The sequence below is a fragment of the Neofelis nebulosa genome, chromosome 7, assembly GCF_028018385.1.
Source record: "Neofelis nebulosa isolate mNeoNeb1 chromosome 7, mNeoNeb1.pri, whole genome shotgun sequence".
Taxonomy (NCBI): domain Eukaryota; kingdom Metazoa; phylum Chordata; class Mammalia; order Carnivora; family Felidae; genus Neofelis; species Neofelis nebulosa.
Genome location: NC_080788.1, coordinates 13,205,629 through 13,782,344, shown reverse-complemented (window position 1 = coordinate 13,782,344; position 576,716 = coordinate 13,205,629). Strand labels below are relative to the sequence as shown.

Here is a 576,716-nt window from a genome sequence, read left to right as displayed (position 1 = left end):
CTCTTGAGCTGAAAGAGAAAGGGGACCAGGGGCTCTCAGAAGACGGAAGGGCTGGGAAGCTGATGGCTGACAGTGAAATGGAACCCGGTGATCGCCAGAGGGCTCGGGGCCACACCGCAGGAACCACCTGGTCTGCCCACCGGCCCCACTGCTGCAACCTATCTGGCCACCAAGCGACCCCCCCCCCCCCCCCGCCACAGTCAGAGCACGCAGACCGCGCATGTACTGGGGGAGACTTAAGTCATGTGCTGGCCCTCTGGCTGCACCCAGTCTGGGTGAGGTGGGACAAAATCCTTTGAATCCAGTAGGAGGCAACAAAGAGAAGAGAGATCTGGACTTTGCTTTCCAACAGAAGACAACGCCCAGGAAGGCAATATCAGAGCATTAATGAGAAAAGGGACTGGGGGCACCTGGGTGGCTCAGTCGGTTGAGCGTCCGACTTTGGCTCAGGTTATGATCTCGCTGTTCACGCGTTCGAGCCCTGCGTTGGGCTCTGTGCTGACAGCTGGGAACCTGGAGCTTTCTTTGGATTCTGTGTCTCCTCTCTTTCTGCCCCTCCCCTGCTTGCACTCTGTCTCTGTGTGTGTGTGTGTGTCTCTCTCTCTCAAAAAATAACATTTTTTAAATGTTTTATTTACTTTTGACAGAAAGAGACAGAGTATAAGCGGGGAAGGGGCAGAGAGAGAGAGGGAGACACAGAATCCGAAGCAGGCTCCAGGCTCTGAGCCGTCAGCCCAGAGCCCGACGCGGGGCTCGAACTCACGACTATGAGATCATGACCTGAGCCCAAGTCCGACGCTCAACCGACTGAGCCACCTCGGCACGCCCCCAAAAACATCGTTTTGAAAAAGAAAAAAGGATTGGATGTCAAAGGGCCCCCAAACTACCAGTGTTCCCCCCCCACCCCGAGTCCATTCCCCAGAACTTTTATCAAAGCCTCTCTCCCAAGCTAGGACTCCCCTAACTGGGTTTCTTTGGCCTGGTCTTCACTTCTCTGAGCTCCCTCCACTATCGTCCCTGCCATACATTTTAAGAAAAGCAGCACCTTACCCTGAACACACTGTGTGAGTCGCGGGTGTCTTCTCAAATAGCTTCTCCCTGTGTTGTTTAACTCTGCCCGTGGCTCCTCCTTGCACAAAAACACCAGTTCCCTCAGGAGGCTCTTGTCGCATAGGGAAAGAGTAGCTTCACGGCAAAATCTGAAGTAGCAAAGGAAACCAGTGAAGTTCAGAGTCTGACCCTGTGGTCAAGGAGCACGGGCTGTGGTGGGACATGACAGGAGCCCTTGGGAGCCAGGTGCTGCCGCGAGGCTGGAAACTCCGGGAATAAATAAATGATGCATGTGTTTTCCTCTCAGTGAGTCTATACTGCGCTTTGACAGAAGGGCCTGACTTGACTGGTAGCTCTGGGAGAATTCCAGAAAGTACAGCCAAATGAACTCCAAACAGAACTAAGCAGAAGCTATGCAACTATTTCTTAAGAACCCCATAATCTGAGTCGCTCCTGGGTGGCTCAGTCAGTTAAGCGTTTGGTTCTTGATTTTGACTCAGGTCATGATCTCACAGTTCGTGAGATCGAGCTCCACGCTGGGCTCTGTGCTGAGAGCACAAAGCCTGCTTGGGATCCTCTCTCTCTCTCTCTCTCTCTCTCTCTCTCTCTCCCTCCCTCTCTCTCAAAAATAAAGACACAAATATTTTTAAAAAGAAGTCCATAATCTGAAAAAATACAATTCTCTTGATTAATAGAATTCCTTAGTGTAATTCACAGAAAGGGAATTCTCTGACAAAATGAAGATTTGTTTCAAGCCAAAAGCCAACATCTTCATAAAAGTTTAAATCCAACCAAGGATGATTGCTGACTGCAGTATTACTCAGCATTAACTTCTTAGCATTAAGCAGTGCTATAAGAAAATATTTTAAGCTATTTTTAGATGATACGATTGGGCACTCACAAAGCTGAAAGGATGGTTAGATCAAAAGAATCATAATTATCTCTCTCCTAGTTTCTTTTATAATTAAGTTCCTAAAAACATGTCTGTATGAAAGTTATTTGGTTGGTTTACGTGTTCTAAAGGTTGTTCAACTCCAAGACAGCTTATAATTTTAAAAAATTAATTTAAGAGCACCTGGGTGGCTCAGTCGGTTAAGCACCTGACTCTTAACTTTGGCTCAGGTCATGATATCACGGTTTGTGAGTTCAAGCCCCGTATCCGGCTCCACACTGACACTGCGAAGCCTGCTTCAGATTTTCTCTCTCTCTCTATGCCTCCCTTTCTGCCCCTTCCCCACTGCACATGCACTGATCTCTCGCTCTCTCTCTCTCTCTCTCTCTCTCTCTCTTAAAAATAAGTAAACATGAGGGGTGCCTGGGTGGCTCAGTTGGTTAAGTGTCTGACTTCAGCTCCGGTCATGATCTCATGGTTTGTGAGTTTGAGCCCCACATCGGGCTCAGTGTTGGCAGCTCAGAGCTTGGAGCCTGCTTTGAATCCTGTGTCTCCCTCTCTCTCTCTGCCCCTCCCCTGCTCACACTCTGTCTATCTCTTTCTCTCAAAAAAAAAAAAAAAAAACATTAAAAAGATTTAAAAAAGTAAGTAAACATTAACAAAATTAAAAATTTTTAATTTAAATTACACTAATTTAAATTATTTAAAGTAGTATATAGCCGTGCATGCTCTAGAATGTATCCCCTATTGCTTTAAATTCTACAACCGTCTGACATTTATCCAGGTAGTAAAAAAATCATTTTCAAAAGTAACTTTTACCCAAAATTATGTTTGTTCATTTATTTGAAATAATATTTAGAATTCCAAGGGACTGATTTTATGGTTAAAGAAGAAGCCTGATCTCTTAATATATATCCCCCATTATTCTAATTGATCGTTACTGGAATTCCGACATTCTTCACAATTTGTGCATACATCTTTCTAAAATGGTTTTTTAAGTTTATGTATTTTTGAGAGAGAGACAGACAGAGCACGAGCAGGGGAGGGGCAGAGAGAGAGAGAGGGAGACACAGAATGGGAAGCAGGCTCCAGGCTCTGAGCTGTCAGCACAGAGCCTGACGCGGGGCTTAAGCTCACAAACTGCGAGATCACGACCTGAGCCAAAGTCGGATGCTTAACTGACTGAGCTGCCCAGGCACCTCTGTGCATGGATCTTTCTAAAACCATGCACTGCCATGCATAAATCTGGAGCACTCTCAGCCACATTTGCTGTGTTTAGTTAGGCTGGGATAAAACCTCATTAGCATACAGGTCTACCTGCCTGCCGAACAACTCCATCTGAACAATATGGCCATCAGTATAGGCAAAGTGGTGTTTGTGCAATTAATTGAATACATTACTGCATTTTTTTTTTTTTTGCACGTTGTCTGTAAAGGAAAGCAGAATGCACAATGAGAGCCAACAACACGGTGGAAATACGAATGAGTTAACCATCAAAATCAGGAAGAGTAAAAGACTTTCTGGTCAATCCATACAGTGGAATACTATGCGGGCATGAAAACCGCCATGTCTAAGAATAGCTCCCGGCATTTGGAAATCATCAGGACGCGCATTTCAGAGAAAAAGCCGGAACACGAGTGTACATATATATAACCTTCATTTCGTACACCAGCCTTCTTCATCTCGTCTTAAGGGTATGTTTGCCGCCAACCTTTCACCAGCTGGACAGGCATGCGAACGTTCCCGCCTATGGTGTCTCAGCAGCACACAGGGTTACAAATGAAAAACGTCAGAAAGGAACCCAGGCAAAGGCACGTTTTAGTCGATTTTGCCTGCAGTTGGCCCTCTAAATAATACCATATTACTGGTGGCAGTGGCAGTAGTCACAGTAGAAAAAATAGCGTACCTAAAAGAATAAAGTTACAGTGGGCTACTTTCCATTTATAGGTGCCCTAGAAAAAAAAAAAAAAAAAAAGGAAGCAAACAAAATCCTCGAGAAGACATAGGAAGATTAATAAGCTGTTAACTACAGAGCTACAAAGGTCATTTTGAGAACCAAGGACCCATAAAATTGGAATCAGAGGCATTCCTTGACCTTGAAATCAGGTCAGAAGAAGGCTGGCTTTGGGGACACTAGCCCAAAAACATGGCGGTGGGTCCCAGGAGTGGGGGCCACATCAGGTAAGCAAGCTGTGCAGAGCGGGAAGGAGAAACAGGGCGGGAAGCCTGGTCAGGTCACTCACGGTGGATCCCCGAGGAGCTGAACGTTTTCTCTCAAAAATGTTGTATCTCAGAGTGGCATATATTTTTACTGGCAAACTAGAAACTTGTTTCGCAGTATCTCTTCAGTACTGGCCAACTCTGTACAGTTGCCGTGTTGACAACAGCACATTTCTCAGCGCGCGTGCTCAGTGGAATCTTTGCTTGTAACTTTCTAGCCGTTCTTAGCTTCTGTGTATATCATTTTAAATTTCCTTAGAAGCGCAAGGTTATTAATAAGAGCTAACATTTATTAAGCATGCTGCGGTTCTTTGCTCGCATGGCTCTGGCTAATCCTAGTGTTCGTATTATTGTCTTGCCTGGTTATTTATTATCTCCGATGTCAGCTGTTTTTGTAGGGTCTTGGAGCCCCCAAAGGGGTGCCTCACACAAGTCCACACATGCTTTTCAGCTTCACTCACAGGGCCCACGCTGTTATTTCTTTTCTTTTCTTTTTTCCTGCATGGACACTCATGTATCACCATCCATTACCCAAGTAGCCTCTTGAAAGAGGATCACCCCGGCTTCTGCTAATGGTACCTCCAAGGGGAGCTGAGTCTTGGTGCTGAGAGCGGAGCGCTTACAAAGGGAGAGTCCTCGAGGTGGCGAATCCAAATCAGGCGTGGGGCCAGGCAGGGTGACTGGCCCTCTCACCAACCCTCCACCATATTTTGTCACGGGACCGGAAGTGGTACCTCCACACCACCGTGTCAGGGCGTCAGTCGGGCAAACCGCTGCCAGCTCTCTCCAAGGGGCTCCGGGCACAGCGGATGAGTGAGTGGAACACGATGCCTGCCCCCCGCCCCTCCGCGTCCTCCCCACTGTTTTCCAGAAGCAGCTGCTTGGCCTCCGGGTGACCCTGGCCCTTTTCCATTCTGAAGTTTTGTTTTGTCTTGGGGTTTTTTTTCTTTTTTCTTTTTTTCTTTTTCCCCTTTGAGCCATGTCTTCATCTCGGGAAGGGAGTTTGGGTTTATGTCTGTACAACTAAATAGCTCGCTGGGGTGGGGGGGGGGGGCGGTTAAAGGAGAGGCGTCTCCCCAGTGGTAAACTCAAGTATTCCCACGTAAAGAAACAGAAATTGCTCACTGCTCTGGAGTGACGGTGAGGCACGTGTGGTGGGCTGTGACATTTACTGCTGGGCTTTTCTTTTCTTCGTCGTTTCCCCACCGGGTCTTTGAAACCCATAGGGCTGAGATTCGGCATCGGCCGTCATCTCTCCGGGTGACCTGACCCTCTCATCCGGGCATTTCTGGAGCCGAGTTCTCAGTGGGTCTCCTCACTTCTGGGATTGTCTCCCACTTGGCCTCTGGAACAACTTGTTCCCACCTTCCTGGTCCCCCGATATTTCTTCTTCCCTCTTTCTGGGCTCCCTGGAGCTGCTGCTTGGGATCACCTCAGCTCTTTGAATCCACCTTTGTGAAGATGGCCATCAGCTTCCAGGCATGCCTGCCCAGCAGATGCCCAGCTACACTCTTGGCTTGTGACAAGCCACGTGTCACCTTCCAAGGACCCCCCCACCCCCTCCAGTCCAGGTCAGAGTTGTGAGGCTTCAATTATCCAGGAGGAGAGGCTTGGTTTCAGGAAATACGGGCGTCTGCAACCACCTCCCTCTACATGTGAGACAGATGGTGTCCATCTAACTGGTGGCGAGATGAACCAGAATCTGGGCCTGCCGATCAAATACCACGGAAGCAAGTCTCCATTGCAGGAAATGTACCTGCCTTGTGGACGGTTTGCCAAGAATGTTATTCTCAGGGCGCCTGGGTGGCTCAGTCGGTTAAGCTTCTGACTCTTGATTTTGGCTCAGGTCATGATCTCATGGTTCATGAGTTCGAGCCCCGCATCGGGCTCTGCGCTAATGCCACGGGGCCCGCTTAGGATTCTGTTTCTCTCCCTCTCTCTCTGCCCTTCCCCCGCTTGCTCTCTCTCTTTAAAAAAATTTTTTTTTTAATTTAAAAAAGAATGTTATTATCATTTATGGAAGGGAGCCTACATCCACTCACTCAGCCCATGAGCATCTCTGCTCTAACATATACTAGGCATTGGGCTAAATGCAATAGAAATGAATATGCATCAGGTTTGGCTCCTGTCCTCAAGGAACCGAGCATTTAGACAGGAGGTACCACGTCTCGCCTGAGACCTTCAGCACTTGCATAGAATAGCAACTGTGTGATCTGTGTAACTACTAAAGCTTTTGATTAACATTTTATATCCCCAAGTATGTGACACGCAGCCCCCAAATAAATACAAGGCTGCGTCCCTCAAGTGAAGCTACTATCAACTGATGCCCAATTGGACTATTTAAAACAGGCTTCAGCCACTGCTTTGTGGCCAAATTTCCAAACTTGGAAATATGCACTGGGAATTCCGAAGATACCCAACCAATAGCGTGTCGGGTATTGCTTACCTTATCAAAGTGAAATTTGCTTTCATTAAGAATAATTCCCATTTAAATGGATGACCCAGACAAACCAGTTTAAGCTGCTACAAATGAAAATGCAAATAAAACATCTGCTTCTAACTGATTTCCACTCATTATTTTAACTTCAGAGGAAGAGAGGTTAGGAAGTTTCTAGAATCATTTGAATGCCAATTGCTTTGATCAGACATGCCGCTCGGATCCCACGAGCCGATGGACTGAGCTTTTAAGAGGTAAAATCCCTCCGAGCTTTAAGACACGTAGAATACAAACAAGATGACAAGCTTAAGAGACTGGACACTCCAGGTAGAGATGTCTAAAAACAAATGAGAATTTGGGAGACATAATATACTGCAGCAGAGGGAGAAATGAATGTGAGACATAACTCAATGTGGGAGAGAGACCCGAGGAGGAAGAACATCTCATTCGTGTCGAATATATCTTCTTTAGAGACGCAGCAGTCATGCTGAAATAAGCGAGTCAATGCAAGAAAGCCCCTTTGATTTGGAGGATACCTGACAGGTGCAAGGAGTCAAGGAAATATAGGGGGCAGAGCAACGTAATGATAAGTACGCAGAAAAAGCACAACTCTGCTCAGACAAGGTGGGTCACAGGGGACGCTCACTATGACTTCTTGGTCCTTTTGGTCCGGGCTTCCAAGTTTTTCAAGAGCCACTTGAAAGGTTGGAACAGTATTCATGGCAGTCATCTCTGGAGCCAGTAATTGTCGTGTCCAGCGGTCATCCTACCAAAATAAGATGGGATGGAACCGAGGGCCACGCATATGTGGGCTCTAAGCTCACGTGCGCCACCTGCTGGCTGTGTGACTTTGGGCAACTCGCTCCAAGTCTCTGAACCATATTTGTCCCATTCCTTAAAACGCAGCAGCTGTCGGGGAGGGGAGTTTTTGTCTGTTTGCGAAGTGGATGAGACATCGTAGTTGATCCTTAAACATAGCTGTTGGCATTATCATTAATTCTTCTACAAGGAGATTTTTTTTTTTCAAAGAAGAAGGCAGGATATTGGCTTGAAGAACGATACTTAAATATCGTAGGTAAACATGCATCCTCTAAGGCCTGTTTCTACTTGAAATTCCGCATGTGAAACCTAGCATCTCCTTCCTTTGGTAAAGACTTTCAGAGTTAGACTCTAAGATGTCACTTTACTTGGTGAATATTTTGTTTCCCCTAACTCGTCACACATGTACTTTTAAAATACTGATGTACTGATTCACTCTTTTTTTTTATTTTACTTAAAAAAAATTTTTTTTTTTTTGTAATCCAGTTTTAGCGATTGCGTAGGAATCAAGGAAGAGAACTCTAATGCAGTGATTTTTTTTTTAATTTAGTTTTAACATTTATTTATTTTTGAGAGACAGAGACAGCACGAGTGGGGGTGGGGCAGAGAGAGAGGGAGACACAGAATCCTAAACAGGCTCCAGTCTCTGAGGCAGGCTCCAGGCCATCAGCACAGAGCCCGACGCGGGGCTCGACGAGACTCACGAACCGTGAGATCATGACCTGAGCCGAAGTCGGACGCTCAACCGACTGAGCCACCCAGGCGCCCCTCTAATGCAGTGATTCTTAAACTTTCCTGGGGTCACACATTACTTTGGAATCTGATAAAAGCTGTGACCTCATACCCCACAAAAAAGATACACACACACATACAAACGTGGTTATAGGTGTTCAGAGATCTTCTTGGAGCTCCAGGGAGATATGTCAAGTTATGGACTAGAGCACAACTAGAAATTTTTAGAATTGTCCGGCACTCCCTAAAATAGTAAAGGAGGAATTATTCAACACCAATTCTTTATCACCAAGAAGAATCATTTGTCTTAAAGTTTGGTTTGAATCACTTTCCCTGGTTACTCGTGGAAAAGAAAGGATTTACAGCAAGTATATGACTATAAGTCGATTTAAGGAAATCAATTTTGAATTAATCGCCTTCCATGTAGCCTCTTTAGAAAAAATAATTTGTTCAAGAACTGTCTTGAATGTTTGTTCTTCTACTTTATAAAGAAAAGGCATCCACTTCAACCATCCCTGGAGTTAGTGTGGCTCAATGTCCCATGGAATGAAAATCTTTATGTTTCCAGCAAAGGGAAACCTTCTCCAGTGATTATAATCAAGCTACCATAACTCATTAGCCTACTGGAAGGATTTAGATTCTTCCACTACTTGGCATGTGTCAAAGCAGCGCAAGAAAGTAAATTCATGGGACGCCTGGGTGGCCCAGTCAGTTAAGTGTCCGACTGGGCTCAGGTCATGGTCTCATGGTTCACGAGTTCAAGCCCCCACCTTGGGCTCTGTGCTGACAACTTGGAGCCTGGAACCTGGTTCAGATTCTGGGTCTCCCTCTCTCTCTGCCCCTCGCCACTCATACGCTGTCTCTCTCTCTCAGAAACAAGTAAACATTTTTTTAAAGTAAATTAAAGAAAGCATCAGCAAGAAAAATGAAATGTTCAGATTTGCTTTTTACTTTTCATATATCTAAATGTAAGCAGTCCTCCCCACCCCGTCCAATTCTTAAGGCAAGTCAACAGCTAAAAAGCAAAGCTCCTTCAAAACAGCATAAGCAGAGTAGGGAATGATTGAAACTTTTAACAGTAACCCCAGTGTTTTATGGGACTACCAAATTTTCCAAAGACACTGGTAAAATCTCAGATAAAAATTTTATGTGATACATTTCATATTCTTTGTGTTATTCAAGGAGTTATTAAAAGCTAATTTTTAACTATTATCATTAAATATTTATATGAATTACAGTCAATTGTCACTTTATTTCATCCTATAAAAGCTTTAATAATTTCTACTTCATATTAAAAAAAAATAATGCTAGCTCTAGATAGACTAGTTCTTGCCAGTACATGCCCTCTCTTTCCTTAAAGCCTACAAAGAATCTGGGCATGATTTGCCTAACTACGAAGTCCAATTCCAATAAAATTTCACTTGTATTTAACCACTGTCAGAATTTATCATCTGCGGGGCGCCTGGGTGGCGCGGTCGGTTAAGCATCTGACTTCAGCCAGGTCACGATCTCGCGGTCCGTGAGTTCGAGCCCCGCGTCAGGCTCTGGGCCGATGGCTCGGAGCCTGGAGCCTGTTTCCGATTCTGTGTCTCCCTCTCTCTCTGCCCCTCCCCCGTTCATGCTCTGTCTCTCTCTGTCCCAAAAATAAATTAAAAAAAAAAAAAAAAAAAAAAGAATTTATCATCTGCTATGCTGTTTATAAATTGAATACTAACCATAATGTAATATCCCAATCCAGAAAAAAAAGTGTGTAATCATTACATTCACAGGAAACAAAACATATTAAAATGGTTTTATATATGCATACCTACCACGTATGCATATTTTGTTGTAGATATGTGTAATAGAGTGACTAATAAGGAATTTTCAAATAGATAATTATAATACATTAGGATGACACTGTGGGGCAAGAATAAAAACAGGAGTTTAGAAGGAAAGAGAATCACATACAAATCATTAAATGTTTTTTTTAAAGTATGTTTGTGTATTTCTTTTTTAGTGAGTTTCACCGATGCCATTTGATGTATTTAAAAGTGTGACATAACCATATCATTTATAAAAATCTGCAGAATTCCATCCCTTGAAACCATTTACACATACGATGAAAGGTTCTAGATGCCAGTATTTGTACTGAGTGAAAAAGCACGTTGTTTTATCAAATTACTTCAGGGGCTATGAAAGCAAAGATTTCTAAAGATCAGTGCTCTCAATTATAATTCAATATGTCACAAACATAATGCTAATAATAGGGGGAGTAACTCATGATATATATTACATTATATGTTGCATATTATATGTATATGAATATCTATTATATTACACAATTGTTTATAATTACACATATATATATATATTTATATGTATCTCAGCTATCTTGATTTTATTGTCATGTCTCCCTTTTCTGTTTTGTTTTTCTTCTCCCTTTGAGCAGGACTTATTACATGAAGAAAGAATTTAACAGCCATGTCTGGAGGGATCTTTCTAATTGGTCTTGGGATTGTGCCGATAACAGCAGTAGACCTGTACTGAGTCTGCTCATACTTAGTATCACGTGTGACCACAATTTGGAAAGTTACTGCTCGAAGAGTTAAGAGTTTGTGATCAAACACGTTCGAAAGAGTCAAATGGCCTTATCTTGCCCCATTGGGAGCGGGTATGATTAGTTTGCCAACCCTATTAATAACTTCCTTTCAAGTGTCTTTCTTAAGCACTGAGTCTCATAAAAGATCTGACCAGAAGCTATCAAGGACACACAGAGGAACTCGCCATGGCTTTCTGTCCATGGATCTTTCAGGCTGTGGAAAGTGCTCTGTGGATAGAGAGGTGGGGTAACGTCATACGGATTTCCCATGAGGATACAATCTCTTCCCCATCATTTCCAGTTCAATAAACGATTAGAGTCTTGTGGAAGAGATAGCATGCGTGTCTGGAAATATGTGTAGGGTGTAAACATTCAGAAATGGAGGGAGGCCAGTCAAGGAGATGCATTAACAAAGTAAATAAAATCGAGGGGTAAAAAATGTCATTGAAAGTTCAACTAACAACAGTCTAGGATCTACCAGGTATTACATATTTTAGCAAATGTTATACATTTATTTCCTTATAAAGCCCATGTTCTGTGGTTTCATTTGGCTTTGTTTTTCAAACTGCAGGTCGCAATGCATTAATGCCTTGTAAAATCAATTTAGTGGAGCACGACCAGCATTTGAAAAAGAAGTGAAATCGAATACAGCAAGATAGAATGGTAAATTATTAACGCATCCTACACAAAGTGGGGGCTGTTATTATTTTGCGAAACTTTTACTTCAGATATGTATCTGGACGTGACATGATGCGAAATGTAATTCTTACTGTACTCCGCTGAGCAAAAAGCTTCCCCAAAACTGTAAGATAAACCCAGCGCTAATAAAAAGGAGTAGAGAAAAAAAAAAAAATGAGTTCGGAGTGGAAGTCTGCAGTCTATTTTCTACTTCGAGTGATCAGGTGGATGGCGCTCTATTTAACCAAACTGAAATAAACAAGAGAAGCAAGACATGTGGGGAGAAATCAGTTCATGAAGGAAGTTTGTAATATCATGCACTGAGACACCTTATTGACTCGAGATGGGTATTTCAGGCAAACTGCTGAGCCTCAAGAAAGAGGTTTTACCTGGAGATACACATTTGGAAGATAAAGAGAAAAAAAAAATAGTTAAGGCTAAATCTTTGATTGAAGCTACCCATTCCCCCACCCCCGGAAGTTAAAGAGAGGTGAAGAAAATGAAGCTAGTTTCCCAGACTAGCTAAGATATTAGCTAATGAAACATGTCACCTTTGGTCGGTTCCTTTGAGTGACCACCCTCAAAGACCCATAAATGAAACCGATACGGTGCCGCTCCAGATTTTTACCGCATGATATTCAGGTGCGTTTTGCATGGCACGGGCGGCTCACCCAGAGAAGGGGACTATTCTCTTTGTATTTCTGCGGCACCATGATGTCTCCGAGGTTTTTGTCATTGATTATGTCACTGAATGGGTGAAGGTGGAGTGAAGCTGTCATGTTCTGCTAAGCACAGAGCTTTAGAAATGTCATTGTCACGGAGCCTCCTTTCCCCTTGGGAGCCCAATGAACCCAGCAACTTTACCTAAGGAAATCTCTCTCCAGATCCGTGGCAGACAAGCTACATTGAGATCCCCTGGCATTCACGAACGTCCTCTTAATAGGGGACGAGCAGTGCCATACAGATGCATTTCCCTTGCCTTTCTGCTCACACGCAGGCCCACTGTGCTCCTTCAGAGGAACCGGTGCACGCGTGAATGTGTCTGACGGTGGAGACCCAGCCGGCCGGGAAGTTGCAAATAAGAACTTGGATCTCTATTTCAAGGTCACAGTGCTAATAGCAAATTTCTAATTTTTTAAATATGTCTTTATTTTAAATATGTCTTTATTTTGAGAGAGGGAGAATGCAAGCAGGGGAGAGGCAGAGAGAGAGAGAGAGAGAATGCAAGCAGGGGAGAGGCAGAGAGAGAGGGAGAATGCAAGCAGGGGAGAGGCAGAGAGAGAGGGAGATACAAAATCCAAAGTAGAATACAGGCTCCCAGCTGTCCGCACAGAGCCCGACTCGGAGCTGGAACTCACGAACCATGAGAGCATGACCTGAGCAGAAGTCCCAGGCTTCACCGACTGAGCCACCCAGGCGCCCCGCAAATTAAGCTTTTTGAAGATCTTCACTTCCCTCCTCCCCCCTGACTTTGAATGCCCACCGCAAGGTAATAGCAAAAATCAGTTTGAGGTTGACGTCCGTAGAGACACTTTGTCCAGGATGTTTAGCGAATGCTTTTTTCTCCCCGCATTTTCTCTCTTGCTCAGTTCACTCAAGCAGGACCCAGCCTCTAGGTTTCCTGGTCTCTGCTGAAATGTGAGATGGGGCAGAAAACATTCCTTCATTTCCTTTCCAAAAAATTTAAGCTACAGAACGTATTATATTAAGTATCTGAGAAAGAGAAGCATGGGGGATTTTGCCCCAGGGAAAGATTTTAATTACTGAAAGGAGTCTCCCAAAGACCGGGGGAATAAAAAAGGCCTGTGGGTTCTGGAGAATGGAAGTCTGTGCCCTGCTCCTGGGCACACCTCAGGGAGAATGGTGACACGTTTCTTACCCTGGTGCCCTGGACAACACAAGAAAGCATCAGGGAGCCAACAAACCTAAAGATATCCTTCAGGCTGGAGCAAGGAGGTTCTCGGCAACAGCAGAGTGGCTGGGCCCATGGCTGATAAAAGAGCGTCCCTGGTCTGTGACATTACAGAAGATTCTGGAAGCTTGTCCTTATTTCAGCACTGTAGATGAGAGGGAGGAGAGAAAGACCTCTAAGAATGACTGACATTAGCTATCCCAGTCTAGGGGAAAGGGAGCTTACGTTTGAAATAAAGTTGATTCATGCAAAAAATTAGATTTCCTCTATTTGGCAAATTTTGATTTGTGGACTGAGATTGGTATTCATTGCATTAATTTGTGGTGGAACGTTCCTTGACTCTAAAGACCACACTCTTCACATGTGTCTACACACACACACACACACACACACACATACACACACGCACGCACACACACTCAGAATCAAGGACAAAACTTTCCTCGGAACAGCCTAATGACCACTCTGGTCACAATGTATAAGAACGAATATGCGAAAAGGGAGGAAAAAAGTAAACAAAAATTCTATGCCTTTCAAATCACAGGGATATGAGAACCACCACCTTTCCCGATTCTTTAAGGTCTGTCAACAACCATTTTCCTATGGAGTATTTATTTCCTTCTAGAAACTTCTGTGTGCACACATAGGTCTTGTCCAGTGGGAGCATTCAAGCATTCTCAGTTTGGCTGAGGGGGCTGCTTCCTCCCATCTTTGTCTTGAAGCGGCTGTCTTGTCTCTTGATGGGTTTATTTCAGCCAATTGTTCTGGGCATTCCCATTCGGGTTTATTTCTTCCCAAAGAGTCAATGCTAGCGTGCCAAAGACCTATGCAACTCCCCCTATGACTTAACTTCCACCCTTTAGAACTCACACACCACTCCCAAAGTGCATATTCAGGACTGCGTTTCTGCCTGTTGGGCAACATATTAGTTCCTGTGGCTAATGAATGTATGAATTATCACAAACTAGGTGGCTTGTAACAACAGACACTGCTTTCACACTTCCGGAGGACGTAAGTCTGTAACCAGGGCGTCTGCAGGGCCATGCATCGCCCAAAGACTCTAGAGTAAATTCTGTGCATGCACACACACAAAGAGAACAAGATTTAATTAATCAATTAATACATTGTACATCAATTACAATCAATTGTACATCATTACAGTTAAAACTTTAGAGCCATCAATTAATACATTGTACATTATACATCAATTACAATCAATTGTACATCATTACAGTTAAAATTTTAGAGCCATCTGTATTTTATTCATCTGTTAGTGTCATCAAATAGGTTTCAAAATAAGAAATCATTAAATCCCTTAAACGTGTGAAATATTCCATCTTATAAATGAATCGTGACTCGTAGTTTATTCCTTTTGTTATTAATGGGCAGGTAAGTAGCTGTTGGAAATCATGCTTTTTAACAAATATCTCAGTGCATGTTTCTGATCACGTATAGGAGAGTTTTTCTGTGACCCATAGTTCACAGACTGCACATCTTTTTTTTTTTTTTTTTTTTTTTTTTAAGGAAGAGAGAGCATGCACATGAAAGCTGGGGAGGGACAGAGAGAGAGGAGAGAGAATCCCAAGTAGGCTCCACCTCGGTAGTGCAGAGCCTGACACAGGGCTCGATCCTGTGAAGCGTGAGAACATGACCTGAGCCAAAATCAAGAGTTTGGAGATGTTTCGCCGACTGAGCCACCCAAGCGCCCCTAGATTGTGTCCATCTTTTTTTTTTTAATGTTTATTTATTTTTGAGAGACAGAGTGTGAGCGAGAGAAGGGCAGCGGGAGGGGGTACAGAAGATCTGAAGTGGGCTCTGTGCTGACAGCAGAGAGCTCCATGCGGGGCTTGAACTCACCAACCGTGAGATCGTGGACCTGAGCCGAAGTCAGCCACTTAACTGACTGAGCCCCCATAGATTGTTTACATCTTAAACTACACTTGACTTTGCTGATTTGCTCTCCACAGAGTTATTATGCACATTCATATTTCCATGTGCATGCCTGGAAGGGCCCATTCTTTCTTTGCCAATTTATCCCATCATTGTCATGCACCAAGTTCTAATATTTGTGAAATACATTGTCGGTATACAAACGTATGTTGGTTCTATGTTCCCTATTCTATTCTACTAATATAATGGCCTGACTTGTAAAAAATACACCAATAGCATTATAAAGAGTCTTCCTATTTGATTATGGGAGTCTCTTTACATTATTCTTCTTCAAAATTTTCATAACGTTCCTGTTGTATTTCCTTTTGTAATTTTTCCATATACATTTTAGAATCAGTTTGTCTGATGTTATACAATTCTGCTGGCGTATTGAAAGGAATCACCTTGTATTAATTTGTGGAGAGTTGCCCCACTGTTACCATAGGTAATATCCCCACCCATAGCTATGGTATCTTTATTTATTTAGGTATTCTGTTCACTTTCAAAATAATTGCATAAGTTCCTCATAAAGGTCTTAAGGATACATTTTGTTAGTTTTCCATATTGGTATTTGTGACTTTTAAAGCTGTCACAGATGTTACTTTTTAAACAACTTTATTTTTGAATAGTTGCTCATGCAAAATTCACACTCTTGATTTTCATATGTTGACAGCATATTCAGTATACTTGCTGAATTCTCTTTGAGTTATAATATATAATATATTATATTATATAATATGTAATATATATAATATTGAGTTACAATATATAATATTATATATATATATATATATATTCTCTTAGCTCTTCTAAGTTGACAGTCATCATATGTGACATCTTTCTTGCTAAGCCCTCTAATTTCTATTTCCTTTTCTAATTTTATTACAGTGTCTGAAACACCCAGTATAATATGCAAACAAAACAAACGAACAAAAAAAAACCCAGTAAAAACAACTATCTTTGACTTGTTTTTAACTAAAGCACATGCTTCTAATGTTTCATCAGTTGTGAAAACTGCTGTAGATTTTTGAGAGATATCTTTTATGAGGCAAAGGAAGATATCTTCTATTCCCATCTACTGAAGGCTTTATTTCCAATAAATCATGAATAGGTGTTGAACTTTATCAAATGCTGTGTATACATCTATTGGAATGATAATAAGCATTTTTACCTTTATCGATTAACAAGACAAATTCCACCGATGGGTTCTTTAACCTTGTTGTATATTCACACTCCTGGATAACACTTTATTACGATGCAGTTTTAAACACGATGTTAAAAATGAGATGCTAATACAGATGTGAAATTAACCTATCAATTCTCTGTCCTGTATACTCCCTCGATACCAATTTGGTATCAAAACTATACCTGCTTCATAAACTGACTTGGGATCTCTCTCTTTTCTACTCTAAACAATTCGCGTAGATGAGGATCGGTTTAGTAGAACTTACCCTTGAAATATTTGGCTTTTAGTATTTCTTAGGGAGATCACTTAAAAACGGTTGAATTTCAGGGCACCTGGGTGGTTCATTCAGTTAAGTGTCCGGATCCTGATTTTGGCTCAGCGTCCTGATCTCACATGTTGTGATCTCACAGCTTGTGATCTCATGGTTTGTGAGTTTGAGCACTGCCTGAGGATTCTCTCTCCCTCTCTCTGCTCTTCACCTGAACCCTGCGTTGACAGCATATTCCACACTGTCAGCGTGGAGCCTGCTTGAGATTCTCTCTCTCCTTCTCTCTGCCCCTCCCCTGCCTACTCTCTCTCCCTCTCTTTCTCTATGAAAATAAATAAATGAACTTTCGAAAAAAATATGGAGAATGACCAGGGTGGTCCATTTTGTGTTTTGAAATAATCGCTTTGATTTCAGTGTAAATATTTGAGTCAAGGGAAGGGACGAGAAGCATAAGTGAAGGAGCTGGGGCAGTGACCAGCCGGAAGACTATGCTAGTATATTAGGTAGGAGATGAATGAAACCTGGACTGGGGTGGTGGGGCGAAAGGGAAAAGCTCGTTTTTGTGAGAGATTTCAGGGGAACCATAGGCAAGTCTTCGCTTATACACAGAGGTGAGAACAGGAAGAGTTCATGATGACCTCCACATTTCCAGCTTGAACAAAGATTTACAGGCAGTGAGTCACCTCCCAAGACACAGGACAGTGGCGCAAATTGGATGCGACAGATGACAAATTCATTTCTGTGCATAAAGAATTTGAGGTGCAACTGAGATTGCCGAGCGGTTAACTCTAGTAGGAGTTTAACGGTCCTTTACTATTTGGCATTTGATTTCAGCTTTTCACTATTATCAACAATGATGCAATGGACATTTTTATAGACTAAATCAATGAGCATGTAGTAATATTACCTTTAGGGGATAAATTTTGTTGAGAATGGCCAGATCTGTAAATACAGACATTTTAAAGTTTTCATGACATATTACCAAATTAATTTGCAGAAAGCTTAAAACAGTTCATCATTCATCCCATGGATACATTAAAATTTATGCAAAGGTATTTCAATAATTTACCATTTTGGACAGTACTTTATCTTTGAATAGATTCTTTTAATTTTTTTTTAATGTTTGTATTTATTTGGACACAGAGAGAGACAGAGCATGAGCAGGGGAGGGGCAGAGAGAGAGGGAGACACAGAATCTGAGGCAGGCTCCAAGCTCTGAGCTGTCAGCACAGAGCCCGGTGCGGGGCTCAAACTCACGGACTGTGAGATCATGACCTGAGCCGAAGTCGGACGCTCAACCGACTGAGCCACCCAGGCGTCCCTGAATAGATTCTTGATTACATTTGTTGAAAATAGTCTAGGAAGTAAAATTCTTAATTCAAAAGGTATGGATTTTAAAAAATAACATTATAACAACAGCCATGGTGTTGATCTCTTACTATGGATTTTGCAAGGTGCTTTTTTACTTACATGACTTTGAGCCTCACAACAATCCCAAAGAAAGGATATTCAAATTTTGCTATTAAGAAAGAGAAGACCAGACTGGCTCGGCAGATTACCAAAGTAATCCATACAGCGAATGCAGAAGTATGATGCAGTGCCACATCTCTGTGATCCCTGGTTTTATTCTGTCTTACGCAATACCTCAGTCCTAAAGAACCTTCCAGAAAGGTACATGAAAGGGCATAATTCATTGCATACACTACTATTGAATGAAACTTTGTCTTGTCATACTGTCCAAGTACAGTAATGATAACTCCATGCTGTTCATACAAATTGTAAATATTTTCATGGATTACCATTTGCCTTTTACCTTGTTTATTGAGGGTATTTCTTTCAATCTAGTCCTTGTCAGTTCTTGCATATCTGAATCTATGAATAGATTTTTTTTTTCCTTACTGATTTTGGCTTTGCTGTCATGCTTGGAAGCTTCTTCTCTACCCCAAGGCAGTTATTTTGTCTTTTAAATTTAATTTTTTAAAAAAGTATTTTATCTTATAAAAGCTTTATTGACCTGTTATGTGCATCCACGTAGGGAGCGCCTGGGTGGCTCCGTTGGTTAAGCATCTGACTCTTGGTTTCCGCTCAGGTCATGATCTCACTGCTTGTGAGTTCGAGACCTGCATCAGTTCTGTGTTGACAATGCAGAGCCTGCTTGGGATTCTCTCTCTCTCTCTCTCTCTCTCTCTCTCTCTCTCTTTATCTCTGCCTCTTCCTTCCACTCATGCATGCACTCTCTCTCTCTCTCAAACTAAATAAAAACATTTAAAAATATAAAAAATTATGAATCCATGTATAATTTATTTGGGAAGCCTAATATGAAGCAATCTCTAAAATAATTGACTATATATAAATCAAGTAACTCCTAAAGTCATTTCCACACAGTTTATGTGTTTATTCCTTGCTTTGTAAAATATTTATCTTTATGTTTTTTTTTTTTTAATTTTGTATGCTTTCTCTAGATGCTACAAGGTAAAATGTGTCCCCCTAACTTTAATGGAAATATATCCAAGGTTTCTTCAACAATGGGAATATTCATGGTTGGTCCAAGATCTTTTTTTATCATATTTACAAATGACTTCTCTAGAATCAGTTTGAGCATTTTTTATAGGAATAGATGTCGGAATTCAAATGGATTATAGAATATACTGTGATCATCATGTTTTTCCCCTTTGATCCATTCATGCAATAAGTTGTTTTAATAGCTTTCTCGACGCCGAGACATCTTTGTTTCAACTTAATCTTTTTAAAATTTAATTTAGAACACTTGCAACTATATCGATGGTGAAGTAGGAAATGGTGCAATGTCGTGGTTGTTAGCTGCAAAGTTACACTAATATAACAAAATGAATTTCAGGACATATCTTCCATTTTTCTCACCCAAATATTTTTTTATTTTTATTATTTTTTAACGTTTATTTATCTTTGAGAAAGAGAGAGAGAGAGAGCAAGGGAGGGGCAGAAAAAGAGGAAGACACAGAATCCAAAGCAGGCTCCAGGCTCTGAGCCATCAGCACAGAGCCCAACGCAGGGCTCAAACTCATGAAAAGTGAGATCATGACCTGAGCCGAAATCGGACGCTTAATCGGCTGAGCCACCCACATACTCCCCCGAATATTTTTTGAAATAGAACAGGAATTCTTTGTTCTTTGAAGATTTTCTATAATTCACTTAATAAACTTCACTGCCTTATTCTTTGATGGTGAACAAATATTGCCTGGTGACATTTATACATTTTTTTTTTCTAGAATCAGTTTTGGCCATTTTTAGTTTCCCTAATATTTTCCCATTTTATGAGACTGTATGTGGGATTCTTCTTAATTTTCTTAACCTCCTGTATAGTTACAATTGCACTCCCTTTCTTACTTCTAATATTATACCTTACGGCTTTTACCCTAGATTATACTGGGCAGGGGCGCCTGGGTGGCTCAGTCAGTTAAGCATCCCACTCTTGATTTCTGCTCAGGTCACGATCTCGGGGTTGGTGAGTTCAAACTGCATCAGGCTCCGCACTGACGATGTGGAACGTGCTTTAGATTCCCTCTCTCTGCCTCTCCCCCACTCGTGTTCTCTGTCTCTCCAAATTAAGGAATAAACTTGAAAAAAAATAATTTTAAACTGGGCAGAAGGGTGTCTCTTATTGTGTGTGCATCACCAGCTTAGAAATATGTCCAGAATCATCTCTGGAATTTATTACATATGCCATGACATTTTTTTTCTCTCTTTTTTTTTCTTTTGTAATTCTCACTGCTTTTAGCTTAGTCTTCAATTCTTTTGATAACTTTTCTTTTTAACTTTCAAAAATTTTATAAAACCCAGTTAATTGCAGTGGCGCTTTCGATGTCTGCTGAAACAGTAAATAATGATCAACATTTTTTGTTTACCTTCCTACCCACCAGCGATTGTTCTAAATACGTCACATGCATTATCTTGTTTAATCCTCACGGTTATCATGAGGTAAGAACTGTTATTTTCTTTTTTCCATTTTATACATGAGAAAACTGAGGCTCAGAAAAGTCAACCTGCTTCCAGTTACGTAAGTAACATGCGGCTTAACTGGATTTCCAGTCATCTGGTTCAAGAGCTCACAATTTTAACCAGCCTGTTACGGATTCAATCATATCTGAGTGTCTATCATTGCCTCTCCTTTCCTCTTGCGTGGTGTAGATTTTTTCCAACACAGAAATGCACTGAGATCTCTTGAAATATTGAATCACTCTTGTACCTTTATTTGACTTCACGATTCATGAACGTGACAACCGCTATGTTGAGATTTCATCTTACCAGTGAAGAATGCCAAAAAGGAAAAGTCTACTTCACATGTGGTGTTGCAAGAGACAGAGTGGGCTTTGCACAGGCTCTGAGACCCCCTTAGAGTTTGCATCTTGTGGTTAACCTCAAAGATAAACATCATGTTCACAAAATGCCAAGTGCTCTTGGATTGTGGAATATACGTGATAGAGAGTAAGGTTCACATTATTAGATAACAGGGAAGTCGTTTAATGAATTACAGCTATAATATATGTCCCATTGCTATGAAAAATGTTCATTTGTATGCGGTAATATTTCTCTACCAGTGTAAGTAGAGGCCTAATAGAGCTAATGGTTTGGATTTAAATTAATGAAGCATACATGATGTGACTAAGATTTTATACACTTAGTTCTTGAAATATTTGTCAATATTTGCTTGGAGTTTCTGCAGATAATGCATCAGACTTTGTGCCAGTGCTGGGTGCCCAGACACATTTAGCAGAGGGATAATGAAGAAAGAGGGGTTTAATTTATTTGGGATTTTTAACAAATAAATAGCATCCCAATTTGTTGTTGCTGGCTTTAAAATAGTAACAGTTTTAGCGATGGCTGAAATGTCTCTATTCACCTGGCACATGCTGAATAGAGGCAATGGAACATCTGATATTTATGAAATGCTGGTTTCCAGTACATATTAAGATTTGTTGATTAACAGTAGGGATAATTATGAACATTAATGGGGTGTCGTTCTTCTGTTAGCATCTTGTTCAATGGCGGAATGAGCTCCTACAGAAAGGATGGGGATTGGGACTGAAGGGGGAGTCAGAGACAAAGCCCCTTGTGGTGCAGAAAGGTACCATATTTAGGTGATTTGGGAATTCTCAGGAGTTCACAACCCATCCCCCTCCACACACACACACCCCAGGAACGTGTGCATTTTCTACTTTTAATGGCAGTCTCAGCCTCATAGCTCAGTCCTGTTTGCTATTATCTTTCGAGGAAACTGTAAAATTACAGATTATAGAGAAAGTTGAAGCTGTCTAAAGCCTTTTCCCCCTTTCAAATAAAGATGCCGAAGCTCAGAAAGAGAAAGCAGCTTGTCCAAGGTCACACAGCCAACTGGTAACAGTTCTAGAACTGGCACCCAACTTTTTTTGTTTGTTGGTTTTTGTTGTTTTTTTTTTTTTTTTTGCACCTCTTACACTACTCTCCTGCATAACCAGGGTTCACATTCTGCTTATACAACGTATACAGTCATTCTGACCTGCGTCTATGATGATTGGAGTGTTCAGCCATGCCTACTGTTCAGTGTTTTAAGTATCACGGTGATGTCACTGTGAAAAGTGTCCAGTGTGACTTTGGAATTAAAAATAAATCAATTCGCGGGGGCACTTGGGTGGCTCAATTGGTTAAAGGCCCCACTCTTTGTTTTGGCTCAGGTCATGACCTTGCAGTTTGTGAGTTCAAGCCCCGTGTCAGGCGGATGCGCAGAGTCTGCTTGGGAGTCTCTCTCTGCCCCTCCCCTGCTCTCTTTCTCTTTCCCTCCCAAAATAAATAAATACGATTCGAAGATACATAAATAAAATAAATACAGACTTTCAGCCAGCACTCGAAGCTTCTCAAAGCCCTGCCCATGGCACTTTCAGGAACCTGTCAGATGTGCTTTAAACTGCCACAGGTGCACTCCCCAAATCAAAACTTCCAGCACTTTCAGGGCAACACCAGATCTGTTCTTGTGGGCGAGGCGATGAGGCTCCACCTTCATGACGTACCTCTGTCTCTCAAATGGAAGGTAACATTTTAGGCTTCTCCACCATTTAGATATTCCATCCGTTCCCTGTCGTCCTCAGCCCCCCGTAATTGTTGTTAAGTCTCCTTATCACCAACATGCACTGCGGCTGACAGAGCACAAGGACAATGCTACTACCATGACAGGCCATCAGGGTAGAGCACCGCACGGACACCTATGTGGGTAGCAGGAAACAGTGGTCAGAGGAGGGGGGCACAGTGACAGCTCTTGCCTTCCCTCCAAATTGAGGGCAAGTAAATTCAATCAATGGCTCCCAAATGTTGGAATGAAGCATAATACAAATCAGAATGATTCTCGTCGGAAGTGGAACGGATACACCAGGCCCCCTGCCCATCTGGTCTCCTGTCCAACCTTCAACATGGGGTGCCCCCCACGATTCCACACCCTGGGGACCCCTGGGCTGGGCTGCTTTACCCTTCCTGTCACTAACAATTTCTGATGCTGACACAAGCCATTGCCATGCACAGTGGCTGAGAAAAGGAAGAGAATAATTAATCTAAGCCAGTAGTTCCTAAACTGTGGTTTCGGGCTCAGGGGCATTAGTATCATCTGGGAACTTGTTGGAAATGCATATTCATGGCCCCACCCGGACCTGCTGAATCAGAAACTCTGAACCCAGAGTTCTCTGTTTTTTCCCAGCTCTCCCAATGATTCGGATGCATGGTAAAGCTTGAAAACCACTGGGTTAAATAAGAGTGAGAAGATTTACTAAAAACGGGAGGAAAACTGAAAGGCGGCGCTGTATTTACCTCACACCCAAGAAGGCTGAGCAAGAGCCTAATGTGGTAACTCAGCAATAGCACGAGACCCACAGATACTTCCTATCACTCTGCTCCACTCCTTGGAAAGTAGTACTTTGTTACCACACCTGACACTCCAGATTGCAAGATGGCGGCTCCATTCCTAGGTGTATCTAAAGAGACATTGCCTTTAGGGGCGCCTGGGTGGCTCAGTCCGTTAGGCGACCGACTTCGGCCTAGGTCATGATCTCGAGGTTCGTGGGTTCGAACCCCCATTGGGCTCTGTGCTGACCACTCAGGGCCTGGAGCCTGCCTCGGATTCTGTGTCTCCCTCTCTCTCTCTCTCTCTCTCTCTCTGCCCCTTCCCTGCTCCTGCTCTGTCTCTCTCTGCCTCTCAGAAATAAATAAATGTTAAAAAAAAAAAATTAAGAGACATTGCCTTTAATATTTGGGAGGAGACACAGTCCTCTGGGACTTCCTCCTACATCTCATTGGCTGTAACTGTGCCACGTGGTCATCCTGGGGAAACCAAGGCAGGGGTGAGAAGGACATTGGGAGGTGGGTGTGGAGCCAGCCATAGGGCTTAGGCTATTTTGGTGGGGGTAGACAAAGGCAGGGGCACAGGCTCTCCAAAACGTCTTAAAGCATTTTCTTCCTATGTCTATGAAAAGAGCTCCTTCTATTCAAAGAATCAAGTAATAATAATAATAATAATAGGGAACACGGGAAATATATAGGAATTCAAAAAGAACCACCTGATACTATGGTGCTTAGTGCTGGCAAAAGACAAGCAGAAGGTTCTCTGGAAGAGAAGCCATCAAAGTCACTCTCTGTGGGCTCTAAGGTGAAAATTATCCAGGGGCGACTCCCCTGAGTGGGGCCTTCCTGAGGTTGCATATATCCACTCTATTGGGAATAGCTATGAAGTGGGACATGAATAAATAATTTTTTTTAATTAATATCTATTTATTTTTGAAAGAGAGACAGAGCAAGAGCAGGGGAGGGGCAGAGAGAGAGGGAGACACAGAATCTGAAGCAGGCTCCGGGCTCCGAGCTGTCAGCACAGAGCCCGACGCGGGGCTCGAACTCAGGCACCACGAGATCGTGCCCTGAGCTGAAGTTGGACGCTTAACTGACTGAGCCCTCCCTGTAGGCTCATCTCTCTCACATTCTCTGTACCCTGAGAAATGCATTTCCACTTAGCACGTGAAAATTTCATCTGCACTTTATCTTGGCCCTTCCCGCAATTTATGCTTCAGCCAGGATAGATTTGCTAATACTCCCTGCCCTCCTTAAGTGGTTTAAAGAGGTGAATTTACATACTGGTTAGTTGAGCAAAAAATAATGTCCTGCTTTGATAACTTCGCATGGAATAATTCCTGGTCACAAACAGTGTTTACACAGGACCTCTGAACCCGGTGAAATCATTAGAAATGTAGGTGAAGGCAGCTGGCCTCCCACAATGCCTCACACTGGTGAACTGTTGCTCACAACAAGCAATAGCTCATAGCCAAGAATTCTGGTGACTCTGCAATTAACTCATTTCACTCTTCAGATCTTGGGAGTTGGAGTCAAGGCAATTAATCTCAATAATCTTATCCATCCACACCTAATGAGATTAATGACTGAGCTGTTCCAGGAGTATATTTTGGTTTCCTTTCATATCATACAAGGTAAGCACCAAACCAGCCCATTATTCTTAGGCCAGATAGGAGATGGAAAATAACATCATATGAAACATCCTGCTACTAAGAACCACTTACATACCAAATCTTCAGCCCTGGTCAGAAGATGGGCTCTTAGTACAAACTCATCAGAAGAAATCTTTTCAGAGTCTTGGCAGGGTTAAAAATAAGGACAAGCCCCCATTCTCCCTTTTGCTCCCTCAGGACACCCCTGAAAACAACAGAGGGTAGTGGGTCCTCCTTTGTGCACACACACCTTGGTACAACCCCAGAGCCGCTCCAGAAGTTTCCGGAGGTCATGGGTGGTTTGTTTGTTTCTCTTCTGTGAAGTCTCCACTTTCCGAGGATAATGTAGTCGTCGGATGAGGGTGCCGCCAAGCTTTCCCATTTCTACAGGTGTTTCTGACACTTCTCTATTTTCTGCCAGCTGCAAATCCCCAAGAAAATAACGCTGGTTGATATTCGCAGCAAAATACCAAGGGTTGAGTTATCAGGAGTAGGCTACTTTTTTTAATTCTGTGCGGTCACTGCACGGTCCGGCCACAACTGTTCCTGGGGATTGGCCCGGGACATTTTTCTCTCTCCTGCACACAGATAGGTGAGATTCTGGAACACATCAAGGGCTAATTATATAATGGAACCTAGTCTCCAAACCCTCCCATTAGATCCCTGATGCTTAGCAGAAAAAGCATTACTTAGCAACAGTCACCAACAAGCTGCAGGAAAAATAATAGAGACAGCGTGCCGCATCTATCCACTGAGTCAAAAGTGACAGCACATTGTATTTGCCCTTTCTTTCCATGTGGAAAATCTATTGTTTACAGGCAAAAGGTATAAAAACTGCACATCTCAGTGAATGGACACCTTGACCCTTGGTGAAAAATAATCTTGGAGAGAATGAGCTAAAAGTTAAGGACACTAATACCTGCTACCCAAATGCTACAAGCCAAAGGTACTTGCGCATTCAAGTGGGATTATGGATCCTGAGAAATGCCACCTTCAGACGTCACGTAACTGCCCTCTGGGTGGTTGAGGTCCAGATGCTCAGTTTCCCTGCAGAATAAATCTTGCAAATACACTGTCCCCACAGACCCGAGGCCCCCGAACCCTTTGTGCATTATGCACAGCCGCAAACGTGTCAATTCCCTGCTGATGAACACCACCCCTATTACTGGCCACCAATAGGGAAAAAACCCAGCTCAATCATAACTAGATTTTTCCAGCACTGGGCTGAGGGGAGGGGTCCCTTGTAGTACAGGCAGTTAATACAGTAATTTGCCATGTGTCCACTAAACAGCAGATGTATAGAAACCTAAAGGGGGACTTTGTAAGTCATACAGAGAAAGACAGATACCATATGTTTTCACTCTTATGTGGATCCTGAGAAACTTAACAGAAGTCCGTGGGGGAGGGGAAGGGAAAAAAAAAAAGGTTAGAGAGGGAGGGAGCCAAAACATAAGAGACTCTTAAAAATACACTGAGGGTTGATGGGGGGTGGAAGGGAGGGGAGGGTGGGTGATGGGTATTGAGGAGGGCATCTTTTGGGATGAACACTGGGTGTTGTATGGAAACCAATTTGACAATAAATTTCATACTAAAAATAAATAAATAAAATAAAGGGGGAATTTAAAGGTGCTCCTTTTGATGATAGACTTACTAAAGGCAACTTTCTTCCACTTGGGAAGAAAAATGCCCCAAACGGATATCACAACACCGATATAATTTTTCTAATGGGTGTAGTGTATTTATTGAGAAAAACTGTGGCTGTCCTTCTGAGTAAAGTTAATGTAACAAATGAATATTATACATCCACTGTACCTCTTTGGCCAAAAAGGGGAACAAAGGCCTAAAGCTTTCATGAAAGAACAAAGTAATCATACCAGCAAAGGGAATGTTTTTACATTTTGAAGATATTCCATAAATATATGTTGGGATGGTTATCCAAGAGGCTTACTCCATGAAATGGAGCGACTTCATTTCTAAGAAAATATAATTGTTCCCTTTCTTGTTAGAAATAAAACAGACTTTCAGATAAAGGATAAAATGTTTCTTCCCTTTGTAGCAAAGGACGACAAATATACAGTGTTTTTAAGACTGCTAGGTATTCAAAATATCATTAATTTCTTCACAAAATAGTTCAAAATAGTTGTCTATATATTTTGGCGTGCAAACATTTCTTTTTTTGTGTTCGAGTATGATTAGTGCATGCATGTAGGTATAGATACACATAGGCACACATTTGGTCTTCCTATCCCTTCGGAGAGTTGTTTTTTTTTTTTTTTTAATTTTTAAATAAAAAGGTTAATCTGATGTTCTTAAACCGATGGCATTCTAACCTTCAAAAGCATGTGTTTATCATGAGTTTCCACCACCCCAAATAGTTTTGACCTAAGGTTACAATGCAGGCTCAGACTATTTCAAAAGGGGGGGGGGGGAATGGATGATAAGCGAACACTTCATTCTGGAGTCTCAGTATATGTAAGACTTCAAATCCCCGGGAAGATTTTTCAGCATATCCAGAGAGCGGTGGAGGCATTCAAACCCAGAGGGTACAGTCAATCAGAGTCCTGCTGTCACATAACAAAGAGCTGAGCCCCTGGACTCTTGCATCATCAGTTTGCAGCCACATTGGCTGGCCGGGGTCGTTAGAATACTCGGGATTTCACTCAAGGTGATGCATCATCAAAGGTAAGATTTTAAGTCCTAATTGAAAACGCTCACCGTTCACAAAGACCATACCCTTTCCATCCTGGGGGTCGCAGACGAGAGAGGGAGAAAAGGGTGAAGGGAAAGATACTTCTTAAAACCACATTCTCGGAACATTAAAGAAACCAATGTACCTCCAGCTCTGAGCAAAGAAAGTTTAATTTTTTTTTTTTTCTTATATGCGTGGAACCTGCGGTTCCAGGGAGAGCAGGAAAACTAATCAAGACTTGCAGGGACTTTGTATCATCACTGCAGCTTACACACAGGTAAACTGAGGAAAACACTGAGGAGCAAAGAGGCTCCCAGTCGACTAGAGATTCTCTATTTCACTTGGACAAATTACTCAGCACCACGGTGCTTTTCCAACACCACTGTGACCCGTCTTCGCTGGGACAGGCCACTAGCATGTAAGGATTACGTTGAAAGGAGAATTCAGCCACTGTCAGTACTGACTAAATTAGGGTAATTTATCATACACACCCATCTGCACCACAAACTCCAACTGTTTTTGCTGCCCTTCAACTCTTCCTTCTCTTGAAGGCCAGCTTCCTGCCCCATTAAATTTTTAACCTTTGGATCCCTGGCATTTTCTGGACTGACAATCGCATGAACGCACGCAGTGTCTACCCCGTGGCTCCCCCCCCCACCCACTCGCCCACCCCACCCCAACCTCCAGGAGATCCACAGAGAAAACTAATTATGTTTTTCCAAAGTAGGCGGGGTACTTCTATGGAGCAGAAGCTGGGACCCTATGTTGACCTAACAATGAGCGTTTCAAGTCAACTGCCAGGAGCCCCATCAAATCGCGGGGAGTAATTTAGAGTATGAAATGTGTTAAATTATTCAAAGGGCTGAATAAGCATAAACAGGCGGTACCACAGGAGAGAGACACATACCCGGCGATGCAGGTCTGACATTTAATACATCATATTAGCACTCCTGTTAGTGCAAATCGCCCACCTCACAGCACACTGCCCCGCGCGCTCCCTAACGGATGCAGAGGCAGCGTCGTTCTCCATCAAGGTTTCTGCTAACTATTTCCATTTTCAGTGATTTGTCCCAGCCTCCACAGCTGCCTTCTCTTCTCCACATGCTATGTTTATAACTCCCTCCCAAATAAGTTAAAAAAAAATGCTAATGGCCAACTCGGAACGGATTGGATTTTTTTCTCTCCTTTCAATACCAGTACATAGTCTAGCACTGTCTAATACTGAAAGGGACTTGTTCAAAGAAAAAAAAAAAAAAAAAAACACCTTTTTTTTTTTTTTTTTTTTTTTTGGAACCTTGAGGAAGTACAGATTACCAGTGTCCTGAATTTAACATTTTCCAAACTGGAAAAAGTCTCAAACAAAATGAAGTCTGAAGGGGTTCCCGCAGAAAAGAAATCGGTGACTCGGGTCAAAAAATGCAGATCAGTGGCACCTGGGTGGCTCAGTCAGTTAAGGGTCTAACATAGGCTCCGGTCATGATCTCGTGGTTCGTGAGTTCAAGCCCAGCATCAGGCTCTCTGCTGTCAGCACAGATCCTGCTTTGGATCCTCTGTTCCCACCACCACCACCACCCTGCCCCTCCGCTGCTCTCTCTCTCTCTCTCTCTCTCTCTCTCAAAAATAAAAACCTTTCAAAATACAGATTATTTATTGCTGTTTATTCAAAATTGATGTGAATAATTCACTCATCCATTCATCCACTCAACAGATTTTTATTTAAGATCCATTAACATGCCAATCCCTAGGTTTGGGATAGAGGGTAGAGTAAAGGGTGGTGTAGAGAAAAGTGAGTCTCAGAGATGAAATTACATCGTCCTCGTCATTGAAAAATGAGCAGTCTAGGGGTGAGGGGTAATTCCAAGGCAATGTGATAATCCCATAATGGGGGTGTGTGGAAAGTAATAACCGGGCTCAGAGAAAACAGCAATCGATTCTATGGGGAAATGGAACATGCTTCGCTAAAGCCTGTAGACTGAGGTATTGGGCCCTTCCCCATGATTCTTACCTCCACAACTTTTGGGCCCCCCTCCATCCTATAGTTCACACCTGGCCACAATTCAGAAGGCCAGGTAGAACTTGTGCAAGGTGGCGGCCCTCTAATCAGCCCTCCCTTCACCTACTGAGGTAGGCCTTGCTCAGGCAGTAAGTAGTTCTCCCTCTCTTCTTACCACTCCCCCACCTCTTTTCAGGTCTTGTCATTCCTCCTTCACAGGCCTGCTGAAATAGCCATGTAACCAGACCTCAAGACTCTAAACAGCCTGTTAGAAGACCGTTGCACCAAGCAAGCAGCAGGGCAAGACTCCCACAATGCTCTCCTCTGCTGAACTACAGTAGAAGTCTCCAGTGCAATACCATCAAGTCAAAGTGTGTGAGCCATGACCAGAGAATATAAGAATCAATACTAATCATGCCAAAGTGGCTGGATGGGTAAAAAATAAGACCCCAGTCTCTGTTGCCCGTAAAAGACTCATGTCAGCTTTAAAGAAACACAGAGGTTCAAAGCGAAGGAATAGAAAAAGATATGCCATCCAGGTGAAAACCAAGACAAAGCACTAATAGCTATATTTATATCAGACAAGACAGATTTTAAGACAAACAGCAACAACAACAACAACAACAGACAGTAACAAGATAAAGAAGGTCATTGTGTAATGATAAAGCGATCAATTCATCAACGAGATGCAGCAATTATAAATATACATGCATATAACACCAGAACACCTAAACATATTAAGCAAATACTAACATCTGAAGGTAGAAATAGACAACAATACAGTGATAATAGAGAACATCAATACCCCGCTTTCAACAATAGATAGATCATCCAGACAGAAAATCAATACGGGAAATGGACTTGAACTGTACTTTAGACCAAATGGACCTCAAAGACATATACAGAACACTCTGTTCTGTATAGAAAACACATCTTTCTCAACCACACATGGACCGTACTCCAGGGTAGATCATGTGAAGGGTCAAAAAACAAGTCTTAGAATAATTAAAAAAAACCTGAAATCATACCAAGGATCTTTTCTGACAACAATGGTATGAAACCAGAAATCAGTAACAGAAGGAAATCTGGAAAATCACAAACATCTGGAAATGAAACAACACAGCCTCGAACAACCAATGGATAGATCAAAACAGAAATAAAAAAAAATCAAAAATACCTTGATGCAAAGGAAAATGCAAACACAACCTAGTGACATCTATGGGATGTAACAAACGCAGTGCTAAGAGGGTGTTCACAGCAATACATGCTTATATTAAGGAAACATAAACAAAAATATCTCAAATAAACAGCCTAAACTAATCTAAGCCTAACACCCTAGGGTATTAGAAAAGAAAAATGGGGGCAACTGGGTGGTTCAGTGGGTTAAGTGTCTGATTCTTCATTTCAGCTCAGGTCATGATCTCACAGTCTGTGGGACCTACCCCCATGTTAAGCTCCACACTATTAGTGCATAGGATTCTCTCTCTCCCTCTCTCTCTGTCCCTCCCCCACTTTCTGTCTCTCCTAAAATGAATTGAAAAAAAAAAACTTTAAAAAAAGAAAAGAAAAATAAACTAAACACAAAGTTAGAAGAAGGGAGGAAATAATGTAGATCAGAGAGGAAATAAATGACATAGAGACAGACAAGAAAGAAAGATGGCAAGAAAAAAATAAAAGAAGGAAAGGAGGAAGGGAAGGAAGGGAGAAAGGAAGATGACAATATTACAGCTGATACAACAAAAATACAAAGGATCATAAGAGTCTATTTGAACAAAGTATATGCAAACAAATTAGATAATCTAGAAGAAAGGGATAAATTCTTAGAAACATGTAACGTATCAAGACTGAATCATGGAGAAATAAAATATCTGATAGACCAATAATGAGTAGTAAGATTGAATCAGTAAACAAAAACCTCCCAGCAAAGGAAGTCCTAGGACCAGATGGCTTCACTGGTGAATTATACCAAGCAATTAAAGAAGATTTAACACCAATCTTCTCAACTCTTTCAAAAAAATTGAAGAAGAGGGAATAATCTCAAACTGTTCTATAAGTCCAGCATGACCCAATAATTTGCTGATAATTCCAAAACCAGATAAGGACACTACAAGGAAAGAAACCTACAGGCCAATATCCTTGATGAATATAGACGGAAAAACTTCTAAACATGTTAGGAAACTGAATTCAACAGCACATTAAAAAGGATCATACACAGGGCGCCTGGGTGGCTCAGTCAGTTGAGCATCCAACTTCTGCTCAGGTCTTGATCTCACTGTTCATGGGTTCAAGCCCCACGCCGGGCTCTGTGCTGACAGCTCGGAGCCTGGAGTCTGCTTCAAATTCTGTGTCTCCCTCTCTCTCTGCCCTCCCCCACTCATACTCTGTCTCTCTCCTTCTCTCTCTCAGAAATAAATAAATATTAAAAACAAACAAACAAACCAAAGGATCGCACCGTGTTTTATCCCTGGAATGCAAGAATGGTTCAACAAACACATATCAATAAATGTGATACACCATATTAGTAGAATAAAAGATAAAAGTCATTTGTATCAACCAATCATTGTATCAATGAATGCAGATAAAATATCGGACAAACTGTAACATCTTTCCATGACAAAAATTCTCAACAGATTGGGCATATAAGGAACACACCTCAGTACACTAAAACCTATTTAAAAGAAGCCTGAGGCTAACATTGTACTTAATAGCGAAAGGAGGACAGCTTTCCCTCTAAGATCACGAAGAAGACATGGGTGCCTATCGGCACCACTCTGTTCACTATAGTACTGGAAGTCCTAGCCAAAGCCATCAGGAAAGAAAAAGAAGTAAAAGGCCTCCAAATCAAAAAGGAAGAAGTAAAATTGCTTTTTTCACAGATGTTATGAATACATATATTCCTAAAGACTTCACCAAAATGCTATTAGAACTAATTAATAAATTCAGTAATAAATAAATAAAGTTGCAGATGCGAAATCAATACACAGAATCAGCTGCATGTCTATACACAAAAAATTAAATATCTGAAATAAAAAGTATCCCATTCACAATGGTGTCAAAAACAATAAAATCCTTAGGAATTATTTTCAGCAAAGAAATGAAAACTCGGTACATTGAAAATATGTGACTTTGAAGATACAAATTATTTTTTTTATTTTTTTTTAATTTTTTTTTTAACGTTTATTTATTTTTGAGACAGAGCGAGACAGAGCATGAACAGGGGAGGGGCAGAGAGAGAGGGAGACACAGAATCTGAAACAGGCTCCGGGCTCTGAGCTGTCAGCACAGAGCCCGACGCGGGGCTCGAACTCACGGACCGAGAGATCACGACCTGAGCCGAAGTCGGACGCTTAACCGACTGAGCCGCCCAGGCGCCCCTGAAGATACAAATTAAAGAAGACACAAATAAATGAAATAAATAAATCTCATGTGCATGGATCACAAGAATTAATATTGTTAAAATATCCGTATTACCAAAAGCCATCTATAGATTGAGTATAATCCCTGTGGAAATTCTGGTGGCATTTTTTCCCCACAGAAATAGAGAAAAGCAGGGGAACCTGGGTGGCTCAGTTGGTTGAGCATCTGACTTCGGCTCAGGTCATGATCTCATGGTCTGTGACTTTGAGCCCCGTGTCGGGCTCTGTGCTGACAGCTCAGAGCCTGGAGCCTGCTTCGAAATTCTATGTTTCCCTCTCTCTGTCCCTCCCTTGCTCACGCTCTGTCTCTCCCAGTCTCTCAAACATAAATAAAATGTTAAAAAAAAAGTTTAAAAAGAAATAGAGAAAAGCAATTTTAAAATTTTCATGAAATCCCAGAACACCTGAAGGAGCCAAACAAAGCATTTGTGAGAAAAAACATAAGAGGATTTTACTTTCTGATTTCAAATTATACTACTAAGCTCGAGTCATCAAAACAATATAGTACTGGCATAAAAATAGACACAGAAAGTTATAGAATAGAATCAAGAGCTTAGAAATACACCCTTGCATATATGGTCAACTAATATTTTATAAGGTAACCAAGAATACTTAATGGAGAAAGAATTGGCTTTTCAACAAATAGTGTTGGGAAAATTGGATAATCACATGTGGATCCCCTATCTTACACCACTTACAAAAATTAACCCAAAATGAATTACAGACTTAAATATAAGGATTAAAACCATAAATCTTCTAGAAGAAAACATAGGGGAAAGTTCCTTGACATTGATTTTTGACAATGATTTTGTAGATGTTGCACCAAAAGCATAAGCAAAAAAAGCAAAAATCCATAAGTGGAACAACACTAAAAAGCTAAAGTCTTCTGGAAAGTTAAAGAAAAAAAAATGAAGAGGCAACCTATGAAATGGGGAACTCTATCCACAAAGTATAGAGCTGATGAGATGTTAATATCCAAAACATATAAAAACTCATGTTGAAAAAAATCCTATTAAAAAAAATGGGCAGAGGAACTAAATGCACATTTTCCCAAAGACATCCAGATGGCCAACAGGTACATGAAAGGATGTTCAACACCACTAATCATCAGGGAAATGCAAATCCAAATCACAATAAGATATCACTTCACACCTGTTAGAATGGCTATCACCAAGAAGACAAGATGTAACAAATGTTGGGGAGGATGTGAAGAAAAGGAAACAGTTGTTCACTGTTGGCAGGAATGTAAATTGATTCATCTACTATGGATAACAGAATGGAAGTTTCTCCAAAATTTAAAATTAACTGCCATATGATCCAGCAATTCCACTTCTGGACACCTATTCAAAGGAAATGAAGATAGGATGTTGTAAAGATATCTGCATTCCCACATTTATTGATGCATTATTCACAATACCCAAGGTATAGAAAAAACTTAAGGATCTATTGATGGATAAATGGATAAAGAAGATATCATATGTATGTACAACGAAATAGTATTTGGCCATGAGAAAGAAGAAAATCCTACTATTTTCAATAGATAGAACTTGTGAATTTAGTGAGATAAGACAGCAAGAGAAAGACAAATATTGTATTATATCACTAATAATGTGGAATCTAAAAAAGCCAAGGGGCAACTGTGTAGCTCACTCTGTTAAGCGTCTGACTCTTGATTTCAGCTCAGGTCATGATCCTAGGGTCATGGGATCAAGCCTTGCACCAGGGTCCACACTGAACATGGAACCTGACTGAGATTCTCTCCCTCGTTCTATCTCTCTCTCCCACTCTCACTCTCTAAAATATAAATAAATAAATAAATAAATAAATAAATAAATAAATAAATAAGAATAGAGAAATAAATAAGCCAAAATCTTAGAAACAGAGAGTAGAATTGTGGTTACCTGGGCCTGAGGGACAGGGGAAATGGGGAGATATTGGTCAGAGAGTATCAACTTCCAGTTATAAGATGAATAAATTGGAGGGATCTAATGTAGAGCCTGGTGATTGTAGTCAACAATTCTGTATCATACACTTGAAAGTTGCCAAGACAATAGATCTTAAACATTCTCACCTCAAAACAGGATTACAAATTATGTGAGGCAATAGAGGTGTTAGCAAAAGCTACAATGCTAATCATCTTGTGATATATAAGTGCATAATTCAACACATGGTATACCTTAAGCTTCCATAAGGTTGTAAGTCAGTTATGTCTCAGTAAAAGTGTAAAAAATAAAAGAAGATAATAAAATAAAATGAACATTAAGAGGGGATTCAACATTAACAGTGGAATCATGATGCCTAAGTGGGGGTGAGATGGTAGGATGACAACACCACCTATCCTTGTCTTCACAATGATGGGGAGGGATGGAAAAATGGGTTAACACTGTGTATAACTTGATCTACCTTTCATAACATGCTGCTGTTGCTGGTAGATGGCAGCCCAAGCCAGGGCTACATTTCTGAGGTCCCCTTGCATACAGATGTGGCCATGTGACTATATCTAACCGAAGAAATGAGACCGGAAGAGAAATTTCCTTTCACAGTATGGACTTTCAATAAGTGGGTGGGCGTCAGGACCTCCTGATGCTTTATTTCCTCTGTTGCCGGCAGGAAGCATGGGACTCGATGGCCTGAGGGCATAATAGAGTCATGTGACTGGAGCCCGGTTTCATAAACCAACTGGACAAAAGCAGTTTCTTAACTGAAAATGCAGGAATAAGAAACTGTATTTTGTTAAGCCACTGAAATTTAAGGTTTCTTTTTAAAGCTGTCAAAGTTACCTTAAAGAAAAATGAACTTTAGGGTTTTTGGGTTTTATTTGTTGTTGTTTTCTTTTTTGTTGTTGTTTGTTTTATGTTTTTTGTTTGTTTGCTTCCTTGTTTTACCACCTGATTCAGGCTTCTTGTTTCTCCCAATCTTCTCAGAATACTTCCATATTCTCCCCAGTGACCTACTCCCAAGAGCAACACTGGTCCAAGTGATATCCACAAGTAAGCTAAGTAAATATCATTTTAATAATGGTAAGTCCTCTCTAAAGGGCAATATCTTGTGTGACGTATAATATTATTCTCCTTTAACTGATGAAGAAAAATCCAGGAAGTAAAGCAACTCACTCAAATTCTCACAGCTAGTAAAAAGACATGCTGGACTGGGGCACCTGCGTGGCTCAGTTGGTTAAGTGTCCAACTTCGGCTTGGGTCATGACCTCATGGTTTGTGAGTGTGAGCCCTGCATTGGGCTCTGTGCTGACAGCTCAGAGCCTGGAGCCTGCTTTTCATTCTGTGTCTCCCTCTCTCTCTGTTGCTCCTCAACTCGTTCTCTCTCTCTCTCTCTCTCTCTCTCTCCCTCTCTCAAAAACAAATAAACGTTAATTTTTTTAAATAAAATAAAAAAAAGAAAGACATGCTGGACTGGCTGGTCAATAAACAAATGAAAACCTCACTGGCAATAGGGAAATGAAAACTAAAAGCCCAAGAAAGACTTTCAACCCAACAAAATAACAAAACTTAGCAATCAGACACTCCAAGTGTTAGTAAGGATGGGGAATGGCCGAGTGTAAAGTGGACCAACCACTTTTGACAGCAATCTGGCATCGAATTAAAAAGTTGGACATGGGGGTACCTGGGTGGCTCAGTCCGTTAAGCATCCAACTTCATCTCAGGTCATAGTCTCACGGTTCTTGGGTTTGAGCCCCACGTCGGCCTCTGTGCTGACATCTAAGAGCCTGGAGTCTGCTTCGGGTTCTGTGTCTCCCTCTCTCTCTGGCCCTCCCCTGCTCATGCTCTGTCTCTTTCTGTCTCAAAAATAAATAAAAAGCATTAAAAAAAAAGTTGGACATGTATATACACTATGATCCAGCTGTTCTATTAGGCATAAAATCTAGAAAGATTTCTTCATATTTGCATTATGAAACGTGTAGCAAGTGCTTATAGCAGCATTGTTTCTTACAGCCAAAAAAAAAAAAAAAGTGAAAGCAACACAAATGTCCATCAACAGTAGAAATGGATGAATAAAAGAGGGCACATCCAAACTAAACAGCAATAAAAAATCAATAAACTACAGGTCTACGCATGAACAAGAACATGTCTCTAAAACATAAAGTTGAGAGAAAGGAGACACAACAGCAGAATACACACAGTATTATTCCATTTGTATAAAACTTAAAATCAGGCAAAAGGAAACAATTAGATTTAGAAACTCATTAACAGGTGGTAAGCTATTTAAAATAAAGCAAGCAGAAATAAATAAGTAACGACCATGCCTCACACTGTAGGCTAGTGATTGCCAGAACACCAACCCTTGATGCATCAGCCTCGTGTGCTTTGTTCAACAACTCCTTCCCAAAGCCCTCCTCTCCCCGCTCTGCAGCAACCTCCTCTGGGAAGAGGAACTTCTCCATTGTCTCCTTGAACTATTCCTTCAAAGGAACCTGGGATCTCTGAGCTTCTTGAACCCCACTGCCATGGTCACACCATTACACCTCTAAAACCCAGCTTGTAATAACCTACTCTTAGATCGGCAGCATCTGGCTTACCATTCCTGAATTTTCTTTGTTGCTACCATCTACCAGCCTCCCAGCGACTCCCCAGTTTACTGAATGTGTTAGCTCCTGGTTCATATTTCTCTATGTTGACTCTGATATCATTTCTGACGCCTTTAATATGCACATAGATAAGTCAGACAACATAAAGACCTCCCAGTTCCTGGACCTCCTGCTCCCTAAAGACAATCCCCTCTCATTCCAATTTAATTTGCCACTCCCATGTCATACCTTGACTTCACTGGAAACGGCCCCACCTCAGAAACAAAGAATTTATGCACATAACTCTCCAAATATAACTTCTATGCTTAGCGTTCAGTTGCTCAAATACTCTCATGAAGTCAATTTTTAAGCCACGATGAGATGTCTAAATACTGATCCCATCCCTTTCTCACTATTGTATTAGCACCCTCCTTTTTTTTCCTCACCATGGGAATTTTTAATGTGGTATAATTGACATAAATACAAAGTATACAACTTGATAAATTGCAAATAAAGCTGCAGTGAATATTCATGTTCAAGTCCTAGAAGAGAAATGGCTGGACCTTACAGTTGAAGTGGGTTTAACTTTTTCCAATGTAGCTGTACCATTTTTTTACCCATTCTGTTAGATAAGTAGAATCCCTTTCTTCACTTATCTTCATAACCAGGAAGAACCCATGGCTCATTCTTGCAATCACTCCCTTTCAATGATGCTCAAATCCTTTGCTCTCCTTTCCCATCACTGCACTCACCCAGAAAGAGCTACATATCCATTCACTTTTTGTGCCTGTACCACTGCAGCCAAGGGATTTTGCAGAACATCACTCTGTAGGAAGATTGTTGTCATTCTAAATTAATAAACCCTGACTTTAAAATGAGGCGATCCACGGAGACCAGGACCTCTTTCGTGTTTCTCTGTTGTTGTCACAATTATATCACACCTCCACCTTGCTGCCAGCCCCCCTGCTTTGCCATTTCTCTCTACCTTACCATCATCTGATGATCATGTCTCTTAGGTGATCAAGTAAATGAAAGTCATCACCAGATGTTCTTGTGTCTCTCCATCACAAATCCACTTGGGTCCATATGTACCTTCCCTGTGTCCCCCCACCCCCCGCCCCGTTCCCCCAGGCTCTAGACTCTCCAGAACAGGCTTTCATCAAGAACATTATTTCTCCAGTTATGCTCTCGCTCTTTCTCACATCCCAATTTTCCCCTCTTTATTGCAACATTCCCACCAGCTCATCAACATATTGTAACATCTCCCATTCATTAAAAATCATGCTCCTCGGACCCCAGCGACTCTTTCAGGCGCTATCTCATTTCTCTTCTCTCTGTTACGAGACACGTCTCACCGTTGTCCACAGAAGCTGTTCCCCATTTAACTTTCATTTCATCCAGGCTTCAGCCCATTGCTATCCCACTCAACAATCCACTGAATTTTCTCTTATTGGCATCACTAATGATCCCCCACGCCGTCCAAACCAACGGACCCTTTTCTATCCTCTTCTCACTGAAGCTCAGCCACACTTAAAGTGCTGATTTCTCCACCCTTCTCCAAACACTGTCTTCTTTTGACCTGTGCCAATATAACCCTGATTTTCCCCCCACTTCTCCAATTGCTCCTTCTTGGTTTCTTTCATGGGCGTCTCCTCCTGTGATTCCTCAGGACATTTGAGTAGACTTTCTTCAATCACTTATCTATACTGTGGTCTTAGAAGATCTCATCCATTGCCAAGGGCTTAGGGCCATGTGCATGTTGGTAACACCCACAGTTACTCATCTGATTCAGCTGACTCTGTCTCCTTCACCAGCTTTGCCTCTGGTCTCATAGCATCCACAACACCACATATAATAACATGGTTCCTCATGTCCCCTCCATAACCCATCCCTATCTCTATCCCAAGCTTCTCCATCTCAGATGGTTCCACCATCTCTTCAGAGGAGCAAGGCAAGCACAGCACCTGGGAGCTATTCTAGATGATGCCCTCTTCCAAATTAATGCTTCCCTCCACTGCTACCGAATATATTACAACATTGTACCAGTTCTGCTCCAAACTATATCTGTAGTCTAGCCATTTCTGCTTCCTTCCTTCCTCGTAAGACCAACCCTCATCATTCCTTGACTGGACTACAACAGTAGCCTCCTAACTGATTGCTTATGTCTCTTTATTGTGTTCTTCCATAGCCGCCAGAGTGATCTTTTACAAATACAAAGCAGATCATGCCCCCAGCGTGATTAAGTCCGTGCTTCCCACTGCACTCAAAATCAAACTCAAACTTCTTACATCAGCATGTGTACCAGCATCTGGCCCCATCTACTTCTCCGACCACATTTTTGTGCTATCCTGCACACCTCTCTGCTCCAGGCCTTCTTCTAGTCCCTCATGTAGGCCAAGTTTGGTTTTTTTTTTTTCCAATTTAGAAAAACAGAGCAGGGGTTCTTGTCACATGAGCTAGACATGTGGTTTTGTGCTTTTTGTTCATAAGCAATTACATCAATTATTTTTTCCATTTGCCCGTTTGGTTACTGACTTTTACATGTTGTAAGATGGGCTCTTGGTCCTTTAAAAAACTCTGACCAACAAACAATTCATCCCAAGTGCAATGTGTCATCATGGTTTTCATCATATTCGATTTCTTTAATCGTCTCTACTAACTATGATTATATCTTTTTTTTTTTGCATTCATTCTGAGCAGATTTGATAGAGTTAGTATGTTTTTAAAACATCTCAAGTTTGTGCCAGGTGTAATGAATACATCGTTAATGGCCTAGACTTAAATGACCTTGAATTATTATTATTCGAATCATCTTCAGTTGCGGTCAGAGTTGATTTATTTTTGCCCTGGAATATACCCTTGCTTGTGTCTATGCAGCTTTGTACGGTGAAAGCAGGTAAGTAGATTCTGAATTTAAGTTTGCACCATTGACTAGAAAGGAATTATTTTCCTGGTCAACTATATATTACTAGAGAGGTCCAAACGGTTCAACGAATATCCACAAAGGTTCAACTTGGACTCCATGAGAAGCGGATCCTTATACAAGTTAAAATTGGGGATTCTCTTTCTTATTTCCCTTCTCTCTCTCTTATAGTTGCAGTCTCTTTTCTTCTATCCCAATTCCCTCTCCTTTCCATTCTTCAACTGCTACATAGACAAGCTCGTCTCCACTCCTCTCTCTGTTCCTCCTCCTTCTGCCTTGTCCCCCTCTGCCTGATCTCCATATCGTCACTGTGCCCCCTGCATTCCAATAATGTCCCAGCTTATCCTTGATGTTAGCTCATTATTACAATGCTTGGTTGCTCAAAAATTTCATTATCAAGCTTCTTTGTTGAAATAATATCCCATGACTTAGAATATATTTCTCCACAAAATTCACTCTTTTAATAGTTTGCAAAATAGTTTATAATATGTTTCCACATTAGCTAGCTATTTGGCATGTAAAGACCATAGAACTTCAATGCATCAACCCCATCCACTATAGTTATTTTTTGCACTAGAATTAATTATAAATAATTATATAGTAGTATGTGGAGCAAATAATAATGCACTACAATTATAATTTATTATAGCATAATTATGCAATTTATTGAAATTCTGTGAAACCATAACCTCAGAGAACGAAGTATTTTTGCTTTGTTTATCCCTTTGGGTTTATCCCTTCCTTGTTCGCATGCTACAGGCTGGACACTGTGTCGTTGCTGATTTTCCTCAAGTCAACATCATAAGAACGATACAGTATTTATGAAAATACTTGTTTATTCCCTGTTCTCTTTTGCAATGCAAGCCTTTGAAGACAGGACGTTCTTTCACTAACCATTAAATATGGCGATATTGTCTTTAAAAAGAAAGCGTATACCAACTGTTAGGTAGAGAGGTAGGACCAGTTCACTCTTGAAGGTTTCTACGTGGTTAACCTGCTTAACGGTGGAAGGATGGTTTGCGGGGGAAGGGGAAGGCAGCCAGATTCTGGAGGGCAACAGTTGGCCATGGTGGCATTTCCAGCGAGGAAGTGGCATGATATGAAGAAAAATAGCTTTGGCAGCGGTGTGGGGATGGGAACCTGGAGAAGACCACGAGAATTTTGCCTGAGGCAGAGGCCAAGGGAATAGAGGCAGGGGCCAGAGTTGAGTCACGTTGGCCGAGTTCGTTTTGATACCCTGCAATCCCAGCCTTTCGGTAAGAAAACATACTTGATCCCTGGGAAGAAACGATGCTGAGGTTAGGTGGCATTTTTGAAATCTAGTGGGGGTGAGTTTCAAGGATTAATGAGCTTGGATGGGATAAGGATAAAACGAGATTGAGGTGGAGATTTGGGGCCCTCCCACCCTCACCCCACCTTCCCCCATCAACTCCTTCGCTTGGAGATTTTTCTCATTTCGGAACAATCTGATTCTACCGAGTCCGGGCTGGCAGACAATTCTCTGTTGCTTGGCTGCTCAATTAAAATAACAACTTCCAAAATCCATACAGTGAGTTCATAACACAGAAATAGAAAGCAAAAAAAAATCCCAGGAGGATGGGTAGAAGCTCTTATTACTGGACTTATTACAAAGAGGACCAAACAAATCCGGTGCAGTGTCCCGCAGGGACACGGCCAGCGTCGAAGGAGGAGCGCACGAGGGGCTTTTTGATGTGGAGTGAGAGCTGCCAGAGAGGCATGGAGACATTTCCTTTCTGAGGAAAGCTGATTATTACCATTCTGGTATCCACTTGAACACTGCTGCGTCTCTAAAACGCATGCACACGTGATCCGAGGGTCAGAATCCTGACTAGCTCATGGCCTTGCAAATGCAGGGCTGCCCCCACCCCCGCCCCCCGAGGCTCTTTCACAGACATACCAACATAGATAGTGCACTTGAGGGGTGAGCCCCTTCTGGAATTGGGGGCGGGGGCGGGACGGATATGCGGCTCACATCTTTCTGTGTGGGTCCACACTGCCGTGTGCTTAGCTGCTGTAGCCTAGTTAATAACCAGCATCCTACTTCCTGTGCTTGGCTGTCCTTAGGGACTCCCTCTCCATAGCCCCTAGCACAGAAAGACCCCTTTTCCCCACTCTCCCCCAACAGCACCATTACTGGGGTTTTCTGCGTGAGCCAGTGAGGGCAATGGCATGAAGCAGGGGTGGGGGGGGGTGGATATCAGCACATATCAGAATAGGAGTCAATGTAAGCTTCAATATTAGATCTCCCGAAGCTGCCTGCCTCCAGAAGCTTCTCTAGCTTTGCTACCTTTTGAAGTCCTACTTGCTGCTTTGTTGGCGAGGCTTACTCTCCTACCAAGAGTCACTTTCCCTTTGTCACTCTCTCTCTTGTCTCTCTAGTCATTCTGAAACCCAAACCGCGTTGCCAAGGGACAGATTTCACATTGGTGCAACTGTATTAAACAGACATATTCAGTTGCCTTCGTGAGAATCCTCTCCTTCGACTCCCAAGCTGGAGAGAGAGGGCAAGTTGGAACCGGCCAAAAATCCATCAGGTGGTTTTCTTAAATATAAAAAAAGCCAACCTCCCAGACACCTGGAAGGAATCCTCTCCTCTCCTAGAATGCCATAGTTATTTCTTCCTTTAAAAAGTTTAATTCTTGACTTTAATTCTTCATTATCGATTCTCCCCACCCAGTCCTATTGGTCAATAGAAGACAAGGAAATCATCCCTAACCACCCGAGCTGAAAAGGGTAGTATTTTCTCTGGACCATGACCTTTCGCTGATACTTTTGTCCCTAGGACCCAGGACTTCTCTACCATTAGTTTGGGCTGTTCTTGAGAAGTTAAAGTATTACTGACTCAAGTGTTTAATCGCCCATCAGATTCTTTTTTTTTTTTTATGCTTATTTTCGAGAGACAGTTTGAGCAGAGGAGAGGCCGAGAGGGAGACACCAAAGTTGGACACTCAACCGACTGAGCCACCCCGGTGCCCCGACCACCCATCAGATTCGTAATGGGACAAGTTGTGATCACTCCTTCATTTACCAGGTACTCGTCTCACTTCTTCTTGGCAGGCTGTGTTCGCACCCTTGAGGGTAAAGTACATGCCCTTTTTGTCTTGTGTGTTTCCACAAGCACCTGCCAGGACCCACAGTAAATGCTAATTCACTAGGGCGCTGAACCTTCTCATACCCCCCTCTAAAATGTATTAAAATAGTGGAAAGGGGCTTCAGATCTTCAAAAATTGAATGCACAAATGATTAAAGTAACATCATCGTTTGAGAAGGCTGCATCTCAACACAAAACTCAGCCTGTTTTGAGCAGATAAACTGACAGCTTCACTCTTCCAGTATTGTAAGTCTGACTTTTGTGACCACTCTACATGATATTTTTCTGACTTGAAAAAAACTAACAGGAAAACCCAAGTTGAAGCTTAGTGACTGGGAGAATCAGGCTCATTTGGAATCAGAGAGAGAATGCGTGCATTGATGGTTATAACCCTCCCAGGTTGTAACAATTTGTCTGTTGGTTAAATGTGGTGTCAAACTTATACAGCAGTTTCTTTTTAAGTTTCTCTTTAATTTTAACAATAAAAGAAATTGGAGTTTTGATCCCATATTTCCAGATATAAAAGTGCAATGTTTTCAGAAGTCATTTGATCATTTATTTTGTAGTGCATTTTTTGGATTCTCTTTGATGTCTCAGGTTGATTCTTCAAACAGAAATTCAAATTAAATTTAAATGAGACAATCTGATTTTCCAGACCTGAGAGAGTATTCACAAATATGAAAGAGACAGGGAAGCAGCAGCCCAGTTGTTCAGCTGGAAGGAGGTGGGGGAAGGGGCTTGAGGGAGGAGATAAAAAAAAATTATAGCTGCTACACTTAGCAGAAGACTTAGCTTGAGGAGCTGAGTGTAAACCCTCAGGGCACACTCCACTGAGGGCTGGAGTCTGTGCACCCAACAAAGACATTATTGCCACAGATTTTTACTACCTACTGCTATCCTATAGCCAACAATAACTTTTCACGCTTCAAAAAAAAAAAAAATTCAACTTGTTTAGTTGGCTCTTTAAAAGTACCAAGACAAGCTGCTTGGACCCACACGGTGTAGGGGAAAGTCTGTGTTCCAGGCGTGACCAACTGGCTCTCTAGCTGGTATCTTGAGCAGTCACTGGCGATAGGGTAAAGATGGCTATAGACGTTTTGCTACCCCTCGCAAAGAGGTGTGGAGTTCAGTCACCTATCCCTTCAATCTAGATTGGCCTCAGTGCGGTGTGGCACGAGGGTGACTTCCAAGGCTAATTGCGTGAAGCTTTTCGCCTTTGTCTCTTAGAACATCCTTTCTGGAAGAAGCCAGTCACCATTGGAAGCAATCCAACTCTCAGAGACCACCATGCTGTAAGGAAGCCCAAGCTAGTAGCCATGTGGAAAAACACTAGGGAGAAAGACCGATGCCCGGCCAGCCCCAGCTTCTCCAGCCACCCCAGCCAGGCAAGAGAGTGAATAAGTGGTGAATAAGTGAATATTGGTCACAAGATAGAAAAGACTGAGGAACCCAACTGATACCAGAAGTGAGGCCTCAGACATTTGATCCCAGTCAGTTGATCCCAGCCACACTCCCTCTTTAAGCCACTCTAGATGAAGCCATAGTCATCGTGGTACAGAGAGGAGCCATCTCCAAAGAATCCCGCCCAAATTCCTGACCCATAAAATATTGATCATAAGAAAATGTTTGTAGTTTTAAGTCACTAAGTAATAGAGAGATAAGCAGGGTAGACTGACCATAGATAACCAATAGATAACCAGAATACACAAATTCACGCATGGGCCCTCAGTTCGCTCTCCTCTGAAAAGTGAGGGACCTACTGCAGCAGGCACTTATAGCTGCCCATGATGTCCTTTTTTCCCAACTGTTTGAGCACATGCTGCCCAGCCCAAAACCATATTTTGTCAGACTGTCTAATAGCTAGTAGAGACTGTGAGACTAAGTTCTGGCAAAAGGGATAGAAGTGAAAGCCAAAGATCACACAGCTGGACAATTCTCTAAAAAAAGAGAGAGGATACAGCCCTTGTTTTTTTCCCCATTCTTCTTGCTTAGAATGTAGACTTGATAGCTGGAGCTCAAGCAGCTATTTTGAACCATGAGGAGATACGCTAAGGATGACAGAACATCAAGATAGAAGGACATGTATGGAGCCCTTTTACGTATTGGCCTTCTGCATTCTTTTACGTGAAGGAGAAATCAGCTTTTATCTTGCTTCAGCCATTGATATTTGGGGGAGGAGGAGTCTAATATGTGTAGGGACACCTAATACTAATGGCTGCACCTACCTTAAAGAGTTGTTGAGGTCTATGGAACACTCCATATTCAACAAATGCCATTTTCTTTCCTTGTCATCATCCCACATGCCTAACTATGCCATTACAACAATGGATTCCAAATTTCTCAAACTATCTGAACTTCAGAAAACTTCTTGGTATACATTTTGAAAGGCAAATGGAGCATGGTTTCATATTTAAGATGGATGACGACTTAGATTAGAACCACTTTTGTGTGGATTAGGACCACTTCAAGCACAAGAGAAGGAGATACATCTTTGCATAGCCTATCTTCAAAATGTCAGTAATCCAAGAAAGGTATATGCCTGTGGAAAATTTAGGCAAGATATAGGAAAAAGTTGGGTTGTATTCAAATCCACGGAGCAGGAGCTCCCGGGTGGCTCAGTACGTTGAGTGTCTGACTTGGGCTCAAGTCGTGATGTCACAGTTTGTGAGTTTGAGCCCCACATCAGGCCGGCTGAGGTCAGCCTGTCAGCGAGGACCCCACTTTGGATTTTCTGTCCCCTTCGCTCTGCCCCTGCCCCACTTGCACTCCCCTAAAAATAAATAAATAAATAAATAAATAAATAAATAAATAAATAAATGTTTTTTAAAAAAACAATCCATGAGACACCTATTGGCTCGTCCAGTTGGATAGTCCAGTTGGGAGTTTCCTTCCCCCGTGGAAGGTAAGACAAAAAGGATATTACAGTATATCAGGACTCGGTGTTTTCTATGACATTCAACACCCACAGCAACAAAGCAAATTAGGTTTTGATCCCCACTTCCTGATAAGGAAATAGGGCTCATACAAGTCAAGTAAGTTGCCTGAAACAACAGAGCTGCCATCTATAATTTTGCAAACCAGAGCCGTAGGATTCCTAAACTGGTGTTATTTCCTGCATGGCCTGTTTTTAACAATGCCTCTGTAAGAGCAAGGCCAGAGCACCCAAAACTGTGGCATCATTACGACCCCACCCAAGAGCCTCCAGTCGAACCTTCAGGTACCTAAAAGGTACTCACCACAACTCAGAAACCTCAGAGCCTCTTCATCATCTTTCTTTTCCGTGACTGGAGGTGTAGCTGACATAGTGACTTTTCTGGGATGGACTCGACTCTATTGGCACTTTGACTCTGCCCGACTGAGAAAGAAGGTCAGGTTCAAGACTCTACCATCAGGGCAGCAACTAGGAAGGCAGAAGGAAGAAAGAGGAGGATAGTCTATCATTTCAGAGAAATAGTCAGGCAGGAGGGGGTGCTTTATCCATTCTGAACAGAAGAAGACAATGTCCCGCACCCTTGGCCCCTTGAATTGTGGTGGGAACAGAGCATGTGGCATGTGTCAATCAACCCAAAGGGAACAAGGGTTTCCCCATCTCTCCTTCAGTTCCAGCTGCTCTCAGACCATGATGGAAATTCATGGGGGAGAAAGGATCTCAGCAGTTAACTGAACCTTTGAAATATTTCTCCATCCCATCCCCTCTTTGCCATTCTCTATCTCTGCCTTAGAGCAGATTCGCCTTTCTTTTCTGGAATCTCACACATACTGGGGGCTAATTTGCCCCTCCTTCGGCCTCACACTCCAACCTTCTAGTTCTTTTTTGCACAACTGCTTTCACTGCTATCTTCCTAAAACACAAATCCAGCTGGGGCTCCCTTCCCAGCAATCAGGCTCCAAAGGAAGGTCAGCATGGCCTTCATGACTGTCTCTGTTTCTCACTGCTGGCTCTTCTCCTTCAATGGCACTCTGTTCCCATAGCTCGGGACTGCCCCACTTTCCCCAAGAATGGATGGGTTTTGCAATATCCCATCTCTTTACAAGGTTCTTCCCTCGCCCTCCGGCACATTCCCACTCATCTCTTGTCCTTCTGACAATGCCATCTTTCTGTGGAATGCCTCCCTGACTTGTCCTAGGAGAGTTTCTGCCCTCTTTTCTCCTCTAGCCCGCCTGTGGGTCCTTCAGGACAGCATGTGTCCCTTCGTGGGGGTCATACAGATTTTGGGGGGCCTTCACTCCTTCTGCAGGCTTACAGGTCTTTAAGACCTCAGTGTTTAGCACAATGCCACCGCGATAAAATAGGTGCTTGGTAAATTTTTGTTAATAAGTAAGTGAATTCGAAAGCATTTGGGCTGCTAGATAAAAGATAAAAGAGATACATCACTTACTTGTGGGATTTCGTGCCCGTCTGCACACTTGTAGTAATTGCTATATATTTACTATCTAATAGTTGGGAATAAATACACATTATATCATTTCTCTAAACAACACAGCTAAATCAGGTCAGTTTAGTGCAATCTATAAATGACAAATTTGCAAAATGCCTCTCTCTATAAACCTAATTTGAGACAACCACTGTCATAAACTTAATGAAGGTTGAAAATAAAAGGAACTTCAAAGTGGCCTGGTTTTCCCCATAGGGGAAGTTATGGAATTGCACGCAGTAAGCTCTATATTCTTCTAAGTGATGAAGTCGGGCATCTTGAGAATTGTAGGATAAAAAATTGAGGAAGGCAGCACCGGAGTGAGGAAGAACGGGTAATACTGAGTTACCATGTTTACGCCAGTCGTGCACGGCCGGCCCACTGCTGGCTCCAGAAGAAATGTTATCTTAATGAGACCTTAAATCAAATCCTTAATGACACCTAAATCACATGGTGGCAACCATAAGGAAAAATATGCAAGAAGAAACGCGAGTATTTCCCTTCACTTATAATTGCACTCGCATTAAAATGTATACCCCCTTTCTATCACCGCCAGTATGACACAATAAAATGCTACCTATTTTTATTAAAAAAATCTATACTATGTCAATCTGGGTTTTTTGTGTCGTGTATTGTATAGACTATTAAAAATTCCAGGGGAAACTTCTAGACATAGCATGAGTTTATCACTGCTAACTTAACTCTCTAGGTGAGGTATATATGTTCTATCACTGTAGAACTGTTGGGAAAAAAAAACTCACTTCGCCAAAAAAAAAAAAAAATCCTATGACTCTGGCAGAATCTCTGCTGAGTTGCTCTAACTACGGGTCTGTAGTTTAATTCTATCGGTCTCTTCCACATTGAATTACAAGTGTCGGGCTATTGTCACCAACTGCCGTTGCATGGTTTGCGTTGAAGCCTGCCTATCCCAGCACCCCTCTCCTCCAGCAGTACCTGTGAAGTCCCCATTGTCATTGCACAGACAAAGAAATGGCAGCGATGAACAAGTGCCCTTTGCAAGTTGCACGGCCAGGCAAGGGAGAAGCCCGGACTCAAACTTAACTTTAAATCAAGCTCCACCTGTGACTCCAGATGCGGCACACGCATGACACATGGGTCACAGGCCACCGGACATTCAGCAAACTCTGTAGAGGTTTTCTGCTATGGGCAGGGCCTCAAGGGACACAGCTCTGAGCACACTAGGGTCCTGTCCTTCTTGGAGACTTTCCTCGGCAGGCACACAGCGTAAGTTACTAGGAAGCCTTTTCTCCTCAGTGCCAGGATACAGCCTCATCATTGTCTGTCCAACAACACTCCCAACCAGCCAGGGAGGGCACTAGGTGCCATACTCAGGCTACCCCTGTGCTGTCACCTGAGATAGGATGCTCAGAAAGACTGGAGAACAGGGTCGTGAGGGAAGCATCCTTTGCCCAAGATTATTCTAGAAAACGTTGCACATCAATTCTACTTGTATCAATGCTTCCAACATTTTCCAAGTTCCTTCAAGGCCCTCCCAGCTCAGTGTCGCCACTTCTTGGAAACCTTCTTAGATTCTCCAGCCTGGCAATCATTTATCTTCTGTGATCCTGAAAGACTTTGTCCCACTCAGTGTTTCTTTTAATCGCCCACGGTCAAGTTAGCTGGATATATAGCACCCGTGTGGTTCTTGGATACACTCATATCCTCATGTCCTAGAACATGACTGGCTGTTGCCGTGGCTCTTACTGCCATGCTACCCCCTCCCAGAGCCCTAGGCTGGCTCAGGTATGGACAGGAGTGCAAGGCTCTTAGCAGCAACTCTGTCCAATTCTCACCAGTTCAGGGGGTGGTGAGGGAAGCTGGAGAGCCTTCTTTCTCCACTGTTGTCTTATTCTCTGGCTTGGGCATGTCTGTCACCCCACCCGCCAGGGCTCAGCTGGTGGGAAATGGCCACCTTCCTACATTCAGTGGTCACCGGGTACTGCTAGCCTGGTTGGACACACTGAAACCCTCACACCCCACGTTCAACTCTCAGAGTCTTCGTGAAGGGAAAGAAGGACCAACTCACTTATTCTCTGAGTCCCCATTTTCTTATTTTTGCCACTGACCGTTTCCTCTCTTCCTTTTTCAGGATTCCAGCAGATAATCTTTCCCAGTGAGTCCGATGCATCCTAGGCGCTTTCTTACGACATCAGCCCTTCTCTGGGAGGGACAACTGGTTGGCTCACTACACTGTGTTCATTAGATCTCTTCGAATAAAGGCAAAACTCCCCTAGCGGTCGTCAAGGCTCCACGAGATCTGGGCATCTCTTATCCTGTAACGTTCCCTCCTGCTACTCACCCTGGATCACTCCACTCTGGCAGAACCAGGCTTCGCGCTGAACTTGAGCACACCAGACACACCTTCACGTCTGGTAATTGCACTCGTTCACTTTTGGTGGAAAGCTCTTCCTCCAGGGTCTTTTCCCAAATGTGCTCTCAAGGAGACCTTCCCTGACCGCCTGGTTGAAAATGGAGCCCCTCCCGCTGAGGCTCCACTGGTCTCCTTTTCTTGCTTTAGTGTTCTCCATTAAAAAATATCACCTTTAAACTTTTCACTTTTTTTTTTTTTTAATCTGTGTCCCAGACTAGAAGGAAAGCTTCATGAGAGCAGACATTTTTCTGTTTGTCCACTGCTATACTACTGTCTGGTACATAATAGATGCTCAATATCTGCCTGTTGAGTGGATGGATGGGTGGACGGATGGATACAACTGTCTATTCCTACCCTCAACTAAGATAGGCAGCAGTAGTACAGAACATCTGAAATCAGTTCATAATTGATCGCCACGGTCATATCCTCGGATGTCTACGGGCCCCTCCGTTTCATTTCTGCTCCAGAATTCCAGCCCACCTATGCACCTGTTCCTCTAATTCCCTGCCCACCCCCTTGTCCGTGACATCCAGAGCTGCTCTAGCAGCAGATGATCTTGAAACAGGAAGATCCCAGCATCTGCATTTTAGTTAAACACACCCTCCCTATGAAACCCCTCGAAGGACGAAACTAATTATTGCCAACACACCCCTAAGAGTGTGGTCTTCTTCACATGAGTTTTATAATCAGTGGCAGCCATCTGGGGGGGGGGGGGTAAATGATGGACGGAGCGGGGGGTCCAATTCAAGTAACTGAAACTAAAGTTGCTTTCCAAGGGTTAAATTAATTAAATCAACAGATAATAGGAAGTGCCAGACATGACTTTGAAGTTCAGCGGAAGTCACGTCACCACAGCCTGGTTAGTAGTATGAACACGTCTAAAAGGAAGAATGTGTCAACAGATGGGAGTACAAATAGAAAACGGAGTAGAAGGGGGGAAATGGGTACATGCTCCTCCACCAGCATCCAGCAGGGTCCATGGTATGTCCAGTGTCCGTAATTACCACGTTTAATGCTTGATTTATGCCAGTTCTGGTATCTACATTGATTTATCTATATCGATTTAACTGTCCTCCCACTGGGCAGGGCTCAGAATCCCTGGGAGAGCTTGGTAGGGCCTAGATTGCTGGACCCACACCAAAGTTTCCCATGCAGCAGGTTGGGGGTGCCCAAGAATCTTGCATTCCTAATAAGCTCCCAGCTACTGCTGCTGCTGCTGGTCAACAGGGGCACTTTGAGAACCACTGGCTTAGGTGGGTGTTTCACCGATGTTTCAGCAAACGATCTGCCCGCTACATTTGTTTTCAGAGAGTTTAAATGAAATTCTCTTCCCAAGCACAGTGGACACCATAAGCATGAGGACTGAAATAAATCAAACACAAAAGCAATGGCAGGTCCTATAAAACGTGAAGTACTCGCAGACTTATCATGTCAATTTCAACCTCTATAAGGCTGATTGTTTCACCCCAAGCGAGGAGCCTATCTCTGCGATTGCTGCTACCTGGTACGTTGTGAGATCTAGATATCGAACGCATTTAAAGCATCCCCCACACTAAAAGTGGTGGAAAGAATAGTCCAAAAATTCATAAGGTAGTTATGCTCTTATCACACAAAACCTCTACCTGTGATATTTGTATTAGGTGCGATATATTTGTGATCATTTTTATTATGTAGCTTTTATCATTTTCATTTTATATTGCATTGGTGTATTATTTTTTATTGCCCGCTATTGTGTTATTATTTATATAATAAAAGGATTGGTGGTAATACTGTCTGCCAGCCATGTTTCAGTCATTGTTCAAAGACAGTTGTAGATATTAATTTATTCCGTCCTCTCCACAACCCCCTCTCTGTTTTGCAAATAAGGAACCTGAGTCTTAGAGAGGTTAAGTGATTTGTCTTAAGGACTCATACCTCCATGTGATAGATGTGGGTTCTAATGCCAGGCAGTCTGGCTCGACTGTCCATCTCTTGAAGACCATACTCTGTGTTCCTATAATTCAATAAACTGCAGTAAATGCGTGTAAGCATCAATTATTCAGTAGGTATTAATTTTTGCTTAAGAATTGTTAAGACAATTCACACGTGGAGAGACCATTTTATAAAATGAAACAATCTCCAAGCAGTTTTCCTGTTCCTATTAAATATTACCCGTAATCAATTGCTCTTTAATATTGCTTTGGTGGCTTTATCTGCCTAGCTTAATTTCATTGCACTTTTTCAGAGAACATATTGACTCTAGTTAAGTCAGTCTCCTACCAACTTCCTTAGTCCCTCATGATAATGATCCGTGTTATTATTATAAGAAAGAAAACATTTATTGCATTGCACAGCTATTCGGGGACGTCTTTGATCAAACCTCACCTTAGCCCAAGGAGGAAGATCCAGTTTATTTCCAGCTTACGGATGGGAATCTGAGGCTTTCAGAGTGTAGAACAACTTGCCTGAGATCACATGGCTAATAAGTCGCAGGGCTGAGATCTGAACCCATTCTCTCTCCTGACTTGGAGACGCCAGCCTGAGAATCATGAGAATCACCACACAGAGAATGACCCGCACAGACTTCCGAGAAGCAAATGTCGGAGTGGGGCTGTGCGGGGGAGAGAGAGCAGGGGTGCTTCCTGCACCCCTTTGACTCCTGGGCATTCTGCGACTTGACGTGAGACTCATCCTTCACTGGAATTCACTGTGTGCTGTGGTTAATGAGGAAACAGCCCATGTGGCTTAAGGTCTATCCCAAGCCAACGCTTGCGCCTTCCCCTCTGGGCTTTTATTGGTGTCGGCTCCCATTGTCTTGACCTGCTCTTCCCAAATCACTCAGACAGAACGCCTTCATCCATGGGCTGCCCTTGACTCAAACTTCCCACCTTCCTTCCCCAACACGCCGGCACTACAGACACGTCCTTATCCTGCGTACAAAGTGTAGGAGAAGCGTTCCATCATTTTGCAGTAGTTCAAATAGGGCTTCGCATTTTTTTTCTATTTCTCTTTCTCTATATGTTTTTTCTTCCAAACTTATTCATAAATTCTTCCGTAAGTGAGACCTAGCCTCTTTCTTCTTCTTATACCCTAGAAGTCTCAATGAAGGTATCAATCAATAAAATTGCAAATTTATGAATGAGGAACAACTGGCCCCTATTCATTTCTTCTACATTGAACAGAGCTATAGCCCAGTTTCCACCAAAGAGCAGGCAACACACTAATGTTTGTTAAAATGTACCGATTTCTAGGCCCACCTGGGAGGCTCAGTCCCTTAAGCCGCTGACTCTTGATTTCAGGTCAGGTCATGATCTCACGGCTGGTGAGTCCGAGCCCCACATCGGGCTCTGCGCTGCCAGTGGGGAGGGAGGCGGCTTGGGATTCTCTCCCTCCCTCTCAAAATAAATAAACAAATAAACTTTAAAAAACGTACTGATGTCCTGATTTCTAAAAGGAAGCTGGGAAAATGATGGCAACTCTCCGATTTCTGTCTTACAAAGGTTTCTGGACATGTTTCCAAACTTGACATCTGAGATTCTGAATATTCCCTAGGATTTGCTTTGCCATTTGAGAGGTCTGAATTTGAAAGGCTTCTGTCACTTGTTTTCTAACTGCTCCCTCTGTGAAGGTCAAAGTGAATACAGGGCTGGGAGGGGAGGAGCGGGTGGGGGAGGAGGATGGGTAAAAGAAGGACACGGCATATCAACATTCAGATTTGATGTACATTATGTGCAGCAGGATCCGGGAGGTAGAGACTCCCCGCCAGCTGGGATTTGGGATTCCAGAGGAAACAGCTGGTTTGAGATTATAGGAACAAAGGAAGTCTGAGTCCGGAAGGAGGGCAGGAAGTCTCTTTAGTTCCTACGAGTGTCTGTTGTAACAACTCTTCATACCAGGCCTGTGAGGCCTTCACTCGATGTTCCCTGAGACAAATTAATGTGAAGACAATAAATAAATAAATAAATAAATAAATAAATAAATAAATAAAGTTTTTATTGGGTTGGTCCTTTGGCTCGCTTTAAACTAGCAGTCGCCGGTTTTGTGCGAGCTCAACTCACAACCCTTCTGACTCATGGAATTCTTATTCCCCCTCTGCCCTGGTAACAGGCCGTGAAACATTTTCAAAGGAGCTCCCTACTGTGGGGATGAATTTTTGTTCCTGGAAGACACTGTGTTTTAAACTCTCTGCCTCTCACATACAGCTTGAGATGTCTCCTACCCAAATGTCTCTCCCTTGCTTCTTGCCTGTGTCTCTTCTCTCTCTTAATATAATAAGGAATTCTTTTAAAGCATCAAGTAATTGAAGCTCTTCATGGGTGATCTCACCCATTAAGAGGAACCCTCTAGGTGGGAAAAGGTGTCTCCGTCAAATTCTAAATGTTAAACACACACGCCCGCGCATTTCTGATTTTTGCCAGTAAGAGAACTAATTTTGTCCCAACGTGATATGAATGCATTTGTTTTTCCTCAGTGGCTTTATCTATCCAAGCTACATTTGGGGGGAAATTTCCCATTGACCAGAACAAGGCAGAGTGAGATTAAATGGCCACTACATGGAAATTTATTTCTTGTATTCAGTTGTAACTTGGGTTCCCAGAGGAATAGAAGTGAGAAACCAGGACGAGGGAGAGTGAGAAATAAAGACAATAGAAAACAAATGGAGTTACCTTTCTTTTTTCTTCCTCTTTTGTTTCTTTCTCCTTCTTCTTTTTTTTTTAATTGCCTCCCTGTTACTTAAAGGGGAAAAAAAAATGCTAGACAACACACTCAAGTCCACATCTGCTAATCGGGCTATGATATGTTTGGCTCTAATCTGTGCAACCAGCCCCCCGTCTCAGGACTTGTGCAGATGCCATATCCTTTTAACATCAGCAGTCACTGGCCTCATTCTCATCCTCGGAAACACGCTCCCTGGAACAATCTCGTAACCAGCCAGGACGGGGAAGCAGCCCCACATTCCGGCAAAAACAAATTGTGCTTGTGTCGGAATATTTGGGCAATTCTACTTTCGGTGACTAGCTTTCGCCTTCCTGGGTATGGGTGTACATGGAAACGCAGATTATGTTGCAGAAATGACCTCAGAGAAAAAGAACAAAGAGAGCCAGAGGTTCCCAATTCGGGAGTGGAGGGAATGCCCGGCTCCTGCTGGTGAGGAAGCACCATGGGTAACTTCCTTTCCCTGCGAGAGAAAATGGTGAAAAGACCCATCGTGTCACCGCCCTTGCTGCAGAGAAATATGGGCAGGTATTCACGTTAGCTTCTCAAATACCGTCTTAACAATGATTAATGTAGGCGGGCTTGGTTTGGAGCTGTCCATGAAAGAGCCCCAGGACAGAAGTTGTTATTAGCTTCTAGGCAATGATCAGAAGTCCAGAATACGCACATTCCAAAAGCCTTCTCATTTCTCACAGGTGGAGTTGACCACGCCCTCCCCCATAAAGTGTCATTTCTTTCAAAGGCAACGCTGACCGTACTTAGCCAATTGTTGAGAACTCTGATGTTGCCTCACGGTCAACAGGCAGATTCCTCTGCTTTGCTTCCTGTAGGAAATGGGGAATGAAGACCAATAATGATGATGATGATGATGATGATGATGATAAATCATCATCATAATAAATGTAGAACTCCAGATGCCATGTGGTCCAACAGAGGCATCTCACAGAGATAGAAATGGAGCCAGGGAACATTGAGTACCTGGTCAAGTTCCCAGCCCTGGGTGGCAGAGCCACACCGGACCCATATGACCCATGAGCCTTTGCTACAGCACAGGTGGCCTTTCTCAATTGGTTTTATCCATGTAGGTTCTCTTTAATGAGACCAGAAGCTCAAATTGTGGGCCACGGAGACAGATGAAGGTAGGCAGGAGAGCGGAAGGGAAAAGGGAAGAGAGCCAAAAGGGCTGCAGGGAAACCGATATAGGACAGCCAGGGTGGAAAGATGACAGAGAGAAATATTTGCATTTATGCTATCCACTCTCTTTTTCCTACAAAACTACATTTTGAGGTTTTCTTTTTTTCCCCTTTTTTCTTGGATAGCAATAATTAGTTGTGTCAAGATGACTACTCAAGGAACAATCTGATTGCAATAAGCAAAAGTTGAAGAATAAACTATTTGGGCACTCATTTGATGAGGTTTCTTGTCCTTGACACATGTTGAATGATTTATGAAGTTGTATGTGGGCATGGGCCAAAGAGGTTACTTAACATATTTTAAAGCCCTTTCTTTCTTATTCCTTTCCATCTCCAGTAAATAACAGCTTATGAGATTGGGTTTTTTGTTAGTTTGTTGCTGTTGTTTTGTTTTTGTTTGTGTTTTTTCCACTTTCAGTTTTGGCTTAGATAGAATCATTGGCCAGTTAAGCTAATTCAAGATCCAATATTACTTGCTGTGGATATTAGCTGTCTTAAAGAGTTGCTCTTTTCATTTCTTCTTTCTTTTCTTTTCTTTTCTTTTCTTTTCTTTTCTTTTCTTTTCTTTTCTTTTTTCTTTTCCTTTCCTTTCCTTTCCTTTCCTTTCCTTTCCTTTCCTTTCCTTCCCTTTCCCTTTCCCTTCCCTTCCCTTCCCTTCCCTTCCCTTCCCTTCCCTTCTCTTCTCTTCTTTTCCCTTCTTTTCTTTCCCTTTTTATGTTTTGGTCAAGTAGCCTAAGATATGTGCCATTGCACCTAGTTCTGCCCCGCCTAAAATAAGATTCTTGGAGCGTTAGTCACTAAAGATGGTTTCTGAAAAAAGAAATACATGGTTAAAAAAACGGAGAAACAGAATAAGTGCATCTCCCACTGAGAAATCTCATGCTACTTTGCATGTTAAAGGTTCTGGGAAGTCCTACATTTAGTACAACTCTTTGACTACACTTAATTCAGTGTGGATCAAACTTATTTTAGCCAGGACTTCCTTTTTCCCCTAAAATGTGCTAACATTTGGGGGGGATCTGTGAACCACAGGAAACACTTTGGGAAATCTTAGCTCATCTGTACACAACTTCAATCGTAGAACTATGATCTACTGTCTTCCTCCAAACAAGACGAAATAACTCGAACGCTAAACACACTAAGGGTGAGTGCTCTGAACATTGAAATGCCTTTTTTTTTTTGACCATATGAAAAAAATTACAGCCTGAAAGCAGGGCTCTCAGAAAACTTTCCCTTAAAAATAATCTAGAGAGGAGTGAATCTGACATAATTTGGTGACAATTCTCAGCACCTGTCACATGTACCTCTGCAAAGCCTAAGTCTCATTTGGTCAGCAGAATCGTAGAGCCCTCTGGATTCAAACAATTTCTGCTACACAGATTTCAAGTGGCAGCTGGAAGGGTCATTTAGAATCACTGTACCTGGAGTTCAGTATCTGGATTTCTTGTACTGATTAGAAAGGTCAAGTAACAAGGTTGTGACTATGAGCTAGGCACAGCAAGGTCTTTGAACGGCAAGGGAATTGTTTCCCTTTTATCTTTTATTAAAGGGGATCAGGTGTTTGCCCATACGAATTACACTCCAAGCAACACGCAGCTCTATTCTGGAATATGCCCATAAACTAGAAATATGTCTGTTTAAATAAACATAAAATCATAAATATCCTACAGCCAAATAAGACAGTGGCATTTAGGAGTCGAGGCGGACAAAATCCATTTACTTTTTCCCCTTCCTGAATGAATGAACTCAACTTTGACAATATCCAGATTTTCCAAGAACAAAGAACAAATATTCTCAAGATCTCGGATGTTTGTGACTTGGTACAGTTTCTAATTTGCATCCTGCAAGAAAGCACGCGAAGGAGGGGCTCTATTTGCTTTTGCAAAGCACTCTAAATATTGTCCCTGAAGCGACACAAATTTGTTAAAGCACTCAGGCCAGAATCTTTGCTTAGAATAATGTGTATTCTGTTCTTCTGAGTCCTGAGCTGGACTCCATATCCTTCCAGGAGGACTGCAAAGGAATTATTAGCTGCACCAGCCTCCGTGTTCTTGTATCTACTTATTTTGAAACCTTTCATTTGTAGCGACAGCTGCAAGGTGTCCCTTCAAGGATTTTGCTTTTTTGATTTATACTTTTATACACTCAAATCTCAATTGAGATATCCGAGCTTCATTCCATTTTCTGACCTTACACTATCAAGCCGGAGTGACCCCCAGTCTCTTAGGACTGGGCTACATTCCAAACCAGGTTATAGAAGGACAAGGGCAGAGAATCAAAGCCACACATCACCCCAGCCCCAAGGAGACACTTCATGTAAAGCCGAGTGAAGGCCAGCCAATCCGCAGACCTCATTTATTTGCCCACGTGAGAATTCTCGACTCTCCACCCTTTGAACTTTTGACATTATTTTTGAGTGTGTGCGAGCCCTGTTTATACCAAACACAAAAGCCAGACAGATGCTCTGTTTGGCATGGAAATTGGCTTCATGGAAATAAATGTTCTTCTTTTCCTATGTTTTTTTTTTTTCTGGTGAGGACGCATACTGCTGACATGCACTGTAGTTGCTGACATATTAGTGAATATTCCATGCATCTGTTTCTGGTTATTGTTCTCCTCATGACATACCTGTCATCGTGCCCACGCAGCGAGGCGTTTCAGATAATAAAAACCCCTCCGAGCTTGGTCAAACGGACATGGTAGTCAATAAGGCTGTGTGCTAATGTATCTGGGAATCAACTGAGCGTGATTGCCTGAGCACTGGGCGCACTCCCCAGCCCCCATTTTGGGAGGATTGTTTTCACTTAGAAAGCTGCTGTCTTGGGACAGAGAGGAAAATAGACTGGACCCGCCTTCCAGCAGAAATCTTTTCCAAGTGCTCTTTCCCTCCGTGTGCCCGGTCTGATTTGCAAGGGGAAAAATACTAACCAAGTTAAACGCAGACTTTTAAATACACTCCCCGTTGGTATGAGAATGTAACTTCTGACAATGTATAATATATCTTTGTTTGTCACCGAGAGCGAAAAATGGATGTTTAGCACTGAGAACCAGGCCTGGCTATGGTGAGCATTCAATACACTCAATGGTTCTTTTTGTTGTTATCGCAGTGGGTCTAACAAGACCCCCGTGAAATAAACATATTTGTATGTCCTTGGTTCACGCCGGCTCATGGGGACCAAGTGGCTTGCCTCACCCACATCGCACATCCAATGAATGAAAAAGCTTGCCACCTTCCCATACTAATGAGAAGTGGCAATGGCGTCTTCGCCACCAATGGGCCAGGGGCGAGCACAAATCTTTGCAGTGTAAACCAGATTCACGGTAGGTTTATGGCGGGCTAATAAACCACTAAATGACCCCTACTGGTTGTTTAAATCACAACTTAAGTTTTGGTACAGGCTATTTCTAAACCCCAATTTATGTCCTACTGAAGAACTACCCTCCTCAGTGAATGAGACTGAGATTGGGAACAAAGGAAAAGAGCATCCTCTCTCTCTTTTCAATAGTGCCTTGTAAATGTTGTAAGTGTCAGATGAATCGTTCTATTTATAAGGCCTTTGTTTTTCCTTACTGTAAACTCTTAAGGACACTCCACTGCCCGGCACAATTCAATATGACTGGAGCCCACAGGGGTCTTGATCTCTGCACACGGTGCACCACAGGAGTGATTTATAAACCACAATCCCAGAGCATCCCAGGACCGGGAGTGAATTGAGGCTTCTGAGTGAACACAAGTGCTATGAATTCCAATGTTAGATCAGCACAAGAAATGTCCCTAAACTCATTTCCTGTAAGTGAGAACGGGGATGTGGTTGGAGGGAATCCGGGGGAATGGAAAACCCCATAAGGAATGAGGTTGGTACCCAATTAGCTTCTTTTCATATTATGGGTTTAGGGAGGCCAAGTAATCCCAAGATGGCTCCAGTCATTTTCACATTGGCAAAGAGGAACGATATCTCTTTTTAATAGTGTGAGGTCGGAGGGAAAAAGGGCAGAGGGAGGAAAAGGGGAGAGTAAACCTGAGGAGGATTGTGAAGGCACATAGCAATTCCCTGGGCATGAACATTTTTGCAACAGAAAAAAAAAAAAGGAGATTAAAAAATTAATAACTCGAATGTGTGATCAATAAAAACAATTATCATCGTGCAGCCGTTTTTCATAAAGCACTCCACGGCCTGAAAGTAATTTCTGACATGGATATAGGAGTAAAGCACTTGCAGCACACAATTGCCAAAAAATGCCCTCTTTAAAAAAAAAAAAGTCTTTCCTGTTCAAATCTCAGTGTGTTTTTTTCTTCTTTCTTCCTGTCTTCTATGCTCAACCGTTTGGTCTAAAGACAGTCAGGGAGCTAAATATATATTAATTAGAACTCTTGGGGCTGGCGTCAGTGAGATACAATTATACCGAACGGATGCCATTCCGGGCTCTGATAGCTTCATTTAAATTCCTGAATAAAACATGAAATATCTTTAATGAGAAATGAATATAGTCGTCAGGAGGGAGTAGTTCTGATACCGTTACTAGTTGAGATCCAGACGATGAAGATATAATGTGAATACCTTCCATTTCATATAAAAATGATGGTGGTTAGAGAAGACACATCCCTCTTCCGAGACATCACGTGTGCAACAAAAATCGAAACATGGCAGAGCCCAACAGCATCGTCTCCTCCCCAGGAAGCGAGGCATGGGCGCTTCTGTGGATTTGCACACACGCGCGCACACACACACACACACTCCGTCTGCTACCAGGGAAAAGGACCGCCTCCAACAGCATCGGCGACAGTGAGCACGTGCCGCTCCGTGAAGCAAATCACTGCTTCCTTCTAAGAACTCGTTGAGTATGGTTTCAGAGCCACAAACAGACTTCGCTGAGCGCGAGAGAGATGTAGACGTGGGCACTTATCTGCAATCTCCGTCCCCTTCAGGACAGCGCTGCTCGGCGCAAGGGGAAACAGGTTCATAAAATCACTAAAGTCACACTGTCAAGGAGATGAGATCCGCATGGCTTTCTGGCTCTGCCAGGCTTCCTCTTGGATCACGGGCCCTGGGAAGTCTGAGCCCGAGCCCCAGGCTCCAGAGAAAACCTATTCACCTGCTGGACTGTGGCTGGAATCTTCTTCTCTTCTTTCCGGGGGCTCCCTTTTATTCATTGTGTCTTTCATAATTAAACTAACAGCAACCATGTTCAGGCTGCGCCCGTCTTAATCTCAGGTGAGATTCAAGCACTTTGGAAATGACACCAGCAATAACCAGGGCTTGCGATGTCTGCCGTTGAAACAGTGGGGCCAGGTCCTCAGCCTGGGAGACTGGGACTCAGAGGGAAGCAGAACTTGTGGGCATGAAGATCTATCACAGGGGGGAGCTATTTTAAAATATAGACAAAAGACCACTCAGTTGCCTTTGTTCGAAGAGACAAGCTAGGACTCCAACTTTGTAAAGTAGACGGAGAGGTCAGGTGACCAACTGGGGTTGGTCAGTTAATAAACATCTTGTCTTCACGCTACTTAGCACGGGGTTCATTGGGCAAACAAATGGGTGCCTGTGTGCACCGTGCTGTGGGGAGGCACTGAGCTCCTGGGAGAAACTTCCGAACGATGTGGTCTCGAGTGATGGCTCCCCAAGAGCTGTCTGCTCCCAGCCCTGAAGTCCCGTCTCGCCCGATGGGAGTGGAGTGTGAGATGCTGCGTTTCCAGCCAGGTTCCCAGGTAATGTTGGTGTTGCCAGTCCAAACCAGACTTTGAAAGCAAGGAGCCAGCCAACTGAGTTCTCCAGACCCTTCCAGGCCTCCATATCTTCCTTTGCACTGCTCTCTCTGCCAAGCCTGAGCCTGCCCGCTGTCTGTTGGGACGTTGCTACGTTCTGTGCAGTCTTTTCTGATCACTTCTCTCTTGGGCCCCCAGATGACCTAAGGGCATCTTTCCTGCCAAGCACAGGCAACCTTTTTGTTGTTGTTGTTATTTCTTATCGTCCATTGCTGCTCTAATTTTGTTTTCTTTCCCTTCCGGGAGACCCAATCACAATTTGGTTAATACGCTTCTACTCTTCACAAGTGACTTTTATTTTCCAAAATTGACGGAATCAACCATTTCTTTCGATCTCGTCTTTTTCTTTTTCAGATGACAATGGCCTACTCCTTATCTCTACAATGATCAAAACAAGATTACGAATGATGAAATGGCATAAGGAAGCATTGGTTCTGCACGGAGAAAATTCCCCTGTCCTGACCTTTTGAAGCCAGATGCCCAAACAGAAGAACCTCTGCTGGAAATAGTTTAACATGAAATAAAGCTGGGTTGGCCCAGGGGAAAGTGCCCTTGTTTCACCACCAGTTGGCTTTGGCCTTGATGTCCGAGATGCACCCTGCTCCAGCCCCCCCAGGGCCTTCCCCTCTCATGGCTGTCTCCCACACAGCTGACCTTTGTCAGGTGGATGCAGCTGAGGATCAGTTTGTGGGCTCAGACCAAGGGGTCCCTGCGTACTTGGGGACACCCATGGTCACAGCCTCCCCTACTGATAGTCTTGTTTTAATCCAACATGGTTGCAAGACCTCCACCCATCTCCTTGTTACCAATTTATCCACTGGGGCTGGAGCTCTGCGATTTGTCTTGGTATATTCAGGCCTTCCTAACTCTATTCCTTTAAGTGGGAGACAGGATGGGCACAGAGGGAGGCACCGTTTCTGCTTCTAATTCTTCTGCCACAAATCTGGGTGACCCCTTCTCCGGGGAAGTTGGACACCTCTATGTTTGTTCCCAGTCACGGCCTGTGGCCTGCTAAGAATAGTCTGAAATGTTACATCAGAACAACCTCAACTCAGTCATGGCCTGGCATCGCTAATTAATCAGGGCACTGTGCCCAATGAGCTGGACCCAGCCTCAGGGCCCTCCTCCAAATACTGTGCCTGGCAACTTCTCCAGGTGGGTTGGAGTTGATACATCTCTGCCAAGCCCAGCCTTCACCTCTGGCCCCCAGCCCTGCTCTCATGGCCTGCCCACCTGACCTGGAGAACCCTTTACTGTGGGGACACTTGTGATTGTATCTGAGTTTAGCTCCCGTGCCTACCCAAACCAAGGTTGCTTTCCTCCATCCTGTAAAACTCCGTGGTCTTCTCAGGCCAGGTTGGGGACATTTCACACACCCAAGCCTGAGGTCCTCCTTTCTACCCCTCCTCCACCCTGCTGAGGACCCAACATAACTTTCAGGCCGATCTGCCCGATTTAGGCCAAGTGGCTAAAACATTGAAATAAAGAGGGACACATCCAAAGGATGTGCCTTGAATACTGCCTTGAATACTCTCACCCAGATTCAGCACGAGCAAAACTGTTGACCATGTAAAAGTCCAACAATGACAGTAGGTCTTGTTTAGTGCGTGTACCCTCTGTGCACAGCTGAGTGTCGTTCAGGGATTATCCCACTGGGCACTGAAACTAAAGGCACCTTAACATATGACCCCACTTACCTCTGTGGCTTCAGCTCTCACTTGATCCCCCTTCGAATTAGGTTTTCCAGGTCTGCTTCGCTGAAGAGACTCTTGCATGCTTACGTGTGTCCTATGAGGTGCCATTTTACAGACAGGTAAACTGAGGTTTGGAATGGGAAGCAAGACTGACCAACGGGAATGGGGCAGAACCGAAGGTCCAAGCCTAACGTGTACCTCAACCACTGCTATCAGCTACAAAATTATACTAGGGAAAAAAAAAAATCTTTCTATGTTTCTCTGTTTCACAAGTGCCGGGAGAGAACATCTTCAAAGAAGAAAGACTTTGAAGGCTTGTGTTTGTATAGAATGGCTGTCTATGAATACTTCCACTAGACAAACGCACTGAGGCCCTCCCTGCAGATAGTTCCAGTTGTCTATAAACAGTGTTCTAGAGGGAAAATGTGAATGACCTATGTTCCCCAGTAGCAAACGCATAATCTCAACGTTTTAGCAGTTTGGTCTGGGACAATGAGTACAGACGTTGCCTATTTGGGGTGTGAGACCACCAGGGCACAGGGTTTTCGCAGAAAACTGTCGTTCATCCTGAGGGTTTTTCTGATTTCTTCCTCCCCTACAGCACTGAAACGGGTAGTGAGGGTGTTGGATTGGGGGTGGAGACGGGGCCGGGACTTCGTGTTGGTAAGTGAGGCACCTGCCTTGGGCACCCCATGTGAGAGGTGCCAAAACAGAACAAAACAAAGCAAAACTTCAAGACTCAAGGTAAGTAATACTTCAGTGCAATATTCAAAAGATCGAAATTCATGCAAAAACCCACGATGGCCCAAATTTCAAAATTTTAAATAAGCACAGTGTCAGCGTTACCGAGTTTTCCTCTTGCTTTAGGCTTCAGAACGGCTCAGCGCGGCAGCGGCTGGAGCTGGAATTAAGGAAGGAGATTTGAATTGGAGGGCTTAGAAAATCTTTGCCAATCAGTCTTTTTCCGATTCAGGCCGAGCCAGAAACAGTGTTTAAATTATACTAGCAGAAGGCGGAAAATTAAGTTATTCAGGTGTGTGTATGTGTGTGTATGTGTGTTGGCTGGCTGTTTTTCACGTTTTGGGGTTTTTTTGTTTATCTGTGTTTTTTGTTTTTGTTTTTGTTTTTGCAGGACAAGACTCAGTGGTTGTAAACAGGAAGCAATTGGTCCTTCCCCCCACCAACCTTGGTGCAGCCGCTCTGGGCCCCAAACCTCCCCCACCTGCTTCGAGTCTTGAGCAGAATCGAAAGTTTTTCCAGTTACCACTCCTCAGCGAGTAAAATCGTCTGGTCACTTTTGAGTGATAAAATATCTAGCCCAGGGCCACAGCAAACTTCCAAGCTCTTAGCCAGTTGAAAACCTTTCTCCTCTCTGGCTCAGGATTCAATCCATGGGCCAGGAAACTTGCCAGAAAAGGAAGCCAGAGGACCTCCTGGGTGGCTCAGTCGGTTAAGCATCTGACGCTTGATAATGGATGGCTGAGGTCTTGATCTCATGGTTCGTGAGATCAAGCCCCACGTCGGGCTTGAATGCAGAGCCTGCTTGGGATTCTTTCTTTCCCTCTCTCTCTCAGTCCCTCCCCGACTCACACACGACTCTCTGCCTCTCAAAGTAACTATTTAAAAATAAAAGAAAGACAGAAAAGGAAACCAGAGACAGATTCTCCTCTTCCTTCAGCCACTCTTTCCACCACTTACCCTTTGCTGCTTAAGACCCACTAAAGCTAGAGCACGATGGGCAGAAAAGCTGAGGCCCTGGAAAAGCCTTCCACGGTGGATACTGTTAAATCCAACATGGATGGCGTCTAGATGGGGCATAATCCAGATGCTGAAGCTCTTCGTCATGGAAAAGTACCACTTGGGGTGAGAGGTTTTAGAAACCTCTTATTGTTCAATGTCATTATCCTACTGTCACCTCGATGTGAACAAAGCCTCCTTCAAATGGCCATGTTAAGACACCCACAATGCTGTTTCCAATGGCTCCACAGCTAAGGCCCTTCCTGTGGTCCTCCTGGATGGATTTCTTTCAAAAGGACACAGTCCTGTTTTCTTGCAAGACTCCATTGCCAACCCCTGAAGAACTCAAGGTCATGGGTCCAGCCAAGCTCAGAATGCAGCCCTGTCTCTTAGCCTCAATGTTCCCCAAGGGCAGCACCACCTCTTACATTCATTTGCGAGTCTGACATCTGTCCCCACCCCAACACCCACTTCTGACACCCACAATTGGCACAGGTCAAACTTTCTAAGCGGTTCTACTGAAGTACCTACCACTTAACAAAAAAGAAAATGAAGGGCCCTCACTCCTCTATAGGAGTCACAGAAGGCTCTCTGTCCTTCAACTTCTCAATTAACTCTTAGCCTTTTCTGACATAGTCTCGAATTATTCCCTTAATAACACACCAAAGAGTCATATATATAAAGGATGCATTTTTTAATTCTCCCTAAGCACTACAATAAAATTCATACATGGTTGGATTTTTTTGTCTTATTTTTTTAATTTTTTATTTACTTTTTATTTTTATTTTTTAAAATTTTTTATGGTTTTTTTGTTTTGAGAGAGAGACAGAGAGCAAGTGGTGGAGGGGCAGAGAGAGAGAGGGAGACACAGAATCTGAAACAGGCTCCAGGCTCCGAGCTGTCAGCACAAAGCCCAACGTGGGGCTCGAACTCACGGACCGTGAGATCATGACCCGAGCCGAAGTCGGCCGCTTAACCGACTGAGCCACCCAGGCGCCCCAGGATTTTTTGTTTTAAACACAAAATATAATATAGAAACAAGCACGATTCACTATAGCATTATAGAAATAGTACCTTTTCCAGATATCGTATGATATCTTATTTAGTGAAAGTGACTGACACACGCACACACACACACACACACACACACACACACACACAGAACTAAATTCAGATGGAAGAAATAAAAGGTGAAACAGCAAGAAATGATCTTGGATCATGGGAAGGTAATTTCTCTCAGTCAGATTTATAGGTTTTTCTCTCAAAGCTAACTCCCATTAGTTAATTTGCTTTCCTATTGCCCTCAAGCAGGACTCTGTTGATTCAAGTCTGCTCTGCTACATAGTGAGCCTCCCACCTAGTCTTCCGATATGCATGTTTTCTTCCCTCTTCTAGGCCACGCTGCATACCTTTGCTACATAAATCTTCCTAAAGTAAAAGTGGCTCTTGTATCTTCCCTCTACAACCATCAATGGCTCCCTAGCACCTAGCGAATAAAGCACAAATATCTAGGGATGTTTTCCTTCTGTCACTTCATTTCTGGTCCCCTACATACGTAATATCTCCACTTGAACCAAATTCACTGTAATACCAAACAGCCATACCTTTCTACCTCCTCAATATTTAAGAAACAGGAAGAAGGTGTAAGTGTTCGTGCAGGTAAAGATCAGTGTACGGGGTAGTGCTTTAGGTATAAAGGGAATTTCAACAAGGTCCATAAATATATCCCTATTATATTCCAATTAAATTGCCCCTTTGGGTGTCTATTTTCCAAATTCATTGAGAATTTGTTAAGAGGACAATCTGTGCCCTTTTATGAATAGAAGCCTAGCACCTGGCAACCAATAAATATTTGCAAAGCAAATGAATAAATGTTACATAAAGTATTAAGCGAGATCAGTTGCATTGAAAGGACCAAAACATAGTAACTGATCTAAAAAGTACAGAGCAAATTAAGTAGACAAAACATAGAAGGTATAGGTAACTTGGTCAGGACAAGCTATGTTACTGCGTAACAAACAGCCCGAGCATCTCAAGGGCTTAATGCAACCAAGCTTGATTCTTGTCCCAACACGATTCACCGTGAATACTCCGGTTGGCAGTTTCCAAGGCGACTCTCTTCCTAGGCAACTCTTCCATCAGCTCGCTAACCTTTAAATCTTCCTGACAGCCCTCTCCTGGGTCCTCTGCCTCCATCCCACAGACAAGCAAAGCAGGACGTGAAGGGATCTCCTAAAAGGGGGGTGGGACTTGGACGGGGAAAGTTTTGGAACTGGGCAGGGTGCATCTGACCCGTGTGCATCGCTCCCAAACACATTGTATCACGTTCAGCTTCCATCTGGATTCAAAGTAGACTGGGAAGGGGTGCCTGGGTGGCTCAGTCAGCTGAGCGTCCAACTTCGGGTCAGGTCATGATCTCACAGTTCATGAGTTCGAGCCCCGCACTGGGGTCTCTGATGTCAGTGCAGAGCCCGCTTCGGATCCTCTGTCTCCCTCTCGCTCTGTAACCACCTCCCCCCATCTCTCTCTCAAAAATGCATAAATATTTTTTAAAAAGTAGCCTGAGAAATGCGTTTACATTGCAAAGGGGAGGAAACCCAGATCTGGTGAATACTGACAGTCTCTCCTGTACTAGATTTTTCCAGGTACTTTTAGAGCCAGCAAAGTGCCCCTCCATCAATTTGACAAGCTAGCCTTAGACAATCTCAACTGCAGCGAGATTGTATTAGTTATCAATCGCTGCATATCGAATTACCCCCACACAGGGTGTCTTTATACGACAACATTCATTACTCCACAGTGTCTGTCAGTCAGGCATGTAGGTGTGGTATGACCTCACTGGGGCCACTGGCTGTAGGTGTCTCCCAGGCTACAAGGGATGTGTCAACGAAGGCTGAAGCCACCTCTCACTCAACAGGGGGGGCCGATCTGCTTCCAAGATCTACTCAATGGTTGTCGGTAGGATTCAGTTCCTTGAGTTCTTACACGGAGGCCTCCGTTCCCCACTAGCTATTGGCTGGAGGCCGTCCTCAGTCCCTTCAGGTGTGAGCCTCTCCACAGGGTGGCTCCCGACAGGGCTTAGCTCATCAGAGTGAGCCCCCCAAGATAAGCCTGGGGGAGAGGACAAAACACAAGTCACAGTCATTTATAACCTAATCTCACAAGGACACGTTACTGCTTTAGCATCATCTGTTCATGGAGGTCGAGCCAAACTCAAGGGGAGGGGATTATACAACCATGCCTATCTGTAACTGGGGACCACCGAGAGCTATATTAGAGGCCGCCTACCACAGAGATCAGGGGAAAAGACAACTCTAACTGCCCGGATCCCAAGCGTTGACTAATTAAACAGGACACCCAATGAATGGCGTGGTCAAGGAAATCTGGAAGGGAGAATGACAGAGGAGATGGAGGGGGAAAAGACAAGTGCAGTCAATAAACCTCTGTTTCAGCAAGTGACGTGCCTGGGGCTAAGTAGAAGCTTTACTACAAACAGGGAAAATTCTTCTGAGGTACTGGAAATGGCCAAGCGGAAGAAGAAAGCGCAATGGAAAGAAAAAGAGCGATTTCAGGGGGGGGGGGAAATGTTAAGAAGTTTTCCATCGTGACGATCCAATCTCTCCCACGGGTTAGCCCCAGGAGCTCAGCGGGGTGAAGCGAACGACCGGGTTCCACATGCGTCATAAGTGACCTCCGTGCTTCCGGTCTGAGGACCACACTTTGAGTAGCAAGGCCCCAGCAGAGCGCCTGGCGTGTGGAGACCCCATGAAAACCGTGCCCTTAGCTCAGCGGCCCTCACACTTGAGTGGGCATCACGGTGACCTGTGGGCTGGGTCACAGCACAGCTTGCTGGTCCCCTCGAAATTACACTTTATAACCTGCAAAGGAAGCTTCCCCTTCTCCCTCCTCCCCCCCCCCCCCCCGAGGATAAGCTGTTTATAAACCCAGTCAAGGCCAGCACAATGCACCTCGGAGCTATTGAAACACAGCAAAAATGCCTTAATTAGGGCAGGAGCGGGGAGGGGTGTAAATCTCTCAGGGTCCCTCTGAAATAGCTTCCCTCGCTGATGCGACTAGGGGTTCCCTTTCACTTTAGAAACGTTCCTGGAACAACAAAATTAAAGTCCTCCCCCCAAAAAACGAGATTATGAACATGAAATGTGCTATTTATGACTCTCATGATAGAAGCTGCAGGAAACATTCATTTTAATCGTGTCACTTCATAAATACGCCGCAGGGTTTGGTTGTTTTCCCCCCTCTAAATTATCTCAAAGAACCTTCCAGGTGTTGAGGGGGATGGTGAGGGGCCCAAGGCAGAGAGAAAGGCCCAGGTGAGGGCGCTGGAGGTGCTCAGGGGACACTCCAGCCTGTGTGCTTGCGGGACTTGGTGACACATCATGCGGCTTTGGGGCTGGCAAGGGGCAGACCGTGGGCGTCTTGTGTGTTGACCTAAGGGACCGGGGCTTCATGTCGAAATCTAAAGGACACTACTGAGCGTGAGGGAGGGAAGAAGCAGACATCATCAGTGCATTTTGGGAAGGCGACAGTCAAACAGTCAGACAAAGGAATCCTGCAGCCCTGGAGCGAGGGAAGCCTCCCCGGCCAGAGACTGAGCAGGCGCACGGGCAGGGGATGGGGCAGGACCTCGCGGAGACTCAGGCCGGCTATTTTGATCCCAGGTGTGGAACCTAATCCATAAACCACATCCTCCCCTTGTCTCCGGTGCCCTGAAGTCTTCAGATGCTTTCAAGTGCATGATCCATCATTTGCCTGCTGTCCCTTCTCTAAGCGTATTGACTTGTCTCTGTTTCTCCAAAAAGCTCCCCTCCAAATCTGTGTTTTTACAATCGGCTGTTCCCTCTGCCTGGAACACTGTTCCCTGTGATTCTAGCACGTCCGTGGCTCTTTCTCATGCTTCCCGCTCCCAGGGCACCACATCACCAGTTTTTCTCTTCCCCGAACCATCATCATCTGAAATGACCCAGAATTCTTCTCTGTGAACGTGTTGATTCTCCTCCTAACCCCTCAGTAAAACGTCTGGGTCATGAGAGCAGGGTTTTTTTCTCTGATGTCTTCATCACTTCCACCTCCGTACCTCCCACAATGTCGGGCACATAGTAGTTGTTCGATAAATTCGGATCGAATGAGTGGCCCGAGGACCTGGGAAAGTGGAGACGATGGAGTTGAAAGAGGCTCTTTGCGAAGGAGTCACCATTTAGGTCTCTTCCCCTGAGGACACTGCATCGCTCTCTTTTCACACTGATTCCCTGGCAATGAGGGAACAGACTGGCATCATTACAAGAGCAAATTCCCGGGGCACAGAGGGTGGAATCAGTCCCACAGCAGGTTGGTCCCAGTGGATGCCAGTTCCGGCCAGGGGAACGCTCACTGTTCACTTTTTCTCTGGGCAACAGCCTCTGATGAGAACAGCTACCTCAGTGACCAGACAGGAGGCATTAAACATTAACCAACGGAAGAGTCCATCGGCTTCCAATCCCGGGTTTATAGACAGGAAAATGCTGAAGGACAGGTGGTCTCTGTAACAGAGGTGGCCTCGGAGAGACATTTCTCTTGCTTTTATTTTTTAATTAACTTTTATTTTCAGTATTTCATCCCTTTTTTTCTGCCCCTGCTGGCATGATAGAGAAACAGTAAAAGGCTCACCACTGTTCCCAGAGCCGCCCAAGCCACCTCACCATCCGCCTGCAAGAGGGGGGCAATCTTTCAAGACGGCTCTGTCTTGGGGTCCTAACATTGCCAAGCGGTACATTCGGATTCTCCTAATGTGGCCCCCGATCGTAGTTCTTAAAGCTGAAGAGTATACTTCCCCGTGTCGTACTGACAGTCTCCTAATTACCCATTCTGAGCCCTGTGAAATGGCATCGTGCCCACTTAGAGATCTCTACCGTTGTCTGCAAGATGCACCACTGAGTCGAGTGTAGTTTTTTTTTTTTTTTTTTTTAATGTTTTATTTATTATTGGAAGACAGAGCATGAGCATGGGAAGGACAGAGAGAGAGGAGGAGACACAGAATCCGAAGCAGGCTCCAGGCTCTGAGCTGCCAGCCCAGAGCCCGACGCGGGGCTCGAACTCACAAACCGTGAGATCATGACCTGAGCGGAAGTCTGACGCTTAACTGACTGAGCCACCCAGGTGCCCCAGTTGAGTGTAGTTTATTTAGCGTCTATCGACTGTGCCTGAAGAGGAAAACGAGCTCAGTCCACGGCTCACTCTACCATGCGGCAGTAGGATGGATACATCCTACTTCATGGGTTTGAGCCCCACATCGGGCCGCACAATGCCTGCTTGGGATTGTCCCTCTCCGCCCCCCCCCCGCCTCTGCCCCTCTTCTGTTTGCTCTCTTTCTCTCCCTCAAAGTAAATAAACTTTAAAAAAAATGCTACTTGGGGCGCCTGGGTGGCGCCGTCGGTGAAGCGTCCGACTTCAGCCAGGTCATGATCTCGCGGTCCGTGAGTTCGAGCCCCGCGTCAGGCTCTGGGCTGACGGCTCGGAGCCTGGAGCCTGTTTCCGATTCTGTGTCTCCCTCTCTCTCTGCCCCTCCCCCGTTCATGCTCTGTCTCTCTCTGTCCCAAAAATAAATAAAAAAAAAAAATGCTACAGCTCAGAGAGGTTGAGTAACTCACCTGAAGTCACACAGCTAGTGAGTGCCAGGGCCGAGGTTTGAACCCAGGCGGTCTGAACTCCAGAGCTTGAATTCTTAACCTCCTCACAAGGCCAAGACATATGGGTGTGTCCTGGGGAAGGAGGGAAGGAGAAAGAAAAGTGATTTTGGAGCTATAACAAGAACTTGGTTGTGCAAGCTCTACAATGTCACTAGAAGTCATTTGGACTTTATTCTGCAAGTCGGAAGGAGATATCAGGGTTCGAATAGGGGGTGTCTGAATAAAGGAACCGCTAGCTCTAATACTTCATTTATTACTCTAAAACGTTGTACGTATGGGCGCCTGGGTGGCTCAGTCGGTTAAGCGTCCGACTTCAGCTCAGGTCACGATCTCGCGGTCCGTGAGTTCAAGCCCCGCGTCGGGCTCTGGGCTGACGGCTCAGAGCCTGGAGCTCGCTTCCAATTCTGTGTCTCCCTCTCTCTCTGCCCCTCCCCCGTTCATGCTCTGTCTCTCTCTCTGTCTCAAAAAATAAATAAATGTTAAAAAAAAAATTTTAAAACGTTGTACGTCTATATACTTACCTGTCTGCTGTTTGCGTATCGTGTCTCTTCCTTTACTAGAATGAATGTGTCCCAAGACTAGGCCTTCGAGGACCCATCCTCAACACCTACAACGATTTCTGGCACGCGTCAGGCACACAATCTGGTAAATGAATGAACCAGGGACGCCAGGTTTAAAGTTCTAGCGCCAGGCCGCCTGGGTGGCTCAGTCTGTTAAGCGTCTGACTCTTGACTTCGGCTCAGGTCGTGATCTCACTGTTCACGGGTTCGAGCCCCGCATCAGGCTCTGTGCTGACGGCACAGAGCCTGCTTGGGATTCTCTTCTCTCTCCCTCTCTCTGTCCCTCCCCCGTTTGCTCGCTCTCTCTCTCTCATAATAAACACAAACATAAAACATTTTTAAAACATAAATAAATAAATAAAATTCCAGGGCCATCCCAAGCTTGGATCACCTGGGTTCCTTGAGCAAAACACACACCCCAGCCTCCCAACACGGCTCTACCATAGGACGTGGATCAAAATGGCCCAGAGTCCGGGTACAAATAGCTTGGCCTCGGGTTTTCTTAGTAGGCAAGATGGCCTTGTCCTGGTCTGCTGGTTGGAGCGTCCCTCTCTGGGTTGTCTGACTTGATAGGGTCTCCCCAGCAGAGGAGGTCACCCCCGCCTGTGTGCCACCCCATCTCTCATTACGATTAATTATCGTATCGCGTGGCTTCGTCTGAATGGTAGTAAAAGGGAAAAAACAAACACAAAAAAGCCAAACCGAAACCCTGCATCTGAACTCACCCCTCCCCGCTCACCCCGGCCCCTCGCTTCATTGCCTCTTCCGCGTCCTCCACATCGACTCCGGAGCACTTAACCTTCTGCGGGATATTTTTATGCTCCATTTTCTGTGCCATTATGAAGGAGAAGAAAGCAAATGGAGTTCACTTTGGACGGGCACGGCCATCACCCACTGATGTACTTCTCCACCCTCCCCTCTTCCCAAAAGGGAGACACAGATGCAAAGAGAGTGAAGGTGTTTTCAAATTACACGCCTCTCAGGAAGTCGGGTAGGCAGGAACAAATGCCTTTCGCCTGGAACGGCAAACTGGCAAAGCACCTGTAATTGACCCGTACAGACAAAAGCATTTACTTAGTAACAAACAGACCAGCACACGACCAAGGTAGCTGTCTTGTTTACACTCCCCTGGGGGCTTGGGCTTCTCCTTTACTCACATCACAAATAACTACTTGTTTAATGTCTACTTTCACCGACATCATTATGGTTACCCATCCTCATGAAACTTGTAGCTTAAAACAGAGCCAGGTTATCTATTCGGCTCACGAGTACTCAGTGTGGGCTCAAGCTCATCAGCAACAGCACCTGGCAGCTGCCTACACGGTCCCTTGTGGTAACTCCAAGGGAGGGCCTGGACCATCCCCTTCCAAGATGGCTGAGGCACAGCCATCTTGGTACGTCATGCTGGGGAGTCAAGTCAGGGCTGTTGGCGAGGGGGCTCCACTTCCTCTCCAGGTGGATAGCTCCACCAGACCATTTGGGTTTCCTCATGACAGGACAGCTGGTTTCCAAAAGCAATGTTCCAACAGACAGGAGGTAGAAGTTGTTGATCTCTTAAGACGCGGGCCCAAATACTGACTGTGTTGAATTTTATGGGTGTTCTAGATGTAGTCGTAGCCTCCAATAGCTCAGAGTAAGCTCAGAACTTATCTGGAAATAGACTGTGCAAATGTAGTCAAGTTAAGGTGAGCTCTAATCCAACATGACTGGCATCCTTATAAAAAAGGGCAGAGGTGCCTGGGTAGCTCAGTCAGTTAAGCCTCCGACTTCAGCTTAGGTCATGATCTCTTAGTCTGTAAGTTTAAGACCCACATCGGGCTCTGTGCTGACAGCTCAGAGCCTGGAGCCTGCTTCCGATTCTGTGTCTCCCTCTCTCTCTCTCTCTCTGCTCCTCCCCTGCTCACACTCTGTCTCTCTCTCAAAAATAAATAAAGATTAAAAAAATTCGTTTTAAATATTTTTAAAACGGGGTAAATTAGACACGGACACACACATGAACAAAGAGAAGACGATGTGAAGACACCCAGGGAAAATGACTTGTGAGTGTAGAGGCAGAGGGTGGGGTGCTGCATCTAGAAGCCAAAGATTGGTAGCAAACCACCAGATGCCAGGGGAGAGGCATGGAATAGATTCCCCTCTTCGAGTTCTTAGAAGGAATCAACCCAGCCAACATCTCACCTTGGACTTCTTTTCTCCAGAACTCTGACAGAATACATGTCTGCTGTTTAAGCTAGCCAGGGTGTGGCTACAGCAGCTTTCGGAAATCCATACACTGGCATGGCATCACCGTGAGCCCAAGAAGCCAGTCACGGGGGCAGCCCAGAGTCCAAAGAAATCTCAGGGCGATTGTCAAAGAATTCTTGGCCCCCGCAGATTTGGCAACCGACGCTAGGAGGCAGTCTCGTTTCCCACCGTTCTACCAGCGCCCGGTACCTAAGTGGCAGACGATAAGTCTTCTTTGAAAGAAGTAAAACAAATAAATGGTCATTGTTCTGTTTGTGACCGGGACTCACATTGATTTCAAGCTACCCTTCTTAGCGTAGCAGTCTTTTCTGAAGAAAATCCTGGCTTTTAGGAAAGACAACAAATGGCACTGTCGTCATCCGGTGCTGTGTGCTTCACTTCCGCATTCTAAGTCACAGTAACTCAACGAAATTTCCGACCTCCGTCCTCTGAGCCCTCAAATCACTGTGGGTGTCGAGGGGAGGGGACCCAGTGCTTGGTTGGAGCTCCAGGGGATAAAGATACTGCCAAAGAATCGTCCTTGCACTGTATTTCTAGCTTTCCTTTCCATCGGTGACACGCAGGAGCCCCTGCATGCCTTTGAGAAGCTCTACTTGGAAAGTCACCCCTCTATGCATATGGCAACACCGAACAAGAGTCCCTGTGGCTGAGATCCCTTTGCGCTAGGACTCAGGAACCGATCCTTATGCTCCACAGTTCCCCGGGAGGAGGTGGGGGCAGGGATGACAACTAGAAAAATCAGAGGAGGAAGAAGACGAGAACAAGAATCAGACCTTACTATCTAGCCGGTGTTTTACATATGTTTCATTATTTAATAATCGCTGCGAAGTATCTATGTCTTGGTACTATTCTCCCTGTCATACGACCGAGGAAACCGAGGTTCAGAGGAGTTACAAGCCTTGTGCCCACGAGAATGGTGAGAATGGGATTCGAGTTCAAGGGCGTGCAACTCCGAGGCTGCATTCTTTACCGCCAGGCTGAGCCCCACAAGCAAAGTGGATGGACCGAACGTACGGACACCACAGGGGGCTGTGCTCACGTGGGGTGACCTGTAGAAGGCAACAGGGAGGGAGTTATTAAGTCACCCAGCGCTGTGATGGAAAAGTGATGGGAGTCCTGGGATTCTGGAATCCCTGTTCTCTGGCGACACCCTACCTTCTCCTCCCAATTCCAAGTTTCCCCCAAAGTGCACGAAATCCCACTGTACAATTTCAGGCCAATTCACACAATCACACACACACGCACGCACACACTTCCTTCCTCTGTGTTATTCGTCTTCAATATACCATCGGCACTTTCTTAATAACTGTGGTCTCCTGGGGACATCATGTGACCCATATCAGTTTCTATTTAGGATGGACAAAGGCAGGGAGGAGAAAGATGGACCCTGACATTCCACTACCCCGCCTCCCTTTCCTGGCCGACATCTCTGTCCACAATGGTTCAGGTCCAAAAATCGTTATTCATTGTGCTCCCCTCCGCCTTCTCGGCTTGATACTGGAGGCCTCACGGTCTGGAGGAAGAAGGGAGGGGGGAGAGGGAGGGATGGGAGACAGGAGGGCATCACTGATAAGAACAAAGAGGCAGCCAAGTCCGGAAGCTCATGGAGCACACAGCCAAGAGGAGCCGAATTCCAGCAACATGAAAAGACAGTGAGGAAGAGGAGTACGGGAACTTCCTCTCCTTGTGGTGTGGTCCCGTCATAATGGTGTTGTGGTTACGCAGCAAAGGCTCATTAAAACAATAAATAAACCACAACCACTATAACTATGAGTTCTCTTTTCCAGCCTGCTTTGCTGAAAGACAAGGAGCCTGGGTCCCTGTCTCCTGCCATTTACTAGCAGTGCTCCTGGTATATGGCAAGATTAATTTAGAACAGGGAAGGACAGCAGAGATCTCTTATGCTCTATTATATTGTACAGGATAAGAGTGAAGAGAGAGGCGTAGGTATTTAAGTATGCCGTAAAAAGGACTGTAGTTGGATCTTTCTGGATAATAATGAGGTCTCGAGGCAAAGTTAAATTTCATGTTCAGAGCTCAGTTTTCTTTGGGCTCTATAGAAGTGTCTTAGCCCATGCTATCACTAGAGAATGTCTGGGTGCATTTTCCAAATGCTTCCCTGGGAGGTACATGCATTTGAATTAATGAAAGCAGCAGAAATGAAAAGCCAAAGCAGGCACTTCAATATAACCCACCGGCACTTTAAAATTCCCCACTTGTCCGGCACCTTTTTCCTTCACTCATTTAAAATTCCCAACAGCTTCTCGTAGGATAGATACAAATAACCCTGTAATTTCAACAGTACAAGATTATAGAAGGATTTAATCCTAAATTGGCTATTTCTTAAATGTAAGTCTGACCAAACTATAGGTCATTCGAGCTCCTTCTCAATTATCATATAAATGTATCTGGCAAACACACTTGTTATTCCAAATCTCCAAATCACAAGCGTTCCCCGCTCAGTGCCGCGTCATATCCAAGCGTTTTAGCCTGTCCTTGAAGACCCTTCAAGTTTAAGTTCTGGCCCCTCCTAGCTCTCAAGTCCTGTCCCACACAGGCAGGTCGTGTGAGCTAATGTGGATTTCTCTTTGTGCTCTGAATAGGCCGGGGGTGCCTGCTGGTGATGGAGCCACATACACTTCCTGCCTTGCCCGTTCCCTGATCTCTCTCCCGTGGTGCTGCCCACAGGCTAAGGGCATGAACTTGGGGCACGAGGCTGACCTGGAACTGAATCTCTAGTCTGCTACTTGCCAACGAGAGGACTTTGGACAGAAGAGCTTGGCTCAGTTCAAAATGATACTCGAGAGTATCACTGAACCCACAGAATCCTTACAAGAGTTAAATGAGCAGATATATACAAAGCACTTGGTATAAAGCAAGGACTGGATAAAGCCAGATAGTTGCCACTGTTGCTATAAACATTATTACCTGCCGTTGTCAACATCCTGCAATCCTATCAAAACTTAAATGCATCCTCCAAGATTACTCTAGTGGAAGCAATCTCTCCCCCCTCTGAAATCCTGAATCGCCATTCTCGAGGGGATTTCTCACATAGAGCCTTCTGATGTAATGATTTCAGCGCGGTAAGAAAAAGATCGAGTGCTCACGGGTGTGTTAACCACTCTTCCCCCCGCACACGTTATGTACGTATCTTACTCCCCTCAATAGCTCTGAGAGCCCTGTGCTCTTACAATTCCCGTTTCGCAGATGAGGAAACTGAGATCCAGCACAAAAAAGTCATCCATCTGATGTCGCATGGCTGTTTCAAGGTGACAGCTGCATTCAAAGCCAGCAAGGCAGGCTCTGGGGCCTCTGCTCTTAACTGATACGTTGCTTCCTCCTCTCTGCTAATCTCTTATCAGGGTGAAAAGTGAGCACACCAGGCATCTCCCTCCTCTTACGACAGCCCGGGCCCTATAACTTTATTACAAGGAGGAAAAAAAACCACAGAATTAAAATCGCAGACGTGGCCTTGAACTCCATTTTAGCCCCTTCATAGCTGTGAGACCTTGGGCAAGTAATGTAATACTTCAAAGTCTCCATTTGCACAGGGAAAGTGAAAATTCTTAAAATATTAGCAAGTATCTGCCATATGGCAGATAATCAACTAATGTATTTTATCAACACGTTTGAAAACTAGGGAGTAGAAGTTAGGTTTTATGTATTTTTATTTTTTTGGTCCCTCTTCATAGAATCTCAGAAAGAATCCTCCCCATTCCCTTGCACAGAAGAACAACTCAACATCTATCTTCTGGTCTGCATAAGTGAAAGCATGAATAAAGGCCACCTGGGTGATGTCAGCAAACAGCTCTAGAAGAACATGGAAAATGGTCCTATTAGGCTGTTTGTACCTAAAAACCTTCTTGATAAAATAGCACACATTCTTTTACGTTGCGGTAATGTTTAGAGTTTGCCGGAATATAAACTGAGGTCTCCAACTGGAGGCCACTGTGGTGTAAGATCCAGGTCTGGTCTGAGACTGACTTGAAGGCAGACAGCACCACCTACTGCACTAGGATTTTTCCACGTTCCAGAAGGAGGCCCCCAATGGGAGCCGGTTCAAGGCCACGCCGCAGCACTTAACGCCAGTGTAAACGGAGCCTAAGCGAAAGCTACGTGATTGCAAAGGAGACAATGTGTCCAGGAAGCAGAACTCATTTTGCTTACTCTCACTTCCGTTCTCCTCTCTGACTCCTGTTCGAGTGTTTCCACGGCTCCAGAGAGGGCGGTCCCCACCCCCCCCCCCCCCACCCCGAGCGCTGATCTCAGCCGTCCTTGGGGGACCACACTGGAGAACCCCCGCGGCTTGCTTTCTGCATAATTCAGCTGCACATCTCTAAGAAGTGTAACTTTTGTACCCATGCTGGTGGGTGTCACGGGGTCTTAGTTGCGTGGGCGTTGAGCCAAAACATTCAACAGCAGACTGAACTGGGATAGGAGGCCAAGGTCGTCATTGCTTGGATGCCCACCTCTCCTCAGTGAGTCCCACAGGCAAACAACGTTTGGTTTCAGACTTAGTTTATCCGCACTTCTCCTCAGCATCGGCGCATTTGGCGACACACCCTTGGTTGAGGGGAACAGGGAACGAACCTCAGATTTCAGATCCATGCGTGTTGGGGCGCCTGGGTGGCTCAGTAGGTTAAAGTGTCTGACTCTTGATTTTGGCTCAGATCGTGATCTCGTGGTTCATGGGATCGAGCCCCGCGTCGGGCTCGGCACTGAGCACGGAGCCTGCTTTGGATTCTCTCTCTGCCCCTCCCCTGCTCTCTGTCCTCTCTCTGTCTCAAAATAAATAAATAGACATTAAAAAAAAAAAAAAAAGATCCATTCGTGTTGGACCAGCTAGCTCCAAATTGCATACTAAGCCATCTGACCCGGGGCTTGGTGTTTATAGTAGGCTCTTAATAAATGCCCGCTAGGTGTACACCCGGGAAGTGGGAGATGTTTTCTCCCCCGCCTGATGCCCCGCACCGTGGGCACCGTGCAGATCCTGTCGTCACACTGCCCTGGCCTTCTTCTTCTAGTACATCAGTCCCCGGCTCTGCTCTCCTGCCCCTACGGTCTACAAAGGATCGTGGTGTCTGGCATGCATGCGGTGGGGACCCAAGGGACAAAACCCTCAATTAAGGAGAGGCCCGACTAGGGTTCACTTCACTGGTTTGTTCCCAGTGACCAGACACAGGCTTAGAACATAGCAGGTTCTCAGTAAATATTTGTAGAATGAGTGGGTGACCGAATGAAAATACTCGCAAGGAGAGCCATCGCGGAAGGAAGGACAATGAAAAGAAAAGAGTGGAGAGACGGAGGGGAGGAGGAAGGGAAAAGAAGGGGGGTGGGGGCAGGCCTCTGAGGAGGAGGGTGGAAAAAGAGCCAATGCATGTGTCTGCCTCCGTAGCTCAACCAGGAGGACCTCTTGGTTCCACGTCCTCTGTTTTCCTGGGTCTGTATGTCTGCTCTGTCTTCTGTCTGTACTGTGTCTCTTTCCGTATATCCCTCCGTCTTGCCCTTGCCTTGTCTCTCTCTGTCTCTGGGCCAGTTTCCCCGTGTCTCTGTCTGCCTGGCTCTCTCCTTGCCTCTCTGTCTCCCTCATTCCTTTCGCGTGGCTGTCTCTCTTTCTCCCCGTGTCTCCCTGTCTCTGGCCCCATTACCCTCTGCCAAATGACCTTCTCTCACTGTATCCACCTCTCCTCCTGGCATCCAGCACATTCCACAACCGTGTCCTTCCTTCCCACCCCTCCCCTCGTCCCTGACGAAGACCCCTGGTAGAGATTCTCTCTGCCACTCATTTAAATCCTGGGGCTGAAGACTTCTTCATGGCGACAGCAGGACTTTGGGGGAGCACACGTCCCCGTCTTCTTGGCCGCGGTAACCACATAAAAGCCTGAGGTACAATGTTCCGGAAGCACATTTCCTCGTTGACTTTCCCTGGGATGGTCCAGAGAAGTCATCCGTCCCTCGCTAATTTGGAAACTCCCTAAATTGTATACACCAGAGTGGCCTTGAGGCTGCAGACAGAGGGGGGCCCGAAGGAGAAAGCCATTAGGAAGATCTCGCCTTTGTGTTTTCCTGTGATGCGGTCCAGGCGTTGGCACACTGACAGCTAAATGGCAGGCCTCCCTCCCTGGAACTCGGCTTACCAGACTGAGCAGCCCAGACAGCAGTTTAACCCGAGGGTCAGAGGGCTGCGAGGCGTCTCCTACCAACTGGCTGCCTTCCCTCCGCCTCACTGAGCTCCTCCTTCCCGTATAGACCCTGACAGGAGGGGCCATGCCACGGGGCTCCCCGCTAGGATTTAGCTACAAAGAGCCATTCCAACAACCCCGCGCCCCCGCTCATTTTTAATTGAATGAAACTCAACACAGATTCTTTATTAATACCAGAGACATCCTGAGTTGCCAGAGACGGGAGTGACTGCACGTCAATTGGGAGTGTGCAAAACACACACACACGCGCACGCGCGCGCATGCACACACACCAGGGTGGGTATCTGAGTCACCGTGGGAATCTTCAGTTGATTAAAGGTGGGGATTGAAATGCATCTCAGTAAGCAGAAAAGAACTTACAATCTAACATCTCGATGGTACTAGATTGCAAAGGGCAGCAAGATGTGTTGAAATGCACATACATAATCACCAGCGGAATTAACAGATTTGCAGAAGTTATGCTTGAGAACATGATGTGTAGCTGTAACACAGCACAATCAAATTCCCGTTTAATTTCATTAGTGCGAAAATTCAGACTAGTTGCACATTGCCATTTCTTTTTGCTAATATTAATTTGGGGGGTGTTGAAAGAGCACATTTTGAAGTGTTTTCTTTTCCACGGATATTTTGAAAGCAAAATCGCATGCTTCCGTAGAGCGTTATCTATTTAAGATCGTTTCCCCTCTGTCTTTTAACCTTGATCTCACAAACCAAGTTAGATACGTGGAAACCCGACGGGGAAGCTACAAAAGCCACAGGCTTCTGGTGCAGGAACTTGTGGCATGCTTTCTTCTGGCTGTTTCCTTTCCTTTTAAGGGGGGGCGGGGGGAGGGACGGATAGACAGGGAGAGAATCCCCAGCAGGCTCCCTGCTCAGCACGGAGCCGGATGTGGGGCTCAGTCTCAGTGAGATCTCAGTGACCCTGAGATCATGACCTGAGCCCAACCCAGGCGTTGGATGCTTAACCAACTGAGCCACCCAGGCACCCCAGGGTATGAATTTTAAAACAGGGACTTGTGTGATAAAAACTACAGCAGGGCTGTATCAACAGAAGAGAAGAGAAGGGATATAAATTTGAGCAGTGACTGTTCAACAGCACGGCGTGGCTTCGTTTGATGTACCTTTGAGTCAGAAACACAGACATTACCGTATCAATGTATTTCTTGTTCCTGGGCTTAACAACTGGGTCAGTGGTTACCTAGGGTAAGTAAGGGATTTAGAGAAGAGGAGGTGGACGGTAGACGCGGATGGGGGGGTGGGGAGAAAAGTATGTTTACTTGAATTACCCAGCAGAGTTTCAAACGTGACATATAGAAGAACGGAAAATGGTCACTGCGTTAGAAATGCTGTTTTTTCCTGTTCATTGAAGAGCTATGGCTTGGAGGCAGAACATTTGGGTTCACATCTTGCTTTTTTCACTTCCTGGCGTTGAAGCAGGAGGCAAGAAATAGTACCTCTCTGAGCTTTTAAACAGCCTCTGCACGATCATGATAATTACAATGCTAGCTTCCCAAAATTACTAAAGCGACTTATTAAGAAAACAGTGTATGTCTTAGTGCTCCGTAAAATGTAAAGAGTCACACCTAATGCATATATAACTATGCTTATTCAACATAATTCTGGATACATTTACTTTTTTTTTTTTTTGTCTCTTTTAAAAAATTAGTGGCATGTCCAAACGATCTTCTGTCTGCATCATGTCTGAACGTGGCTGCCTCTTCATTGGTGCCACTGGCTGTCTGGGCCTCGGAGTCAAGGCGATGTCTTATTTATCGGAGCATCAAAAAATTCGAGGGACGCAAGGAATGAGTTTGCGCTGCAGAATCCTCCGGGCCCGAGCCCAAGTCCCAACTCAGCCACTAACACACTATGTGACCTCGGATTTTGTATTTACACTCTCAGTGTGTCTGTTAACTCAAAAAGAAGAGAAGAGAATGCCACGCACTGCTTTATTGGGGGGATTACACGGGACGCAAACAAAAACTGGGGCAGAGAGACATTTATGGATAAAGTATCAGATACCAGACTCAAGGTGGCTCAAGGGAATATGTTGCCTCAAGTAACTTGGAAGTGCAAGTTTGGACATAGCTCTATCCACAGTCTCAAGATCTATCATCAGGGCAGCTTCGACTCTCAGCTCTGCTTCTCCTTGTCCTGGGATCTTGTTCTTTCTGACTATGGTTCTGAAGATGGTTTCTGCTTCGTGGCCAGAGCCGGATTGAAAGGGAAGAGTCCTGCACGCACACTCAGTAGCACACTTATCAGAAAGTGAGCATTGTTTACATATATATAAACACATACATGCACTTTTATCTATATCCATCTCTAGATATCTATAGGTAGATGAAGAAAAGTAGAGAGGGAGGGAGGGAGGGAGGGAGGGAGATGATAAATAATGGAAGGAAGGAAGGAAGAGAGGGAGGAAGGAAGGCAGGGGGGAAGGAAGGGAGGGAGGAAGGAAAGGAGGAGGGAAGGAAGGAAGGAAGGAAAGAAGGAAAGAAGGGAGGGAGAAAGGAAGGGAGGGAGGAAGGAAAGGAGGAGGAAGGAAGGAAGGAAAGAAGGAAGGAAGGGAGGAAGGAAGGGAGGGAGGGAGGGAGAAAGGAAGAATGGAAGAAAGGAGGGAGAGAGGGAGGGAGGAAGGAAGGAAGAATGGAAGGGAGAGAGGGAGGGAGGAAGGAAGGAAGGATGGAAGGGAGGGAGGAAGGAAGTATGGAAGGGAGGGAGGGAGGAAGGAAGGGAGGGAGGAAGGAAGGAAGGAAGGAAGGAAGGAAGGAAGGGTGGAAAGAAGGGAGGGAGGGAGGAAGGAAGGATGGAAGGGAGGGAGGGAGGAAGGGAGGGAAGGAGGAAGGAAGGAAGGAAGGAAGGAAGGAAGGAAGGAAGGAAGGAAGGAAGGAAGGAAAAAAGGAAAGGAGGAAGGAAGGGAGAAAACATTACATTCCATGTCATGGCTTTGATCTGGAAGTCACCAAGGCTATGATTGAAGTTCCCATTAAATCAAAGATTGGAAGAAGAGTCCACTTTTTTAAAGAAGAAGGAATATTGAGCAGACAAGAACAGTACATACCCACTCATGTTCAATTATGGCCACTCAGCATCCATGTTCCTGCTATTTTACTTTATATTTATTGAAAATAATTTTCTTGCCTGATATAAAATACACAACTACAACCCACTCACTGCCTCTGCAAAGAAAGACCTCACAAGGGCACGTGTAGGTGTTTCATCTTGCTCAAAGTCTGGGCTCCACGGGTAACATGCATTATTCTTGGTCCAAATGGGGAGGCCTTGAGTCCAGTGACCGGGATGACTACAAAATAATATCCCAGTTTGGGGAAAAGGAGACAGTATCCCATTATTATTGGTACGTAAGACAGTACTGTTGGAGAGACTATACAAAGGCTTACTCCCAGGACCTGTGGATGATGTCCTACGTCAGGCAATCGGTTACACCTAGGTCACCAGGAGGATCCCAAGTTTCCATTTCCCTGCATTACCGTGCCTCAGAAGGGCGAGGGGGACAAGTCGGCTTCTGGGGAGGAGCCACTTTGATTTTGCTCAGTTACAAAAACTAGGAAATGGCTTTAGAAGAGGAGCAACCCCAGGTCCCTGTCTACCAGGCTTGGACTTGTTCTGCAAACAGACTGCCTTTACTACCTTTGCTTGATTCCTGGAGTCTGTTCTGATGTCTAACAGCAAAAATCTTTCTGAATCCTGTTTCTTGAATAAGGAGCCCACCTTTGCACATTTGTCTCTTAGCAACCAATTTGATGCCCTGCCTATTTTGCTATTCTTGGTCTTACTGACTTCCTTCATGGCTTGTGACTCAAAGCAGTGTAAGACATCACGTTTTGGTGGATAAAGCAGAGTTAGCCAGTCCCTGACCCTTTGTTCTTTCTCTTTCCCACTACTGTCTCCAGCGGCCAGCACTCTGTTGATGGGGGAATGCCTACCAGCAGATAAAATGTTGGAAATACTTGGAGATCAGCTCCCCGCAAATTCTTTAAGTCTTTTGTAATGGCTTCGTAATGTGTCAATTTGCCCAGGCCGCACTATATTGCCCAAAATTTCATTACTTGTGTGGTTCCTTCTTGAGTGGGCCACAGGGGAGTCTCTCGGGTAAGAGGTGGAGAGCAGAAGTGAAACAGCTGCCATTTTGTAGCCCACACATGTTGTTGCTGACTGCTGACTCTCTTTATTGAGCACAAGACAGCCCTGCACCATGGTCGCTTTTCTCCTGGAGAAAACCCTCTCGGAGGTTCTTTGACTCTGGGCCACGTGCATGTTTTGTTCCATGATGAAGACACCCACATCAACACCCACCACAAGCATAGAGGCAACGAGAACTGAATCAGACTTTAGTCCATCCTTGTGGGTTGCAGCTCATGGTTGTGGGTTTCTGCTTGTGCCCGTACCCACCTTCATACACCTATCCATCTTCTTTTCCTGCCTGCCACACGGTCTCCAAGCTCCAGCAGTGGACAGGAGGACTACAGCCCTACGGGGCATTGTAAGGTGGGATCACTATAACATATCTATGGCTATGAGTCTGTATCTATTTACCCACCAACTTGGTGGTTCTACTCCAATGATGGAACCCTGACTGATAGGCTTAACCACTCTATTTTCTAATTAATTGTCTGATCATCTCTACTTTAACTCCAGGATGTAATGCTGGCTTCTGCAATCCAAAGGTGCTTGGTTATCTGCGCCCCATTTACCTATTTGCTGTTCCCAGTGAAATGAGCCTCAGTTATAACTCTGGATCCATTTCCTCTCTGCTCCCAGAGGACTGGCAAATAGGTCTCCTCCAAGAGCCTGGAGGAGGTGGCCATTGTTAGCCACTGTTGGCCATTGTTAGCCATTGTTAGTCCTTCCAGACTACTTGCTTCTTTGAAACCCACCATTTCTAGCCATAAGGCTGTGTGTTAATACCAAGAACGATGTTTCAGTACACACGATTATTTCCAAAAAGTAGGACAATGGGAAACTCCCAGTTAACGTTTTTTTTTTTTCCAATTTCCCCTGGTGATAATAATATGGAAGTAATGAGAATCTCTAGCTATTTCATCAAATGTGTCCCTTTTCTCTCAATGTTCTCTCTCACTAAGGAGTTCTCTCAACAATAGAGAGTTCCCCATGTTCATCCCGACAGATTTCACAGCCATATTGGGTAGATTTATTACTAACCACCGAACAGACTCCTTTTGAATGAGTTGGTTTTCTCATCCCCTCTATCACCACTTTCAACATGAATGGTCTTACCAGTATGTACTCAGTTCAGTACAGTTTTAAGACAAGATGTTCAACTGGTTGTTTTGAATATTTTCCACAATACAAGTCATGCTCTAATTCCCTTCTTTTCCCACTGCTTGAAATGTATACACTTTATTGAGTTCAAATTATTACTAATGTAGTAAGCCATAGAGGGTATCTTTAGGAATCAAAGATTATATGATGTTGCCTACAAAAGGAGATTTAAGCTCACCTTTTGGCCAGTAACCAACCTCAAGACCTATAGATTCAGTGGAACCACATGAAATTACTTTTTTTATACAATCCATGAATCATATATTGGCAATCTCATTTGTTAACCTAGTAGAAAGCTCTTTAAACCAGTGTCCACAATTTGAATACTTATAAAGAAATAAATTAAGGAAGGAACCAAAAACAAACTCAACATTTCTTTTAAGTGAAAAAAAAAGTAATTATGAGGAACAAAAGCATCTCTACTACCAAATAGATGATTTAGGGAGGATAGAAATAAAAACATTAAAAAAAAAAGTGTCTTTATTCCCAGAGGTCTGGGTTAATCATGAGGAAATTAAGAAAGCATTTATTCCAAATTTTCAATCAATTAATTTAACCTCAATATTAGTCTATTTCTTGAGAAATTCACCTTCTTGACTATAAAGCATGTTCTCATCACACTTACCAACAATTTAGCTGTCATGGTGACTGAAGAGACAAGAATATTGAAAGATCTGACCACCCACACCTTTGCAGCTCAACTGGAACTCACAATAATGATGGCCCCCCCTTTTTATTATTTTAAATCCATATACTTTTAAATTGGAATTTTAAAGTATGAGCTTTGTCTTTCTCTCCCATCATAGCTTTCGATCCAACTCCACCCAGCATGTATTCTGTCAACGAAACTCTTACTTCTTCCTAGGATATTCCCTTTAAGTTGAAATGGGATGGATGGTAATGTAATAGACGGAGCTATGAAAGGGACTTCCGTCATGACACCAGAAGTACATGATGCATGTTAAAGAGTTGCTGTCTATCATCACAGGCCAGGAGTTTCAAGGGAGGGGGGAGCCAAGGCAGGGAAAAAGGGAAAGGGGAAAAAAATCCCAAACCAGAATAACCAAAAGCCATCTGTATTTTCAAGGGTCACTATGGAGAGGCTCAGACTAGGGCATGTGAAAGTCTGGCAGTAACACAGGGCTAAGAAGAAAGAGGAACGTATAGAGTAGGAGTGAGGGAATGAGGAGGACGGAAGTTTCACCTTGGCTGGACCTCAGCCAGGAGCTGGGCTATGTTGGGCATCACCTAATTTCCTAGGGAAAGGGCTACTGACTGCTAGGTGGCATCTCAGGGCCCCAGCCAAGCATGGTGGGGTTTAGGATTGTGCCCAAGGGCCAGGAGGACTATGGGAGTACAGATATATGTGGCAGGGTTAGGCAGAGGAACAAGGGAGAATGCCATTGTTATTTTGGGAAACTGGGTAAGATAGAGACAAGGAAAGTGATGCAGGGGCTGAAGCCAATGAACATAAGGGATGTGTCTGTGGGTGGCTGTGACTAACACTAAGTAAAGGACTTGTATGGTGCAATTAAAAAAAAAAATGTTATTTTCCCCACTCCACCAACCAACTGGCAGTCAAGAAGGTGGTGTGTGGTCGGCTTCTCTCTGTAACTATGCTAACTCCTCCCCTGTCTGCCTTGCTCAATAAGGTTTCTAATTTCAACAGTTGTTCTGTTGTTGTTTGAGTTTGGGGAATTTTTGTTTTGTTATTCTTCTTATTCACAGGGGGCACTGAGTGGTGAGCAACAGGGGACAAGACGCAAGGGACAAGAAAGGTTTTATGGGATCACCACCATTACAGCTTTGGTTTCTTCCTTTCATTGAGACAGTTGGTAATGACTTTTTTTCTGGAACTTTCAGACATCTCTCTCCCCAGCATTAGCTGTGGTCCCTTACCACCATTCTGTTATAGAATGCCTTCTGCCTGGACATTTGGAGGTTCACCTCCAGCCCCTTACCGATGAGATTCCCATTTGCGCACCTGCCCTCAGGTAACGTTCCCACTTTCATGGGGTCCACACTGCCTGCTGTCTGTTGGAGTGCACGCATCTCCCAAATTCTCTCCATGGCTGCCCTAGCCACTATGGCCACACTCACACCATCAGGATTTTTCTTTCACTTGAATCAGATAGCACAGGACTGCATGTCAAGTTCTCCAGAAAATCTTGACCTTTTTGCCCAGCTTGAGACTCCCAGGACAGCCAGACCAAGCTTCTGCTGTCCAGGCCTGTCCATTGTATGCTCAGTTATGGTCTCCAAGCCAATATCCACCTGCCTCCTTTAGAAATCTTACTTCAGGTATTGTAGGACCCAGCTCTGGACCAGGGAGTAACTGACACCAGGTCTTGAGACTGGGTACCATTCCATCAGCCTGAAACATGGCCTTATTTATAAATATGAAGATGGATATACTACCCAAATGTTGCCTGCCTGTGCGTAGAATGAACTTTTATGTCTCCATTTTGATATCTGAAAATATTTTTATTCCAACAGCCCCTTTTGAGTAAGCATTTGGTTCAATATAAAATTCTATCCCATTTACTTTTAATGACCTCATTATGGCATTGAAGCCCCGACAGGCCTGACTGCTAGAAATTAATATACCTCCAAGTGCCCTCCGGTTATTTCTGAGGGCTCCTTAAACTACTTTGTGTTCGACAGTCTCCATACCACACTGGGCTTGCTCTCCGCTCCTCTCCCACCTGTCCACACCTGCTGTCCACGAGGCCTCAGCCTGATTATTACCGCTCATCATGGGAACTCTATACTGGCAGCCAGATGCTCTGGAAGCTTCCAGCCTTTGGTTGCCAAACATCACGGCATTCTGAGCAGATATGGAAGAATGGCTTCTCTCCGACTGGGCACCAACTAGGATGTCTCAAGACTGGCTTGGTTTCTGCCATCAAACCCTCCCCTAAACAATTCAACCATGTTCAAGACATCACCCTTGCTTGAAATCTTTTTAAATATGTCATGAAAAACATTTTCTTCAGTTAGTTCCCCTCATTTCTTCTAACTTGGAGAGCTCAAATCCAGCTCCAGAGGCTGGACAAGTATAAATACGTCAGACTCTGGAAGTGGAAAAGTATAAATACTTCTGATGGGGTGACCTGAAATGGATGGGGGAATAAACTATAATATTGGCTTGGAGGTCAGACAATGGACTTGGACAATGAGCACCTGAGCCAAGCCATTAGTCAAGAGGTGCTTACCTTGTTAAGCAGACATGGTTACCCCAGCCCTCACCCCTGCATTTTTCTTGCGTCACCCTAGAAAGAGGAGACAATCCAAGGCTGGCATACATTAGGATATCTCACATCTAGGTGTGTGGGAGCTTGGATTATGATTGAATTTATTTTAGAAACATAAGATAAAATATCACTACCAGATCCTTTCTATGGAGGACAATGTTGAGTCAGGGAGAGCCAGTCATGCAGCCAACAGGTGGCTGGGCTGGGATTTGAACTTCTGTAGCCTTGTGCTCAACCATTATTCTTAACAATTTCCTCAGTAAAATAGTCAAGCACTGTACCATTCACCAGGGATGAAGAGATAACTAGAAAAGAAGGTTCTCATTTTTGACTTTGTCGTCTTGTACACCATATTTTTCATCTACTTGAGGATCGATCCATTACAAGCACACAGAAATCTCCTTAATGGATTAGGAACAAAAATTTGAACTTGTCCAAGCTAAGTCACATTGGGATCCTTCAGAAAAGGTGTCCCAATGACCAGAGCTGGAACGTGTTCTCTTTATTTTCTCGTCTATGAGGTTTTCTCTAAGCTAAGGATGGCCTCCACCTATCAGAAATGCTGCCCCAGGAAAATTTCAAATGGCTTCAGGCGTAAGAGTCAGTTTTGTGGGACTCAACTTGATTTCCAGTGAAAATAATTTATCTTTGGCCCTGATTCACAGACTCAGTGGCTCCCACTCGTGGACCCTTCTCTTGAACTCAGACATCCAATAAAACTGGTATTTAAAGTCATGTAATCATTTAAAGAGTTAACCTCTAATTAAGATTGCTTAATTCTGAATCCCAGTTAATGCTATTTCAAACATCTTAACTAATGTTGTCCCAACTCTAGTTACAAGAGTAAAAAAATATTCAGCTCTATTTTACATCTTACAGAAAAGAGGAGGAAGGTTTCTCGTACCATAAAAAACAAAAACAAAAACAAAAACAAAAAACAAAAAAAAACCAAAAAAGCAAAAACTTCCCCTAAACCCAAAAGAAGAAGCTTGGGGACAGAGAACTGTTTAGAACTTTCTAGCTTCAGACCACAGACTTTGTGGTAAGGATGACAGAACTCCCCAGTACCTTCTTCAAAAGAGGAATTTTTATAAGAGCTTCCATTTGCTTCCCATTCTTTACTTAACCACACAGGTTAGGGGTCTTGTACCCCTTCTGCAACCAGGAGCCCTAATGCGATCCCTTCCTGGGGACTGGGCAGAGCACTAGGGTGTCAGGCAGGAGTTCTGTGCATTTGGGACAATAGCTTGCCATACAGATCACTAGCAGCCAGTGTCCTGATTCAGGATAAATGACCAGGAAAGTCGGCATGATTGTGCTCACCTGAGGACTACACTATTCCTGTGCTCTTGAATTCTTGAAACTTTGGCCATGACATCCAACATGTCTGTGCCTTTGTTTATCTGTCTCTGCGCTCTCTCTCTCTCTCTCTCTCTCTCTCACTTACTTGGATGTTTACCCTCCATTCTAGGCTGACACAAGAACATCACCAGATATGCCATGGAGGAATGTGGCACTCTCAAGAAACAATGGTAAAATGAGCAGCTGAAATGAAGAACCATGGGATGAAGAAGTAAGGAAATGATTGGGAATGGTATGTTGGAATGGGGTTGGACACATTGGGAGACAATGAAGAACCACTGTGGATTCTGAATACCCCTAGCCTAGAAAAATGCCTAACCCTGCTATTCTCCTGTCAACACAATGTATTAAAATTATAAAAGTTTAGTTTGACTTTGTATGAGAACAACAGATCAGTTCACACCTGAGAAGCACTTACTTCTAATCCTTAAGTATGACAGATACAATTACAGAAATCACTAGATACATGGTGATGGTCCGTTTCATGGGTCAGCTTGACTAGGCTACACTCCTAGTTATTCAATCAAATGTGAAGCTAGATGTTGCTGTGAAGGTATTTTGTAGATGTGATATATATATATATATATATATATATATATATATAGATAGATAGATATAATAAAGGAGTTTATCCTGGATAATGTGGGTGGGCCTGACCCAAGGATCTGGAAGAAGAAAGTCAGACAGTGGACTATAGTCAGCCCTTGCTGGGTAGATTCCAGCCTGTCCTACCTGTCTGCCCTTTGGATGTCAGACTAGTCTAGCCAGTCCTGATGATAATATAAGCCAATTCTTTGCAATAAATATCTTTATATATGTGTACGCCACACTGGTTTTGTTTCTCTGATGTAACCCGCACTGATACAATATGCATCAAATTAAATTTATTGTATTGTTGTAGTATTGCATTTTTTATATAATTCAGCGTCCTCTTTTTCCTCCTTTCCTCCCTCCCTCCCTCCCTCCCTCCTTCCCTCCCTCCCCGTCTTCCCCTCCTCCTCTTCTTCCCTCTCCTCCCCTCCCCTTTTCCTCCCCTCCCTTCCCCCTCTTCCTTTTCCTCTTCCTTCCTCTCCTCTTCCTCCTCCTCCTCCTCCTCTTCTGTCTTCCATTTTGACTTTGTAGAAAAGTAACTCCTGAGTGGCAGGTCACCTTCTTTTCTGGTCCCAAAGGAAGCTTTTCATTAAACTACGTAGAACAATCTAGAAGGTTCATTGTACTAACCCTTTGCCAGAGGTTGTCCCCAGCTCATCGCAGGCTGAAGTCTTTCCACGGCTGCCTGCAGCTTTATGTGATCTCACAATCTAATTCACCCAGAAAGGTCAATGTCAATCCAGACCTTCCTTTGTCCAAGTTCACAAGAAAGCGGGACAGAAAGTTTCTCATCCTTCCCATGATCACCGCATCCTTAAAAGATAGGATCCGCCTCCTGAGCCTCCACCTTGACCCAAGGGTCATGCTGAATGTGGCAGCTGTCCTGGGTCACCACCATCTGAGTCACCCTTGCCGGGCCTCCCCTAATGGACCCTCTAGTGCTGTATCCGCATGACTGGGACCCCAGCAGGGTCCTGAGAGCCAGCACTTACAAATGGGCCCACCCCCTCCTGTCACCCCACCCTGGGCACAAGCCTGAGGCCACACCCTGCAGCCTTCTTACAGACAGCCTGCCTGGGTTTCAGAGCCATATTACCTCAGTCCAAAGACCGTATTTCTTTAAATCTGAGACAAACCTATTTTCATAGTTTAACGTTTCTGAAATTGGTATTTTTCTTGTAAATGAGTACATTTTACGGGTTTTGCCTCTGTGTTTGCCTTTTTCTTTAAGCCACTAGTTTCTATACATCCTCTCTTGCTCCCCGCCCAAAAAGCTGTTAACACGTTGTTTCAGTTATAGTCAAAAGTATCTTAGGATTGACACTTCCAGAAAAGATGGAAGTTCACTAAGGAGGGAGAGCTCCATCCCAAGAGTCCCAACAGCCCTGATACAAACAGCCACCGTCCCTGTGAGTCACTCCGATAAGCCCCTCCTTGGTCTAGGTCCCCTCAGGTCCTCGTTAACTCCAGGAAACTCTGACCTCAGACAGAGCCGCAGCCTTGCCATCGCCCTATCTCTCTACTTAGATTTGACACGCTTCATTCTGTCGTTGTGTGTCAAACCCAGCCACACGTGTAGTACAAGTTTCATCTCAGAAGTTCGATTTAGATATCATGGCAGAATCTCTCCTGACTGTTCTATCAAGGCACACCTCACAGAGCCTGTTTGCCCGTGGAGCCTTTGGTGGCCTTTTGGAGTCCTTGCTTGTTGACATGCCTCTGGCTTCCTCGCTTCTCCCAAGATTAACTCATTCCCGAAGCTATCTGCTTTAGACAGTCACCGTTCGGTAGGGACACCGAGACCGCACTGTTTCTTGTCTACACGGACACACTCTAAGAATAAAAAGGTAAGCTATTCATGGTCCTGAGAAGACAACGTGCATACGTCAGAACTGTCCAGGATAAACCGGGACCTATGAATTCTCCCCAAGCGTAAGCCACCATGGACAGACAAACACTTTGCTCCTGGTCACATCATGGATTCCTTGCGGCCCATAGATTGGACGTACTCGCTCTTGGATTACAGGCTTTTCTTTGATCCAAAGAGGCTGGTCAGGATGGTGTGGCCATACAGAAAATAACATGACTGTTGGGGTCTGAGGTACAAAAATAATAAATACCGTTAAATGATCATTACCACGTGCCCATGAGCCAAGTGCCATAACTTCCCGACTTTATGAAGTACACGCTTATTCCTTTCTTTTGAAAAGAGGGTATATCATTTGGGCAAGATCATTCAGATGGGGGGTGATGGAAACCGGATAACACCCACCCTCCAGAGACCAGCCTGTAAGCTCTGTACCTTTCCCTTCCCTGCCCCAAGGGATTCCTTTCTTCCTGCGGGTTATGTATCTCAGCAGAGAATGTGAAGAACCAGGCTGTAAGAGAGTCGCCCTCAGAATGGGGCTGAGGATGTGGCTGGTATTCAGAAAAATAGGTGTCTCCACCTACACTGAAGCTACACAATTATAGACTTTGATCTAGAGCAGAGGTCAAGAAACTTTATCTATAAAAGGCCAGTTAGTAAGTATTTTAAGATTGGAAAGCCATATGGCTTCTATTGCAACCACTTGGTGTGCCATTGTCGGATGAAAGCAGCCACGGACAATACATAAATGTGACCGTTTCCAAAAAAATAATAAAATAAAATAAAATAAAACAACAAAAAACTTTATTTACAGAACCTGACTAACTTGAAAGGCTAAACCATAAATTTCACAGTCCAGCAGCCAGCCTCCTCAGGTCAAGACTTCAAGGACAAAGTTGTCTCTGAAAATGCTTCTGAGAAAATGCGCTCAAGTTCTCTGAAGGTGGTAGGGACAGGGGTGCCACCCTGCTAAGGGGGCTAGCAGAGCAGAGAAGGTTCCAAGTATAGAAAGAGTCATGCCCTTGCCCCTGCCGCCCTCCAACCTGGGAGAGGAACTCACAATACCAAAATAAGTCGGCTTGTTTGTAAAAGGAGAACATCATTAATCTACAAATGACCAAGTAACAATTTACGGGGGGGGGCTTCCTAAAACTTTCCTTGTTAATTCAAAATATCCTAGCAACAACTTCCACGAATCAGGCTCCACTATCAGGAAGGCACAACAGCACTAATGAAAGGCTTAATGATTAAACTGAACTTCTACAGTCAAATGTTCTGTTTTTTGTTTTTTGGTTTTTTTCTTAATGATATAGGAAGGAGTTTTCAGAGTGTTTCAGGGGGCTAAGAAATGCACTTTGCAGGGGAAAAAAAGATAACCAAAGTTTCCTACTAACAAATGTAGAACAAACATATTTGAATGGCACATTCTTTTTTTAAGGGGTATTTATTTATTTTGAGAGAGAGAGAGAGAGAGAGAGAGAGCAGGGGGATGAGCAGAGAGAAGAGAGAGGGAATCCCAACCAGGCTCGCTCAAACCCACAAACCATGAAATCATGACCTGAGCCGAAATCAAGAGTCAGATGCTTAACCAACTGAGCCACCCAGGTGCCCCTAAATGTTACATTCTTAACTTCCCAGTCTTGAGAGTGAGAAGGCTCCAAATCAAATGGGAGAAGGGGCAGCCAAAGAAAAATTTGCTTGTCTGGGAAATTAAGGAAGCCTACAGCTCTTGTGGAGATCCAGGGAATGGAAGTCTGAACCCCACTCAAGTGCCAGAGAAGTAGTAGAATCCTAACCAAAGGTTGTAAAGCTATGTGCAAACCTCGCGAGTTTGACACCAGAGTAAGAGTTAAATGTTTTTACTTGAACTTACTAATAAAAGAGTCATGATCCAAACCATTGTTGATGAGTTCGAAAAGAATCCAAATGCACCTAGATGTGCTTCTGAATTCTTTTAGAACAAGACAGAATCAAAGATGTATAAGATGTTCTCTCACCCTTTCCTGGTTCCCTTATTCTTCTCACCAGAGGCTATTACTTGTTTCTTATGTAAATTTTGCAGGTGTCTCTGGATATACAGCCATATGTGGATGTTCCTTAAAAAGAAAAAAAAATGACAGTATGTGTTACACATTTTCTAGCTCCTCTTTTTTTTTCTCATTTAATGGTATCTCTTGAAGCTCCTTCCATCCACCACTTTATATAGAACTGCCTTTTTCTTGTCTTGTCTAGTATTCAATTGTATGAATGTGTCATAATTTATTTATGGACATTTTGGGCTTTTACAAACTTTACTACCAAACAATTGCTTCCATAAATATCTTTATACAGATATAACTTTTTGTATATTTTGTCAGTAGTATAAATTCTTAGGAGCAAAATTTCCCAGGTCAAGTGAGTATGTATACGTTTAAAATTTAACAGATTTTACTCCATTTCTCTCTTGGAGGTACCCTGATTTTTATTTCCAATAGCAGAGTATGAGAGTGCATATTTTACTTCAAAAATTTTTTGAATCTTCGACTTCTAAATTTTTATTGACAATATTATATATAATAAAAGTCTGGCTGTAGTTTTAATTTACATTTACCTTATGGTAAAAATTACTATTTGAACCACTCTTTATAGATTTAATAGCTCTGTGCATTTTACTTTCTGTTAAGGTGCCTAACGCTTGCTTTTGATTCTTAGCTCCTTAGTCTTTCACTAAGTCTTTCCTGTTGATTACCAGGAGCTCTTAACATGCTAAGGAATGTTAGCATGGGGTGCACTTGGATGGCTCAGTCGGTTAAGTGTCTGACTCTTGATATAGGCTCAGGTCATGATCTCACAGTTTATGAATTCTAGCTCCATATTGGGCTCTATGCTGACAGCATGGAGCCTGATTTGGATTCTCTCTCCCTCTGCCCCTCTTTCCCTCTCCCTCTCTCCCTCTCAAAAATAAATAAATAAACACTTTTAAAAAAAAAAAAAAAAGAAAAATTTTTGGGCCTATTATATAGTTGCAAATATTTATTTTCCAAATTGAGGTTTGTATTTTTACTTTCTGGTCTTTTATTTTTTTGTCCTGTAGCAATTTTCAACTTTTATCTATTTAAATTTATCTGTTTGCTCTGAATTTTGAGATCTTATCATTCTTAGAAAAACCTTCCCTGCTATACCATCATAAATATAAATTCTCCTATACCATTTATAGTATTTTATGGTTTTAGCATTAACTTTTAAAACTCTTATGAATCTAACATTTATTTTGGTATAAAGTGTAAGATAGAAACCCAGCTTCTTCCTTTTAATCCAGATCAGTATCTACCCATCATTCAGTAATTCAGATTTTGCTCACTGGTATATCTTTCATCATATATAAAATCCTACATGGATTTGAGCTATAGTTGGACTTTCTCTTCTGCACACTGTTCTCATTATTTTTATTCTTTGTAATAAGTGTGATGTCTAGTATAGCTAGCTCTCTTTCATTATTTTCTTGTATAATTTTTCCTGGAAATTATGTTTATTTTTATCTACATGAAACCCTAGATTTATTTTTAAAAGATGGGCTCATGTTAACTCTATTTCCTAAATTCTTGTATGTTTGAAAGTGTGTGTTATATTTATATGGTAATAGTAGTTTGGCCGGGTATAAAATTCTGAGGTCACTTTTTTTTTTTACCCTTAGGAATATTATAAACACTACTCCAATCTCTTGTACCATAAATATGTATAAATATTTAATATGTATATACACACACGTATATAATTCATGGTATAGTCTCTTATATACATGCAGGATGAGGGATGAGAGGAAAGATGGAGAGAGAAAAGAACCCTTAGGCCAGTTTTGACGTTTTGTCCTTTTTAGGGGTGGATTGGATGTTTTTACCTGGATTTCCAAAACAATATTCTTTATCTTTAAAGTTCAATAACTTTATTTGTCTAAGTCTTATTGGTGGATTGTTCTGTGTGAATTTTTTCTCCCTTTGGCACTATAGATCTACAGATTCAAGTGTTATTTTCCTTGTGAAAATTTTAAAAATTATTTATTTAGAGGCACCTGGTTGGTTCAGTCAGTAGAGCATGAAACTTTTGATCTTGGGGTTATAAGTGTGAGTCCCATATTGGATATAGAGATTACTTAAAATGAAAATCTTTAAAAAACAAATTTAAAAATATAAGTTATTGATTTAGATGATTTTATTTGTTCCTTTAATTCAGCTTTCTTTTTTGGACACACTGATAATATGTGGGCCAGATATTCTTTTATTCTTTGCTTTTTCTAGTCCTTTTAACTCTTTGTTCATTTCTTTTTTATTTTGCTTGTGTATTTTAATCTCTCCCCATCTTTCTCACTGTATTTGCAACAAGACCATTTTACTTCATGCTCTTGGAAGTGTGGCCCTTGTTTTGGTGATGATTTTATTTTTCTTTCTTCATGCCATGCCCAAGGTTTGCCAGCTCAATGTTTTTTTCTTCAATTTTCTTTTTAACGTTTATTCATTTTTGAGAGACAGAGTGTGAATGGCAGAGAGGCAGAGAGAGAGGGAGACAGATTCCGGAGCAGGCTCCAGGCTCCAAGATGTCAGCACAGAGCCACATGCAGGGCTCAAACCCATGAACCATGAGATCATGAATGAGCTGAAGTCAGACGCAGAACTGACTGAGCCACCCAGGCGTCCCTGCTTGCTCAATGTTTTATCTCTTCGGGTTGCCTTGCTCTATCTTCCCTGAATATTTATAACCTTTCTTAACGTGATTTTTTAAAAAATTATAAACCACAACTTCATTGTTACTTGTTATTAACCACAAGTTTATTATTACTACTTTTGTTCTTATTTCCATAGCAATATATTTTGTCAAAATTTTCAGCTGTTTTGTAGCAACATTCTTCTGGTGAGGGTATGACATTTAGAAAGTAAAAAAAAAAAAAAAAAAAGATTGCATCTTTACACCACCAGTTGAAAACCCTAAGTGCCATTTGTGTTTCTTTATCATATTTTTATCCTTTAATTTATTTGCAAATATTTATCGACTGTACTATGTATTACGCATCAGGCTAGGTTCTAGGGAAATAACGGCAAATAAAACAGAGAAGACCTTTGATTTATGGACCCTGTGTTCTATCTTATGTTGTTTGTCAAAAATTTACATGAAAAATAAAAGTAGTCACGTGTAAACATACAATTATATTTGAAATTTATGATAATCTTGTCCCTGTCCTCCCAATTCTCTCTGTTCTCAACAGGCAATGCACATATACCAGAAATGAGTATTAATTAATTAACATTATGAAACAATTGTACACAAGAAAATGAAAGCAACTTTATGAGCTCCGGTCTTTCAGATCAAGTAAAAAAGTAATGTCCCTGACCAAGTTTTATTTCAAGCCTAAATTAGTAGGCTTGCTTACCAACATCATGTTAAACTCAACATTAACAATCATATGTTTCATTATTAACACAAAGCAAACTATCAAGAAATATTTTTTTTTAAATCCCTACCCTTCTCTGCTTGTTGACTCTGAGTTGTGCTACAAAGGACTACCATTCTTTTGACCTTCTTCTAACAGAATCACACCGTTACTTTGAGATTTATCTCCAGATTTTTGATGACAAAGGCAGTGCCTTAGTATGTCTAACAGCACATAAACTATAGCACCATTACCACAAAGTACAGAGACAGACTTGTAGAAGAACGGACTCTCCCTGTTAAATGTATGCAATTGGCTGGACATTCCAGCAATTTATTGAAAAAATTAATAGGTCCTCTATGTGACATTAAATAGCCTTTTAACAACAGTGCACTTAGATCCCACACCATCTCACACAATATAAATAGCACTGAATTGCCTCACAATCAAATAAGGATTTGTCTTCCATTTCAATTTAAATTACTCTGAAAGATAAGCAAACCTAAAAAGCTAATGGAGAAATAAATCCCGATCTATTAGGTTTTCTTTGACATGTATGTAACCCCAGTTGTCTTTGGGAAAATCAAGTCACGTTATTTATTCGTAGTTTCCATATACCAGTCATTAAGGCATTCTTGGTAAATAGTGTTAAGTGGAATAAGATAAGGTCATAATATTGTCACAAGTGTGCACAAAGAGAGAAGAATTGGATGTTTCCAGAGTGAGAAACACCTCCTGTGCTGTGAAGAATGAAGGAGAGTATGAGGGAGAATACACCATAATATTTGGAGTTACCAAGGAAGACGACTGATGGAGCACAAATCTCATGGCTCCAAATGTGTTTGTAGAACCAAACACCTGTTTGTGCACTGCAGTGAAGACATTCACAGTGGGAGAGACCCAGAGACAGAGAAGGTGGAGGTTATTTTAATAGCCACTCCAATGTATATGCTATAAAGTCAATAATAAAGGGATGAAAACCTACAGCAATGAGGGCCCCACATTATACCCATCTCGTGGACTCAATCGACAATTTTTCTTCTCTTCCCCTTTATTCAACAATGACAGGAACAATAGGGAAGGAGAAGAAGAGGAAGAAGGAGAAGAAGAAGAAGGAGGAGGAGGAGGGGGGGAAAGGAGGAGGAGGAGGAAAGAAAGCAAAAGCAAAAGCATAAAGAGAGTGACAACACAAGATGGAAATGGCAGATAGTCAAGTGGGTGGAAATTGGCAAATTACTGTGAATGCCTTGACATGAGGTTCAAGAAGATACAGAGGTGAGTAAGACTGACACAACTGATGGAAAGAGAGAACAAGGAAGAACCAAATGGTTCAAATAATTGTGGCGGACCGTAGCAGCGTCCTCATACATTCTTGCCTGTTGCTATGCTACCTGTCCCCACCCTTGAGAGGGGTGCAGACCCACTCCCTCCATTGACGTTGGACCTGGCCACGCGTGTGACTTGATTTGGCTACTGTGAAGTAAGCAGACTTAACCTTTGCCCTATCCTGATGGATAACACAGAAGCCTTTGTTCAACTGACTCTTGCTTTTTTTTTGGTCCCTCTGTAACAAGAATGGTATGTCCCAGGGCAGAGTCTATCAGCTTGGACCCTGGAACGAGACGGGAAAACAGTCGCAGAAACCCACACCTATATAAAATGAGGACCATTCCCGTTTTCTCTGATTGGATCCAAGGACGGGAAGAGCACTAAGGGGTTTAGTGGGAACAGTTTGGGTACAAGTGGCAGGGCTGGAAGCAGACTTTAACAGAGTGCCAAGTGATCGGGAGGTGTTGATGTGAAGGGAGCGTGTCTGAAACGCTCTTGAGAAGTGTGGCTGTGAAAATGAGTAAAGTGAAATCGTAGTAGCCGCGGCGATGTAGGGTCCATGGGAGGGTTATGGCTTTCACGCCTGCTTTTGTTTTTGAAAGACTAGAGAGGCCCAAACAAGCTTATATGCTGATGGGAAGGAGGCAGAAGTGAGAAAGAGGATTAAGATATTGTGTGCAAAAGAAATAAGAAGGCAGTGCACGCTCTGGGAACCAGTCCACAGGCAGATGGATCCTCCTTTGATAGGACAGTGAGGGACAAGCTGACGAGAGAAATAGATGGTGTGCTAGGCTTTAATGAGAGCCCAGCTGAGGCAGGTGATTAAAAGATTATGAATTCATAATGATTCTAATCTGTCTAATTGTGTGATTCCTCCCCCCCCCCCCGGAGGGCTTAATTTTGGGGCTAGATATGAGCTGGAGAATGAAAGTGATTGGGTCTGCTCTGGATTGAGATTTTGTTCAGACAGAATGGACAAAGAAGCAAGGGAGGTATGCATGCTTGCAAAAGAATCCAAGCCTCAATGGAGAAGGCACTCTTAACTGGAGGTACGCAAACCGAAAGGAAGAGAGGCTAATTGATGGAGAGAATGGAGAGAGACCGAGATTGCAACTCATGCTTTGATGCCATATTGCAAGGGAGCTACTCGAGCAGAGGAGCCAGGACAGTAAAAGGGTCACCTCGGGAGAATTCGCTGCTTTGATTGGTGATTTTCGACATGGCGCCGCCTCTGCTAGGAAGCTTCAGAGCCGGAGGAGGGTAGTGGGTGACGGTGGTGGAAAGGTTGAGGTCACTGGGAAAGAGAAGCTCAGCAACGAGAGGCCAGGAGTTTGAGTTGAGACGCAGAGGGAGACTGTATACCAGTCGCCCAGGTTTTCGGGGATTAAAGGGGAGTGAAGACAATGGCAAATGGTTGACATGGGGAGGAAGAAAGGGAAGGATAGAAAAGCAGACGGAGACTCAAAGAATCAGAAGTTCGAGGGGAAAGGCAGGAGGACAATCGTGTGGAAGCGGCAATAAGTAACAGGGATGAGCCACATTCACCTCTCAGTGGGGCGTGTGGAAGAATGCCCAGGGATTGCTATAACCAGGATTTTTCTCTGCTCCAGCCCACACACCCAGGGACACGTGGGAGTCTCCAACACGCCATCCTCTACTAGGGCAAATGTGGCAGATGGCTGTGCTTCCTGTTCGCTCACGTCTGCAGAGTTCACTCCAACAGGGTCCCCGGGTCAGTGGACTATAAAACCACAAAGTGTGGAACGGTGTCTACAGGTCCCCATCTCTGCCTCCCAGACTCCTGAGTATGAGGCGGCTCGAACAGGGGGAGGTTCTCAATCTTCAGGGTGAGCAAGAATCGACTTAGTTACACTTTTGTAACTTGCCAGGGTCCTATTCCAGAGGCTGAAATTCAGAAGGGCTGAGCGCGCGCGCACACACACACACACACACACAGCTTGGCATTTTTAACCAGCACTCCCCGTGATATAAACGGGGGTACACGGACCACACTTTGATAAAGGCTGGAGTAGGGAAGGGAACAAAGACTCATTTGAGAATCTGTCAAGCATTAACGTCATATGGTCATGGGTGAACCATATCCCTTCCCTGAGTCATGCATACAACTACATACTGGTAAGGGACAGGCTTATCTTGTTAACACAGCAAAGCCCAAACAACCCTTCTTAAATTAGATAGAGCTTCATTTCTCTTTAATATCAAAGAAGAATGGAGGAGGAAAGAAAAGAAGAATGGAGGAAGGCAATGCAGAGTTGGTCCATAGCAGTGGAGAACCCAGCTCCTTCCACCTGTCTGCTTACCATTCCGGCACTAGTTTTCCAGCTCCAGCCCTCATATCTGAATTGCATTCCAAGGTTAGAAAGCAGAGTAGACTATGAAACAAGAAAAAGGAAAGAAACTGTCAATTATACCTGAGTAAAACTGATATTTGAAGAACAGAAAGAATGGACAGGATAGAAGGAAGAGTGGAATAGAAGGAGGGAGGGAAGGAGGGGAAAAGGGAGTGAGGAAGGAAGGGAGGAATGGAAGGAGGGAGGAAGGGAGGAAGGAAGGAAAGGGAGGGAGGAAGGAAGGAAAGGGAGGGAGGAAGGAAGGAAAGGGAGAGAGGAAGGAAGGAAAGGGAGAGATGAAGGAAGGAAGGGAGGAAGGAAGGAAAGGGAGGGAGGAAGGAAAGAAGGAAAGGGAGGAAGGAAGGAAGGAAGGAAGGAAGGAAGGAAGGAAGGAAGGAAGGGAGGAAAGGGAGGGAGGGGGAGAGGGAGGGAGGGAGGGAAGGGAAGGAGGAAGGAAGGAAGAGAAAAAACACTTGTTGCTCCCTTTCTTTTAAGAATCCTTGCTGGGGTACCTGGGTGGCTCAGTTGGTTGAATAGTTGACTCTTGGTTTAGGTTCAGGTCATGATCTCTTGGTTCATGGGTTTGAACCCTACATTGGGCTTTGTGCTGGCAGCACAAAGCCTGCTTGGGATTGTCTCCCTCTGTCTCTGTCCCTACCCTGTTTCTCTCTCTCTCTCTCTCTCTCTCTGTCTCTTTCTCCATCTCTCTCTCTCTCTCTCTCTCTCTCTCTCTCTTTCAAAATAAAATAAACCTTAAAACAAAACAAAAAAGCTGTGCTCAAGTCTCCCACATCTCATCACCCTACGTTTCACTTGCACAGCCAGCTGCAAAGAAGAATGGGAAATATAGGTGTTGGCAATGGAACCAGTAAGAAATCAAGATTCTTGCACTAAAAAAAGAACGGAGACTGGATATTGGGAGACTAGCCATATCTGCTTTGCGGTTGTGAAACCTACTGTACTGTCATTGGCTGTTAGCTACTGTAATTGGCTGGCTCAAACAACAGAAATTTACAGTCCCACAATTCTGAGAGCTAGAAGACCGATATCAGGGGTCCATATTGGTTCCTTCTGAGGGCTCTAAGGGAGTATCTTCATGCTTCTCTCCGAGCTTTTGATGGTTTGCTGGTAATTCTGGAAGTCCTTGGCTGACGCAGCACCCCAATCTCTGTCTCTGTCTTGATGTGGTATTTTCCCTGTGTTTGCCTCAATGTCCAAATTTCCTATTTTTATAAGGACACAGTCATATTGGATTAGGGCCCATCCTGCCGACCTCATCTTAACCTGATCATCTGCAGACTCTATTTCCAGAACAGGTACTGAGTGTTAGGAGCGACTTCACACCTTTTGCAGGGATACAGTTCAACCCATAACACCTACTCGGTAAGGTTCGCAGAGCCCTGCCACCCAGCCTCTCCAACCTATATTCTCTCATCTTTGCCCCTTAGGCTACTTCTAGTCCATGTCATCTCTGCTGGTTTATCATACCCGATCCCTGGCCCTGGAAACGAGAATCTCCGCGGCCACCTCTTCTTTTTCCTCTGTGTTCGTTTCAGGGATTCAGACCCAGATGGTCTTTATAGCTCACTCTCCACCTGTTTCTTTCTCCTTCAACACACAGCTGGGTCTGAGACCCTCACAGCCCACCTGCACTTAGTAGCCCTCGGTCTTCAACTAACCTGGCCGTGAACCCTCATGGCTCAGACCCTCAGCATCCACAGATACTTCTGGCCTGTTTGTACTGTGGTCTGTAGTACTGTCTCACAGCTGCCCTTCTCAACACCTGCTCAGTTCAGAGAAAGAGAACGCGACACCATGGTTGGTAGAAAGGATTTTTTTTCACACCTGATTAAATAGCTCCTACTTGAAATAAAAAAGTCTTTATTTTTATTCGCTTTTTAAATGTTTATTTTTGAGAGAGAGGGAGGGGGAGAGAGAGAGAGAGAGAGAGCAGGGGAGGGGCAGAGGGAGAGGCAGACAGAGAATCCAAAGCAGGTTCCACGCTCTCAGCACAGAGCCGAATGTGGGGTTGAACCCCCGAACTGTGAGATCTTGACCTGAGCCAAAGTCGGACGATTAAGCGACTGAGCCAGCCAGGCGCTGCTGAAATAAAAATGTCTTTACCCGTGGCTCCCCCAGCTGGCTGCTGGAGTGGATCATATTGTCTCAAACAACAGAAGATTTTACCAGGGAGGGATAAAGGAGTTGATACACTCCATATTTGGCTTCGATTCACACAGTTTCTGGAAATAAGGGGTTGAGAGGAAAACAGGGCAGTGCAGAGAATCTGTGAAGAAAGAATTGCCTTTAAATTAAATATTTTTCAAAGTTTTCTGGGAGGCATCAATAGCTTGTTAAATATTCAGCAGAGAAATCTCCATCGGACTGTTACCCAGCATAGCGACAAAAGGGATGGCTGGTTTTACAATCTCTGCCATGGTGGGAAGGGGATAAGGGGCCACAGAGCTGGGATCATTTATCAGAAGAAAAAAAAAACAGCGGCTTCCAGCAAAAGGTTCACAGATGCTGCCTCCTAATTAAAATTTTTTTTAATTTTCCAATACAATTTTACAGACTCTATACCTGCAAATGAATGCCTGACACCACATGGTGTCTCCCAGTGCACTGGGAAGGGAACAGCCAGGGCAGTTTTTGATGGTTTATGCCTCACTCTGTGCCCTTCATCTGCTCTGTGTTGCCAGCAGCCAGAGATGGGAAGTTAAATTAAAATAAAACACTAGATGTCCTGTACGGTTTCGAAGTTGTCTGGGCTGCAAAATGAGATTGTGTTCCTTAAAATGGCAGAAGTCGAGGTGCCTGAGTGGCTCAGTCCGGAAAGCATCTGACTCTTGATTTCAGCGCAGGTCACGATCTCAGGGTTCATGACATCGAGCCCCACGTTGGGCTCTATGCTGACAGCATAGAGCCTGTTTGGGATTCTCTCTCCCCACCCCCTCTCACGGTGCCCCTCTCCCCCCAACATGTTCTGTCTCTCTCTCGCTCTCAAAATAAATCAATAAACTTTTTTTAAAAAATGGCAGAAGTTTCGGATGCCACCTCTGTTGCCTCTAAGGATAAGGAGTCGGTAAATTTAGACAGATCCGGAGCCATGAGTCCGGGGACTGTCAAACGTGGCATTGTCAGTGCCATTCAAAGGGAAGCTGTTTGTAGAAAGAACAAGGGCAAGTGTGGGAAATTCATAGCGCCTTCCATTCTTGGCCAAAATGTACTTTTCCCCTGAGCCCAGATGTGACCTTCGTATTCTCAGAACAACACTTTGCAGCCACTGATAGCAGATCAGAACTTGCAACTTCAGTTGAATGCGTTTGTCATTCTTTGTCTACAGGGTTAGTTTCACTGAGGAAGCAAGCTGGGACCAGGATTTAAAATAGCGAAGAAGAGAATTAACTACCTTTCCTTAGGATGTAAAATAAGAACAAGGTAAATTGTTTTGAGGTGAGGGCTTCTGTTCCCTAAAATCTATTTACTTTGAGAGAGAAAGAGAGAGTACAAGCACGGAAGGGGCAGAAAGAGAGAGAGAGAGAGAGAGAGAGAGAGAGAGAGAATCTCAAGCAGCCTTCATGCAGTCAGCACAGAGCCCGACACAGGGCTCGAACTCACAAACTGTGAGATCATGACCTGAGCTGAAATGAAAAGTCAGACACTTAGCCAACTGAGCCAGCCAGACACCCTTGCATATATATATATATATATATATATACACACATATATATACACATACAATAAATAATATATACATATATACATATATACATACAATAAATAATGTATATATATGCAATAAATAATGTATATATATAGTGTGTATATACATTATATATGTATATATATTACATTACATACATTACATTACATACATTACATATACATTATATATGTATATATGTATATTATATATACATAATATATATATAATATATATATACACACATACATTGTTTATTGTTTAGAGTTTTCACTTGGTTTTCAAAGATGGCCATTCTAAAAGGGCACCTAAAGTTTTTGAGAGACAGTCGATGTACCTTATTTACATGATTCAAAACCCCAAGGGTATGAGCAGCGTGGGCCAATACTCCCATCCGGGAGGCCCAGGACAATCAGGGCATTTCAATGCAAGATGCTCTAATCGTTAAATGAAGGTGCATACTGAAGGTTCGTGAGTTCGAGACCTGCATGGGGCTCTGCGCCGACAGCAAGGAGCTTGCTTGGGATTCTCTCTCCCTCTCTCCCTCCCCCTCCCCTGCTTGCTCTCTATCACTCTCAAAATAAACAAACATAAAAACTTAAAATTTTTTTTCTGAAAATAAAACTCTGATAGACGCATCATGAACACTTTTCAAATTACAAGACAATGAGAAATAAGGAAACAAAGCTTACTATCTAGAAATCCAGAGGCAATTAATTTTAAGCATTTTTTTTGCATACATGGCTATCTATATACACATGTGATCACGCTCTGTATACGGGTTTGTGTTTTTGTACTAGAATGTTATTGCATTTGTATTAGAATATTTTGTGTATGTGTGTTAGAACACTTTCGCGTTTTTAAAAAAGTCTTCAGTTTTAACGATGCATCATTTTTCCTTATCTAAAAATGTAGCACAATTTAATCTTTCATTCTCACTAAATACGTGTCGAGTACCTACTATGTGCCAGGATGTGTGCTAGTTCCTGGGAACACAGCAATTTGCGAAGCAGCCATATTGTCTGCTGACGTCAATCTTTTCTCCCAGTTTTACAGAGCTTTCATTGACATATAACATCGTTTCAGCTTCTGATGCCCAACAAAGTGATTTGATACGTGTGCCCATGGCGCCATGATTACTACAATAAGTTTAGTTAACATCTATTTCCTCATACGGTTACAACTTTTTTCTCGTGATGACAACTTCTAAGACCTACGCTCTTCGCGACGCTCTAATACACATTTCGTGCGTAGTGTGAATGGTTATTCATTAGGGCCATCAGACTGTGCATTACATGTCCCCTCAGCAGCACATCCTGCCACTTGCAACAACATGGATAAACCTTAAGGGCATTACGTTTGGTGAAATAAGTCAGAGAAAGACAAATACCATAATGTCTCACATATATGTGGAATCTAAAGAGAAAAAAAAAGGGACCTCATAAAAATAGAGTACAGATAGGTGGCTGCCAGAGCCAGTGGGTGGGAGTGGGGGGAGAAGTGGGTGCATATATGGATCTTATACCTTAAAGATCCTCACTAAAGAGTAGTGAAGGAGGTGGACGTTAATCAATGACTCAGGGACATAAACACGCATTTATAGTTAAGAGGTATCGTTAAGAGTAAAGGCGCATTGAAATAGAAAAGTTTATGATGTAGCAATTGACCTTGCTAGGAAGGTTAGGAAATGAGAAAATCATTATTGAGCTGAGATGCGAAGGAACAGTTGAAGTGAAACAGGTTGGGAAAAAAAAAAATGGAGCAAAGTGAGAAAGACTGTTCCAGGCAGAGGGAACAGCGTATGCAAAGCCAATTGACAAGGGACAGTCTGGTATATCTGAGGAACTATAAAAACAAGGTAACTAAAACCCAAGGTCTAGAAGTAAATGATAAGGCTGGAGAGGTAGGTGGGGCTCACAGCAACTAGACCCTGAGAAGAATCTCTTTTCATTCCATGGAGTGGTTTTAAGCTGTTGAAGGCAGCCATGTGGGGAGCGGTGGAAATAAGAATTAGCACATCTGAGTTACAGAAGGATCATTTTGACTGCGCTGCCCCATAAAAGTTACGTTAATTTCGTCTTACGCTTTGTTTGGGTGTGCTTAGCTCACCAGAAGTTCACCAGCACTGAGTGTTTTCACTTTTCGCAATTTTGATGAACAAAAATGATATTTAATTGTTCTACTTTGCATTTCTTGGATTATTAATGATGTTGACACATTGATAACATTCTTAAAATATACATATGTATATTTTCTGTGTATGGTCTATGTTCCTTGTCCATAATTTTTCCCTAATATCTTAGCGTTTTCTAAGATATTTTTCACTAATTGAAAAAAATCAATTCACACATTATCGTGGGTATCAATTCTACATAATAATTTTTGCAACATATTTTTCTCTTTTATGTTTGCCTTTTGGCTTTTTATTATATTTTTTAAGGAGAACACAGAAACCTATACAATCAATGTGATACTTCTCTTATTCTTCGTTTCAGATCACCTCCATCTAAAGAGACGTATTTTTAGGGACACCTGGGTGGCTCAGTCGGCTGAGCATCTGACTTCAGGTCATGATCTCGCGATTTGTGAGTTCGAGCCCCGTGTTGGGCTCTGTGCTCACAGCTCAGCGCCTAGAGCCTGCTTCATATTCTGTGTCTCCCTCTCTCTCTGCCCCATCCCCACTCATGCTCTGTCTCTCTCTGTCTTAAAAGTAAATAAAACATTAAAAAAAAAAACTTTTTTAAGAGACTTATTTTTAAAAATCACCTTTTCTTTCTTGTTGAATTGTTAACGTATTTTCTTTTACACTTCTATTCAAGCAGGAATTATTTTGATGATGGCATGCTGTCAGGATGTGACATTTTTTCCGATCCTTTGTCTATAGTGAACATCTTCAGGGTTTTGCCCAACAAGTGTTACCCTTTCGCTAGGGACCTTCCTGCCACTGACCCTGCCCTTCGCCATCTACAATTAATCAGTCAAGAAGTGGGTCATTCAGAAGGCTTCCTTGGAACTTTTCTAACTGAAACTGAGAAACCTAATCACCCCCTATTTGTTGGTGCAAATTTTTACCATGGAGATTCTGGAGCCGTCAATGGACACGAAGAAAGAAAGCCCACAGTGAGAGAGTATAAATCTAACATGCCCGCTGACAGCAATGTGGATGGAGGAAGTTTCCTGGCACTGTCTGTGGTCTAGTTACAGGCATTCCTGAGTCAACCTGCTCCTCAAACATTCCTTGAATCCGTGGGCCAATTATGTTTGCTTTCATTTCTTTTTTTTTCTTAATTTTGCCTATTCCAGTTCAAATGTGGTTTCCATTCTCAAAAGCAGCTATCCTACATGGCGTTACTTCTAATATGTGTGTTGGCTTTATTGTTACGTTTCATACTTTGCCTGCGTTTTTCCAGTTGACTTCCATGTTTTCATTATGTGCCAGTTTTGTTTTTTTCCATTTCCTCAGATAATTCTCCTCCTGGAATGTTTAAAGCCCTTTGGTTCCTCATATGAATTTCCTTCTATTTTTATAGCACGTAGGTGGCTTGTCTATTTAGGACTCGACATTGAATGGAGACTCCTCCATCTGAGCTCTCTTAGAATAGAATGCAGAGAAGCAAGAGATAGGCTTGGGCGATCTGACAAACACTCAGATCATGTTTGGCATCTCAAAATACTGTCTTGCAGAATCACCCGGGCATCTGTCGCTGGGCTCACAGATCATTAATCTTAAGATCATTAACAACAACAGATATTCCTCATTAACAGATATCAATGGTGATTTGCTCCCATCAGTTAATAGAGTATCTGACCTAGTGGATACTCACCAGATATTTTTTGGATACATACATGGATGAGTAAATGAAATGTTGCTCATCTAGAAGAGGAGTCGGGTGTAGAAAACTTGGAATAAGGTACCTGAAGTCTTAAGTCATATTACTTGAGATCTCTAGTGCCCCTTATCTGCAAACTAAGGATAACAATGATTTCCCAAGCCAACCTATGGAATTGTTGTTGAAGATAATGACATACTTGGGTGAAAAACTTAGATACTCTGGACCCGGTGGTATAAAAGATGAGTTGTTTATAGAATATTTACTTTATGTACGCTCAATCATTGGCTCGATCATGTAGTTCATGGGCAATGCGGCCTAGGTGCAAATGGAGCAATGGTTTTCAGGGCACAGCAGCTGGAAATCTGGACTATTTAAACTCCATGAACTTGGGCATCAGAAATCACATTCTCACGGCAATCACAATCACTAAAAGTTTCTACTAACACATTAAAACCACGGGCCAGCAGAATTAGTTTGTTGGGATGGCTGAATGTTTTAGGGGAGAGGTGAACCTAATGAGACCACAGATCAAACCCAAGTAGCTTTGAAGCAGGCAATCCCAGAATTACATGGAATTTCCATAAAGACGATTCTCTTCCACAGATGTTGAAGTTTTGGTACAAGCCATTCCATGGATACTTCTCATTCATAGTCAGTTGCTTCTGGAATGATTGTGCCTTGAAAATTTATTACTGCTATTTGCTGTATTTTGCCCATAAGAACTCAAGAGTTGATCACAACAGACACACTGGGAAAATTGTATAGTAGAATATTGAAGATTTGGCAGAAGTAAGCCTGTTACCTTTAGATAGCACCGAAGTCTGGACTCCTTCTTGTCCATCTTCTGCTTGATAGAAAGGACAAATCTTATAATATTTTAGGTACCCAAAAGGAAGTGCCGGGGAAACGATGAAAAAAAATATGTGAGGTAAATTCTTTGAAGTTAGTTCTAGGAAAATCAAAGTAAGAAGGGTCCCCGCCTCCTGATTTTCAAATCACTGAAACAGCAGCACCACTGGGAATTAACTCACATGTCAGGCAAAGCTGAGTCTCAGGTGTTACTTGTACTGGCATACCAACGGAGTGGGGCCCCTCCAGGGTGCCTGTAGTGCGATTTCACGGAGGCTACCCACTGGAAGTTCTATACCCGTCTTACCTGAATCTTTCTCATACCTGATCAACCTGAACAGGACGAAAAAGATAAGAAGAGTACAGATAAATGAGACAGGGTCGACCTCCCAACCTTTTCCAAACTGGCATAAAGATGGCCATTTAAAGCACAACCAGAACATGGTGATTTCAACCACACCCCCCATAAAAAGGAAGAACAAGTCAAAACATCAACAAAATGGTTCCAACAATATGGTAATGATGTTCCCCCATTAAGCAGCTCAAACAAGGTCTTATTTGTAATGAGTCAAATTTAGGGAAGACTGAACCTTTCATTTCCTTTTTCATTCTTAATGACAGCAGTTCCTTCTTCCCGAAGGTTCTCATTTTCTTTCTGTGGTTTCTGCAGAAAGGCGCTATATATAGAAAATGGCTCATTAAAGGTAAATAGATAAATGAAGTAATATCTAAGCATGCAGCTTAATTTCCCCTCAACAGACCCTCCACATTTGGAAACTGAAGAAGAAGAAGAAGAAGAAGAAGAAGAAGAAGAAGAAGAAGAAGAAGAAGGAGAAGGAGGGGAAGGAGGGGAAGGAGGAGGGGGAGGGGGGAAGAGGAGAGGGAGGAGGAGGAAGAAGAAGGAAAAGAAAGAAAGAAGTAAAGAAAAAAGAAAAGAAACAGAAAAAAGAGAAAAATAAGAGAAAGAAAGAAAGAAAGAAAGAAAGAAAGAAAGAAAGAAAGAAAGAAGAAAGAAAGAGAAAAGCTTCCTTTTTCAAACTTCTCTGAGTATTTATACCACTTTGTTTTCATTCACACGAGGGAATAACAAGGGGTCCTCTGATGAATGTTGCAGATCGCCATGGTTACGGTTCAGAGATGCGGCAAAAAGCAATTATGGTGGAAGAGAAGAAAGAAATGCACCTCTTTGTCAGAATTTCATAACAGCTGTAATAACACTAAAGCACCCAAATGAATGTAAAATAACTGAAATATTGTGGCATGTTAAATGCCAGCACATTAAAAAATTGTATTTCAATGTCACATTATTTAAAACGACAGGAAGCATTAATTCCAGCTGCACCAAGGAGCTTGTTAAGAGATACAGGGTGGGGGATGGAATCCAGCATCCAGCCAGGGAGGGGACTTCAACAGGATGCATGGAGCACAATACTGTTTGGAGAAAAAAAGGAAAACAGCACAAGAGCAAATTTAATCTGATATTCAGAATTAGTTCCCTTATACCTTATTGAGGTTAACACCCCACCCAGGCCAAAGCTTCTACGGTATTGAGCGATTCCTCCGCAAATTCCATATGAATGGGCCATGAACTCTTTTCCTTGCCCCATGAACTCCAAATACTTTTATTAATTATAAGTTTTCTTGCTGAGGAATATTATACCCATTTTACAGTAGAATGAAAGGAGGTGATGATGCCCAGATAATTGTTAATCCTTCATCCTGCAGTCTTCTGTGGTCAAAAGAGGTCAGGGATGTCTTTAGTTTTCAGTGTGGGGGAATTCTCCCCTATAGCTTGGATACCTCATAGGTCCCAGTTTTGATTTATTTATTTTTTTAATTTTTACTGATTTTTCAGAGGTGGGGGTATGAATGGGGTAGGGGCAGAGAGAGAAGGGGACAGAGTATCTGAGGCAGGCTCTGTGCTGACAGCACAGGGCCAGACGTGGGGCTCGAACTCACGAACCGTGAGATCACGACCCGAGCCGAAGTCGGACGCATAGCTGACTAAGCCACCCGGGTGCTCCTAAGCTCCCAGTTTTTAAATGTTGGTGAGAGAAGATATAGTATCTAACAGTCATGAAAAACCAGCTCTATTCAGCCCTCTTCAAATACCATTTTCCTCTGCAGGAAAAAAATGCAGTAGGTGAGAGGTGCCTCAGCCGTGAGTGCACATTGCACTGTTCTGACCCTCAGCCTGGGCCTTGCTCTAAGTAGAACTTGTGCTCTTTCCCCAGCCCATCTCTGGTCACAGCTCAGAACTGACCATGAGTCATGCTTTACCTTTCAAAGGCCAATAAGGTGGCGCTTCTCAATGGTCCCATCGTTCTTGGATATACCTGTGGTCTGTCACAATATCACCTGGGCTAGAAGACAAAGAGACTGTCAATAGGATCAGTATGAAATCATCTTCACCAAGGAGAAGACATAACTCTTCTTTTTTTAATATACTTTATTGTCAAATTGGCTAACATGCAGTGTTTACAGTGTGCTCCTTGTTTGGGGGGTAGATTCCCATGATTCGTCGCTTGCATACAATACCCAGTGCTCATCCCAACAAGTGCCCTCCTCCATGCCCATCACCCATTTTCCCCTCTCCCCCACCCCTCCCATCAACCCTCAGTTTGTTCTCTGTATTGAAGAGTCTCTTATGGTTTGCCTCCCTCCCTCTCTGTTTATAACTATTTTTTCCCCTTCCCTTCCCCCATGGTCTTCTGTTAAGTTTCTCAAATTCCACATATGAGTGAAAACATACGATATCTGTCTTTGAGAAGACATCACTCTTAAGAACAGATACTACTGGGGCACCTGGGTGGCTCAGTCCGTCAAGCGTCAGACTTCAGCTCGGGTCATGACCTCACAGACCCTGAGTTCGAGCCCCACGTCGGGATCTCTCCTGTCAATGCAGAGCCTGCTTTGTATCCTCCAACCCCTCTCTCTCTGCCCCCCACCCAAATAAACATAAAAAAATAGCAACTACTCCTTTGATGAGTTATATAGTTCAGAAAGATATTGCTTTCATACGCATTGCTGTGTAGAGCATTCACCTCTCCCGATGAATGATACGACTGTCGCTCAGTCAATGGCCACGTGTAGCATTTGGGACCGACATCTCTCTGATATCAGCCCCACAACACCTCTCCATGTCACATCTCAAGTGGCCTCACTCATCCCTGTACATACAGAGTCCAGTCTCTCTAGCAGAATGATAGCAGTTAAACTTCACTAAACTTTGAGAATTCCTTAGGTTCCCCTTCTGTTGCAACATAACTACCCCCAACACCTACTGGCTTAAAATAACCATTTTATTATGCTCCAGGATTCTGTGACCTAGGAGTGCAGTGAGGGCACGGTGGTGAAGACTTGTCCCCCATGTCTGGGGCCTTAGCTGGGATCACTTAAAGGCTGGGGTGGAGAAGGGTGATTCATGGTTAAGGGCTGGAATCATCTGAAGGCTTCTTCACTTGCACGCCTGTCGTTTGGGCTTGAAGGACTCAAAGACTGCAACACCTCCCCGTGGCATCTCCACATGGTCCGGCTTTCTCCCAACATGGCAGTCTCAGGGTAGACCCTGTACATGGCAGCTCAAGACGTTAAGCCCAAGCATCCCAACAAAGCCATGACTACCCCTCAGAACTCCCACGCTGTGGGCCTAAGGGCCATAGCCCGTCATTCATGGTTGGCACAAGAGACATTTTCTCCATGAGAGGAAATGTCAAGGTATTTTGCAGCCGTGTTTCAAAACCACCACTGTGTCCTCACTTTTGGATATGTGGCTTTGACAAAAATGCAAAAGAGAACTCCAAACTAAAAACCTTTGAATAATTAGACCAAAGATTGGATGGTGCTTCTGACACAAGAAGAATGACTTTGGAAGGATGGATTATACAGGTGATTTATAGAACCGATGAGGCAGTGTTTCTACAGGGAGAGGGAGGGGTTCTGTTTGCTCCACACTGGACACATTTATCCCTCACGACACCATCACCCATTTTAACCGAAAGGACCTCAACAGCCCTCCCACATGGCCTGTAGTTTCCAAGACGGTAAATGTCTTATTATCTCCCTTTTACAGACAAAAACCAGCAAGTGAGCTAAGTGGCATATGATAGGATCCGGAGACGCCCTGAATTCAAGCCATTAATTGATTTTCCAAGGTTCTCGCAAGATACGACTTCCCATATCCGTACAGTGTAAAAAATACAAATTCGAACGCAGCTTCATTGCTTTTGAAACTGACGGAAGGCTCGTCTTCTACGGTCAAAATATGTGAATTTGTTTAATGTTTATTTATTTTTGAGAGACAGAGAGAGACAGAGCATGAGTGGGGTTGGAGCAGAGAGAGAGGGAGACACAGAATCGGAAGCAGGCTCCAGGCTCCGAGCTGTCAGCCCAGAGCCTGACGCGGGGCTTGAACCCACAAACCGCGAGATCATGACCCAAGCCGAAGTCAGACCCTTACCCGACTGAGCCACCTAGGTGCCCCTAAAGTTTTAATTGTGATATAGGAATGGGCCCAATTCATAAGTGAACAGTTTTCTGGTTTTTTGCAGCGTGAACATAGACATGTAACCAGAGCTCAGATCAAGAAATAGACCTTGACCAGCACCCCCGACTTCTTTCCAGTCACCCTTTCCCCAAGTGGTTACAGCATGTGCTCTTTGTGGTTTGGATTTTTAATAGACTCATATTACGCTTGAGATTCATCTTACTGATTTTTTTTTCCCCTTGTCCTTAAAATTTCTCAACCACTTTATATTTGATGTTTATTGCATTTCCTTGCTTGTCAAACCAGTGTGATTATTGAATGTGTGTCCAACATCTACTTAACAATTCAGTACTGTGTTTTTGCCCATTTTGCTCTTTAAATTCACTGCTTCCGGGGGACGCCTGGGTGGCTCAGTCGGTTAAGCGTCCGACTTCGACTCAGATCATGACCTCATGGTTTGTGAGTTCCAGCCCCGCGGTGGGTTCTGTGCTGACAGCTCAGAGCCTGGAACCTACTTCGTATTCTGGGTCTCCCCTGCTCGTGCTCTGTTTCTCTCTGTTTCCCAAAAATAAATAAAAATAAAAAAAAAAAGAAAGAAAGAAAGAAAGAAAGAAAGAAAGAAAGAAAGAAAGAAAGAAAAGTTAGGGTAGGCACATAAAATCCCCACAATTCTTTTCATCCTGAAACCCTGTGCTTTAAAAAAAAATCTTTTTATTACATTTATTTATCTTTGAGAGACAGAGAAAGACAGAGCACGAGCAGGGGAGGGGCATAGAGAGAAGGAGACACAGAATCGGAAGCAGGCTCCAGGCTCTGAGCTGTCAGCACGGAGCCCAACGTGGGGCTCGAACTCACAAACCCTGAGATCGTGACCTGAGCCGAAGTCAGACACTTAACCGACTGATCCACCCAGTCACCCCTGAAACCCTATGCTTTTAAGTCATTTACCCTAATGCCCTGTCATCACACTTTTATATAATTCTTTAAAAAGGAAATTACACACACTTCCCAAGCCCTCTCTCCTCAGAGACTGCTATTCTGGCAGGGAGAGAAAAAGGTCATGCAGTAAAGTGAGAATATTTGCAAATTGTGACTTTTCAAATGTGGTTGCTTGTCTGTTTATTGTCAAACTGAACAAGTGTCAGTCAACTGCTGGGTGACTGCAAAAAAAAACCACAAAAAACAAAAATGCAAATGCTGTTCATGGGAGTCAATGCGGTCCTGTCAATATAACGGCTGAATGGGTCCCTCCTTGGAGTGGTTTCCCTCTTGAGTTTAGCTGAATAGACTGGAAAGCAGTTGCTACCATGACATCTGCTGGAGCCACGGACACGATCGTCACTGCCTCTTTTGTGCTCAAGGCAACTGGAGTTTAAAACAGGGAGGAAGTAAAAGCCTGGATTTCAAGACAAAGCTTTCATTTCCTCCTGCTGGTGCCTCATCACTTGTTGTTTGCTGCGTGCTTCTGTCAGATAAGTGGGCTTGCAAAGCACCTTAATTAGAATTGAGGATTATCCTGGACCAGAATTCATTGGGCAGCAGGCCCTTTTGTGGCCACAGAAAGAACAACCTTGACTCATCAGAATACGAGGCCGACTTGAGGGCTTTCCTGAGAAAAGAGCTTTAAGTAGCACAAACTTCTCCTGTGTCCTCCTACTTCCAAAACGTGTTAAAAATTTCTCCCCAATTTTCTGAAGGGGAGAAACTAATAATCTTTTTCTTTTTCAAGAAAAGTCAAAGACCTTAAAAAGATGAACAACGCTAAGTCCCTTCTGATTCCAGAAGCAGTAAGTTTAAAGCCGGGAGAGGCAATATTTATGAGTTGGATGAAAAATACTGGGTTCCCAGAATCTCAGATTGTCATTTGTAATTTTCTACAAATCTCGGTGCTTTTTCCTAACAGCACTGTAATTAGTAATTAAAGAAGTTTTTCTACCATGTCTATCTTTCTCATCAAAATATAGGCTCCCTTAGAGAAGAAACAAGTCTCTCTTGTTCTCTATCATATTCCCGGTATCTTTGGTTACAAATGTTGTCTTCATTTGAAGCCACTGAACACTTGAATAACTAATGATTTATTTCTGCAGGGATGAAAGGGAATGCAATCACTTCCTGAGCAACAAGTTCGTCATATGGTTAAATGGGTAAGAGTGTTTTATAAAGACAATGTCTAAAGGATGTTCTATTGAGGGACTTCCTTGGATGAACCAAACTATGTGGGGGAGACTGCATGTTGGGACTACTCACGCAGATATCTTTGAAAAGTCACTACCAGTTTCCACTTCCATGACCAATGTACTTTGGCGGTCTCGCTTTTGGGTTGAACAACATATTGATCCGTTGTTACTTCTGGGTAATGATCATCAGTGGGGGGGGATGAGAGCTAGAAACAAGTGGTGAGGGTGAGTAGGTTTTACAACAGTAGTGATGGCTGGGGAAAACGGAAGAGAGTTGAGTTGAAACACCGTGGGCTTAGACCCAACTTCTTATTAGTTTGGGGAGGAAGGAGCTCGGATGTGGATATTCGTGTCAGCGGACTTCAGAACCCTGATCTGCCCTGGCCCATGGTAGGTAACCCTGAACAGAGGTGAAGGGATTCTTTAGAGAAATATCTGTGAGTGTTTTTTTTTTAATTTTTTTTAACATTTATTTATTTTTGAGGCAGAGAGAGAGAGAACATGAACAGGGGAGGGTCAGAGAAAGAGGGAGACACAGAATCTGAAACAGGGTCCAGGCTCTGAGCTGTCAGCACAGAGCCCGACGTGGGGCTCGAACCCACGGACCGTGAGATCATGACCTGAGCCGAAGTCGGATGCTTAACCGACTGAGCCACCCAGGCGCCCCTATCTGTGAGTGTTTTGAACCCATGGGATTGCATATCATTCCTTGATTCCTTCCACCCCCCTCCCTCTTTCTTCACACCCATATCATTCATGTTTTTACCTGTTTCTATTTAAAACTGGACATAAAGTCCATGAAGGAAGAAACCATTCTGTAGGCAACACCAGATCCTGACGTTGAAGAGAATTCAGTAATATTTGGTGGCTGGATGGATTCCACAGAAAGCAAGGTGCTGCTAAATTTGATGGAAGGAAATTAAATCTCAGGGAGCAAAGGCCACCTAATCTTATGTTTAAAGCAAAGAATCTCATTAATAATCACTACCCACCCCCGGTTATATAAACTTGCCCCAAACCTATAAAGTATTAAGAAGTTAGTCTGTTTTCTCTCGTCCTACACTAAATCATATGATTGCTCTTTAAGTTGGACAGGCATCCAACATTAGGGACAGACACTGGTCCCAGGGGCTACGGGTCACTATAGCTTCTTCCTTCCATGGAAACGTGCAAAAAAGACAGGTTATTATTCAGGCCACTACACAATTGCTAAAGGGCCATACTTTACCAGAAAGTATGCTAAATGACCATACGAGTAATTTTCCTAAAAACATGGGTAGAAAGAGGCTCTTCTTCCTCAAACTTTGTCAACTCCCTGGTCAAGAGTCAGTGTTGAAGCAAAATACTTGTTTTCCTACCGCTTGCGCTCCCCACCCCCCAAAAAAACTGAACAATTAAATAAAGCAAAACGGGATCTGCTTCCCCAAGTCTCTAATCCCTCCCTTCACCAAGAGCACACATAAGGACTAAAGAACTGTCCCTGATAACTATGCCACTTAATGGGCTTTTTGCCAAAGGGCACCGTTAATGTCAACATCGAAATCTTTTTCATATTTTCTTCTCTTTTTTTAAATTTTTTTGTAATGTTTATTCATTTGAGAGAGAGAGAGAGAGAGAGAGAGAGAGACAGAGCATGAATGGGGGAGGGGCAGAGAGAGAGGGAGACACAGAATTGGAAGCAGGCTCCAGGCTCTGAGCCATCAGCCCCGAGCCCGACGCGGGACTCGAACTCACGGACCGCAGATCGTGACCTGAGCTGAAGTCGGACACTTAACCGACTGAGCCACCCAGGCGCCCCTATTTTCTTCTAACTCTTATACTGACATCGCCTTTGTGGCTTTTGGATGCAAGAGCTAGACGAATTTAAACAGTGATAATTGGTCAATGCCGTTTGTATTTCCGGATAAAATATTGTCTCTAGAAAACATTTTCAAAGCTTATGCTAGCTAATGTTTTGCTAATGCTACAATGCTAATATTTTGAGGCTTCTAACACATCAGAGAACATCCACATCTCATCATATCTAATTGTCTCAGTTTTAAAAATAACATTCATAATTGTAATCTTCAACCGTCTTCAATTTTCACTCCTTATTGTATTTCTCACAAAGAAAATTTCAGTGCTGTGCCTGAAACCATGTGATGGAATCCATTTTCCATCTAAGCACCTGCTATTAAACAGCAATTACTTATGTTCATCCTTGCCAGTAGCCAAGGGAAAGGGGACAGAGGATGTAAGACAAAATCAAATTTATAAGAAAGGGGAGATCACCAACATGGTGACATAGGTTGTTCCTGACGTCACTCCCCCTCACAAGAACAACTACTAACTTTTCAAGAGCAAGTCTACTACCAGGAGGATCGGAAAATTGCAGGGGTGAGGCTGAACACCTCCCAGCATGATAGACACCAAAATGGGCTGCATTAGAAGGGTAAGAGGAACGGCTGCACATTGACCACATTGTCTCTCCCCAAGACGAGTGCAGCACCATGCAGAGAGATGTCCCCTGGGCCCCAGCTCCTCCAGTGGGAAAAGAGAACCCAGGGAGGACAACCAGCCACTCCAACATTGAGGGTTGCTTTGTGAGAGCCCCTACTCTGATCTCACATCACAGGGACTGCCGTGGAATCTGTGGGGCCCAACCACTGGGAATCTGACTATGACCCAGAAGGCAGGGTGGTCTTGTGGCCACCAGTACACAGATCTTGGCACAAAGTTCACACCTTTCGTGCTGAACTATTCGGCTCAGCCAGCAATTTTGCTCACTGACTGGACCAAGCAGGGGGTGCTCTCTGACTAGGGAACTCGAGGGTGTGCTGACCTGCCTAATTCAGATCCCCAAATGAGTTTTGCTGGCCCAACAGCCTAGTTTGCCCACAACCAGCCAAGGAGCTGACTTACAGCCTCACCCACTACAGGGCATGTCTTCTAGCTCCATTTGACCGGAAGGGCCAGTGAAAACTCCTGAAAGTGGTGAGATTCCATTGCACTTGAGCCAAGAGGCAGGGGGGCAGAGCCGATCGCCCCCAGAACAAGCCAGTAGCTGGCACAGAGCATTCCTGTGGTACCCACAGGCAGGGAGATTAGTTCACAGCCAAGCCTGAGGGTAGCTCCCGCCCCCTCCCAACAAGAAAGCCCACTTGGGAAATGGAGAGTAGGCTGGAGCAGCCCCTGCCTCTCCCACTCAGGAAAGGAAGCTGTTTTAGAGCCCACCTGCTGTGGAGAGTGTCTTTCAACTCCATCGGACCAGAAGCAGAGGGGCAGAGCCAATACTTTGCAGATAAAAGCCAGTGGCCCTGTTCAGCCAGAGAATTTGGGTGTGAGTTGGATTGAGTTAAAAAATAAAAGAGAGAGAGAGAGAGAGAGAGAGAGAGAGAGAGAGAGAGAGAAAGTGAGTTTACCAGGTTTAGAGCTGTTTCTGCTGTACCTGGGCAGGAAATCTAATTTATAGCTCGACCCATCACTGAATACAACCTTCACCCTGTCCATCCAGGAAACCTAACAGAGTGTAGAGCTTGTAGTTTCCCCATCCGCAGGGAAAAAACAATGGCTTCACCTGGCCAGAGAATTCAGTGCAAACTCTGGCCTGATTTGGATCCTCAAACAAGACCTGTAAAGGCCTTGGGTCCTGTGCTATTGCACTGCCAGGGCAGGGACGCTAATTCATCGCCCCTTCAAATACTGAATATAGTACGTGGTGTCAACCATCTGGTAAGCCTGGCCATGAATGCAGACAAATACAGAGCCTATCCTACAGCCTCACTTGGGTATGGAACAAAGGCAGCCAATTCTAGCCAACTGTTTTCAGCCCACGGCATGTTCCGTTCATCCCCATCCTCAGAGCGCAGTTACTTCACCCCAAAATAGACCGTAATAGCAGACCCTACCTGCCCAAAGACATTACTAGCTGACACATCCAGAAACCCAAACTGAGCTGATTGGTTAAGAACTGTCTCTGCCAAAGCAAACCTGTAAAGTTTAGAAAAAGAGCCCAGTTATCCAAATGCATTGAAAACAATGAAAAGAATCAAGAATCATAAAAACTCAGGCAAAATGACGTTACTACAAAAAACTAATAAAGCTCTGATAACCGACCCTAAATAAAATGGAGATCTATGAACCGCCAAAGAATTTAGAATAACCCGTTAAGGAAGTTTAGTAAACTCAAACAAACAAACGAAAAAACAAAAAATAGAAAGATAGGTAAAGTTAATTAGGAAAACAATGAATGAACAAAATGAGAAGTTTGACAACGAAACGGCAACCATAAAAAAAAATTCTAGAGTTGAAACATACAATAACTGAAAATTTAATTGAATTTAATTGAAAGTTTCAAGTAACCATGTAGAAGAAAGAATCAGAGACCTTGAGGATAGACCACTGTAAATTACCCAGTCAGAAGAGAAAAAAAAATAATAATAATGAAAAAGAGTGAAGAAAACGGACACAATGCAAAGAAACAATAGTCACATTTTAGGAATTCCAGAAGGAGGAAAGAAGGAAAGAAGGAAGGAAGGAAGGAAGGAAGGCAGGGAGGAAGGGAGGGAGGGAGAGAAAGTATATTTAAAGCAATAATGGCTAAAAACTTCCTAAACCTGGGAACAAAAATGGACATCCAGATCCATGAAGCCTAAAAAACACCAAATAAGTTGAACCTGAACCCGATACATCAATATATACTATAATTAAATAGGCAAAACTGAAAGACAAATAATTTTAAAAGCAGAAAGAAAAAAGAGAGAAATTATATTCAGGAAAATTTCGAGAAGTTTAATGACAGGTTTCTCAACAAAAACTTTTTAGCCCCGGAGAAAATGGAATAATATATTCAAATATTGGGGGGGGGGGGGAAACTGTCAACCAAGAATTCTATAACTGGTGAAGCTATCTTTCAGAAATAAAGGAAGGATAAAGACTTACCCAAACAAAAACTGAGGGAGTTTATTACAAGACACTAAAGGAATCTCCTTATAAGAAATGCTAAAAGGAATTAAGTGGATGTAAAAGAATGCTAATTGACATCATAAAAACATAAAAAGGTAGAATAAATTTCACTGGTAATGGTAAATATATAGTCACTGTTAGATTCTGGAATATGATAATGGTGCATAATTCGCTTACAACCCCAGTTGTTGTTTTTTTAATTTAAATAGTAAAAATAACCATAGCTACTATAATCTGCTATTTGTTACAGAATATAAAAAAACATGTAAATTATAATGGCAATAACCTAAAATGTGAGGTAAGAGGTGAAGTAAAAGCATACAGTTTACAAATTCTATTTATCAGACTAGAGTAGGGTTATAAGTTTAAGATATTTTATGTAAGTTGGGACACCTGGGTGGCTCAGTCAGTTAAGTGTCTGACCCTTGATTTCAGCTCAGGTGATGTTTTCACGGTCATGAGATCAAGCCCCACCTAGAGGTCCGTGCAGGGTGTGGAGCCTGCTTAAGATCCTTTCTCTCCCTCTCCTTCTCCCCCTACTCTCTTAAAAAAAGAAAAAAGAAAGTTTTATCAAAAAAAGAAGATATGTTATGTAAGCTTCACCATAATCACAAGGAAAAGTCCTGTAGTGACTTCACAAAAGAACGTGATAAATAATTCAAAGCATACTGATATCAAAATACATCAAAATACAAAGAAAGACAAAAGGATAAGAAACAAGGAACAATGAACCTATAAAATAATCAGAAAACAATTAATAAGATTGCGATAGTAAGTCTTTACCTATTCATAATTATTTTAAACATAATGGATTAAATTCTCCAATTAAAAGATATAGAATGGCCGAATCGTTTTTTTTTTTTAATGATCCAAAAATAAACTCCCTACAAGAGACTCACGTTAGTTTTATAGGCACACATAGACTAAGAGTGAAAACATGGGAGAAAAAAACATTTCAAGGAAATGGTAACCAAAAATATGCAGGGGTAGCTATATTTATATGAGAAAAAATAGATTTTAAACTAAAAATGATAAAAAGAGACCTAGATAATGCCTCACATTAGAGTATCCAACATACAAGGCAAAAACTAAGAGGGGCGCCTGGGTGGCTCAGTTGGTTAAGTAACCGACTTTTGATTTCAGCTCACGTCACGATCTCCCAGTTTGTGAGTTCAAGCCACATGTTGGGTTCCATGCTGGGCCTGGAGCCTACTTAAAAACAAAACAAAACAAAACAAAACCCCAATAAAATACATAGGAAAAAATTTCACTAAGGAGAGCAAAAATCTCTAACCTAAAAATTATAAGATGCTGGTGGAAGAAATCAAAGAAGACACAGACAAACGGAAAGGTATTGCATGGTCATGGATTGGAAGAATTAACATTGTTACAATGTCAATATTACCAAAAGATTCAATGCAACCTCTACCAAGATTCCAATGGCATTTTTTACAGAAGTAGAAAAAAACTTTCCTTAAAGTTACGGGAAACCACAAGGGACTCTAAATAGCCAAAGCAATCCTGAGAAAGAACGAAGCAGGAGACATCACACTTTCTGATTTTAAGCTAAGGTTATCAAAAACCACTGTGGTGGTGTAAAACAGAATTGAGATGGAACACGACGGAGAGCCCAGAAAGAAACCCAAGCATAAACAGTCAACTAGTATTTGGCAAGGGGGCCAAGAACACTTAATGGAGAAAAGAGTGTCTTTGCAATAAATGGGGCTCTGATAATTGATTATTCACATTTAAAAGAATCGAACTGGGGGTGCCGGGGTGGCTTAGTCGGCTATGCATCTGACTTCAGCTCAGGTCATGAACTCACGGCTCGTGAGTTCGAGCCCCGCGTCAGGCTCTGTGCTGACAGCTTGGAGCCTGGAGCCTGCAGCCTGCTTCCGATTCAGTATCCCTCTCTCACTCTGCCCCTCCCCTGCTCACACTCTGTCTCACTGTCTCTCTCAAGAATAAATAAAACTTAAAAAAAAAAAAATTAAAAGAGTGAAACTGGACCTACACCACTCACAAAAAATTAACTCAACATGTATGATAGATTTAAATGTAAGACCCGGAGCCAGGGAGGTCCCAGAAGTAAACACAGGAATAAAGCAACTTGATGTGGGCCTTGATGCTGGGTTTTTGGATGTGACACCTAAAGCACAAGAAACAAAATTAAAAAAAAAAAAATAAATAGACCTTTGGAACTACAACAAACTCAAACTTCTGCACAGCCAGAGAAACCACCAACAAAATGGAAAGACAGCCTATGAAATGGGAAAAGATATTTTCAAACCCTGTGTCTGATAAGAAGTTAATATTCAAAAGATATAAAGAACTCATATAAGTTAATAGCAAAATAATGATAACAACAGCAATAGCAACAACACAAACCTCCTCACCTCACTACTACTGCCCTACCCAGAGTTGTCAATGGCCTCCAAGCTGTAGAACACTCTTCCTACCTGATTTTTTTGCAGACCTCTTCATTTTTGACTACTCCTCCTTCCCACTTTAAAGAACACTTTCAACTCTTGACCTACATGGCATTTAACATTCTCACTTTTCTTACTTCTCTGCAATAACACTTCAGTTTCTCTCCAGAATTTTCTTCCTAGGTCCACCCTTGAGGATGGTATCTTCCAGGTTCCCCACCAGGAAGGCCTTCTTCTTCTCTCATTCTCTGTATTATCCGTGAGAGACCTCACCTCCATATGGACAGATCCCCTGTGTCTCCAGCCCAGACCTTTCCCTTGCCCATTAGAGAATTCTAGTTGGTTGTTGCCCTTGATATCCTTAATCAATAGATCCCAAATAAGACACATTTTCTTTTCTCATTCATCCAAGCCAAACCTAGCCTACATTTGATGTCCCCCCACCCATGCCAGTGAAGGTCATCACTAGGCACCTCTTGCACAAACCATCAGTCTGGAGCCAGCCTTGAGTATTCCCTTTCTTAGTCCCCATATCCAGTCAATCACCAAAGACTTGTGTTTCTCTTTCTTAAAAATGATTCAAATAGGGGCGCCTGGGTGGCGCAGTCGGTTAAGCGTCCGACTTCAGCCAGGTCACGATCTCGCGGTCCGTGAGTTCGAGCCCCGCGTCAGGCTCTGGGCTGATGGCTCGGAGCCTGGAGCCTGTTTCCGATTCTGTGTCTCCCTCTCTCTCTGCCCCTCCCCCGTTCATGCTCTGTCTCTCTCTGTCCCAAAAATAAATTAAAAATGTTGAAAAAAAAAAATTAAAAAAAAAAAATGATTCAAATATATCTTTGAATTATCATGCCTCAAGACACTATCATCCCTTGCCTGGTTTGCTGTAACAACCACCTTAGTGGTATCCCTGCTTTTGCTTGACCACTCCGAGTCATGGTTCCCATTAATCCCTGTCAGTCCAAAGTACTTCCAAAATAGAAATATTGGGGCACATGGGTGGCTTAGTTGGGTGAGCGTCCAACTCTTGATTCCAGCTGAAGCCATGATCCCAGGGTTGTGAGACTGAGCCCTGCATCACGCTCTGCACTGACAGCACATAGCCTGCTATCGATTCTCTCTCTCTCTCTCTGTCTCTCTCTCTCAAAATAAATAAATAAACTCAAAAAATGGAAATATCATCATTCCTTCCCGAGCTCTCTGATGTCTATAAAATAAAGTTCAAACTCCTTAATACGTTTTTCGAGATGAATTGTGACCTGGCCTTTCAAACTTCATTCTAAACCTTTCCCTGTTACAACTTGACATGTGACTTTTCTTTTCTTTCTTCCTTTCTTTTTCCCTTGTTTCTTTCTCTTTCTTCCTCATTTCTTTTTTTCTCTTCCTCTTTCTTTCCTTCCTTCCTTCCTTTCCTCCTTCCTTCCTTCCTTTCCTCCTTCCTTCCTTCCTTCCTCTCTCTCTCTGTTCATCCTCCATACTTCCCACCCATATTCATATTTTATTTCTCTCTAATATCCTTCCCCTTTTTGTTCTCAGCTAATTCCTATCTATCTATTATGCCTCAGCTTAAACTTCACTTCTCTTTGAATGCATTCCATGACCCCTTAACACTAATTTAGGAGCTTCTTTAACATTGCAGTCTCCATACTAAATGTTCATAGCCCCTCTTTTGTCATTGTGTGTCTAATTGTCTCTACGGGGGGCAAAGACTGTCCATCTTGTTCACTAATTCGTCTGATCACCAAGCACAGATCTAGCATACACTAATGACATAGTATTTCATGTCAGAGCTGACATTTGTTTTTTGCTTATTATGTGCTTGACACTGTTCTAAACATATTATATGAATTAACTTATGTAATCTTACAAAAAGGCCTTGCCATAGCTACTGGCATCATTACCATTTATGGATAGGTAAACTGAGGCACAGAGAGATTAAGTAACATGCACAGTTATGAAATCATGGAGCCAGGATTCAAATCTAGACAGAGTGGCTCTAAAGACCATGCTCCTTTTGTTGTTGTTGTTGTTGTTGTTGTTACTAAATGAAGGAGAATAAGTGAAGTGGAGTGTTGGGTAAAACCTATAGAGGTCAAATTCATTTCCCCATGCCACATAGCTGGGAGGTGCTGGAGACAGGGATCCACTCTGTGTCTTCTGACTCCAAATTCCATGAGTTAGAGACTGTTCTGCACTACCTCTTATATTTTTAACTGTTTTAAAAGCAAATGCATTTTTGCTCTCTGTGGACACAGTTTTAATAAGCCTATTTAAATATTCATAATTCAAATGCAAAATCCCCTGCTGCAGCCTTCTGTGATTCACAGACTTCAGTAAGTGGCCTCTGCTCTTTTTTTTTTTTTTTTTTTTTTTTTTTTTGCCTCTGCTCTTTGTGGTGAGGGCCTGATGAACTGACTGGCCCCACGTTTATCTCACTTCCTGTATGATCAGACTCTCAGAACAGACTGCTGAGCCAGGAGGTTAAGATAGTCTGTCATTGCTTCCAAAATATTAATTGGATGGTAATATTTTTGCTCAATAGGCAGCTGGTTCATACCCTCACTGGGAAAGTGCAAAATGGTGATAAAAAAAAAAAGTGTCTCAATTCTAGGAGAAGTGAAATGTTTCGAAATATCCCAGGAGTTAACTGAGCTGGTCATTTTTTCCCTTAATTCTCCCAAATTCATATTCACTGAGCATTGTTAAACCCTGTGATGAGATGTTTAAATCCAAATCTGAGATTTCTCAGTCTTCTCCTGGATCCCCATCGAAAAAAAATGCTGAGTCAGGTCTTATATTTCCACCAAAACGTTTCTTAATTACCTTTAGCGAGGAAGCAAATTTTATTAAATTTTGTATTCGTCATGCCTAAATTAATGTCACTTATGTATTATTTTCTGAAAAACCTCTTATTGAATGAATGAATGAATGAATGAATGAGTTATCCTAAGCCCTCATTACTCTTTCATTTCTTTGTAGCAGAGATCAATAAATCTTTGGTTTGTAGCACAAAATTTTCTACCATGATTCCCACATTTGTCTGCATGGCAGACCAGCAGAAGGCATGATTCTCTTTGTGAAACACTACAAAATTCAAAATACTTAAAGTGAGTTAGTCTTCAGAAAGATACATATTTTTAGCCCCTCAGGTCAGTGGTAACTACTTCTTAATCTTTCTGGTTGTTTCTTTTCTCTCTGTTATATATCTCCCTTCAAGGGTTGTGGGGGAGGGGGTGGGTGGAGCTCTCTATTACTTTTCTCTCTCTCTCTCTGTCATCTAGTCCCATGATTCAAACATTCTGTATATTGATTATCTGCACATCTTTTGACCTATCCGAGTAACATGCAACTCATTTGTCCAACAACTGATTGCGAAGTATTCCTCTCCGAGTCTTTGCTGTCTCAGTGAGTGACCATTGCTTGGGTCTTAATCCCAAGAGTAAGGATCCCAAGTAAAACAAAGGACAATACGTATTCTGTAAGGCCACAGATGGTAGTTTGGCAAGAGTAAGGCACACAGGAAAGACAGATCTATGTGTAGAGTTAATTATCTATTGCCAATAAGAACATAGTGCTGTTCCATCTATGATATAAGCAGTCCAGTATAATCAAGATGTCACCCAACCACTGGGCAATTCAAGGGTCTCGATCAATAGACAAATAAGGAGGCTACTGTACTGGCTGGCAGGATTGTTCCTGATTAAAAGTGTAAATGAGTTACAAAATGAATGTAAGAATATGTCTGGAATAAGGGAGATCCCTTAGGGTTATCTCTTATTACTACCACAGTCTATGATTGAAGTCAGTGGAAAACTACCACAACCCAGTGAGGTAGGATTGCAAATAGCTCAAACCCTTCAGGAATGAATGCTTGGATTTTAAGTATGGTTTAAAGAGATGTGTATGGATGCCAGGTTGATAAGGGGTGGACTGTGATGGTCTTTTTCTATGTGTCAATTTGATTAGACAATAGCTTTCATTTATTTGTTTACACTAAAATCTGTGTTGCAATGAAATTATTTTGTCAATGTCATTAAATCCCATAATCTGTTCACTTGAAGCAAAGGAGATAATCCTAGAAAATCTGTCTTCGAGCTGTAATAGATAATCTTGGTGGGCCTGATTCAATTATTTGAAAGGCCTTACCAATCCCAAGCAAGCTCTGCACTATTAGCATGGAGCCCTGGTGTGGCTGGAACCCATGAACCATGAGATCATGACATGAGCTGAAGTCACGAGTTGGACTCTTAACCAACTGAGCCACCCAGGCACCCTAAAATTGGGGGGGGGGATTCCAAAGAGCTTTTGTTTATATGGGTTATATCAATATTTGCTGTATTGGAAATTAAAATTGGGAATTTTTATGAGTAGTTATGTCTCCATCTAAAATAATAACAAATCTACTACATGTTAAAATAAATAGCATGTTTGTATTTTCAAATAATTAGTGAGGAGTGCAGCACTGTTTTACATTTTTTGCTAAACTCTTTAATGTCTGGTTTAATAGAAGACAACTGGGGCTTCCACCTCCATCTGTATTCAGCCTATTACAATATATTGTTTTGGTTCAAGAATATGATGAATGTTTGGTCTTACCATCTGTCTGGTTAGAAAAGGAAAGAGTATTGTAATAGCCTGTTTGATAATTATAGGTATTCTTTTATCATATTACACCAAAACTTGACAAGTAATAATTTTTAAAGGTGAGTTGCAATGTGGAATCTGAAATTACATGAATGAACATTAACATACATTAGTTCGTCTTTTTGTTTGAATGGATCTATTACTCACATGTGATTTTTGTAATATCCTGCCTTTGTCATTTGGAAAACAATAGTTCACTGTGTTAGGCAAACATTCTAAATCTTGATATGTTTCGTGATACAGTAATAATCATGTTCATCAACAATCAACATCACTGTGAGCCTCATAAGAGAGCTGTTAAGCTCATAATGGCAGACACAAGTTCTCTAAAATTCTAATTTTCTTTTTTTTTAATGTTTTTAAATGTTTGTTTATTTTTGAGAGAGGAAGAGGGAGACATAGTGTGAGCAGGGGAGGGGCAGAGAGAGAGGGAGACACAGAATGGGAAGCAGGCTCCAGGTTCTGAGCTGTCAGCACAGAGCCTGACGTGGGGCTCGAACTCACAGACTGAAAGATCATGGACTGAACTGAAGGCTTAACTGACTGAGCCACCCAGGCACCCCTAAAATTCTAATTTTCTTTTGAAAGTCTGTCTTTCATCATTTGTAACAAATACTCTCATTTACCTTTAAGTGACAGACTCACGTCATTCACTTCCAAGAAAATGTTTGCCAAGTGCCTAAGTCTGAGTAAGTACACTTTGTTAATTGTTCTGTCAAGTAAAAATACTGTTCCATGAAAAAAAAGTGGCTAGTTCAGCTAGCAACTCAATCACACAAGGCCTTTTCCTCCAGGTAACCATCATACCTGATAAGACACAAAACTGCTTCGGGTGAACTTCTGATTTTGCCACAACAAAAAATGTCAGAATTAACGCAATTATTAATTTTCATTGCTCTCCTAATGGCATTCTCAAATAAAACTGGCTTTTATTGCCTTGAAAGTCCACTTTAGTAAAGAAACAATGCCTGGGGGCAGAGGGGAATACATTGACTCATGCTCAGACACATTACACATCGGTTTCATCAGTTTAAAGGTCAATTCAAGGGGCACCTAGGTGGCTCAGTTGGTTAAGCGTCCAACTTCGGCTCAGGTCATGATCTTGCAGTTCGAGAGTTCAAGTCCTGCATCGGGTTCTATGCTGACACCTCAGAGCCTGGAGCTTGCTTTAGATCTGTGTCTCCCTCTCTCTGCCGCTCCCCTGCTCATGTTCTGTCTCTCTCTCTCACAAGTAAATAAATATTAAAAAAAAAAAAAATTTAAAGGTCAATTTCAATTAAAATAAGCAAAAAAAAACTATCATTATGACAATAGTTTTAATTCTGTGGATCCTCTGCAACAGTCTCAGATATCCCCAAGGACCATCCTTTGGAAATTTCTGCTATAAGCTATACCTAGTCAAGGTGCCCTCCCCTCCCTATAATTTGAATTCCACTGAAAACCCAGCCATTTGGAATTCATGACAAACAGGGAGATGTCATGCTGGTTCCATTACTCTAACCCAGAAATCTGAGTGCCTAAATTCTGTCTCTTCCTTATCGAGCATAATTAAATAATATGTGTTTTCCCACAGGACACTTTCTGTATACTTTATCTACAGGGCTGTACTGGGTTAGATAATATATTAGCCAGGGTTCTCCAGAGAAACAGAACCAGTGTGCCAGTGTGTGTGTGTGTGTGTGTGTGTGTGTGTATGTGTGTGTGTGTAAATAGGGAAAAAGATTTAAGGAGTTGGCTCATGCAGTTATGGAGGTTGTCAAGTCCCAAATCTGCAGGGTGATTTGAAGGCTGGAGACTCAGGAAGAGCTAATCGTGCAGTTTAAGTCTGAAGTCAGTCAGCTAGCAGGATTTGCTCTTGCCTGGAGGAGAGCAGGCCTTTGTTCCATTTGGGCCTTCAACTGATTGTGTGGCCTACCCACATTATGGATGGCAATCTGTTTTACTCAAAGTCCACAGATTTAACTGGTAATCTCATCAAAAACACTCTCGCAGGAACATTCAGAACACTATTTGACCAGAAAGGTGGGCACCGTGGCCCAGTCAAGTTGACGCATAAAATTAACCGTCACATATAGCATTTCCCCAAGTTCACATCCTTCCTAGGACCTCAGCCTGTGACCATGTTTTGGAAATAAGACCATCGCAGATGCAATTAGTTAAGACGGGGTCATGGTAGAATAGGCTGGCCCTTCACACAATATGAGTGGTATCCTCATAAGAAGAGAATGCATTGGGAGAACACTATATAATGAGAAAGACAGAGGTGGGAGGGAGGTGTTCACAAACCAAGGAAAGCCAAGGATTTCCCGTAACACTAGAAGTTAATTGAAAGGCTCCTGTAGAGCCTTCAGAGAGACCATGGCCCTGCCTGCTCTCGGTTTCAGACTTCCAGCCTCCACATCTGCGAGGGGACACATTTCTGTTACCTTTACGGCACCAAGTTACAACAGCCCTGGGAAAAACTAACACAGTTCCCATGGCTGACTTGTGTCAAGGTAGAAGGAAAGATCTCTTCGGAGGCAAGGATAGTCAGGATTTCTCTCATGAGGGTGGGGAAGCAAAGCGAGACCCCTGACCACGTGCTCGCTGACGTGTAAGGTGGAGAGAGAGAGAGACAAAGTTGGGGGCTGAGCAGGAAACGCCAGCAGGAGAGGGAGGGCAGTGAGTTTGGCCAGAACCAGCTGGGATCCCCCACACAATGTAGGAGGCCAACTGAGGACACGGGGAGGACGAATCAGAAAGGTCTTAGTTACCTTCTTCTTAAATACGGCTAACTATGCTGGAGTGCTTTTCAGAGAGATACCTAAGAATCTCTCTCAGGGTCTCAACTTTGCCTCCTCGCAAAATTAGGAGTACAAATGAGGATTGGAAGGAGAGCCAGAGGGGTTGAGAGGGAGAGCCAGACCCGCCGTCGCTCTGGAAGGGAAAAGAAAATGTCAGATCGCAGCTGGTAAATAAGATGTTACAGCGAAGCTTGAAAAGCCGGGTTCTTTCTCCTTTGTAAAGGCCCTACCTGCATAACATGAAGGGGCTCGGTGACAGACACATTAAAACACCATTAAACTGTGAAATAGAACACAGTGTGAAAATAGATTTAACCTTCACAAGTGTATCGATCTCCACCCAGCGCCGTGCCCAAGTTCTGGGACAACTGTTTTATAATAGGTTTTACTTATTTTCCTGTTGCTGTTCTGACTTCCTCCGAGGAGGGTGTTATTTCTAAAAAGCCCCCTGACCGTGGAAGGAAGCAGGCTTGCTTCTCAGGCAGCTCCTGGCCTCGGAAAGCTCCCGCCAGCTGCTCCGCAAACAGAAATCAGTTTGGTGGAAGTGAGGAATGAGTTTGCGGCGGCCGCTGGGATAACAGAGGCCCAGGGAGGAGGAGGAGAGCACTGCCAGTTACTTGCAGGGTTGGGAGGTGGAGATGAGGTGGGGTGGGGGGAGGAGAGAGAGATGGGCCAATGAACTGTGGGCGGTGGCAGGATGGCCTTTGTGGGATGGCTCCTATGATTTAGTTTTTGCTTCAAAATGCATCTACAGACACGCACACACTCACACACACACACACACACACACACACACACACACACTCAATACTCTTCGTAATAAGGAAGAAAAGGGAATCCATTCCCTGGGACAAAAATGCTCCAAGAGCTGTAGCTCTCGCAATAATTTTCTGTGTAATTTTTGGCCACATGAGCAGATTAACAAAGAGGAACACAAAGCTAGCAAAAAAAAAAAAAAAAATCACCTCCTTTTCATGGAAACGTTCACATTTAATTTTGTAGGAGCTTAGAAGGCCGAGCAAATTGGAAGATACATTTCTATCTCAGAGTGAAGAAGAGGCCCAAGTATCTCCGAAATGTGAGACTTAACATCACTTTTTTTTTTCCTTCAGCCACCTTATTTGCAAAACGAACATCTGAGGTGCGGCCCTTTCCTAAATCGTAGCCAAATCAGAGGAAAAACATAATGAAGAGACCAGCATGCGGCAAAGCGTCCAATGAACCAGTGAACTTGGTTTGCAGGCCAGGAAAAGTCAGTGAAGCTAATAGCCAGTGGTGTTTTGTGTGGATCCCGACATCGTCATCAGAGAAAAGATGTCCATGAGGTTGCTCAGATTGGAACGCTCAAGACTGTGGCCCCCAAATCATGTTCTTTCTAATTCTTGTATTGAGGATTCAAGCACCTTTAATAAAATTGAATACCATTTTCCATACAAAATTTCTTTGTAAAAGGGATACCAATTGCTTTTTCAATGTTTATTTATTTATTTTGAGAGAGAGAGAAGGGGGGAGGTGCAGAGGGACAGAGAGAGAGAGACACAGAGAATCCCAAGCAGGTTCCACCCGGTTGTGGGGCCTAAGCTGAAATAAAGAATCAGATGCTTAACTGACTGAGCCACCCAGGCGCCTCTCAAAATTGCTTTTTAACATGAAAATGAATCTATGCCACAGTAGTAACTGCATGATGCTTAATGGTGAACAAATAAATTCTCTTTGGGACGACAAACATAATGAAATTATCTCATTTGATTATTATTATTTAAAATTCTTCTGTAAATGATAACTGATGAGATAAAATATAAAAATGCAATAATAGTTCTAATAATGAAAGGGATAAAGAATAAGTTGCCCCGGGGGCGCCTGGGTGGCTCAGTCAGTTAGGTGTCCGACTTCCCCTCAGGTCATGGTCTCGTGGTTTGTGAGTTCGGGCCCCACGTGGGGCTCTGTGCTGACAGCTCAGGGCCTGGGGCCTGCTTCGGATTCTGTGTCTCCTTCTCTCTGCCCCTCCCCTGCTCACTCTCTGTCTCTGTCTCTCTCCCAAAAAGAAATAAATATTTAAAAAAAATTAAAAGAATAAGTTGTCCATAGATTACATGACTGCCTACCTAGAAAAGTTAGTAAGATCTATTAATTAGCGCAAACGCTTGATTTAAATACATTTTAAAAACATAGAAAATACCAGCAAGATCCTGTATTAAAAATGTATCTACTTTGAAAACAGAATAAGAAAAGGATCCCTCCTTTCCAAAAATATTGCGCCCAGTTGCAACCAAAAATATAAAATAAAGTGTAAATAATCCTCATAGGAACTGAGTAGAATTCGTATGAGGTAAAAAACAATACTATAGGGGCACCTGGGTGGCTCAATCGGTTAAGCATCCAACCTCGGCTCAGCTCATTATTTCATAGTTCATGGGTTCGAGCCCCACACTGGGCTCTGTGCTGACAGCTCAGCCTGGAGCCTGCTTCGGATTCTGTGTCTCCCTCTCTCTCTGTCCCTCCCCCACTCGTGCTCTGTCTCTCTCTGTCTCTCAAAAGTAAATAAACAGTAGAAAAAAATGTTAAAGCTGTAAAATATTATGTCATGTTCACATATTGACAGATTAGTATCACAAAGATTGTAAATCATCCACAAATAGTTTACGAATATAATGAAATCGCAGTAGGATATTTTCGAGCATGGAAAAAAAAATCTTCTGAACGTTTAGGTAGAAGAAGAAGCTGGGACAGATAGCCTGGAACTGTTTAAAATGAAGAAGGGGGGCGCCTGGGTGGCGCAATCGGTTAAGCGTCCGACTTCAGCCAGGTCACGATCTCGCGGTCCGTGAGTTCGAGCCCCGCATCGGGCTCTGGGCCGATGGCTCGGAATCTGTTTCCGATTCTGTGTCTCCCTCTCTTTGCCCCTCCCCCGTTCATGCTCTGTCTCTCTCTGTCCCAAAAATAAATAAAAAACGTTGAAAAAAAAATTTAAAAAAAAATAATAAAATAAAATAAAATGAAGAAGGATAGGGAATAACACGACCAACCAGATGTTCACCATTCATTCAGTAGATACTTGAAGACCTACTGTGTGCATTTTGCTTGTGGGAGATCGAGACAGAACAGACATGGCCCGGCCTTCAAGGAGCTTACGGCCTAAGTGAAGGAGAGAGAGAGTAAAAAGTGATGACACTGATATTGTAAATATCCAATCACAAGCAGTAACAAGTGTTTTCAAAGAAAGCTACAGGCTGTGGGGAGCAGTGTTTGGTGCTACAGTTTTTCTATCCCCAACCTGGAGGACACAGCTTACTTCAGCTGTCTGTGCAGCTCCTCCGAGGTCTTGGCAGAAAATGACATTTAACCTGACTGAAGGAAGGAAGGCGGCGCGGGGGGGTGGGGGTGAGGGGTGGTGCCTGGGTGGCTCAGTCAGTTGAGCCTCCGGCTTTTGATTTTGGCTCAGATCATGATCTCACGGTTCGTGAGATCGAGCCCCACATCGGGCTCGGCGCTGTCAGTGAGGAACCTGCTCGGAATTCTCTCTCCCTCTCTCTCTGCCCCTCTCCTGCTTGTTCTTTCTCTTTCTCTCAAAATAGATAATATATATATACATATATATATATATATATATATATGTATTTTTTTTTAAAGAAGGATGGAAAGAGAACAAGAATTCCCAGGAGAAGGAATGCGGGTTTGAAAGGGCTACAATGAAAAGATCTTGGCACAATCAAGAAACAAAAGGAGTCCAGCGTCAACAAAACGATGGAACTCCAGAGAAAGACCGTAGGGTTAAGGGGGGGAGAGAAACAACCGGGCCACATGCAGACCATGCAACACGGAATAGATTTTATCTATTGTGCAGTGCAGTGCAAGTGCAAGTCTCCCTAAGGGTCCTGAGCAGTGCAGTGAAAGTCTCCCAGATGGTAGACTGGTCAACTGACCAGAGTGGGGGCGCCGGAAATGGGAAACTGAAGGGTTTGACAGACGTGTAGAAGGTGGAATGAGTGCGAATTGGTGATTGATCGAACGGGAAGCCAGAAGACCTGTATACAGCTGATCTCTCTTAAAGTTTTTCTCCGGTGTAAGAAAAGACAGACTGATCATTACAAACAAACAAACAAAAAAGACAGAAACAGATCCATATGTATATTATTCTAAAATACACTTGGCATTTTAAAACAGTGGGGAAGAAGGAATTATTCATAAAATGTATTTCAGCAATTGGCTAAATAATTTTAGGGGGAGAGAAAACCTGACAAGGTCTGTACTTCACTCACAATTTCTGCCAAATAAAAATAAAACATTAAAAGTACTAGAAGATGATATAGGTTGATTATTTTTTTTTCATTTTGCTTTACTTCACTTTATGCTTTCCTCGCTGTTGGACATCAGGGACAAACATGATATAAAAATACTCCTTAGTTCATGACTGTCATCCATCAGTCTGTAAAAACACATTCTCCCATCTTTTTTTTTTTTTTTCTCCCTGTCCTCATTCCCATTCTACTTCTCTGGCTTCATACACTCCAACCCCACCCAGCATCCACTCTGATGTCGTTAATAGCATTCCCCCTTAGGGTTAGTGAGCATCTGAAACGCTAACACGGTGAGAAGCCCTTTCAAAAGCACTTACCACTTAGGGGCGCCTGGGTGGCTCAACTGGTTAAGCATCTGACTTCCACTCAGGTCATGATCTTGCAGTCTGTGGGTTCAAGCCCCGCATGGGGCTCTATGCCGACAGCTCAGAGCCTGGAGCCTGCTTCGGATTCTGTGTCTCCCTCTCTGTCTGCCCCCTCCCTGACTCATGCTCTGTCTCTCTGTCTCTCAAGAATTAATAAATGTTAAAAGAATAACAACAAAAACACCTACCATTTCCCTCTCTCTCTCTCTCTCTCTCAAAATAAATAAATAAACTTAAAAAAAAGAAGAAGAAGAAGAAAGGGTCAGCTGGGTGGCTCAGTTGTTTAAGCATCTGACTCAGTTTCAGTTCAGGTCATGATCTCATGATTCCTGAGACTGATCCCCGCATCAGCCTCTGTGCTGACAGCGTGGAGCCTGCTTGGGATTCTCTCTCTCCCTCTCTCTCTCTGCCTCTTCCCCCTCAAAATAAACTTAGAAACAAAAAAGAAAACACCTACCATTTATACCCCTAAAGTAGATATGAACTCATCTTAAGTTTCTTATAAAATTTTCCCATCAAAGAATACCTCTTTCTTTAATCTAACCTTTATTTTTTTGTGTGTCCTCCAATTCTGTTAGGGTTTTCTTCATACAAGCTTGCTTATTCTTTATTAGGTAAAACCCAGGCACTTTAGAGCTTTGGTTGCTATTTTAAAAGGTATCATAATTTTTATTTCCTTTTCTAAATGCTTATTCCAAGTATGGACGAATGCTATTGATTTTCAAACTTTGTTCTGCCTGCTCACTTGAAAAACAATGTTGAATTAGGAAGGACTTTTTAAAGCATAATGCCAAAGGCAGAATGCAGAAGAGAAAAAAAGAAACATTTATTCGCCAAGAAAACCTATCAAAGTCAAAAAACATGACAATTGGGGAAAAAAATATTTGCTACACATATGACAGAAAAGAGACTAATACTCTAAGTATATACAAAGCTATTACAAAACAAAAAAGAAAATTGTCAAATATGGGCGAAGACCATGAAGAAATTATTAAGGAAGAAATAGAAATATCCAGGAAGCACGAATTAAGGCTCAGTATTATATGTAATCAAAGATCTGTAAATTAGCAGGAGAAAGCACTTTTGCATTATCTGCATTAGTCAAGATTCATGTCATAGTGACAGAATCCCAACACGATGTGCATTATGCAGAGGGGGAAATGATTGAATCGGATAACGGGGATATCTGGGGATGAGCCTTGCTTTGGTCCCAGGGGAACCTAATAGCTCCCTCCCATCTCCTAGTGTCATGTCTATTGGATTTGATTCTGCAGGCTGATTTTGTCCACTTGGCAGACAAGATAGCTGCCAGGAGTCCCTTTCAGCCTGGCAAATTGAGATAAAAATCTAACAGCTCTCTTCAATGCCTATATCTGAAACCTAGGAAACTTCCAGTCCTGGTTGGGTCTCTTGCCTACGGTCAATAGAGAGTAACACTCCATAAGCAGAAGAAAGAACCAGGGAGGGTATTTTTTCGATTCATCAAATTTTAAAAGCCCCAAATCCTCATAAACAAACACCAAGAAACTGATTGCCCGTGGAGAGCATCAGATATGAAGTTGGAGGGTTGCCAAGGGTACACTCGGTCGCATAATTTTCTTCGGGGCCCTAGTGCCCGCAAGACCTCATTACACTGAAAGTCACCTCCCAAGCCACTACTGGGGACTCGTGGGCTGGCGTTTAGACATTATATCACCGTCCTTGGAGAGAAGAGCTACTTGTGGGCGGAGAAGGGACAATTCCATCTTGAGGGATGAAAGCAAGCGGGGGTAAGGTCCAAGATGGCTAGGGGCGGGGGAAAGTTGACCTAAACTCTCCGAGAATAGGTCTCTCTTAGAGAACAGTGTGGTCTGTGCTGAAGGTTAGTCACAAACACAATCTCAGGCATGTGAGAGGCACACTCGTGTTTATTTTTTTCTCCCCGCTAAATTGATAGGTTGGCAGGTTTGAGGCCCATGTCCTTTAGAAATCCCACGGCACAGCTTGGAGTTTCAATACAGCCAGGAAGGCAATAAACAGCACGAAGGTCACTCAGAGCTTCTACTGCGAAGGGAAAAGGTTTTGTTTTATGAAAAATACAAAAATATAGGGATGGTGCGACGACGGCAGGGAGCAGATAATGACATTCCTCATTCCTCTGGAACTTTTCAGAAAACCCGAATTCCCTTGGACAACACATCTGCCACCTTCTAGATTTAAATACCTTGAAATGGTAAATGGCCCTTGCAGGTCTGTGTGGAGAAATGAAGGCACTATAGCTATAGGGCTTGGGGAAGTTGAACAAGTGTGTGGTTCGATGCTTCCTTCTTTGGGCGTGGGGATATCTCAGCACCCAGCGCGAATTGAGAAGACAGTAAAAGCCTGACCGGTCATCAATGGAGGGGAGCTTAGCTTCTCTCCATTTAACTTAACATCCCTTCTATATGTCCACCTGCAAAGCCTCCGTGTTAGATGTTAGAAGACATTTATTTTTATTTTATTGTTTTTATTTTATTTTATTTTATTTTATTTTATCTTATTTTATTTTATTTTAGAGGGAGGTGCAGGGACCAAGACAGAGAGAGAGAGAGAGAGAAAGAGAGAGAGAGAGAGCCTTCAGCACACTCCATGCCCAGCATGGGACCCAATTTCACAATCCTAAGATCATGACCTGAGCCGAAATCAAGACTCGGATGCTTAACCATCTGAGCCACCCGGGTGCCCCAGACATTTGGGGATGAGGATGTCTCCATTCAAGAAGAGCTGAGCTGAGCCTATGCATCCTTCTGATACAATATGGAGTCATTGCAGAGGAACCAAGGAAGTGTAGGCGTCAAAGCAGGAAAGGTAGGGGCGCCTGGGTGGCTCAGTTGGTTAAGCATCCAACTCTTGGTTTCAGCTCAGGCCATGATCTCACGATTGATGGGTTCGAGCCCCACATCGGGCTCTGTGCTGACGGCACGGAGCCTGCTGGGGATTCTGTCTCCCTTTCTCTCTACCCCTCCCCTTCTCTCTCTCTCTCTCAAAATAAATAAACATTAAAGAAAAAGTTTTAATAAAGAAAAAAAGCAGGAAAGGTAACGCATTGTTGCGAGGCTCAAAAAATGTTCCTTAGAGAGGTGCGATGTGGGGAAAGCGCTGAAAAGGAATGGTTGTCACTGGGAGAGAGAAGGCAAGAGAGAGGAGAAAAGGTGATTTCAGATCAAAGCAGGTGTGCGTATTAAGGATTCCAGGGTAGTACATTTTGAGTGCAATCGACCGTATTTCTGGAACAGTATTATTATATACTTCTAAGAGCTAGGTTGGGGGGCGCCTGGGTGGTTCAGTCGGTTAAGCGTCCGACTTCGGCTCAGGTCGTGATCTCGCGGTTCATGAGTTCGAGCCCCGCGTCGGGCTCTGCGCTGACGGCTCAGAGCCTGGAGCCCGCTTCGGATTCTGTGTCTCCCCCTCTCTCTCTCTCTGCCCCTCCCCCGTTCATGCTCTGTCTTTCACTCTTCTAATCTTTATTTTTGAGAGAGAGAGACAGAGACAGCGTGTGAGCAGGGGAGGAGCAGAGAGGGAGACACAGAACCAGAAGCAGGCTGCAGGCTCCAGGCTCCGGGCTGTCAGCACAGAGCCTGGCGCGGGGCTCGAACCCATGAACCGGGAGATGGCGACCTGAGCCGAAGTCGGACGCTCAGCCGACCGAGCCACCCGGGCGCCCCTGGGTCTGACTATTGAATTCTGGGGTTCAGCATTCAGAAACGTGGCCTCAATTGTTCAGCAGCAGTAATACAAAAACATTTTCGCCTCTGTTTGTTTGACTCCTGCATCTCTATCCCTTGGTCTGAACTCAGATGGCAAAGGGGATGCTATAGCCCCCTTAAATGCTATCAACCCCCGCGAGCGGGCACTCGGTGTGGGTTGACTGGAAGAATGTACGCATGATTTAATTATTGAAGACCAGAGAATATAAGAAGCATCAAAGTCCCCACTCGACCCATCTATTGCTCTGTCAAGGCCCATCTGTGACCATGTCCACCTGGCAATAGAATCTTACCATCAGGGCATTGGGGGGTCACCATTAATTGATCACTTTCTCTCCCGTGTTCTGAAATATCTGATTATTTCCTTCTTTTCTCCTCTTCTGTGTAATAGATTTCTCAATTCCTGGAAATATTCCCATCACCTTTCACCCTTTGGAAACCATCGCCTCTCTTTCCCCACTAATCCTACCTCCTGCAGCTGCGGCGTTGCTGATTTTCTGGTCTCCCTTGCTGCAGCCAGGAATTTTAATAATCCTTGAAATTAGGAATACAGGAGCTCTCATTGTTACGGCATCCCCGTCCGCACTGGGACATACCTATTGCTAGAAGACGACGTTTCCCGTCTTAAAAAAAAAAAAAAAAAAAAAAAAATGAGCCTTCCAGCTCCTGGTACTTTCACATGTCACTCGACAAGGAGGTGTCCCACGCAAGCGAATGGAAGACCAGGGAGTTTTCTTTTAAAAAAAAAAAAATCACATTTGAGGGGCGCCCGGGTGGCTCATTCGGCTGAGTGTCCGACTTCGGTTCAGGTCATGATCTCGCGGTTCGTGAGTTCCAGGCCCGTGTCAGGCTCTGCGCTGACAGCCCAGGGTCTGGAGCCTGCTTTGAATTCTGTGTCTCCCCCTCTCTCTGCTCTTCCCTTGCTCACACGCTGTCTCTGTCTCAAAAATAAATAAAGATTTTTTTAAAAAAATTAAAAATAAATAAACAAATAAAATTCACATTTGATTTGAGTTGCGTCTCATTGTAGAATACACTAATACTTCTAAAAACTTGATGTCACGTTTTCTCAAGAGCATGCCAACTAAAACAAGAAATCCACCTGCAGTTCAAAGCTTGTATTTTAATGTTCAAATAGCTCTCTGAAACTGGATGGCCAACTCTCTTCCAAAGTTTCTTTCCAAATGATGAAACTCAGAGATAAGTGGGACAAAATAAGTTGCGGATATGACTCAAAAGTGAGAAAGATTAATAGCTCAGCCTTCACAGATCTCAGGACAGAAGTGTCTGAGCATCAGTGTAGAATTAAAAAAAAAAAAGAAAAGAGGGGGGCATAGTCCATTGAACATGGAAAAACAATTAAAAATATATTGAAAGTAGAAAGAAAAAGAGAAATCATTCCTAATTAATTCTGCTGCCCTGCTCAACCCCAGCCTCTTTGTAATCCTACTGGGAACATCTTTATTGATCTGGGGGTCCTGCAGCAGGCTTCTGATGCTTATCTCAGCATAAAAACAGGCTCTTGTGATGAGCAGTGATTTAATTACATGACAATCACCGTTAACAATGCATGGCGAATACCACAAAAATATGCAGAGCAAGATTGGCCCTGATAAGTGCAAAGAGGTGGCATTGACTTTCAGTAAAGTTTCTGGCTACAATTCTACTGATCCTTCCCTCTTAGGAGAAAATAATACTCGGTGACTTGAAATGTCTAAGGACTGACTTCACTGGTTCATTTTTAAGTAATAATAAGAAAGTTTAAACTTTAAAATATTAGCTTTTATTATATTTGTACAACTTCTCTCTAAAACCTAAGAAATAGACCTATCATGAAGCTTTGTGACAAAAAATTATGGGGCTTTAACAGGCAGAGAATTTCTCCTGTGTGAGATCCTAAGACTCTCACAGTGTTTAGGTCCACAGTCAGTATTCAAAAATTATGGAAGGAACGGGTCAAAATTGAATACGATTTTACAGTATGACCCTTTCCGAGTAAAACTGCAAGTGTCTTCAGACGTGTTATTATGCCTAGGCTTCTCGATGTATCAAAGCACATCTTGAAGTCTAGGTGTATCGGAAACAATAAACTACATTCCTGTCTTTATCACTAGACTAGCACGGGTTAATCAAAGCTAATTACTAGTTTAGAATAATAATGTCGTGGTGTTAATTGACACAGGTTGTTTTTCAATCATTTGAACAGATAAATACGTAAGTAAGGGCCAAACGTTGGGTTTAAGTTGGTTTCATCAAATCTGGTTAACTGAACGAGGCGGGATGGCTCGTTTTTAACGGGAAGCTAATAAAATTAGAGCATCGTGCAAGAGAGAATAAACGTGAAAGAGCTGAGAGAGTGGAGGAGTCATCACAGATGAGAGCTAGGGAACAGTGTGGGGGTGAATGGAACATGCTGAGAGCAGGGTAGATGTGATGCCCAATAGGAGATGGCACCAGTGGCATCCCCCCACAGGTGGATTGGAGAAGGGAGAGATTTCGCCCTTGGTGATACTCAGAAAGCTCAGCTTTAAGTTGGCAAGGTCTCAAAGGGGCGTGAAGGAGAAGAGGTTCTGGGAGAAGGGGGATTCGCAGCAAGCCAGCATGGTCTTGACCCATAAAACTCAAGATTTCTTCTTGTGAGAATACCAATGGATTTTTCCTAAGACAGGAGATGTAACAGTCAAGGGCACAGGCTCCAGAGCCAGCCTGGCTGGATTTAAAGCTCAGGTCTATTCCTTACGACCTTGAACGATTTCCTTAACTATCTGTGCTTCACTGTCTTCATCTGTAAGACGGGGGATAATTATAGCACTACCTCACATAGTTGTTTTGAGAATTAAATAATTATTCTGTTTGAAATACTTAGAACAGCCTAAGTGTCATCTGTTAGTAACATCAACGTTCATAGCGCGGTGACGGCAAGCTCACAACAAAGTCTTTCTTACTCCAGCGTTTGGAAGGACCCATCGGCTGGACCAGACTTGCTACCTACCCGAACGGAAGCCCGTGCTGCCGGTGGGCACAATCTTCCCAGACAGAGATCTTCTTCCGAAGGCAGACTTATCCTGAGAAGGACCTACTTGTCCTTGAGCAGAGAAAACTGCAGCTCTTGCCTAGAACGGCCAATCGAGTTCTTTGGTCCAAAATAAAACGAATCAACAATGGATCCACAGACCTGTGAGGAAAAAAGTAATGTGAAAGAAGAACCAACATGAAAGAAAAAGATGACTCAGGAAGACATATAAAAACACAAACAGAGGGGTGCCTGGGTGGCCCAGTCGGTTAAGCATCCGACTCTTGATTTCCGCTCAGGTCATGATCTCATGGTTCCTGTGATTGAGCCCTGCATCGGGCTCGGTGCTGACAGCGTGGGGCCTGCTTGGGATTCTCATTCTCTCTCAATCTCTCTCTCCCTCTCTCCCTGCCCCTCCCCCCGCTCATCTATTTTCTCTCAAAATAAGTAAAGTTAAAAAAAGCACAAACTGAAAACAGAAAACATTCTATTACCTTCAGATTTGAGAATATAGGAAGAAGAAGAACAACAACAACAACGACGACAACAGCAACAACAACAGAAATATATGTTATGGGAAAAATAACAAATTTAAACTATGATTGGTCAAATTAGACAATTAACGTTTATTTATTTTTGAGACAGAGAGAGACAGAGCATGAACGAGGGAGGGTCAGAGAGAGGGAGACACAGAATCTGAAACAGGCTCCAGGCTCTGAGCCATCAGCACAGAGCCCGACGCGGGGCTCGAACTCACGGACCGCGAGATCGTGACCTGAGCCGAAGTCGGCTGCTTAACCGACTGAGCCACCCAGGCGCCCCTCAAACTAGACAATTAATTGAAAGACTGAAACAGAAACTCAGAGAAGTTTCCCAGAGATTACAACAAGGGAGTATCGTGAAATCAACACTGAACCTTTGACCTAAGACAAGGGTGAGTACCAGATAAGTACATTTTGAGACGGTAAAAGGCTCCAATACTTAACTTTCTATATAGTCTGTCTTAGAAGTTTGTTTCTAGACATACTTCAGCATAATCAGAGAGAAAATCAAGGAAGAGAAGGGCATGTGGCCCCGGATGCTGTAGATAGGACCCAAGAGAAGAAGTAGCAGGTGGGCGGGAAATGAGGTGGGTGCCCATGGGGCACTGGCATCCTGAGCTCAAACCCGGAGGAGTTGAAACACGGACTAAAATCAACAGAACAAAAAAATAAAGGCATGTGGTCTTTAGGCTTAAAGAAAAAGAAAATTCAAATGTAACCTGGACTTACTTCACAATATAGAAATCTATACATTAAACAGTATGGATTATCCTAATCCGACACAAAAATGTCTCATTTCCAATAATGAGAGAAAATACCTCGCGCTTTTCCAAATTGCTTGAACAGCTGGTCTAGCTCTCTTCTCTTATCGCTTTCTATCTGCATGAAATTGCCAGACTTTCTCCACACAAAGCCCCCATTTGACAAATCAGAAAAGCAAGACCCAGTGGCACGAACTGACTTCAGTTCACACAGCTAGAAGTTAACTTTTCTCCTGGTCTTGGCATAAAAAAAAAAAAAAATTCTCTGCAAAATTGAGCCCGGCTAAATGTATGTCCTAAATGATAGTAGGAGGCAGGAGTAGACGCCGGCGGTGGAATTTTCATTCATCAAGCATTAAAATGCAAAACCGCTGTCCAGTGCAGGGATTCACCTTTGTGGGAAATGATGACTAACGTGATCCCTCATGTCAAGATGACAAACCTATTAAAACGTGATGAATTCCTCAGGCGAACACTTCTCATTAGCCTGTCCTGTTGTCTGTTTGCGGAAAAGCATATGTGCACTTCCAAATGCGTGCACCTGATATCTCTTTGGCGGACAGAGTTCCGTGCAGCTCACTGATTTTTAAGAGAAAAGAGATTTGGAGACAAAAGAAATGCCGCTGGTTGTTGGCTTGAGGTTTCAGCAAGGTTCAAGTCTGCCTTTGCTACTCACAGCTTAAGTGGTATTTCTATTATTGTACAATTTCTAGCTTTACGGTTTCCAGTTCCGACATAATCATTTCCTAGCGTGAATCAAAAGTAATGAAGCTGTGTGGTTCAAATTTAAGTATACTATTAAGATAATGAACGACTTCAATCCAATCTTGGGCCAAATCCAGCGAGCAAATTCCCCAAACCAATCAATTGAAAGGACTTGAATTTTTAGATTTAAGCCTCTCGTTTTGACAACGTGTTCAAAAAGAATTATGCAATTACGATTGGCAATTTGGGATTTTCTGAAATGATAGGAGACAAGCATAACATGGGTGTGTGAAATCGAAAATTGGGGAAATAGAAGCCGAAACTCTATCTAATGACGAGTTTCAACATCCGCTTTGGCTGAACATTGAGGCAGCGTTGTTGCACAACAAAATAGGCTAATCTAATGCCAGGATCTTGAAAACTGGACACGTTTCATGCACAAAGCCAGTCTGTAGGGTGCTATTCCTAAGTATCTCATCCTATTACCCTAGTGGAGAAACTTAGGTAGCACGTACTGCACCTTCCTACTCAACAGTTCAAGAGTTAGTATTAGCCATGACATCAAGAATTAGAGTTTTAGAGTTCTGGCTTTTATTTGGTTCCCATCCTGGCTTTACCATATGAAAGCATTTCCTTCTCCGTTCAATTTACAACGGGATTATCTTCCTTCAGTTCTTTACCTCGGGACCTGACCATTAGTTGGCTGGGAGCCTCCTTAATGGAGTTTTAATGATGGGGAATACCTCTAAGATAACTAAATGTCCATGACTGTCTACACACCTCTTTCAAGTGCCGCTACTACTAACGTTTTACATTAAAGTTTACAAAAGGGCAGAATCGGGTGGTGAACATCGATTTTCTGATTCTTAGTTTGATTCTCTTTATATCCTCCCACACTGCATTCGAGACTCGATTAAGACACGTTCTCATTATAAATAGGATGTGTTGGGGCGCCTGGGTGGCTCAGTCGGTTGGGCGGCCGACTTCGGCTCAGGTCACGATCTCGCGGTCCGTGAGTTCGAGCCCCGCGTCGGGCTCTGTGCTGATGGCTCAGAGCCTGGAGCCTGTTTCAGATTCTATGTCTCCCTCTCTCTGACCCTCCCTCGTTCATGCTCTGTCTCTCTCTGTCTCAAAAATAAATAAAACATTAAAAAAAATTTTTTAAATAAATAGGATGTGGGTTTTTTTCACGTACTATTGTTTTTTCAGTGATCTAAATAAAGTAGGCCTGTGTGTATGTATATATGTGTGCATGCACTTGCCCATGTGAAGGCGTGGGCTTAATCGACACGAGCATAAGAAATTCTGCTTTGGGGCACCTGGGTGGTTCAGTCAGTTGAGCGCCCAGCTTCAGCTTGGGTCATGATCTCGCGGTCCGTGAGTTCGAGCCCCGCGTCGGGCTCTGGGCTGATGGCTCAGAGCCTGGAGCCTGTTTCAGATTCTGTGTCTCCCTCTCTCTGACCCTCCCCCGTTCATGCTGTCTCTCTCTGTCTCAAAAATAAATAAAACGTTAAAAAAAATTTTTTTTTAAATAAAAGAGCCTAGAGCCTGCTTCAGATTCTGTGCCTCCCTCTGTCTCTCTGCCCCTCCCGCTCTCTCTCTCTCTCTCTCTCAAAAATAAATAAAACATTAGCAAAATTAAAAAAAGAAAAAGATATTCTGCTTTGAAAATAAATATGGATGACAGAATCCCCTCAAAAAACAATAGAGAAATGTACTTCTATCAGAATTTGTCAATTTAGGTTAGAAAAAAGAAAAAGATATTCTGCTTTGAAAATAAATATGGATGACAGAATCCCCTCAAAAAACACTAGAGAAATGTACTTCTATCAGAATTTGTCAATTTAGGTTAGAAAACCTTAGTAAGTGTGGTAGGCAGAATAATGACCCATTATGGAAGTCCACATCCTAATTCCTGGACCTGTGACTATGTTAGACTACATGGCAAAGGGGAGTCAAGGTTGCTGATCAATATATATATATATATATGTATATATACATATATATATTCATATGAATACACACACACACAGAGTGTTTTAAAGTCCTTGCACGTGGAATAGGGAATTGGAAAAGACAACCAGAAGAAGGTAGAATGAGAAGGACTCTGCACAACATTGCTGGCTTTGAAGAGAGAAGAGGGGTCAGGAGTCAGGGTGTGGGAGTGGCCTCTAGAAGCTGGGAAATGCAAGAAAACCAATTCTGCCCTAGAGCTTCTAAAAAAAATGTAGTCCTGTTGATAACTTGGTTTTAGCCAAGTGAGATCATTTGGGACTTCTGATTTCTAGAACTATAAGACAAATTTGTCCGTTTTTTTTAAAAAATATTATTATACATAGATTTTTAACGTTTATTTATTTTTGAGAGAAAGAGACAGAGCGTGAGCCAGAGAGGGCAGAGAGAGAGGGAGACACAGAATCTGAAGAAGGCTCCAGGCTCTGAGCTGTCAGCACAGAGACCAATGCGGGGCTTGAACTCATGAACTGTGAGATTGTGACCTGAGCTAAAGTCAGACGCTTAACCCACTGAGCCATCCAGGTGTCCCCAAATGTTTTATTATATTTTTTTTAATTTAAGAGAGAGAGAAAATGCAAGCGGGGAAGAGGGGCAGAGGGAGAGAGGGAGAGAACCTTAAGCAGGTTCCACACTCAGCATGGAGCCCGATGCAGGGCTCGATCCCAGGACCCTGGGATCATGACATGAGCTGAAATCAAGAGTCGGATGCTCAACCGAGTGAGCCACCCAGGTGCCCCCAAATATGTCTAAACAAGACGCTAAATTTCTGGTAATTTGTTATAACAGCCATAGCAACCAACACAAAGGAGTCTCTTTAATGCATCCTATCATTTTTGACCTAAGAAGGAAACCCTGACTCCAAAATAAACCTCACTGAATATTTCTGCTTATGATCCAACTGGTGTTGTTTAATGATTCTGGGAGACTTTATTCTTCCAGGCATTCTCACTGTACTTCTCTTTATTATACTTTTAAGCAACAGTGAAAGAAGGGAAAAAATAGCCTGGCGTGTAGTGTTGAGCCAATTTCCATCAAATGTTTATCTCTCCAAATAGATGTTGTTTTCCCAATTCAGCTAATGTGATACAAAACTTCAGTAATTTGTATTTTCGGTTGCCTACGAAATTTGGATATCTACAGCATCAGAATCCACAATATGAAAACACTTGTTTATAATTTCTCATGTATTTTCATTGTCTTTCCTCACATTATAACAACTGGCTATTATAAAGAAGATGAAAATGAATCTTTGTTGTCAGGATTCTTATTTTCTTCATGATAGCAAGTACTCAAACTTCCTATTACATAGTTTAATACACACTGATTAAGTTACTAGATCTTTACATTTAAAAAAAAAAAACAACCCTGTGAATACTCAGCAGTTAAGGTATTTTGAACAGCTTCCAATAATTTAGTTTTATTTATTTATAAATTATATGTTTATACAAGATTATTAAAATATTATATACTTTCTGAAACATGCCAGACAGGAATTTTTTTTTTTAATTAGATGAAAATAAAGAGAAATAAGAGTGCCTGCCTGGCTTAGTCAGTAGAACATGCGATTCTTGATCTCAGTCAGGGTTGTGAGTTTGAGCCCCCCATTGGGTGTAGAGATTACTTAAAAATAAAATATCGATCAATCAATCAATCAATAATAAAAATAATATAAGTAGGCCATAGAATGGAGGAAGTAAAAACGTACGTAGTACAAGGTATTAAAACCTTAGAGTTCGTAGAGATAGGCTTGATTCTTAATCCACATGTTTCCATTATTTGGCTTTGACCAAGATTCTCTAAGGGCTTGGCTCCCCCTCTGCACGATGAGGATAATAACTGTAGTGAGAGAAATTCAAGGAAGATGATGAAGACTATATATATTATACACATATATAATCTTTCCAAATCATTTCATGAAGGCAAGCATAACCAAATCCTATCTATAACATAAGTCACCCAAAGTAGGTAACATGACATCCCCATGAACTTCAAAATATAAACGGGTGAGGACAAACTTGACAGTTTCAAGACCTACATGGTATCAGCAAAGGAGGCATGGGACACCGGATGGATCTGAGATTAAAAAAAAAAAAAAAAGAACAAAAAAACCTAACAAACCAAACAACTCAACTCAGATTTCCAAAAAGTACTCAGAGGTATGGCAGTCCTTGAGACTAGCAAGGACTTTTGCACATTTCAGTTTTTAGGCGAGTGCCTGGTAAGGTCTGAGCGAGGTGGATCCATCTTGGTACTATGAACACTCAAATCTCAAAACCAATAGACCGAAGCTTCCTTTAGGACATAGTTCCCCCCAGCGCTCCCCCCCCCCCTCCCGTAAGTTAAAAACTGCTATGACTGGAAATGAAATCAAATGCAACATGGAAAAAAGGGTGAAGGAGGCAGAAGGTTTGGACACCAGGGTTAAAAAGGAGAATACAAAGCATTCAAAATGCAAAGCCGTGTTTGTTAATCACTTTGCAAGAACAATAGCTGTGAAGCTATTCTGACCCACATCTCCATCCTAAAACAAGTAGAAAAGCAATAAATTGCACTGCGTTAAAATTTAGAGTTTCTTTTCATTGAAAGACATCATTGGCAAGTCATAAGAAGTAAAAAGGCAAGTCATAACATGGGAAAGATGCTTGCCATCCATATCTCTGACAGGAGATTCATATGCAGATTATGCGTAAGGACGTTCTATAACGCAATGAAAGAAAGCCAGGGTAATTCACATAGGAAAAAAATGGCAAAAAGTTGAATAAACACTTCACAAAGGAGAATTGCAGGTGGCTCTCTTTGTCCACAGGGGAACATGCTAAGATTCCTAGTTGATGTCTCAAACCTCAGATAGCACCGAACCCTATGTATATCACGTTTTATCCCATACATACCTTGGATAATTTATAAATTAGGCCAGTAAGAGATGAACACCACCGCCTAGTAATAAAATAGAATAATTATAACAACATACTGCAATAAAAGTTATGTGAATGTGGTCTCTCTCTCTCAATATCTCATATTACGCCGTACCTCATCCTTCTCGTGATGATGTGAGATGATAAAATGAAAGGAGGTGAAAAATGCAGACGCTGTGATGTAATGTTAGGCTATTACAGACTTTCTCACCATTCACCAGAAAGAGGATCATCTGTTTCTGGACCATGATTGACCACAGGTGACTGAAACTACAGAGAGAAAACCACCAAATGTGTAAAAAGCAAAAATATATATAAAAACTAAAACTTTCCTTTTTTCTTTTTCTTTCTTTTCTTTTCTTTTCTTTTTTTCTTTTTTCTTTTTTTTTTTTTTTTTTTACAAAAGCCATCATAATTGATAAGGGAGCATGAGGCAGGCTGAGGGCAAAAATACAAGCTAGCAACCCCCCAACCCCCCAACCCCCAACCTCACCCCACCCCCACCCCCAGGGTGGGATGTGTGTGATATTCCCCAGGCACATCTGGCTGCCCTAGGACAAAGGAAAGGAGAGAAAACCAATGGTTAACTGATAGACACCACAGTCATAAAGGATGTGAGTCTCTATCAGTTTACAAATATCTTCCTAAATTACAAGAAAAAGGCATCTTATCAATAGCCTAATCTCCAGAAACCCATAGACTTGGTTTCCCGGAGCCCCAACATCACCCCTCTACAGTGATATGGGGGAAAAAGGCAAGAAAAAAAATGGCAGGTAAAATTAAATTTCCTTATCACCTGCAGCTCACCGACAAATACTTGAGGCGAATACCGAGTAGAACATTTCTCCAGGGACCCCCTTACCGTCCTAATGTGAAAGCCTTACTAGAGGGAAAACAACCTTAGCTTTGACAATAGCAAGGCTTCAAGTAGCTTAGGAGTCCTCTTTAACATAACAAAGTCCTTCTGGAGGCCTATCTTTGGACTTTACCTTTCCCACCTTCATAACTGGCCACTGGCCACAACCCCAGTGCAGCCCTTCCTGCTTTAATAAAATCACCTTTTGTTGCACCAAAGACGTCTTCAAGAATCCTTTCGTGGCCATCAGCTTCGGACCACCCCACCATCACCCCAAAACTTTATCAATAATTAGAGTTTAAAGATGACAAACTTAGGAGAATATTTGTAACTTACATCACCGGGGTGGGGTGGGGGGAGGGTAGGGGACAGTGCTGTATCCAAATAGTGAAAGAAAAGTATGAAGATGTGCCCGGCTTCTTTAGTCATCAGGGAAATGCAGATTCAAACCACGAGATACCGCTGCTGCGCAGGCATCCCCAGAGGTAGAATGGACCAGGTGGAGATATGTAGTGTGGGGAGGAGGTGGGGCCATCGGAACTCTCCTACAGCACTGGTTGAAATGCAGCTAGGTTCAAGCACTTGGGAAAACTGAGGGTATTTACTAAAGCTTGATGTGCATACCCTATGACTCCCTAAGTCTACTCCTCCTATGTACTTACTCAGCAGACCTTGAATATTGACTGAAATTCCATTTTGTTTTTTTTGTTTTTTTTTGTTGTTTTTTTTTTAATTTTTTTTTTTCAACGTTTTTTATTTATTTTTGGGACAGAGAGACAGAGCATGAACGGGGGAGGGGCAGAGAGAGAGGGAGACACAGAATCGGAAACAGGCTCCAGGCTCCGAGCCATCAGCCCAGAGCCCGACGCGGGGCTCGAACTCACGGACCGCGAGATCGTGACCTGGCTGAAGTCGGACGCTTAACCGACTGCGCCACCCAGGCGCCTGAAATTCCATTTTGAATAGGCACACCGTCTACTTGGGAAAAGTGGACAACCCTAGATAACAAAGGTCCAAACTGAGGCATTTTTCTAGTAAAACTATTGAACTTCCAAGGAAGAATAGTAAGTTGCTTTTAAGTAATAGAAAAATCAGACAGACATTAGACTTTTTGACAGCAGCCTCTATGACAGAAGAAAATCAAATGGATTTCAAGGTACAAACAGGAAAAAAAAACTCAAGTATTTAAAAATAAAACAAAACAAATAAAAAACAAGGGTGAGTTCTCCTGTCGCCTGTGAATGAGGACAAGTTCATTAATGATTAATCAGAATCCAGGAACAATAAGGAAAAATATAGATTAAGTGATTTTATAGGACAACCAAAAATATATATATACATAAACTAAAAACTTTCTTCTTTTAATTAGAGGTTTTTTTTACAGTTCAAAAAATGAGAAACTTGGAAAAAATATTTGTAACTTATATCACAGATAGCTAATATTCCTATATAATTAAGTTCTAAAGATAGAAAAAAATGCCAAAATTCCTCCACAAAAAAATGGGCTAGATAAGTAATCAGACAGCTCAAAGCAAAAGAAATGCAAAATGGATGTTCAGCATATGAAAAGCACTTCTCACAATAAGAGAAACTCCAAACGATGCTAAAATCCTATTCCTCACTTGCCAGATTGGAAAAATCCAGAAGTTTATCAACCTACGAGGTTGGCGAGGCTGGAGGAGACAGGCAATCCCAAACACCACCGGACGATACAAATTGTAAGAGCGCTGTAAAGAAGAATTTAGCAATGTTTACCACAATTACATATATGCTGACCAATAAATCCAACTTCTCAAGATCTATCCAAAGGAATCATTGGTAAAACTATAAACGCATGTACGTGCCAAATAGTTCGTGGCAGGGGCATTTGTAAAGCACTAGATGGAAAAAACCCCCAAATATCTATTGCCTGCTACATTCAAGCTGCCAAACAGAATGTGATCACCTTTTAATACTGCGGTGGGGTGCTCTCCAGACCTGGTTGTTCCATAAAAGATTAAGTTTCATGGAAATGTTTTAGTAGATTACCTATTCTCCAAGGGGGTGGGGGAGAAATATATGTGTGTCTGCACGCGTGTATGCTAGAAAACTGAAAAAACACAATGGCAGGGAAAGCCATAGAATTTGTTCTAAATGGTTACTTATGGGAGAAGGACGAGGCAGCCATAGAAATCAGACTTACTTGATTATATTTTGTGTTGTTGATGTGACTTTGGAAGGGAGTGAACTATTCACCTGTTATTTAAAAGATTAAATATTAAAAAGGCCATCCCTAAAAATGAAAATAAGTTAAAACAAATGAGCCTCCATAGGTCGGCAGTTGGTACCACAGTGCCAGAGAGAATCTATTCTAAGTAACTCAAAAACAATAAATTGAAGAACTACATAAATAAATGAACAAATTTCTGTGACGTTATGAGTGGTAGTGCTATTCTCAGGCTATCGTGACTGTGTTCTGGGATACATGACATGTTTTATTATGTAATATTCTAATTATATCATGAGGAAGGTTATTGAAAACCAGGATTCTCCATTTGGGGTAAGACACACAAATAAGATTAAAGAATTTAAGTAAAAACTCTGTAGTTTGAAGTATCAGCATGAATTTATGCTGTATATTACTTTTTTAATGTTTATTCACTTTTTGAGAGAGAGAGACAAAGTGTGAGTGGGGGAGGGGCAGAGAGAGAGGGAGACACAGAATCGCAAGCAGGCTCCAGGCCCTGGGCTGTCAGCACAGAGCCCGATGCGGGGCTCAAACTCATGAATGGTGAGATCATGACCTGAGCTGAAGTTGGATGCTTAACCGAGTCACCCAGTTGCCCCTATGATGTATATTATTTAAAAATATTTCTTGGGGGCACCTGGGTGTCTCAATTGGTTAGTGTTCAACTTCGGCTCAGGTCATGATCTCACGGTATGTGGGTTGGAGCCTCACATTGGGCTCTGCACCGACAACACCAAGCATGATTTGAATCCTCTGTCTGCCCCGTCCCCCTCTCTCTTTGCCCCTCCCCCCTCCCAAAAATAAACATTAAAAAAAAACTTCATATGGTCAGAAGCTCTATAGGACAAAACACCAGTTCCTTCAACTAATAAATTACAAGAAAAAAGAACAGAGTAGAAACAGAATAACTTAAAGAGATTTCAAAATAGGCATAGACGTATCAGAATAGTCACAATATGTAGACTTATTCAGAATTTGATTCAAATTATAAATAAGATAATTTGTTACAAAACAATTAATACTAATCCTGAGGTCCTCAATGTGCTATAGCTTATATCATGGAAATAGTGTATCTTATTTTCACCTGTGAGATTCCACTAAAATAGGAAGGAAGGCTAATGAACATATCAACATGGTGGGTTGCAAGTTATTTCAGTTCTTTCTGGGAAAGGTTAGATGTAAGTGATTGAATAGAAGTGGGAAAAGGGAATCGTCAGGGTAAGCGTATGCTTAGTTTAGTAAATGCTTAATAAATACTGCCATCAGTTTTCCAAAGAACCAACTTCCTTCTTTCTCCTTCCTTCCTTCCTTCCTTCCTTCCTTCCTTCCTTCCTTCCTTCCTCCCTTTCCTTCCTTCCTTCCTTCCTCCCTTCCTTCTGCCTTTTCCTTCCTTCCTTCCTTCCTTCCTTCCTTCCTTCCTTCCTTCCTTCCTTCCTTCCTAACTTCCTTCAAATTATTTTTAAAAATTTTTAAAGGTTTTTATTTATTTATTTTGAGAGAGAGAGAGAAAGGGAGTCAGGGAGGGGCAGAGAGAGAGGGTAAGAGAGAGAATCCCAAGCAAGCTCCTCACTGCCGGGGCAGAGCTCCACATGCGGCTCTGACGCAAGAACCACAAGAACATGACCGGAGCCGAAGTCAGACGCTTAAACAACTGAGCCACCCAGTTGCCCCAAAAGTGGTCGAGCCAATTTAAACTTCCACTGGCCAGGGGTGACAAAAGCTGTGGAGAAAGGGGAAAACATGCAAGACATTCGGGGGCCCCAGACCCAGGGACCACCTCCTTACAGAACTGGTAGGTGATGAGCCTACCTGCCAGTGACTCAGAAATTCCTCTTGGCTGCAGCTGGTAAGGTTGGGTCTCCACGGAGTGGAGAAGACTTGAGAACAGAGGACAGCTCATGTCCTGGCAGCAAAAAGAACTGTATATCCTAGTGGTTCTCAACGTAGGGAGATTCTGAATTCTCACACGCCCCTGAGCATTTGGCAATATCCGGACACATTTTGACTCTCACATCCTGTCAGACCCGGGAAGATACTACTGGCCTCTAATCGGTACAGATCAGGGATGCTGCTAACGAGCTGAGTATCCTATCACTCCACGGCAAAGAATTATCTGGCTCCAACGGTCAATAGGGCCCAGTTTGAGAAACTTTACGTGTACACTTAAGGGGTGGTAATCGAAAGGGGCACAAAAGAGGCTTCTGGGAGGCTGGCCATGTTAAGTTTCTTGATCTGAGTATCAGTTTCATGAGAACAGTCAATTTGTGAAAACTTAGGAAGCTGCATACCTATGTTTTGTGCACTTTTCTGTGTGTATATCCTAATTCAATAAAAGTGAATACTATGTGCTGAGCATTTATATTCTTATGCAAAACCCTCCTAATTTGAGTGCTATTATTTCTATTGTAATGATGAGGAAATTAAGCTCAGGGAGATAACGGGGTTGCCCAAACACAGCCAGTAAGTTGGTGCCTTAGGACCAAACCTTGGATTTGAACCCTTATCTTTCTGGCTCTAAGTCATTGACCTCATCCAACTCTAAGCTAGCAGCAATCAAATGCTAATGAAAGGCAGCTGAAAAAAACAAAAACAAACAAACAAACAAAAAACCTGGCTTTTTATTTTGGTATAGCCCAAAGTTGGGGTCAACCAGTCCTCTGAATTTTCTCCCTTTTCAAATTGTCTATTTTAGGACACGTAAAATTTTTGTTGCCTCTGAATGAGGGAATGGACAGCTATACAAAAGAGAAAGTGCGTGAAACACAGATCAAATAAGGTAGCAATTTTATAGGTTATCAAGGCATTGGGAGACAAGTTTGAAACTATTAAAGTTTAACACTAACTGGGCAGTTTTAGGACCACATGTGAATTGAATTCGTGCACACTCCCACAGCACTATGAATAATCGAAATCCAGGCTAAAAATCAAGGGTTAGGAGAAAAGGAGGCATTAATTATTAAATAGCTGTGACACTATTCATTTGGAAATCTTTCACAGGAACAGCCAATATGAATACTCAGTAGAAATGGACAGCATGAGCAAGTAACCATTTATAAGAAGCAAGGGAAAAGAATGTCAGGAAACCTCATCATTCAAAAGTCAATAGTTCTAAAATTGCTCAGATTTCAACGTATTCCCTACTCCCCAAGCCCCCACCCCCGCCCCACTGCCCCGACCGTGACTGTTTTTGAAGTGGTTCCTGTAAAATCAAGAATTGGAGCACAGATCGAAACCATAAGCCCAGACACACCATGTGAATTATGCAAACTACCTTCGTAATTGACTAAAACTACGATCTTAAAGTGCCTTGACCATAAATGACCATCAATACATGGTAGCTACTGGTATGGTTGTAACTGGGTCCAGAGTCTTATAAGCAAATACATTGCCATAAATTATGAAGGTTAAACCTGACAATAGTGAGTAGGGGGTGGTTATCTAGAAGTAATCTGTTCTCAGATCTGTTTGCTATTTAAAATAAGCAGTAGAAGATTCAGCAGGATCTCACAAGGCTCCGATTTTAAGTTGAATTTGCCGAAAAAATGCAGGCTGGTAGGTTGAAAACTACTGATATTTTTTTAAGGTGGTCATAGAGGTAAATGCTATTGGATCTGGTTAAAGAGAGGCGTCTGGTCAGTGGGTCAAAGGAATCAAGGTTATGTGCTGTTTTAGCATCTTTTTTTTAAATTTATTTTGAGAGAGAGAGAGAGAGAGAGCAAGTGGAGGAGGGGCAGAGAGAGAGAGGGAGAGACAGAATCTCAAGCAGGCTCCACACTGTCAGTGAGGATCCCGACGTGGGGCTCAAACACACAAACCTCGCGATCTTGACCTGAGCTGAAGTCGGATGCTTAACCAACTAAGCCACCCAGGTTACCCATGTTTTAGCATCTTTATTAATGATTTAGAAGAGAGAAAGAGATATAGCACAAACATTTTAGGTAAATTTAAAATAGAATATGAGATAGATAGATGATAGCTAGCTAGCTAGCTAGCTAGCTAGATAAATAACAGACAATCTGAAAAGAAGAAATGCTCTTCTTATTTGATAAGGGGCTTTGTCTCTAATCAGTCATGTGATAAGTTTCCCGGGACAAAAGTTGCTGAACCTGAGGCTGACAATAAACATAATCAAGGGTAAAACTTTCAGAGTTGGAGATAACACATGCCTGGGTCCCTCACTTTGTGAGCTCAGTTCTGCCCAGGATGATGGCTCTCTGTACAACCCAGACCTTGCTGTCTGACCCTTTCACAAAGTCAGAGACTCTGTCTCCCACTTGTTCAGATTCTCATTCAGAATCCTCAGTCTTCTACCTGGGCTCAGCCCAACGTGCGGTGAGGCGTACAGGCGATTCGTACCTCAGGGGAGGAAAATGTTTCCTTTCATTGTGCAAGGAACATTCTACTTGTCCCTGTTCGCTTTTCTCTGCTGGATAACTTCTCCAGCTTGTGCAGACCTTTTGAGATAAAAGCAAAAACAAAATCACGACATTTACCACTACGTAGATCACAACGGTTCTGGTAGATGCATACTACATCATAATGCCAGCTGTTCATTATCCAGTTAAACAAATGATTTCATGTGTTTTTGCTTTTCCAACCAGTTGCTTTGATCTAATAATGAAAATACATGGAGAAGAGAAGCTTGCATGTATTACTGTAATGAATTAAAGGAATGGAAAGCAAATTGAAATCTCAGGATTTCTCAGCTATGAAGACTCGCCTAATAAAACATTTCCCAGAAAAACAGAAGAAAAAAACAAAGCTGGATTGAATAATGAATGAATTGAATTCTGGAGAGCAGACAGCTGACACTGGGCTTCTAGAAAAACACATCCTCCCCCCTAAGGTTTCAAAGGCAGCAAGAAGCAAACTCTGAAGGTTTTACCCGAAAACACAGGTTCTCTGGTTCTTAATTGGAGTCTATGGATCAATGCTTGGAAATACGTGAAATTTCACAGAGATTTAGGAATATATGTGTACGTGTGTAGAGTTCACCCTTGAACGATGTGGGGGTTAGGAGTGCCGACCCTCTATGCAGTGGAAAAGCCAGGTATAACTTTTGACTCCTCCCAAACTTTACTACTTATGATGCCAGCCTCAATGAAAATATGTATAACCAGTAAAAAGAGAAAGCTTTCTGGAACACTTCAGATCCTGAAGTTTCATGGGCCAATTTGTGCATGTAAATCAATGTTTAATGCTTCAGTAGATGATCAGTTAGAGAAAGTCGTTTTTTGTATTCCTAATAATGAAGATCTCTAAAAAAGGATGATGGATTTGTGTTCACATGTAATTGAATATTTAAGGGTAATGAGATTATGGAGGAACTGTCTGCTTTGGGTTTGTTTAAAATGAGTCCCGACAACTTAAAATGTTTATTTGGATTGGTGCTCTTGTTTCATGTTGAAAATACTAACCATGATCAGCTTCAGATTCTTTAATGGTAAATGAGGAATAAAATTGTCATGCTTCATAATTTTTCTTTCCTCTTAGTAAACATGCAGACAATTACACAAGTCATAAGTTTACAGCTCAATGAATTTCACAAAGTTAACAGGTTCACATAACAAGAATCCAGACCAAAATGGCAGAACCCAAGAATTCCACTTATGGCTCCTTTTACCCACTACACCCCCAGCCTTCTGAGTTTTAACACCATGGATTGTATTTTCCTGTTTTTGAACTCTACACAAATGAAATCTTTCATGGCACTTATTTGCGCTGTGTCTTGTTTCTTTTGTTGAGCCTTATTTGTGAAAGGTACCTACGTTGTTGCATGCAACATTCGTTTTTCATTTCATTTCTGTATGGTATTTCATTGTAGAGTCATAAGCAATTGATTGTCCCAGATATTGATGAATATATACTGTTTCTGTTTTTGGAATTATACAAGGAGTGCTGCTATAAATAGTCTCGGGCCCATCTTTTATCCAATGCATGCACACCTCTGTTGGTTATATACTTAAGAGTGAAACTGGGGGAAGGGTCATAGGGCATGCATATGGTTAACATTAATAGATACTTCTTTTCCAAATTGCTTTTACCAATTTATGTTCTCACTCACCAGCAGTATATAGGAATTTGTTTTTCCATATCCTTAAAAACACTTGACTTTGCATGTTAGCCATTTTGGCTATGTGTAATATCATTTTCCAGAGGTTCCAATTTGCATTTGCCTGATGACTACTGATGTCGAGCACCTTTTTATATGTTTAGTGGCCATTTGGATAGGCTCTTTGGTGAAGTGACTGTTCAAGTCTTTTGCCCATTTTTGTATTGTGTTTTCAGCCTTGTCATTGTAGAAAATCTTTTTGTATTCTGGATAGAATTCTTTGCCAGATTATATACAGAGATTATGGATTGCTTTTCACTCTGTGGCTTAATCCTTTTACTCTCTTAACCATACTTCTTGAGGAAAAAGTTAATTTTAATGATCTCCAATTTATCAGTATTTTCTCATTATAATTAGCCTTTTGTTTTCCATTTAAGACATCTTTGCTTATCACATAGACTGAAGACGTTTTCATATGTCTATGTCTGAAATCTATTTTGCCTTCCGCTTTTAGGATTTGCAATTCATACAGGATTGATTTTCGTGAGAATAGAGCAGGAGTCAATATTTATTTTATCCATGTGGATACTAGAGTGACCCAGTGTCATTTCTCAAAAAGGTTTTTTCCCTACACTACAGGCTGTTCCCACACTGAAAATACGTTACCTTTGACATAACTTGGGTGAGAGGTTAACCAAATATGTGTGGGTGTCCTGATCTTTTCTACTTCTTTAATCTATTTGTCTACACTTGTCCCTATAGCACATTGTCTAGTTACAATAACTTTATAATACATTTTGTTATCTGCCAGTGTTAATCATCTGCAAGATTGCTTTGACTATTCTTGGATTGTTGCATTTCCATGTAATTATAGAATCAGCTGATTAATTTCTGCAAAAGTTATGATTTTTATTGGGCTTATATTTAATCTCTTGACATCTTAATATACTGAATCTTCTAATGCGCGAAGCCTTACATTTATTTATCTTCTTTCTCTCAATCATGTTTTCAATGTAGAAGCTTACACATCTTCCATAATTTTGTATTTATATTCATAAGGGATTTTGGTAAGTCATTTTCTATCCTTGTATCACCTTGCTGGATATTGGAGTGAGGATTATATTGGCTTCATAAAATATGTAGAAAAGTGTTATTTTTTTTTTATTTTTTATTTTTTTTACTATTTTCTGGGAGTTTGCATGAGAGTATTCTTTCCATAAGTATTTAAAGGAATTTCATAACAATGTTTTTGTTGTTAATTACATGATTATTACATCTAAAGCATATAGGAAGTACCTGGTAATTAATAAATGGTATAAAAGGCTAACTATCCATTTTCTCTGTGTAAATCACCACATTAAAATGCCAGAAGAGTAGGCTTTATACAAAGAGACCTCCATAAAGAAGCAATGTGCTTTATGCCATTCTTTAAGTGTAACCTGTCAACATTGATCCAATTATCCATTGATACTCGTAACATTTTCAGAAGATACTTTATTTTGATTTCCTAACCATTTTACTACCATAAAAGTTAGACTGATACTACACAAAAGAGAGGTGGGTTTTGACAAGAGTAGTTTTAAATGATACAGATCATTCCATCTTGTACTAATGAAGAGTTTTTTGTTGTGAATAGGTATACACTGAGTTCATGACATCTAATTTTTTTTTCCTTAATAATTCCATGCCCCTTCTTTCATTATGAGTCACTGTGCTCTCTCCCTGCTCTCCTTCTAGTGGAATTTTTCAAGGGTTACCGCCAGGCTGCCTCCATGTTCCTAGGGCTACTCATTTCTCAACCCAAATCTGGTTTCCTTTTTTTTACCATTCAACTGAAATGACTCATCACCACGGTCTCCACAAGTTGCCATGCTGTGAACTAAAGGTCATTCTTCTGTCCTCAACTGATGTGATCTCAGTGGTCGTTAGCACTATAGACCACACCTGTTTTCTTGGAATACACTCCACCAGTTGAATTCTATGACAGTGTATGCCTACTGCTTTTTCTCTTGTTTAATATTTCTATTTAGTCTAGGTGGACTCATCTTTACAGGACTTTTTGAGTATTGAGTCAATTTCTCAAAGCATGTGACTTCAATCATTTCTATGAATGTTGACCCTTAAGCACATATATTGGCATCTGTTTGAGATCCCCTTTTGAAGCCTCATCAGCTACCTCAAATTCAACATCTTCTAAAACCAGGTTCAAGCTGTTCCTTTCATGGCTGCTCCTATAATTCTCTCTTAGCACATACCATCTTCCCAGACCCGACAATGACCAGACTGAGTGCCCTCTTTGTCTCTACTCTTTCCCTCACCCCATAGTCAAGCAACTGATAAGCTCTGCTCGTTTTTTCTCCTACCCATCTCACAATTTCAGAATTTCACTTGTATTTTTTCCCATTGATACTATTTGAAGGCCCATCAATTTATCAAGACTTCACGTTGGCTCTTCCGTGGACATTCATAATTGCTAGTCTACCCACTGCAGCCAGAATATTCTTTTTCAAACTTGAATCTACAAACATCATGCCCCTTTCCGAAAGGTATCTGTTTCACGTCTTTTACCAAGGGAATGTAGTCTGTTTTGTTCAGGTAGGTCATCAGTATTCAGTATATGTTCATGAAGTGATAAATGACAAGAAGAAGAATCAGAAAGTTTTTGGGTTTTTTTGTTTTTGTTTTTGTTTTTTACCATGCACAAATATATTTTCCTGTGATATATAGGTAATAATGACTTCACCAATATAAGACATCATTTAAATGTTTATAGTGGCCATGCCAGAGCTTATAAATAATATCACACAATATAAGCTATGCACTAAATGCAAGAAATTACTTCCTCTGATCGACCATGCTAATCTACCCAGATCAGCCCTCTGTATACATGAAAAGGGCAGAGAAGAAAAGTCGACTATGACTCAATCAATTAATCTTGTATTTCCTGAGTGTCTGTTAGGTGCCAGACAGGGTGCTCCATCAGTGGAGGACAGCTGGGGTCAAAAGCCTCTGGTAACTACGAGCTATAGCAGAATAGGGCAAATGCCAGAAAGATATAGAAGATGTGAGGGAACAAGAGAGAAGGGTGGAATGTAATTCAGACAAGGATGTTAGAGAAAGTCTATTTGAGGCAGGAAACTTTAGAAACTTTTAAAGAAGGGTAGAATTCAGGCACCTGGATGTCTCAGTTGGTGACTCTTGATAACGATTCAGGTCACAATCTCACAGTTGTGACATCAGGCCTTGTGTCGGGCTCCTCACTGAGCATAGAGCCTGCTTGGGATTCTCTACCCACCCCGCACCCCCCCTTCTTCCCCGCTCATGCTCTCTCTCTTTCAAAATAAACAAGCATTTATTTATTTTTTTTATTACGTTTATTTATTTTTGAGACAGAGAGAGACAGAGCATGAATGGGGGAGGGTCAGAGAGAGGGAGACACAGAATCCGAAACAGGCTCCAGGCTCTGAGCTGTCAGCACAGAGCCCGACGCAGGGCTCGAACTCACGGACCGCGAGATCATGACCTGAGCCGAAGTCAGCCACTTAACTGACTGAGCCACCCAGGCGCCCCAACAAGCATTTAAAAAAAACCTAAAGGAAGGTAGAATTTCAGAAACCTGAAAGTATTCCCGGTGAAAAGAACAGTCGGAATGAGGTTTTAATCTGGCATAATGTAATCGCCGTGACTCGTGAGAGGTTATGGAGGCCTTGGCTTAGGGGGTGGTGATCAGAAATGGACAAGGTAACACAACAGTCAACACTGGATCTACAAATTTGTGGGTTGGGAAGTGTGGGAAATAACATAAGTAACAACAAATGGGATGCCCAGAGTCTCCCAGCCCAGAAGATGCCAGTGCCAGTAAGGGAAATAAGGAAACGAGAAGGAGACTATGACATTAGGAGTCCTGGGGGCGCCTGGGTGGCGCAGTCGGTTAAGCGTCCGACTTCAGCCAGGTCACGATCTCGCGGTCCGTGAGTTCGAGCCCCGCGTCGGGCTCTGGGCTGATGGCTCGGAGCCTGGAGCCTGTTTCCGATTCTGTGTCTCCCTCTCTCTCTGCCCCTCCCCCGTTCATGCTCTGTCTCTCTCTGTCCCAAAAATAAATAAAAAACGTTGAAAAAAAAAATTTAAAAAAAAAAGGAGTCCTGAACACATCAAGGGAGCAATAATGGAGTTTCTGACCCACCGAGGGATAGACGCCTTTAAGACATCCAGGCAGGGCTGGAAACGGGAGCGTGAGGTTTGAGAAGAGAACCAGGAGAGCTTGGCTAAACTTCAACATTCCTACTAAATTATCTTCAATGATCGTACTGTGAATCCACAATCCATAAATTTTATATAAAGCATTCTGGAATCTTTCATGCGAGTTTGATTACTCGTACAAGTCTTCACATTCCCCTTACAACTAACATTTTTAACCTTCCAAGCCTCCTTAATCAATTAACACTTGTTTTCCATTGACAGTTTATTAAAGGCTGATTCGGTCCCGAATCGCAGCTGCTGTCTGCATCCTAAACTTAACGCTCCGAATTCCTGTTGGGTTACAGAGGGAGTAAGAGTCGCTAATGATGGCTCCTTGTTGGACAAATTATTTCATTTTGAAATTGTATAGCCAAAGAACAACAATAAAGTATCAGTGCTACTTTTAAAAATAAATAAGGGGTTATTTTGCTTGCTGAAAGTTTTCGTTCGAATGACTGATCAGATCTCACATGTCTGTTTAAAAATGTCTGACTTAGGTCGTTACAAAATGACAGACTATGATAAACTACATGATAGTCGGGAGTGAGACAATGAGGCATTGTTTACACAGAAGATTGAGTAACTGGTTTCACAAAAGAGGTTCTTGGATATCTATTGTATGTACAACTAAGAGATTTACTGGAGCTTTTATAATTTCTGCAAGGCTCTTTTCCAACCAGCTTCATTAACTTGAAGCAAATCAAATCATGCAGAAATCTGGCTCAGCCAGAAAGAAACCCAGGAAGATATAATATGAAGAAAAACAGACACGGGATGATAAGGTTTAGAATCTTTGGCATTTTTCATAAACATTTTGTTTGAAGATTATTAAATTACAACCCAGAGAGGAAAAAAAAATAGCAAAACTCACTATTAAATCTGTTTTTTTTTACCTCGGCTTTGCTTTACAATACATACATATATATATATAATATATATATATATATATATATATATTATATATATATATAAAACTGCACAAAGTATGTGTCAACAAAATACGGTCGTTACAACTTAAATATCATTTGAACATAAAGTATTGGCATACATTTTATATATGCACAAAATCGGGGTTTTTACCTGGGGGGGGTACTATGAAATGGGGGCTGTAGGCATCAGATACTATTCAGGATTTGGGGATGATGCTTTTCTAGGAACGCGGTTCTGAGATATAGATGTATTACATGCAGATTATTTTGCTCAGGAACGAAAGATCATTTTGGACTGCTGCCTTATTTTTACTTTCTGCCCCCAAATGCGGGCGAATGAAGGGATTACGACAATCAGGTGAGCGGTCCACCTTCATTCGTTAGTCCCTTGCTCCCCAGCCTTCACCTTTCTTTCTAAATACTTTCAGAATTCATTCATTCATCCCCCGCGTCCTGCAGCTATAATATTGACATTTTATTTTGGAAATAAAGCGAAGTCAAGTCAGAAGAAATGGCGTTTTTAAGGCAACCAAATACTCTCACTGAAACCTTCGCTTTTTGGACGAGTGGCCCCTTTGGACTTTCTGGGGCCTTCCATTGCCAGCAATGGACGGTGAAAGAGGCTGACATCCAGCGCCGAGGTGTTGACCACAATTTTCCATACGGGTCCTCAGTAATCCCGGCTGAAAGACTCCCAAAGACTTGAGCTGATCTGGGTCATTATTTAAAAATCTATGCATGATATATACTATGTGGGGAGACGATGGCTACCAGGGATTTGCTAACTCGGAGAAACCGACTGCCTCACGTGAACAACAATCTGAAAGGAGTGTGCAGACGGGAGTGGACATGACCGGATCTTCAGGAGAATCTGGTGGAGGTACCATAACAAGTTCAAAGTCCCTCTTGAATCCAGGTGGACTCCCGGCTGTTTTCAAGGAGGCTGTTGAGACCCCTGACAGCCTTAGGTTACCTTCTACGGGAGAAGGGACATCAGTCTTTCACGGTCTCTGGCTTGTTTCCTTGCGAGGGGCCGACCTGCTACGCAACCGGCACACCCGTGTGCGTGGACGTGCGCACACGTGTGCAATCGGTGCCCGTGGAGAAGCGGGGAGAAGAGGGGGAGGGCTCCACACAGCACGTGTTTTGGAAAGACACCGTGGGGACCACCGGTGGAACAGAGACACCACGGGTCTCACCGACCCCACAGGGAATCGGGTGCCGGTGGCCAGAGTTGGCGCGTGTCCTAGACGGCACTGCGCTTCTTCCGAAGGGGGCTGTGGCTGCTGCAGGGTCTCAGTTCGGCGTACTGCACCTGTGAAAACAAACAGACGGGACGCCGGCGGTTAGGTAACCCTAGCTCGCCACAGTGCGTGTTAATGGCTCCCCGAGGACAAACCGAGGCAAAGGAAGGAAGGTTCAAAGGTAATGAATCATTTTCTAAACACAGGAACATGAAGGGATTAATTGCAGGAAGGATTTGAGAAGTCATGCATCATTTCTTGAAACCAAAATATTAAAAGCAGATTTTTCTAATGAGACGCCTGGGTTTCTACCTGCTCGCGGCGCGGCCAGATAATTCTAGGTTTGCGCGTGCCCGTTTTCAGCCACAAGTACACTTAATAACTGCCTCTTGCGAGTGCTTTCCTTAGTACACGACGCAGCGACTTACTAAGAAAGAGTCATTTCAAACTATCTACAATCTCGGAGGAAAAAAAAATGTCTCTGCAAACTATATACATTTATTTGGCCAGAGAGAAGCCCCCCACCCCCCAAAAATGTTGAAATTGATACTGGCCACAAAGTTAAATAGATTTCTCTTAAAAAGGAATTTCCTTCGCAATGTAATGGCTAAACCATCTGTGATAAACATGAGTGCTCAGGGTGTCCCCAGTGGCAAACTGTCTATTGTGTTATTAGAGAGCACTCTTGGTGACACATGGGAGGATCTCACTAGCATATTGTAGATCCTCCTCGAACGCTCTTTTGCTGTGTCCCTCTGTAATCATGTCACCTCCCAACTGGATGGCCGCTCTGAGGGGCTGCCGTGTCGACCATGTAGAGACAATCCTTGCGGTGGGGCGTGCTTGATGGAGATTTCCTTTCTTCAAGAAGGCAGGGACAACCTCATGTTGCGACCCAAGTGACTGCACATTGCGATCGCATTGCTTTGGTGTGTGGGTTTTGAATGGCTGACGGCAGAATGGCTTTATTTGAAGTATTGTATTACAGACCACATGTGCTCACTGTTTTTTAGCATTTGTGCCAAACTCCCCAAGGACATCGTGTCCCATCACATATGTTGAGCTACACTTTGCCGAGAGCAAATACATGAAAAAAGCACCCTTTCCTTAGAGTGTTTTGTGAGGGTCCCCCAGGGGAGCAGGGGTGACATACCCTCCAATCTTCAGTGCAAAACAAACAGGGCCGGGTTACTGTTTTATGATCATGTGATGCAAATGTTAACGAGTAACTTCATATTCATAGAGCGCAGTTATTAGCTAATTATATTATATAATGGAGGTGAAAGAGAAATAGCATCACGGAGTCTGTTTTAATCTCTAGAACTCAGAATGAAGGGGAAAGAAATTCTAGGGCTTTTCACCTCCAAGTCACTGTAATCCGCACAAAGCTACCTGGGAACCAGTGATGCGACCGTGGCCCAGAGACGAAAATCGATACTTGATTTGGATGCTGTCAGATAATAAAGGGCTGTGTCTTTGATCATCGCGTTGGTACGTCCTACCACGGTCTCCCCATCTACCTATTCTGTGATCTCGATGCTCCTTTAGAGAAATCATTGCCTACCCTCCTTCCTCTGGATTTATGGCAGCCTGATCTGCAGGGGCCTAGATCAGGTATTCTATGAGACTTTCTGGTATTGTTGCCTCGTTTAATCTCAGCACATCCACAGAAACCAGATGCCGCTGGACAAAGTACCTGTGAATAATACTTCCGATCGATCTCCAATTATGTCACGCTATCTCTGCCTTTATGTGTGAGAGTGAGTGGGGGCTTTGCCCTCAGCACCCCTCAGTCTTCAAAGGGGAAAAGATAGAAGGGAAGCCTAGGAGGTGATAAGGGCAAGGAAGAATTAAAACAAATAATAATAATCCACCTGTCCACTACTTCCCCTAAAATGCCTGCCACGCGGCAGAGGGGGAAAATAAGAATCCCCCCAGCTTGGGATCTCCCATTCACTGAGCTCATCTTATCCTCCTGGGGGAGGCAAGCGATCATAAAACGGAAGAACACCATCACACTATACCCACACAGTAGGGGTTCCAGATCATTCTTAAGTAGCTCTTTTTCCGGGTAATTTTCCGTAATCGTCTCAGGCTCGGGACAAAGGTTTCCTTGCCACCTCCCTGCAAGCCAGGCCGCTTTAAGGATTTTCTGATTCGTTATCTCAATTACCCCAGCACAGCCCTGTGCTCCTCTGACTCTGGGGCTGGCCAGACTTCAGGGTTGGGGTCCCTGCTGGTGGTGGCCGTTCATTACGTACCTTTTGAACATCAGACGGTACCCTGGAGAGGAAGTCTAACAGCTCATTATTGTCGATGGCATAGGGATTTCGAAGCTTCTTAGTAAATTTATTTATGCCTGAAAAATAGAAACACCAGGAGTTCTCTTTGTCTGTCTGTGTATCCATGCGTCTGTCTGTCTCTTTAAAAACTCTCCTGACTGGGGGAGAGGGGCATTCACAAGTCAAAATTAGTGTAAAACAATTACTAGACCTCATGTCACGCACACGTTGCTGTCATGTGAAATCATTCACAAATGCCTGGTCTTGAACGAAGGCAGGGTGGGGTGGGGGTGGGGGGTGGGGGTTCTGTCGGACAGGAGCTCTGCCTTCTTGGACTGTGAAAATCCCATTACAATCCCAGCAGCAGGGCGGCAGAAACACACATGAAAACAGTGTAGCTCATCGGCTTTTTTGGACTACGCTGATTAACAGCCTCCTCTGCTAAGAAAACCAATGTCCCAGATGGGAAAAGGCCTTCATTAGCCCAAACAAGTCTCTGCTTGGGGGCTCTAGACCACACGTAGCAGTGGGAGATGGAGGGGCGGGTGTTGCCTTTTTTGTTGTTAAAAAGAAACTGCAGACATCTCTCTCCCCTACCCCAACTCATTTGCACCGGTTTCTCTCCTCTCCCGGCAGAACAGAACCTGACATGTTGACTGTAACTTTGATGCTACAGGAAACCGTGAAAAGCTATCACTGGAAATTAGCCTGCTCTGGTTGCTAACTGAATTTACGGACCGCAAGGCGGTGCATGGGTTTGTCTCGTCCATGGAGTCCCTGCTAATTCAGGACGGGGACCGTAGTAATCAGAGGAGGTTCAACGTGGAAGGTGTCTTTGAAGGGTGCACCTCGGGTGCGTGGGCATGTCCGGGGGGACGTTCCGCCTGCGGTTTTCTTTCCAGAGGGGATGTACCTGTCGGCCACCTCTGTTTCCTACTCTGCTCCTCGAAGCTGCTGCTAAGAGCACATCAGCCACTGTCTTTTCACCAAAGGTCAACTCTTTTCCATGCTGAGTTTTCAAAAGCCCAGAGACCGGGTGGTGGGCTTCAGAAGCCTTGCCACGGAGTGTTTGTTTATTAGCAAAGATCAGTGCTTGTTTATTAGCAAAGAGCAGTGCTTGTTAATTACCTGGCCATCCCAATGATGCTGAAAGAATTCTCACCTTCCATGAGCCCTTTTACCCCAAAGCCGGCCCCGACACACAAAAGCTTTGATGTTTCTCTTCATTAAATAGTATTTTGCTTTCCTCTAACGACTGAGCTTCCCGAGTGACATGATAGCTGACACAATGCCAACCTCCCGTCATTTCCTTAGAGGGTCAGATTTACATCTGCTTTGCAAATGGGAGCCAGCCACTGTTCATGAGTAACTGGTGGCCTGGCCATAGGGCTGGGGAAGGCTTCTTGCAGACGACCCTTTTTCTCTCAAGTCCAAGCTGCACTAGGCCTTTCTTCCCTCTCCCCCCACGGCAAGCTTCGTGTTTCTAGCTGAAATTGCCCCGAGTTCCTTTAAACTGAAATACTCTCGCTGTGTTATTCTAAAGACACTTAATTGTAGCATGGGCTTTTTTGGCAAGAGAAAACAGACAAGGCGAAATGATGAAGGGAGACAAAGACGTATTGAGAAAAGATATATCTTCTATTGTTAATTATATATAGTGTGCGCATCTGGAGCCTTTACAATGAGCAGCAAGGCAGGGATAATATCGCAGCCGATCAAAACACTGCATTCTTAGTCACTGAGAAGATTATAAACCTGCACAGTAGCTCAAACGCACCAACAAGGGCAGAAGGAGCCCCATAATGCACTGAGACTGTCTGTTTGAACAACTTAGGATAAAAATTACAAGGCGCTCAGATGGCGTGCTGCAAAAGCACACCTTATTTTGTAAAGCCATCAAATGGCGTCATTACTTCCTGCATGAGCCCAAGTGTCAACAGGGGATCAGGTACTCCTGGGTCATCATTAAGGGACGATGAAGCGAGGAGCAAGCGTTATGGAACAGCCATATCTTGGCCCCAGCTCTGGCATCCCCGTGTGGTAGCTGCGTGGTTTCAGGCAAACCACTTAACCTTTCTGTGCCTCAGACTACTTACGTTAGAATCTGAGCAAAAAAAGATCTGCCCTATTATATATATATATATAGTGTCGTAGGTTGATGGCAGGATTACGTTGCACGACATAAGCTAGAAGATTCTGCACTCTGAAATTCTGTAACAATGAAGGGGGCTACCATCATCACTCCAGACGTCAACAAGCCCCAAACCGAAGGGCGCGGATAGGAGAAGAATCGTTACACTGTTAGGCATGTGATCGCACACGGCCAAATTTGGAAGCTGTACCTTCTTCGGTAGCATGGCAGACATGCCTTTCGATTTTTTCACCTGAGTACAGAGAGGCAAAGGGCACCTCTGCTGCGAATGTTAATTTTGTAGCACACGAAAACCGTGGGAATCCAAATACTGAGGGATAACGTTTGGCAAAGACACTATCATTTAATGGTCCCGGATCACAAACTGAATAGATCATTAGAGTGTAATGAGATCCCCAGCAAAAATAAATGAATAGATAAATTAATTAATTAATTAATTTAATTTAATTAAATAAAAAATAAATAAATAAAAAAGTCTCTTGAAGAAAGCTGGAAAAATTGGATGACTGCTTTGCACATATGGCCACAGGTGAATAAGTACCTGAAAGAGAATTATAACACTATTTTTCAGGTACTTTTATGAGTGACTTGGGATGTACCCTGACCTCGATACATCAATAGGAGTGGGTGGGATGGGGCTGAGGGTCCTTGCTTGCACATGTATCCAACGCTAAGTGCTTGCCACCAAAAAGACATTGTGGTATGACAAATGGAGGTATAATGGTGAATAAGTCATGGGTCCTTCTTTCAAGAAGCTCAAAATCTACCCTGGGGAGTTCATCTCCACCTTGGAACAACAGAAGTACCTCAGAGCAGAGCTCCAGTATCTACGATGTAAATTGAAGGGAAGGAATATGAAACACCTTTCCAAGGGGACAGAAAACCCGCTTGGGATCTCACCCTAAGAAAGGCCTTGCCTCCTAGAAATACATCAAATAAGTGATCAGACTTCAGTACATCTGGTTTCCTTAAGGCACTTTCGTCTATCCCTCTCAAACCGTTTCTCACGTAATTTTCCAAATCTACACTCCCACACGAGAGAGGTGGGTGGTGGGCTCAAAAGAAATGCCATTCATGTGGACCACAGAGATGAAACTTGCACGACTCCTCCACTCGTTAAATATCTGTCAAGTACTTGTTAAAGATCTACTACCTTTATGTAGCTCCACCAGGAACTGTAGGCTAAAGAGGAAAGAAAAGTGTCTTACCCTTCAAAACCTTACAATGGAGTTGGTGAGTCAAGGAACATTGCTTACGGCCATTACGAAACTAGGCTGCTTTCTGAGGCGTATGTTAAGTAATTCTCGTACTTCATCATTAGTTCTACAAAAACATCATTTGGTGTGTAGGATATGGAAATAGAGAACATACAGCTAAATAGCTTTGTTCCAAAGGGTTAAAAATATTGGACCAAATGGGGCGCCTGGGTGGCTCAGTCGGTTGAGCGTCCGACTTTAGTTCAGGTCACGATCTCACGGTTCGTGAGTTCGAGCCCCGAGTCGGGCTCTGGGCTGACGGCTCAGAGCCTGGAGCCTGCTTCCGATTCTGTGTCTCCCTCTCTCTCTGCCCCTCCCCCGTTCATGCTCTGTCTCTCTCTGTCTCAAAAATAAATACACATTAAAAAAAAAATTAAAAAAAATATTGGACCCCCCCAAAAAAAAACAAAAACAAAAAACAAAAACTCAGGATCTTACCACTTTTAGGACTCACTGAAAATGAATAAATAACTCAGAGTAAGCAATAATCTTCTGATCCTTAATAAAGTTGAAAGGAACACTAGAAATTTAAGACATATGAAGTGATCTTCCACATGAGAAAGTCTCTACCAAGGATACAGTCATATAGGAGATGTCTAAAGGAATGTCCTGGGTCCAGGTTACCTAATAACTAATTTGTCTTGGAAAAGAAAATAGAATTGTACCGTATATTCCATGACGGCATGGCAGATTTCATTCAATGAGCCAACAGATCGTGTGTTGACGGTCAAAGCCTTTGACTACATCGTATATGGTGAACTCATCAATAAACCATAAGCCCCCATCTAGAATGCAAAACGAAAGGACCAGACGCAAAAGACGAAGCTCACAGGGTTACTGTCAGCTCGGGAGAACATAATAAAGTCCACTCTATTCAATAATTTCATCCATAAGCTAAATTAAAACAACAGCAATATCTTATTAATTAGATGCCAAACTTTGGTGTTGGAGAGCTGCCAAGATCTTGGAGGATGAGATCAGACGTCAAAGCAATTCTGGATAAACAGAAAGAGGGACTGGAATCCAAAAACTGACGATCACAGGAGGAGATATAGCATAGTCTTCTTTGTAGGGGGAAAGATGTGGAAAAGCAAATCAAGCGTGCACTAGAATGATTAGGAAATCATGAGAAACGGGGTTTGATAAGCTGACCATGCATTCAACTCACACTAGCTTAAAAATGAACAGAATATTGGCCAAATAATCCTCGTGATTTTGAATCATGTTTTGGTTAGGGGCAGACAATAGTTTTAAGATCTGCGTTTTAAAGGCGGCCAGTTGAGTGAATTCGGAAACTCGTTCTTAATGGAAAACAATTAAGAAAGAGTGAGACTGTTCGGTCTAAATAGATAACATTTAGTACAGAAGGTATGCTGGGAAATACTTTCACAAAATGTTCCTTCTTGATCAATGGATCTGAAGAGCTCCACGCTCTCTTTCGAAGGGCCCATAGACCCATGTGCTAGCACTGTTGCAAAACACAGAAACAAATAAACAAAAACTAAGTATGCCTAGAAGACCTTCCCCAAGAGTGAAGGTCATCAAGGCTCAAAACCGACCCCTAAAGAGGGAAATGAGAATATCTTTTTCTTTTCTCAGGCTTGGCGATAAAAGAGAGATCCTTCTTCACACGGGATTTTCACTTCCTCGACGAAACAGAGAACCAGTGGATTATGCTCCCTTAAAATCATTCCACCTCTGAAGTTTTATGAGTTATTCTATTTTTTCGAAGGCTTTTCCCAGTTCAGAATGTCTACACTTGGCTTTCCTCGTCGGCAGGACTCTACTCCTGCGGGTTCTCTTTGAAAAGGTCTACATTTAATGGTTTTAGAAAGGTTGTAGCTTTTTATCTGACATTTGCAGCGTCTCGGCTTTTGCTTAAAGATGAATGCATCTCAATGCAGTCACTTGTGTTTGTAAGTTCTCGGAACATCTTAACATCTGAGGATCCCTGGAAGGGGGTGGCTGTGATTGAGAACTCAGCAGTAGTCATAGGAGCCAAGTAACAGAACACTACGACGGGCAGACTCTTACGGAAAAGGGTTGATTGCTTCTCCAACAATTAACTGACTGTAATGCACCCTCCTTCTATCAACCCAGAGCCCACCCAGCAGCAGACACAAATATTCACAAAGCTGCTTGTATATTGTCCAGCCGCTAGCTTGCGTAGTAAATCAAGTCGTGACATTTATTTCGAGTTTGTGAATTTGTTTGTGCTTTTGTAGAGCAGCTCAACTTCATACAGGCACACCGTTTACCCTGCTAAATAATAGCTTCCTCTTCCATCAGGCACTGGTTAGGGAGTAGCTACCCGCCTTCCTCTCTACTGCTTCTGGATTTAAGTATGGGGTTAAGTTATTTTTCCTCCAGGAGAGAGGAAGTGTCAGAAGCAGTCCGGCAGCGGCCAGATCTACTTTTACATAACGTAAAGGGCGAGATGCAGGTGGTTGCTCGCTGTTTGAATAACTGTTTCCTCAAAGTTAACCGGGCCACGGCAATATATTATTCAAGCGTATTTATGAGTGCGAAAGCCCAAAGGGAAATCACATGCACCATCACATTTTTATTGGATTGCGATTATGCAGGAGGCCTGCACATATCTGTGCTGACTGTTCACGCAATTGGCCTTTTCAGGGAGGTCCTGGAAGTTTTTTGTTCCCCAAACGCCTTCCTAAATCTCATGTTTAATTGCCAACAAGAGCACACTTAAAGTTTATAGTCCCACTTTACAAATGAGTAACTGATTCTTACCTGAAATCGACTGCTAGGAGAAGGACCATGCCCAACTTACCCCAGATTAAAACGATGTACCGGAGTGGAATAAAATACAAAGTGACGGTGGCCACTGCCAGGATCAGGCAGGCCAGGAAGGAAAGGAATGGGACCGTCCAGTTGAACGTGCTGTAGACAAACCGCAAAGACGTCATTTTCTCGCATGCTCTGGCACAGCTGTGCTACGTTCATCTTGCCACTGTTTATTTTTTTAAGGTTTTATTTTATTTTTTAAGACACAGAGAGGGACAGAACATGAGCGGGGGAGGGGCAGAGAGAGAGAGAGAGAGAGAGGGAGACACAGAATCCGAAGCAGGCTCCAGGCTCTGACCTGTTAGAACAGAGCCCCACGCAGGGCTCAACCCACGAACGGTAAGATCGTGACCTGAGCCGAAGTTGGATGCTTAACCAACTGAGTCACCCAGGCGCCCCTAAAAACCACAGATTTGAATCTAAATATATCAGTAACCAAATTAAATTTGAAGGGACTAAAAAAAAAAAAAAATTGAAGGGACTACAAGCTATATTGAAAAGCTAGCGATGGTCAGAAACAAGAAAGATACCTAAAATATAAACAGAAAATAATAGGAAAGGATATATTATGAAGAAACCAATAAGTGGGAGGTGGTGTGGCCATATTAATATAAGATACTAAGGCAAAATTTCATTTATTGTTTAGAGATAAATACATCACTTCCAGCTGATTAATGATCTAATTCACCAGGAAACAATAGCAATTTTAATACGTACAACCCAATTAACATAGCTTTGGAACACAGAAAGCAAAAACTGACCAAGCTACAAGGAGAAATAGACAAATCCACAGTGGAAAGTTTTGACATACATCTCTAAGTAATTGATACAAGCAGCCCAATCGAAAATGAAAATCAGAATATAAAAGATTGAAAGTGGGGCGCCTGGGTGACTCAGTCGGTGAAGCTGAAGCGTCCTGACTTCGGCTCAGGTCATGATCTCACACTGTGTGAGTTCGAGCCCCGCATCGGGCTCTGTGCTGACAGCTCAGCGCTTGGAGCTTGCTTGCTTCAGATTCTGTGTCTCCCTCTCTCTCTGCCCCTCCCCTGCTCATGCTCTGTCTCTCTCTGTCTCAAAAATAAATAAAAACATTAAAATATATATATATTGAATGCAATCAACAAATTCAATCAATGAATATATATCCAGAACAATATCCTAGATAACCTTTTCAAGCACACATCGAAAATTTACAAAAGCAGGCCATTTTCTCAATGAATATTTTCTGACCATAAAGCAATTAAGCTAGAAACCAGGAACAAAAAAAAGATAACCAGGAAATCTTCAAATACTTGGAAATTAAGCAATATGCTTCTTGGCCAAAGAAGAAATAAAAACAGGGAGAAAAAAAAAAGTTTTTATTAAATTTGAATGATAATGAAAATATCAACACCAAAATGTCTGGCCTGGAGCTAAAGTTGTGCTTATAGACAATTGTAGAACTTTAAATGCTCTTTAAATGTTAGGAAAATTAGAAAGACGGAAAAAGAGTTAGAAAAAAAATACTGAATTCATCCCAAGGAAAATAAAAGGAAGAAAGGAATAAAAATAAGGGTACTACTAATTAATGAAAAAGAAAACAGGTTAACAGGTAGGATTAACAAAGGCCAGTGATAGTTCTTTCTGAAGACTAACTTAATTGATAAATCCCCACCAAGAAAGAAGGTTAAACGCAATTAATATCAAGCATAAAAAAGTGGACAAAGCTACAGATCCTACGATATTCAAGATAGGATTTTATCCAATAAGAGGATTTTATTAACAAATTTATTCCAAAAAGTAGAAAATTTAAACAAAATGGGGAAAACCCAGAAAATGACCACTTATAAAAACAGACGTGAGAAGAAACAGAATGGCCAAACAAATTGAATATTCAGTGAAAACCTGTCCTAAAAGAAACCTCCAGGCCCAGATGCTTCCCCAGCAAATGCTAGCAAATCTTAAAGGAAGCAATGACACCAGGCTTGTGCAAACTCTTCCAGATAATGATAGAGAGAACGCTTTCACCTGTTGTAGGAGTCTAGAATAATCTTCTCTCCATAAGGAATTTTCAAGAACAGAAAATTAGAGATCAAATCTCGTTAGTGATGATAGCTACAATAATCCTATGCAAAGTAATAGTAAATAAAATAGAGCAAAATACAAAAGGAGAGATTATATAGCATGATGAAGTTGGGTTTATTCCATACAGTGGAACACTGGCTTAACATTTGAAAGTCAATCACAATAATAGACCACATTAACAAAAATAAAGGAGAAAAAAAAAAACAAACATCATCTTAGTGAATGCAGAAGAAAAGTTTGATAAAACTCAACTCACATTCACGATAAAAACTCGTAGTAAATTAAGAATAAAAGGAACTTCCCCAATTTGATACAACATCTTTACAAAACCCTATAGCAAACATCATCCTTAGAATGAAATGTTGAAAGATTTTTTTCTCTGATATCACATAGGAGAAGAGTGTTCAGCCATGCCGATTGTGTTCTACCATAAGGTAAGAAAACATAGAAAAATGTAGAAGGATTGGAAAATAAGGAATAAACAATTATTCCTAAAAAATATGTTTCTGCAATAGAAAATTAAGGATAATAATCTTCAGATAAAAATTAAGATAACTAGGTTTACCAAAACTTAGAAATACAAAGTGAGTGTGGGGAATTCATTTCACTTCTATATCCCAGGAACAAATAAGTAAAAATGCAATCTGAAACAAAAAGATACCATTTAAAATACCATGAAACAAATCAAGGACTTAGGAATATATCTCACAAAAATGCGTCACACTTCTATACATACAACTCTAAAATAACTCTGGAAGAAATTCAAGATGGCCTGAATAGACAGAAGACTACATTAGAAAACTTAAAAGTTTATCAAGATGTCAATTATTTCCCAATTAATGCAATCCTTATCAAAATCTCAATAGTTGTCTGTGTGTATACAAACGAGTCGTGTGTCACTGGGTGCTAGAAATGAAGACGTGTATCAGACACTGTCACAAACACACTGTCAGATTTGCTCTCCCAAAAGCAAAGTCAGTTAACTCTTGGGTCTTCCCCTGAGCAACTCACAATGATAGCAGAGAGCATTTTAATGTTTTCAAAAAAGAAGGGGACATTCACTGTTTACATTTTTTTTAAAATTTAAGACACAGAAAAAGAAAGTCAAGGCAGTTTTTCAAAAATAATATTCATAACAGTCCATGTTTTTAAGCTAGTAATGCATCTGTCTACTGGTCTGAGCTCTTTTCATGTACTAATTCCTTTAATTCTTACCAAAAAAATGTTATGAAGCAGGAATAATTATTACTCCCATTCTATAAATGAGGACTGAGTCATAAAAGTTAAATAATTGGCCCCAGATCACGTACCTTCCACACAAGTGGCAGAATTGGGATCTGAATTCAGAAAGTCAGCTCAAGAGCCCTCTCACTGCCCTCTACAGTAGGCACTTTAGAACACGTAAAAAGGTGTATTTTGCTCATTTAATTGATTCAATACTCCTGTTCATACTGAGGACTCAACTCAAAGACATTATACTGTAATACCTCTAACACTCAAGAACTTACTAGACCTTCCCTTTGTTATCATGGAATATCTTATGCTAGTTTCCAAGAATACCCAAGTTGGATAAACCCTGATAAATCTAAGGTTTCCATCTCAAAATCAAACACTGGGTGAAACATTTTCACAGACTTCTCTAGTTTTCCTGACTTGAGAGCTCCCTAAATTCCTAAGGAAGCAATCCCTGACTCGGGAAGTCATGAGACAAATGAGCCACACCCTTCAGTTAGTGGAAAAAAAAAATCAGTGACTCTTTGTTCATTCGATCATTCAGGCTTACTAATATGTCCTAAGAATATCATTTTCCCAGTTCCAAAGCACTAAACAAAAATGACTGACTACATCTGGTAAGGGGGGGTCCAGCCCCATCCTGTACTTCTTCCCCCAGTTGGGTGTCCCAATAGTTGACCTTTATGCCCATGGAACCATTATTTCTCTCATTTCATTCTCATTTCTCAGACAAATGAATTCTTCTGACTTTACTACGCATGGAAACAGGATCGACTGGTCATATAATTCTATAGATTACTCTTTTGTAATGTACCCCACACGATGCTTTCATTCACGAGGCATGGTTCTCATCCTCCCTTGTGAACTTTTTCCTCACACCTAGCCTCTGGCCCTCTCCTTGGTCTTTCTGACTTCATTCTTTGTTCCTTTCAGCACATCACTCTCAGAGTAAACCCCGGCTGAATCAGACTATCACTCCCCATGCCCTCACTTTGATTCAAGCTGCCCTTAACCTCCCTCCTCATCTTCACTGCTTAGTATTTCTCGACGCCATTTTCTAACAGAAGTTCTATTTCCTACGGATGTGCCTTCCAAACCTGACTCTGGACCATTTGCAGGGATGGCTTCCCTGTCCTACGTGTTTCTCATGGTCTCCTCTGTGGAGATTTCCCTGCCCGTGCAAAGATACAAGTGTTAAAGCCAACACTCCATCATGACAGGACAAATAAAATACAGCACTCTTCTGACCCATCCAGCCTGCTGTCTGAGATAATCTAGATGCTACATGTTCAGTGACTGTGTTAGCCTGTTACATGCTAACGTTTGAAACAAGTACAATATTAGGGAAGATAATTAGAGAGTGGAGAGAAGAGTTAGAAAAAGAAAATATGAATGGGGTCTTCCCACTCAGGAATGGGGAAGCCTTGCTCTAAGAGTTTTATGTGAGCTTATTTATTTACTGGTTGCCAGAAGTTGGGTAAAAGTTTTCTTGGTCCTTAAACACTGAATTACAATGGAATATTCCAGCAGAGTTACACATGCCGTCCCACTTGAATGCCCAGTAGGACCTTTAAGGTCACAGTAGTAATGAATGGCCAAAGAATTAATAGGAGTAGAGCCTCATGAGCCTTCCTTCCTGTGCTGCAGCTGGGCAGAACAGTACTCTGTTCATGGCTGAAAATACATCTCAGACATGGCCACCACAGCTGTGCTGGGCACAGCTGCCCCTCAGACGCAATGCAGAGATGGGGGCCTGTCTAAATCGCCCTGCCTTCTTCTCTCATCAGACACATTTCCTTGACCATTATCAGCTGCACAACAGCCACATTTGTCTGTTAGAGACCTTTGAGCATGGAGACAATTTTACCAAACGACACGGTCTTCCTTCCTCGGTCTTGCCCCCACTCCACATCCTCTTATCCTCCTTGCTTCCAGAATGTTCCTCACTCAATTTTTTTTTCCCACCCACTCAAGGCCCTGTACGATCTGCCTCACCTCCACGCACCGCCATCACCGTCTGCTGTCACACAGACATACTAAGCCCCCACACACTCCCTGTATCTAGTACAGTCTTGGGCTTTGAACCTTCGCACAAAGTCTCCCACTTACTGACTTCTTGATTCTTCCACTCTTTCCTCAACTATCTCTTTCCATTATCAGACATGCTGATAAGGTATTGTTTCTTCAGAACTACCCTCTGTCGGTCTTTCTCTCTCCTACATCCCTTTCTGGGCTGGTCAGATCTCTCCTAACAGCCTGCCTTACCGCAACTGAATTCTAATTGTCTTATTACTATTCTCCCTCACTGGGAAATAGCTCCTTAGAGGAAAATGACATTCTAGGGTAGTAGTGAGGCGGGCGGGTTAACATCTAAGCTTCTTCAGGGCACCTGGGTGGCTCAGTCAGTTGAGCGTCCGACTTCAGCTCGGGTCATGATCTCACGGTTCGTGAGTTCGAGCCCTCGGTCGGGCCCTGTGCTGACAGCTCAGAGCCTGGAGCCTGCTTCGGATTCTGTATCTCCCTCTCTTTCTGCCCCTGCCCTGCTCGCCGCCCACCCCCCCCCCCCACTCCCAAAGTAAATAAATATCAAAAAAAAATTTTTTTTTTTAATTTAAGCTTCTTCACTTACTAGTTCTGTGACCTTGGGCTACAGAGTTAATCACTCTCTGATTCCATTTCCTCATCTGTAAAATGGGTAGATTAACAATCCTTAATCCCTAGGCTTTCTGGAATCCTGTAATCGGATTCCTCTCAGTAACTTCTTAAATAAATTAGTACGTGTGAAGAGTTTATAACAGTGTCTGGCCAGCACATGACGTGAGCTGATGTTGCTATTATCATGGTTTTATGGAATATTTCTCATTCTTAGACCAGGTCAGTGCCTGAAACTTAGAACTGAGAGTTAATAAGTGAATGAAGGGAGAACTATTATGCCCTCCTCACCATTTGACTATTTTCTATTGTCACGTTTCTGTTAAACAACTTTGAGGGTAATTTAAGAAACCTTTTGTCAATTTATATAAAATCAAGAGGAAAAAAGCAGGTAGGCACCGACATATATAAGCAAAAATCTTCCTGCTCTTTAATTTTTCTTCTAACACATTGATAATGGGAATAGCAACATGTAAATTCAGTAAAACTTACCAAATTTGTTTAAAGATGATTTATAACCTATTTTATAAACAACACGAACACGTCTTACTGTGCCAATAGTAAATGGCCACACAAGAGCGACTGAATTGGATAAGGAACTGAGAAAGATCAGTATCCGTAGAGAGTTCCATATTAACTATTTATATTTCCTGCTGCTAATTATAACTTACGGATTTCCTTGCATCTTGGTATATAAAACTTTCCCCTGGCTTTTAGCACTAATTTTAATCTCTTCTTTACCCATGAAATTTCTAAAGTATTATCTTCATTGCTTACAGAAGCTAGAATGGCCAACAAAATAAGAAAAAAGTATTAATCTTCAGAAAGAACAACACAGTTGACATAATTCTGGATTTAAAAGAGGAAATACGTTTACAATTTAAAAGCCAAGAAAATTAAAAATTGCTCTGTTCATTGGTCCCAAATGAAGACCAGGTTATACAGAGTTCATAATGCTCAAAACAAAACAAATAAGAATCACAGAAAGAGTCTTTCTCAACTGAGACTCTATTGGATATTTAGTCCTTGTGCCCTAAGGTAGGAAGTGACAGCTACGGGTTGGATATCAGTCAACTCTGGCCTGCCACCTGCTTTTGTAAATAAAGTTTTGTTAGAACACATTTCATACCCATTCACTTAGGTATCAATGATGCCTGATTTCATACTTAGCAGAATTGAGTAGTTACGGTCCACCAAGATGAAAATATTTACTCGTTGCCCCTTATAAAGAAAGTCTGTTAGCTATGTACAATCCTTTGATAAGTTGAGAAAAAATGACTCAAGGCATTCACTGTGGTCTATGTTTTCGTTGAAAAAGGTAACTTTAGAGCATATTTCCTTCCTTTTTAATTTCTGACTAGGATACTCTTCTTTAAAAAAAAAAATCTTTAATTTATCACCCAAACCAAGATATTTTGAGAGGGAGATAATCATGGCAGGGCAATTGGTGTGAATTGGCCATATCGTCACCCCAGTTCTGAGGCACTGCCCAGCTGTAAAGCGGACAAGCCCAAAGAACAAACCAACAAACATAAATAGGACTTGCCCCAAACACTGTTACCTTTTGGTTTTTGTTTTTTGCATTTATTGATCCCTCCCCCCCCCGCCCTTTTACCCCCACCGTCCTTATGGATGGCAGCTCCATTTCAAACACAGCACGAACGTAGAACTTACTTTTTAATTCTTTCTCCAAAAGAAGCTATTTCCTCCAAGATGTTTTGAACAGTTGAAACAATATCCTGTACCATATAGATTCTTTCAATTAACCCCTTTTTCTCGGATTCCTAGGAAACATAAAGGCAAGACTTAACTTGGTCACGTTTTCTTTTTATTGTCCCACAATAGAAGTCTCTATGCCCTGTTACAATAACAAGGTACTCATCCACAGAGTGACTCCAAGGGAGGAATCCTATCATTCACAACTTAAATATTTATTGACTCCAAGGAACTACTGCCCACTCATTCAGATACAACCCTTCACAGCGTGCCTCAGTTGCTACCTCAGTATGAGGCCATGTTGTGTGGAAACTCCACAGAACCAAGAGCTTCATTTCTCTGTGGAAGCTGCTGTTTCTGCCAGAGAACTCGCAGCTCCTTCCATTTGGCTGAGCCCGACGTCCTGTCTGGCTTCACAAGCTCACCTGCCAGCTCCCCTTCCCCATGTCCCCTCACAATCCTTCAGAAACATTTTCAGCAGGTGACAACACGGTATATGAGAACTCCAGATGATGATGCGTCTCCTACTCCTGCGGCTTCTTTGTCAAACTCTATTACATTTTTTGTTGTGTTTTAAACCCACTGTAAATCTGATGAACATTTCAGTCATCCTTTGGCAACCGCCTCAGAAACACAATAGGCCGCTGGAGGCAGACAAAGTCATTGTCAGAGACTGCATCCTACACAGGTTATCCCTGTGGAGGCTGCCCAATGATCGACTGGCTTTTCCTTTATAGAATTAGAAGCAAATACAAGTTCATCTTCCCCAGTCTCCCGTTCTTCACATGAAACAGAATTCAGCCTTCTAAGAATAGTATCCTTACTTTGCTTCTAGAAAATCTCAAGACCTGGGTGCCTCAGGTCAGACTTCAGTTAAGCGTCAGACTTGGGCTCAGGCCACGATCTCGAAGTTTGGGAGTTCGGGCCCCGCATCGGGCTTTGTGCTGACAGCTCAGAGCTTGGAGCCCATTTCAGATTCTGTGTCTCCCTCTTTCTCTGCCCCTCCCCCACTCACGCTCTCTCTTTCTCTCCATCAAAAATAAATAAACGTTAAAAAAAATTTTTTAATAAAAAAAAAAAAGAAAATCTCAAATGTGTTTTACCATGTTAGGCAGTTAATGCTTACAAAAAGAATTTGGAAATTACTCAAATGTTGGAGAAAAGACTATTCTCTAAACAGTGGTATTTTTACACAATTTCTTATTTTCTGATATTATAATCTAGCTTCCTGGGGACTCTATCGTGACTGGGATTTAGCGAGTACCCTCTTGGCTTTTGCCTATCAGGGTCACTGCAGCCAGTACATCTAACGCAAAACCTCAAATAAATCTAACAAAGCTTTTCATTTCTCTCTATCTAGAATTCTACTGGAGTTAGAATTCTGCTAAATTATGGAGCAAAACCTTCTAAATTGAAGAGACCATTTTAAGAATAACCTTCTCTGGGGGCGCCTGGGTGGCTCGGTCGGTTAAGCGTCCGACTTCGGCTCAGGTCATGATCTCACGGCCCGTGAGTTCGAGCCCCGGGTCGGGCTCTGTGCTGACCGCTCAGAGCCTGCAGCCTGTTTCAGATTCTGTGTCTCCCTCTGTCTCTGCCCCTCCCCTGTTCATGCTCTGTCTCTCTCTGTCTCAAAAATAAATAAATGTTGAAAAAAAAAAAAGAATAACCTCCTCTGAAGTGAAAGAAAATATTTCGCTCTCCTCTTGTATTCTCTTTTCCATCAAACTGGACACAATTTGGGTGGGAAGAGAGAACCCACCACCCAGTTAGAGATGGCGGGTGAAAGCACCAATATGGCAGAAATGTCAAAAAGCACTTCCCTTCTTGCACCTGTCCTGGTTTCTGAAGCCACGTGTGGCCAAAACAGACCACACGGAGGGTAGAGGTGAGAATGTACCACTGTCAGCCCCTCTATGGTAAAGGGGGTGGTGCCGGGATGGTTTGAAGAATCTCTTACCATCTGGGCTGACCTCCTTAATCCGAGAATTCTGTATAGAAGAAGAAGGTGGGCTCGTGTCCTCTCGGTACATCAAACTTGCAAGACATTTTTCCTTTTTTCATCCCCTCTTTAAATTCCTTATTTCCCTTACTCTCTAATTCTTCAAGCAGCTTGCATTAAAAATTAGATATGTTGCCAGAGCAACCTAATTTATGCGCAGCAATCCACAACATCTATTAACGGGCACAATGGTGAAAACCCATCTCTGTCTGCTACACAAGTATTCGTGTTTACAAGAAGGATTTGAAAGCACCAGGGAATCTGACCCAAAGGGCAAAAGTAGCTTCCTCTTTTCAGCAGCAGAGGCTTTGGGTCAAAACAATTTCTTGGAAAAGGATTCAAATTTCCATGCAGCTCAACTTCATAAAAGTGTCCTAAGTTCAGGTGACTGTTTTTTGTTTCTCCCCTCCCTACAAAAAACCTAAATGATGAGATTCTGGTTGTGAAGAAAGTAGTTAGTAAACCCAAATAGCAAATGATTGTCTCAACGTCCTTGTACTTTTTCACGAACTTGATGTTTTAGTTTGCCTATTTAATATTCGAAGTCAAGGTTAAAGAGTCCCACCATGTCTCAGCTAAAAGGAGAGTAATTTGTCAAGCAAATCTGTATACTTTTAAAAGTAATCAGAATTATATCATCTTTGAAATACTTATCAACTGTCGACTTGGTTTTATCATATTGATGGACCCACATAACTATTCCATTTTATTCTTATAAATACAGTCCTTCAAATATTTTAAAAAGCGAATTTTGCATATTAAAAGAAATGTATTTGTGGTATCTGAACATTTTTAAATTATACATAAAAAATGATTATTTGTGCTACACATTCATATATGTAACTGGTTTCCTGGTTATATCTATTTATAGTCCCAGGTCAGGGTACTTGTCAAAAGAATGTACTTTTTAATGCCATCTTTTTCTATATTTCGTAAAATTGTTCTTAATCATCTTCAGAGTTGCCCTTAACAGCCATTAAATTGACACCTTTAATTGACTCTACTGTGGATCATAATTTTAATTACAACAATACTCTCTCTACAGGCACTGAGGTACCTTGAAATCTCACACCAAAAAAAATGTGTTACATGGAGAAAATCATTATCAATTTTAATTTTTAAGTATTGAGATCTGCATGTATTTCAGCCCAAATATTTTATATCCGTTCGTATGAACATTCTCTGTCAAACATCTTTTCAAGATAAAACTTCAAATGAATTGTCTCCATGATTCTTCTCAACGTTTAACAAAATGCATACTGAAAAGTAAGTGGCTTCTCAATTTCCCTCCATTCTTTGGTAAGATATGTATTTATTCTATTAAACATCAAAAGATTTTTTTCCCACAAAATTGAGACATCTCAAAGGAAAACTTCAGAATTTCAACACTGAACAGCACAAAGCATTTGACCTCATCGATTACTTTGTGGCAAATATTCCTTGTCCTTGTAAAAAAAAAAATTTTTAAAAAAATGGCAGTGTCTTTTTTGCTAGCTTTTTAAAAAATCCACTTCCACTCACTAGCAGCTTTCAGAGATGAAGTGACTTGCCATTCAATCATTGAAGATTTCGATTAAAAATTGCCAACTGATCATGACCCAGATTCAACAAAAACTGTAGAGATTTCTTTTTGCACAAGAGTTCAATAGCTCTGGGAAATGTGTAGGTTGACGAAGAGCTCTTTAAAGGTTCAAGGATTCCTAAAATCAGATTGGTGATCAACAGCAAAAACAGAGTGCACATTGCCACACTGCAGTACGTTTTTCATATCTGACATATCCTTGTCATGAAAAACTCTGTTGTTGCTACTCAACACTGTATATATAAAATATTTATAGGGGCGCCTGGGTGGCTCAGTTGGTTAAGCGTCTGACTTCGGCTCAGGTCATGATCTCATGGCTTGTGAGTTCGAGCTCCGCCTGGGGATCTGTGCTGATGGCTCGGAACCTGGAGCCTGCTTCAGGTTCTATGTCTCTCTCTCTCTAGCTCTGCCCTTCCCCCGCTCATGCTCTCTCTCTCTCTCTCTCTCTCTCTCTCTCTCTCTCAAGAGTAAACATTAAAAAAAATTAATATTGATAAATGTGGACACTGCAGCTTCTAATTCAATCGATGGCACATTATCATTTGTCTGTACACAATCATGGAAAATCAGGGCACTGCGGCCGATCCCAAGTACATTTCTGTCTCATAGATTCCCTCATTTTGTAAGAATATCTTATTGGCCATGATGCTGTCCTTCATCAAAGTTTGCATTCATATTGTCGCTACCAAATTAAATAAGCCCCAATGCTCAGTGTTTCAACTAAGTTTACAATGGCGTTCCTGATGTCAGAGATTTCGTCATCGGTAAAACTAACTAGCAAAAGCTTTATTTTGGCTCCATATATTGGAGAAAAAAATGAAAACAATTTTAGAATGAACTTATTTGATATTCTGAGTCATCTGATGTCATCCAGAAAAGACCACCATTATTTGATGCTGCACAAGGTTTTTTATATGTTGGTGCTACCCGAGTCAACATATGAACAGCCAGCTTGCCATTTTTCATACGTGTTCAATGAAACCTTGGGATGGAAAATCAGTAAATGCAGAACAGTCATCTGATCTAAAAGAAAAGTCATACTCCACAGAGAGGTATATAAATACAAGTTTTCAGCTGCCTGAATAAAAGCATGTTTCCAGAAATGGTCTTCTTGAAGTAACTACTGTTGAGGCCTCTTTAGCAGATTTGTAACTTAAGTTTACCTACTTGTAAACTTAAGAGATATGGTCATGGCCCCAGAGGATAGACAAGAAATGTGAACACACATCTATTTAGTTAGCACATCAACAAGTATCTCGACAAAGCGGGGATCATTACTTGACTATTTCCTAAACGTGTACTCTGAATTTATTATTCACTCATTAAAAAGGCTTTACCCAACAGTTAAAAACAAAAGTTTTAAGTGCAGATTTACTCATTGGAATGAGCGAAACAAAACACTATGATAAATGTGTTCAGACTATTTTTTATTCTCTTATCCATAGAACTGTTTAAATTCTGCATATATTTAACATACACTCACCCCGTAATCTGTCCTCTTTCCCACTCACCACTCTGAACTGGCAGTGTGGAGGCTTTATGCACCTTAACAGATTTGGCAATCGCCATGCCGCGACAGGCTGCTATGCCAGGTGGCCGATTCGAGTAGAAGCATCAGATGCTTCTCCTCCACTGCTTGAGATAAGAAGGGACGGACCCATCTGAGAGCATCTTGTGTTTTCAGTGACCATCCAAAAGCCTTCCCTTAAAGCTAGGTGTTAGTGAGGTAGGCCCTGAAAAGCGTCAGGAAAATAGATGGGTTTATGCCTGGTTAGTTGCTGGATTTAACGCGGTGTCTGTGAGCTCTCTGGTCAACGCCTGCGCAGACAGGGGAAAACGGTAAATGGAAATTTTCTGGGCAAGGAAAGGACACGTGGCAGAGGAATGATTCCAGTCCAGAACTTCACTCCAGAGCAAGTGTGTCCCCATTACAAGAAGCCCCTTAAGTGTCTGGCAGACGTTTCGCAAGGTAGGCATTTGGCACGCATTTGTTCTCCTTGACATTTGTTTCTATGATGTCTATGGCTGCCTGTTCTCTTTCCTTACTGTAGAATATATAATTTGGAGACACCTTGTTCCGTTATGTATTTCCACCTACTCTTCCTTTCCAGCACGATTTTGCTCAATACTCACGCGAGTGTATGTTAAATAATGCCTTTTGAAAATATTTCTTTCCATTCTTGTATTTAAGAGCTCAGGGTACCCAGGGGCTGTTGGTGCCAAGCGGTAAGAAGTCGGAAGAAAAAACAAACAAACCATGAGACTTCCCAGCTCGACCCAGACCTGCACCTTATGTAAACTAATAAGCTCTGGTCAGAACGAACTGGGTTTGACTCTGTCTTGTCATCTACTCGGTTTGCCGTCACGGCGAACTCCTCACTCCTCCTGAGTCCCGACTTTGCTGTCTGGAAAAAGGGAAAGGCTCATCCTTTCCTGATTGAGTGTTTGAAGAATTAAATATCATTCACATCATAAAGTATGTAAAGCACGTGGTGCATTCCAGGTACTTCCTAAACCGAACCCCCTTCCCTTCAAGAATGCAAAGAGAGAAAAGAATGTGAAACCTCGGGTCTGGTTGACAGAAGACTAAGGTGATTTAGAGTTTCGAAAGCAGTGGTCTTCCAAGGTAAGTCTGCTCACGTTGCCCTGCGTTGTACGAAAGATCATCTGGCGGTTTTACCCGCGTCATGCTGGCTTTATTTACACGTCTCAGATTGAACCACGGAATGTGGTGACAACAGTTTAGCAAACACAACATTACAGCTGCTGCGGCTACCAAATCGCCTGGGAAGAGTAACAGAGACTCATTCAGAAAGACAGAACGGTTACCGCGTGTGCTTCTATGTTGCCCTAACATCGGAGGCTTCTGATTTATAGAGGGAAATGCGTAATAAAAATAACAGCGGCCACTAGTGTCGTTAAGCAAATGCACAAGATGACTGTGTCTCCACACGCACTTGACTCTGCCATCCCTGCATCTGAGAAAGAACGGGTTGTATTTCTTACGACAAACTTGAAAACTCAGGGAGGCGTAAGTCAACTCCTATGATTTAGGGCCTCCTTTATGACAAAGCCCGTGTCACAATACGATGGAAGAGATGAGAGCATGGAACTTTCCAGACACAGAATTCAAATTTCATAAGGTTCCTTTGTTTTCTTATGCCCTATAAAGAAAGAGTGGCGCTCATGGTAAGAAAAATGCCAAGCGTGTAACCTAAAAATGTATATTATCGTATGGAGATGAGTGTAAGATTGCCATTTTTCCACGGTGAAAAAGCAAAACCTGAGTCCTTTGGCTAAGTTCTGTCATCAGTTGAATTCAGGACAAATCATGTGCTTCCTTTCAAAGCAAAACCAAACATAAATCAGGAGGCAAATTCATCCCTCTTCAGGCCTTGTCGTCTCCCCCCACGTCTCCAATGACTATGGCCCTGTAGGTGCAATAAACTAGCTTTGAGCCTCTGGGAGAGAATTCACACCATCAAAATGAATTTGCAACTCAGAATTAATTATATAATCAGTGTGTTACGTTAAATCTCTCCCACATGTTCTGATGTTGGGAAAAAAAAAAAAATCCTCATTTCTCTATTAATTACCTAAGCCAAACCAGGGAGATAGTCCTGAAAGTTGACCATGTCAGAAAAAAAAAATCCTTCTGACATGTTTAAAACCTGAGTAGTATGTGTCACAGGATGGGAAGCATTCCCAAAAGCGATCAATGCAAAATTCCATCTCCAGATCTTTCCAATAATGGCAGCCATCTAGAGCAGAGACACAAAAATATAACTTTGGACTTTCCATGGGAGTATATTTGGTCTGTTTTATCCTATGGAATATTAAAAGCCTGTAATTTGAAAGCTTGGAGAATTATAAACACCAGAAACAGACTGAGTGGCATTGAGCATGAAAAAGAAAAAAAAAAAAAAAACCCTCAGCATCTGTCATAACAAAGGATAAGAAGCAATATTTCCGAGACAGGAGATTAAAAATTATTCTTTGGGAAGTCTGGCTTACTGCACTGGGAACTGTCTTTAGGATTTCTTCCCATGAGATGTCGAGTGCGTGTGCGTGCACGCGCACAAACGTGTGTGAACTCGCGCACGCACACAGTTAACTCCAAGGTGTGTGCTGTTTCACTGGGGAGATGTCTGTTCATTACACAAAGTGCTTCCACGCTGACTGAGATTTACCAACACGTTTCTTTGGCGTGTGAAAAGAACCTCACTGCTGGAAAAAGTAAAAGGATGAACATCATCAAGAGGAAGGTGGTGATAAGACACAAAGGAACAGTCGGCAACAGTCTAAAATGACGATTTGGAATGTGGAGCTCAGGAAGGTTTATTTCATGAAGCTTCTCCGAGCCAACTGACGGACGCTACAAATACCATCCCAAGGCAAACAGGGCTAGTGGTTTTCTAGAAGTACTGAGGCAGCCTTCTGTCACTACTGTAGGTAAACACACAACGCTTGGCAGTTGTTGATTTTGCTGTGCGGGTGCCTTCGATTTTGCGTCACTGCCCAACATAACGTGCCAGCATTAATGAAAGAAGCCATCGCACTATACTGATTATTTACTTAGAGCTCCATGTTTATAGTTTCAATCTTTGTACCGATAGGGGCTCGACATGGGGGAAAACACTCCATAAATGTAAAACAATGCAGAAAAATGAACCGATACATTAATGACAGGTTTCCTGCCTGACCGTGTGGCAGGGTCAAAAATAAACCTGATTTAGGTCAGAAGAACTGCATTTGTGTTACTACCCTATCTAATTAAAATTTCTCTTAATTTGTAGATGGGGGAATTAATACCAAATGTAATGGTCTGAGTACTGAATGGGCTCAAATATATAAACACAGTCTGCACATTGTAAACACTCTACCAATATTATCTTTTAAAGTTTACTTATTTATTCTGAGAGAGAGAGAGAGAGAGAGAGAGAGCACACGAGTATGCGCGAACAGGGGAGGGGCAGAGAGAGAGGGAGAGACAGAATCGCAAGCAGGTTCCAGGCTCCAAGCTGTCAGCACAGAGTCCAATGCAGGGCTTGAACCCATGAACCATGAGAGCATGACCTGAGCTGAAATCAAGAGTTGGACCCTTAACCTGAGCCATCCAGGTGCCCCTATTCATATTTGTATAAATATAATTATTTAACTAATACTTGAGATAATATTATTACTTTTGTGTCATTTATTACTTACTAGAAATTATTACTTTTCCCTTGAGGAAAAGAGAGATATATTCGCCTTGCTATCAATTATCTTGTAAACTCACCGGATAGTCCGGATTTAGGGCAAACCACAAAAACAGATGGGGTTTCATTAGGAAAGCCGAGGAACAGCTACTATTCTCAGAAAAACAATGACTGGTGGATGACTGAGATACAATGTCCAATGTACTCTAATTAGCATGATGTAATAATTTTAGGCAATGAGAAATTAAATATCCAGACACAGTAGTCCATAAAGACAGAGTCTCTGACTTCATTCTGTTAGAGCACGTAAGGTAATCGAAGGATAGACAATCCATCTAATTTACAGTCTATCATATTTCACAATATTGGGAATAACATACTGAGCAAGTATAATCCTTACAGTAGAAATCACATAGAAAATACATAAACACTAGGAATATTAGTGAGACTGATAGTACTGTGATGAGTAATGCTTCAAGAGGTCAGATCAGGTGGCTCAGTCGGTTAAGCTTCCGACTTCAGCTCAGGTCATGATCTCGTGGTTCGTGAGTTTGAGCCCCGCGTCGGGCTCTGTGCTGACAGCTCAGAGTGTGGAGCCTGCTTCTGATTCTGTGTCTCCCTCTCTCTCTGCCATTTGCCTGCTCACGCTCTGCCTCTGTCTCTCAAAAATAAATAAACATTAAAAAAAATTTTTAAAGGTCAGATTAGGGGCACCTGGGTGGCTCAGTTGGTTAAGTGTTCGACTTCGGCGCAGGTCACGATCTCACGATTCGTGGGTTCAAGCCCCGCGTCGGGCTCTGTGCTGACAGCTCAGAGCGTGGAGCCTGCTTCCGATTCTGTGTCTCCCTCTCTCTCTCTGCCCCTCCCCCGCTCACACTCTGTCTCTCTCTCTCTCTCCCTCTCTCAAAAATAAACATTAATTTTTTTAAGAAAAAATATCAGATTAATGACATTTCTGGATGACCTCAAAAAGTAATCAAGAATGGGGGGTTTGATTTTTAAAAGAAAAATCTGAGCGAGTCAGTGTGTCGGAGAAAAGACTGCTGGAAATAAGGAAGCCAATCCCTTCTCATTCAAAACATGCGTAAACTGATAATTAAGATTTGGCTGGAATCCATTTTAATATTAAAGTCTTGAAAGTAAGATGGTCTGGTAGAAATGGTAGCAATTAAATCACTTCATCACTAAAAATCACATTAAATCAAATTAAAAGGAGTTAAATTAGAGCAACCATTGACTTTATTTCCCTGAAAATCATCTTAAACAGGTCCTCTGCAATTTGCCCCGCGTATAAATCGCATATGCCCTGAAAGTGTGGGTATGTGTGTGTATTAAACTATTGCTAACCTTTCAAAGATACTGTCTGACTTTGGGTTTTCTTAAAAATGCCATACTTTATCATTTCAAAGTACCACTGTTCTGTCATTAGGATAAAAAAAAAATCACTAATCAAACTAATTTGCTGTGTTTGGAGCATTCATAAGAAGGCGCAAAGGAATCCCAAGCGAAACTACTCTCGCTGTGAGATTGTAAAAGAAACTTCCTCCAAGCATGACGGTCTCCCCTTTAGGAAGTACTATAGTTGGGATGAGATAGATCTTTTTTTTTTTCTGTCTAGAATAAGAAAACATAATGAATGGGGCATAGTGGGCCTAGCCCACTCATCCGAAGGACTGTGCAGGTTCAATGCCAGCAAGAACTCCTGTGAAATGTGTATGCCACATGCTTCTCTCCATAAGAAAGCTCTGCCTGGGGGCGCCTGGGGGGCTCAGTTGGTTAAGTGTCCGACTTGGGCTCAGGTCATGATCTCACAGCTTCTGAGTTCGAGCCCCGCATCGGGCTCTGTGCTGACAGCGGGGAGCCTGGAGCCTGCTTCTGATTCTGTGTCTCCTTCCCTCTCTGCCCCTCCCCTGCTCACACTCTGTCTCTCTCTCTCTCAAAAATAAATAAACATTGAAAATAATAATAATAATAAAAAGAAGGATCTGCCTGGGATGAGTGGACTAATCAGTTTGGAGAATGGAAACCATGTTAAACACCGAAACTGATGGTTTAAAATGGACTTAAATTTTAATGACGACATCTTAATCTGTGAAGAGAGGGTAGAGATATCATATTCATTTGCATCCTTACATGGTAAAATGGTCCACAACGGATCCATAAAAATGTATTAGATGTTTACTTTTTAGTTTTTTTAATTTTATTTTTATTTTAGAGAGAGAGAGAGAGAGAGCGAGCAAGGGAGAGGGGCAGAGGGAGAGAGACTCCCAAGCTGGTTCCATGGTCATGTGGAGCCCAATGTAAGGCTCAATTCCATGACCCTGGGATCATGACCTGAGCCGAAATCAAGAGTTGGACACTCAACCGACTGACCACCCAGGCACCCCTATAGTTATATTTTTTTTGAAAAAAGTTTTATAATGTTTATTTTTGAGAGAGACAGAGACAGAGTGTGAGCAGGAGGGAGAGAGGGAGACAGAATCAGAAGCAGGCTCTAGGCTCTGAGCTTGTCAGCACACAGCCCGATGTGGGGCTCGAACTCATGAGCTGTGAGATCATGACCTGAGCCGAAGTCAGACACTTAACCGACTGAGCCACCCAGGTGCCCCTAGATGTTTATTTTCTTAAAAACATCCATATCTGTTTTTCACCCGTTACTGACATGCAACAGCGACGTCTCCCCCCACCCCACCAAACACTGTAAGACAATTGTTCACCCATCGATAATTCTAGAACAAATCATTCAAGCCCTATTTCTGACAGCCGAGTTAAAAGCACACCAACTCACAGTGCAGACATCACAACACAGAATCTTTATGATAGCAACAGACAGGGTTTTGGTTGTTTTTTTTGTTTTTTGTGTTTTTGGGTTTTCTTATTGTTACATGCCCTTATGATTTCTTCTTGCTGATGTTAATAGTAACTGCTGAATATTCTATGTAAGCATTTGTTGGGCTGGAAAAAGAAAGAAACTCTAATGCAAGTATTTATACCTTCTGCAATGAAAACAAGATATTATTGCTTTGCGTGACCTTTCCTAAGTATGGGATACAGCATTTTACACAATAGTTTCTTGGTTCATGCTTCAATTACTGACCTTTACTGTGCAGAAAATTAATGCAATTTTCATTGTAATCCATCCGTACAAATAAGGTCCACATAGAAGAATTCCACATATGGAATCTAATAGAAATCGGAAATGTCAGCTGATGGCTGTTGGCTGAACTTAGCCATTCTCTGTTTGTTCAGGGGTCCCCAGCAAACTATACTTGTAACAAGCCATTTCTCGCGCGGGCCATCAGGAATAAGAGAGAAAGATTTCCTCTCTTCTTCTCAAAGTTTAGTCTGTACCTTTAGTTTCCTAAAAGCCAAAAAACTAGTCACCTGAAGGTTCTAGGTTATTTCTGAAAGCCCCCCCACTCCTCCTCCCCCACACAAAGGGAGACAAAATCGTGCAGTCTCATTTGGCTTCTAACACGGGTCACCCCCACCGACGTCTGACAACTAGAAGGAACCAGAGGCTATAGCGATGTCATTTTACAACAATCCCCCCTCCAGACAATAAACGTATGAAAGACCCCAGACCACGTCCTGGTCGGTGCATCAGAGACAGGCAGAAGACGGGAATGTGCCCATCTCCTGAGGAAACTCTGCCGAGGGGCCCTGACATGCTTCCATCTTCCACAGTCGCCTGTGATGGTATTTGGTGGGAAGGGGCGCTGGCAATTAAGGAGTGTCACTTTCAAGATGGATAGTTTGGATAGAAAGGAGTTTCCTCTGTTCTTCTGGTTTGGAAGGAAACGGCTGTGTGTTTATAATTTGTAAACAGCTCATCGCTCACTGGGTGTGTTACAGTTCCCAGAAGCCTGGTCTGTCACGTCTAACATGCAACAGAAGCCAGAAGGGCTCTGTGGACAAGCCCCTGGAAACAGCACGCTGTGGAGGGCAACAGCCCGGTGCCTGTGTGGGCAGGTCTCTGAGGAGCACATCTCAGTTGTGGAAGCTAGCTGTATGCGATGCAATGATGGACTGTAATATATGTGGATGATGCGGGCTCCAGAAGTCTTGAAGCTGAAAATCCCTCCATACTTTACAGCTCTCGTAGCAAAGTGCGAGTGGAAAGATACTGATAAGGACCGCAAAGCTCGCCAGTCTCCCTAACAGGTGAAGGGTTGTGTTAAGCAGAAGGAGGCATAGAGAGAAGTCAAAACTTCGTTTTAGATTTATTCCTCTGGATGATAGCATAGGCGTATAAAATTGAGGAAGCAAACACGCATGGCCGTGCTATGGCTCTAAAAGGTCCTGAGAAAATACGACAATCAGCATATCTCCAGAACAGACTCGCCCCGAAGGAAATGGGGAACGTCGTGATGCCAACACCCTCTGTGCGGATCGGGTTTGGCCCATCTGCCGTGTGGAGGGCCATGCCTGGGTAAACGCAAGCGCTCCAAGGCTCTTCCATGTAGATGCAATGGTTCCAACTCAGTTGTCCTTGCCCAGAAAGGCCTGAAGGACAGCCCAACTGGCTCTACCTCCAGACTCCCAGACCCCCGCAGACAATCCTTGGGGCACCTGAGTAGACGGGTGCATTGTGACAACCACTGGTCCAGACCCCACGGCCTGGATATGTTGCCTGCCAGGTTACTGAACCCCACGTTCTCATTCATTGCCTTCTTGTTGGATGCCCCCCGCAGATGGGCCACAGACACATGGTCACGATTATCTCTAAAGGGCAGATGACGCCCTCTTCTACGGAGGGCTCATTTCAACAGAGCCAAACAGAAGGACATCTTCCCCACTTCCCAGCCTTGGTAAATCAAATTTTAGAATTCTGCTTAGTAAAGGTTTAAAACAATTTCATGAGGGCTCGTGTTTATTTTGGCGAAACATCCCACCGGCACGCATGTTAGCCTGCTGCAACTGTTTCGCGCTCAAGGAGTCACATCGGTCGGAAGCGACTCACATCAATCCGTCGAGAAGAAAGTTGCGTCTGCCTGACCCTGTTCTGGAAAGAGTCACTTCCGTTTAAAACACATTCTACTGTATTTTATCATTTTGCTATTAGCGATCATTTTAGCACAACAAACAAGATTTGCTTTGTAATGCACCCAAGTTGTTTCAAATGGGCAAAACCATCTGGCTTGCCCAATTAATTTTAAGGCTGTTTGTGTCACGGAGCCAGGGTTTAATTCGCTGCTATCTTCTGGGCATTTTATACTGGATACTTAACTCTTAAGATTCCCCCGTTTGCCCCCTTCGCCCCTCCCGCAAGCCTCCCAGGCGCTCCCCTCGCAAACCCCATACACCCGCAGGTTCTAGGGGGCTGGAAGTCGATTAAGCTGGTAGCACCTCATTTGGCATTTCACTTTTTTTTTTTTTTCATTATATTCCAGAAGGTTTGTCTGAAAGCGTAATGACAACAAAAGCAGCCGATTTGAGAGATTCTCCCAGGAGAAGGAAAAGGACAGATGTACACAGACATATAGCTGAAAACACTGCCAGCAACAGCTGGGAAAGTGACAGGCTCCAAAGTGGGTGACCACCCCACGGAGCACAGACAGGAGGCTAAAGGAACAGCAGTTTCACTTGATTTACTCTGGACTTTCTAGACTACCTTTTATGTACCTTTTATACACCAGGGGAAGGCTCACCTTCACTCGCATCAAATGACAAGCCTCCTATAGGTACGCTTTGTATAATATTTCCGTTTTCCCTTATATTTTACCCCTTTTTATATCCTCCCTTAACAAGATCTTTAAAAACCGATATCCTTGGGGCGCCTGGGTGGCGCAGTCGGTTGAGCGTCCGACTTCAGCTCAGGTCACGATCTCGCGGTCCGTGAGTTCGAGCCCCGCGTCAGGCTCTGGGCTGATGGCTCGGAGCCTGGAGCCTGTTTCCGATTCTGTGTCTCCCTCTCTCTCTGCCCCTCCCCCGTTCATGCTCTGTCTCTCTCTGTCCCAAAAATAAAAAAAATAAAAAAAAACGTTGAAAAACCGATATCCTTTATAAATTACAAAAACATTCCTATCCCGGACACTCCATAATGCCAAACAAACAAACAAACAAACAAATAAATTTTTCAAACAGGGTTTCACTCGACCAGGTAAAATGCCATCTGCGGACGACACGAACGTTTCCTTTCGCGAGCTTTCCTGAGCACACGTACCTTGTCATCATCATACTCCTCTTCGTCTACGTCTGTGCTCTCCTGAAAGGAAAAAAACCACAATTTGTTAATATGACATCCGCCGAAACGATCAAATGCAAATTAAACCCGTACACACTTTGTAAGGTTTTCTACATAATTGACGCGCTAGTGGTTTTTTTTGAATACGTTATAACCTCTTGGAAAAAATAGTGCTTTGAAAGTTCAGGGACACTGTGGCAAGACTATAAAACAGGATGCATAATCTACGTAAAACTTAACTATAAATAAAGCTATTAGGCGAGTGCCTTTTGAAGGCACCCAGCTTTCAAACTGCATTGCCAAGCTGTACTTTCTGTAAACAGTTGGTTCTTATTCTGACAAATGAGCCAACTGCTACGTTAAGGCTGAGAACACCGTACTCGGTTTGTGCTAGGCTCATTGTTATAATGACTGCTCTTTTCCTTTGGGGCCATTACTGAAACATTAGACAGTAGGAAATGCATTAGTCTGAATATAATCAATCTCAAGAATAAGTTACAGGTTTCTGTGCATTATTATTGTTTTCCTTGTGATTTGGGGAGGGGGGGTGAGGGCAGGTGAGGGGAGGACACTTAGGCTCTGACTGGGACTAACAGGCACCTGGCTTTTGTTCGGGGGCCGAAGCACCAGGTGCCGGGAACAGGCTTGTTCAGATTGGTCTAGCCATCTCGGCTTGGGGCGCCTGGGTGGCTTAAGTTGGTCAAGAGTCCAACTCTTGATTTCGGCTCAGGTCATGATCTCATGGTTCTGGAATTTGAGCCTCACGTGGGCCTCTGTACTGATGGTGTGGAGCTTCCCTGGGATTCCCTCTCCTCCCTCTCTCTCGCGTGCTCGTTCTCTCTCTCTCAAAATAAATAAACTTAAAAAAAAAAATCTTGGCTATTGAGTAGATAAGTTGTAATCCCAACACTGCAATATTTAAAAGCCAACACATGTTGGTACCCAGTCCAGTGGGTTCGGCAGCTCAGACAAAACGCTGGGGAGTAGAAAACCAGGGTGGCTTTTGAGCTTGACCGCTTACCTTTCTGCTCAACCGCCTTGCAAAGGTCAGGCATGCTGTTTAGATGCCACTGTTCTGGTAGGAAACAGAATTGTCACTCTCACATTCTTAAAAAAAAAAAAAGAGTAACTCTGAAGTATCCAGAGTCCTCTGCTAGCCGCCATAAAACCGCTGAGCAGTTACCAGGCAATTTCTCCAGGACTGGTACTGTATTACCCCCAGAATTCCCCTAAGTGGCAGCTCGCAATGTGTGACAGTCCGCTGATGGCTGGAGAACTCACCTATTCACCGTCGGTGGTACACATTTTGTGAAAGCAAATGGGTAAAAACACATGCAATAAAAACACATTGTGGGAGGAAAAACATTGTGATTAAGAGTTAGAAGTCTTCAGCCTGGGACAAAGTCTTCAGCTTAAGACACTGTTCCAGCACTTTCTGCCGTGTGACCTTGAGCAAATCACTTTGCCACTCTGGGGTTTAGTTCCCTCAAGTATAAAGTAAAAATAGTAATCCTTGCCTCCTCCGTGGTTATGTTATCACGATTCAAATAGGCAACAAATTTGGAGGGCCTGGGTGGTGCGGTCGGTTAGGCGTCCAACTCTTGATTTCAGCTCAGGTTATGATCCCACGGTTCCTGAGGTCACGCCCCATGTCGGGCTCTGTGCTGACAGCACGGAATATGCTTGGGATTCTCTCTTCCCTTCTCGTGCCTTCCCCTTCCCCTTCCCCGCTCACACACACACACACACACACACACACACGTACTCTCTCTCTCTCAAAATAAACTTAAAAAAATAGGTAACAAATTTGAAAATGTTCTGTAAATTAAAAAGATCTTATATACACACACATTTATATGCACATGCACTTATGTATACTTATGTACCCATATGTGCTTGTAGAGACACCTGCCTACGAATACATACACATTTCTGCATGCGCACACACACACACACACACACACACACACACACATGCTATAAACACACATACCATAGATGTAGCTGAAAAGTAAATATGATCAGAAATTGTAAAAGTGTTATATGCTAACTAACTTGGATGTAAATTAAAAAAAAGAACACTTCTGGAAGTATAAAAATGAATAAACCTTAAAAAATTAATTATTTAATTTAATTTAATAAAAAAGAAATTGTAAAAATGTTAGTTGACAGCACTTTTTACTAAAGATGTTTCTCTGAAAATTCCCTTCATCTGCACCTCTGTGAAGCTTAGTCCTTAAGCAATCCTGTACTTTAAAGCTATTTACTTATTAGTTTTTTCTAGCATCTTTAGGCCCCTCATTATTGATATATGCCCGTGGCTGTTGCATTAAACAATCAAATATCAAACAGAATAGAATTCTGAATTTGCTTGATGTTTTTTTTTTTTTTTTTAATTTTTGGGACAGAGAGAGACAGAGCATGAACGGGGGAGGGGCAGAGAGAGAGGGAGACACAGAATCGGAAACAGGCTCCAGGCTCCGAGCCATCGGCCCAGAGCCTGACGCGGGGCTCGAACTCACGGACCGCGAGATCGTGACCTGGCTGAAGTCGGACGCTTAACCGACTGCGCCACCCAGGCGCCCCGCTTGATGTTTCTGCTCCCTGCCTAAACACTCTTTTCTCTACTTCCCTTCTATCCCAAATGACAGCAAAACATCCTTTTAATATCCATTATTTCAGACATTTAAAAAAAAATAATAGCATTGTGAGGAAAAGTGGGTGAAGTTGGTCAGCTTTTGAGTCTGGAAAAACCCAATGTGAAGATATTTTATTATCATGTCTCAGAATCTTAGATTTCTGTTTATTTTTTTAATGTTTATCTTTGAGAGAGAGAAAGAGGGAGGCAGAGTGAAAGCAGGGGATGGGGCAGAGAGAGAGGGGGACACGGAATCTGAAGCGAGGTCATGGTTCTGAGCTGTCAGCAGAGAGCCTGACGCGGGGCTCGAACTCATGGACCGTGAGATCATGGCCTGAGCCGAAGTCGGACGCTTAGCTGAATGAGCTACCAGGCGTCCCTCTTAGATTTCTGTTTTAAAAATTTGGTTCTTGAATCTGGGATGCCAAGATAATACCAGGAAGCAAGTCTATAAATACAAGTTCCTGCCAACCCAGAGCAGGAAAAGATTCTTTGGGCTGGAATACGTGGAATAAGGGAAGCCGAGTCAGAGAATAAGTATGACAAGCAAACGCTGGGGTAGGTCTTTGAGAAGAGGCCTTGCGGGTGCTTCCTTCAACACCATGGGAAGCTTGAGATTTATAAGACCTGGGCACCGCAAAATAGAGGTGCCCACGGCCACTCGCCCTCTGATTTCCCCGGCAGTTGGCAAAGCTCTGAAGGCTTCAGCCAGAGGCAAAAACTGCAAAGGGTGTTAGGGTGGAAAGGCCTGAGTTAGCCTCCCAAATGCCTTCTGTGTCTTGAAGGAGCTCAAGGAGACATCAAAGGCGTCTTTTCAGTGGATGGGAAGGTAATTCACAGTAACCTTGCAATGAACCAGATGGGCACACATTGAAATCCGCGGCCGGCATGGTAATGATGACCAAGCACCCCGGGGGCTCTCCTCCTGCTAAGAAGGTAGGTCAAGACTCAGGAACATAACCTAGAAGGAAAGCTCCAGGTTACACCCAATAAAAGTCCTCCACTAGAACATGAACGTGTGTGCCAAGTTTCTCCTCGTCTCTCAAACCAAGAGCACTTGGGCCATGATTTGGTGGTGGTGGTTTGCTGTCGTTCACATGTCTTTCCTTACACAAATGTCACAGTTACTGGAATCTCTGCTCACCTGGCTGTCCTGGATGCTGCCCGTCTTCCCTTTTGTGAGAATGATGAAATTGTAGATGAAGAGGAGTAATAAGGCCAGGGGGATCATGTACAGTTCAAAATTCCAGACGGCGACCAAAAATACCTGATTGGAGGACAAGACAAAAATCACTGCTTGAAAAATCAGGATGGGAGTCATTTTAAAGTCCTTCTCATTGACTTAAGGAAATTAAATCCAGCACACTCTGTCCATGGTAGCTTTGAAGAACAGTTACAGACAGGGACACACGCGTGTGTGCGCGCGCACACACACACACACACGCACGCAATTAACACAGTTTTAGAACCGAAAGTAAAATGAAGAAGGTATAGAGATAAGTTGGCCAGTCGCACTCCGAAACGGACAATACAGTAGCCCCATACCTGGAAATCCTGTGACCCTGTCAACCACAGTCAGTGTTTTGCTCCTAGAATTACCAGAATTACTAAGCAGTATGGAAAAACCCAAGGTCTCACAGAGTCCGGCCACAGACCAAATTTTGCCAACAGTAAGGTTTACTTGAACTATAGAGTGTGATGACTTTTGAAACTGGCTGCCAATGTTTAAAAATCCAAATATGCCAGATGAAAACTTCAGATAACCAAAGTCTCTTTAAAAATCTTGAAATTTTCTAATTTGGAGGCTGGCTGGTCACAAGGAAATGATGGGCTAGAACTGTGCTACACCTGCCCAGTTTCTATCGGCCTCTGAGTTTGTGACCATTTCATAGAAAAAGTCACTCTCATAACATATCAACTTAGAAGAGGCAAATTATTGCATCTTAAATATTAAATCTTCCACTCCCAAAGCAGTATTGTTTCACTAATTACTGAAAACATTTTCTACCATGCTAGAGTTTTATTTTTGCAGATATTATAGATTTCCTTCTTATATTTTGGTTGCTATTCTGAATTTAATCATGTATTCTATGTTTCAAGAAGATAATTATTTGCTTTAAAAGCTAATAATTTGTACGTACCAATTTTTAAATTAGTAACATGACTAAATTTTCATACTATTTCAAATAGCTTTTCATTTCATTTTTTTGGGGGGGGTGGGAGTTCTAAGAATATAGTCACACAATCTACAAATGACCTGCTTCTGTTTCCTCTTGTCTAATATCTATAACCTTCTAATATGTGTACTTACTTTTATTATTATTAACTAAACAATTTTAAATAAAACTGTTGAAAGGGACATCATGGTCTCACTCCTGAAATTAATGAAAATGCTTCTATTTTTCTATCATCAAGCATGATGCTGACCTTTAGTCTGAGCTATATAAATCATTTCACATTACGAATACACATATAATAAATCATTTTTAAACTAGAAAGTTGACATACAGGCATTCATCTTATTATTCTTAATATTTTAAAAATATTTCAGGAATCCTCTATGAAAACATTTGAAAAAGGAAAATATTTTTGCAATAAGAATACTTACATCAATTTCAATGAGGGTTTATTTCTTATTATTTTTAAAATCAGGAAAGGAGGAGGGTTTACTATCTTTTAAAACAAGGAAGGTTTTTTCCTTTTCATTTTACAACCTCAACACAGTGTATTATATTTATAATTTCCTAATATTGAAGTGAACTTGTATTTCTGGAAGAAACCTCTTTTTAACTGGACTGTAATTGTCCTTTAATGTACATTTGTATGGTATTTGCCAACACTTGAAGATGTTTTTGCATAGATACCCATGTGTTACATGTGTTATCTATTTAACCTTTTTATATTATTTTCAGGTTCTGGCAACAGGATTATTTTGATGCCATTATTTTGGTATACTCCATGCTTTATGCCTAGGATAATTTTTTCATGTCATATTACTAAATATTGTAAGAATGAAAAAAATTTACATAGAGTAATGTAACTAATCCCCATGCACCCACACCCATGAAGTCTTGTCAACGTACTGTCACTTTTCTTTCCAATTTATGTATTATTCTTCCTTTTTTTTTTAAAGTAAAACATGTCAGATAATTGTTTCCCATTGTCGATCTTCACCTGCTCCCTCAACCTATTCCTCTCATTCCCAGAAGCCAACCAAAAATGGGTGTGAATCTTTGCCTAAGGACATTGAAGGTTTATATTAGAAATAACATAAACAACATCAAAATGTTCGGATCATTCTAAAATGTTTTATTCAATAGCATGTTTCATAGATTGTTGATGGTGTAGGTATAAATCCACTATATTCATTTTAACTGACATATGGTACCCTGTTCAAATGAATGTTTTGTAATTTATCCATTATACTCTCTTATCATTGAAAATTTAAGTAGAAACAGCAGTTTTATTTTTTAATGTAGTGAAACATATTCATCTGCAATCTTAGATTTTGTACCTTTCATGTTCAATGTTCTACTTAAGGAATCATATGCTACTCTGACATGATAAAATTATCTCATCATGTTTTCTCCCAAAAGACAATTGTATGTGTGTGTTTCTTATTTTGTCTCAAGTGTCTTTTGGTTTATAATTGGAAACAAGCTTCCAGTTTGAACTTTTCCCTTATAGTCAACTTTTACAATCAGATTGTGGTACCGATCCCTATTTTTTCACTGTTTTCATTGCCATTTCTGCTCCGTACGAAGTTCCCATAGGAGAGTGTTTACTTATGTACACGATAATCCTGTCCATTGATACATATTTCTATTTTACAAGACCACATCTTTAACTGTGGTTGAGTAACCAGATGACATATGAATGAACAAGTCTCTATTACCTCATTTTCAAATTTATCTTGGGTAGTTCTTCGTACTTTACCCTTCCACATGTATTTTAGAGTCAACTTGTAACAGTCCATAAAATTCTTGGTGACAGTTTCATTGGGATAGCCTTGAATATATGTTTGTTTGGAGAGAAGTGATATCTTGATATTGGCTTTCTGAATCATAAGGATATAATCCATAATATATGGATTATATCTCCATAATATATGGATTATATCTCCATATATTCATGACTTTTATATAATATCTCAAAATATTTTATTACTTTCATCATACTGACTTTGCATATGTTTTTTTATTATTTTGCTAAGTAACTTAAGACTTTTGATACTATTATGAATGGGGGCATTTTAAATTTATATACTTTAGTTACTTTTGGGCACTGGAGTACTGATTTTTATATGTTGTTCACATTATTCCTGACCCCTCTTATTAGTTGTAGGAGATTTCTTTTCTTTTTAAAGTTTGTTTATTTATTTTGAGAGAGGTAGAGTCAGCGCAAGTGGGGGAGGGGAAGAAAGAGAGGGAAAAAGAGAATCCCAAGAAGGCTCTGTACTGCCAGCACAGAGCCAGTTACGGGGCTCGAGTCCACAAAGCCGTGAGATCATGACCTGAGCTGAAACCAAGAGTCAGAGGCTTAACTGACTGAGCCCGCCATCCAGGCATCCCAGGAGATCTCAAGTCTATCCTTATGGAGACCTGATGTGGAAAATCATATACACTGAAAATCATGGCAACTTTTTTTTTTGCCTTCCAATCTATGTGTTACTTAGATATTCTCTTAGTGCTAAATCTCTATACTTCTTAAAAACAAGTAAGTGTAGAATTTTAAAAACAATTTTTGAATCAATGTCTATTTTTATCTTGTTGATTTTCTCTAGTCTATTAATCTGGTGTGCTTTAGCAGCTTTATTTACTGTTTTATAATTTACATATTCCTATCAGTTTCTTTTTAAAGGTTTCTTTCTTTTACTTTCATGTCTTGTTTTGCTTTAATATGAACAACATAGAGAAAAGCAGAGAAAAATAGTAGAATGATTACTAGGGAAAGCCACAGATTTTCCTAATTGTTACCTATTTCCCTTTCCTTGTTCTTAAAGTTCTTTCAGGATTGGGAGTTTTAACTGTATGCTAAATGGCTACTAGTTCTTAACGTCTACTGGATAAGTGGAATTTTATTGTTTTTCTTATATTGCAAAATATAACTTCAAGTGAAAAGAGACTGATATGAAACTATTGGGAAAAATTAGGAAATAGCATATTTTTAGTTTCTTTTCTTCATCATAAAGCTATTTATAAAATGTCTTTAACAAAATTACTTGCACATCAACTACTATTAGAGGGCTGTTGTGCTAGGTAAACACCTCATTTGCTGTAAGATTTGCCTCTATCAAGTACAGTTAAGTAATACCGGAAAGTGCTTTACAACAAAAATGGAGCCACACTTAAATATTCAGAGGGCTCAAAACTCTTTCAGAGTGAGACACTAGTGCCTTTAGAAATCTTTTTAAGGGGCCCCTGGTTGCTTAGTCAGTAGGACATGCAACTCTGGATCTCAGAGTCGTGAGTTCAAGCCCCACGTTGAGTGTAGAGCTTACTTTACAAAAAGAAAAGAAACATTTTAAAAATCAATGCATATTCCTTACATCTGGGATGAAGAGTTAATTTCCTAAATACACACTTTTCAGCAAAATAATAATAATAATACCCTGAAAACAAGTTTGCAAAAAAGACCAAAGATAATTAGTAGACTCTGATAGTTGGTAGGTAGATAGGAGACTTTGCCCCAAGGTTATTTGCAGGGGAATTCAAAGCTTAGCAGAAGAAACCAGATCTGTAATGTTTCTGCACCTTTACCTCAAGAACAGCTGTGCTCGCAGTGATAATACCAGCTGATTAAAACTCAAAAGAAAAATTTGCCCTCTTTCTGAGGGGAGGAAACATGGAAAGAAGTTGGGGACAATCAGGGCCACCAGAGAGCACAGAAGTGGACTGAAGGAGAGCACAAGCAAATGAAAACCCGAAATTCTGTACGTGAACTCTACTACAGGTCTCTGCCATAGATGTGGGGCAGACTCAAAGCAGGTTTAACTGGGATCAGAGCCACCACCCACAGGAGGTGTGACAGAATTGGCAGTTAGAGCTTCAGGAAGTTAAAAGTCTTCTTAAAAAATAAAATCAACCTTATGTGGGGGCATCTGGGTGGCTCAGTCAGTTAAGCGTCTGACTCTTGATTTCGGCTCAGGTCATGGTTTCACAGTTCATGAGTTCAAGCCCCACTAATGGTACAGAGCTTGCTTGGAATTGTCTCTCTCAAAATAAATAAATAAACTCAGCAAAAAAAAAAAAAAAAAAATATCAACCTTATTTGAAAGAATTTAAGAAAATCTAAGGTCTTTACTGCATAACATTCCTAACATCTAAGATACAATTAAAAATGGCTCAACACACACAGAGTCAGGAAAATGTAAATCATTTTCAAGGAAGAGGTGATCACCAGATGCCAAGTTCAAGGGGAATTATATGTTAAAATTGTAAGACAAGAACTTTAAACCACCTATTAAAAATATGCTCAATGAGGTAAAGGAAAATAAACTCATACACTGAATGATAACTAGTAAATATGAGCAGAAAACAAAAAATAATAAAAGTGAAAACTGTCCATCTAAAAAAATACAGTATTTAAGTTTTTTTTAAATTTTTTTAATATGAAATTTATTGTCCAATTGGTTTCCATACAACACCCAGTGCTCATCCCAACAGGTGCCCTTCCTCAATGCCCATCACCCACTTTCCCCTCTCTCCCACCCCCCCATCAACCCTCAGTTTATTCTCAGTTTTTAAGAGTCTCTTATGGTTTGCCTCCCTCCCTCTCTAACTTTTTTTTCCCCCTTCCCCTCCCCCATGGTCTTCTGTTAAGTTTCTCAGGATCCACATAAGAGTGGGTTTCCTCCCTGCATTCCACAATGCGGATGCTAAGGTGACCCAGTCTTACCTTCCCCCAAAAAGCAACTCTAAGAAAGTACCTTAAACCTTTAGCTACAAACATGATTTCACTTTTTGCCCCCAAATCTGTTTGTAATAATTTTTAAAAAACAGATACAAAAATATATACGTGCCAAATCTCGGATGAGAAAAAAGTGATGCATAAATAGACTTCGTGTTGTGCTAAGAATAATGCTAAAGCTAGAAATATATGATGCCTGTGGTTCCAAGTTAGCTGTGACTGAAGAACTTCATCACCGATACTGCCATAGACACTTGAACAAATCTTCCAGGTATAATTTGATTAGGTATGACATGAGAAGGATGTTATCTCGTATCACAAAAAGTTTTACAGACCCCATTGGGCTCTGTTTTTCTCAGGTTTCATTAGGAAGTGACCTGGAAATAATTAAGCAATCAATCAATCCAATGGCCATCAAATATCTTTATCCCAAACTATGAACGTACTAGACCACTCAGTTAAAGTCATGTTGAGAAGCAATATCCCAAGATGCATGAAGGAAGGGCAAGTTGATTCCTTTTGGCTAAGGTACTACTGTTTCAAAGTTCAATAACTTTGACTGAGTACTCAAGGGAGTTGGAAGGTGTTTTATCTGCAAAATACCGAAGAGGGGATTAGCTTCCGGCGAAAACCACTGGAGTGGTCCTTGCCTTACGACCAAAAACAATTAGAAAATTTTTTTTTAAATGCACATGCATGTCTTCCCCAATATTGTGAGAATCGGTTCATAGGTTACAATACACATATCTAGACATGGAAAACCAGTGTCTCCTGAAATAATCATACAGTCTTCATGAATAACCATCCTGTAAGCACAGGGCATACTCAGGGGAAGAGATTCTCATTCACGTTACTTTAGAATAAAGGTACTGGGTAAAGATGAAACAAAGCTATGCTACTTCTCTTCCAAAGAACTCCAAGGTTAAACAAAAGGGAAATAATACAAGAATCTGTTTTTAATTTGACCAAGTATACATTCACTGCTCTAAACAAATCAGTAAGCAACTCCTTCTCGAGAAAGTGCAAATGCCTTTATTGTGGTTAAAAGAGAAAAAAAGTGTCCCACTATCATAAAGCAAAACAATAGTATACACCGACAAACACCTCCAGGTCTTCTCGTGCCCATGAACCTGATGAAAATTGGTTATAGCTTCCTGGCCTACGTGATGACACTTAGACATCGTAATTTAAGGTTTAAGAACTTCCTTTAACTGGCTCCTACTGGACTGTCAACCCTAAGCCAATATCCACCACAATTTCTAGATTCCCAATCACAGTACATTATTTGCAGACCCCAACACGTGAAATGGCGTTCGGGATTTTGCTTTTGAGAAAAAGCTCCAAAGCTCTCATTTTGAGAGCTACTCCTTGAGCATTTCCTCACCTCTGAAGTGTTTCCTCCTCAACCCATCCCAGAGCACCATATCTTAACCCCGTTTCCTGTCACTGCTTTACTTCATGTATAAACTCATTGCTCGCTGTCCCTTCATGAAACACTTGTTGAACACTTACTGCGAACTCTGTTGATTTATTTTAATTTTTTTTCAGTGTGAAAGTAGGCGTGTATTAACTGACCAGATCACCCAACTAATCGGGGGAGATACCTTGGTTCATCCTTCTTTTTTTTTTTTCAACGTTTTTTTTTTTTTTATTTATTTTTGGGACAGAGAGAGACAGAGCATGAACGGGGGAGGGGCAGAGAGAGAGGGAGACACAGAATCGGAAGCAGGCTCCAGGCTCCGAGCCATCAGCCCGGAGCCCGACGCGGGGCTCGAACTCACGGACCGCGAGATCGTGACCCGGCTGAAGTCGGACGCTTCACCGACGGCGCCACCCAGGCGCCCCTGGTTCATCCTTCTAATAAGCCTGTTGATCTCGTCTTCCCTGTTGCCACCATCTCCACCTTCGACAAAATGGGTGAGCTCTTTTTCTTCCTGCTCCCTCATGGAGAAGATAATTTCAAGGGCCATCAGAAGTTGTTTGCTCCTTGGAAACATTTCTCCAACAGTACAGAGCTTGTGAATCAGATCCTCCGTGTAGATGCTGCCATATTTACCAAGAGATCAAGCAATCAATGTGTTACCTGTCCGGGCAATTTGCTTCTTGTGGGTTTTGCCATTAACACGCTTGTAGGTCAATTCGTCCACCGACTGCAGGTTTGGGTACCCCCATGGTATACATGGTCCCACGGTCCTTGAACCTTTGGGATCACGCCATCGACACACCTCTGATCCTGATGACAAATGCCAATTTGGGTTCTACAGGTACGCGGAAGTTTCCAGGTCTTCTTGCCATACTAGCTATGCAAATCTCAGTGCTGTATCTCTGCCTATACTACTTAGGTAAGTGATGCTTAGCTTTTTCGTGAGTAAGCTTCTTCCTTCCCTTTTGAAGCACCTTTTGGGAAAACTTCTTCCCCAGATGCTTGACCTTCAACTCTGCAAAATACTTTTGCTTTTCCTTACGGGTTTCTGGCACAGCGGGAGCCTTCTTTTACTTTTCTTCCTCACCCTCTACGGTTCCAGCCGGAAAAGAGCCAAACCATGCTGACTTTGAAGCAAGAGTGAAGGACACCAGCAAACCAACCACCGCTCCTAACAATAACACCAGCAATAACAAAACAGCCTCGACAGAACTCACATTGTATTTGGGGGTGAAGGATGAGACAGATAAAATCAGCCAAGTATATATTAAATATCGATAAAAACTGCTATGTCGGGGGAAAAAAAACCACAACACAACGAACAGGAATGAAAAGACGGGAATACCAGGCAACAGGGCTGGGGGTGCAGTTATAAGTGGGGGTGGCCAGGGAAGGCCTTGCCAAGAGGGCAACATATGAGCAGAGCCCTTGGAGGAAGTATGGAAATCCGGGTGAGCAGGGTTTCTGGTCAGAAGGAAGAGTGGATCCAAAGGTCCAAAAGTGGGAGCACAACGGGTACGTGCAAGGAATAGGCAGAGCCTCTGCGGCTGAAGCAGCATGAGTAAGACCTCTAGAAAAGAAGTGAAGAACCGGGAGAGGCACGGCAGTCAGTCCTGAGGGGCTGGGACCACAGCTGTAAGGTCTCTGATGTCTATTCGAAGGGAGAAGCTGAGCCGTTGGGGGGCTGTGAGCGGAAGGGCACCTGTGCCAACCACAGTCATGATCTGAGAGAGGACGCAGAGGACGTATTAGAGCTTCAGGACGGTGCTAGCATCTAGAAGAGGGGAAAGAAGGGTGGATTACAGAAATGCAATACATGCGTCAAGAGGCCCTAAACGCGCCTCCCCATAGCCGTGCTCACCTAAAGGTGTTGCACTGAGTACAATGAAGGTAGAGAAGGAAAGGAAATTATTTCAAAGGTGGACCCTGGAGCCTGAGCTGGATGATTGGTGAGGAGCAACAGAAAGCAATAAGGATGCAACTTCAACGCGAGGGGTATAGTGATTCACAGACGAGAAGCAGCTGCAGAGAAAATCGGTGAGCAGAGAAAGGACTGCAAGGAAATTACTTCAGGATGTAGACGAGAGAGGCAAAGATACGGATATCCAAGAGAAGTGAAGACACACGGATGATAGAGATGAGAAGACGGTCAGGGTGGGGGCAGGGGATTAATGAAAGAAAGAGGAAGAGGTCATATATGAAGATAAAATGAGAGTTTTCCAAAATGGTTGAAAGACACCCATATAGGAAGTAAAAAAAAAAAAAAAAAAAAATCCTTACCAGGATAAATAAGGAATTTAGGCCTAAAAACGCCATACTAGGGGCGCCTGGGTGGCTCAGTCGGTTGAGCATCCGACTTCGGCTCAGGTCACGATCTCACTGTCTGTGGGTTCGAGCCCCACGTCGGGCTCTGCGCTGACGGCTCAGAGCCTGGAGCCTGTTTCGGATTCTGTGTCTCCCTCTCTCTCTGACCCTCCCCCGTTCATGCTCTGTCTCTCTCTGTCTCAAAAATAAATTTAAAAAACGTTAAAAAAAAAATTAAAAAAAAAAAAAAAAACGCCATACTAGAGGGTATCTGGGTGGCTCAGTTGGTTAAGCATCCGCCTCTTGATTTTGGCTCGGGTCATGATCTCACAGTCAGGAGATAGGAGCTCTGTGTTAGGCTCCAAGTCTGGCTTAAGGTTTTCTCTCTCCCTCGCTCTCTTCCTCTCTCCTGCTCACTCTTCCCCCCCACCCCTGAGTGAATAAATTTATTTACCCCCGAGTAAATAAATACATACGTACAAAATGCCATAGAACTGAAGAAGAAAAAAAAAAAAAACACCTGGGAACAAAAAAGAAACACTTAAAAGCAGCTAAAGAAAAAAGATGGCTCAGTTGTAAAGAAAAAAGCAATTTGAGTAACTTCACCTCTCAGTGCAACAAGAAAAGCAAGAAAATGGAATATATACAATCTCCACCTTTCCATTTAGAATACTGAATCTAACAAATTGCCTTAAGAGTAAAACAAAGACACTTCGGAAACACAAAAGCCATCAGTTCTTATCACCAAAAGACCTTCATGAAAGTACGCATAAGAAGATTTCAAAGAGACGGAAAATTGTCCCTGGTCTAAAGGCTGAATGCAAGCATGTATGTGCTCAGAGCAATGACAATGTGTACACGAACCTCCATAGACGTGGACTTACAAAAAAACACGCTAATTTGTGCGTAACGAGGCAATCTAGAACTAAAATAGGGGTCAGTAGAACCCGTGAATTGGGAGAGGTACGGTTTGATTCAAGGAACTCTAAGACACTCTTGTGTTAAGCCGGTGTGTGAAGTAGAAACATAAACTTGAACTTTGCGGTATGAAGCTGAAGCTTTGCACCTCAATCTTCCTACAGGAAACAAAACCCACACAAAAGCAAACAAAACGCCTGCGTGGCTCAGTCGGTGGAGCATCCGACTCTTCATTCAGGCTCAGGTGGTGATCTCACGGTTCATGGGATCGAGCCCTGTGTCGGGCTTTGTGCTGACAGCAAGGAGCCTGCTTGGAATCCTCTCACCCTCTCTTTCTGCCCTCCCCTCCCTCTCAAAATAAATTTTAAAACTTATAGAAAAAAGAATCGAAGACAGATGCAATGAGGCGAAGCTTAGGTTGCTCCCCTTTACCTCCTTCAGGGATTTTTTTTTTTGTTTTCTTTTGCCAATTCGCAATTTAGGACCAATTCACTATGTGCGACGAAATGGTGATGGGGCACAGATTAGCAGCATAGAGCTCGTTTCTAATGTAATAATCTAGGGTGCTAAAAATTGGAGTGCATAGAAACTATGACAGCTAAGACTTGAGAGACAAGAGAAAAGGGTCATGCTTTTATTAAGACACCTGAAGGGCTATGCACTAAGTACAGGGGTAAACTAGAAATAGCCAAATCCTCAAAACGTTTGAAATCCTTCCTTGGATCGTTTCAGCCTTGACTGTATCACAGGGACTTGTTCAACTCTTCCCACCTCCTCTATATCCTCTCTGCTGGAAGATAACACAGTCCATATCCCCTATGACACTCTAATAAATCTTATCCAGCATTTAATAAAAATAACTCGCCACAGTTAGGATAAAAAAGAATGACCAACAATCAAGAGAAAAAAAGACTACCAGAACAAGCAGATGATTTCGACGTTAGAGTCACCAGATATGAATTTTAAAGCAGTTATGATTTATATATATATGTATATATATACGTATATATGCTATATAAAAGCTATAAATGATACTGGATGAGAATTTCCCCCAATTTACCAAAGATGTGAAGTTACAGATTTAAAGAAACTCAAATACGATGAAAAGAAAGAAAACCACGTGCAGGCACATAACTAATGACCAAAATAAAGGTCGGAAGGCAGACACTGGGGAGAGAAAAAGGAAAAAAGAAGAAGAAAAGTATTTCCTCTCCATGAATAAAAATTAAACTGACAACTGACTTAAAAAGAAAAAAAAAGAAGAAGAAGAAGACGATAATAGCCAGAAGATAATTGGAAAGACTTTATATAAGATTTGTTTTATATGTTCCTTGAATATTTGGTAAAATTTACTTCTAACGTTATCTGGGCCTTATGTTTTATTTTCTGGACAGATACTAAGTTACCGATTCAATTATATAATGGGTTTAGGGCCATTAAATTTCCCATACTGTTTCAGTCACTTTGAGACACCTTTCTACAAGTTTTACCTATTTCATACATTTTTTAACATTTTAAGCATAAGCTTTCATAATATCCTTTTATGTTCAATCTCCGCCTTATCTGGGTAATTTCCCCTTTTAATACCTGATACGCGTGCCTTTACCCTGTCCACTGAAAACTCTCAGAAGAGAATAGTCAATCTTACTAGTTTTTCGAAGAGACCACTTTCCACTTTATTTTCCGTTCTATTTTACACACGTACACTACTGCATTGATTTTGCTCTTATTTATATTTCCAATTCATTTGGCTTCGTTTTGCTGTAATTTTTCAATGTCTCGATTTTGACAGTTCACTCACTAATTCTGAGTCTGCCTCATTTTCAATATTGGTTTTGTCTTGCCCTGGTTTTGTGGAATACAACACACCAATTCCAACTCTGACGTGGAAAAGCAAAAAGCCAAGAACAGCCAAGTCATTCCTGAAAAGGTAAAACAAATTGGAACCACGCTAAAGCCAAATATTGGTATAACATTGATAGAGGTGTAGACAAGAGACCAATGGGACAGCACAACTTGATCCGTGACCTTGTGAAAACTGCAGGCCCCTGGGAAAGAGTAGAAGATTCAAGAACTGGTACGAGACCGATTACCTGGAGAGCCAGAGCACAATGATGAAATCAAATCAAAAGGAGCTTTAAATTTTTAGTATAAAAAGCAAAGCCACAGAAAATGTAAAGGATATCTTTATGACCGTGGGCCCGGGAATGGTTCCTCAACAATGACACAAAATGCACAGACCACAGGAAAAATTATTGATACATCTGACATGAAAAGCAAGAATTTTTTTTTCAATAAAAAGGTAGGGGTTACATAAAGAAGAACAAAGAGGCACGTAAAGGCCCCCACGCATTGAATCTCATCTGTAATGAGGCAAGTGCAAATTCAAACCACTCCAAGGTACCGCTTCACATGTCAGATGGACAAAATTGAAAAAGCCAGCTAATCCCAAGAGTTTTCCAAGACACAGAGCAATGATTAACTTTCATTTGATGCCTGATGGCTCAGTCACTTGGGAAATGGTTGGCATTAACTAAAGAGAATGATCAGATAACCAAGTAACTCTAGTCCTAGGTATAAATTTGGGGGGAATGGGTTTCAAACTTTGGTGTGCATCAGAAATACCAGGGGGCTGGCTGCTTTAAACAAGATTGCTGGGTCTCATCAACTGAAGGCAATGGGTGGGGATGGGGAAATTACATTTCTACCAAGTTCCTAGGTGATGCTGACGCTGATGTCCCGGCACCACACATTAGGAGTCATGACGCTAAACTGCACGTGCCCCCCAGATGAAACACGTATCAATATTATCAAGAACACTCTTCATAACAGCCAAAAACAAAAATTAAAAAAATAAAACAAAACAACAAACGTGGAATCAATCCAATGTCTATCTAAAGTAGAATGGATAAATCAAATAATTTACTTGTAAAGTTAAATGTACAGAATGAAGATAAGCCACACGGATGAACGTCAAAAATACTATTTTGAGTGAATTTGCAACCCGCAGAGTAAGGCATTAAAGTATTGTGATTGCTTTTATCCACTCTCCAAAAAACAGACAAAATTGAATTACTCTGTTAAGAGACAGACACAAAGTTGGCGAAACTACAATGGACAGTGAGAGAATGACACAATATTCAGTGTCACCATTACTTCTGGGGAAGAGGAATGAAGAAGGATTCGATCACAAAGAGGCAAAAGGAAAAGGGCTTCGAAAATAATGGGGATTTTTAATTTTCAAGTTGGGTGATAGGCACACAAGTATTTCTTAATGGTTATTCCTTAACTTGTACACACATATGCATAGTTTTATAAACTCCCTTATATATACACTATATTTTACATTAATTTTTTTTTATGGCAGGTAACATACCACTAGACACAATGGGTATGATTTTGCACTGACTTAAGAATGCTTTCAAAGGCCATGCAATTGAGGGCTCCCAAGCAGCCATATATTGGTTTACAAATGATACGGACAAAGAACTGATCTGGAAAGTAAGGAAGTCCAGGGTGGGGAATAAAGAAGAAAAGAGGGGTGCCTGGGTGCCTCAGTTGGTTAAGCGTCCAGTTAAGGCTCACGTCATGATCTCACGGTTTGTGGTTTAAACCCCCACATCAGGCTCTCTGCTGACAGCTCAGAGCCCGCTTCAGATCTGTGTCTCCCTCTCTCTCTGCTCCTCCCCTGCTCATGCTCTGTCTCTCTCTCTCTCTCTCAAAAATAAACATTTACAAAATTTATTTAAAAATAAAGAAGAAAAGGAGAAAAGACAGAAACCAAATAACTAAAACACACACACACACACACACACACACACACACACACACACTGAACCAAATATGGCCCCTGTTGTTTGCAAGTTTACAATCTCTGGCCCAGATTACTCTAATAAACTTCAAATGCATGTATTATCATAATGCTTTTCTCTACTTCCTAACTTTTCACATCAAGGCCAAAGTAATAACCCAAAGCTTAGTTCTCATCATGGTGCACTCCTGCTCAAAGCCTTTTGTGTCTGCCTGCTCTCTAGAGACAGAGTCTACAACTATTAACATGAGATCCAAGGGGATCAAATCCAAATATGGCCCAAACGTACATCTACTGTTTTTACTGACTCTCTCCTACCATATTTTCTAAATTCTAGGCACACAAAAATTTACCTTTCTTAAAAACTGCCTATGTTTTATTTCTCAGTGCCTCTCAGTCTAAGTGCCTCTAGGAATGTTCTTTTTTTAATTTAATTTTATTTTTTTCTTTCTCATTGGTTCCCCTGACTGGGATAAGCCATTATGTTACTTGGTGTTTCATGATACCTTATAACTGGTTCAAAATACATTTGCCTGGCATCATGGTCATTTTGTTCAAGTTTTACTCTTTGAAATCCTGAAGCATATATAATTTGCATAAATTACATAAAACATAGGACAGTGTCTTGTATGTAATAGATACTCAAAGATTTATTGAACTGAAACTACAGTCAAGATGAGCATTAAAAGTCTAACTGTATCCTTTGCATTTCAACAACTTGTTACCCAACACTGCAGTTGGATGATGTCACAACACAAGGCTGCTTGTAGTGGTCTGGAGGGTAGACCAGGAAGCCCTAAATCAGAATCTAAACTATGGCTTTATACAAGTTCAAGAGAACAGAACCTGAGATACTCCAGATACATGAATTACAAATATTCCCCCGCTGCAATACCCCGCACCCCCCCAGCATGTGAACATTTGTGTGTGGCTTGAAAAGGGTGAGCAGGAGAAAGTTCTGATTAGAGGTTTATTTCCATCTACATCAATGCCCAGAAAGTCAAGGCAGTCAAATATACCATGGGTTCCAAATCAATGAAAACTGAGGAACTGATTAATCAATTCAAACATCCATTCAACGAACCTTCATGGAGTGTTTATTATGTATGTACGGGGCACTTGCTATTATTTAAAAAAAAAAGAAAAAAAGAAAACAGGAACAAAATGACAGTTTCCATCATCCAGCATCTACCAGTATAAACTATCTCTGCATGCATATACACACACACACACACACACACACACACACACACACACACACACCGAAATTAGAGTTTCTCATGGTATCTTATTCACATATGGTTGTAAATAAAAATAGCAGAGCACATCATTATATACGATTGCATAGTCATCAAAAGAACATTTTAAATGAGAAAATAAAATTATTAACAATTTGATTTGTAGTGAGTTTGACTGTGGAGCTGAGTGCCCTTAACTACTATGCTACACGCTTTCCTGTTGTGTCATCTCCAACAGTGGTGAGGCAATTACATTTTTTAACATGAAGCATGTATTTAATGGTGCTTAGGACGTATTCATTTTGATTGGCTCTAAATCGTGGTTCTATCCTCGCAGCGGATACTCGCAGCTCGTGGAAATGCTACATAGCCTTTTTTTCATCTGTAAAATGAGAACAGTAATATCTTCCCCAAGCATTGTTGGAAGGACTCAATGCAATGACAGAAGGGAGGAGGCATCATCACTGCCATGATTCTTAAAGCGGATGAATGACTGAACCCAAGTCAAGGGACAGTAATAAAAGCATGAAGAAAGCCACTTGGAAGATAGGGTTGGTTGGTCTCAATGTCACTAATTATTTCTCTAGAAAAGCACGCGGGCCATTCACTGGCTCAAAGATAAGCTATTTAGTAAGTTATTTCTTTGTGTTTGCCCAGTGCTAGAGAGTGGCAGTGCTTTGTTTCAACTAACTTTCTCTTTAGTAAGAGAAGGATAGCGTGAGCAAAAGACACAACAGAGGTAAAAATCAATCAATCAATCAATCAATCAATAAAGGCTTCACATCTTTAAAGATGGTAAGACAACTCATTGGGATGGATCATAGAGAAACGAGACTGGAGAGAAGGTTGGAGTGCTAATCGGGGGTCAGTTAGTGGAAAGACCCGCAGGTCACAGTAACAAGTTGAAGATGTGATTGTAAACGAAACACACACCAAAAAAAAAAACCAGGATCAGATATTCAACTAGATAATTTTGGCAGCAAAGCGCTCTTACTCATGGGAACGGAATAATGCAGTGAGAAACCGAAGAAAAAACTTCAGGAAGGAAATGCAATAGCCCAGAAAGAACAAGATCACCTCTGTCTGGGATGCTCAGGGGTGTTTTAAAGAGCACACAGGCTGTTTTAGGTTCTTTAAACATGGTTTGGATTTGGATGAACCGTGGGGAGTTGCGTGGGGAAACACCATACATTTGATGCCCAGTTATATACTCCTCCACTCACCAGGAATTATTTCTGAGTCCTGGACAACCCTTGGACTCACTCCTGGTCTCCTCACCCCTTTTGGTTGGCCTCTGAAACTAGCCCCACCTATTCCTCTCCTTGTTGGGGTTCTCACACCCAAGATCCGCTCTGTGAGCAGGCACACTGCTTCCTCCCAGGCATAAAGCCCTCCATATACCAGCCGCCATGAGAGAAGCCCACCGAGCTGACCAAATACCAGAAATCTTTCCACGTTGCCGATAACATGTGACTTTGGTATATTTGTAATTGCAGTTCTCCCAGCCACTCTTGACTGAAATGTCCACGGTCCGTGACCTCTTCCCTCCCCCCAAATGAAGGCCTCACTGAATTACTTCCTATGAACTTATGCAAGGGGCCAATGCGCGTTTCATAAATCTTCATTCATCAGAATGCAACATGAACGAAACGCCACAATTAGGCGATGAAGGGCCTAGCTGGGGTAGGCAGAAAAATGAATATGTTACAGTTCAAGGGGAAACTAAGGTCACAGATGGAGTTAGGGCTGCTAATCCTCTAACGTTCACTTTGGGAGTTCATCATGGATTACCTGGTGGAGTCGAATGTAATCACAAGGGTTAGTCCTTCAAGGTGGAGGGCAGAGACAGAAGAAGAAAGGAAAAGATGTGAGAGCACAGCAAGGTCAGAGTGACGCCATGTGAGGACTCAACAACGTGCCTTTGCTGGAATGCGAAGATGGAGAGGGGATCATGAGCCAGGGAACTTGGACAGCCTCTATAAGTTGGAAAAGGAAAGCAAATAGATTCTCCCTTAGAGCCACCAGAATAGAGCACAGCCCTTCTAACATCTTGATTTTAGATCCAGTGAGATCTGGGGTAGACTCCTGTCCTCCAGAACTGTAAGATAATAAATCTGTGCTGTCTAATGCCACTTCATGTATGGGAATCTGTTAGACAAGCAACAGAAAACTAGTCAAGTGGTATCATGTGAAAGGATGTCTCTAGGGAAGCTGGGAAGGGCTGTGTAGACTGGCCAGAAAGTGAATTCTACACTTTTGGCAGGAACCAGGGTCTAGAAAGGGATGTGTTCCTCCTGGTCCAGTCTCCACCTAGAAAGAGGTAAAGGGAACAGAGGCACCCATCATGGAAGAAAGGCTTTGGCAAACGTCAACTTGGCTTGGGCTCCAAACTGAAATGCCCTTCGCTGGCCCGACCCTCACTTTTCTCCCTTGTCCTCCAGTAAAAAGTTCCTACTTACCTGCACCTCTACATCATGCCATATACAGAGAGAGGAAAAGTTTACGAAATCAAGACTCATTAACCATTTGTTCTCTGGAGCATCAAAATATGCCATTTCTGGTGTTCATTTGGCATTGCCTTTGACTGTTTCTACATGACATAGTCGTCTGGTCCGTTCACTGGGGGCAAAAAGTCAAACTGGGCCTCTTGCCTTGTCCCTTAAGGACAAAACTCTGCCAGCTAGATCTGGTTTTGTGCGGGGAGTCTTCTCCCAGTACTTTTGCAGAAGGACACCTGAATTAGGTGTTTCCTACTTTTAGTATCTTCCGTGACAGCTGGAGTAAACAATTTATGTAATTTTCAAACTTCCGATTTCACAAGAACACTTTTCTGTGTGAAAGGAAAATGCGGATGTTTCTACAGATATAGCTAATTCCATTTGGATTTAAAAGAAGTCTATACATAAGTCCATATAATCTTAAAATTAACTCTAGGCTGGAGACTTTTACACCGTATTCCTCTAGACATGCAGGTTTTGTTAACTTATTTTCCCCTTCTGAGCATACCTTGCGACTTTCTAAAAACAGAAAAGAATGCTTCTAACTTGTATTTATATAAGCTCAACACTAAATGCATGATCTTTTCCCTCCTTTAAGTACAAAGCGTTTATTAAAATCCCATCACTTTCATGTTTGTATCAGGCTACTGGCCACTGTATACTTTCCATTTCTTGGTGACATTATATAAATGGGACAAAGTCCAACGATCACCCATGGCCCAATAAAAGCCCCCATCTGAGGTGCCTGGGTGGCTCAGTCGATTAAGCATCTAACTCCTGATTTCAGTTCAGGTCAGGATCTCAGGGCTCGTGAGCTCAAGCCCCTCGTCGAGTTCTGTACTGACAGCACGGAGGAGCCTGCTTGGGATTCTCTCTCTCCCTCTCTCTCTGCCCCTCCCCTGCTCATTCTCTCTCTCTCTCTCAAAAAAAATAAATAAAACAAAATAAAAGTCCCACATTACGCATAAAGGCAGAACAACTAGTTCACAAAATAGAAACGCTCGGACCTAAATGAAAGAAAGCAACTAATGGGCTCCAACTATCAGCTTTTACCTCCCGGAAGGATTATCATTTCAGGTCTACAACCAGATAATAAATGTCTCATCACGAGTTTTCGCAGAAACTGGTAATGGAGCCACAGAACGTGTGATCTCGGTAAATGTATCTTTCAAAGCCATCGGCAAATTCTCTGCTCTGATTAAAGGAAGGGAGGACAAATCCTCACACATTTACTTATTCCCCATAAACCTGGGTATCTGGAAGGGGTCAAGGAAAAATCCCATTAATACAGATAAGTATCCCACTTCTTTCAGATGTGTAACCGTTGGCACTGTGGGCACCCTCCGTGGTAGAAATCCACTGGGGCTCGAACTGTACTCCACGTGGACAAAGCATTCTCGAAAAGTGTTCTCTGACTTTGGTCACATGAACACCAGGCCACGGTGGCGACTGAAAGCTTAAACTTCACACTTGCGACTGACTCCTTCATGTTCACAGAAAGATTAGATCAGAATGAATACAGAAGAAATCGCTCTGGGTAATAAAGCAAGTGTATCTAATTAGCATTAGTGCAGTGATCAAGTAAAACAGTTCACTGTATTAAGTTACTCTGCTTGTAGCTTTATTTCTGGCACTAAAAGAAGTAGGCTTGCAACCCGTTCACATGAAGTCTGCAATAGCTCTGTACATATTCAATGTGCTTAAACCAGACTAAGGTGCTTTCCTTCAGGAACCCTCCAATAGTGATGACAGAGAGATGCTATTTACAGCAAAGAGCAATTCCTTTAGGAATCCTATCGAGCATGCCTTAGATGGTCTCCCATTACTTGGATAAACTATCTATTTGCTTCATCAAAAAGAGAACTGCTTATATGCAGGCCACACATACTTGCCTCTAAAAACAAACATGAGGCCAAGGTTTGGATCCTTAAACATGCTTTTAGGAATCCCACGTTTATTTCGATCAGGCGGAATCTGAAGAGCTTTCCTACAACACTGAGACATCACTATAAACCAGGAAGAAACCCAAGATGGGGTATTTAAGTACGTGTACACACACACACACACACACACACACACACACGCACTCATATACACTCACACACAGCTGCTCACTCAATCTTTTGCTCACCAAAAATAAAAGTTCAAATCAAAACCCAGGATTGACAAATTCAGTTTTTGGCCTCTTATGTTCAAATCACGTAAACATCACGTAAACATCAGTTTTTGGCCTCTTAATGGTCAAATCACTGTCACATCACGTAAACAAATGTGCCCACAACAATGACAACCACAAAAATTTCTAAAACAACAATGATCCTATTTAAAGATGCTGCCTGCATTGTAACGTCTTTCATTTCAAACCAAAAATAATGTCTGATGCCATCAGTAGAAAATAAAGACTTCCTCCAGCCTTTCTAGGATGTGATCCATTTAAGCACAGAATGAAAATATTTTAAAAGGCCCTTTAAAGACCAAGAGGCAGATGTTCAGGTAAAAGCAAAGCCAGGAGATTGTATATTTTAATAAAGCTATTATACGTGCAGCCTCAAATTAGGAGTGGCACTGAGGCTAGGACATGTCTAAACCATCACCACCTGTTTGCCCTGAAAAATCAATTAAAGGCACACTTTCAGAGTACTCCCCTTCGAACCAATAAAACTTAGCCAGCTTCATGGAGACACTTGAGTCCCACAGAGGGAATGTACTTGAAACCTGAATCCTGAGTCTTGTGTTCCCACCCTGTTTGCATTTATATAAACTAACCACAGTAAAACTGGCCTAATGGGAGGGAGAAAGAGACCAAAGAGAGAGGTGGGGGGGGGGGGGGAAGAGAGAAAAATCCTTATTTCCACTGGCTTCATCCTGAGAATCCTACTTCCTTTTGGTGAATTCCAGTAATTTCTTCAAAGGCTCTTTTTTTTTTTTTTTTTTTTTTTTTTTTTTTTTTTTTGCTTTTCCTTTTTCTGCTCCTTCAGAATTCTGTGCTACATTTTCTGTGCAACAGAAGAGATCCAACTTTGCAAGTTGAAAGTAAGGGCAGGAAAGCCATCCCAAGTGTTTTAGTAATTAAACGAATATTGCATAATGAACCATATGCCCAAAGGGCCTGTTCTTATGTGGGCCAGATTTTTGTTTGAATTTTTAATTTTTATATACAGATGAAACATTCGGTGTAATCTACCAACAGCGCGAGGGAACGTGCAACAAGGCAAAGTGTGAGGGACAGTCCGCGTAGGAGCGGGAACAGGAGACGCTACAGCAATTCTGCTCTGAAGATGTTGATTCAAATGTGTTTCTTCCCCTCCAGCCATTGTTCTTGTCATCTGCTCAGAGTGTTCAGGAGACACATATAACGAACACACTGACAGCTTTATACAGTATGAGTAAAATACAGTGCCGTCAGGCGAAAAGTGTGAAAATCCCACAGGACAAACAAGGATTTCTTAAAAAAAAAAAAAAATCCTACACCCATCATTCAGACTACCATCTTGAATTACAGGGAATCCTCCCAAGTCTCTTTTGGAAGCTGCATAAATATTATACTGCAGGCTCTAAGCCACATATATTAGCGATTTGAACTGATCTAAGAGGAATTCTTACCTTGCAACAATGCAACCGTGCAGAGCGGGTAGAAAATGCTCAGGGCGAAAGGCAAGCATGTCCTCCCCACTCCTGCAGCAATGCACACTATGAATTTAAGGATTCAATATTCTGGCTCAAACATACAGATCCCCAATATTTCCTAAACTCCTGTCATAGAAGAACTGGAAAACCTTCCTTGAAGCTTTGCAGCGGCATTTAGAAAATACTGAGTTATAATCCAAGCAACGTAAGAGATACAGGGTCTGATAACATTACTCTGTCAGCTCCTGGACACGCAGGATTTCAGAAGCATTCTCTAAGGCAGAAGGGAGCTTTTTAAGAACGTGTTTGCACAACATTTGAAATTTACAGTGATGGTCTGGACAAAGTTATCAGGTCCTCCGGGTGGGTCAGTCTTGTAAATGCCTAATTCAGGATAAACATTTCAGCATGGGTGTATGTGTGTGTGTGTGTGTGTGTGTGTGTGTGTGTGTTGGGGAGGGACGGCGCAGAGGAAACGCTTAAGTCCACTGTCCTCCGAGTCTTGAACCGAAATAACCCAAATCCAAGATGCCACACTGGGCCTCACGGCATGGAGAAAAGATTATGAAAACAAATCTGATCAAAAATCAAGGTGAAGCCTTAGACTCTTTTCAGCCCCACCCCCCAGGCACACGGATACGCTGTCATTTTCACAACGTAAACACCAGAAATGGAATGCAAAGCATTTAAAGAGCAAGGCATAATGGAGCTGTAAATAACCCCTCTCGTTGCTTTCCCTCTTCATTCAGAGTGTGCGCCTTTCCCGATGGCTGGGCTACTTGATCTAGTGGTCTCAGTGGAAAGACAGATAGACTTCAACTGCAGGCAGAAGACAAAAACTGACAAGGAGCGTCACCTTTCCTGACTGTCTAAATCCTTTAAGGAAGTGCCGTAGCAATTAGAGTGGGAGTGTAATCTTTGCAGAGTGCATTAACACTCTCCGACCTCCTAGACAATAGATCAGACCTCAGACACATAATGCTTCCCTAAGGCTTTTTAGCCAGCATATTTGATCTTTTAGTCACTCCGTGTGTGTTACTATAGGTATCGTCCACAGAGAAGGCATTATTCATGAGCACCACTGCCCACTAAGTCTGAGACTGGACTGCAATCAAGCAAAAGCAGGAAAATCACCTTAATCCTCTGCTCTATTTCCTGTATCTTTAAGATGGGCAGAGTGGGGGGGGGGGAGGGAGGGAGGGAGTAAGTCTAGACTTCTGGAAAAGAGTCTTTCACGATTCTCTTATTATTTTTTAAAGCTACAGAGTCTGTTCTGTAAAAGTGAATTACAATAGGCCCTTTTTACCTGCGGGGGGTGCCTCCCAAGACCCCCCCAGTGGATTGTCTGAAACCACAAATAGTACCGAGCCCTTTTATATACTGTTCTTCCTATACTACATATCTGGGATAAAACTTAATGTGTAAATTTAGGCACGGTAAGAGATTCACAACAGAGACGGATGATAACAAAACAGAACAATTACAACATCCTATAACGAAAGTTATGTGTATATGCTCTCGCTCTGTCTCTCTCCCTTAAAATATCTTACTATACATGCCCTTCTTCCTGTGATGATGTGAGAGAATAAAATGCCTATGCAGAGAGATGAAGGGCGGTGAATGACGTGGGCGCGGTGACGGAGTATTAGGCTACGGTGACCTTCTGACATAACATCAGAGAAGATCATCTGCTCCTAGACCGAGGTTCACACCCAGCCACTAAAACCATGGAAAACAAAACTGCGGATAAGGGGAGACAAGAGTGGCGTTAATATGCATAGGTCATTCGATGAGTATGGGCTGCAGGGGGGCCGGGGGGGGGGCAACCTCTAAAACATCTGATGTTTTTTTGTCAACAAGATGAACTTCATAATGGATTCATGGAGGAAAATGCCCTGTGTGATCAGCCTCGCTGGAATATGCAAAAGAAAGCAAAGAGGGGAAATCAAACAAACTCCTCGCACTGCAAGCTTTTAAATCTTCATCTGTCCTGCGGGTTACGAGACAGGGCACACTGGTCAGGCAATAACCTATTTCCTGATGAACACATCCTGTTCCAACTGCTAATCTCACAGTGGAAGCTTGGCTTTTACCATTTATTATAAACATTTTCAAGAACTGCTTACTGCGATATATTTTTTAATGGATTAGATTTTGGTCAGCTGCTAACAGAGCAGAGAACTGAATATTCTTTATAGGAAGACAGCAAAATAGGTTTTCTGAGAGTCTGACTTACTTTCCACTTTTCTCCCTCATGAGTAATTGGAATAGCAATTGAAACAGAATGTAAGAAGGCTAGAAGGTTTCTTTTCTGCTCTTTTTTTTTCTTTTCCTCCCTCTTCCATTATAGGAAATTCTGTATCCGAGCTTATGGTATACAAGACCTTATTGTTCTGAACTTTATCACAAGACCTAGTGAAATGTTCAGAAGAGAGACAAAGGCCAAAATTCACATAATTTGCTCAAGACCATCACAGCTGTCCGTTCAAGACACTCAAGATCTAAAGTCTAAAGCATTTAAACCAAAATAATTACATTTTCTCAGAATCAAGAAATGTGTACTGCAAAGGATTTTTGAATGAGACTGCAAGAAAAAAGGAGAGCTGCTTATTAGCTTTATGTTTAAGCAAATCGTTTCCGAGTTAGCATCTTCAAACCCAAATCTAAGGGAAAAAAATGGCAAATGAAAACATATACTGACAAAAAGCAATTTAAGAACTTTCAAACCTTAACAAGCAGTGAAGAAAGATCGACTGAATGCTTTCACTTTACTTTGACAATGCCTAAGGTCCAAAATGAAATCATGAAAATAAATGGAAAGAATGTTACCATATCCACTATGCCTCTTCTAATGTTTTAAAGAAAGTGCTTATGTTATGTTTTTAATCCACGGGTAAAATAGCTTTCAAGCAATTCGTGATCCTACTCAGATTAAAACTAACCATGAACAATTAGCTAAGGAAGAAAATGCCCTCCTGAAAAAACTGGATTTAATACTCTGATGTGAAGGTCTGTGTACACACACGTAAACACACCCATACGCACGCATGCACACACACACAGCAAGCAAGTACTGCACCTAAGCAACTTCGTACTCAATAGCAAAGGACTTTATAAACCTGACCAATGGCATAGGCATAAAATTTTGGTTAAGAAAACTAAAATTAAGAGTGGAAAAAATGGGCTTTAAATGGTTGTGTATGAAATCTATACCAACTTGACAATAATCCAGATCTCATCCCTTGTGCCTAAAGATGAACGCCATAGAATATCTGAGTAAGTGATTATAAACTCAGAGATTATACAACACTCCAAGTTTTTTCCTTAAACTCACATAATGATTTCTGCTTGTAGATGATTGTATTAAATTAAAAATAAATTGCTGAAATTAAAATCCCCAAGAAGCAATCCACAGAAATTTACCTTGGACTTTTATCATTTATGAGTTTCTATCGCCACCTGCAGGATTATCTTTAAGTAAACTCAAGCAATAGGCTATTTGCCATTCTTTTTTTTTTTTTTTCTTTTCCTTTCTTCTCTTCTTCTTCCTCCTCGTCCTCTCCTTTGTGTCTGTATGTGCGTATTGGGGTGGGCCAAATTTTGGGGATATCGATTATCTATCTTCTGAAAAAATACACATTACTAAATACATAAAAATCACCAATGAAATGCAAAATTAAATTTATGAAAGAGGTGTAGGTAACTGTGGCCACAGGCAGCCATTTTTTTTTTTAACAGCAAAACACACATCACATTTTCTAATTTTGCAACTTCTGATGGAAAGTTAGCCCATGGAAATTTCCTTACAAAAATTGTGAGGACTTCAATGGTTCCCAAGGAAGGCAGTTTTTGCTAGCGAATAGTTTCCAAAAAAGTTTTTAATTGCACATGCCTGACTTCTTCCAGAGGGAAAAAAATATATTAGCAAATTCATACTTAGTGTTCTGTTGCTTTTAAACAAAAGACAAAGGTGAGACTACGCATTTTACTGTAGCCCAATAAAGAACAGGTTTTAAGAGCAGAGGTCAAAACTTAAAACACACGAAAGCACAGATTATCACCACCATCACGATCATCATGTAATCTTTGTCACTGTCACCCTAAAGTCTGGATTAGAAAGCCCCATCACCTGAAAGCAACGGGGTACCCAGATGCACACAGAGTAATGATACAGATTTTTGTTCCTCCGGGGCATATTACCCTTCTGAGAAGCAGGTCTGCGGACTTATAGAATATTTCTCAAATGTAAGACATGGGGAAAAGGCTACTTTCATTTTCAATAACATAATTCTCAGCTACCGTGTAGATGTAGTTCATATTCATGAGCTAAAACCGTAACTGCAAAGTTTATGACAGCACACATCACGTATCACACAGGCGGTACAGGGGCTAAGCATCCTGTGCTCTCACAAGCCAGGAGGCCTTGGGAAAAATCCCTTTCCCGAAGGCTTCAGTTTCTTCTCATGCGGACGAATGTGTGAAAGGTCCTCTGATTTAACATTCTATAGCTCCATGCTTCTCCAGAGTTCGAACGGAAGCCACGAGGGTCTTGTTTTCAACACCAAGTGAGCTAAAGAAGTGTATTTCTTTCTTCTCCCCACTCCCTGTTTTTTTTGACAAGTTGAAGCACTTCTTTGATTTTGAATCAAGCCTCTTCAATGACTTAAAGCAAAAATTTTTAAAAGCCTGCTCAGAAATAAAAAAGTAAAGGGCCAACGAAAAAGATACGGCGTCGAACTCTAAAAAAATCCCAGTGACGTTAGAAGTCAATGAACACCGTGCAGATATATGGCTTAGATGATAAAAGATTGAACTGGATTTTAATTGTCTTCGCATCTTTTTTAGTGAACGTGAGGGCTGGAATATCGGCCGCTGAAAATCGCCAAAAAATGAGCTGTGATCTAAAAAGCCAACGACACAACACCAAGGGAGGAAAAGAGGTAGCCAAACACGCCTTCCTAAATCATAAATCAAAGGGCAAAAGTACAATATAGCAGAGTAAACCCTAACCAGACCACAAAGAAGGTTTCTCTCCATAAACATCAGATCAGGCAGCTAGAATGATTACCAGGCTCTCCTGTAACTGTCACCCGTGGTGGGTCTAATTACAGGCTACAGGCTAAGGCAGGCATGCCCGCATTGCACACGGCAATAAAAGGGCCATCGGCTTGCCAAGCCCAGCCAGACAACGGAGAACACACGCCACCTGATGGGGAGCCCCAAAGATCAGCCAGAGAGACTAATAAAAATGACAGCTTAGAAACAAACGACGAAGCTCGGACCACAAAAGAAAAAAAAAAAAAAAAAAGACTGTATCAAATTAGCCAGAAATACAAGGACTGAGCAACACTCTTCAACAGGTCCAGACCAACGCAGGGAATCACTTAGGACTGTTTTCACACACTCTGGTGCTCTTTCTTCCTCTGCTTCTATTTCTAGATATTCTTTTCCATTTTGGCGTCGTGCAAGACGCTTGCATCATCCAGGCGTCACATACAGAAACAGAGGGAGAGATGGAGAAGTACTCATCTCTATAAGAATCACAAATAAAATCCCCCGGACATTCAGGGGCTATTGACCCGGGTTAGAGACTTGTTAGTTCCTTTCATTCCCCTACCGCTGGCTGTCTTGTGGCCCTTTTGCTGTAGATTAGCACCCACTCTGGATAGGCAGCCTTGAGAAAAAGGTAGGAAAAGGCACCTTAAACGAGGTTATGATGAAGGCGGTCTATGGACTGTACCCTCTGATGGGTACATAACCTAGGCTGTTATAGTCAGAGGAGAAGTTAGAATAAAAAGAAAACATTATCGGGGCGCCTGGGTGGCTCAGTCGGTTAAGTGTCCGACGTCAGCTCAGGTCACGATCTCGCGGTCCGTGAGTTCGAGCCCCGCGTCGGGCTCTGGGCTGATGGCTCAGAGCCTGGAGCCTGCTTCTGATTCTATGTCTCCCTCTCTCTCTGCCCCTCCCCCGTTCATGCTCTGTCTCTGTCTCAAAAATAAATAAACGTTAACTAAAAATAAGTAAATAATAAAAGAAAGCATTATCTGGTAAAAGATGGCCTTCACTGATTCTAGCACCCTTCCAAGAAGCACTCATTAGAAGCCTACTGTGTACCTAACAGGTACACAGGGCCTTTTTCGTTCTGGAGCTCCCGGGGTCCTAATACGATCCTTCTATCACACAGCCACGTTACACTGAATGTGCCTTTAGTGTTTGACATTAACCTGAACTATTAGGGCATAGAAATACAATTTCTTCACCTTTGATGTGAAGAATTAATTAGGTTAGGTCAAACATGAAAAATATTCTCACAGCTCATAGCTTTTTTTTTTTTTTTTTTAGTACTCTATAGCTTTAAAGATAGAACCACATGCTTTGCATTTGGTGGTTCCAAGCACTTGAATCAGCGCTAAAAAGAGGTGACTCTTGAACGCTAATTGTATGGCATATAATACTATGATTTGCACTTCTGCCCTGTCCTGGAACAGGTCCTCCACAAGTCCTCACATAACATCCTTTGCAAGGAAGCAGCAACTATGTGCCTACGCGTGTGCGTGTGCCTGCTTTAGAGAGGCCTCTGAGTTAGAACAACACCGTGCCTACCGATCGTTATATCAGATAATAATCCCTACCCACATGTGTAGCCCATTTAATATTTTTAAATTATCCTCACGAATATTATCTAAGTTGATCTCCAAAAGACAAATTTGATTTTTCTTTTTTTTTTTTAATTTTTTTTTAACGTTTATTTATTTTTGAGACAGAGAGAGACAGAGCATGAACGGGGGAGGGTCTGAGAGAGAGGGAGACACAGAATCGGAAACAGGCTCCAGGCTCCGAGCCATCAGCCCAGAGCCTGACGCGGGGCTCGAACTCACGGACCGCGAGATCGTGACCTGGCTGAAGTCGGACGCTTAACCGACTGCGCCACCCAGGCGCCCCCAAATTTGATTTTTCTTACGGAGTGCTTTAATCATTGGGTGGCACCTCTGCGGTTTCAGATGTAAGAGGGTAGGGGAGAGAAGCAGGCGGGTGGCAAGAGAAATGGGGAGAGGTGCTGGGGAGAAGCTGGAAGGAGGGGCAGATGGATGAGAAAGAGGAAGAGAGAGGGGTGAATGGAGGCAGATGGGGAAAGAGAGGGGGGTGCTGGATAAGAGACCAGTAAGGACTTAGCATGACAGTTTCATGTTTGTATCCCAACATCTAACCGTACATGGGACGCGGGACATGCATGCAATGATTGTGGAAAGCGAGGAAGGGAATGAAAGGGGGCAAGCCTGAAGAAGGCATTGGCTGGGTCAAGGAGTGACATCGTCTCTAGAGGCTTTTCTTTCGCAAAGATTTAAGACCCTACGCTCGGGACCAAGTTTAAATGAACAGTATGGGTATCTCTGGACAGTAGAGAGACCTAGAACTAGCCTGAATTCACTGGAATCTGCCAAAGATCATGGCCCCCAGCCTGAAAAATCACAGAAGGCAGAAAACGTGTGTGTCTGAGCGCATCCCGATAGAAAGTGTAGGGGAAGCAGTAGGTAACGACAGAAGCATTCCCATACAGAGCCTGGACCTATAATACAAAAGTGAGAGTTAACCATTCACTTGCTATCGAATGGGGCCATGTGAAGACTGGCCATGTATGCTCTTCCAGGAATTAAAAAGAAGAAGAAGAAGAAGAAGAAGAAGAAGAAGAAGAAGAAGAAGAAGATGATCTGAAAAGAAAAAAAATTAGATATAACGCTTACTAGTCAAAATTGGGACGCTCCAAAATGCCACCTGATTTCAGTCCACATAGCTATGATTCTGTCTGAAAGTGCAATTCAGTTGTAGAGTTGAAAATATAAACATGAAAATACGCGAGAATAGTGAAGAGTGTCCTTTTAAATTTTCAACAGATAATCTTTTAATGCAATTACTATAATTTTATTAAATGGCATAATTAGTTAATGCCTGAGAAGTTGTCAATAGAAGGTACAATTATGTTGTAAAAATTATAATCACAATGGGCAACTGATGGATTGTTCTTATGAAAAAGTGCTGGAAAAAAAAAACCCTTAAAATATTTTTGAAGGTATACTATGTAGTCCTCTGTGAAAACGGAGATTTGGGAAATCATCTTATAAATGTTAATAAAACAATAAACTGTCAAATATCTTCAGCATTTTATACAATATATTTATGTACATCTTGAGCATATGTATGGATGTATACATTTAAAATGTCAAAAAATATCTTCTCCTCCAGACAAAATGGTTATTATAACTGGATTTTTTTCGGCTTTAGAGAAATACTGTTAACCTTGAGCTGTAAGTGCAAGAACACCTACCAAACACGCAGGAATGTCTGTTTTGCACATACAACTGACTTCTGGTGGATATGAAACCACCACCAAATGTTTGATCAAATGCAGGTGCATCTAGTTGTAAATAAACTGATGATAGAACTTAAAGAAGAAGTAAATCTTTTAGACACAGTGAACACATAAATATCAGAAGCATCAAAAAGATATGGACCAGCACTATTTTAATAGCCCTATTTGAAACAAAATTCCACATGATAGTGGTTGTGCGTAGCAAAGTAAATTCAGTCGGAACGTTCTTCAGGCCACGGAATGGATCATGGACAGAAGCAATCCTCAGGATCTCTTATGAAATGCTAGCTAAACCGTTCTCACAAAATCTTCCCTGGGGAAACTTTGTATTCCCCGAATACCTTTGCTTCTTAGTCTGTGTGTGTGTGTGTGTGTGTGTGTGCGCGTGTGTGTGTGCATATGTTTAAGCACATGTGCGCGTGTGGGTTGAAAGGGTCCATTCTGTTACTGCTGCTGTTTTTGAGTTCAATGTGAAATCATTTCATATTTCTCAACATCCCAGGATCTCTAAAAGTGAAGGATTTGTGTATGTTAAATACGGGACATCACTAAGAAAGTGGGGAATGGTATTTTTTAACCTTACAGGGAGGGGCCGGGCAGGTTGATTGATGCTTTAAATTATGTATCATTTTGCAGGCCCTGTCGACCCTGAAGAAGAAATTCTTCATTTTTCTGACACTCAAAAAATTGAGGGAAAAAGTCACAGATGTTAAAATCATAGCTTTATGAAGAGACCCATTGATATATGGTAGATTTAGATTGCTTTTTAACATCAAACGTCCAAGTAAAAATTTAATAAAATAAGGAATCCATCAATGCCCCACAGACTTGCCTCCCTTGCTTGATGCAATAGGTGTGTGCCTGAAACACTAGTGGAAAAATGAAAAAAAAAATGCAATCCTTTTTTACAGCATTAGGAGGCCTCGGTTATTTAAAATAATCTTCTGATGATGCCATCTGTCAAGTAAATGGGTTTTTTTCTTTTTTTTTTTTTTTTTTTGGTCATATGAAAATAAAATAATTCACTTAGGCCCCAATGCAACTTTAGGTCTCTTTATAGACAATATTGGGGTTTGTTACATTCAGGTTCCCAATAGAAAAACAAAACAAACAAACAAAAACCCCACACGGATGGTTGGTTTCACAATATAAACATCACAACGCAGAATTATCTTTTGAGAGCAAATTCAATTCATCGTAACTATCTTTAAATCACATATTTGTACTGAAATACAGGGATAGACAATAGAGCACCCATTCTCCACCCCCACACACTAGAAATATGGGTCTATTTCTCTGATAGCTGCTGTTTTAAGACATCTGGAAGGAATGCATTAATGTAGATACGTAGATGAATGTGCTTGGCTCTACCCATCCCTTATTTTGAACAACCTGTAATTCTCAAAAAGAATCTGGCAAAAGTGTAGATTCCATCCATGACCCTTTCGTGGAGTGGTTTTCAGCCTTCACGCTCTCTTGAAAATCCTTCTCCATCATCCAAGAGCTTCCCCTACAAAGTGGGTAAAAATAACTCAGTCTCCCACATGGGGCTCAGTCTGGAACCAGGCACTGAGATTTTCCAGACTATCAAGCTATTCCAAGGATGTCTTAACACACATGATTCCCAGGGTCTGGGCTGTTCTCCGGAGACAGCACAGACATTTGCACCTTGTGCCTCTTTAATTCTGGCTCTATCTCTTGTGAATACGATGATCATGACTGAGAATTATTCCCACTCAAATGATGAGGGTTTTCTTCCCTCCCCACACAAGGCATCTTGGAAAAGGCTTAACACCCACTCATAACATCTAAATACATATCTGAAATGACCGATATAGATGTCCCTACAGTCATTATCATCTATCTAAATACAAGGACCATAATCACTGCATCTTGAACATCAGTGAGAGGTAGTATAGCCCAATGGTTAAACACATGGACTCTATAGCCTGGTGATTTGGGTTAATATCCCAGCCCGTGCTTCTTAAAAGCCTGTGGGTTGTGATACTCTATTTTACCTCTTTGGGCTTATTTTTGTCATCCGTATAAAGAAGGTAATAACCGATATCGACATCAGCAGGTATTGGTGAGACCTCTAAGTGGTAACACTTGTAAGATGCTTCGGACTGTGCCTAACATACAGTAAGCTCTGAAACATGAGCTATTAAAGACCCCGAGAGGTCAAAGTCTATGTCTGAGAATGACCACACGCAGGTCTATGAAATACCACATGTAATTACAAATCCAGTCATAGGGAAACACACAGATGTGCTTCATCGAGGCATGATTTTTAGTTACCTTTGACCCCTGTCAATAGCTGACATCTCATATGAATTTGTTTTGCAATTGGAAAAAGCTGAGAATATGACGTTCTGAGCAGAAGAAAAGCAAATAAACGGATATTTAATTGACAACAAGTAAAGCTCAGGAAACGCAATGCAGTAACACATCTAGAAAACCTGGAAGAAAGAGAAAGACTCAAAAGACATAATGAGCAAGATTTTCCACAGTCATTCTAGCAAATAAAGAAAACTGAGCCTGCAGACGCATGGTGTGGAATGGTCTGCTCTGAAAAAACCCCAATTTAATTTCTGACGATAACAATGAATTAAACATTATATAGTCGCATTTGCTTGGCAGGTGTCAGCGAATTAAAGACAACTTTCCTCTCGGAGTATTGAGAAGACGGCCACCCATGTAAGTGGACAGGGGATTAATCCCATAGTGGAGAGGTTTACGCCTGGACAGTCTAATAAGATAAATCCTTCAATGTTTGTCCACCCACTTGTGACCAGACACCATGCGGACTTGTAGCTTGATAGGCTGCTTGTCTTTAACCCTGCTTTCAACAAGATATGATATATCCATATACACACCCATAGGAACCTTTAGAAAATGCATGCGTTGCTTTCACAAAGTCTTAAAAAATTTTTTTAATGTTCATTTTTGAGAGACAGACAGAGTGCGAGCCGGGGAGGGGCAGAGAGGGAGAGGCAGACACAGAATCTGAAGCAGGCTCCAGGCTCTGAGCTGTCAGCACAGCGCCGGATGCGGGGCTCGAACCCACAAACCCTGAGATCATGACCTGAGCTGAAGTGGGATGCTTAACCGACTGAGCCCCCCAGGTACCCCTGCTTTCACAGAGTCTTAATATTAATAGCCAGAATACACTGAACACGATCCTACAATGTCCATGCTCTGTATCATCTGAAAACAGAGACTCTGACGTGATGTCAACAGGCTATTTTACGTCATCTGACAGAACAGAAGTTAGAAAAAAAATGCCTTGAGTTCTGCCCTTAGCTTACAACGCTAGAGTCACTTCCTGGGCCTCTAGGGGAAGGAAAAGCCCCACTAGGAACTGGCTCAGCAAAAATGGTTCCTTTCACACCTGTGCAGCGAACCCTCAGGTACCACTCATCCTCGTTTCGGATACAGAAAGGCCTTCAAACGCCATCCTATTGTTTAGTAAAACCTTGGCCTGTGACCTCGGTTCAGGTCTGTCCTCCGTAGATCACAGGAGGGAAGCAATGTGCACCACCAGGGACAAGTCCGGTGCTCTCCATCTGGAGGCAGCGATGGATATAAGAGAAGAAGTGCGGCTTTGGCATTACGGGCTCCCCTTCCTCTCTCTCTGGCCCAGGTCACCTGAGGATCCAACACTTTGCAGAAAGACAACCCTTAACGCAGTCCACGGAGGCAAGGACCCAGGACCCCAGCCAAGGGTGGCCCCTAAGCTTGAAATCGCCCATCCATACTCTACAGGTGGCTAACCTAAGTAGGTAGGCAAGAGCCACAAAAAAGAAATATTTTCCCTCCAAATGAAGGCTTGGATGCCCATAATCTTAAAATATAGTAAGGGAGACTAACATACATATATATATATATATATATATATATAATTTTTTTTTTTTTAATTCTATCCTAAAAATATTGTCTTTGCACGCTCTTGCCTTAGGAGCGGAAATAGTCTTGGAATGACCATGACGGTAGGGCCGGCGGAGACATTCTCTAATAAGATTACACTTCATCGGCTTAGGGAGGGGAGATACCACCTCTCCGGATCTGTCGTATCGCTGACATCCGCCACGGCTGGCCCAAGCAAGCCTGGGATGAACATTCCAACACGGAATTTCAAATTAAAACTGAAGACTGCCTGCTTTTAAGGCAGCACCCTCCGTTCCCGGCCCTTCAGCGAAAAGGCGCATGCGCATCGTTCCTAAATGACTGCACGGTTTCGCGGATGCCCAGTGGCAAATGTCCCCTGCCACACACCGACAGTGGAGACTCCCAGCGTCTTCCAAACCCAGGTGTTCTTGCGAAGTCACATTGTGGGGAGCCAGCAAGAAGAGAGCCCCCTTTACCTTCCGTTTTGTGGGCCACGGGGCCTTGAAAGGATGATGTGGCCGCCTGCGGCTGCCAGCCTGGCCGTGTGCTCCCCGGTGCGGTGGCCGCAGGGACGACCCTCACACCGGACGGGGCACAGGGGGCCCCACTGCCAAAGCTCCCTTCCCGTTAGAAGTCCCCCCCCCCCCCCAGGCAGACAACCTATTTCTATTCATTTGTTCTAATCTTTCCTCAGATCAGGCCGGCAGCCCATTAATCATTTCTGTCACACCCCTCCATGAGCCAGTGCAATGGAGCTCTGTTTTTCTAAAAATCACACTGCCAGAAATCAAGCTCAAGAAGGAGGAAATCCTCTCCTCCTCACAGGGGCTGGCTGGGGTGCTGACTGGAAGAAGCCACCAATTGTGTTGACTTTCCTCTTTTCCCCAGAATCACAAGAGAACATTCCGTGGAAAGTTTTCGAAGAGAATTCAGGTGGGGAGTGAAGGGGGGGAGGAGGCTGAAGAGGAAGCCAACGCATGAAGCCCCCAGCCGAGGAGAACGTAAGAAAGGGAAGAAGATGAATAAATGCCAAGACAAAGACAGATACGGATTAATAACATTCTTACTCATGTTTTTACTACGGCCGATTATTTTCAGCAACTTCAGACCAAAGAAAAAGTATATTAAAGGTCAAGGTTGCAGCCATGAGAGGCCTGCTACATCTTGAAGCAATGAAAATCTAAAATTAATTAGACCTAACAGAATGTTCTCCATGGCAAAGAAAAAGCATCTTGTGGGGCTGGTACACTTGCTTATGGAATAACAGTGGGAGTGACCTTGAAGCCACAGACATCTTAGGTTTTTTTTGTTGTCGTTTTTTTTTGTTTTTGTTTTTTTTTAATGAGGATATGCCTGTGGGGTAGGAGAGACCAATGACAATTAAAACAAACAAACAAACAACAACAAAAACCAGAGACAAGATGGATCATGATTTACCAATGATCATGACTCAGAATCACTCACACATCCCTATTAGGCCCTATTGTGATGTTTGCACCTTACACAGATTAATGGCGTGATATAAAAGGCACCAGATTAGCAGTGGAGAGATTTGGTTTCTCCTCCCACGTCTGACAAGACCAATCTCATCAAGAACAAGTCCTTTTGCGAATGGCGGAGAATGTCCAGAGATGTAATGTGAGGGGCACTGCACCAACTTTCAAGGCCTCGTCAGATTCCTGGACTCTCAGTGGTTAACTTGGGTGATTTTAAGATCTCTTGCTGCTCTGCTGAGATTCTGTGATTTTATTACACCTCATAAGGACGGGCCAGCATCATCAGAGAGAAGAGTGCATCTCACACACATCAGTCGCTCTCTTTTGTGGTGCTGGGTCACCGTGTAATGGGAGGTCATCAATTATGACTCAAGTGGTTTGATATGAATAAATTTTGGGATCAAATCTGGTGAATACTTACTCAACACATAAATTAGAGCAATGTAGTCATGTGACTTTTCACCTATCCTTTTTCAAAAAAAACACTGGCATTCACTGGGACAGGGGGAGAGAAATGTATACCACGGAGGGACTGATACAGACACAGTTAATGCTAATATAATAATCACCACCATGTACAGGGACACCTTCTTAAGTGAATAAGAACCATTTAAAAATATCTAAACGTTGGATCTCTTAAATTTACCGATAGCACAGGAGTAAGATTTGGGTAATTTAAAGGATTTCCAATGGCAAATCTGATGTAAGTACAGCCTTACAAAGACATCACCAGTATAATCACCCATGCTATGGTGTATTTCGGAAAGATGAACGGATACCATTTACGGTTTCCTTACAGGTGTGAACTTCAGCTATGTTGAACGCGTGTTATTCTGCTTCATGTCCGTAAAATAAAACCCATCTGCATTTGGATTTGGGACTCAGAGGCAAATCATCTGAACATAAAAAAGGAAGCTTACCACAAACGCTACTGCACTTCTTAACGTGGATTCCCACTGGAAGCAGCTTTTAAGGAACTGTATTGTATTCCACATTGCCATGGTGATTCTTTTCACACGGTCTACATCTCTTGATAAGATCTAATAAAAAAAAAATGGAAAACGGGGAACTAGATTTAAATACTCCAAATATTCTCTTTAGATCAGGCAGCTTGGGCATTTAAATTATATTGTGTATAGCTGCCAATTAAAAAAATAATAGAAAGCAAAAGTCCTAACACCTCTTCTAAAAAACATTTTTTTTTAAACACGATCATCCAGAGGGGGAAAAAAAATACAATGCATTTTACAGCTCTTTTGATGGAGAAGAGCCTGTTTTAATAGTGTTCGGGACAAAACTTAGCTGGTAAAAGCTACAGCAGCCTGGCATTTCATGTGTGCGTGAATTTGTGTATGGTAGGGGGAGGCAGGGAGAGAGAGGGATAGGTAGAGAGAGAGCATGGGAGTGAATATCTATTTTAGTTTGGAAGGAAATGGATGGTTTTGCTTTGGAAACTAAATGTACAAGTATTCTAGCTCACATAGTCCAGGAAAAAAAAAAAAAGCCTATAGGAAAATATAATTCTGGGAGGAGAACCCAGCTCTCCTACTCCTGGCTGTGCAACCTCGGACCTGTTTCCTAACATCTCTTGTCTTCTACAATGGGGTCCATCTTGGTATTAACCTTGCAGACTGTGAAGAAAATTTAGGGGCTCTGTGGCTGTCACATGGTAAGTGATCTCAAGCACTCGGATCATAAACACAAGCTTCAGCTGTGTAAAAACATGGCGACACAGTGGCGAGAGGCACGTGGGGAGGATCCTAACACACCCCAGGATCTCAGCCCCCCAGTCCCCTGATGCTCTCAGAGCTCAAAGCCACCCCACGTGGAGGTCCTGTTTGGCAAAGGACACGTCTTTTCTCCCAGTTGTACCCAGATTCATTTCAACTTGTTTGCCAAGCAGCTACCCCACCTACCTCCACTTGGGTTTTAACTTACAAGTAAATAGGGCACAAGGCAGTGGTAGTGAAGGAGGAGGAGGAGGAGGAGAGGAAGAAGGAGAAGGAGAAGGAGAAGGAGAAGGAGAAGGAGAAGGAGAAGGAGAAGGAGAAGGAGAAATGACATTTACTCAGATTACACCCAACACATATTACACTCCATGTTATGGCAGGCCGAAAGAAAACATCGGGATGCTCCCTTCGAAAGACATTCCAGGCCCTTCCCAAGTATGCCCACAAGTTCATGGGAAACGAAAGGCTGAGGAGATGCATTTATATTTAACTGCTTTATGTAATCCACAGCTGCTCACCCCTCAGGAAATGGTGGAAGTAATAAACACTTTAAAAAAGGGACACTTTGTTCTTTGTTACACAACTGAAGAGGGACAATAGGTACCGAGTGAAATTCTGAACTGTGTCATCGGAATAAGACAGGGAGGGACTCTGAAAAGAAACATAAAGGTCACGGTAAAAAGAAAAAAAAAATTCAAAACTTTCCCTACTGGGCCATGATCTTCACTTTTTGTTAAACTGATGAGAAAGGAATTAAGGGAAACAGGAGGCGGCGGGGGGGGGGGGGGGGGCAGTTAACTCATAAGGAGGTAAAATGCCAACACATTCCAAATATTTAGACAATAAGAAAGTGGAAGGAGCAGGCCGAGGGTGACCTCCAGGCTAGACGCCCCTAAGATCCGCTGGGCTGATCCACTGAAGGACTCTCTGGGCACAGCACCTCCCGGAAGCCTTGGAAGGGCAGACAGGGAACTGGCTCTACCTGAAGGAGGCTAGGCACGTCCAGTAAATTTGGGAGAACGTCTACAGAGGCTGACACTAGGTTATAGAACGATCCAGGAGATCCGTGGGCGGCTGACTCCTTCTGCTTCATCCAACATAGGTTTCCAGTCTTTCCCTTCTTGTTGTGCTGACTTGCTTTGGGACAGATGGGAGGACAAGGAAGGAGTGGGGCTGGAGAGAGATGCTGGGGTGGAGTAAGAGAGAGAGAGAGAGAGAAGAGGGAGACATGGAGAAGGAGGAGGAGGAAGGGGAGGAAGGGGAGGAAGAGGAGGGTGGGAGGAAGGAAGGACGGAAGGGAGGGGAGGAGGGAGGTGGGGCGAGCCGCTAAGTAATGACTAATAAGCACTTCCGGTGCTAAGTGTACTCACAAGCCAGTTGACTGTACCCACCTACCTTCTTGGACAGCTTGCGGCTATCTTCAACAAAGCGCTTTTCTCTGGGAGTAAAGGTCCTAATACTCGCCTTGACCTAGAAAGACATCATTGTTGAAAAAGAGGAAAGGGCAGCATTTAAATGGACTTCATTCTCTTCTTTTTCTCGTTAATGACTGGGAAGAACGTGGAAACCAGTATCTTCTGATCCCAAGGTCCCCGGCAGGGAGCAAAGAAATGGAGACTAATCTTTGGGCTCCTCACGTGTTTCCGGGGATCTCATTTCACCAGCTAGTCACTTGGGCAGGTGAGACAGGATCCAGGAGACTCTGGAGTGAGCTGTATCCACTCTGAAAATCACCAGAGGTGTTTTAACCCCGGCCCAGAGTGGGTTCATGAAGTTCTTGGACTAGTCTCTAAAAAGCAAGACTTCCTTCTCAGGGTTTTAAAACTGTATTTTTACCAGGAATACTTGGTCTGTGAAAACCGGTCTCCAGCTTATAGAAACGTCTTTCCACCAAGAATCTCATTTCCTCCCAAGTATATGGAAAAATAAGGAGATGTATCCTCTGAGACCCATCTTATGGGGAATAAACTGAGGCTGAGAGAGGTGAAGCGGTTTGTCCCAATCACCATACCCTAGGAAAGTCTCAAGGAATAAAATTCAAGTCCTTCTTAATCAGATGGACAACTGGAAAATCATATAACTGGCATGTATTTTTCGTAAAGCTTTCCTCCCTAAAACTCAGGTTTCACCGGGGCGCCTGGGTGGCGCAGTCGGTTAAGCGTCCGACTTCAGCCAGGTCACGATCTCGCGGTCCGTGAGTTCGAGCCCCGCGTCAGGCTCTGGGCCGATGGCTCGGAGCCTGGAGCCTGTTTCCGATTCTGTGTCTCCCTCTCTCTCTGCCCCTCCCCCGTTCATGCTCTGTCTCTCTCTGTCCCAAAAGTGAATAAAAAATGTTAAAAAAAAAAAAAAAAAAAAAAAAACTCAGGTTTCACCTTTGTGCATAATCTATACATTTAAAAAAAAATTTTTTTTCATGTTTCATTTATTTTTGAGAGACAGAGAGAAACAGAGCGCAAACAGGGGAGGGGCAGAGAGAGAGGGAGACACAGAATCGGAAGCAGGCTCCAGGCTCTGAGCTGTCAGCACCGAGCCCGAAGAGGGGCTCGAACTCACAGACTGTGAGATCACGACCCTGAGCCACCGTCGGATGCTGCACTCACTGAGTCACCCAGGCGCCCCCGTGCGTAGTCTATACTCAAGTGCTTGTCAGAAGAAAACAGGAAATGAAGGGTCATCTGTGGCACAAGATGCACTTAGGATTTTCCTTGAAGGCAAATCAACGGGGGAAAAGAGGAAGTAACACCAACCACTTCCAGACTGAAGACTGTACCCAGAGTTCTAGCATTGTGGAGAATAAAAACATAAAAATGTCTCCGTCCTTGATTTTATGAATAATTTCTGAGCTACACTAAACAAGAAACAGGGCGGCAGCACGGGAATAATTGCAGAGACAGAAAGATCTGGAGCTGGATGCTGACTCACTCATTTACTAGTAAATCAGCTCTCTTATTTAATTCCATCTGCTCATCATAAAATGGCATTAATGATACCTATTTACCAGGTTTAGCGCGAGGATTAAATGAAATAATGTCAGAGCCTGGCCCCTTGTAGGTGGCCACTAAATGGCCGCCATTCTTATAATTACTGTAAAAGCTCCATTATCCTACATTCGTGTATACCACTAACTGGATTAACCTGTGCTCTCCTTTTCCCTTCTAGAACCTACTGCTGACACCATGGCATATGCATGGTCACAGCTAAGTAGGCCACTTCTCTGCATGCTTAGGAATCCGCTCACAAGCATCGAATTGTAGGTCTACGAAGAATCAACTGCGCTGACTTCCGAACTTGTTTATGCCAGTTCTGCCCATTATCATAATTCCATATTTTTAATCAATTATCATAGAAACCATTGAAATCCAAGCATGGACCCGAAGACTTGAAATGTATGTTGCTCTAGAAAGCCTTGATAACGAGGTCAGTCACTAAAAAAGATATTGTTATTGAGGTAATGATTTGATGGAAAAAAAAAAACAGTCTGGAAAATTCTATATTCAGATTGAGTATCTTTCAAGTAGATCTCCACTTTTAAAAAACCAGAAACTAGGTATTATTATAGATGTTATGAGTATATTGCTGCAAGGAATATGTTATAGAACTAAACATGATCCATGCTATAAAAAAAATAGATTTTGTGGGTGCCTGGGTGGCTCAGTTGGTGAAGCATCCAACTTCGGCTCAGGTCATGATCTCAGGGTCCGTGAGTTCGAGCCCCACATCAGACTCTGGGCTACAGCTCACAGCCTGGAGCCTGCTTCCAATTCTGTGTCTCGCCCTCTCTCTGCCCCTCCCCTAGTCACACTCTGTCTCTCTGTCTCTCAAAAAATAAGTAAACATTAAAAAAATTTTTTTAAACAGATTTTTATACCCACACCTAAAGATTGGAAAAGGAATATTTACATATTTTATATTGAACTAAAGGTTTAAGGTACACTTTAAAAATTCCTCCCTTAACTGTACTTTCCAAATGGGTAATTACTTGTCTTGATAGTGTTGGTTGGCAGGACGTCTACTTTAACAACTAAATAACATGTCAGAGGCTTGAAAATACCTCTGTCTGACCCCCAATCGTTGCCTTAGAGAACATTACAGGTGATAAAGATAAAAAACGAATTTCTCCTTCAATTTTTGCTGTTTTCTTTTTCTTTGACATTTAGATGTATTGAGAATTAAACACCATCAGTTCTCCTGGCTCAACAGGATTAATACGAGCTGAAAACCGGATTGTCCCGAACTGATTTTATAGCTGAGTTTTAAAACCCTGTTCTCTCTCTCTCTCTCTCTAGCTGCAACATTTCAGAAACATTTTACGCAGATTTGAGTCTCGCCAGGCTAGGTACAGAGAAGCTGGGATGTATGGCCCAGCTTGGCTTACCGGATTATATATGAGGTCCATCTCCAAGTAAATAGCTCCTTTAAAAGCTTGTTCTAAATCTTTATTCTTCAGTATGTAGCAATTTGGTCGTCCATCTCGAATCTGTCACAAACAATAGATAAAATACAAACTTTCTACGGGGGTTAAACTGAACTGGTAAAGTTGAGGCTGTACAAGGCACCCACACATGAAGCAAGACAGGCAACAAATCTGAAATTCATCATGCAACAACTTTAAATTCGAGAGTGCTATTATAACTGATAAGAAGATAAAGTAACAGCCACCAGGCTGAAACTGGGTTATTAGTGGAAAAATTAGCCGTACAAATTATTCATAGGTCGATGTGGGCTTTCTTTCAAAAATCCCAGCAGTTATACATTTTTATTTATTAAAAATGATAAGTATTCTACAAAATTCCTGGCCAGTACTTCTCAAGATTGCCAAGGTCATGGGAAAAAGGAAGACTCAGAAACTGTCACAAATGAGAGGACAGAAGGAGATAAGATGATTAAATGCAATGTGGTACCCTGGGTTGGATCCCAGCACAGAAAAAGGACCTTAGTGGAAACACGGGTAAAATCCAAATAAAGACCAGAGTTTAGCTAACAGTCAAACACAATGTCTGGTTTCTTTTTTTGGTTTTGACAAATGTACCATGGCAATGTGAAAAGTTTAACTTCAAGGGAAACGAGGTGAGGGGTATATAGGAACTCTGGATCATCTTTGCAACTTTTCTAGAAGTCTAAAATTCTCTCCGAACAAAGCAGTTATTAAAATATTTTTGAGAAATGAATAAAGGGACTGATTTTAATAAGATGATTGGTGTTTCACAGCCGTGAAGCAATGCAAATTAAATACGTGAGCATCACTGAAGCTGAGGTCAAAATCCACAAATATTTACAACACACAAAATGCTGAAAAGTTTTCAAAATACACAAGTTCATCTGATCTCCTCCCTCAGTCAGCAGGACACATCACCTTTATACCCTAATCTGCCATTGGACCCCGGCATGTAAGGCATCTAAGAAAAATACCTCCATTTTGGAAATGACCTCGGACCCTTCAAGACCAGATCTTTCCAGATTTGGGGCCAGCCATGCTTTTGTTATACACAGCAGTATGGGCACTGATTAAACTCTTGGCTTGTAAGAAGCATACCTGTTCACACCAAAAGGACATTAGCAAAGCTCGAACTACCCAAAAGCTCCATCTGCGATTGTAATGAGCAAAGATTCGAATTAACGTAGGGAATTTGAGGGCATGGAATTTCAGCCATATTTTAACTGACTATTGCTGTCACTATAAGCATTCAGCACAAGTGTTCTTATAAACAGTGGTGGAAATGAGATGAATAAGTCATGGGGGGAAACACAGCCATTCCACTTTACAAGGGAGAGGTCACCTTCCTTCCCAAAGTCACTCCACCTCTCGGATTGAATAGGTTTTAAACAGAAAGATGGTTTTCCTGGCCAGTGGCTAAGAGGAAGGGGGTGCCCCATAAAGACCTGATTTCCTTCCTAAACGGTGTCCAAACAGGATTCTGAGCTTCCTCTTTTATCCACAGTCTCACTTAATAAATTGTGGGTGTTAAAGTTGAAAGAAATAAATACAAAAACAGCATGACAACTTGCCAACCTGACTTCAGTCCAATTTAGCTGTCCCTCAACCCACCGTCATTGTACTGTTATCTTAAAATTTCCATGATTTCTTAAGGGTTAGGAAAGGTCAACAGAAGAACTTGAGGTATCAGTAGAAAAAAATATTTATATATATTATAGTAATTTTATTTGGTTTTGGTTTTTTGGTAAATGATCTTTTCCTCTTTTTCAATGTCCTAGTATTGTGTCAGCAAAAACACAGAATCCACCCTGGGACATTAAATCAGTTATTAAAGCTAGAGATATAATTAAAGCTATTCATGTTGGGCACTTTCACATAATATTATCTTACAATATGTCAATTGAAAGTTTATGCATTTGTAAAACGTTTGAAAAATTACAGAAAAAAACAAAAGCCCCTTTGAATTTCTACAAATACCACAATTCCTTTCCCCGGATGGAAATTAGATAGGAATTTGGCATGTAGCCTTCCTAAATTTGTATTGAGGATTTATTATTCATAAATACATCCTTTAAAAAAGTCAGTAAATTTTTTTGCCTGTGGGAAATAGCATTTTTCAACTTCACTGTGCATCTATGATATGACTTGATAATTTGTACATATACAGATCTGCCTCATTTCTTTAAACTGCTATATAATATTCAGATATGAACCTATTAATTCTCCTACTGATGAACACTTGGTTGATTCCAATTTTTCAGTCTGTCTGCTATAAGGAGTATCTTTTGGGAAGAGAGAAAGACTAAGGGAAAGAGGAAATATCCTATTTTGAATTGGGATATGTTTTAAGTTAACAGCAGGTCAATGTAGTTGAATACTTAGTATTATAATTAAACACTGAAATAGTAACCAAAGGGACTATTTTTTAAATATTTTTATTTTTCACAGTCTTAATATATAATTTAACTTCCAACACAAGAACACAGGACAAAAAGTTCTAGAACATCTCAACTTGCCAAACTGCTGTATGAAAGCATCTTTACAACAGGAAAGGGAAGCTAGCCATATTTTTCCTGTCGAGAATTATGTTTATCATTTATACTTAGAACTCAGAAAATCATTTCTGTCAGTTTATAATTCTAAAACCTTTATTAAATGGTAGAACAATTAAAACGCAGCCAAAAGTAAACTTAGAGCAGAGAATCTATATATGCTTTTGTCTCTAGGTATGAGATAGTCACTTAAATTGAGATCTAAACTTAATTTTTAGATGTCTGTCTATCAAGGCAAAAAAGGATGATACAGTTTTCGTTTTATGACAAAAGGAGGTCTCTAAGTTCATGTGGAGAGTCTTCCTGGGTTGACATCTGAGATGATTTAATGTCACTGGAAGATAAGGGTCTTTGGGTAAAATAACAGATCATGTCTTTAACCTGTTATGAGATGATTCTTCCAAATGACTTATACACATTTTTCATACTCACCTTTTCGTAGGTAAAAAGCACAGATATTAGGCAATCATTTGGGGAAGGCATCTCTACAGAACAGCAATATGGATTTAATCTTTTTTTTTTTTAATGTTTATTTACTTTTGAGAGAAAGAGAGAGAGAGAGAGGGTGGGAGCAAGGGAGGGGCAGAGAGAGAGGGAGACACAGAATCTGAAGCAGGTTCCAGGCTCCGAGCTGTCAGCACAGAGCCCAACGCGGGGCCTGAAGCTACGAACCATGAGATCATGACCTGAGCCGAAGTCGGGCGCTTAACTGACTGAGCCGCCCAGGCTTCCCAATATGAATTTAATATAATTAGAAATATGACTTCAACAATCAGGGAAATGGGCATGTTCATGTCCTTTTATTAAAAAAAAAAAAAAAAAGAAAGAAAGAAAAGAAAAAAAAAACATGATCTATCAGAAAGGTTTTATCAAGCTCATGCTGGGGCGCCTGGGTGGCTCAGTCGGTTGAGCATCCAACTTTGGCTTGGGTCCTGATCTCACGGTCGGTGGGTTCAAGCCCTGCATCGGGCTCTGTGCTGACAGCCCAGAGCCTGGAGCCTGCTTTGGATTTTGTGTCTCCCTCTCTCTCTGCACCTCCCCTGCTCATGTGCTCTCTCTCTGTCTCAAAAAGAAATAAAAAACATTAAAAAATAAATAAAAAGAAAAAAAGATCATGCTAAGAGTTAATTCCTGGTTAAATTAGCCAGTGAATATAAGAGTACGGGAAGTGTGTTTCTGAGTAATGATTCAGGATTTTGGAGCCAGAGGACAAATTACAGAGAAGATAGTCTGGTTTAGATTTTTTTTTTTTTTACATTAATTTATTTTTGAAGGACAGAGAGACAGAGTACAAGTGGGAAGGGGCAGAGAGAGAAAGAGACAGAATCCAAAGCAGGCTCCAGGCTCTGAGCTGTCAGCACAGAGGCCGACGAGGGGCTCCAGCCCACGAACCGTGAGATCACGACCTGAGCCGAAGTCGGACGCTTAACTGACTGAGCCACCCAGGAGCCCCCAGTCTGGTTTAGATTTTAATCTGACCTGAAATCATCTTTAAACTATTCAATATATATATTTTTTTATTTAAAAGAGTTAAATTAAATCTTCTTAAACAAGCATTAGCACAGTAAATACGAGTAACTCTTTAAAAGTTGGGTGACAAAACCAAATTTTTAGTCAAAAAGATACTACATTCATTTTTTAGAAAACATTTTTTTAACCAGCATATAACAGAAGTTGGTATGTGGAACAGGGACCAACATCTTTTTCTCACCTGGAACTCTCTTTAAAGAATTATGCTTTACTATAAACTTCCTTGATGTGACCAGTTACCAACGAATTCAATAGAAAAGTTAGTCGTAATCAATATGCATGAATAAAACTAACAGTTGGTTTAAGAAAAGGAACGGTACAGGAGCGCCTGGGTGGCTCAGTTGGTTGAGCGTCCGACTTCAGCTCAGGTCATGATCTCACAGTCCGTGAGTTCGAGCCCCGCGTCGGGCTCTGGGCTGACAGCTCAGAGCCTGGAGCCTGCTTCGGATTCTGTGTCTCCCTCTCTCTTCCCCTCCCCACTCATGCTCTGTCTCTGTCTCAAAAATAAATAAAAACATTAAAAAAAAAAAAAAAAAGAAAAGGAACGATACATATTTAAGATCAAACTCCAAACTAAGGCGTCATATTGATTCCCCACATTCACCCTCATGTGAAAAAATGGAAAACATTTGGCTATCAACAATCGTGCCATCATCAGACATTTCTCATTCCGCGCAAAGGGGAAAATACTTTAATGTGACAACATCACAATACAACAGTCGGTCCCAGCGGTTGCACGTACAAAATGACTCTTCAATAAAATGTAAGTGGACAAACATGTGGCTGGGCAAGAGGAAAATAAATACATTTTACTAGGTAATGATTCACATTCATATCCCCACTTGGAAGCAGGCCTGTTTCCAATGGCGTGAGTTACAAACAACACAGGAATTAAAAAGCCCACAAGCTCTGACATAGAGTCAACCACCAGCCGGGAGAGATCGCATTGAATTCATTACCCCAGACCCTCACCACTTATATCCCACCGCTCTCCCTTCCGAGGCCATCCATCATGCCCCACTACCTGATTCCAAAGCCCAGCTCTGAACTTTGGAAATGGCAGAAAACTTTGGCGTGCCCAGCATTTTTCAACTCCTCTCTAAAGTATCAGCTATCTTGGGGCACCTGGGTGGCTCGGTCGATTAAGCGTCTCACTCTGGATTTCGACTCAGGTCACGCTCTCATGGTTCGTGGAATTGAGCCCCATGTGGGGCTCTGTGCATAACAGCGTGGAGCCTGCTTGGGATTCTCTCTCTCCCTCTCCCTCTGCCCCTCCTCCTCCTCCTCCTCCTCCTCTCTCTCTCTCTCTCTCAAAATAAATAAATAAGCATTTAAAAAAATAAAATAGAAGCTATCTTATAAAAGTAACATACATTAATTATAAGAATTGTGTAAAATTTATAAAAATGGTTTAAAAGAAGAAAACATCACGTTTATATTTATTTCTTTTTTAACATCTCTAGTTTTCACTAGACAGTTGTATTTACTCATCTTATGAAAATGGGATCTTAGTGTATTGGATAAAATGTAAAACTTCAGAGGCAGATGTATGGAGATTAAATTCTGACCTTGCCTCAGATTGGCTGAATAACTTTGGACAAGTTACAAAACTCCTCTGTTTTCAAGTTTCCTAATCTGTAAAATGGGAATGCAAAATTATCCAGATCTCAGAGGTTGTTATGAAATAATGGGCAGAAGGCAATGAAAAACAAGGACAAGGACACAGAAACTGCTTATTAAAAATTTACATCTATTTTTTTTGTCTTATATTAATTTGTATATTTTTAAATCACTTGTCTCTTTTTTAAATTTTTTTTTAACGTTTATTTATTTTTGAGACAGAGAGAGACAGAGCATGAACAGGGGAGGGGCAGAGAGAGAGGGAGACACAGAATCTGAAACAGGCTCCAGGCTCTGAGCTGTCAGCACAGAGCCTGACGCGGGGCTCGAACTCACGGACCGCGAGATCATGACCTGAGCCGAAGTCGGACGCTTAACCGATCAAACCACCCAGGCGCCCCAGACCGTTTCCAATCTTTCACTGTAAACACTGTGATGATTTTACACTTGGCCACCTTTGTGCATCCATGATGCATTCCCAAAAACAAATTCCTAGAAGTGGAACCGCTGAGTCATAGCACATACCTATTTTTTGTGGTTTTGGCCAAGAATTGTCAATTAGCCCTTCTCAGATTCTGTATTAATTTACACTCCTAGCCTCAGCGAATAAGCCTATCTCTATTTCCTTGCAACTTGGCCAACTGCAGGAATTTTTATTTAATATACAGCAATTTCCGAGGAATAAAATGTCCTCAGGTTGTTTTAATATGTGGGTGTTTTTTTTCTTTTTTTTAACAACTAATGAGCCTGAACATTTTCTTTCGTATGTTTATTAACAGTGGACAGTGCTAAGGCTGTGAAGCTAGATTTAGATTCAATTCCCCTTTCCGGCATTTAGCATCTGTGTGGCCATGGGTATAAATACCTAGAATATAGATGCTCAGAGACTGTGTATATTAAATTTTAATCCATTTTGTCTAAGTGCCTTCTACCAGGCTTGTACCAAGTGATGGTTCTGTCCCACTGCGTTTGAGAGAGTCCTTTTTCTACTCTTAATAACCCCTGGAAATGAAAAATCTTTACCCTATTTGTTAATCCCACTGCTAAACTAATTTGATCATTTACATTACTGAAACAAGGGCGATGAAGAGGATAGATTATACTTGGAAGCACGTACGGTGTGCTCCTGTACTCGCTACATATTCACCAAACCGCTGAAATCCTCACCACAGACCTCCGAGGCAGGCAGAATCGCCTTCATGTCATCTCGGAGAACATGGAGACGGAGAGGTTAAGTACCTTGTCAAAGATCACACAGCCGATGAGGGGGACAAGACTGGGTGCCAACCCAGGTGGTCTGGTGCCACCATCTGTACTTTTAAGGACCACGACCATTACTGAATAAAGCACACACCTTTCTGTGCCTATGAGCTGTTTGGATTTGCACCTGTTTGAATCAACTTTTCCCCTAGACTGACTGTCCCTTCCTCATAGATGAAAAAACGATCGCGTTCTATGTTAGTGACATTATCCATCTGTTTCTATGTGGCACTATGGCAACATTTGTTTCACCATATTGACCTCTTAGGATTTGTTTTCCTTTAGCGTTCCTGGTTTTCTTACAGAAGACTTCCCCGTTTCATTAGCAGTTTTATTTACGGAGTTTATTCCAAGTATTTGACCTTTAATTCATGGTAAAATAGTTATTGTGTTCAGTGTAACACACGGATGCATTTTTCCCTGATGAGTAAGCAACTGACTTTCCCAGAATCAATTATATGGTGATCACTTCGTTTATCCCTTTCCTCAGTGACTTCATCTTTCAGGTTTTTTATATATACAGTGATCTCCAATTGTTTTGTCTTTTTTCATGCTTTTAGTACAGTTCTAGAACCTTCTCACATAGGTCTTAAGCATTATAATCGTTTTTTTTGTTTGTTTGTTTCCTGCTATTAAACCCTTTGGTGCTTTAAGTTTTTAAAATGTTTTCCTATTGGGTAAAGCTACTCTTTTTTTTTTTTTTCTTAATTTTGATCCTGGTTATACCTTTACCGACCTTTGTTTGTTCCAAAATGCTACTTACTAATTTTCTTTATACTTATTTATATATATAATGTGATATTATCAGATAGATAATATGGTTTCCTTCATTAAAATATAATTTTTCTTGTATTTTTACATTGGCTGGATCTGACATAAAAAACTTAATGTTAATTTTGTCAGTATAGAAGTTCATTAAATTCAGAATATCTCTGGTCTCTCAATAATAAGTCTGATGTTTGTGATACTTCTGATACATCAAATCAATTACTTATTCATTAAACTTTTTTTTCATAAATCAAGAACAGATGTTAAATTTTATCAAGTGTTCCTTTGGCATCTATTGAAGTTTTTTTTCTCCATTAATACATTAATAATATAAATTACACAATTATGTTTCCTAATGTGCTAAGTCTCACTGGTCTTCCATGAAAGGCGTAGGATTTCTTTTTTGCTATTGTTAACTCTGTGTTTTTTTGTTTTTTTGTTTTTTTTTTTTTCAACGTTTTTTTATTTATTTTTGGGACAGAGAGAGACAGAGCATGAACGGGGGAGGGGCAGAGAGAGGGGGAGACACAGAATCGGAAACAGGCTCCAGGCTCCGAGCCATCAGCCCAGAGCCTGACGCGGGGCTCGAACTCACGGACCGCGAGATCGTGACCTGGCTGAAGTCGGACGCTTAACCGACTGCGCCACCCAGGCGCCCCAACTCTGTGTTTTTTTAATATCAGAATTCTTCTAGTCTCAAGGAATAAATTCACAAATTTTCCATTTTCCTTTATGTCCCTAGTACATTTCAGTAATGTAAGAATGCCAGTGCCCTTACAGTTTAAAAGAAAAAAATTGCTCTTTAAACAATATGAATCTGTTATTTTCTTATTGGGAGGAGAAGACTGGAGGACACAGGGAGAAAAGAGACTTCTTTGATGATTTTTTCCCCAATATTTCCATAATTAAATTGTTTCACTGTACAATGTGTTCAATACCTGATATTCAGGTTTCTCTAATTATATTTTAAACATAATTTTTCACTCTATTTTTTTTTTGCACTTAATTTTTCCAAATGGGGAGCTGTATTATATTTATAGTAATCGGGCCGCCTGGGTGGCTCAGTCACTTGAGCATCCGACTTTGGCTCAGGCCATGATCTCGCAGTTCACGAGTTCAAGCCCCGCATCGGGCTCTGTGCTGACAGCTCGGAGCCTGGAGCCTGCTTCGGATTCTGTGTCTCCCTCTCTCTCTGCCCCTCCCCTGCTCGTGCTCTGTCCTTCTCTGTCTCTTAAAAAATAAAATAAGAAGTTAAAAAAAAAAATTTAAAAACCAGCAAAACCAACCTTTAAAAAAATACTTATAGTAATCTGGGGAGATCTCACACCTCTACAACATCCAAATTCTCTCAAGATATGTCCGTATGTATATTTATTCAAGTTTTCTTCCGTACTCTTCAGCAAAATTTAGTTATGCTCTTCATAGCAATCCTTATATCTCTCGTTTCCTTAGTCTTAGTAATATATGCTTTCCTTTTTTTCATTAGGTTCGTAAGCAGCTTCTCCATTTCATTGGATTTTGAAGAAACGAATGCTTGGATCTATCAGATATACTGTTTACATATTTTCTACATTACTGCTCTTTTTTCTAATCTTCCCAAACTCCTATTTAATTTTATTTATTTTAGTTTACCTTTTGTTATGATGCTTGATTGATTTTCAACCTTTGTTGGTGAATTATGAAAACATTTAAGGTAAGGATTTCCTCTGAGTAATACTTTTGGCCCTTATCCACAGTATGTATGTAGAGTATTTCATTGCTAATTTCTAAAGTCTGTAACCTGTACTTTTGATTATCTACCTTCGCTACTTGGGATTTTTTTTCCCACCAAATGTTTTGATGCTTGTTTCATTTTTGCTATTAATATATCTGCCCAACACTGTGACCACCATATCATTTCTTCCTTTTTTGGAATCTACCGAGGCAGTTGTGAGTCACAACATGACTAATATTTAAACAGATTAAATAGGTATTTGAGCAGAATATTTATATATTTATGTGTGTCTATGCATATATATTAGATTAAGCTTATTGCTTATTCCCTAAAATTTGAGAATCACTGTTTCAGGATGCCTAAAACTCATCTAAGAACTTGCTAAAAAAAAAAAAAATAGTTTCCAGGGTCTCAGCCCTAGAAATTTAGTAGCTTTGGGATGGTGTGCAGGAACTTTAGCTATTAGCCTTGGCTTTGTGGAACTTGGAATTTCAAACATCTGGGCCTTCAAAACACATCACATTACAGCCTTATTTATTTTTTTGTGTCTGATATTTTTAAAACTGCACAGATGATATAATCATTTTGTGTTTCTCAGTTGGTAATTTTTTTTCTTACAGTTCAAATATTTTTTAACATACATACATACTTCTGTGGGAAATTATTCACATAACGATTCATGTCTGCCTTAAGTTTATTGGTAATGAAATCGTTTGGGGACCCATAAAATAATCTCCTCTGTATGTTTCTGAGTTACCACTTATTTACATGTACGTGTTACACTTTTGCTCACCCATTTCTGTTTTACCACATGTGGCCCGTCTCAAAGACGCAGTAGCTAAACTGTATGCATCTACTCATTGTAACAGGTTTTTCTATTTAGAGAAAAGTTTAACCCATTCAGCATTTACCAACACGTGTAGTATGCTCAGATTTATACTTGCTATACTCTTGTTCCAAGACATCAGGGGAATCCCACAAAGCATTATTCTTACTCCCTTAGCTTGTCCGTCCTAATCAAATACCACCCACCTTATATACTACATAATGGTTCACGAGGATTCCAGCACATTAAAGGTATCCTTTCCTAGTTTCCAGGGGCAATAAGACAAACTTGCCTTATTTTATCTTTTGAAAAATTTATTTCAAAGGACATATCAGGGTGGAGAGTTGAGTGTTTGTGTTTCAGCCATTTTAGCCCCGCTAAAATTTTCAGGCAGCTAGACATCCATATACATTAATGTAAAGTAAAGTATAAATACTATTGGGGTGCCTGATGGCTCAGTCAGTTGAGCATCCGACTTCGGCCCAGGTCATGATCTCATGGTTCATGAGTTTGAGCCCCTACACTGACACTGCAGAGCCTGCCTGGAATTCTCTCTCTCTCTCTCTCTCTCTCTCTCTCTCTCTCTCCCTTCTCTCTCGGTCCTCCTCCACTTGCACGCACTCTCTTTCTCTCTCTCTCAAAATTAATAAATAAACTCTAAAAAATAAATATTCTTTATCTTAACGGCCAACATTTCAGCATTAACTTGAAAAAAAATATGATTGTGTAACTGTGTCCATTACAATCCACAAAACCCATCATAGGTGAAACAGGCAAATCCTTAATTGGAAATGCAAATGAAGATGTGTACGGGCATTTATTTGGTACAAGCAATTTCAGAAAATTTGTCCCATAAAACTAATTAAGTGAAGCCGTTGCTGGTACAGCTCGTTCCCGTGCACATGGATTCACAGAGACTGTCACGGGCCGCACAAAGCCTATGTTTCCTGATCATGAATTCCACTGCATCTGTTGGGATGGCTTGCCCAAGAGGTCTCAAATTTGTATCAAAACGTAGGACCCTCCTCAAATGACAGACGATCTTCTCTTAGGTATTAGGAATTAACCATAAATAGATAGATGCTTTTCCTACTTTGCAGGAAGTGGATTTTCTAAGTCTGCCTTCCCACATGGGCCCGTTCCATAATTCTGAAATGCTAACCCTAGGTCTGAAGAAAAAGAAATGCTCCTGGAGGAGAAGAACCCAGCTTGATTTTCAGGACCCAATGAGAATCACTTGATTATGGATCGAAATGTTAAATAACTCTAACTGAATCGGATAATGATGAGCAGATAGTGTCTATGCTGGAAATATTTTAAAACTCTAAAATGTGCTTTGTTTTCTAATGCATCTTTACTATGTTATTGATTAGAAGATGCTTGGAATAATGTAAAAACGGGCACAGATTAGAAGTCTTCAGATTATAATCCATGCTAATGGCAATTTTCTGTTTTTAATGAGTAAAAAGTTTTCCCTATCTATATAGCCATTCAAAAAGCAGCTATCTGATTTGAGGACCTGAACAAAAATGAAAAATATGGAAGAGTGACCCGCTGGCCTGGATTCTGTGTATCTAAACATATGTACATGATTTGCACAATTCGCCACCATTAACAGATATACTGATTTTAGAACGTGGATTTTTTTTTTTTTTAATTTTTTTTTTTTTAATGTTTTTTTAATTTATTTTTGGGACAGAGAGAGACAGAGCATGAACGGGGGAGGGGCAGAGAGAGAGGGAGACACAGAATCGGAAACAGGCTCCAGGCTCCGAGCCATCAGCCCAGAGCCTGACGCGGGGCTCGAACTCACGGACCGCGAGATCGTGACCTGGCTGAAGTCGGACGCTTAACCGACTGCGCCACCCAGGCGCCCCGAGAACGTGGATTTTTTTTAAATGAGCCCATAGTCAGTCGGCCCATTCACCCTGATTCAAAGATATAGTGACTTCAGAACAGGCTTTTTATTTAACAGGTTGAAATGCACTTAGCACATTATCAACACCAGCCTCCTTGTAAGGCCAGCTCAAACGCCCCACTTCCTAAAGTCTTCCTAAACTTAAGTCCATTCCTCCCGCTCTGCGTTTTCTTTTCCTTCTTTTCAGCACTTCGTGTTTCAGGGCTTGTGTGAGCACAGAGGTCAACCCGGTGGCTGCCAGAGGGGAGGGGCGTAGGGGATGGGCAACATGGGTAAAGGGGAGTGTGAAGTCGCGGCTTCCAGGGGTAGAACGAGGAAGTCATGGGGATGAAGGGTACGGAATACAGCCAATGCTATTGTGACAGCATTGTATGGTGACAGAGGGTGGCATCCCATACAGGCTGCTCGCATCACCACCCTGCACACTAATACAACATTCTGTGCCAAATACACCTCGATAAAGAAAAAAAGGTATTTGGGGTCTTGTGCATTCATTCCACAGGCATCAGCCAAGATGGGCCAGTCTTCAACTCTGCGTCTCACCCGTCCCACACCCTATGGCACTGAGACCAGTGGCTGCACAAAACACATCCTGGTCATTGCTTTCGGCATGATGTCTACGTAACAGGTACGCACTATGGAAGTATAACTTCCTCTCAGGACCCCAGGCTCTGACATCAGACTGCCTCAATCAAATCCAGCCCCGACTAATTACCAGCAACAGGATCCTTCCCATACCTCCGTTTCCTCATTTGTCCATAGCAGTAATAGTAATGATAACAACTAATAATAAAGCCTGCCACATGAGGTTTTCAGAGAATTAATGATTTAATGTATCATAAATGCACAGCCCAAGACGTGTTAATTAAGCATTATTCAGTAGATATTAAATAAAGGGAAAAACACAGATCTAAATAAATGTTAAAATACATTCTCTGGGGCGCCTGGGTGGCTCATTTGGTTGAGCGTCCAACTTCGGCTCAGGTCATAATCTCACGGTTCGCGGGTTCGAGCCCTGCATCGGGCTCTGCGCTGACAGCTTGGAGCCTGGAGCCTGCTTCAGATTCTGTGTGTCCCTCTGTCTCTCTCTCTGCCCCCCCCTCCCCCCGCTCAGGCTCTGTCTCTTTCTCTCTCAAAAATAAATAAACATATATATATATATATACACACACACACACACATATATATTATATAATATATAATTATATATATTTAATATTTAATATTTTATAATTTAATTATATAATTAAATATAATATTTAATATAATATAATATAATATATATTTAGAATATAAATATAATTATAATTATATAATTTAATTATATTTAATTATTATATATATAATTATATATATTATATATTATAATATATATATGTGTGTGTGTGTATATATATATATATATATATATATATATTGTCCAAAACACAAGTTAGAATTACTCAAAAACTGAATGTTTGGTGAATTAACGAACAACTTAAAATTTGCCTGTTACAGATATTGAGGGTTATGGCATTTTTTTCTATCATATCTACCTCTACAGTTTAGGTAGAGCATGAATTTGTTTGGAGAGCGCATGGAACAGGTGGGCCACCCCATATCAGGAGGAGCCAAAATAGATCCACCGTAAGATCCGATCACTTGCCCGATTTGTCAGTCAGACAATCGGAAATGAGTCTGAACTGAAACAGCCACACCGAAGGGCAGCTTCTGAAACGTATTCAACTCAACGCTTCCGGGCCCTTAAGTCCCTCATGAGGACGTGGCCCAGGCCACACTGCCTTTACACTTTACGTGGTAGAGAACTGTCAGATCTGGGCTTATTTCTCGGGGTGCCAGAGTCCTTTTATGTCAGAATTAGAGAGTGTAAACCACAGCAAGCCCCCCCCCCCCCCCCCGGCCTGAACCTTCCCTGTGGTTTCCCATCAACACTAGGAAAGAGCCAAAGCCCTTCAAACTTTTAGACTGTCAGAGTCTTACCCCTTTCCCGCGTCACTCTGCCCCTGTGTCCTGTCTTGGTCCACATTTGTGATTCTCCCCCCAGCCCACTCCACTCCATCCACGCTGTCCACCGTGATCTTTCTGGAATTGGACAATCAGGGCACTGCCGTAGAGCCTTTGGATTTGGAAGATTTCCTGCCTGGAAGAGTTCCCCCAGATATTCACACGGCTTTCTTTCTCACCTCCTTAAAGTTCTCATTCAAATGTCCCCCCTGAGACGAGGCCCTCCCTGGTCGGTCCATGGAAAACTGTGCCCCTTCCCCAAACATATCCTCGGAACGTATCCTGCTTTGCTTTCTACATGGCACCTTTTAACCACCTAACATGTTGTCTTGCCTTTTGCTCAATTTGTTTGTTCTGTTTATGGACTCCTGCAACCAAATACAAGTTCCGGGGAAGAAGATACCTTCACTGTGGTCCTTCTTAGAGCATTACCACCTAACACAATGCCTGGCACAAGTTGAACATTTGATAACTATCCCTCAAACAAACAAATGAATAGACCGTGGGCAGCTTATCGGCAACCAGAAAAAAGTAAAGAGGGTGAGGGGGCTCCTTGCATTTAAACAAAGTCTTTCATAAATCACTCTACTTTGCATCTTGAAGGACGCAGTTTGAAAACTGCATTAAGTTAGGTCAGTGGTTCTCTTTGCCCCTCTTCGGAACAGTTGGCAATGTCTGTAGACATCTTTGATTGTCACAACAGTGACGAGTGGATGGGTGCTCCTGGCATCTAGGGGGTAGAGGTCAGGGATTCTACAATGCACAGGACAGTCCCCTGCAACAGACCACGACCCATCCCAAAATGTCAATGGTACTTAAGACTGAGAAATCGTAAACCTGATTTAGGCAGAGGTAACTTCTTAGATCTAACCCAATGGCATGGAGACACTGTACATTACAAGGGAGGATGGGAGGGAAGAAAGTGGGTCAATTTGTTGATATCAGAGAAAGACCAATGACACAAAACTTTCACGTGTAAAAGAGAGGGAGGTTAAAAATGACACCATGTAGTGTTTACCCGGCAAGGAATAACACATGTTACTGTGGATTTATCTCGAAAAAGAAGAAAAGAGGGGTGCCTGGGTGGCTCACTCAGTTAAGCGTCCGGCTTCGCTCAGGTCATGATCTCGTGGTTCGTGGGTTCGCGTCGGGCTCTGTGCTGACAGCTCAGAGCTGGGAGCCTGCTTCATATTCTATGTCTCCCTCTCTCTCTGCCCCTCCCCCTGCTTGTACTCTCTCTCTCTCTCTCTCAAAAATAAATAAACATTAAAAAAATTAAAATAAATAAAAAACAAGAAAAGAAACGTCTGCCCTGCCCAAAATAATTGAGAAGAAAAGGAAACTGAATTGTAAAGAAGGGTCTCTGATTCCTGTCCCTTTACGTCCCTCTAAAATTGGGTCCCAAGCTCTCGTTACATGTATTCCTTCAGGAGTAACTGACAAAGTTGTAATAAAAAGAGAGAAAAGTCCCAAATTGCCCTCTCGTCCCTGAGAGTCAGTCTGTTCTACTACTGATGGGTCTGAGCATTTGGCAGGAGCCAAATCTACAAGAGGGCAGCGGCTTCACCCCTTTTCCTAGAGGAACACTGGGGAGAAGAGAATTTGGCGAGAAATGAACCAGGCGCTCAACACCAGGTAAATTAACCAGAAAAGATAGTGAGGGATGCAGTGTTCCTTCTCCCTGTAAGCATCATGTGAGCTAGTCTAATATCACGGTTAAAGACCTCTCCTCCTAAAAAATGCACTAACAGTTTGAAGAAATAAGTCTTCGGGAAGAAATAAATAAGGCCTTATGGACTAATATGACCATAACATCTCTATAAGAAAACATATTAATGGTTGGATGAAAAACTAAAATTCTCTCTTCTGGAAGAATACATCTGGTATAAACATTAATGTCCAATTAATAGGTGAAGTCAGATGCAGTCTTTGCACAGCTTCCCTCCTTTGTCCACGTAAAGGCATTATTGGGTGCTTCCTCCTCTGACTTTTTTAGGGTATTTTTTCATTCATCTCTTTGCTTATTCCGTTATGTTACCTTTTAACTGAAATGGCACTTTTTCCGAAAGAAGCTCTCTACTTTCTTCCATAAAGCATCTTTTGAGACTGAAAGCAAACCTAACTACTATGAAGGCAAAGAGAACTTTTGAGAAAATGGTCTTCAGTAGAGCTGAGAACCACTTTGCAGTTACCAGCAATTAATCTTTGAAGAAATGGGCAGTGAGGAGGTAATAAAGAAATATGTGTATGTTTTTCATTAACGAATGGAAAATCAGTCACGGATCTGTATTCCCGGAAACCAAACAGAAACTCCCGCCTTAGGACGGAAAGACTGAGAACAAATTGGAAGACTAGTCGAAAGGTTTTTGTCGGTCAAAGCAATATTTGACTGACACGGAGAAGATTATGTTAGTTTATATCTGAAACTACTGAAAATACTGGAAAAGGATGAGGAATAAAATAGTTGTTTCCTGCTATAGCAGGGGGGATCCCCCCCCAGATTGACAAAGATAAAACAACCCCAGACCATAGAAACCTGTCAACCGTAAAATGACTTATGAACTGTTATTAACAACGGTAACTTACGGACAGCAAGGGAATGGCAACTTTTCCAAGAAAATCAGGAGGTTTATCTCCATCTTCGTCAAACACTGTCACTTCCAAAACATCATGGATATCTTTAATAGGACTGAAACAAGAAATGTACCACCTATTATATACAAAAACACACAAGTGGAGTCTGTTCATGAAGATCTGAACACACGGTTTCACTAATTAAGCCTGTATGCCCTTAGAGTATAAAACTACCATTTAATTAAATTCCAAAAATTAAATCAAACTGAACTCTATTCCCAAACCTTCCATCATGGAAGATTCAGACATCCCTGTGAAAAAAAAAAAAAAAAAAGTCAACTTTTTTACTCTGACATTTTCCATGCATATGTGCACTCGAGGGTAGGACTATTAAAGAAACAGGAAGATAAAGAATAAGAGACAGAATGAGGAGAGTGAAAGGACAGTGATTTCAAAGTAGCTTCCAAATAGGCAATAAGACTGTCTTTAAATTAATGAAGAAAAAAGTAAATTAATGAAGAATTCCTTTAAAAAGAAAAAGGGGCGGTGAAAATCACTTTTGCTGAGATTTACAGAAAATTTCCTAGTGTTGAAACACAAAATACTAAAAATCCCATGCATATTTAGAAACATTTTTTATGTTGACCAGAAACCAGACATCACCCCCGATGAAAAATGGAGCCATGGTCATTAGCAATGTGTTGAGCAAACAAGAAAATCTTTCATATGACAATTTGCAAACTGGCTTAGGAGAGTTAATCCACTTTTCACAGATCCACGGGAACTTTCACTAATGTTTTAAAATAGTTTTCAGAGTACAGATCTTTCACCTCTTTAGTTAAGTTTATTCCTAGGTATTTTATGATTTTTGGTATAATTATAAATGGGATTGTCTTATTAATTTCTGTTTCTGCTGCTCCATTATTAGTGTATAGAAATGCAACAGATTTCTGTATATTGATTTTTATCCTACAACCTTACTGAATTCATGTATCACTTCCAGTAGTTTTTTTGGTAGAATCTTTAGGGTTTTCTATATAGAGGATCTTGTCATCTGCAAATAGTGAACGTTTTACTTCCTGCTTACTAATTTGGATGCCTTATATTTCTTTTTCTTGTCTGATTGCTGTGGCTAGGACTTCCAGGATGATGTTAAATAAAAGCGGTGAGATGGCACATCCTTGTTTTATTCTTGACCTTAGGGGAAAGCTCTCCTTTTTTCCTATTAAGTATGATGCTGTGAGTAAACCTACTTCATTGAGGATTTTTATCATGAATGGATATTGTACCTTGTCAAATGCTTTTTCTGCATCTATTGAAATACCCGTATGGTTTTTATCCTCTTATTTACGTGATATAGCATGTTAACTGATTTGTAAATATTGAGCCATCCTTGCATCCTAGGAATAAACCGCCCTTGATTGTGGTGAATGGTTTTTTTTAAATGTATTGTTGGATTCTGCCTGCTAATATATTATTGAGGATTTTTGCATCTATGTTCATCAGAGGTATTAGCTTATAGTTAGTTCTCTTTTTCTGTGGTGTCTTTATCTGGTCTTGGAATCAGGGTAATGTTGGTCTCATAGAATGAATTTAGGAGTTTTCCTTCTCTCCTGTTTTTTGCAAAAGTTTGAGAAAAATGGGTGTTAACTCTTCTTTAATTGTTTGGTAGGATTTACCTGTGCAACCACCTGGTATCGGACTTTTTTGTATGTTGGGAGTTTGTTGATTGTGAATTCAGTTTCGACCCTTGGGAACTTTCTACTTGGAGATCATCAACTCTATTCAAACTGTATTCTTTCGGTTATAAGCCCAACATTTCTTGAGCACTGTAAGGGCAGTGAACTATCATCTGACCCCAATTCAACAGGTGCTTCCCCTTGAAGCCCAGGCACCTCAGAATCTAACGCAAACCAGGAAATAAATCCATCTTTCTAAATGCCTGAATTTGAAAGAGTAGACAGGGCATCACTGTGGAGCAGGGGCCATTCAGACAAACTGGAATACAAGGAGACTTTGGGACTCTTTGAGGAATCACAGAAAACCTGTATTTTCAAAAAGACTCTGGCATAATACAAGTCTTTAGGCCTTATAATAATGCTGCCACACATAAACTTGAATTTAAGGCAGATCTACATGTGTAATTTGCTTTAACTCAGGAATGACTTTGTCTGGATATATGGAAGCTTCCACCTACTAACCGATTAATTGAGTTACTGAAAGATCTGCCTTACAAATGTCTCCTATAACACTCCCTTGCAGTTCCAAATGGCCTTATTTATTATTAACACTCTATAAAATGAAAGGATAAAAGGTGTTTAGAAGGAAAAAAATAATAAGATTCATCCTTCGCTCATAAAAATGGACAGAACGTTCCACTCAGGAGCCCCAGCCTGCCCCAAACATATCACGGCTAACTGGTCTCTAAGTTAAAACTGCTCCTTGAGGGGCGCCTGGGTGGCGCAGTCGGTTAAGCGTCCGACTTCAGCCAGGTCACGATCTCGCGGTCCGTGAGTTCGAGCCCCGCGTCGGGCTCTGGGCTGATGGCTCGGAGCCTGGAGCCTGTTTCCGATTCTGTGTCTCCCTCTCTCTCTGCCCCTCCCCCGTTCATGCTCTGTCTCTCTCTGTCCCAAAAATAAATAAAAAACGTTGAAAAAAAAAATTAAAAAAAAAAAAAACTGCTCCTTGATATTCTGGAGGCTAAAGCACTTACAATGTAAAAACTTTGTTCCACTCAGGGTTGAGGTTTTTGTAAATGGTGTGTGTCTGAAGTCGGTCATTGCCTAACTCCAACAAGCAAAAAGGATCGCTCTTCCCTGGAAAGAGAACACAAGACATTGGTCAAGGCCAAGGACTCTCCTTGGTCAGAGATAAATGAATCGCAAAAGTAACAGAGGACAAGTGAATAAAAGTCATGCACTTTACACCAGTAAGACTGTGCTCGCTGAAAGGGCAAAAGTGGGCATCTCTTTCCAGCATGTCTTGTGTAGGAATACAGGACACCGACAGAATCTACACGCGCCGGAAGAGGAGCACCTAATAGATAGGGACTATATGCAACCCAGATGCAGGACTGACAGCCAGTGACCACACAGGTCACATAGGAGCAGGTGTCAATCTGGCAGGTGAGGGAGTCCAGTTTTGTGTTTTGTTTTAAAACAGAAGCTCTTCTCGTCTCAAGGAGAACGTAGGCAGCAAACAGAGAGGAGCTTCTGTTTTACAGGTGCCTGGGTGGCTCGGTTGAGCATCCGACATCGGCTAGGGTCATGATCTCGTGGTTCATGAGTTCGAGCCCCACAGTGGGCTCACCACTGTCAGCGCAGAGCCTGCTTTGGATCCTCTGTCTCCCTCTCTCTGCCCCTCCCCCATTAGGCTCTCTCAAAAATAAATACACATTTAAAATATAGATAGATAGATAGATAGATAGATAACTACCCTGCTATAGCTGAAAGCCTAGGATAACCTATAGGCTTCTTCATGATTGTGAGAGAAGGGAGAAAAAGTATAAACAGGGCTATTTAGGAGGTAAAACTTCTCTGCAGGGAGTGGCCAAGAACACTTATGATCTTATACATTTAGTACATTATGAGAACACATATGCTGCATTTTTGCTGCTCGAAAACATGCGGAAGTAGAATTCCATAAAGCAAGTTCAAAGTTTTTATCTTAAAAGAAATGAAGCCTGACCCTTACTTCTCTCATCTCACCTCTTCTTTTTCCACCCCACCTCACATATCCTCCAAAAGACAATATAAATAAACAAATAAAAGGTTAGAAAATCCAAAATCCAAAGCTGAACCCAGAAAGCTAGTGTTGAAAGAAAGAAAGAAAGAAGAAAGAAAGAAGGAAAGAAAGAAAGTAAGAAAGAAAGAAAGAAAGAAAGAAAGAAAGAAAGAAAGAAGGAAAGAAACGCTCTCCCCTTTTGTTAGGTTTGGTAGAGGGATCTAGAATCGTAACTGTCAGGGACAGAATGGATGGCTCTATAATGTCCATACAACATGAACGCATCGCCGGCCTCTGCAGCAGTGACACTCTACAAAGCGGTGTGTCCTAAATTAATTGGGGGCATAAGAACAGATGCTCTCCAACAAATGGTCGAGGAATCCCAGGCCAGGGTCTAATGCAGAGAGTACTCAGGCCTCTTGACCTACTGGCCTACCATTTAGGTCACTGAACCTACATCTAATTAACTTAATAACCAGGAGCTCTAAGGTACTGTGCATCATGTGAAGGAGTCTGCATGAATATTATATTAAAAAAAAAGAAGAAGATGCATGCTAAAAGTCATTATTAAACAGGAGATTCCATTCAACGGACTAGTGGTCTGGACACTTGGATGCCTGGCCAAAGCTTCTAAGTCAATGCCATGATCTCAGTGGCCAGTAGACAATGGCCAAGCCGTGGAGACATAAATGGATGAGTCGGCGTTGTCAATTATAACATGGAAACGGCCCCCGTCTAAATTTAACAGAGAAGCAATTGACTAAACTAATATCAGCTCTCAGAATCACCACAAAGATGGGAAAATCGGGGCTTGAAAATCACCAGAAACCAAAGGGTGTTTCGACATACTCAGGCACAAGACCCTCAGTCAGTATCTCACCCCAGGAAAAGTCTGGTGGGGCCTCCGCTTCCCGGGAAAACTAGCCTCCCAGATGCTCCTATCACCGGCCCCTGGTGTGGCTGCCTCTAATATGAATTCTCTACTCCTGCTCCTTTGCGACACTTGACACAAGAAGTGCTTTCTGATTCGGAGGAAGCATCGGATTGCTCCCGCCTAGCCAAGTACCGGGGTCCTAAATGCCAGAGCTCAGAAAAGAGGCGATGGCTTTTCACCTCCTGTCAACGCAAGGAGGCTCTGACCTCTTCTCCCAAACGTGCCCTGGGAAACTCCCCAAATTTCCAGGGGGCGGGTTCCGAAATCAAACCAATACAAAAACCCATCTACATCTTGCAAAATAAGAATAATAGTAACAATAATAATAGTAAAGTCTTGCTTATTTCCAGGCAGTTTTACTCGGGGGAGCGTGTTTGTCAGGGCGGCGGGTAGGTTTTGGGTGGGGAGGGACTCCAGATTGCCTCTTTAACAACCATGAACTTGAAAGAGAACCCGAGCTCCCCGCTGAGCGCTCAGGTGGACGACGCTGGAGCTCTCAACCTGGGCTCAAAACAGCTACTTAACCGTTTGCCAGACTGTTAGTAGGTGTCAGGACTGCTCCTCCAGAGACACCCACATGACACTGCATCAGCAGTCCCTCCAGAGAAACCACCTGACACATTTAATGAAAGCCCTGGGGTGACTCCACAGCAGGGCAGAGACACGGCCGGTCCTGTGCAGGCACAGGTGGGCTGGAGCTGTGGCCCCCTCGCTCTTGAGCCAGCACACTCTTAGCCGTCCCAGCTAATGAGGAACAGACTTCCTTCCAGAAACTGGGAACTTCAGTTATGCGTCTCCCAGGAACATACCGCACCAACCCTCCGAAGGTAATTCCGTCAAAGCTCATTAAAACGCTGCATTTGTTAATATTACAGTATAAACAGGCAGAGAGGAGGAAGAAGAAACAAAGACATAAACACATTTATGGAGTAGTTCATCTACCCTTTCTGGGTTGCTTTCCTTCCCTAACACGGTTCCGGGTGTCTGGGGCCTTTCAATGAAATTTCCATCATGAATGTGTTTATCGGGGAGGAAAAAAGTGATCTCCCGTAATACGTGAAACGTCCAAGTGTTCTCCCAATGGCACTGGGCACACGCACCAGGCAAACTGACGTACACACACTTGCAACAGCGCTTTTTGCTTTTTGGTCCACCTGGCTGCACAGGTAAAACACCTAGATGACCTCTTCTATATCCAGACACACGTCACCTCGACACGGTCCCACCACTGGTGACTCAGTTGCATGGTACTAGGGTTTCTAGAGGAAGATCCTTCCTGAAGTTAAGGGTAAAGCATGATGGCTCAGAAGGGGAGGCCCACAGAGCCATGCCAGAGTAAATTTCCATAAACCCTCCCTTCACGCCTTGTTTCCAAACATATGCATATAAACCTTACCACTGCATACTGGTACAAAGCACTCATCTTAAAAACTTATTCTCTGACAATTTACCCCACACGATCCATCCTGATCTACCCTCTATTCCCCAACCCTATTATCGAGGTTGATGTGTCTTTCCCCCCACCCCTGACCAGCACACAGAGATGTGGGGCTGGGATACGCTTCCTATTCTGCATGTGGAATGACCTCTCCCTGCAATGCTCTCCCAGCCCTTGGTCCTAACCAAAACACGAAGGCCAACTCACCTCCAAGACCTAGTTCAAGATGCATCATCTTCATAGAACTTTCTCTGCAACCTGAGGCTCCGTGGTGCCTCCCCTTTCCCCCCAACCCCTATGATGATTAACTTGAAAATTATGATGCTTCACTGCATGGTGCACCTGCTCCTTTATCCGACAAATACTCTGTGATCCCGGCAACGTAAACAACACCGTGCTACGAGCCGAGAGGGGTTTTCAAAGAAGAAACACTGATCTCTGTTGGTGCTGGGTCTAACTTTCCAAGTACGTCCTGCCTCCGAGTGGGTTGCAAGCTTTTCGAATCCAAAGAAAGGCCTCGGTGGAGTCACACAGGTGACCACGTCCTTACGTCACTGCTGCAGACATCCAGAGCATGGCACAGACGGGTCTATATTAGGGCTGCGAGATCCACAGAGGAAGAGAAGGACTCAGTTTTGCTGAAATGTTATTTAACTAAGTTTGCACGTTTCTACCATTCCAGCACAAACACAGAAAACATATAAGAACTAGTGACGTAAGAATTTTTCCTTCTTCTGACTCCATTCCCGTCACTAGTCAAGTTCGAAAAAAAAAAAGAAACACCAGCACCGTCTACTCCATTTGCCTAACATCTCCCCCTTTCCACTGTTGCACCCTGAAAATCCTCCAGGCACGTGATTTCTTCCAGGTCTGGGGAGAACGCTGTAGGCTCTGGAACATGCTGTCCCCTGGTTTTCAAATGCTTTCCTTTTACCTCTGCCGTGCTAACTCATCTCTGACATCCTTGTTAAAACATCGCAGGAACACCAAGCAGGTGTCCTTTTAATGAACCTTGGCATCCTGTTCTTGACCTTAGGAGTACAACTGTCATTACCACTGACCCGTGAACAACACACGTTTGAATCGTGCCGGTACACTCCTAGGTGGATTTTTTTTTTAAAAAATAAATAATGCAGTATCATACCGCAAATGAATTTTCTCTTCCATGGTTTTCTTAATAACATTTTCTATTGGAAAAATACAGTATATAATACATATAACATACACGTATGTGTTACTCGGCTCTTTGTGTTATCAAAAAGGCTTCAGGTCAACAGTAGGCTATGAGTACTTAAAAGTTACATGCCGGGACCCTTGGGTGGCTCAGTCTCTTAAGCGTCCGATTTCAGCTCAGGTGGTGATCTCACGGTTTGGGAGTTCAAGCCCCCCCCCCCCCCCCGCCACCCCATCCCACATTGGGCTTTCTGCTCTCAACGCAGAGCCTGCTTCAGATCCTGTCTCCCTCTCTCTCTGACCCTCCCTGCTTCGTGTTCTCTCTCAAAAAATAAACAAGCAAACAAACATTAAAAAATTAAGAGTTAAATTCCAATTTTTGCCCATTTTGACTGTATGGACTCTCAATGCTCCTACCCCCGCCCCTTACTGTTCAAATGTCAACTGTGGATCCTGCTGGTTTAATTAGCCGCTTCATGTGGGAGCGAGGGTCAATGCCTATTCCCTGAGACATCCCCAGAGCCTACCACAGCCTCTCCCATAGAGCAGGTATGTTTGCTGAAAAAATTCATTAATTACTAAGAACCCAACTAATAAGATCCAAGTGACTCCTTTGTTAATTCGCAGGCCAAAAGCGCACTGAGTTCATTCACTCTCTAGGTCCTACTAATTTAAACACTGCTAAATATTACACATACTTCCAAACGCTGCGCCGACGAGAGTCCCATGTTCTTTGGCAGACTATTAAAGCAGATGGCGAGCCAAAGACAGATTTATATAGTTTTTGATGTGTTTTTAAAAAGTTGGTCTTGATTTGAGCCCAGCTATCCAATAGTTCTCAAGGAAATTAAAAGCATTCAATCACTATTGTTAAGGCTTTTAGAAATTGCAATTACAGTCGTCCCTTTGAAAATAGGGCATCTTTAAGAGGAGAGGTATTGCTATGGATACAACTTCAAACAGACAATGAAAACAAACCAGAAAATGGACAGGTGACTTAAAATCCCCAGTGAACAGTAACTGTAAGGCTCTTTTCCTCTGATACAAGCAGTCATGTTTTGAAGAAAACAAAAAACAATCAAAAAAATTCATGGTCAATGGAATAATTTATAGAAACTACTCAAAAGTCATGATTGCAGCATATGGCTGGAATATTTCTACTCTACAGTGTGGGATCTAAATGAAGTGTTTTGGTCAATAGTTTTTCAGAATAGCGCTCTTGTATGTAACAAAAAAACTGATGAGCCCCGCAAAAGTATTTTATATTGATAAAACTATTATTCAGATTATCAAAATGTGAAAGCAAGCACCAAAGTGGCTTAAGTATTAAACCAGTATTAAGAATTTTCCTACCAGAAAACACATTTTTTTTCTTTACTTTTATCAGGCAGCAGAAACAGAACAAAAAGAAAAAACATTTTAGACTGGTAACTAGATTTCTCAAAGTGTTCGTTGAAAAGCCAAGTGCGTGGGGCGCCTGGGTGGCGCAGTCGGTTAAGCGTCCGACTTCAGCCAGGTCACGATCTCGCGGTCCGTGAGTTCGAGCCCCGCGTCGGGCTCTGGGCTGGTGGCTCAGAGCCTGGAGCCTGTTTCCGATTCTGTGTCTCCCTCTCTCTCTGCCCCTCCCCCGTTCATGCTCTGTCTCTCTCTGTCCCAAAAATAAATTAAAAAAACGTTGAAAAAAAAAAAAAAAAAAGAAAAGCCAAGTGCGATGAGAAATCCTGGTATTTCTGATGTTATTTGATAGAAAATTATAAACAAAATATTAAGACAATAATCTTTGGAATTCTCCACATCAACCATAATCTACTCGAATAGATTTAATAAAAAATGGAAATAGTATTTATTGAACATGCAATATGTGTCAGGCATGTTCACGTAGGTTTTAATTAACCCTCAAAATATCCGCGGGCAAGGGGACCTAAGGCCAGTATGTGGTAGAACCAAGATTTAAAATAGTTCTCCATTTCTGTGTCTGTTTTACACCATAATAGATATGGATTAGAATGAAAGCAGCTACCATAAAAATAAAGAGTAAAAAAAATGGGGACTGAGTTCCATCTTTGACGAATAAGTCATTGCATTGAACACCGATTGACTTAACCCCTGAGTCAAGATCTCTGAAGGCTCATTCACTGAATGAATGGAGAACTCTACCCCAGGCAGGAGAGATGATCCCTGTGTGTGGAACAACAGACCAAGAGCTCCTCCTAATGGCACTGGGAACTGGAAATGCCACCCAGATTTTGAGCAAGGTCCTCATTCACTTCCATGATACCTGCTGCCCCCTACAGGCAACTCTGAGAAAGGCTGAGCCACCAAGTTCCCTAAGGGTGTGTCTGAGGTACAGTAGGTACTCAATGAATATTTCTTGAAAGTCGCTAGATCTGCCACCAAGCTGACTTAGTTGACACAAGTTTTAAAAGCAACTGGGAAGCTATATTGGGCTCCCTGGAAAGAAGGTGGGGATTTGGGAATTACATGTATCTTTGTTCTCCTGGATCAGGTGCTACTGGGGACCCTATCCTGCTTATTTATCAAATGAAGCTACTTAGCAATAACAAATATATATATATATATATATATATATATATATATATATATGGCAGTTGTCTTATTACCACTGGCAACAGAGAAAGGGTCCACGTGACAACCCTACTGCCAAGAAGTCACGAAGATCCAGACATATTTGAACGCTTTTTGCCTCTGATGGGTGGGTTTTGTAGGGCAAAATGTGCCAAAGAAGTTGCAAGGATGCAAGAAAAGTCCCCGGAGAACAAGTAACTCTAAGATGTGAGCAAAGGTGGTATTTCCGGTCTGTTCCTTCGTCATCTCTTGATAGATACCTCCCCAGGTTCTCATCATGGCGGACAGATTATTACCATGACAAGAACGTGAAGACTTAAGATAGGATTGTGCTACAAAGAGGAGAGATATTGAGATCTGTGTTCCATTACATTGTTACATTACTTATTGTCATTCTACAAGGAGGTGGGCTTGCCACGCTGCTCCGCATGCTCTTTTGTTGCCGTTGGCTTGGTGAGGTCAAGAAAACTCTCCTACGTTTCTACAACCCCCATTTTATGCCCAGAATTCTTAATGGGTAGGGGCACCTTGGCAGTGGTAACAGGGTAGAATAATGAAGCAGAGGGAGACCGAACAATAGCCAGTCTTACCGCTAGAAGATTCCCTAGGGGAAAGGATGTCAACATATAAGAATTATTGTAAAGAATAAAGAGGAGGCTTAATTAACAGGAAGGAAGAAGTGTGAAACCCACACCTTGATTCAGAGAATATAAAAGAAGAGTCATTGACTAGGTGTTGAATTTGGCAGGTACTTTCTTTATGTACATGGTAGTTATGATGGCTTCAATACTGAAACATGGAAGCAACCCCTTAATGTTAAAATCTAGCAGGTTTCCCACCATAGTCTATCAATTATAATAAGGCTCTCCAGAACAATCCTCCCTATGTGTGCTGAACATATAGTAAACAGTTTCCCACTTTTCACTGGTTGCTCTCTCACTAGGTAGGTTAAGCATTGTCGTTTGTACCGAAATACAAACCTGATGAGAAAAGATTCAGTTCTTTGACAATTCTTCTATTTGTCTGTCGCCTACATTATTATCCTTCATGATATAAACTCTGTTTTTTTCCCCACAGTATTAACTCATGAATCTGATGTAGCCCCGGGCAAAGTGGACGCTATGGCACCGTTCTCTCTGAGGGCTTTACCATAGAGGGAACCTGTTGCACACATCATTTTCTCAGCTCTGTCCTGAACAAAATCTTCCTCTCACTTCATTAGAATGTGGGTTACTTTCTTCTCAAAACAGCTGAGTTTTAAGACTGGCAGCAGCTGAGTGGCATATGTGGGTCTCATTAAGCATTACCGACAGCCAGCCTCACCTTGAGTCTCAAAGTACAATTTATCATCTGTTTCGTGAATCAAGGCTATGGCCTGCTTTACTACAGAAGCAATAGCATCAGAATGGACAACCTATTACTTAAAAATTTTAGGTTACGTTGGACTCAAGGGGTTTGTGAGACAAACTCTTTAATAAAAATATCTGACAGGCTCTTCTATTAGAATGACTGCTTATGGCCATCCACATCTAATATTGGCTGTAGAGAACATTAAAATGTCTTTCACCAATTTTAGACGGACCGACTGCAAGAGAAGATACATTACTTCGGATTTTTTAAGCGTCGTCTCACTTATATACAAACAAATGCCAGACATAAAAAAAAAAAAAATACCAAGCTACCTATAAATTCAAACATATGAGCATTGAATACGTTCCATCACACAACAGAATGGCATATTTATAAAAGAATGCGTGAATTCAAAACTAATAAATATCTTTTTTATACATTAGAGCACTGAAGCCTTTATCTTTTGTAAATATCTTAATACTGGTGATATACGTAAATTTACATTATTAATATCTTCTAACACATTTGGAAAGGTACACTTTTTTTCTTCATTTAAAAAGCACATTTTTACTTCTCATTTGGAAAGAAATTCAATTTAGTGATTAGGCTTGTGTGTAAATAGTATACACACATATGTATATACATATATGTATATATACAAAGTGTATATAAAGTGTATATATATTACGTATATCATATATACATCTACTATTTCAATGTTCTAAAATATTAGCAAAGTAATGGGGATTTAATGTCTCCAAAGTTTAATTTCTTCTCATGACTCTATAATTATATTAGGCTGTATTTTTTTATGATTAGATAATCATAACACCAATAACCACTAAGAGAGAGTATCCTACTTTGACCGCAGTGGCAATGCGCAGTTAATATTTTCTTTTTTTTTTTTTTTTTTTTTTTTTCAACGTTTTTTATTTATTTTTGGGACAGAGAGAGACAGAGCATGAACGGGGGAGGGGCAGAGAGAGAGGGAGACACAGAATCAGAAACAGGCTCCAGGCTCCGAGCCATCAGCCCAGAGCCTGACGCGGGGCTCGAACTCACAGACCGCGAGATCGTGACCTGGCTGAAGTCGGACCCTTAACCGACTGCGCCACCCAGGCGCCCCAATATTTTCTTTTTTGAAGTCCTCCTTGCTACGACAGAGATCACTTCAAAATGGGCAAACCGTTGACAAGAAGGCTGACCAAGTGCCTTCATTGCCCTTCTAGGACATGTACTCTGTACTCTGCGAACTCTTGACAATAACCTCCATACACAATACTACCAAGATCTCTCCCTGAACGTTAGCTTTATCAATGTTCTCCCGGAATCTTCTGTAAAACAAACTTAAAGCATCCGTTATTGTGGTTATTCAGCACTGTTTGTAAGAAAAAAAGAATGATCAAAAAGTAGGAAACTGTCTAAAATAATGACCATTCTCTGAGGACGCCCCTGGTTATTCAGAGTAAATACATTTCTTTTTTTATTTGCAGGAGTGAATGCTTTGTTTCTGGAGCCACTGCCATAGAACGCTCATTTATAAAGTACTGCAGGCTGGAAAAGGCGGGGCATGGGGTATAATTGGTTACTTATTTCTTAAATGTTTCTGGTACTGACAATCTTGGGTATACACACCTCTTCTGATTCACCAGCAGACAGCATTTTTCACCGCATAGCAATTGAATTGCTAACAATAATAACAGATAATGTGTGAGTCCCCACCATATGATACAGACGCTAACCTCTTGCAGGTCTTAATGACATCCCTATTGCTACCTCCCTGCAGTCTGAATCCATTTCTTTTCTTCATATAGAAAATTTGCTTTACAACTCTCTGCATTAGGTCCACTTTGTTGCCCTAAAGCAATATCCTGGTTGAGAATAGACCAGAGGATTCACACAGGAGCCTGCCAGCCAATAAAGAACACAGACTGTGAAATCTGGTTCTAAAAATAAAGATCAATGTGGTCTAAAGACATGTTTAGCTAATGACAAGGAACTTTGCTTCAATTCCGAGTGATAATTTTCCCATAAATAATACAGAGACAGTGAAACATCAGGGCATTTAGTCAAACCACACAGCATGACTGGATTTGTAACCACTGCTTTTTGTGACTGGAATCTTCTGGTACTTGTCTTCAGCCATTCCAAAACTATCTACGAGAATCTTGAATATAAAGAAAATGACAAAATGACAACATTTTCCCCCCAAATTATTCTTCTGAAAAGAGAGTTTTGCTTTATCTCCTGGCTTTTTTTTTTTTTTTTTTTTTTTTTTTTTTTTTTTTTTTTTTTAGGTTCCTTTCTTATTCACTTTAATAGTCAAAATACTGTTTGGAAAAGCGACATTGACTTGAAACACCTCCACAGATACTAGTTTGGGGGGATGCAGAAAGGGTACCTGTCAGGACGGGTGAAATTAAGGAGGTTTTAAAAATGTGTTTCCGGGGCGCCTGGGTGGCGCAGTCGGTTAAGCGTCCGACTTCGGCTCAGGTCATGATCTCACAGTTCATGAGTCTGAACTCTCACGTCGGGCTCTGTGCTGACGGCTCAGAGCCTGGAGCCTGCTTTGGAGTCTGTGTCTCCTCTCTCTCTGCCCCTCCCCGGCTTGTGCTCTGTCTCTGTCTCTGCCTCTCTCTTTCAAATATAAACAAACATTAAATTTAAAAAAAAAAAAAAATAGAGGTGTCTGGGTGGCTCGGTTAAGTGCAGGACTTCAGCTCAAGTCACGACCTCGTGGCTCGTGAGTTCGAGCCCCACGTCAGGCTCTGTGCTGACAGCTCAGACCCTAGAGTCTGCTTCAGATTCTGTGTCTCCCCCTCTCGCTGCCCCTCCCCCTCTCATGCTCTGTCTCTCTCTCTGTCTCTTAATAATAAGTACACATGAAATTTTTTTTAATTTTAAAAAAAGGTTTTTTATTTAAACTTTCTTAAGAAAGGAAAATTTCTAAATCAATTATGAGACTATAAACATTTGCAACTAAATTAATGAATGTTCGAAGTAGTCATTTGAATATTTCATCTTTAACCCCCCAAATTCTTTAATTCATATTGGCCAAAATACCATTTTTGGATCTTCTCACTGGGTATTTCCTTAAGATCAACATCACCTTATTTCCCGTGGCTTATACAGCAATAATTTCTATTGGTTCATTTTTTGAGGGAGGGGAAGGAGAAGTCCTTTACAAAAAAACAATTGCATTTATATTTTCCATCATTTTTGTAATATACAGTGCTTAAAGTTAAAATTATTTTTTTCTGGGGCAGCTGGCTCAGGCCATGATCTCACAGCTCGTGAGTTCGAGCCCTGCATAGGGCTCTGTGCTAACAGCTCGGAGTCTGGAGCCTGCTTTGGATTCTGTATCCCCTTCTCTCGCTGCCCCTCCCCTGCTCATGCTCTGTCTCTATCTCTCAAAAATAAATAAATGTTAAAAATAATAAAATAAAATAAAATAAAATAAAATAAAATAAAATAAAATAAAAATTCTTTTTTCCAAAGTTGGATCTTCCTCACCCTCAGTCTCAAAAGTTGAGGTGACTGTCACATAGAACTTTCTGTGTAGAAGAGAGTAGACCACATTCTAAAAATAGGAGATGAATGGGTCCTTCAATACCTTGTCCACGCAGAAAACCATGCTGTAGGGGCGCCTGGGTGGCGCAGTCGGTTAAGCGTCCGACTTCAGCCAGGTCACGATCTCGCAGTCTGTGAGTTCGAGCCCCGCGTCAGGCTCTGGGCTGATGGCTCGGAGCCTGGAGCCTGTTTCCGATTCTGTGTCTCCCTCTCTCTCTGCCCCTCCCCCGTTCATGCTCTGTCTCTCTCTGTCCCAAAAATAAATAAAAAAACGTTGAAAAAAAAAATTAAAAAAAAAAAAAAAAAAAAAAAAAAGAAAACCATGCTGTAAAATATTCTTTGTATTTATCAATTTTCTTGGTAAATAGCATTTGCCATATCGTGTCTGAACTGCTAGCACAATGGGTTAATTTGGCAATCAGAGGAGAGTCTCCCTCCGATCAGACATTGGAATGTCTGGATTACTCTCCTCATAGTCCAGCATAACTCAGCACAAAGCATGTCTGCTCTATCTCTGTCTCAAATTTCAAGTTCGTGGGGCACCTGGGTGGCTCAGTCAGTTGGGTGCCTGACTTCAGCTCAGGTCATGATCTCTCGGTCCGTGAGTTCGAGCCCTGCGTCGGGCTCTGTGCTGACAGCTCAGAGCCTGGAGCCTGTTTCAGATTCTGTGTCTCCCTCTCTCTGCCCCTCCCCCACGTGTGCTCTGTCTCCCTCTGTCTCAAAAATAAACATTAAAAAAAAATTTTTTTTAAAGAAAGAAAATTATTTGAAAAAAAACGATTTTGTGAAAAAGGTTCATTAAGTGGAAAAAAAAACCTGCTTAAATGCATCTTTTTTTTTTTTCTTCTATTACTCTATTTGGGTTTTTTGTTTGTTTGTTTTCAAATGTTTTATTTAAGTTCTAGTTAGGGACCGTAGAGTGTTACCTTGATTTCAGGAGTAGAATCCCGTGATTCATCCCTTACATACAACACCCAGTGCTCATCACAGCAAGTGCCCTCCTTAATATATGAAAGAGCATAATGGCTGTGTGTATACGCTTTCGCTCATGAAGACATTGAGTTTTATTATTTTTTTCTTTAGTTTTTAAGTTGATTTATTGATGAGAAATAGCATGAGCAGGGGAGGGGCAGAGATGGGAGACACAGAATCCGAAGCAGGCTCCGGGCTCTGAGCTCTCATCACAGAGCCCGGGCCTGAACTCCCGAGACCAGGAGATCATGACCTGAGCCGAAGTCGGACGCTTAACCAACTGAGCCACCCAGGCGCCCCATGAAGACATTTTGCTTTGTCATCGGATCACTTCAAAGCGGGAAATAAATAAAAATGAAAATGAATTAAAAATGTTTATACCTGAGAAATCCGCTGCTAAGAGATCTACTGCTTTTAAGACCTTCACTTGTAAAATGCCGACGTCCTTCATATCTTTCAGGGAATTCTGTAAGCACTAAGGGGGAGCAAAGTAGATTATGCATGAGAATGACTTTCTAGTATACTATTTAATGCCATAAAGTCCTACAGAAGTACATTCTAGATTTATCATCACCTTTCTTGTGCAAAGCTTAGAAAAGTTCCAAAGTGCATTATGTCAATGGGGCAGTTAGGCATTCATAGCAACAGATTAAAAGGGACTTCAGAATAAACCAATTACAACACACACACAATCTACTCTTAACATCGCCCCCACTGATGGCACAGATATCCCAAAATGTGGTACATCTCTCTCTTTTTTTTTTTTTCATTTTTCATTCTCTTCTTCCCCTTCTTTCTCTTGATTAAAAGTTTTAAATCACTCGAAAAGGCAACATTATTCTGACCTAGTTAGTACAAAATTTAAGGATACCAGAGGACCCAACTTGGACCCTTCACAGATACTTATTACTACTGGAAAGAGAGCTGGGATGGAAAGAGAGTGCGTTTTCTGGTTCACGTTTTAGCCACCTCATTAAATTAAACATTGAGCATGTAGTACCACCCTGTATTCACACTTATTTTATTTTTCAGTTTGCATGAGCCAATGCTTGAAAATCCTTAAGAATTATGCATATCGCAGGGGGGCCTGGGTGGCTCAGTCAGTTAAGCTTCCGACTTTGGCTCAGGACATGATCTCACGGTCCATGAGTTCGAGCCCCGTGTCGGGCTCTGCTGACAGCTCAGAACCTGGAGCCCACTTCGGATTCTGTGTCTCCCTCTCTCTCTGCCCCTCCCCTACTCATGTTCTGTCTCTCTGTCTCTCAAAAATGAATAAATGTTTTAAAAAACTAAAAAAAAAAAAAGAATTATGTATATTGCATGGATAGCAATATTTCGGTATCTCTGTACACGGCATCCTTCCGAAATGGTTCATGAAAGAGATAAGCGGATAAAGTATCTCTGCATGCCTCCAGAATACAGTTGCTGAAAAGATGCTGCTTTAAAACTTTTGGATATAATATTTCCGCTATCATTGTATCATTTGCTAAAAACCTGTGATAAGCAGGCCTTGGGGATTTATGGGAGGATAGTAAAATCCTTGTTATTTAGACATTTCAGGATAGAATAACAGTAACTTAATAATAGTTCAGGTGTGCCTAACTTACTATGCATCATTTCTACGCACTTGTGAAAGTTGTTTCTGCTGTGCATTTCCAACCTAAAGAAAAAAAAAACAACACAAAAACCCAAAAAACAAAACAAAACCTGCAGTTTTTAAGCTAGTTTAAAATATTTTAATCTAAATGAAAACATTTGAAATAAATACTTTTACTGTTTAAATGTGAAAATGCCTTCAGTATGATCTAGTCTCACAAGCTAAAATTCAAGAAGTCTGGAACTTGTGTTTTTGACATGGCCTTCTTTCCCTCTAACACACTGCCCAGCTCTTTAGCTGAAAACACAAAAAAAAATTTCTTTTTTGATGAGCCTCTTAAAACCCATTTTCCATTAGTACTCCTCAAATCCTGAGGCATTATTCAAAGCAGCCAGGATGATCTTACTTAAAATCACCTTATAAATACATGACCCTCCTTGTGAATTTGGTTAAGTTTGGTAATTTCTCCATGGGAAAGTCCAGGGGAAAGTTTTAAGTTTTATCATCAAATTTTCATACGCTTGACTGAAGTCATCAAAGAATATTAAAAGTGGATTTTGTAGAAACTCCTCTACAACAGGCCAACCTGGCACAAAGTCCGCATTGACAATAAGATGTGTGGTTGGGTTTTGCACTCCCGAAGATAAAGAATTATTCAATTAATCAATACACCTCACAGTGGAGGATTTTGGAGGCCCTACAGTTAACGCTGAGAATAATATTCCCATTAAATAGGGATTCTTCTTTGCTTCATTTTCGTGTTGTTCTTCTAAAACATGCCTTTCATGTGCGGCCATAAGACAAATGTATTGATTTACAAAGAAGACGGGATAAAAACAGAATGCAAATAAGGACACCTAGAAAGCCCGAATACAGAAAATAAATGAAGAGCAACGAAGCCATTGGATTTAAAAATGCTGAGTGGACTTGTAAGCGCATTGCAACTACTCAGGCAAAAATCACACACTGCCATTATTATCCAGGGTAGTACAGAACACCATTCTGTGCCTGTCCGGGGCTTTGCGTTGCTTTATGAGACAGAAGCACTTTCTCACTCGATTCTCAGAGGTTCTGGAAAGGTGGGTGTAACATAGCCAACCTGATGGCTGGTTGAAAAAGAAAAAAAAAAAGGCTATTTCTATGAACTTCTATTAAAATTCGTTTTTACATATGCAGGCATGCTAAACAAGTTTGCCTCCTTGTGGATTTCAACGTTCTCCGAAGAGTTTCTGAACGCTGAAAATTCAAAACACCATTTTCGGCTTTCAAAACAGCAAAGCCTAATCGACTTTCACCTTCTCGCTAATGCATTAACCTCTCGATCTGATGTCTTGTTTTATGAGACATGCCATTAAACTTTGGACAAAGATCTCTTTTCATGCATTTTTTTTTTCTTAATTCATAGACTTTGTTTCAACCCCAAAGCGGAGGTGGTGGGGAGCAGCCGGGTGGCGAGGCAAAGCACTCACATATCGCTGGGCAATCTGCTTTCTCTCGCTGGGGTCTGCTAAGGGGCACACGCACAGATCAGAGACGGAGACTCCAGCACAGGGAGTGAGCGTGATCAACAGCAGGAGGGCCCCCAGGCAGCTCTCCAGGGGCAGCTCCAAGCAGTTGGCTTGCTTCAGAGGCAGCGCTGCGATATCCACTTTACACCTGGAAACGTTGTAGGAACCAGAGAACGAAAAGGGATTACCTCCTGGCCGCTGCTGGCCTCCCAAAGCACCCGATTTTTATTTCATCATCCCCCAAACCCCACTCCCTCTCGGCATGCGTTTCTTGAGCGGTGAAGGTCACAGGGGCTCCCTGGCTCATAATTCTCACTCCCAGCCTAACACACCCTAAGGTTAAGGGGGGCGGGGAGGGGGGGAGAGACGTAATGAAACCAAAGAGAAGGCAACACAGAGGGGATGGCAGGTGAAAAAAAGAGGCAGATCTATGCCACATGAGGTCTGCCGGAAGACCATGAGCTCAAGAAGTAGGAAGAAAAAAGTTCCAAGGTCAAGCATTGCGGGGGAGGGCTCTAGACGGCTTCTCTGCGTCGCGTCTTTCGCCAGCAAAGAAAATAAATGGTCGCGGTTGAAAAAAAGGGAGAAAAGACCAAAGAAGTGAAAGTGGCAGAGGGCTCACTGGAGAAACTATTTGCTTCCCGAGAAATGCCAACTGGTGAGTTTTTATTTACAGCAACGTGTTAAGGTGTTTTCCTAATAGGCACGGTTCCACAGGGTTTCCCCAGGTGGACTGCTCTTGGACAAATGGAGCATGAAATGCTGTTGACTGATCCCATTTTGGCAACACTGCCAGGAAAAGGCTTCACCCATCTGCTATGAACTGCATGTTTTCCGTCTCTCAACAGCCAATGTTCTGGCGATGCTGGAAACCTCAAACACATTTATATACAGAAACAAACACCAAAAAGGAGGGCTGAGGTGCTAAGCCATTTATTTGCTTTAACACTGACAACTCTGGGTTTGGCTGGACCACACCTGCTTTGTTTACGCACAGGTGGATGAAAAAGGTAGGGTCGAGTCGAGGGAGGAAGGGTACGCAGTGGTAGTTCCCACTTCTAATACGTGTGTGCGCGCCCGTGTGTGTTAATTCTCATTTTCCCTCCACAGTTATTGAGTGAGATGAATATTCAAGACTGTATAAAGGAATCCCTGCCTCTCACAACGTGGCACAACGATAAATCGATGGATTCTTAGCCTAAATCTTTGCATGTTTGCAGATGGCTCGAAATAGGTAAACTTACCCAACACATAAAGCAATGACAATTTTGAGCCACATGATATATAATGAGTGCCGGTTTCATCAATTGGAAACCTTGCAATCTCTTCCCAAGTAAAGAGAAAAATATCAGTAATATTAAAATTCTATACCAGGTCTTACTACAGAATAAAATATATATGTTAATACTGATACGTACCTAAAATTAAATAGGTGTGGGTAATTTATTTCCTAATTTCCAAACACGATTCCAGTTTTGAGAAGGGATGGCAATTAGAGCTTTTGCATGTAATAAATTCAAGTATATCTACCAGAGACACATTAGAGAAAAATGTCTTTTTAAATAATCCTCTCTGCTCTGAATCAAAACTTTTTTTTGTGGCAATAAAGAACCTTTGAAAGTTTGCTACCGTGAAAATGGGGGTTACTAAATATTTTTCTTTCATAAGCAAGTATGTAAATGGAGAATTAATTTGGCTTGGAAGGAAAGAAATGTCAAGTGCTTTATAACGAAGCCTTTTCTACAAAACTACCCACAAATTTTTAACCAATGTAGTAGTTGCCCATCTGCTTAGGAGTACTTTGCAAAGCATTATTTTCCATCGTTTTTTTTTGCACTTCCATTGAATAAAGCTCTTTCTTGTGGAAAGAGAAATGACCCAAATTTGGCAGAGTTTTTTCTGGTGGTCGCTTTCATTAGTCCAAATTAGCAATAACCTATTTATGGAACATTCATCTTAATATCATTACTGATGACAATTTATTTTCATCCTTTGAATTTTACCTTCCTGTTAATAGCGGCGGCTTTGTTTTTTGAACAACCGGAAGTTACTTGGAGACGAGAGGCAAATTAGGGGCCAAAAATGGCGCATCATTAGGCAACGATAAAATTTCTCTTCGATAATTCCAAACCGAACCTTACGTTAATTCTAAAAAGTCATCTACAAAGACTGTGAACAGCGTTAGCATGTTTATAATAACTCTGCAAACTCTCACACTGCCTGTTGCAAGGCACAACTCATTGGAATAGAGCAGTTTATTAAACAAATGTCAAATCACGTACCAGACAAAGTGCAAAGTAGGCATTGGGTTTCTTCTTAGAAATTACACATCTCCACAAACTTTTTAGGCATTTCTGTCCCCCGTGAAACTTTTGCACCTACCCCATTTCAAAACATTCTTTGGATGGTGAAGAAAGAACACCTACGTGAAGACAGCCCCGCCTATTTTAGATAAAAGAGTCCTACAGTCTACATGCCCCGTTAGCTAATGAGTGGGGTTAGCCAAATACTTACTTTTATTTCCATAGTGATTTAAAAGAACAAATTAAATTGATAGATCACCATCATGTCAATCATAATTAAACACTGATCCTTCTGCACCGGGGTTATGACCCAGCCTCTTAGGGTCCCTGCCCCATTATGCAAATTGATATCTTAAGAATTAAGAATGAATTTACATCTACCCTCTCTCTAGTGTGAACAACTAGCTCCCATATAAAGATGACGTTTGGGGCCGGGGTGAGGGGGAGGGAGAGGCGTCTGGGGGGCTCAGTTGGATAGGCACCCGGCTTTAGCCCAGGTCATGATCCTGTGGTTCGTGGGTTCGAGGCCCGCGTCGGGCTCTGTGCTGACAGCTTAGAGGCTGCTTCGGATTCCGTGTCTCCCTCTTTCTCTGTCCCTCCCCTGCTCATATTCTGCCTCTCTCAAAAATAAATAAACATTTTTTAAAAATTACAAAAAAATTTTTTTAAAAACATGACTTTTTCAATTTTTTAAAGTAGGTTCCACACCCAACATAGGGCCTGAAATCAAACCCTGAGATCAAGGGTCATGTGCTCTATCCACTGAGCTAGCCAGGCACCCCGTCTAAAGAGGACTTTCTATAAACTTTCTGCAACTGAATTGCCCTCTTCCTCTCTTCTACCCACCTGGCTTTCACATTTATTTCCACATTCTGGAAGAAAGGAGGAAAGCTGGGGGTAAGAAGAAATAAATTCCATACAAGAACCTGTCCTCTGTTTTACTCTGTTCCAACCTTAGCCCACGTTGTTCCAGCTGATCCTCATGTCTGAAGGAGAATCAGAAGCTCTGGAGATTAGCCAGAGGCTGGATGAATTATTTATATTAACGCCAAGCCAGGAAGGAGTTACTGTATTATCAGCAAAAGCAGGAGAAAAAAAAAAATTACAAAGGGGACTTGTCTTATGCAAATTGGTGCAGCCACTGTGGAAAACTATGGATGTTCCTCAAAAAGTTACAAAGAGAGCTACCTTATGGTCCAGCTATGGGACTACTGTAGATTTTTCCAAAGAATACAAGAAAACTAATGCAAAGGGATACCTGCAAACCTATGTTTGTAGCAGCATTATTTATAATAAGCCAAGATATGGAAGCAACGCAAGTGTCCATCAACTGATGAATAAAGATGATGTGAAATATGTATGTTATACACACACACACACACACACACACACATATGTGTGTGTATTATGTGTTATGTATATATGTTATATATATGTAATATATGTTATATATGTGATGTGATATATGTTATGTATATGTTATATATGTGTGATATATGTTATATATGTGATATATATGTTATATATAATATATATGTGTTATATATGTGATATATATGTTATATACATATTTATGTTTATATATACACATACACATATATGTCAGCCATAAAGAGGAATGGAATCTTGCCTTTTGCAACGACATGGATGGATGTAGAGAGTATCATGCTAAGTGAAATAAGTCAAATACCATATGGTTTCACTCATATGTGGACCTTAAGAAACACAAAATAAACTAGCAAAGGAAAAGAGAGACAAATCAATATATACCCTTAATAATACAGAATAAACTGATGGTTACCAGAGGAGAGGTGGGGCGGGGGGGATCGGTGAACGAGGTGATGGGGATTAAGGAGGGATCTTATCCCGGGGAACACCGGGTGATGTACAGAAGTGCTGAATTACTGTAGTGGACATGTGAGACTGCTATAACGCTCGATGTTAACTCACTGGAATTCAAACAAAGACTTCAAAAAAAAATAAATACAAAATAAAAAGGATTTGTCTTTCCGAATTGCAGATATTATCACAATACTCTCTGAGCCTCCCGAATAAAGGGAAGTTACTGTGTGAACAAGATATCTTTTTTTTTTTCCTTAGGATTGGGTGAACAAAACACTTTTTTTTTTTTAGGTTCAAGTGAAGATAAGTACTCTGAAATCTAAAATCATTAAGACACAAAAAAATCTGAAATACTTTCATCGAAGACATTTTTAACATAAAAAAACCTTGAAAGGAGCATTTAGGTCGTGTCTTCTGTTTTCTAAAGGGTTTCCGATTTTGCCCTGAGAAAATACCATAATGTTTAGTTGGTCTCTTAATTCTCTCTTGGTGCTACTGAAGCTTTCCAGAATCTGGTGTTCTTTCCCCAGGCTTTCTTTATCTGTGTAGCTCCCTGTTACGGGCGGAGTGCACCAGGAGCCTCCAGGAATGCTAGGGAATAAATTCAGCCCAGCTTTCTGGGCAAATTAAAATACCATCCACCACTCCTCCCTTCTTTCTCATTCTTCTAAACACTGCAGACTCACTGTCTAATTCCAGAATTTTACAAGGACAGTTATGTATTGGTTTCCCTTCCATTTTGTAGCCTCTAAATTTCTTCCCCAACTACACAAATCGCAACATCTTCAGAGCATTTATGAAAGCCTAGCTTACTAGTATATATGCAAATTTTCTTTGAAAAGTAAACTCAGTTTTCAGATAGATGGTCTAAATGGCTCTCGTAGAATGAACTGGCTCAATTATCACACCAACTAATAAGTAATAAATAATAGGCACCTAAACTATTTTTTTCTATAAAGGGCCAGAAAGTAAATATTTGAAGTCTATGGGCCATGTGGTCTTTGCTGAACCTACTCAACTCCCCTTGCAGCGTGAAAGCAGTAATAGACAATGTAAACAAACAAACAAGGCTGGTAGTTGATAAAACTTTATTCGAAAACAGGTAGCCATCTGGATTTGGCCCACGGGCCCTAGTTTGCTGACCAGTGATCTACAGAAATGTTAATAATTTGGCCTATGGTGAATTACACCAATGTTAGTATTTTAAAATTTTACAAGGTTGGTTGCTGACGATCCAGACACACTGACAGGTCATCAGGGAAACTGACCTAAAAATAATTTGTAAAGCCTTGCGTTTAACTCACCATAGCCCAAGAAACTGTGGCCAAACATATCCAATGACACCCTTGTTAATAAATCGGACCCAGCAATAAAGCTTATAAAATTGCTGTCTGTTGGGAACGATGTGGAAAACACATACTCAGAGCATCTACGTGATTAATGAGCACTGGCAAATTTCTGTCCCTGTGGTGTCAAGTGTGACCTCACACACAAGAGAAGTGCCTGTGTTAGGACAGTGTTCTTCCTCCAATCTCCTGGTCAGGCCAACCCGCCATCTTTAGAGGCTGCCAGCTCAGACCTCTGTCCATCCAGGGAGCTGCTCCCTCTCTCCCCCAAGTCACTGCCTGCTCACATGCAGCCGCCCCAGAACTTTATAGGGTCTGAGGACAGCACTATATCCATCACTGTATCATCTTCCACTGAATCCTCAGCACTTTGTAGGCCATCTGGTACATGACGGGCTCTCTGTTGAATAGAGCGAACGAACAAACAAACGAAGGCCAGTGGCACAAGGAAACTCAAAGTCAAAAAATCCAAATGACAAAGGCAGTGGTTTTTTTTGTTGTTGCTGTTGTAATGAAATCCTGTGCATTGTTTAATTCCTCCTCTACATGAGAAAGGGACGGCAATAAATATATTTCCTAGGTGCTTCTCAGATTGAAAAGTCTATGTTTCTCCTCACCTGAAGAAAATGACGACTCAATTACTATTTTTTTCCCTCTGCAACAGGCATGTGTAGTAAAGCTTTCCTCTAGCCCACAGGCGTATAATGTGCTGATTTAGCACTGTTTCTGACCTCCTGTTCCTGTCTTTCTCCATTAATCCCACAGCATCTTAATGTTTTAATTCAACACATCATTTTGCCATATCAGTCAGTCGAACCTGCTCAAGTTTCAGTTGCCATGATAGCTTTTAACCTCTTATTCATTACCACAATTCCTTGTTTTATATTACAGACTGGTCAGCGTTTAACTTAAATGCAAGGGGCAGAAAAGAGTGCTGTAGTTTTAAAAGCTGTAAATCTCAGAGGCTAAGGAAGGGGGTGAACAGGAAGAAAATGGTGAATGTGTCAAGCCTGGCTGTAAAAGCAGATCAATGACATGCGGTGCAATTTGTCCGGAGAAATATTCCAGCCCCGGTTCTCTATGGCATCAGCGTCACTAATAAACCAGTACAATGTTAGCACCACTTTCCAAGGCACCATGCGGGGCCGAGGGCTGCCTCTGAGGCAGCCCAGTTGAAATGGACTCGCACATTCTCCTTCTTAACTTTTCAAAACCCAGTGAAGCCTAGAATATTCTATAATAATGAGTTAATCTCTAAAACCGCCTTGAACTGTAAAATACACTTTCAGAAAACAAAAGGATTATTTTGAAATGGCCCAGGTTTACAATGGGATAACCTATATGTATACTCTTGCCACCTTGGTTAAAAGTTGGCGCAGGTTCAACTGAGAAATAAAGTTCAACTTTATTTCTTACTCCCCTGAAAAGTTCACTGTCTCTGGACCATTGATGGCCTTTAAAATCAGAGACTGTTGTTTTGTTTTGTGTTGTGTCGTGTTGCTTTTTTGGTGTTTTTGTCTGCTTTTTTTTTTCCATTTTGTTTTGTTTTGTTTGTACTCTTGGACAAACAGTGGAGTTAGTAGCTACCATGGTCCAGAGGGCATTGGATCTGTTCAAACACCTTATCTCACCAGCCTTGAACCCCCCCCTTGGGTTAACTTGTGGCTCAGTTAGACTGAGAAGACTCTGAGAAGAGTCTCAGAAGACTGCAGAGGAAGCCTCGTACAAGAGGATTTAGGAAAGCTCCAGGTGACTTAGGAGATCTTGGCGGTGGCTGGCCATCAGGCAGGCCCGTGTCTGAACCACGATCAAGCTAGCAACCCACCAAGGCCAAGGCCAATGCCATGGCTCAATCCTTTGGTCAACAGATGTCCTTTACATCAAGTCCTTGAAGATAGCCCCTATTCCCTGCAAACTTCTACAAAAAGTTTCAAAAATTGTCTATACTGTTTTTGAGATATATATATATTCGATATATATATTCATATATACATGACTTTTACTATCCATATTTCTTTTTCTTAAATCGCATAAGTTTAGTTGCGAACGTTGCAGGGAACGTTTGAGGAAAATCTCAAAATTAATCTCAAAAAGAATTTCCGCAGAGAGGCCACGTGGGGCTTTCAAGTACTAGCATCAAGGTGTGATCCAAAAACAAAATACGCGACAGGTCTTCACAGACGTTCATGACTCATTCACACTATCAGAGAGCTGCCTCATGCAAAAAGGTATTTCCCCAGCCCTGGGAGATGAAACAACTGAGCCTTCCAAGGACGACAACAACAACAAAATGAAACGAGAAGGAAAGAAGCGTGAAATTGAAAGTAAGGAGGACCCGTATGTAACAGGTCTGGGGTGTGCCCATGCCGGCCCCACTTCCTGTTTGACTCTGAGGAACAGGAGATATTTTAGGGGAGGTCTGTCACCCCACCTGGAAGTTGGCTTCAGGGTAATGCTGCGTAGTCAGCTCCCAAGAGATACCTTTGCTACCGTTTGTACCTCAGCAGAGGGAAAAGGGAAAGGATACCAAAAGAAGCCTTTAAAAGCCATGAAGAGGAAGGACGTCATGACCCCCAGGCCAGGTACATGGCTAAGTTGCAAACAGGAAATCGCTAAAATAAATAGATACTCAAATGACAAAACATAGACTAAATTGGACATTCTACGTGGTTTTTCATGGCCACGAAGAAACTCAATACTCATTTGGCAAAGCACTTCCTGTTGTGTGAAGGAAACATGGCAGCACAGCGATGGGTGAGGCGAGAGGGCATTATTCCTGGCACCTCCTAAAATAACACGCTTGCCATTCATCACTGGAAACCCAAATTCCCACCACTCAGGTGGCGCTTTGGGACACAGGATCCTCTGTATCCGGGCACTGAGGTAACCAATCCTTGCTCCCTGGGCCAGCACGAAGTTTCTGGGGCTCCTAACCGTGAGCGTTGGGAGGGCACTGGTAATGTCACAGAGGTGACAAGTGTCAGAAGTAGTGGGGAATGTCAGAAGTGCCTCAGTTACCCTGTGTGGGTGCAGGAGGGAGAGACAAGAGCGGGCCAAAGTCATCCGACGGGTAATATCTGCAAAATGACCAGGGGGAGACCTCCTGCGGGAGCTGGAGGGTGACAGGACCTAGTCTGCTATCCGAAAGCACCAACCGAAACCACGAGGTTGGCAATAAAGCAATGGCAGCCAGCTGTGGGCTCAGCAGAGTGTTGGGGACAAGAGGACCACATGAAGCCCTGCAACCCGGGCTGTGCCCCAGGGAGGCTGGAAGAGCTGAGGTCTCAACTGGTGACATGCTGTTCCCCCGGGGGGTGTCTTCATACGTGTGATGGAATGTGGATGTGCCGTGTGTATATCTCCCACACAACCACTGGGGAGAGAGACGAGTATCCGGAATCAGGTGGGTGAGAGCCAGATTTCCTAAACCTCCTGCAACATGCCAGACAGTCCCCCGGGACACGGTACCTCCACTGAGAAAACACCAGAGGAATGTTCCGTGGGTACCAAACTCACCACCCGTCTACCTCAGGAGAGCTGCTGAGGAGGGATGGGGCGACGGCAGGAAGATCCAACGCTCTGTGTGCCAGACACTGTGCTCAGTATTTTACGCAGAAAAAGCAGTGAGAGGACTTTCCCTCAGTCTGAACCCCAATGCAGACGACAGGCAAGGGCTGAGCTGCTCTGGCTTCACGACAGAGGTTTTAGCAGACTCTCCGTTCTCCAAGGGCCGAGCCCCAGGCACCTCTCTGAACCCAAGGTTCCGGAGTCGTTGGTTTGGAAAAGATGACAACAGCTGTTGAGAGCCCTTTGCATGCTTACATTCAAGATTTAAGATCTGCGTACACATTGTACCGGGGTGAAGAATCGGGATGAAAAATTGGATACGGGATGAACGCAAGGCAGGGATTTGGTGGAAAGAAATCGGTCTTGGAAAACACAGACTCCTAGCCCTGGCACCTGCTGCTCTGAAGTCCACAACCAAGTCATTTGTAAACCTCTTGCATTCTGTCCCCTCATCTACGAAAGGAGAATAATGCTGCCAACCTGCAGGGCTCTTTGAAAGATCAGAGATGATGTATGCTTCCACCGCGCTGTCCACCGTACTTACCACGGGCCAGCCACAGTGCAGGCACAGTCTCATTTAATGGCGTTACTACAAGCCAGAAGAAAGCCGTAACAGTCATAGCATCGCTGGTTACGGGAGGGTGAGAGCCCCAATGGAGTTGGGAGGGTGCAAAGGAAAGAGACGTAGAATACAGAAAGTCGGCTCAACAGATTTCATGACGGTTTGCCACACAGCTCATGAAGGACACTGAAAGGTCTCCCATCGTTTGAGACACCGCGGCTGATATTCTTACTAAATTGTAGGGTATTTTACTAAGTATCAAAACCAAAATTAGAGGGCACGCTGGAAATTTACACAGTTGATTACTGAACAGTGCAGGGGTCACGCCCGCTGATGACCCCGCACAGTCAAAAATAGCTTTTCACTTCCCCCCAAACTCAACCACTAAATCAGCCCCCTGTTGCCCAGCAGCCTTACCGACAGTACAAACAATTAACACATAACTTTGTATATTATCGGTGTCAGACACTGTATTCCCACAATAAAGTTAGCTAGAGAAAAGGAAAACGTTCTTGTAAAAAATCCTAAGGAAGAGAAAAGACGCTTAGTGTACTGTATTTATTGGAAAAAAAAAAAGGCATGTTTAAGTGGACCCACGCAGTTCAACGCGTGGTGTTCAAGGGCCATATGCATAACCATTTCGCAGATTGTCTGAAATGGCCCGGTGTCTTTTTTTTTTTTTTTTTTTTTTTTTTAGAGAATTTCCAACACATAACGATTTTCTTCTGTTTTAATCAATATTAAATGGCATTTACCAGTTAAAACAAAAACAAAAACAAAACCTTTTCCCCAGGTTAGGGTCTAGCTGACTTATGACTCCCGGGGTGGGGATATGAGGTTTCGACTCTAAGCCCACACAGATCAAGACATTGTCTCTGAGCAGCTCCATGCAGACGCGAGCTGCCCACGCGTCTCCCACGAGTTAGAAAGCAGAGCAGACTCACGTGCCCAGACGTTCCTCGTGCTTTCTGCTGTCCTTTCCCCACACTTCAATGTCCAAAATGCCCATCCTGTCAGAGAAGTAGTGAAAGTCAAACTGTTCCCGCCACTGCGGATTTGCACTCTTACACAGTGTCTAGAAAACATGCGGTTATGATATTTACTTTCTCAAAATGCCATTCGTCGCTAAAGCAGCTACATACACATACATGTCATTGCTAAACGGCAGGAAGTCATGGCGATGGGCCTCCCCCCCTGAGAAAGCTAAACTTTCCATTTGGGAACGAAAGGGACCTTAGGGGTCCTGGAATTGGCAAAACATCGCTACCCTCTTAGCTCACCCCCCAGATCCAACAATTTCTCCAGCAAGTTAAAAAAGAGTAACCCCACAAGGAATTACCCCACCAGGAACCATAAATTATATAGGTATTATATACACGGAAAACACATCTCAGTAGACATTTACAGTTGCTCCCTCTCCCAAAAGAGACTACGGATTGGTGAACCGGATGCAAGTAACATTTTTATTAGTGCATCCACTCAGTGCTGGCCTAAGGAGTATATAAATTAGCAGTTTGTGGTGTTAATTAACATCTGTCCGATGCCTTGCGTGAGAAACCCATAACTTGCACATTTCAGTCCGAGTTTCCTGAATCCGGTCACTCGAGTGTGAAAGACTAAGAAGCCTCACGGCTGCCACACCGCGAGATGAAGCAGGGTGGTGTGAAAACTCCACAAGTGTTTCTGTGTTCTCCGATCGTGTGTGTTTGATCAGCAGCATTTTTGCTTTTGTTTCATTTACGTCGAGATTCGATTTGTGACTAAAAATCGGCAAGAATGCCGGGCACCGACTTATCAGGCTCTAGAGTCAACTATGAAATCCTAGAAATCCTAGCGCCAAACTATTACCGCCAGGGGAATCAGGGATAACTCGGATGTCGGCTGTAGCCCACATCACGTATTATCATTTCAGCTGTTTTTTACATTGAGCTTAATATATCAGCTCACAGAATTTAGAAACCACGGAAAAAAAGAAACTCAACCACACAAATTAAATGTGATATTCCTCAAGGGGGCAGGTAGCAAATGCTGGACTAATTCTGCACTTCACCTTAGCCCGGGGTGGGGGGGTGGGGGCTGAGCGTACTTAGCGATGAATAATTTTTCTTATAAATCCTTAGCCTGACCCTGGCTGGCTACAGGAACGTTCGTGGAGAGATGTGTTCACTCTGGCTACGTTCACTGTAAGGTACAGCCTGAAACTAGCTGGTTAAAATAAATGTCTGCATATTTCGGCTGTTAACCCGCCCCTGATTTTTCATATTTTTCAAAAATGATTCTCCAGTGTGAGCTTTAATTCTTTTCTCCTTGTGGTGGGGTAAATGATGTTTAATGTTTGATTTTGCACTTAAAAGTATACAGCAGAGACCAACTTCTGCTCCCTAAATCATTTTGCAATTGCACATATCTTCATCTGTTACGGACTCTACACTGGAAAGCCCGAATTGCAAATATCCTCGGGTCTATTTTCAAAATCTTCTACCAATGTTTTGTTTGGTTTGCATTTTTTTTTCCACGTAGCTTTTGGCAAGTGACTTAACTTTCAAGTACCCTCGTTCCCCCAATCCATAAAACTTAGGAAATATTCCTGTCTGACAGTTATGTAAAACGAATTAATTACCATGGTTTGGAGACTATGGTTTTTGAAATAAAAACCACGCCAAATTACTAAGATTAAAAATTAAGTGGAATTTGTTTCGGGAGAAGAAGATGATTGATTTTTAAAGGCGGCTACAAATGCCATTACTTTTGTTCAAAAAAAAAAATCACTAATACTTTAAAAACAAAATCACAAAAAAAACCCACAACAAATGTCTGTCTATTTTGGGTGTTAATACCTACAAGTAAGAGAAAGCAAAAAGTAGATGGTTTTGAGAACTTTTTACTTTTCTCAAATGTTTTCATATAAATATATTACACTATTATTTTGGTAGGATTTTGAAAATATTTGGTTACCCCTTTCCTGCAATCTATGAAACAACGGCTTGCTTATTTTCAAAACAAAAATAAATCAATGCATCCAAATCCATTATTTCATAAGCTTTCTCTAGCACCAGTTAACTACATTAAAATAAATTATGCTAAGCAACCAAATAGGTATACCAATTGGCTTCAGTTATAGATTATTTTGTGGCCTGGGATGCTCCTAACACTGTTACGAGGGCGAAAAATAAAATTCTCCTCTTCTTGTGAAATTTAGAGTGGAAAACATTTTTTTTTCAGTCCTTTTATTACAAAAGGTATGCTTCTTCTTAAGGAATTGACAGAACTTACCTTACTTTTATACCTCTGGTCTCCCAGTTTTAACTGGACAAACATTTCTGTCATGCTTCCTCCTGATACATTCTTCCCTTCCAACAAGGTTATACTTATAATCCCATTCCAGAGTTGGTTCTTTTTCAAGGACTCTGAGAGTCGCAAGTTGCGTATCAAAGAGGACTAAAGCAAAGAAAGAAGAGGACAGATCAACGTGCTGATAATTCCTGAGTGTGACTTTGGTGATCACAGAAATTCCAGCTCTCAGTATGGGGATCAGGAATAGCACTCCCTAGCTGCTGAAAGTGTTACTCGTCTTCAGGATTTGGCCCACCTGCAGGCACAGTTATGTGGTTTCCTTCTGCAGCCCTGGACTTCTAAAGTATAGTGAAGGATGATTAGGAACAACGCTTGGATTTGGCCCTGGCATATCCTCCCACCCAGATGCGCTCCGTGGTAGGAATCCTTCAGCTATTTTAATAGAAGGAAGGGAAGAAAGGCATTCTGGGAACAGAGAGACAGGAGCGAGGCATTGCTTTGCAGGGAAACAAAATACCTCTGGGCATTTAGCAATAATGGTTTTGAATTTATCCTTCACACTCAAATCTGTCCACACTTCCCTTTATTCCTTGGGCTGCTCCTAAAATGCCCAACACCACAGTGAGACGCACAACTCCAGACACAGCCTGGAAGCAGCCAGCCAGGCAAATGCGCTTTGCAGATCTGCAGGGAGGGGAAGGATGTATAACGTCCTTAGCACGGCGCCTGGGATCCAGTAGAGATTGGGTAACTCTTAACTTGTTTGTTTGTTTTTTCCTTTTCTAAATTATGCTACTCATGCACACTCACACACACCTTAAACAGAATGTAGAGGAGAGCAAACATCCCCGATTATTAAATTACAAAGAGGACACGCACACTTTAATTTCCACTATGGAAATTTCCAAACACGCACAAAGGCAGAGAGCATGGTATATAAATCTCCACGTGCGGATCCATCTGATTCCACCTTTCGCCCATGTGACTTCATCTAGCCCTTCACTCTTTTTCTCGGGCTGAAAGAGTTGAAAGCAAAACCTATATGTGTTTTTACAGAAGCACCCTGCCGTGACCACATTCAACACAGATAACCATAATTCCCTTAATATCGTTAGACACCCAGCACAGAGTCACATTTCCCTGAAGGTCTCCACCGTGTCTTTTTTTATGGTTGGTTTGTCTGCATGAGGATCCCCACCCGATCCGCACGCTGCACTGAGTTGGTGGAGTTGATCTACGTTCGCCGCTCGATACGTGAAATGGTAGGAGCAGAGGCGGGCGTATTTGAAGGAGAAATAAATGGACTGAAGAATGTAAATGGCATAAAGTACCATAGTAAAGCCATGAATTTCTAACACTATATATTCGTTCCTGTCATCTACTCAATACATCTTCGAGATCATTCAGACACCAATTCGCTCGGACACCAGTTAGTCACAATTTATCACAACAAATGGTATGTCAGAACCGTATTAATTATATACCAGCTTACCTCATCCAACACGTGTTACTCCACCAGTCTTAATAAATGGTGCGGCAACAAGCCACCAAGCATTTGATCATTTTATGACGACCTTAAGCAAAGCACATTCAAGGAAGTCCACACTCTCAAGCTTCACATCTGCGCTGCTCTTCTCTTAAAATGCGCACACACACACACACACACACACGCACGCACGCACGAGTTTTGGAGGTGCTGAGACAGAGCAGGGAGGGGGCAAGGGAAAATAATTCATTTTAAAAAGAAAAAAAAAATCCCTCTCCTCTGGAGAACATGAACGATTCTTTCGGAAGTTCTATTTCCAGTTTGGTTGTGGAGAGAATATATTCAATAAAAAAAGCCTTATGAAAGTATTAAAGTCAAGCGATTTCATGTTAATTAAACACAACACACGCCGACACAGTATATCAACAGACACATATACAAACATATATGCGTATGTGTTTATAAATTTATATTTGAGCATATAGATGTGGATACACCGAGTACATTTTATAGCTTATTAAGCACACGGGCTGAAAACTTCTATTTTTAAAAGGAAAATGAGATTTTGATTCATATATCCGGCTACAATTCCCTTTTTCTTTTCTTTTTTCTTCTTAAAGTTTGACTTGCCAACCAACAAGCTAAAGCATGACCTGTCCCATGGCCATGCTTCAAAGTTCCGACAGATATATTCCTCCCTAAACACTGCAACTATTTCAAAATCCTTTTTATAAAGAAGGGAGTAATGTCCACATGGGATCAAAGGGCATCCTCCAGTCTGGCAATTGCCTAAGAAAAATGGCAGGGCTTCCATGAAATATGCCCTAAAATAATTTTGTGGCTTGGTATGTCCTAATTTCAAATTGGATGTTTATCTTGGAAAGGCTTCTATCTAACTTGTCCATAAAACAGCCCCACTTAGCTCTATGAGCTCTGTGAAAATGGAATCCAAAGCTGGTTATTAAGAGGGCCGAGAGATAGGTTCCATATGGCGGAACAGCATGGGAGGGCAAGGCTAAGGCCTACATCAGGCGCGGCTTGGCTGGATCTCCTGATCTATCCACGACACTCGTTGCATTACAGCATAACATCTGGATTATTGCTTGTAATGTCCCTGGGAAATATCCACTTTCCATCAAAGCCTTTATCTATCTCAGTTGGACTTTGAACATTTTAGTATTTAACGCAGTCATGTTTGATGTGACGGACTTGCTCTTTGCTGTCCAAGATTTTTTTTTTTCTCCTCACTAAAGGCAGGGTAGGAGAAGTGAGCTATTTATTGTGGAGTTCACAGATAGAAAAGAACACAAGGCCTTTATTCTACGTATTTCGCCCTCAATCTTTTCTGCAAAACCTGCTTTCAGGTGATGTCCAAATAAAGTTGCACATCTACGAACAACATATTCTGGAGTGTGTGTGTGTGTGTGTGTGTGTGTGTGTACTTTAAAGAAGTCTCGTAATTACTTTAACATGTGTCTTCAGCCTTGGGGCAAGTGATGAGGCCTCAGACCAGGGCTGATGGGGGAGAGGCGGGTACTGTCCGGGCCATCCTGTGTACTCTCTGATGCAGGGCCCGGCTCCCCAAATCTGCTGTGCTCTTGGAACAATCCCTTTCTCCCCCCAGTAAATCCACTCCTCTGCACTCACCCCGTTAGCTCCATAGCTCAGGTTTTCACGTCTGTGCCTGAGCCCATAAGTGAAATTTGTCATCTTAATGCAGCCTGGAATGTGAAGGGAGACAAGGAAATGACGCATCAAAGGAGAAGCCCACCCCACCTGAGCTGAAACAAACACCAGGAGATAGAGCAAAGTTTCTGGGTCCTGACCCTAATTTCTTAGCCGACATAAAGGATAAAATATAGTACATCAGGGTTTTGCTATTTTTCTCCTTCCTCCCAAAGGGATCAGAACCTTTTACTATTTCTATGTTGTTTCATTCATAGGCTCTCTCTCTCTTCCTTGGCCCCCCACCCCACCAAATCCACACCCTTCTTCTGGACAGAAATCATAACTTCCATCTGAAGCACACACGTTCGTTATTACTGGTGAATACGAGGTATGATACTTATTTGTTTATTTATTTATGTTTTAATTTTAGAGAGAGAGTGTGTGCATGAGAGTGGGGGAGAGGGAAGGAAGGACAGAGAGAGAGAGAGAGAGAGAGAGAAAGAGAGAGAATCTCAGGCAGGCTTTACATGCTCCATGTAAAGCACGACTCAGAGCTCCATCCGACGACCTTGGGACCACGACTTGAACTGAAATCAGGAGTCGAACACTCAACCAAATGAGCCACCAAGGTGCCCCTGAGGTTCAATATTTAACTTTGAAACAGACTGACTTTCAGAAAAAATGAGAAGCTGCAGAAACAATTCACTTCCGGGTCATGACAATCCCAGGGACAAGGAAGGAAGGGGGGAAAAAAGAGAACAGGACTGAAGGTAAGAGCTGTGGACCTTCCACTCCCAACAGGCGGAGAATCTTCACAACTTTCTGATCTAGGAATAGGCTCTCAAAACAGAGAATGGATTGTCATTCCTGGGACATAGAAAATGGATTACAGCTTAGCCACATCCATTATTTAAGGATTTGGGCCAAGTGGCATGCTGGGAAGATGGAGATATGGGCTCTGGTCTCTTGGCATGGCTGCGAAAGAAAACCCAGAAATGACAGGCCTGTCAGCCAAGTGCCTCCTCTCTGTCGTGGGCCAGGAAGAATGGCAAGGAGGTTAAGCGTTAAGAAAGAGCTTGGAAGGAGTAGCATGCCATCCGGGAGCCGGGGCCACAGCCTGTAGTCATCAAAAGCAACATTACAGCTAGCTGTGCCCCTCTCCAGAACATACTATGCTGACGGATACCGCAAAGTCATTATCCGAAGTACTCCCTTGGGTATGACAAAACACCAAAAAAAAATTTTTTTTAAGAGACAGAAATGAAAAAGAAGGGCAGGGCAAAAATATTTTCTCAAGATTGTTCTAGGAAGGCATACCTAACTAGCTGCCAAATATCGTGTGGGTAACTTTTCTACCATCTCAGTTACTGGAGTCTAGAAACACGTGTTCCAACGCTGCCGATGGGTCCTATTTCGACCCTCATTAATTCGTTTCTCTAAGTCACTGTGAGAAAGGAGGTATCAGTGGAAACAAATGCACAGGGGGAAAAAAAAAGTCGCTAACTTTGTAAGCAAAATGAACAACACAACAGGATTCGACTCTGCTAGGCATTGCTTAAGAAAAGCTAAGGGAGAACATTCAGTCTATAAAAGGTTCCCCTGAAATATTCCTTCCAAGCATTTTTAACATGTAAAACAACTGTTCATTGTCAACAGCTTTTATGGCATGACATGAGAAGGTCCATACATGCATCCAGCAGGCTCCCAGAGAAGCTCCTTCTTGGCGGCTTCTTATATCATCCGAAGAGGATGCTGTGGGCATAAATTCTCCTAGAACTACACAAAAATCTTTGCCTAAGGATATAAAGAAAGCCTTTTAAATCTCCCACGTGGACATGGACCATGAGATTTATATTTGTATTGGAAAACTAGATTATAGTCCCGAGGATAATGAATAATCTGTAGGTTGTACAGACATATTAGCTGTAAAAGTTTTATAGGAGATTTAATATTTTTTTTTCATTGCAAAGTATCACTGCTCTGTTTTTGCACTTAAAAATAAGAATTAGATTAAGATGAAAAACAAAAAAAAACGATCAAGTCTATAAATACCCACTTCTTAGGGCTTAGGACCAAGAAAATGTTTCTAATGCATTTCTTCCTATCACTGAAAAAGAAAAGAAAAGGGGAGCCTGGGTGAGCAGTTGGCTGAGTGCCCGACTCTTGGTTTCAGCTCAGGTCATGATCCCAGGGTCATGGGATTGAGCCCCATGTTGGGTTCCATGCTAAACGTGGAGACTGCTTGGGATTCTCCCCCCACGCCTGCCTCTCTCTCTCTCTCTCTCTCTGTCCCCACTTTTGCCCCTCTCCCCACTCATGTGTTCTGTCTCTAAAATAAATAAAATAAAATAAAGTGATTCAACAAGATTTTCTTTTTCACCCTAACCTCTAAGAAGCTCAAAGTTAAATGTTGTGCTCATATGTAGTAACACCCATTATCTAGTATTTCTGGATTCGCATGTGTCACCCTGCTGGCCTTCCCTTTTCTGTTCCATATTTCTGTGTCTCTCCTTCACTTAAAATACTTCAAGGGCAGGGCACCTGGGTGGCTCAGTACCGAACTTTGGCTCAGGTCAGGATCTCATGGTTCATGAATTCAAGCCCTGCGTTGGGCCCTGGGCTGACAGATTGGAGCTCAGAGCCTGGAGCTTGATACGGATTCTGTCTCTCTGTCTCTCTCTCTCTCTCTCTCTCTCTCTCTCTCTCTCTCTCTGCCCCTCCCCCACTTGTGCTCCGTCTCTCTCAATAATAAACAAACATTTAAAAAATTAAAACATAAACAAATAAAGTAAATAAAACAAATAAAAAATAAAATACCTCAAGGGCACCCCTATCCAGGACTGCCGTACCTCGCGGTTCTCAATCAAACGTGCTTCAGAATCCCCTGGAAGGATTACAGAAAGATTGCGGGGGGCCCCATCCCCAGAGTTTCTGATTCAAGAGGTCTGAAATGTTGGCGGGGTAGGCGTGGGGGGCGCGGGTCACAAATTCTCATTTCTAACAATTTCCAGGTGATAGATGCTGCTCCATTTTGAAACCCCAACTGGTTGAAGCCTGATAATAAATACATCAGACCACTTGCCGTGGACCACACTATTTTATACTATCCTATCTCCATTCACTTCTTCCTCCCTCTCATTTGGTTAAGATTCCCTGCAGTCCTCCTCTGAAAGCTTGCTCTGTCTCCAGCACTCAGCCCACCTTGGAGGCTAGGAAAAGGTCTGACTGTGTCCTCTGAATACCCCTCCCTCCCTTCTCTCAAGTCTCCTGCTGACTGGGCAGTCACCACGGCTAAGTCCCGTTCATCTGTGAATCCTCAGGACGTGCTCAGTGAGAAGGTTTCGGCTGAAGTGGATTCTCACGTGAAAAGTTTAGGAAGGCAGTGGCTCTGTTTTTCTGGTCTAGAGCACACACAGGGTTTGAGAGTGCCAACAGATCCGGGGCCTTATCTGAGCACGACCGAGGCCCCCAGAAATGAGGACGATCCCTAGAGATCATTCTGCCCAGGGTAATGCTGACCCTGACTTCACAGCAAGGCAGCAGAGGCATCAGGGTTAAGATATTCAGCATTGGGCCCATGCCCAATAGATGACAGATAGATAGATAGACAGACAGACAAGCAGACAGACACAGACAGACAAGTAAATTAGGTTAAAGAGATATAGATATATTAGACAGATTCGATTAGAAAGATAGATAGGTAGAGATAGTTACCTAAATTTAGAGACTGCCTTCCAGAAGTCCTAGATGTCAGACGTAAACAGAAGGAGAGGGGCGCCTGGGCGGCTCAGTCGGTTAAGCGTCCAACTTCGGCTCACTTCATGATCTCATAGCTCATGAATTCGAGCCCCGTGTCGGGCTCTGTGCTGACAGCTCAAGGCCTGGAGCCTGTTTCGGATTCTGTGTCTCCCTCTCTGGCTCTCTGCCCCTCCCCCGCTCATGCTCTCTATCACTCAAAAATGAATAAACACTAAAAAAAAATGTTTTTAATAAAATAAACAGAGGGACAGATCGAGCAAAAAAGGAGAAAAAAAGGAAAGCAGAAAAAGGGAAAGAAGGCAGGGAGGATAAAACCTAAACTCACGCAAAACCATCATCATGTGATTCATGATATTGACAAAGTAATGACCATTCTAAAAGTACCCAAAAAAGCCAAAAGCAAAGGCTTTGCCTGATAGGCTGTATCCGAATCCACCAGAAAGAGAAAACCATTCCTGGGACTGAAGGTGGAGGGAATATCGTGCAGAGAACAGGTGCGGGACGGCCGAGAGACCAAAGAGGCAACGCTGAGAATACCTAAGGTAAGCAACAAAAAAGGACAGCCTAACCCTCCTCGGGCTGGAGTGGGAGGAAGACAAACTTTCCCTGCCAAGGTCCAGAGAGTAAGAATTTAGGCTTCAGGCCGCTAGGTCTCTGTCCCAACTACAGTACTCTGTCCCTGCCAGTTAGAGACAACGCCTACACAGGTGCACACCACTGTGTTACAGCGTGGCTTGCGGAAACAGACACAGGGCTGGCTTCCACCGTCAGGGCTGAACTTCTGCAAACCCGGGGCTGGCCAGGCAAGAAGAGTCAATTCCAGGATCAGGCTCACCCTGAAGCCACAGCAGGTCTAAGGGCAAATGAAAAACGCAGCCCGTGTCAAAGACCCCACGTGAAATAGAAGGCAAAAGGAGAGATGACCGTGGAAATTCTCCCACCCTGTAGTCTCCTACCAATTCCAGCTGGAAGCCACCTGGCAGGGGAACCTAGAAAACGTATCCTGTGGTTATCAGCCCCTGGAATAACAGACAGGAACAAAGACAGAAGGAGAGGACGCTGAACAGCCCCCAAAATGGCACCACTGGCCAACCGATTTCATGCAGAAGAAAAAAAAAGCCACACTGGCCCAGGTCGCGTCTCTTCCCTCCGATCGCGGACCCACAACTGCATGAAACAGTGGTCAAAAGAAGGGCTATGCAAAATAGTCCCCCCCCCTCTTTTTTTTTCTTCTTGTAGGAGGTGTGGGAGGGGACATAAGCAGCAGACGCTTCAGGTCGGGATGCTGACAGCCAGGGGACAGCCCGGTGACATTGGCAGGCAGTGGCCCTCTTAAAGCCCTCACCCTTCCGGGTTTTGTGTTTCGTGGAGCAGGCGGGTATGATGGCGTTGACCTGACACCACGGATGCCACTGGCCCTTCCTGTGCCTTCTTCATTCTCTAACATGCCGCCAGGTGGCTTCTCCCTACAAGTGGGCTAAGCCCTGCGCGGGGGTCCTGTGCACTGAGGATAAAATCAAACTGGCTAAAACGGACACAGAATCTGCTTATGTGAGCCTGCATATATTTTTGTGGGGAAAACATTTTCTTTTCTGTTTCTGAAAGCTGAATCGCACAAAAACCCTCCACCCCCACCCCGCAAGGTTCTCATCACAGGGGAAATGCATCTAAAGTAAAAGAAAGTGTAAATAAAGAACTGTGGTCAGCCACAGGACCTATAAAGACCCAAATGAAAGTGCAGGGGAAGCAGGTGGGTGTGGATGTACGTACACAGATTTCTGAATACAGTTAGTGATTTGCAGGGTTCCCCCCCCTCATTAACCTATCTGATATTAGAGAAGTCACTGCTGTTAATTTTCTATCTCTGTTAAGTGTTACCTGCATTAGAAAGAGAGAGGAAGGTTTGGAAATAGATCTGTTCGCAGCCAAGATTGTGTAGAATAAATGTCTAAAAAGAGCTAGTTATCTGATTCAGGCCCTATTAAATCAAATTCTCAATTCTCATGTGAAAAAGGCTCATCAGAAGGTAAACAGAGGCTTTGGGAGAAATCTGAACCTACTTTTAAAGGCGATCTCTACAAATTTACTACGTTACGGTCAAGGTCAACGTAGTAAGAAAACACTTTACAAGGCAGTCTGCCGTCCTTGGCCTCTAAGGATGGATGTAAAATTATAAACTTACGGGGCTTAAGAAGCAATCATCTAAATAAAGTTAAGCCATTAAAAGAATAAGATTGAGGTGAAAAAGTCAACAACATTTTGCAGATAATATATTACTTAGGACTGGTAACATTTTAGATACTCATAGCTAAGTAATCTTCTCTATGTCAAACTTCTGTTACCTAATTTTTAAATATGATATAGAAATCCTAAAAAAGCAGCTGACAGTTTAAAAATACCAAGATAGGTTGATCAGGGCATTTTAACTACTCTTCCAGAAGGTTAATCACAGGACCTCCAGATTTTCCACTTGACTCAATTTCATAAGCGAAATTAGGAGCTCTCTCACTTTCCTCTCCAAAACCTGCAAACTCTAAGCTGTGAAAAGTTAACCTGCCAATTGAAATTCTCCACCAAGATATAAACCGCATCTCTCATGTAAGATCATGAGTAGCGTTCAACGAGCTCTATTCATCAAAGGTTTTATTAAACACAGGCACGGAGGGTCTGGGCATTTATTAAGTCCCTGAGCCCAGCGCACTGAAGTCAAAATTCTAGAAACGACCATGATAGGGATAAAAAAAAAAAAAAAGAAAAGAAAAAAATGAATACAGCAGCTGTGGTCAGACACAACTCTGCAGTACAGATATAAATACTGCTCTCCAGGATCCACTGTTCCTTTCATATTTTTGATATCTTTATCCAGGCCGTCAACATTTTTTCTCTCCTTCCTCATTCCTTTGGCCATTCTTCCATAACCTCTCCTGTCCTCCCTAGACTCCAATATTCCCCAAGCTCACAATTTTTCTTTCTAGCCTTTATGTTCTTCCACAAACTGCCAGTTTTCTTCCACAGACCGGAGCTCCCTAACTAAAGATGGTTATTGATGTACAGTACCAGTATTTTAGTGCAGAAGCAGAATCAATAAACGAGAAAATACTGCTTTGTCAGGCTTCTCCAAAGCATGCCGGGAAACTTTACTGCTTCGGATGGTCACAGAAGCTCTTAATATGGGAGAGCAGGAGCCGGGCTCCCCTCTGTGGCAAGAAATGATCATCTTCTACCCTCTAGTGACTATAAAGGAAGAAGACAAAAGTTGGAGGATTTTCTGAGACCGTTTCACATTATTATGCATCGTCTCTTAATTTTACTTCAAAAGAAAAAAAAGACAGAGAGAGAGAGAGAGTCTTGTACACCAAGTGAACTGGTTAACGAAACTCATCGTAGTTATACTTAAAGTGTTCAAAATGCAAAGGGTCTGCGGCGCAGAAGAGGCAGGCTTTGGTTCCTTTGGGTTTTAAAAAGCAAGGTTTGGAAAGTTTGCTATTCCTCCTAAATGACCAGTGCCAGTCAGGTGACAATTCTTTCGCTCTCTCTCCCCCCCCCACACACACTCTTACCAACACTCAAAATCTCTGTTTCATTTGCCTTGTTTGACGCAGAACTGAACAACTCAGGTACGGTGAGGTAAGAAATTCGAGCTGGTACACGATTTGTGCACTTATGTGTGTGGGTAAATAAACGTACACACAGAGATGGTCGGTGTATCTGCCAAATACACACACACACACACACACACACACATCACAGCCACCTCCTTGTTGGTTATTTCTCTTTAAAAGGAGCAGAGGATGGGGCGCCTGGGTGGCGCAGTCGGTTAAGCGTCCGACTTCAGCCAGGTCACGATCTCGCGGTCCGTGAGTTCGAGCCCCGCGTCAGGCTCTGGGCTGATGGCTCGGAGCCTGGAGCCTGTTTCCCATTCTGTGTCTCCCTCTCTCTCTGCCCCTCCCCCGTTCATGCTCTGTCTCTCTCTGTCCCAAAAATAAATAAAAAACGTTGAAAAAAAATTTTAAAAAAAAAAATAAAAGGAGCAGAGGAGGGGCGTCTGGGTGTCTCAGTCCCTTAGGCATCCGACTCTTGGTTTTGTCCAAGGTCATGATCTAATGGTTCGGTGAGTTTGAGCCCTGCATCAGGCTCAATGCTGGCAGCTTGGAGTCTGTTTACGATTCCCTCTCTCTCTCTCTCTCTCTTTCTCTCTCTCTCTCTCTTCTTTCTCTCTCTGCCCCCTCTGTACTCAACGCTATCTCTGTCTCTCTCAACATACAATAAACTTTAATAAATAAATAAATAATAAATAAACTTAAAGAAAGTAGCAGAGGAGCTAAATTAAGTTACAAATACCTTTTTGGTTGTGTTTACGCTCACACCAATTTTGCCATTTAATCACTGGATTGCAATGTATTAATTTAATAACCAGATAAATGAATAATGCCTTCCTACCTTGATACACGTAGACCTTTTACAAACTGGACGGCAGTTTATAATTGCTTAAAACGATACTAACAATGTAAAAAAAAAAAAAAATCACCAGTACATCATGAAGAAATCTTTCAAGAAACTCTCAGCAGCAAAGGTAATAAACAGTAAAATAAGAGTAATATAAAAGAGATTTATAAAAGATACCACCTATCCCTCTCAATTAATCTTTTCATTGCCCCTACAACACCAAAGCTAGTTTCCATCTGATGGTATATAACTTCCTAAAGGACTAACCCTAACTGTGCCACACTCCAAATAATCCAGGCTTAATGAAGTGGAACGTTCTAACGTGGCTGGCACCTATAAAGTGTCACCACTAAAACAAGTATATAAGTTCAAACATCTGGCTATGCCCTTATTAAACGAAATGTAAAAGGGAGGTTGTTTCCTTCTTATTCATAGCCACAGTGAGAGGAAGAGAATGCTGTTATACGTAAAAGTTGGTTAATACCAATCACATATACCTCTGTGCTTTCAACAAAGATGAACGTTTTGCCAAATGACATAAAAAAGAAAACAACTATATTTACCTTGCTGGCACTCAGCCGCTTCCGGTTTGACCAACGCTGGGGATTGAGTCCATTGGATGGTGAAAAAATGGCAAAATGAAAGAGAGAAATAGAATCGTTAATGACAATTCTGTGATTAGTTAGATGGCGCGGACTATCTTCAAACAACTAACACCCACGTTCCGAGGTCACAGAGAAAACACGTTGGAGCAACAAAACAGAAACAGAAAACTCACGTTTCTGTGGTTGTGTTACAGGATTTTCCCACAGTGTTCAGTAATGAAAAGACAAGGACGTACAAATACTGCTCAATCTTTAGAAGTATCGGTTCTTAGTTATGAGAAGGATCTCCATCCTTAGAATGTTTTTAATTGCCTCAAAACTCTGTAATTTCACCTCTAAACGCAAATTGGAAAGGCAGACTTCCCCTACTGGAAATATTCTCATAGTATTACGAAAATGTTTAAGAAGTTCATGGACAGTGTTCATGCATATTTAAGTTTCCATACTTTTTGATATTAAAACCAATCATTCCATTTATCCCCCCTGATCAAGCCTCAATATTCAAAATAATAGGAAAACAAATCTAAGCCGCTGCTGCACAATTAAAAACCAAAAACAAAAACAGGCTAATACAGCACCGAGGGAGGGAAGAACAAATTTTCTGAACAGCGAGTAACATCACCACTGTTCTCTTTTGATCTCTCATTTGTCATGCTAAGGTTGCTGAATTTCATCTACAATTAAAATTCCTTCCTGGCAAAATCCTCTCATTACCCCCGTCACCGTCCAGTACGGTGAGGCTCTACTCTGGCTGGTTAACCAGCTAACTGGATGTTAAAACTTGGATAAATTTAGGAGATTACAATGCAATTATGAATCTAATCGAGCAGACCACGTTCGCTATTATGCTTAAGGAAAAAAATACCTTTAGGCGAATGACCTATCCACTTTGACAATACATCTTCCCCGTAAGTCAGAAACCAGAAAATAAATGGTTTTTGGGGGGAAATCCTCTTACATTCTGGTGACCAGCAACCAGAAACAGGGGTCCAGAAACAACTTGAAAATATTCTTTATTAAAAAAACACTTCCCCTAGTGAAACTGGGAGTTCAACAACCTCTAGCTCATGATGCAGGGTCACAGATGCTGCCATATGGGTATTAGAATCAGTTCTTTTGCTATTTTCCCAGCACTGTACTGAAAAACATGATCAGTACAAAATCAAAGCACCAAAACAAGCACCAAAATCAATTCCTGTCTTATAGGTATGCATGGCTATTTAGGACCCTCTGACCTAGAATTCATTTGATGCGTTAATGATCATAAAAGATCAACAAAAGAGATGAGGAAATTAATGGAAAGTGAATATGCCTGTCTGCTTACTACAGTCCGAAGAACTACCAAGTGTTCACAATTGACCCCATGCCAGACACTACATTTGATAATCTCCAACGTCACAGTCCTGTGAGATACTTTTTTTATCCCCATTTCACACATGAGGGAGTTGTAGCTGCGAGGTTAAGTAATTCTGCGAACGTGACCTGATCCCTTAATTTCTCGAAGCTAGAAAGGAGCGGAGCTGGGATTCAAACCCAGGCAAGTCTGCTGACTGAGCCCACAGTTCGAACTAGAATCCTAGTTCGATTCTAGGTTTGCCAAGAAAAGAAGCCAAGAAAAAGAAGCAGACAGCAGGTTCATCAGCCTTCCAACTGTACCATGCCTACATACAATCCTTAAATCTCTGGACGTGAGGGTCAGTTTGTAGTCACTTTGCTCAAGTTCAGATTGTTGTCAGCCTGGGATCCAAAGTGACAAAGACAGTCGTGATGGAAATTTACAAACAAACTGATTCCCAGTCAAATGATCTATTGTCTTTCCAGGCTTCAGTGTTAGTTATTCCCATTTAAAAACCCAATATAGGGGTGCCTGGGTGGCTCAGTCGGTCAGGCGTCCGACTTCAGCTTGGGTCACGATCTCACAGTTTGTGGGTTCGGGCCCCGCGTCAGGCTCTGTGCTGACAGCTCAGAGCCTGGAGCCTGCTTTTTGGATTCTGCGTCGCCTTCTCTCTCTGCCCCTCCCCCACTTGTGCTCTGTCTCTATCAAAAATAAATAAACGTAAAAAAATTTTTTTTAAATAATAAAAACCCAGTATAAAAATGGATTTTCACTGAATGAAAAGAACGAACGTTTTCTGATACCTATTCTATCCAAAGGGGCCCCCCGATATAAACTGCATAACCCGAGTAACCACACAGGGCCCAGGAAGGATTATTCCTTTCTTGGGTGTATTTTGATCAAGTACACAAACAGAAAAAAATGAAACTACTGATCAGAACAAATGAGAGTGGGCAGGGCTTTCCATATTATAATATCCCATAAAATATGTAGACAAGAAATATATTTTAGCCTACACCTCTGCCAGATAAGCAAAGAATAAAGAAAATGAGAAAGCACATGAGCAGGCAGGCTGGCAAACTCTTGAAGACAGGACGTGGTGGGTCTAAGGAGAGAAGGACCAAACTCAGTAAGATGACGAGTGTGGTTACATTTACGACTCTGAAAACATACCCTTTGAGAGGTTTTACAAAAGAAACTTCAGGCAGCATCGAGGATGAATAGCTCCGTCATTGGAAATTAATTTCAACTGAAACGGCACTACTTTAAAACTGCAAATCTGGGCCATATTTAAATATATTTTAAGGGCCGGTAGGACTGCTAAACATAATCCGATATACTACGGGAAAATTCACAGGAGGAATAGGGGAATCGGCAGCTATTTTCTTTTTTTTTTTTTTTTTTTTTTTTTTTTTTAATTTTTTTTTTCAACGTTTTTTATTTATTTTTGGGACAGAGAGAGACAGAGCATGAATGGGGGAGGGGCAGAGAGAGAGGGAGACACAGAATCGGAAACAGGCTCCAGGCTCTGAGCCATCAGCCCAGAGCCTGACGCGGGGCTCGAACTCACGGACCGCGAAATCGTGACCTGGCTGAAGTCGGACGCTTAACCGACTGCGCCACCCAGGCGCCCCAATCGGCAGCTATTTTCATGAGAAGTTATCCAACTTTGCAAACCCCACTTAAATATGTAAGAGAAGTTTCAGAACATAGCAGCCAGGAATAGCTCACTCCTGTGGCAGATGATGCTTATTTATATTGTATGTTCTTTTTGAGGGCATCCAGCTCAAGGAACCAGTCACCTACTAGCACATGACAATGAATCCAGCAGCAATACTGTCTAGGCTAAGAGAAGCTAGATTATGTTGAGTTGAAAAAAAAAAGCTATATTATGTTGAGTTGAAAAATTGATATTTTCAACATCAATTTAAGATCCGAGTTTTAAAAGTACCATTTCTTTTAAAAAATAATAATATATGGGAAGTTTTTTTTTTTCCCCCAGTTACTGTCGAGTAAACTCTCCTAAGAATCCAAATTAAAAACAGCAACTATTTTGTGGGCTCTCTGGCAACTGAAAAATCACTGTTCAGCTTCACTACTGCTTTGTGCTATCTTCTGTGAGTTTCCTTGTAAATCAGTTGTGATTTTCACCATGAAAATAAATTCCATCTACGAGCAAAGGTGGTGTCAAAATGAAGACATCGACCCTACTGACTCAATTCAAGAAGCACTTGTAGAAGCCTAATTTATAAACAGGCTTCAGATTTCCATATCAGATTCTAAACATGCTTCTGTTTGAACGCATTTCAGTCTTTTTCCAAGCAGGTGTTTTGGTTGGCTTTAAAAAACGCCTTTCAAATAAGTCACGATCAAAGATGCTTTTTGTTCTTCTTTTAATTCTTGGAATAATAAGGTCTGATCCCCAAATATAAAATAAGATTATGATTTGTATTCACATTATTTGCTCATAAGAACAGAGCCCCAGTCATGTCGTCGTAAAATCCAATGCTTTGTTGGTGTTAGAGAGATCTTCAATAAGCGATGCATTAACTAGAAACGTACAGAAAATAACAGATCGAAGGATATTAAAATTTATATCTTCCCGAAACTACTCCCAACAGAAAACGTGGCAGCTAAAAACAAACAAACAAACAAAAAAAGCACCAGAAGAAATTGCAATGCTGCAAATATGTACTTGATCACCCTGATAACGTACAATGTAATAATTAAATCCTGGGAACTGCTTTGCATTACCGAATAATACCTGTGTCATCCGGTACCTAAGAAAATAGTAAATGGAAACCTTACCACTTAGTAAAAATATTTTGGATGATCTGTTACAAGGGAACCATAAGCAGGATATGCATTTTAATAACAGCCACACTATCCACATCCCTAGCCAAAACAGATTATTCCTTAAAGGATTTTCTTTCCAGGGTTCCAAGGGAAAAAGGATGTGCATAACCACAAATAGGTACTTTACATCTCAATACAATGATTTGTTTCCCCCCCAAAATAATTACCCCCCCCAAAAATGCCAGCCATCTGGTAACCCAGTTATCAAAGGACAATTGCAGTGAAGAATTTTGAAATGAACAAAAGGGTTACACTCACATGTCTCTTGAAATCGCACTGTTTTACTCCTAGGTTCAAATTTAACACAATGACCCCCATGTCTTCTTCTAAACTGTTGGGGTCTTCCAATTTTAAAATATGTTCAGTCGTCCTACAAGCAAAAGGCAACAAATGACATTAGCACTTAGGGGCAGTACCAGATAGTTTCAAACTGCATCGGGAGCTTATGGCAAACATCTCCTACCTCTGCCTAAAGGTGAGACGCGAGTTTTACAAAGCACCCGATTCAGTAAAAATAACACAGCCATCTTCAGAGCAGGGGAATTGTTTGGCATTGCCTTGTTCAACAGTTGGTTAATGGCTTCTTTCCCCTTACTGCCCAAATAAAATTTAAATACTTGTTTTATTTTTAAGTTAGGCAGGTTAATGAACCTGAATGTTAACAGTTCAAACTCCAACACACATTCCAGAACACACTGTGGACGATTTAACGTCTGACTCCTAGGTTTGGGAGCTAAAAGCTAAAATAGAAAAATTCACATTTTAAAGCACCCTTTCATTTATTCAGATTTTTTTTTGTCATTTGATCTAAACAGATACCATTTAACCTTATGTTGAGCTTCCTCTACAATTCATAGTAACAATTAGAAGGTAAAAATACAATACCTGTTAAGCTCAAGATCTCTGAGAATGACAGAGGCCGAACCCATGAAATCAGATGTGGTTAAATCCCGATCATATACCTACAAAGAGGGAAGAGGCCAGTAATGCACATTAATATGGCAAACCAACTGAGTTTGCCGAATTATCAATAAATGCAACAGTCTGGGAATTTTGAATTCAATCTTCTAGATCTAAAAACTAATCTGCAGAGTACCGTTAACGAGGAATGTAGCCAAGTTGATGGAGAGATCAGAATTATTCAAACTTGACTACTTTGCCTACCACAGCCAAAACAATAGCACAAAATACTCTTAAGGCAGCACTCATATGCATTCCAATGTTATGCACAATGGACCACTCTCTGTAGTTTAAATGGTCTCTCATTAAAATTTAGTATTTTCCACGGTGAGCAGATCTGCCAATTAAATAGAAATTTGCTAAATATTCTCTAGCAACCCTATCCTGCACTCAACTCATGCAGTTGTAACCCAGATGTTAGAGCAATTGGTGCTTCCAACCGGTAGCTGAAAGCTCTATTAAGTATAAAGTTATTCCTAATGAGAACGGCTTTCCTACTTTTCGCCACTGCGCCGACAGTCATAATTCTTCCACGTGCAGTAAGCTTAAATACAATCAATGGAGATGTTATTTTCACTCTGATTTTCTGAGGTGTATACACCATTGATCCGAGAAAACAAAACACACACTTTCAACGAAGTGTGCAAACAATCCCTTGCACACGAATGTTTTTCTGCCCAGAGCCGAATAATGATAAAAGAATTTGGGGACGTGGACTTTTTAAGGGGGCAAGGATTGCTGAGACATCAGCGTTTTTAATAAAAGAGCAGACTTGAAAGCCATCTGGGATTACCTTCACATGGAGCTTTTGATCAAGGCTTTGAATGGGAAGTACAACTACCTCATCCCATACTGGATTCAAGTTCTTATATATGACTTTACTTTTGTACAGCGTCTTCCCATTCAGCTTAAATTTCACATAGGGATCGCTGGTACCTTTAAAAAGAAAGAGAGAGTGAGACAGTTTTTAAAAATGCACGTCAACGCCTAGGATCTCCCTTAAGTAAAGGTTCTTTCTACACTCCCCTGGTTGCAAGCATTTTCCTGAGCACGCCCAGAACAAATGTCTCCCTGTGCAGAGATTGAAGGCCCCAGGGGTGGAGAGGAGAGGGAAAAAAAAAAAAAAAAAAAAGAAACAATCTGGGGTAAATGACTGATTCTTCTTTGCCCTTAGTGGTGGAACACCAATGGGTTCCTCGAGCTTTTTCTGTTTCGTTTCATCCCATGTCATTGCTACGTTACCCACAAAAATGCAAGAGACAAAATCCACCTGTTCCAGCCCACGGTGTCAGGAGTCCTGGGGAGAAACCCGCCCCTCCCAAGAATGGCAGCGAGTCGGCGAAAAGGGAAAGAAACCATTTTCAAACGTCCGGCCAGATGGCTGACTCGACAGAACGCTGTACTTTAGAATATAATCATAATAAATCAATCAATCTCGGGAACCACGGGCTCAAAAGATGGGGCAACGGGAATGAAGACGGGGGGTACTGGGGGGCGTGGAGATTAAATCGACAAAGTTGCCCTTCTTTGCTGCCTCCTGCACCTGCAGTGAAGCCGGGGACATTGTCTCACCCTGGCCTTGCTGAATGCCACACCAGCCAGGCCCTCAGCTGGCCTCAGGGCAGATACCCCTGACCCGCCCGGGGGGCTTTGAAACAGACACCAAAAAGAATGAATAATGTCCCTCCAGCCACTCTACCCAAAGCAGAAGGAAGGGCTGTGACAAACCTTCCTCCACACTTTCAGAACAGTGGAGGGGAGGAAAAGAAAAAAAAAAAAAAAGAAAAGAAAATAGCCGGTCAACATAAACCATGAATTCTGTGCTGTGCATGTCTCTTGTATGCCTGCCAGTAGACGGTCATATCTGGGACACACTTGTGCATTAAGACCTCATGAATGATGAGTAAAGAAGCCATGAATGAATGCAGAAGCAGTGAGGGCATAACTGAAGGCCAGCCGATAATGCCACAAAGAAAGACAAAAAAAAAAAAAAAAATCTGATCGGAGGAGTGAGGATAGTATCATTAACTGCGAAACAGACACCCATGAGTAAGTGCGAAAGACCCACAGCCCGGTTCATCCACCGATGTGTCCCAGGTGCCGTGGACGGTGCCCAACACAGGCCCCCCCAAACATGTATCGATCACGAATTCCTGATAGACAGTCAAGCCTCAGAGTCTAAAACCATTAGGTCAAAAATTAATTCGGCTACTCTGTTGCAAACATTTACCAGGTTGTAACTACTGATCATTAAGCTTTTGTTCTCTCAAGCTCCTCTTTTGGGTTTCTATTTACCAGCAGCATTATTAGCAATGACTGAACACACGATCTTCCCCAACTTCCTTCTTTAACAGAAACAGGTGTCACTATCCAGCAAGGTCATCTACCTTGTTTAGAAGTCTCAACAGAGGAACCGAGGTAGAATGATCTGGGCGGTGGGGGAGCCTTCCAGTTTTGCAAGACTTCGAACTGGAAGACCGAGAAATGCAACCGCAAATATGCAGACGTACGCACTCGACTCTCACATTTTAAGTTTGCCGACACGGGGGCAGAAGTCCAGCGGTCTTTATTTTAATCTCGGACACACACACACACACACACACACACACACACACACGTCATGTTAGTTTGCAGCTCCAGACAGGACAGTAAAACAGGAAGGCATTCACAGCCATTTAGTGGCACAGTGACTAGTGAGCGAGCCACCTGCCCCCACTCCCTCTCACAGTACAAGGGGACACCTCCGGCAAGTCAGACTTTAACAATCATTCTGATATATATATATATATATATATATATATATATATATATATATATAAAAGTGTGTGGGGGCAAGCGGGGGGGGGGGAGGGACTCTAATAAAAAGAGGCCTTTAATTAAATGAAATTGCCACTCTGGGATCGGGCCTTCATGCCTGTCAGCGCACTCTCAAAATAAACATCTCAAAACTAGGCCTCGGCGGTGTCACTTTCTCACAGGCAAAGCATACTGGGTAATCCCCAGGCATCCTGACAGCTACATAATGTTCAAACGGTTTCACGGGTGAATGGCGTCAGTTGCGTGAAAGAAAATATTAATGTCTGGAATTAATAGAAAAAGGGACCAGGGTTTACAAAGCCAAACAAGGAAAAAAGGTGTCAAAGTTAGTGTGGCGTTAATTGTTAGGGAAAATTTGAGAAAGGGGCGGGGGGGGGCGGGGGGGGGGGCGCTGGGAGCACATGGTGATTTTCTCGCTGAGCCTAAGAGCCTCACTGTCAGGGAAGTGACATCTCAACTAGGCAAATTCTGAAAAGAGGTCTGCGGCTCAGGAATGCAACTCCCGATTAGACAAATGATGAGACAGCACCTTGAATGGGTGGACTTCAACCTTTTTTTTTTTTAACAGGGAGCTTCAGAAACAACGAGGCTCTTTGGGAGAAAGAGGTGGTGTGGTACTCCGGGAGGAGAATAAAGCTGGGGGGGGGAGCGCAGACGGGCACCTCCATCCTGGTGTGGCCACCCATTCGGCTATGTGGACCCTATGGGGTCACACGCACCCCCTCCAATTTAGAATATCCGGGTGTTAAGCATCAATGGCCTGAGTCTCCTGCCGCACCCCAGACACCCCGGGGTTCGATGCGTGCCCAGAGCAACTAACAGCCATTCATCGGTCCTGCAAAAGGGCTGCACCAAAGCACACCCCTGAGCACATGTGGGACAGTCAGTCCTTCCTCCTGCCCATACTCAAGGACATTACATCCTGTCAAGCCTCCCGTGACCCTGTATCTGTCAGGCCTGCTAACACTGTCCACGTGCTACAAACCCTCATGGCTGACTTCAGAGCCTGGGTCGGTGCTAGGCACGATGGTGGGGTGGTGGGGGGAGGCGGTCACGAAGGTAAATCAGTCCCAGATCCTGCCCCGGTCCAGGGTTGTGCACCTGGCGGGCAGCAGGCGGGCACTAACTATAACAAGAGGTTAAGTGTCAAAACAGAACTGAACTTCCCAGGTGGGAGAGATTAGCTCTAGCCCGGGTGTCAGGGGAGGCTGAAAGAAAGATACTGGTTGAAATGTGGGTGGGCGCGAACACGCGGAGAAGGACTGAAGTCATGTTAGCAGAAAGAACTGGCTTTGAAGCCGGGGAGCAGGGAGGAGACCAAGATGACAAGATCTGTGTGGTGCGCAAACCAGCATTTCCACCGATCTGGAAATTAAGTGGAAAAAAATGTAATGAGAAATAAAGCTGAACAGGCAGGTTGGAGCCAGAGGCCAAAGTGCTTGAAAATGACAAAATCCAGGGGCGCCTGGGTGGCTCAGTTGGTTAAGCGTCCGACTTCAGCCAGGTCACGATCTCGCGGTCCGTGAGTTCGAGCCCCGCGTCGGGCTCTGGGCTGATGGCTCGGAGCCTGGAGCCTGTTTCGGATTCTGTGTCTCCCTCTCTCTCTGCCCCTCCCCTGCTCCTGCTCTGTCTCTCTGTCTCAAAAATAAATTTAAAACAAAAACATTTAAAAAAAAATAAAAAAGAAAATGACAAAATCCGGAGTTTAGTCTTTGTTCGGTGACAAAGAGAGGATGGTTTGCTTTTTCCTGTTCTTTTTTTTTTTTTTAATTTTTTTAACAAGACAAGGCACAGGTCTCAGAAAGATACGAAATGAAAAAGACACGTCTGCACTCTCTCACACCTTCCTCATGCCCCTTCCTCTCACTGGCTGCTTTTGTGGATTTAGTACAGGAAAAACATACAAGAATTGATTTTAACTCGAGAGCAATCATATTACGTGCACTGGACGTCACACTTTCACAATGAAAGCACCCGCAGTTCTGTTCACACAGATTTACCAGATTTCTTTTCATCGACTGCAGAAACTTTCATTGTGTTATTGACTACTTACATAACTAGCCACCAAACAGTGGATACTTACATCATTCCATTTTTTTCTGTTTGTTTCAGTGCAAACAATACTATAATAAACATCCTTATACGACTGTCTTGGAGTGTATATTCAGAGGGAACTTCTAACATCGGGACAGCTGGTTCTGACAGATACTGTCAAATTGTTCTTCCAAAGTCTGTCAAATTTACATTCCCACCAAGACTATATGTTTTGTACATGTTTCTCTGCATGATCACCAATACTGGGTGCTCTGTGCCTTTATTTTAAAAGAACGGCAGGTGGAAAATGATACCTCTATTTTTCTCGGTGACATTTTGAACAAAGTTTAGAATCTTTCATATTTTAGTGACCTACATTGGTATTTGTCAGAGCAATTCCCATTCATTCCATTTGTCCATTTTTCTAAGGTCTCACGGTTTGTCATTTGCTTCAGGATCTCAATGAGTGTTTAATTATGGATATCAGCCATTGGCCATAAATCTTGTCATAATTTATTTATAGTCAAGCTATTTCTTGTGATAAGTTTTTTTGTTTGTTGCTTTGCTTTTATTTAGTCAAACGTACCAAAGTTTTATTTATGGCTTTGTAGTTGAACATTCTGCTTCGAAGAAAATTTTCGCACAGTAAGATTTTGTAGTTTTTTCATTCATTCCACATACATCCTTCGCCCATCTGGAATTATTTCAGTGTGAAGAGGGAAAGAAATTCAGGTTTATGTATGAACAGGAGAGTAAAACGATCAGAGCCAAGCTTTGGAAATATAAACCCGGCAGGAGCTTATAATGTAGAAGGCAGAAGACACAGTCTAAACTGGAAAACCTTGGGGCGCCTGGGTGGCGCAGTCGGTTAAGCGTCCGACTTCAGCCAGGTCACGATCTCGCGGTCTGTGAGTTCGAGCCCCGCGTCAGGCTCTGGGCTGATGGCTCGGAGCCTGGAGCCTGTTTCCGATTCTGTGTCTCCCTCTCTCTCTGCCCCTCCCCCGTTCATGCTCTGTCTCTCTCTGTCCCAAAAATAAATTTAAAATGTTGAAAAAAAAAAAAAATTAAACTGGAAAACCTGGTGGTTGAGATAATGCAGCACCAGGGAGTTGAGGGCCCAGGAGAAAGCTGTACCCGGAAGAAGTAACCCAGGGTTTCACAAACCGTGATCCACGGAACCTCACCTGCACGGAGGCTCCCTGGACTGAAAGGGTTAGGTAGTCAAAACCACTGGGAGAAGCTGTTTATCTCCTCCCTTGGAATTTCACAGTGTAGAATACAAAACTGAACTCTGCCAGGAGCTACATTAAGACAGACAACTAAACAAACAGCTCAAAACTTTTCTACTCTGTATTTCATCAAGTTGTTTAAACATAGAAAATATTTCACTAGGAGCAAACTAAAAATAATATTAAATTCCTCCAAATCAAAGCTGTAGAAGATAAGATGCATGCCAAAAATGGCCTAATGTGCACAGTCTTGGGAGAATAAATATGCGATCAGGGAATGAATCTCATTTGAAATAAGATGGTGTGTCGATGACAAGCCCGTACCTTCCTTTGCCTGACTGCCTTTTAGTAAAATCTCCCTTCCTTGGGCACTTTTACTCGGTTTCCTTGTGCCTTACTATCTTTAGCCTTTATAAAAAATATACCAACCTCTTATCTTGAGAACTGAATGAACGAATATACTTCATTAATAGCAGACTCTAGCCATTAACTGACCAGGTCCCATAGCAATTGCTACTTTGTTAGTAAGTGTTACTACTCGATTAATTTAAAAAGGGGTGTCTATAACAAATTAAATATTCACTTATTTTACCTATCCAACATAACATGTACCGTTTGTTTCTCTACTGACCCTTCTATTGCCATCTCTAAAGGTATGAAATTTGTATCGCCTTTTCTCTGCAGATGTCGAAGAGAAAATTCCTTATCTTACATACTTCTTACGAGCTCCCATGTGGTTTGGGAAAATCTCCATGAAATGATCTGAGCTATCCTGGAAAGAAAGGACTGTAGTCAAAATTAAAAAGCACTAACTATCCATGAGTATTGGCTACTGCCCTATCTCTAGTCCTAACGTTATTCACTGACGATTTTGGATCACTCTGCAAGTATATCCTGATGAAAATGACAGATAGTTTGGTGAGAAGGACACCGGATAACTCAGGTCTATCAAGGAGACAGTCATCATGAACCATATTACTTGTATCTACTATCACATTGAGAGAATTACAAGAAAAAATGGTCAGAAACAACAGAGGAAGTGATACGTGGAACAAATATTCTGTTGACTGGCTCAAGATCAAATAAAGAATCTGCAAATAAAATAAATCTGTAATGAAGCCCTAATTACAAACAACTTGTCTTTGCTTTTTGTAATAGAACTCATGGCCATGTGGGAAAAAGCAGAAAGATGCACTAAATAGAAAGAAAAGACGGGGCGCCTGGGTGGCTCAGTTGATTAAGCATCCGACTTCAGCTCAGGTCATGCTCTCATCGTTTTTGAGTTTGAGCCTCGCATAGGGTTCTCTGCTGTCAGCACAGAGCCCGCTTCAGATCCTCTGTCTCCCTCTCTCTGCCCCTCCTCTGTTCTCTCTCTCTCAAAAATAAACATTAAAAAAAAAGAAAGAAAGAAAAGAATGGAGGAGGGAGGGAGGGAGGGAGGGAGGGAGGAAGAAAGAAAGAATTACTGTCATCTAGAAAAGCTTAATATATTGATATGTACCTAGATTTTACATGCACACTCTGACTTTTCAAAAAAGAAACCAGCCTTCATATTGTATTTTTTACCTGCCTTCTTCCGCCAATAATACATCAGTCTCCTTCTGTCCCCATCAATATATTTATACAAATCGGCTTAATGGTCATTTATGTGTATATTGGGGCATACATATATATAATATAGGTTTGAAAAAACTAGCGTTCCTAATTTGAAAATAAAAATCCATGCAAAAGCAATATTTGTAGGCAAAACTTACTTATTTGCCATCAGTAAAGCTCATTTGCCATGTTAAAACACTTCAGCCATACGGTTTCTTCAAACGAAAGGTTGTCAAGCTAGAAAGCTCTCCTAATTGAATGTATTTCTCAGAGTAGCAGTTTGTGAAAGGGAATTATCTCCACGTTTTTACATGAAGTTCACACTTTGTAATATCTGATAACTTTTGTTAGGAGATCTTAGGAGTTCTGATTCAAGTCAACATTTATTTGTCAAGTCTTTAGGGAAACTCAGGTACAAAACGATGAATTCATCCTGTATGAACAGTATTTGGAAACACGGAAAAGGATCAATTTGATGTTTTTCTTATCCTCTGGCTTAAGAGTGATAAGGGGCTATTCAATCTCTTTATCAAATATGTTTAGAATCTTCTCAATAAGGGGCACCTGGGTGGCTCAGTCGGTTGAGTGTCCGACTTCAGCTCAGGTCATGATCTCACAGTCCGTGAGTTCGGGCCCCACATCGGGCTCTGTGCTGACAGCTCAGAGCCTGGAGCCTGCTTCAGATTCTGTGTCTGCCCCTCCCCTGCTCATGCTCTGTCTCTCAGTAATAAATGTGAAAAAAAATTAGAATCTTCTCAATATTATGCATATTTTGAATTTTTTCTTCTTGTCAGAAAAATAACCAAGCCTGAGCTGTTTTTATACGGGATCCATAAGTTCTGACTTTCTCTGAGGCTGGCTAAATAAGCGCCAGAAATGATTTCCAGAAAAACAGCTAGTGATGATTTTTGAGCGGCTGCTGCTGCCCCCTGGCAGTTAAGCTGAGATTTCTACATCAAGTGTCCAAGTGCCACATTCTTGACCCACCTTCAGAAACCATTATGGGCATTATGGACATTCAGAGGGTACTTTTCCTCCATCACATGGGAAAGAAGAAACAACTTTCCCCATGTAGAGCGAAATCTCTATTACTTAAGGTAGCAGTAGGTTCAGGTCCAGCTGAATTCCAGGCCAGGTTTTATCGACTACAATTGAATGAAGGAACATGCTTATTCCCAGGATCTCCCTAGCCCATCAGGCTGCAACTGGCGGCTCTATGCTTCCAGGAGCTGTTCTCCCGTTACCAACCACAAAACAATAGTTTTCCGCCCCAACCACCTTCAGGCCTTGCTGTCTGTGAACTCCTGAAGTTTTCTCCTGAATGTGACGGACTCCTTTCCTCTAAAGGAGTCTGTCGTGCGCAATGACCCCAATGGCACCTTGGTCAAGGCCTGCCCATGGGTAGACCCTGTGGGTGTAATGGTTCCGTGCAACTCACCAAAATCTAGCACGTGAAAGAATTTCCACCGACCAACTTACAGTGGGATCCGTGATCTGAAATTCCCAGTTTCGCGAAAACTTGTTTATTTTAACTCTTTATAAAATGTGACCAAAACTTGCTTATTTTGACTATTTGTAAGCTTGTATGGGGTAAGTAATGGGACATTCTCGAGCTGTCAGAAGCAAGGTCTTCCTGGGACCTTCGGATTCCTCCCCTGCACCATTGCCATCGTAAACTTCCTTCAGTCCCACCTACCCCATCCAGGTTTCCCTCCCCATCTGTCTTCCCCCTAATATCCTCTCCTTTTCTGTTCCCAGTCATCCCGTTTCTGGACTCTGAAGCCTAGGCTATAGCATGTCCAGTCACTCCTTTTTTGTTTGGCCTCAGGCAAATTAAATACTTAAAATGCTGTTTTCATTCTGTCTTCATAAACCAATTGGCTGATATGACCCAGAGACTTCCAGCTGCTTTTAAAAGTTCTCATCCAATAACTTTATACATACAGACGCATCACTATAGATTAAAGGAAAACACTGCCAATATACTGAGGAATTCAGTAAATCAGTAAATAGGCCATCTGGTGAATAGATTATTGGGCACATTGACTTTTGGTGAAGTGATCACTAAGAGAGGACTTTTGTACACCTGTTCTTGATCAGGTACAAAGATCCTGATCTTGATCCAAAGCATACAGGGGTGTGAACATCATGCATGATTGTCCCCGTAATGATCAAACAAAGAAGAGCCCAGACAAAGATAGAAAAAGGCCTAACAACACAGAAAAAAAGGAGAAGGGAGGGCAGCGGCCAGGATGCAGCCATGTAAAGAGACTAGAAAGAGGGTCAGAGAAAAAAAGGAAGAGTAAGCCACACAGCCAGAGGATGTAGCTTCCCTGAGTTTCTGCAGAGGGTACAGACTTCAAGATCTGTAGTCTGGTCAGCTCGGGGTGTTCCAGAAATCCACACTGCCAAAGCACACATAGCTATTCATACCCTAACACTGTCCCTTCTATTAATAAGAATACCAAAAGTGTCCTCAGCCCAGGCTATTATTTGAGCATAAATTTAAACCTAATGAAACAGGCAGCAACCTCCCTGGAGAAGAGACAAAGGACTGAAGCTTAGTAATGACATTAACACTGGGCATGCTCCCATTTAATCCTCCAAAGACTGTCAGGGATAGGACCATGTATACTGTCGTCTTAAGGATGGATAAAGGTAGGGGTGCCTGGGTGGTTCAGTCCGTTAAGCGTCCAACTTCACCTCAGGTCATGATTTCACAGTTCGTGAGTTTGAGCCCCACGTCGGGCTCTCTGCTGTGAGGGAGCACAGAGCCCGATTCAGATCTTCAGCGCCCCCCTCCTGCTCCTTCCCTGCACATAAGTGTTCTCTCTTGCTTTCTCTCTCTCAAAAAATAAAAATTAAAATTAAAAAAATTAATTTTTTTTTTTGTCAACATTTTTTATTTATTTTTGGGACAGAGAGAGACAGAGCAGGAACGGGGGAGGGGCAGAGAGAGAGGGAGACACAGAATCGGAAACAGGCTCCAGGCTCCGAGCCATCAGCCCAGAGCCTGACGCGGGGCTCGAACTCACGGACCGCGAGATCGTGACCTGGCTGAAGTCGGACGCTCAACCGACTGCGCCACCCAGGTGCCCCAATATTTTTTTTTTTTTTCAACGTTTTTTATTTATTTTTGGGACAGAGAGAGACAGAGCATGAACGGGGGAGGGACAGAGAGAGAGGGAGGCACAGAAGTGGAAACAGGCTCCAGGCTCCGAGCCATCAGCCCAGAGCCTGACGCGGGGCTCGAACTCACGGACCGCGAGATCGTGACCTGGCTGAAGTCGGACGCTTAACCGACTGCGCCACCCAGGCGCCCCGCCCCAATATTTTTTTTAAGAAAAGGATGAGTGAAGTTAGTGAGTTCCCAGAGCCAAGCCTCAAGCCACAGACCCGTTTCAGTGTAAAGCTTTCATAACCAGAGCAATTTTATTTATTTATTTTTTTATATGTATTTATTTTTGAGACACGAAGACAGAGCATGAGCAGGGGAGGGGCAGAGAGAGAGGGAGACACAGAATCCAAAGCAGGCTCCAGGCTCCGAGCTGTCAGCACAGAGCCCGATGTGGGGCTCGAACTCACGGACTGTGAGATCATGACCTGAGCCGAAGTCAGGCCGCTCAACCGACGGAGCCACCCAGGTGCCCCATAACTAAAGCAATTTTAAAGCATAACCCGTCCCACTCCTCTGAATCTGGGCAGCTGCTTCAACCCAGACAGAGTGGAGGAAGTCACACGGTTTTCCTTCCAAAGCCGTGCCACGCAAGCTGATACAGCTCCTGCCTGGCGTCCGGGAGCCTCAAGGCAGAAGCCCTGAGCTCCTGCGACAAGCGTGAGGCACCATGCTTCATGGGGAGGTCTCGTGTGGACCAGCCCTTGTCTCCCCGCACCCCATCCCAGGTTGCCACCGTTGGTATAAACTGGCCTGTGGGCCTCCGGGTGGCCAGTCCCCCAAATCAGGTCACACTCAACCTTCAAGTCGTTCCAGTGGAGGCTGCAGACAGCGTGTGGCAAAGGGAAGCGACGCACAGCGTGCCCTCTTGAAATCCCCCTTCCCAGCGTTCGTGAGCGTGTGGTGGGTTGGGGTTGCTACGGAGTGGGGCAACTTGTCATCACAGGGTGGTGGTCCCTTCATCACGTTGCCTGCCGTGCCCGCTGCCCCAAATTCAGCACGTTGTCAAGCTTTGGGGTTCGGATGGCAAGATGGAACTAACCACCCCATCAAGATTATGTCGCAAGGAAATCACAGGACATACAGAAACTTACCGATACGCCCTCTGTATTTTGCCCTCTGTTTACAACACCCACACCCCCCGGGGCAGAGGGCACCGTACCAACATCACAACGAAACAGGGTAAGTAAAAAGAGCCCTTTAGAGGCAGCTGGGTGGCTCGGTCCACGAAGCCTCTGACCGTTGATTTCGGCTTAGGTCATAATCTCAAGGTTCAGGCCCCCGTCAGGCTCCGTGCGGACAGGGCAGAGCCTGCTTGGGATTCTCTCTCTCTGGGAGTGCTCTCTCTCTTCCTTTCTGTCTCTCTCAATAAATAAGCTTCAAAAAATTTAAAAAAAAAGTAAATAAACACAGCATGCAGTGGGGCACGTGCTATCTTGGTACAGAAACGAACCACTGGTAAAAGCCACTGGCAATGGAGAAGCCCCATTCAACCGGATGGAAGATGTGCTACCTTAAGTTCAAGTCAACGATCTTCAGTTGGATGGAAGGCGGTTGGTTACAGGCAGCAGACGCAGAAAACAGGCCGGTTTCGCTCCGAGGCCCTTCGTACGAATTGGGACGGGATCCCACTGAAAGAAGAGCTTAACTGACTCTGTAAAACGGGACAGCCACAGGGCCTTCTAATCAACTGCTGAGGACGCACAGTTTCCCAAAACAAAATACCACAAAAATCCCCAGAGGACAGGGCTCCGTTGTGGGAACACATTAAAAGCTGTAAGGACAAACATGGCTGACCAAGGAGGACCCGCATCCAAGTGGGAAAGGAACCAACAGAAACAGGTTTCAAAAATCAGTTCCACTTACTGGCTGTGGGAGCCTGGCGGGCTATCAACGCGCAACAAGTGGAGAAAAGCCACCCGCTACCTGGGATCTGGGATGGGTGGCTGCACCGCCGAACGTCTCAAGTTTGCTCTTGAAGGACGTTCTCCCACAACGGCCAGCTGTGCTTCCGTGGCTCCCACACAACATACCAGTGATCTCATGCCATCTGGTGTTCGGAGGAGGTACTCCGATGTGAAGCAAGCCCCATTTCTTGCAAAAAAGTACTGACGGTGACCTTTGGATACAGTAAACCTGGGGTGGTGCTGGCATCCGAACAACAAAAACCACATCCGCAAGATTCAAAGGGAAATCCAAGAAGCAGCCCTGATAGGCACCGTGTCTGTTTCTAACACACGATTAGAAAGTGGCAATCAGATCAGCAGGGAAAGGGCTATTTCGTCCCAACTAATTCAATAGCCATTTGGCCAGAAGTAAATCTAAGTTCCTACTCTGAGCCAGAAATCGAAATAAACTCAAGACAGATCAAAGACATAAAGGAAAAAGGCAAAACGAAGTAGCAAAGAGAATGAATATAGGTGGATGCGTATTCCCTTTCGAGAGAGAAAGGCCTTCCTTGCTATAAAAACAAAACAAGAAATTCTCTAGAATAGGACTGTAAGACTTGAAAAGATCTCTGCCACAAAACTCTATAAACAAAACTAGAAGGCAAATAACAAATTAGAAAACTCTAGGGGCGCCTGGGTGGCTCAGTCGGTTAAGCGTCCGACTTCAGCTCGGGTCATGATCTCTTAGTCTGTGAGTTCGAGCCCCGCATCGGGCGCTGTGCTGACAGCTCAGAGCCTGGAGCCTGCTTCGGATTCTGTGTCTCCCTCTCTCTCTGCCCCTCCCCTGTTCATGCTCTGTCTCTCTCTGTCTCAAAAAAACAAAAATTAAAAAAAAAAACTGCTAAGGGGCGCCTGGGTGGCTCAGTCGGTTAAGCGTCCGACTTCAGCTCAGGCCACGATCTCACGGTCCGTGAGTTCGAGCCCCACGTCGGGCTCTGGGCCGATGGCTCAGAGCCTGGAGCCTGCTTCCGATTCTGTGTCTCCCTCTCTCTCTGCCCCTCCCCCGTTCATGCTCTGTCTCTCTCTGTCTCAAAAATAAATAAATGTTAAAAAAATTTAAAAAAAAACTGCTAAAATAATAATAATAATAAAAACTCTATGTGAACGTATCTAGGGAGCAGAAGAAAGAGCAGTGATAATATACAGAACAGGCTTTGCACAAAAGAGAAGTAAATAGCTCATAGCCAAACACACCTAAGGAATCAAATTTATTAATACAAATTGAAACAAATATAACACTTCTTCTCCATCAAACTGACAAAGATAAGGTGCACACCATGCGGGGAAGAAAAGGAAAGCAGACCCCAGCGATGTTATTGCTGGGTCCGCAGTAGAGGGAGATAGTTCCCAAGGGTAAGCTGGCAATTCTAGAAAGAGAACCTCGACCTGCTCAGATCAGGAAACACAAAGCATCCGCAAAGACGTCAAGAAGAAAGTTGTACGTCCGGATTCAGGCACAAGAATGTTTGCTGCAGGATTAGTGCTGGGAATAAGAATTCTGAGAGACCCGGAACCAGAACACTGAGTAAACAAACAACGATGCGGTAGATTCATTTTTTCTTCTCAAAATAGAATTTTTGTAATACGGGAAGCACATGTGTGGTGAACAAAAGCAGTGATCAAGCCGTTTAAAGTCAGATCCGGCTGTAGTTTGAAAAGTCAGATCGATTCTGGGGCGCCTGGGTGGCTCAGTCAGTTAAGCGTCCGACTCTTGGTTTTGGCTCAGGTCAGGACCTCACAGTTGGTGAGTTCGAGCCCCACACCGGACTCTGTGCTGACAGTGCGAAGCCTGCTTGGGATTCTCTCTCTCCCTCTCTCTCTCTCTCTCTCTCTCTGCCCCTCCCCTGCTCGTGTTCTCTCTCTCTCTCTCAGAATAAATAAATAAACATGAACAAAAAATTTAAAAAGGAAACAAAGAAAATTGATTCTTTACATATCACATCAGTATGGCACGTTCAGTAAAAGTGACAGAGTGACTGAGGATGTTGCTTGTCCACACTGCCGTGTCTTCCCAGGGTGGCCACTATGAGCGTTGAGGCACATTTTTCTGAGTCAAATATAAGATGGGGAAAATTAAACCATCAACCCGTAACAGAGTCCTTATTCCCATCACTAAAAACTAGCCTCTCCTTCATTTTTGCTGACGCGCAAACACGAGGTAGGAACCAGGCTCAGAAAACACCCTTCACCAGGGCGCCTGGGTGGCTCAGTCGGTTAAGCAGCCGACTTCGGCTCAGGTCATGATCTCATGGTCCGTGAGTTCGAGCCCCGCGTCGGGCTCTGTGCTGACCGCTCAGAGCCTGGAGCCTGTTTCAGATTCTGTGTCTCCCTCTCTCTGACCCTCCCCCGTTCATGCTCTGTCTCTCTCTGTCTCAAAAATAAATAAACGTTAAAAAAAATAATAATAATAAAATAAAATAAAAAGGATTTCATTAAAAAAAGAAAACACCCTTCACCACCACAAACCACCCTCTGCCCCCCACCCTCCCCCCGGGGGCAGGGAACCTAGGGGGAGGAGTCTAGGGCAAAAAGAGAGAAGAGCGAGAGATATGCAAAGAGTCAAACAAATTGCCAAGAAACTGGGAAGAAAAGCCATCGTAAGACGGGTAGAAATGCCACGAGCCCTTCCCTTTCCAGAGGGAAACTGCAAACATCCAACCCGACCAAAAAAGACAACAAACACAGTAATAATCGTTAACTACTGTTTCCTCCAACCCCACCCATACCACCACACGTCCCCTCGAGCATTGCACACCAGGTGAATCCTCACAACTGCTGCTAGACAGTATCCGACTTCACGTTCAAGCTCGCGTGGTCTGCACCCAGGGTCCAGGGTTCACACGCAGCGGTGCTCCCCAAAACTTTGCATCGTGGCACAAACGAAAACCATGGCTGTTGTTGGAATGGCAGCGTAAATGGGGGAGACTGCTGAGGGGCTGGCCCGGGCTCCACAGAGCTGTCGGGAAGGCTGAAGGGATGGATACCCTAGAACACCGCTCAGAATGCACCTGTCCGGAAGCCGCGTGGCTGTTCCTCAGTGCACAACGCTGAGAACAGCGTTCTCAGCGTTGTGCACTGAGGAACAGAGTTCTGGAAACTCCCTATCTGTCCCGCAATTACAGATGTAATGAGAACAGCGGGTTTCTCTCTAGCTCTGATACAAGGGTACCTTTTCTTTTTGTTCTTTTTATTTATTTATTTTGAGGAGGGGCGGGGGGGGGGGGTGCCTGAGTGGGGGAGGGGCAGAGAGAGGGGGAAAGAATCCCAAGCAGGCTCCACGCTGTCAGCACAGAGCCTGACGTGGGGTTCGATCTCACCAACTGTGAGATCATGACCTGAGCCCAAATCAAGGGTCGGATGCTTCCCCGACTGAGCCACCCAGGTGCCCCATATACATTTCTTCTTTAAAAAGAAAGGATTCAAGGGTCACTGGGTGGCTCAGTCGGCTACGCATCCAACTCCTGGTTTTGGCTCACGTCATGATCTTGCAGCTTCATGGGTTCGAGCCCCATGTTGGGCTCTTCGATGACAGCACACAGACTGCTTGGGATCCTCTCTCTCCCTCTCTTTCTCTGCCCCTCCTCCACTTGTAATGTCTCTGTCTTTCTCAAAATGAATAAACTTAGAAAGAAAGAAGGAAAGAAGAAGAAGGAAGGAAGGAAGGAAGGAAGGAAGGAAGGAAGGAAGGAAGGAAGGAAGGAAGGAAGAAAGAAAGAAAGAAAGAAAGAAAGAAAGAAAGAAAGAAAGAAAGAAAGAAAGAAAGAGATTACAATCATTAAAAAATTTACGGTTATAGGGGCACCCGGGTGGCTTAGTTGGTTAGGTGTCAGACTTCAGCTCAGGTCAGGTTCTCATGGTTTGTGAGTTCAAGCCCCATGTTGCGGTCTCTGCCATCAGCACAGAGCCCGGCTTCTGATCCCCTATCCCTCCCCTGCTCTCTCTCTGTCTCTCAATCGCAAATAAATAAACACTAAAAAAAAAAAATCTAAAAGAACAGGTATGAAAATTAGCCTATTAAATGGCAAAAGGAAAAGAGGTCTGAAATCAGAGATACTGGACATTTGAACGTTTTGGTGGCAGAACAGGAATTTGCTAAACACCTATTACCTGGCAAACTTTTCACACTAGGGCGGGGGTCTTTAAGCCATTCTTTCCAAACTGGAAAATGACTTATCCAGCATGTTCTTCCCAGGGTGTGCAACTGAAGCTGTCGCTGCTCTGAAAACAAAGGTCAGCCATCTACCTGTGCTGGAAAAGGAGAGCGGTCTGCTAGAGAAATGGGTCATGAATCTTCGTTACATAAAACGCACATGAGAAGAACCATGAGGCACCCGGGGGTGGGGGGTGGGGGTCAGTCCATTAAAGTCCAACTTGATTTCAGCTCAGGTCATGATTTCAGCTCCAGAGTTTGAGGCCGCGTCAGGCTCTATGCTGGCAGCATGGAGCCTGCCTGGGATTCTCTTTCTCTTTTTCTTTCTTTCTTTCTTTCTTTCTTTCTTTCTTTCTTTCTTTCCTTTCTTTTTCTCCCTCTCTCTCTCTCTTTCTTCCTTCCTTCCTTTCTCTCTCTCTGTCTCTCATAATAAACAAATAAACATTAAAAAAATAGGAAGAAAAACCATCAATCCTCAACCCTCCCGCCTCCAGCCCAAATAATTTTTTTTGGCCCTGATAATGTCGCACAAAGTCCCTCAAAGGCTTTTCTTTCCTTTTTGCAACACTGAAAAGTGGCCACCAGAGGGCAGCAGCAACACAGTATTCTTCCAGGGCACAGCAGGACAGTCCCATAGCCACCTTCACACCAAGGGCAAACAGGGCTTCAAGGCAAGGGCTCCTGTTTTCCAGGAATTAATGCTCTAGGGGCTTTTTGTTTGTTTGTTTTTTATTTTATTTTGTTTTAGAGAAAGAGAGAGCGTAAGCAGGGTGGGGAGAGAGAGCAAGAGACAGAGACAGAGAGAATAAATCTCAAGCAGGCTCAACATGGAGCCTGACTCAGGGCTCTACCCCACAACCGTAGGATCATGACCTGAGCCAAAAACCAAGAGTCGGATCTTCAACTAACTGAGCCACCCAGGCTAACGCTCCACGTTTTAATGGGATTTGACCCGAGCCTTCTTCCCAGGACAAGAGGCCTTCCCATGTCACAGAGCAGTGCTCATACCCAGCCTAGAAAAGGGCCGTTGGCATAAACACCACCAGCTTTAAGACCCCAAAATATTTCTTGACCACATTTCCTTCCAAGGGAAACTGAGTCCAAGGTTCAACTCTCTCTATATGTCAACGTCATTACAAAGTTAAAAGGACTTAAATTTGATTGGTCATATCATGTTCCTTCTGTTTGACCAATCTATAAAGACCCCCAGGAGTTACCAGACTCAGATCAAGAACCCAAAACAGGTATGTGTCTCGTTTGGTCCAAAACATCACTGCATGTAGAGCCTCCCTGAGAGAAAAAAAAAAAAAAATGGGAAGGAAATGGAGGTATAAAGGTGTAAAAGGAAGAAGTGAGGATATGGAAAAGGGAAGTAGAAACACTGAGGAAAAAAAAATAGTAAGATGGGAGGGCAGGAGGCGGGGTGTAGACAGAGACAAAGATCTACCCACAGGCAACAGGCAATTACTGGGATAGAGCAGGGAGGTGGGGGGATGCTGGGTCTTCCCTCCTGTAGATTGCTCAAGAAGATGAACTCAAGGCAATGGCTAGATACTACCAGCGTTCAAGTAAGGCTCATTTTTAGAAAGACCACCTACAGCATGGCAGGTTGTTCAGCAGAAAGAATGGGGCTGCTTAATTAGTACTGAGCTCGCCCATACCGGACTGAGTCCGGGCAAGGCTAAAAGACCGCGTGTCAGAGAATTGAAGGCAATTCCTAACCAACTAGAGAATGATCTGTGAAAGGCCATCTTCTAAATGTGGCCCCGCTTCTAGCACAACCTCATGAAAACCTGTCGGCCTCCCAGGTGTTATTCTTATATCCATGATGACTCACGGATGGACAGACCTGTTCGTGACAGCGAGTTACCGGTTACCCGCTATTTTCAGTTCTTTTGAATGACCCATAGATTTTGCTGGGTTTATTCAATGCACACACACACACACACACACACACACACACACAAAACACCTATGTATTCTATTCAAGGGATAGACAAGTTAACAGTTAAAGACCCCGTGTGGGGGCGCCTGGGTGGCTCAGTCGGCTGAGCGTCCGACTTCGGCTCAGGTCATGCTCTCGCGGTTCGTGAGTTCGAGCCCCGTGTCGGGCTCTGGGCTGACAGCTTGGAGCCCGGAGCCTGCTTCGGATTCTGTGTTCCCCCTCTCTCTCTGTCCCACCCCTGCTTGTGCTCTGTCTCTCTCTGTCTTTCAAAAATGAATAAACACACAAAAAAAATTTTTTTAAAGACCCTGTGATGCTCTGGGTAACAACGATATAACACTAGGCTCTCCACACCATTGCTAAACCTAGCCAGCATGCTGAAGCCAGAGCTCCCTCCTAATTCTGCCCAAAGAACAATTAGCCACCTTTAGGGTTTCACAAGCCTCCCCCCAGGCCCCAGAAAATCTCCCAATTCCACCTTGATAGTCTGCATAACAAATTAGCACTGTGTCTGAGGCGGAGAAGGAAGAGGTTTACATAAAAGGTCCACAGCACTCTTTCACGAAGGAAGTCCACTGTCCAGGCCTGGCTGATGGCACCAAAACTGAGACGGGTTCTCTCGTTTCTGAGACGCTTCCCCCCAGTTTGTTTCTGGATGGGTCAAGTGACCGAAAGCTTCCAATCTTCCGGCACGAACCTTGGAAGAGCCTTTTCGTGCCACTTCTCGAAGCATGTCAGAGATGCCTTTTCCTGAGGGGGATACCGTGACTTTTCACTTTACTTCCCATTAAAATATAAGGAAAAAAAAATGACTCTTTGCCACCTAATATCTCCAGAATTTTTTTTTTCATTATTCAAGGTCATATTACTGATATGCTCATAAATAAAGTTTTTACTTTGCCACACCAGAAAGCAGTTTCTTAGAGTAAAACTCAAAAAGCAGATCACGATATTCTAGACAGAGGTTGGCAAACGTTGGCCCATGGTTCAAACCCAGGCCACCGCTTGTTTTTGTAAATAAAGTTTTATTAGAACACAGTCATGACCATTTGTTTACATGTTATTGTTAGATACTAACCCTAACCAAGAATTATTTCTCCTTGGCTGTTTGGAAAACCACTAACATTTTTCACTTTAGAAAAAAATTAAATAATAAACCAGGTGTGATCCGGTACTCTGGATAACTTCTGTCAGTTTCGTGCAATGTATCATTGGCACCGAAAAGTCACATTTTTTTCAGTTACTTCTCCCTCTCTCTTCAGTTATGCGGTGATATGACCAGAAAGGAAGTGAATCATTAAAACGGATCTAAAGGTAATGGCTGTTTGGGCACTACACCAGCAGAGATGAGTAGCTGTCCCCGAGCCCTTATGACCCACAAATCCTAAAATATTTACTTTGTGGCCCCGGACAGAAAAAGTTCCCACCCCACGTTCTAGGCAGAAAGTTCCATAAGCGTAAGCACTGCTTATGCAACAATCTAAAGAAATACCAAACTCTTTCCTCAGAGAATGATTCATCAAAACGGTTTTCCTCCCTAAACATTCAGAAACGAAACCGTGCGACTGACTTCCATATCCCAGAGGCGTCCCCCTTCAGAGCCGAGGGCATAATACATTTCAACAACACGCCAAAGGCCTCTCCGTCGTAAGTGAAAATCAATTAAAAAAAATTAAACACTTAAAAAAAAAAAAAAAGGAAGCTGGAGACTAATGCTGGAGAGCAAATACGTAATGAGGGAAATCCCCAGGGAAAGACAATGTTGTGCCTAGTAGAGAACCGAAGCTCTACCTACTATCAGGAGAAGCAAGTGTTTCTTCTCACGTTGTCCATGCACACTGGTGGACAGAGGCTGCCCAGAACAATGGTTCCCAAGTGTGCTTCCGGACCACCTACATCAGCATCACCTGGGAACTTGCTAGAAATGCAAATCCGCGGGCCCCACGCAGGACCTGCTGAATCAGAGCCTCTGGGGGTGGGCAACATGTGTTTTCATCAGCCCTCCAGCCTGCCCTGATGCCCATTCCAGTTTGAAAATTACTGGTGCAAAGGACTGTGGTGCACAAAATCCTGAGGCCGGTTGGGTCCCATAGAAAGTAACGTCGTAGGGCGCTCGGGTGGCTCAGTCGGTTGAGCGTCCGACCACTTCGGCTCAGGTCATGATCTCGCAGTTCAAGGGCTCGAGCCCCACGTCAGGCTCTATGCGGACAGCCCCGAGCCTGGAGCCTGCTTTGGATTCTGTGTCTCCCTCTGTCTCTCTGCCTCTCCCCTGCTCATGTTCTGTCTCTCCCTCAAAACTAAATAAACATTTAAACAAATAAAAAAGAAAGGAATGTTGTACTGATAAACAACGAGTCTCAGGCAAAAGAGGCAGGAGCGGGAGCAAGCATCCTAATAGTTCCGATCCCTGTCTAGACCAACCGCGCTCGCTCAAATGCGGCCCCACCTTGAGAGGGCTCTGGGACATTTTCCCGATCGCTAATATGATGCTTATGAAAATCAAGCAGAAAATCAATAGAGTCACAGTGTAGGAGGCACAGCGCACCTCAAATCATGGACAAAGAATCGGCTGGGAGAGGGATATTTTGTCAATAATGATTAACTTGCCCAATAAATAAAAGAAGACGGACAAGAACAGTCACTGCTGGTTACAAAAGATACAGGTTCTGGAACAACATGGTTTATGACCTAGACGCCTTAGTAAGTATTTATATTTGGATCGTGTTAGGTTTACACAAGATAAAGCCAAAGTCATAAGACGTTTTTTTTTTTTTTTTTTTTCAACGTTTTTTATTTATTTTTGGGACAGAGAGAGACAGAGCATGAACGGGGGAGGGGCAGAGAGAGAGGGAGGCACAGAAGCGGAAACAGGCTCCAGGCTCTGAGCCATCAGCCCAGAGCCTGACGCGGGGCTCGAACTCACGGACCGCGAGATCGTGACCTGGCTGAAGTCGGACGCCCAACCGACTGCGCCACCCAGGCGCCCCAGTCATAAGACGTTTTAACTCTGATGAAACTATTCAGACAGAGATGACAATGGCCGGGATTATAGCACAGGCTATGGTCTCTCTTTTGTCCCCAAACGGCCGAGACATTGAGCAAGCGCACCCACACCGCATTATTTTGGTTTTTTTCTACCAGGTGCGAGGTCTTCTCCATCATCCACTGAGGTTACTGACCCCCTACTAGGAATCTGCTACTTGGAATCTATCATTATGATACGTCAATGGTGGTAGGGCCAGAGAACTCACTCTGGGAGAAAGATCCAGAGAACACGGGTAAACTGGAAAGGGGACAGCTGGTGTGCGGGGGTACTCCAGGGCCTGCACTCCCTCCCCAAAGTGACAAACTCTTAGAGTAATTCCAAGAATTTAAAACAAAACGTGGTGTTTAAAGGTTTGGAACACCCTCTTCCTAGTCAAGTTAAATATGCTCTCCATGGAACATTCTTCTCCAGCTCCAGAGAAGCTGTCATAAGACAAGCTCGATAATGATCCTCATTTGACAGAAGCCCCCATGGGACACCGTGCCAATTCAAAGCAAGAGTTGGTGTTTTCGTGGGAGTTAACTCTACACCGGTTTATGATTATTCCCTAAGGGTTATTTCGGGTATGAAATGCTACCCGCTCAAATCATTAAAAATAACATAAGGGATGCATCTATTAAGAGGCATATGTTTACGACTGTAGTGCCCAACGACAGAACTTAAGAAGTCACACGATCGATAGATGAGAAATTATGATTTTCATAGAAAACACATTTTACCAACAAGTCAAAAATGAGATTCCCCCCCACCACCATTTTGAAGTCCTATATCTGAGGAAGTACAAAGATACAGACAGGCAGGGATAGCAATTTTGTTTTTAAAAAAAGTGAGCAGGGCCGCCCGGGTGACTCAGTCGGTTAAGCGTCTGACTTCAGCTCAGGTCATGATCTCGCGGTTCGTGAGTTCAAGCCCCGCATCTGGCTCTGTGCTGGCAGCCCGGAGCCTTCATGGGACCGTCTCGCTCCCTCTCTCTCAGCGCCCCCTCCACTCATGCTGTCTCTTCCTCGAAATACATAAACTTTAAAAAAAAATTTTTTTAAGTGAACATATTTCATGGATCCTGAAAGATGGAAGTCAGGTGAGATCAGATCGGCAAAGAGCCCGCAATCCAAAACGTGAGCAGAAGAAAGTTATAGCAAAAAGGTTTCAGAAGCAGGGTTGGGTGGGAGCATGTGAGGGTGTGTGGTGGGTAAACCAGGGATGCTCTTAACTTGCAGGCAGCAGGTAGGGGAGGCAGCTGGTGGCCTGAGAAACCGTCGGTTTCTATGCCAACCGACTAGCATAGCCTGTAACAGCTGGGCCAGCACCGTCCCCTCCCCTGGGGGCCAACCAGTGACCAGCACCAGACTTGGACTGCAAGCTGGAACAGGGAGCATGAACAGTAAGCCAGAAAGGAAGGCTTTGGGTGAGAGGTGATAACTGGGAACTGGGGATAACTGGGGGGGAACAGGAAGGAGCTGCCTGAACTACTGATTCAGCCTGTCCATTCGCATATCCTAGCCCTGCTCGCTATCAGGGAAGGGAGGACACCGTAAACAAAAACAGCACCGGCAGACGGCGGGGCAAGGACAGAGGGACACACAGAAACGTGAGTGGCGAACACACGATACTGACACCCGAGGGATGAAGCACGAGATTTTTAAGTGGAGACTTCAGATTCTCAGAAATACGATGGTATCATCTCACTTGTGAAATAATCACAGGCTGATATAAAATTAAATGGCAACTCAATCCATGACCTGACCGCACAATGGCCACAAGTGACAAGAAAATGAGTAAGCTGGAAGGCCAAGTTGAGGAATTCTCCCTGAAAGGAAAAAAACCACGGGAAGAATGAGAAAGACAAGCTAATGGACTTAGAGCACTGAAAGAAGGGTCTAGGAGGTACTTTGTCCTTTTCACATTCCAGAACAGAGTAGAAACGAAGCAACAGGAAGAAAGACACTCAATTCCTTAGAATAAAAAAAAAAAAAAAAAAAAAAATCCCTTCTTCCTAAACAGAATAAAATTAAAAAAAACAAACACAAAAAACTAGAGGGGAGCCTGGGTGGCTTAGTCGATAAAGCATCTGAGTCTTGATTTCGGCTCAGGTTGGGATCTCATGGTTCCTCCATGAGTTCGAGCCCTGCATGGGGCTCAGTGCCGACAGTGTGGAGCCTATTTGGGATTCTCTGTCTCTCTCTCTCTCTCTTTCTCTCTCTCTGCCCTGCCCCCACTCACTCGTGCTCTCTCACTCTCAAAAATAAATAAACATTTTAAATAAATTAATTAAATAAATAAGTAAAAAAATAAATAAACTATAAAGAAAACACAAATATATTTGCCTGTAAGGAAATGCAAAACTCTAAAGGATAAAAGCGGCCATAGAAATAAGACATAACAGACTGAGAGAAAAAATACTTGCAACCTGTAATAAACAACCATTAATGCTGAAAGTTACAAAGAATTACAGACAGAGAGAAGAAGAAACTCAAATGAAAACTGGATGAAACCCACGTTCATTACCATGACAATCCACAAAGTACAAATTAACTTTTTTTTAAAGTTTATTTATTTTTGAGAGAAACAGAGACAGAATGCGAGTGGGTTAGGGGCAGAGAGAGAGGGAGACACAAGAACCCGAAACAGGCTCCAGGCTCCGAGCTGTCAGCACAGAGCCCGACGCGGGACTTGAACTCGCGAGCTGCGATATCATGACCTGAGCCGAAGTTGGACGCTCAACCCACTAAGCCACCCAGGCGCCCCGACAAAGTACAAATTAAAATAAGGAGAGTCCACACCCAATCTATGAGATTGCCCAAAAGGAACAGTGATAAAAGTAGATATTCAACAATAGTAACATACTGTAAGAGAGGGCATGCTTTCTGCCTTCTGGAGGACAATTTGCCAGGGTTTCTTAAATTTTTAACAACACGTATCCCCTGGATCCTGACTTCTATTTCTAGGTTCTGTCCCGGTTGCTAACAACAGTTATCTTTTTTTTATTTTTAATGTTTGTTTATTTATTTCGAGACAGAGAGAGAGAGAGAGAGAGAGGGAGAATGAGCAAGCTAGCAAGGGAAGGGACCAGGAGAGAGAATCCCAAGCAGGCTCTGCACTGTCAGCACAAAGCCCAACATGGGCTCGATCCCATGATCCCAGGTGAGATCATGACCTGAACCCAAATCAAGAGTTAGTCGCTTAACCAACTGAGCCACCCAGGCGCCCCAACAGTTAACTTCCATGAAGTGCTAGAAGCCAGATGTAGTTTTAAGCACTTTATGTAAGTTATTACCTTCCATGCTTTTAACAGCCTACAATAAAGGTTACTATTATTACCCTCATTGTATAGCTGAAGGAACGAACTCACAGAGGGGCCAAGGGACATTTCTTGAATCAAACAACAAATGGAGAAGGGAAGGCTTTGAGCCCGGGCAGTCTGACCCCACCGTCTACACCTAAGCACATGCTACTTTTTGAAAGATGTATTCTTGGGGCACCTGGGTGGCTCAGTCGGTTGAGCGTCCGACTTCGGCTCAGGTCATGATCTCGCTGTCCGTGAGTTCGAGCCCCACGTCGGGCTCTGTGCTGACAGCTCAGAGCCTGGAGCCTGCTTCGGATTCTGTGTCTCCCTCTCTCTCTGACCCTCCCCCATTCATGCTCTGTCTCTCTCTGTCTCAAAAATAAATAAACATTAAAAAAAAAAAAAAAAAAGAAAGATGTATTCTTATTTGTGCCAAAAACAAACACAGGGTGCTCATTGCAGTATCATTTATGCTGCCGAGAAAGTTGAAAAAAAAAAACAGCAACTGTCAGTAGAGGAACTGAATAAATCACACATCATACTATGGAATGTTGCGTAGCATTTAAAAGAATGGAGATATACTTGCATGGAAAACCATCGTCGCTCTTGAATACGTATCGTGAAGCAAAAAAAAAGCTTATCGCGGGCTAATAGGGACATTACGGTTATCATGTTAATTAAAAACATACACGTGTGGGGGCGCCTGGGTGGCTCAGTTGGTTGAGCGTCCGATTCTTGATTTTGGCCTGGGTTGTGATCTCACAGTTCGTGAGTTCGAGCCCTGCATTGGGCTGTGCACGGACAGTGTGGCACTTGGCTTGGGATTCTCTCTCTCTCTCCCTCTCTCTCTTTCTCTCTGTTCCTTCCCTGCTTGTGCGTGCTCTCTCTCTCAAAATAAATAAACTTTTAAAAAACACACGTGTGTACATGTGTGTGTTTTAAAGGCACAGAAACAGGGGGAAAAGTGAACGAATCAAATGACATGCAGATAACAAATATTCTCCTGAGGGAGCGAAGCCCCGTGGGATTTCAGTGCAGGAAGGGGATGGGGTTCAAAGGGCATCTTCGGCTCTGTGTACATTTGGGGACCTCGCACGGACATCTTTTTCTTACGTATCATTCTCACGTCTATTCACATATACACATATTCACACACATGCTCACCTTCACGTCGACATAAGAAATTATGTACTTCTTACGTACGCTCACGTCTTTTCTTATGTGTAATTAAAGTGGAATCGAGGAAGCGTTTTCTTGAGCAGCTGCTAGCCGCCAGGATAATGCTATTCTCGTGGCCTTATTTCATGGAATTATTACTCATATCATTATTGTGATGATTACTGTTCTTACTGTTGCCATTCTCGTTGTTCATTTAACCACACTAAAGGAAAGGAAGATGCAGGGTCTTCAAATAACTTTGCTGCAAATGCTCGATACCTTCAGGGTATAGGTCTGAGCTCCGCTCTGTTGCGTGAGACGAGAAAGGTGCACTAAACAGCATAGAAACAAGAGTGGAGAAACAGGTGCGCGGGCTACAAGGCACCCAGAAGAGCCAGGCTTACCGCAGCGATCTCGGATGACCAGGTTGCGGCCTTCCTTCAGGTGTATGGTGAGGAGGTAGGCAAAAGGACTGGGCAGGTTACTCACGCCATCGCCGGCTTCCCCAAACATCTGCACAGATGGAGAAGGAAGGTAAGTCTGGTGTCTGGGGACCGAGGAAGAGAATTTCAGGAACACCTCTTAACTTGAGAGCACAAAAAAAAAAAAAAAGGCGGGGGGCAGGGGGTCGCCACCTTCAAGCCTCATCTGCCACCCCACCCGCCTTGATGACCGGGTTACTAGGTCTTACTAACATATCCTCTGTAATTATCTCCAGTGGGATGGTATCCAAATTCACGATGGGATCCTTGCAATATTTAACTCCCCCTGCCCCCCAAATCACACAAGGGGTATTATGCCCTCGGAAGCATATCGGTATCTGAAATACCCTTCAACTCAGCGATTTCCTGTAGGATTCTTTCTTTCTTTTTTAATTTTTTTTCAGTTTCTTTGTTTATTTTGAGAGAGAGCAAGCAGGGGAGGGGCAGAGAAAGGGTCAGAAAGACAGAGTCCCAAGCAGGCTCCAGCACTGCCAGCTTGGAGCCCGATGCGGGGCTCGACCTCACGGACCGCGAGATCATGAGCTGGGCTGAAGTCAGGGGTCGGACTCTCAGCCCACTGGGCCAGCCCGGTGCCCCTGCAGGATTCTTTCTTCTAGAACTCGCGGAGGAACACGAGGGAGGAAGTGGCAGGCAGAAATGCAGCTGTGGGGCTGGCCCCGACAGACATGTGAACGCTTCTGAGGTAAAGTGGCTTCCTCATTTTCTCCCCCTTCCCCCCAAGCCCTTCCACTCCCCTGCACCTCCTCCACGTGAAGTAAAAACGTTGCAGTTCACGTTCAGGACCGCTCAGCTGCCGGCCTCCGCGGCCCGCAGGTGCATAAGGCACCCGTCCCTCCTGTGTCCACATATGATGCCTTTGCATGCTCTCCCCTCGGCATATTTTTCCTCCATTCCCTGCCCCCCCCCCGTGGTGTCTCCTACACTTGACCTTCAGTCTTCCTCCCCTCACCTTAGCTCACTCCCCTCCCCAGGAAGGCATCCACTCCCCCAGGCCACCATGTTGAATGCAAGTCTCTTTTCGAATATTCATCAAATGAATCCAACTAAAGTTTCGAACCAGAGTTTTGCACTAGTCCCAATTGTTGTCTTTCCAGAGACAAGAGACAGATAAAGTAATTTATCGTTCACTTTTTTGACATTCAATTAATCGATTCTGTGGCTAGGTCTCCCTTGACGGCCTTCTTTTGAAAACTCCCCCGTCTAGGTTTCAAAGCACTTCAGAATGGCTTTGTCTCCTTTACTCTCCCACTCAACTGGAGAGCTGCTCTGTATTTTTAGAAAAATCCGTCCCCGTCTGACAAATCAATAGACTCGGAATTAATCTCTTCCAGCTAGAATTCGCCAGGCCGGTCTTTGCAATGGTTCAGCGTTCTTGAAAAATAAAAGAGGCAAAGAAATACAGACGTTTGGTTAAGAAATATCTATAGTATTTGCTCTAGCGTTTGCTTTTAAGGCATTGTCACTCACAGATCGTTCTTCAAACTGCTGGGATGTCAGAGAAGCATTCAGATCACCACTGCCGCACAGCTTCTGTAAAGAAAAGAGAAACAACCTGCTTCAGGAAAGCAAAATGACATTAACCTACAGGGATATCCCCTCGAATGCGCCATCTGTGCGCTCAGTTTCGGGTACGCAGGCTGCTTTTGCGCGTGTGTGGCAAGTCCTGGCAACAAAAGTTTGATTCGGTGGAATCCACCTGCCTGCAGCCTCGGCCGTCGTGGTCACGATCGGAGCATCAGTGTGGATAAGGCTGATTCTCCTCCACCACCGGGAGGCTCCATCGTCCCTAGTCCATCCAGGGCTTGGCGTGCAAGCTGCTTTCTTCCAGTGAACAAAATGCGAGCAGGAGAGTCACCCCACCAGCACCCTCCCCGGGCCTGCCTGGCCCCCCCTGCCACCGGAGAGAAATGAACGGATCATGTACTGGAGACCCGGGCTTGTCACGCAGGAGGAGACATTTCAAAATGTGATCCGGAAGACCTTCCTCAAGCCGTACCTTCGTGAGACTGTACCGTCACCAACCCAGGGGTAAGAAATGCAAATTCTGAGCAAATGACCTCAGAATGAGAGGTGCCTATGTTTTCTAATTTAAGATGCCCAGGAGGGGCGCCTGGGTGGTTCGGTGGGTTACACTTCTGACTCTTAGTTTTGGCTCTGGTCTTGATCTCTTCGTCGGTGGGATTGAGCCCCGCGTCAGGATCTACACTGTGCAGAACCTGCTTGGGGTTCTCTCTCCCTCTTTCTCTCTACCCCTCCCATTCTCTTTCTCTCTCTCCCTCTCAAAAAAAAAAAAAATACCTAGGAAAGGATCCCACAGAGCAACGAAATGGGTAACAGTCAACAGTCAGTAGTCAGTGTAGGATACAGTAGACCTGTCCATTACACAGGTTTTATACGTACAACACAGGTTCCGGAAGAATCTGGGGACTCCTTGAAGGTTTCTGGGGCTGGATGTAAGGATGGCTGTCTGTATGCAAAGGCAGAGTGGAAGGGAAATGAGCTAATGATCTTCTAGCATTTTTGGATATGTTTCTGTCTGTCGGGCACATTATCCAGGGCTGATTTCCTGTGTGAGAAACACGGGGTCTCTCCCTCCAAACAAGGCTGGGTAACTCTGAAGTCATAGGCAAACTGAGGCAGGCAGCAGACTTGCGGAGGCTGCTTCGATGACCTTGAACCACTGAGGGGAGACGCGGGGACCAGGGGCACCATGGTCTTTGGTCTTTCCCGTCCATCGCATCCATCAGAGAGGTCCTGACACAGGGCAGACATCCCGCCTGGACGGTAGGCTGCCTTCCAAGGCAGTGACACGCAAACACACACAGACACACACACACACACACACACACACACACCACACACACATTCTTCGTCTCTGTCTCTCTCAGAGAGAGCTTCAGGCAGCAAGAAGCCCTGGGTTCCCCAGCACGAGGCCAGCTCTTCAGCCCCTAAGAGGCATGGCGGGAGGGTGAGGGGCCGTGAACAAGCAGGGGTTCTCTGGTCCACCCCCTCTGCATGCAGGGCCATCACAAAATGCTGCAACCAGGCAGCCATCGGCCCTGATCACAAGGTGGCCTGAAGCCTCACAAGTCCTTTCCCAGGAAGGACAGAGGCCCTGGGACTTCTGCACCCATGATTCTCACACCGGCCTCCTTCTCCACCAGTCCCAGGCCTAGCATCCCTAAGACTGCAAATAGAATTCATTTACTTCAGATTAATTCACCAGGACCAAGGGTGACTTCAGGCACTTTGACCTTTCGTGAAGGCTCCCAGCCCTGTGGTCACCAGAGTGACCTTGGCCCTGGACATTCCACTGCTGGCCAGCCAGGAAGAGAGCCCTAACCCTCAGCGCAAGAGAGCTGTTAGCAGACCAGAAAAGAGGGGACAGCCTCTACTAGTCATCTCCCCCCCAACCCCGGCTCTTCAAACTCCTATTTTGTTCTATGGGAAAGACACCTAGGATGGCCGGACAGGACTATCTGATGACCACTTTATGAAGACAATCAGAACTTTACTCAACTCCCCCAGTCTCAAAAGATTTGCCCTTTTACAACACACATGATATCTCCTGGAAGCTTTAACAACCCCTCTTCTAAAAAAATTTTTTAATGTTTATTTTATTTTTGAGAGAGAGATGGAGAGAGAGAGAGAGAGAGAGAGAGAGAGAGAGAGAGAGAGAGGTAGGAGCAGAGCGAGAGGGAGACACAGAATCGGAAGCAGGCTCCAGGCTCTGAGCCGTAAGCAGAGAGCCCGATGCGGGGCTCGAACCCACGAACCGCGAGATCATGACCTGACCCCAAGTCGGACGCTTAACCAACTGAGCCACCCAGGTGCCCCATAAGAACCCCTCTTCTACCTGATTTATGAAACCAAGAGAGCCCAGCCACACTGCCACGTCCAGAGCCCACAAGGCACCACGTGCCGTCTGATGCTCTGTGGCCTGAAGACCCACCAATGTCTCCGGTTTTAGGAAAAGAATCGATGTTCCACTTAACCAATCCTGTGCAAAGGCAATTCCACAAAGCCCCCAGCACTGAGATCAGGATTTCCATTTAAAGTACGTGGTCATTCGCCAAAGACCGTGGTGGTCCAGAATCTTCTACTGTCAAATACAAAGGAGGACGGCCAGGCGCTTGAAAACGTCAACCCTCAGAGGACACCCCAAACGCGCTCTCTCAACTTGGCCTCGTTGTATTAATTAGTCCACATCCCCACCGTGGCTTCCACACCATCAAAACTGACAGCTTTTATCCAAATATGTGATAAGCCTTCCACTTACAACAACATGGAAATTAAATGTGAAGAATGACATTAATTCAACATTATGGCTGGTTTTACTCACAGAAAAGTCACACAACTTAAACTTACGGTTCCCACGGCCACCGTAACTGTCACACACCGTATATACACACGAACGAAGGAAACCAATCACCGTAAAGAAGAACAGAAATGCTACATCGGCACCAGAGGACACGTTACAGCTGCTGGGGGACACATAACCTTGAATATTCCCCTACATTCTGCATAGAGCCTAAGATATTACCCACTGAATAGAAGGTACATTACTTCACTTCTTTGTCAACCCAGTAACCATGTCAACGTGCCTTTTCTTTAAAAACAGCACAATTAAGGGGCGCCTGGGTGGCTCAGTCGGTTAAGCACGCGACTTCGGCTCAGGTCAAGATCTCACGGCTCGCGGGTTCAAGCCCCGCATCGGGTTCTGCGCTCGCAGCTCAGCCTGGAGCTGCTTCGGATTCTGTTTCTCTCTCTCTCTCTCTCTCTCTCTCTCTCTCTCTCTCTCTCTCTCTTTCTCTCTGCCCCTCCCCTGCTCATGCTCTGTCTGCCTCTCTCTCCAAAATAAATAGATAAAAACAGCACAATTAAGATTTTCCTCAAAGGAGTCCCTGATACCCCACTATCATTAGAATATATTTTTGATGTTCTCAACAAGCATAATCAAGTCCTCTGTTTTTTTTATTTTACTTTTGAAAACTTAATGGTAAAATTGCCTTTTTGTATATGTGTATAGTGCTACATTGTTTATATGTTTATTTTGAGAGAGAGAGAGAGAGAGAGAGAGAGAGAGAGACCAAGCAGGGGAGGAGCAGAGAGAGAAGGAGAGGGAGAGAGAGAGAGAGACAGAGAGAGAGAGAGAATCCCAAGCAGGCTCCATGTTGTCAGCTCAGAGCCCAACATGGGGCTCAATCCCACGAACCCTGAGATCCCGACCTGAGCGGAAATCAAGAGTCACTTGCTTCACCAACTGAGCCACCCGGGTGCCTCCAATGGTACGGTTTTTAACACACACATATATTTGAGGGACCACAACAATCAAGGCAGATCTGTCACCCCATTAACACTTATTCGTGCTATCCCACTGGGGTTTAAATCATCCCCAGCCCGCGGCAGCCACCTGTCTGTCTTCCTCACGTAATTTCATCTTTTCCGGAATACCATACACATGGACTCAGCCAATATGCAAACATCTGACACTGACGTCGTTCACTCGGCCCAATGCCTTTGAAGCCTATCCAAGTCGTCCTCTGCAATCATTCAAACCATTTTGGTGGCCGAATAGTATTCGATCCTACATTTATGCATTTGGTGTTGGTTTCACAAATGCCAAACACGTTATTTCTAAGGACACAGGGAAAGATGAATAATTTTGAATATCGTAATGCTAGGGGCGCCTGGGTGGCTCAGTTGGTTAAGTGTCCAACATCAGCTCAGGTCATGATTTTGCGGTCCGTGGGTTCAAGCCCCGCGTCAGGGCTCCGTGCGGACAGCTCGGAGCCTGGAGAGTGCTTCAGATTCTGTGTCTCCCTCTCTCTCTGCCCCTCCCCTGCTCACTCTCTCTCTCTCTCTCTTTCAAAAATAAACATTAAAAAAATTTTAAATTGAATATCATAACGCTAAAAAAAGGCTAATAGGAAAAAAAGGTCTAATTACTTAGAAACATTCCAAAATTATGGCAATAACAACGTGGCATGAAAATTAGGATCCGGTTTAACCGTCTCTCCCATAACTCTCACTGCTGCCTTTTGGATAAGTGGTTTTGTGTTTTTTGTTTGCTTTTGTTTTCTTTTTTTTTTTTTTAATTTTTTTTTTCAACGTTTTTTAATTTATTTTTGGGACAGAGAGAGACAGAGCATGAACGGGGGAGGGGCAGAGAGAGAGGGAGACACAGAATCGGAAACAGGCTCCAGGCTCCGAGCCATCAGCCCAGAGCCCGACGCGGGGCTCGAACTCACGGACCGCGAGATCGTGACCTGGCTGAAGTCGGACGCTTAACCGACTGCGCCACCCAGGCGCCCCTGCTTTTGTTTTCAATGACTGAGAGTTTGCATTGGTATTTCCACTCTACCTGAGTGGAAAAGGGTGGCAAGGTAATAAACTTTGCCTTCTCTTTAGGGAAGAGTCCTCTAGCTGCAGGAAGGCAAATTTATTCAAATTTAGCAGGATACGGGGAGATACGAGCATGGATGGGCCAATCATATAAAACAGAAAAGTCACCAAGGATCCTAAGAACAAGACACTGATGTGAATAAACAGTTTCCTTTTGTGTATGCTAAACGTGACCTTGTACAAATGCCACCTCCCATGTGGCTCATCCAAAGGCTCTCACCATGAAGTACACACAGGAAACCAAATTATAAACCACGTAAACAACCGCGGGGGGTTTGAACTTCAGCAGGAGACATCAACCCACAGCCAGGAAAGCTAAATGAGGAAAAAGCTGGCTCAGGAGAGCGTTTCTACAGTCTCTGGAAAATACTCGGGACATGTCAGTATGGCAAGCAGTCCCCGTAAGACATATTGACTTAACCGCTCCTCTCACGTCTAGGTTACCGAGAATCCGAACACTCTGGCTGACAGTGGTCACAAACACAAACAGCCAACAAGACAAAGGAAGGAGTGAAATGAGCAAACAGACCCTTGAGCACAGCCCGGATCCAGTGACAGAATCAAAACGACCCACAGGGCAACTAGAGAACAAAATTACGGTGTCTGGAGCACCTGCGGGGGGCTCAGTCCGTGAAGCGTCCGACTTCGGCTCAGGTCACCATCTCAATCCGTTCATGAGTTCAAGCCCCGCGCCCGGCTCTGTGCCGACAGCTCGGAGCCTGGAGCCTGCTCCAGACTCTGTGCCTCCCTCTCTCTCTGCCCCTCTTCTTCTCATGCTCTGTCTCTGTCTCTCTCTCAAAAATGAACAAACATGAAAAAAAATTAAAAAAAAAACTAGATGTCTGTTCAGAAAATTCAGGTCGACCAAATGGCTGAGTCTATGCATATCGCATTTTGACACAGCTTTGCAGGAAGCTATTGATCATACAATCAAGGTACACGTATTTAGTTCCCCCCCCCCACTCCCAAGAGTGTTTTCTCTGTAAGTGATCACCCTGGAATAATAATATGCAAAATATAAGTCGTGTGTGTGTGTGTGTGCGTGTATGTGTGTACCTATATACCCTACTCAGTCACATGTCAGTATTAATCAGTGACCAGCAGGGGTGACTGGGTGGCTCAGTCGGTTAAGCGTCTGACTTCGGCTCAGGTCACGATCTCGCGGTTCGTGAGTTCAAGCCCCACGTCAGGCTCTGTGCTGATGGCTCAGAGCCTGGAGCCTGTTTCAGATTTTGTGTGTCTCTCTCTCTCTGACCCTCCCCCGTTCATGCTCTGTCTCTCTCTGTCTCAAAAATAAATACGTTAAAAAAAAATTAAAAAAAAAAAATCAGTGACCAGCAAATTACAATCCACCACCTACTTTAATAGATACAGTTTAAACTTTGAAACACAGCCCCACCTATTCATTTGCATACTGTCTATGGCTGCTCTCAGGATACAATCCCAGGGCTAAGAAGTTGCAATAGAGGCCATAGGGGCCACAAAGCTAGACATACTGATTATCCGGCCCTTCATGGAAAAAGTTGGCCCCTGGTATACTCAACCTTTCTTTTCCTGTTCAGTCATACTTGTCCACTGACCTTTTCACACGCTGTTTCCATGCTGTTACCAGTAGATAGTTTATTTCTTTTTTTTTTTTTAATTTTAATGTTAATTTTTGAGAGAGAAACAGAGGACAGAGAGAGAGAGAGAGAGAGAGAGAACAAGTTGGGGAGGGGCAGAGAGAAACGGAGACAGAGAATCCAAAGCAGGCTCCAGGCTCTGAGCTATCAGCACAGAACCGGACACGGGGCTCGAACTCATGAACCCTGAGATCATGACCTGAGCCGAAGTTGGATGCTCAACCGACTGAGCCACCCAGGCGCCCCACTTGGAGACAGTTTTAAAAGAATAATGGTCCCCTTTACGTTTGCTTAGCACTTTATAATATACAAATACACACGGACTCCTATTAACTTATTATAAGGGGCCCACAGGCTGTCAGGAGTATCATCAATTTACAAATGAAGAAGTCCAAGTAAAGAGATAAATGGTTGCTCACTAAGGGAGACCAAAGAGTTAGGCGTTCCCTTGACTGACCTGGGTCCTCTATTCTTTTCACAGTGCCCAGACTTGCCCCAAATCCAAAGTCAGAACACCTCGCCCGGCATGCTGACCGGCAGCTCCCTGCAGGGGCAGACGAGGCCCGGGAGTCACAAAGACTCCGGTTCCCACCCGACTTGTTCTACTTCCTAACTTCGCGTCCTTGAAAACGCGACCTAAAATTCAAGACGTGGGAACCTGTCCACAAGGGGCAAAAAAGACACTCACCTCGCTGACTGTTGGGAGAAAAACGCATTCATTCAAAGGTCAAAGGAGATCTACTGAGCCTTACCGTGTTTCTGGGGCCGGACAGTGCACGAGGCTGCCTGTATGCAGAGCGAGCCAGACAGATGGTCCAAGGAGATAACGCTCATATTCCATACCCAGCAAGGGTCCTGACACATAACCTGTCGGAAGGTGGTACCAGATTGGGGTTGCTTTCCTATTAGGACTATTATATTGCTCATGATTCGTATTAAGACAGGGGGTGTGTTTAGGAAGATGAGGAAGAAAACTCAATGACGGAGGTCAGCAACCTGAGTCCCTCCCTTCATTCCCTCCCTCCGCTCCCCTGACACTTGTATCATGACAGTTGGAGAGATGTCTAATGACGCCTCGGGCCCGTGGGACCTCCCTTGGCACACAGGGCTCATCCGCCTAGGCAGGCTTCCTGCATGGCTCTCTCCCCAGGCAAAGCTTCTCCTTCAGCTATTCGCCGCCTACAGGGCAGGTATCGCAACGCCACCTGTATATTACAGATCCCTGCCTTGCGAGCAGCACAGTATTGAGCCCCCAGCGCTCCTCTGGATGGATGCCCCTCGTGGGTACCCCGGAGAGCCCTCGTGGTGTAGCAGGACCGCCCGACAGGATGGGAAAGTCTGCATGATCCAGCGTCAGAAATAACTCTGACATCTGCTGCCACCTCCCCCGCTCCTGTCCTGCCACACGGCCGCCTGGCTGTTCCTGAAACACACCAGGTGTTCTCCTCCCTGCCTGGAGCCGGTGCACTTACTGTTCTCTGCCCTGCAGAGGCTTTTCCTCCAGACGCGCACACACCTTCCTTCCTCGCCTCCTCTAGGCCGCCGGGTAAATGTCGCCATCTCAGAAGAGGTCTTTCCTGGCCACTCCGGGCAGAACTACCACCCCAGCACTGCGCAAGCATCTTCTGTGCTTTGTTTTTCTCCCTTCCCCCTACCCCTCTCTGAACCTATCTGTAGCCTGCCACTGTTGAGATCAGGATAGGCTCTCCAGGAGGAAGTGGATTTTTGTCTGCCTTCTTGACCGCTGGGTTCCTGGCGCCCCGAGCAGCGTCGGCACATGCGAGGTGCTCAACGCGTGAGAAAGGAGGCAGGGAAGAAGAAACGGGGCACCCAAGCTGTGAAAGACCCTGCAACGTGGCGGACACGCCTGGCTCGCCGACACCATGAGGCTGAGTGATGATTTGGGGGATAAACCAAGAATCGTAAAAGGGCCCGAAATTGAAGTGCAGAGACACTAATGTACTCGTTCACCAGCTGGAGGCCCGTTCCTCTGCACCGGTTTGTCATTTTGCTTCTTTGTGGTCACTAAACTGAAGCTCTGTGGTTGCCCAGTAGCGGTTCTAGAAACATCCCAATCAGGTACTTCTCTAAACCACTCAGCTCATCTATATAAGCTGGCACCAAAGCTAGTTATTTAAAATACCAACTGCCAAATGAAATGTCAGGAAAGGATGTATCCCGGTGGGGGCGGGGGGTGGGGGGGTGGGAATTACATGAATGAAGGAGGGGGGGCAGTAATCCTTCCATTCAGGGTTATTAGTTGCTGGCCATCATAATAAACCCATTCAAGCACTATAATTACCCCTGTATTTAAAAAGGCACAGTGGGGGTTGCCTGGGTGGCTCAGTCCATTAGGCATCCCACTTCGGCTCAGGTCATGATCTCACAGTTCGGTTTGTATGTTTCAGCCCTGGAGCCTGCTTTGGATTCTGTGTCTTCCTCTCTCTCTGCCCCTCCCCTGCTCACTCTCTGTCTCAAAAATAAAATCATTTAAAATAAATAAAAAATATAAAAGGGCACAGTGGACACAGAGAAATAATAATCAATATCTTCCTTTCATTACCAACTTTTTTAGATCACCAACTCGGAGGTGTCCCAGGTTAAAGGATCACATTTCCAAACTCCTTGCTGTGCACACAGTTTTGTGTACGGGCTTTGGATTCAGAGAGTTCCCAGATTGGGATCCTAGCTCTAACACTACCTGGATGACCTTAGGTAAGCCATTAAACCTTCTCAGCCCTCATTGCTTTCTGGAAAGTGTACTGATAAAAATAACTATAATAACACGAATAAATACAAACATAATCATAGCAGTGAGCCCATGCCTGCCCCATAGTTTTGGGCCACGAATTCTCTATATATTTTTTTAGGCTTAAAACTTTATTTTGAATGAAACTTAACTACTAGGCTTTCCTCCCTACCTACCTGAGTCTTAGACACATAACATGGCCTCCCTGACCACCTGCTCAGAGCGACCCTCTCTACTGACTTCAAATGGTCATCTAGCACTGACCAGGGACTGAGACCACCTCAGATCCTTGGTCATGTTTTCCAATATCTGGGCCTACTCTCAACTACATCATCAACACAGAGGACGGGAACCAGAGGCAACTTTCTGTATTTCCTCAGTATCCAATTTTACAAGGCAAGAGAGAGCATCTCGTAAAATAAGTACTAGGGAAGGAAGTGAGAAGAAAATGCAAAGGAAAAAAAAAAAGAAAAGAAAAGCTATTCTCCCTCTGGGTCTCCTTAACTGTAGCTTCTCCATATTTATTTATTTATTTTTTTTTTTTTAAATTTTTTTTTTCAACGTTTTTTATTTATTTTTGGGACAGAGAGAGACAGAGCATGACCGGGGGAGGGGCAGAGAGAGAGGGAGACACAGAATCGGAAACAGGCTCCAGGCTCTGAGCCATCAGCTCAGAGCCTGACGCGGGGCTCGAACTCACGGACCGCGAGATCGTGACCTGGCTGAAGTCGGACGCTTAACCGACTGCGCCACCCAGGCGCCCCTTCTCCATATTTAATCTGACATTTGGGAAGTCCATTAGTGCTCACTGTACATCCCCCCCTCCAACCCCCCCATCCAGGGCCTCCATGTATCACCACCTTCCTCAACCAGCTGAACTTCTTAAGGCTCCACAGCACCTAGCATGGCCTGTGGCTTAAAAGTCAGCTTCAGAGGGATGCCTGGGTGGCTCAGTCAGTTAAGCGTCCAACTTCAGCTCAGGTCATGATCCCACGGTTCACGAGTTTGTGCCCCGCATCGGGCTCTGTATTGATGGCTCAGAGCCTGGAGCCTGCTTCAGATTCTGTGTCTCCCTCTCTCTCTGCCCCTTCCCCACTCATTCTCTTTCTCTCTCTCTCTCTCTCTCTCTCTCTCTCTCTCTCTCTCTCAAATATATAAAAACATTAAAAACATTATTTTTTGAAGTCAGTGTCAGAGAAACATGAGTCAATATATTTCACATAAACAAGGTTTGCAGAAAGCTGGGCAGGAAGAAAAAGAAGGCATCATCTCTGTTCCTCAGGAGCTTCCAATCTAACACGAAGCCAATTTCTAAATAACCAACTAAATACAAGGTGGGGTCAATACACCTAACAGATTCCCCAAGTTTTTCCAGGCCCTGATATAATTATCACTCCGTACACATTAATGAAGTTGAGGTTTATTATGATTTGACAACCATGAAACAGTGTGCTGTTGCTATCAAAATCAAAGGAACATAAGGTGCCCTTTACCACCTCCCATGCCCAAGTTTTGGTGATGGCAGCAAGGAGAATAAAACTGTAAGACCACCTTTCATCCATCAGAGGCCCGACATACAAAGTCATTGAAAGCAGGCAATCTGGTTGCCAGGCAACCATGAAAACCTATCAGCCTGACTGAAAGTGAAAATAGACAGCTAATAAATTAATGTGTCAATCAATAAAAAGGGAAAGGTCATGCAAGAAAGCCTGGGTAAAAGTTTGGACTCGTCCTTGAACCCTACAGGGGGAAGAGACAGCCTATGCCACAGGACTTTAAGAATCGTGGCTTCGTGGCCCAGGCAGGTTGGCCATGTGGATATGGAGGTCATTGGCTCAAGCGAACAAAGTGTGAGCATGTCAAGATCTCCTTTGCACCTCAATCTCTATTGTGAGATGGATGGCTTACCAGACACCATTCAGTGTGGAACCTACCCGTTCTCCTTGCAGGGATTCATGTTCGTAAAACAATCTCCCGATTCTATGTGACTTCTCATGTAGGCCGACTTCCAAGAGTCCATACGCCTAACAGATTCCCCAAGTTTTTCCAGGCCCTGAGATAATTATCACTCCCTACACATTAATGAAGTTGAGGTTTATTACGATTCGACTTCCCAAGTAACTCGACAATCATGAAACAGTGTGCTGTTGCTATCAAAATAAATATTAGAGTCTATACGGTATTTAACCCTCATTACGAACAGTCAAGGTTGTCATTTATAGCTCTGTCTCGTGAGCATTGGGTTATCATGAGTTGGTCCTCGGAGCCAGATGGCCGCTGGACAGTTAATACAGGTCTAGGAGGCAGGTGACCTTCTCAGGGTCTTACCCAGTGACACCTTTGCCCACTACCAATTTGCTTTCCCTTCGCTACCTCCCTTACCTGTTCCAAACCCTTTCTTCTTCTACAGATGTCTGCAGAAAGCAGAATGAGGTTAGCGCTCGGTAACAGCAAAAGTGGCATGCCAGGCAAACAAAAGCAGGGTGATTAACACTGACTGTACAGTCGGGAAAACGCTCACAGGGAGGGAGAATTTGATGGGTGAGAGGGTTTCCTGGAAGAGAAGTACGAGACGAAGAAGTGAGGAGGAGACAGAGGTGAGATGCATAAACGAAAATGTCAGTGAAAAGCAAGGAAAGTGAGACAGCCTCACGGCATTCATGGGTTTTTCACTTGGGCCACCCGGCGGGTAACAGTGATGTTGCCAAGAAAAACTGTCTCTGTGTGTGAGAGCACTTCAGGGACACAAAATTCTGTCAGAACAAGTTGAGATCGGGTTTATGTGCAATGCCCACGGCGATCAGAATTGAGGGCCCAAAGAAAAGTCTGGAGAATCTCTTCGACCAACGTATCCTTTAATCTAAACCTACTTTCTTCCATTTTGGTTTTATGGCTGGTTGAAGCACCTTCAGAGACTCTTCCAAGTTTCCATGTGGCTTCTCTGTTCTCACATTCTTTCTTCCTCTTCCTTCTTAATTTTGTGCTTTGCTTCCTCATTCCATTTCCCCATAGCTGTCAACCTGCACCTTGCTTCCCTGCTGACACTGGCAGGACGAAGAAGAAACTAGAAAACATTCAGACACCATCATTTGGGGTCTTATCCCACGGCTGCGGGCTCAGCCTGGTACCAAGTTGCCATTGCATAAAAAACTTGGAAGACAAACCCCAATGGGTGGCTCCGACCACAGAAGTTCCTTTCCTTACCCCTCTAGAAAGCAACAAACAAAATAAGTCACAGCAAGGATACTCGGTGAACATCTGATTGTCCCTGTGGTGCACTGGGTTTGTCACTTGCCAACCCCTTCCTCCCCGCTCCTTGCTTCCCCCAATTCCATGAACGTGATAGAAACCTGGCCACTATTCATTAGGAAGGAAACAGATGGCCCACATCCTAGATACAGATTAGCCAACCCCAAAACTCACGGATTCCCCAGGACTTCCACCTTCATTGAAAAAAAAGAGAAGATGGGGCACGTGGGTGGCTCAGCCGGTTAAGCAGCCGACTTCGGCTCAGGTCATGATTTCGTGGTCCGTGAGTTTGAGCCCCGCGTCGGGCTCTGTGCTGACAGTTCAGAGCCTGGAGCCTGTTTCAGATTCTGTGTTCCCCTCTCTCTAACCCTCTCCCTTCATGCTCTGTCTCTCTCCGTCTCAAAAGGAAATAAATGTTAAAATTTTTTTTTTATTTAAAAAAAGAAAAAAAAGAAAAGAAAAAAGAAAAGAAAAAAAAGAAAAGAAAAGAAAAGAAAAAGAAAAAAAGAAAAATAAGAGAAGAATAGATTTAAAGCCAGTATCGGACTTGGGCTATAAAGTCTACCCCTGTCTAAATCTCTGTTTTTCAGTTAATGACATACAAAAAGAAATTTCATTTACAGTATGATGTGTTTCTTTAAAAAAAACAAAACAAGAAAATCAGACTTTAATTAAATCATAAACTGACGAGAACTCACAACAAAGACACTAACAAAAACCGTCCTAACCTGAATGTACACATTGCTATCATTGATTTCCTCATTACACAAATATGGAGTGAGCAGATGGTATGTGTCAGGCACACAGCAAGGCCCTAAGAAAACAAAGACAAATTAGATGCAACTCCCTTGGATATACCCACTGACCAAATTACACAGCCTAGTGGAGAAGATAAGCGAGGGAGTGACTAACTTCTATACTCTGTAATAAGCTCGAGATCCTCGGGTAGTGGGAAAAGCACACCCAATATGGTGCGCGGGGGGGGGGGGGGGTGGCAACAGAAGGAGGGCGGGTAGGCGGAGCAATGGACAAGAGAGAATCGCGGGGAGGAGCAGAGAGAGAGGGGGAGAGAGAGAGAGAATCCCAAGCAGGCTCCGTGCTGTCAGCACAGGGCCCAACACGGGGCTCAATCTCACGAACCCTGAGACCCTGACCCGAGCCCAAATCAAGAGTCAGATGCTTAACCGACTGAGCCCCCCCGGTGCCCATTTGCTTTCTTTCAAAGAGCTGAGCTAAAGGAGAAAATTAATGAAAATATTCTATTGGTAAAGGACTAGGAATTGCAAGATTTTTTGGAGTTAGCCCTGAGAAGAAAAAATAACCACTGGCAACCAACCATCTGCCAACCAGCCGTTCACCATCACTAACCAGCCCCTTAGCCCAGCCCACCCTTCCCAGCATACATCGCACCAGAAAGTTCTTCAAGCCTTTGTTTCAGGTGCAGCAAAATGCTCACTACCCCCACCTACCCCACCCACAGGCCCGTGTTCACCGTATTTCTTCACCTACCAAACCTACGCCGGCTTGCACAATGCCTCACATGACACATCTATGACCCACGCGCTGATTTCTCCTACCTCCTAAGCTGCCAAGAGGCAAGGCTTGGATGTTTTGCACGGTTTCAGTACCTGCTTGCCTTTTCTGCTGCCTTTAGAGCTGTACAAAGCTGTCTCTCAATACAACAGAACATGAAGGCAGGGTCACTCTCCCATCCATTTCTATTTCCAGTCGTAACCCTTATGGTGCCCCAGAGTAGGTGTGCAAATATTTATAGTCCGCAAAACAGTTTCACAGCACTAACTTAAAAAAAAAAAAAAAATTCTAATCTGAGAGCGTTAGCCGGTCAAAGCCAAGAAACCCACCCATTTTTTTTTCTGATAACTTATAAGTACCAAGATAAAGACTAACTTCAGTATCTAATTCTCAATGTTACCCCCTTCCCACTCAATTGTGAATTATGAGCTATGTTTAATAATTCACCTAATTTATATTTTGATGAACAGAAATAGAACCTTTCAATTTATAAACAACAGTAAAAACCATAACCTCATTGCAAAACGAATTTCCTAAATGTAAGGGGCAGTGAAAAAGATAGTCATTGAATGGCTAAGGGTGTTTTATTGTAATGTTTCCAAAGGAATCTGGTCACACCTTCCGAGTACCCACGATCCATTCTGTAATGACACCCAAAGATATGACATAATTAACAGGCTTTGGTTCTGAAAGTAAAACCAAAATGCTCAGTTAAATAACCAGCTTCCCATGCAATTATAACATTAACCTGGAATATAAAAAAACAAAACAAAAACAAAACTTAACTTCCCTCGACACCACAACATACTTCAGTGCCATTAATGTGGAAATTAAAAAAAAAAAAAAAAAAACTAATATCATCCAAATCATGATTTAGTAATCTGGTGGCTGAATTTACATGAAATTCATTCTAGAAGTACAAGATTTGTCTCATAACTAGATTTGGTTCTTTTACCTTATTGAAATACCAGAGCTTTGTAAAATCAGTGAATCTGTAAGAATTTGCATCCTTCAGATTTCTTCCTTTTGGTGTTTTTTAGAGCCTGCAAGTGAAGCTGTCCACAAACCAGTATCCACACGTGTGCCCTAGCACATACACACGTGCACACGCCCGTGCATTCTTGCGTATGGAGGACTGAGCAGTGGTGGAGAGAGAGACACGTGTACGCTTAAAGCAGAAAGTTCAAGGAAAAGTTATGCTCTTAATTTCTTTGGCAGGGAGATGGAAAAAGGCAAACCCATCCAATAGGGCTTTTAATGCCTTAAAGTATTCCAGAAAGGTTGTCTGTAATAGTTTTAAAATACACAGAGGTCAACCCTAAAACAGACGGGAACAGTGGGTGCAATCAATATCACCTGAATCTACATTCTTGTAAATGACATTCTTTCCATCCAAGCTAACCACAAAAATAACTCCCAACCAAATTTTCCAAGGGCATCGAGTGCACTTAAAACAGAGAAAAAAAAAAAAAAAAGAAAGAAAGAAAAGAAAGGAAAAAGGAATAGGAAAGCGCCCAGCTCTGGTCTCACCTCCGGCTCTTCCAGTGCATCCTCTTCAAGGGGAGTTTTCTGGAGCAGATCCAAGATGTCGTTGCTGGAAGGTCTCCTGTCCTCGGCAGGAGAGGCGTAGGCCTCCTCGGAGTCTGTTTCCCCCACGTGGAGGTGGCCTGCTTCTTCCTGGCTCCAATTCAATTCCTCTTCAGACTGTTTCAAGGAGCTACTGCTGCTCTTGGGAAAGATCCCTGCAGTCGACAGGCTGCTGGGCACTGAGGTATAGGACGACTGGGGCCCAGAGTAAGGCCGCCCCTGTGGGGCCAAGGCCTCGGCCTCCAGGAGGTCAGGGACAGAAAGGCTGAGGCGACGGTCCAGGGGACGCCTTGCCCTTAGATCTAGGGGTTTGTTTGCATTCTTCTTCACCTTCCTCTTGCTGAGGTTGATTAACAAAGGCCTGGTCCGCTGTTTCAAAGAGCCCCAGACAGACGGTTTATCCATATCCATGACTGCATGAAGACCCAGGAAATCACTCCATGAGAGTGTCTCTCTACGGAAAACAACTTCCGTGGATCCTAGAAAACAGAATATAAGAAGACAGAACATGAGCCTTCGCGGCAGTAGCCGAGCACACCAAAGCTTAAAATGTGACTTGAAAGTCCCACATTTTCCACTAAGGGATCAAGACTGAAGCATTTGGTCGGTAATGTCTGCAAGTATTTTTTTTAATGTTTTTTAATGTTTTATTTTTATTTTGGGGGTGGGGGGAGGGACAGAGAGAGAGGGAGACACAGAATCTGAGTGTGAGTGATAGGAATGCTCCACAAATAAATACGTAATTACACAGACTGGTAAATGCTATGCAGGAAAGGGGGTCATTTGAGATATTACAGATTGGACTCAATAGGGATCAAATCAAAATCAAATTTGGATACAAGAAAATGAAACGGGACCACTTTCTTTCACCAAACACAAAAATAACTTCAAAATGGATTAAAGATCTGAACAAGAGACCTGAAACAATAAAAATCCTGGAAGAGAGCACAGGTAGTAATCTGACATTGGCTGTACCATTTTTTTTTTTTTTAGATATATCTCCTGAGAGAAGGGAAATAAGAGGAAAAACAAACTATTGGAACTACATCAAAATAAAAAGCTTCTGCACAGCAAAGAAAACAACAACAGTCAACAATCAGGCAGCATGCTGAATGGGAGAAGATATTTTCAAATGACATATCTGATAAAGGGTTAGTATCCAAAATATGTAAAGAACTTATATAATTCAACACCCAAGAAATAAGTAATCCAATTAAAAGTGGGCAGAAGACATGAACAGACATTTCTCCAAAGAAGACATCCAGATGGCCAGAAGACACATGAAAAGATGTTCAACATCACTCATCATCAGGAAAATGCAAATCAAAGCTACAAGGAGATATTACCTTAAGTCTGTAAGAACGGCTAAAATCAAAATCATTAGAAACACCAAGTGTTGGCGAGGATGTGGAGAAACAGGGACCCCTACGCGCTGTTGGTGGAAATGCAAATTGAGGCAGCCACTCTGGAAAACAGCATGGAGGTTTCTCAAAAAATTAAAAATAGAACTATCCTATGATCCAGGAATTGCACTACTGGGTATGTACCCAAAGAAGAGAAAAAAATTGATTCCAAGGGATACGTGTGCCCCTATGTTTAATGCAGCATTATTTACAACAGCCAAACTATGGAAGCATCCCAAGTGTCCATCAAGAGACAACGAGATAAAGAAGGTGTGGTAGAAATATTTGTGTATACGTATACACAATAGAATATTATCCATCCATTAAAAAAAGGAAGTCTTGCTTGCCATTTGCAAAACATGGATAGAGACAGAGAGTACAATGCTAAGCAAAACAAGTCAGAAAAACACAAATACCAGGGCACCTGAGTGGCTCGGTCGGTTAAACATCTGTCTCCTGATTTTGGCTCAGATCATGATCTCACAGTTCGTGAGATCGAGCCCTGCGTCGGGCTCTGTGCTGACAGTGCAGAGCCTGCTTGGGATTCTCTCTCTCCTCTCTCTCTCTGCCCCTCCCCTGCATGCTCTCTCTCTCTCTCTCAAAATAAATAAACCGAAGGGGGGGGAAAAAAGACAAGTACCATATGATCTCACTCACGTGTTCAATTTAAGACACAAATGATCAGCGGTGCCTGGGTGGCTCAGTCGGTTAAGCGTCCAACTTCAGCTCAGGTCATGATCTCACGGTTGGTGGGTTCAAGCCCCGCGTCAGGCTCTGTGCTGACAGCTCAGGCCTGCTTCAGATTCTGTGTGTCCCTCTCTCTCTGACCCTCCCCTGCTTGTGGACTGTCTCCCTCCCCCGCCGCTCTCTCTCTCAAAAGTAAACATTAAAAAATCTTTTCAAATAAAAAAAAGAAACAAATGATGAGAGAGAGAGAGAGACAGAGAGAGAGAAGCTGTAAGTAACTCTTAACTACAGAGAACAAACTGACGGTTACCAAAGGGGAGGTGACTGAGTAGTTGGGAATTAAAGAGTATACTTACCATGATGAAAAATCATGTTTTTAAAAAAGATATTTATCTGAAGGACTTAGAGATTTAACCCCAAAAAATCCAATTTGGAGAAATAAACCTTATTCTGTGTGTCAAGTAGCTCATAATAGACCCTTCCAGAACAAAAAAGAGCAGGGGGTCAGGTCATTCTGACCTGCCTCTATTCCACTGTCATGTTTGGCTGAGGATAAAAGAGGCCAAGAGCCACAACAAAACACATTTTCTAAAATCAAGGACTCCAAGCGTTTGTACTCGGCCCTATCTCACTCCAAGACAGGATACTTAGCCATAGAGAAGTTATTGCCTTTCGAAGAGCAGGACTGTGAGAGTCCACAGCCTCTGCCAGACGACCACCAGTACAGGCAAGAGCTTCTCCCAGGATGAAATGGGTATCTTCAGGAGGCAATGCAGAGATGAAAAGCTAGGGTTCTAGAGACAGACTCCATGGGTTGGAATTTTGCTTTGCTACATCCTACTTAGAGGTACCATCAGGGGCAAGCCATTGTACTAAGCCTCAAATGTCTCACCCATCCAATGGGGATTATATTATCTGGTGTACAAACAGAATGACACAAAGTGCAAGGCACAGTGTCAAAGGCAGAGAAAGTGTTCAGCAAAGAAAAACTATTTTTTTAATCTTGATTGATACTGTTGTCATCATTTCCAATTTTGGTATCTTACTCAATTTATTCAAAATCTCTGGATCTCATTATTATTTCAATTTTACAGAGCTTAACCATAACTACCTCATTGGCCTCTTGTGAAGACTGAATGAATTAGTCAATATAAGGTGTTTAGAACACTGCTTGGCACAGAGTAAATATTTAAGACAATGTTAGCTGGTTTTTAAATTATTATAATTTCAATTATTGCACACTGAGTCATTCTAGCTTTGAAAGCATAAAATATTTTCCCACTTTTTGCTGCTTTTTAAAATGTTGCTCTAAATATAAACCTCTATTTCGCATTAGTAAGACACAAATAACATTATTTCACATCTCATAATTTAACTTGCGAATATGCTAAAAAGGATTGTTTCTATCTTCATTTAGAAATATTTTAGTCAATTAGCATTTGGTTGAATGTTATATAAATGTTTATTAGATCTAGTGGGTTAATGATTCAGTTCTTCTATACTCTTGCTCAGTTTTGGTCTACTAGTCTTACCTAGAGAGGTGTGCTGGGTTACTCAGTTATAATTATGAATTTGTCTATTTCTCCTTTCACTATGTCAGGTTTTGCTTCTGTATTTTGAAGGGCTGTTAGTTGGATACATGTTTACAATTGGTATATCTTCTTACTGTTTAAATCCAATCTGACGATCTCTTTTAATTGGTTTGTTTAGACCATTTACATTTAATGTAATAATTGATATGTTTGTATTAAGGGTTCCCAACCTATGTGTTTGGTTTGTTTCCATTGTTTTTTATTCTTTTGTTTCCCTTCCTTGCTTTTTTCAAGGTTAACACTATTTTTTAGTGTTCCACTTAATACATCAATTATGACTTTGACCACATTTCTTTTAATAAAATTTTAGTGGTTGCTCTAGAAGTTACAACATGCATAATTAACCTTTCACACTCTCCTTAGAATCATCTCTCTGATCCACATTCTGTCGTCTTCTTCAACTTTTAAGGACTCAATGTGATTCAGTTGGGCCCACCAGGATAATACAGCATATTCTCACTAACTCAAGGTCTACAGTTTTAATCACATCTGCAAAATCCTTTTCCCACTTAACGTAACATATTCACAGCATCTGAGGATTAGGACGTGGGATTCTGTAGGGCAGGAAATTATTCTGCCTACCATATAATGATATAGGTATCCTCTTCCTCGCCCCTTGATAAGTTGTCTTCTATATTACATCTAAATACACTGCAAATTCCTAGCAGACAAGCTTTTACTTTGATTTCAATCATGAACCGTATTTGGAATAATTCAAGAAGAGAAAAACAGTCTATCATATTTACTATTTTCTCCATTCCTGATTTTCAAATTTCTGGTATCAGTTCCCAATAGTATAAGAAATTTCCTTAACTGGTTATTTTATTGCAAGTCTGTCGACTCCAAATTCTTTAGATTTTACCTCATATAAGAATATCTTCATTTCATCTTCAAAGATATTTTCTTAGAATCCCAGATTCAACACTTTTCTTTCAGCACTTTAAAAATGGTATGACCTTTCCTCTGGCTTCCATGATTTCCACTGAGAAATCTGAGTCATTTGAGTCACTGTTCTCCTACAGAGAAGGTGTCACTTTTTCTCTGACTGCTTTCAAAATTTTGTCTTTAGTTTACAGCAGTTATGATATGTGGGTGTGTGTTTCTTTGAGTTTATCTTGTTTGGGGTAGCTTAGCTTCTTGAATCTATAAGGTTATGTCTTTTGTCAAACTTGGAAAGTTTGCAGCCATTATTTCTTGGAATACTTTTAGCCACATTCTTTCTCCTTTCCTTCTGGGACTCCAATAATACAAACATTATGCCTGTTGTTATTGTCCAACAGTCTCAGCATCTCTGTTCAATATTTTTCAATCTTTCTCTCCTTTGTTCTTACTGTATAGTTTCTATTGATCTACATTCAGATTTACTGGTTCTTTCCTCTCTCATCTCCATTTTGGTACTGAATGTACATAGTGAGGAAATCTGGGGGTGGGGTAGGAGAGGGCAAGGTGGGGAGACTACTGTATTTTTCAGTTCTAAAATTTCCATTTGGTTCTACTTCATACCTCCTATTTCATTATGGATACATTCCAATTTACCTTTTACTTCAGAATTCACGATTATTCACTGAAGCATTTTTATAATAGCTGCTTTAAAGTCATATTTTATTTGTCATCCATTGTCTTTTCCATGCGATTTGAGATTTTTGTAGTCCTTCATAGGCCAACATGGATCATATCCTAGACATTCTGAATGTTCTTATAAAATCTCGAGCCTTATTTAAATCTATGGAGAATGCTGATGTTATTGTTTTGTCAGGCATCTGATTAGCTTCCAGCCACAAATTCCAACCCACATTTTGTGGGCTGAGGTCAGTGTTGTTCTCAAAAGCCATGAAGGGCCATTGCAATCTGTCCTGGGTACGCACCATATAGAGGTCACTCCGAGACTTGCATAGAGCTCTATTCATTAACTACATTCTCAAAGTAGATGGCATGCTAATCATGATCAGATGCATGAATGTGCAGGTTGTGGTCAGTTCGGGAATTCACAAGCTTTATGGAATCATTTCCTGAGCCCCTCTTCTCAGCTGCCTCCCCTGATACTCTCTGATACCCTGGAAGTTCCCTTTTCTTCATTTTATTTTTAATTTTTTAAGTTTACTTATTTATTTTCAAAGTGAGATAGAGAGAGAGAGAGAGAGAGAGTGCACAGGGGAGGGGCAGAGGAGGGAGAGAATGCCAAGCAGGCTCCACGCTGTCAGCACAAAGCCCAGTGAGGGGCTCGAACCCACGAACCGTGAGATCAGGACCTGAGCCAAAACCAAGAGTCACACGCTTGACCAACTGAGCCACCCAGGCACCCTTGGAACTCCCCTTTTCAATCCTCTGATCAGAAACAACCCACTACTGTGATCCCACCAGAGTAGTGGGAGGATTGATAGAGATTAAAACAAGAAAGAAAGAAAGAAAGAAAGAAAGAAAGAAAGAAAGAAAGAAAGAAAGAAAGAAAGAAAGAAAGAAAGAAAGAAACAGGAAAGAAAGAAAGAAAGAAAGAAAGAAAGAAAGAAAGAAAGAAAGAAAGAAAGAAAGAAAGATGGAGGGAGGAAGGGAGGGAGGAAGGAAGGAAAAAGAAAAGGAAAGAAAGCAATGATTTAGCCCTGTTCTCAAAACTACAGCATCATGAAGTAGGAAGGACATCCCCCTCATCATTGTTCTGGCTCCTGTCGGATTCTGTGTCTCCCTCTCTCTCTGTCCCTCCCCGACTCGCTCGATCGCTCTCTCTCTCTCTCTCTCTCTCTCTCAAAAATAAATAAACATTAAAATTTTTTTTAAAAAAGTAAGTTTTGCAAAATCCTTCTGACCAAAATTTCCCCATGTGTGTAAGTAGCACAGAACCAGAGGTCCAGAACTACAAACGTATAAATATTAAAATGCAGGCCCCTCCAAGAAGAGGTGTTCTTAAAGGTGTACATAAAGCAAATATACCACTAGACCGCGGTCGCTTCGACGCCTGAAAACATTACCCCTCCAACCGACGGTGCATGAAGATGGAAAGTCTAACACAAGAATAAATTCAAGGAACAGTTAGACTTGAAGAAAAAAGCCGGTGAGACAAATCCAACTATCTGGAGAGTCAGCTTCCCTCACCTCAGAGGAGATTTACAAACAAACTGAAACATATCGGCTCCATCGTCTAGCATGAGAGAAGTTCCCAGGTTATCATCATAAGATCCAAAGAGCTGCAAGTGACAATGTAGCCCGCGTTCTGCAAACCATCAGCCCTAGAAGCTTCGCCCAATGAGATACCTGTGGTGCCCAGCCTGGTAACACGCAGCCTTCATTTATTGAACGGGAAAGAAGCTTTCTGCTTCTTCAAACCACTAACGGCAGGATAAGGTCTTTGCAGGAAATGGCCCGAAGCCCAGAGGCCTAATGGAAGTTTCATTTATTACGGTTTTAACCCAGACATCCTCCCCAGCTGGCTGCGAGCAATTGGCCAAATGGAAAAAGAGAACAACAAACCTTTTAAATGCCGGCCCCAAACTATCTGATTGAACCTGCACCACATCCACGGTGTGAATAAGAAACACAAAGGAGAGAGGTCCGAGAATGACAACAGCATAATTCATTATTCGGCACATTATTCAGTCACCCGGGCTCAGACTGTGCTTCTCGACGTTCCCCTTTAGCGTAAATATGATGAAAAGGGTTTATTTTCACAATCTAAGTATCAACTCAAATGACAGAGCCGCAAGTAGTTATTAGTAGTCAGAATGTGTCATTACTAGCTTTTTAGAGAACCATTAAGATATTTTTATCACCGGCAGAAAGGAAATTTCATATCGCACCCTGTTAAAATGGGAGGAAAAAGCAAAATTTAAACTAGATTCAATAAAGGTGAAAATCCGATGATATACACTCCTCCTGTGGTATCCGTTTCCTCCTGTGGGAAAGGATAAAGGCAAATTCTAGTCTGTGAAAGGATTATTTTGAATTCTGATAAAACAGGGATAAGAGGCTGTACGTTTGACTGTATTTAATCGAGCTGGTATAAGAAACAACTTCCCCACCAAAGAAATGTTATCTAAAGGAGACTATCCTTGGGGTGCCTGGGTGGCTCAGTCAGTTAAGCATCCGACTTTGGCTCAGGTCACTATCTCGCAGTTAGCGGTTCGAGCCCCGCATAGGGCCGTGTGCTGACAGCTCAGAGCCTGGAGCCTGCTTCAGATCCTGTGTCTCCCTCTCTCTCTGCCCCTCTTCCGCTCGTGCTCGCTCTCTCTCTCTCTCTCTCTCTCTCTCTCTCTCTGTCTCTCTCTCAAAAATAAATAAATATTTAAAAAATTTTAGAAAAATAATAAAGGAGACTATCCTTAATAGAAAAGTCCCTGCAAATCACTCTTCTATAAGAAACAGAAAATGCAAGTGCTTTTAAAATAAATTTGGCTTTTTCCCCCCCTAAAATGCAGCTTCCCAATCAATCAGTCAAATTGCTACTAAATTTGTAATCCAATTGAGGTAGAAAAAATCATTCTACACGTTAGATATATTATTTAAAAAATCATGGGGATAGGGGCGCCTGGGTGGCTCAGTCGGTCGAGTGCCCGACTTTGGCTCAGGTCATGATCTCACAGTTCGTGGGTTCGAGCCCCGCACTGGGTTCTGTGCTGGCAGCTCGGAGCCCGGAGCCTGCTTCAGATTCTGTGTCTCCATCTCTCTCTTCCCCTCCCCTGCTCATGCTCTGTCTCTCTCTCAGAAATAAATAAACATTACAAAAAAAAATTTTTTTTAATCACAGGGACAGAATCCCCTCCAAGACGAAGACCAACCAAAAGGACTGGATGCCTTTTCAGTCCCACTACCTATGTTCTTGGAAAGAAACAAAATACACTATCTGAAAGCAGTTCCTGTCTTCTCTGGCTGATGCCATACTCCGCCCCACCGCTACTCTCTTTAAAATCTCACCTGTAGAAGAAGGTCCCAGAATCACTCCTCTCTCTTTATCAGTCATTCCTAATTCATACTCTGTCTGGAGAGGAGTGAAGGAAAGGGGAAGGGGCTGGAGTTTCTGCAGCCCTCAGATAACCTGTGCTTTCACTCTTATTCCAATCTCCAACAAGATATCCACAATTAGCACCTCTCCCTGAAAGTTTAACAAAAGGGACACGTGACTTTTTAAATGAGTCTGCACCAGTGAACATTCCATTCAACAAGAGAATAAAGTAATCAGTGCAAAAAAGCACAACTAGCAGGTCTGAGATTGCTGACCTCTTACTCCTGCTCTCCAGGTTGGTCCTGAGCTGGTGTCTGGGAACCTGAGATTTTGCAAGGTTTCCAATCACTCTGACCAGAGTGGCTCATTGTGCCCCCACTGTACATGCAAACGATTTGGTTTATGCCGAATCCCTGCTTTCCTTCTAAGAGTCTGGAATTTTAGTACATGCTAGGCAGAGAGGATCTATGCGACCGGTTCCCGATTAAAACCCAATAAAAAGTTTTCTCTAACGGGCATCCCCGGTAGGCAACGTATCATACATGTTGCCGCAACTCCTTGCCAGAGGAATTAAATATGCCCTAGTTGATCCCACTGGGAAGATTGTGCCTGGTTTCCTCCAGACTTCCTGGGCACTCTTCTCTTTGCTGGTTTTGTTTTGCATCCATCCTTTCCCAGAGCAAATCATCGCGTTCAGACCAAATACTGAGTTCTGTAAGTCCTCCTAAAGAGCCACCAAACCTGGGGGCGACCTTAGGGACCCCCAACACAGAAATATTCAGTGGGACGTCAATGCCTTAGCATAAGTTGCCAAAATAGAAGACGTGGAAATATTCTAAATTTTTCTGATTCATTTCTTACCAAGAGTGAAATAAAACAAACCAGGGGAGGAGGAGGAGCAGGAGAGCAAAATCTTATTACAGCACTGAAATTTTACAAACGCAAGCAAGAGAAGGCAGGAAGCTCAATTTAAAGAATAAACTGATGAGGGGCGCCTGGGTGGCTCAGTCGGTTGAGCGTCTGACTTCGGCTCAGGTCATGATCTCGCGGTCCGTGAGTTCGAGGCCCCACGTCGCGCTCTGGGCTGACAGCTCGGAGCCCGGAGCCTGCTTCGGATTCTGGGTCTCCCTCCCTCTCTGACCCTCCCCCGTTCATGCTCTGTCTCTCTCTGTCTCAAAAATAAATAAATGTTAAAAAAAAAAAGAAGAAGAAGAAACTGATGGGTCTTCAAGGGAGGTAGAAAGAAGGCAAGATGGGAAACAGTTGATCAAATCTGTGGGAGTCTATGTGCCATGCTTCACCATGAGCAACATACAGAAACATTCAAGAGGAACCAAAAACCCAACAGCAGAGAAGGAATAACCCAATTTTCTGGGGGAAAGTGGTGCTCTGGCAGCAAAACTGAGCCAGTTTCGTGTTGGACACTTTGCAGGACATCTCAATGTCACCAGGAAACATAGAGACCATGGGGGCCATTATCCCTCCAAATGCTCTCTACCATATCTCTTTAGCTAATGATCTCAGTCTAGAATTCTAGCAGCTTTCTAATTCTCTACACCCATCCCAAGAGTAGAAACACTGGCTCTCGGAGATCATAAATGCAAACTTCTTCAGCACACCATATTTCATTTTAACTGCATCTAAAGGAATGATGTCAACTTAAAAAGCTAGGAAGTGACTTACGCCCATGTCAGGTACCATAGACTTCTTTTCCTACTTTATATCTCTTGTTTTATTGCCATATCACTCGGTAGGACCCAGGGAGATCATCGCCATGAAAGTGCTTTGCAGGGGCGCCTGGGTGGCGCAGTCGGTTGGGCGTCCGACTTCAGCCAGGTCACGATCTCGCGGTCCGTGAGTTCGAGCCCCGCGTCAGGCTCTGGGCTGATGGCTCAGAGCCTGGAGCCTGTTTCCGATTCTGTGTCTCCCTCTCTCTCTGCCCCTCCCCCGTTCATGCTCTGTCTCTCTCTGTCCCAAAAATAAATAAACGTTGAAAAAAAAAAAAAAAAGTGCTTTGCAAACATGACATAAATACTAACAAGTAGGGGGCTTCAACGCTTAATCACTATATTTTGCCCTAAGGGAGATCTCTAATCTTTCCTGGGTTTTCTCGTTCTAAATAGTTGTAAAGGTCTTTGATTTTCCATGTCGCCCTCCCTGACATTTTTTTTTAATTTTTTTTTTAACGTTTATTTATTTTTGAGACAGAGAGAGACAGAGCATGAACGGGGGAGGGGCAGAAAGAGAGGGACAGAATCGGAAGCAGGCTCCAGGCTCTGAGCCGTCAGCCCAGAGCCCAACGCGGGGCTCGAAATCACGGACCACAAGATCGTGACCTGAGCTGAAGTCAGACGCTTAACCGACTGAGCCACCCAGGCGCCCCCTGCCTGACATTTTTTATCCACCTCAGTCCCCAATCATTTTCAGATCTCTGGACCTATTAGTTCTATCCAAACATTTCAGCCTTAGTTATGTATTCCCATATCCACTCTCGTTGCTGTTCTTTTATACTTAGATTTCTTCAGTCGTGTATAGAAAAGTGTAGATCATGAACGTACTAGTGACATACCTTATGGAATAAAAATTTAAACACATTTTCTGTGTGACTTTCCCATCATGCCCTGCTGGAAGTAATCAGTAGTTGCAAACTGTATTTATTGTTTCCATATATTTTGTTCCATAACATTCAAGGATAAACATAATACTATTTATCATGATCATAAACTTTACTGATTATACATTTTACATAAGTACTATATTGTTCCAAGCTTTTCAATCAACGTTACCTTCAGGAACTGTATCCGCAATGATAAATGTAGCTTTGTTAAAGTCATTTTAAAAAGCATACAATTCTGTTTTTATTTATTTATTTTTTAATGTTTATTTATTTATTTTTTTTTTTCAACGTTTTATTTATTTTGGGACAGAGAAAGCCAGAGCATGAACGGGGGAGGGGCAGAAAGAGAGGGAGACACAGAATCGGAAACAGGCTCCAGGCTCCGAGCCATCAGCCCAGAGCCTGACGCGGGGCTCGAACTCACGGACCGCGAGATCGTGACCTGGCTGAAGTCGGATGCTTAACCGACTGCGCCACCCAGGCGCCCCTGTTTATTTATTTTTGAGAGAGACAGAGCGTGAGTGGAGGAGGGGCAGAGAGAGAGGGAGACACAGAATCCGAAGCAGGCTCCAGGCTCCGAGCTGTCAGCACAGAGCCCAAACTGGGGCTCGAACCCACAAACCGTGAGATCATACCTGAGCTAAAGTCGGATGCTTAACCAACTGAGCCACCCAGGCGTCCCTAATATTCTGTTTTTAGAGGATGTTGTAATTTATTAATTTTTTTTGGCTACTTAAGATGCTCGCTCTATTTTATTATTAAAAACAGAATTAAACAGACGTTAAAGAATATTCTTAGACTTGTCTTCTGGGGTTTATGTTAGTTTCTCCCAGGGTTTTTCTTTCTTTTTTTTTTCTTAATGTTTTTAATGTTTATTTATTTTGGAAGACAGAGACAGAGCGTGAGCAGGGGAGGGGCAGAGAGAGAAGGAGAGACAGAACCCGAAGCAGGCTCCAGGCTCTGAGCTGTCAACACAGAGCCCGAGGCGGGGCTCGAACCCATGAACCGCGAGATCATGACCTGAGCCGAAGTCAGACACCCAACTGACTGAGCCACCCAGGCGCCCCTCTCCCAGGATTTTTCAATCAGCTCTGGACTGCCCCCACTAGAAGTGGTTAGAAATGTGTCAAGAATGTTCGGTTGTTTTCACGGCCATGGTAGGAGGCATAACCCACACACAGTGGGCGCAGATCAGGGTTATGAAAGGTAACAAGACAGACTTGTCCTGCCCAAATTACCAAGAAGGCCTCACTGAGAAACACCCTATCTCAGAGTTGAAGTGTTGACCTGTGGGGTATGTGTAACCGAAACTTGACTATGTAGGTATTGCCAAACTGTTTTCCAAAGTAGATCTATTAATTAATATGCCCAACAGCAGCCAATCAGTTTCTACCGTGCAATGTCTTTGCCTGCACCTACCGCTACAAGTTTTGTTTTTGTTTTTTTTTTTGGTATTTGCCAATCTGAAATTGTGAAAGGCGACCCATTATTGGGTTGATAGCTTTCTTTCTTCTTATTTGGAACCGTACTTTCAAAATGTTGACACCAGGGGCATCTGGGTGGTTCAGTTGGTTAAGCAACTGACTCTTGATTTCGACTCAAGTCCTGATCCCATGGTTTGTGAGTTTGAGCCCCACATGGGGCTCAGCACAGAGGACAGAGCCTGCCTGAGATTCTCTCTTCCTCTCTCTCTGCCCCTCCCAGGCTCATGCTTGCCTCTCTCTCTCAAAATAAATAAATAAACATAAAAGAATTTCTTTTTATAATAATGCTTTCTTGCTACTTTCGGCTGCAAAACTCTCCACCCAAAATGTAGTTCTTAAAAATTTGTATGTGGTGCCAAGATTCACATTTGAAAAACATTTGATGAGTTAAGTTTATCAATATTTTTCTTGGCATGTTGTGTTTGTGTGCGTGGCACGAGTGTGGCGGCTGTGGTTTCTAAATCCTCAGGATCACAAATATATTTTCATATCTTTTCTTGATAAAGCTCTGAAGTTTTGCTTTTCACGGTCATTTGCCCTATCCTACATTGTTTACTTATGGTTTGGGATGGGGGACAGAGACTATTTTTTATGTACGTACATAATCAAAGTTCAAAGAACCTTTATATTAGTAAGACCTACCCTCCCTCCCGGTGGCACCTGGGTGGCTTAGTCAGTTGAGCATCTGATTCTTGATTTCAGCTCAGGTCATGATTTCACGGGTCAAGAGATCGAACCTGGTGTGCAGCTCTGTGCCGAGCACTGAGCGTGGAGCCTGCTTGGGATTCTCTCTCTCTCTCTCTCTCTCTCTCTCTCTCTCTCTGCCCCTCCCCCACTTGCACTGTCTCTCAAAATAAATACAAACATTAAAAGAAAAAAAAAAAAAAGACTGGGGCACCTGGGTGGCTCAGTCGGTTGGGTGGCCAACTTCGGCTCAGGTCATGATCTCGCGGTCCGTGAGTTCGAGCCCTGCGTTGGGCTCTTTGCTGACAGCTCAGAGCCTGGAGCCGGCTTCCAATTCTGTGTCTCCTGCTCTCTCTCTGCCCATCCCCCACTCACACTCTGTCTCTCTCAAAAATAGACATTAAATTTTTTTTAAAAAAAAGGACCAACCCTACCTCCCAATGATGTACAAGGCCATCTCTATCAAGTATAATTTCCATATATAACGTCTGTACCTGGTTATTGATACCTGTGCCCATATCACATCATTAATTACGATAGGTTTGTAGCAACTCTTGATATCTAGCTGGGTAAGGCACACCCTGCCATGGTTCTTCAGATTGGTTTCTTTTTTTCTCTGCTCTTCCATGTGAATTTTAGACCCATTTATTTCTCTAATACCCCCACTCCCAAAATAAAAGTGGTGAACATTTTGGTTGGCAGTTGCTTTACAAATTAATCTGAGGACCACCTCAAGATATTATTTTCCTAGTCATGAATATGACTACTTTTTATGTCTTTTTTCTTTTTTGTAATAGGCTTGTTTAGAGTAGTATTATATAGAATAACTGCACAAAAGTGTGACAGTTCCCATATATCCCCTCGTCCTGCCCCCACACACAATTTTTCCCAGCTTGCCATCTATCATTAATGTGGTCTATTTGTTACAATTAGGTGCCATATTTGTTACAAGTGATGAAGGGTTACTGATGCCTTAGTATTAACTAACGTCCACAATTTACCCTGGGGCTCACCCTTTGTATTGTGCATTTCTAAGGTTGGACAAATGTATAATGCCATGAGTCCACCATTACAGGATCATACAGAAGAGTTTCACTGCTTTAAAATCTTCCTCTGCTCCTCCTACTCAAACCCCCCCCTCCCCTCTCGCTGAATCCCTGGCAAACATTGATCTTTTTGCGATCTCTATAGTTTTGCCTTTTCCAGAATGTCACATAGTTGGAAACACACATCACACAGACTTTTCACACTTTTTACTTTTTCACTTAGTAATATTTATTTACATCTCCTCCATGCCTGTTTGTGGCTTAATAGACAGCTCATTTATTTTTACTAAATAACATTCCATGGTATGGATGTACCACAGTTTATTTATCCATTCGCCCGTTGAAAGGCATTTTGGTTGCTTCAAATTTTGGGGAATTATGAATAAAGTTATTGTAAACATTTGTGCACAGAGGGAAACAAGTGACTTCTATACATGGATTCTAATTCCTACCATCTTGTGGAGGTCATTTATTAATGCTAAAATTTGTCTGTAAATGACAATTAATTCTGGTTTTCAATGTAGACTATTAAATTATTTTCAAATGATGACAATTTCGGGGCACCTGGGTGGCTCAGTTGGTTAAGCATCCAACTTTAGCTCAAGATCTTGCTGTTCACGAGTTTGAGCCCTGCGTCAGGGTCTGTGCTGATGGCTCAGAGCCTGGAGCCTGCTTCGGATTCTGTGTTTTCTCCTGTCTTCCCCTCTCCTGCTCAAGCACACTTGCTTTCTCTCTCTCTCTCTCTCAAAAATAAACAGTAAAATTTTTTCTAAAAAGATCAAATAATGACAATTTTGTTTTGTCTTTTCTAAAATATTTTCTTTTCCTTTCTCTAAAATATTTTTGAGAGCTTCCAATTCAATAGGTAACAGGATGTTGGTAATATATCCAACACTGTTTTACCTGATCCGTATCAAAAAGCTTACTCACTTTTCTAAAGCTTACTTTTCTTTGTTGATTTTATTTATTGGGTCCTGTTCTTATTTTTACCCATGGATTTTTTCTATACCCTTTTGGTTTGATTTGCTTTTTTTTTTTTTTTTTAATTCTTGACATAGAAAATTAGATACCAATTTTTAGGCTATACTATTCTCTCTATTAATGCATTGAATGCTACAAATTTCCCTCTATGCACTGAGTGAGCTGCATCAAATGAGTTTTGATAGGTCGTATCTTCCTGGCCACTTATTCAAAATACTCACTTCCACCTTAAGTTCATCTACTTGATACCTAGGGAGGTTTTAGAGGTATAGTGCTTAATTCTGAAAAAGAATTGGGATTGTTTGGTTATCTTCATGTTATTGATTTCTGGCTTACTTCCTAAGATTTAAGTCCTAACAAAGAATCCATATCTTTTCAATCCTTTGCAAATGGAGGCTTCCTTTATGGCCCAACTTATGGTCAATTCTGCAGTTCTTGGGTTCTATATATGTCAGTTGGTTGAAACTGGTTGACTGCATTGCCTAGATCAATGTTCTTTAGATCAATGTTCTTCTGATTCTTCTGTCTCCTTGTTGTCTCAGTAAAGAGGGGAGGGACTGAGCAACAGTGATGACACGGAGTTGATGGGACTCAACAAAAGGAATGAGAGGGAGGGGAAATCCGGACGGAGTCCAGTCCAGTTAAAAAACCCTAGGCCATTCACTCCCAAGTGCAGATTTGGGGCTCAGACTTGGTTTCTCTGTGTTTCACAAGTTCACCCGGAGAAGCCATACGGGCAGCGGAATACACGACTACAGAGCTGGGAGATCGGGTCTAGAGACAGAGTCTGGGGAGACCGGCATTCAGACGGTGACTGCAGGCCTGGTGATGGATGGGCTTGCCATGAAGCGCATGAGATGGAAAGACGGGATGAGCCTTAAGGAACTCCAGCACCAAGCAGTGTTCGAGCAGGACAAACTTGGCAAGGACACTAAAACGATACAGCCAGAGAGGATGAAAAAAAGTGTGGTGTCACCTTATGACAACTAGAAACTAAAACAGAGAAGACAAAGGAAGGGTGTTGTACAGAGGAAGTGGTCCGGAGCATCAAGAGCCACTTGAAGGTGAGATAACACCAGTCCCGACAAGCCTCCATGTGGCGCAATGGAGATTACCGGTAATCTCAGTATGACTCATGGGGGCATGAGGGGAAAGAAAGCCCGAGTGGGGAAGGTTCCAAAGGGTGTAGGAAAGGAAAAGCCAAAGGCAACAGACGAAATGACTTTCATAAAATTAGGCTGAAGGACCTAGGATGTGGGTCACGCTGAGGACACTTGATCATGGTTAGAGATGGATGGATAGAATACTCTTGGCTAAAAGTACGTGCTTCTCTCGCTACAGTGTTCAATCAACAATCACCTCTTGACAAAACCGCTGCCCATCACCTGCCAGTGCATGTGTGTGCGGGCACACACACACACACAATTTTCTTGATTCCCTTATCAGGATATTTCTTCTCTGCCGTGGAGCCACAGACCCGAATTGTGAAAAATCAAGCACTGCCCATGAAACAAGTGCACAGTCTAAATAATACACACCAAGCGTAAGAGAAAGTAATTCACTTCTTCATGCACTTGAGCTTGACGGCCTCACATTAAACCACACACGCTGATCTCTTATGCAGGACCTACATAACAAAACAACTGCGAAACCTCAAATGTGCCGCGTAACAGCACTATCACATTTAAGGGTTTAAAATTACCTGCAGAAGCAGAATGCCGGAAGTTATCTTTAGGACAGTACTGGCAGAGGGAGAGAATTAGGGGAAGATATTAATGTCCAGTTAAAATCGTAATCCGCCTGAGTAAACTACACATTGTAGAAGCCATCTTAGGATAGAAAACGTGGGGGCACCTGGGTGACTGAGTCAGTTAAGCTTCTGACTTTGTCTCAGGTCATGGTCTCGCGGTTCGTGGGTTCGAGCCCCGCGTCGGGCTCTGTGCCGACAGGTCAGAGGCTCTGCAGCCTGCTTTGGATTCTCTCTCTCTCTCTCAAAAATAAATAAACATTGAGAAAAAAATTTGGAGTAGAAACTGTGACTGAAAGGTAAGCCTAAAGACAGATAGTAATTTAGAACAGAGGAAGCCTTACACATATCTTTCTACGCCATTTCTGGACTAAAAGAGAGCATGTTTAATAAATTGTGTATACCCATCAGCCACCAAATCAATATAAATTTTTCAGAATACACAGCACAGTCTTTCAGAAATATGGCTGTCCCTGTCAAAAGCAAGAAGAAACTTTCACACGCAAATATTTTTTAAATATTTAAATATTTTTAAATATTTTTTAATATTTAAAATTTTAATTTTAAATTAAATTTAAATTTAATTAAATTTAATTAAATTTAATTAAATTTAAATAAATATTAAATTTAAATTTCATTAAAATTTAATATTTAAAATTTTTTAAATTTTTTTAAATATTTAAATATTTTTAAATCAACACCACGCACAGTTTCTCATTCTCCCGCTTGTAAAATACCAAGCCAGTAGTTTCTTTTATAATGTAACTTTTCAAAGCATTCCCCAGGCCCAAGCCGAGCCTACGTCAACAGAAGCAGCAAACCCCTCTTGTCTCTCCAAAGAACAACTAAACCTCCCCCAAGAAGACAGCTCGATAATTCTAATACGCTACGGACAACTTTATCGGTGACTTCCATAGATCCGCAACCAGTTTAAAAATATCTGCTCAAAGAAAAGCATATCATTATGCTCTGAAGCCCATCTTATATAAAAATAAAAGTTTCATGCTTTCCTCAATGCAAAGTGACAGAGGAGAATAGAGAAATCGGTTTCGTAGACAACCTGATGTCCGTTATCTCTTGTAACGTCCGTCAAAATTGTTTAGGTAGGGTGATTCCAGTAAACAATCAATTCCATCATCTGGATTAAAAACCACTGAACTAGCAGAAAATATAACTGCTGTAAACACTAACAGCAGATGTATACACAGGGCATTACCAACTCCAACATACCCTTTTCCTTTGCTATTTTTATAAGTCGTTTAGTCAATAAATATTTGGTGGCACCGAGGCACTAGGTGGTGTTACGGTCACGTGGGGAATGCATCCGTGACAAAATGGGAGTCCTTGCTTTCGAGAAACTTCTGTTTTACTTGGAAGAGAAAGACGGCAGGCCAAAGCATATGTGACGTGTTGGGTGACAGCAAGGGGAAAGGACAAGAACGGAACGGACGGGAAGGGGTAGCTGCAGACAGCCCGGCTGCCATGTATGTGTCACGCACTAGGAAAGCCCCCATTGGACGTGGTGAGCAGGAAATGAAAGACACGAGAGGGGCAGCCAAGTGCATGCCCTCAGGGGAAGCACCTTCCACACAGAAGACAGATCAAGTACAGAAGGTCAAGAGTAGGGCAAATGTCTCAGGGAGACTGAGAAGCAGGAAGGCAGACAGTGTGACTAGAGCACAGGAGGGGAGACACTGATAGGAAATGAGTTCAGAGGGAAGCAGGAAGTCAGATCAGGCAGGTCCTTGGGTGCCACTGTGGGTTTCACTGAGTGGGTTGAGAAGCCACTGGGCGGGGGGGGGGGGGGGGGGGTGGTAAAAAGTGTGCCAATCATTCTTTATGAGCTCCCACCATACATCTGGCCCCGTATTCACTGATTTGCATACATCATCAGCAATGTTCACGATGATCTCGCAAATATGTATTTTCACCCCAACTTTACAGATGAGGAAAACACAACGTGTTCAGGTTCACAGAGCTGTGAACTGAAACCCAGATGGATCTCAGCGTTCCTCAACTGGAGGCATGACTGGCCTTTGGAGTACAACAGTTCTTTGTTCTATGGGACTGTCCTGTGTGTTGTAGGAGGACAGTTATCAACCCAGCCTCTACTTCCCAGATGCCAGCAATGCCCTTTGCCATTGTGACCCTCAAAAACATCAGACGCAGGGGCGCCTGGGTGGCGCAGTCGGTTAAGCGTCCGACTTCAGCCAGGTCACGATCTCGCGGTCCGTGAGTTCGAGCCCCGCGTCGGGCTCTGGGCTGATGGCTCGGAGCCTGGAGCCTGTTTCCGATTCTGTGTCTCCCTCTCTCTCTGCCCCTCCCCCGTTCATGCTCTGTCTCTGTCTGTCCCAAAAATAAATAAAAAACATTAAAAAAAAAAATAAAATAAAAAAAAAATAAAAAAAAAAAAAAAAAAAAAAAAAAAAAAAAAAAAAAAACATCAGACGCATTTTCAAAAGTCTCCAACAGGAACACCACTGCCACCAGCTAGAAACACTGTGCGGCCCCTGCCGTCTCCACCACCTTGCTCCCCCTGCCTTTGCTATCCTGCTACCTGGAAACCAGCAAGTGCAACAAAACCCGTAAGAAAGACGGATGGATACGTTAAAAACAAAACAAAAAAAAAGGCGTGGGGATGAATAAAACATTTTGAAGCTGGACTATTTTCGTGGCACCTGGGTGGCTCAGTTGGTTGAGCATCTGACTCTTGATTTCAGCTCAGGTCATGATCTCACACTTCACGGGATCAAGCCCTGCATCCAGCTCTGTGCTGACAGTGCGGAGCTTGCTTGAGATTCTCTGTTTCCCACTCTCTGCCTTTCTCAAATACACATTAAAAAAAAATTATAATAAAGGTGGGCTATTTTCTCCGTTGAAACCACTTGTTATAAACGTCCTCCTCTATTTCAAATTCTGAAACAATATTACTGTCAAATATCACAGAACACAATCGTCCAGGCCAGAGAATATGATCTTCTTGAGGTACGGAGTTGGGCTTGAGAGACATTGGAATAATAAAACAATTGTCTGGGGATCTGGGGTTAGAACAGGCTCTGTGCAAAATACTCAGGTGAGAAAACTGTCTTCCTATGTGTGTTAAAATGTGTTTAAAGGAAAAATTAGGGGCGCCTGGGTGGCTCAGTCAGTTGGGCGTCCGACTTCAGCTCAGGTCACGATCTCGCGGTCCGTGAGTTCGAGCCCCGCGTCGGGCTCTGGGCTGATGGCTCAGAGCCTGGAGCCTGTTTCCGATTCTGTGTCTCCCTCTCTCTCTGCCCCTCCCCCATTCATGCTCTGTCTCTCTCTGTCCCAAAAATAAATAAACGTTAAAAAAAATTTTTTTAAAGGAAAAATTAGTGAGAACTACTAGGAAATTGTCTACACCGATGCATAATCACATATGCGTGAGTCTGATCAAGTCCATCCTTTTAGAACTGCTATATCCCTATGATATTGCTTACATAAACACTGAAAATTAATGCTGAGACATCGGGTTTCAATAAGTCTTCCTAAGGCAGCCATTGAAAAAGCTATGGCTCACGGTCCTCAAAGTTGTAGAGATAAATCCATGTTATTATCGAAGATATCAATTATGCTCACAAATGAATGTGATCAGAGCTTGAACATCAGCAGGATTTGAAACCACGCCTAAATCTTCCTAATGCAATCAGTGAAACGATGTGACTCAGACAACCAAAGTTGCGGGGATAAATCTATATTATCATGTGTCCAAAACATTCATTATGCTTACAGCTGAATTTGAAGGGAGCTTGAAAATTGGCAGAATTTGAAATCAAGCCCAACCAAGCCCAATTGCTTCAATAGAAGACATTTCGATGGGCGCTTTCGAAATAGTACTCGATCCTCAGGAAAGAAGACCCACTATTAGAGCCAGAGCAATGACAAAGTCCTTATACTATTAACTGAAACAATAATATTAATAATAAATTTGAGCCTCAGTTCAGAACTGGAAATCTGGCAAATGTTTCTCTGAAGTCCTAAAAAAAAAAAAAAAAAACCCACCAGTAACATCTTATATATAAAAAGATATAGGGGCGCCTGGGGTGTCTCAGTGAGTTAAGCGTCCAACCCCGGCTCAGGTCATGATTGCAGGGTTCGTGGTTCGAGCCCCGCGTCGGGCCTCTGGGCTGACAGCTCAGCCTGGAGCCTGCTTCAAATTCCGTGTCTTTCTGTCTCTCGGGCCCTCCCCCACTTGTACTCTGTCTGTCTGTCTTTCTCCTCTTTCAAAAATAAGCATTAAAAGAAATTTTAAGATATAAACAGAGGAGGGTTTAAAAATAAAATGGTTTTTTTCAGGGCTGACTCTATGCTTTCTTATCCCCTAAAAATCAATATAGAACTGCTACGTGCATATCTACTGGTTCTTATCAGCTTCGCATCAACCTGCCCGCCAGAAGTTTACAACCTAACGATAAGAAGTCAGGGAAGAGCACAGCAAAATAACACACCCAATGAAGAAGCAGACGTAAAACTGGTGACTATTTAATGAGGTCTCAACCCTACTGTCTACACAAATGGAGCCACTGAAGGGAAAAGGCAAGGCGGGGAGGCCCCCCGCAAGGAAAAGAATAATGACAGCAAACTAAAATTAAGACCATATCCATCCTGTCACACTCAAACTAAACCAGAGCTCCTCTGGAATGACAAAAAGCAAATACGCAAACGAAAAAGCTGACAACACAAAGTGCCGGCGAAGATTTGGAGCAACCGGAACGCTCCTGGATGATTGCCGGTAGGGGCGCCTGGGTGGCTCGGTCAGTTGAGCGTCCGGTTTCAGCTCAGGTCACGATCTCGTGGTTTGTGAGTTCGAGCCCCACGTCGGGCTCTGTGCTGACGGCTCAGAGCCCGGAGCCTGCTTCGGATTCTGTGTCCCCCTCTCTTCCTGCCCCTCCCCAGCTCATGCTCTCTCTCTCTCTCTCTCTCTCAAAAATAAATAAATGCTAACAATAAAAATTTTTTTTAAAGAATCCTTCTATATCATGATTATGGTGGTGGTTACGTGTCTATGTCTCAAATTCAGACAACTATATACCCACACAGATAAATTCTACGGAACGTAAATTATAACTCAAGAAACCTGATCTTGGGGGCTCCTGGGTGGCCTAGTCCATTAAGCGTCTGACTCTTGATTTTGGCTCAGGTCATGATCTCATGGTTTGTGAGATGGAGCCCCACGTGGGGTTCTGTATTGACAGTGTGGAGGCTGCTTGGGATTCTCTCTCTCTTCCTCTCTCTCTGCCCCTCCTCTGCTCATAAGCTCTCTCTCTCTCTCAAAATAAATAAATAAACATTAAAAAAAAAAAAAAGGAAACCTGATCTTAGGAAAAAAAAAATAACTGAACCAACTGGATTTCAATCAAGTTACAGAGCAGTTATTCAAAACAAATCAAAATGATGCAATTCACCTGCGGACTTCCTGGCCCTTGTGAGCCCCGCCCCTGTGGAAAAGTCCCATGTCACAATGCAACGCTTCAAATCTTACAAATCCCTGAAACATCACCAGCAACTGCTTTTGCACTCTATTTCCAAAATGCCTTACTCCCACTGTGCTGGAAATGTATTACACTTCCCTGTTTTGTTTTCCAATTAAATTACTTCATTCCTGTCCTTTTATAAGGGAAGACAGGCAAGGCGGCTCTATCCCAAATGTCAGATGCCAAAGGAGGGAATCTGGTCTCTTGCGGCGAAACGCATTCTCTACCAGCTTGCCTCCACACTTGCCAAATCCTTCTCTGCAGTTCTCATTCCGCCCACCTCCAGGCAGTGGGGTATGCGTACCTCCTCCATGTAGGCAGAGACTGAATAACAGAACTTCCACATATATTGATCTTAACTTTAAAAGCGAGAAAAATTGTCGCTAAAATTTAGCACATAGATCGATATACCTGTTTGACAATATTTACTGGGCCAAGAATCCATGCCAAAAATCAGTCAATGTGCTGGGGATGCCACAGTGAACAAAACAATGTCCCTGCCATCAGACAGCACAAATCGTAGGGGAGACAGGTAAGAAACCATAATACCAAAAGCACATATTTAAAGACATATGCAGGCAATCCCCACTGTGAAAGATGGTAATGAAGAAACATAAAGCCAGGAAGAAAGCTAATCCATAGATGAGCTAATCACAAGCCATTCAGAGCTACTCGGAGGGAAAAATGTAGGTTTCACTGTATAGATGGATCGCAGGTCACGTGCTCCAGGATCATCCAGTGAGCTCTTCAGAGACTGTAAAGTGTGTGTCCACATGTGTGCACATAGATTTATATCTCTATTACCTCGTTACTGAAAAAGATCCTTGCAAAGAAACTATGGGCTGAAGATAATCCTTTTTATTTACTTTGACAGAGAGAGAGAGAGAGAGAGAGAGAGGGAGAGCAAGGGGGGAGGGGCCAAGAGAAGCAAAGAGAGAGAGAGAGAATCCCAAGTAGGCTCCACCCCGACAGCGCAGAGCCCAATGCAGGGCTCGAACCCATGATCCATGAGATCGTGACCTGAGCCGTAATCAAGAGCTGGCCGCTTAACCAACTGTGCCACCCAGGTGCCCCTGGGCTAAAGATAAAGCTAATGATGAAGCACAGGGGAAAGTATTAAAGAGCAGCCAATTATACTCCAAGAATGAGCTTTTTGTAAAAGTCACCCCATGAAGTGGTTAAAACTGTTAATAATGATACGTTTCATCATATTGCTGCTTGTAAAAATGAGTATTTAATTGCTAATCAGTTGGGTGAGAATGAACGCTTTTTTATACTTATAATAGGTTCTAAATGTTTAGATGCTGCTAATTTCGTCTTCGTCTCATCTTTCCCTTCTTAAACGACTTTTAAAGGCATAATTTATATACAATAAAATTTACCCACTGTATGTGTGTAAATTGAATAATATGCAGTAAACTTTCTGAGTTGTACAGCCATCACCACAATCTACTTTTAGGACAATCATCCTTCATTTACGATAGGTATGTATCTATGTATGTATTTATTTATTTTAATTTACATCCAAGTTAGTTAGCATATAGGGCAACAATGATTTCAGGAGTAGATTCCTTAATGTCCCTTACCCACTTAGCCCATCCCCCCCCCACAACCCCTCCAGCAACCCTCTGTTTGTTCTCCATATTTAAGAGTCTCTTATGTTTTCCCCGTCCCGGTTTTTATGTTATTTTTGCTTCCCTTCCCTGATGTTCATCTGTTTTGTATCTTAAAGTCCTCATATGAGTGAAGTCATGATATTTGTCTTTCCCTAATTTCGCTTAGCATAATACCCTCTAGTTTCATCCACGCAGTTGCAAATGGCAAGATTTCATTCTTTTTGATCGCTGAGTAATACTCCCTCGTATGTATGTGTATGCATGGGTATGTATGTATGTATGTATGTATGTATGTATGTATGTACATCCTCGTTATCCATTCATCCATCGATGGACATTTCGGCTCTTTCCATACTTTGGCTATGGTTGATAGTGCTGCTATAAACATTGGGATGCATGTGCTCCTTCAAAACAGCATACCTGTAACCCTTGGGTAAATAGTAGGTCTTTTTTTAATGTTTATTTATGTATTTTAAGAGAAAGAGAGAGAGAGAGAGCAGGGGAGGGGAAGAGAAGAGAATCCCAAGCATGTTCTATGCCATCAGCACAAAATCCCACACAGGGCTCAATCCCAATGAACCATGAGATCATGACCTGAGCCAAAGTCAAGAGTTAGACGCTCAGCCAACTGAGCCACCCAGACACCCCTCAATATGTCTTTTAATGCAGATTACAACATACACATTAGAGTAGTTCTGAGCTAAGTATATGCAATCTACAAGTTAATAAATGCATATACATGGGGTATGTGTTTAAAACTATTTGCTAAAAGAGAGGCATAATCTGGGGCGCCTGGGTGGCTCAGTGGGTTGAGTGTCTGACTTTGGCTCAGGTCCTGATCTCATAGTTCATGAGTTCGAGCCCCACATGGGCCTTGCCGCTATCAGTATGGAGCCTGATTCAGATCCTCTGCCCTCCTCTCTCTCTGCCCCTCCCTTGCTTGCGCTTTTTCTCATAAATAATACACAGTTTCTTTTAAAAAGAGGGGTATGAATCATGGGGCGCCTGGGTGGCTCAGTCGGTTGCGCATCCAACTTTGGCTCAGGTCATGATCTCACGGTTCATGGGTCTGAGCCCCGCGTCGGGCTCTGTGCTGACGGCTCGGAGCCTGGGGCCTGGTTCAGATTCTGTGTCTCCCTCTCTCTCCGCCCCTTCCCCTCTCATGCTTTGTCTCTCTCTGTCTCTCAAAAATGAATAAACGTTATTTTTTTTTTTAAAAGAGGGGTATGAACCAAAAGCATGGAGACTCTGGCTTTAGGGTCCCGCATCACAAGGTCCCCCAAGACTATGTGACCCCTTGTAGAAGCCCCACTGGACTCGGTTCCTTTATCTGTCTCTCTTGTGCTTTCGCTATCTTTCTCCAATACTCAATGCCTTTTCCTGCACTTAGAGTCGTGTCTCTGCGGCCCATGATAAGATTACAGGAAGAGCAAATAAGCAGTTTGGCAATCGCTTCATCAGAAGGAGGATATCCTCAGCACAGACAGTGTCTGGAGGTTAGGCCTGAAGACCTAAAGTTCAGGGAGTTGACCCCCAACCTCCAAGATTCCAGGGTGAATGAAACACACATGCGTACACGCGAGTTACAAATCGGCGGAACAGGCATGTGAATATCAAGATGTACCGTGAAGAACTGATAAAAAAATTACTCCATTCCAAATTCAGCTGTGCACTTCCTGAACAATCGCTTTTCTCTAAAAAACAGACTCGGTCTTTTTATTTTTATTTTTTTAAGATTTTACATATATTTTTAAATCTCCACACCCAGCGCGAGGCTCAAACTCACAATCTGGAGATCAAGGGTCGTAGGCTCTACCCACTGAACCAGCCAGGCACCCCTCAAGCCCTTTCTTCTGTGGAACTGGTCAGAACTCAGGCCCAACCTGAAAGTTTCTCTCTCCCAAACCTAATGGTTTGTTCTTTACATCATCTCGGCATCACCTTTGCATACTGGAGCGTCTTTCACCTTAATTCTTTTCCTTAGTTTTTTTTGGTTTTGTCTTTGTTGGTGATGCATAATCACATCCTTGAGGAAAATAGAAAGGAAAGTTGAGTATGGATAACTGAGTGGATTAAGAGCTCATTAAGAGCTCTCATCTGAGGACTAACATCAACCTGTCTTAAGTACCCGACATACCTTGAATACGTATTTTCTCATCAATTACTAACACGACAAGGCAGGCATTGGTGTTATACCCATCTGATAGATGAGTTAATAACGCACAAGTTTGAACAGCCTACCCCAGGACAGACAGCCAGTAAGGAGGAGAGCCGGGATTTGAACCCAGGCCAACTGACTCCACAGGCTGCTTTCTCAGTGATCGCTCTCTTTATAACGTCTCCCAACTCAGAGCACGAGGCAGGATGGGTACGCTAACTGCAGGATCGTAGGAAGGCGGCAAAGGAGACACATTTGTTGTTCAAGTGGAATCAGGGACCGCGACCTCAAAGAGTTCAGAAACATCTAAGAGGTCCCCGGTGTTGCCACCAGGTAAGAGGATCCAGCCCTTCCAGGTAGGGGGCTCCCCCCCACCATCACTCCCCCCCAGATTCAGCTCTTGAGAAGGAAGAGGTTAACTGCTGAACTGACAACTCAAGGCACACAAAGCCTCGAAATGACTCTCTTCTACCAACGGCCAATCCTCGTGTGTTCACATAGCCCACGTTTGTGAATCAGCCTACTCCCAAAAATGTATCTGCAACCCCCGCAACACTTCTGTGGTCACTCACGAACACACGCAAAGTGGCCAAAAACATGACTGGCCCAGTGTGCACATTCCCAGCTGAGGGTGGACAGGGCAATGCTCCGCCTTCTTGTTTCACCTCTCATTCTGTCAACCAACGTCTTTCTCGAGATCCGATGTCATTTTTTTTTTGGAGTTTAAGTTTTTTTTGTGTTAATTTTGTTGTTTAAAATGCATCCCCATCACACACACACACACACACACACACACACACACAGTGCTGAAGCACTGTCTGATGTTCCTTCAGTGCAAGAAGGCTGTGATGTGGGTTAGGAAGAACATACTTACGTTAGATAAGCTTCATTCAAGCGTCACAGTTGTGACGCTACAGTTCGCTACTGATTGTGAGTTCGATGTCAATGAACCACGGATATATATTTAATATGGGGCCTTTAAACAGAAACGCACATAAAACAAAGTTATGTATTAATAAGTTGACAAAAAGGTGACCACATGTTCACAGAACCTAACTCTGTATTCCCTTTAGCAGCACGGGTTCCGTGCTGCTGATAACTTCGTGAAACATAACTACTGGGGACAAGAGCAATCAATTCTGTACCTCTTTTGATAGGCATTTTGTCCAGACAGAATTCAGCCAGAAATCCAAGTGCATCATGGGTCCCGCCCTGCTTAAGAAACAGGGTTCCGGTCACAAAGATTTATGTCAAGAGTCTGTTTTGCACTATAAAGATGAAATAATCTAATTTTTTTTCCATCAAGGAGTTGTATGCCTAATTCATCTGACAACTAAAGTAATAATATGTTTTTTTAATTTTTTTTTTAAAAATTAAATTTATTTTTTTTCAACGTTTTTTATTTATTTTTGGGACAGAGAGAGACATAGCATGAACGGGGGAGGGGCAGAGAGAGAGGGAGACACAGAATCGGAAACAGGCTCCAGGCTCCGAGCCATCAGCCCAGAGCCTGACGCGGGGCTCGAACTCACGGACCGCGAGATCGTGACCTGGCTGAAGTCGGACGCCCAACCGACTGCGCCACCCAGGCGCCCCTAAATTTATTTTTGAGAGAGAGAGAGACAGAACATGAGCAGGGGAGGGGCAGAGAGAGAGGGAGACACAGAATGTGAAGCAGGCTCCAGGCTCGGAGCTGTCAGCACAGAGCCCGACGCAGGGCTCGAACCCACAAACCATGAGCTCATGACCTGAGCAAAGTCAGGCGCCCAACCGACTGAGCCACCCAGGTGCCCCAATAATAATATGCTTTGAAGAGCAATAAATATTTTAAGTGTAGACGAAATCAAACACATAAACACTGCAGCTAGGACTTCCATAAATCTTACAGTCATTGTTGAATTTGCATTCACAATTAAAGTTAAAATTAAGAGTGAGTTTAGAGACCATTGGTCTTAATAAGTGATGATAAGCCAGCATGATTCCAGCAGTTTCCTAGTGATCTCCCAAAAGAACAGTTCATGTGAAAAGTTGCTGAAAGAGTAGGAACACACACACACACACACACACACACACACACACACACGAGGCACACTAATTAAAACTGCAATTTTCCAACAATTCTTTTCAAATGAAGCTCAGTTAGCAGATATACATGTTAAATGGTACCGTGGATTAATGTATTTAATGATAATTGTACAATAAGAATATTACAAAGTTTCACTAAATGGTCCTTAATAATACTGTAATTATTTATGTGACTGCAACTAAAAAGCCTTTTAAGGATAATTTATTTTTTTCACTTTTAAAATAAGCAACATTACTTGGAATAAAAGAATATAGATTATATTGGCAAAATAAAATGTATAATCACAGGGGCGCCTACGTGGCTCAGTCACTTAAGCATCTGACTCTTGATTTCATCCAGATCATGATCTCACAGTTGTGAGATCAAGCCCCACGTTGGGCTCCACACTGAGTGGAGCCTGCTTGAGATTCTCTCCCCCTCTCTCTGTCCTTCCCCTGAATACATGCACAGCATTCTTTCTCTCTCAAAATAAATTTTTTAAATGTATGACCATAACTAGAGGGGAAGGAAATAAAACACTGATTTATAAGTTTCCCAAAAGTAATTAAATATGTGCCTAATTAGATTAATTGGCATTTACAAGAAATGGACATAACGTAACATCATTATAATATTTTTCAAAGTTCTGAGATAAAGGTGCCTAGGTGGCGTAGTCGGTTGAGCATCTGACTTCAGCTCAAGTCATGATCACATGGTTCATGAGTTCGAGCCCCACATCGGGCTCTCTGCTATCAGCACAGAGCCCGCTTTGGATCCTCTGTCCCTACCCTGCTCACGCACACACGGGTTCTCTCTCTCTCAAAAATAAATATTTTTTTTACAAGTCCTGAAAAAAATATCATTTCCAATAAATGCAACCTCACACTGACCATACTGGCTTAGATAGGATGTCCCATTCAAAGTTGCTTAAAATGGGAAATAAACATCACTAGTTTTAAACTATGGCATACATTCATTCCAGAAAGATCTACCAGTCAAGCAAGGATTTTATTGGATAGCGTTGGATATGGTTAGAAAAACTATTTCCTTCCATTAACATGATCTAACCAACATTATCCACATCCATTCACAGAAACACTACTTGGAGTTCCAGAAGAATCATCTTCATATGCCTGGATCTCACAAAGTCAGACCATGCGCAAATAGCTCATAGTGGTGGGGTGGGGGCAAATAAACAGCCACATTTACTGAGCACATACTATGTTCCTCATCTTGTGGTTCTTGAGATCGGGCCCCACACCAGGCTCCGCACTGAAGGTGTGGACTGGGATTCTCTATATGTATAAATCTCTCTTCCTCTCCCCTGATCATGCTGGCTTTCTCTCTCTCTCTCTCTCACTCTCTCTCTCTCTCTCTCTCTCTCCCTCTCTCTCTCTCTCTCTCTCCAAATAAGTAAATAAACTTAAAAAAAAAAGGGTCCAATGAGTTTATTTCAGAATCTTCAGCAAATTATTCTCCTTCTAGCCTCCCTAATGCAGATTTTGGGCATCTTTTCACGCTGCATTTTTATTGAGGTCCTGCAAACCCCATGAAGTGCTCTAGGCTGTGGCGGGGGGGAGGGGCATCTGCCAGAGCAGACTGAGCACACCCCAGGAAGTGTCCAGCACAACCTGGGGCATGCAAAGAAAACACTGGAACTTCCATTCAGACTGATCTCAAAGGTCCGTTTAATTTCTATTTTTGTGAGTGTTTAATAATACATGCAATATCAGTACCACAATACACATACATAATTTATAAGCAAATATATAAACTTATATTGGGTGTGCCTGGCCAAAAAGTATCTGCTCATAGGCTGTATGATCAAAAGAGCATGGAGAGAATGTTTCTAGAGCACCTGAACAATTAAATCCTTTAATCTGCTGAAAAAAAAAAAAAAAACTACAATACTAAGAAAAGAATTTGCTTTTCCCCTTTAGGCAATGACTATTTTTGGAACAGTGCCTCTTCTTTCAGAAAAAAGGCTCAAGTAATGAACATAAACTAGACAAGGTGAAACACGCAAAATGCTCATTAAAAAAGAAAAAGGTAAGAGCGATTTAAACAGGGTGTTTGATAAATACCACTGTCACCTGTTAAAGGAAGTTTCTCTAGGGAAATTCATTAAGCATCAATTTCAACAAATGATCTCATTTGTCTCAAGTTCACTGTAATATTTACAAACTACATTATGCACTGCTTCCTCCGAACCATTCACATCATTTGCGTTTTCAAAGGTAGACAGGTGCCTTTCTGTGGACCCAGGTGATGCGGAAGAGGTAGGGAAAAAAGAAAAAAAAAAGATATGCATTTCCTCCGTGAGAGAAGTCGCTCATAATTAGAGCAGAAAGTAAAACTCACAACATTAAAATAAATCCATTTACCATAAGGCAGGGTTAGAGAAATCTGGTCAATTAAAGCCTGGATTTAGCAGTGTAATAACATGTATTATGTTCATGTAATAGTATTCATGTAATAACATGCAGGAGTTAGAAGCCCTCATGACCCTGGAGCCCAAGGAAAGGTCAATATGCAGAAAAGACCATAAATATCCTTAATTTTTTAAGGGTATTTATTTTGAGAGAGACAGAGGCAGCGCAAGCAGGGGAGGGGCAGGGAGAGAGAGAATCCCAAGCAGGCTCCACGGCTGTCAATGCAGTGCTTGAACTTGAATGCAGCGCGTGCAGGGCTTGAACTCACGAACCGTGAGATCACAACCTGAGCTGAAACCAAGAGTCAGACACTTAACAGACCGAGTCACCCAGGCATCCCCATAAATATCCTTTAAATGGTGAAGTTCCCCAAAACGAAATGACTTTTCTTTGTAATCTCCCAGGTCACTGCAGTAAATCCACACACCACTATTGCGGGTGCAACACGTATGCAGGATAAGGTTGAATTCGATCTGATCCATCGTGAACTCTGCAAGTCCCTCTTTTGAATGAACTCCCAGGATCAGCTTTCCAAGTCTGACTTGACCTCTTATTTATTCCACAGTTCAACAGCGAAGGCAGACAGGGGACCGGCTCCCTGGAAGCTTGTGTTCCTGGGGAGGACATGTACGTGTGGAGGGGAAGATGGGAGTCATTTCAGAGAAGAAGTGGTGACACACGAGCAGACACTTCAGTGACAAAAAGGAATAACCTGGCTATTTGGAGAAGATGATTCCAGACACACGGAAGAGTCCACGCAATGCCCCACAGCCAGAAGCGTGCTCCCCTCTAGCGTAGGAATAGCAGAGTGGTCAATACAGTCAGACCTGCATGATCTAGCAGGTGGTGGGAGGAGGTGATGTCAGAGATGGTTGTGGGGCCAGCAAAGGCTTTAGGTTTTTTTTTTTTTTAATTTTCTTTTTAAATGTTTTTATTTATTTTTGAAGGAGAGAGAGACCGAGCGTGAGCAGGGGAGGAGCAGAGAGAGAGGGAGACATAGAATCCGAAGCAGGCTCCAGGCTCCGAGCTGTCAGCCCAGAGCCCGACGCGGGGCTCGAACTCACGAACTGGGAGATCATGACCTGAGCCGAAGTCAGACGCTTAGCCAACTGAGCCACCCGGGTGCCCCAAGGCTTTAGGTTTTAAGTGAGCTGCGAAGAAGCCATGGCAGGAGTTGAGGGAGACCAGCTCAGGTGAAGGATCAAAGGGTCTTTTGTTTGCTATTTGCTTTTTCCTTCTTAGCCTTCTGGCTATTCAGATTTCCGTAACAGTGGATCCATCCCACGGCTGGAAATGCCAAAGGCTACACCACAGCTTACATTACCCACCGCCCACTACCTCCACTCAGGAAATAAGAAAACGGGAAGGTCACGCTTCCTTTGGAAAAGGTCCTTTGCTCTGCTGAGAATCCCACTCACAGAAAAGACCCCAATCCCTGAGACGGTTTTTCCCTTCCTGATCCTTGCCAGTGACTCAATAATAGCCTCCCAACCTAAACAATGTCATGCAGGGGCGCCTGGGTGACTCAGCTGGTTGGGAGCATCCGACTTTAGCTCAGGTCATGATCTCACAGTTCGTGGGTTCGAGCCCCGCGTTGGGCTCTGTGCTGACAGCTCAGAGCCTGGAACCTGCTTCCAATTCTGTGTCTCTGTGTCTCTCTGCCCCTACCCCGCTCATGCTTTGTCTCACTCTGTTTCTCAAAAATAAATACACGTAAAAAAAAAAAAAATTAAAAAAAAAAAAGCTGTTCTGCATAAGCCCAGAGCCCTTCTCCACTGCTTCCCACCAAATCACCCCAAGGACTCCCCATGGGGAACACTCCATGCTTGGAGTTCTTTATCTAAATAGGATGTATCACTATTTGGTGAAAACAGGTACAAATAAATAATCTTTAAAATATTTATTACATCAGATGGTGAGGAGTGCTTTGTCAAAAATAAAACTGCTAAAAAAAAAAAAATTAACTTTCTAGCCCTCCATATCTAAATTGATGCTATTACCAAAGATCTCAGATGGAGAGAAGAAAGCCAGCGCTCTACTAAAAACAGTACCAGTTCTAAAGAGATCTTCTAATCCCGTTTCGCTCTTAGGTCTCCAAAGTACCTGCCTGACCAAACTTGAAATTTAGCTATTTCCCTAAAGGTATATTTGAAATCATTTCTGTCAACAGCCCTGACTAGACTGATCATCTCACCAAGAAAATTAGTGTGTAGCTATAAAGATCAAAATGTTAGGAACTATTGGGGCGCCTGGGTGGCTCAGTCAGTTAAGCGTCCGACTTCGGCTCAGGTCACAATCTCACGGTTTCTGAGTTCAAGCCCCGCGTCGGGCTCTGTGCTGACAGCTCGGAGCCTGGAGCCTGCCTCGGATTCTGTGTCTTCCTCTCTCTCTGCCCTTCCCCTGCACACGCTCTGTGTCTCTCTGTCTCTCAATAATAAATAAACGTTAAAAACATAGTTTTTAAATGTTCGGAACTATTTTGGAAAATACGGATCAATATGATCTACCAAATGTCTTTAGGGGGGAAAAAAGGGGACAACGTGTCTGACGTCCCAATCAGAAATTTCTAAAAAGTCAAATGTACATAAATCCCAGTTTTGCCAAGCCTGACAGCATATTCATTGGCCCTAACACACCTTTTATAAAACGGTCAGGTTAAACCCATTGAGAACTTCAAGCTTTAGAGAAAGAGTACAGAAATGCTTGTTTAAGTTACCAGCAATGTGACAGAGTTTGGAAATTCTCTCTGGCAAAGTCCTTCATTTCTAAATGAAGAGTTACATTTAAGGTTGTGATCAATGGCAAACTAATGTTTACTTTCATAAGGGCAAGTATGACGGCTTAAATTCACTCATCCATTCAACAAATAAATCTGTAACTTAGCCCTTAGCAGAATATAAAAATCCGTTTTCTTAACATTTGTACAAGCGAGTTGTGTTGATCTCAACGTCACCCAAATATGAATCGATTACCTCCAGAAATCACACACCGGCCACATTTGTTAAATTTCCAAATCAAGTGGGTAATTCGTTGGTAGGTGAGAACTTGTGACCCTTTGTTGTGTGGTGACTGCAGGCACGCACTGAATTGAACTCTTTTTGTCTGAGTTTTCTGAATCCTCACAACCATAACAAAGGTGGGTAAAATTACTCCATGAAACACGAGAGAAAAACCAAGGATTATAAAGATTAAGCAATTTTTCCACTGATACTCGGCCGTGTAAAGACTAGAACCGGTTTTTCCCTAACCACAAAATCCCTGCTTGTACCTACAGACTGCATTGCCGTCCCTAACTAGGGATCACCAGCTCTCTCTTCTGGGTAAATCAGTCATAAATCTAAATTAAAAAGAAATAAGGAATCCAAAGAGACACTGTGGCCATTATAATTATTGGTGCATTGGAGTGGGAAAACAGCACAGAAAATTACACAGGCTAATTAGGGGCGCCTCTAAGTTACAGTTTTCATGTCTTATTTTTATGGCAGGCAACCCTATCTCCTCTAAAGAGATTCTGCGTTATACTTACAACCTAAATTACGTGTTAAAAACCTAGAGAAGATTTAAGCTGTTGCATTTTCACAAACAACAAAAACTATAAACCAGAGACGTGAATGGAAAAACTCCGGTTAAATTTTCTTCTCTCTCTGGCACTGCAGTGTAGTTATCACCACTTGGCAGAGGCCTAATTAACATTTGTTAAACGGAACGGAAGGTCAACCGGCTAATTAGCATAGAGGTATGGCTAGAACCAGATCTTTTGACTCTCCGAGTAATTTTCTTTCAATGACAATTCAAAAGGTTGTGTCTGGCACCTTCAGTACACTTTTTGAAAAGAAGTTATATGCAGCATCACTAATCATTAGAGAAATGCAAACCAACACCACAATAAAATACCACCTCACATCCATCGAGGGGGCTACTATTAAGAAAAACAGAAAATAACAAGTGTTGGCGAGGACCTAGACAAATTGGAATCCTTAGGTACGATTAGTGGGAATGTGAAATGCTATAGCCTCTACAGAAAACAGGATAATGGATCAAAGCCACAATGAGATAGTACCTCACACCTGTCAGAATGGCTCACGTTAACAACTCAGGCAACAACAGATGTTGGCGAGGATGCAGGGAAAGAGGATCTCTCTTGCACTGCTGGTGGGAATGCAAACTGGGGCAGCCACTCTGGAAAACAGTATGGAGGTTGCTCAAAAAACTAAGAAACAGAACTACCCGTGACCCGGCAAGTGCACTACTAGGCATTTATCCAAGGGATACAGGTGTGCCGTTTCGAAGGGATACACGCACCCCCATGTTTATAGCAGCACTATCGACAATAGTCAAAGTATGGAAAGAGCCCAAATGTCCATCGAGGGATGAATGGATAAAGATGTGGTATATATACATAATGGAGTATTACTCGGCAATCAAAAAGAATGAAATCTTGCCATTTGCAACTACGTGGATGGAACTGGAGGGTATTATGCTAAGTGAAATCAGAGAAAGACAAATATCATATGACTTCGCTCATATGAGGACTTTCAGAGACAAAACAGATGAACATAAGAGCAGGGAAGCAAAAATAATATAAAAACAGGGAGGGGGACAAAACATAAGAGATTCTTAAATACGGAGAACAAACAGAGGGTTACTGGAGGGGTTGTGGGAGGGGGGATGGGCTAAATGGGTCAGGGGCACGAAGGAATCTACTCCTGAAGTCATTGTTGCAATATATGCTAACCAGCTTGGACGTAAATGAAAAAAATAAAAAGAAAGAAACCAGGATACTGGCTCCTCCAAAAATGAAACAGGCTTATAATATGTTCCAGCAATTCTACTTCTGGTTATATTCCCAAAAGAAGTGAAAGCAGGGACTTGATGAGCTCTCTGTACCAACCCATCTTCACAGCACCATTCTTCACAATAGCCAAAGATGAAAAAACCCAAGTCCATCATTGGATGAATGGATAAGCAAAAGGTAGTACATACATAGCATAGAAGAGTATTCTACCTTATAAGGAAGACAGTTCTGACACCTGCTACAACATGGATGAACCGCGACGACATTATACTAAGTGAAATCAGGCTGTCACAAAAGGACAAACACTAAGGACTCTACCACATGATAGTCACATTCGTGGAGACAAAAAGCAGACCGGTGGTTGCCAGGGGCTGGGGGGTGGGGGTTGCAGGGAGGGAAAGATGGGAAATGGTGGTTTAATGGGTACAGAGTTTCAGTTTTGCAAGATGAAAACAGTTCTGGAGACGGAGGGTAGTGACACTTGCCCAAGAATGGGAATGGATTTAAGGACTGAATTGTGTGCTCAGAAAATGGTTAAGATGGTAAACTTTAGTTTACCAGCATTTGAAACAAAATCTATATTAAGGTTTATCACTTAAGTGATGAGGCCGGAGTGAACACACAGATCCGTAAAGCGGTACGTTTAAGAGGTTTAAGAGGTTCATTAGGTGAAATAATAAGACATATGTTCCTACAGCAGGGTCCGAACCCCAGGGGACCACGGGTGCCAGAAAAGGAAAAAAAAATACATGCAGGCTGAGTGGTGGTGGAGACCGAGGAAAGACAGAGACAGCACAGGGCTAGAGGTGGCCCGATGTTTTCAAGAGACGCCTCTAGCCTACATATGTACGTGAAATTCCCACCGTACTATCAAAGGGCCACTGCTTGCAAATCATTGTCCCTAGCCACCCTTCTTATGTCCTTATATAAATATCAACATATTGCTTCTCGTTTGGATAAAATATTTGCTAAAACTTGACCATGAGGACATTTTCTACTGCCTCTCACTCTATAAATACTCAACATCAATGCACATTTGATAACACGATGGAGGGGTGCCCGGGGGGCTGGGTTGGTTAAGCGTCCGACTCTTTATTTCAGCTCAGTTCATGATCTCACAGTTTGTAGGGGTCGAGCCCCACCTCAGGCTCTGCATTGATAGCTCAGAGCCTGGAGCCTGCTTGGGATTCTCTCTCTCTCTCTCTCTCTCTCTCTCTCTCTCTCTCTCTCTCTGTCTCAATAAATAAATAAACTTAAAATAACACAAAGGAGACAGCTCTTGCCCCAAAATGGATCATTTCTGTACCAAAGTTGTTGGGCTATGCTGTGTGTCGACTGTGCTATCTTGGTCCTTTCACGCTGAATTCTATAAGTAAGCATAAAAAATCAAAATATATTATTTCAGGCCAGTTTTCTCTTAACTTTATGACTGTTCTCTCAGTGATTTCACCTTGCAGAGTTCATGTCTGCATGAGTTCAGACCCTCACTGAGTTAATAAAAGGAAAACTACACAACTCTCAGTTCCCCCATTGTAAGGTACAAATCCACTTAGATAAATTTGTTTTCAAGGCTATTCCATGGTGTTAGTTCTTTGGAGAGGCCAGTGATTTGCCTTAATGTACTTTTAGACTTCAAGTATATTAAAGAAAATCCATGCTGGAGTGCCCGGGTGACTCAATCGCTTGAGCATCTGACTTTAGCTCAGGTCATGATCTCACGGTTTGTGAGTTCAAGCCCCGTGTCGGGCTCTGTGCTGACAGCTTGGACCCTGAAGCCTGCTTCGGATTCTGTGTCTCCCTCTCTATCTATCTCTCTCTCTCTCTCTCTCTCTCTCTCTGCCCCTCCCCCACTCACGCTCTGTGTTTGTGCACTTTCCTCCAACAGAAAGGGAAAGTTCAGTCCAAAATCATCTTAGATGACAACCACATTTCTGATGGCCAACCCAGATCAACCGATGGTAGTGGCCTGATGAACAATTACGGCAAATGATTCTGAGACTCAATGGGAAACACAAAGTCATCAGCATGAATATCTGCCCCGGGCTTCAGAAAAGGGAGCAGTGGCTCTATGCCAGTGAACAGCCATCTGTCTCTCGGCACTAATATCAAAAACATTGGGGCGCCTGGGTGGCGCAGTCGGTTAAGCGTCCGACTTCAGCCAGGTCACGATCTCGCGGTCCGTGAGTTCGAGCCCCGCGTCAGGCTCTGGGCTGATGGCTCGGAGCCTGGAGCCTGTTTCCGATTCTGTGTCTCCCTCTCTCTCTGCCCCTCCCCTGTTCATGCTCTGTCTCTCTCTGTCCAAAAATAAATAAAAAACGTTGAAAAAAAAAAAAATTTTAAAAACATAAATCCTATCTAAGAATCAAGAGTATTCTAAGACTTTCCTCAGAATGATCAACTCAAGAGGCCTTGGCAACTCAAAACACGACAGAGCTAATTAGTTCTGCTCCAACAGGCAAGATAGTAAAATCCAGGCATACAGCTTTAGAATGTTCTAGAAATAAATTCTTAAAAATGAATGCAGTCACTTCATTCACCTGGTGCAGATGCATGAGGGAATTACGACAGACATTTAGTTAATCTGTTCTGTTATTAGGCTGTTAGAGTTCTTATTTATTTGCCATTACCTGTTTTCATGTTCACTATCTCATACAGAACAGAAACTTCCAGAGGGAAAACAACCTGTATAAATATCTATCTACACAAGAGTTTGAATGGCATCTGGGTTTGGGTTTAATAGTTTGTAAATTGTTGCCTTCCTATAAAGTTTTAATTCTGTATTACCAGTATTTTCTGTCCTGAAGGAGACAAAATACACTGCTCTGTACTTAGAGTTAATCAACAGAGAACCAACTGAGGCCCCTGTGGCAGGGTCGAGTTTCCAGAGCATAAAGGATTTTGAGTCAGACACTCGCACCATCGCAAAGCTGCTCTGGCTGCTTTGGTTCATTTTCTGTAAATACCCAATACAATTCAAAGCTTCATAATTGACAGAAAAAGGCTACAAATAATCCATAGTTGAAAAGAGTCACTCTGAAAGAAGACGAAGCTCTAATTTCCAGCACATATCTTGACACAGTTGACGGAATCTTTTTTGTATTTATTTTATTTCTTCTTTTCATATTGACTTATTTTGAGAGAGAGAGAGAAAGCACGAGGAGGGAGGAGCAGAAAGAGAGGAAGAGAGTGAGAATCCCAACCAGGCTCTGCACTGCCAGCACGGAGCCTGCTATGGGGCTCGAAATCACAAACCATGAGATCGTGGCCTGAGCCAAACTCAGACGCTTAACCGACTAAGCCACCCAGGCGCCGCCCAAGTGGGTAAGATCTTGACCGAGTGAGAATAGGACAGTGTGTCATTTCCAAAAAGCTAACAGCATCATGTGAAATTACGTATGTTTTAGCCATGAAAGGCAAGCTAGAGCAAACCTCGCCACAGCCCTGGGCTCACCCTACCAGCCCATGTAATGGGCAAGTAAAAACAGAAGGAGCTCTTGTCAGATGCAAAGTTCTGTCACCGTGGGCTGTGAGCAAGGAGGATAACTCACTGAACCCACAGTGAAGACCCTGCCCAGGAGTGGTCATCTTTTCCATGATGTTCAGTCTTACCGGGTCTGACAGTAACACTTGCACGAAGGAGAAAGCAGCAGCCCCCAACGAGGGGGAAATGGGTGCAGCAAACATTTGGGGTAAAAGTCTAGGGATGTTGTTTTGTTGGTTCAGACCTGTCAGTGACATAATCTGTTCTCCCAGGGATCAAACACTTAGCCCTTTCAGGTCTAGACCAACCATCGCCTCTTTAGGGAGCCTTACCTTAACCCTAACCCGAATCCTAAACCTTGCCCTGACTTTGGCCCTCTAGTATGAAACTGCACTTCTGTGCCATAATCTCTTGTCACACCTGCACACCTGACATTCATCATGGCCTCCAACTTAGCTGATTAATTGATTTGGTCTTCCCCATCCACTCCCACCCCCCCCCCCCATAATAATGAAGTCCTCTGAGGGGATGAGACTGTGTTTGCCTCGTTCAGCCCTGCATCTTCAGCACCTAGAACAGTACCTGGCACACAGCAGTTAAGTCTGGAAGGAACGGGAATGAACGAATTCATTCCTTCTACTACTATCTTGACGGGATATTTACCAGAACTCCAAGCCTGCACAGAGACCGGTATATTCCATCAACCCAAAAAGCTCCACTTGTATTAAGCTTTTTAATAAATGTTTCATTATCAACTGATGTTGGGTAACATATTTATTGCTCTGTGATAAGTTGTGCGGGCAGCTTCCATGCACTGGGTACAGACCATTAAATCAGTAATGGCGGCCAGTCCTGACACAGCCTTGTTAGAGGCCCTCTTTAGAGGCTCCTCCTGCTGAGGATGGGGCACATTTTATCTGCCTGCACCTTCCCATCTGGGTTTCCCCAATCATTTCATAATGGAACGATCTACTCGTATCGCGTTTACGAAACTGCGATCGGCAAGTTGACAATGAAGCCCGTCAACTCCAGCAAAGAAAGGAGCCCACATAAACTGATCGCTGAAACTATCCACCAAGGGCTCCAGGGCCCCCAAACTGGGCATGACGGCAGGTCTACAAGGCCAGCTACTGTTCCCTCCTCCCATCAACATTTGGATTTCAGTAAGCTGAGATCGCTTTCGGTCCTGAGACAGCTAGTGTCCCCAAGAGAAGAAAAGACAACAGCGGAGACCTTTAAGACATATGCACAAGCAAGTGATTTACGTGCATTCCGTCACCTGCAAACTAATTCAAATGTCTAAAGCAAATGTGGAAAACTGCCATGAGCGAAATAAAACGAATCATATATATACGCACAACCAAGCCTGTGTGTTAAGAAAGTTTTGGGTTTTTTTAAACACAGATTAAAGGTTCATTAATCGTTCATTTGAAGACGATGTTTCTCAACCTGTTATGACACATCAAAGTGACATGTGCCCAGATCACTGAACTTTTTATCTCAATGCCCAAAGGGGTTACCCACTATCAGGAAGTAGTCAGCGCGCATTAGCGTTTATATGGCATTCCATTACAGCCGCATTTCTCAAATGAAAAGGTAAAGCACACTATTATCCATATTAAAAGCATCTATCTTTTAAAAAGGTTGTATCGATTTCTTTCTCCCCCATGTCTTGGATTCCATCAATGTCAGCGCCAGCTCGATGAAGCGTACCCTGTCTCAGCACAACTTCGATGGATAGCTCCCAAATGAACTCACCCAACGGTCTGGGGTCTCTCATGGTGTGCACTTTGCAGCTCATTTCATAGACTACCAGCTAGAAAAAGGCGTGGAGCGATCAGAAACATCCAAAACAAACCTCCCCGTGGAGCTAAAATGATGCAAGTGCGTTTTTAAATACGAGGCAATCGTTAGGGTCAGCAAACATGACACGTTCTAGTTCTTTAGAGCTAACACGAGCCTCCCGCCATCGAGGTTTACCAAAACAACAGCAGGCGGGGCGTCACCTACCAAACTGCGGGTATGTTGCCGCTGAATCCTCATTACCTTACCAGGTAGATACTATCAGAAGCTGTATTTCACACATGGGCAAACTGAGGCACAGGAAGCTGAAGTGACTTGCCCAATGTCACACGGTTCACAGGTACCAGAGCCACGCGCAGGCCTAGCAGCCCAACTTTACGTTCTCATTCTTTATGCCACCTTGTCCCTTCCTCGGTCTCTATCACCCAGCTTCCTGCTTCACAGACGTCGTTCCTAAAAGGGGCAGCACAGTAAAGGGCCTACCGGCAAAATTCCAGGAGGCCAGGCGGTGTGGGCGGAACAGACATAAACAGTGCCCTTCTCTCCCCAGCGACCTCAGCATGACTTTGAGGGTCATTTCCTCCCCAGACCCAAGCCACATTTTCCCTCCGCTTCTCAGTCCAAACAGAACTCGCCCCCCCCGCCCCCACTTTAAAACCCTCTCTGCTCCCAAGAGGGAGCCTCTAATAATCTTTTCAGGAAGATCTATCTCGACTCTCCACGGAGCTATACTTTTTTGAAAGCAAGAACTGCTTTTGTTTTCTCTATGGCTCCATCGAAACACGAAATCCTGGCTAATCAATACTTTTTTTTTCCCCCTCTCTTTTTAAGCAATCAGAAACGTAGGCTATGAACCCAACGAAGCCATTGATTAGGTGTCACCTTCCAAAGTCAACCTTCCGAGGTATTAATTCGTCCACATATACTTAGGAAACACGGTCTGGTTTCCCCAAGGAGCGGCGGGGCTCTCATCAAATGATACTGGAATCACCAAGAAAATGCAATCAATGCGTGCATGCCCAAGACCAGCTTTCTCACGTCAAGACTTACTTTAAAATGCAAAAGGGAGGGGCGCCTGGGTGGCGCAGTCGGTTAAGCGTCCGACTTCAGCCAGGTCACGATCTCGCAGTCTGTGAGTTCGAGCCCCGCGTCAGGCTCTGGGCTGATGGCTCGGAGCCTGGAGCCTGTTTCCGATTCTGTGTCTCCCTCTCTCTCTGCACCTCCCCCGTTCATGCTCTGTCTCTCTCTGTCCCAAAAATAAATAAAAAACGTTGAAAAAAAAAAATTTAAAAAAAAAAAATGCAAAAGGGAAGAACGCCTTAAAAGTGAAAGTAAAAATCTAAAGTTAAGAAAAGAAAAAAAAAAAAAAAAAAAGGAGGGGGTAGCGTCTCAACTCTAAAAATAACAGCCTCAGGTTGAGCAGAACGGACTGGACGGAGAGGTCAGCTTTCTTGCTCCCTGAAATGTGTCTCCAGTTAATTTCTGAAATGCTGCAATTTACTACCAGCTCCTAGGCATGCTGTCTGTCCTATCTTTTCTCATTCTTCTGGACAGAAGGCAGCATAGAACCAAACAGCAACAGCGCAGGGAGGTCTGATCTCTGGGCAAAAGCTGCCGTCACACTGGAGGCACTCGCTTATCCAAATGTCCCTGCTGCAGGCTTACCTATGGCCAAGTAGGCAGCCTCCTCCTTTTCCTTGAAGAATAGGAATGTATTTACGATCCGTTATAATCAAGGCACTCTTCAGAGATCGTCACTCACACTCACATCACCCCCACTGACGTGCGTGCAGCTCCATTTTACAAGTGAGAAACCAGAAATGGCAGAGCTGATATCTGAGCCTGGGATGTGTCTGAGTCCAAAATCGGGGCCCTTCCCAGTAACTGAGTCACGGTGAGTCAAGGGAGTCATAGTGTGAAACTCCACCATTGCTGTACTGGGGTGGGAGCTTCTTAAGTGGTCCCACCCCTTGACTACCCTCACCCGCAATGGCCTCCAGGGAGGCTTACTGAGTGGAGAGAAGAACTTGGACACTTTCCTCTCTGTTATCATTGATTTGTTTTCAATCTTTTTAATGTTTATTTTTGAGAGAAAGAGACAGAGACAGAGACAGAGTGCGAGAAGGGGGAGAGGCAGAGAGAGAGAGGGAGACACGGAATCTGAGCTGTCAGCAAAGAACCTGACGTGGGGCTCGAACTCACGAACCATGAGATCATGACCTGGGCCAAAGTCAGACGTTTAACCAACCGAGCCACCCAGGCGCCCCTCTTCTCTGGTATCCCTTCAAGCAGCATGCATTGTAGGGCTAGTTCTGATCCCAAACGGAGAAGATGCTTGGCTCATAACATCTGAAACTAAATACCAAGAGTTTTTAAAAGCTTTAACAAGTTAAGCCGATTACAAGTATTTTTAATATTCTCATGTCCAAGGATGAGCTTTTTTAAGTGACATTTTAGGGACCACAGAAAAAGGCCTGTAATTTCACCATCCAATTAACCCTGGCAAGATCTGTCTCAAGTTATGCCTTTAGGAAACTGTAATTGTTCAGAGGCACACAATGAAAAGTGACCCAACCTAGACTAGACCATCTTCATAAGGGAACAACTAGTAAGTTTCTACTGCTGATTTCCAGGAAAAAAAAATATTCATATACCAGCACATAGTGCAAATACACATATGGACGTAAAAGCAGTTTTGCTCTATAGTATTTCATACATGCCTTATCAAGAAATGTTAAAAACAGCAATAAAACCAATGATTTATAAGCACTAAGACAGTTAACTTTAACCCACAGCCACTAGCAAAAAACAACAACAACAAAACAACAGAAAATTTCAAAACCAGGGGCTGGTCTTCTATCTGGCCAGATTCAGGATGTTACTACAAACCAGAGAAACCACCAAAATCATACCAACAAGACACCCAGCACTGCTCAGCAAAATTTACATCAAAAAATAGTTTAGGGGGCACCTGGGTGGCTCAGTCAGTTAGGCGTCTAGCTTTGGCTCAGGTCACGATCACGGTTTGTGGGTTCGCGCCCCACATCGGGCTCTGTGCTGACAGTTCAGAGCCTGGAGCCTGCTTCAGATTCTGTGTCTCCCTCTCTCTCTCTGCCCTTCCCCCACTCACACTCTGTCTCTCTCTCTCTCTCTCTCTCTCAAAAATAAACATTAAAAACATAGTTTAACAACAACAAAAACAGCTCATCGTGCATTGCATATCATGAAATGACTGACTTCGAATTGGAACGAATACAGACAACACTGATGAGTGCTTTACTCAAAGGTGCGTGAGGCTGTGGACGGGACAGGAGGGTCCAGGTGCTGGGCAACTTTGGTTACGTCCTGCAGCTTTAGCAGAAAGGCGAAATACAGCCCTGAAGGAAGTATAATGAACAGAGCCTGAAATATGTTATTTTCTACTTCCTTCTGTGTTCCAAGAGAACACAGACTATCTAGATTAAAGGAAGGTTCCTAAGAGGTATCTCAGAAGTCCCCATGGGGACAGGCAGAATATTCAGCAAGAGTAACTCTAGCTTCTGCAAGCCCCCATCAACCAGAATATCAACCGCGTCTGTGCACCGTGGACCCCTGAAAGAGCTCATTTGGGCCTAATGCTTATACATGAACCACTAGCAAAAAAGCACCCAGATCCAATCAACAGCACCACAAGAATTTTATCTGGGCTTTAAAATGTCAACATCTGTATATATTTAAAAGCTGACATCAATTCAAAAACATAAAACACAGTGAAGTTGTTCTCAGGGGTTTGTTCTCATGTGGAATTAACCGTAGGGTTTACACGTAAGTGACTGCTTGCTTTGCTACACAAATTTATTGTAACAATGATGTGTTTAAGGCATCACTTGGGTCAGATGAAAGAGAGAGACCTTTCCACAGTGTCTAGCTTCGTGTATTCACAGTTCTCCTGGCAGGAAATTGCTCTAAAGTGTCTCATTTATCAAGATCCTGCCAAATCCGTCTCCAGAACAGGGTTTAGCAGGATTCCAAAGCTTTATCGATGTGGCTTTTAAAGCAGCCTCTGGACGAAGCACTGCAACTCTGCACTCAGCCTGGGAAAGCACAAAGCAGTTGCTTCCAAACCCACGACACAGAGAAATACCTGGAATGGTAGATGTCATGGGTCCTGGAGACTCTCTCTAGTTTTGGGGTGAAACAATTTTGCCGGAAAATAAGTCAGAGTGGAATGGTTAAAATAGCCCTGGCTCGGGGCGCCTGGGTGGCTTGGTCGGTTAAACGTCCGACTTCGGCTCAGGTCATGATCTCACGGTCCAGGAGTTCGAGCCCCGCGTCGGGCTCTGTGCTGACAGCTCAGAGCCTGGAGCCTGTTTCAGATTCTGTGTCTCCCTCTCTCTCTGCTCCTCCCCTGTTCATGCTCTGTCTCTCTCTGTCTCAAAAATAAATAAACGTTAAAAAAAATTAAAAAAAAAAAAATAGCCCTGGCTCTTGGGATGCAGTAGTAGCGGGAAAAAACTAAATTTCCAACCAACGAGGTGACCCTATACAACTTACTCTCTGATTCTCAGTGTTCTCATCTATATAATGGGGACGGCTCCTATCCAGCAGGGTTCCTGAGAATGAGATATGATGCTGTCACCCAGCAGCTCAGCATGTCAGGTAGCTGGCACTTGTTGGTATGTTCTATAAACCAGGGAAAACGAAAAACTTCCACTAGAAGAGCAAACATCGATGAAAAGGCATATATTGGCAATGAACACAAAAACGAAGCCATCAATTATTGATTTACAATCTTTTTTCTTAAGTTTATCTATTTGGAGAGAGACAGAGATAGTGTGAGTGGGAGAGGGGCAGAGATAATAGGGGAGAGGGAGAGAGAGAGAGGGAGAGAGAGAATCCCAAGCAGGCTCCACACGAATAGTACAGAGCCTGATGCGGGGCTCGATCCCACAAACCATGAGATCATGACCTGAGCCGAACCCAAGAGTCAGATGCCTAACGGACTGGGCCACCCAGGTGCCCCACGCATTGACTTATAATCTTAAGTTCATGGTGATAAAGGCAGAAATTGACACAAAGCGGAAAGTCAGAAGGGAAGTAGTTAATAAAACAACCATATACCAATCTGTTATTAATGACCAGGGCCGCACCTACATGTTCAAACTCTTTTTGTTTAATCACATAAATAGTTCACGATGTTTAGAAACAATTCATCATGTACCTTCTCCGTTCTGCCATGTCTTCTGGTTCAAATATTAACAGAGGAAACTTCCTGAGAACCTTCTTTCTCCTTCCTTCCTAAAGCTACGTGTTTTGGGGGCGCCTGGGTGGCTCGGTCAGTCAAGCATCCGACTCTTGGTTGTGGCTCAGGTCGTGATCTCACAGTTTGAGAGTTTGAGCCCCTCGCAGGGCTCTGTGCTGACAGTGCAGAGCCTGCTTGGGATCCCCCCCACCTCTCTCTCTCTCTCTCTCTCTCTTTCCCTCCCCCCACTCACACTGTCTCTGTGTCTCTCAAAATGAATAAATAAAATTAAAAAAAAAAAAGCTAAATGTTTCTGTGCCAGCTCAAATAGATCTAAGAGAATTAAAGAAATACCAGAGAAATTCTGCCTGTTTAGACAGGCCTGAAAGTGCTGAAAGCGACTTCCTCCCAAGATTCCTCCAAGAATCGCCAACACTAAACTGTGTTGGAAGAAAGTGCACGGCAAACATACCAAAGAGGAAATACGGACGGAGAGCAGCACAGAGACTTCGAGAAGGGATGGAGACAGCTCGCGATAGGGCCTCTTCCAGCAACAGACAAGAATCCTGTCCAAGTGAAGCGTGTCAGTGGGATGACAAACAAAGACAGACAGGTCTGCCAGAAAGACAGACAGGGAAGGTACGCAAGCCTGCAGGACCTCTGGGCCCCGGCTTACTCAGGAGGAAGCAACAGGAGGTGGAAGACTGATCCCAAAGGCCATTTTCAGACTAGAAACCTAGGAACCTGCATGTACAATAATTACGGAATGTTCTACATTAGTCAAGACTGTGAGAGCAATGATGTTGGTTACTGTGGTCCCGGTAATATAGAGTCCTTTTCTTTTCTTTTTTTTTTTTTTTTAAATGTTTATTTTTGAGACAGAGGGAGAGAAAGAGAGAGAGAGGAAGAGGGGCAGAGAGAGGGAGACAGAGGATCCTAAGCAGGCTCTGTGCCGACAGCAGAGAGCCCAATGCGGGGCTCGAACTCACGAATCTTGAGATCGTGACCTGAGTCAAAGTTGGACGCTTACTCGACTGAATCATTCAGGCGCCCCTAGAGACCTTTTCTGATATACTAAGTTCTCAGACTGACCCCAACATCTTTCATAATGTCTAAAATAGTCCCCTTCCGACCACCACCAAAAAATAAATAAATAAAACCCAAATTATTACATTATCACCGTAATCATTATTTTTGTTCGGTCTGGTTTTTGTTTTATTTCTGTAGTGCCACCTTGCTCGCATCTTGGATCCCAACACGGTGACAGTCACACAGGTAGGTTCGATACTTTCTTTTTCTAGTTTTCCTGATCAGGTCACAACCTCCCGTGAAGATTTCTGACTTTTAACAGACACAGTTGCTCGTAACCTTGCAGTTCCTCAAAAGCATTCATCCAGCAACTTCTGAAAACGACCTCTTTGTTCTTTCCAAACTTGGCTCCAGGCTGGGGCCCCGGCCCAGAGGGATCTCTGCCCGCCACTGGCTAACGCCAGCTGACCATTCCTGCTAAGTGTAAACAGCCCTATCTCTGGAGGCCGCCCCTCAGTACTTGGCTAGCACCTTGTGCAAACAGCACGCTTTACTGTAGTCACTTGCTAAGCTATCCGACTTTGCATCTTTGTAAACTCTCAGGGGCCAGGGAGCTACCCGTCTGATTCACAACAAAAACCTTAGCACATACTGCCTGTAATATAGGCTCAATTACTAGCCTTTGGATAAAAAGAACACATACTTATTCATGTCAACCACTTTGTAACACATGCTTTAAACAAGCCTTTGGCTCCACTCTGACCACCTAATCCCGCCTGATATTCTGCACAGATATTAATCTTATAATATTGGCAGCAGCAGCATCTACCAAACAGCATTGGCCAACCTGTATGACCTAGCAAATGATACAATGAGTTAATCTGTAATAAACATGATATATATATGTGATAGATGAGTGCTTTTAACAAGAGAAAATAACTAAGGGGAAAGATGGTAAGCATTTTACCTTAGGACAATTACATGGACTCAAATTCTGAAAGCAAGCTTTTCAGCAAGCCCCTTGTCACTCTCCTGCCCTTGTTTGCTGTTCCACCCCACAGCCCTCCTCCCACGGGCCAGGCTGTCAAACACGTGAAAGGCCAAAGTGAGCAGAGAATTTATCTCCACCCTCTGAAGAATGAGCGGAAGTAAACCTTTTTCACCTTTCCCATCCAAGGAACTGGAATTTGTTCCTATCCTGCGTTTGCCAGGAGAAATGTCCACGTTTCCTTCGCCACCTGCTTCTCGCTTATGCCCTCTCCTTGGGAGAGACGGCGTTATTCAATTGTTGATATTACTCAGCCCCTTGAATTATTCAGTTGTTATATCAGCTGCATTATTCAATGCACTCAAACCTCTACCCTGGAATCAGCCAGACATTTCAAACTCACAGTGTCCACGAAACTCATTATTATTCTTTGAAAACAATCTAGTCCTGACTTGCGACGCTGGCACCAACCTAGGGGCCCAAGGCACAAACCTCAGCCCCCATACTCCCTTTCTCCCATCACCCACATCCACCTGGTCACCTCTGCCACGTCCAAGACACCTCCCCAGCCTTCAAACACCCCTGCTTCCCTATTGCCTTCAGCCAAGCCCTGCAATCTCTCTCCTGAACTAATATAACTTCTTAACTCCGTTCCCACTGACTCACTGCCAGAATTAGGGCAGCTGACTCCATTCAGCCAAGGTACTGCACAGCAAGTTTGTCCCTATCCCTCTGTGGGGATCACACCTGTCCAGCGACCACCGTATTTCCTTCCAGTGCCTAATATCAACACTTAGCGCAACGAGGCAGGCAGCAAATGACCATGTGAATGAACGAATGCATGGCTGAGACGGCCAGTACTCTCAGAATTACGTTCCGCTGCCTGCCATAGACTCAAGTTAACATTGGTCCACGCATTTGTCTCCGGACAGGAAACGAACACACGGTAACCTGAGGTCCGCACCCAAAGGCAAACCATTGTCCGATACACTCACACATGGACTCACATCTATAGCTGTGTGGTTTGTTTGGTTTTTTTCATGCTGCCTGAAATGATGGAGGTATTCCACGATAAGAGGCACAAAATTGCAGGTGCGCCTGGGTGGGTCAGTCAGTTAAGCATCCAACTCTTGATTTCTCCTCGGGTCACGATCTCACGGTTCGGTTCATGGGTTCAAGCCCTGCATCAGGCTCTGTGCTGACAGTGCAGGGCCTGCTTGGGATTCTCTCTCTCTCTCTCTCTCTCTCTCTCTCTGCCCCTCCCCTGCTCATGCTCGCTCGTTCTCTCTCTCCACTTAAATAAACTTTTTAAAAAATGTACAGAATTATGGGGAATAATTGTTTTCAGGAAAAAAACCAACCAAACAAACAACCGTGACCTTGCAAAGCAAGCACAGGTTTTCTAGATACCTTCCAGGACATGATGGACAAACACACCATCATCTTCAAGCCCTCTGTGTTCTGGGCAGGGAACTGGCCTTTGGAAGAAAGGCCTCCATGCTAATAGATGAAGCTCACATTCCAAAACAAGGCCACCTTCCACAGTCACCCACAGGAGAAATCCATATGAGCCCATAATCATGCCAGGGAAAGAGGCATCTTCCGTGTTACTCATCGTGTATATGCAATCGTGCCCACTTGCTTAGGGAACCTTAGAAATTCACACTAGGAGGGACTGACACCATTCTTCCTCTGTCCTCCGGCAATGTGTCCCTAAAGAAAAGCCTGTTGACCCCAAGTGATCAACAAATCACCGTGGGTTGTTAAACAGGGCCATTCCAGGTAGCCTTCCAGCCTCTCCGACAATGCCCACCCACAGCAAGGACACGGATGCAAACTCTCCCGGGCAGGAAGAGGGGGAAGGCGCCTGAATCCTGGCTGAACCGCCTTCCAGCTGTGTGCCCTGGGACATTACCCTGGCGTCTCTGGGCCTCGGTTTTCTCAAATTAAATGGAAGTGTCAACAGGCCCGCTTTGTGGGGTTGTATTCATGATTAAAAGAGTTCGTATTTCTTAGCACAACGCCTGAGTACAATCTAGGTGCTCAATAAATGTTAGTGATCATACTATAAATGATACCTCTATGCCAATCCCAATATATGAGCTTATATGCTCCCCTTATTCCATCTATGCCCTACCAGTGCTCGTAAATATGAAGAGCGGTGGTTCTCAAACTTTGGCATAGACCAGAATCATCAGGAGGGCAGACTGCTATGCTCCAGACATAGAGTTTCCGATTCAGGGGGGCCCGGGATGGGGCCTGAGGACGTGCATTTCTAAGAAGTTAATCCCAGTGGGTGCATTCAGCTGGTCGGGAAGGACACGTTGAGAAGCACTAACCAAGGGGGCCTCACGGCAACCATGGAGGAAGCGTGTAGGTCCAAACTTCCAGGCCTTCTACAGCCTTCCACCCTGGACCCTTTCATCTCACTAACTCCACCAACAGTTCCAAACTCAGTTCAAGCAATCAGGAGCCCTCCAGGCTCTAGGCCAGCACCCACAACACTGTGCTGTCATAATGAAACCGGCTCCATGACACCAGGAGCTCGGTGACAAATACGACCTCACCAGAGTCAGTGCTTGGGACAGAGAAAACCCTCAGTAAATGGTGACTGGGAGAGCCAAGCAAACTGAAAGGTCCTGGAGTCCGGCTCTGGGCCTTCCTCTTGGGACTGATCACTAGGTATGAAATGCCGAGTCCCCGATAAGACCAGTATCCCTCCCACCCCAGCCACCGGCCTCAACTCCACTCAGCCAACCATGAGTCCTTTGCCTCCCTCCAACCACAACTTGGTCTCTTACCCTATGAAGGTAGTGAAGTTTCAACTTCCTGCCTCTTACTGGCCCCTACGAGGGCTACAAGCTGCTAGGAGATGCTAAGTGCTCTCAGGGAGAGAGGGTTGCAATCAGGAAGCATTTTTGCGTAAGTATTTCTGGTAAACTGCCCAAAAAGATCTCAGCAGAGAGATGGGAGCCAAGATGGCGGAACAGCATGGAAGTTTTTTGTGTGTCTCTTGTCCATGAAATACAGCCGGACCAACACAAAACCATCCTACACACCTAGAACACTGATTGGAGGATTAATACAACAATCTGCACAACCTGAACCACAATATTCAGCAGGTACACAGCGCGGAGAGGTGAATTCGGGGAGCGAGAAGCCGCAGAGGGTAGGGAACCGCTTTTGTGGGCGGAGAGAGGACAGAGACTGGAGACTGGGGATGGGCGGGGGGAGGGGTGAGGGTGGTGCGGAGAATAGGGAAAAGCACCCCTCCCCAAAAGCAGCTGGAGAGGAAGTGGAAAATTGGAGAGATCTCAGCAGAGAGAAGACAGGAACCTCCAGCAAATGGTTATCATTTCTTTTTCCATTCTAAATAAGCGTCTACTTTCCTAACACATTTTGCGTTATTTTTCCTAAAAAGCATCCCCAAATCGAAAAATTGAGATCTGCCCATTTCACATCTCATGCATACTCTGCTCCTGGGCTCTTTGGCTTTTCTGGAAATTTCTCTAATTCAACACTCTCTGCCTCTTCGTTAGAGCATCTCACCAAGCCACGCACACTTCTACAAACACATTCTAGGCAGGATTTCAAATACTCCTAAAAAGGACTTCAAGGTGTGCTGTCAGCCTATCAGTTTCACTGTCACATGAAGATAGAGAAAATAAAAACTGTGCCAGGCACAACCCAGGCAGAAGATCCCACCTGATTGTCTCAACACAGGCAAAAAGCCTCCCTTAAACACACACAACAACAACAACAAAAAACACCACTACTTTATTTTCAACACCTTAAGATAATTTAAACATGAAACCCCTCAATTTCTGTGTGTAATTACTCACAATCAGAAGGAAGGTTTTAAGAAAGCAAGTTTTGAAATATTACTTAAAATTCAAAGGCTTGGGGCACCTGGGTGGCGCAGTCGGTTAAGCGTCCGACTTCAGCCAGGTCACGATCTCACGGTCCGTGGTCCGTGAGTTCGAGCCCCGCGTCAGGCTCTGGGCTGATGGCTGGGAGCCTGGAACCTGTTTCCGATTCTGTGTCTCCCTCTCTCTCTGCCCCTCCCCCGTTCATGCTCTGTCTCTCTCTGTCCCAAAAATAAATTAAAAACGTTGAAAAAAAATTAAAAAAAAAAAAAGAAAAGATATGAATAATATGAAAACTGGCTGTCACCTCAATGCGTAATACACAAGGAATGCCTACAAAGTTTTACTGACTTGTCCCAGTCGGATATGTTGGGTCCTTAAAAATATGTTAAGGAAGACACATAATAAATTCTGTATTAAAAAAAAAAAAAAGAAGAAGAAGAAGCTGTTCATCTTCTTGTCCCAGACTGACCATGGTTCAACCACACAAAGAGAATAAAAGCAACACTCATACACGACAGTGACCTTCAGTCCCAGGACGTGGATTGTTCTACGAATATAAATTTGAGTTATTTTCCATTAAATCTGCCAGATTGACACTGTTGGGCTCACAGCACTGTGGAGTAGTGAAAAAGTATGCGTTTTGCCCTCGGACATAGTTACCTGCCACTCTCAGGTGCACTAACAACCTTGAACGAATTGCTGAATTCTTCCCTGCCTGTACCGGGGGAAGAATACCTATGGTGTGTATTTTATGCAGCAAGATAAAGTGCCCAGCATGGTGGATGGTGCAGAATGGATCCTTAACAATCTTATTTTAAAGAACAGGTTTGATCGTCCCTGTCTGGTGGGTGGCAGGCCAGGCTAATGACAGTCTTCAGACATTTGCATTCTCCCTGCATTTAAATGCTTATTAGCAGAGATTAAAGAAGCGTCCCTGTGCCATTGCCCTTTCTAAACACCCACCTGTGAGGAATGAGTGCCCTAAAATGCCCCCTTCGTCCCAATACCCTTGCTACCAAAAGCACACCAACCTGGCTCCCGCAGAGGTTCGCCCTTAACAGGCAGACAACAAATACTTACTGAATTCAAATGCTGCTGACCCAAACAAAAAATGAACGCTAATGGAAACCATAATCCATAGACCTGTCTGCCTGAAGTTCCGTTTCTCGGGAAGCAGGTTTTGTAAAGTTCTAGGGTTCACCTGGAAGCTGTCTGGTAGCCATAAGTGGCCCTTGCCGAGGTAACTTCCAGCCCACACTTACGTAAGGACCCACACGCCGCCAAAACCCTCAGACACCGCACACAAGTTCGTTAAGATGTTTTAACCCCTTTAAGGAAACGCAACCATCTCTAAAAGCCATCAGCGCCCCCAATTTGCCTAACAAATGGACAGAGCGCTGGGGAACTAACTCCTGAAGCAATCGCCTCTCAAGTTCACCATCACCACCACCGTATTTTTTTTTTTTTTAACGTGCGAGAGACCCCTCTGTAACCTAGACAAGTCTTCTAAAGCTTTCAGCTGTCGTGCAGCTGCGCTAGGCACCAAAGCAGAACCTCCAGGTCTCCAAGGAGGGAGCGCGTCAAATCCCACCCAAATGAGGGGCTGACCTCTGCAGAAAGAGCCCGGGCGGTGGCGGTGACCGACTCCACTGCGCCCAGAGGGGGCCAAAGGTGTGCCTTTTCAAAAGCCAAGAATTCCTGCGGCAGGCTGCCCGCCCCTCGTGCGCTCTCCAGGACTAGCCGCCGCGGATTGCTGCCTCCCGTCCTTGCCACACCTTCTGGGTCCCGGGAAGGAGTTTCCCTGGATTCCCATCCTGAGCCCTCAGGGTCCCCGACCCCTCTCACCTCGGTGGGGAGCACAGACGCCCACCCCGGGAGAGAGCAGGCGGCGCCCCCGCGCCCCTCCCGCGCGCGCTGCCAGGTGCGCCCCGCACCGCCCCTCACCTGTCCGAGGTTGCGTCCCCGGGGGCTGCCGAGGGGTCAAGGCGCGCCCCTCGCTGGCCCGGACCCGCCGCGGCTGCCGCTCGCAGGCGCCAGAGGAGCCGGGACGCGGCGGGGGCGAGGGCACCTCCGGGGCCGTGCGACTTCCTTGGCCCCCGCCCGCCAGCCCCGCCTCCAGGGGGCGGAGGTGGCCGCGCGTCACCTTGGAGCCACCTCCCACCTAGGCGCGGGCGCGGCCCCTGGTGGCTCTGGCGGCTGCGGCCTCTGAGCACCCGCGGGGCGAAGAGGAAGAGATCACGCTGAGCTGCCTCGTCTGGCCCGGCTGCCAACAAAAGGAAGATGCGTCCCAGCAGCGTGGCGGTGACTGGGCGCGGAGTTCACCCGCGTTTTAGTGCGAAGTGAGGAAAGGGGACAGCTGTGACTTGCGAACTTGTCATCGCAGAGTACCGTGTCTTCGCGGATACGCAGAGGAGTGCCCCAGGGTGCCACCGCTCCCTAAGGGATCGGTGGGGAGGGCGCAACCTCCGTGTTTACCACCCTGACCCTGGCAGGAGATACCAGGCACCACATCCAGCCCGTGCCACGTGGGCGCGACTGCGGGTGCAAAGCGGCCACCCAGATGCGCTGAGCTCTTTGTTCTCTGAACCTTGGTTCCTCGTCTGTAAACATTAGGCCGATCTCCGTGCCCAGTGCGTTGAGAACTCGTAGGCAGGGACCCTTAAAGACCGCTGGGTCGGATGACTGGCGCGAAGGCGTTCAGCAAATATTTGCCCTTCGATCCTTTCCTTTGAATCCTTTTTCTTCCTTCCTCTCCCCTTCACGCTAAACTCTTCTTCTGTTTACTCTTAATGTCTGCCTGGTCAGTTTCTTCCCCTTAGATAAAGGAGCCCCGTCTTGCAGGTGGCTGAGGAGGAGATAAGGAAGGATAGGAACCCCCGCCCCCACCGCCTCCCGAGAGGCCAGAACCGCACACCCCTCACCCCCCCACCCCCCACCCCGTATCAGAAATCAGCTACAACAGAGGTATAGGAGCTAACCTGGGTGTGGGACAGACCCTGCGTCCCACAGGTGGTTGTGGGGAGTAGGTGGCCTGTGAGCTGGAGAGTTTAATTGGTGTCATTGGTGGTTAAGCAGAAAGACCTCATCAAATCCTGTCTTGGCAACAGATGCTATAAACCCGCCAGTTCACTTAATGCCTCTGAACGTCTACTTTCTCATTAATAAACTGGGATTCGAATAATAGCTGTTGTATAGATTCTGAGAAATAATTAAATGCTTTTCGTAAAGTACTTACCGCAGTGTCCTTAACAGGCACTTATTGAAGGTTGGCTACTGAGGAGGGGCGCCTGGGTGTCTCAGTCGATCAAGCTTCCAACTCTTAATTTCGTTCAGGTCACGTTCTCAGGGTTTGTGGGTTAGAGTCCAGCTTGGGGCTCTGTGTTGACATCCCAGAGCCTGCTTGGGATTCTCTCTCTCTCTCTCTCTCTCTCTCTCTCTGCCCTCCCTGCTTGGGCTCACACACTCTCTCTCCTCTCTCTCTCAAATAAATAAATGAACATTAAAAAAATAACGGTTGGCTAATGATGATAATAGTATGGTCAGACACGGAGGGGCCCAGGAAGAAAAATATTTAGAACGCATGAGCCCTTGGGCAGAAACAGAGCCTCCCTCTTCATGAAAAGAATACTTGAGGTGCCTGGGTGGCTCAGTCGGTTAAGCATCTGACTTCAGCTCAGGTCATGATCTCACGGTTCATGAGTTTGAGCCCCAAGTTGGGCTCTGTGCTGACAGCTCAGAGCCTGGAGCCTGTCTCGAATTCTGTCTCCCTCTCTCTCTGTCCCTTCCCTACTCGTGCGCTCTCTCTCTCTCTCTCAAAAATAAACATTACAAAAAATTGTTTTTATTTTTTTAGATTTAAAATAATTTTTTTAAGTTTTGTTTATTTATTTTTGAGAGAGAGACAGAGAGAGTAAGGGGGGGGGTGAGCGGGGGAGGGCAGATAGAGGGAGAGAGAGAGAATCCCAAGCAGGCTCTGTGCTGTCAGCACTGAGCCCCACGTGGGGCTCGAACTTACCCACGTGAGATCATGACCTGAGCCAAAACCAAGAGTCAGATTCTTAACTGACTGAGCTACCTAGGCGCCCCAAAATTGTTTTTAAATAAATAAAAATTAAAAAAAAAAAAAAAGAATACTTACAGTATCAGCTACTGGTGATGAACAGAATCAGTCACCACTTTCTGGGCTTGGCATACAACACAGGTTCACATTTAATTTTCACAAACCTGTGAAGCAGTCCATAATATCCCTAGTTTAAAATGGGGAGAATTAGCCTCAGAACCATGAAATCCCTGGGCTGAAGGTATGAGACAAGTTACCAGCAGAGTCAGAGAAAAGTCACCTGGGACCTATAGAAAATCTGGGATTTTCCCCCTGTGGCCTCCCTGCAGATGCATCACCAGCCTTAGCGAGGGAAGGTTCCAGAGGGAAAATAAAGGGTAGAAAGGAAAGGAAAAAATAAAGGAAGCAGGGAAAGAGCCTTAAACAGGAGAAGTTAACAACCATACCTTAGAACCCACTAAGAATACAACAGAATTAAAATAGTGAGTGAACCCACACAAAACGCTTTTTGCTTCCAACTCCTGCCACAGTGGGGTTCCTGTTCTGTGGTTCCTGTAGCCCCACGGCAAGTTGAAAATGACTAGCAGCACTTTTCAATCATTAAATGCTGCAGAAAGTGAAACATTTGAAAAGAAAGAAATCTAAGATCACACCTTCTCATCTCTCACCACAATACATTCTTCTGTCAAGCCTCCTTGAAAGTTTTGCTGTTGTTGTTGCTTTTTTACTTGTCCAGTTACATTACCTGCCTCTTTCTAGCATGTTCCATCCAGGAAATAATACTGTTGCTTTTACCAATTTGACCTCACCATGTAACCACAAGAAGCACTTAGAAGAGAGGTTGGACTCATATATGTGGCTGATAAATGTTCAATACACTGTTGTGCATTGAATTTCTTTATTTTTTTTTAATTTTTTTTTAACATTTATTTATTTTTGAGACAGAGACAGACAGAGCATGAACGGGGGAGGGTCAGAGAGAGAGGGAGACACAGAATCTGAAACAGGCTCCAGGCTCTGAGCAGTCAGCACAGAGCCCGACGCGGGGCTCGAACTCACAGACCGTGAGATCGTGACCTGAGCCGAAGTCGGCTGCTTAACCGACTGAGCCACCCAGGCGCCCCAAATTTCTTTATTTTTATGTTTATTTACTTAGTTGGGGGTACTTTATTACTTTTGTTTAAATATAATTTATTGTTGGGGCGCCTGGGTGGCGCAGTCGGTTAAGCGTCCGACTTCAGCCAGGTCATGATCTCACGGTCCGTGAGTTCGAGCCCCGCGTCAGGCTCTGGGCTGATGGCTCAGAGCCTGGAGCCTGTTTCCGTTCTGTGTCTCCCTCTCTCTCTGTCCCTCCCCCGTTCATGCTCTGTCTCTCTCTGTCCCAAAAATAAAAAATAAAAAGTTGAAAAAAAAAATAAAAAAAATAAATAAATATAATTTATTGTCAAATTGGCTTCCATACAACACCCTATACTCATCTCAACAAGTGCCCTCCTCCATGCCCATCACCCATTTTCCCCTCTCCCCCATCCCCCATCAACCCTCAGTTTGTTCTCTGTATTTAAGAGTCTCTTATGGTTTGCCTCCCTCCCTCTCTGTTTGAATTTCTTGATGTAAGCAAGTTTTGAACCAAGTCTTATAGGCACTGTCCGTGATGTTGTAATGGTTACTTTTAAAAATTAAAGTCTCTGGGGCGCCTGGGTGACTTGGTCGGTTGAGCATCCGACTTCGGCTCAGGTCATGATCTCACGGTTCGTGAGTTCGAGCCCCACGTCGGGCTCTGTGCCGACAGCTCAGAGCCTGGAGCCTGTTTCAAATTCTGTGTCTCCCTCTCTCTCTGCTCCTCCCCTGTTCATGCTCTGTCTCTCCCTGTCTCAAAAAAAAAAAAAAAAAAAAAAAAGTCAAACAATTAAAGTCTCCTGTCTTCTCTGTCTGGCCTTCTTAATTCACATGAATATCGAGTTATTTAGCCTCTGAAGAAACAACAGTAGTGTCAATATGATATTTGTGGTGGAGATTTCCCACTCTCTACATTTATATTAGAGTCCTACAAATACAATTGCTTTTAGATGCTAGACAACATATGCTAGGGTTATGGCAGTTTAGTAATTTCACCTGTTCTTTTCCATTTTGAATGGCAGATGTGGCTTCTACACACCCCATGTGCTCCTTTGCTACCACAGCTGATGCTTCCTGTCATATTTCAGAAGCACCACAGAGCAGGTATGTTAGCAACGTCACTGTGCCTGTTTGAATCAACAATAGCAATTTAAGTAGGACAAGTGCAGTGGCTGTAGTTACCTAGAGTCTCTGCCCATGGTGTTAAAAGAGTCTTTTCTAAAAGAGGGATGATCCGGGCGCCTGGGTGGCTCAGTCAGTTAAGCATCTGACTTCAGCTAGGCTTGGATCATGACCTCATGGTTTGTGAGTTCGAGCCCCTCGTCGGGCTCTCAGCTGTCAGTGCAGAGCCTGCTTGGATCCTCTGTCTCCGTCTCCCTCTTCCCCTCCTCTGTTCATGCTCTCTCTCTCCCTCTCTGTCTCAAATAAATAGATAGATAGATACATTAAAAAATAAATAAATTTAAAAGAGAGATGATCTTGTCTATAAATGCCTAGGAGTAAAAGCTCCAATGCTTCTCTGCTCCTAGGGGATCACAACAGCACTCCTGTAAGATCCTACCAGAGCTGGCCATGTGTTCGATCCAATCCAGCTCTACTTGGAGAACTCAAAGCTCATCTTGGGAATAGAAGTCCCTTGACTTGCTTCTTCTCTTTTCTGGGCTGATAAAATCCAAATTAGAAGAACAATCGAGATATAAATACATACATCTAGACCTACTAGGAGAAGAAATCAATGCCATGGTTAAGGCCAAATTTAGTCCTCTCGCCAAGTGACAGATGTCTACCGAGTGCCATAAGGAAGCATGTGTACTTTGCTACCTGGCCTTGAGAAAATAACACTCCTTTTATTGTTAGTGCAAATAGTCGTTGTTATTATATTTGCTCAGTTTGATTTTTTTCTTATCATATGATTGTCATGATAGTTTGTAGAAAGTGTATCCCCTTTCTATAGTGGCAGGGGTAGAGAGACCACATGTAGTGACTCACTCCACACCTAGCTCTGCCATTTAACTAGCTAGGTGTTTTCCTACAGTTGGTAAGAAAAAAAAAAAAAAAAAAAAAAAAAGGGGCGCCTGGGTGGCGCAGTCGGTTAAGCGTCCGACTTCAGCCAGGTCACGATCTCGCGGTCCGTGAGTTCGAGCCCCGCGTCAGGCTCTGGGCTGATGGCTCGGAGCCTGGAGCCTGTTTCCGATTCTGTGTCTCCCTCTCTCTCTGCCCCTCCCCCATTCATGCTATGTCTCTCTCTGTCCCAAAAATAAATAAAAACCATTGAAAAAAAAAAAAAAGAAAAAAAAAAAAAGAAAAAAAAAAAAAAGAGTGGTTGGTAGGGTTTCAGTTTCTCGAGCAAAGGAGTGGCCCTAACAGTAAAGGAGCCTTCCTTTCTAATTACTCAGAAGGAAGACATTATAAAATCTTTCTTTGGAAACCAATATCAGCATTTAATTGTCTTATTAATACAAAGCATATGTAGCAAACTATTTCAAATACCCAGACATGTATGTGACAGAAATTAGCTGGAAACGTTGGCAGGTAGTAACTTGCTCAAAGTTACATTGGTATAGATATTATAGTTTTCGAGGGTGAGAATTTCTATGGCCAAGATGAGCATCTGGTAATAGCTGCTTTTAAAAAGTTAAAATTATTGGGGTGCCTGAGTGGCTCAGTTGTTAAGCGTCCGACTTCGGCTCAGGTCATGAGCTCATGGTTCATGAGTTCAAGCCCCACGTCGGGCTCTGCGCTGACAGCTTGGACCCTGAAGCCTGCTTCGGATTCTGTGTCTCTCTCTCTCTCTCTCTCTCTCTCTCTCTCTCTCTGCCCCTCCCCCACTCACACTCTGTGTCTCTCTCTCTCTTAAAAATAAATATTTTTTTTAAACAATTTTAAACTTAAAATTATTAGAGACATATTCGGGTCGATCTTAGAGCCTTAGGTCCCTATTTATCAGATAATTAAAGCAGACACAAATTTATTTTTTCACGTGAAGCTTGACCTTGCTCAAGGGTACTTCCTCATCACCAACATTTTTATGTCTGGTGATGTAAATTCCATCCAGTTAGCTAATTGCTTAAGCTTTCTCCCAGACGAAACCAGACCAAGAGGGAGCGTTTCACACCATACAGCATTGCTGTGGCCCCACAGAGAGTCACATTGTTGGATTGTTCTCTAGTGTGCTGTCATTGGCCCTAGCGTGGAGCATCTCAGAATCTGTCTTGAGAAGTGGGTTGTTGAATTTGCACTTGGAATGTTGGCCAGGGTTATTGTCCTTAAATCCCAGAGCTTATTTTAAGATGATCCAAGGTAGGGGTGCCTGGGTAGCTCAGTGCGTAGAGCACCCGACTCTTGACCCCAGGGCTCAGGTCATGACCCCAGGGTTGTGAAATGGATCCCTGCATGGGGCTCTGCACTGAGCAGGGAGCCTGTTTGAGAGTCTCTCTCTCTCTGCCCCTCCCCCACTCACACGCATGCTCTCTCTCTCAAAATAAATAAACATTAAAAAAAAAAAGATTCTCTCTCCCTCTCTCACTGCCCCCTCCCCCATTCATGCTCTGTCTCAAAAAAAAAAAAAAAAAAAAAAAAAATCCAAGGTAGAAGTTGTCAGTCAACTCAGGAATGCAAATCTAGGCTTTCCCACAGGCACTGGTTTGTTTGCATCCCTGAGTTCTGCAAATAGCACAACTGAATTGTTTTTCCTTTCTCATTTGACTACTAAACAACCCTCAGAGTGACCTACCTTCTGTCAAATTTTCAGCAATGCTTTTATGTATATTGTATAACAAAGTTATATTTTTCTACCTGGACTGTTTGTTGTAAGTCTGAATTGAAACTGAAGGAATTTTCAGGACTGGAATGTTAGAGTAATAATTTTCTGGGCAAATAGATGTACATTCGTTGACACATTCACCCACACAGCTAACATACGCTAGGGTCACAAACTAGGATGCCTACAGGGGCCAGGCAAGTGAAATAAACGCGTGGTTGGCCACATACAAGGAAACAAAGGCTGCAGACGTCATACCCACCCAAAGACATTCAAAGTCAAGTATTAACTCTGTGCTGGCCACATAATGCAGGTGGGTAGAAGTCAGGTGGCTATGTGTATCCCCTGACCAACAATGTGTCCAGCTTGAAGGTCATCGCTGTGGATAGAACATAAATACGATTACTCCGGCCCTCCAGGGGCTCACATATGGTGAGGGGGAAAAACATGGAAACAAATAAACACCATAGCTCTCAAAGGTAAGACTCTGATAACGGCACCTGCAGGATCCAGCAAGTCACAGAGTCAGGGGCAGGAGCACCCCCTCTCTGCCCCCCGTAGAAAATATACAAGGGACTTAGCAGACACGATGACTCCACGCAGGATTGCTGAGAAAGGAGATCCTCATGGGCGAATCCTAGCACACATCACTGCAATCGACATGTAACATATTCAGCCAGTGGGAGATCAATTCTCGAAATGAAGCCAGACCTGCCTAACAATGATTCCATAATTGTTTACTCAAGTAATCAGAAAATTAAAATATAGATACATGGAAGGAAATAATAACCCTTTTAGCGGAGGGCATTAACAAAGTTTGGACTTGAAGCCTCCAGTCTATATTTGTGACTGCTGGGATGTGTAATTTGAATAAGTTTTAATTTATCCAGCCTCCAATTACTGGCTGTAATGATGACCTACAAAGAAAATACAGAATCACTAATTAATGGATTGAAAAGAAGTCGGGAATTACACAGGGCTTTATTTAAGTGCATAAAAATAATATTTTCAAGCTGACTTGGTAAACAATTCCCTGCTTTTGTGAGTTTTTAGGTACATATTTATAATGACTATTGTTGCTTCCTTCTGAGAAAAACTTGGCCCAAAATAGAGAATAAAATAGTAAGAAATTTGACCTTAAAACTAAATGAATTTCTTAATTTCCAGTATACATGTGCTCAATCTTTTTTGTATTATTACAGAATACCCTCCTAATGAGTTGTGACCTATCTCTCCTTATTCTGGATGTTTTTTATTAAAATTGGACCCTACTTGACGAATTTGCAAAATGGAGTTCTATTTCAGCAATTCTCACTTGAAAATCCCAGTTTCAAACTGAGTATGCTTTACCACATACATTCATTGGTAAGACATGCTCAAGAATTCCATAAAACTAAGGCAGGAATCCGAGTTATATGCCCATACGGGAGATTAAAACGTGTTGGGCCTTTGTTAGGTTTTGTGTCTGTAAGGCCTCCTTTACGGATCATGTAAAAGTGCCCATTTTTAGCAAGGTGTGCTCAAGGAGATCTGTGTCCCCAACAACCTGGAAACTTCCATGGTCACTTAATGATGAAACATGGCAAGAGAATAAAGGACAGAATTAGCAGCACCATGAAAAGTGTGACTGGACTCTGAAGGGCGGAAATTAAAAATGAAAAAGCAAGTGATCAATGAACAGTATGGAGAAGGAAGCTAGAGTTTAAATTGGCAAGGAAAAGCCACTATAAACCATCAGGACAAGACAATAAAAGTGTGAAGATAAATAATATAGACAATAAGTCAAATGGGCCCAATATAATCAAAGTTCATGCTACGTGTAGCTGTAAAGTAAGTCAGACAAGAAAATGGATTTTTCTTCTTTGTGATCGCACCTCTCTCAAGGTGTGGCTGTCACTGCAGCTTTTGAAATACAGAAATGCTCTGCTTAATGAAAAGATTAGTAGCCCACCATTGTGTCTTCTCTATTACTCTCCGAGAATAAGAAAACTCATTAGCTCATCGCTGCAAATTCAGCTCAGGTAGATGCATACACTCAATGCGGCAAAGGAAAGTGTAATGATAAAGGAGTTATTTGCAAGAATTAGTGTTTTGTGTTCATATGAATCACTTCTAACATGAGCCCCAAACGGAAGTTACAATGATCTGTATACAAGCGTTGCTTTTATTCCATTGATACCTTTTTTCTTGTTTTCTCACACTGCATTCTGCTCACGGTTTCCTATATCCACCCTTTGGTTTTCCATCTCTCCTACTGACTGATTCTTTCACTCAGGTGCCTAGACTCATTGTCGCCAAAATGTAGCCAAATTCTGTCCCATCAAGGTCCAAAATACTGTCTCAGCCTGAGAGAATCACCTATTTTCTCAGCCAAGAATCAGTCCCTCCGCCCAAGAACTCTCATAACAATATCCTTCCTGATCTTGTAAACCTTTGATCAAGACCAATTGCTTTTGTCTTTATGACATAGTTATTTTGAGTACCTGTCTTATCTTTCATACATTCATTTGTTTTGCAATTATTTCTGGAATCCCTTCTCAGTTCAAGGGTAAACAGGAACACAGGATTTTTTATGTTAGATTCATACATACACTCAACGTGTTAATTACCTATTGACGTGTAACAAATACTTAAAAATGGAATGGTTTAAAGCGAGAAGCATTTATGATCTCAGTTTCTACGGGACAGGAATCCTGGTGTGGCTGAGATAGATGTTTCTGGCTCAGGATATATCTCATGGGGTTGCAGTCCTCTCATCGCTCAACAGAGGCTGGAGAATCTGCTTCAAAACTCACACAGTTGCTGGCCAACCATAGTTCCTCACCATATTGGTTACTCCGTAGGTGGCCTATGTATCCCCTTGTTGTGGCAAAAGATGATCAAAGAGAGAAGGAAAGAGGCCAAGATGGAGCCACCATCTGTTTGTAATCTAATCTGGGAAATGGCATCCCTTTACTTCTACCATATTGTTTGTTTGTTTGTTTGTTTGTTTTATGTTTATTTATTTCTGAGACAGAGAGAGACAGAGCATGAGTGGGGGAAGGGCAGAGAGAGAGAGAGGGAGACACAGAATCCGAAGCAGGCTCCAGGCTCTGAGCTGTCAGCACAGAGCCCGATGCGGGGCTCGAACTCACACAGACCGCAAGATTGTGACCTGAGCCCAAGTCGGACACTTAACGGACTGAGCCACCCGGGCGCCCCACTTTTACCATATTCTGTTAATCAGGCACAAACCAATAAACCCATCACATATGCAGAGAGAGGGGATGACACAAGAACATGAATGCCAGGGGGCTAGGATTATAAATTTAGAGACCACCTACCCATGCCTGATTAGCAAAAGTATACCCTAAATGTGTGATGAATAATCTATTTAAGGTTTGATGCATTTTTTGTCTTGTTTTGTTTTTTAAGTAAGCTTCATGCTCAGCGTGGAGCCCAACCTTAAGACTCTGAAATCAAGACTTAGGGGTGCCTGGGGGGGGGTCAGTCTGTTAAGCATCCCACTTGGGCTCAGGTCAGGATCTCGTGGTTCCCGAGTTCGAGCCCCGCGTCGGGCTCTGTGCTGACAGCTTGGAGCCTGGAGCCTGCTTCAGATTCTGTGTCTCTGTCTCTTCTGCCCCTTGGCTGTTCACAATCTGTGTCTCTCTGTCTCTCAAAAATAAATGTTTAAAAAAAAATGAAACTAAGACCTGAGCTGAGATCAAGAGAGGGACACTTAACTGACTGAGCCACCCAGGTGCCCCAGGGTTTGTTGAGATTCTTGACCCTGTGAGTTTATGGTTTTCATTGGATTTTGTTGTGATTGTTGTGATAAAAAAAAAAAATCAAACACCATTTCTTCAAATATTTTTATGGCCCCATTTTCTCATTTTTGAAAACTGTATCTATACACACACACTTAATATACACATATATAATAATACACACACACACACATATATACATATATATATACATATGTATATATGTATATGTGTGTGTGTGTGTGTGTGTGTGTGTGTGTGTATAGGACTGCTTAATGTTGTCCCAGAACTCACTGCTCTGCTCATTTTTTTTTTCTTCTTCAGGCTTCTATTTTCTGTGTGTTTCATTTTTAATTTTTTTTTTACTTTTTTTAAATGTTTATTTATTTTGGAGAAAGAGAGACAGAGACAGAGACAGAGACAGAGCACGAGCAGGGGAGGAGCAGAGAGAGAGGGAGACACAGAATATGAAGCAGCCTCCAGGCTCCAAGCTGTCAGCACAGAGCCTGACATGGGGCTCAAACCCATGAACCTCGAAATCATGACCTGAGCAGAAGTTGGATGCTTAATCAGACTGAGCCACCCAGGTGCCCCTGTGTGTTTCATTTGGAATAGTTTCTATTTCTATGTGGTCAGGTTAACTAATTTTTTCCCTGCCATATCTAATCTGCTATTCATCTTATCCAATGACTCAATCTCAAACATAGAGCCTCTCAGTGATTTGTATAGCATGTATCGTCTATGAGAGAAGAAACATAACTAAAAAATTTTTTAAACACAGAGAAATGTACTAGGAGTCAGGATATCTGAGTCCATAACTTAACTCTTCTTTAAACTATAGTGTCATTTTTCAGGCAGTCAATTTCTGGAAGCGGGATCAGACTAGATCAAAGGTTCTTAGTATTTTCACCCGAAAAGTTCACTGTATTACTGTTATTATTTTCAATTTGGTTATAACAACTATCTCGCTGTCAGCTCTGATATGCAGGTCCAGCCCTCTTAGAATGTCATCAGCAGGCAGTCAGGGGACTGATGGCCATGACATCATCTCTGTTGCTTCACTGAGTTGACCCAATTCTAGCTCAATGCAAAGAAGCAGCATATTAGCCTTTGCCACCTTATTATGAGAAATAGTCTACTTGCATTAAGTATAAGCCTTTTGGAGTCCAGTGCTTGAATTTTAATCAATCTTTGTCTCAGTGTTAAATAGTATCTTCGCACAAGTAAGGATGACTTAAGACTTCACACAGGGCTCACCCCTCTGAATATTGGCCTGTCTTTTTCATATCACCCAAGCAGATTTCCAGGTCCCAATGACACTTAGCAGAATTTCTAGGTCAAGACACCGCCTCTCATTCTCTTTGAACCATACCAAGAACATGCTGATTTTTCCTCAAGACACTTGGACAAGAACTCACTGTATTCTAGATTCATAGAACCTAAAAGCAATTGGGAAATGAAGCCACCAAGCATGAAGTCACTGAGCAAATCTGCCTTCCACGGTAACTGGCAAGCAATCAAAGATATGACTCATGATCCAAAGCACCCTTATGCCCTCCTTCGTCTGTAAGGAGAACAAAGGCACAAATGTGTCATCAAAAGGTTTCTGTAAAAGTGGCAGGCTCTCTCTTAATATACTCAGGTGGGTAATTCCAGTATATCCACATTATCTTTAACTAACAGTGTTCCCGTCCGTCCCAAATCCAGCCCAGTAGCTCGTGTCATATGGTCGGACTTCACACGTCAGGAGCCATTTGCAATACAAACGATATCAGTCATGTGAATTTCCACTTCAAATTAGCTGCCCTTCCTAATTTATCCATTTATCTCCATGGGTTTATTCTACAAATTAATCATTCCTTTTTCTATTAATTTCCCTTCTATGTGAGTTGGAAATACTATCAACACCCGAAGATTTGTGTAAGGGTAAAAAAGTATTTTGAATGTATCTGAACCAAAGTGGACTCCCAATAAGTTGAATATCTGAATACAGTCATGAGGACAGTGATGGTGATGATAAAACTCATTCCATGTAAATTCCTTAAGTTCATAGGGCTTTTTTTCAACATTTTATTATGAAAAATTCCAAACATACAACAAGCCTGTAAGATTTACCATGAAAACGTGTCTATCCACCGCTTAGATCTCACTCTACATTTTGTTACATATCCATACAACCGTGTATCTATCACTCCACCAATTTGTTAACGTTGGGACATATTTCAAAGTAAATCGCAGACATTCTTACACATCGCCCCCTCCATGTGTACTTTTAACTAGAATTTTTTTTTTACCTTAACTTATTTCTTTCGATAAAAATCTTCAAGTATGGGGGCTCCTGGGTGGCTTGGTCGGTTAAGCGTCCGACTTCAGCTCAGGTCACTATCTCACAGTCCGTGGGTTCGAGCCCCGCATCAGGCTCTGTGCTGACAGCTCAGAGCCTGGAGCCTGTTTCAGATTCTGTGTCTCCCTCTCTCTCTGCCCCTCCCCTGTTCATGCTCTGTCTCTCTCTATCTCAAAAATAAATAAACGTTAAAAAAAAATTTAAAAAAATCTTCAAGTATGTATATACCTGTATACACTGTAAATTCACGAGTTTTGATAATAAGTCCATATAGGCAACCAGGATACATAGGTCATTATCTTTACCCTCCCTACCTGTTGTCCCTTCCCAGATGATGCTTCTCTCTGTTGTATAGGCATACACACGTACGTAATTATACACACGTACAGACAGGCTACTCAGTTCTGACAGCTTTTTTCATCACATATTAGTTCTGCCTATTCTAGAACTCCAAATAAATGGGATAATATACTTGGGGGTGACTGGGTGGCTCAGTCAGTTGAGCATCAATCAGACTCTTGATTTCGGCTCAGGTCATGATCCCGGGATCTTGAGATGAGATCAAGCCCCAAGTCTGGCTCCACGCTGAGCATGCAGCCTGCTTAAGATTCTCTCTCTCTCTCTCTCTCTCTCTCTCTCTCTCTCTCTCTCTCTTCTCTCCCTCAAAAATAAATGAACATTTAAAAACCATGGGGCAAAATTTGTACTCTTTTCTGCAAAGGGTTTTTTTTTTTTTTTTAACTCCTCGGGTTTTTTAAGACTCACCCATTCTGTTCTTTGTATCAGTAGTTATTCCTTTTGTTGCTGAGTGATATTCTATCATATGACTATGTCACAGCTTGTTTATCCATTCTATTGTTAGACATGTGTTCCCAGTTTGAGCCTATTACTACGAAAGTTGCCATAAACTTGTTTGAACAAACCTTTCCGTGGACATATGTGTTTCTTTATTAGGGTTTTAGTCCACAGGGATTGGAGGCCCTCCCCTTCTGTTTTATTCCCTAAATACCCACTATAATGTCCAAAAGAGAAGCTTGATGCACACGCACATACACACACTTAGTAGCAGACGGCATTCAAATAACAAAATAAAGGGGTGCACGGGCGGCTCAATCGGTTGAGCGTCCAACTTCGGCTCAGGTCATGATCTCGCGGTTCGTGAGTTCGAGCCCCGTGTTGGGCTCTGTGCTGACAGTTCAGAGCCTGGAGCCTGCTTCAGATTCTGTGTCTCGCTCTCTCTCTGCCCCTCCCCTGCTCATGCTCTGTCTCAAAAATAAATAAAACATTAAAAATGTTAGGGACTGCAGGTCCAGAATGCTGGTCTCAGGAACACTGGTAGTGGTACCTGTATCCACCTGGCTCTCCATGTTGCATTAATGTATATTTTGATTTTTTAATATAAATTTTACTTGAGAGAGAGAGCCTGTGAGCAGGGGAGAGGTGCAGAGAGAGAGAGAGAGAGAATCTTTTTAAAATTTTTTTTATGTTTATTTATTTTGGAGAGAGAGAGAGTGACAGTGTGTGAGCAGGGGAGAGAGAGAGGAGACACAGAATCTGAAGCAGGCTCTGAACTGTCAGCACAGAGCCCGACGCGGGGCTCGAACTCAGGAACTGCAAGATCGTGACCTGAGCTGAAGTCAGATGCTGAACCGACTGAGCCACCCAGGCACCCCGAGAGAGGCAACCTTAACCTGGGTCTATGCTCAGCACAAAGTCTGATGCAGGGCTCGATCCCACGACCCTGGGATCATGACCAGAGCTGAAATCAAGAGTGGGACCCTCAACCGTCTGAGCCTCACGGGAGTCCCACATTATGTTTCTAATTTTTTTTTTTTTTTTAAGAGAAGCATTCTGTGTTCTGATGGGCTGTTTAAAGCAGAAGGCTGTTCTACATCCATCCATCCCGGAGGCGGGAGTTGGGTTGTATTTCAGAAGAAGCTCTGCCACACAGGCTGGGAGATTCAATTCTGATGCCTCGTCCAACACGGACTCACTGCACCCCTTTGGGAAAGCCCCTCCCTGACCCCGCATGGCATCAGCTTTCCAGTAGTAAATTGAGGGCAGGGCGCCTACGGATCCTTAAAACTACCATGGTGATTAAGGAAAAGCAATTTTATTATTTTTTTAAAAATTTTTTTTTCAACGTTTTTAATTTATTTTTGGGACAGAGAGAGACAGAGCATGAACGGGGGAGGGGCAGAGACAGAGGGAGACACAGAAGCGGAAACAGGCTCCAGGCTCTGAGCCATCAGCCCAGAGCCTGACGCGGGGCTCGAACTCACGGACCGCGAGATCGTGACCTGGCTGAAGTCGGACGCTTAACCGACTGCGCCACCCAGGCGCCCCGGAAAAGCAATTTTAGAATAGTCACTCAATTAATTCCACTCTGTTTTGTCCTCTCTGTTAAATTTCCTTGGGATTTCGGAGCCGTCCCCAGTTGAGAACCTTGCCTCCGTTCTCCAGCAATTGCAATGTGGGTGTTACTGTTATTGAGCGCCACCGCGTGCCAGACCCAGCTTTCCGCGCAAATAACCCTCCCCAGTCACAAGGTCATGTAGCCAGGACGCAGTGAAATTTGAACCGAAATTGGTCTGAATCTAAAATCTGTGGTCTTAAGCATGTCACGTGGGCCTTTGGAAATAGCATGCGCTCTTTGACTATTTGGGGGAGTTAGCAGGCGTGCATTAAGGATTACTAATGCTAATGATAAACCACCTCCGCTTAAAGCCTCCTCAGCATCCTTTAAATGGCAGTGATGGCTCCTGGCTATGTAGTTGCAAAATAGCTGCATTTCCTCCCAAGCAAAAACCAGCTGGGTTCTGGGTCTTAATGGATAAGGCCACAGCTGCCTGACGTAGAAAAAACACGGCAGACTTTACGCTGAAACCGTTAGCCTTTTGTACAGCTCTATTAAGATCAGCAGGTAGACCAATGTCCCTAATTCCATCTCCGATCCAATGCCTCTCATTTATCGTCTCAGATTGTAAATCTCGTCCTTCTAACTGCCCACATATTTGAAATCCAGTGTCAGTTCTCTCTGATGAACATTTACTACACATCTTATTTCAGGATAGGCGTGGGGAATGCAAAGATGAGTGAAATAGTAGATATATATCCTTATTAAGGGATAATTTTCCAAAAAGGGTAAGTCGCAGCTATGATACAGATGCAAAATGAACACAAGTCAGAGACTCTGTGTAACTTGTTACTAATGAGGGGACTCTGCTAAAATGTTACACCTTGTTTCCAAAGTGGGGAAGCCTGGAGGCATCTGCCTGGCTCAGTCAGTTTAATAAGCTTCTGACTTCTGCTGGAAGTCAGAAGAAAACAGGCAGACCCCTCCTGATGGGTACGGGCGGGGTTAATAAACCAGGGAACTTACATACCAAGCTTGTCTTGCACAGCTGCAGGATGGGTAGATTTCCTACACCTGCCTTGAGAATCTGAAAAGTTGACAGAGTGGGTTCAGTCATGTATACTGTCCAGATGACCTCAATACCACCTTTCTGTCTCAAGGCTGCATCCTTGAAATGGCTCCCCCACTGGGGGAACAGCAGGCAGAGCATATAATCCAAAGTAGGGGGCGAGAAACCTCTGCTGGCCCTAGAACAGCTTGAGGGTCAAGGGGCAGTCACGTCCTTTTAGTGACCTTCTCAAACAATGGAGTAGGAGCCTGTTGAAATGAAACTTGCAAATGGATGCAAAACCACCTTTTCTGTAGGGTGCCTGGTGTGGAGGGGGAGAGGAGGGTCCTCCTTTCAAAGGACAGGCTTAAGTGGCATACCCATACACAATAATTATTTTGCATTGGTATTAATTACCTAAGATTAATCCATTTATAAAATACTTCAAGGGCAATGAAAGGCTAAAGTCAGATAATCCGGAAGGCCTTTCTATATACATAATACATTGTTTTCTGTGGGAGCACATATTTCTCTCCACACCTTTATGAAAAAAAAAAAGAGATTAACATTTATGGAGTTCCTGTGTATTGACTCAGCGCTAAACACTATGAAATTCTAGTCGCCTTGGAAGATCAGTTACTACTTCCTAATTTTATGATTAAAATTAGAGAAATGTTCCGAGTCCCTGCAAGTTAAGTTGGGATGCTGGAGTTTATTTATATCTAGTGCTTCCCCAAACTACTTTTCAACCTATAGAATACTGCGGCACAAGGATACTAAGGAGTAATGGTAGGGGCAGATGGGTAAACAGTAATTACATGCTGTGTGTTACACTGGGTATGTGTTTGCACGAGAGCACAGAAAGAAAATCCAGTGTTACCTTTTCCATTGTCCATCCCTTCCAGTCACGTGGACGTGGGGGCTTTTATTTTCCTAAAGACTATTTTTTTAATGTTTATTTATTTATTTTGAGAGAGAGAGAGAGAGAGAGAGAGAGAATCCCAAAGAGGGTCTGCACGGAACTCAACCCCACCAACAGTGAGGTCATGACTTCAGCCAAAATCAAGAGTCTGGAGCTTAACCAACTGAGCGACCCAGGCGCCCCTCTCAGAATTTTTAAGGATAATTTCGGAATCTTGTCTGGGTATTTCAGCCCAAGTATGGACAGCACGGAGTTTAGAAGGTGGGTATGGTCCTCCGCTCTGCACTCCGGCAGTTGCCGCTGACCGTGAGTCAGTGACCTGGCTCACTCTACTGTCAATATCCTTCTCCAAACAGGAAGGGACAAGAAAACCACCAGCCCTATTAAACGGTGCTCGGTTTATCCCGGCACAAGCCAGAGCAGGAGGAACACTCCTGCTTCCAGCAATCTGCAAAGAAGTTCTCTGCTAGGTCATGCCTCGCCCCTCCCACCGCAAGCCCGATGGAGCATGAGAGCATTTCTCCAGCCAATGCACGCCGGGCTGCAACGACGTAAAAAGCCCAGGTAAATTTCAAAGTTAAGGAGACCTGGCTGTGTCTCAGACACTCGGGCTCTCCCAGTCCTTTCCAGCTCACCCAGTGGTTATTGGCAGATTTTTACAAAGGCCTCTGTTATCCTCTTTTTAAGGATGAGAGGATCACGTCTCAGACAGCCCTTCCTCCATGAACTCATATGCAAAGGTATTTCCTAAAATACGTGTACAACAAATGAAAAATAATCTCTGTCTTTGTAAGATGTATTTTTTTTCTTCACTTATATAGCCTGTACATTGGCAGTTTTTCTTCATGAAGTTGCCAGATTTTAAGAAAATCAATCTCTGTGTGCATCGATGTTTTCTAAACAGAAGTGTTTTTTTAGGTTTATTTATTTTTGAGAGAGACAGAGAGAGAGAGAATGAGCGGGGCAGGGGCAGAGAGAGAAGGAGAGAGAATCCCAAGCAGGCTCCATGCTGTAAGCACAGAGCCCAACATGGGGCTCCAACCCATGAACCGTGAGGTCATGACCTGAGCCACCCAGGGGCCCATCGATGTTTTCATATAACTTGAAGTTCTTTTATTTTTAGGTCAGTTTGGGTGGTGATAAGGAACAACAGAATATGAACGTAGTGTTTTGGGGTTTTTTATTTGCTTCTTTTATGGGTGGTTTAAAATGAGCCACGGCTCCTTCCTTTCAGGAGAAATATTAAAGGGAACTGAATACCCCATAGTAAAGGAATATGCTTGAATAAATAAGTTTGGCACGAGGCCGCTGGCTCCTGCACCTGCCTCTCACGGGCAGTGTTTGCTGTGTTTGCGGTTTTAATTGGCAAGTGGGAAGACTTGCACAGATAGGACCATTTAATTAAATCTTAAAAATAAAAAAAAAATGACAAACATTATTATTATTAACTAGTTGAATTATGTCTTAATTAGAGGGACTAAGTTAGAAAAAATTGTTACATAGAATGCTGCAAACTTTAAAATAATCTTCATTGGGATCAATGTATTAAATGTTATTAGAAATGGATCTTACGCTGGTATTCGTTGTAACTCTTACTTAGAAAATATTGAGGTAGAGTTGACCTTTATTTAGTTTTTTTAAATGTTTATTTATTTTTGAAAGAGAGAGAGAGAGACAGAGAGAGAGGAGGGGGGCCAGGCAGAGAGGGAGACAGAATCCATAGCAGGTTCCAGGATCTGAGCCATCAGCACAGAACCAGATGCGGAACCCGAACCCATAACCATGAGATCATGAACTGAGCCAAAGTTTGACGCTTAACCGACTGAGCCACCCAGGCGCCCCTATAGTTGACCTTTAATAAAGTATACATATTATGGTCGCCCAGGTGGGTCAGTGGGTTAAGCATCCGACTTCGGCTCAGGTCATGATCTCACGGTTCATGGGTTTGAGCCTCACATCACTGCCCTGACGGTGCTGACCCTGCTTGGGATTTTTCTCTCTCCGCCTCTGTCTCCCCGCCCCCCCCTGACCTGCACTTTCTCTCTCAAAATAAGTGAACTTGAAAAAAGTATACATATTAAAGTATGCAATTAAATAGGTTTTGACAGATTTATGCAACATTATTGTTTAATGGTTGACCTATAATAAAACGTACACACTAAGATGTACAATTAATAAGTTTTGAATTATTTATACATCCACGAAACCATCACCACAATCAAGATAGTGAACATATACATCACCTCCAAAGTTTCCATGTGCCTCTTGGCAACCCCTTCCTTGTTTTTTGTTTACACATTCACTTGGTGACAGACATTTGGATTCTTTCCAATTTATAGCAATTACAAATAAGGCTGCTGTGAACGTTTGTATACAAGTATTTGAAAGAACATATGCTTTCTTTTCTCTTGAGTAAATAGCTAGGAGTGTAATGGATCATATGGTACATGGATGTTGAATTTTTAAAGTAACTGCCAATGATTTTCCAAAGTGGATGTACCATTTTGCATTCCCAGTAGCAGTATATGAGAGTTTCAATTCCCCCCACCCCCTTGCCAGTCGACTTTGTATACTTTTGAATTTTAGCCATTCTTATAGGTATATAGTGATCTCTTCTTGAGGTTTTTAATTTGCATTTTTTTGACCTGTGACTTCAGCATGTTTGAATGTACTCATTTGCCATCAGTGTATCTACTATGGTAAAATGTTTGATTAGACTTTTTGCCCATTTTTTAAATCATGCTGTTGCTCATTGTTGAGCTTTGAGTATTTGTTTACATGTTCTGGATTCAAATCCTTTATTAGAGCTAAGCTTTGCAAATATTCACCTACTCTGTGGCTTATATTTTTATCCATCCAAGAGTGTTATTTAAAGAGCAGACGTTTAAAAAGCGTTGATGGAGTCCATTTAAAAAAAAGTTATTTGAGGGGCGCCTGGGTGGTTCAAGTCGGTTGAGCGTCTGACTTCGACTCAGGTCATGATCTTACGGTTTATGAATTTGAGCCCCGTGTCAGTCTCTGTGCTGATGTGCTCACAGCTTGGAGCCTGGAGCCTGCTTTGGATTCCGTGTCTCCCTCTCCTTCTCTGCCCCTCCCCTGCTCACGCTCTATCTCTCTCTTTCTCAGAAATAAACATTACAAAAATTATTTGATAATAACCATTCTTTGAAGTTGCATCTAAAAAAAAATCTTTCCCTAATCCAAGGTCTACATTTTTAAATTTTTTGATACAGAGTTATTTATAACATTCCTTTGATATTCACTACTATGTATAGAATCACTTGTGATATAATCTGTCCCTTTAGCAAGTTGGGCCTTCTCTCCTTTTTTCCACATCAAGCCTGGCTAGACAAGGCTTGTCATCTATTCAAATTATTTTAGTTTCATTTTGTCAAATTATTTTAGTTTCATTTGTCAAATTATTTTAGTTTCATTTATTATCTCTATTATTTTTTCTGTTTTCTCTTTCATTGATTTCCATTTTGATCTTCATTATTTGTTTTCTTTTTTCCTACTTACTTTGGATCAAATTAGGCTTTTCTTTCTTTTTTTTTTTTTCTAGATTTTGTAAGGTAGAAACATAGGCCATTAACTTAAGACATTTCTTCTGTTTAATAGAATTTTTTGGTAGCCTAAATACCACCCCAATGTTGTTTTGCAGTATTCAACACATTTTACATGCTGTGTTTTTATTTTCTTTTTTTGTTCAATATATTTCCTAACTCTCCTTTTCATTGCTTCTTTGATAAATGGGTTACTTAAATGTATGCTATTTGTTTCTGTATTTTAGATGTTTTTAAAAAATCTTTCTGGTTTTGAATTGCAATTCAATTCTAAATTTCTCATAGGACGTATTTTGCATGAGATGAAACTTTCAAAATTTATTGAGATTTGCTTTCTGGCTTAAAATTTATTGAGATTTATTTTCTGGCTTACATTATACCTTTATAAAATGTTCCACATGTGGTTGAAAAGACTGTGTATTCAGATGTTTGGGGGGTGGATTGTAAAATAAATCAGGTTTGTTGCTAGTTTTGGTCAATTTTTCTATATTCTTGTTGATTTTATGTCTGCTCATTCTACCAATTATTGAAGGAGGAGGGTAAAAATCTCTGATTCTATTTGTGAATTTGTTTCTTTTTATACTTTCAGTGGCATTTGCTTTGTGAGTTTTAAAGCTCTCTTAGGTGTATAAACAATTTTGGGTTTTTTTGTCTTCTTGATGGGCACTTTTATCATCATAAAATTACAGTATTTATCTCCACTAATATTCTTTGAAATTTACTTGGTGGGATATTGATATACCCACTCTCCCTTTCTTTTTTAAGGGCTAACAGAGTATATTTTTTCATCCTTTACTTTTAATCTATTTGCATCATTATACAACTCATTTCTCCTAGGCAGCAGACTTATCCCAATCTGACATTTTGCTTTTTCATTGGGCTGTTGGGACTCTTTACTATTAATGTAATTATTGATATCATTAGGCTTAACTCTATTATCTTCCTGTCTGTTCCCTATCTGTCCCATTTGTTTTCCATTCCCTTTTCTCTCTTTTTCTCCATGGTTTAGAATTAATTGAATATATTTTTGTGATTCCATTTTGTTTCCTTTTTGGCTCCTCAGCTGTACTATTTGTTTGGTTATTTCCGTCATTGCTTTGGGGTTCGCCTTGAATTTATCACAGCCTCCTTTCAAGTGGCATGATACCACCACATATGGTCTAAAACAGTTCTATTTCTTACCTCCTGACTTTTGTGCAATTGTTACACATTTTACTTAAGAATAAAAACGAGCAAACACAAGGTTAAGAAGAAAGAGGGGAAGAGAAAGAAAGAAAGAGAGAGAAAGAAAGAGGAAGGAAGGAAGGAAGGAAGGAAGGAAGGAAGGAAGGAAGGGGAAGGGAAGGGAGGGGAGGGGAGGGGAGGTGAAGGGAAGGGAAGGGAAGGGAAGGGAGAAAAGGAAGAAAGGGGAAAAAAAAGGAAGAAAAAAGAAGCAGACAGAGAGAACAAAACAGCTGCAATCCCCTAATGTCAACTCCAAAACCCAAGAAGTTCTGAAAACCAGAGATTTTCATGATGCACCTGACCTAACCTGAGTTGATTTGGTGGCAAAGCCTGACCTGAAATGGCAGGAGGCTAGTCAGAGTCTTGACGACTATTAGTGTGATTGCTCACGGATTTCGCTACAGAAAGATGTGTGGAAAGAGTTAGCACAGCAGGCCTGAGACTGCTGTGTTTAAAAAGGCCTGTTTGCGTGGTTGGCTCTCCACTGGCATCTGGGAACTTGCATTTTGGGAGAGTTGCCACCATCCCTGACTCATAAGAGTGGCTTTACTGTGCTCAGCTGTTTGTAGAAACCATGTGGTTTGTGCTGAAAACCTGTTTTGCCTTCTGGGAGTCTTGAATTTTGGTCTGTGCTAGGCAGGGAGTGTTTATGTGTCCCGTCCCCAGTAAAAACCCCGGACACCAAATCTCTAATGAGCTTCCGTGGCAGACAACATTTCACATGTGTCCACTCCTGTAGCAGGAGAAACCGAATGCATCCTGTGTGACCCCCGCCGGGAGAAGATCCTGGAGGCTTCTGCCTGGTTTCCTCCAGACCTTGCCCCTTGAGCTTTTTATCTTTGCTGGTTTTGCTTTGTGTCCTTTTGTTATAATGAATCACAGCCAGGAGCATGACCACAGGCGGAGTTCTGCAAGTCCTTCTAGCGATTCGCCAGGTCTGGCGGTGGTCTTGGGAACCCTGACACAGAAGTGACCGTGATTGATTACAGGGCGCTACCCCAGAACTTACTGGATTGTTTTATAGCATATGCTATGTGTCCTGTATAACTTATCTCGTATTTCCAAAGTTCCGAATTCTAATGCGTACATGACCTGTGGTTTTGGATGAAAGATTGTATAACGTACCCACGAACACACATACAGTAAAACATAAATAGTTTGTAGGTATAACTCACTGGAACGTTTTTATGAACTACTGGTCTTTTCCAGGGAGGGTAAATCATATCTTAAACTAGCTTGATGATGATAATGGTGCTAATAATGATAATCATAATAACTAATATTTCTTGAATTCTTAGGCCCAGTAGCAGACACTATTTACAGCCTTCACAATCACTCAGCAAGGTCCATATGATCAGTATTCCCCTTTTTGTCGTCGTTGAAAATAAACCAAGTCTCCAAGAAGTTGTGCAACGTGACCGACAATGAAAAGCTCACGAGGGTCCGAGACTGGACTCGAACCCAAGTGCATCTGGCTGGATGCCTGTACCCCCAGGCACAATACCACCGGAAGTGACTGTGCTCTGCCCGAAGTTCATTGCTCCATTGTCTTTCATTAGCGCTCCCCGTCCGTCACAGATGCACTTCCGGGATTCTCAGGAGCCTTGCGCCTCAGGCCTATTCGGCACAGACCGAATTCTGCACAGATTATTTGCTTCCCTGGGTCAGCGCTGCGAGCTGGCAGCAGAAAATATGCTTTTGTGTTCCCTCTCTGGGCTTTTGTTCCTTTACCGTGTAATCACTACCATATGTTGACTCCCATTCTCACAAGTGACCTCGTATGGTAGTGACTAATATCCTGAGCGCAGACAAAAGCAAACTTTATCAATCCTACTTATAGTTAAGAAAAAAAGTTGGGGGGGGGCACAGAGGAGAGGAGGAAAATGAGGGAGTCAGAGAGGAAGCTAGATCTCAGGTCTCCAACGAGGGTAGGACCAGGCAGGCCAGAGCCAGGGGTTTTCGGGAGCAGGTGAGTGGTCCTGTTGGTTGAGCCTCAGACTCTTGACCTCGGCTCAGGTCATGATCTCACGATCATGGGATTCATGGGTTTGAGCCCCGCGTTGGGCTGTGTGCTGGCAGTGCAGAGGCTGCTTGAGATTCTCTCTTTCCCTCTCTCTCTCTCTCTGCCCCTCCCCCACTCTCACACACTTGGTGTTGCCCCCCAAAAAAGATGTGGCTGACTTCTACGAGGCATGTCCTTAATTAATGCCACAGGCCCATGGCTCCCCTAGAAGACTACACTTGGGAGGCCATTTTAGCTGGTACAAAAATATAACAAGGGGCACACAGGGAAGGGCTCACAGCCAAAGAGACCCTGAACTAAAAGTCAAGAGATCTAGGTCCTACCCATGAACTTCTACTTCCTTGTGATGTGACATTGGGCACGTCACCTAGCTCCGCTCAGCCTCCGTTGTCACCGACAACAAAACGGGGTTCTTCCAAGTTACCCCTGAAGTCCCCTTTGACTCAAAAATTCTCTGATCCGCCAAAATAAACTTTCTGGCTCAAAACAGGTTTCACAAGAGGTATGTGAGGAAAGCAACGAAGACTATTTTGTCAGTTAAATACTCCCCGTAAAGGACTATTATCCTTAAAGTCAACACCTGTAGTAGGGTTTCAAAAGGCCTTCCTTTCCTCACACTCTAATGGCAGAGGCTTATCTTAGCATGTCCTCTAATCTCTACAAGGTTTCAGAGGGTCTGAAGGAACAATGCCAGAAGCTCAATGTTCTAGGGCGCAAGTTCAACCTGAGTACATTGGATCTCATCTTTCTTCCTTCGGGAATAAATTATTTTGTCCCTACGCAGGAGGTTTCGAGCAACATTTTAATATTTAAAACTGCCTAATGCCTTTTGTTTAATGGTGGCCCTAGGGATTATCTCCAGATACAGGAGACCAACAAACTATATCTAAGAAAGCACCGAACTTGGAGAAAAAGAAGAGGCCTTCGATGCTAGCTACCCTATGACCCAGTAATCGCACTACTGGGTATTTAGCCAAAACGTGCAAAACGCTAGTTCCATGGGATACACGCACCCCTATATTTATTGCAGCCTTATTTACAATAGCCAAATTAGGGAAGCAGCCCAATTGTCTATTGATAGGTGAATGCATAAAGAAGATGTGGGGAAAAATATATATAATATATATAATATATATTTATATAATATTTTATACAATATTTTATATAATACTTATATAATATTTATTGTATATAAATAAATATAATATAATATATTTATATATATATAAAAATATATAATTTATATATATTATATATAAATATATAAATATATATATTTTATATATAAATATATATATAATTTATATATACACATATATAAAAATATATATAAATATATAAAAATATATAAAATATATAATATATAATATAATGAATATAATATAATATATAATATAATAATATTATATAATTATAATTATTAATATAATTATATATAATATATTATATTATTATATTATTATATTATATTATTTGTGTATATAAATATATATAATATATAATATGTACAATATAATATAATTATATGTTTATATAATATATAATTTATATATAATATATACAATTTATATAATATAAAATATATATAATGGAATATTATTGAACCACAAAAAAGAATGAAACCTTGCCATTTGCAATGACATGGACGGAGCTACAGAATATAATGCTAAGTGAAATGAGTCCATCAGAGAAAGACAGATACCATATGATTTCATTCATGTGTGGAATGTAAGAAACAAAACAAATGAACAAAAGGAAAAAAAAGGAAGAGCGGTTAAGTCAAGAAACAGAGTCTTAACCACAGAGAAGAAACTGATAGTCACCGGAGGGGTGGTGGGTGGGGAGACGGGTGAAATAGGTGATGGCCATTAAGAGGACACTCATTGTGATGGTTACTGAGTAATGTATGGCACTGTGGAATCACTCTCTTGCATACCTGAAACGACTAAAACACTGTATGCTGACTATACTGGAGTTAACATTGAAAACCTTAATAAGATGAAAAAAAGCAAAACTTTGAGCATCGAGAGATTCTACAGTTCGATAACCTATCCTGAACAGCAGGAAGCTAAACCCGGGTGAGAGAACTTAGTCACAAAAGAGAATTTTGGATAAAGTGGCAACCTTTCTCTTGGTGTTTCTGGTGAAAGATTAGCATTCCCTTCTTATCAAGGAGTAAATGGATATCCGTATCAGAACTTTACCACATAAAGCCATTTTATGGAGGTTGGGCAGACCTTTTTCTTAGTTCAGAATGTGGGTTTGGTCATCCTTGATGAATCCTTACACATCTCTCCATGCATCTGCTTCAAGATCTTTTCCAAGTGAAATATAGATCAGGGTTTGGCAAACTTTTTCTGTGAAGGGCCAAGTAGCAAGTAAGTTCAGCTCTGTGGGCCACAACGTCTCTTTCACAACCATTTGGCCCTGCTAGGATCGTGTGACATCACCTATAGACCGTGGCATGGGCATGGCTGTATTCCAATAAAACTTTATTTACAAAAATAGGTGGCAGGTCATTTGCCAAGCCTTGGTGTGTCTAGATGGGTGTCTGTGTTAGGTAGGGTGGCCAGGGCATCCCATTTTCCTCTAGACTATCCCAGCTTTAGCACTGGGAGTCCAGCATCCCATGAAACCTCACATTCCAAGTTGATTGCCATGAACCACACTAGGTGGGTTTTATTTGTAACTTACAATCACATTCTTAAGACACGGAGCACTCCAAATGTGGTAACAATCACCTCTCTCCCCTAAAAATGGCCTTTGCCAAGTTTATCTCTCAGCATAAAGTTATAAATTACAAGCGCATTCTGTTAACCCCCACATATTATGCATTGCACAAGGGACAGGAACCACATACCAGTTTTCTTTTCCTACATTTGCTTCCATCCGGGGCCCTCCCATTTCCTCCCACAGTTGGTCCCATCATCAGACAAAACTACAAACTGAGTGTTGGCAAAGTGTCTGGGCATCTCAGGAGATGAAAGTGAAGTTATAATAGAATTGTCATTGTTGGATTAATTATTATTGTTCCATGTTGGAGTGAGCCCCAGGGCGTCTGCTGACCTTCAGTGGATGAACAAAAGACAGAGTCTTCAGGGAAGTAATACAGAGGGAAAGCAACCTCAAACAGAGCACTAATTGACTATTTTCTTGGCAGCTTCAGCCAACTCCAGCCTGGGCTTTTAGGACGATGTGCTAGAAGGTACCAAAACAATGATCTCTCTCCTGCCAGGAAGGCCCTGACACACCGGGGATGCAAATAGGCTGACATTCCTGGTGTTTGGAGGAGAAAATTGGCCCCTCCTATTGGTACTCATGTGACCTTGGCCTTGAAGAAGTCCATAAGTCCTTAGGCTTCAGTGTCCTGCATCTTCCAAACAGAATAAAACCAAGCACTTCAGGGGCGCCTGGGTGGCGCAGTCGGTTAAGCGTCCGACTTCAGCCAGGTCACGATCTCGTGGTCTGTGAGTTCGAGCCCCGCGTCGGGCTCTGGGCTGATGGCTCGGAGCCTGGAGCCTGTTTCCGATTCTGTGTCTCCCTCTCTCTCTGCCCCTCCCCGGTTCATGCTCTGTCTCTCTCTGTCCCAAAAATAAATAAAAAACATTGAAAAACAAAACAAACAACAAAAAAAAACCAAGCACTTCATAGAGTTGTGGTGGGAACCGAAAGTGATGTTCTTGGTGAATTTGCCTGATTTAGGGAAAATGCCATAATACACAGGATTTGACTTGCCGTGGGGCTGCCTCCTCTGTGGTGCTCTCCATTGGGGGAACTCGCCTGAGATTGGTGAGTGAGGAATGGTATCCCAGAGCTTATTACTTTCATGTTCAAAGCAAAAATATGATGAATATTCATTTAATTAAAATGAAAGGAAAGAGGGAGGCGTAAGTTGATTTGGGAGGGGGAAAATTCTTTGTGAAAATATGGAGATGAGAGTCAAGACAGAGAGAGAGTAGAGAAGAAGAAGAAGGGCAAGGAAGAGGAGGAGGAGGAGGAGGAGGAGGAGGAGGGGGAGGAGGAGGAGGGGGAGGAAGCAAAAGTTGTTCAAAGAACTGAAAAAAATCCCCCACAAGTTGGGAGGAAGGGCCAGTGGGGCAGAGTGGAGAAAGGTGTGTGAGGAGAGGCTAACGTGGCCCAGAACTTTCAGACTTTGCAAACCACACCATGGGGACTGTTTTTCTGAAGGCCAGGGGTCTTGGTAGCAGTTGCAACATTTAGACTTTAAAGGTTTTTAAAAATTATTAAAAAAAATGTTGCTCTAACTCTAGAATGGAAGATGTCTGTTCATAAAAATTGGCAGCAACGAGGGGTGGAGTGGAGGGCGTAAGGGTGAGGGGACAAAACTGGATTCAGGGAACCAGACCCACTAGGAGGCAGTAACCATTGTCCACGCGAGATGGTGAGATGTGGCTGGTGTAATGTTCCATGAGAGAGTCAAATGGGATCTCTGCCCGGGTCGGAGCCTGAAATCGCTACAGCAAGCAGGAAAAGGCACCAGGCTAATGGAGGCCGGGAGTGAAATGTAAATTGGAAGGGAACCAAACTGACCCATAGTGGACCCAGAAGCGCAAGAGACACAAGATAAGAGGCAAAAGAAATACGTCTAATTTCAAAGCATATTTAATGTCATGTGTGCAGATGGTGTTTGCAATTTCCCGGCCACCCAGTATCCATTTATCCGAAGTCCAAGGACTGTCTCTAGTTTCTTGCAAGAGGACCACTCCTAGACTCCCTTTCGTACACTCTCAGGCCCTTTGCTTCCAATGGTATTGATTCCAGCCCTGTCTGTAGGAGATGATGAGTAGCTTACCCGTTGCTCAGCACAGCCCGAAGATCTGGACAAGTGGGACCCTGTCCTGGATCCTGTTTTGGCCTTCCTGCATCATCTCCATCAGCACCGTGGCGGGGGGGGGGGGAAATATACAGAACCAAGTGCGTATGCCCAGCAGGACCCCACACTTGCCAGTTTTGTTCGTGTTCTAGATGTAAGTATCCAAGATGCCAAAATTACCTACCTAAACATCTCTACCTGCTTCCAAATCACATGGTGGTCTCTCCCCCCATCTGAGGGCAGGCCATGGGTGCTTATCTGGGCTCAAGGGGGTTTGGTAAAAGGTAGCTGTTGGCAGGGCTGTGCACACCAGCGTGACCACATGAGGCGCCTTAAGCTGCAATCCAGAGTCAAGAAAGGAAAGAGAATTCCTTGGGCTATGCCTCCGAGTAAGCCTCCAAAGAATCTGAGAATTCTAAATGCAGACATTCCTCCCGGGTTATAATTAAGGTATCCTATTAAGAAGGTAGCATGTATTTCATTTCATATATAATATGACTGCAAATAATTTGACATATACTACATGGGTCTATATTTATAATCTTGCTGTAGACCCCTCCAAAAGTTAGGAGAGGGACCAGCCTGGCCAATCAATGCAGAACATTGTATTGGCCGTGGTAACTGGTCAGGGTTTGTGCATGTGCCCCAGACAAACATAGTAAGAAATATTAAGGTCTGCTGAAGTCATAAAGAGATGCTTTTTCTTCTTCTTCTTCTTCTTTTTTTAAATTTAAATTCTAGTTATTTAACATACACTGCGATATTATTTTCAGGACTAGAATTCAATGATTCATCACTTACATACAACACCCAGTGCTCATCACAAGTGCCCTCCTTTAGTACCCATCACCCATCTAACCCACCTCTTACCCATCACCCTCCAACCTCCAGTTTGCTCTCTCTCGTTAAGAGTCTCTTGTGGTTTGTTTCCTTCTCTTCTCTCCCCCACCCCTTTCCCATATGTTCATCTGTTTTGTTTCTTAAGTTCCACATATGAGTGAAATCACAGGGTATTTATTTGTATCTCTCTGACTGACTTATTTCACTTAGCATAATACGTTCTTGCTCCATTCACATCAGTGCCAATGGCAAGATTTCATTCTTTTTGATGGCTGAGTAATATTCCACGGTATGTATATGTGTGTGTGTATATCTATATCTATATCTATATCTATATCTATATCTATATATCTATATCATCTACCTATACCTATACCTATATATCTGTATACCATATCTTCTTTATCCATTCATCAGTCAGTGAAGACTTGGGCTCTCTCCGTAGTTTGGCTATTGTTGACAATGCTGCTATAACATCAGGGTGCATGTACTCCTCTAAATTTGTATTTTTGTATCCTTTGGGTATATACCTACCAGTGTAGTTGCTGATTTGCAGGGTGGTTCTATGTTTAGTTTTTTGCGAATCCTCTATACTGGTCTCCAGAGTGGCTGCACCAGTCTGTATTCCCACCAACAGCGCAAGAGGGTTCCCCTTTCTCCACATCCTCATCAACATCTGTTGTTTCTTGTGTTGTGGATTTTAGCCATTCTAACAGGGGTGAGGTAACATCTCCTTGTAGTTTTGATTTTCATTTCCGTGATGATGAGGGACGTTGAGCATCTTTTCACGGAAGTGTCTGTTCATGGCTTCTGCCCATTCCTTAATTGGATTCTTTGTTTTTTGGGTGTTGAGTTTGATAAGTTCTTTATGGACTTTGGGTACTAACCCTGTCTGAGTTATGCCACGTTTCTTCTTATTCCCTGGCTTGAAACTGAGAGGACAAGGATCCCAGAGCAGCAGCAGCCTTTTTTGTCACCATGTGGAGCAGATTGAGCCTGCGGAGTATGTGTAGGGATGGATCCTTAGAAGTAGACGAAAACCAAAGTTTGGGCCATTGACTTCTTGACTAATTAGCAATTAAAGTCAGATCTACTCCTAGACTTTTCAGTAAGGTAATACAACAAATTCCACCATAAAATACATCAGTTTGGCCTGGGTGTTCCATCCCTTCCGTCGGTCAGTGGGTAGAGGCAAATAAAGTATTTAATGATAGATTACTTTTAATCCACCTTCTTTAACCCATCGAGTTCATCTCCTCTATCCCACCCGTCATCTCTACCTCTACACCAATTTTCTAACTTACTGACATCTTAAAGGCCATCCGTGGGAAGCAAGCTAATGTAATTATTGGTGTGAAATCAAATAAATTCAGTCTTGAGTCCTGACTTGGAGACATAGGAGTCAGTTGGAAGTTTTTGCCTGAGACTTTTAATCCTGAAAGAGTGGCCCTGTCCTATAAGGACGTTTGGGACATTATTCAGGGGTTCTATGGCAACATCACGAGTCCCACAGTGATGATGGTTGAGGTCTAGTGTAGTTTGGTAGAGATATCCTAAAGAGACAGTCGTGTGGAAGAAGCTGCCTAGAATGTATTTCCTGTTGGTTGGTCTCTCCCAGTCCTAGCTGAGTTTTAAAGCCTGGTTATCCAGCTTCCCATCAGTTCTGGGAGTTACCAAGTCTCCTCTGTAAGTGGAACTGAATTCCACTGTATGCAACCAAGCATGCTTAAACCCAGAGATCTACTGTGTGGGATCCAGGAGTGTTTGAAGGCAATACATCCTAAGGGGATGGAATACCAGTGGCAATCTAGGTTTGTCTATCTGGCTTAGTTGGGGCTGAAGATAATAAAATTCCTTTTGTATTAAGAAATAGGATTCTGGAAGCCACATTTAAATAGTTATGTAAATACTCATTTAAAGAATTGATTCGATTGTTGTACGTGGTCATATGGATACAAGTGCCCACTGAGGGTCCATATTAGGACCATGGTGTCGATTCCATTAGAAGGTTTGTTGGGCATGGAATTTTCCAGAAAGATAGAATGAGACAGCTGTCTCTCATACCTTGGGACAGTTTAAGAGAATAAATGATAGGCTTACATATTTTCAAGCAGGTTAGTGTATTTTTTTTTTTTTCTCTCAAGACATCCTCTTTGATCCGTGCCTTATGTAGAAGTGTGTTTCTAAGCATTTGGAAATTTTTCTGTTACATTTCCGTTAGTGATTTCTAGTTTAATTCTGTTGTGGTCAGACAGCACACTGTATCATTGCAGTTCTTTGAAACTTGTTGAGGTTTGTTTTATGGCCCAGAATATGGTCTATCTTGATACGTATGCATGTGTGTTCTGCTGTTGTTGGGTGGAATATTCTATAAATGTCAGTTAGATCCTACTGGCTGATGATATTTTGTATTCTATATAGTGGCTGATTTTCTGTCTAGTTTTTGGATCAAGTATTGACAGGGGTGTTGAAGTCTCCAGCTATATCTGTGGATTTGTCTGTTTCTCCTTTAAATAGAGAAGATGTCTGGAGTTTTAGCTGTACTTAGTGAGAAGAACAGAGAAAAATATATATTGTCCATCTTCCCCAAAGTAGAAATACCCTTTCCCATGGTTCTTTTTTTTTTTAAGTTTATTTATTTATTTTGAGAGAAAGTGCAAACGGGGGAGTAGCAGAGGAGAGAGAGAATCCCAAGCAGGCTCTGCACTGGCAGCAAAGAGCCAGATGTGGGGCTCAGACCCACAAGCTGTAAGATCATAACCTGAGCCAAAACCACGAGTTGGGTGCTTAACCGACTGAGGCACCCAGATGCCCCTTTTCCCATGATGGTTCTTATAATTGAAAACTAACTGCTGGTCTGGAGACAATAGAAGTCCAATTTGGATCAAAATGTCATAACCCAGTCTCATTCTCAGACTGGGTAACTTTGAGGTTAAAAAAAAGGGGGCACCAGGGTGGCTTAGTCAGTTGAGCATCCAACTTTGGCTCAGGTTATGATCTCATGGCTCCTGGGTTGGAGCCCCACATTGGGCTCTCTGCTATCATGGCAGAGTCTGCTTTGGATCCTTTGTCTCTCTCTCTCTCTCTCTCTCTCTCTCTCTCTCTCTCTGCCCCTCCTCTGCTCATTCTCCCTCTCATTCTCTCTCTCTCAGAAATAAATAAAAAAAAAAACATTAAAAAAAATTTTAAGTCGAAATACACATATCGAATTTTTTTTATTTAACTTCCTTTCCGTCATTTATTGGGGCCATTTTTCCTTAAAGAGAATGAGCTACTCAAATCTTTTGAGGGTCATTGGACACTGGCTATTCATAACATTAATTCTTGGGATCTCAGTTTACCATTGCTTTGCACTGGTCTCAAATGAGTCTTACAAAGGCCAAGAAATAAATGGAGTTTTGATCTGCAAATACTTCTCATTGTTCTAGTAGATCACAAACCCTTTTTGTTATCAGTTACCTGGCTGGTGAGCATGTAGCTGCTATATTTACCTCTATCCTTGAAAATACCTTCCAGGGGTGCCTGGGTGGCTCAGTCGGTTAAGCGTCCGACTTCGGCTCAGGTCATGATCTCACGGTTCGTGAGTTCGAGCCCCGCGTCGGGCTCTGTGCTGACAGCTCAGAACCTAGAGCCTGTTTCGGATTCTGTGTCTCCCTCTCTCTCTCTGACCCTCCCCCATTCATGCTCTGTCTCTCTCTGTCTCAAAAGTAAACAAACGTTAAAAAAAAATTAAAAAAAAAAAAAGAAAATACCTTCCAGATTTTGATACAAGAGCTATTAAGATAAGAAGAGCCAAGATGAAAGCCATGGAGCTCCCTCTAGCTATCAAAATAATAATGCAAAAGTAATACAATTTCTATGGAGAAATTCCTAAAACTAATCCTACCAAAAAAGAAAAAAATCTGGGAAAATAGGACAATGGTGATTTCTATTTTATTTTTACTTAACTCACTGATTTGGCCAGGTCAACCAATCTCGGACTGGTCTTGGAGAATGAATTATTTTAAGCTTAGCCGGTGGTGACTCCAAGTGCATTTATTATTTGAAGGTGATCGTTTTTTTTTTTAATTAAAAAAATTTTTTTTCATTTATTTAGTTTTGAGAGATAGAGAGAGACAGAGCACAAGTGGGAGAGGGGCAGAGAGAGAAGGAGGCACAGAATTTGAAGCAGGCTCCAGGTTCTGAGCTGTCAGCACAGAGCCCGATGCAGGGCTCGAACCCACGAACCGTGAGATCATGACCTGAGCTGAAGTCGGACGTCCAACCGACTGAGCCACCCAGGTGCCCCCTTTTTTTTTTTAATTAAAAAAAATTTTTTTAACATTTATTTATTTTTGAGAGACAGAGAGAGACAGCGTGAGCAGGGGAGGGGCAGAGAAAGAGGGACACACAGAATCTGAAGCAGGCTCCAGGCTCTGAGCTGAATTATTTCAACCATTTGGCTCCGTGCCACAATTTAGTCCACAGAGGTATGACTGTCTTACCTGCTCATAACATATTACACAGGCCAAATATCCTGGTGATATGAGCTGCTGGCATATGAAGAGAAGAAAGTGCTTTGGCCTTAATAAAACTCATGCATGCAATGGAATGGGACATAAATTCTGTGAAAACCCTAATACTTCATAGTCTGAGACATGTCGGGATTTTTTTTTTCCCCAAAATAATGGACACGTTCCCTTTGTTTACTCCACCTTGCATCACGGGCTATTAAAAATACATACTGTATTTGGATGGACATTTAAAGCATTTAATAACTGAGTAATCAGAAATACTTCTAGGCTGGGGTGAAATACATGTCCATTTCCTAAACCCTAGGACCTGTAAATCTTATCTTATTTGAAAAAAGAGTCTTTGCCGATGCAATTAACTCTGGGATATTGAGATGAAACCATCCCAGATTTAGATCATTCTTATAACCACATGTACCCTAAATCCAATGACAAATATACTTATAAGAAAAGGGACAAAGAGGCACCTGGGTGGCTCAGTCAGTTAAGCCTCCGACTTTGGCTCAGGTCATGATCTCCTGGTTCCTGAGTTCGAGCCCCACATTGGGCTCTGCACTGACAATATGGAGACTGCCTGGGATTCTCTCTCTCCCTCTCTCTGCCCCTCCTCCACACACGTGAGCTCTTTTTCTCTCTCAAAAAAAAAAAAAAATAGATACATTTAGTGTGTTAGCCAACTTGACAATAAATTCTATTAAAAAAAGAGGGGCGCCTGGGTGGCTCGGTCGGTTAAGCGTCCGACTTCGGCTCAGGTCATGATCTCGCGGTCCGTGAGTTCGAGCCCCGCGTCGGGCTCTGTGCTGACAGCTCAGAGCCTGGAGCCTGTTTCAGATTCTGTGTGTCTCTCTCTCTGACCCTCCCCTGTTCATGCTCTGTCTCTCTCTGTCTCAAAAATAAATAAACGTTAAAAAAAAAAAAGAACTAAAACCAAAAAGAGCAGCTTAAAAAAAAGGAAAAGGGAAAGATACAAGCAGACACAGGAGGGAAGGCAACACAAAGACAAAGGCAGAGATTGGAGTGATTCATCCACAAGCCAAGGAATGCCAACAATTGCCACAGGCACCAGCATCTGAGAGGGGGGCACGGAGTGATGCTCCCTCAGAGCCTCCAGTGGGAACCATCCTGCCAACTCTTTGATGTTTCACTTTTGGCCTCCGGAACAGTGAGAGAATAAATTCCTGTCGTTTGGAGCCACCCCGAGTCTGTGGTAATTTGTTACAACAGCCTTGGAAAATCGAGGCAGCTTCCCAATCGGAGTACAGCCCAGCACAAGTTTCCCTGGACAGTCCAGATTGGAGTCCAAGCAGATCCAATAAATGGCACTCAAAGTTTTGGAGGTAGATCAAGACACTGTAGGAGACTGTGACAAACCCCAAGAGGAGAATCTCAGACCACCTCGGTTTTCGTCGAGTTACTCTCTAGCAAGGAATTATTCTCTACAGAAAGAGCGTAAGGGTTGATCTTGGGCCTTGATCACAACTGAACTCCTGGTTATGGAAAAGCAGGTGACCCTGGACCCTGAGTTCCTCATTATGACCTGCGTGTCCATTCCATTCAGCAAAGCATCACCACGTGCAGGCGGTAGATAAAAGATGGAGCCTGAGGGGCGCCTGGGTGGCTCAGTCAGTTAAGTGGCCGACTTCGGCTCAGGTCACGATCTCGCGGTCTGCGAGTTCGAGCCCCGCGTCGGGCTCTGGGCTGATGGCTCAGAGCCTGGAGCCTGCTTCCGATTCTGTGTTTCCCTCTCTCTCTGCCCCTCCCCCGTTCATGCTGTGTCTCTCTCTGTCTCAAAAATAAATAAACGTAAAAAAAAAAAAAAAAAAAAAAAAAGATGGATCCTGAGCAGGCCCCTCCGCAGGCACAGAGGAGTTGTATCAGCATATGACTCACGTTTGTCTTATGCCTACTTCTGGCACATCACATTAAGCCAACTTCTCAATTAGTCGACGTATAGGCCAAGAAAGCAAGTGACTTCTTCAGACTGCAAAAGGCTGAACGTTCCCACCAGAGGCCGTGACAGAGACGGGAAAATAAATCCTAATTCAACCCAGCCTAAGGTGGCAAGAGAAGGCACATGTTCTCTCGAGACACGGGGGCGGGAAGCAGCCCGCGATATTGTTCTTGTTTGTCAACGAGGTGGCAGTCAGGGTACCAGCACAGCGCTGAAAGAAACCCAACCAGGAGCCCAGAAAAATGGAGACCACAGAGAGTAGGACGGAAGGATGTGATCGGCTTTCAGAGGGAGGATGGGCGGGGTGAAGAAGGTTGAAGAAGAAGGGAGGAGGGGCCTGAGGGAGAGAGTCACTTCCTCAGTTAGTTCCTGCCCCCAGGTTTTCCTGGGGAATGGATGCCTGGCGATTGCTGAAGGAATGCCTGGAATAGGAAGGGCCATGTTAGAAATCATAAGAGTGTCTGGGCCTAAGAAAAATCCGAGTGATGCCGAGGTTCTGGAAGCTATGCTCCAGAAGTTATGGTGAACCTTCCAGAGTATGGCCCAGAATCTTACAGCTGAGTTGAAGAAACAGAAACAAAAATTCGATGTTTACTGTAGTATATAATATTAGTGTGCCTACCAGACCTCCTTGGATCCCTTTGATTCTATTTTTGGGGCCCCAGGACTTGAAGGAGCTTTTGCTCCCAAGAGCCAGCACCTGAGTCTCCCCCTCTCCCCCTGCCCTCCCCCCCCACCCCCACAAAGGATTGGCCTGGCAGAGCCTGGGAATTTCCTCTCCTCTAAACCAGTGACTGATGAATTTGGGAATTTGAAAGCTCTATGCCTCTTGTCTTGGGGTCAGGACAGGGCTGAGGTGCAAATTACACTCCAGAGATCCCCAAGGAGGGATAAACTTGATGCAATTATCTCCAAAACTTTGCCTGAAGCCATGTCCTTATTTGGTGTTCTCCTTCATTTATTTATTTATTTTTATTTTTTAAAAAATTTTGCCTGCTTTTCTGACTTTCTCAGAAGTTTGCCCTTGGGATTATTTCATTCTCAAATCACCTGTACGAGGCTCCCTGTCTCAGAGTCTGATGTGGGGGCAGTTGATCTATGAATGCGACATAGTGACCTATGAGACACTTATGAATCTCATCAGTAAATGGTCACTTGAATTTGGAAGTGAAGCCTCATGTCTTTTAAACAAGTAAGTCTTTGCTAGAAAGAAAACCAACACAGATCACTTAATGAGGGACACAGTAGTGCAATCAGCAAACATCTGTCTTTCTAATAAAGTAAGTCGGGGGACTTGGGTGACAGTCCTTACTGCCCACCCGAACATAGCAGAAACACTTAACAGCTGGTTTGCCATTAGGCTTTCCAAGTGTGCTTTCTTACGAGAATGACAAAATTCATACACTCACAATACATGAAAAATATCCAAAAGACCAATGAAAGCGGATGGTAATTCACACATGTTCTTTTTCTTTACTGATAATTTTGTTGGTCCCTTGCAACGAATTTGCTGTACGAGGTTGCCAGGATTGCCACAGCAAAGTATCATAGACTGGGGGGCTTAAACAGCAGACATTTATTTTCCCGTAGTTCTGGAGGCTGGGAGCCCACGATCAATATGGCGGAAGGTTTGGTTTCTCTCAAGGCTTTGCTCTTTGGCTTGTAAACGGCCACCTTCTCCCTCTGTGTGCATGTCCCTGGTGTCCGTGTGCCCAAACTTCCTTTTCTTTCTGGGACATCAGTCAGATTGGATTATGGCCCACCCTAATTGACTCATTTCATCACTCTTTAAAAGGCCCTATCTTCAAATATATTCACGTTCTGTGCTACCGCGGTTAGGACTTCAACATATAAATTTTGGGGGGGAGGACACAGTTAATCCCATAGCAGTTGCATATGGCTTAAGAATTTCAGTGTGAAATATTTGTTTGAATGAAAGATAGTTTAATCAGAGGAAAGTATTGCTTATTATTTACATAGATAAAACTGGAGTTTCGTTTAACGCTATGTAGTTATTTTACTTTGTTCTTAAATCATCTTTTGTTATATAGTCCTTATTTTGATAATAGAAAAGTTGGGGCCACTTTTATGGGATTTAAGAAGGGATTTGAGTCACCTGCTGGGGATATAGCCATCCTTATTATTACATTACATTAGTCCCCAAGAAGAAATCAGAAACAGGCTGGCTGGCAATCGAAATCTTACAACGTGGTAAAGAGCATAATTTTGTAATTTTACAGTAGGGTTGATTTACTACCAACTAATCTTATATCTGTTCTTGTCCAATATACAACTAAAGGCTCTTTTCAAAAGAAAGAGAAAGCTCGTGAAAGGCAGTTTGGAAAGACTGTTGTCACCCTACACCTGTAGGAACATAGAGCTGTGATACTCATTCATGCGTGACATTTGGGGGGTCACCCCAGTGATCAAGCGCCCTCAACCGTGCCAAACCAATGGCAGAAGGCAAGCTAGACACGGAATGGGCTGTGGTCTAGATAAGCCACTAATATTACCCACAGCAGTGACCCGCTACAGCGGTGACCAGAGCCATCATCCGGAATTTCCTTCCTTATTGGGTCATGTAAATGTTTTAACTTCCTTCTTTTTTGACTCTTTCCACCGAGTTTGCATGTGCATCAGTGACATCTGACTTTGTAATTTGTGTGTGGTTTGCAACATATCAGAACAAGCTTGCTATAGCACTGGGGGAGAAAAAAGGAATAGATGTCAGTTAGGGGTCTAAGGACTGGAGCTTGGATAGAGTGGAGAGATTTTGATGGCTTGGTTTGGGAGGTAGAGTGTTTTCCGTTGTATGAAGGCAAACTGGTTTTCTGTTAGGCAGAAGCCCTTTGCGTTGTGTTTTGTTTTGGTTTTCATTTTGAATTGCAGTTCTGGGAAATGATGAGGTGGGTTGTGGTAGGCACGTGTCTCTTATTCGGGCTACTTTTAAGTCTAAGAGCCTTATTTGTTGAGAGAATGTCTGCCCTGGGGTCCTTGTGGGACAGCAAGTGTGCCTAAGCTCTGCTTCCCCAAGCGAAAGAGTCAGGTACTCTTAGAGGTCATGGCCAGGACACCTGCGTGGCTCAGTTGGTGAAGCTCCCTACTTCCGCGCAGGTCAGGATTTCGCAGTCTGTGAGTTCGAGCCCTGCATCGTGCTCTGTGTTGAGAGCTGGGGGCCTGGAGCCTGCTTCGGATTCTGTGTCTCCCTCTCTTTCTGCCCGCCCCCCCCCCCCCCACCCTGCTCCCACTCTGTCTCTCTTTCTCTCTCTCCCTCTCTCAAAAATAAACAAACATTAAAAAAATTTATAAAAACAAAAAAGTCATCGCAGTGGGGGAGTGGGCAGATGATGGAGGGGTCAGCCTATAAGACACTTGCCACCAGGCTTTTGAACAGTTGGGAGAGCAGTTGGGGGTTTCACCGCTTTGAGGTGACAATTGGCTGTGGTCAGATGACACCGGTGTCCTCAGTTGGTGTACCAGCGGTGGAGGCCCAACCTAAGTTCATCCTGTGGTTTGCACTTACCTGTCTTTTCCAGGCCCGGTCTCCCTTGGTTCAACCCTTTTGCTGGTTATCTGATCTTCTTATGAATTTTGGGAGTTGTCCCAAAGCCCTCCGCATGATTCCTTTTTCTGTGAGTTAGCCAAATTCTTTTGCAATGAATTCCAACGAATAAACTTTCTACACTCATCCTTTTATCTTTCCCACCTATATCTCCAAACTGAATTCTTGCACCTGAGCCTAGAAATCGTTCCCTTCCTGCCTTTCCTGGAATTTTCTCACTCTGGGTGTCCTCCTTCCCATACTCAGCAGCAAACCTACCACTAACCAACACCCCCCTACTAGCACCTTCCTCTGCCTCTTTGGCCTCAGATTCCTCTGTCTTGGCTACTTCCTTCACCTTGTTTACAGCCCTGTGGGACCTCTTCTTCCTTATTCATAAATTTCCCTATTCATCATGCTGTAAAACACCTAAGGCACCTGTTCCAAAGTGTGATGATGTTGGCTAACTACGGCTATGCCCCAAGGTTCAGCCCGAGGCTGGCTGCTTATCTTTCTCTTAAAACACCACCTGAAAGTATCCATTCAGTCTCACCAAGATGCCTCTCTGACCCTGGAGCCAATATCTCCCCTGTGTGCCTCAACATACCCACCATCCTTTTTAAAAACGTTGACTGTATCATTCTTACCCCGATCCCTCTGCTCTAAAGCCTCCGAAACACCCCTGAGATGCGTCTATGTCTAACACCCACCAAGCTTCATCCTCAACCTGCCTTGTCTCTGTTCCTTCCTTTCCGTTTCTCAATCACTTCCTCCCTTCAGACCATCGTCACCTGACATCCGGGTCCTTTCCAAGACAACTATCTTTCTCCTGATGACTTTTGCTCTGATCTTTCTTACACACATGCAATAAAGCTTCACGATCAAAAATATGAGGAACATTATTGCAGATTTAATAATTGGGAACTCCTTTGCCTTGAGGTGACACACTGTCCTTTTTCAAGTTGTGTTCAGCCTAGATTAATCGGCGAGATGCTGATCACTGAGCACCAAACGTGAATTGATTGTCTCTCTGATAGGACTGATGAGGTATTGTGGAGGGATTTTTTTTGGAAGATAAGGAGGTGAACATTTTGTACTATACAGGACTTTGTCATAGAGTATGCTGCCTGTCTCTGTCTCAAAAATAAATAAACATTAAAAAACAAAATTTAGACCTGATAGAACCTTTAAAAAATTTAGATCAACTCCTTCAATAAAAAAGAAAACTGAGGGGGGCCTGGGTGGCTCAGTCGGTTGGGCGTCCGACTTCGGCTCAGGTCATGATCTCCCGGTCCGTGAGTTCGAGCCCCGCGTCGGGCTCTGGGCTGACCGCTCAGAGCCTGGAGCCTGTTTCGGATTCTGTGTCTCCCTCTCTCTCTGACCCTCCCCTGTTCATGCTCTGTCTCTCTCTGTCTCAAAAATAAATAAACGTTAAAAAAAAAAGAAAAGAAAAGAAAACTGAAACAGAGGAAGGTGATGGCACTGGTCAGGGACAGAACTCGACTTTAATTCCCCACCACTCAAATCCCAAAACTCACATTCCATTTTTTTTCTTAATTGTGGCAAAAAAACACATGGCATGAAATTTACCGTTGTAATTATTTTTCAGCTTGCCGTTTTGTATTGTTAACTGGATTCACATAGTTGAGCAAGCGATTTTTAGAAATTTTCAACTTGCGAATCTGAAACCCTTTACCCAGTGAACAACTCATTTCCTCCTGCCCCTGAGTCCCTGGCAGTCACAGCACTACTTTCTGTTTCTATGAGTTTGACTACTTTAGATATCTCATGTAAGGGGAATCACATAGGTGACTCGGTGGGCTGAACGTCCCACTTTAGTTCAAGTTGAACTGTGCCTTCGGTTCATCGCTGTCAGTGTGGAACCCGCTTCGGACCCTGTCTCCCTTTCTCTCTGCCCTTTCCCCTCTCACGCTCTCTCTCTCTCTCAAAAAAAAAGGAGGGGGGGGGGAGGAGATCAGACAATATCTGGTGAGTGTGCGTGTGTGGCTTATTTTACGTAGGGTAATAACCTCAAACTTCACCCATATTGTAGCACGTGACAGAATTTCCTTCTTTCTTTCTTTTTAAAGAATAATATTACATTTTCTTTACTCTTTCCTGTGACAGTTTCTGAACCCATTCATCTGTTGATAGACATTTGGATTCCTTTCTCTTGTTGGCTACCGGGAATACTGCTGGGATGAACACAGATGGGCAGATGCTTCTTTCGGATGCTGATTTCAACTTTGGGGGGGAAGTATACTCAGAGGTGGGATGACTGGGTCATATAGTGATTCTCTGTTTAATTTTTTTTAATTTTTTTTTAACGTTTATTTATTTTTGAGACCGAGAGAGACATAGCATGAACAGGGGAGGGTCAGAGAGAGGTAGACACAGAATCTGAAACAGGCTCCAGGCACAGAGCCTGATGCGGGGCTCGAACTCAGGAGCTGTGAGATCATGACCTGAGCCGAAGTCGGACGCTCAACCGACTGAGCCACCCAGACGCTCCTCTGTTTAATTTTTTGAGGAACCTCCCAGCTTTTTCCATAGCAACTGTGCTATTTTACATTCTCATCAACTGGGTTAAAATGTCTTTAAGTCCCTTCCCAGCATCGTCCGCTCCTGCGGCATCTTTTGTGAAAAGAAGGGTCACGTGAGGCCGCAAACTTCACAGTTGTCTCATTTTAAGACATGGCCACGGTCTTCATCAACCACCACGCTGATCAGCCAACAGCCATCAATACTGAAGCAAAACGCTTCCACTAACAAGGAGATTACAACTCGCTAGAAGCTCAGACGATGGATGGCATTTTTTAGCCAGAATGTATTTTTTAATTAAGCATTGTTTAATTTGTACTTTTTTTTTTTTTTTTTTTTTTTTTTAGAGATAATGCCATTGCACACTGACTAGACTACAGTATAGTGTAAACAACTTTTATGTGCACTGGGAAACCAGAAAAAGATTATTTCACTTGCTTTCTGGCCGTACATATTTGCATTATTATGGTGCAATAATAATGGTCTGGAACCGAACCCGCAGTATCTCCGACGTATGCTTGTATTAAATGAATGCATATGAACGAATGCGGTAACACACGCACTTGGTCTTGAATAGACTGAAGCCTGCTGGTCATTCTCCGACTGTTCTGTGCCCTCTAGTGGCTGTCACTTGTATCACCAGTCAGTGGGACAGATAAATGGGAAGAGTTGGGGGGAAGGAGCGATTCCCCCCCCCCCCGCCCCCCCTCCCCGCTTTGCCTTCCATAAGGAGAGCTCTCCCTGGGCCCAGGGGGCACCACTTACCCCCTTGTCCCTCCAGAGAGGCCCAAGGAAGGGAATGGCTTCCCCTACTCTTAGCATCTGGGAGTCTCCACCTGCTTTTTCCTAGCCATCTCCCTTCATTACAGGCCTCATCTTGTACCAATTGGGATGAGGTACTTCCTGTTGGAATCTTGTCTGATCCATCCGGCGACTCTCCCTCCGGGTCTCTACGAGTTAGCTGTATTTTGCATATAGACAAATTGTGTGAGCATGATCTCACTTTGAACATTTTTAGAAATTTTGCAACTTTATTTTATTTTTATTTTGTTAAAATTTTTAAAATGTTTATTTATTTTTGAGAGAGAGAGACAGAACACAAGCAGGGGAGGAACAGAGAAAGAGGGAGACACAGAATCCTAAGCAGGCTCCAGGCTCTGAGCTGTCAGCACAGAGCCCAGTGCAGGGCTCGGACCCACGAACTGGGAGATCATGATCTGAGCCAAAGTCGGATGCTCAACCGACTGAGCCACCCAGGCACCTCTTTATTTCCATTTTATAAAAATGTTTATTTATTTTGAGAGAGAGGGGGCTGGGGGAGAGAGAGCCAGCAGAGGAGGGGCAAAGAGGGAGAGAAAAACCCAAGCAGGCTCCCACCGTCAACACAGAGACTAATGCAGGGCTCGATCTCATGAACAGTGAGATCATGATCTGAGCCAAAAATCAGGAGTCGGAGGCTCAACTGACTGAGCTGCCCAGGTGCCCCAGCACATTGTGGGGTACATGTGTGTTTGTTTGCCATCAAGGGGAAAACTTTTATTTTAACTGCATAAAATTTAGAAATGTCTAAACAACAAACACTGTATCAAACAAAAGAAAACAGTTTTAAAAATACAACAACATGAGAAAAAAATTGTTTGGAAAATTTAAGCTCTCCTAAATTAATCTATGAGTTTAAGGCTAGTCTAATAAAAATATTATGAAGTTGGAATAGGGTGGTAGTGTTTAGTTGTTTTTTTTTTTAATTTCTTTTAACCAAAATTTATTCAGGTAAATATTAGATTTTCTGCACAGACTTCTTTCTTTCTAATTTCTTTATTTTTAATGTTTTTATTTATTTTTGAGAGAAAGCAGGGGAGGGGCAGAGAGAGGAGGAGGAGAGAGAATCCCAAGCAGGCCCCACACTGTGAGTGCAGAGCCCAAAGCTGGGCTTGAATTCATCACCCATGAGATCGTGCTCTGAGCTGAGGTAGCCACCCACGTGCCCCTACTTGTGCAAGATTTCTAATTCACATGTTTCAAAATGGCATACAAAAATGCTCATGCCGTATAAAACTGCTCTTTATTGTTTTAAATGTTTGTATCCGTGACAAAATTCAATAATTGTTCCAGTAATTGTGGATCTTTTACTTAAATCAAAATAGGATACAGGGGCACCTATGGGTTAAGCTACTGACTCGATTTCAGCTCAGGTCATGATCTCAAGGTTAGCGAGTTCGAGTCCCGCTTCAGGTGAGCCCCGCTTCTCTCCCTCTCTCTCTCTCTCTCTCTCTCTCTCACTCCTCTCTCTCTCTCTCTCTGCCCCTTATGGGATTTTTCTCCCCCCCCCCCCGCCACTCTCTCTCTGTCCTTTGCTCCCTTGTACTCTCTCTCTTTCGAAAAAAAGAAAAATACTATCGGAAAATAATAATGCTAAGTGTACTTGAACAAAAGCAATCATAGTAGTAATTAAATAACAGTATCGAAACCAAAAAGAGATGAGTCAAAATGACTTTATAAAGGCAGAAAACACATGCGGACGTAGTGCTGTGGTTGTGGGAGTTCAGGACCCGACCGCCTCGAGCTCAGCCAAACCTGCGGGTGTCCCCAGATGCCTGGGTCCCCATGGCCCGACTCTTGTCCTTCCTAGGGGTGCTGACGATGCAGGGGATCCCCTGGGGACACTGCTGGCCCTCTGAGGGCTCCCTGTGGAGCAGCAGGAGCCCAGGGGCCGCTTGGGAAAGGCCGGAAGTTGGACTCTGCCTTGGCCAGCAGGTGCCTGCTGTGATCGTTTTCCTTCCTAAGCGCCTGGAGGTGTCTCTGTGTCAGCACAACTGCCTTCCAGCTTTCTTGAACGATTTTCTCACGGAAGAGGGTCCCCTTTCGACAGTAGGAGGTGTTTCCCTCCAGTTCTCTGCCCATGTCTTCGGCCATCGTCTTGTGTGAGTTTCGAATCTGAGACACGGACTTCATGTTTCTACCCGCGGTGCAAAGTTTCTTCTCGATTTCAAAGCAGCGCGTTTCCTCCTCCGACAGTTTTCTCTGGAGTCGCCTGAGGTTCTCTGGATACAATTTGGGCAGAATTTGAAGCTTCAGCTTCAGCTGCTGAATCTCACTCTCAAGCTGCGAATTTCCCTGGCGCAAAGAGGCTTCCTCGGCTTGCAGGCTTATTATTTGTCTTGTGAGCTCTTCCTTCGTTCGCTTTTCTTCCCACAATTGTCTGGCTATTTCCCGACTCTTCGCTTCCGCACTTTGAAGGGACCCGTTGAAATCCGCATCCTCAGCGACACCCTTCGGATCAGCCTCTGACCATCTCTGAGCATCTCCTGCTTCCTTCTTTCGCTCGACTTCCCCGGGGACGTGACCCAAGTGAGCTCCAAGGAGATCGGGCCAGGGGCTGGTCTTCGGCAGGTTTCCAGTCCTTGATGCGAATCGGCTGGCTGTCGCTTTCAGAGCCCGCTCCATCCGTGTGCGCCACGGCTCTGCCTTTCTTTCTCCTGCTCCTTGTCCCCCGCGTCTCGGCTTCCGTCTCGCAACTTCTTGGGCAAGCGGTCCTGGACCTTCTGGAACGTGGGAGTTTGCATTCAAATCATCCATTAGTTTCTTCTGAAGTTGTTCTCCCTCCTTCTCTGACGCTTTGAACGTGGGGGTGTCACCAGTCACTTGGGGAAGCTCAGGAGGCTGGCGCTTCTGAGCCTTTTCCAGAAAGTCAACGGGGTCCTGGAGTGACAGCCTACTGCGGTTTGTATTTATGGCTGACAGGCACAAGGTTTGTGAGGGGAGAGGACTGGCCTCCGCCCCAGGCCGCCCTAGGGCATGGTCAGCTTGGGTCATGGGTCCCACACTCCCACTGCGCGTTCCACAGACTTCAGTGTGGGCAGAACACCTTTTGCCTAGTGCCTTGACGCTTCCTAAGATGCGTCGTCTCTTCACTGTCAAAAATAGCACCGCCATACACACAAGGATCTCCCAGGGGAACTCACGGGGACCAGGGATGTGTCTCCAGCCTTCAGAAATCGCCGGCAGAGCATCCCGCAGGTGCTCCAGGACCAGCTGGGAAGTGGATCCGATGGGGCAGCAGGCCCACCATGGCCACGGAGGGCTCCATAGCTCTGCCTCCGAGGGCCGGGGTTCCATGGGTCTCCGCTGATGGCTCAGAACCCTGGGGAGTGCTCCGTCTCTAAGGTAAACAGGTGCCTGACAACCGGAGCAGGTCAGTTGGGCCGGGGGAGGGGGAGGCCAGCCAGCTTCTGGAAGACAGTTCCCCTTAACTTTGCTCTGAAATAGAAAGCGGTCTCGCTTACACAGGCACTAGGGGGGTTGGAAAGGGCTGATTGCAACCGGGAGCCCAGCCACTCTAGGCCAATGTGGCCCGACAGCAAACCTAGGCCAGGCCATGACCCTTTCTGTGCACATGATCAAGTCAGGGCCGTGGTCTGGGCCCTGTCCCCGAGTGAGGCTCACTCTCCTGATTGAAAGCTTCCTTCTGATGTAGGGAAGCCTGGAGCTACTCACAAAAGTCCCAGGGATCTGTCTCCTCTGAGCCTCCCTCTCCTTTGCGTGAGGTCACCTTCGGCAGGCAGGGGCCCAGAGTGAAGGGTCTCCCCAAACGCATCAACTAAGAGACCTGGATTCCAATCCTAATAAGTCCGGAGAAATCAGTTGGAACTGGCAGCATGTTATAATTTCATGAGTTTTCTGTGGAGCCAGCGTGTCCCTGTTCAATCCAGGAAGGGATTCAACCTGCTCTGAGGGTCATCACAGAGGTCCATGTGGTCTATCCTCGGCCCATGCCCCCCGGGGGGCCCCCAGGAGTGTCTCCAGCCCCTGAAGTCATCTTCAGACGTGGGCCTCTGGGCAGGGGGCGGGTCCTTCTTTGGGCTCCGTTTGCCAGTTTTTATTTCATCAAAGCACATCTCACTCTGCTGGCGTCTCTCTGGCAGGCTCAGCGCAGAGCCTCCTTGTCGATCCCCTGGGGCCCCTTCACGAGCAACCTGTCCTCAGTCCCTTTGCTGAGAGGGGGACAAGAGAGCTGTCCGCTGAGGCCACGCGAGGAGTGGGGGGGTGGTCCTGAGGGCTCTGGGGCTCAGACTACAGAAGTTCCATGGATGGAAAGGACCTAGAATCCAACCAGGTCTAGGATGGAAATGACCTAGGATCCAACCAGGTGGCGATGAGAGGAGGCAGCCAAACCCTTGCAAAAAGAGTTGTTTCTTTTCTTCTTGTCATTAGATGATTTTTTTCAGATCAGTTTCCGATTTACAGAAAACTGGAGGAGAAAGTAGACAGAATACACATGTTGTACTAAAATTTCTCTTGTGTCCTATTGGTATAAAACCTAGCTACTGAATTTCCCCCCCAAGGCCTTTATTGAGATACAATTTACATAATACACAATTCATCCATTTTAAATGTACAATTCCATGAATTTTAGCCTTTATAAAGAATTATACAACCACCACAACGAGCTTGGTTTTTTAAATACTTTTTTAGATATTTTATTCAATTTTGAGAGAGAGAGAGAGCAGGGGAGGGGCAGAGAGAGAGGGAGGCAAGGAATCTGAAGAAGGCTCCGGGCTCTGAGTTGTCAGCACAGAGCCCGACGCGGGGCTCGAACTCATGAACTGTGAGATCATGACCTGAGCTGAAGTCGGATGCTCAGCTGACTCAGCCACCCAGGCGCCCCCATCAAACCCACCTCTGAAGGTATATCCACTCATCCATCGATGGACATTTGGGCTCTTTTCATACTTTGTCTATTGTCAATAACACTGCAATAAACTTTGGGGTGCATGTGCCCCTTTGACACAGCACACCTGTGTGTCCCTTGGATAGATACCTAGTAGAGTAATTGCTGGGTCATAGAGTAGCCTCTACGTTTAATTTTTTGAGGAACCTCCATACCGTTTTCCAGAAATTCATCCTTGTCTTGATAAGCTCTCTCATTTTTTTTAAAACTTAAACAAACAAACAAAACAAAAACAACTTTCTCAGGCTTTTTCATGTGTTTGCAATTTGAGTGTATGTTTGAATGCTCAAGTGCACACAGCCAGAAACAGAGTCACCTTCTGGTGTCTTTTTTTTTTTTTTTAAGTTTATCTATTTATTTTGAGAGAGAGAGAGAGAAGAGTGAGCAGGAGAGTACCAGAGAGAGGATCCCAGGCAGGTTCTGTGCTTAGAACCCAAAGCGGGGCTCAAACCCTTGAACCATGAGACCATGATCTGAGCCGAAATCAAGAGTCAGCCGCTTAACCAATTGAGCCATCCAGGCACCCCTCCCTCTAGCGTCTTGTTTTGCCCCACGGCTTGAATTTAAGATTTATGATTGTTTTCTCAGGGGAATGGGCATCACGGAGCAGGCTGGATCCCAGAATGTGCCTGATGGTTTGCTGTGTGTCCGTGACCCTCAGTCCTGGTGCTTCTGTAGGCACAGCCGCCTTGGCTTGAAATGGCTCCCAGTCTGTAGGCTGGGTCAGACTCTGTGGCCCCACAGAAGTCCGCATGGACATTTCTCCTCTGTCTGGTACACTTGCTGTAGGGTCTTGCTGGCCAGTCCCTAAAGAAGACGTTTTATGATTGAGGTGGACTATTTTGGAAATAGAACCTTGGCTTCGCTTCTTCTGATGGGCTGACTCTTCCAAAACCGGATATGTTTTGTCTGTTTCCAAAATAAATACCATTATTTCTCCAACAAAACTAAGAATGGACTCTTACTAGAGAAGCACAGCAGCGGCGGGGAAGCACCTGGGTGGCTCAGTTGATTGAGCATCTGACTTAAGCTCAGGCCACCATTTCATGGTTCTTGAGTTTGAGTCCCACGTCCGGTTCAAGGAAGCAAGTGCAGCCTTGTCTGTTTCATTCACTGCCGGTGCCCCACAGAGCCTACCTAGCACAAGGGCAACCTTTGTTCGGGACCTAGTCAGGAATTCTCTAGAGCAGACGATTTTCCTCCCTAAAACTGTGCGATGATGACCAAAATAACAAAATGGCATTCATGAAAATCCTGAGAATGACCTGATGTTAGGAGAGATATGGGTTCACATCTCTGCTGTTGCCCCTTTGACTCATCATATCTTTCTCCAGCCTTTCTTTCCTTATCTGTGGAATGAATGTCTCAGATTTATGGTGAGATAATGAGGCCCTTAGGCATAATGCCTGGCATATAGGATAAGTTCCATGTATACTGGCTTTGTCCATTTCTATTTTTTATAATACTCCAGCCTTTTAAAACATTATTTTATTATTTGATTTTATTGTATTCTACTTATTTTATTTTGGTGGGGAAGAGGGGCAGAGGGAGAGAGAGAGAGAGAGAGAGAATCTCAAGCAGGCTCCACAGCCAGTACAGAGCCGGACATGGGGCTCGATCCCACAACGCTGGGATACTGACCTGAGCTGAAACCGAGAGTCAAACGCTCAACCGACTGGGCCCCCAAGTCACCCCAGGTTTTGTCCGTTTCTATTCTGTGATTTGAAAAATAGCCACGAGAATACTTCCCTGGTTGTATTATGGATTGAAAAAACATGTAAAATATCTCCTTAAGCTATTTTACTATAAATTGGTGTTGATCAATTTAGACCAAACTAGATTGCAAAAAACCAAAAAACCAAAAACAAACAACCTTCAACTAAAATGGGCTTGTTGTTGGTCTGTAAGCATAGCGGTATGGAAGAAATAGGGGCCAGAATCCAATGAGAAAAAAAAAAAAGGAGGGAGTGCTTTATTCTCACACAGCTATATAGACTTATCTAAGGTAAACCCCTAGGACAGCGCTTCTCACACTTGACTTTGCAACCCGGAACACCTTGTTAAAATACAGATTGCTGTCAACACACCATAGCCGCCCCCCCCCCCCCCCCACCTCACCACTGCCATTTCTGATTCTAGGAATTTTCACTTCAAATAAGATGATAGTAATGTTGTAATGCTGGTCCTAGGACCACACTTTTCGAACCATGGCCACGGAGGTGGTTCTTAACCTTGACTGTACCTTGAGATCCACTTTGGAAGCTTTAAAAAATACTGATGCCTGGGCTCAACCCCCCAGAAGTTCTGATTTCATTGGTCTGGGTGGGATACCTGTCAGGATTTTTAAAAGTTTTTCAGGTGCTTTTAATACGCAAAAGTTGGGGCACCCGGAGGGGCTCAAGTCCTTTGACTTCGGCTCAGGTCACGATCTCCGGTTTGTGAGTTCAAGCCCCACATCTGTCAGCTCTGTGCTGACAGATCCCGCTTTGGGTCCTCTACGCCTCTCTCTCTCTCTGCCCCTTCCCTGCTTGCACTCTCTCAAAATAAATAAACGTTAAAAAAATATATAATGTGCAAAATTAATCCCTGTGCTAGGTGCTAAGAATATGGATATAAATCAGACAGAAGGAGGAAGATTACCACACTGATAACTAATGCAGTGGCAAGCATAGCAATGAGCATATTTACAGAGAACTGCTAAGGGCTGTGTGTGGAGGGTAATGAGGTTTAAGTGAGGAAAGTCTTCATTAAGAAACTGGAACTCAGCTTTGAAGAATGAGCATTTTTTTATGGGCAGGGATTCGGGGGAAGAACATTTCGGGGAGAGGCCTGGAGTTGGGAGTGGACACAGGATGTATTCACAGGTGTTCTCAGGTAGCCAGAGCCTGGTGTAGGTGCTCCGTAAGGAGGTGGGAGAAGATTCCAGAAAGAGAGCAATGCTGATGGGTTTGACCACCAGCCACATCAAGAGATAGGAAGACCTACCTGAGAAATATTCTCTAGGTAGAAGAATCTTGACCTTGAGGTTCAATCTGGAATATTCTGCAGATCTATATAATCAAGACACCAGAATGTCAGAGAATAGTAGGAAAAGCAAGACACCAGCTTCCTTCTCGGTGGCTAACTCCCAAACTCCTGATTTGATCTTCCAGGGAAAAGGAGGATGCCTGTGTTTTCATTATGAGTCGACCTGTTTTGGATTTTGGAAATGTGGGTAGAAGAGTTAATGCAGAGAAAGAAGAGACCAGACAGGAGAAACAGGAAGCCTGGAGATACCCTGATTGGTAAGACCCCAAAGAGTGAATTAAAATTAAAGCTGTAAGAACATGTTTCCGGCCTGCCTCCTGCTGGTGCTCCATTGAAAGCCAGCCCCCCCACCGCCCCCCCCCACCCCTGCCCCAGAAGGCCAAAAGCCATATCCCATGGCCTGCACTGCCACCTGCTGGTAGAAATTCTGAAAAAAAAAGAATTTTGAAACAATTCTGAAATCTCCGCCTGCATTTTATCCTCCGCCTTTGCAGAAAAGCAAGGTGTCTATGCCTTGGATGCCAGCAGGCCGTCCTCATGCTGGGCTAGCAGCTCACTGCTCTGGTCTTTACATTTCAGACTGGCTTTTAAAGGATCACTTTTCATGAATATTAGAAGGTACTCTTTTCTCCTACGCTTTTGCATCTCTGAAGTCCCAAAGCATCTCGGAAGTAATCACCAGTTTGACCGGCAGATTGTTTTCGCCTTTGTGATACACACGAAGGAGCATCTCACAATCGATATCACCTTCTACTTGGAGAAAATATGGCAAAACACTCTTTTTGTATATATCAGAGGCATGGCCTGATGGAAAAGGCATGCTTTAAAATTTTTTTTTTTTTTACTGTTTAGTTTTGAGAGAGAGAGAGTGAGAGAGTAAGTGCACAGGCAGCAAAGGGGCAGAGAGAGAGGGAGACAGAGAATCCCAAGCAGGGGACAACGTGGGGCTCAATCCCACACACCGGGAGATCATGACCCGAGCTGAAATCAAGAGTCAGAGGCTTAACCAACTGAGCCACCCAGGCGCCCCAAGGCATGACTGTTTGAATGGGAAAGGTATACTGTCACCTTAAATCTCTAATACCCCTTCTTTCTTCTAGTCGGGATCTCCATTATTTACTAGTTATTTGGTTTGGGGCAAGTTAATGATCTGAGTCTCGATTTCTTCATCCTTAATACCATGTATCTTATAAGGTTTTGTGGGGTTAAATAACATTATACATAAAGTCCTTGAATGGTTCCTACCTAGCACATTAAAGTACGCGGCAAATAACTATTATCATTTCCAAATTAAAGTCTCAAAACCTGATAGCCGCTCTGCTAATACCCGAGTGAAAAGCATCTGGCCCCAAACACCCTTCATTCTAGAATGTGCCGTCGAATCCCAAATGCAATCTGTGCGGTTTAATCCTCGGAATTTATGAGGACTGCTGCTGAGAGGCTTGCTTTATGTTGATAACAAAGGCAGGAGAATTCAGATGGAGGCTATGGGGGCAGTTATTTTAAACGCACCTATTTGGATGTTTAAAGTCTTAAGCAGAACCCAGCTATCTCCGCCTGCTATAATTCAAAACCTCCTGTCACCAAACGGCATCTTCCTTTATGCCCTTAAAGCTAGCCAGCCCGACTTCTGCTTTATTTTGATAAACCTGGAAGTGCGGAGCCCAGCCTTTTAAGTAAAACTGCTTTTCCGGTGCTTAAGGCAGCGGAACATAAGTGAAACGGCAAATAACAATGATAACAGGTAATGCTATCTATCGCTGCCGGCTGGATGCCTTGTGTAGCTCTCCTGAGCAATCACAGGATAAAATAAAGCCCCGTGTTGAAGGGCAGGGCATAAGCAGCTGGGTCTCGAAGCCTCAGTTAGCTCTGCAGGGAGGCCGCTCCGAGGGGCACCCCAGTGGGGATAGAGCTTATAAAGATGTCTCTGAGCAACCTTTCATGTTTGCCAAGTGGCCGCCCCTTAAGCTCCCTCATATCCCTTCTTTCTTAAATAATATGAAATTGTACAGTCCAAGTTCTTAGCACAAATCCCAAGGAGGTTCTCCCTCTCTTCCCGGTAACACCATTGCGTTTCTGTGGGTTGCGTTGCGAGAAGGCGTTGAAGGGCAGAAAATGGGGATCTTGAAAAACTCCTCCTGCCCAGGCCCTCCTCTCTACGTCCCTCTGTCCCTCCTCCTGGCTGTTCTGTTTTTATCTTCACAGCTCTCTAACTTAGGCAGCAAGCTCGTCGTATACCTTGGGGACCCAGGTGGTTTAAGAATCTTGCTGCCATGTGGAGCGCCTGGGTGGCTCAGTCGGTTAAGCATCCGACTCTTGGTTGTGGCTCAGGTCATGATCTTACGGCTTCGTGGGTTTGAGCCCTGCGTCGGGCTCTGTGCTGGCAACATGGAACCTGCCTGGGATTCTCTGTCTCTCTCTTTCTTTGGCCCACCCCCACTCGCACTGTCTCCATCTCTCTCAAAATAAATAAAAACTAAAAAAAAAAAAAAAAAAAATGACTCTTGCTGTATGTGATAATGTCATGGTTTGAATCCAGGTGGGTGTGACAACCACCTGTGGGTTTTGTTTTGTTTTGTTTTTTCCGGGAGACTCCCTGGCCTCCGCACGTTTCCCACCCCAAGCAGAAACTACACTTCCATCCCTATCTGCCCTCTCTCGCAGGCATTTTTGCAGATAGAGTATGTGTGTATATTACTCGTATATTAAGTCCGTGAACATCTGCTCATTTATTTATGGCCCAGAACAGCCTGTAGAGATAAAACCATCGGGTCCATTTGTAAATGAGAAATTAGACCCCCAAGAAGTGTAGTATTTGGTCCAAGGTTATAGACAGCCTGTACAAAGTGAAGTTTACATCCTAGCCCAGATTTGACGATGACAAGCCCCATGTGTTGCCAGTAAGACAGAATATCCTAATTTTGTATACTTGAAAAGGAGACGAGAACACATATTTTCTAGCAATATCATAGTTTGGTAGCCAAAATGGCTCATGGTTGGAGGTTTCCTTAGGTTCCATGATAAACACGGGGGATCGGTGAGTCCCTTTTCACCCAACTTTATGTAGGTGTGTTGGTGATTTCATTACATCTCTCTGAAAGTTTTCTTCACCTGCATAAAAAGCTATAAAATCTTGGATTGAGTGCTCAGTGAGCTTTTGAGGGGACGGCTCACAGATCTCTGTGGTCTTGGGTAACTCTATCGTCACCTGCTCTGGTAACGAAATCGTAGAAACCAAAGGAAAGGCATTTACCATACGGCCCTGGCCAGGGCTGCTGTGTCATCAGAAGGGGGAGAGGAGGCGTGTCACCGCAGTCTTTCTGCAGGTGACGGGGGTGCATCTTGCACTTACACTGTGTGAAGTGCAGGCAAGTGTGGTAAAAGTGAGCGTGAAATGGCCCTGGATGACCTCCTACCACCACGGGCGTCAACGGAGAGGCCCGCGGTGTCGTGGGAAGAGCTGGAGGGAGGCTGGACAGAGACGTGGCATGGAATTCCACTGGGATCAAGACTTGGGATGTGTCACCCTCTGCACCCTCTCTGCTCATGGGTGGAAGCAGGCTAATGGTTCCGACCCTGCGGGACGGTCGTGAGGGTCGAAGTGAGTTAATGCTTGAGCGAGCTCGAAAGATGTTCTCCAGAACAATCCCATTTATCACCCCTACCACAGAGAAGAGGAAACAGAGGCAGAGAGAGCAGGAGAGAGAGAGAGAGAGAGAGAGAGAGAGAGAGATCCCTACAGGATGCCATGCAACTCCTGAGTCTTGAAGCCAAATGTTCATGCCCTTTCCCTGGCTCCAGGCCTGTTTGAAATGCCCCCATCGGGGCATCTGGGTGGCTGAGTCCGTTGAACATCTGACTCTTGGTTGCAGCTCAGGTCATGTTCTCGCGGTTTGGGAGTTTGAGCCCCCCATCGAGCTCTGAGCCGACAGTGCGGAACCTGCTTGGAATTCTCTCTCTCCCGCTCTCTCTGCCTCTCCCCCACTCACTCTCTCTGTTTCCCTCTCAAAAGAAATAAATAAACTTAACAGAAAGAAAGAAAGAAAGAACGAACGAAAGAAAGAAAGAAAGAAAGAAATGCCCCCATCAATCATTTGATGCTCTTGGCTCTCCTGGAACATTCTGACTCATAATGAGGTTTTCTGAGCAGACCTGATTCTTGGGATGTAGCAGGTGGCCAGTGCTGGTCACGTCGCCAGGGACAGTGACAATCGCAAGCGAGTATGTTGGCTTTTGAGTTTATGTTTCGGCATCTTTTGAGTATGGCAAGCGTGAAAGACATCTGCAGCCTCTGTATCGCCAGTAAAGCTTATAACACCCTGTGGTTGAACCAAAAACCTGAAGGCTGTTCCAAGGAGAGCCACACTGAGCTCTTCTCTGTACGTTTCAGATGTCGGAAACAAAAATAATATTTTTCTTGTGCACTTGGTGCATACGCAATCATTCCACTGGCATTTCACACGCGAAAATGAGCTAGAGACAATGGCCGGAGATGACGACTGTGTTTTTGTCTGTTTGTCTGAGAAATATCCTTTTATTTGCATTATGTTTGATAAAGATTCGTAAATATGAGCTAATATTCAGGCAAGCGATGCAAATCCTTCGCGGAAGAAGGCAGTGTAACTATGTGTAAATAGTGTAATATATTTAGGTAATGGTTTCTGTTGTCCAGCATCGTGTGATTTTTTGATCCAGGTATGGGCACACATACATTTTATGCATTTTTACCTAGTATCATAATCTTTTATATACAGTTAACCCCGAACAGCACAGGTTTGAATTGTAAGGGTCTATTTACACGCAGATCTTTTTTGATAAGTACAGCACTGTAAATGTATGTTCCCTTCTCTATACTTTTTTAAATGTTTATTTATTTTGAGAGAAAGTGTGTGAACAAGCAGGGCAGAGAGAGAGAGAGAGAGAGAGAGAGAGAGAGAGAACCCCAAGCAAGCTGTGCACTGTCAGCGCAGAGCCCAACATGGGGCTCAAACTCAGAAACTATGAGATCATGACCTGAGCCAAAATGAAGCGTTGGATGCTTAACCAGCTGAGCCACCCAGGCGCCCCTCCTTATAATTTTTAAATAACATTTTATTTTCTCTAGTTCATTTTATTGTTAAGAATACAGTATATTAAGGGGTGCCTGGGTGGTTCAGTCGATTAAGCATCCGACTTCGGCTCGGGTCATGATCTCACGGTCCGTGAGTTCGAGCCCCGCGTCGGGCTCTGTGCTGACAGCTCGGAGCCTGGGGCCTGTTTCGGATTCTGGGTCTCCCTCTCTCTCTGTTCCTCCCCTGCTCATGCTCTGTCTCTGTCTGTGTCTCAATAATAAGTAAATGTTAAAAAAAATTAAGAATACAGTATATAATATGTATAATGGATATAAAAATATGCGTGGATTGACTGTTTATACTATCAGTAAGTATTCTACTCAGTCGTAGGCTATTTGTAAGTTAAGTTTCTGGGGAGTCAAATATTATGGTTTTTGCAAATTTTTGAAAACTTTTGACACCATGGACACATGGCCGGGGTACTTCCATCCGTCTTTAATTTAGGTCTTTCAGTCTTTACCTGAAATCTGTTGTTGACTTGCCTTCTTCGTGTTTTCCCTAGTCTCCGTCCCTCCGGCCGTTGTGCTCCGAAGCGTCTTGTTATGTTTCTATGCCAGCGTCTGATTTTTGACTGTGTGGGCATCAACGCCCCTAACTCCTGGGCTGTTCAAGGGTCAACTGTATGTGTATCCACACATATATGTGTACACGTCTTTGTACACACACCTACACACACATGCACCTGGACCAAAGGCAACACTCAGGTACAGGTGAGCCTTGTTATCGGACTTAACAACAGAAAGAAAAACCCAGACAAAATTGCCCTGGGCCTTCTTTTAAATGGACTGTGTGAGATCCTGGGAAGGATCCTCAGAGATTTCTTTTTTTTTTTTTTAATTTATTTTTGGGACAGACAGAGACAGAGCATGAACGGGGGAGGGGCAGAGAGAGAGGGAGACACAGAATCGGAAACAGGCTCCAGGCTCCGAGCTGTCGGCCCAGAGCCCGACGCGGGGCTCGAACTCACGGACCGCGAGATCGTGACCCGGCCGAAGTCGGCCGCTTAACCGACTGCGCCACCCAGGCGCCCCTGATCCTCAGAGATTTCTGCAGCAAAGATGAACCAAGTGGCAGATCCTTGTAATAAGATCTGCTGAGACCTGGGGACCCCTGAGCAGCATGGCCGTAGGACCCGAGAGGTTGTGCTCCCCGATACCAAGATGCCCAGTGGTGGCTGAGTGGGCCAGCGGCCCCGTGGTTCCAAAGCTGGGGCTTCTAGAAGCACAGAGGCATCGTTGAATCCAGGAGTCCCCCTTGGAGGTGAACAGCGCTCTGCTTCTGCTCTCTTTGTCCCAGAGGGAGACTACATCATCCCCCCCTTTGACAAATGGGGACTCCAAAAGTCATACCTGAGTCACAGAACGCTGGCACAGAAACATAACAAGACGCTTCGGAGCACAACGGCCGGAGGGACGGAGCCTAGGGAAAACACGAAGAAGGCAAGTCAGCAACAGATTTCAGGTAAAGACTGAAAGACCTAAATTAAAGATGGATGGAAGTACCCCGGCCATGTGTCCATGGTGTCAAAAGTTTTCAAGAATTTGCAAAAGCCAAGTTATTTTAAGCACCAACAGCTAAGACGATGGTTTCTTCTCCCCTAGAGCAATCAGCCTGCTTTGTGGGTCCGGGACTGAGAGAGTTCCCGGGACACAGGACTTTGAGCACTAAACTGGGCAAAATCCCTGGCAAAATGGGACGAGTGGGGTCATTCTGTTTGCCAATCTTCCTCCTCTTCCCACATGTCTCTCATCAGAAGGCACTGGAAAAAATACAGGGCTTTTGGGATCTGGCAAAGGAGAGGTTGCATAAGGGATGCATTTCATTTGGGCCTGGCGGGTCGTATGCCTGTGGTTCGTAACCATTTCGAAAAATGTTTAATATGTATTTCTTTTTGAGTAAGAAGCGGAGAGACAGAGCTTGAGCAGGAGAGGGGCAGAGAGAGAGAGAGACAGAAGCCAAAGCAGGCTCCAGGCTGTCAGCACAGAGCTCGACGTAGGGCTTGAACCCACGAACCGTGAGATCATGACCTGAGCTGAAGTTGGACGCTTAACCGACTGAGCCAGCCAGGCGCCCGTGTGATCACTGTGTGTTACTTATTGGTTCGTGCTGCAGAGTGGGGGCAGCCTCTGGGATGTTACCAGGCATCACACCCCACCCAGCATGCTCTCACCAAGACACAGGACCTCGGCTGGTACCACATCCTTACCACGTCCTACTGCGCCCAGAGCCAGGGGAACCAAGGTAGCGGAGGAGGAACGAGGTTTGGAATGTATGGGGCCAGAAATCAGTGGGTGGAAAGTTCCTCCGGTGATCAAACGTATACAATGGATGATGGAAGATGGAATTCTCACTGACGTTCAGTCAAAATGGAAGTTTTCTCAAGAATCAACTCCAGAATACAGCATACGCCGTTACGAAGGCATCGTGTATTTTTTTTGTTTCTTTCTTTCTAGGAATCGAGTGAAATGTGGTTTTTCAGATTTCCTGTTTGAAAGGTACAGTTGTGCGCAGTGGTTTTAGAGTGAATGCGTTTGTGTCTGAACTCGTGTGGGTTATACATCGCAACCACCAACAATAAAACAATTTTCGATCAACTCCCGTGAAGGGAAAGGGCCAACTTTTCATTTTCTCTATGGAAAATATTACACAATTGCAATTATATAGTGAGGTGATCAAAGAATATGAAGCCAAAAGATGAGGGGAAATAAACCACTGTAGACATGAATTAAGCAGCCCTTTAGTAAAAAATATTTTGTGCCATCTTTCTGGATTAGGGGGATATTTGAGATATTTGTCAACATGTTATATTTTTTATTCTGTTTTGATTTCTTCTCATGCTTTGGACAGATATTCACTTTTGTACCAAAAATTTGCATTTATGTTTGCATTTTTCAAAAAAGTCTTTTAATACATAAAATTACATGAATTTTATTCCTCATCCCTGGAAAAAATATACCAAAATCCCCTAAGAATAGATAGTCTATATGTATTAAAAGTGGTGAAGTCCTTAGGCAATATGGAATGCTACAAAGCGTTAAAAAGAAGAGAGATAAGCAAATTTCACTCTATAAATATGAAATAAAAGCTTTTGTATGATAAATGGTGACTTCAGTAGAGTCCATAGAAAATTATAAGTTTGGAAAAATATGTTTGCAACCCAGGTAGCAGAGAGAGTGTTAATATTTAAACTATACAAGATCTTAAAATTGATAAGAGAATGCACAGTCAACCTGAAAAAAAAGCATGTAATATGAAGAAGCAGCCTTTATTTTAAGTACACATATTAGGCCAGAGAGCCCACTGTAGCAGTAAATTTAGCTTTAATATCATACAGACCCCGAAGTCTGAAAACCGTAAGTTAGAGAATGGTATTATATTAACCTAAAGAACCCGTTCACATGGGAATATGAAACACACATCTAAATAACTCATGGGTTGGGGTGTCTGGGTGGCTCAGTTGGTTAAGCGTCCGACTTCAGCTCAGGTCATGATCTCACACTCTGTGAGTTCGAGCCCCATGTTGGACTCTGTGCTGACAGCTCAGAGCCAAGAGCTTGCTTCAGATTCTGTCTCTCTCTCTCTCTCTCTCTGCCCCTCCCTGCTCATGCTCTCTCTTTCTCTTAAACATACATAAAAACATTTTTAAAAATTTAAATAACTTATGGGTCAAAAATTTTATCATGGAAATTAAGCAATTATTGAGAATTGGACAATAGTAAGACTACCTCATGTCAAAAGTTGTGGGAATACCCCTAAAGTTATCGCCTTACATGTCTATATGGGAAAAGTAGGTTAAATGAGCTCAGTGTCCACCTCAAGAAAATTTTTAATAAGGATACTGTACCTGAAGAAGTCAGAAGGAAGAAAAAATACGTAAACACAAATTAATAAAATAGAACACAAAGATAATCACTCAAAAATCAAAAGTGTTTGCTTCCTCTGCATTAATTAATAAAATGGAGCAAGAAAATAAAGAAACGGCATTAATAAATATTAGGAACTAAAGAGAGGGGCACAATTAGAGATATAATGCAGATAATGGTAAGGGAAAACCAAGAATGAATTTATGCCAACTAATTAAAAACTGTGATGAATGGATCATGTTCTAGAAATTATTTATTTCTGGTTATATTTATCTAACTTTCTAATTGCACATATAAGTTATCAAAAAAGTATTTCAAAAAGAACCAGAAACCAGAATTGATGTTTAGCCATTACATTTTTTTGTTTTTAATCAGGAAATCTAAGTCTATTCCCTGAATTGACTACTTGGTCAGATGTTTTAGGAGCTAATTTTTGCAAAAATGAGGAAATACAGTATCCCCATCTTATACATAATATTTCAGATAGTAGAAGAAATGAAGGGAGCCTCCTTAACTTACTTTCTGAAGTTAATACTGACTTTGACATTGGACTGAAAAAAGAACAGCACAAAATTTATTATGCAGTCTGTCCCATGAATGTAAACTTAGAAATCCTGAATATATATTAGCAAACAGAAGTTATCACTTTATTATTTTTAAAGCCATTATGATCAAGGTGGACTTCTCATGAGAATTCAGGGATGATTTAAGATGAGAAAAAAAAACTATAAATGCAATTCATCACCAACACTAATTTAAAGGATACGAACTTTCTAATATACCCAAATGTATACAAAACAAGCATTTGTTAAAATCCATTACCCATTCAAGATTTGCATACATCACATGCACATACACACATATAAAGTGTAGAAAGCAAACCTTAACTTATAAAGATTACCTAATTCAATGCTATAAACAACTTTATGTTTAATAGTGAAATGTAGAGCCATCATTTTGCAAGTCAGAAACAAGGCAAAGATGAGGCTAGCAGGAGTAGGAAATAATAGAAATTATCTGACAAATGATGTTCTAGACTTCTACGGAGGGGAAACAAACTTCACTGAATAATGCAGAGTAACGACATAAAGCCAGTTCTTGGATTGGAAGATATGCTTTCATAAAGATGTCAATTAGTTTCAAATTAATATATAAATCCGAAGTAATTCTAATTAAAATCCTCTCCGTTTTGGGGAGAACTTGAAATGCTCATTCTTCAGTGTATATGGAAAGCACAAGGCAAAAAAAAAAAGAAAGCCCACATAATTCTGAATTCGAACAAGGGAAAGAGCCTCTCCCCACCAGACATGCATATTTATTATAAAATGATACCAATTAAGAGATTGTGTTCCAGTGCACGGTACACAAAAAGCAAATTCAGGAAATATCATTTCCTGACACCATTTATGTCAAGCACAAAATATACAAAAATAATGATATATGCATATGGAAGAAAATGTGCAATGAAAATATAAAAACGTTGATGAAAATGTCAAATATCAAATTTCAGAATTGTAGCTCTGTAGAGGTACAGACCCCAGAGGTTACAGCTGTAATGTAATGTCTTATTAAAAAAAACAAAAATTGTTACACCCTGGTGGCTCAGTTAACTAAGTGCCGACTTCGGCTCAGGTCAAGATCTTGTGGCTCGTGAGTTTTAGCCTTGGGTCAGGCTCTGTGCTGACAGCTCAGAGCCTGGAACCTGCTTCAGATCCTGTGTCTCCCTCTGTCTCTCTGCTCCTCCCCTGCTCACGCTGTCTCTCTCTCAAAAATTAAATAAACATAAAAACAAAAACAAAAACAAGAACTTAAAAATAAAAAAAAAATCAAAAATTCTTGGGACTTCCGGGTGGCTCAGTATGTCAAGCATCTAACTCTTGATATCAGTTCAGGTCATGATCTCACAGTTCATGAGATCAAGCTCCGGAGGGGGCTCTGTGCTGACAGCATGAGCCTGCTTGGGATTCTCTCTCTCCCTGTCTCTCTGCCACTTTCCCAATCACACACTCACTCTCTCTCTGTGTCAAAATAAATAAATAAACATTAAAAAAAAAAAAAAAAGCAATGGGTTGGTTATACTCCGATGGCCAAAGCAAACATTAAATTATTTGTAAGGACTATAGAACCATCTCTCCTCCTCCCCCGCCCCTGAAATTGTTAGTGACTTCGACTACACCCAGTCCAGTTCCATTTTACTTCTGGATCTTCCCACTTCTCCCAAGCCAACAATAAAAGCTTTACACAAAAAAAATTACTTTTTTTGTTATTAACGAGATATGCTTTTTAAAAAAGGTTTATTTATTTATTTTGAGAGCAAGAGAGTGAGCAGGGGGAGGGGCAGAGAGAAAGAAAGAGAGAATCCCAAACCTCTTTGACAGCGCTGAGCCTGCGCTGTCAGCGTAGAGTCCAATGAGGGGTTCAGTCTCACGAATCGTGAAATCACGACGCGAGCCGAAATCAAGAGTTGGACGCTTAACCGGCGGAGTCATCCAGCCATCCCAAACAAGATACGGTTTTTATACGTGGAGTGAGATTACTCATTTTTGTAGTTCCAAGACCTCAGCCTGTACCCCGAGTATATTCTAAAGAAAATGGTAATTTTTAACATTTTTTGAAATCTGGATTGTTTGAGTTCGCAAGTGTTAAGTTGAAGGGCAAAGAAAAGGCCCAGTGGTTTTTCATATGCTCTAGTTGTCCTATGAGTCCTCTGGGTCTTAGGAATTTACAGAGAGTTACAAGAGTACCTGCCATCTTGATGTAAATTTCTGGTGTTCCAGTTGCAAAAGCAAGTGAATGTTCTCAGCAGTTGTGACTTCAAAACTCCCTGGGAAATAGAATTCTATTTACCTTGTAAGGCTCTGGATCAAAAATCTGCCTGGGGGAAGTGGTGACTTTCTATCCTTTGAAAGTCATTTGAGTTCTGTTTTCTGCCTCTGTAGTCAGTCCTTCCCTTCCCATGATGACAAACCCTGGCTTACCTTTAGTGTGGGTTTCCGAGGTGTAAGTACCAAATTTCAAGCTGCTTGCTTCTGCCTTTGCTCACTCTGGCTCACTCCCGCCCAGCAAGCATTTATTTCCTTTGTGAGTTCAGAAGGTCTCTGTAAGATGAGGCATGTGTGGGCCATACTACCACATTGGGCACATCTGTGTTCTAGTAGCCACCTGGGACATAGAAAATGGGCTCTTGGGATGCCTTGGGGGGCTCAATCAGTTAAGCGTCCAACTTGGGCTCAGGTCATGATCTCACTGTGAGTTCCAGCCCTGCATCAGGCCCCGTACAAGGATCTGCACTGAGTGTGGAGAATGCTTGGGATTCTCTCTCTCCTCTCTCCCTGCCCCTACCCCGCTCTCTCTCTCACTAAATAAATAAATATATTTTTTAAAAAATTGCCTTCTAGGGGCGCCTGGGTGGCGCAGTCGGTTAAGCGTCCGACTTCAGCCAGGTCACGATCTCGCGGTCCGTGAGTTCGAGCCCCGCGTCAGGCTCTGGGCTGATGGCTCGGAGCCTGGAGCCTGTTTCCGATTCTGTGTCTCCCTCTCTCTCTGCCCCTCCCCCGTTCATGCTCTGTCTCTCTCTGTCCCAAAAATAAATAATAATAAAAAACATTAAAAAAAAATTAAAAAAAAAATTGCCTTCTAAATCAAGGTCATGGTGAGGATTCCAAGAATAAATGCTAAAATGAGGACACATAGGGATGCCTGGGTGGTTCAAGTCAGTTGAGCAGCCGACTTTGGCTCAGGTCATGATCTCGTGGTCCATGAGTTTGAGCCCCGAGCTGGGTTCTGTGCTGACAGCTCAGAGGCTAGAACCTGCTTCAGATTCTGTGTCTCCCTCTTTCTCTTCTCCTCCCCCACTCATGCTCTGTCTCTCTCGCTCTCTCGAAAAATAAGCACTAAAAACAATTTAAAAAATTAAATAAAATGAGAAAAATAACATTTTCAAAAGCAAAGTGTGAATTCCAACAAGTGAATAGGATTTTTTGCACCTGGAATAAGACATCATTTTTTGTAATGGGCTTCTTAGTGATTGAGTGTTTGGGGTTCATGATTAACTTAGTAAAGTCGTATAAAGCAAAATGTCTGGAAAATTCGATGCAACTCAGATGATCACGATCAGGATTTAATTGAAGACCACTTTCATCTCCAAGTTCTGGTTACTAGTCAAGCAGAATTATACTTACTAGGAAGTATGTTCTTTTGCTCAGGTACGGTGCCTCACAATCTCCTTGGATCTCTTTGATGATCTTTGAATATAAATGAACTGCTGAGCTTCTGAAGGGAAAATGATTCCCGTCGCCCAAAAAACAATGTCACAGAATTGTCATTTATTTAACAAAGAAAGTGCTGGGATCACAGGCCAGCTCAGCTGATCCCTTGCCTTAGAACTGCATGGGCAGAGGGCTTTATTTATTTATTTATTTATTTATTTATTTATTCATTCATTTGTTTATTTATTTTTGCCTGATGCCATTGTCCCCAAAAGCAAAGCTGCAGACAGTTGTATATACAGGATAAATCTGTGACAAAATGAGAAGAAAACTCGCATAAAGCACACTGTTCATTTCTCAAAGCTGTCTTTTATTCTGAGATTTTTATCTTGAAATTCAAGAAACAGCGGGTAGTGTGGTTTTTATGCGTGCGTGTCTCTGCTCGACGCCACCTGAATTTGCATCTTATCCCCATTCTCTAATTTTTTAAAAATATGTCTTACTGATAAAAATCCCAAATCTGGAGACAGCAGACCTAAAACATTTATAGCCTTCTCCTTTCTCCTCTCAAGACGCTACATTGGACTTCAACCGTAAATGACCTAAATTTTTAGAAAGTCCAAAAACTTAGCAGAATGAAAGATCAAATAACGCATCAAAAGCCAACATGTGTCAATGTGTCGGGGTTCACAAACAATGACTTCCAGCCAGTGATAGGAGTGCTTTTCCTCCGTGTCAATTTTGAGGGCAAGCTTGAAATCCACAACTTAGCAGAAAAAGTAAAAGATCTGTGGGCAAATGTGAGGAATTTGTCACTGCTCAAGTCTGGTGCTCAGCCTTGGGCTGAATTTCGTATTAATCTCGATAGAGGCATGTTTGCAGTGGACAGAGAATAAGAGAAATGCACATAGGATTTATTGAGGATGCAGTAAAAAATCCATTTTTGTAGGGCCATTTTTCTTCCACAATAAATGATGAGGGGAGGAAAGAAAGAAAAGCTTAAAATTGGTGTCACGCTCTTTATTCCAACCATTTGGGATTAGCTGGAAGATAAATATGTCCGTTTATAATGTATCACTTTTGCTGAAGGTAAAAAGATGGGAGAGGAGACAAGTATCCAGCAAGCAGGGATCTGGGAGGATTTGCTGAAGTCTGTATACTGTGGTTTGTCAATCGTAACGGACTATCAATGAGTTTTTACTGAGTGAATTTCATCCATACACTGAGTATAGTCCTTAACAATTCTGCGAGGAAATACATGTTACAAAATGAGAATATGCCACTCCTGCCTGTCTGAGATTTACAGAGGAAGGCATTTATCTCGTCGATGAACAAAACCCACGATACTGAAAAACAGTGATCTTTGTCAAGGTTGGGGGCTTATGCTAAATTGTAATAGGGCAATTAGATTAGTAGGGCTATTTCTCCCTGTTCCCACATTAGTTAAAGACAAACACACTTTTTAAAATATTTTATTTATTTTTTAGAGAGAGAGAGAGAGAGAGAGAGAGAAAATGAGTGGGGGAGGGGCAGAGAGAGGGAGACACAGAATCCCAAGCAGGCTCCAGGCTCTGAGCTGTCAGCACAGAGCCCCATGCGAGGCTTGAATTCGTGAACCACGAGGTCATGACCTGAGCCAAAGTCGGATGCTTGACCGACAGAGCCACCCAGGCGCCCCACTATGTGTGTTTTTTAAAGACAGAGGTTTCAGTATAGTCACTCAAAAGTTGTCTATTGTGCCACCAAGCACTGAATTGAATCAAGCGGTGTAATTTGGGGGAAAGAGGCATCCACCATGATATATTTTCCTTTTTCAGACCCATTTCTCATTGATTCCGGGATGTCCCCCTCTCCTTCTTGGTTGGCATGTTTAGTGCTCATTTTTTTACTTTGCATATTTTAATAACTACCTGCCTAAGAAAAACCGTGTGTTCAGTCTCGGTGAAGTCCTTTCAAGGAAGTTACCAGACAAGAGAAAAGTAGCACAATGGGAAATATACATTGACAGTTCTGTGCAGTCCTGGGCTTATTGATAGGTTGCTGGTGATATATCCCATCTACTTGCAATGTTCCAGTTTTTTGCACCAATAACACCAATAAACCACATAGATGACATTGTAGATGATTTGAGAGCCTGCTTGACTTTTTGTTTTTGGGGAAATAGGAAGAGACAAACTATTATGTGCTTGACCTTCTTGAGCCCAGTGTCCATAGTGGAAATGGTTTGAAGTCGAAAATGTCCATAAGGACCTTTTTTTTTCTTTTTCTACCACTGCTTCCTAGATATTAGTGCTTTTCATTTGCATTCATGTTTCTTGACTCCTCTTTATTCCTATAAGTTTCCCTGCATAGTATCTATAACAACCTTTGCATCCTGTAAGCATCAGCCTTTAAATTGATAGGGGTATGTGTTTTTCCCACCAAGCCCCAATGGTTTCACCTTCATCCATGTGGTTCTTAACATCGTTTCCAGACTTATAAGAACACTCCCCTTTGGGGGAAGATGCTATATGTTTCATCATCCCTCTCTAAACCAAGTTCCTTGGAAATCAGAAGTCCTGTTTAGAAAATAGGTAGTAGCTGGGATGCCTGGGTGGTTCAGCTGGGTAAGCATCCGACTTCAGCTCAGATCATGATCTCACGGTTTGCGAGTTCGAGACCTGCATTGGACTCTTGTGCTGTCAGTGCAGAGCCTGCTTCAGATCCTCTGTGTCCCTCTCTCTCTGCCTGTCCCTCTCTCTCTCAAAACTAAACATAAAAAAAAGAAGAAGAAAATTAGGTATTAGCTGAAGTCTCTATTAGTAAGTCCATCACTGTTAAGGATTCAGTCTACGACATATTAATTTACTCCTAAGCTTCTGGCTGATGCCAGACGAACCCTGAATGGTATCTGGTCGCAAAGATCTACAAATTGGCAAGAAACAGGATGGATCATTGAACAAAACAGTTCATTAGTTCTGCTTAGTGCAATTGATGTTTTTAGGAACTGTGGTTAATACCCTGTGACATTGTTTGCTCGGCTCGTTCCTGAGCAATCAACTATTCAAATCAAAACACTATCAGCACCTTGTAGAATATAATGTGTTACAGACATTTTCCAAGAGTGTTAGTGTCCAACAGTGTCTAGAACATTGCCCCCCCCCGCTTCAATTTTTGTTGACCGAGGACCTCTTATTACTTAATGTTAAATATTTCACATATTTTAAACTATTGACTATTAAGAAAAAGTTTATTGGTTTCTAAGATAATTTTTTCCTAGCTTTAAGGTTGAAAACTATTTCATATAGTTCATATAATCAGAGGAAATTTCTCAAAGCAATAGATTTTATGATCCTCCCCCATTTCCACCTGTACACACAGACAGGCACACACTCACTGCTAAAAAATCTCTCAGACTCCAAGAATGTAGTGCTGAAAAGGGACCTTATTGAATTCTTTCCGAATTCTGTGGTAAATATAGCTAAAATCATCTGAGTTCAGCAATTTGTTTTAAAAAGTTAAAAGAGGGGCGCCTGGGTGGCTCAGTCGGTTAAGCGTCCGACTTCAGCTCAGGTCACGATCTCACGTTCCGGGAGTTCGAGCCCCTCGTCGGGCTCTGGGCTGATGGCTGAGAGCCCGGAGCCTGCTTCCGGTTCTGTGTCTCCCTCTCTCTCTGCCCCTCCCCCGTTCACGCTCTGTCTCTCTCTGTCTCAAAAATAAATAAACGTTTTAAAAAAAAATAAAAAAATAAAAAGTTAAAAGAACAGGGTGTCTGGGTGACTCCATCAGTTAAGCCTCCGACTTTGGATCAGGTCATGACCTCGTGGTTCATGGGTTCTAGCCCCTTCTTGGGCTCTGTGCTGACAGCTCAGATCCTGGAGCCTGTTTTGATTTCTGTGTCTTCCTCCCCCATTCATGCTCTCTCTCTGTCTCTCTCTCAAAAACAAACATTAAAAAATTAAAAAAAAAAAAAAAAAGAAGAACATAGGAGCTATACGTAAGAAGCCTCGCAGTAGGAAAGGTGGGAGAGAAATGAGAGATATTAATACCGTAAGGGAGACACTATGGCTAGGTTTCTTTGGGGTTACCATGGTGATTTGGATAGCTTCTTTGGTCACATTCTAAATTTTCTCGATTACAGGTAGTGATTTGGGGTTACTTCAGGATTATTAATTAAATCAATCTCCATCTGGCTCCAAATTCCATCTGAAGCTTTTCCTCTATTCTCCTTCCGAGAGAAGGAGCAGAGAGGAGAGAATCACTGTGTTCCTGTCGCCGGCATTTCTCACAAGGAGACTACCTCCTTGCTGTCACCGTTGAAGTTCCACGGAAAGATATTCTCGGAATCCATTCTGAGCCAAGCGATCCGAAAAAGGTCTATCGGGTGTTGAGTGTTCTAGAGTCCATGCTGTTGCCTCTGTGTTAAGCCCCACTTGCCACTTCATTCCCGCCCCCCCCCAAATTTCCCAGGGGCCCTCCTAGTATCTCAGAGACTTCCGTTCTCATACTCTGTCTGGACACAGTGTGTCCGTCTCTCTCACTGTTGAGACGTTCGAGTTCCCAGAGGCTCTTCCTTATTTCTCTTTTGTCCCTGACCCGCCAGGAGGTGAGAGCAAAGTGCAGCACCCCTCACCTCCACACGTTCCTCTTCCACCTGCTGCCTTGTCGCCCTTCACTGTGTGACCCCAACCCGGCCTCAAGCTCTCTTTACATAAAGAAGTAATGGAAGCCAGGCAATGACAAAACCAGTCCTGCCACAACACATGGACCTTCAAATCTGTATCTCATCCTTGAGTCCTTGACCTGTTACCACGGAAGCTGAGAAGCTCCACGGGCTGGCCGCTGGGCAAGAAAATGGGGACCTAATTTCGGAACAGAAGAGATGAGCGCATATTCTGGGCGATCTGGGTTTAAGTAGACACACGATAGTGAGAGGATGCCACGTGGAGGTCAAACCACTCTGGTCGATCTTAGTTCTGGATTCTCCCGGTGGTAATTTATCTAATTTAGTAACTTATCTGATTTCCCAGTGCCTTGGTGTCCCCATCTATAGAATAAGAAAGATAATGATTCCTGCTTCCTGGGAAGGCTTTGCGGATTAAGTATACACAAGGCTTATACACAAGGCTTTTTAATCAAGAGCAACCGATGCATAGTGCGTGTTGGGTAATTGTTAACAATTGTGATTAATCGGTTTCCTTAAGAGCCCACATATCATTCTGTCACACATCTTTAGCCCTTTGGCACACAATACCAAATCTTTAGCAATGCTCTTAAGCTCAAAAGGTCAAATGCCATTTAGCAAATCTCAGCATGGACTTCGGTCCCTACTGACATTTATAAATAGCACAAATAAATGTAGTATGGATTAGCTGTGTCTTCCCGCAAGGCTGGCAGGATTGGGCTGAGAGCCTGGCTTCTAGGGCATGAATATTGTTCCCCACTCACACCTGCATAAAACTGTTGACTGACTTGGAATCTAGAAATCCTAAAAGTTCAGTGACGTGTATGTTCTTTTGTCAATGTTATCCATCTAAGCCACTATTTGAAACTCGAGAAACATTGTGGGGGTGGGAAAAGAATTAGAAAGATCGAGTCAAGTGAGGGCACGTTTGTACAATTTAATAGAAGTGCAATTTAATGCTTCAACTAAATTTATACCTATGTCCACACACTGAACGTTCACTCTTGGAAATTGTTTTGCCAACCTTTTATCTGGAACCAAGGAATAAATTATACAAAGAGGGAATGCGTCCTAAGGAGATAGTTGGCCTGGGGCTCCTGGATGGCTCAGTCGGTTAAGCCTCTGACTTTGGCTCAGGTCATGATCTCATCAGGGTTTGTGAGTTTGAGCCCCGCGTCGGGCTCTGTGTTGACAGTGCAGACTGCTTGGGATTCTCTCTCTCTCTCCCTCTCTCTATCCCTCCCCAACTTGTGCTCTCACTCTCAAGATAATTAAATAACTTAAAAAAGAGAGAGAGAGATAGTTGGCCTGAATTATTAGCTTTTGTATTATGAAAATGCGCATAGAGGAGCTTAGAACCAAAATTAATATTACAAATATCAGAACTAGGAGACAGATTCTGTCAGTACATCTACTAGGCCTAGAAGTACATCTTGGCACAGGCATCTAGATTGTTTTGTGAGTAAATGTGATAATTAGCACTTGGAAGATCTTTAAGTTAAGGATCTACTCCATCTCTAACCGCCTTTCATAACAGGTGTTTTATTAAAGAACGTATATTCATTTATACCAAATTAATACTTTAAACCTAAAATTGAAAAGCCAGCACTTAAAAATTAGTTTACTTCTATAAACAAATAGAAGTAAAATTGTATGAAAATATGTAAAAGCGATCATTGCACACATACATTTCTTGGGATAAGCTTTTGTTTGCCCATTTTTCCTTGTTTTCTCTTTCTCCTGTGTCAACCCTTCTTCCTCTTCCCACCTTCCCTACCCAGGGAATCTATGCCTGTCAGTGGTTTTCCTCAAAGGAATATATAGATATGTGTACACATATTTACCTACATAAAGATTATATTCACATGTCTGTATCTTTCTTTTCCCATGTGGTATCTCAAAATAAGTCTTCAAAGTCAAGTGGCATAGCTACTCTTTATTCATTCATTCATTCATTCATTCATTCATTCATTTTGAGAGAGAGAAAGAAAGCAAGAGAGCACATGAGTGCACAAGGGAGGGGCAGATACGGAGGGAGAGAGAGAATCCCAAGCAGGCTCCATGCCATCAGCACAGAGCCCAATGTGGGGCTTGAACTCACACACTGTGAGATCATGATCTGAGCCGAGATTCAGACTTGAAAGCCCAAGTGACTGAGTCACCCAGGTGTCATAAATCTCCTCTTTTTAATGGCTTACACACTGGTTCATGGTGTGGATACACCATAATTTATTAAACCATGACCTTTGGGAAGGGTGTTAGAATTTTAACATTAAAAAATTTGCCTTTACTCTGGTTTAAACATTTTTGCCCCAACAGGCAATACTACTATAAACATTTTAGTGCATGAACTATGACAACAACACAGAGAGGGTAATTATTATTTTCATTTTACAAATGAGGAAACTGTGGGTAGTAAAAGTTAACTAAAAGTTTTACAAGTAAGGACATTTTATTTTATTTTACTATTATTTTTTTAAGTAAGTTCTACTTTCAGTATGGGGCTTGAACTCAGGACACTGAGATCAAGAGTCATGTGCTCTATCAAATAAGCCAGCCAGGCATCCCCACTAATGAGAAAATTTTAGCTAAGAAAGTGCAAATGGCTACAGCATTGGTCCTATTTGACTCTAACCTCATAGGTTTCACTGTGTCACATGACACTCTGTTGTCCTTCTTCTGACTTCCTAGAAGCTGTAGGTTATTACATGGAAACATGTGTGATCCTAAGTCACCGGATAGATCAAGCACTTGGCAGTGGAGATTAAATATAGTTGTGTTGGGGCGCCTGGGTGGCTCAGTCGGTTGGGCGTCCGACTTCGGCTCAGGTCATGATCTCACGGTCCGTGGGTTCGAGCCCCGCGTCGGGCTCTGTGCTGACAGCTCAGAGCCTGGAGCCTGTTTCAGATTCTGTGTCTCCCTCTCTCTCTGACCTTCCCCCATTCAAGCTCTGTCTCTCTCTGTCTCAAAAATGAATAAACGTTAAAAAAAAATTTAAATATAGTTGTGAAATTTGAAAAGAAAAGATGATTGTACATTCATTTTTATAAATGGTTGTCTTAAGCTATCATGGTTCATGACAAACCTAGGACTTTTGGAAGAAATATGGCAGACTAGAATTTAAGAGAAAGAGTTTCCGGTTCAGGATACTTCAAATCACCAGGTGTAACATAATGAGGTTCGCAGGTTTCTGGGTCTGAGACAAGTGAATTAGATTAAATAGAACAAAACCTCCCACTGACAACTACGTAGGGAAGGGAGTCTTGGTGCTCAGTGAAGAGAAACTAACAAAGGTGAGACTTGGATGACCGTGATCCTTGGGAAGAGAGAAGCACACAGAAGCCTCCCCATTGATCCTGGCTTTTTTCATGAAGACATTTTCCAATTTTCTATAGACAAAACATAAACCAAGCAGAAAGTGGTTGTTTTGTTGGAGTAGAGATACAGTAGTCAGAATTCCACACTGCCACATTGGTTGAGATCCGAGGGATAACAAACATCCCAGAGAATAGGGAAATATAGAGACGTCCCCAAATCTCTAATTCCTATGGAGTCCTTGGTTGATTCCTATGGTAGATGTGTCAGGGCAGTAGTCCAAAAAAGCCAACGGGCTACAGCATCTGGGAAACCAAATAGAACAGCAAAAATTTCAGCAGCTGCATGTTGCTGTGGAGACTATGGTTGGAGTTCAATTCCTGACAAATTAGAACACAGCCCAGACTTTCAGTGGAGATTCCCAAAGGGCCATGAAGTAGGAATAAAGGCCAGACCCTTGGAATAAAGACCATACTTTAGAAGGTGAACTATGGTTCAGGAAAAATCTCAACACTGAAATATATCAACCTCAAACTCTAAAATCAAACAGCAATTAGATTATGGTGATCTGCAGGCTTCATCTGCCCCCCAGAAGAAAATCTCTTGCTGGAGGAAGATAACATCATCCAGAGCCTCTGTACTGTGTCGTTGACAATGTCAGATATCCATTAAGAATTACTAGGAGAATTAAAACACAGGACCAAATAACCAAAAGATATTTATATTTTATAAAAATCACGGGAACAGACCCTCAGGAGATGTAGATAACTGATTTAAAATACCTTATGATCCAAATGCTCTTTAAAATGAAGGAAAGATGGGAAATTTCATCAGGGAATAGGAGTCTGTAAGCTAAAATTCTAGAACTGAAAAATAAGTTATATCTGGCAATAAAAATTTAATGTATGGGTCTAAAAAAAGATTAGACACAGCAGAACAGATGATTAGTAAACTGGAAAATAGGTCAGTGCAAACTGTCAATATTGAGAAATGGAAAGAAAAATAAAGGTAAAAAAATAAGGAAAAAAATGTAACACGTACCTAACAGGACACTTTGCAATAGAAATATAATGGAGACATCAAATGTAAACAAGATTTTTCCAGAAATACAAAATTTGAAATTTTTATCACAAGAATACCTGTACTATAAGAAATGTTAAAGGACATTCATCAGGCAGAAGGGGAAAAATAGGACGAAGTGTCAATTTATAAAAATCAAACACATCAGAAATATCACCTGAATGATACAGATTGAATGTTTGTGTCCCTCCCAAAATGTACATGTTAATATCTAATCCCCAGTGTGATGCTATTTGGAGGTGGGGCCTTTGGGTGATGATTAAGTCATAAGGATGGAACTCTTAACAATGGCATTAGTGCTTTTTTAAGAAAAGGTGGAGAAGTAGGTAGAGAAGTACCTTTCTCTTTTTCTGCTATGTGAAGAGAAAACAGAAGTCAGCTGTCTGCAACCCAGGAGAGGGTTCTTACCAGAACCTGACTATGCTGGCACCCTGATCTCAGACTGCCAGCCTCCAGGCTGTGAGAAATCATTTCTATTGTTTGTAAGTCACCCAGTCTATTGTACTTGATTCTGTCAGGCTGCATTGAGTGAGACAGGAAGTGTAAACACACAGGGCTTTAAAAATGTTTTATTTTCTAAAAGGTAGTAGACTGCTTAAACAATGTAGTAGGGATGTTGATAGCATGTAGAGTCACAATGTATATAAACAATACCAAGAAGGCTAAGAGGAGGAAAATGGAAGAATACCGCTGATAGCTTCTGATGCTATACATAAATGCGTGTAATCACTTGATGTAAGACTGTGGTTAACTAAAAATGTGTACTATAGGGGTGCATGGCTGGCTCAGTCAGTAGAGCATGTTTCTCTTGATCTCAGGGTTGTGAGTTTGAGCCCCATGTGGGGGTAGAGATTACTTAAAAATTAAACTTATTAAAACTGTATATTATAAATCATAAAATAACCACTAAAATAACAAAACAAAGAGTTGGAGGATATAAAGCCAAAAAAGGAGATAAAAGTATTCATTTAATTCAAGAGAAAGAAAAGAGAAAAAGGAATAATAAGCAGGACAATTAGAAACAAATAGCAGGTGGCAGTTTTCTGCCCATCGTGTCAATAATTATATTACAGGTAAAATGTGTAAATACCTCAATTAGAGATCAGAAGTTGTCAGATTGGAAAAGTAAAGCGAGACCCAACCATATGCTTTTTATAAGAAACATACTATAATTATAAAGGCAAAAATAGGTTAAAATGAAGGAAAAGATAGCCCATGCTAACCCTATTCAAGATAATACTGAAATAGGTATATTTATATAAGACAAAGCAGATATCTGGTAATATTCAAAAATATTACCAGAAATAGAAGTTATTATGTAGTAATAAAGAAGCCAATTCATCAAGAAGGTATAACAATCCTAAATACTTATGCAGTTACTAATGGAGCTTCAAAATGCATAAAGCAAAAACTGATAGAACTGCAAGGAGAAATAGACAATTCCATAATTAGTCTCTCTCTACTTGATTGGACAAGTAGATAGAAAATCAGTAATGCTATAGAAGACTCGAACAATATTATCAACTAACCTGATTTAACTGACCTGACCTAATTTATAAAATAACCCAACCAAAAAAAAAAATAGCAGAATTCACATTCTTTTCAAATGCACAGGGGCCATTGACCAAGATATACCATATTCTGTGCCATAAACAAGTATCAATATATTTGAAAGTGTTCAAGATGTGCAAAGTATGCTATTAATCACAATAGAGTTTAATTAGATCAATTATAGGACAAAACCTGAAGAGGCCCCACATATTTGGTAGTGAAACTATACTCTTCTCTAAAAACTATAGAGCAAAGGGAAAATTAAAGGGGTTTTAGAAAGTCTTTTGAACTGAATGAAAATAAAAACATTAATTCTGGTTCAGCTCTGACATGTAAAGAGCATGGAAGAAGTCACTCTCATCCTCACAACAGAAGAAGCTGAACAAACCCCAAACCATTGACTTTTCTTGGGCTTCTCAGAGAACAGAGATCAAAGGACAAACTGCCATTCCAAAACTGGGGAGAAAAGCCAATACAGAGAGTCACAGCTGAGGTGTACTTACCTGGAGCAGAGCAGTCATAAACTGGTAGGAACACTCAGGAGGCTGAGTGTGGACTCGTGTGAGTGGGAAAAACTCCTGGCTGTTGCAATCTTGGGGGAAACTCTAAAGTTTACCTCCAGGAACTCTACCTGACTCTCACGGTTAAAAGTCACAAAATTCCCTTGTGTGACTCTGAAAGGGAAAGGAGAAGATTAATTATTGGGAAATATTCCCAGAGAGGGCTCCATAACAAAGCGCTGCCTTCCAGGGGGTGGAAAAAACTTGATCAGAGTCTTGCCTCATCTTAGATGGAGAAAACAGTCATTCTCCTTTCAACCCTCACTTGCCTTTCTGTCTCATCAAAGCGATGTGAAAGGGAAAGGAGAAACTATACCTCAGAAGAAACAGCTGTGAACATCACAGTCCAGAGAAACAGGTCCACTAAAAGACTAAAAAGAACTCCTAAGATTATAAAATGCTTTTCACCCACACATGCTACCACACTGACAGAAATTCAGTATAAAAATGGAGTAACAGCTGAAATAGCAACTAGATACATACTCTCTATGAGAAGGAGTCCATAGGAAAGACCTAAAATCAACAGGGAAGAAAAAAAACAATTATAATGGAGCTATGTACAGACTCTGGCACCTACAACCACAGCACATATGAAACACAGCACAACTCCTAGCAGATTAAAAGAAATCCTCACATTAAAAGCCTATTTAACTCAGTTTCTATTCCGATAAATGTCATGCTTTCAACAAAAAATCACAAGACATGCCAAAAGGCATGTAAAAGCATAGACTCCAAAGAAAAAAGCAAGTATCCAAATCAGACTCAGATACGCAATAGAAGTTGGAATTCACAGACATGATATTTAAATTTTTTTTTTTACATTTTATTTATTTTTGAGAGACAGAGACAGAGCACAAGTGGGGGAGGGGCAGAGAGCGAGGGAGACACAGAATCCGAAGCAGGCTCCAGGCTCCGAGCTGTCAGCACAGAGCCCCACGCGGGGCTCGAACTCACAAACTGTGAGATCATGACCTGAGCTGAAGTCGGACGCTTAACTGACTGAGCCACCCAGGCGCCCCCTTTTTTTTATTTTTATTTTTTCACAGACATGAAATTTAAAGCAACAAATTAATATGTTAAGGGCTCTAGTGCAAAAAGTAGACAATATGCAAGCACAGATGAGTAATGTAAACAGGGAGATTAAAACTCCGAAAAAGGTCAAAAGGAAATGCTGGAAATAAAAAGCACTGTAACAGGGGCACTTGGTGGCTCAGTCAGTTAAGCATCCAACTCTTGATTTTGACTCAGGTCATGATCTCATATCAGACTCTGCGTTGACAGTGCAGAGCCTGCTTGGGATTCTCTGTCTCCCTCTCTGACCCTCCCTGCTCACTCGCTCTCTCTCAAAAATAAATAAACATTAAAAAAAGCACTGTAAACAGGAAATGTAGAATGCCTTTAAAATGCTCATTAGTAGACTGGACTCAGCCGAGGAAAGGATCAGTGAGTTTGAAGATAGGTTAAAAAACAAAAAAAAAAACAAAAACAAAAAAACCAAAAAAAACAAAAAAACAAAAAAAAACTTCCCCCAACAGAAATGCAAGAAAGGAAGGAAGGAAGGTGGAAAGGAAAGGAAGCACAGAAAGGAGGGAGAAAGAAAAAAAGGAAGAACTTTAATAATAAAACCAGATGAATATTAGAAGAAAGGAAAAATACAGACTGATAACTCTCAGGAATATGAATACAAAATTCTAAACTAATCGTTAGCAAATCACATCCAACAATGTATAAAAATAATTATACACCACAAACAAGTGGGATTTATTTCAGGTAGAAAGGCTAATTTCATAATCAAAAACGAATAAATGTAACCCATCATATCAACAGCCTGAAGAAGAAAAACCATGATCATTTCAATTGATGCAGAAAGAGTATTTGATAAAATCCAACACCTACCTATTTTTGATAATAACTCTAAGCAAACGGGAAGTAGGGGGAAATGTTATCAACCTGACGAATACTGTCTACAAAAACCCTGCAGCTAACATTGTATTAAATGGCAAAAAAATGAATGCTTTCGCCCTGAGTTTGGAATCAATGCAAGCGTAGTCATTTTTCACCATTCCTATTACACACGGTACGATCAGTTTCAACTAGTGTAAGGAGACAAGAAAAAAATAAAAAGGTATGTAGATTGAGAAAGAAGAAATGCAGTCTTTCTTCATAGATGGCCTAATAGTTTAGGTAGAAAATCCCAAGGAATTTACCAAATAAGTCTTGGAAATAATAAGCAAGTACAACAAAGTCACATGAAACAAGGTTAATGTACAAAAGTCAATTGGTTTCCCGTATGTCAGTAATGATCAGTTGGAATTTAAATTTTAAAATAAATATTATTTAAAAGTAGCATCAAAAATTAAAATCCTTAGGTATGAATCTGAACCAATATGTATAGGATCTACATGTGGAAAAATACAAAGCTCTGATGAAAGAAAGCTGTATCTAATCAAATGGAGAGAGATTTCATGTTCCTGGATTGTAAGATTCAGTGTTCCTGCATATATTTGGAGACTCCATAGAAAGATGTATGTACGTTTATAATCATTGTATATTCTTGATGGAATGACCCTTTGTCAGTACATGATGTCCTTTGTCTCTTGTAATAACTTTTTATAAAATCTATTTGGTCCGATATCAATATAGCTACCCCAGGTTTTATTTGCTTTTTGCATGGAACAGAAATAATTCCACTTTATTTTTTAAAACGTTTTATTTATTATTTATTTGTGAGAGTGGGGAAGGGGCAGAGAGAGAGGGAGATACAGAATCCGAAGCAGGCTCCGGGTTCTGAGCTGTCGGCAGACAGCCCAATATGGAGCTCGAACCCACAGACTGCAAGATCATGACCTGAGCTGAAGTCAGACGCCCAACTGACTGAGCCGCCCAGGTGCCCCTAAATAATTTCACTTTAAACTTATGTGCGTCTCTCATAGACAACTTAGCAGTTGGATTACATGTTTTGTTTTTTTGTTTTTTTACAATTCTTTCTGCCAATCCGTCTTTTAATTGGTGAGTTCAATCTGTGTACATTTAAAGTAATTACTGATAAGAAAGAACTTCTGTCATTTTACTATTCGCTTTCTACATGTCTTATATCCCTTTTGTTCCTCATTTTCACTATTACTGCCTTCTTTTGTGTTTAACTCATTTTTTTCCCCTTGTGTCTTTTTTATTTCTTTCTCATTTCCTTTTTCTGTATATATTTCAGTTCTTTTCTTAGCGCTTACCCTGGGTATTACAACTAACATCTTAAGTTTATAACAATCTAGTTTGAATGAATACGAACTTAAGTAATATACAAAAACTCTACACCTATACAACTCTGCCCCCCTTATATTGTTATTTTTTTTTACAAATTATGCTGCTATACATTGTGTTCCCATTAACATAGATTTATAATTGTTTTATTCATGTTCCATTTGAATAACATAGACATAAAAATGAGTAACGAGTTAGGGGCACCTGGGTGGCTCAGTCAGTTAAGCGTCTGACTCTTGATTTCGGCTCAAGTTCTCATGGTTGGTGGGTTCAAGCCCCATGTCGGGCTCTGCATTGGCAATGCGGAGGCTGCTTGGGAATCTCTCTCTTTTTCTCTCTCTCTTTCTCTCTCTCTCTCCTTCTATCTCTGCTCCGCCCACTCACTCTTCCTCTCTCTCAAAATGAATAAATAAACCTAAAAAAAGTAACAAGTTAAATATAATACTAGGCTTTATGTTTATCTGTGTAGTTACGTTTACCTGTGTTTTTTGATTTTTCATATGGCTTTATTTTACTCTCTAGCATCCTTCGATTGTAGACTAAAGAATTACCCTTCTTGTAGGGTAGATCTATAAAAACGATGAGCTCCTTCAGCTTTAGTTTGTCTGAAAAGGTATTAATATCTCCTTCATTTTTGAAGAATGGTTTTGCTGTGGCTACAATTCTCCTGACTTCCATGGTTGTCAGTGAGACACGGGCCATTAATTGTATTGAAGGTCCCTTCTACGTGGTGAATTAGTCCCTATTCTACTTCTTTCAAGATTCTCCCTGTCTTCGTTTTTGACAGCGTGATTATAATGTGGCTCAGTGTGGGTCTCTTTCAGCCTGTCCTACTTAGAGTTTATCGAGATTTTTGGATGTGTGGACTCATGCCACTCATTATCCTGGGGAAATTTAGGGAGATTATTTCTTCAAATATACTTTCTATTTCTCTCTCTCCTCTCCTAGGATTGCCTTTGTGGACATGTTGTCACACTTTACGGCGTCCTTTATCTCCTTAGGTCTGTTCTAGCAAGTACCATATCCAAGTTTTGTCAGGGACAGTTCTATGAAGATTTTGCCTTGCTGGTCCAAATAAATAAAAGCAATACTATCTTGGTCTTTGTAGATTTTCTTTGTATTAGGTCACCCTTCACAGTGCTAAGCCAGGCCATTTACAATTCTACTTTAGCTTTTACTTCCTGCTTGCATGGAGCCTGTCAACCAGCCAGAGCTGAAAGCTTGTCTTCTCATTTCTTTTCTGAGCCCTGGACATATGTGTAGCCTTCTAGATTTTTGAGCATATTTGTGTTTCCAAACCAGCCGACAAAATTCCTGAAAATTTAACATTTGGCTTACACGAGTTGCTCTTAACTGGCATAAACTGGCTGAAAGACACCCCTGATTTAGTGCTCCCAGGAGTAAAAATGTAAAGAAAGCAGAAGGGAAAGAAATCAAGCAAGGGTATTTTTCAGGCAAGCTTCCAGCCTCAGCTTAGTCTTGCAGGGATGCCCAGGAGTGGAAATTATGCCATGGAGATTATTACAGGTTGTAGAAAGGGAACTGGGCTTCCAAATTCCTACGTTAATCAGTTTTTAGCTAAGGGCTGCTTTGGGGATGTAAACTACCAGGCACTTTTGGCTCTCCACTTATTGGACAAAGGGGATCTGGCAGTCTGAAGGCAGTCTCATCAAGAGAATTGCAAGAATGGGTTCTTAGAGACAAAAGGGTAACAAAGCTGGCGGGGGTGGTGGGGGGTGGGGCACATAAATAATAAAAGAGAATTATGGGGACCTGGGTGGAGTATGGACGTGTTCATAGAGTCCACTCCTTACACCAGTCTGATCCACTTACATCATATGAATTTCAGTCCATCTTGTTACAGCTTCTTAAAGATGTTGGAAAGGGAAAAATAAAAGCATTATGATAGGAGAGCTTGTAGGATGGGTTGTAGTTCCCAGTGCTGTAGCTAATGTTTGTGAATATATGCTGAATTTAAATACAATGAATGACAGTGGGATAAAAATAAAGTTGAAGGGACTGTATAAATTCAGATAAAGACTTCAGGAAAAGATTATGATCGGGAATAAAGAAAACCATTACATAATGATAAAGGGGCCAAGATATCAAGAGAACATAATGATCTTTTTTTAAAAAAAATTAATGCTTATTTATTTATTTATTTATTTTTTTTTTTTTATTTATTTTTTAATATATGAAATTTACTGTCAAATTGGTTTCCATACAACACCCAGTGCTCATCCCAAAAGGTGCCCTCCTCAATACCCATCACCCACCCTGCCCTCCCTCCCACCCCCCATCAACCCTCAGTTTGTTCTCAGTTTTTAACAGTCTCTTATGCTTTGGCTCTCTCCCACTCTAACCTCTTTTTTTTTTTTTCCCTTCCCCTCCCCCATGGGTTTCTGTTACGTTTCTCAGGATCCACATTTATTTTTGAGAAAGAGAGAGAGAGAGAGACAGAGAGACAGAGAGACAGAGCTGAGTGGGAGAGGGGCAGAGAGAGAGAGAGAGAGGGAGACACAAAATCCGAACCAGGTTCCAGGCTCTGAGCTGTCATCACAGAGCCCAACACAGGGCTCAAACTCACAAACCATGAGATCATGACCTGAGCTGAAGTTGGATACTTGCCTGACTGAGCCACCCAGACACCCCATAATAATCTTAAATGTGTAAGTACCTAACAGAGAGCTTCAAAATAAGTGAGGTAAAGCCTTATAGAACTGAAAGGAGAAACCAGGCAGTGTCTATAACTATGGTTGGAGATTCCAACTCCTTTCCCAGTAATTTGTAGAATATCTATTGTTTTACCTAAGAAAATAAAAATGGGTGTCCACGTAAATAGTTGTATGTGGTTTTTCATAGCGATGTTATTAAAAATAACCCAAGCCTGGAGTATCACAGATGTCCAACAGCAAGTAAATAAAAAAAAATGTGTATAATTGGAGTATGCTTTGACCACAAAATAGCACCGAGTTACTGATACATACAACAGGGTAGATGAACTTCAAAAATGTTATGCTGGGTCAGAGAAGTCAGATAAAAAAGATTACATACTCTATATTTCCATGACACTCTGGAAAAGAGCAAGCAATTATGACAGAAGTGGATTGATGTGGGGGGTACCAGAGCGGGTAACAGAGCGGAATGCAGGCGAAGGGGAATGAGGAAATATTTTTGGTGTGTTGAAATGTCCTGTATTTACTCAATGTCGGTGTTCACATGAGTATATATGTTTTCTATAAACTGTTGAACTGCACAATTAAAACTGATACATTTTATTGAATATAAATTAAACCTCAGTCAAAAGAAAAGGAAACATTCATCCAGAATGGAAGGTAAATCACACAAGGAGGTATTATGTAACCAAAATTGTTAACAATCACAGCTACACGCAATAATAGGGATGAGTATCAAAAACAAAATATTGAGAGATAAAAGCCAGACCTTGAAGAGTATGCATTTTATGATTTCAATTATATTAAGTTCAAAGCATTGAAATTGAACCTCTGCTGTTGGAGGCTAGAATGGTGTTTACCTTTGAGTGGGTGGTGGGTGGTAATAGGAAGGGATCTGGGATGCTGGTAATGTTCTATTTCCTTTTTTTTTTTTTTTTTTTTTTTTCAGAGAGAGAGAGGGAGAGAATATCTTAAGCAGGCTCAACTCTCAGCATGGAGCCCAGCTCAGGGCTCCATCCCACAAGATCCCGTGATCCCATGAGATCACGACCTGAGCTGAAATCAAGAGTCCGATATTTAACCAACTGAGCCACTCAGGCACCCCAATAACGTTCTATTTCTTAATCTGCAGGGTCAAATCCTGGCATAAATCAAAGTATGGTCAAAGAGCTATTGAGAAGGCAGAGCAGAAGGAACGTACAAGCAAGACTGGTGGAAATGTAACCACTCCAGAAAACCTCGGTCAGTTTCTCCAAAGTTAATGTATGGGACCATGTGACCCTGACATCCCACTTCTCGGTATGCATTCTTGAAAAATGAAACTTACGTTAAATCAAACACTATCCATGTATATTAGTGAACTAGAATTTGAATAAAAACTTAAAAAAACAACCTATCTGTGAATATGTGTAGCAGCATTAGTCAAAGCTGCCCATACGTGGAAACAATCCACATGTCTTTCAGAAGGTGAAAGGATAAGCAATCTGTATTACATCCACACAGTGGCATACTTCTCAGCACTAAAAAAGAATGAGCTATTGACGCATGTGATACTACACATAAATTTTAAGAGAATTGTGCTACGTCAAGGTTTTTCAAAATCATGGCTCTTGACTTTTTTGGGGGGCTGTATAATTTGTTGTGGGGTTATTTAACCACATCCCTGGCAAGGCCACCCCTATGCATAGGAGGCAGTACCCCTCTACCTTTCCAACTTAGTACAACTAAAAATGTCTGCAGACATGGCCAAGGGCCCTGATGGAGAACCACTGTGCCGAGGGAAAGGCTATAGTCTTAAAATACTACATATTGCATGATTTCATTTATAGGACATTCTGGAAAAGTGAAAGATATAAGAACGGCAATCTGATTGGTGGTTGCTGACGGTTAAAGGTGGGGAGAGAGTCTGAACACAAAGAGGCAAAAGAAGGCGATTCTTCAGAGTGTTGGCATTGTTCTGTATCCACTGATAATTACTGATCTATGCCTGGGTAAATAAAAAATCGAAGAAATCAAATCGAAGAAATAAAATCTAACCCAACAAAATAAGTACAGTATAAATGGAAAGTCATACTTTGACTTGCCAGTCAGGAGGCAATCTTGGCAGAAGGGTTTTCAGTGAGGGTTGTGAGAGAGGCAAGGATGAGTCAGTTCTGTAGGATGTCTAGTAACTTCAAGTTAAGGACAGTGAGAGTAGAAGGGTCTGCCATTTTGGAAGTGCATCCTAGAGCCTTGCTTTATGGGGAGACCATAGAGGATAAGCAGAGACATAAGCCAATATTCCTAACAAGGGTGCACACAATGCAGCAGGGAAATGCCCTCCTGCTAAAGAGGGGCATGCCCAGCGTGAGTCCTGGGTAAACCACTGGGCACATTCCCCATGGACTTCCCAGAAGAGTTCATCCTATGCCTATAGTGCACTGTGTGTCCTAACCTCTCTCAGGAGGCTGGTATGAAGCCCCAGTGGGGGACTGTAAGGCAGAGCTCCTGGGTTGGGGGTTACTGAGCTGCTCTTCAGAAGTGTATCTTTACATACTATCCCCCGGAGCCCACAACTCCTATCTCGGGGTTCTCTCCACTGAGCCATCTGGAGTATTTGGATGCCCTGTGCTCTAAGTTTTTTAGTGACTAAAATTGTTCTTGGAGATCCTCTGTTCTGTGATCTGCACAGTAGCCATATCTGTTCCAGGGACGTGCTAAAGGAACCTAAGCTAGGGTAGATTATAGCAGAGAAATTGAGTTGAGATGACCTTTTCCAAGACCAGGAAGTATGGGCATATCTGGCCTCCTGGGGGCGGAGAATGGTGTCTGGATTGGTTGATTTCCTAGGTTCATCATGTTCTGTTCTCCATTTATTTTCTAGGAAACCACCTGGAGATGCAGAAGACAGATGATCTGCAGATTGGGACATGGAACAAGGAGGTGAAAAACACAGACTGTACCTTGCAGACAATGGAGATGTCAAAGGTCAACTAGATCTTTAGTCAAAGGGTTAGAGGTCAAAATTAGATTGAGTGATGGAACAAGCCAAGTGTGAGGAGAAGTGGGAAATGAGTATGTGGCATGGTCCTGATCAGTTTTGCATATAAAATTCCAATTCCAAGAATTCCAAGTCATTGCATAGCCCCAGATTTTATCAGCTTGGGGGAAGCAAATCATCTGGAGATTCAGGGACTGGACAGATGGATCCAGGCTGGAGTTTAAGCTCTCACACTAAGGTCTCCCTGTAGGACATCATCGCATATATCTGTGCAGGTTGGGGACTGCATAATTCCAATGGGTCCGACCACACCACATCTGGTGACACCCCTGGAGTGCTGGGATCAGTTGTGCAATACTCCATGGTCTCTGCAGCTGGATTCCAAGAACATGAGGAGGTCTGTTAAATTTTTTTAGTGATGGCAGGAAATATGAACAGAGGAAGAAGGGGAGGAGGGTAGAGAGAGGGAATGAGGAAGGAAGCCAGACTGAGAGAGAAAGAAAGAGGAGGGGGAGGAGGGGGAGGGGGAGAAGGAGCGAACACTTGAATAATAGTTATAGTGATCAGATAGTTTATTGTAAAAACTGGACTATTTTATTTTATTTTATTTTATTTTAGTAGGCTCCACACTCAACATGGGGCTTGAACTTACAACTCTGAGGTCAAGAGTTGTATGCTGTATGGACTGAGCCAGCCAGGTGCCCCAAAGGTGGGATAGTTTTGAAACTATAGCAGAAGCTATAGCTACACAAGAGCCATTAAAATTGGACACAGTAATCATATGTTCACCCCAGGAATAGGGCATATGTCCCTGGGCTTCATTTGGTCCGGATGAGATTCCATCTGCTACTTCTAACCACAGAGGGCTATGGAGTTTCGCCCACAGAGGCAGCAGAGGGCATCTGTGAAGCGTCGTAGGGACTTGGGGATCCAGCTCTAGCCTTTCTGCAAAGCAAGAAAGCAAGCAATCGGTCAAGGCTTCTCAAAGTCCGATGCCCCAAATATGCTTTCTTAATTGTCTTGCCTAGGCCCAACCTCAAATGCGTTCCCTTCTCCGTCCCTGGAATGAAAACAGCCTTACTTGGACGTGTTGGTGATATCTTGCCTTCTCTCCTCTTTCCTGATGTTTTAGTAACTAAGCTTTCTAACCGGCCAACAGGTTCGCTCTTAATGACTTAATCATTTCAGGGCTGTTTTGGCTTACCATACTTCCCCCTATGTGATTATCAGGACTGTCTTTAGTTACACGTCGACCAAATATGGTTGTGATTTAATGTGACCCTTGCACACAGCATTATATGAAAAGTATGTCAGCTAACTGGCGTATCCCAGGGGTTGCCCTGTTTTACCGACGAATATGCTATCAGTCTCAGGCTGTATGAGATTTGAGGGGCCCATTGAAATCACGTGTGAGGTTGTGAACAAACCAGCATAATGTCTCTCCAATGTAAGTGTGCGTGGTCACCTGGAGAGCTGGTTAAACCACATTGCTGAGCCCTGCCCCCAGAGTTTCTGCTTCAGTAGGTCTGACGAGGGACATAAGGCTTTGCATTTCTTCTTCTTTTTTTAAATGTTTATATTATTTATTTTTTGAGACACACGGACGACACACACACACTCACACACACAGAGCACAAACATGAGCGGGGGGGTGGGGCACAGAGATGGCGGGCTCTCTGGCTCTGAGCTGACAGCAGAGAACCTGACTCGGGGCTCGAACTCATGAACCGTGAGATCATGACCTGAGCCGATGTGGGTCGCTTAACCCACTGAGCCACCCAGGCACTCCAGGGCTTTGCATTTCTTTCAAGTTTCCATGTGATACTGACGCACTGTTCCAGAGACCACAGTTTGAGAACCACTGTCTGAAAATTACTGATTTGAGGGGCGCCTCGGTGGCTCGGCCGGTTAAGCATCCGAACCTTGATTTCGGCTCAGGTCATGATCTCAGCGTTTGTGAGATCAAGCCCCACATAGGGCTCCGTGCTGATAACGTAGAGTGCATTTGGGATTCTTTCTCTCCCTCTCTCTCTCTCTCTCTGCCGCTCCCGGGCTTGCTCTCACTCTCTCGAAATAAATAAACATTTGTAAACAATCAAAAAAAATAAAATTACTGATTTGACAATGATGTAACTTAACGAGTACCATCACTGCAATTTCTTTCCTTGTTTGAAAATGTTGGCAGTCATTATTTTTAGAGCTAGCCAACTAAATGACAAATTGGGCTTATTATTATATTGAACACACCGCCCACTTGGTAGGGGCACTGGCATTCTCCAAATTCATGCTCATTCTGCCAAGGTTGCCTCCTGAGTGAAATAAACAGCAGAATAAGGCACATTCAAGTTAACACCGATCTGTACTAAGAATTTACACTAAGCCAGGCGCCGTGTTATAAACCTAAAAAGAGGCAGGATACTGTGCTCTTAGGAAAACGTATACAGCCTACATCTTAGGGCTCCTTCTGAGCATCACACTAGTAAAATCTTCACTCAGTGGATGGGATTCGAACTAGCGACGGGAGGAAATCAAGACATGACTAACTATCACGGGCCCGAAGAGCTTGAGAACAGTTGGTAACTGTCTCGGGTTGATATGGTGGTAAAGGGGACAGAGTAGAATATAGACAATGGAGCCCCAATGAATTGTATCGTCCTATTTAGACAAGCCGGGTTCGGACAGAAGAAACGTGGATGGCACAGATACAAACGTTCAGTGATCCCCTAACTCTGCCCATATACAAGGGTCTTCTCTAGCCTGTGACGGATAAAGCCCTATAGGAGAGCTGGGTTCATTTCAGCAGCATCGGCTGGTGCAGGCAATTATTTTTGTTCAATAAACTAATACATCCCGTTCCTCCCCGGGTTCCTGAAGATTTCTCATCATACCGTTATCTGAGCCTGTCGGTGTACTATTTACAATTAGTTTGTCGCTATTCTGCGCGTTGTTAAAGCTTGGTGAAATGAGTTCCCATGAGAACGTCTCCCTAAGCAATTACATATTCTAAAGTGCTTCGGAAATTGAGTTCCCAGGCCCGTGGGGCTGAGGACCAGATTCTAGAACGTGCTGCCCTGGCTGAGGGTGCGGGAGTGGAAGGCGACTCGGCGGCCGGCCCGCAGACCGAGAGTGTCCCAGCCCTGCCTCATGCTTCTGTGAAAGTGAAACCCTGTTCATAACTAGAAAGACACAGACTCAACTAGCGATCCGCATTGTAATGGATGTTTACAAGGAAGTGATACGGGGGCTCAGAGGAGAAGATTCCATTGGCTCTGAGCGTCTGCAAAGACTTCACGTAGAAGCTGCCACTTGAGATGTACCTACAACGATACGGCAGCTTTCTACATGGCAACAATGGAGTGGGTACATGTCCAGAAAGAAGAAAGAGCTGGGCTCCGATATTCCTTTTGTAGAGAGAAATCGTGCTTGGGTAGGTACAATGGTTGTTCAGTGGATGATGTACTATGTTCTGGAGAAGTGGGGAAGCCTTCCCCGTGAGGGCTACTGGTTTGATCCTGAGCGTTGCCCAGGGGCCTTTCGGAATGCCTGTCTTCCCTTGGTCAGTCCTCAAAACAGCGTGGCCTGGGGAGAAGCAGAAAAGCAGAATCTAGTAGAAAGCAAGAAATACACAACTCAGCTGACTCGTTAAGGAAATGGCAGCCATTGCCCAGGAAGTAGATGTAGCAGGAATGATTTTGACCAGGGGCAAAATCAGATGTGAACTTGTATTTCTAACTACAGGATGGCGGGTGTGAGGATAGGTCCCGGGGAGATTTGTGTCAATTCAGGGAAAGAACCAAGTCGTTCATGGAATTCCTTTGGCTTGGTTCTTAAGAGATTTGGGGATCTCAGCTTAGATTTGCTTTGAAAACAGGAGGTGAGGTCTAGGATTTAGCGGAAGGAACCGCTCTCAGACTGGCTGAAATTCTTAAATTCCTAAAAGATCTTCTGAACATCTTCTTTGGTTTCTTCAATCGCCTTTAGAGGGAAATACTGTAGACCAAGAACTGAGAATCTATCTTCTGAAGTCAGCCCGTGTGGGTTCAAAAACTTGTTCTATCCACTTGTTAGCCATGCATACTTGGACGATTTCCGTACCTTCCCTGAGCCTCGGTTTCCTCACCTACAAAATGGGATCATCATAATGCCTACCTCAAGGAGTCATTGAATGAATTAGGGTAATCTGTGTCTGGCATAGAGTTGTTATTACTTCAGGAAGAGGGAAGATGGCTAGGGTGATCCTGACAGGCTGTGAGACTTGGAACAGTTAGAAGTGGAGATTCTACAAGAGCTGATGGGAAGCCAAGAGAACATATGGTTCCAGACTCTTGCCTTGCAGGTGGTGAGACAGAGGCAAGGGTCGGGGAGATTCTTAATTGCTGGGTGAGGACCAGGACTATAGTGCTGGGTAGGGCTCTTGTAATTGTTCAGTACCCATTTTGTTACAAGACCTCCCCTTCTAGAAAAATCCCTGAGTTCCTGAGTGCTACAGTGCAGATCACAACTGTGCAGATTGATATCCTGAAAACTCATGACCCCTGGCTTTTTCCTTTTTAGCTTCTCTTCAGTGCTACCTTCAGACTGTCACCTCTCACCCCCATCCACCCTGTGCAGACAATTGTGTTTCTGACATCTTTTCACAGAAAACAATCATTCAAGCCATGGATGCTCTCACTTTATGCCCTTTCTTTTTTTCTTTTTATATTTTTATATTTTTTAACATTTATTTATGGTTGAGAGACAGAGACAGAGCATGAGCAGGGGAGGGGCAGAGAGAGAGGGAGACAGAATCTGAAGCAGTCTCCGGGCTCTGAGCTGTCAGCACAGAGCCCAACGTGGGGCTGGAATCCACGAACCGCGAGATCATGACCTGAGACGAAGTTGGACGCTCAACCGACTGAGGCATCCAGGCCCCCCAACTTTATGCCCTTTCTGTAAACCACTCTGCATTGACTGTACTCTTCACCTCTTCTCGCTTTGCCTCCCTTGACCTTCTGAGCTTTTGCGCTCTTTTCCATGAAGGACAGAAGCACACACAGGGTCAAATGCAGGGGTGAGGGCTTAAAATCTAAACAGCAACTGTTGGGTTTAGTGACATGGAAGTCTTCAATCAGTACCCAATTCCCCGCATCTTATTCATTCTTCCACCAATGGTGGCTTTTGCCAAACTTCTGGGATTCCCTTTGCCAGGTAACAAATACTTCGTCACCATCATAGCTGACCCCTCGGAAGCATTGACACTGTGGACCGCTCTGGCTTCTCCAAAGCTCTCTTCCCTCCCCATTGCTTCTGTTTTGCTTCTTACTTCTCTGGCTTCTCATTCTCTAATCCCTTTGCCTGCCTCTTTGTCCACTCCTTAAATGCTCATCTTCCCCCGGACCTTCCGCACCTCTCTCCTTTCCGCACCGTACAAAATAGACATGGCTGGATTTACCACCCACACCAGGATGACGTCTACATTCAAATGTCAAGCTTGGCCCTCTCTTTAATTCAAGACTAACCACTAGATAGTCCTGCATTGGTGCTGCAACATTGCCACGTGAGTGGCTCAAATCCATATTTCTATCTGAACTCTGTATCCCTAATATTCTTCTCTGGGGAATGATACCTCCATCTAGCCAGGTGCTCAGTCAGAGGGAAAAAATAAGCCTGGGGATTATTTTAGTTTCTTCCCTTTGCCTTAGGTTCCACATCCGCTCATGTTCCTGCTTTTCCAGATTGGGAATGTCTTCATATCCTCTTGTCCTTCCAATCCCACCATGAGGTCCTCATCCATACGCTGGGCTCTCATAATGGGTTTTCGCCCCCATCTCTTTCCTCGGTAGTGGCCGTCAGTAATCCACCTTTACCTTCTTCCCAAATACTCTTTGCAAACACAGGTTGGATCCTCTCCCTTCCCATGCAAATGCCCCGTGGCTCCCTGTGGCTCACCTACATGATGAAACGTCCATTCTTTTGCAGAGTAGACTCTGTCAAGCCTTTTGATTTGATTCTTGCCTCCTTGGGTAGTTTTAATTCTTGTCCCCTTGCCCAAAATGTTACAGTTCGGGAGTAAGGTAGTCTTATAGATTCTTAGAGACAATGTGCTCCTGCCAATCTTTGGACTTTTGTGCATTAATTTTCTTTCCCCAGAATGGTATTTACTCTCCATTCTACAGGCCTGCTGGCCGAGTACCTGGGTCTTTATATGCTTCCTCCGAAGGCTCCTCTGTGCTCACCGGAGAAAGCTTACGATTATCCTCCTTCTTTCTTTCTGCTACATTTAGGAAATTCTCAAAAGAACGAAAATGCCATACCTATTTTAAATGCAGGCATGAAGCTCCTCGTTCAACAGTGCCTATGCTGATGCCAAGAGGGCTCTTTACTTTGAACTCAAACCCAGCTCAGGACACCACACCTGAAACTTCAATAAAGTTTGAAAGAGCAAATGAATGCAATCTGGTGCCAATGGTTGGTGGGTCCGGGGCTCACCAAGTCAGTGGGGGGGGGGGGGCCTCAAAAATACAGATTCCAGGGATTTCTGAGTTAGAACCCAAGACACAGATTTCTAACAGGCTCCCCAGCTGGTTCTAATGCAGCCACAGAAAACATTTGGGAGTCACTAATGCTTAGGTGCATGAACGCTGTTCTCTGACTCTGGAAGATTCCCAGTTCTCAGCTTCCTCAGGTAAAAAATCTGCTTTTGTTTCTAGCATCAAGATTCGATGATGTCACAGACACGCTGAACTGGCAATGTTGCAACTGTCCCCAGACATTTAACCACTGTGAGCACTCACGCATCCACAATTTGATGAGTATTCCTGCACATTCACATTCTGGGCCTCTCTCTGTATGCCATGCAGTATTGGGATGGCCCAGCAGATGGCAATATGGCCTCAGGAAATGACGTTCAGGGCCGGGCGGGGGGCGGGGGGCGGGGGGCGGGGGATGATTCATGGGCATGACCGCGAGGTGGCAGCATTGCACGGTCTTCCGATTTAAGGGAAGGCTGGAAATTCTGTTTTCACGGTCGAAAAGTCTCATATCCCTAATTGATTTCCAAGCACGCATTACTTTCTCAGGACGCTAAAAGTGATCGTTTCAAAAGCTGCATCCACTACGTGAGTTGCGTCGTTTCAGATCAAACGGTATGTCCTTGGTCGGATAGTACCTGGAATGTGGACAGAAGGCTTTGTTGCTTTGTTTTCATAGAATGGCCCAGTACATCTTAATCAATCATTAGCGACTTAAGGTGGAGGCTAGAAGCAGGTTTGGAAAGGTTTTGTGAGGTTTGGAAGGATCTGTAAGGCACAGGGGTGTGGTGAAATCCATTCCCCAGGGTGTTACCACATGCAGAGGTCTGAGGACCACAGGAGTTAGAAGCCTCCTGTAAAGCAGGCAAGACTGTGTGGGCTCAGTCAGCCCTACCCCAGCCTCCAGTTTTCAAGATCTGTCTTTTTGTTTTTGTTTTTGTTTTAATTTTAGTGTGGAGTCTCTCAATTCTCCCGTGTTGGCAACGGATTCAAATAATTTACAGCCAGACAAACAAAATACAGCCGTCAGCCAAGTTCAACCTTTGCCTGCCAGCCTGTGTTCCTGGAAGGGTTAAGAAGGGCAGGAGTGAGGCTCCAAGGTGTCAGAAAGGGACAATGGGGCCAGGACCACCACCACATTTCACTTCAGGCTTTCCCCCCAAGGAGAAGCATGTTTAAATAATCTCTGGAACATTCGCCACTAACAGAGAATGCAGGTTTCTGTGAAAGTGTGGTTTTCTTCAAAGACAGTCCCCAGAAGATGTAGTTACTATGTGAATTTTTTAAATAGTGTTGTTAGAACTGCTCCCTTAGGTTATTTTTGCTGGCTTTATTGGCAGGAAAATCATGCGCCTACTTGTGCCATTGAAATATTTTCATAAATAATAATCGCCATAATATTTCTATGTGACATTTAATTTTTGTGTATATTGGAAATTTATTTGTTATTTCTACTGATTATGAAAGTCATACATGCCCTTTGGGAGCAGCGAGTGGGGGGACCTCAAACACGATATAAATGCTTTATAAGTCATAAAAAGTAGAAAAATCGATGTCCCCTCACAACGCTCCCCTCCCCCTACATCACGGTAACAGCCTTGTGTGTGTTTTTACAGACTTTTTCTATGCGTCTCAAAGTGTCAATAGGAGACAAATACATAAATCTAAGTATTTATAATTTGTGTTACCAAACAGTGTGACACTGGTTTGAAGTCCACATCTTCACGCAATAATATTATTTGAAGAATGGGTTAATATATTGATGGGGGGGGGGCGCCTGGGTGGCTCAGTCGGTTGGGTGTCCGACTTCAGCTCAGGTCGTGATCTCTCGGTCCGTGAGTTCGAGCCCCGCGTCGGGCTCTGGGCTGACGGCTCAGAGCCTGGAGCCTGTTTCGCATTCTGTGTCTCCCTCTCTCTCTGACCCTCCCCTGTTCATGCCCTGTCTCTCCCTGTCTCAAAATAAATAAAAACATTAAAATATATATATATATATATATATATATATATATATATATATATAGATTGGGTTCTTCTTGGAAGATGCCATCCATAACAGACAGAATCAACCTGTGTTTAAATCCTAATCTGATTTCTGTCTCTAATGGAAACATTTCTGGTTTTTTCACAATTAAACATAAGGCTGGTTTGGATTTAGTATATGTAATAGTTTTATTGTTTTGGGAAGTATTCACCTGCTTCTATTTTTAAAAAAGGATCAATTTTATTATTAAATCATGGGTAGACATCAGCTCTTATTAAAATGCCACCTTGATGTCTTCTGAGATATTGACCTTTTTGACCTTACAATATGGTTATTTGAATAGATTTTCTTTCAATGCTCTATCCTTGTACCTTGGTGCAAACTTTACTTACTGTGGCATATTTTTCTTGTGATCTTCTACATGATTCTCTTTTGTAGGATATGTGATTGGCCTGTGGTTTTCTTTTCCTACAGTTTTTTTAAAAATTTTTTTTTTTTTTAACGTTTATTTATCCTTGAGACAGAGAGAGACAGAGCATGAACGGGGGAGGGGCAGAGAGAGAGGGAGACACAGAATCCGAAACAGGCTCCAGGCTCTGAACCGTCAGTCTGGAGCCCGACGCGGGGCTCGAACTCACGGACCGTGAGATCGTGACCTGAGCCGAAGTCGGAGACTCAACTGACTGAGCCACGCAGGTGCCCCTTTTCCTACAGTTTTTATGCAGGTTTCCTGAGACTTGGTTTTATTGTTATGCTGGTCTTACAAAAATGATTTTGAATGTGTTTTTTACTTTCTCTGGAATATTTATAGTAGTGTCAACATAATCTTTTATTTGATAATGTGATAGAAATTTATATTGTTGGACCTGGTATTTTTTAAGATGAAGCTTTTCGACAGATTTCTTAGATTACGTTCATTTTAAAGCCAACTCCCTTTCCACTCTCGTAATTCTACTGTGTGGCTAGGATTGAGATCTCTATCTCTTCTTGGGTCAGTTTTAATAATGGATATATTTATTTAAAACATCTGTATCTGCTGATATGTGTATGTTATGTCTATATATGTATTAATGTTTAGTTTAGTTACTTTTTTTGCATACTGCTGAATATATGTATGTGTATATATTCTTTTCCAAGTCAGATTTGTCAGGGAAAATCTAGTTCCAAAAGCAGAACCAGCTCTGGGATTGATTTATCATTTTTTACTAATTTCTTACTTTGCCTTTGGCCTTATTAAAATTTTCTTTCTGCTTTCCTTATGTTAATTTTTGCCTTTTTATTACTCAGTTGGATATTTGCTTTTGGATTTCCTTTACTTTTTCACTGTCATATTTACTACTGTAAACATGTAATATAAATTTGTCTTTGTACACAAATTTAACCAATCTCTAAATATTTCCTATTTGTTTGAGGTTCCCTATTCTTTTTTTTTTAAATAATTTTTTTAACGTTTATTTATTTTTGAGACAGAGAGAGACAAAGCATGAATGGGGGAGGGGCAGAGAGAGAGGGAGACACAGAATCGGAAGCAGCCTCCAGGCTCCGAGCCGTCAGCCAAGAGCCCCACGTGGGGCTTGAACTCACGGACCGCAAGATCGTGACCTGAGCTGAAGTCAGACACTTAACCGACTGAGCCACCCAGGCGCCCCCACTATTCATATTTTTAATAATCTAAGATAAAGACCGAGTTTTATTTTTTATTTATTTTTTTTACTTTTTTAAAATGTTTATTTATTTTTGAGAGAGACAGAGCGTAAGCCAGGGAGGGACAGAGAGAGAGGGAGACACAGAATCCGAAGCAGGCTCCAGGCTCTGAGCTGTCAGCACAGAACCCAATGTGGGGCTTGAACTCACAAGCTGTGAGACCATGATCTGAGCCAAAGTCGGCTGCTTAATCGACTGAGCCATCGAGGTGCCCTAAGACCAAGTTTTAAAATTATTGGTTCAAAATAGTGTGTTAAGTTTTTAAAATTTTTATTTATTTATTTATTTTTAATTATTTTTGAGATAGAGAGAGTGGGAGAGGCAGAGAGAGAGAGAAACAGAGAATCCCAAGCAGGATCCATGCTGTCAGCACAGAGCTTGATGCAGGACTTGAACTCATAAACTATGAGATCATGACATATGGAGAAATCAAGAGTCAGATGCTTCATCGACTGAGCCACCCAGGCACCCTAAAAATTTTACTATAGTTCTTTATTACTGAGATAATTTATTGTGCAATTATATATTTTAGAATTTTTATTGCCTAGTATAATTAATTTTTATAAATGTTTCATGGATATGTTGAAAAGAAGATATATTTTATGTTTTCTTTGTAGTACTTTACTGTGTTTTGTGTTATATGTGTGTGTGTGTGTGTGTGTGTGTGTGTATGTGTGTGTGTGTATATATATATATATATATGAATAAATAAATATATAGCCTTTTTTTTTTTTTACTTATTTCTCCTTTTATTTATATCCTGTAGATTTTGCTTCAGTAGTGTGGTATTTTATACTTTGGTACATAAAGATTTGTGACCATTATACTTGCATTATATATTATATACTTTACCATTATAAAATATACTTTCAATGTTTACTTTTCCTCATCTGGTAATAAATTGGTGTCATTTCTTTCTTTTAGTTTTATTTTTTTAAGCCTTTACCTTGGAATCTCTGCTTATTGTTATGTTTTCAACTTTCTTACCCATCTCAATTGACCTGTATTTCTTGTATGACTTAAATATTTAAGTTTTAAATGTGGATATAACCTGAAAGATTTAAAAAAGTGTTCATCACTGTTTTCCTTAGGATTTAACAGGTCCTTTTGATCTAAATCAAGCAGAGTATTGCATAAGTATATATTCATTAATGACCCAGGGAAATGACGTTCAGGGCTAAACGGCTAAAGTATACCTGGGCATTAATTCTACTAAGGAAATCACTGCTGTCACTGCTATTTACCCCATTTGCAGGAAGTCCCCAGAAAGAGAGAAATAGACCCGAGCTCCCCCTGCTTCTTTTTCTTTTTCTTTCTTCTTTTTCTTGGGTCATTAGCTCTTGAATTAAAGCACAGCAAGGAGCATCTGCTGACAGCCTAAATCATGGGCCTATACCCAAATTGTAAGTGGGAAAGAGGATATTTATTTCCATCCTTTATAGTTGGAAGGTCTCTCCTACCCATTAAGATTGATAAGGTGAGGAATTCTTTACACATACAAAGCAGCTCAGATTCTAGAAAGCCAAAAATGAGACAAATGTACATTGCTATTCTTCTAGTAGTTACCTTTGTAATTAAAAAAGGACATATCTAAATCTCTATTTCTTGCTTAATGCCTTTAAACTGTCCTTACTGATGATCTGTTATGAAATACAACGAAATTAACACATGGTCCTTTTTTTCTCATTTCTTTTTACTTCTTCTACATCCTAATATTTATGAAATATATTCTTTTATATTGTCAACGCTTAAAATGTTGTCATTTTGTTCTATAATTTTAATTCCCTTAAGTTATCCAATGAGTGGAAAAAGTATTCATTTTGTATTATACTATAAGAAGTCAAGGATGCATATTATAACCACTAGTTTTAACACCAAATAATTGGAAAATAAACCAGCAGAGAGGAGAATAGCATAATAAAGAAATAATTCATCCAAAAAAAAAAAAAGCAATAGAGGAAGAAACAAGAGCCACAGAATAAGTGGAATTCATAGCTGGCTTGTTTAAAGGATTATTACTAAGTGATAAGAAAAAAAAAAAAAAAGACCCAACAGAAAAATGTGCAAGAAGTTTGAATAGGTGCATCTCCAAAGACAATATCCATATGGCTGATAAGCATGTGTAAGGAAAGTCAATCCCACAATGGAATAAAACCACAGAGGAAACACCAGTATAAACATACCAAAATAGTTAAAATTCAAATGCCATCAGTGTCACATATTTGCAAAAATATGGAGCAATGAGAACTCTTATTCTCTTCTGTAGGGGGTGGAAATTAGCACCTTCTAAAACCTGACATATCCTCTGACCTGCCATTTACTACTATGTATATTCCGTATAGACATGCATTATTTGTGCACCAAAGACCTACCCAAGAAGTCTGTGGCATCATTATTCATAAAAGCCTCAAACTGGAAATAATTCAAATATCCATCCACAGTAGAATAAGGAAATGGTGGTGTATACCGTGCATACCACACATTAGTGGAAACAAATTAACTACATCCAAATGCAAAAACTTGAATGAATCTCACAAACATGGTGTTTAATTACAAAATAAAAAAGTATACACTGTGGATTCTTTAAGATGAAATTCAAAAGCTGACAAAACTAATCAATGCTAGCAATCAAGGGAGTGTGTGTGAGAGGGTTAAGAGGGAGCATGAGAGAGGCTTGGTGGGAGGATTCATGTTCTATATCTTGGTTTAGGTTCTAACTACCTGGATATTGTATTGACTATGGCGTATAAAGTCTCCCCAAAACTTAGTGGCTTAAAACAATAATAATCATTTGTTAACTCATAGTTTCTGTGGATCAGGGCTTCAGAGATGGCACAGGCGGGTAGTGTGATTCTGCCTCATGATGTCTGGGGCCTTAGCTGGAAGGCTTAAAACCTGAGACCTGAATCACCTGCAGTCTTGACAGAGGCAAGAGATTTCACTCCCAAGGTGACACACTCACAGAGCTGGCAGGTTGGTGCTGGTATAGTCTTCCCTCTACAAAGGGTTGCCTGAGTGTCCTTGCAGATTTCTGCTGCCTTCTTCCGGAGTGAAAAATCCGGAGGCCCAGAGGGAAGCCGCCATATTTTTTATGACCTAGCCTTGGAAGTCACGCGATGCCCCCCGCAAAGTATCCTATTGGTCGCACAGACCAGGCACAATTCAGTACAGAAGGGAAGACTCAAGAGCGTGAATGCCAGGAGGCATAGCATTGAGGCTGCTCACCAGCACTGGGGGTGTTCACTTCCGCACTTCCCTGTAGAGATGCTGTGCCTCAATAAAATGTGTACTCCAAATACGTTTTTATCACCATTGTTTAGAAAACAGTACCAAGGGGCGCCTGGGTGGCGCAGTCGGTTAAGCGTCCGACTTCAGCCAGGTCACGATCTCGCGGTCCGTGAGTTCGAGCCCCGCGTCAGGCTCTGGGCTGATGGCTCGGAGCCTGGAGCCTGTTTCCGATTCTGTGTATCCCTCTCTCTCTGCCCCTCCCCCGTTCATGCTCTGTCTCTCTCTGTCCCAAAAGTAAATAAAAAACGTGGAAAAAAAATTAAAAAAAAAAAAAACAAAAAAGAAAACAGTACCAATGATGGGGCGCCTGGGGGGCTCAGTACGTTAAGTGTCTGACTTTGGCTCAGATCATGACCTCACAGCTCTTGAGTTCGAGCTCCGTGTTGGGCTCTGTGCTGACAGCTCAGAGCCTGAAGCCTGCTTCGGATTCTGTGTCTCCCTTTCCCTCTCTCTGCCCCTCCCATGCTCCCACTCTGTCTCTCTCTCTCTGTCTCAAAAATAAATACACATTAAAAAAAAAAAAAGAAAGAAAAGAATACTAATGAGATATTCTAAGAAGATAAGTCCCTTTCTTAGGTGTTTTCATTATTAACCATGATAAAATGAACCGACATGAACTCTATAATCATCCTAAGCCCTTCAATATAATAATATAGGGATAAAAATAGTACCTACCTCATATGGATCTTCTGACGATTAAATAAATGATCAGTCTTACTAGGTAATGAAAGCATGACAACTCCAATGCTGTATTGATAAAGGAGGAAAATATAAGGGCATACAGAGCATATTTTAAACATTGTGATCACATGATGGTCAACTCTTAATATTTTTAAGAATTTTTTTTTAACGTTTTATTTATTTTTGGGACAGAGAGAGACAGAGCATGAACGGGGGAGGGGCAGAGAGAGAGGGAGACACAGAATGGGAAACAGGCTCCAGGCTCTGAGCCATCAGCCCAGAGCCCAACGCGGGGCTCGAACTCACGAACCTCGAGATCGTGACCTGAGCCGAAGTCAGCCGCTTAACCGACGGAGCCACCCAGGCGCCCCATGTATTTCTCAATTTTAACATACTGCCTTCAGTAGAACAAGGCCAATTTAGACTTAAATTGTCCCAAAAGTTAAGTGTACGTTCCAAACGCTGTGTATAAGAAAGGCGCCAAATGTGCAGAGCATCTTAGAAAGATTTTAGGTACAGTTCATAAGCACTGGCAGTGCTGCTTGAAATAATCCAGGACGATTCCGTTCCCAAAAGCTTTTGAAGTTCAGCTTTATCTGGTAAATTTCGGGGAAGGGAGGCTGAAGGGTCAACTTTAAAATGCTGGCAGTTGACAAATTATATTTGAGTTGACTTCAACGAGACGAAGATTATGATTCTCTACACCTATCATTTCACGCTTGTAGACTAAGTAAACTTGATAATTCTCGGTTCTTTTAGCCCACTAGAAAATGGTATGCTCTTAAATTGAAGCGAGCAATCCTCTCAGACCTTGCAGAAAATCTAGGCTAAGGAAGATATTTGTTACGTCTCACTCTTGCACTTCGTGTAAGACTTCATCTTTGCCTTCAAAATTGTATGTTTCACCTTTTCTACTTCTCAGTTTTTTCTGATTTGCCTAAACCACGCAGGGATTTCTGCATCCACAGAACCAAGCAAGTCCCAACTCTGTTTACATTCTTTTCTGCATATTTCTTTACCCAACAGCGCCTCGGCTCTGAAGAGTGTTCAAGAGTAAACACGATTCTTTATACAGGCTTGAAGAAGAGGTCACCCAGGCAAATATCATGTGACTCCAAGCCTTTGAAAGCTAATATTTAGCAACCTCTTGTGTCCTTCACTTTCAAAATATTTGTCTCTGGAAATAATGTGAGAACGAGTTTGTCAAGGGGAAGTCAAAGTGGACAAAACCCAATACTCAAATGTTTCCCGCTCTCTGTGTCCGAGCCTCGGACAGATCAAAGTAAGTACCTACATCACCTGCGGTTGTCTGCAACAATAAAGCCTGTAACCCGAGATTCAAACTCTACACCTCAGTTACCCTTGGGGGGAAGACAATGTAGGGCTTTAGTTCAGGGAATTTAAAAAATTATTTGGGATAAAAACAATTATGTGTTACCAAGACAAGGGTGCACATTGCCAAATTTAAAGCTATTTTCAATTTGGGGGTTTTAAATTCAATATTTTTAAAGTAAAAAAAAAAACCCTGGGTGATAATAAAAATTAACCCTTGCTATCATTTTTTGTTGTTGTTTTTTAGTAAATAAACATTGATTCTTGGTGGTTTGGGTTAAATGAAACATCAACTTTATATTTACATCAAATTTCTTTAATTTTTTTTTAGGTTTATTTATTTTGAGATAGACACACACACACACACAGAATCCAAAGCAGGCTCCAAGCTCTGAGCTATCAGCACAGAGCCCAATGTGGGGCTCAAACCCACAAACCCCAAGATCATGATCTGAGTCCAAGTAGGAGGCTCAACTGACTGAGCCACCCAGGCCCCCTTACATCAAATTTCAAATAACTTTTAAAAAGGGATGATAAGGTAAGTCAATAGGACACATTCTTTGTAGCAAATTTGAAAGATTTGTTAACAAATTATTAAAGTCCTGAAGGGTTGACAGGTTCAAGATCGTAACCAGATACAGACACGTGTCTTTACTTTGAGTCTTTACTCTGAGGGGTTAAATGAATTCAAACCCATGTTTACGAGTATTCCTGACCGTGAAGAACCAAATATCAGTCACATATTTAAAAAGAGACTTAAAGCAGTCATTCCAAATTTAATACGAGTTTAAAAACGAAACACAAAACTCACCTAAATAGGTAGCTGTTAATATTGCCACTAGAGATACAAGCCCTAAAGTAGTATTTGCAACTCGATTAGCCACAATCATTCATTCATTCAACAGAGCTTTAGTGGGTACCTTCTATATATCAGGTGCCGTGCAGGGATTAGGTAGAATGCTGCATAGGCAGACAGAGTCCCTTTTCTCGGGAAGTTGGGAAAAATAAATCAGCAGAAAACCGTAATGCAGAGAGTTAAGTCCAAGAGAAGAGAAGTTTGCAGCAGGCAAGACACAATCCATCCTGCAGAGTCAAGGGAGTGGTATACCAGTAGGATATTCAGACTACAGGTTGTTAGGAAGTGGCCAAGTGAAGGGGAAAGTGTTTCCATGCTTCATTTCCTTCTCCAGGGGGATGGATGACAACTTCACCGTGAAGTTCCATGAAGTGGTAAAGAGATGTCCTCTTAGAGAAAAGCTGGACACTGATACACCTGCTTTAGGTCAAGAGGCATGCTCGGGCCTCAGCGAGAAGAGTGAGCACAATGAGAGAGGCAGCCAGGTACTAAAATGCCTGGGGTCATCTGTATCCTCTGAGGCTCTCTCCAGGGCTGGAAAATAGGCTGTATTTCAGGCGCCTGTGTCCAAAGGGGGTTGGGGAGTTCAGTCTCTTTCATGCTGTTGGTGATATAATGCTGTGGACAGGGAAGTGAGTTCGTCTGGGCCTCAGTGAAATTCAGCAAGTGGTAGGGGCCCGTTGAGTGGGGTGCACCCGGCAACTGGGAGACGGGAAGGACTCACTGTAGGGAGAAGGCAGAAAGTTCTAGATGCATGCAGAGGAGGTTATCAAGAGCCACGCAGATGGCCACCGTAAGAGATAACCTGATCGGGAATTTCAGGGGATTCCTCAGTCTAGCCCAGGAGAGAGCCAGCTACCAAGGATTGTGAACCCTAAGGAATCTTGGAAGGACTTCCAAGGGATGGCCTGGGGTGGGGAGAGAAGGGAGTGGTCGGGGGGACGCTGCCCAACTTTGTTCTGTTCTAGTTTTTCGTTGTTTCTGCTCATGCTTTGCTTGAACAAAGGTTTATTTAGCTTTTACAAATTTTGATAACCTCCTATCTAATTGTCAAGGTATACATCTTAATCTGGTCATCTAGGGGCTATGAATCCTTGCAGGAGTTAGCCTCTCTGGAGTTAGGGTTCTGTGAGAATCTAGAATATAGCACCTACTTTATAGGGCTGTTGAGATTATATGAGCAACAGCATGTAAAGTGATGACCAAATGCCAGAAAGCTCACCATGTATGGTTGTGTAGATTGTGCACTATACAAATCCAGGCAGGGGTCTATGAGATGAGTTATAAAGTTCAAAATCTGTATGACCATATATGTCAGTCCTGGAAGACACGTAGTAAGAGGGTGATAATGATAACCATTGTGTTGAGGAGGCAAAACCTCACTATAAGAGTAGAATAAGCACAGTGGAAAGGGAGAAGTTTGCAACAGTCTGGGGTGGGTGTGAGGAACATAAAGGTGTTCGGGATACAACCCAGCCACACCAAAGTTGAGCTGTAGCAGTGTGATGAAATCCAGGCCTCTCTGGCTGGTGCATCTAAGAGCCAGCTCAAGAATAGGGTAGGGCAGAGTTGTGTCAGTGGTCCTAAATATTGAGAGTCACCTGTGCCTGTCCCTAGGGAACCTTCTGCTAATCTTCCCGTGAGGAAAGTTCTGGCAGACACTGATGATTTCTGTGGAGTTCTCAAGTCCTAATAGACAATAGTTCTATGGAATTGAAAGCTGAGACAGAGGCACACTGGCTTCGTGGAGGAGAGCCAGACTTACAAGGTGACCCCGGAGAGCCCAATGTCAGCCGGTTAGCATAGCCACCTAGCTCAGAGGTATCCGAGAGCGGCTGCCATCATGAGCACTTTGTGGCTGACACTGGCAGGAGAGCAAGGCAACTTGTAGCAGATGCATTAGGTCCTTGCCTGGTAAGCGGCTTCTTTTGTAGGGATCCACAAGATTCTTCTTGCAAAGCTCGTATTTCAACACATCATTGCACTCCCAGAACAAGTTCCTATTCAGGGTGAGGAAAAAAGATAAAAAGCAAGGAAATCAACAAAGATCACCTCGCAGACTATTTTATATGCCTTTAGATTAAGGAAACTGTGTTGCCTATTCATCTGAAGTGGTAGGAAAAGAAATGAAATAGATATTATAATCACAGCTCGATTTTCCTCTAATATCAGCTTTCACTCTACCGGTATTTCACACAAAAAAGAGAGGAAGAAATGAAACATCACTCCTGCTCAGGTTTGAATACTTCCTGTGTGTGTGTGTGTGTGTGTGTGTGTGTGTGTGTGCGCGCGTGTGTGTTTAAATGCCAAACAGCAGTGATCATGTGGAAGTAAGCATGACCTCCTGGGATTATAAGATCCTAAAGAGCAGAATCTTTATGACACTGTTCTAAAGAAAGTAAGAAACGATCACCTTAATTATATTGCTTTGAAATGACCTTAAATTAGATCCACTTTAATCTTTGTTTAAAAATATGAAAATATGTGACCCAGAAAGGGAAAGAGACTTCTGTAAAATTAGAGATGAGAGCTGTTGGGAGACATTTCTTCATGGGTTTGTCGCATTTCTGCACATCTGTGAGAAGAAGCCTTGACTATTTTCCTTTTGTACTATGATATCAATGGTGTTTGTACAACCAATGGCCTTGGAGGAAAGAGACAGTATCTCCCTCTGAAGCAGAGGGCAGACATCCTTACTCTCCGTGATGAAAGAGTCAGATTCCTTCAGCTCAGGGCTTCTCTCCTGTAACATAATGCTCCTCGTGTGCACACAGCCATCTGGCTTTGTCTGCATCGCCCCCTGGGATTTGGGGGGCAAAGAGAAACTTGCAGGTGTGCTGATGTTCTTGCTGCTTGCTGTGCTGTGAGTAATAAAGTCTTTTGTCTCTGACCCATGAGTCTTGTGTTGTCCACCAGCATTAGGCTAACTTGTTCTCTTGCAAGTAAGATAAAATCCTGGACCCTTCACAGTTGATGAGAGCGAGGGCCTGAAAAGCAGGGATTTTGATTCTTAATCAGGGGCTCTGGTATTAGCTATTTGATAAGTTTGCAAAATAGTGCTTTTCCTAAAGAATGTGTTCTAAATGAGTGAAATACACATATATGCACAAAGATAGGTGATAGGCAGATAGATAGATAGATAGATAGATAGAAAGAACAAGCAAAGTTCAAGCCTTAAATAGACTATAGATTACATGAGAAATCAGGGCATTTCCTCATTCATTCTAATGCTTAGGTCATAAACCAAGCCAGAAACGGATCCATGCCAAGTGCTTGGTAATATTTCCAGGATTTTCTGTTTCGAATTGAAAATTAGGAGGCTTCGCCTCTCTTCTTTCGTACCCACAGCACTGTTATCCTTCACCATATTTCTGTGGAGTGTGTCTATTATTTCCCCTGCCTCTCATTCTACCAGGAATCCATTCTCTTGTGTCTTCAAACTGAATTCTTTTAAAGTCTTTTTATTTTTTATTTTATTTTATTTTTTTTTAATTTTTTTTTAACGCTTATTTATTTTTGAGACAGAGAGAGACAGAGCATGAACGGGGGAGGGGCAGAGAGAGAAGGAGACACAGAATCCGAAACGGGCTCCAGGCTCTGAGCGGTCAGCACAGAGCCCGACGCGGGGCTCGAACTCACGGACCGCGAGATCGTGACCTGAGCCGAAGTCGGCCGCTTAACCGACTGAGCCACCCAGGCGCCCCAAAGTCTTTTTATTTTTTTTGGTCGTGAAGACATGTCTTGCCCCCATTCTGCCATCTTAGCGGCGTTTCCCGGCTGACCCCAACGCTGTCACTCACCACTGCCACCGTCATTGCCCTGACTGAGAAGCCTTCACCGTTGTCCTATTCTCCTGAGCACGTCTGCCATAAATCCTGCGGACTTCATTTGCCTTTTATCCTCCCTGAGGAACTGCTTGGTATTCAGACCAGCAGACTGGCTGCCTTTACGTTCCACTGCCTTCGTCTGGTCTGCTTAAGGAGGGACACGCACTTTTATCAGCATGACTCATGGCCTGCGTCCACCCTGTCTCTCGGCCACGGGCAGCGGGCTGCACTCAGGAGATCTGACTCGGGAGAGAAGAAGAGAATCATAGCTGCCAGGCTGAGGAAACCGAGGGCTCTTGAGGTGATCGCAGGAATTTTCTAGGAATAATGAGTGAGGATTGGATTGTGCACAGGCGACTGTACTCCTTGGCATTCGAGAAACATCTTAGTCAGGGCACCCGCACCAGCCCAGACTAATAAACACTTCGGCCACGAGCTTGAGAACAGGCAGTCATTCGGGCTCTTGAACCCAAAAGCAAAATCATGCAGATGATCATTAGTTTGGAGATCTCTTCTACCCTTTCAAAGAGCACACTTTTAGTTTTCTGTCCTCTCTGGCTCTCTTAGTGGCCAAGGAGGTTTCATAAACATAAAGAAAGTTGAGGATTGTGGATGATGTTTGGGTATGGCCATGGATGCCCCGAAATACATTTTTTTGCTAAGCCAGGATGTCCCATGAAAAGAAAAGATAGTTACGTTTTGTATATGGTACTGATTCTATTCAGTCTACCTGTGACTTTTCTTCTCCAAAGGATTGTTCCTCCCTTTTTTAAAGAAGAATGGCACAGTTAGCTATACTGTAAAACCTCTCTGCTATCTCCTTTTGTAAAAAGGAAGCTCAGTAGAAGTTGTTAGCCTGGAAAACAGTCCGGTGGACAATCAAGGGTCTCCCTAGATAGCCTAACTAGGGTCTCCCTCGCCTAACTAGGTTCACTGAGGGACATTTTGCTTCTCAAGGGTACCCACCTCCTTTTTTATCTGACAGATGGGAGGTTCTTGGGGAAAAGCAGGGCAGTGGGAGCCATGGGGGGGTTACACACGGCAGCCACGCAGCTCTCTTGGAACTATAGACTCTCCTGCGGAGACCGGATCCTCCGAGATTATCACTACGTCTCGATAGCGTCAGCCCTTCTTAACTCGCGAGTAGCTGAGGATGGTCCAGAGGGCCACAGGTCTAAAAGTGCATCTTTTTTGGCGTGCCTGCATGGCTCAGCAGGTGAAGCATCCAACTTTGGCTCAGGTCGCGATCTCACGCTTCATGGGTCCGAGCCCCATGTCAGGCTCTGCTCACTGACCTCATGGAGCCTGCTTGAGACTCTCTCTCCCTCTCTCTCTGTGCCCTTCCCCTGCTTGTACCCTAATATGTATATATAGATATAGATAGATAGACGATAGATAGATAGATAGATAGATAGATAGATAGATAGAAGTGCATCTTTTCTGTTTCCAGTTTTAACAGTGTCCCATGAGGGGCATTTCTCCGTATGTGCATGGATGCTTACCTCACTTCTGTCCTTTCCTCCCTATGCCTGCCCCCTTTCAAGGAAGTGGATTAGAATTTTGAGGGATATGGTTGTCAAATCTATAAAAGCTCCCACTATCCCTCTTCTGCCTCTCCATCATGCGCGCGCGCACACACACACACACACACACACACAAACACACACGTCACTGAATTCCAGGCATTTCTGAGGATGTAGCAGAGGTTATTCAGGACCCTTGTGAATAGATTTGGCTTATGATTTATGGCTTCTCTCCCTCACACCACCTGGCTAAAACCTCCCAGGTATGATTTCATGGAATCCTCAGTTTGGGAAGGAATACAAACAGCTATGATTGAATTTTATTTCTCTTCTCCCAGACGAGGAATGGTTTAAGCTACATCTCCTATCATTTAAGGGAGCCCAGCGTCATCTCCATAAGTCCCTGCAAAGAAAGTGGCTTATGTTAGAGTTATCTACTTTAGCAGATAGAGCTGGAGGACGAGCAGGTCAAAAACAATGAGGAGGGCACCTGTCATCTCCAAGGAATTTAAGCCCTGAGGCAGAGTCTGCCATTTCATGCATATACCCTGAGGGCTATGTGCCTGAGGCGCCCAGGAATCTGGGACAGTATCAAACTAATTTTATGATGAAGAAATCCTTCCCTGGATTAGCCCATTTTCTTCTCTTCGGACACCTATTGGCAATAGAGAAAAAACGGACTCTTCTTTCTTCTTAGAAGACCTTGAACTTGTGAGGCGGACTCTTTTCTATCTCCTTGTATAATTCCATTTCTTCTTTTTTTTTTTTTAATTTTTAATGTTTATTTGTTTTTGAGAGAGACAGAGACAGAATGAGAGTGGGTTAGGGGCAGAGAGAGAGGGAGACACAGAAGCAGAAGCAGGCTCCAGGCTCCGAGCTGTCAGCCCAGAGCCCGACGTGGGGGTTGAACTCACGAGTCGTGAGATCATGACCTGAGCCGAAGTCAGACGCTCAACCGACTGAGCCACCGAGGCGCCCCTTAATTCCATTTTTTCTTTGCACCAGCTTGGGTGAGCTCCACACCTGGTTTTCAGCATCGGGGTGCACGCGTCAGAGACTGACCATGCTTCTGATCTCAGCAAGGGGAACTTGCCAGTAAGCAGTGTTTTCTGCCGAGACCATTAGGTTTGATTCCTAGTCAAGGGGCATGGGATTTCAACAGGAACGGTCCAATAGTGGACCGTTTCCAGAAAAACGGTCTTCTGATAAGTGACTCACAATGAGTCTTCTCCAGTTTACATATGAGGCATCCCAGCGAACTGCTCTCCCTCTGTTTCCAACCCCTTGCACACATGCCTGTTAACACGAATCAATGACGCAATTAAGTTGAGTAAGGGCTGCTCCCCTCAAACACTGCAATCATAGCATTTATTTTTGCTTAGCCTGTTTTTCTTGATTCTCCCTTTCTCCAAATCTGATCACGTATAATGATCAAAGAAGCTCTGTTGAGGCTGATCGTCCGCCATGCGTGCTCCCCCCCCGCCCCCCTTCCCGTTCCTAGGCCATGTGTGATATTGAACTATCTTTCTTATTATGGTGTACTCTTTAACCTCTGCTTCAATATCACCACTTGCATTATGCTATTGGTCCCAGATCACAATGTATCACTGAAGTGACTCTAGTGGTGGAAAATTCCCTAGCTCCTCACAGTGTCTTTTCACTGCCATCTTAGAAATGCTCCCTTATGTTGAGCTGAATTGAGGTCTCCCTAGACCTTCCGCCTACTGCTTCTAATCCTGTCCGGTTTACTTTGTAGGTTGGTTGGCTGGTGGGTTTTGGAACTGATTGCACAACTTTGTGGTCGTTAGAGTTGAATTTCATCCATAAGATTCAGCTATTATTCTTCCATCCAATAGGAGTATAATCAACTATCAAATAAGTGAGCATTTTAATTTCGCCTTCCTTCATGTCATTTGCAAGTATGTCCGGCACGAAGTCAGATTCTTTGTTTTGTTGCGGACGAAAATGCTGATCAGAGCAAGATGGAGAACAGAGTTTAGGGCAAATCTGGAGTCCTTCAGCCTCGCTGGGACTGGTGGGGATAAATGCTCATTACATACAGATGCCTACAAGGAGAGTTACAGAAATATGCTAATCGTGGTGGTGTAAAAGTACCTAAGATGTTGGGATTTTTGACCTCAGGCTTTTGGAGGAACTTCATTTATTTCACAGGGGGTTGAAGTGAGGAATCATTGAAGATCCATAGCAGTTAGACTCTAGGAAGCATCTGTATGAAGGCTCCTAGAGTCACATTATCTTAACCCAAATGTACTTCCCAGAGTGTATTTACAGGAGGCCGACACAGATTCCTTGAAAAACAACAACAAGAAAGTCAGCAAAATGTATGGAAAGTGCTGGCTTAGGCAAAGTGAAGCTGTTTTTTTTTTTTTTTAATTGCTAGACTTCTTAGGTTTTTCATACACAAATCGGCCAAGTAAGTTTCTTCACTGTATCAACTATGCAAAAATTCTTACATTTATTTGCTGAGAGGATCCACTTTTTTTGGGGGGGGGGCTTGGAGCACCTTGAAGGGTTATGGTTCACTTGGGAAACTAATCGGGCTGTTCACTTACTACCTAATCAGGGTGGCCGGGATGGGGCAGGTGAGACATGAGCACTTGCACACCTGACAGCGAGTGTCCCCCTAAATTGTGCACCCCGGTCACCTCGCTTGCCTCATGCTAGTCCTGCATCGACACTGTGGGCTGTAGTGCACGTTCGTCAGGGAGAGGATTCTGGGCTCATGCAAAAAGCCACAGCCCCATGTTCCTGCTGCAAGCAGGGGGGTAGTCCAACATTTCCTGGAGGAAGGAATTCAGAATAAAAGGGACGGGTGTTATCCTTAACCAGCAGCATCAGGCACAAACTAGTATCAACAGCTATTATGTGACAGCCTTTTTAATTTCCGTTCCGTGGTGTGCATAAACACACACGCACACACACACAGACACACACACACACAATCCAGGCACCACAAGCATGCACACAGACACACGGCATCTGGAATACCAAACTGAAGTCTTTCCCTGGTTCAATATGATGTGGGTGGCTCTTCTTGGCTAAACACTGCTGGACCTCAAGTCAGCGTGGCTCACCCCCCACAGGGGTCCCGACTCATGGCAGGGCTTGAGGAACTTTTAGAACCCTGGTTTTCAGCAGCCGCCTCCATCTATGGCACATGCCCTTGGCTTCTACTTCCCCAGCCATGGAAGGTGAGCCTTCCCCAGGATGTTGCTTCAGGACCAGGGCACCCTGTGTCTGTCTGGGAGAAGCCCCTCCTCCACAGTTGTTTTGTCCTCAGACCTTTATATTGCCTGTCTCCTCTCTTGCCTTCCACCTCCAGTGGAAATCTCTCTGAGAATTAAACTTCGCTGCCTTCGCAAGGGGTAAAAATAACATTCCATGTCAACTCTACCAAGGCTGGAAGTTCTCTACTCACCTATCTCTCATCCCTCGTTTCCTCTGATGTCCTCCCGTCCCCTCAACGCTTCACTAGCTGAATTGACTTGTCTTTAGCATTACCAAGGATCCCATCACAGGTTTCCATGTTGATGTTGTAAGTAGCCACAGGATTGAATGTGTGCGTGTCTACGTAACACATTTTTTTCCTGTTTGAAATGTATATATGATCAATGAGTAGATGTGCATTCTTGGAAAGCTGTAACTGGCTGTTTCTATCTGGTCAGCGTGTCTCATTGTCAGGGGACCATGAAAGATTGCCCAATTCTCTATTTTAAGTACTATATTGGGAAAAAGGCTCTTTAAGGTGTCATGGGTAATTAAAGAAAAAACCTCGTCTATTTTCTAGGGATGGCTATTGGAGTATTCACCACCCCTGATCCCGTGGTGCCAGCTGTTACACGCCAGATGGGGAGTGTGCTGTCTACACTGGGAGGGTCAGCAATCAGGCTGAGAGTCCTCATAGCCCACACTAACAGATTAAATAAAAACCTTGCATACAGTGAAACACACTCAATGGGATGCCATCACGAAGCCCAAAAGACGCAGCAGAAACAAACTCAAAAGATCCAGCAGAAATAAATTCAAGGGAGAAATCCTGGCTAGTCAAAGGGACTTCTAGATGTGTTCCCAGAAAAAAAAAAAATAATGGGAAACAAGAATTGTATTCAGTTAATTCTGTGGTAACAAGACAACATGGGGCTGAAAATTTTCAGGCTTTGTTTTTGCTTTTTTTAGGGTACCACAAATGAGCCATATCCAAGATGCCAGAGGAACAGGAGATCAGTGACCAAGACTGGAATTGTAAATAGGCCTCATTAAACTGAGTTGAGAATGTCTCCCACAGATTCCTAGGGTGGGAGTCTTGGTTTGCGTGCAGTGCTTCCTGGATTCACCCCAATGAACTTCTTGGTGGTGCTTCTGAGAAATAGATGGGACTTGACATTTGCTGCTAGGTACGAATAGCTGTTCTGGTTCATTCTGGCCGGTGTCTTTGTCGGACGTTTGGTAGAAATGACTGGAATATACACGTGACTCAGTTGATTCTTCAAGCATGTAGATGCAACTCACGACAAAAGACCTATGTTGTAGGACCAGAAGAGGACTTCTCTGGGGATCAAAATATCCGAACCATTTATGCAGAGGAAGTTCCATGAGAGTGGAATCCAACAGCTCAGACTGTGATGTCCAAATCTCTTCATCACTGTGATCTCACCTGGGAGATTTAGGGCTACTTCCCATGGCGAACATTTCATGAATTTCGTTACAAATTTATGCTGCGAACAACGACCTAGCGAAAGCAAACAGATGTCGCTGGGAAAATTTTCAAACGAGGTCACTTACTTCCTTGTTTTCTGTAGATGAAACTGCCACATTAGCTACGCATCAAGAAGGATCTTTTCGGGGCGCCTGGGTGGCTCAGTCGGTTGAGCGCCGACTTCGGCTCAGGTCACAATCTCGCGGTCCGTGAGTTCGAGCCCCGCGTCGGGCGCCTGTGCTGACAGCTCAGAGCCCGGAGCCTGCTTCGGATTCTGTGTCTCCCTCTCTCTGACCCTCCCCCATTCATGCTCTGTCTCTCTCTGTCTCAAAAATAAATAGATGTTAAAAAAAAAAAAATTAAAAAATAAAAAAAAAAAAAGAAAAGCAACTGAATCTATCTAAAAAAAAAAAAAGAAGGATCTTTTCTTTTTTCATTGAAGATTAAAAGATTAAAATATTGGTCATATTTAAGACAATGCATTCATTTTCTTTTTTTTTTTCTTTTAATTTTTTTAAGTTTATTTATTTATTTTGAGAGAGAGACAGAGAGAGCAAGTAGGGGAGGGGGTTGCAGAGAGAGAAGGAGAGAGAAAATCCCAAGCAGGTTCTTCACTGTCAGTGCAGAGCCTGATGCGGGGTTTGAACCCATGGACTGTGAGCTCATGACCTGAGCCGAAATCAAGAGTCCAATGCTTAACTGACTGAGCCACCCAGATGCCCGCAATGTATTCATTTTCCAAATTCACACATTCTGACTAAATTTTCTAGCTTTATATTCATGTGTTTATATAGCAAAGAATTTAAAATTTATGCAATATGATATCTTTTAATTTTCAGAAATATCAATTAATGACAATGATAACAAGTCTTTAATACATTATTTGGTTAATTTACATGATTTATTTATTTTCAATACACATTTTTTAAGACATACATCCTTGAAATCTCATATGGCTTCTACTATATTTTATACACCATATTCTAGACTATACTTTATATGTCCCCCAAGCCCCCCATATTTTGAAACCCTGATCTTTGTGGGTTCTATATATAAACTTTAGAGTTTAGAAATATCATTAATATACAAAAGGTTAGGGTACAAAGCTTATCTGAAGGTTGTTGGGTCCCACAGAAAAGAGACAGCACATTCAAACTGGGTACTTTTTTTTTTTTTTTTAATTTTTTTTTCAACGTTTTTTATTTATTTTTGGGACAGAGAGAGACAGAGCATGAACGGGGGAGGGGCAGAGAGAGAGGGAGACACAGAATCGGAAACAAGCTCCAGGCTCCGAGCCATCAGCCCGGAGCCTGACGCGGGGCTCGAACTCACGGACCGCGAGATCGTGACCTGGCTGAAGTCGGATGCTTAACCGACTGTGCCACCCAGGCGCCCCCACAAACTGGGTACTTTTCAGAGAGTCTAATAAAGACACTCCTTGTGAAGATATGGGCAAAGTGTAGAGAAACTTGAAAGCTAGAGCAGCCTCCTAGGGCGGATACCATTTGGAAGCCATTACTCCTCTTGATCTGAAGTGACAAGTGGGGCATGCTGTCATGGAATGTGGGAGAGAGAAAGTGTACCCGAGGGATGAGCCATAATGTCAAGAGTTGCAGCAAGCTCGTGCAACTCGGAAAACCAACTGAATAAATGCCTAGTCTTCATTATCTTTGCCCCCTCTCGTCACCAGCTGGTGCTCCCCATTGGCAAATTTCAGTGGTAAGCCAAGGTAGAGTCAGTTCATAGAGGTCAGCCTCCCAGGTCATATCACAGGCTGGTGTGGGGTGGAGAGTTCTCTAGAAGCATAAAAACAAAGGTATCTAGAATATCAGGTGCAGATAAGATTCTATTCTGTGATTCTGAACTTGCTGCTATGTCTATGTCTAAACGTTGTTTGAGATGGTTTGAAGAGAAGATAGTTCACTCATTTTTCCCAAACAGTGGTCCTTACCTGTGTGTGTGCATTGGAATCTCATCCATGATGAGCTTTGTCAAACCCTCACTCTAGACCTATTCAATCAGAATTTCTGGTGTAGGTCTTAGGCATATAGAGTTTGGGTCTCTTAGGGAACTTCTCATATACATCTTAATTAAGAATCATTGATTTGGACCTTCTGACATATTATATTTGCATTTAGTCTGTCCACAATAGAGATCTGTTTCTGGATGCAGTATTTTGAATGTCTCCCCTTCCTTCCTATTTCCTGCCCATCACTCCTCCCTGTCACAAAAAGAAAAAAGAGTTGCTTTTACTGTATTATGTTTTGATATTTGATGGACATTGTAGGAAATAGCCCTACTGAAAAACTTTGTTGGATTTACTGTAAAGATATTGTTGAAGATATTGCTCATAATATTCTTTAAAACCTTTAAACCCCATGTAAGAAATGCCTTTCTATCTTGATTCCAGGAATAATTATATTTTTCTTCTAATTATTTTTTTACAGAGATCCTGTGAGTCATAGTAATGATTGCACATGATTTTTTATTTTCTTTATTATTGATTGAAAATTCTTAGAATTCGATTTAGCCTCACTTTGACTATGCCAATCTACTATTTTCTGAACCTCTTCACAACATTCATTCCATTGAAAGATAACCAAGTTTCATCCTTAGCAGATGTGTTGTGTGTATTTTGAAATATGCTTTAAATCCAGTTAAATTCCATTAATCTAATTAAATCAGTTAAAATATTGGAAAAAAAGACCTTGAACGAGGAGAGCTTTCTATTCTCTTTAAGTTTGGTTTACATACACTAATCTTGAATTATCAAGAATGATTAAAGTGGTTTTCTTTGTATTTCCCTTTTATACTCGACTATGCTCTAATAATATTCTTTTTTTAAAAATTTTTTTAACGTTTATTCATTTTTGAGAGACAGAGTACAAGTGGGGAAGGGGCAGAGAGAGAGGGAGACACAGAATCTGAAGCAGGCTCCAGGCTCTGAGCTGTCAGCACAGAGCCCGATGTGGGGCTCGAACCCACAGACCATGAGATCATGACCTGAGCTGAAGTCAGCTGCTCAACTGACTGAGCCACCCAGGGACCCCTCTAATAATAATATTCTTGATGTGAATACTTAGAAGTTACAAAGCATCTTTCCATCTAGTATTGCATTTGACCTCTGTGACATTCTGAAATAGACAGGGTAGTTCATTACCTTATAATACAAAAGAAACATCCTATTAACCTGTATCCCTAGAGCTTTAGGAAGTGTTAATTTTCTTATTTTCATGCTATAGACATGAAATTTCAATCCTTTCCAATCTACAAACTTTCAACTATACTTAATGGCAAGGAGTAGAAAACACTCTCTGTTTTCATATTGTCCTGTTTTTACTCTTGTCCCCCACAATTTTGTTGGAATATTTTAACAGAATTGATTATTAAAGGAGAAAAGACAAAGGCCCTCTTTGGTTGTGCATAGATCCATCACCAAAACCTTTTCAAAGTAGGTAGAAAACCATATTAACACACTCTGTACAATCTGCTATTGCCCAAGGCAAGCCATTCTATGAGATATTCGATGTGTCAAATTTTATGCACAACGTCTTGGACAAATGTTTCTGATTCAATAGCCAAATCTCTTCTAAGTTGAAGTCACTCTAGCTGCAATCCTAGAGATAAAATGTGGATCGCAAACAGAATACACAAACTGTTTTATAATCTATACAACTGAACTATTGATCCAAGAGCCTTGGGGCTAATGCATTGTGCATTAGGAGAATAGGTAATAAATCAGAAGGAGAGAGTTAGTTAATTTTCAGTGAGTTTGTTTTCTTGGCAAACTGCTGATAGTAATTTTTGCAGGTGACCCTCTTTCATGCTTACCTTCTGCCTCTCTGCATTAGACAAGTCAAAGTCAGCACATAGTGTTGGTCAAAGTGACTAAATGAGCTCTTGTTTATGGGTAATGATCCATTATATTTATGACATCCTTTGGCTGGTGCTGGATGCTCATTTGCAGGTGTCATGGAATTTTGATCACTGTTATCTCGATGGGGCTGATTAATTCACCTTGTAAGAAAAGGAAGCTAAGATGATTCCAATTAGATGCACAACAAGACATCAGCTGTTCAGATTAAGATGAAAAAGTCAGGCTGAATTAGTAAAGATGTCAATTATAAATGCATTAAAAGAGAAATTTACTGTAAGAGGAGAATGGAATCTATTTGTCCCTGTAACCAAAGAGAGAATCCACTAAATATGTTGTTACAGATTGTTTAAAAATTACGGTCAATACTATTGTTAGAGTTTACATGGATGCTCTTAAAATATTTGAAAATAGTTTTGAACTCCTTACGAGTTTGGATGTGTTTTGTTTGATATTTTTTGCATTATTTATTTGCTTACACATTTTTTTTTTTAATTTTAGAGAGAGAGAGATCACCAGCAGGGGAGAGGGGCAGAGGGAGAGAGAGAATCTTAAGCAGGCTCTATGCTCAGAGCAGAGTCTGGATGTGGGCCTCGATCCTACGACCCTGGTATCATGACCTGAGCCAATATCAAGAGTCGGACTCTCAACCGACTGAGCCACCCAGGCAGCCCACACTTTTCCTTTTTTTTTTTTTAAGAGATAGTCCAGGGATACCTAGGTGGCTGAGTCGGTTAAGCGTCCAACTCTTGATTTCAGCTCAGGTCATGTTCTCACGGTCATGGGATTGAGCCCCACATTGGACTATGTGCTCATGGCAAAGAGCCTGCCTGGGATTCTCTCCCTCTCTCTCTTTCTGCCTCTCCCAGCTCATGTTCTCTCTTTCAAAATAAATCAATAAGCATTTAAATAACTAAATAAATAAATAAATAAGTAAATAAAAAGACATAGTCCAAAAGTAAATTGAACGTAGAGCCTGACTACTCAGAGTGGCCTGTGGCCAATGGCATCAATCTTCCCTGGGAGCTTGTTGGAAATGTTGAGTCTTGAGCTGAACTCACACTAGATTACTGAGTTATTCTTTTTGTTTTTTCTTTCTCTCCTTTTTTTTTTTTAATGTTTATTTATTTTTGAGACAGGGAGAGACAGCATGAACGGGGGAGGGTCAGAGAGAGAGGGAGACACAGAATCTGAAACAGGCTCCAGGCTCTGAGCTGTCAGCACAGAGCCCGACGCGGGGCTTGAACTCATGGGCCGTGAGATCATGACCGGAGCCGAAGTTGGACGCTCAACCGACTGAGCCACCCAGGCGCCCCTCTTTGTCTCCTTTTTACTTTCTATTTTTTGGGTTGGATGATGTCTATCGACCTATTCTCGATTTTGCTGATCATTTCTTCTGTTATCTGCTGTCTATGTTAAAAGACTCTCTGGCATGGTAATCTGATGGGGGTCACGATGGGGAAAAGTTCTCAAGCTTGTATCAATGCTCTATTTGCATAGGATTTTATCTGGATTTGAGGAATCGCTCGCTGACTGTATCAAACTTTAATATTCTAGAAATGTACAAGAAGCAGATTCCCATGCGCTCAGCCTTGCCTCGAGGATATGGCCTCTCCTATAACTCTTAGATAGGACCTGCAAAGGAATATAATCCTAGCCTTTTACTGCATTAACATGCAAGGAGAAAGATGTTTCAGAGTGAATGGGGTCATGTGATGCCTGCCATTGTTGTACCCTCATGGTCTAGACTAGATACCACGAATCTTGGTTTCACCTGGGGACAAATTGTGCCATATGCAAATTCTTTCCTGAATAAAGTTATGCACGTCTGGTGAACCCAGGCTGGCAATTTGTTCTGTTGAATCTTGAAAAAAAAAAAAAAAAAAAAAAGAAGATTCTTTTTACAGAAAACATGCAGAGTGTCTGAAATATTCCTTTCAGCCATTATTTTTATGCAAATACACAGCTCAAATTACTCTTAAAGGATGAAAGTGAGAAGTGTCTATCATGAAGACATGAAACTCAGGTTTTAACATGCAGGAAGTTAGGATAACCCGATTGTGGGGAGTTAGACTGAAGAAGGCTATTAACCAGGTGCAATTCAAGTACAAACCAACTCGCAGTGAGCGATACAACTTGCTCAAGGTAGAGTGCTCAGTATTTTAACTCTCCATAGCATTAGGACATGGTTATTTCTTTTAAGGCCGGTACCACCTCCTACCATGTTGGATGCTCATGGGTTGCTATGATGTCTCCTTTGGCCCTGCCGGGATGGAAGTGCATGTGATTTTCATCATTTTTGTATTTTTAAGTAGAAAGCTCTTTGGAGTGTATGCTTTCCCTCAATTGACAAAGGAGAGCCATGTAAGCGTTGACCGAATTATTCTTCTTTGGACCTCTAGTGCCTAGCCAAGGAGGCAAGAATGACTAAACCAAGTAAATGTAATGATTCAGGTTGTTATTATGTGCATGAGTTTTACACTAACTATGTAACAAGGATGCCTTCAGCGGCTTTGCTGTCTACCCAATTCTAAACGGACTCGGTCAATGATGACTTAAAATAACACTAACGCCTATAAGAGTAGTCATATCATCTTTATTTATAATAATTGAGAAGTAAAAATGACCTACACTGGGGCTTCCAAAGAGGAAGTTATTGAGCTAAATTACATCCCAACAATGTAATGGAGTGCATCCTTAAAAACATCATGATATAGAAGATCATGTAATAGTGTGAAAGATGATCAAAATGTATGCTACTGGGTCAGAAAGGATTAGGGGACATCATATCCCTGTTTGGATAATTATAAACAGATAAAAGACAAAGGACGAATACGGCAAGAAGAAAGAAATGCCAAAATGTTCACTTACATCTCTGTGTTGGATTATCCCAAGCTCTGTGGGATTATGAGCGAGTTACGGATTTGTTTTTTGGTTTATAATTACCTGTTTTTTACATTTCTAAACAAACATGTTTCTTTTTAAAGAAGAGACAAAAGTTATGTTAAAAACAATTAGAGCCCCCCAAGTACATAAGCATGAGAAAATACACTGGCTGTCTTATTCAAGACATTTCTAATTTCTACGATGACCCAACAAGGTAGACATTAGAATCCTAATACATTTATAGGTGAGAAGGCCGCCCCCCCACCCCCCACACCGAGGAGCTTCGAGATTGTCTCCGAACAGGTAGATGGTGAGTGTTGGTGCTGCCACTCCCTTGCTGTCTCTCCCATGCCACCCCACCACCCATTGGCAGCTTCTGTGTGTGATTTTAATGGTTTTCCTCTTCTTTTTTCATTCACTGACCACTTCACGATCTCCTTCCCTCTGGCTTTCAAAGCAGTTTTCTATTTACCTCTCACCAGCTCACTCGCTCAGCAAATATTCATTGAACACTTGATAATCTATGCATGCAAGGGATAGAGTTATGTGCCAGCGAGGCAGAGATAAATCTGACATAAGCCCGAGCCTCAATGGGTTCACACCCCACGGCACAGCACAAAATAATAGTTCAACCCGGTTCTCCATTGCCAAGTGTTCAGGGATGAACCCGAGGCTTTGACAGCAAGAGAAGGGGACTGGGTGAGAGTCATGAAATAGGGATCAGATGACTTAGTTTATTAGAATTGTGCCTAAAACACAAAGGAACATGTCCTGGGGTCATCCGAGGCCAGCTGTGATGCCTTGCACCTCAGATACAATGCTTTTGTCACTTTGATATGGTTGTTTTCTTCAATATCCTCTCGACATTGTTGGGTGTTACTGTAGTTTTGGTGTTGGGTCCTTCTGCAGATGTTTGCCTTTTTTTTTTTTTTTTTTTGGTGGGGAGGGCTGTTTTCCCCAGGTCTAGTCCCACCAAATTGAAGAGAATTAAATGTGTGGACGGAAATGATCCCTGAGGGCAATTTGTGAATTCTTACTTTTAGAAATAAATACTTTGTATTATAAAGCTAGTAAAAACAACAAAAAGAAGACTCTTTTAATTTTAAACAGCCACAATTATTTCTTGAAGCCTAAAACACATTCTTAATCCTTTAAAATCTTATGAGAGATAATCTAGTGTGTGTTTTAGACTTAATTACAAATAAGCAATGATGTTCTCTTTTGATAATGCTACAATTTATAATTCCCCATAATTGTTACTTTTTCCCAGTCTTTAATGTTCTGATCAGGTTTATAAAATGAAGCCCAGCGGGGCGCCTGAGTGGCTCAGTCGGTTAAGTGCCTTACTTTGGTTCAGGTCATGAGCCCATGATTTATGGGTTTGAGCCCGGCGTCGGGCCCTGTGCTGACAGCTCGGAGCCTGGAGCCTGCTTTGGATTCTGTGTCCCCCTCTCTCTCTGCCCTCCCCCGCTCAGGCTCTGTCTCTCAAAAATAAATAAACTTAATTTTTTTTTTTAAATTCGAAATAAATCCCAGAAATATCCACTCTGTTTTTCACAGTTTGAGTTGATTTCTTAGAAATGTTTGGCAAATGCTTCTTTTTTGTTGTTTGTTTTTCTGTGAAACCAAGCTTTAAAAAAATATACACATCTTGCTATGGAAGTGGCTGATATAGGCTCAGAATCTGTACACTCGGTCATTCCCCCCATGTAGACTTTATTGAACGTTTTTAATAAATTTGGTGATTACTGGATGTGTTTTCTGGCTGATGTGAACACTAACACTGTTGACAATTTGTTAATGTTCAATCAATACGTATTGATTAGGGTCTCCGACATGTCAAGCTTTCAACTTAAGAAGTCAATCTTGCTTGCAAAAGTTGAGGAAAATCCCATTTATTTAGAGCTAACAAGTGTTGTGTAATTGTTTCAGGATCTCGTTTTCTAGGACACTGGCAAAACCCTACAACAAGTAGTGTTTTGTGCTTTAAAATTCCCTAACATACTTTGCTTCTTTTCACCATTTTTTGGCTGGTGTGGTTTGTAGAAAATTGTAAACGTGTGCCTTTTCTGGAGACTTGAGGAGCGTTTAATGGAGTTCTCTTCCTAACAATAGAAAACGCCCATTTTCCTCCAGGTAGTGTTTGTAGGATACGAACAGCTTCCTGAATTGCTACCCCTCCGAATGTTACGATTTACAGTAGCCAAAAGAGTGTGCTTCGGAAATAATACCGGAGGAACTGGGTGCTTCGGTTTGAGACGCGGGAGTCGGCCTCGGCGACGGCCATGTTGAGGAAGAGCAACATGGCGGTGAAGCGTGGGGGTGCTGGCGCCACACCCGGTTCAATCCTGCTTCTGCCTCGACGGGCTATGTGCTTTGGGGGCAAATCTCTCAACTTCTCTAAGACCCAGGCTTCCCGGCAGTAAAACGGAGAGTACCACACTGCCCCGCTGGGACTCTAAGGATTAAGTGGCATGTCATATAGAATGTGGTGGCCGGGGGCCAGGCGCATTGCCAACAGCCTTGATCGGAGTCCGCGGATGCTGTTTTATGAAGGGAAGTGTGTAGTCATTCTTCCGCTTCATCTTGTTTTATGCTGTCTCTGTCTCCTACTAGTCGCATGGCTGGGATCCTGTCACTTCTTATCGATCTTCAAGTTTTTCTTGGAAAGATGCAGTTACCTAAAGCCTGCCTAGCCCTGCATCTGTGTTTTCCTGCGCGATTCTGTCACATCCCAGTGACAAGTGACTTTCCAGAAGGAAGAGCACTTATCAAGAGCTTGGGAGCTGAAGCCGATATGCAAATGTGCTGGCCAGATGGGGCACAAGCTGTCTGGCTGCAAGGAGGGTGATTGCCTGACAGGGGATAGCTTGCTATTCTCAGGGTGGCCCCGGCCAGTGACCTGGCTAGTGATGCAGGTGCAGACCCCTCTGGGGTGGCCCTCAGCCAATGAGTAGGCAAGCCACAGTGTGAAGGGCTGGCCGTTCCCCCCCACCCCCCGCCCCAGAACATTCTTTGCTAAGAGATGCCCATCTGCTCTGTTGTCATGCTATGACCACTCCTGCCCCTTTTCTTCCCACCGTTCTTGTTCCCTAATAAACTTTTCTCACACCTCACTGTCTCCATGTCTGTGCCTGGAGGACCCCACCTGAGACAGGGACCAAGGGTAAAAACTCAAGAGGCACCAAAACAATCATCAGGATTGGGCAGGTTGCTGAGAATCCGATCAGGCGGAGAGGGTCAAGCCAGACTGAAGGGGACCAGCTAAGGCTGTGTCCGAGGGGTGCCTTGGAGGGATTGCCCAGTGCGGGTCCTCTCGGGAACATCAAATCACCTCACTAATGGAAAAGTGCTCTGCAAACTCCACAGCACCATCCAAACGTGAGCAACTCTTGGTCTGTGCGTTGTTTTGCACCCTAGAGGACCAGGGCACCTTCCTAACAAGGTTGTGGGGAGGCCGGTGCTGTTCGCAGCCCTCCCTCTATTGGCAAAGTTGATACATGTTTCTTTTCTTTTTTTTTTTTTTTTAATTTTTTTTTTAACGTTTATTTATTTTTGAGACAGAGAGAGACAGAGCATGAACGGGGGAGAGGCAGAGAGAGAGGGAGACACAGAATCGGAAGCAGGCTCCAGGCTCCGAGCCATCAGCCCAGAGCCCGACGCGGGGCTCGAACTCGCGGACCGCGAGATCATGACCTGGCTGAAGTCGGACGCTTAACCGACTGTGCCACCCAGGCGCCCCGATACATATGTTTCAAAAGCAATCCCGGGCAATTTGTTCTCTGCTTCCCCCAAATGTCATGGGCGAAAGGTGACAGAGGTGCAGAGCCTAGGTCGGACCCACTGCCAATGCTTAAAACCTTTAGGGGGCACTCTAACATTTGACAATATTCGCTCACCACCCAATAATCAGCATCTGGGGTCAGAGCTGGAACATAGGCGTGCGTATTTCTGGTGTGGGGTGCTGGGGGTGGGGGCACACCACCCCACGCTTATCCTCCTGTGGACACTGACCTTTTGTCGTTTAAGCCAAATGATTCATGCCTAGCTTGTCGCTACAAATGTTACACCTAAGAGTTAATGCGATAACAGTAAAATCCAGAATATATGGAAGAAACACAAGGTCTTTGAGGCATGTGGAGTTCAGAGTTTTGCTCTGGCCTGCCAGCTCCAGAGTCTCACCTTAGGGGAAAAAAAAAATGCATGCTTCAAGGGTTTCAGTGACCCGAGCTGATGCCACAGAAGATAAGAATGCAGAATTGTTAGAAAATAGTCCTCAGTAATTCCGTGCCTCTGTCTTGGACCTTTATGAGGAAGCTTGTTGAAAAATAAACAGATACATTATTAATTTTAGATACGGACAGAATTATGGGCGTCTCATTCAGCATGAACTTCAACGGGCATTTGGTAAAAGGTTTAGGAGAGAAAACACTGCTAGTTACAATCATTGTTTTCGAGCTCTCAGGATGAAGACATTCTCTTAAGCTACATAAAGATCTTGGTTCCACTGTATCTGTAACCTATGTATCTGCACTTTTTTTTCTTTTTTCTTTTATATTGGAGACAGTGAGAGACAGAGCATGAGCAGGGGAGAGGCAGAGAGACGGAGACAGAATCTGAAGCAGGCTCCAGGCTCTAAGCGGTCAGCCCGATGCGGGGCTTGAACCCACACGCAGTGAGATCATGACCTGAGCCAAAGTCTGATGCTTAACCAGTTGAGCCACCCAGGCACCCCTGCACTTTGTTTTTTCTTTTCAGCCAGGAGTCCCCTTTGCGACCAGTTTTTATAGAACTTTTCAGTTTCAACGTGTAGCAAGACAAATTAGCTGTAAAGGTGTGCCTGACCCGTGATGCTGTGTTTTCCACTGTAAAGATACACCTCGGTACTTTCCATTAAGGGCCCGAAACATGCAGAAATGTTCAAGTCATTGGAGCACAGTCAATCTGTATTTTCGATCTTGGGAAGTGTGAAAACTAATGAAAATGTCTTCAAAAATGTTTGCTAGTTAGGACCCGAAGAGTCGTGAAATTTGCTTCTCTTACCGTATTTGGTACATTACATTTAGAAGCATGATTACATTTAAAGGTGTTTATGATAGTATAGGTTTTCCAGTTGAATTCGCTTTTCATTAGATTTCATGTGTGTTACAACTAAAGCTTTAGTCCTATTCTGAATCTCAAACGGAACTGTAGACAACACCCTGGCCATCGTAGCTTCACTCAGTAAATTACCCTGAATTTTGACCTTTTCTTTTCAGCGTTAAGTGACTGGGTACAACACACCTTATGAGTAACAGATGGAAATTAAAAAGAAGAAAAAAAAATAAACTCAACTTTTGCCATCTTGCCTAGTTATCTTGCTTCTCTGGCTATTGCAGTCAAAGTTTCTTTTTTTGATGCACTTTTAGAATTTTTATTAATTTCGGATGTACAGTGTTTTATTTGTTAGAGGCAAGCCACGAGGGACGGTTTCTGCAAAAGAGAGACCCTAGAATCTAAGTTCCATTACTTTACCACTGAGTTCTGTGACCCGGGCTGGTCACCAAACCTCATGCCGAGTCCCCCTATGGTTGGATAGAAGGGCTAAAACTGGCTTGGCTGCAAAAGTCTCTCTCGCTCTAACATTTTATAATTCTCTACTCTTCCCCGCGCTTGCTGTTTCTTAATTTTGCACTTTTCCCAAACACAGATAAAATTGGACGCGACACAGAAGCTGGAGGTGTCTGAAGTAAACCAGAAAAGGCATCTGACACTATATTTTGCTAACTCCTTGCCACTGTGGGCCAGCTGCACTCCTAGGGAGACCCGGGACTGTCTACCACTCGCTCACCTTTGACAGTGACTTTCACAGCATCACATCCTGAGAGGTCTTGCGTGTTTCCTAATCCCTTCAACGGTAGTAGAAGCAGAATCTCACTTTTACTACTCTGTGCCTTGAATCCAAGAGATTTGCAGAGTATGAATTTTTGACAGCAAAATTATTCTCTTTTCCTAACAGGCTTTTTACTTGGCTTGGCTTTGTACTTGTAAGCAGAGATACACTTGCATTAGTTGGGTCATTTGGGAAAGAACATCTGACAGATGTGCACTCTGTGATTCAGATATTGTTATTGCTGAAGACATACAATTTTTTTTCATCTTCAGCGAGCTTGACAGTTACATCCAAACACGTTTTCATTGATTGCAGTGTTTGTTGTATTTCCAGATACCTTAAGAGCCCCAACGATTACAGTTTCATGAAGAATGAGTTTCTTATTTTCTTTAGCAAGTGCACATAGGCTCATACTGCTCCTCCCCAAGGAGTTTCTATGGAGTTGGGTCAATGTTGTGTGCTCAATCGTACTTTTCTTGCTCCTTCTTGAAGACAAGTCCTAGAGAAGGCAGCCAGTAGATGGCTTAGCTCTTACAAACCAAAAACGAACTGGATGTTTCTAGTTTCTCAAGCAAAACATTCAGTTCTCCCTGAAGATCAAAATGTGTTTTGCTTTTGGTGTCAAGAATATGTTTCTGTTCCTCTTCTACTTAGGGATTACATTGATCTAGACCCATTTATAATTTCCCAGTTACATGGGGTCATGATGTGACTTCTACAAATGACATGAACATCTATTATGGAAATAGCACAGGTACCAAAGATAGTCACTCACTAACTGTGAACTGGGTCACTGCTGTCCTCCCGACATTCCTGTAGAAATGAAGCAAAGGAATAGAGATGAATTTATAGAAGAGTGATTGGTAAGTAACCCACACCAAAAAATTAAATGAGTATTTTGGCATGGAGAAACATATATCTGATTCTATTGTCTGAATCACACTGGCCATTTTTTGAAGTTTATTTATTTTTTGAGAGAGAGAGGGGGAGAGAGAGAATCTCAAGCGGGCTCTGAGTTGCCAGTTCAGAGCCTGTCGCAGGGCTCAAACCCATGAACGGTGAGATCATGACCTGAGTTGAAATTAAGAATCGGACGTTTAACAGACCGAGCCACCCAGGCACCCCCATATTAACCATTTTATTTATTAAAAAAAATTTTTTTTTAAACGTTTATTTACTTTTGAGACAGAGAGAGACAGAACATGAACGGGGGAGGGTCAGAGAGAGAGAGGGAGACACAGAATCTGAAACAGGCTCCAGGCTCTGAGCTGTCAGCACAGAGCCCGACGCGAGGCTTGAACTCACGAGCCGTGAGATCGTGACTTGAGCCGAAGTCCAGCGCTTAACCGACTGAGCCACCCAGGCCCCCATATTAACCATTTTAAACAGTACTTTATAATACAATTCAATAATATTTGTAAGCAGAGGAATAAGGTTGGACAAAATATATCGCTCTGGAAATTTCCCTCTTCATTCTGTGAGCTACACACATTTAGGATCAACTGTTGAATGAAATTGGTACAGGTCATTGGAAATGTCTCCTTATTTTCCCTGTCCTGGGTGTTAAGAAAAGTTTTAAGCTGTTTCTTTCTTTCCTTAAGCATCTGAAAGGCAAGTAGTATAAATCAACTCATTAATGCTTGCGAAGTCCTAGTCCCGATAGACATTGAGAACTTAGGGCAGGAGATGGCCATTGTCCAATGGCGTGCTGCTAAATGCTAAACAGCTCGTTCTCGAAGGAGGTCCTCGGAAGACCCTTACCTACGGCGCTTGCCAGTTGCTGTAAATAATCCACCACGGCTGATTTCAGGTAGCAGTGTGAAATCACTGAACACACAAGGTGAGTCGAAATACTAAGAATCGGCTCCCGCAAACTGGTTTAAGAGCCAACACACCATTGGCTCTTTCAGTAACATTGGCCCACCTGTGCCTTAATCCTTGTTGGCTTATCATAAAATGGAAACACTTGGGATGCATCCTTTCTTTTAAAACTTCTATTCTCTTTTTTAGCAGGGACATAGGAATGAATCGGATTGAAGCAGACAGAGCACAAGGGGCGTGTTGTATAACGTGGGGAGTGCCATTTATGCCATAGCCCAGAGTGCCCCCCGGGGTGGTACCAGCTAGAGCTTGGCATAGCTGTGTTTGGTGGCTCTGTTACTGCTCCTCTGGCTTATACTCACTCCCCCCAGATTCCCCCAACACCCCCCTCCCCAGCAACTCATGGTGCATTACATCATATCTACTGCTCTGGGAGAGACGGTTATCCCGTTCCCCTGTTCTAATCTAAACCTGACCTGCTTCTGTTTGGGCTTGTGTATTCCTGGTCCTCCTCACAAGCAGTGTGAGCTAGACAGGAAGAAGACCCAGAGAAAAGTAAAGGGGGCACTCTCACGGCTGAGTCCAGAAGCTATGCGCGAAGATGTGTCAGGACACAGCCTGGGAGGGAGGGTTGAGGAATCTGTGTGCCCACAGCCCTGTCACCGAGCCAGGAACACTGAGGCCCAGTGTCCATTATCTGGGGGAGGAAAAAAGAATAAATCAGCACTTCTCCACGCAGCTAAATTACCCTTAAAAGACCTCACAACTCAGTTGGCTTCTCCAGCTGAGTCATGGCTTCCTGAGAGGCCAGGGGGCCTGATGAACACTATGTGGGTGGCTCTGCGTGGGGCAGTAACCCAGTGCTAATCCCAACTCCGTGGACGTGAGCTTTTGAAAAAGAACAACAAGTCTGCTTGATTGATGGTGTTATTTTGGCCTTTCTTGGGGAGAAACTCACTTCGGGAGTAGAGGGAAACAGATTCTCCGCATGGTGCTCTGTGCTCGCAAACCCAGGGAAGATTCCCAAAGGGCAGAATGTTGTGTGCTCAGTTGTCTAGGGCAACATGGAGGGGAAGCTCCATCTGGCTGACTGAGATTCAGGGGGCTTGGCGACAAGTAGGGCCGGGCTCTGAGGAAGGCACAGATCTAGGATTGGTCTGTGTCTGGGCTCACCGCGCTGAAGAACCGCCCCCACCCCCTCCACCTACATGCTTACACATGCTCATCACTCTTTCCAAAAAGGAGAGGCCAAAAAGAAATACCAACGGAGGCACTGGCACACATCGTGGCTACCATGATCCTCCCTGCCAAAAATGGCCAATAAAGTGGTCATTATAGTTTTGCTGTGAGATGATGGATCCTTCAAACAGAATGCCGGTCTAGAAAGATTTGTAGAGTATGAGCACAACATATGTTATAAAGAAGCTATTGGTCGCCAGTAACAGAAGACCTACCTCAAGACAGCTTAAAAGGAAGAGCGAAGGCATGGGAGGGGGGGGAGGTCAGTGGGGAAAAGGGGTTAGTAGAAGGTCATTAGGCTGTTTCATGGTAGCCGAGAGCATAGAGGCAGCCAGGCCTATGGACTGGAGCCAGGACTGGATCTGCGGGTAGGGCGCGTGGGAGGCCCTTCATGGTTTTGTGCCTTCTCCCCACAGTACTGAGTCATGCTTCTCTAGCTGCAGCAGAGGTCTCCGCACATATATCCACAGGACAGAAAAGGATGACCAAGAGTTCCTGAATTTTCCATGTTCCAGCCGAGGCCTTTCCATCCTAGCCTGCAAAATTCCCAAGGGAGAAACAGAAGTTTCCCAGCGTGGCCAGGTGCTACCCTTGATCGACCAATTGTGGGAAGGTCATAGGGTCTGGGGAAGGAACCTGATTCGCCCACGGGAGGTCTCCACAGCCTGAAAAAAGTGAGTTTTATCTTGCTTCCTGCTGGAATCCCTCTTTGTCCGTGACAACATGCACGAGAGCAGAAAGGTCAGGGGTTTCGAGCCCGGCCAATCTGCACGTAGACCTCACTGTCCGATTACTAGTTGTTTTAACTCAAGACAAATAATGTAACTTCTCCAAAATTCGAATTTCTCACAATCACAAGAAATTCATGTTGTCTGGAAGAGTGGGCCTCGGAGTGAGTCCTGGTACCATCGGCTTCAGCCATAACTGGAATTTGTTGTAAGTGCAGATCCTCACTCTTTCCCAGCCTGCATCAGAAACTCTGGGGGTGGAGCTCAGTGACCTCTGTTTGGACCAGCCCACCACCAGAAGCATGCTACAGTTTGAGAACTGCTCCAGGGTGCTGGAGGGACCCTCCAAGGGCCCTCACCAGTGGCCTACAAAGTCCTGGCTGAGGGCCCATTGGGACTGCCAACCCCCCGCAACCACCCTCCCCCACGGCTGTCTGTGCAGGGACACTGGGCGAGATGCCTCTGGAATCCAAAGTTCTTGGGACCCTAAGCCGTCTGCCATAGTTTTCCTGAGAAGTGGGGTTTCTCCACCCTGAGTCAAGGAAGGATTAAAAAGTAGAGGCTCGGTTGGTCAAGCGTCTGACTTTGGCTCGGGTCATGATCTTTCAGTTCATGGGCGAACTGCATCGGACTCTGTGCTCTCAAGGCAGGGTCTGCTCCAGATCCTCCGTCTCCCTCTCTCTCTCTCTGCCCCTCCCCCACTTGCTCTCTCTCTCTCAAAAATAAACATTAGGGGCAACTGGGCGGCTCAGTCACTTGAGCATCTGACTTCGGCTCAGGTCACGATCTCGCGGTTCGTGGGTTCAAGCCCCATGTTGGGCTTTGTGCTGACAGCTCAGAGCCTGGAGTTGCTTTAGATTCTCTGTCTCTCTGTCTCTCTGTCTCTCTCTCACCCTCCCCTGCTTGTGCCCTGTCTCTCTCTGTCTCCAAAACAAATAATAAACATCAAAAAATATTTTTTTAATAAAAAAATAAAATAAACATAAAAAAAAAAAAGTAGAGGTATTTGAAAGACTAGGGAACCAGGTACATCCTGGATGGGTGCTTGTTCAGATGCAGAAGACTATAGACCCATCTGATACTTTTCCAGGAAATTCTTGGGAAAAGATCTCTCTCTAACCAGCGCCACCAAATGCCGAAGAGGCAGGGGAAGCCGAGGGAAATAGCAGAGCCCCTCTCACTGAAGGAGAGGCAAACCACACAGGCGGGAAGGGTAGGAGACAGCAAAATTACAATAGACAGGATGAGACTTCACGCACGGGGATCGCACCATATTGATTGCTGGAGGTGAATGGATGTTCTGTGATCTGACCCGTATGGCAGCGCAGCTTGACAAAGAGATACCGAAGAGAAAGGTTGAAGGCAATTGCTGGAAAAAAAAAAACAATGACTGTTTGAGATGCTACTTGGAAAATACAGACACATCACGGATGCTTAATAAGCAGCTGCCACTTACTGAGTGCCTGGATGAGCCAGACTCTTAGTGAAGCAACTAAAAAAAAAAAAAAAAATGATGTCGTTAATTTTTCTGATAACCTTGTGAGGAGGTTATTATAATTCCTCTGGTACAGAGAAGGAAACTGAGGCTCAGAGGAGGTTAGTTAAGTGGCCAGAAGCCAGAGAGCAAGTCAGCAGAGCCAGGCCGAGCCGGGGCGGGGCGGGGGTGGGGGGGGCCCATCCACTTCTTTGTGACCCTAGAGCCACGTTGTAACTGAGGCTTCTTCATGGTAGCTATTTTAATAATACGCTAATCCCTGAATCGGGGATATGACTCATTTCCTTCCGGGATGGAATCCCTGAGCGTTCCAGACTGCGGATCTGGAATAGAGAGATTACCTCTCGGCACTTTATTTGTCCACGCGGCTCCCCACGCAGGGGTCCTGCTCAGCAGAGTCACAGACCTGCTGTTTCAGAACCAGGAGGCCGCTTTGCTCAGCTGGCATTTACGTGACCCCCCCTTAAAAATTCAAAGGCAAAGTCCAAGCGTAATTGGTAACTTTTGCTCCTCCGGGAGAAACTCCAGGGGAAGCCTAGGAGAGACCTTTGTAAATTGCAAAAGGCCAGGAGTCCCTGGGCTCCACTCACAATGGCTGTGACAGTGGATCCCTGCAGGTGGGGAGCTGTGTGCTTACGGCGTCCCGCTTCCTCCCCGCAGGTAAAATCGGAGCCATTTATTGCCTCTGTCACTGCCTCGCACACACACCTGTTTATGAGCATGAATCACAGATTTCCAAATAACAAGGAGGACTGTTTTTTTTTAACACCCACCCCACGGCCCAGCGCCTTCCAGCCTCCCTTCCAGCTGCCCGTCAGGCGGATTCTGACCAGCCCAGCGGAGGTGCAGGGGTGGTGAAGCCATCAAGTCAGTCCCCAGGAGCTTCAACACTCACAGCAATTTGTAGTGCAATTACCAGCTGAACTTGGTCTAGGTCCCGGCCGGAGCCCTCGCTGAAGGGTGTGGTGTGAGAGCGCAGCAATTGGCCGTGGGTGAGAGCCTTGCAGGGGATTACTGGGCTGAGGCTCAGGTCCAGGAAAACTGAAGGGGCTGGAGAATGTACCAGAAAGGCTTACAGCCGCAAGACTGTGCTCGGGGTCAGTCCTTCTCCTTTTTCCGCCTCTAGAAATGCATCGCTATTAATTCCATTAAAACTAGGCGATGCGCAGGCTGACTGCCTTACAGAATAACCCTGAGAGCTTCTTGTTTGGGGGAGAGGCAAACATGTCAAATCGACAGAGGGACTTAGCCCTTGAGGAGTCAGATGGCCCTTGTATGCCCCTGCTCCCCCTGTTCAGAAAGCTATGTCACCTCCTGGGACTGTGCCCTGATAAGAGAGGTATGCTACCCTACCCGGAGGAGGAAGGGCCAAAGTCTGGAGGCTCAGTAGAATTCTGAGTCCTCCCCCAACTTTAAGTCACTAATAAAAGATGAAGGAATGTTCATACTTCATCCTTGTCGTTGTGTATTTACTATAGATAAAGCGCTCTCTTAGGTATATTTCCTTTAATATTTATAGCTAACCTGGGTGTGGGCTTGGAAGCATCATTTGACAAAAGAACAATGGAAAACATCCAAGCATCTGGACCAGCGCAGTTATGGATGACACTGTCCAGGGCTTTATCCAATATGTTTATCAATAGAAAATGTTTCAGGTCAGATCTTTTTTTATTAAGTTTTTTTTTTTTTTAATTTTAAATCCAGTGTAGTTAACACACAGTGTTCTATTAGTTTCGAGTGAATAATATAGTGATTCAGCAGTCCTGTGCATTACTCAGTGCTCATCATAAGTGGACTCTTAATCCCTTTCACCTAATTCCCCTACCCCCCCACCAACCTCCCCTCTAGTGACCATCAGTTTGTTCTCTGTGGTTAAGAGTCTGTTTGGGGCGCCTGGGACTGGGTGGCTCAGTCAGTGGAGCAACCAACTTTGGCTCGAGTCATGATACCACGGTTTGTGAGTTCGGGCCCTGCATCGGGGTCACCGCGGTCATTGTGGAGCCTATTTTGGATCCCTCTTTCTCTGCCCCTCCTCTACTCGTGCTCTCTCTCTCTCTTTCTCTCTCTCTCTCAAAATTAAACATTAAAAAAAGAGTCTGTTTTTTAGTGTGTCTCTTTTTCCTTTGTTCATTTGTTTTGTTTCTTAAATCCCATGTGTGAGTGAAATCGTGTGGCTGAATTTTCATGGCTGAATAATATTCCATTGTGTATATATAATAATCCACTGTGTATGAATATTCTTTATCCATTCATCAGTTGATGGACACTTGGGCTCCTTCCCTATCTTGGCTATTGTAAGTGATGTTGCAATAAACATAGGGGTGCATGTATCCCTTTGAATTAATGTTTTTGTAATTTTGGGGTACTCAGTCAGTAGTGTGATTATTGAATGGCAGGGTAGTTGTATTTTTACCTTTTTTAAAGCTTCTTTATTTATTTTGAGAGAGAGAGAGAGAGAGAGAGAGAGAGAGCCAGGACAGGCAGAGAGAGAGGGAGAGACAGATAATCCCAAGCAGGCTTTGCACCATTAGCACAGAGCCTGACTCGGGGCTCGATCTCAAAAACCCTGAGGTCATGACCTGAGCCAAAATAAGAGTCAGACACTTAACTGACTAAGCTACCGAGAAGCCCCTGTATTTTTAACTTTTTTTTTTTCAACGTTTTTTTAATTTATTTTTGGGACAGAGAGAGACAGAGCATGAACGGGGGAGGGAGAGAGAGAGGGAGACACAGAATCGGAAACAGGCTCCAGGCTCTGAGCCATCAGCCCAGAGCCTGACGCGGGGCTCGAACTCACGGACCGCGAGATCGTGACCTGGCTGAAGTCGGACGCTTAACCGACTGCGCCACCCAGGCGCCCCTATTTTTAACTTTTTGAGGAACCTCCATACTGCTTTCCTCAGTGGCTGCACCAGTTTGCATTCCCATCAACAGAGCACGAGGGTTCCTTTTCCTCCACATCCTCGCCAACACCCGCCGTTTCCCGTGGTTTTGACTTTAGCTATTCTGACAGGTGTGAGATGACCTCTCATCGTAGTTCTGATTTGCACTTCCGGGATGATGAGTGATGTTGAGCATCTTTTCATGTGCTTGTTGGCCATCTATAGTTCTTCTCGGGTCAGATCTTTTAATAATTTATGCTCAGAAAAAAAAAAAAACACTACAAAAAGCATTTTTCCTTGGAGGCCAGAGTCTCTCAGTGGTTGCGTAGCTCATCGGGTGTCCCTTTTCCATTAGGCTGCTGGGAAGCCCAGAAAAATAATCAGTGAGCAGTTATTGCAACTTTATTGGCACTGTGCCTAACATATTTGCTTTCTCATTTCCTGCAGTTGCCTTCTCCCCTTCTACCTCTCCTCTTCACCTACAAAGATCACAGATTCTTTGGGAAACAGAGGCCAGCATGAATAATCAAGGAATATAATGAATAAAATAAGGAGCAAACAAACAAAAATGTAAGTGGCAGAGACTGGCCTCAAAGGCGGACCTCCCAATGCCAAAAGCTGCAATTTTCCACATCATCACACCGCCCTTTCTGGCAGTTCTGGTGTGTTTTTGCCAGAGGATCCCCCAGGAATAGATGTGTTCTGGTTCCTGGGGTGTGGAGGGGTGCACAGTGGTGTCACCTGGATGGGGAGAACGGGTGCTGAGGACAGAGATCTGACCCCACAAGGGCTAAGCCCCTGCGTAAATGTGACTCGTGTGTTTCTCCCCCAAACAAGCAGCTTTTGGGTTATTTTGCAAGCCAGTCAGCCTGTGCATCTCCTAGTTTTAGGAATTAACAGCAACATGGAGCCCCTGGGTGGCTGGGTCAGTTAAGCATCTGACTTTGGCTCAAGTCAGGATCTCAGGGCATGTGAGTTCGAGCCCTGCATCGGGCTCAGCTCTAACAGTGCAGAACCTGATTGGGATCCTCTCTCTCTCCCTCTTTCTCTACCCCTCTCCCACTTATGTTCTCTCCATCTTTCAAAATAAGTAAATAAACTTAAAAAGGAGGAATTAGCAGCAATATGTTTTTAAAGGCTGAAACAGGAGTGAGAGTGGCCTCGAGCCCTTGGGCCACCGTGGCCCCACCCCTGTGCCCTCACCCACCCGGACAGCAGGGAGTCCGTCCTTATCAGAGCAGAATGGTCTGGAAGTTGCTGGCCACCTGCCACTGACTGTCTTTTCCTCAGCAGTCTTTCCTTGAGGGGGGAAATCTAATTACAAGGAATTTACAAACATATTTGGAAAGAAAGGTCAGGCAGTCCTTTCTCAATTAGATAGAAGTTGGTTTTAATCACCTCCCTGGCAACATGTCCCCTCGGGAGGCAGGCGCTGGTGCAAATGAAGACTGGAGCAGAGAATTAGAGCGTGTGTGTATGAGCGTGTGCGTGTCTGTGTCTGTGTGCGTTAAGTGTGTGTGTGTGTGTGTGTGTGTGTGAATTGCATGAGTGAGCATGCGAGTGTGCGTGAGCTTGTATACGTGAGTGTGTGTTGGAGAGAGTTTTTTAAGTGAGTGTGTAGGTGAGTGTGTGTGCACGTGTAAGTGTGTGGATTGTGCACGGGGGGTTGCTGGAGTCTTTTTTTAATGTTTATTTATTTATTTATTTATTTTTGAGAGTGACAGAGCAAGCAGGAGAGGGACAGAGAGGGGGACAAAGGATCTGAAGTGGGTTCTGCGCTGACAGCAGAGAGCTGGATGGGGGGCTCCAAGTCCCAAACTGTGAGATCGCGACCTGAGATGAAATGAGACGCTTCACCGACTGAGCCACCCAGGCGCCCCACTGGAGTCTCTCTCCTTGCGTGACAGGGAGTCACGGGGGAAGGAGAATGAGACCGGAATGGTAGCTTGCCTGACCTTTCCCTGAACTGACAGAAAGGGTGGACTAAAGCGATTGGCCTCAGTGATGATGCCTCCCTGTCTCCCCCACAACCTAACAGTCCTTGAATAAATAAGGAAAGGCAGACAGGCACAATTCCCTAGAAAATAAGCTCATCACATAATCTTCCCATTAGCTTCCCACACGGGCTCCACAGCTCGACTGGCGTGTGAAATGGCCCACACGAGGTTCCCAGCGAGTCCCGGACCCCCCCAGCCTCTCTCAATTTCACAGGTGGGTTCTGGGGCCCAAGGAACCTTGGGGGCAGCAAGCCTGATGATGTCATCATAGCCATTACAGTGCAGAGAGGGGTGTTGGTTCCTCCATGTTCCGAGGGCACAGAAGAATCAAGGGCAGAGCTGGGGCCAGAGTTCCCGATGCACACGAGAACGTGATTTAGCCTGGTTTCCTCAGAGACGCCTGCCTGTCTTGTCCTTTCTTCATGTCCATCTCTTCCTTGCCATCCCTTCCTCTGCTGTCTAGCTTGTGGCTGGATTATTTATGGGTCAGTGTGAGTGGTCTCCTTTTTCCCCTTCTTCCATAAATCACTGCCCCCCCCCCCTTAATCAACCTTACAATTGCCCTGAGTATATTACTCTGCTGTTCAGGGATATTCAGGGTCTCCCCACTACCTACAAAATAAAATCCAAGATATGTAACTGGCATCCAAGATCCATTCCAGTCTAATATCTATCTTTCTTATTTCCTATGCACTTGGATCAAAACTGGCTTACTAATCGCATTAAGAATATACTTTATTCAGTCTTCCATTCAACAAATACATATAGACTACTTTCCACGTCCCAGTGTGCCAGCCCCCTAATAACATAAGAAGTTCTTATAACATAATGACATAGACGCCATAAGAACCTACCGTGTGCCAGGTACACTTCTAAATTCCCTACGAAATAATCGCTCTACAGGGCTTCTGCATGTACAACTTCGGGGGCACCACATGCACGGTGGATGCAAATATGATGATGCCTTTTGGATTTTGCAACCCATCCACTTGGCACGTACTTTCCACCACAACCTTAAAAGAGATGTGATTCTATTTAACCCATTTTATTCCCGAAGGAACGTTAACGGTCGCATTAACAGATAGGTCCATTACAGGGTAAGTTTCAGTGTGGGCACTGAAACCTGTTTGATGGCTTGGAATCAGAACCCACATGCCTGACCTTTATACTACACCACCCTTCCAAATGCGCATCGTCTCATGAAACACTCACCACCATGCAATGAAGCTGTCGCCAGCATCACCAATTTATGGGTGCAAAAAATACGGGCTTCAGAAGAGTTAAACGATTTGTCAGGTGGTTAGTAAATTTCCCATCAAGGTTTGAAGCCAGGTTACATCAGGTTCTCTAAAGCCAAGTGACAATGTTTCTAATTCCAATTACTGTTCCTTCTGGCAAGAACCCTAAGTTTGCATCGCGGAGGACAGGGAATATGACTTTGCCATTGTCCAGCACTGATGTCCCTTCTCTCTGGAACTCTGTTTCCTCAGTGGCAATATAAAGGGATTCGACCATATCAGTAGTTCTCAGTCTAGGGCGCACATGGGGAGAAACTGAAGAGTTTTAAAAAAATACACCCATCTGTGATTTTTTCCTAGATGTTGATTTAGTTGATGTGTGAATGGGCTCAGGCAGCAATGTTTTTCTACAGGGCCAAGGTTGAGACTACCGGATGCTCCACAATCACCAGCTTGGGAGACTGGCTTCTGTTGCTTCTCTCATTTCAATGTCTTTCTTTTCTGTTCAAGTCAACGCGTGGCCGTCCACTTGAAAGGCGTTGTTCTGGGGAGCTAAGTTAGGCAAGCTGGGCTAGGTTGTGCGGCAATGCCAGACGACCCTGAAATCTATCCTAGGTTGTTTTTCTCACTCATCGTAGCTCAGCCAACACTCTGGGTCCATATTTCCTCGGCTCCTAGGCTCAGGCCAACACAACAGCATCTGTCCAGAAGGACACCAACAGGTGGAAAGAAAAGATGACACACAGTACTTGTCCTTCAAAGGGACACTCATTGCTTCTACTTATAGCTCATTGCCTAAACAAGTCACAGGGCCAAGCCCAAGGTCAATGGCGTGTGGAAGCATAACCTACCCTCAGAGAGGGCAAATGGTATTTTTGTGCAATAATGCAGCTACTATAGGTAGTTTCTTTTCCAGCCCAGCCCACGACCCTCATGAGGACCTTCCTGACCCTTCACGGGCTTTGCTTGCTCCCTACTTTGAATCTCTACAGCACTTGGCGAACCTCTTTTTTCATCACATAGTAATCTGTGTGCTAGTTTTATGCCCTACACAATGTAATAATTTTTTTTTAATGCAGGAGCTATATTTAGTCATCTTTAAGATCTTTATGCACTGGAAGTATTCATGGGGGCATCAGTAAGTCTAAAGAAGCACTTTGAAAATTAATGTGGCCATTTATTTGCCTGGTTGGAAATCTTTTTTTTTTTTTTATTTAAAAAAAATTTTTTTTAACGTTTATTTATTTTTGAGACAGAGAGAGACAGAGCATGAATGGGGGAGGGTCAGAGAGAGAGGGAGACACAGAATCTGAAACAGGCTCCAGGCTCTGAGCCATCAGCACAGAGCCTGACGTGGGGCTTGAACTCACGAACCGCAAGATCGTGACCTGAGCCGAAGTCAGACACTTAACTGACTGAGCCACCCAGGTGCCCCTGCCTGGTTGGAAATCTTATTGATACATCTGCATTGCTGAATTTATTTCTTTTCAATGAATATTTATTGGATACTTACAACGGCAGAGTAGGAGTCTGGTGTAATCGATAGGAGAATCTTTGGATTTGGAAGCAGCAGATTTAGGATTAAATCCTGACTCAGTCAGGGCGCCTGGGTGGCTCAGTCGGTTAAGTGTCCAACTGTTGATTTTGGCTCAAGCCACGATCTCAAGGTTTGTGAGTTCAAGCCCCATGTTGCGCTCCGTGCGGGACTCTGTGCTGAAAGTACGGAGCCTGCTTGGGATATTTTCTCACCTTCTCTCTCTGCCCCTCCCCCACTCTTGCTGTGTCTGGCTTTCTCAAAATAAATAAAACTTACAAAAAAGAAAAAAAAAACACCTAAATCCTGGGGCACGTGGGTGGCTCAGTCAGTTAAGCGTCCGTCTTCGGCTTAGGTCAGGATCTCCCAGTCTGTGAGTTCAAGCCCCATATGGGGCTCTGTGCTGACAACTCAGAACCTGGAGCCTACTTCAGATTCTGGGTCTCCCTCTTGGTCTGCCCTTTCTTTGCTTGCTCTCTTCTCTCTCTCAAAACAAACAAACAAACAAACATTAAAAAAAAAAACAAAACCCTAAATCCTGACTCAGTCACTTACAAGCTTTGCTCTGGAACAAGTTACTTCACCCCTCTGAGCCACATTTTCCTATCTATAAAGTAGATTTTCACAATTTCATAAGGCTTCTGTAATGGTCAAAGGAGGTAATGTATATACCTATAGTATTACGGGTACGCAAAGTGATCAGCTATTTTTTTCAAAGTAGCAAGTTATTATTTTCATAGTCAAATTTTTCTATACAAATGCTAATTTTTTTTTTTCCTGTTTTAACTCAAACAACATTTCCTTCTCCTTCGCCTTCTCTCACAGCCACGGAAAGGGGAAAACTACGTTTAATTTTAATCTCCTGAGTCCCAGCGTGGCCTAGCATTACCCTTTTCTGTAGGATCTCCAGGAAGACTCAATGACCACGTGCCTTTCTGCTTTTGAGTTTTTCTTCACATGCGCCAGCCAGAGATACTGTAGAGAAGTAGCCACTCCACTCTCATCGAGGCCGGCCCTGACTCTTCCACTCCTTCTGTAGCTCCATTACCCCATCGAAATTCTAGATGGCACCGACGTGTTGACACTGAATGAGTGTGTGTTTGGAGTCTAATGCTCCCGGCTTCCGTCTTGGTAACTTCCCACATCCTGCCAATGGCAGAGGACTTAAGAGTGCCATCAGCCTCTAGCATGGTATAAAATGAAGATCAATCAGGAGCACAAAGTTCCCAGTGTGTGACTGAAGTTACCTCACACGTGATAAGTGCTGAAAATCCCTTTGCTGTTGTTCTAAGTAGCAAGTTCACGGAGCGCCTGGGTGGCTCAGTCGGTTGAGCGACTGACTTCGGCTCGGGTCATGATCTCGCGGTTCGTGAGTCCGAGCCCCGCGTGGGGCTCTGTGCTGACGGCTCAGAGCCTGGAGCCTGCTCCGGATTCTGCGTCTCCTGCTCGCTCTCTGCCCCTCCCCCACTCGTGCTCTGTCTATCAAAACTAATTGGATGTAAAAAAATGTTTTTTTAAATTGTTCTCATTGGAGGTTCTTGATTGTCTAGAAGCCTCCTGACTCTGCTTACAAGACATGGTCAAAGAACAGTGGGAATAGAATATAAAATAGCAGAATTAGTTTAAATATTTGAGCATCAGGGTCATTGTTTTGCATTTGTTACACCTTGTTGCTGCTAATGATCGTCAACCCGGGCCACAAACCAGGGGCATTGAAGGAACTTTTTTTATGCCCAGATTCCCAGGCCACAGGCTGTATCTCTGAACCAGATAGAAATCCAGGTATCATTATTAAAACAAAACAAAACAAAAACATTCCATTGTTTGATTCTAATCAAAAGCATAGCAAACATTGAGAAACACAGACGGTGATAACTACCAGTGATGATTAGTAAACATCAGTTTCCAAGGTCACTTAGTAAAACCACAGACTGGAGTTCAATCCATCCTGATCTCACAGCGTGCAGATGTAACCTCTACGTTTGACAAAAGCAGGTGCAAGAGTGCAGAGGAATCCTATGGGACGTGGAGGGGCCCCGTGTGTGTTGTTTTGATTTGGTGGGGTAAAGAAACGGGCCAGAAATCAACATTTAAAATTTTTTCATGTTTTACTCTTTTTGGGGAGAGAGAGAGAGGGAACAGGGGTGGGGCAGAGACAGACAGGGAGAGAGAATCCTAAGTAGGCTGTGAGCATCAGTGCAGAGCCCGATGCAGGGCTTGAACTCACAAACCATGAGATCATGACCTGAGCTGAAATCAACAGTCTGTGGCTTAACTACTTAACTGAATGAGCCATCCAGATACCCCTCAGAAATCAACATTTGAAAGAGCCCTCCCTCCAACCAGGCGATTCTGATGCAAGTGATCTGAGGACTATGTTGAGACAACTGGTCTACCTCCCCTAATTGAAAGAAAGAAAGCAATGCCCTTTCTCCTAAGCACTTGGCCTACTTGTCAGCTTATCTAGCCAATTATACCATTTCCTTGGATACATCATAGATCCCATTTTTTTCTTTCTCCTTGCTGATGGTTTTTCTTTTCTTTTCTTTTCTTTTCTTTTCTTTTCTTTTCTTTTCTTTTCTTTTTTTTCTTTTCTTTTCTTTTCCTTTCTTTTCTTTTCTTTTCTTTTCTTTTGAAGGCAGGAAACCAAATTATAGATCTGTTCAGTCGAGTCTAGAATTCTAGAGTCAAACCTTTTCTCGTGAACTTCTGAGCTCTGGACTAGGTCCACTCACCTTGCTTCTCCTTCCTCCATCTTTAGTCTGATCTGCATCATCTGGCCCATCGCACTGGTTCTAGCCAAGAAGACAGGAACAGCCACAGGACGTGGTGAGCACACAAAGGAAATCTCCACTTCTGCTTGTCTTTGGGTAAATGGAATTCTCTCCCAGCCAGTTCAGACTCTCAAGTCTGTTTCCCGGGAGAGAGGGTTTCTGTTCACAATTGTCCTTCCCAGATCTGCTTCCTGTCACCTGCCCAATGTCATTTTCTAGCACATTGCTCCCGTTGGCTACGATGTCTGCCCTGGCTTCCTTTCTGTACATATTACACGACATCTAAAGAGTGAAGACCTTCGCATGTGCCAAGTGATCATTGTCCCTTAAGTGAGAAATGGTATTGGGTAGTTGAAGGTCTTGGGTTTTCAAGCATACGATGGCTGTCCCTGACCATGGTGTGTCTGCCCAGGAGGGAATCTAAGCTTTGCCATGCAGTCCCCATGGCAAGTTAGATAAGCTACCTAGACTTTTCGGGTCTCAATTTTTTCACACACAAAGTGGCGATAAAGGTAGGGCAGTTACAAACATCAAATGATGTTTATAGATCGGGGCACCTGAGTGGCTTAGTTGGTTAAACATCCAACTTTGGCTCAGGTCATGATCTCACGGCTCATAAGTTTGGGCCCCACGTCGGGCTCTGTGCTGACAGCTCAGAGCTTGGAGCCTGCTTCAGATTCTGTCTCCTGTCTCTCCCCTGTTCATGTACTCTCTCTCTCTCTCTCACATATAAATAAAAACGCTAAGGGGCGCCTGGGTGGCGCAGTCGGTTAAGCGTCCGACTTCAGCCAGGTCACGATCTCGCGGTCCGTGAGTTCGAGCCCCGCGTCGGGCTCTGGGCTGATGGCTCGGATCCTGGAGCCTGTTTCCGATTCTGTGTCTCCCTCTCTCTCTGCCCCTCCCCCGTTCATGCTCTGTCTCTCTCTGTCCCAAAAATAAATAAAAAACGTTGAAAAAAAATTTTTAAAAAACGCTAAAAATAACTAATAAAATAAATGATAACATAGGTAAGCGTTAGCTGTTATAACTATATTTGAAGCCAGGGAGACTTGGATTGAAATTCTGCCATGTGCTTGAAGTTAACCTCAAGAAGTCTCTGATTCCTGGTCTATAAAGTAAACATAACCTCGTTTACCTCCTGGGGTATGATGAAGAGAAAGCACATGGGCTGATGTTTCGAAAACTCCCAGCATGTTACCGGCACATAGGAAATGCTCCGTAAAAGGTAGTCATTGTCCTGAGCTGCGCTTCCAAAGGCCTGTCCAAGGAGCCTGTGTTGCTGACCAATCCAGGGCGCATTGCCTCCTAGAACCCTGGTCGCCGGACCTACCCAGAGGGGCCAGTGCAGAGAAGGTGGCTCAGCAGAAGGAGGTCCTGCAGCATCTTGGTCCCAGAAAAACTTACATATGCCAGAGTCACATTATAGGCAGGCTTTTCTTTTCTTTAAAAAATTTTTTTTAAGTTTAGTTTTAGTTATTTTGAGAGAGAGAGAGAGAGAGAGAGAGAGTGAGCCAGCGGGGAAGGGGTAGAGAGAGAGGGAGGGAGAGAATCCCAAGCAGGCTCCTGATATGGGGCTCGAACCCATGAACCGTGAGAGCCAAAATCAAGAGTCGGATGGTTAACTGATTGAGCCACCCAGGTGCCCCAACGCAGGTTTTCCTTTTAAAACCAGAAAACTACACACAACATCTCTCAGGAAAACGACTTCTGTGTCTGTCTTTCTCCTATCAATATTCCCTCCAAGGTTGCAAATGCGTGACGTCTGTGTCATTGTCACCTCCGATCGTTCTTTCTGGCTGAGTCTCTTGACTGTGGCCTCAGGATCCTTCTTAACATGGCACTCCATGACACATTACCGGTTAATCGTGTTTGCATGCACACAGGGCAACCCAGTTCCTCTCTCTGCCAGAAGAGATCCCTGAACTGAGCTCGGACTTCGATCGATTGCATATCTTGCCCTGAACCTCCCGTCTCAGAGCCATGACAGTTGGCCTGTTGTTGGGGTCACCCACTTGTCACATCTGTGGTAATTTGATCACAGTGCCTATTAACTTCAAATCGGCAAAATGGCTCAGTCGGCCCAAGTGAACCAGAGGTATATTTCCCCCCTTTATTTTCTTCAAAACTTCTAAGAACAGCAACACACACACACACACACACACACACAATTTTTTTTTTTAATTAAAAGAGAAGGAATCCCTGGAGCCTTTCATCCCCATTTACTTCACTGTTGGGGTGTAATCTGAGGAGACGCACTAAAAATGTCAGAAGTGAACAGCTTGGAAGGAGTGTTTCAATCCCCCAGGCATGAGACCAACTCTCCAGGAAAGTCATCTCGCAAATATTTGGACTTGACCGCATTGCTTTAACCCCTCAAGTGAGCAGTGGGGGCTCGTAACCTTGCCTGCTGGATGCAAAACGGCCCACCGAGGTGCAGTGGGAAGAAAGTCCCCTTTTCCGGTTCCACGGCCCGCGGCCGGGGGCCCTCATGGCGGACACACCTCTACTTTCTGTTTGTGCCATTTCTGGGCGCCGGGCGTGCAGGGCTTCAAACCGTTCCTCGGACTGGGCAGGGCTGATTCAGGGGACCCAGTTCCTGCTGACCGAGGATCTCCTGTGCCATGCCAGCAAATGTGTCCCCTCACCTTTGACAGGGGAGGCTGAGTGTTCTGTAAGACTGATGCCCCCGGGGAGCAATGTGTCATCTTTTGTTGCCGCCCCCTGTTGTCCCTGTCGTTTCAACCCGACTGAGAATTCCTTGTCACGTCCTGTTCTGGGCGGTTGTCCGGTGCTCCTCACCCGCCAGCTGTGGCCCAGCTGCTACATTCCCCATCAGGGCGGGCGTCACGCACCTGGTGTGTGAGCTGATCTCCCCCTTACCCCTGGCGCTAGAAATGTAAGCAAATGTGGCTATTATCCCTAGAAAGCTTTCAGACTAATATAATTCAAAACAACACCCACCATACGCGTGGTGTCAGTGTCACCAAGAAGAGTTAGTTCAGTCTTCTCTGCGGGGGCAAATGAGGGCCCATCTTGGTGGATACCGAGTTTGTTTGTACGGGAACTGTGTGATGACTGTTGCCCTTTTCTTGTTTCATTCATTCACAGCCAGCATGTCAAACTCAGGAGAATTTATTTACTTCCCTGGTGTTTTGCCTTCCTTGGAATGTAAACGTTCCACAACCACACTGAAGGCAGGATGAACGGTTGAAAGCTGACAAAACGCAAGACGTCACCTGAGCCCTGGGTTATTTAGGTCTCGAAGGTGAGTATTACAATCCGTTGCGGCTTTTTCCCTTTCGTCGACCTCGGCTAAACTCCTGGGAAAAATCTAGCTGGATTCCGATCCTGCTGGATTCACATGAACAGGACTGGGCTTCTCCCAAAGGGATCGCTTGCTGGTAAGCTAAGAATTATTTATGTCATATGAATTCCTAAACATATTTCCAACATTGATTTCAATATATGCCACACTCTGAGGTGGTGTCCAGGTATGACTGATAGTTATGCGAAGGCTAACACCTTGTAGGCTTGCCGTATTGTGTACATTTCCCATTGCTGATGGAACAGGTCGCCACAATTTTAGCGGCTTACAAAGAGCCAATTGATTATCTTACAGCTCTGGAGGTCAGAAATTCACAGCGTGTCTCACTGGGCTAAAATGAAGGTGTCAGCAGGGATCTGTTCCTTCTAGAAGCTCTAGGGGAGAATTCGTTCTCTTGACTCATCCAGCTTTAAGAAGCTGCCCACATTCGTTGACTCACGGTCTCATTCCTTGATCTCTGAAGTCAGCAATGTTGGGCCCAGTCTTTTGTAAACTGGTGTTTAGCTGGTCTTTAACTCCCTGGTCTTCCATCTGATTCCCTTTTAAGGACACTTGTGATTATATTTGTCCTATTTGGATAACCCAGCACAATATCTCTAAATTAAGCTCATATGAGTAGCAACCTTACTTCCATCTGCAAACTTAAATCCTCTCTGTCATGTAAGAGAACATATTCAGAGGCTCTGGGCGTTGGATGTGGGCAAGGTCGGGGGGACAATTATCTGCCTACCATACGCATTGATAGGCATCGGAGGTTTTAAGACAACTAGCTGGGGACGAAAAAAAAATCACAATACTTGAGTGAAATTCAGCAAAGACTGAGGATTGGGGCTTGAAGTAGATTAAAACAATAAATAAGAAATCAATGTTTTGAGTGTTCTTTGAAGTCTCAGTTCTCCGCGTGAGAATTGTGTGTTGAACATTTACGAACAATAACTTACTCGTTACCAGACACTGTTGAATCTGTGTGTGTTGAAAAATAAATGAGAAAGTCCCTGTCTGTTCGGGGACGCTATAACTGGGAGGAAAGGATCAGTATGTCAGCAACGTCTACAGGGCGGGAGATACTGACTGCTGTGGTCCACACCAAGCACTGTTTCATCCTGGAAATGGCACTTGGAAAGCCTCGCAAGGGTGGCATGTGTGGGGCTGAATATTTGTCATTGAATGAATGAATGAATGAACAAACAAATGAATGGATGGGCTTTCATGTTGAGGAGGTTCTAAGAGTAAAGATTAGGCACAGGGAGATTCAGGTTTTGGGGGCCCTGAAAATATACCATCTGGGGGGCTCTTCTTTTTTCTAATATTTTTTAATCTTTATTTTTCAGAGAAAGAAAGAGAGAGAGACAGACAGACAGAAAGACAGAGTTCAAGTGGGGGAGGGGCAGAGAGAGAGGGAGACACAGATTCGAAAGCAGGCTCCAGGCTCCGAGCCGTCAGCACAGAGCCCGAGAACTGGATGCCCGATGTGGGGCTCGAACCCACGAACTGTGAGATCATGGCCTGAGCTGAAGCAAGACACTTAACTGACTGAGCCACCCAGGCACCCCAATTTGAGGGGGGGCGCTCTTCTTGAGAAGAAGAAGAAGGAAGGGCACCTGGGTGGCTCAGTCAGTTAAGCATCTGACTTTGGCTCAGATGCCATTCGTGATCTCGCCATTCGTGAACTCAAGCCCCACTTCAGGTGAGCCCACTTCTCTCTCTCTCTGCCCTTTCTTACTTGTGCCCTCTCTCTCAATAAAGAAGAAGAAGAAGATGACGACGGAGAAGAAGGAGAAGAAGGAAAAAATCATGAATGCAAAATTAAGTCAAAAAGTAAATATTTATTTAGGAAAAGAAAACGTTCCCCTAAAATGGCAAATACTACAAGCATCACAAAATCTGAAGTTATAATATAATATAATATGATATTAATTAGCTGCCTAACCCAACTCTCTAATGCCTTCTCTCTTCACTTTTGGCTACACATGCTTTTGTCACTTATTCATGTGACAATAGTTTTGCTGTATTACTTTAATAAAGGTACTTGAAAGAAAACTCCTATTTTCTTTTACATGGGTGATCTCTTCTTCTTCTTCTTCTTCTTCTTCTCCTTCTTATTTTTCTTCTTCTTCTTCTTCTTCTTGAGAATTAAGTTGTCAAAAACACGTGATTCCCTATACAGATGCATTTTTTGTTTGTAGTGTTACTACAGGATTGAATACTCTACCTGAGGAATTTTGTTAAATTCTATTTTGTGTAACACCCATAAAAAATAGAGAAGTATGTTTATGATTGTATACCCTCCGTTATGACATGCATTTCTGGTAATAGGGGCTCTCCCAATTCTGATGGGGCATTAGAAAGAAACAAATTTTCCACTTAGAGTTTTATACATTTTTAATTTTTTAAATGTTTATTTTTGAGACAGAGAGAGACAGAGACAGAAAAAGAGCACAAACAGGAGAAGGGCAGAGAGAGGGAGACACAGAACTCAAAGCAGGCTTCAGGCTGTCCGCAAGAACGTGACGCGGGCTTGAACTCACGAACTGCGAGATCATTACCCGAGCTGAAGTCGGACGCTTAGCTGATGAAGCCACCCGGGGCCCCTGGTTTTACGCATTTTGGAATGAGTTTTCCACAGACTAACTTCTAGCTCTGTGTATTTCACACCTTGTGTCTCCGACATGAGCCATTTGCCACCAGGCCCCAGGGTACCGGCTATCATTCCCACACAGCTGCTGTTACAGTGACAGGAAAAACTCGGGAGCTGTTCCTATGCTAAGATAGCTAAAAAGCATTTATCTATGCACGGTATTGGCTACCAACTACATAAATACCCTCCATTAATCCCCAACTACAAGTATTCCCAGCTCAAATATTCCTTAGCAAGATCCCTCAACTGCCCCTGGCTACTCTAATGCCACTCAGTACAAGTAGAAATGTAACGGAAAAGACACCAAAATGGACAGCTGTTGTCTGTTGTTCCGTAACAAATCACCCCCGAAACTTAGTGGCTTGAAACCAAAGTCATCATTTGTTATGTCTCCGTTTCTGTGGGTCAGGAATTCAGACGGTACAGCAGGGCCTCTGCTCCATGATGTCAGGGCCTCTGCTTCCGGGGAGCTAAAACGATCGGAGGGCTTGACTGGGACTGATCAATCAATTCCTATGTGAGCAATCTTGTGCTAACACGTTGGTTTCTCTCTACATGGGTCTCCACACAGGGCTGCCTGGGTGTTTAATATGGCGGCTTGTTTCCTCCCGGGTGAGCAATCCAAGAGAGCGAGATGGAAATGGCAATATCTTTTATGATTTGTACTAAGAAGTTATATGTTCCCTTATGGTCGCAAAGGTAGCCTCTTATTCACATGACAAGGAGAACGCAGTGGCTTAATACCAGGAGATGAGAATCGTCTACGTTATGGACTGAATGTTTGTGTCCTTCTAAATTCTTGTGCTGAAGCTCTAACCACCAACGTGATGGTATTTTGAGGTGGGACCTTTGGGAAGTAATAAGGTTTCTATGACATCAGGACAGAAGGTCGCATGATGGCATTGGTATCCTTAGAAGACGTAGAGAGACTAGAGTCTCTCCCCCACGTGAGAAGGTGGCTGTCTGCAAACCCAAAAGAGGGCTCTCACCAGAAACTGAATCTAGCTGGCAACTTGATCCTGGATTTCCCAGCTTCCAGAGCTGCAAGAGATAAATGTCTGTGTGTAAGTCACCCTGTCTAGGGTGTTTTGTTATAGAAACCTGAGCTGACTAAGATGGTCAGAAACCATCTTGGAAGCTTGCAGCACAAGCGATGTGAGTCTTAAAACAAACAAACAAACAAACAAACCCCAAAACAGCAACAACAAAAAAACAAACCACAAAATTAAATTTTCTCATGTTGGCATATTCAAACAGTTATACGACAACGTGGCCAAATCATTAGGGTGTCTCTCAGAGCCTTGGAAAAGGGAAATAAGAGAAAACTTAAGCAAAATGTTTGTTTCTTCTCTAAAAGGTAGACTTCTTTCTGTGATTTATATCAACTCCCACAAAAGTCTTCATTCCTTGAGCAGAGTTTCTCACATACAGCAAACTCTATTTTTATTTCTCCCATAAGCCTGAGACACAGGAAAGTTCAGGGTGAATACTAACCACGGGGTTCCCAACATTCGTCTACATCACCGGAGTCAATTTTAAAGGAATACCATGAGCAACCTGAAAGGGGAAAAGAAGTCAGGGGATAGGGACCTAGAGCCTGAGACTGGGTGAGTAGAGGTCTAAAAGAGCATTCTCCTGTGGTCGTTTTGGGACTGTGAACCTCGGGTCTTATTTTGAACATTATGACACGTGCCCCTAACCTCTCCTGAGAATCTATCCTCCTGTTCTTCCTTTTAGAGTAGAAGCTTCCCCTACAAAGTGCATGACACTGTTATCAGGGAATTTGGCTTTCCGGCTATGGATGCTACATTTCACGGACTCTCTTGCAGCTAGGTGTGTGATTGAGTTCTTGCCAATGGAATATAAGTGGGAGTGATGTATATAATTTCGTGTAATTTCCTCTGCAGGGTATGGCTAGTTCTCCACTGCCTCTATTTCTCCCTCCCCTTTGGTGAAGGAATGGAAAGAGCCAGGAAATGTTAGATCCTAGCATGGAAGCCACGTGTTGAGGAAAAAAGAACGGCCAACCCCATCACTCTATATAGGTCACTCACCTCTGGACCCTTTTGAGAGAGTAGGAGATAAAAATGAGTTTCTGTTTTATTTAGTCCATGGAAGTTTGGTGTCTGTTAGTTACACCTCCTTAAATTGACCCTTAAAATAGTAAAATAACAAGTTAAAGACTCATGTCCCTTCAGACAAACATTTTTTTTCCCTCCAACAATGAATTAGTCGTTGCCCAGACGCTTGATGGAAAATGAGTCAAAACCCAGGTTAGAATAATCCAGGCATCTCCTCTGTGTTTCCATGCTCTTGCCTGACCTTGGTGGTCTTTACTTCCAGAATTAGTCTTTTTTTTTTTTTCCCCCAGCAGCGTCCTTTGAATGTGAAGAAACTATACACGTGATTATCTCATCCCTGTTGTCTCGTCTTTGCAAAGATGATTGGGTGCTTTGCCTGTGAAATTCTTATGGTGGAGACTTTTGCTATTTTTTTTTCCTACTCACCTGCTCTTTTTTACCCCTCTATGTGTTATTTCAAATCTTGTAGTGGGAGGAGGAAACCTGTCAGCAGGTGTGGGTGACAAGAGTGAGGTGAGAACTGGATGTACGGTCTGAGGTTACAGGAAATGGTTGTTTATGTAGCCCCATTGGTACTCAGGGGATTACAAGATGAAGCGTTAAATTCAAAAGTTCTGACTCACTATTCCCTCGAGCAAAGGACTTCAGAAAACACAGGTGTGCGGTCTACTGGTTTCCTTTACCGTTTACTTCTGAAGAAATAAACTCTGACATTCTACCCCAAGGGTTGCAGAGTTTTACCTCCCAGAGAGACCCCTGGGGTGATGTGTATTTTAGTAACTTTAGACATGAACTTGCATTTAGACAGGGTTCACTTTTGGTGATATCACCCACTCCCAGTTTTCCTTCAACTTCACTGGATGGTGCCTCCTGGACTTTACCTCTGGCTCTTTTGTTTGTTTGTCCGTTTGTCTGATGACTGCTCCTGAATCAGCCTCGAACCTCCTTCTCTTAATTATAAATCGGCCCCATGTCTACATACCATCTATGTTCCAATGACTCCCAAATATCCACCCCTGATCTCTCCCTGGAACCCCAGACTTCTACATTCCAAGGGCTTACAAGGCAAGCTGCTTGTCTAACGCACATCTAGAACTTCACGTGGCAAAATACAGAGGAAAGCAAACACACATGCGCGCGCGCGCGTGCACGCGCGCGCACACACAAACCCTCTCAATTTTGCTTGCCTTTTCCCCAAACCTGCTCCTCATCCAATATAGGAGTGAAAGAACTTTTAGCGCAGGTAATGCTGTGAAAACCCCACAATGGCTCAAACACAATAGAAGTGTATGATTTCTCACTCATTTGGGGTTAACAATAGGTGTTCCTAATCCACAGGGGCTCTTCCCCAGGCTGTGCTTCGGGAACCTGAGTCCCGCATCTTCTTGTTCTACCATCTTGAATATATATATTTTTTCCTGGCGTTGCCACTGCCTACCCAGTGCAAGGAAGCAGGAGACAGAACAGCATGGAAAAGTCTGCGTGGGGAATCTCCATGGACAGCCCCAGGTGTGACACATACCGCGTCTCCTTACGTTTTTATGGCTAAATATCACTCCAAACTGCAAGGAAGCCGAGAAATGAAAACTATTTTGCCTCCTAATACTTTCACCGTCGTAGCCCAAACATACCCTTCTTCCTGGTCCTCTCCCACAAAACACAGTCCAAAGTCCAGCATCTCCAGCTGTTGTGCAAAACCCTTGATCAAGTGTGGGTGGGACCCGTCAACCAGACTTCCGGTCAGACGGCACGTCCGACCCTGGAAGGCCCATCATCTCTTAATTCTCTATGTACGCGATGGTCCCTGCTTGCAAAGGGCCAGTTCTTGCCTGAGCTCACCTCTTCTTGTAGTACCCTAGCAAAGGCAGCCATAATAGCTAACACATAACACTTTTAAGTTCGTCCAGCCGATGGGTGAGCCCAGAGTTCCACCTCAGTGCCTGCCCATTAGGCAATGTCATTTACCACTTTGTTTTTTCTTATGACAACACTCCCTTCTGGAATTATTTCCGTACAGTAGCAAACACACTAAAAAAAAGTCAGGCATTTTGAAGGTCCTATTTCTCTTTGTACGCTTCATCATTGTTTCCTTCATGAGCTCCATACTTTCCCTGGTTAGAGCTCGTCGGTGGATTCCTATTGGATTTTAAATAGGAGTCTAAACCCTGGACCATGGACTGTAAGGCTTTGTGTCATTGGGTTGTCACCTACATTTCCAACCTCCCCTGGCACCACTCTGCCCCAGCCCTTGCCACAGTTACTTTGGGCCATTTGCTGTTTTCAGAACAGGCTCAGTTCCTGTCTTGGTGTTAGTGGATACCCTCGCTCAGAGATCATTATCTTCCTCATCATTGTCACATGAACTTCAAAACAAAATCTGCTTCGTTATTCCATATGGAGGTTTAAATGTAACCTTTTCTGCATGGCACTTATTAACATCTGATTTTCTCTTGCTCTCTTTCTCTCCCTCATCCTTTCCTGTGTTCCTTCCCTCTTTTGTCCCTTCCTTTTTGCTCTCTACTAGTACGTAAGCTCCACGAGACGAGAAACCGATTTAGTTTTATTCTGTGACTTTCTATTCATGAGCAGAAACAGGGCCTGGCTCTCATGATTATCTAAGAGATATTTGTTGAGCAAATGAATGACCTCATCTTCTTGAGGAAATGCCAGTACTAAATTTTACAGCGAATCCTAGAAGTCTACAACTGAAAGAGACTTGATTAATAATTAAATACGTCCAACCCCCCAATCTAAGACATAATAGCTTAACCAAAGTTGCAAGTCTGTGACTCTTTGGAACATTGTCTCTTCTGCTGACATGTCCTATGATTGTGTGAAGCGATAATTTCAAATGTCCAACTAGTAATTCCTGGAGACCAAGAACGACCATGTTATAATCCATTTGGGACCAGTGATCAAGTCACAATGGTCCCTGTGTGCCAGTTCTTCTCTCTGCTCAAATTAGTCAGTCAATGGGGTCAGAGATAAATGTATATGTTGACATGGGAACTCTCAGAGGATTTCAAAAATCTGATTCCGAGGGAGGATAGAACATTTTTGCCATGAAACATTGATCAGCTAGTAAATCAGGAGTTGGCAAACTGCAGCACACGAACCAAACCTGGCCCACCACCTGTTTTTGTAAATAAAGCTTTATTGGAACATAATTATACCTATTCATTTATGTGTTACCTGTGGCTGCTTTTGCACCACAAATGCAGAGCTGAGTATTTTCTTCAAAGACAGAATGCCCCTTAAAGCCGAAAATACTTAACCATCTGGCCCTTTTGGAGAAGTTTATTAACAACCCTGTAATAAACTGTTTCCCCTGCAGCCCTCAATTCCACAAATCTACTTCAACTTATTAAAATATGTCACTTTCTCTGAATACAGGACTCTGCAAGAGGACCTTTGTAGCTAATATCTTATTTGGCTTATCCAAAAATTTAAAAATATAAGTTACCTGTTATCCACGTGCAGAACAATTATGCTTCTTTTTTTAGACATTGTATCTAATGCAAAGCCTCCTTTCTTGAAAGGATTATGATGTCTAAAAATGTTTTCAAACAAAACAAAATGAGGGGCGCCTGGGTGGTGCAGTTGGTTAAGCGTCCGACTTCAGCCAGGTCACGATCTCGCGGTCCGTGAGTTCGAGCCCCGCGTCAGGCTCTGGGCTGATGGCTCAGAGCCTGGAGCCTGTTTCCGATTCTGTGTCTCCCTCTCTCTCTGCCCCTCCCCCGTTCATGCTCTGTCTCTGTCTGTCCCAAAAATAAATAAAAAACGTTGAAAAAAAAATTAAAAAAAAAAAAACAAAACAAAATGAAACAAATGCAAACACTGAGACAACTAGAGATTCAATTACAGGTTATGTGGAACAGTCTGTTGGCCGTCTTCAATATTTGCACTTTTTTGTTTGTTTGGTTGATTTCTTTTAGTAATTGAATGACGGGATGTTAGCTGGGCAGGTAATCACCCTGCTGAAATTGTATCTTCCAGCCTCTCTCGAAGCTTATGTCCTTACGTCCTGGCCAATGATATGTGTGCAGAGGGGAACTGAGCAATTTCTGGGCCCTGACTTCACTTTTCCCTGTGCATTTCCCAGTGGCAGGAATGCAGATATAAAAGTGGAATTTGGGGATGCCACCTCAGGCCATGAGATGAAAACTTTGTAGTGAGGCAGTCAGAGCCACAAGAGAGTAAGGGTGGGGTCCCCCACCCATCCGTGGTGTAAACCCATCATGTTAAGTTGAGGAATGTTGATCCTTAAACTCATATGGAGAGAGAAAAATTAATCAACACTTAAGGCACTGTTATTTTCCAACCTTTGCTACAATCATTAATGTTCATAAATACAAAACCAATACCATTTGTTGAGTATATACAGTAATACAGGACTCTGCAAGAGGAACTTTATAGCTAATATCTTATTTAGCTTATCCAACATGGATGTCACTTTTAAAATATAGAAACTAAGGCTCTCACAGCTTTCGAGTTTCTGGGAGAGGCATCCACTCAGCAGCATGAGGGAGATTTATATCCAGTCTTTGTTTACTCCCAAGACTATAATCTTGGCCATCAATCATGCCACATCCCCACAGTCAGCCCTCTTTCATGTCAACACTCTGTGAAGTGTTTTAGAATCTCTCTCTTCATTTTTTTTTCCTCTGTAAGAAAATACAACATCCGTTATCTCAGCATTCTGTGAGAGGAAAGCCTGAGTTTGCCATCCAGGACCCACTCCCGAGTCTCTATGTTGCACAGCCCTCGAGCCCTGATTTCTCTTCAGAGAAATTCATTCGGAATTCAATGCATTCAGAATTGCCAGATTCTGAAGCAGATGAACACTCAAATCTCATGCAAGTGTGGAAATTATAGTGATGAAGCAAAGGTATGTGGTAGATTGTGTTAAGCCAATCTTGCAAGACAGGAAAAGAAAGGAACAGAGGAAAGGAAAGGAACAGAGAGGCTGAGCAACTTTCTCAGGTTGACAGAGGAAGCACTGGCGAGTCAGAGCTCCTCTTCCGATCAAAGTCAGCAGGCTTCTGGGAAAGAGTTGCTACGTGGGTGGCCCCCAGTGAGCCACAGCTTCTGGCATTTCGTCTCTTGTGTAGTTTCCTCCCACATTGACTAAGCTTGGTCTTGAAACTAGCTTTGGTGTAATACCAGTGCAAAGTAAGCTGAAGCTTGATAAGTGCTCCCCGAGTCCTGTCCTTCTGGATTGCCGGTTCTTGGGATACACCCTCTCAGAACCCAGTTACCATGCTGAAAGAAGCCCAACGAGCCTGGTGGATAGGCCACATGGAGTAAATTCCAGGCTGACAGCCCCCACAGAGCTCTCAGGGGGCAGCCAGCACCAACTTGTCAGCCATGTGCATGAGCCATCTTGGAAACAGATCTTCTGGGCAGAGTCAAACTGTCCTATCTCATGCCAGGGGGAGCAGAGACTGGAAATCCTGACCAAATCCCTGAGCCGTCAGCAAATACACATGATATGTCTTCTGTTTGGAACTCTAAGTTTGGGGTGGTTTGTTCCCCAGCAATAGACAACCAAACATTTCTGATTACTCTTTCTGCTATATCGCATGCAGCGCACTGGGTCACGAGCAGAATGGTTAAGGTTTTCCAAACCAAGATGTCACCAACACCTTACCTTTATAGGTCTAGGAAAGCATCAGACCTAATCAATACCTTGCCTTCTATGTGCTGCTTTATAAGAAAATAATGTTACTCACTCACTGAATATAAGATATTTTCCTTCCCTGTCTCCATCCACATGGTAGGAAGAGCTACCAGAGGGTCCAAAGTGGGAAGGAGCCAGGTGGTACTGAGGTTGAATATTCCCTCAAAACTGTGGCTTTGGGGGCACCTGGATGGCTCAGTCGGTTAAGCGTCTGACTCTTGATCTTGGCTCAGGTCATGATCTCGTGGTTTTGTGGGTTTGAGCCCCACAATGGGTTCTGCATTGACAGTGCAGAGCCTGCTTCGGATTCTCTCTCTCTCTCTCTCTCTCTCTCACTGTCTCTCTGCCCCTCCCCTGCTCTCTCTCTGTCTCTCTCTGTCTCACTCTCTGTCTCAAAATAAAAAAATAAACTTAAAAAAAAAACCTATGGGGTCACCTGGGTGGTTCAGTCAGCTAAGCGTCTGACTTTGGCTCAGGTCACGATCTTGCGGTTTGCAAGTTGGAGCCCCGCGTCGGGCTCTGTGCTGACAGCTCAGAGCCTGGAGCCTGCTTCGGATCCTGTGTCTCCTTCTCTCTCTGCCCCTCCTCCGCTTGGGCTCTGACTCTCAAAAATAAACAAACATATAAGAAAATTTTTTAAAATAAATAAAAATAAATAAAAAAATAAAAAATAAATTAAAAAAACTATGGCTTTGGCCAAGTGACTGGACCTATCTGATCATCTGTTTTCATATTTCTATACTGTAAACGATGATCGCTCTCAGGTTGTAGGAAAGGTCAGTCCTGGTGTGTGTATGGCCCCAGCATCGTATCTGTCCTATAGAAGGTCCTTAATATATGGTAGCTGCTATTGTCACTTTAAGCTATAACTAATATACAGTTTATTGTCTGCAAAAGTGTGCTCTCCAAGAATTGAGCAGCTGTCTGAGGTCTATAGTTTATGCCAAGAGGACAGGTTTCTTGATGTAAAGCTCTGCCTCTGTGTAACCTTACACGTGGTGGTGAAGGCTTATAAATCCAATCCCCTGATAGCAAGAGGGAAAGAATGCTGTAGTTTTTCCAGAAACCGGGAGTAGAAACCAGCCTCGCCAGTGAGACCTTCTCTGCCTTTCCCATTCCACGCAATGACCCCCTGGAACTTCAGAGCCTGGAAATGTGAAAGCTAAATTGGAGATTTCTCTTAAAAAGCATTTTCTCCTCCATCACTCCTGCCCCCTCGATTCCATTCTGGCGTAATTCGGCCTTCAAGATACGCCAATGATTTCCTCATTATTCTCCCTGAAGCGCTGCTGATAGATGGGAACTTTGGGAATGAAATGGTTGAAAAGGTTTGAGACCAGTGACGCGGACGCAGGTGCTGGAGAGCAGCTCAGCCTTTGCACACGGGAGCTACCCGGGGGTCTCAGAGGGAGCACGAAATGCTGCGATAGGGGGGCAAGATTGTGCAATTCCCTTTGTAAAATGCCCCTCTTCTTCTCAAACTCTCCATAAGTTGGGCAGTGCTCTCTCTCTCTCTCTCTCTCTCTCTCTCTCTCTCTCTCTCTCTTCCCGGGGGAACTTGAGGAAGGAGGTGCAGCAAAGGAATAAAAATAACCAACGCACGCCTCGGGGCGCGAAACAGGAGAGGATGATTGATGTGTGACAGCACACACATGGCGCCTTCCCCTCTGTGACATTAACTTGCAATCTGCGGAGGAAACCGTGCTTGAGATGCTCACCGATCAGAGCACAGTGGGGAAAAAAAAAAGTGGGATTCCTTTGGGGAAGTGGGGGGACTTCAGTTCAATCTCCATGGGAGGCAAGAAGAGAGCAGGAAATCAAACATTGAATGTTGAAACATTGATGACAGCCTGAGTTGAGGGGGAAAAAATATATATATATTATTTATATTATTATATTATATATATATTTATACATATATAATATATATATAATATATATTTATATATATTATATATATATATAAATGGCACATCTGGAGAGCTTATTCTTAGTTACTGGACCTGTCTGTCTGCTTCTTCCTCCTGTCTCCCTCACCATTGTGTGACAGGTTTGAATCGAGGGAGCTCTACCTTCATTTGGGCGCAGCTAGGCAGCCTCATCTGCCGGCAAAAGCGTTCGTTGTTCTGTGCGGGGTTTTGGAAGAGGCTGGCCATCTTATTGGGAAGTTGGTGCTGATGTTCACAGAGTGTATCAGCGACCTGAGGAAGCACCGTGGCTCTTCTGAAGAAGCCCGGGCGGGGGAGTGGGGGTGCCTCGGTGCGGTTACGTGTCTGGCTCTTAGTTTCTGCTCGGGTCCCGATCTCGAGGTGGGTGAGTTCGAGCCCCTGCGTCGGGCTCCGAGCTGACAGTGTGGAGCCTGCTTGGGATTCTCTCTCTCTTCCGCCGTCTCTGCCCTCTCCCCTGCCCACTCTCTCTCTCTCTCTCTCCTCCCACCCCCCAAATAAACAAATAAACTTAAAAAAAAAGAAGGAAGACTGGGGGATACTACTGATCCTCTCGGCAGAGGAGGGCAGAATGTCAGTGACACACTTGGGATATGAAACAAAATGCACACCCCCAGGTTCTGAACTCAGATAAGGTTCCATGAAGATGAGACTAGCATCACGAGATGTGCCCTCGAGGGGAGAGAGCACGTGCCCTCAAGGGCCGCACCGTCAACACACGGCCGGCCTCAGGGATGCCAGCGCGCCCCAAGCACTGTGACCAAATGGAAGAGTCACAGAGAATGTCTCAGTTTGTGTTTGGGTTTCGAGAGCGTTCTGAGCAGGACAGTGGACAGGCCCTTCGTGCCTGGTTTCTTCTTCCCTTTGAGCACATTCCCCTGGATGTTTCTCTGTCCCAGTCCTTGTGTGCATGGGCTCCTGGCAGACCCGTCCACCGGGCTGGCCGATACACTTGACGTATGGGAACCGCCTGGGCACGTCAGGGTTGCCGAGGTACAGAGATTGGGGGAAAGTGTGCTTTGAGTCCTGCAGAACCCTGTGGAGTGAGTAAGTGTCTTTCTAACATCCACTTCTATACGACCTGCTTCCCTTTGTCTAACCTCCCTTCTTAACACTTGTCCAATTCACCCTACCTTCTATCCAGCCTGTAGGATTTGTCAGGCCACGCCAAGCACTGTATTACGCCTGGGCGTCGGTTTACCCCGTTCTTGATCACCTGTCTTCTCTAGCTTCCTGATCAAGACTCGCTTATCCTTCAGGAATCAGCAGAAATGCTTCTCCCCTCTCCAGTTGAGACACTCTTATCCGTGCTCCCATAATCCTTTGTGCACACCTCTATATATCCCCAAGTCTGTTACAGGGTGAGTGAATCCTTTTTCTTTTAATGTTTTTATTATTTATTTTTGAGAGGGGAAGAGAGAGAAAGAGAGAGAGTAGGGGAGGGGCAGAGACACAGAGGGAGACCCAGAATCTGAAGCAGGCTCTAGGCTCTGAGCTGTCAGCATAGAGCCCGACGCGGGGCTCGAACTCACAAACTGTGAGATCATGACCTGAGCCCAAGTGGACGCTTAACTGACTGAGCCACCCAGGCGACCCCAGGCTGAGTGCATTGTTACTCGTTTATCTCCTGCTTTAAATTCTGAGCTCCTCAAGGGCAAATTCCGCCTTATTGTTGTATTCCCTATGCCCGCCACACAATTTGACATGAATAAGTGCCCAATAGTTGTTGAGTGGAAGTCAAGATAGATGTTCATGTTCACATCAAACAAAATAATGCCTGTCAATATCACCTGGAATTTTCAATGACACCCATTGAAAGAGATTGTCCCTCTGTCCTCTGGGAACGAAATGAAGACACATGAATACGGAATGCGTGTCTGAAGCAATGATTTCAACTCAGATAGAAGCCAATGCCCAGAGTGTGGGGCTTTATCTTAATGCCCTCAAGAGTAGCAGGGAAGGTGGGGCTCCTGGGTGGCTCAGTTGAGTGTCCGACTTCGGCTCAGGTCACGATCTCATGATCCATGGGTTCGAGCCCGCGTTGGGCTCTGTGCTGACGGCTCAGAGCCTGGGGCCTGCTTCAGATTCTGTGTCTCCCTCTCTCTCTGCCCCTTCCCCACTCATGTCCTATCTCTCTTTGTCTCTCAAAAATAAATAAACAGTAAAACAAAAGAGTAGCAGGGAAGGTAAAGGGAAGAAGTGACTGCGGTTATCTGTACTTCTGGCCCCTGTGCTCCTTCAGCCTCCTCGAAGACTGTGCAAATCTCTCTTAGCAAATGATAACATCATCGTTAGCCACTTTACTAAGTAAACTCAGAATGGAAGCAGACATGCCATGTTGAAACAACCACAAGAAACTTCATTGCAACCTCTTGAGAAATGACCACAACTGGCGAAAAAAAAACCAACCACTAAAATGATAAGTCAAAACAAAGCAGAGCAAAACAAGACAAACCAATAACGAGCTTTAATAGCATTTTCCCAGGAACTGAGGTCCCCTTGAAACTGTAGCATATAATAAAGTGGGGCTCTAAGGGCTCTTGGGATTCCCCTGCTCTGAGGCTGTTGGTCTGAAGTCCTGAAAGACCCATTTCTTCAAGACCCAGTCTAGGAGGGGTGGTGCTGTCTGCAGTCTGGCTGGTGTGGGAAGCCAGATTTCTAACCTGAAGGTCACCGGGGCGTTGGCACTCAGCAGAAGTTCAGCTGTGACTTTTCACGTTCTTTCTTCACAGTCCTCTGCCTTCCAGGCACGTCATTTACGTTTCTTAAATCCTGGGTGCTACAATTTCGCTCAAGTTTTTAGGAGGACTGCTCATAGCATGAGCCTTTTATAGGGAAAAGGGGAAAGCAGATGCCTATTTTATTGCTGAGCTTTTATAAACATAATTTTCTGGTTTCATGCACACAAACGCGATGGCGCACCTAACGCTGTCCATTCGCGTCTTCGCCGCGCAGCCCAGCGTTGAGATCGGTGACTCTGATGGACGCTGGCTGGGCTGCTCTTTCCACAATGGCTTTGTGGTTCTTGGAGGAGACCTTGTGAGCAATTTCTGCACAGGAGGATTTGTTGCACTTCAGCTCCTTGACACCGTGGACTAGGAGCTTCCAGCAGCCACTGGGTAGCACCTGCTTTGGCTTCTTGTTGCTCCCGCAAACCACATTGGGCGTCAAGATCTGGCCCTTGAGTCTTCTGCGCACCCTATTGTCAATGCCTCTGGGCTTCCGCTGTTAATTAATTTTGACATAGGGGTCTGCCTGGTGCCAGATGAATTTCTTGGTCCACTTTTTAATGATCTTGGGGCTCACTAGAGGTCGAGGGTGGCCGTGATGCGAGAAAGAGATGTTTGCCACCTCCATAGGCAGTGCCGAGGACGAAAGGGGGTGTCGCCCAGCTTTTCTAAAGAGAAGGAACCGTGGTGGGGGTGGCAGCTGGGTGGCTCAGTTGGTTAAGTGATGGGCATTGGTTCAGGTCACGATTTGCAGTTTGTGAGTTCGAACCCCACATCGTGTGGTCTGCTGTCAGAGCGGAGCCTGCTTCCGGTCTTCTGTCTCCCTCCCTCTCTGCCACCCCCCGCCCCCATGCTCTCTGTCTCAAAAATAAATAAACACTAAAAAAAAAAAAAAAAAAAGAGACAGAGAGAAGGAACAAAGCAGTCCCTTTAATGAATGGATTAATCATGATATTTGCTAATCATGAGGCAAACATGGATTCTCATCTTCTATCACAAATGACTTCTTACATCTATGTAGAGGAATAGTCATATATAAAGAATTACTTTAGGGGCGCCTGGGTGGCTCAGTCGGTTAAGCGGCCGACTTCGGCTCAGGTTATGATCTCACGGTCCGTGAGTTCGAGCCCCACGTCGGGCTCTGGGCTGATGGCTCGGAGCCTGGAGCCTGTTTCAGATTCTGTGTCTCCCTCTCTCTGACCCTCCCCCGTTCATGCTCTGTCTCTCTCTGTCTCAAAAATAAATAAACATTAAAAAATTTTTTTAAAAAGAATTACTTTATTTTTTATTATATAGCATATACATAGTAGTAAATAAATCTGCATGCAGCCATCACCCAGCTTCCAGTTATTAACTCATGACAGTCGAGTTTCACCTCTATCCCTACTCACTTTCTCCCTCACACACGGATTATTTTGAAGCAAATCTAAGACATATCATTTCATTCATAAATATTTCAATATGTATAGGAGTTACTTTAAATGTTATGAATTGAAGCTCCCTTTTCTTCAGTTCACTAGATTTAAAAACAATAATCTTTAAGCAAGAGAGAACAGTATTGATCCAGATAAATTAACTGGCCTACTTCCTGCCGATAATATAGGAGGCCTCTTTCTCTCTCAATTGACATTTCCATTCCATTTGACCTATCAATACATAGCAAAAGAAAGAGTTCTGTAATGAATAATAATCTGTAGATAACATGATGAATACCGAATTGCCCTTGCTCATTCCTGTTTAATCTTTGCTTTTTTAACATCTTCCATTGATTAATTTATTTATTCAGCTTTCACAAGGGATATTCTGAGAACTGATGCAGGGCTCGAACCCATGAACTGTGTGATCATGACCTGAGCTGAAGTCGGACACTTAACTGACTGAGCCACCCAGGCACCCAATTTCTTTCTCTTTCTTTCTTTCTTTCTTTCTTTCTTTCTTTCTTTCTTTCTTTCTTTCTTTCTTTCTTTCCTTTTTTTGAATAAGCCACAGATTTTTTTTTTAATGTGGTGATAGACATAATAATGTTTATACAGTAACTCATCATTCTCCTGGCGTTTAGAGGTTGTTACCAACAAATAATAATATTTTCAACACATACTAAGATCACATGTATGTTTTGGGATTTGTTGCCTAATCTATTTCTAGCATGATGTATTGATCCTCTTTTTTCTTTTTATGCTAACATTACAGTGTTTTAATTATTATAAATTTATAACAAGATGATATCTGATAGTTCTACCTTGTTCTTTCTTTCTTTCTTTCTTTCTTTCTTTCTTTCTTTCTAGAATTGTCTTCACTATTCTTGGCCCTTTATACTTCTATACAGATATTGTTTTACTTATTTTACTTTAATTTATACTTCTGTATACATTTTAGAATTAATTTGTCTGTATTCATAAAAAAAACCCTTCGGGGGGGGTGCCTGGGTGGCTCAGTCGTTTGAGTGTCCGACTTCGCTCAGGTCATGATCTCACGGTCTGTGAGTTCGAGCCCCGCGTCGGGCTCTGTGCTGACAGCGCAGAGCCTGGGGCCTGCTTCAGGTTCTGTGTCTCCCTCTCTCTCTCTGACCCTCCTCCATTCACGCTCTGTCTCTCTTTGTATCAAAAATAAATAAACGTTAAAAAAAAACCTACTGGGATGTTAACTGTAATTTTATTAACTCTATAGATCTATGTGGCAATATTCACCATCCTAAAAATATTAATTTTTTCCACTCATAGACATGTTGTACCTTCTAATTTATTCATATAGATCTCTTGTTTTTACATTCTTCCATACAGGTCTTGCTTCTTCTTTTGATGTTTACCCTTAATAATTTCAATTGCTCATTTGAATGAGATATTTGTTCTACCTAACAGTTTTTCCAATGGATTATCTTTTTTTTATTTTTCAGTACATGAAGTTTATTGTCAAATTGGTTTCCATACAACACCCAGTGCTCATCCCAAAAGGTGCCCTCCTCAATACCCATCACCCACCCTCCCCTCCCTCCCACCCCCCATCAACCCTCAGTTTGTTCTCAGTTTTTAAGAGTCTCTTATGCTTTGGCTCTCTCCCACTCTAACCTCTTTTTTTTTTTTTTTCCTTCCCTTCCCCATGGGTTTCTGTTAAGTTTCTCAGGATCCACATAAGAGTGAAACCATATGGTATCTGTCTTTCTCTGTATGGCTTATTTCACTTAGCATCACACTCTCCAGTTCCATCCACGTTGCTACAAAGGGCCATATTTCATTCTTTCTCATTGGCACGTAGTACTCCATCCAATGGATTATTTTTGAAGGATAGGCATGCTACTGTGTTTTCCTACAGTTAGCATGCTAGCAGAACTCCCTATGCTATTAGTTTGACTATAGAGACGATTATACCTTCACTTTGGACAATCACGTGTCTGGGAATAACGCCAGTTTTGTCTCTCTTTGGCTGGCTCTTGTAACTCCCTTTATTTTTTCATTTATTTCATTGTCTTGGGCCTCTAATACAATTTTGAAGAGTAGAGTGATCCTGACTTTGAACCAGACTCAAATGGGTATACTTATCAACGTTTATCACATAAATATCGAGATTTTTCTTATGGTAATTTTGTAAATGTTTCCCACTTATGCACCTACGCACATACCTATTGGCACTTATGCTGGATACTTCTCGAAGCAAACGGATGCGCATTATTTAATTTTATTCTCACACCAAATTTATGGGGGAGGCACTATTATTTTACCTATTTTGAAGCCGAAGAAACAAATGCACACCTGTGGTAACACAGCTGGTAAGTCAGCGAGCAAGAATTTCAATCTAGCAAGATGTCTTCCCCCAATCTTCCGTTCTCAGCCCCCATTCAAGAGTCACCCCCCCTAAGTTCGCAGATACTTAACATCTACTTTAGATGAAACTTGTAATGGTGCTGACCTTAATATTTTTCATTCTTGCCCTGTTTTTCCCTGTCTTATTTATCATATTTTGAGAGAGGAGTGATAAATCTCTCACTAGGATTGCGCGTGTCAGTTTGGTCACATAATTTTTTTGAAGTACAGTGTAACATTCAGAATGGTTGTATTTTAGTTGTGGATTACACGTTTTCACTGTCTTCTAGCTTTAAGAATTGTTCTTGAGGGGCGCCTGGGTGGCTCGGTCGGTTAAGCGTCCGACTTCGGCTCAGGTCATGATCTCACGGTCCGTGAGTTCGAGCCCCGCGTCAGGCTCTGTGCTGATGGCTCAGAGCGTGGAGCCTGTTTCAGATTCTGTGTTTCCCTTTCTCTCTGCCCCTCCCCTGTTCATGCTCTGTCTTTCTCTGTCTCAAAGATAAATAAACGTTAAAAAAATTAAAGAAAAAAAAAAGAATTTTTCTTGAGAAATTCCACATTACGATGATTCTCCACCTATTGTATGACATCTGATTTTTCTCTATGAAGGTTTTTAGGGTTACTTTATTTTTCTCTGAAGTTCTAAAATTTTAAGATAGGGGCGCCTGGATGGTTCCGTTGGTTAAGTGTCTGACTCTTGATTTTGGCTCAGGTCATGATCTCACAGTCATGGGATGAGCCCTGTGTTGGGCTCTGTACTGACAGCACGGAGCCTGCTTGGGATTCTGTCTCTCCCTTGCCCTCTGCCCCTCCCCTGCTTGTGCGTGTGCGTGCACACATTTCCTCTCTCTCTCAAAATGAGTAAATCAAATTAAAAATAAAATAAAACAAAATTAAGTGCCTTGGTGTGTGTGTGTGTGTGTGTGTGTGTGTGTGTGTGTACTTTCTCATTGTTCTGGATATGCGATAATGTTCTTTAAACTAAAATACCAGTATTTTAGTTCTGGGAAATTTTCCTGTACTATTTTTTTTTATAATTTCTTCCTTTCCATTTCTTACCCTCTCTCTTTCTGGAAATACTAAGGCCAGATGCTGGATCTAAAATAATCTTCTAATTGTTTCTGCCACCCACCTCTTATGGTCAAATCTCTTTGACTTCTTATGAGTTTTCTATACTATATCTTCAAAAATTCTATTAAATCTTATTTTAATTTTCATATATTCTTTCTCGTTTGTTGAAAATTCCTTCAAAAAATTATGCCCTTGTCGGGTGCCGGAGTGGCTCGGTCAGTTAAGCGTCTGACTTCAACTCAGGTCATGATCTCACAGTCTGTGAGTTCAAGCCCTGCATCAGGCTCTGTGCTGACAGCTCAGAGCCTGGAGCCTGCTTCATATTCTGGGTCTCCCTCTCTCTCTGCCCCTCCCCCACTTGCACTCTGTCTCTCTCTTTTAGAAACAGATAAAAATTAAAAAATGATTTTCTTGATTCATGGAAGGAATACCTTTTCTTATCTCTCCGTTTGTGTGTGTGTGTGTGTGTGTGTGTGTGTGTGTTTAATTTTTTTCCCAGAATATGCATTGCTCTGTTTCCTCTGAATTCTTTCTTTTTCTGTTTCTTTTAATCTTTTAATTTATTGCAGGGATTTCCACAAATAACAAGGGATCTACTCTTCATTCCTAAATAAGGAAATAGTGAAATGTTGAGGGTAAGCCATGTACGTGGTAAGATCTATCAACTGGTAAACTTTATTAGAGAAAGAAAAATTGAACAGGGATCTGGAGGTTTCCTTTAGAGATGAATATCTGTAGGTCTTGTTACCTTGGATGATTCTATTTTGCCAAATTAGAATCCTTATACATCTGCCCTTGGGGTTTTAAGCCTGTACTCTGGCACTCTGGGGACAAAGTGGAAAATGAGAGAAAGAAAACTTACTGTTCAATATATAGTTGTTTATCTGATCTGCCTTCTGGTGTTTTCAATGGCACTACACACCTGTCCTCGCCCATACCTTGTATCTGGGTGTTCAGAGCCTCGAAACAATCATCCTGTCCAGAGAGTAATCTTTATCTTTTGCTATCGTTTGCTTCTGTGCTTGGCTGGCTGCTTCCTCTGTTGACTTCTGGGATGGTTCGATATACGTGCTGCTTTTTGATACGTAGAGTTTTAAGGGGTTGGTTTCAAGGTTGTCTCTTTTCAGTCCCTCCTTGGTTTCATATCAGTTTTTACACCCGTTTCTCAACTAAGGGTTTTCTCCACGCTGATCAAATTCGAGTGCCCGTGGGGCACCACCATCCGTATAAGCTTGGGTAAGTAGCCTTGTCACAGAACACATGGCTATGTGGGGAACGGGAGTTTTGTACGTGGCTCAGCTTTTCCCAGATTCGAGGCTTTATGTAGGAAGCCCCCTTTGAGCTTACTGCCCTCTCCACTTCTCTCTGGCACGGGCTCTGGGCTTTAGCCCCAGAAAGAAAGCAACGGTGACATAAAGACCAACCTCTAAGTTGTATGAGGACTCATTATTTCCTTGTCTCACTGGCCTTCAATTGCCACTTCCTGTCGGGGTATGAGCTTGCCACGGTGATGGCATCTGGATGTTCCCTTTCTTACCTTCGAACTCTGACATAGTTTTTCTCATACTTCATCTAGTATTTCTGTCGTGGAGAACAAGAGGCAGAAAAGGGAAGGAATAGCCAGAGTCTTCATTTTACAGCTAGTCAGTTACGTGTGTGTGTGTGTGTGTGTGTGTGTGTGTGTGTGTGAAATATTCTTTTTGTGCTTGGACACATTCCACTCCAGGTACAAAGGAGCCCTAAGACATCTTACAGTTTTATAAGTGGAAGGAAGAATTCTTCCATTGGAGTAAAAGCACTCACACCAGAGCACCCTGAGCAAAAAAGAAGGGCACCTGGGTGGCTCAGTCAGTTAAGTGTTGGACTTCGGCTCAGGTCACGATCTCTCGGTCCACGAGTTCGAGTCCCATGTCGGGCTATGGGCTGATGGCTCAGAGCCTGGAGCCTGTTTCAGATTCTGTGTCTCCCTCTCTCTCTGCCCCTTCCCTGCACCCACTCTCTTGCTCTCTCTCTCTCTCTCTCTCAAAAATAAAATAAATAAATAAATAAAGAGAAATTGGAAATGTCTATTATTTATACTTACAGAGGCCCACAGAAACTCCCCTAACAGAATACCTCCCCGCCACCCCACCCCAGGCTACTCAAGATATAAAATCACACTCACATGGAGACTTTTTTTTTTTTTAAAGTTAAGTGATCTTAATCCAGTCTCTCAATAGATGGGCATTAAGAGGTTCGCGTAAGTCCCCAAATTTTATGCAAACTTGTGTGGCTGTGGAATTCTTTTTTTCAGATGGAATTATCCATTGTATCTACCTTTTGCTGAATCCATAACCCTAATGGTGAAATATGCCCAAGCTTTATTTAACATTTGTATGCTTTTGTTTTTCTTCTTCTTCTTTTTTAAATGTTTATCTGTTTACTTTGAGAGTGAGAGAGAGCCAGCTGCAAACAGAGGAGGGGCAGAGAGAGAGGGAGGGGGAGAGAGAGGGAGGGGGAGAGAGAGAGGGAGGGGCAGAGAGAGAGGGAGGGGGAGAGAGAGAATCCCTAGCAAGTTCAGTGCTGTCAGCACAGAGCCCTACCTGGGGCTGCAACTCAGGGACCATGAGATCACGTCTTGAGCCAAAATCCGGAGTCAGTTGCCGAACCCACTGAGCCACCCAGGCTCTCCACCTCCTTTGGTTTCTGAAACGTTCTCTTGAGGGGATTAGTGGGTCCCCAAGGACAGGGACAGTGTCCACTGTTACTTCCTCCTGATCCCAACCCGGTGGCACTTCCAAGTCCATTATGTGCACTTGTCGAAGGAGCGGGAGAGAGAAAGGGGGAATGTTGGAGGGGGCGGTCAAGGGAGGCAACGGTGAATGAGATTCCAGGGATGAAGCCGTCGGCTGGGACAACATATCACTATGCTGAAATCTGTTCCCCAAAGAACAAAGGAAAAGTAATTTTGCCAAGCCCTCTGTGAAGAATTTCTCCTCCACGTTACCAAAACAACGGCAAGGACAAACCCTGCGTGTCCCCGTGCAGCAGAGGGAACGGATATTTCCGAATGCGAGAAGATCTACACTGGTGTTACTAAACACGAAGCACAGAAAAGAAACCGGGGGAGAGTCCGCAGATGGCCGTCCCCATTAACCCATTTAAAAATGATGGCGGGGGGGGGCCGGGAATGGGAAGGCAATTTGCAGATCAACTTCCCACCAGGCCTCAAGGGAGCCTCCAATTTTATCCCATCTCCATTAGGGCTTCATGGAAAGACACATGACTCCTTTGTCTCTCGCAATAAGAACCAGGCTCCTCGGACAAATGATGCAAGAGGCAATTATATGCACACCGATTGCTTCCACAGCTTGCAAGAGAAGTCACTGGTATGGAAGCTAGCTGCACAGCTTTTCAAAAAGCCTCTCAATCTGGCCTGTGTTCAATGGCATAAACCCTCCCCCCACCCCCCACTTCCAGTAGATTTTCTAGCTGGAAGGGAAGGGACGATTCGGCAGGTAAACTGCCTACGGGGGCACGTTGTAGTGGGTTTTTTTTTTTTTTTTTTCTTTTTTTTCTTTTTTGAGCAGCTGCAGGGTTGCAACTTTGGAATAATGCCTCTGCGCGGGTCTAGTGGATGCATAGTAAAAATAGATGAGGTGCACGCACGGTGCTGAATAGATACAGTCCCTGATGCCTTTTCAAATATTTCTACAGGTTTTCCGAGCAAAGTCTGCTGCCAATCAGCGATTCACTGGGGAGGAACACTGAGAGGGAAAATAAATCATATGCGGATTCTCGAAGTGGGAGAGAGGTGGGAGACGAAATAACGTGGCAGGGAGGTCAAGGAAATACATTAATGAATAAGTCAATTTCCTAACAAGTGAAAGACACCTTTTGAAAACTTCCAGACTGGCTTATCTGTACAGATCGCCCCCCACCCCCACCCCCAACCCCAAACTTTTTTCCTCTGCTGACTATTCTACCATTCCTGTAATGTCCTTATTTCCTCCAGTAAATTAGTAAACCAGGAGTTCTCTGAAATGAAGTCAGTGTTCAGAGCGAAGAAACCCCAAAGCTGCTTGAAACTAGCTGGTGCTTTGGAAACACGTTCAGAGCTGCTCAGGAAAGCACAAATCATTGTTCCCATCTTACAGGCTCTGCACAAGCGTTCGTGTCCCTCTGGAATCATAAATTATCTTTCCAGTAAGGGCACTGGTCAGGTATGGCAAGTCAAGGACAAAGGACAGGCCTCAGACCCTGTTCTGAAATAGGTTAAGCTTGTTATTAGACTACAGTCTCTGCTTTCTGTCCAGACTCTGACTTTCCTCTCTGCATTCCAGCATCTGTGTTTTCCAGAATTAACTGCTGGCCTGGTCCACCTCTCCACACCCACCCCGACTCACCAAATCTGACCTGCCTTAGACCAGTACCCTGTTCACTACAATGTTGGGGATGTAAATTTCTAGAGCTATAATGATATTTACATCCTCGTGGTTTAGATCTCATTTTCTATGTGGCTTTCTTTAAAAAAAATTTTTAATGTTTATATTTGACAGAAAGAGAGACAGAGAGAGAGAGAAAGAGAGAGAACAAGTGAGGGAGGGGCAGAGAGAGACAGAGACATAATCTGAAGCAGGCTCCAGGGTCTGAGCTGTCAACACAGAGCCTGACGCGGGGCTGAACTCATGAGCCGTGAGATCGTGACCTGAGCTGAAGTCGGGGGCTTAACTGTCTGAGCCACCCAGGTGTCCCTCTATCTGGCTTTCAACCCTACCCCCAGTCAATCGCTTACTAGCTCTCTGATCTTGGGGCAATTATGAAATTTTTGTGAGCCTCATTTTCTCACCTGTAAAATGGAGATTATAGTAATTATAATTATTCAATTTTGAAAATTAAGTACACTATAATGTGTGATGTATGAGATGTTGCTCACAAAATACATGTGCAATACTCAATAAATAGTACTATTATTATTTTTGTCATTACTGTTGAAAAAGAGTATTAGCACAAACAGAAGATTTCTTAGTGGTAGCTCCTTATAAATCATTAAGGAAGATGTTGAATGGGAAAAGTTCTGTGTCATAGGCAAAGTCTATTTTTATGTCTGTCTGTCTGTATGTTTCTATTATCTATCTATCATCTATCTATCTATCTATCTATCCATCCATCCATCCTTCTTTTCCTCCTCCACCTCCTTCTCTTTCTTTTTTCATCTCTCTCTCTCCATCTATCACTCTATATTGGGGCACATATGTGATAATGGGCAAGATCTGAAATGGGAAATAACTCAGAGTTTCGAGGGTGTGTGATTGTCATAGTAATAGGAACAGTATTAACTTACTTGAATGATGAGTGTGTGTTTATCACATCTCTGATTTTAACGACTCTGTTATTGAATCCATTTATTTATTCCATCGTTCCATCAATATTTCATGAGACCCACCATTTGCCAGCCCCTGAATGAGATGCTGGAGACACAGAAACGAATCTCCCACAGTCCCTGCCTTTAAAAAGTTTATGGTTCCACCACAAAGCCAACAATTCAACAAACAATTTCAATAGGAGTCCAATATTGAATAAGCTTGTTAATGCCTGTTAAACACAATGTCTCTATGCAGAATCCTGACCTCAGCGGCCCCGCAACTCATCCTCGAGGGGATGTTCTTATTAAGTGGCTCAGCCTCCCCAGAGGGACGTTAGCCAAACATCTCTTGTTGGGGGCTAAGGCTATTTTCAGTATTGGTATACACATCTGTCAGTAATATAACCCAGAGAGTGCTGCTGCTCATTCAATACTGTTCAAAGGCTAGTTGAAGAGTATGGTTTTAAAAGCACATGCCCTATGGTATCTAACAGTTTTCTAAAACATGTCGTTCATTGGAGCCTGATCAGCAGAGAACCAGAAGTGTGACTGCATTACTGTGATTATTCACTGGCTCCTACCCTTTGCTCTTGGCTCTTGGTCTATTATCATCGGCTGATACGGAGACTTGTGATAAAGATAAAATCCCAGAAAAATTATTGTTAGATCAATTGAAAGATAGATTTGAGCCGCCCCTTGGACTGCCCCCCTCTTGGCTGCAATGTAGCCTTTTCATGACTGCACATGCCTCCCGGGATACAAACCTCTGTCTTGAAAAAAGTAAATATATGCCCTTGGTCAGATATCACCCTCCTGCCACTTGACCGTCTCTGCTCCTCTTCAGAGCCAACTTTCTAGAAAGAGTTGACTCTGCACCCTGTCTCTGCATCCTCCCTCCTATTCATGTCCCCTCTCCTAGTCAGAAAAGTTAAGTGATATGGAAGATGAACATAGGAAGTATACTATCTACCTAATAACATGTCACTTGATGGTTATTTTTCCTCTTACTCTGTTTTTAGAGATTTCTTGGACTTTATGTTTTAGGTCAACAATTTGGTTTCCAGCAATTTCTGTTGTATCATTTTGCTGTTTTGTTATTTTTTTGTGATCATATTTTTAACGTTTTCTTCATAGCTTAGAATTTTTTTTTACTCCTTTTTTTCTAACACCCTCTTCTTGTTTTATGGGTTAAATAGGCTCGTAAACCTCTCTTTGGATACTGATTTGATTTTTGTTTGTGTCGTGCAGTTCTTTTCCATTTTTCCCTCCTTCAGGCTATCGTTTTTTATTTTTCCTAAAACCCTTTCTTGAAACTCTTGGTTTTCCTCAAATGCTTGGTGACTTTTGGCTATCAGAATATGTTAAAAAGCAGCTTGATTGGTCCGCTACATGGAGTAGGGTGGTTTCGCCCATTATGAGCATGTGTCTCCTTAATGGGAACCCCCTTCCCCAAACCAGGAAAAATAATTGAGCTTTGTAGAAATCAATTGCACCTCTCCAGAGGCAATCTGCTCTATTTTGCACATGGGCAGGGAGCAGGCAGATAGCTCAGGTGCAAGCAAGTAGCAAGGATTAACTCTCAGGTTGGAACATTTTGTGTATAAATTACTCTCCTGGGTGCCAAGATCTGTTTTAATTTCATCTGGATCTTGTTTTAAGGACTACAGTTATCTCAAACTCTTCTCTGTTTTTTTTCTCTCTCAGACCTCAACACTTACACCATGAGTGCTCTCTAAGATGTTATTCTAGTTGTTTAGAAAAGAGTTCATAGGATTCTACCTAGTGAGAAAATGCTGCAGCCAGCAGCCGCATAAATGTCAGTGATGGAAAAGAGTTGCACTATCCAGCTGATCTTGAAACGGAGGCTTAACCTTGAACCTGGATCATTGCCTCCAGCCCGTATCTGCTCTGAGTGTTTGTTAACCCCAACTCGGTGTCCCTCAGACGTCTGTTGGGAAGAGGGACTCTTCTCTCTGCGACAGCCTTTGCCTGTGGGTGTTCGTGGATTTCTGTGGATTTCTCTACTTTGGTTGTCTTCCCACTCAACCTCTTTTACTTTTACTTTCTATCACTCGGAAGTAGCTCCAAATAGTATACCCACTAATGGTACC

At 43.0% G+C, this 576,716-nt stretch overlaps 1 protein-coding gene, 5 long non-coding RNA genes and 2 pseudogenes across 16 annotated transcripts; 1 reads left to right on the top strand and 7 right to left on the bottom strand.

Moving 5' to 3' along the window:
• Positions 1-127,696: 127,696 nt before the first annotated feature.
• Positions 127,697-151,516, bottom strand: LOC131516097 (uncharacterized). Of its 5 annotated transcripts, XR_009263864.1 has the most exons (6): positions 151,055-151,516; positions 149,889-149,999; positions 144,119-144,301; positions 141,596-142,063; positions 135,806-135,873; positions 127,697-134,141 (listed from the first exon to the last, which is right to left on the bottom strand). It is a non-coding gene; the product is annotated as an uncharacterized LOC131516097 (long non-coding RNA). The 5 variants fall into 5 exon arrangements; XR_009263866.1 differs by lacking the exon at positions 141,596-142,063; XR_009263867.1 differs by lacking the exons at positions 127,697-134,141; positions 135,806-135,873; positions 141,596-142,063 and adding an exon at positions 136,660-139,444 and having other exon boundaries at positions 151,055-151,100; positions 151,194-151,516.
• A 12,968-nt stretch (positions 151,517-164,484) lies between these two features.
• MCTP2 (multiple C2 and transmembrane domain containing 2) lies at positions 164,485-406,927 on the bottom strand. 7 transcript variants are annotated; one of them, XM_058736701.1, is made up of 23 exons: positions 406,779-406,927; positions 352,655-353,190; positions 337,034-337,096; positions 335,468-335,576; positions 309,475-309,617; positions 308,607-308,683; positions 307,980-308,091; positions 303,488-303,523; positions 291,545-291,709; positions 289,216-289,346; positions 278,613-278,799; positions 275,928-276,021; positions 262,514-262,616; positions 259,813-259,915; positions 242,975-243,076; positions 239,995-240,069; positions 237,790-237,909; positions 201,534-201,656; positions 197,731-197,772; positions 182,744-182,853; positions 175,107-175,216; positions 168,887-168,984; positions 164,485-166,696 (listed from the first exon to the last, which is right to left on the bottom strand). In XM_058736701.1, the coding sequence occupies exons 2-23, from the start codon at positions 353,120-353,122 to the stop codon at positions 166,628-166,630; spliced, it is 2,640 nt and encodes an 879-aa protein (XP_058592684.1). In that variant the 5' UTR covers positions 353,123-353,190; positions 406,779-406,927; the 3' UTR covers positions 164,485-166,627. The 7 variants fall into 7 exon arrangements, with proteins under 7 accessions (XP_058592684.1, XP_058592682.1, XP_058592685.1 ...); XM_058736699.1 differs by lacking the exon at positions 303,488-303,523 and having other exon boundaries at positions 406,779-406,898; XM_058736700.1 differs by lacking the exons at positions 164,485-166,696; positions 168,887-168,984; positions 175,107-175,216; positions 182,744-182,853 and adding an exon at positions 194,696-196,569 and having other exon boundaries at positions 406,779-406,898.
• On the bottom strand, positions 196,887-197,724 carry LOC131516095 (uncharacterized). Its single transcript, XR_009263861.1, has 2 exons — positions 197,549-197,724; positions 196,887-197,317 (listed from the first exon to the last, which is right to left on the bottom strand). It is a non-coding gene; the product is annotated as an uncharacterized LOC131516095 (long non-coding RNA).
• LOC131515842 (large ribosomal subunit protein uL30-like) lies at positions 207,838-212,905 on the bottom strand (annotated as a pseudogene).
• On the bottom strand, positions 246,396-251,188 carry LOC131516096 (uncharacterized). Its single transcript, XR_009263862.1, has 2 exons — positions 248,242-251,188; positions 246,396-247,444 (listed from the first exon to the last, which is right to left on the bottom strand). It is a non-coding gene; the product is annotated as an uncharacterized LOC131516096 (long non-coding RNA).
• A 68,670-nt stretch (positions 406,928-475,597) lies between the features above and the next one.
• Positions 475,598-491,667, top strand: LOC131518119 (uncharacterized). The gene is made up of 3 exons (XR_009264925.1): positions 475,598-476,125; positions 489,389-489,555; positions 491,120-491,667. It is a non-coding gene; the product is annotated as an uncharacterized LOC131518119 (long non-coding RNA).
• Positions 491,668-535,022: 43,355 nt separating this feature from the next.
• Positions 535,023-536,746, bottom strand: LOC131518118 (uncharacterized). The gene is made up of 2 exons (XR_009264924.1): positions 536,465-536,746; positions 535,023-535,443 (listed from the first exon to the last, which is right to left on the bottom strand). It is a non-coding gene; the product is annotated as an uncharacterized LOC131518118 (long non-coding RNA).
• A 27,840-nt stretch (positions 536,747-564,586) lies between these two features.
• Positions 564,587-565,222, bottom strand: LOC131515860 (large ribosomal subunit protein eL32-like; annotated as a pseudogene).
• Between the last annotated feature and the right edge of the window lie 11,494 nt (positions 565,223-576,716).

Excerpts from the sequence above, each read along its gene's own strand:
- MCTP2 (XM_058736701.1), bottom strand. The coding sequence starts at position 353,122 with ATGGATATGGATAAACCGTCTGTCTGGGGCTCTTTGAAACAGCGGACC. Across the intron at positions 308,092-308,606 it reads AGAGATCTTGAGCTTAACAG|GACGACTGAACATATTTTAA; the intron begins GTATTGTATTTT and ends TTTTGCTTGTAG. Across the intron at positions 237,910-239,994 it reads GCCGCAAGCTGTCCAAGAAG|ATCTTATCAAGAGATGTAGA; the intron begins GTAGGTGGGTAC and ends TTTTTTTATTAG.